At 42.6% G+C, this 504,934-nt stretch overlaps 2 protein-coding genes across 6 annotated transcripts; both read right to left on the bottom strand.

Annotated features, from left to right (window-relative positions):
* Positions 1-18,812: 18,812 nt before the first annotated feature.
* On the bottom strand, positions 18,813-333,558 carry LOC135509743 (membrane-associated guanylate kinase, WW and PDZ domain-containing protein 2-like). Of its 5 annotated transcripts, none has more exons than XM_064930645.1 (23): positions 333,281-333,558; positions 323,971-324,087; positions 195,900-196,019; positions 174,681-174,908; positions 171,510-171,744; positions 165,112-165,191; positions 141,739-141,796; positions 140,367-140,488; positions 138,789-138,971; positions 116,245-116,762; positions 115,875-116,043; positions 90,025-90,056; positions 71,283-71,475; positions 60,504-60,595; positions 56,083-56,275; positions 55,612-55,863; positions 48,865-49,050; positions 38,346-38,616; positions 31,373-31,601; positions 29,852-29,995; positions 29,451-29,589; positions 24,455-24,543; positions 23,049-23,201 (listed from the first exon to the last, which is right to left on the bottom strand). In XM_064930645.1, the coding sequence occupies exons 3-23, from the start codon at positions 195,946-195,948 to the stop codon at positions 23,145-23,147; spliced, it is 3,519 nt and encodes a 1,172-aa protein (XP_064786717.1). In that variant the 5' UTR covers positions 195,949-196,019; positions 323,971-324,087; positions 333,281-333,558; the 3' UTR covers positions 23,049-23,144. The 5 variants fall into 5 exon arrangements, with proteins under 5 accessions (XP_064786716.1, XP_064786717.1, XP_064786719.1 ...); XM_064930647.1 differs by having other exon boundaries at positions 23,120-23,204; positions 24,455-24,565; XM_064930646.1 differs by having other exon boundaries at positions 23,120-23,204.
* A 110,659-nt stretch (positions 333,559-444,217) lies between these two features.
* On the bottom strand, positions 444,218-469,846 carry LOC135509744 (membrane-associated guanylate kinase, WW and PDZ domain-containing protein 2-like). The gene is made up of 2 exons (XM_064930650.1): positions 469,250-469,846; positions 444,218-444,559 (listed from the first exon to the last, which is right to left on the bottom strand). The coding sequence occupies exons 1-2, from the start codon at positions 469,548-469,550 to the stop codon at positions 444,552-444,554; spliced, it is 309 nt and encodes a 102-aa protein (XP_064786722.1). The 5' UTR covers positions 469,551-469,846; the 3' UTR covers positions 444,218-444,551.
* Between the last annotated feature and the right edge of the window lie 35,088 nt (positions 469,847-504,934).

Below are 504,934 nucleotides of genomic sequence, written 5' to 3'. Positions count from 1 at the left end.
ATTTTGACCATTACGAAAATGGCGACATTTAGAAATGTCCCAGAGACACAAGACTAGGTGCATTGAAACCGGCTCGGCCCATAGACACGGACCCCAACGTCTCTGTCCGATAGCTCATTCAAGGACCCCGTAGCAAGGCATGGAAAAAAGTGGATTTTCAGCACCAATTAGGCTTTTACTCGGACACCAAATGACCTATCGAGCCGAAACTCGGGATTCGGGGTCGCCTCACATAGGACTACACATAATGTCCGAACTGGCCCCGCAGCTAGAAAGTAACTATGTGTTTTATGGTTTTTTTATGTTTTGTACCGAAGGCCTTGTGAATTTTGGGCCAGCTCTGAAGTATGTTATACTTGGCTCCTAAATGAGTTGGGAAAAGTGGGTTTGGTGTCAGTTTGTATCAGTTTGGTGTCAGAATGATATCAAATTGACTGATGGACGGTGACTTGCAGGTGACTCTTGTCCATTAGCAATATGTTTAAGCGGTGAGGTACCATCACCAAAAGCGACATTCTGAAATCAACCCAAACGAGCGATGGAGAGGTACCAGAATCACTGCCCAGCCATCCCGAGGTCATCGGGCCAGTCAATTTGGCATTCCTGCATGATTTTTATGGCATGACAAATTGGTGATGGTGACTGCCCAGTTAACCATATGGCAAATGCACAGTGACTTTGCAAAAGTGAGAAAACATGACCAAATGGACATTCTGAAATCAACACAAACAATGGCATCACCATAGTGTCCAGACTGTGCCGAGTCCAACGAGGTGCCCCGCTTGACCGTAGCTCGCTCGGTCTGAGCGCAGCGACCATGAGAAAAATAGGCCCAATATGAAGCCTGCACCAGTACGTCATTTGATTTTGGGTGACAGCGGCGGAACCGTTAGGTTTAGAAAGACAATTCAACCACAGGAATGTTCCTAAGGTCCTCCTGATCTGTCCAAGCCTATCCTTGACCGTGTGACATTAACCCTTCACAGTCAAAAGAAGGTGTTTACATAAAAACAGTGTTCATTGACTTCTCTCCCCATAGGAATACATTGGCTGCTCCACTAAATACAACCTGGAGTCTATATGGGTTATGAATGCTGTATGAACCTATCTTCGGTACCAGTCCATCAGGCCACTATAAGGTCTACCTGTGTCGATTCTAGGCTTCCTGGACCAAGCGGAAGTGGTTCAAATTGCCCTAAAAGTGTATATCCATACACTGCCTGCAATTTGATGGACATAGTGCATTGAACCCTGTGTAAATCAGTCAATTCTTAACGTAAAGACTTAAAACTCAGGATTCTGTAATAGAATACCCCAATGAGGATGTGTGTTGAGTTATAGCTTCCTGTGCCAACCGGAAGTGCCATAATTGGTGTCTCATGGGCTGTTTGGAGGGGTTAAAAAAATCAGATCTTTCCAAAACTTCATATATATGATTAGGCAACCCCCATGAACTGTAAATCAGTCATTTTTCCCATAAAAATTCAAAGGAAAACTAAATCACTCAGATTCACAACTTGGATGGAGGGACGTATTGGGGTGTGTAGAGACTGACAGTGCCTCCAATAGTTAGCTTTGTTCGAGCTAAAAAAGAACCGTCAGACCTAGAGTTCCGAAACTTTAGAATCCTGTTCTAGACCTCAGGTAGATAGTGCGTGGTGAGTTACGGCGCTCTAGAATGTTCTCGGACCGAGAAACAGCGTCGAACATTTGCAATGACTTCAATTCATTTTGACCATTACGAAAATGGCGACATTTAGAAAAGTCTCAGAGACACAAGACTAGGTGCATTGAAACCGGCTCGGCCCATAGACACGGACCCCAACGTCTCTGTCCGATAGCTCATTCAAGGACCCCGTAGCAAGGCAATGGAAAAAGTGGATTTTCAGCACCAATTAGGCTTTTACTCGGACACCAAATGACCTATCGAGCCGAAACTCGGGATTCGGGGTCGCCTCACATAGGACTACACATAATGTCCGAACTGGCCCCGCAGCTAGAAAGTAACTATGTGTTTTATGTTTTTTTATGTTTTGTACCGAAGGCCTTGTGAATTTTGGGCCAGCTCTGAAGTATGTTATACTTGGCTCCTAAACGAGTTGGGAAAAGTGGGTTTGGTGTCAGTTTGTATCAGTTTGGTGTCAGAATGATATCAAATTGACTGATGGACGGTGACTTGCAGGTGACTCTTGTCCATTAGCAATATGTTTAAGCGGTGAGGTACCATCACCAAAAGCGACATTCTGAAATCAACCCTAACGAGCAATGGAGAGGTACCAGTATCACTGCCCAGCCATCCCGAGGTCATCGGGCCAGTCAATTTGGCATTCCTGCATGATTTTTATGGCATGACAAATTGGTGATGGTGACTGCCCAGTTAACCATATGGCAAATGCACAGTGACTTTGCAAAAGTGAGAAAACATGACCAAATGGACATTCTGAAATCAACACAAACAATGGCATCACCATAGTGTCCAGACTGTGCCGAGTCCAACGAGGTGCCCCGCTTGACCGTAGCTCGCTCGGTCTGAGCGCAGCGACCATGAGAAAAATAGGCCCAATATGAAGCCTGCACCAGTACGTCATTTGATTTTGGGTGACAGCGGCGGAACCGTTAGGTTTAGAAAGACAATTCAACCACAGGACTGTTCCTAAGGTCCTCCTGATCTGTCCAAGCCTATCCTTGACCGTGTGACATTAACCCTTCACAGTCAAAAGAAGGTGTTTACATAAAAACAGTGTTCATTGACTTCTCTCCCCATAGGAATACATTGGCTGCTCCACTAAATACAACCTGGAGTCTATATGGGTTATGAATGCTGTATGAACCTGTCTTCGGTACCAGTCCATCAGACCACTATAAGGTCTACCTGTGTCGATTCTAGGCTTCCTGGGCCAACCGGAAGTGCTTAAAATCACCCTAAAAGTGTATATCCATACACTGCCTGCAATTTGATGGACATAGTGCATTGAACCCTGTGTAAATCAGTCAATTCTTAACGTAAAGACTTAAAACTCAGGATTCTGTAATAGAATACCCCAATGAGGATGTGTGTTGAGTTATAGCTTCCTGTGCCAACCGGAAGTGCCATAATTGGTGTCTCATGGGCTGTTTGGAGGGGTTAAAAAAATCAGATCTTTCCAAAACTTCATATATATGATTAGGCAACCCCCATGAACTGTAAATCAGTCATTTTTCCCATAAAAATTCAAAGGAAAACTAAATCACTCAGATTCACAACTTGGATGGAGGGACGTATTGGGGTGTGTAGAGACTGACAGTGCCTCCAATAGTTAGCTTTGTTCGAGCTAAAAAAGAACCGTCAGACCTAGAGTTCCGAAACTTTAGAATCCTGTTCTAGACCTCAGGTAGATAGTGCGTGGTGAGTTACGGCGCTCTAGAATGTTCTCGGACCGAGAAACAGCGTCGAACATTTGCAATGACTTCAATTCATTTTGACCATTACGAAAATGGCGACATTTAGAAAAGTCTCAGAGACACAAGACTAGGTGCATTGAAACCGGCTCGGCCCATAGACACGGACCCCAACGTCTGTCCGATAGCTCATTCAAGGACCCCGTAGCAAGGATGGAAAAAAGTGGATTTTCAGCACCAATTAGGCTTTTACTCGGACACCAAATGACCTATCGAGCCGAAACTCGGGATTCGGGGTCGCCTCACATAGGACTACACATAATGTCCGAACTGGCCCCGCAGCTAGAAAGTAACTATGTGTTTTATGTTTTTTTTATGTTTTGTACCGAAGGCCTTGTGAATTTTGGGCCAGCTCTGAAGTATGTTATACTTGGCTCCTAAACGAGTTGGGAAAAGTGGGTTTGGTGTCAGTTTGTATCAGTTTGGTGTCAGAATGATATCAAATTGACTGATGGACGGTGACTTGCAGGTGACTCTTGTCCATTAGCAATATGTTTAAGCGGTGAGGTACCATCACCAAAAGCGACATTCTGAAATCAACCCTAACGAGCGATGGAGAGGTACCAGAATCACTGCCAAGCCATCCCGAGTTCATCGGATTCCTGCATGATTTTTATGGCATGACAAATTCATTGGGCCAGTCAATTTGGCATTCCTGGCATGATTTTTATGACAAATTGGTGATGGTGACTGCCCAATGGCAAATGCAGTGACTTTGCAAAAGTGAGAAAACATTTGCAATATGTTTTAACAGTGAGGTACCATCACCAAAAGTGACATTCTGAAATCAACCCAAACGAGCGATGGAGAGGTACCAGAATCACTGCCCAGCCATCCCGAGTTCATCGGTTCAGTCAATTTGGCATTCCTGCATGATTTTTATAGCATGACAAATTGGTGGATGGTGAATCTGCCCAGTTAACCATATGGCAAATGCACAGTGACTTTGCAAAAGTGAGACAACATTTGCAATATGTTTTAACAGTGAGGTACCATCACCAAAAGCGACATTCTGAAATCAACCCTAACGAGCAATGGAGAGGTACCAGTATCACTGCCCAGCCATCCTGAGGTCATCGGGCCAGTCAATTTGGCATTCCTGCATGATTTTTAAGGCATGACAAATTGGTGATGGTGACTGCCCAGTTAACCATATGGCAAATGCACAGTGACTTTGAAAGGGTGAGAAAACATTACCAAATGGACATTCTGAAATCAACCCTAAAGAGCGATGGAGAGGTACCAGAATCACTGCCGAGCCATCCCGAGTTCATCGGGCCAGTCAATTTGGCATTCCTGCACAAATTTTCAGTGACTTTGCAAAAGTGAGAAAACATTTGCAATATGTTTTAACAGTGAGGTACCATCACCAAAAGCGACATTCTGAAATCAACCCAAACGAGCGATGGAGAGGTACCAAAATCACTGCCCAGCCATCCCGAAGTCATCGGGCCAGTCAATTTGGCATTCCTGCATGATTTTTATGGCATGACAAATTGGTGATGGTGACTGCCCAGTTAACCATATGGCAAATGCACAGTGACTTTGCAAAAGTGAGAAAACATTACCAAATGGACATTCTGAAATCAACACAAACAATGGCATCACCATAGTGTCCAGACTGTGCCGAGTCCAACGAGGCGCCCCGCTTGACCGTAGCTCGCTCGGTCTGAGCGCAGCGACCATGAGAAAAATAGGCCCAATATGAAGCCTGCACCAGTACGTCATTTGATTTTGGGTGACAGCGGCGGAACCGTTAGGTTTAGAAGGACAATTCAACCACAGGAATGTTCCTAAGGTCCTCCTGATCTGTCCAAGCCTATCCTTGACCGTGTGACATTAACCCTTCACAGTCAAAAGAAGGTGTTTACATAAAAACAGTGTTCATTGACTTCTCTCCCCATAGGAATACATTGGCTGCTCCACTAAATACAACCTGGAGTCTATATGGGTTATGAATGCTGTATGAACCTGTCTTTGGTACCAGTCCATCAGGCCACTATAAGGTCTACCTGTGTCGATTCTAAGCTTCCTGGACCAACCGGAAGTGGTTCAAATCGCCCTAAAAGTGTATACCCATAACCTGCCTGCAGTTTGATAGACATAGTGCATTCAACCCTGTGTAAATCAGTCAGTTTTCATGGTAAAGACTTAAAACTCAGGATTCTCTAATGGAATACCCCAATGAGGATGTATGTTGAGTTACAGCTTCCTGTGCCAACCGGAAGTGCCATAATTGGTGTCTCATGGGCTGTTTGGAGGGGTTAAAAAAATCAGATCTTTCCAAAACTTCATATATATGATTAGGCAACCCCCATGAACTGTAAATCAGTCATTTTTCCCATAAAAATTCAAAGGAAAACTAAATCACACAGATACGCAACTTGGATGGAGGGACGTATCATTGGGGTGCGTAGAGACTGACAGTGCCTCCAATAGTTAGCTTTGAATGATATCAAATTGACTGATGGACGGTGACTTGCAGGTGACTCTTGTCCATTTGCAATATGTTTAAGCGGTGAGGTACCATCACCAAAAGCGACATTCTGAAATCAACCCAAACGAGCGATGGAGAGGTACCAGAATCACTGCCCAGCCATCCCGAGTTCATCGGTTCAGTCAATTTGGCATTCCTGCATGATTTTTATAGCATGACAAATTGGTGATGGTGAATGCCCAGTTAACCATATGGCAAATGCACAGTGACTTTGCAAAAGTGAGACAACATTTGCAATATGTTTTAATAGTGAGGTACCATCACCAAAAGCGACATTCTGAAATCAACCCAAACGAGCGATGGAGAGGTACCAGAATCACTGCCCAGCCATCCCGAGTTCATCGGTTCAGTCAATTTGGCATTCCTGCATGATTTTTATAGCATGACAAATTGGTGATGGTGACTGCCCAGTTAACCATATGGCAAATGCACAGTGACTTTGCAAGAGTGAGAAACATCACCAAATGGACATTCTGGAATCAACCCTAACGAGCGATGGAGAGGTACCAGAATCACTGCCAAGCCATCCCGAGTTCATCGGGCCAGTCAATTTGGCATTCCTGCACGAATTTTCAGTGACTTTGCAAAAGTGAGAAAACATTTGCAATATGTTTTAACAGTGAGGTACCATCACCAAAAGCGACATTCTGAAATCAACCCAAACGAGCGATGGAGAGGTACCAGAATCACTGCCCAGCCATCCCGAGGTCATCGGGCCAGTCAATTTGGCATTCCTGCATGATTTTTATGGCATGACAAATTGGTGATGGTGACTGCCCAGTTAACCATATGGCAAATGCACAGTGACTTTGCAAGAGTGAGAAAACATCACCAAATGGACAATCTGGAATCAACCCTAACGAGCAATGGAGAGGTACCAGAATCACTGCCAAGCCATCCCGAGTTCATCGGGCCAGTCAATTTGGCATTCCTGCACGAATTTTCAGTGACTTTGCAAAAGTGAGAAAACATTTGCAATATGTTTTAACAGTGAGGTACCATCACCAAAAGCGACATTCTGAAATCAACCCAAACGAGCGATGGAGAGGTACCAGAATCACTGCCCAGCCATCCCGAGGTCATCGGGCCAGTCAATTTGGCATTCCTGCATGATTTTTATGGCATGACAAATTGGTGATGGTGACTGCCCAGTTAACCATATGGCAAATGCACAGTGACTTTGCAAGAGTGAGAAAACATCACCAAATGGACAATCTGGAATCAACCCTAACGAGCAATGGAGAGGTACCAGAATCACTGCCAAGCCATCCCGAGTTCATCGGGCCAGTCAATTTGGCATTCCTGCACGAATTTTCAGTGACTTTGCAAAAGTGAGAAAACATTTGCAATATGTTTTAACAGTGAGGTACCATCACCAAAAGCGACATTCTGAAATCAACCCAAACGAGTGATGGAGAGGTACCAGAATCACTGCCCAGCCATCCCGAGGTCATCGGGCCAGTCAATTTGGCATTCCTGCATGATTTTTATAGCATGACAAATTGGTGATGGTGACTGCCCAGTTAACCATATGGCAAATGCACAGTGACTTTGCAAGAGTGAGAAACATCACCAAATGGACATTCTGGAATCAACCCTAACGAGCGATGGAGAGGTACCAGAATCACTGCCAAGCCATCCCGAGTTCATCGGGCCAGTCAATTTGGCATTCCTGCACAAATTTTCAGTGACTTTGCAAAAGTGAGAAAACATTTGCAATATGTTTTAACAGTGAGGTACCATCACCAAAAGTGACATTCTGAAATCAACCCAAACGAGCGATGGAGAGGTACCAGAATCACTGCCCAGCCATCCCGAGGTCATCGGGCCAGTCAATTTGGCATTCCTGCATGATTTTTATGGCATGACAAATTGGTGATGGTGACTGCCCAGTTAACCATATGGCAAATGCACAGTCAAGGTGTTTTTTCACATATCTCTTCATTGATATATGCAGTTCGTGGAAGCTTGCTTTCCTCTCTGTATCCCATGGAAAAATACTGGCAGGTGACTTTTGCGCACCAATTTCGGCGCAGGACACCGGGCGGACACCTGGTAAATGTTGTCTCTTATGGTCAATCTTCCAATGATCTGCCTACAAATACGTCACAATGCTGCAGGGGAAACGACAGAAAGGGCAGGCTCATTCCTCTCGCATTCACAGCCATATAAGGAGACAATGGAAAACAGAGCCTCAAAAATCCTGCTCATTTCCTGGATGCCATCTCATCATGGTTTTGCCTGAAGCTCACGTTATAGGGCACGCACAGAGAATATCTTGGTAGTTTTGGACACGTCAGAGTGTTTTCTTTCGAAAGCTATCAATTATATGCATAGTCGAGCATCTTTTTGTGACAAAATATCTTGTTTAAAACGGGAACGTTTTTCATCCAAAAATGAAATAGCGGCCCATAGATGTAAGAGGTTAAAGCCGGATTTGGATACAAAAAGATTTCCCAAGCTTTAAACATCCCAAGGAGCACTGTGCAAGCAATAATATTGAAATGGAAGGAGTATCAGACCACCTCAAATCTACCAAGACCTGGCCGTCCCTCTAAACTTTCAGCTCATACAAGGAGAAGACTGATCAGAGATGCATCCAAGAGGCCCATGATCACTCTGGATGAACTGCAGAGATCTACAGCTGAGGTGGGAGACTCTGTCCATAGGACAACAATCAGTCGTATATTGCACAAATCTGGCCTTTATGGAAGAGTGGCAAAAAGAAAGCCATTTCTTAAAGATATCCATAAAAAGTGTCATTTAAAGTTTGCCACAAGTCACCTGGGAGACACACCAAACATGTAGAAGAAGGTGCTCTGGTCAGATGAAACAAAAATTGAACTTTTTGGCAACAATGCAAAACGTTATGTTTGGCGTAAAAGCAACACAGGTCATAACCCTGAATACACCATCCCCACTGTCAAACATGGTGGTGGCAGCATCATAGTTTGGGCCTGCTTTTCTTCAGCAGGGACAGGGAAGATGGTTAAAATTGATGGGAAGTTGGATGGAGCCAAATACAGGACCATTCTGGAAGAAAACCTGATGGAGTCTGCAAAAGATCTGAGACTGGGAAGGAGATTTCTTCCAACAAGACAATGATCCAAAACATAAAGCAAATCTACAATGGAATGGTTCAAAAATAAACATATCCAGGTGTTAGAATGGCCAAGTCAAAGTCCAGACCTGAATCCAATCGAGAATCTGTGGAAAGAACTGAAAACTGCTGTTCACAAATGCTCTCCATCCAACCTCACTGAGCTCGAGCTGTTTTGCAAGGAGGGATGGGGAAAAATTTCAGTCTCTCGATGTGCAAAACTGATAGAGACATACCCCAAGCGACTTACAGCTGTAATCGCAGCAAAAGGTGGCGCTACAAAGTATTAACTTAAGGGGGCTGAATAATTTTGCACGCCCAATTTTTCAGTTTTTGATTTGTTAAAAAAGTTTGAAATATCCAATAAATGTCGTTCCACTTCATGATTGTGTCCCACTTGTTGTTGATTCTTCACAAAAAAATACAGTTTTATATCTTTATGTTTGAAGCTTGAAATGTGGCAAAAGGTTGCAAAGTTCAAGGGGGCCGAATACTTTCGCAAGGCACTGTACCTTCCCAAAGAGCCATGGACCTCCGGCCAAGATGCAAGAAGGATGACCAACATTTCCTTGATTCCCAAGATAATGATAACGCCACAGCTAGCAAGATTAGTATTAGCCCTCATAACTCAGACGACAGATCCAGCCTGTTGCTCTCAGCAGCCTCTTCTGAGCCTGCGGGCATGCAAGATGTTAACAAAAGTCTTTCTCTGAAAATTGAATGGCTGAACGCCATTCTTCCATTGATGACCTGAAATCCTCAATGAATGACCTCCTTTTCAGAACACCTGAGGCCAAGTTGCGCATTAGCACAGTTGAAGATACCGTCACTCGACATGACCAGGTTCTGATACAGCTGCAGAAGGACAATGCCTATCTCAAAACAAGGTGGACCAGATGGAGAATGTTACGTAAGCCTCTAGGAAAAGGGAACCCAACACCCTGCAACAACTCAACTCCCTGTGGAGTGAAAGATGAATGGGACTGTAGGTGCAGGTAAGGATGACAAAGGCATAGAATTGACCATTTACTGGGAATTTATTTTTTTCTTCAAACAGTAGATTTGGGGAAAAGTGGCTGGATGGAACCAAAGCAAAGAAAGTAAAAAGTTAAAGCCCCGCCTAACTTAGCACCACCTGGTGCGCTAACCAAAATACAGCGGGTAGCCCGCCCAGGTCTTACCTAGTGTGCATAGACAGTAACTACAATGGGTTATGTATGCTCGCAGGCCTCTTGCCTAAGCACTCCCTAGGTGCCTTCCCCTTCCCCCCTGGGAACAAAACCAGAATACAAACAATTTCAATAATCAAACAGTCCTTTGGACATGTTGTAACTTTAATGTGTTACAGAGTTAATGTTTAAGTTTATTCATTGAGCTGTATCCATATTTCTTTACAGTTATTTACATATGTAATTGTATTGGTTTGTATTGAATTACGCTTTTGACTGCAAGTTCCAGAATGCCTTGCGACAGGAATGAGAGAGAACGCGCCAGTTCAGGTGCAAAGTGATTAAGCTGATTTTCCGCTAGCATCTTACCTGCATTGCTCTGTAATATCTAAAGTTGTTAAATGTAACGTGAACAAGTATTGTTACTAAAAGAAACTTTCATATCAAACCCGACTTCCGAGTCATTACTTTGAAGTTAGTTAATCTAAAATTTGGTGCCGAAAACCGGGATATGAGCTGCGATGAAGAAGTGGCTGAAGTGGCTGAGGAGGAACGTGAATCAGAAAGAATGAGACGAAAGCGGGGTACCATTCGAGGCGCCACAACCCAGATTTTTGAATCAGATTGACGTGGAAATATCCCAGTCAAAACCGGATACCGATCACTTGAGTACATTGTTGGAATTGTTATCAGCTAAGGAGGACAGTTTGTTTGAACTCAATCGTGGATTTGAACAGTTAACGTCATTGGACGGATTGGAGGCAGAGACTGCATGCACGGAGGATTATAAAGAGCGCATTATCATGCTGAAGTGTCGTGCACAACGAGTGATAACGAAGAAACAGGACGTCAATCCACTACCAGCACGGGTGAGTGATGCCAACTCATTCTGGGAGCTTGAGTCTCTGGTTATTCTAAGCAAGAAAACACAGAACCCAGAGGAAAACGAGGCTCTACAAAGGTTCGAGGAAACAACCACCTTTAAAGATGGGCGATACCATGTGGAGTTGCCATGAAACGAGAAATGCCAGAACTCCAAGACAACTATAGAATCGCCAAGAAACAGTTTGAAGTTCTGAAGAAAAGACTGAAGAAGGATGTGACGTTGTACAGCAGATACAATGAAGTAGTAGAGGACTACTTACAACAAGATATGGCAGAGGACGTGCCCAAGGGCAACGCATCAAGTGCAGACAACGTAAAATACTACTTACCTCACCATGCAGTACTCAGAGAAAATAAGGTGACAACAAAACTGAGAGTGGTGTTTGATGCCTCGTCCCATGAAGATGGCTGTCCATCCCTCAATGACTGTCTACTCACAGGACCGAACCTGAATCCGGATCTGCTCAGCGTTCTGATAAAGTTCAGACTACATGAGATCGCATTCATGGCAGACATCAAGAAATCTTTCCTGCAGATATCCCTAGCAGAGAGAGACAGCGACGCCGTGAGATTTCTATGGCTCACTGGCCCACCAAGGGGAGAAAATGAAGAGGACCTGTGTGTGCTGAGAATGAAAAGAGTGGTATTTGGAGCTTCCCCAAGTCCTTTTTTGCTAGCAGCTACAATCAGGAAGCACCTGAAACAATACGAAACAGAACAACCAGAAGTTGTAGAGATACTGAGAGAGTCACTCTATGTAGATGACTTTATTGCAAGTTCACGCAATGTTGAAGAGGCTTAACTTGTGACAACAACTGCAAAGCGAATGCTGTCGATTGCAGGCATGGACCTCTGCAAATGGATGACCAATTCTCCTGAATTGACAACAAAATGGGAGGAGAGTACGACAACTGACCGCCCGTTGACGTTACAAACACAAGGATTAGTGCTGAAGGTTTTAGGTTTAGTATGGAGGCCGGAAACGGATGACTTTGTTTGACCTCAGGCCGCTACTGAGCATTCTAAGGCAAAAGGAAAACAAAGAAGTGTTCTGCAGTCGTCTGCACGTATCTTCGACCCTATTGGTTTCTTAACTCCCTTCCCCATCAGGATCAAGTGCATGTTCCAGGAGATGTGGGAGAGGGGACTCAGCTGGGACGAAGAATTACCAACTGATCTGACACGAGAATGGCAACAGTGGTGTTCAGAACTGCCCTACAAGAGGACAAACTGTTCAAAACTTGACACAGAGCGAGCTATGGTGTAATGGACCCAGAATTCTGACATCACCCAATCAGTCCGAAGAGACTGATGATAACAAGGTTCCGGAAGAGGTGAATATAGAACTCACGTCCAGTTGCCAGGTTACTGTACTCGCAACAAACAGCACAGACATTACTGAACCTGTGTTGGAGCTTGAAAGGTACAGCAAACTGAAAAGAGTGTTCAGAGTTGCCGCCTGGATAAAGAGATTAATAGCCAATGCTCGTACCACCATAAAGATGCAAGTACAACCATAAAGATGCAAGGTGAACTGACTGCTGACGAACTGTTCGATGCAGAAAAGTACTGGATTAAGGTAACACAACAACAGAGTTTTGGACAGGAGATCAATCTACTGACGGCAGGAAAAAGCCTAAACAATGAATGTAAAATCAGAGAACTGAAACCTTTCCTGGACGATCACGAACTGCTCAGTGTAGGAGGAAGACTGCAAGAGTCCAACTTCACATTTAGAGAGCAGCACCCATGGGTTCTGCTCAATAAGTCCAGATACTCAGAAATGCTGATGCAGTACCACCATGAGAAGGTGATGCTTTCTGGAGCAAGAGACACTCTAGTACAAATCAGAGAGCGGTACTGGATCTTGAGTGCTAGACAGCTAGTCAAGGTCACAGTGGCAAGATGTATAGTGTGCAAGAGATTCAAGGCAAGGGCCGGACAGCAGGTCACTGCGCCCTTTACTAAAAGACAGAATAACTGAATCCCCACCATTCGAAGTCACAGGTGTGGAATTTGCAGGACCGCTCTACATGAAAGAAAATTATTCTGTGAAGAAGTCATACGTTGAACTGTTCACTTGTGCTGTAACCAGAGCAGTGCTTTTGGAACTGGTCTCAGATCAATCAACAGAGACATTCCTGTTAGCTCTAAAAAGATTCATCTCAAGGAGAGGATTTATGCAAGGTAATCTACTAAGACATTGCAAAAACGTTCAAGAGAGCTGATCAGGACTTGAAAGAGCTGTGGAAGGCAATCGAAGAGCCCCAACTCTTGGCGTTCTTCTCAGAAAGGGGCATCACCTGGAGGTTCATCGCAGAGCGAGCAGCCTGGTGGGGCGGATTCTGGGAAAGACTCGTCAGGTCAGTAAAAACATGCCTGCGAAAGGTTCTTGGGAGAGCTTCACTTAATTTTGAAGAGATGTGCACAGTCCTGACAGAGGTTGAAGCTATCCTAAATTCTAGGCCTCTGACCTTCGTGCACAATGAGGTGGATGAACCACAACCCCTGACCCCAGCACATTTCCTGATGGGTAAAAGACTAACCTCTTTGCCTCCAAAGCCATTTCCAGCTGACACACAGCACCCAACGTTAAACAAGGGGGAAATGACACGCAGATGGAAGTACAGGCAGAGACTTGTGAACAGTTTCTGGAACAGTTGGCGAAGAGACTACTTGCTTGATCTAAAGTCAGCACACCGCTGTGACACACCACAGCCCACCCCACTGAAGGCAGGTGACGTTGTACTCATTGGAGAGGATAACACACCCAGACAAACCTGGAAACTAGGAAAGATTGAGGAACTCTTTCCAGGCCGAGATGGCCTAGTTAGATCATGTTCAGTTCGTACTGCTTCAGGGACTTTATTGAGGAGACCTATTCAGCTGATATACTGCCTAGAGATCTAGATGAACACAATTGTTAATTGGGGGGGAGGATGTTGTAACTTTAATGTGTTACAGAGTTAATGTTTAAGTTTATTCATTGAGCTGTATCTAAAGATATTTCTTTACAGTTATTTACATATGTAATTGTATTGGTTTGTATTGAATTACGCTTTTGACTGCAAGTTCCAGAATGCCTTGCGACAGGAATGAGAGAGAAAACGCACCAGTTATGTGCAGGTGCAAAGTGATTAAGCTGATTTTCCGCTAGCATCTTACCTGCATTGCTCTGTAGGATCTAAAGTTGTTAAATGTAACGTGAACAAGTATTATTACTAAAAGAAGCTTTCATATCAAACCCGACGTCCCGAGTCATTATTTTGAAGTTAGTTAATCTAAAAGGACATAAACATACTGCCGCAGGACCGGTTACAAAAGATACTGCAACTCGCAAGAGCCAAAGGGGACATCACCATCGATGACAAGAGGGTCAGCCTTTCCCAGATATGAGCGCGGACCTCGCCAGACATCGCAAGAAGTACAGATCTGCCACCAAAGTAATGAAGGAGAAGAACATCACCTGCTACCTCATTCACCCTGCGTGGATGAAAGTTCAGTACAATGGCCGAAGCAATCTCTTCGATACACCGGGAGAAGTGTTCACTTTTCTCAAAGAACTGAACCGCGTTTGATTCATAATGGTCTTTCTGTGGGATAAGATGCAGTTTATTGTTTTTTCTTATCTGTGCGATCCTGGTACTGAACTGCTGATGTCTTCTTGGAATTTGGATCCGTTTACCCTGTTATCAGGTCGCTACAGTTGATTTGGACATTTTCAACAGTTTTTTTCCCCATTGTGAGTTCTATTACATTTATAGGATAGTATATTTTGGTTTAGTCAATATCCACTTCAATATCCACAAATTAGTAGGCTTAGGCCCACTGCTTTCCTACCATTTATGTTTCTTCTCTCCTGAAAAGAGACTCAAGCAGCCCTTACTGTGGACAGTAAAATATTCAGCCATAAATGTTTATTTACAACGTTTGTTTTCAACATAGAGAGCTCGTAGGTTTTAGTTTACGCCAAGGTTTAGCTAGTAAAGCAAGATGGAAAGCGAGCAACAATGTTTCTCTACAAGTGTTTTCATGTTTGATTGTTGGGAATGTGGTTTTAGTCTGACAATCAGGGTGGGTGTGTTTTCTGTTTTTATTCTATGTTTATTGTTGTTTCCTTCCCGAAAGAGACACATAGTTCAGAGTTAAAAAATAAAGTTTAAACATTACCTGACTATTTACATATGCGGGATTACCATTCGGTTATATATTTGAAATCCAACCTATGCTTAATCCACTAAAATATGTCACATTCAACATGAAAGGTCTTAACAGCTCAATTAAGAGGAAAATAATGTATACATAACTTAAGAAATTAAAGGCTGACATTGTGTTTTTACAATAAACTAAAGAAGGACTGGGTAGGACAAGTTTTTGTGTCCTCTTTTAACTCCAAAGCAAGAGTAACTGCAATTTTGATAAGTAGTCACATCCCCTTCTGCGTTAACAACACCATCTCTGATCCCTCAGGCAGGTTTGTTTTGGTGCAGGGGCATATGTTTTCAGAGTCTTGGACCCTTTTGAATATTTATGCTCCTAACTTTGATAATCACATGTTTATTCAGAATGTCTTCCTTCAGGTTGCTCAAGCACCACCAGGATGGTTACTGGCTGGAGGAGATTTTACATTTTTGTTTCGATACAGTTCATGATAGGTCCTCTGATAATTCCTCCCTTCTTACCAAAGTCGCCAAGCTCACCATGCCAATCATGAAGGATATCAATTTACTAGACATCTGGAGACAGATGCACCCACAGGATAGGGACTACTCTTTTATTCACACACACATACACACATGCATAGATAACTTTTTAGTATAAACCCAACTGTTTCATAGAGTGTTAGATACCGATTATCTCCCCAGATTGCTTAGTGACCATTCTCCTCTAGTATTATCAATCTCCATTCCTACCAAGGTAAATAGAGCATATACAGTAGATGGAGACTAAATTCTACACTCCTGAGCAGATCTGAGCAGATCAATATTTTTACTTTGACAAACAACCCCTCTGCTCCTGACAGTTTCATTACATTTACATTTACATTTACATAAGTTTCATCCTTTGAGACGCATCGGAAGCCTATCTGAGGGGACAGATCATTTCCTATTCTAAAGGATTGAAGAGAAAACACGGTGCTGAACTGAATGTCCTTGAATCTGAAATATCTGAGCTAGAGAGAACCTACCAAAGAGGCCTGACTAAAGATCTATACAGGCTTTTGGTGAATAAAAAAACTGAAATATAATACTCTGAACACATATGAAGTTGAGAGGGCCATCACTAAATCAAAACAGCGTAACTACGAGCTTGAAGAGAAAGCGCAAAGTATTGGCATGGCAACTGAGCAGAGGAAAGTAATAGGACAATTAATGTTATAGAAACTCTTACTAAAGAGAGATTTTTTTGACCCTACTTAAATTAATGATACTTTTAAGAAATATTAAAGACCTCTACACTTCCCAATCAAGAAATGATCTATCAGAGATCATCTTTTCTCTCCTCTCTCAACCTCCCATGCTTATCAGAGGAAGACAGAGAGCCCCTCAGTGAACAGTTCTTAGTCCATGAATTGTGGAGGCCATTAAATCCTTACCTTCTAATAAATCTCCTTGGGAGGATGGTTTCCCTCCAGAGTTCTATAAAGAATTTAAGGAGCTGTTGGTACCCTACCTTAAGGAGCAACTTAAAAAAGCCGGGGAAGACAACCGCTTTCCAGATCCCTTTCTCAAGCAGTGATTACAGTACTTCACAGGAAAGGGAAAAACACGCTAAAGTGCGCCTCCTACAGATCAATCTCTCCCCTTAACACAGATTGTAAACTGGTCACCAAGATCCTATCTAAGAGACTGGAGTCATGTCTTCCCATGTTGGTCAACCCAGATCAGACTGGCTTCATAATTAATAGATTGTCCTCCAATAATCTCAGAATGTTCTTTGACATAATTCACCTTGCTAACAAAAAACCTTGTCACAGTCTCCTTCAACACCAAAAAGGCCTTTAATAGGTTTGAATGGCCATATCCCTTTTGCGTCTTGGAAAAGTTTGGTTTAGGCACTGTGTTTGTAATTTTGATAAAGTCACTCTACAAATCTCCTAAAGCTAGGATTGCATTGAGGTGGGCCCCCATAACCATAAGTTATCACTTTTTGTGGACAACCTTATATTATTTCTAACGAACCCAGAACATTCCCTCTTTCTACAGATCGTATTACAGTACTATAGTTCTTTCTCTGGAACTTTGATGAAAGTGAAATTTTACCGTTGTCTGACTTTGACCATCAAGCATAAGTTTCCTTTTAGATGATCGCCAATTGGCTTCACATAATTGGGCATAATGGTGGATGGTAACCTGAACAACCTCTATATACTCAATCTGGCCAGTTTGTTGCAAAAGGTGGAGGGTGACCTGTGTATGAACTTGCCTCTCATCCTACTGGGTAGAATAATGTAATTAAAATGAATGTCCTGCCCATAATTCTATATTTGTTTCAATCTCTCCCTATCCCTGTTCCCGCAGCATTATTTTCCTCTCTCGACAAGCTGACCAGACTTTTTATCTGGCACAACAAAACCCCTAGGTTTAGCCTGGATAAACTGACCCTTGATTATGGTCAAGGGGGCTTAAACCTCCCCAATTTCAGAATGTACTACTGGGCTGCGCAGTCTAGATTTCTAGCTCAGAGGTTTGACAATGGTCCTTCTCCCTCATGGTTAAACATTGAAAAGTTTGAGGTAAATGATGACACTGGGGCAGAATTGTTTTACAAATGGACAGGAAATATATAAAAACCATCACAGACAACCCTTTAATTATACATACAGTCCTGTCATGGTGCAAACGGCATGAGCTGTTCAGATGAGAGTGATTTCTTTCCCCTAAAACCCCTCTATGATTCCTATGTTTTTCCAGAATAGTAACTTTAGACCATGGTCTGATAAGGGTATCACTCTTCTGGAACATTGTTATGAGGAAGGAATTATTATGTCTTTTGAACAGCTGAAACAGAAATACCACTTGTCTAACAGGAACTTCTTTAGTTACTTACAACTACGATATTTTATTAGGGTGACTCCCAAGGGACAATGGAACCTACCTTAGATGTCACCTATTGAAGTGTTCTGCCATTCAGACCAACCACTGTTCAAGACCAATTTCCCATGTTTACGATGTTCTTATGACTATCACTGCCTGAGTTTGATAAACCCCGACTTAGATGGAAAAGATCTGGGTATTAATCTTGATGAACTATGCAAGGATGGTGTTACATCCACACTGAACTCCAGATACAGACTGATCCAGTTTAATTTCCTCCATCAGCTCTACATCACCCCATCTAGATTGCAGTTGAACTCTCTCCTCCCTATGTTTTAGATGTGGCTCAGATGAAGGAACATTCCTCCATTTCACTTGCAGTGTTCAAAATTACGGGGTTTCTGGCATGGGGTATGCGACACCATATCCTCAATTCATGGGGTTGCATTCCTTTTAGATCCGGAGGTCTGTCTACTGGGTAACTTTAATAATTCCAATCTTAGACAAAGCTATACTATAAAGTTAACAGAAATATTGCTAGCAATTTCCAAGAAATGTATGACCTTGAAATGGAAATCGGATTCCCCCCTGCCAGTTGCAATGTGGCTATCAGAAGTTAATAGTTGTATTCCACTGGAGAAAACCAGTTACTGCTTGAGGAATAAGTTAGAGACATTTTACAGAATTTGGCAAACTTTTATTGATTATATGGAGAATCTCCCCTCCCCTCACATCACATTGATTTAATCTTTATATAATAATCCTCACGTAATGTTTCACACTTAATGTATAATATGTAGCCTATGGCAGGTGACCATATGATCCAATGTTTCATTGTGACTTTTATTTATTGTATTTTTGTGTGTATATATAGATATATATATTTTTTACACTCATTTGTTGTCTTGTAAGGTTATTGTCACTTTGTTTTATTGTTTTCTAATATCTTTTCATTTTTGTTTTGAATGTTCTTAATTGGAAAATGCAAAAATAAAATATTTAAAAATAATTAAAAAACGACCAACAGCCATTCATTCAGCTTGGACCGCCATCTTGCGGACAGGAGGAGAAACACAATACAGTGTGCGCAATGCTACTAAAAGTACATTTCTACAACGTTATGGTAAAATTTAAACCAAAGTAAATGGTACAATGTATTTAGAACTTAACTTTTTACAGCTCCTAGAGACTGCATCTTTTAAAACTGACCATCTGTGTTTATATGCAATACATTCAAGTCTTCTGCATTAGATGGAGCCTTTGAGACATATCCTTCCATAACACAATGTGGTCAATCCATTTTAAACAGTCTATGGGCCAATTATTACATGGATAATTTAAAGTGAACACAATTGATACATTATAATTTTAAGCACATTCAGACATTAAAAACCCACACAGACATCCAAAAAGGTGTACTTTACACCATGTCGAGTTTATTTTACAGTATTTCAGAATATCTTTAGGTAAACAATTTTTTTTCTTTTTTTCCCCAAAATGTTATATCAGTACTGCCACATTTTCATAAAAATAGTTGTTCACTTCAGTCTTTGAAACTGCAGTATCAATGGTGCAGTAAACCATATTTTGTAAGAATACAGCTATACAGGGTGGATTATACATGGTTAAGACGACACATGTATACTGAGCTTAATGGTAGATGCATGAACATGTCATCCTTCAGATTTATCATTAGTCAACTTTTTTCTGTATACAAAATCACTCACAACAGGCAGGCAGGGGACAGCCTCAAGTGATACACAGAAGGCTCAGTGATATCGTCCGCGTTCCTCGCTGACTACATTGGAGACACATGCCAGATCTCACAATGACTGGAGAGGTGTTTAACATGTCACCTAACCACATATTATGATAAAGCAATCTGATGCCCGACTGCACAGTCTATAATGTGGCACACAATCATTGGTGGATGCAATGCATTGGGTGGCCTGGAACACGACCAGTTTCAGTAAAAAAAAAAAAAAACATAGAAATTACATGTTTATCATCTGGACTGGAACACTGCACTCAGTCTAGTGATTCTGCATTGAGAGAAATACTGTATGAGTCCTAATGTTTGGTGCAAACATGGAGGGCTCTACATGTCTACGGCTAGCCTCTGCTACAAGCTATACATCATCCCCATAGGAAAGCCCAAAGTCCACTTTACTCAAAAAATGTATTTATAGGCACCCATGAGATGATGACAAAGCCAGTAGGCTATAGAAGTCAGACTTTTCATAATTATTTTGTGGCACTGTGAATTTGGGATGTTTCAAAATGTAATCTGGCCCTGTTAGCCAAAAAGCGTCAATTGGCTTACACCTTCGCACTAGCCACTTACTGTATGGCGTGCTGTCTGATATGTGTACTGTACTGTAACTGTAATCTCTCAAACCAGTTTTGCATTCTGTTCACTCATGCAAAAAACCCCGCTAGCGATTGCCAGGTTAACAGCTCTGCTCTACTTTCACTAAGGCACTCCCGCCCCACCTCATATCCCATGTATCCTTCTGCTCCTCAATGACTCATATGCCTCCCCTCCCACAGTGGTGTGGTTCATGTAGCACAGTAAAAGGCATAGACATGGGAAATATAGAATGGGCAGCTAGAGTTCTCTGTTTCAAGTGCTGCTGATACATAGCCCATCTAAACATGCCAATAGAAATATAATCAAGATTGTTTATTTCTATGAACATGACTGATTGCATGATTGATAAACGTTGTATATTATGACTCACAGAGTTCCTAAACAATTGGATTTAAACACCTTGAACGTTCCATTTGACTCGGTAATGGACAATTTTTAGTAAATTACGCAAATACACAACTGTTAGCTACAGGTAACTGCGAAATAATGAAAACACTAGAGTAAATGAGGGATACAAAGTATATAGAAAACAGGTGCTTCCACACAGGTGTGGTTCCTGAGTTAATTAAGCAGTTAACATCCCATTATGCTAATTGTCATGTATAAAAATGTTGGGCAGGCCAGTATTTTGGCCATTTGGCCCATCATCAGGGCACGAGTGGTCACTGAATGGTTTGATGATCATGATAATGATGTAAACCATATGTCATGGCCATCTTAGTCACCAGATGTCAACCCAATTGAACACTTGTGAGAGATTCCAGAGCGATGCCTGACACAGCATTTTCCACCAACATCAACAAAACACCAAATTATGGAATTTCTGGTGGAATCTATGCCAATGTGCATTGAAGCTGTTCTGGCTCGTCGTGGCCCAATGCCCTATTAAGACACGTTATGTTGGTGTTTCCTTTATTTAGGCAGTTACCTATACCCAGTGAGGATGTCAGCTCTATATTCTACTTCTAGAAGAATTTTGAGTCCCTGTTTGATGATGGTGGTTCATGCACAAGAACACTGAGGGCAGATTCCTCTGTCCAGGCATTGCTGACATCAGATTTTACAATGCCTGGATTTTTATTTTACGTATCAGCTAACTGCATCATATGCTACAGCAATCTGTCAGTCAATGACACAGTCGATGACGTGGCACGCAACCATTGGTTTATGCACGTAAAGTTTGAACAGGGGTATGTGACCTGCATCACTCTATTCCCTTGTCAGCTGACTCCACACAGAGTCTTTAATATGTAGTATATAATAAAAGGCCATGGAAATATGAATCTTAAAATATGGTCCCGATATATTTTTTTTAATGTTCTTCTAAAATGTACCTACAACAATGCATAAAAAATACACTAGGCATATTTTTAGGAGATGACCAAATGTACACATTTTTCACATTTGTACATTTACAGTATGTACGATATATCAATAGGCATGTATGATGTCTGTCGACTGAGCTCTGTCCAAAAAGGTTCACCTTTCAGAAGGATTTTAAATTAACATCCCTCCCTCCGTCTCCCTCAGTTCTATAATCTCATCATTCTCTCCATTGCACAGAAAGTTAAACGATAGGCAAACGACCTCAATATTCCAATCTCTCTTTAGATAAGTGTCATCCCATCAGTGGTTGAAACTGACCATCCATTGTAGGTCTGATGACTGGTGAAACTAGGAACATGTCGATAGCTCACCTTGCCCAGACCCAAAGAGCCTAGTGGGATAGCAATGGGATTTGTATCATCAGGTTTCAAAATGGCTACCTGGACTAAAGTGTTGAGTTGAGCGAGTCCTCTTTTTGTTTACACACACCAGCTGTAAAATGTCCTTTGGTTTTGAAGGTGATGGTTATAATCATCTTGAAAGAGGGAACAACAAGAAGAAAAAAAACGTTTTGATTTCAAAGAGTGAGAGAGAGAGAGAATAAAAGATCCCTCTGGCATCTGATGGTGTGAGTGGTACGTAGGACTTGGGTGCCTATGTACAGCTAGCCAGTCCAACCCAGTCAGAATCCAGTAGGATCCAATGTAAACCAGTCTGATCCGGATCCATTTTCCCTGCTGACAGTGTAAGTCCAGGACCTCAGGGTGCCGGAGAGTCTGTCACCCCCATGGGGGTTCCAGGGACCTAGGAAGGCGGCTGCACTCCTGCCTGCAGGGCCATCCATGGTTTGAGGGGAGGCGGCAGAGCCCCTTCCTCATCCCTTGGCTGGAGACCTCTCAGCTCAAACCCCTCCTGTAGGTTCACACGTCCCTCCCCACGGACCCAACTGCCTCCGTTCAGACTCACACTCAGGTAGGAAGAGTCCCAGGGCCATGCGGCGGTGTTTTGATCCTGCATGGGTGGGTGCTGCTGCTCTCTCTCCTCTCCGCAGACCTCCATCTAGCTTTGGAGGGCCGCGGCAGAGGTTGGGGCTCTCGGGGCCCCTCCTCCAACTCCTCAGGCCACTGCAGGGTTCTTTGCCCACGGACGGTGCCCCTGGGCTGGGTGCACTTGCCACCTATAGCCAATTTTGTGGCGCTGGGGTCTGGAGAATGGGCTGCCATACGCGGTGTGGCCTCTAGAAGGAGCTGGTGGGGGGAGTTTGGGGTGAAGGCTGGATGGGATGAGAAAGATGAGGTGGACGGCTGCTGGGGGTCAAGGGTCACTTCCTGCAGGGCAGAGAGGGCTGGAGGAATGGCCTCCCAGAGGGGGGCACTGTCTACTGAAAGAGGAGGAGACACACACTACAGGTTGATACGCAGTGACAAGCACACACACATGCAGGCAAGTGCACACACACACACACACACACACACACGCACACACACCTACAAAGCTGATCGTTTTGCCTATGAATAGATAATGATAGGATATATAACTTCATCCACACCCAGATCTCTGTTCACACACATACAGCTACAATATCATCACCAGGACAGTCAGGACTATAAAGATATAGATCATTATGTCAGCGTCCCAAATTGCACCCTATCCCCTATATAATGCACTACTTTTTTTTACCAGAGCCCTATGGGGGAATACGGGTGCCATTTGGGATGCACATTGTGTGTGACAAGAGTAACTTTCTGTGAGTGAAGAGGTGTGTGTGCATATGTGAGGACGGCCCTGGCCAACACTGAGAGCAGTTTCACGCTACTGAGAGTGCACTTCACTGCACACTCAACCGTGGTGGTGGTCCTCTTCAGACCTGATTGTTTTTTCTACTGAGACCAACAGAACCAAGCACAAGCCTGATTGTCTCAACAGAAAAAAACAGATCTTACCATACACACTGATACAGACACATGCAGTGACAGACACACACATGTAGGATATATGCACACATGACAGCATGCACACACATACAGTGGGGCAAAAAAATATTTAGTCAGCCACCCACTTAAAAAGATGAGAGAGGCCTGTAATTTTCATCATAGGTACACTTCAACTATGACAGACAAAATGAGAGAAAAAAAAATCCAGAAAATCACATTGTAGGATTTTTAATGAATTTATTTGCAAATTATGGTGGAAAATAAGTATTTGGTCACCTACAAACAAGCAAGATTTCTGGCTTTCTGGCTCTCACAGACTTCATTAAGAGGCTCATCTGTCCTTCACTCGTTACCTGTATTAATGGCACCTGTTTGAACTTGTTATCAGTATAAAAGACACCTGTCCACAACCTCAAACAGTCACACCCCAAACTCCACTATGGCCAAGACCAAAGAGCTGTCAAAGGACACCAGAAACAAAATTGTAGACCTGTCATAGTTGAAGTGTACCTATGATGAAAATTACAAGCCTCTCTCATCTTTTTAAGTGGGAGAACTTGCACAATTGGTGGCTGACTATTTGCCCCACTGTAGGATACATGCCCACAAACTCACACACGCACGCACGCACACAAACACACACACAGGTTTAAATTAGAGTCAGAATGGAGAGAAAGACATGCAGATTTTCACGAACCGTGTCTTTAGAGTGGCCCATTAGGAAGAAATAGGGGGAACTTAGCGTGTCACTTTTCATGCACATGGAGAGGTTGGAAGGTACCATTCCTAAGGGAAGGGGAGTAAAAGCCTATACCAATCATTAGAGTTAAAGCAGGGGTTAAAAATAGACCCTTTCACAACTGTTAGCTCACAAAGTATAGTTTGATTATGCAGAAAGCATCGGCAGAAGACTGGGCACTGGTTATACTTGAGAGAAATACAGAGGACAGAAGAATATTGACAAAAGATCAGACGTAAAGTAGATGCTGTTTGAATGTCGGGTTATGGAAGCAGATTGAATTAGCTAAAGCTTTTGTTGTATCAGTTAATGTGTATTTCAGGTTCCACAGAGCAGCAGCAGTAAGAGCAGGTAGTTATAAAAAATGTGAGGTATGTAAATAGCAAACATCATGGTTAGGGCTGTGGCGGTCATACAATTTTGTCAGCCAGTAACTGTCATGCAAATAACTGCCGGTCTCACGGTAATTGACCACTAATTAACATAAACACTTTTAGCATCTCCGGGCTTCCACGCATAACCTACAAGCCACTGATGAAGATCGTTTGGAAAATCTACATTTGAAAAAGTCTCATAAATGCATTTAATATAGCCAACACCATCGCAATAAATTATATATTTTAAGCAGGTCTAAAGAAACATGATATGAAGAAAATGTAGCCTATTTCAGAAGAACAGACTAGCATATTCTGAGTTGTCCTTATCTTAGGCCCTGATCTGGCTATGCCATATAGCTGTGGTTTCAGGGCCTAACATTTAGCAGATAAGATTTGCTTATAATTCCCGTAGCATTACTTATATTATTTTATGGTAAGAAGAATACAACTGAAAATAGCTGAATAAAATAGAAGGGAAATATTTTTTTAATGATTTCTGATGGAGTGCGCACATGCGGCTATTCTGTGTTGAGAAGTTAACAAAGTGATCATTTGAAACAGTTTCTCCTATATGCTTAATTCAGAGTTATTTATGCAACTGTATGTGTCACACTCTGACCATTATTTGTGTTGTTTGTTTCTGTTTTGTTTGGTCAGGGTGTGATATGAGTGGGCATTCTATGTTGCATGTCTAGTTAGTCTGTTTCTATGTGTTTTGGCCTGATATGGTTCTCAATCAGTGGCAGGTGTTTGTCGTTGTCTCTCATTGGGAACCATATTTAGATAGCCTGTTTTGTATTGTGGTTCGTGGGTTATTGTTTATGTGTAGTTGCCTGTGTCTGCACTAGTTGTCATAGCGTCACATTCATTTATTTATTTTTTAAGTGTTCTTTGTGTTTTTTCGTCATTCAATAAAAGAATGGATTCACACGACGCTGTGCTTTGGTCTACTCCAATGATGATTTGAAAAAAGACGCAAGAAAAGCCTAGTTGTTAATGAAAGACTAATGAGGTGTGTGCGCTCTGCTCTGCTTCTTGTGCAGGCTGCACACACTTCATCTGTCTATCATTCACAATTTGACAAGCACTTGATAATATTCTCAGCCATCAGACTTTTCTCAATTTAATCTTTTCTTTACATATACTAAATAATATGTGTGAAATTAGTTTTGATTTAGAATGGGCCATTTTTATGCACCTGTTAAAGACCATCTGTAATGCACTTAAATAGCGAATGGAGGACTCTTTTCCCAAGGTTCATTTTCCTTCCAGCCAGGTAGGCTCCTCCGGTTGTAAAGTGAAGCAATGTGCTTAAAATTAGGAAAAGTTGAGAAATAAACATAGTAGGGCTAGCCTATACAAAGCTTATGAGATCCTCCTCTTTGAAATAGAGGCCACCAAAACAGTTTTCTCATGCATTTGCATAGCATAGCCTATTAAAATGTTGCGTAACATGGGCTTAAAGGAACACTTATTTCATTCTATGCATCAACCAGCTATGAGGAGCTGGCTCTCCCTGTGCAAGAGCTAATCCTCTTCTACTCAAACTCTGAATGCAGGGCTCTCATGAAGTGTTTGATCAGATTTTTGATAGCATTTGCATTGAGGGAAAATAGAGCGCTGAGTTCCAGGCCATTAGCGACTGACTGTTACAGTTTTTCTCAATTGCTAAAACACTAAAACCCATTGGCTGAACAAAGTTCTCAGTTGCCTAGACTCATTTAGCTAATTATGCAGTCAGGAGAGAACAAGTATTACACTGCCGATTTTGCAGGTTTTCCTACTTACAAAGCATGTAGAGGTCTGTAATTTTTTATCATAGGTACACTTCAACTGTGAGAGACAGAATCTGAAACAAAAATCCAGAAAATCACATTGTATGATTTTTAAGTAATCAATTTGCATTTTATTGCATGACCTAAGTATTTGATTCATCAGAAAAGCAGAACTTAATATTTGGTACAGAAACCTTTGTTTGCAATTACAGAGATCATATGTTTCCTGTAGTTCTTGACAAAGTTTGCACACACTGCAGCAGGGATTTTGGCCCACTCCTCCATACAGACCATCTCCAGATCCTTCAGGTTTCGGGGATGTCGCTGGGCAATATGGACTTTCAGCTCCCTCCAAAGACTTTCTATTGGGTTCAGGTCTGGAGACTGGCTAGGCCACTCCAGGACCTTGAGATTCTTCTTACGGAGCTACTCCTTAGTTGCCCTGGCTGTGTATTTTGGGCGTTGTCATGCTGGAAGACCCAGCCACAACCCATCTTCAATGCTCTTACTGAGGGAAGGAGGTTGTTGGCCAAGATCTTGCGATACATGGCCCCATCCATCCTCCCCTCAATACGGTGCAGTCGTCCTGTCCCCTTTGCAGAAAAGCATCCCCAAGAATGATGTTTCCACCTCCATGCTTCATGGTTGGGATGGTGTTCTTAGGGTTGTACTCATCCTTCTTCTTCCTCCAAACACGGCGAGTGGAGTTTAGACCAAAAAGCTCTATTTTCATCTCATCAGACCACATTACCTTCTCCCATTCCTCCTCTGTATCATCCAGATGGTTATTGGCAAACTTCAGATGGGCCTGGACATGCGCTGGCTTGAGCAGGGGGACGTTGCATGCGCTGCAGGATTTTAATCCATGACGGCGTAGTGTGTTACTAATGGTTTTCTTTGCTTGCCTATTGTCCTGTAGCCCATCCCAGCCTTGTGCAGGTCTACAATTTTATCCCTGATGTCCTTACATACTGTAGCTCTCTGGTCTTGGCCATTGTGGAGAGGATGGAGTCTGTTTGATTGAGTGTGTGGACAGGTGTCTTTCATACAGGTAACGAGTTCAAACAGGTGCAGTTAAAACAGGTAATGAGTGGAGAACAGGAGTGCTTCTTAAAGAAAAACGAACAGGTCTGTGAGAGCCGGAATTCTTACTGGTTGGTAGGTGATGAGATACCTGTGATTTTCTGGATTTCCCGTCTTTCACAGATGATGTGTACCTATTATAAAAATTACAGACCTCTACATGCTTTGTAAAATAGGAAAACCTGCAAAATCGGCAGTGTATCAAATACTTGTTCTCCCCACTGTAACACCCAGCACCTTCTAAGATTAATTGCCAATCTAAGATATATTTTATTTGAGCAGCATGTTCAAGAGCAGCAGGGTCAAGAGCTAAATGAGAATCCCATTCCCACCTTTGTGGGACAATGTCAGTTTCCACCGAGCTGCTCAGGTAAGGGAATGGTTTAACATCAATGGGCAGTTTATGAACTTGTACCTCCCTCCATACTCGCCTTTCCTGAATCCGATTGAGGAGTTTTTCTCCTCTTGGAGATGGAAAGTGTATGATAGACAACCCTGCACTAGAGTAAATCTGCTGCAAGCCATGGATTTAGCCTGTGGTGATATAAATGAGGAATCATGTCAGGGCTGGATACGGCACACAAGAGGCTTCTTCCCCCGTTGCCTCAGGAGGGACAATATTGCTTGTGATGTCGATGAAGTGCTCTGGCCTGACCCAGCCCAAAGACAAGAAGAAGCACATTGATCACATGTTTACTCTTTTGATTGTTGTCCCTTTTAGTATTGTATACTGTAGTACAGTGCATTGTAGGCTGTATACTGTACAATGGACAAATTGTATGGCCCTGAACATTGTGCTTTCAATTTATTAACAGTACTGACTGCTCAATAGATTTTGACTGGTTGCAGGTTCATATCAACAAAGCACAAGAATTACAGTATCACAGAGACAAAGGACAAGTTTGTGAGATGCAGGGTACAGTACTGTAAAAATAGGGGTACAAGGAGGAGGAAGAACAAAAAAGTAAATTGCAAAGAGCCAAGCAGAGTAGTAATTTCTGATACAATTAGAGCTACTATGATAGAACATGTTTTTGTTCATCAAAAGACAATGACGGAAAAATATGAATATTTTTTAAGATTAAAAATGTACTTCTCCCTGAGAATTTTATTTTTTGAACAATGTGTTTTCTATTTTTCGGTGTATCGTTTACTGACTGCTTTAGAGTGTATATCATTTTGATCACTTTGTTTATGATTTGAGAACAATGTTTGATTTTGAACACAGGTAAAACTGTTTTGAGGCGAATATTTCATTTTGCGAGAGGAGTCAAAGGTTATGTAAATAGTGCTTGAAGATGAGGTTTTGTGTTGAATGTTTTCAGGAAATGGAGTAAGGTTTCAGAAATTGTGTTTTAGCAATTGAGAAAAACTGTAACACATTTGGTAGGCTATTAATGACCATTAGCTGCATCAGAGCACAGTTTTGGAGAAGTCTAGTCTACCATTCAAGTCAAATTTGACTGCTGTCATGACTCGTGACTGTGCCGTAACAGCCCTAATCATGGTTGTAACATTTGCAGTGATGTGTGAGAGAGAGAGAGAGAGAGAGAAAATAAAATAAAATAACGAGAGCAAAAAACAGACAGTCACCCAGAAACAAAAAGATAGTCTGAGAGAGAAATTTTTTATTAAAGAGAGAGATAAATTGATAGAGCAAGAGAAGGAAAGCGCGAGAAAGAGAAATAAATATGAGAGGTGTGTTTGGTGGATACCCACCATACTCAGGCACCTGTCCTGTGCCTCTCTTCAGCAGCAGTCTCACCCACCTCCCCCCTGCCTTGATCAGCTCGATTGCCCGGGCGTGAGTCATGTCTCGGGTACTATCCCCATTTATCTCAATGATTTGATCCCCCACCTGAGAGAGAGAGCGAGAGATAGAGGGAAGAGGCAGTGACATAGATTGAGAGAGACATAAAGAGAGAGAGGGGGAGAGTGGGGGAGAGATAGAAATAGAGACAGGGAGAGTTAGAGAGGAGAGACAAAGCGATTAAAAAGAGAAAGTAAGGATGGGACAGGATGAGCATAGAGAGGTCATACTGTATGAAGTACTGCATCACTATTGAGATGGAAAATAATGTGGCTGCATTGCAGACAAGACAAGAAGTGATGTCACTTACCCTCATTCTGCCATTGCGGATGGCCGGCCCATCCTCGGCGAGCCGCAGCACAAACAGATCCAACTTGTACTCCCGCCCCCCACGGATACTGAAGCCAAAACCCTTCACACTCTTCTCCAGCTCTACCGTGAAGTAGTCAAAGTCCTGTGAACAACACACAACCAATAACCAACATTCATTAAAGCCAATACATAGCCAACCAATAATCTGTCTGTAGTCTGGGATGTGTAGTTTTACTTGTCTGTAATATGGGATTCTGGGGTGTGTTGTCTTACCTGTGGTGTGTAGTAGGGGATACTCGGATCGGCAGTGGTCTGAAGTCTGGGGTGAATCCCTAAATGCAACTGTCCACTGAGTGTTGTCTGAACCTCTTAAAGGTTAGGGTGCATTATTTCTACTTTTTGATAAAAAGCGTGCAAAATTTCAACGTCCTGCTACTCATGCCAGGAATATAGTATATGCATATGATTAGTATGTGTGGATAGAAAACAGTTTCTAAAACTGGTTAAATCATGTCTGTGACTATAACAGAACTTGTGTAGCAGGCAAAACCCCAAGGAAAAACTGTTCAGAAAAAAAAATCCCTCTGGCAGTTCCCTGTATTGTCTATGGCAAGGGAAATTAGATAGCGCCCAGTTTACAGTTCCTACAACTTCCACAGGATGTCACCAGTCTTTGGAATTGGGTTGAAGTTAATCTTTGGTGAAATGAAGAAGAGGCACTTCCTGGCAGAGGTTACACTGTGGATAGTTATGAAAGAGAGAAAATCGTCCATGTATTGTTGACTTGATGCTATTGAATACAGATCGCCCTGTCAACAATTTGATTGATTATTAACGTTTACAAATACCTAAAGTTGGATTACAAAAGTAGTTTGAAATATTTTGGCAAAGTTCATAGGCAACTTTTGCATTTTTTTGTAATGACGTTGCGTTTTGGAAAGCTGTTTTTTTCTGGATCAGACGAGCTTTATAAATGGATATTTTGGGTATACATGGACGGATTTAATCGAAAAAAAGGACCAATTGTGATGTTTATGGGACATATTGGAGTGCCAACAAAGAAGCTCGTCAAAGGTAATGCATGTTTTATATTTTATTTCAGCGTTTTGTGTAGTGCCGGCTATGCTAATTCTTTTGTTTATATCTCGTTCAGGTGGTTCTCATGCTTTCGCCGAAAAGGATTTTTAAAATCCTGTAGCTTTAATTGAGTACCCTGCATGTGTGATTTAATGAAAGTTTGAGTTTTATCTCGTACTATTTGAATTTGGAGCTCTGCATTTCCCCAGGCTATTGGCCACAAGAGACGCTAGCGTCTCTATATCCCTAAGAGGGGATTCTGGCATTTATAGTCTTAACGTTGATGTGTAGTAGTCTTACCTGTGGTCTGAAGTCTGGGGGAACTGTGCCAGTGGAAGCTGTGCAGTTTTTGAGTGTTGTTTGTGCTATGGCATTCTGTGCTAATTCTGGGCTTTGGTATGGTGTGTACTGTAGTAGGGAAGTCTGGGATATTCAGTCTTACCTGTGGTCGGAAGTCTGGGGGAAATTGTGCTAGAGGGAACTGTGCAGCGAGTGATGTCGAGTGCTGTCTGTAGTCGATGAGGGGAGGAGGGTGCCGGTAGTCCAGTGTGGGCGGCTGCCGGTAATCAGTCACTGGAGGGTGCCGGTAGTCGACGGGGGGCTGCCGGTAGTCGGTGAACGGAGGCTGGCAAATGTCTGGTTTCACATCCTGCCTGGCTTTCACCTCTGACCTGTGGACAACAGACAGAGGGTTGAGTGTTTATGTCCCAAATGGCACCGTACTCCCTTTGTAGTGCACACACAAACACACACAAAAACCCTTCAGACTTTAACCCTCTATCTAACCCTGGGAGTTAGAGCCAGAAACTGTGGGACTCTTTCAATAGGCACCCTTCCCTTGGCCTTAGTTTCCACATTACTAAGGACCTATCATGGTCCAAACACATCAATACAGTCGTGAAGAGGGCACAACAACGTTTCTTCGCCCAGGAGGCTGAGAAGATTTGGCATGGGCACTCAGATCCTCAAAAAGTTCTACAGCTGCACCATTGAGACCATCTTGACTGGCTGCATCACTGCTTGGTATGGCAACTGCTTGGCATCTGACCGTAAAGACCTACAGAGGGTAGTGCGTATGGCCCAGTACTTCACTGGGGCCGAGCTCCCTGTCATCCAGGACCTTAATACCAGACAATGTCAGATGAAGGCCCTAAAAATGGTGAAAGACTTCAGTCCCCCCAAGTCAGAGACTGTTCTCTCTGCTACCGCATGGCAAGCGATACTGGAGCACAATCTAAGATCAAAAGGCTCCTGAACAGCTTCTACCTAAGACTGGCTACCTGGACTATTTGCATTGATCCCCTTTTTTTTGCACTTGCAATGACTCAATGTGTACTCACTGGAATCTACCCACACACTCACACATACTACATTGACACTCCAACACAAACAAACACACAAACATACGCTCACACAAAACACACACGCATATTGACGCCACACACACACACATGCACGCACGCATGCACACACACACACACAAATATATATATATATATATATATATATATATAGACACACTTTAACATACACTGCTCGTACTCTGTTAATTGTCCTGATTGCCTAGTCACTTTTACCCCTAACTACATGTAGATATTACCTCAATGACCTCGTACCCCTGCACATTGACTCGGTAGTGGTACTCCTTTTATATAGCCTTGTTATTGTTATTTTGTGGTATTACTATTTCCTATTTTTATTTAGCACATTTTCATTACTTTTTAACTCTGCATTGTTGGGAAAGGGCTCGTAAGGAAGCATTTCATGATGAAAGTCTGCACCTGTTATATTTGGCGCAAATACAATTTGATTTAGCACGCTACTGCTAACTGCTTTTGTCTATACAGCCATATTGTGTACTATGCTAGCCCCACTAGCCAATGCTAGTAGCTCTACTGTGTAGTAACCCATTGACTTTGGCCTACTAGCCTAGCATGCTAACTGTTAATGCTTGTCGGCCTGGTTCCTATGTTGTGTTCGGTTAGCCTAGCCCCTGTACATAGCCCCTGTTAGCCCTTTGTTAATATCTTATCGCTGTATATATGCCATTACCCTCTATTGCTGCCTATGTTCCTACCATAGCATTACTATTCCTATAGCCTTACTGCTATCCAGGAACTCTACACCAGGCGGTGTCAGAGGAAGGCCCTAAAAATTGTCAAAGACCCCAGCCACCCCAGGCACAGACTGTTCTCTCTACTACCGCATGGCAAGCAGTACCGGAGTGCCAAGTCTAGGACAAAAAGGCTTCTCAACAGTTTGACCCCCAAGCCATAAGATTCCTGAACAGGTAATCAAATGGCTACCTGGACTATTTGCATTGTGTGCCCCCCAACCCCTCTTTTACACTGCTGCTACTCTCTGTTTATCATATATGCATAGTCACTTTAACTACACATTCATGTACATACTACCTAAATTGGCCCGACCAACCAGTGCGCCCACACATTGGCTACCCGGGGTATCTGCATTGTGTCCCGCCACCCACCACCCGCCAACCCCTCTTTTACGCTACTGCTACTCTCTTCATCATATATGCATTGTCACGAGTCCGACTGAGGGTGGTTTCCCTTCCCGGTCGGGTGGCGCTCGGCGGTCGTCGTCACCGGCCTATTAGCTGCCACTGTTTGTCTTTTCTCCCCCTCCTTGTATGTTTATTGGTAGCACCTGTGTGTATGATTAGTTTGTCTTTATTAGACAGCCGGCCCGCCTGGTTGTTGTGCGGGATTATTCTTTGTAACCTTCTGCTCTGTATCAGAGGAACGTGTTAGTTCCTAGTCGTGCCTTTTTTGAATCGTCATTTTGACATTCCCTGTGTTTTGGGGCCGTGATCATTGTTAGCACCCTCAGGTGTGTTTTTAGTGCATTAAAGAGCACAGCATTGTACTCTCTGTCTCCTGCCTTTGACTCCACACCCACGACACCCGGATTGTTACAGAATCCCACACCTAAATTGAATGGAGTCAGCAGGAGCAGCAACCAACCCTCTCCCATCGATGGAGGAATGGATTCTTCACCACACCACCGTCCTCCATTGGATCGGATCTGCGATGGATCAAGTAATGGAGAGAATGGACCGATGGGAGAGGAGTGGTCTCCTCTCTCCACCTTCGGCACCCCCGGCTCCGGACTCCCCATCTCCCGACTCCAGCACCCTCCGTCTGACGCTACCAAGTGCTTATGATGGAGCGGCGGCAGGTTGCCAGGGGTTTTTACTTCAGCTGGAGCTGTACCTGGTCACCGTCAGACCTACTCCCTCGGGAGCGGAGAGGGTGAGTGTCCTCATCTCCTGCCTCACGGGTCGTGCTCTGGAGTGGGCCAATGCAGTCTGGAATGGCCCAGACTCAGCACGGGAGTACTACCCAGAGTTTTCTAGCCGCTTCCGTGCCGTGTTTGATCACCCTCCAGACGGCCGAGCGGTGGGAGAACGACTTTTCCATCTCAGGCAGGAGAGGAGGCGCGCCCAGGATTACGCGCTGGAGTTCCGGACCTTGGCAGCAGGATCTGGGTGGAACGACAGGGCCCTTATTGACCACTACAGGTGTAGTCTCCGGGAGGACGTCTGCAGGGAGTTAGCGTGTCGGGACACCGCTCTGTCACTGGATGAGCTGATAGACATGTCTATTCGACTGGACAATCTGCTGGCTGCCCGCGGGCGTTCGGAGAGGGTCCTGTGCGTTTCACCGCCCAGCCCCTCCGCTCCCATTCCGATGGAGTTGGGAGGGGCTGTGCCGAGGGGTACCGGAGGAGGAGGCCTTCCCTGCACCAACTGTGGTCGGAGAGGACACACGTCTGATCGGTGCTGGGGGGTCCGTCTGGGAGTAGAGGTGGCAGGCGGAACGCTTCTCGATCACCCCAGGTGAGTCAGCATCAAACTCACCCAGAACCCCTTGTTGGCCACCTGTTTGTCTTAACTTTTTTCCTTCACTTTTTTCCCTCTTCCCAGCATAGGGCGCTAGTCGATTCAGGCGCAGCTGGGAACTTTATGGATCGCGGACTCGCCCTTAAGTTAGGGGTTCCGCTTGTGCCGATAGATTCTCCCTTTCCCGTGCACTCCCAGATAGCCTGCTATTAGGGTCAGGGGTGGTCAGGGAGATCACGGTCCCACTGGACATGGTGACGCAGGGGAATCATAGGGAGCGCATCAGTCTTTCTATTATTGATTCGCCTGCGTTTCCAGTGGTGCTGGGGATTCCCTGGCTGGCCCGGCACAATCCTAAAATTTTGTGGAGACGGGGTTCTCCAGGGGTGGTCAGAGGAGTGTTCTGGAAGGTGTTTTGGAGTTTCCATCGGTGCCACGTCGGTGGAGAGTCCAGACCAGGGTTCCACCGTGTGCATTCCCCCCGAGTATGCCGATTTGGCAATCGCTTTCAGTAAAGTGAAAGCGACTAAATTACCACCTTATCGACCGGGAAGGGATTGTACGATAGATCTCCAGGTAAACGCTGCGCTTCCCAAGAGTCACGTGTACCAGTTGTCCCAGGAGGAGACGTTGGCGATGGAGACATATGTCACGGAGTCGCTGGGACAGGGGTACATTCGGCCCTCCATCTCACCCGTCTCCTCGAGTTTCTTTTTTGTGAGGAAAAAGGAGGGAGGTTTGCGTCCGTGTATTGATTATAGAGGTCTAAACGCCATCACAGTGGGGTATAGTTACCCTCTACCTCTCATCGCTACGGCGGTGGAATCATTCCACAAAGCACAGTTCTTCACAAAACTGGATCTCAGGAGCGCATATAGTCTGGTGGGTATTCGGAAGGGAGATGAGTGGAAAACCGCATTTAGTACCACATCAGGCCACTGTGAGTACCTCGTCATGCCGTATGGGTTAAAGAATGCTCCAGCCGTTTTTCAATATTTGTAGACGAGATTCTCAGGGACCTGTGCGGGCAGGGAGTGGTTGTTTATATTGATGACATTCTGATCTACTCGGCCACTTACCCCCGCGCATGTGTCTTTGGTACGCAAGGTGCTTGGGAGACTGCTGGAGCATGACCTATATGTGAAGGCTGAGAAATGCGTGTTCTCTAAACGAGCCGTCTCTTTTGGGTTAATCGCATTTCCACCTCGGGGTGGTGATGGAGGGCGACCGCATTAGGGCCGTGCGTAATTGGCCGACTCCGACCACGGTAAAGGAGGTGCAGCGGTTTTTGGGTTTTGCCAACTACTACCGGAGGTTTATCTGGGGTTTTGGCCAGGTAGCGGCTCCCATTACCCCACTGCTGAAGGGGGTCAGCATTGGTCAGCATTGGTCAGCAGAGGCGGACGGAGCATTCAACAAGTTGAAGGCGTTGTTCACTGATGCACCCGTGTTGGCAAATCCGGACCCCTCTCTAGCATTCATAGTGGAGGTGGACGCGTCCGAGGCTGGGGTGGGGGCCGTGCTATCACAGCGCTCGTGTACGCCACCAAAACTCCGCCCCTGCGCTTTCTTCTCAGCAAAGCTCAGCCCAGCGGAGCGTAACGATGATGTGGGGGACCGGGAGTTGCTAGCGGTGGTTAGAGCTCTGAAGGTGTGGAGACACTGGCTTGAGGGGGCTAAGCACCCCTTTCTCATCTGGACTGACCACCAGAATCTGGAGTATATTCGGGCAGCTAGGAGACATAACCCACGTCATGCAAGGTGGGCCATGTTCTTCACCCGGTTCCGGTTTACTTTGTCTTATAGACCGGGCTCCCAGAACGTGAAGGCTGACGCACTGTCCCGCCTTTACGACACGGAGGATGGGTCCACCGAACCTACTCCCATCCTTCCCGCCTCAAAGCTGGTAGCACCAGTGGTATGGGAGGTGGACTCGGACATTGAGCGGGCGTTTTGGGCGGAACCTGCGCCGCCTCAGTGTCCGGCGGGGCGAAGGTACGTGCCGCTTGGTGTTCGGGACGAGCTGATTCGGTGGGCTCACGTCCTACCCTCCTCGGGTCACCCTGGGGTGACGAGGACAGTGGGGAGCCTTCAGGGGAGGTATTGGTGGCCTACTTTGGCTAAGGACGTTAAGGGTTATGTCTCCTCCTGTTCGGTGTGCGCCCAGAGTAAGGCTCCTAGGCACCTTCCTAGAGGGAAATTACAACCCCTCCCCGTTCCACAGCGGCCATGGTCACATCTATCAGTAGATTTCCTGACCGATCTTCCGCCGTCTCAGGGGAACACCACAGTTCTAGTGATTGTGGATCGGTTCTCTAAGTCCTGCCATCTCCTCCCGTTGCCCGGTATCCCTACAGCCCTACAGACTGCGGAGGCATTATTCACCCATGTCTTTCGGCACTACGGGGTGCCGGAGGACATCGTTTCTGATTGGGGCCCCCAATTCATGTCTCGGATATGGAGGGCTTTCATGGAGCGTTTGGGGGTCTCTGTCAGCCTGACCTCCGGTTATCACCCCGAGAGTAATGGGCAGGTGGAGAGACAACCAGGAGGTGGGTAGGTTTCTGCGGTCGTATTGCCAGGATCGGCCAGGGGAGTGGGCACGATACATTCCCTGGGCTGAAATGGCCCAGAACTCACTACGCCACTCCTCTACTAACGTGTCCCCTTTTCAGTGTGTGTTGGGGTACCAGCCGGTCCTGGCACCATGGCATCCGAGCCAGACCGACTCCACACCCACGACACCCGGATTGTTACATGCATAGTCACATTAACCATATCTACATGCACATACTACCTCAATGAGCCTGACTAACCGGTGTCTGTATAACGCCTCGCCACTGTTATTTTCAACTCTTTTTACTGTTCTTTTATTTCTTTACTTACCTATTGTTCAGCTAATACCTTTTTTGCACTATTGGTTCGAGCTTGTAAGTAAGCATTTCACTGTAAGGTCTACATCTGTTTTATTCGGCACGTGACAAATACACTTTGATTTGATATAACATATTGTAATACACTGTCTATTTCTGTCTCGGTTTAAGAAACCACTTATACTATTCACATTCAATTTCCTTCTTGTACTGCCTTCTCTGTCCGGTGTGGTGTGGCAATAAATGTATGAGCAGTGCATCTGTCTCCTGCTGGTAATTTCCATCCTGTACCTATAATAACCCGGCACCTCTGTCAGAGACAATCACCAGTTGGTGGCACTCTTTTTCACACACACTCATCATTGCCAAGGCCAGCAGCAAGAACCGGATCACTTTCCTTCCTTAAACAGTCCTGTTTTACTCAGTCATCACACACACACACACGCACACACGCACACACACACTGTAAATGTATACAAACATCCACAATGCCCCCCACCCCACACACATGTACACACACAACCAAAATCCACCCTCACCCAATCCGTCATGCACACACACACAAAACGCCATGTCCAAAGTGCATAGGAGAAGCATCCTAATAACTGTAGTTGTAACTTCTGACAATAATGACTCTCACTAACAGATAGGGTCAAGCATTCCTCTCTCTCTCTACATACCTTCCATCGTGGAGGTAGATTGGGGGAGGGTGACTGGGCGGCTGGGCGACCGGGCTCTGCTGGGCCCCTGGCGGGTTGGGCTGGGCGGCTGCTCCTGGGGCCGGCTGGGTGTCTACTGCTAGTACTTGGCCTGGCTGGGCTGTTGGTGGTGCTGGGCCTGCCTGGGAGGCTCCTTGGCTGGGCTGCGTGGCTACAGGGCTGGGCTGTGCCTGGGGGCTGTGTTTCTGGGTCATGGGGCTCTGCTTCTCTGAGCTGGGCCCTGAGTTGGGATCTGAGATGGAGAAATTGAGTTTTCATGGTAACAACAGATATGCTTTGTAGTAGTAATGGAGACGTTTCATAGCAACAATTGACACAAAACAACACTGTGTGCCCTGAGACAGAGGGAACAGGAGAAATCTAATTGAAAACTAATTAAAAAATTAACATGACGTAATAAGAAAAGGAAATGTAAGATATGTCACTTTAGTCCCCAAAGATGTAGGCGCTGTTATCTCTCTCTCGCCATTTTTATATAGTTATATCTCTCACTTTTTCTCTCTTTTTATTTTCCCTTTCCATCGACCTCTAACAGACATTATAAACTGGGTGGTTCGAGCCCTGAATGCTGATTGGCTGACAGCCATGGTATATCAGACCGTATACCACGGGTATGACAAAACATTTATTTTTTACTGCTCTAATTATGTTGGTAACCATTTTATTATGGCAATAAGGCACCTCGTGGGTTTGAGGTATATGGCCAATATACCATACCTTAAGGGAACATTTTGACATTTGCTGTATGGTTAGTGAGAAAGTCCATATTGCAAATGTACGGTCCCTTACTAGACGTCCGAAAACGTTTGTAAAATTCGCGGACGGCGTCGGGCCGAGCGGCAGGGCCGGACCTACCGGGAAGTCATCAAATGAACTTTGTCGGACATTTGGTTTCCGTTTGATAAAATAATCAAATTTTGGTCATTTTTCCGCTATCCCGGAAAATCCCACAAGAGGGCATAAGCAAAATCATATTGCAATTTGACAAAACATCACGAATCACGACGGGGCCTTATCTCGAAAACTGAAAATATTTCGAAGCCGAAACTTGGTGAGCGTAGGTTTGGCATAATGGGCAGTTGGCCCCGAACAAGATGGCATCTAGGCCTCAACGGTTTTTGAGTTATGGCCATTTTTCTGGGATTAAAGGTCCAAAATGAAAATAGAGAAATTATTTTTCCACTTCACGTCAAAGTCAAGGAGCCTCCGTTGTCAATAAAAAACAAACAATCTATCGTCATTTAAGAGAAATCGTACAATGACAGATTGGTGATGTTCAAAGATAGTTTTTTTTTTCAACAGTTACAGATCCAGTTGCAGGGTGTTCATACGAATATTTTTAAAGTGTGCTGCGGAGCTCTGCGAGATTTCTGTGATTTTCTATGATTTTCTGAAATAACACACACTCACTAAACCCTCCGTAAATAACTCAGTTCTTAACGTAAAGACTTAAAACTCAGGATTCTGTAAAGGCATACCCCAGTGAGGATATGAGTTTATTTTTAGCTTCCTGTGCCAACAGGAAGTGCCTTCAATGGTGTCATAGTGGCTGTTTCCAAGGGTTAAAAAGGTCAGATCTTTTCAAAACTTCATATGTGTGATTAGGCAACCCCCTGAACTGTAAAATCAGTCATTTCTCCCAACAGATGTCAAAGAAAAGCTCTCACACACACACACAGCAAGGATGGAGTGACAAAGTGCGGTGCTTAAAGACACAGAGAGCACACAATAGCATTACCATAATCCCTAGGCCGTGCCGAGTTCAACGAGATATCCCGCTTGACCGTAGCTCGCTCGGTCTAAGCGCAGCGACCATTAGAAAAGTGGTCCCAAAATGAAGCCTGCACCACAATGTCATTTGCTTTTGGGTGACAGTGAGAGAACCGTTAGGGTGAGAAACACAATTCGATCTCAGGTACGTTCCTAAGGTCCCCCCGATCCATGCAAGCCTAACCTTGACCGTGTGGCATTAACCCTTCACAGTTAAAAGAAGGTGTTTACATCAAACAGTTTGCATTGACTTCTCTCCCCATAGGAATGCATTGCATTCACCCCTAAATTCAACCTGAAGCCTATATGGGTTATGAATGCCATATGAACCTGTCTTCGGTAACAGTCCATCAGGCCAGTATGAGGCCTACCTGTGTTGATGCTAAGCTTCCTGGACCAACCGGAAGTGGTTAAAATCACCCTAAAAGTGTATATCCATTCCCTGCCTGCAGTTTGATGGACATAGTGCATTCAACCATGTGTAAATCAGTCAATTCCTAACGTAAAGACTTAAAACTCAGGATTCTGTAAAAGCATACCCCAATGAGGATATGTGTTGACTTATAGCTTCCTGTGCCAACCGGAAGTGCCATAATTGCCATAAAGAAAAGCTCTCACACACACACAGCAAGGATGGAGTGAAAAAGTGCGGTGCTCAAAGACAAAGAGAGCAGGCAATGGCATAAACATAATCTCTAGGCCATGCCGAGTTCAACGAGATATGCCGCTTGACCGTAGCTCGCTCGGTCTGAGCGCAGCGACCATGAGAAAAGTAGGACCAAAATGAAGCCTGCACCACAACGTCATTTGCTTTTGGGTGACAGCGGCGGAACCGTTAGGTTTAGAAGGACATTTCAAACACAGGAATGTTCCTAAGGTCCTCCCGATCTGTGGAAGCCTAACTTTGACCGTGTGGCATTAACCCTTAACAGTAAAACAGGGTTTTTTGATCTCACAGATTACAATGACATCTCTCCCCATAGGAATACATTGCCTGCTCCCCTAAATTCAACCTGGAGACTATATGGGTTATGAGTGCCGTATGAACCTGTCTTCGGTACCAGTCCATCAGGCCACTATGAGGTCTACCTGTGTTGATTCTAAGCTTCCTGGACTAACCGGAAGTGGTTACAATCGCCCTAAAAGTGTATATCCATACCCTGCCTGCAGTTTGATAGGCATAGTGTATTCAACCCTGTGTCAGTCAGTTTTTATGGTAAAGACTTAAAACTCAGGATTCTGTAATGGAATACCCCAATGAGGATGTGTGTTGAGTTATAGCTTCCTGTGCCAACCGGAAGTGCCATAATTGGTGTCTCAGTGGCTGTTTTCGAGGGGTTAAAAAAATCTGATCTTTCCAAAACTTCATATATGTGATTAGGCAACCCCCATGAACTGTAAATCAGTCATTTTTTCCCATAAAATTTCAAAGGAAAACTAAATCACACACACACACAGCTTGGAAGGAGGGACCCATTGGGGTGCGTAGAGACATACACTCCCTGCATTAGTTAACCTTGTTGGAACTTTTAAAGAACCGTCAGACCTAGAGTTCCGAAACTTTAGAATCCTTTTCTAGACCTCAGGTCGATAGTGCGTGGTGAGTTACGTCACTCTAGAAGGTTCTCGGACCGAGAAACAGCCTCGTACATTTGCAATGACTTCAATTCATTTTTGCATCACGAAAATGTTGACATTTAAAAATGTCCCAGAGTCACAAGACTAGTTGCATTGTGGCCGTCTCGGCCCATAGAGACAGAACCCAACGTTTCTGTCCGATAGCTCATTCAAGGACCCCGTAGCAAGTCATGGAAAAAAGTGGATTTTCAGCACCAATTAGGGTTTTACTCGGACACCGAAGGACCTATCGAGCCGAAACTTGGGATTCGGGGTCGCCTCAACTAGGCCTACACATAACACAAGAAATGGACCCACAGCTAGAACATAACTACGTGTTTTATGTTTTTTTTTTTGGGCCAGCTCTGAAGTATGTGATAGATGGCTACTAAACGAGTTGGGAAAAGTGGGTTTGGTGTCAGTTTGTATCAGTTTGGTGTCAGAATGATATCTAATTGACTGATGGACGGTGACTTGCTGGTGACTCTTGTCCATTTGCAATATGTTTAAACAGTGAGGTACCATCACCAAAAGTGACATTCTGAAATCAACCCTAACGAGCGATGGAGAGGTACCAGAATCACTGCCCAGCCATCCCGAGTTCATCGGGCCAGTCAATTTTGCATTCCTGCATGATTTTTATAGCATGACAAATTCGTGATGGTGAATGCCCATTGAACCATATTGCAAATGCACAGTGACTTTGCAAAAGTGAGAAAACATAAACAAATGGACATAATGAAATCAACACAACTATCACTGCCAGGCTATCCTGTGTTCATCAGGCCAGTCAATTTTGCATTTCTGCATGATTTTTGAGCATGCCAAATTTGTGATGGTAAATGCCCATTGAAACATATTGCAAATGCACGTGCATTTGCAATATGATTCAATAGTGAAAAAAACATCACCAAATGGACATGATGAAATCAACACCACGAGTGATGGAAAGGTGCAACTATCACTGCCCGGTCATCCTGTGTTCATCAGGCCAGTCAATTTAGCATTTCTGCAGGATATTTAAGCACGACAAATTCGTAATGGTGAATGCCCATTGAACCATATTGCAAATGCACAGTGACTTTGCAAAAGTGAGAAAACATAAACAAATGGACATAATGAAATCAACACAACTATCACTGCCAGGCCATCCTGTGTTCATCAGGTCAGTCAATTTTGCATTTCTGCATGATTTTTGAGCATGCCAAATTTGTGATGGTAAATGCCCATTGAAACATATTGCAAATGCACGTGCATTTGCAATATGATTCAATAGTGAAAAAAACATCACCAAATGGACATGATGAAATCAACACAACGAGTGATGGAAAGGAACAACAATCACTGCCCGGCCATCCCGAGTTCATCAGGCCAGTAAATTTTGCATTTCTGCAGGATTTTTGAGCATGTCAAATTTCTTATGACATTTGGCCCCCACAAAACATATGCCTTATGCACAAGTAAAAAATAAAATAAAAATTATGATAATAAAATACGACTAAAGTATGTTGATACAGTTCTTATACGTGTGTAATTGACACAAAAATCGAAAGAATTTTGAAAAACGGTCCAGAAAGCACTTTTTTAGGGGTGTGTGAAGTTTATGAAATTTTGCAATTTTTGACTTTTGACTTTTAACTTCCTATGAAATCATATTGCAAATGGACAAAACATATGCCTTATGCGCATGTAATTAAAAAATAAATGATGATAATAAAATTGGACAAAAGTACATTCATACAGTTCTTAATGTAATGTACTGACAGTGTAATTGACAAATTCATTTTTTAAAAATTTTGCTTTTGGATGTTGACTTGGGGTACATTTCCAATATGAAAAACCACGGTGGAGCGCACACGCCACCTGTTGCCATATGGCATTTGCAATACATTTTGCATGAATCAACGCCGAATTGGGTGGTATTGGACACCGTGTATATGGTTTGTCCTATGCCAATGTTTTCCCATTCATTTTTGTCCATTTCAGGGGGGTATTCCCTTACACGTCTAAGGGCTGTGTCCAGGCACTCCGTGGTGTGTTGTGCGTAAGAACAACCCTTAGTCGTGGTATATTGGCCATATACCACAACTACTCGTGCCTTATTGCTTAATTATTCATCCAGGTATGTCTCGTCAAGAGATTCTTTTTCACTTTGAAGCTAATATCATAACTTTCACAACTGGGTCATTCTATGAAAACGATTGGTTTTTGAACAGCCAACTTTTACAAATGTTGCTTTTTTTTAAATCAAAACTTATAGTCAGATAATAGTTAACCCCTTAACATTATAAATCAGTATAAATGACAGCATAACATATTTTGTAGATTTTTACTACATTACGTAAAAAAATACTTGTGCTGCTTTTTTGACACTGGTTACTTATATTTTAGATGACAATTCAGGCTTTCTAGAATGTAATTTCTGTATTTAATTTGCATATATAATCAAAGGGAGAAAAGGTTAATTGTCCATACAATTTATTATTACTAGTAATCATTTTTTTTAATGTTTACCCATTTTCTCCCCAATTTCATGGTATCCAATTGTTTAGTCGCTACTATCTTGTCTCATCGCTACAACTCCCGCACAGGCTCGGGAGTTGCATCTTGACCAGTTGGATCATCGCCTGGTATGGCAACTGCTCGGCATCTGACCGTAAGGCACTACAGAGGGTAGTGCGTATGGCCCAGTATATCACTGGGGCCAAGCTTCCTGCCTTCCAGAACCTATATAATATGCAGGTCAGAGGATCAGACTCCAGACCTGACTGCCCTCGACCAGCACAAAAACATCCTGTGGGGACAGCAATAGCATCGAATAGTCCCCGCGATATGCAACTGTTCAGGGAAGTCAGGAACCAATACACGCAGTCAGTCAGGAAAGCTAAGGCCAGCTTCTTCAGGCAGAAGTTTGCATCCTGTTGCTCCAACTCCAAAAAGTTCTGGGACACTGTGAAGTCCATGGAGAACAAGAGCACCTCCTCCCAGCTGCCCACTGCACTGAGGCTAGGTAACACGGTCACCACCGATAAATCCATGATTATCGAAAACTTCATCAAGCATTTCTCAATGGCTGGCCATGCCTTCCGCCTGGCTACTCCAACCTCGGCCAACAGCTCCGCCCCCCCCCCCGCAGCTCCTCGCCCAAGCCTCTCCAGGTTCTCCTTTACCCAAATCCAGATAGCAGATGTTCTGAAAGAGCTGCAAAACCTGGACCCGTACAAATCAGCTGGGCTTGACAATCTGGACCCTCTATTTCTGAAACTATCCGCCGCCATTGTCGCAACCCCTATTACCAGCCTGTTCAACCTCTCTTTCATATAGTCTGAGATCCCCAAGGATTGGAAAGCTGCCGCAGTCATCACCCTCTTCAAAGGGGGAGACACCCTGGACCCAAACTGTTACAGACCTATATCCATCCTGCCCTGCCTATCTAAGGTCTTCGAAAGCCAAGTCAACAAACAGGTCACTGACCATCTCGAATCCCACCGTACCTTCTCCGCTGTGCAATCTGGTTTCTGAGCCGGTCACGGGTGCACCTCAGCCACACTCAAGGTACTAAACGATAACATAACCGCCATCGATAAAAGACAGTACTGTGCAGCAGTCTTCATCGACCTTGCCAAGGCTTTCGACTCTGTCAATCACCATATTCTTATCGGCAGACTCAGTAGCCTCGGTTTTTCGGATGACTGCCTTGCCTGGTTCACCAATTACTTTGCAGACAGAGTTCAGTGTGTCAAATCGGAGGGCATGCTGTCCGGTCCTCTGGCAGTCTCTATGGGGGTGCCACAGGGTTCAATTATCGGTCCGACTCTTTTCTCTGTATATATCAATGATGTTGCTCTTGCTGCGGGCGATTCCCTGATCCACCTCTACGCAGACCACACCATTCTATATACTTCCGGCCCGTCCTTGGACACTGTGCTATCTAACCTCCAAACGAGCTTCAATGCCATACAACACTCCTTCCGTGGCCTCCAACTGCTCTTAAACGCTAGTAAAACCAAATGCATGCTTTTCAACCGATCGCTGCCTGCACCCGCATGCCCGACTAGCATCACCAACCTGGATGGTTCCGACCTTGAATATGTGGACATCTGTAAGTACCTAGGTGTCTGGCTAGACTGTAAACTCTCCTTCCAGACTCATATCAAACATCTCCAATCGAAAATCAAATCAAGAGTCGGCTTTCTATTCCGCAACAAAGCCTCCTTCACTCACGCCGCCAAACTTACCCTACTAAAACTGACTATCCTACCGATCCTCGACTTCGGTGATGTCATTTACAAAATTGCTTCCAACACTCTACTCAGCAAACTGGATGCAGTTTATCACAGTGCCATCCGTTTTGTCATTAAAGCACCTTATACAACCCACCACTGCGACTTGTATGCTCTAGTCGGCTGGCCCTCGCTACATATTCGTCGCCAGACCCACTGGCTCCATGTCATCTACAAGTCCATGCTAGGTAAAGCTCCGCCTTATCTCAGTTCACTGGTCACGATGGCAACACCCATCCGTAGCATGCGCTCCAGCAGGCGTATCTCACTGATCATCCCTAAAGCCAACACGTCATTTGGCAGCCTTTCGTTCCAGTACTCTGCTGCCTGTGACTGGAACGAATTGCAAAAATCCCTGAGGTTGGAGACTTTTATCTCCCTTACCAACTTCAAACATCTGCTATCTGAGCAGCTAACCGATCGCTGCAGCTGTACATAGTCTATTGGTAAATAGCCCACCCATTTTCACCTACCTCATCCCCATACTGTTTTTATTGATTTACTTTTCTGCTCTTTTGCACACCAATATCTCTACCTGTACAAGACCATCTGATCATTTATCACTCCAGTGTTAATCTGCAAAATTGTAATTATTCGCCTACCTCCTCATGCCTTTTGCACACAATGTATATAGACTCCCCTTTTTTCTGCTGTGTTATTGACTTGTTAATTGTTTACTCCATGTGTAACTCTGTGTTGTCTGTTCACACTGCTATGCTTTATCTTGGCCAGGTCGCAGTTGCAAATGAGAACTTGTTCTCAACTAGCCTACCTGGTTAAATAAATGTGAAATAAATAAAATTAAAAGGAAGCCCCATAAATTGTCAGAGATTGCAAATCACCCTAGTCATTGACTGTTTTCTCTGCTACCGCATGGCAAGCGGTACCAGAGCACCAAGTCTAGGACCAAAGACTCCTTAACAGCTTCTACCCCCAATCCATAAGAACAATTCATCAAATGGCCATCGGACTATTTACATTGACCCCCCCCCCTCCCAATTGTGTTGTACACTGCTGCTACTCACTGTTTATTATCTATGTATAGTCACTTCACCCCTACCTACATGTATAAGTTACAGTGCCTTGCGAAAGTATTCGCCCCCTTGAACTTTGCGACCTTTTGCCACATTTCAGGCTTCAATCATAAAGATATAAAACTGTATTTTTTTGTGAAGAATCAACAACAAGTGGGACACAGTCATGAAGTGGAACGACATTTATTGGATATTTCAAACTTTTTTAACAAATCAAAAACTGAAAAATTGGGCGTGCAAAATTTTGTGTGCCATCAGGCTCCCACGCCTCAGCCGGTTCGTTAGGCTCCCACGCCTCATTAGGATCATCGGGATTTCACGCCCCAGCCGGATCGTCAGACTCCCACGCCTGAGCCGGCTCACCAGGCTCCAACGCCTCTGCCGGTTCGTCAGGCTTCTACGCCCCCAGACGGCTTGCCCAGCGCCCATGCCTCGGTGGGATGCTGGGTGGCACCCTTAGGGGGGTACTGTCACGCTTGCTCCCGCTCTCCCTCTCTGGCGCCAGACTGCCTATCATTAGGCACACCTGTCACCATCGTTACATGCACCTGCGCTTCATTGGACAAAACTGGACTCCATCACTATGTTGATTGCCCCTCCTATATTCTGTCCTGATGCTGCCTTGTCCTGTTCCATGACCGTGGTTAATTAAATGTTCACTCCCCAGCTGTTTTTTAGTGAAATTCATGTTTCTTTACAAAATATGTAATTGTTGTACTGTATGTGTGTCCATAGTTTTGTTCAATGATGTGTTAGTGTATGTAATTTGTTTTGTCTAAAACTTTGTTCCCCCTGATGCTTTTGGACCAGGTCTCTCTTGAAAAAGAGTGAGTATAAGAGAGTAAAAACCTGTATAAATACAAAAAATACATCTGTCTCTAAGCAATTTGAATGTCTGGTCCTAATTGTGGGTTTGGTAATAATGCCCCATTTACACTAGTGGGAATTTATCACCCTCTCTCTGCCTCAACACGTGCTCTTAGCCAATGGTCTGACTTGCTATCTAACTATGCTAAATCTGAATTAGGAATTTTGGGTGATCTTAATCTGGATTGGTTGACTACTGGAGTGCTTTTAGTTTGTATGCCCCCAGCTCATGAATCAGCCTTCAGGCCACCTTGAAATTAGACTCGCTGGTCTCCATTGGAAAGTTTAGATGGAGCTTAAGGGAGGTCATATGTGAGAGTTGTGTTTGTTTTGATTCATCTTGTAAAATGTATTTATTGTATTGATATGATTTATTGTAAGTTCATGTTTACAGGGCTCCCTTGCAAATGAAACCCAGGTCTCAATGGTGACCAAACCTTTATAAAAAAATAAATAAAGACTGTAAAAACGGGACACAATACATCTTTGCTTTGCACTCAGCATTAAGGAGTTGTAATTGGAAAAAACAGCAACAGTCCACCTAGAGACCCCACAATTCTCTCTCTCTCTTTCACACTGTCTCTCTCTCTCTCTCACACTTTCTCTCTCTCTCTATCTCTCTCTCACTCTCTCACACTCTCTCTCACTCTCTCTCACTCTCTCTCTCTCACACTCTCACACTCGCTCTCTCTCTCACACACACTCTCTCTCTCACACACTCTCTCTCTCTCTCTCATACTCTCTCACACTCTCTCACTCTCTCTCACACACACACTCTCTCTCTCACACACACTCTCTCTCTCACACACACTCTCTCTCTTTCTCACACACACTCTCTCACACACACTCTCTCACACTCTCTCTCTCGCTCTCTCTCTCATACTCTCTCTCTAACTCACTATCACTCACCTTCCTCTGGTATGATGTGAAGGGTGACAGTGAGACCGGCATCTTTGATGAGCTTGACAATGTCAGCGTGGGGCATGCTGATGATGGACTGCCCATTGACAGCCAGGATCCGGTCACCAATCTTCAGGCTCCCGCAGCGGTCTGCCGGGCTGCTCTCGACGATACGACCGATCTTATGGGGCACAGCTAGTAGCGTGGTAGAAGCAATGGTTGAAATGTTAGAAAAAGGAAGAATATGAGGGTTGTCAAGTGCTGGACAGAAGAAGAAAAAAAGTAGTAATGTTTTCAACTTTGTAATCTGCTCTCAAGTGTTTTTTGAGAAGTGCACACAAGAAAATGTTTGATCCTTCTGGGAAACTGACGAAACTCTGTCTTGTGTGTGACTCAGCAAACCATTGTGGGAGCATACTACAGAGGAATCAAATCTAATGTTATTAGTCACTTGCTCTGAATACAACAGGCGTAGACCTTGAAATGCTTACTTACCCTAACCAACAGTGCAGTTAAAAAAAAAAAAGAAAAATAAATAAAAGTAATAAGTAATTAAAGAGCAGCAGTAAAATAACAATAGCGAGACTATATACAGGGGGTGTACCGGTACAGAGTCAATGTGCGGGGGCACCGGTTAGTTGCGGTAATATGGTAGGTAGAGTTATTAAAGGGACTATGCATAGATGATAACAACAGAGAGTAGCAGCGGTGTAAAAGGGGAGGGGGGCAATGCAAATACCCTGGGTAGCCATTTGATTAGATCTTCAGGAGTCTTATGGCTTGGGGGTAAGAAGCTGTTCAGAAGCCTCTTGGACCTAGACTTGGTACTCCGGTAATGCTTGACGTACGGTAGCAGAGAAAACAGTCTATGACTAGCGTGGCTGGAGTCTAACAATTTTAAGGGCCTTCCTCTGACACTGCCTGGTATAGAGGTCCTGGATGGCAGGAAGCTTGAGTGATGTGCTGGGCCATACGCACTACCCTCTGTAGTGCCTTGTGGTCGGAGGCTGAGCAGTTGCCATACCAGACAGTGATGCAACCAGTGATGCAATGCTCTTGATGTTGCAGCTGTAGAACATTTTTGAGGACCCATGCCAAACTTATCAGCTGAGGGGGAATAGGTTTTGTCGTGCCGTCTTCACAACTGTCTTGTTGTGCTTGGACCAAGTTAGTTTGTTGGTGATGTGGACACCAAATAACTTAACTCTCAACATGCTCCAATACAGCCCTGTTGATGAGAATGGGGGAGTGCTTGGTCCTCTTTTTCCTGTAGTCCACAATCATCTCCTTTGTCTTGATCACGTTGAGGGAGAGGTTGTTGTCCTGGCACCATATGGCCAGGTCTCTGACCTCCTCCCCAATAGGTCTCGTCGTTGTTGGTGATCAGGCCTACCACTGTTGTGTCATCTGCAAACTGAATGATGTTGTTGGAGTCGTTCCTGGCCGTGCAGTCATGACTGAACAGGGAGTACAGGAGGGGACTTAGCACGCACCACTGAGGGGCCCCTATATTGAGGATTAGCGTGGCGGATGTGTTGTTCCCTACCCTTACCACCTGGTGGAGGCCCGTCCGGAAGTCCAGGATCCAGTTGCAGAGGGAGGTGTTTAGTCACAGGGTCCTTAGAGTAGTGAGGAGCTTTGAGGGAACTATGGTGTTGAACACTGAGCTGTAGTCAATGAATAGCATTCTCATATAGTTGTTACTTTTGTCCAGGTGGGAAAGGGCAGTGTGGAGTGCAATAGAGATTGCATCATCTGTGGATCTGTTGGGGTGGTATGCAAATTGTAGTGGGTCTAGGGTTTCTGGGAAAATAGTATTGATGTGAGCCATGACCAACCTTTCAAAGCACTTTATGGCTACAGACTTGAGTTCTACGGGTCAGTAGTAAATTAGGCAGGTTAACTTAGTGTTCTTGGGCACAGGGACGATGGTGGTCTGCTTAAAACATGTTGGTTTTACAGACTCGGATAGGGAGAGGTTGAAAATATCAGTGAAGACACATGCCAGTTGGTCAGCGCATGCTCACAATACACATCCTGGTAATCTGTCTGGCCCTGCGGCCCTGCGGCCTTGTGAATGTTGACACACATCGGCTGCGAAGAGCGTGATCACACAGTCTTCTGGAACAGCTGATGCTCTCATGTATGTTTCAGTGTTATTTGTCTCGAAGCGAGCATAGAAGTTATTTAGGTCGTCTGGTAGGCTTGTGTCACTGGGCAGCTCTCGGCTGTGCTTCCCTTTGTAGTCTAATGGTTTGCAGTCCCTGCCACATCTGATGAGTGTCAGAACCAGTGTAGTATGACTCGATCTTAGCCCTGTATTGACACATTGCCTGTTTGATGGTTCGTCGGAAGACATAGCGGGATTTCTTATAAGCTTCCGGGTTAGACTCCCGCTCCTTGAAAGCGGCAGCTCTAGCCTTTAGCTCAGTGCGGATGCATGGCTTCTGGTTGGGGTATGTGCGTACAGTCACTGTGGAGATGACGTCATCGATGTTGATGAAGCCAATGACAGATGTGGTGTCCTCCTCAATGCCATTGGAGGAATTCCAGTCTGTGCTAGCAAAACAGTCCTGTAGCTTAGCATCTGCTTCATCTGACCACTTTTTTATTGATCTAGTCACTGGTGATTCCAAGGTATTATGGTCAGATTTGCCAAATGGAGGGTGAGGGAGAGCTTTGTATGCATCTCTGTGTGTGGAGTATAGGTGGTCCAGAGTTCTTTTCCCTCTGGTTGAACATTTAACATGCTGATAGATATTTGGTAAAACTGGTTTAAGTTTCCCTGCAGGTTAAAGTCCCTAGCTACCCTCTGGGTGAGAGTTTTCTTGTTTACCTATGGCAGAATACAGCTCATTCAATGCTATCTTAGTGCCAGGCTCTGACTGTGGTGGTATGTAAAACAGCTACAAAGAATATAGATGAAAACTCTCTCGGTAGGTAGTGTGGTCTGCAGCTTATCATGAGAAACTCTACCTCAGGCGAGCAATAACTAAAGACTTCTTTAGATATCGTACACCAGCGGTTGTTTACAAAAATACATAGATCTCTGCCCCTTGTCTTAACCTCTTACATCTATGGGGGCGCTATTTCATTTTTGGATGAAAAACGTTCCCGTTTTAAACAAGATATTTTGTCACAAAAAGATGCTCGACTATGCATATAATTGATACCATTCGAAAGAAAACACTCTGACGTGTCCAGAAATACCAAGATATTCTCTGTGCGTGCCCTAGAACGTGAGCTTCAGGCAAAACCAAGATGAGATGGCATCCAGGAAATGACAAGGATTTTTGAGGCTCTGTTTTCCATTGTCTCCTTATATGGCTGTGAATGCGAGAGGAGTGAGTCAACCCTTTCTGTCGTTTCCCCAAGGTGTCTGCAGCATTGTGACGTATTTGTGGGCAGATCATTGGAAGATTGACCATAAGAGACCACATTTACCAGGTGTCCGCCCGGTGTCCTGCGCCGAAATTGGTGCGCAAAAGTCACCTGCCAGTATTCTTCCATGCGATACAGAGAGGAAAGCAAGCTTCCACGAACTGCATGTCAATGAAGAGATATGTGAAAAAACACCTTGAGGATTGATTCCAAACAACGTTTGCCATGTTTCGGTTGATATTATGTAGTTAATCCGGAAAAAGTTTTACGTTGTAGGTGACTGAATTTTCGGTTCGTTTCGGTAGCCAGAAGCAATGTAGAAAACGGAACGATTTCTCCTACACACAGACGCTTTCAGGAAAAACTGCGCATTTGGTATGTAACTGAGAGTCTCCTCATTGAAAACATCAGAAGCTCTTCAAAGGTAAATGATTTTATTTATTTGGTTATCTGGTTTTTGTGAAAATGTTGCGTGCTAAATGCTACTCAAAATGCTATGCTACCTTTGCATACTCTTACACAAATTAGTCAATTTCTATGGTTCAAAAGCATATTTTGAAAATCTGAGAAGACAGTGTTGTTAAGAAAAGGCTAAGCTTGAGAGCAGACGCATTATTTTCATTTTATTTGCGATTTTCAGAAATCATTAACGTTGCGTTATGCTAATGAGCCCTGAGGCTTTAGTCACAAACCCGGATCCGGGATGGGGAGTTTCAAGAAGTTAACAGACACTGCTGTTCTCTCCTGCCGGTACATCGTATAACCAGCCAGCTGTATGTTGATATTGTTGTAGTTCAGCCACGACTCCGTGAAGCAGCAACCGCTGGTGTTAGAGTTTTTAGTGTCCCGTTGGTAGTTTAATCTTCCAAGTATCTCGTCCATTTTATTGTCCAAAGATTGCATGTTTGCTTGAGGGAAGTGGGGGTTTATTCGATTGCCTCCGACTTCTCAGAATGCAGACCGCTCTCCTGCCTCTCTTTCTCCACCTCCTCTTCACACAGATCACTGGGGTCAGGGCTTGTTCCAGAGGGAGCCGTATGTCCTCCGCCTCGGGCTCGTCAGAGTCATGAATGAAGAAAAAGGATTCTGCTAGTCTGTGGGTGAGTAATCGCAGTCCGGAAGTCTAGAAGTTATTTTCGGTCATAAGAGATGGTAGCGGCAAAATTATGTACAAAAATAGTCAAAAATAAGTTACAAACAATGCAGATAAACTAACAAAAAAACAATCGGTTGGGGGTACGTAAAATGTCTGCCTTCTGCTCCGGCGCCATCTTATAATAGGGGTTGAATGGGAAAGATAAAATATTTAAGTGCCTTTGAATGGGGTATGGTAGTAGGTGCCAGGCGCACTGGTTCGTGTCAAGAACTGCAATGGTGCTGCAACAGTTTCCCTTGTGAATCAAGAATGGTCTACCGCTCAAAGGACAGTCAACTGGACACAACTGTGGGAAGCATTGGAGTCAACATAATGGATTATTACTTGGAATTGGAGCATCTGCCTTGTTCTATTCTAGAACAACACTCAGAGTGAGACATACAGTGCATTCGGAAAGGATTCAGGCCCATTGACTTTTCCCACATTTTGTTACGTTACAGCCTTATTCTAAAATGTATGAAATTACATTTTCCCTCAGCAATCTACACACAATACCCCATCATGACAGAGTGAAAACGGGTTTTCAGAAATGCATAAAAGGTATAAAAAAACAACAACAGAAACACCTTATTGAACACTTAATGAACACTTGGGGCGGCAGGGTAGCCTAGTGGTTAGAGCGTTGGACTAGTAACCTAGTAACTAGTAATGTTGCGAGCTGACAAGGTTTCTGCCCCTGAACAGGCAGTTAACCCACTGTTCCTAGGCCGTCATTGAAAATAAGAATTTGTTCTTAACTGACTTGCCTGGTTAAAGAAAGGTAAAAAAAAAAATTGACATAAGTATTTAGACCCTGCATCCTGTTTCCAGTATCCATTGACTTAGGACGCAATTTGCCGTTCCTATGCCTTCCACTAGATGTCAACAGTCTTTAGAAATCGTTTCAGGCTTGTATTCTTATAATTAGGGAGCAAGACCAGTCTGAACGAGTTGTTAAATTTCAGGCGCATGTGCATTTCTTGTTTACCTTTTATATTGACAACGTTATTGTCCGGTTGAAATATTATAGATCATTTAGGCTAAAAAAACAACCTGAGGTTTGAATATAAACATCGTTTGACATGTTTCTATGAACTTTACGGACACAAGTTAGATTTTTTTGTCTGATTGTTTTGACTGAGTTTGAGCCTGTGGATTACTGAAGAAAATGCACTAGCAAAACTGAGGTTTTTGGATATGAAGAGACTTCGTCGAACAAAAGGAACATTTATTGAGTAAATGATTGTCTTCTGATTGCCACCGTATGAAGATCATCAAAGGTAAGGGATTAATTTTATCTCTATTTCTGAGTTTTGTAACGCTTCTGCTTGGCTGGTTACTGTTTGTAATAATTTGTCTACTGGGCTATGTTCTGGGCTAGGTATGCTTTCGCCGAAAAGCATTTTATAAATATGACACTGTGGTTGGTTTAACAAGAAGTTAATCTTTAAACCTATATAAAATATGTTTTGTTTTCTGAATTTTTACAATGAGCATTTCTGTAATTGAATTTGGCGCTCTGCAACATTACTGGATGTTGGCCAGATGGGACGCTAGCATCCCACATACCCTAGAGAGGTTAAGAGAGAAAAAATTAACTGAGAAAAGTACAAAGAGATCCTTGATAAAAACCTGTTCCAGAGCACTCAGGACCTCAGACCGGGGTGAAGGTTCAACTTCCAACAGGACAACAACCCTAAGCACACAGCCAAGACAACACAGGAGTGGATTCGGGACAGGTCTCTGAATGTCCTTGAGTGGCCCAGCCAGAGCCCGGACTTGAACTCAATCTAGCATCTCCGGAGAGACCTAAAAATAGCTGTGCACCGAAGGTCCCCATCCAACCTGACAGAGCTTGAGAGGATCTGCAGAGAAGAATGGGAGAAACTCCCTAAATACAGGTCTGTGAAGTTTGTAGCGTTATTCCCACGAAGACTCAAGGCTGTAATCTCTGCCAAAGGTGCTTCAACAATATTGAGTAAAGCGTCTTAATACTTATGTAAATGTGACATTTCAGTTTTTTATTTGTAATAAATTAGCAAAAAAAACAACATTATGGAGCATTGTGTGAAGGAGGAGGAAAAAACGATTTAATCAATTTTAGAATAAGGCTGTAACGTAATAAAGTGTTGAAAAGACAAGCGGTCTGAATACTTTCCAAATGCACGGTATAATCACTTTAGTAGTTTTTCTCGATTAATTCTATTTCTATGGTGTGTGAGAAAGAATGTCTGACTCACTGATGATGGCAGCGTTCTCCGGTCGGTTCAACGAGCTGATGATAACGAAGCCAAAGCCTTCGTTCTCCTTGCGGTGGATGATGACATCATTGGTTTGCAGGGGGACAGCACCCTCCAGGGGGGAGGTGACGGAGGGCGGCGGGACGTTGTCGGGGGTGACGGGACAGGAAGCTGAGGCGTCGTCGCTGTGTGGGGAGCTGTGCTGCGTGGACACGGAGCCAGGGCTACGGCCATTCACCCCTAACACCTCACCTACAGAAGGCAGCATAGGGGGAGAGAAAGAGAGAGAGAGTGTGTTTTCTTTGCCCCTCTCTCTGTGTAGTGTACACTACTCACCAGGGAAATAGATTCTCTTCCGGACCATCAGGCTGAGCTGGCCGTTGTATAGTGTGTAAGGTGTGTATAGTGTATAGTACTGTACAATACATTATAATGGTGATTAGTTTCTACTCTGTAGTGTACACTACTCACTGGGGAAGTGGACTCTCCTCCGGACCGCCAGGCTGACCTGGCCATTGCGAGCGGCGGCGTGCATCAGGTCGATCACATATCTGTGTGGTTTCCCAGCAACCACCATCTTATCCACGGAGATGAGCTCGTCCCCGGGTCGAAGTCGTCCATCGCGTTCTGCAGGAGTGTTCTCTATGATCGCCCCGATCACAATCTGTTCAACGACAATCTATATTAGTAGCATATATATATATATGTATATATATAAAACAAAACATTTATAACGCCTGCTATTTCCATGACATAGACTGACCAGGTGAATCCAGGTGAAAGCTACCATCCTTTATTTATGTCACTTGTTAAATCCACTTCAATCAGTGTGAATGAAGGGAAGGGGACATGTTAAAGAAGGATTTTAACACCTTCAGACAATTGAGACATGGATTGCGCATGTCCCATTCAGAGGGTGAATGGGAAAGACAAACGATTTAAGTGCCTTTGAATGGGGTATGGTAGTAGGTGCCAGGTGCAACAGTTTGTGTCAAGAACTGCAATGCTGCTGGGTTTTTCACACTCATGTGAATCAAAAATGGTCCACCACCCAGCCAACTGGACACAACTGTGGGAATAATTGGAGTCAACTTGGGACTTTTTCAACACCTTGTAGAGTCAATGACACAACAAATTGAGACTGTTCTGAGGGATGGGGGGTGAAACTCAATATTAGGAAAGTGTTCCTAATGTTTGGTATACTCAGTGCATTTACCACAGTGTACTGCTAAATCTTCCAACTCACAGATCTGTAAACATTGAAGGTTTAGGACCGGCCAAGGGGAGGGGTAGCTGTATTTAGTGTAGTCTTTTTTGAGATACTGCAAGTGTTCTAACAACATGGTGAAGGGTTTATCTCCCCTTTTGGAGAGGTGTTGTGTAAGCATCAATTAACAGAAAATTCCAAATGGTCTACTACATAATGGACTATTACTTGGAACTGGAGTATTCGCCGTGTTGTATTAATTCGTTAATTAATTGTAACGTAACAAAATGTGGAAAAAGTCAATGGGTTTAAATGCTTTTCAAATGCACTGTATGTCTCACGCTGAGGGTTGTTCTAGAATACAACAAGGCGAATGCTCCAGTTCCAAGTAATAGTCCATTATGTAGTAGACCATTTGGAATTTTCTGTTTATTAATTAATTACTGAATTAATTAATGAACATGCACCTGTGGAACTTAGGACACTAAAGAGGCCTTTCTACTGACTTTGAAAAACACCAAAAGAAAGATGCCCAGGGTCCCTGCTCATCTGCGTGAATGTGCCTTAGGCATGCTGCTAGGAGGTATAAGGATTGCAGATGTGGCTGAGGCAATAAATTGCTATGTCCATACTGTGAGACGCCTAATACAGTGCTACAGGGAAACAGGACGGACAGCTGATCGTCCTCGCAGTGGCAGACCACGTATAACAACACCTGTACAGTACTGTGACAGGATGGCAACAACAACTGCCCGAGTTACACCAGGAACACACAATCCCTCCATCAGTGCTCAGACTGTTTGCAATAGGCTGAGAGAGGCCGGACTGAGGGCTTGTAGGCCTGTTGTAAGGCTGGTCCTCACCAGACATCACCAGAAACAACGTTGCCTGTGTGCACAAACCCACTGGTCACTGTGGTGCTCTTCACTGACGAGTCACAGTTTTCTCTCAACAGGGGTGATGGTCAGATTCGAGTTTATCATCAAAGGAATGAGCATTACACCGAGGCCTGTACTCTGGAGCAGGAACAATTTGGAGGTGGAGAGTCCGTCATGGTCTGAGGCGGGGTGTCACAGCATCATTGTACTCATCCTGACATGACCCTCCAGCATGACAATGCCACCAGCCATACTGCTCATTCTGTGCATGATTTCCTGCAAGACAGCAATGTCAGTGTTCTGCCATGGCAAGCGAAGAGCCCTGATCTCGATCCCATTGAGCACATCTGGGACCTGTTGGATCAGAGGGTGAGGGCTAGGGCCATTCCTCCCAGAAATGTCCAGGAACTTGCAGGTGCCTTGCTGGAAGAGTGGGGTAACATATCACAGCAAGAACTGGCAAATCTGGTGCAGTTCATGAGGAGGAGATGCACTGCAGTACTTAATGCAGCTGGTGGCCACACCAGATACTGACTATTACTTATAATTTGTTCCGGGACACATTATTCCATTTCTGTTAGTCACATGTCTGTGGAACTTGTTCAGTTTATGTCTCAGTTGTTGAATCTTATGGCCTTACAAATATTTACATGTTCATTTTTCTGAATTTAGAATGGATATACCGCTTATCAGACTTGCGTTCAATGACAATGACAGATCGTTGAAACTCGCATTTCTATCTGAAATCAGTTGGGTAGTACAAAAAGTTACATAATGGACCTTTTAAATCAAATCGAATTGTTTTTGTCACATGCTTCATAAACAACAGGTGTAGACTAACAGCGAAATACTTACTTATGGGACCTTCCCAACAGTGCGGACAGAAAGAAAATATAGAAAAGTAAAACACGTAATAATAAATACACAATGAGTATAACTTGGCTGTTTACACAATGTACCAGTATCGAGTCAATGTGCAGGGGTTTGAGGTAATTGAGGGTGATGTGTACATATATCTAGGAATAAAGTTGTAGATAATAAACAGTAGCAGCAGGGAATGTGAGGAGTCAAAAAAGTTTGTGCAAAAAGGTTCAAGGCAGATTGTCCAGGTAAGCTATTTTGTTATAGTACAGATAGCCATTTAACTAACTATTTAGCAGTCTTATGGCCTGGGGGTAGAAGTTGTTCAGAATCCTTTTGGTTCCAGACTTTGCCTTGTGGTAGCAGAGAACACAGTCTATGACTAGGGTGGCTGGAGTCTTTGACAATTGTTTGGGCCTTCCTCTGACACTGCCTGGTATATAGGTCTTGAATGGTAGGAAGCTTGGCCCCAGTGATGTACTGGGCGGTACAAACTACCCTCTGTAGCACTTTAAGATCAGATGCCGAGCAGTTGCCATACCAGGCGTGATGCAACCAGTGGTGACTGGTTGCATCACGCCTGGTATGGCAACTGCTCGGCATCTGATCTTAAAGTGCTCTCGATGGTAAAAGCTGTAGAACGTTTTGAGGATCTGGGGACCCATGACAAATCTTTTTTTCTTTTTCTCCTGAGGGTGAAAAGGTGTTGTCATGTCCCCTTCTCGACCGTCTTTGTGTGTTTGGACCATGATAGTTTGTTGGTGATGTGGACACCAAGGAACTTGTCTTGCTGACGTTCAGGGAGCGGTTGTTGTTCTGCCAGGTCTTTGACCTCCTCCCTGTAGACAGTCTCATAGTTGTCAGTGAACAGGCTTACCACCGTTGTGTGGCAAACTTAATAATGGTAGCAAACTTAATAATGGTGTTGGGGTCGTGTGCGGCCATGCAGTCATGGGTGACCAGGGAGTACAGGAGGGGATTAAGCAAGCACCCTGAAGGGCCCCCGCGTTGAGGGTCAGCGTAGCGAATGTGATGTTGCCTATCCTCACCACCTGGGGTTGGCCCGTCAAGTAATCCAGAATCCAGTTGCCGAGGCAGGTGATCAGTCCCAGGGTCCATAGTTTATTGATGAGCTTGGAGGGCACTATGGTGTTGAATGCTGAGTTGTAGTCAATAAACAGCATGTCCCTTTTGTATAGGTGGGAAAGGCCAGTGTGGAGTGCAATACAGATTGCGTCATCTGGGATCAGATGGGGCGGTATGCGAATTTGAGTGTCAATGTGGGCCATGGCCAGCCTTTCAAAGCATTTCATTCCTACAGCAGTGCTACGAGGCGATAGTCATTTTTAAAGATTACCATGGCGTTATTGGGCACAGGGACTATGGTAGTCTGCTTGAAACATGTAGATATTACAGACTGGGTCAAGAAGAGGTTGAAAATATTAGTGAAGACGCTTGCCAGCGCATGCTCTGAGTTCACGTCCTGGTAATACGTCTGGCTCTGCGGCCTTGTGAATTAACATTAAAAGGTTATCACCTGTTTAACGGTCTTACTCACGTAAACTAGAGAGAGCGTGATTATACAGTTGTCAGGTTTAATTTGATTATATTGTGTGTAAAATTATGTTGTGTGTTATAGTGTGGTTACTATGGTGTTAGGTGTGTATTTTATGATGTTAGGTTGGCATTATATGTTGTTCCTGTGTGTATGCTATTAAGTGTGTAGGCAACAGCAGGCAGCAGGTGTGTTAAATGAGGATATACGTGCTTGTGTGAGGTGTGTATTACATGTTGTTAAGTTTGGTTGTATTATGGTGTGTTAGGTATGCATTATATGGTGTGTGTGTGTGTGTGTGTGTGTGTGTGTGTGTGTGTGTGTGTGTGTGTGTGTGTGTGTGTTGTCCAGCCCGTCCCATACGAGCCTTGTCACGGGCGTCCGGACTCACAGCCTGCACGGCCTCGTCTCCCCCCAGGATGCGGAAGCCAAACCCAGTCTTCTCCCTCAACAGGTGCACCTCCACATCCTGGTACTCTGGACCTGACGAGGGGAGAGTGAGAGAGAGAAGAAATAGACCAAAAAATTGAATACAGAGAAATAGATTGCACAAACATAGACTACCGTGGCCAAGAGAGGAGAGAATGCAGCACTGATTTGTAATCTGTTTGGAGTCCTTTCTTCATCTAGGCTGAACAACAAAACAATTATCTGTATAAATTATACTGATTTCATTTTACATGCAGTGTTGATAATAAAATCCCCTTAGTGTCAAATGACGTGCCCACACATCAATCAATTAACATAATACAACAATCCCCATCAAAATCTGACTGTTTAAATATCTGTTTGTTTTGCATGGGCTGTTTCGCGTCATAGTCAGTTACAAAGGACAAGTTGTCATCAATCCAGACACCAAGGTACTTATATTGAGAAACAAGCTAAGTTTGGGCAAATATGCAGGTCCTCAGGGTCAACATTTCATAACCTAGAAAACCCGAATGAGCTTGGTTTTACTTGTAAGTAACACTAATTTAATATCTATAAGTGAATCAAAATCATGCACAAGATTACAAAACTGTGTCATCTGCATAGAGATGAATGTTACAAGTATTAACAATGTTTCCTATGTCATTAATTTACAGAGTGAACAATAATGGATCCACAATCGAACCCTGAGGCTTGAGAACCTGTCGAGTCAACCGAGGCATGAAAGTTTGACAAGCCATGGGATGGGAGCCCGCCGAGCCGGCTGAGGCGTGAGATGGGAGCCCCACAAGCCGGCTGAGGCACGGGAAAGGGAGCCCCACGAGCCGGCTGAGGAGCGGGATGGGAACCTGACGAGCCGGCTGAGGTGTGAAATGGGAACCTGACAAGTTGGCTGATGGGAGCCTGGCGAGTTGGCTGAGGGACAGGATCGGAGCCTGACGAGCCGGTTGAGGCATGGGGAGCCTGCTGAGCCCCCGAGGCTTGAGAGACCTGTCGAGCAAGCTGAGGCATGGAAGCCTGATGAGCGGGATGGAAGCCTGACGAGCCAGCTGACGCGCAGGATGGGAGCCTGACGAGCCAGCTGAGGCATGGAATGGGAACTTGACGAGTCGGCTAAGGTGCGGGATGGGAACCTGACGAGCCGGCTGAGGCACGGGATGGGAGCCTGAAGAGCCGGTTGAGGTGTGGGGAGACTACTGAGCCACCTGAGGCTTGAGATACCCGTCAAGCCAGCTGAGGCATGGAAGTGGGATGGGAGCCTGACGAGCTGGCTGAGGCGCGGAATGGGAGCCTGATTAGCCGCTGAGGCACGGGATGGGAGAATTACTTTATTTATTTATTTATTTTATTTTACCCATTTTTCTCCCGAATTTCGTGGTATCCCATTGTTTAGTAGCTACTATCTTGTCTCATCGCTACAACTCCCATACGGGCTCGGGAGAGACGAATGTTGAAAGTGATGTGTCCTCCGATACACAACCCAACCAAGCCGCACTGCTTCTTAAAACAGTGCGCATCCAACCCGGAAGCCAGCCGCACCAATGTGTCGGAGGAAACACCGTGCACCTGGCATCCTTGGTTAGCGCGCACTGCGCCCGGCCCGCCACAGGAGTCGCTTGTGCACAATGAGACAAGGATATCCCTACCGGCCAAGCCCTCCCTAATCCGGACGACACTAGGCCAATTGTGCGTCGCCCAACGGACCTCCCGGTCGCGGCCGGTTACGACAGAGCCTGGGCGCGAACCCAGAGTCTCTGGTGGCACAGCTGGCACTGCTGATTACAGCGCCCTTAACCACTGCGCCACCCGGGGGCCCTGACAAGCCAGCTGAGGCATGGGGAGCCTGACGAGCCATCCGTGGCTTGAGAACCTGTCTAGCTATCTGAGTCATGGAAGCTTGACGAGCCAGCTGAGGCCTCAGGATAGATTCCTTTAACTCTTGTTTTTGAGTTTGAACTCAACTGAAGACATAAACCCAACACTTTAAATTGTATAGGATTGGATGTAGCCTTTAACAGAGACACAGAAAGAAGATTAGTTGTGTAAATAGCAACACCACAACCTCAGAGTCCAGAGTTTTATCAGTTAACCAGGTTTCAGATCAAATAAAGGGTCTGCCTGAGAGGCCCAGATCTGGACATTATCCGTTTTAGGTAATAAACTACGAATATTAAGATTTAAAAATGATTAAACCTTTTCTGAATGTAAAGTTTTAGAGTTTCAATATAAATCAGATTACTTTGAGATTTCAGAACAACAGGAAAGATTGGATTATAGCAATTAGGAAAATTAAACAAAGTAGGAATAGCAATGACATTTCTCCAGTTAGCACCATTAGGCATGTCACCACTTTCAGATACAACATGTTGAACTCTCACAGTGACCCTTTGGAGATGGTAAAAATTGACATGTAATGCTAACATTGTCCTCACATCAATTTAGTTGACCAAGAACCGCAGACCCCAGTGAAGCAGAACCCACCTTAGACCCCGGCGATGCCATCACAATGTTGGCCGATATGGAAGGAACCTCCGGCACTCCATGAAAAGATGGTGCTGGAACATCAGGCTCCAGAGCTGCGAAGCTCTTCGATGTTGGCAGCTCATTCATGAATCCCATCTCCGCAGAGGGCTCAGAAACTGGCGGACGCTGCCCTCAACTTCCACGATGAACAGCGACGTGTCTCCCTGTCTGGCCAGCCAGGTCCAGGAGAGGATCATCTCGCCGACTCCATTTTTTTTGTCTGTGAGCAATCACTTCTGAGCAGCGGCCAGTCAACCAAAGAAAATCTGCCTGAAGGCGATATTCCCATCATTCCATTGTGATGCAAGGCCCTCGGAGTGGAGGAAAATTAGAAAATTGCAGGTCTTGGCTTTCCCAGTAGTCTGTGCAAATCAGCTATTTGTATGCCCAGCGTAGCAACTTCTTCTCTGTAGCCCTCCGCGAGCAGGCAATTGTCACACTGAAAGTCAGGGTGTTCGACTTCATCCCGGAACAGGGCGAAGTATATATTACCCCTGCAGCGTTGATAGCGCAACGAGTCCTTCATTATTGCACCCTCATTATCGCACCCTCCTGACTCTCCCAACATGTCTTATATCTCCTAGATATAGGATGTACACTTCCAAAATGTTGTAACAATGACGCTGGGAGTCATGAAGCTGGTGCAGTCGGCTGCAAGCTCTGCAAGCTCGCCTTACCCAGTCGGCTAACTGCTAGCTCGCCTGCCCGGTCTGCTAACTGCTTGCTTGCTAATCCGTTCTGCTAACTGCTTGCTAACCCGGCCTGCTATCTGCTAGCTTGCCCCGGCCTCCAACTCAATCATCAAGTTTGCGGACGACACAACAGTGGTAGGCTTGGACGAGACGGCGTACAGGGAGTATACACAACAGTGGTAGGCTTGGACGAGATGGCGTACAACAACGACGAGACGGCGTACAGGGAGGAGGTGAGGGCCCTCGGAGTGTGGTGTCAGGAAAATAACCTCTCACTCAACGTCAACAAAACTAAGGAGATGATTGTGGACTTCAGGAAACAGCAGAGAGAACACCCCCCTATCTACATCGATGGAACAGTAGTGGAGAGGGTAGTAAGTTTTAAGTTCCTCGGCATACACATCACAGACAAACTGAATTGGTCCACCCACATACAGCATTGTGAAGAAGGCGCAGCAGCGCCTCTTCAACCTCAGGAGGCTGAAGAAATTCGGCTTGTCACCAAAAGCACTCACAAACTTCTACAGAGGCACAATCGAGAGCATCCTATCACCGCCTGGTACGGCAACTGCTCCGCCCACAACCGTAAGGCTCTCCAGAGGGTAGTGAGGTCTGCACAACGCATCACCGGGGGCAAACTACCTGCCCTCCAGGACACCTACACCACCCGATGTTACAGGAAGCCATACAGATCATCAAGGACAACAACCACCCGATCCACTGCCTGTTCACCCCGCTATCATCCAGAAGGCGAGGTAAGTACAGGTGCATCAAAGCTGGGACCGAGAGACTGAAAAACAGCTTCTATCTCAAGGCCATCAGACTGTTAAACAGCCACCACTAACATTGAGTGTCTGCTGCCAACACACTGACTCAACTCCAGCCACTTTAATAATGGGAATTGATGGGAAATTATGTAAAATATGTCACTAGCCTCTTTAAACAATGCTACCTAATATAATGTTTACATACCCTACATTATTCATCTCATATGTATACGTATATACTGTACTCTATATCATCTACCGCATCTTTATGTAATACATGTATCACTAGCCACTTTAACTATGCCACTTTGTTTACATACTCATCTCATATGTATATACTGTACTCGATACCATCTACTGTATCTTGCCTATGCTGCTCTGTACCATCACTCATTCATATATCTTTATGTACATATTCTTCATCCCCTTACTTGTGTGTATAAGACATTAGTTTTGGAATTGTTAGTTAGATTACTTGTTGGTTATTACTGCATTGTCGGAACTAGAAACACAAGCATTTCGCTACACTCGCATTAACATCTGCTAACCATGTGCATGTGACAAATGCAATTTGATTTGATTTCACTGTAGAGCCTCTTGCCCTGCTCAATATGCCTTAACCAACCATGTTGTTCCACCTCCTACATATGCGATGACATCACCTGGTTTAAACATCTCGAGAGACTTTATCTCTCTCTTCATTACTCAATGCCTAGATTTACCTACAATGTACTCACATCCTACCTTACCTTTGTCTGAACACTATGCCTTGAAACTATGCTATCGTGCCCAGAAACCTGCTCCTTTTACTCTCTTTTCTGAACGTGCTAGACGGCCAGTTCGTATAGTCTTTAGCCGTACCATTATCCTACTTCTCCTCTGTTCCTCTGGTGATGTGGAGGTTAAACCAGGTCTTGCAGTGCCTAGCTCCACTCCCAACCCACAGGTGCTCTCATTTGTTGACTTCTGTAAACATAAAAGCCTTGGTTTCATGCATGTTAACATTAGAAGCCTACTCCCTAAGTTTGTTTTACTCACTGCTTTAGCACACTATGCCAACCCAAATGTCATAGCCGTGTCTGAATCCTGGCTTCGGAAAACCACCAAAAACCTTGAAATTTCCATTCCTAACAATAAGAGACACAGAAAGAAGATTAGTTGTGTTTGAGTTTTATCAGTTAACCTGTTGATGCTCTGGGGGCGCAATTTCATTTTTGGATGAAAAACGTTCCCATTTTAAACAAGATATTTTGTCACAAAAAGATGCTCGACTATGCATATAATTGCTACCGTTCGAAAGAAAACACTCTGACGTGTCCAGAAATACAAAGATCTTCTCTGTGCGTGCCCTATAACGTGAGCTTCAGGTAAAACCAAGATGAGATGGCATCCAGGAAATGACAAGGATTTTTGAGGCTCTGTTTTTCATGATCTCCTTATATGGCTGTGAACGCAAGAGGAATGAGTCAACCCTTTCTGTCGTTTCCCCAAGGTGTCTGCAGCATTGTGACGTATTTGTGGGCAGATCATTGGAAGATTGACCATAACAGACCACATTTACCACGTGTCCGCCCGGTGTCCTGCACCGAAATTGGTGCGCAAAAGTCACCTGCCAGTATTTTTCCATGCGATACAGAGAGGAAAGCAAGCTTCCACGAACTGCATGTCAATGAAGAGATATGTGAAAAAACACCTTGAGGATTGATTCCAAACAACGTTTGCCATGTTTCGGTCGATATTATGTAGTTAATCCGGAAAAGTTTCACGTTGTAGGTGACTGCATTTTCGGTTCGTTTCGGTAGCCAGACGCAATGTAGAAAACGGAACGATTTCTCCTACACACAGACGCTTTCAGGAAACACTGCGCATTTGGTATGTGACTGAGAGCCTCCTCATTGAAAACATCAGAAGCTCTTCAAAGGTAAATGATTTTATTTATTTGGTTATCTGGTTTTTGTGAAAATGTTGCGTGCTACATGCTACACAAAATGCTATGCTAGCTTTGCATACTCTTACACAAATTAGTCAATTTCTATGGTTCAAAAGCATATTTTGAAAATCTGAGATGACAGTGTTGTTAAGAAAAGGCTAAGCTTGAGAGCAAACGCATTATTTTAATTTTATTTGCGATTTTCAGAAATCGTTAACGTTGCGTTATGCTAATGAGCCTGAGGCTTTAGTCACAAACCCGGATCCGGGTTGGGGAGTTTCAAGAAGTTAACCAGGTTTCAATTTTCAACCCACACAAATGATCAATGAACCTACCAGGTACAACCCCAAATCAGTAAACACGTCCACCCTCATAGATGTCATCCTAACTAATTCACCCTCCAAATACACCTCTGCTGTTTTCAATCAAGATCTCAGCGATCACTGCCTCATTGCCTGCATCCGTAATGGGTCTGCGATCAAACGGCCACCCCTCATCACTGTCAAACGCTCCTTAAAACATTTCTGCGAGCAGGCCTTTCTAATCGACCTGGCCGGGGTATCCTGGAATAACATTGACCTCATCCCGTCAGTAGATGATGCCTGGCTATTCTTTAAAAGTGCCTTCCTCACCATCTTAAATAAGCATGCCCACTCAAAAAATGTAGAACTAGGAACAGATATAGTCCTTGCTTCACTCCAGACCTCTCTGCCCTTGACCAGCACAAAAACATCCTGTGGTGTTCTGCATTAGCATCGAATAGCCCCCGTGATATGCAACTTTTCAGGGAAGTTAGGAACAAATATACACAGGCAGTTAGAAAAGCTAAGGCAAGCTTTTTCAAACAGAAATGTGCATCCTGTAGCACAAACTCAAAAAAGTTCTGGGACACTGTCCATGGAGAATAAGAGCACCTCCTCCCAGCTGCCCAATGCTCTGAGGCTAGGAAACACTGTCACTACCAATCCACTATAATTCAGAATTTCAATAAGCATTTCTCTACGGCTGGCCATGCTTTCCACTTGGCTACCCCTACCCCGGTCAACTGCCTGGCATGAGCCACAGCAACCCGCTAAAGCCCCCATAATTTCTCCTTTACCCAAATCAAGACAGCTGAAGTTTTGAAAGAGCTGCAAAATCTGGACCCTACAAATCAGCCGAGCTAGACAATCTGGACCCTCTCTTTCTAAAATTATCTGCCGAAATTGTTGCAACCCCTATTACTAGCCTGTTCAACCTCTCTTTCGTATCGTATGAGATTCCCAAAGATTGGAAAGCTGCCGCGGTCATCCCCCTCTTCAAAGGGGGTGACACTAGACCCAAACTGCTACAAACCAATATCTATCCTACCCTGTCTTTCTAAGGTCTTCGAAAGCCAAGTTAACTAACAGATTGCTGACCATTTCGAATCTGGTTTCAGAGCTGGTCATGGGTGCACCTCAGCCATGCTCAAGGTTCTAAACGACATCATAACCGCCATCGATAAGAGACATTACTGTGCAGCCGTATTCATCGACCTGGCCAAGGCTTTTGACTCTGTCAATCACAACATTCTTATTGGCAGACTCGACAACCTTGGTTTCTCAAATGATTGCCTCGCCTGGTTTACCAGCTACTTCTCTGATAGAGTTCAGTGTGTCAAATCGGAGGGACTGTTATCCGGACCTCTGACAGTCTCTATGGATGTGCCACAGGGTTCAGTTCTCGGGCCGACTCTCTTTTCTGTATACATCAATGATGTTGCTCTTGCTGCTGGTAATTCTCTGATCCACCTCTACACAGACGACACCATTCTGTATACTTCTTGCACCTCCTTGGATACTGTGTTAACTAACTTCCAGATGAGCTTCAATGCCATACAAATCTCCTTCCGTGGCCTTCAACTGCTCTTAAACGCAAGTAAAACTAAATTCATGCTATTCAATCAATCACTGCCCGCACCTGCTCGCCCGTCCAGCATTACTAATGTGGACGGCTCTGACTCAGAATACGTGGACAACTACAAATACCTGGGTGTCTGGTTAGACTGTAAACTCTCCATCCAGACTCACATTAAGCATCTCCAATCCAAAATTAAATCTAGAATCGGCTTCCTATATTGCAACAAAGCATCCTTCACTCATGCTGCCAAACATAGCCTCGTAAAACTGACCATCCTACCGATCCTCGTCTTCGGTGATGTCATCTATAAAATAACCTAAAACACTCTACTCAAAAACTGGATGCAGTCTATCACAGTGCCATCCGTTTTCTCACCAAAGCCCCATACACTACCCACCATTGCGACCTGTACGCTCTCGTTGGTTGGCCCTCGCTTCATACTTGTCGCCAAATCCACTGGCTACAGGTTATCTACAAGTCTCTGCTAGGTAAAACCCCGCCTTATCTCAGCTCACTCGTCACCATAGCAGCGCCCACTCGTAGCACACGCTCCAGCAGGTATATCTCACTGTTCACCCCTAAAGCCAATTCCTCCTTTGTCTTTCCTCTGCTGCCCATGACTGGAACGAATTGCAAAAATCTCTGAAGCTGGAGACTCACATCTCCCTCACTAGCTTTAAGCACCAGCTGTCAGAGCAGCTTACAGATGACTGCACCTGTACATGGCCCATCTGTAAACAGCCCATCTATCTACGTACCTTATCCCCATACTGGTATTTATTTATTTTGCTCCTTTGCACCCCAGCATCTGTACCTGCACGTTCACCTTCTGCCGATCTACCAATCCAGTGATTAATTGCTATATTGTAATTACTTCGCCACCATGGCCCATTTATTTCCTTAATTAACTTACTTCATTTGCACTCACTGTATTTTTTGTTTTCTTTTGTTCTACTGTATTACTGACTGTATGTTTTGTTCATTCCATGTGTAACTCTGTGTTGTTGTATGTGTCGAATTGCTACATTTATCTTGGCCAGGTCGCAGTTGCAAATGAGAAATTGTTCTCAACTAGCCTACCTGGTTAAATAAAGGTGAAATAAATACAAAATAAAAGTTGGTGAGTATAATAATAAAGAACATAGAGAGATTTAAAAAAAATGAAGCATCTGTACATGAACACAGAACCTATATATATATACACACACACACACACACACACACACACACACACACACACACACACACACACACACACACACACACACACACACACACACACACACACACACACACACACACACACACACACACACACACACACAGTGGGAGAACAAGTACTTGATACACTGCCGATTTTGCAGGTTTTCCTACTTACAAAGCATGTAGAAGTCTGTCATTTTTATCATAGGTACATTTCAACTGTGAGAGATCGAATATAAAGCAAAAATCCAGAGAATCACATTGTATGATTTTTAAGTAATTCATTTGCATTTTATTGCATGACATAAGTATTTGATACATCAGAAAAGCAGAACTTAATATTTGGTACAGAAACCTTTGTTTGCAATTACAGAGATCATACATTTCCTGTAGTTCTTGACCAGGTTTGCACACACTGCAGCGATTTTGGCCCACTCCTCCATACAGACCTTCTCTAGATCCTTCAGGTTTTGGGGCTGTCAGAAAAGCATCCCCAAAGAATGATGTTTCCACCTCCATGCTTCACGGTTGGGATGGTGTTCTTGGGGTTGTAGTCATCCTTCTTCTTCCTCCAAACATGGCGAGTGGAGTTTAGACCAAAAAGCTCTATTTTTGTCTCATCAGACCACATGACCTTCTCCCATTCTTCCTCTAGATCATCCAGATGGTCATTGGTAAACTTCAGACGGGCCTGGACACAGTGCACTGGCTTGAGCAGGGGGACCTTGCGTGCGCTGCAGGATTTGATTCCATTGCAGCGTAGTGGGTTACTAATGGTTTTCTTTGAGACTGTGTTCCCACCTCTCTTCAGGTCATTGACCAGGTTCTGCCGTGTTGTTCTGGGCTGACCCCTCACCTTCCTCATGATCATTGATGCCCCACGAGGTGAGATCTTGCATGGACACCCAGACCGAGGGTGATTGACCGTCATCTTGAACTTCTTCCATTTTCGAATACGTCAACAGTTGTTGCCTTCTCACCAAAGCTGCTTGCCTATTGTCCTGTAGCCCATCCCAGCCTTGTGCAGGTCTACAATTGTATCCCTGATGTCCTTACACAGCTCTCTGGTCTTGGCCATTGTGGAGAGGATGGAGTCTGTTTGATTGAGTTTGTGGACAGGTGTCTTTTATACAGGTAACGAGTTCAAACAGCTGCAGTTAATACAGGTAATGAGTGGAGACCAGGAGGGCTTCTTAAAGAAAAACTAACAGGTCTGTGAGAGCCGAAATTCTTACTGGTTGGTAGGTGATCAAATACTTATGTCATGCAATAAAATGCTAATTAATTACGTAAAAATAATACTATGTGATCTTCTGGATAGTTGTTTTAGATTCTGTCTCTCACAGTTGAAGTGTACCTATGACAAAAATTACAGACCTCTACATGCTTTGTAAGTAGGAAAACCTGCAAAATCGGCAATGTATCAAATACTTGTTCTCCCCACTGTATGTATATATATATATATATTTTTTTTTTACACCTACAGGGGGTATTATCATTAATGTAATGAAGCTACTGTATGTTGATTTGGTTGTACGTTTTTGGTTGTGGTAGAGCTAATTTCTGCCACTACTGGATGAAGCAAATATTACTTTGTCATATGTTCCCAGTCAAGGAAAATACTAAAGTGCAGAAACAGGAAGAGTGGCTTTGCTGGCATGCAATAAAAAAGTTAGTTTTCCCCAACAAGATTTACATTTACATGCTAAAATCGCCACTGCCTTATACCATGAAACAATACTCACGCCTACTCTCATAGATGGCCCTAGACTTCTCATAGAGGTCGTATGGGTCGGGCTTGTTGAGGTCGAAGCCCTCTGTAGAGTCGGGGACCGAGGTGCTGTGCTGTGGCTGGGTAGGGAAGGGTGTGCCTGTGGGAAGCACTGGGGCTGACAGACTGGTCTGGGGACTACCATGGGGGTCCCACTGCTCTGGTAGCTGAATGCACAGCAGCAGAAATAGAGAAAGGGATGGGAAGGAAGAGAGAGAGAAGGGTGAGGGAGCAGGGGAAGTAAAGTGAGAAATGTATGAGTTATGAATTACATTAATTTAATACAGTCAGGTTTACTTAATTGTTTATACAATTGCATCTTAAAGCTGAAATGCAGTATACAGACTAATCAAATCAATAGGGGATTCAATTCATAAGTGTTTTTCATTCATGACTACATGGAACTCTATTCCACATCAAGTAACTGACGCAAGCAGTAAAATTAGATTTAAAAAAACTGATTAAAAAACACCTTATGGAACAGCGGGGACTGTGAAGCAACACAAACATTTCAAAAACATTTCCCCAAACCCAAACACCGACATCACATTAAACAGATACTCATGCTCCACTCCATCAAAGAGACCAGTCCAAAGTTCACATTAGAAACTCTCGACAAGTCCAACATGTCCCTGATTAAGAACAAGCTGTCCGTGATGGATCATCCTGGGATACAATACGTCTGGTCCTTGTGTACTACAGAGTCCAGATGGAACAGCCTGTTAGCGACGACCTTGGCAAATATCTTGTAGTTCGCACAAAGCAATGACACAGGCCTCCAGTTCCTAAGTTTACACAAGTCCCCTTTCTTGTGTAGGAGAGTCAGATCCGCACGACGACAGCTCATCGGCAACTCTCCTATCCCAATGCACTCACGAACATACAAAAGACGTTTACAGAAAAGCCGAATTTGGATTTTTCCCACATCCCACCATTGACTCTGAGACTCATACTCCTCTCTTCACTGCCCACACCTTCCAAAAAGTCTGGAATAGGATGCAACAGGATGCATTCCGAGGCCCTGGTGAAATAGACAGCAGAGCCATGTTAATGTGGTGATACAAAAAACCCACCGGGAGAATGGTGGAGCCCAACACCCTATTGCTGATTCCTGGACATGTAAAACTGATTAAGTCGGGCTGCACTCACCCTAGCCCCAAAGACATACATCCATGTATACTGTCTTGTGTTGGGATGTCTAGTTCTCCAAACATCCACTAGTTCAAACTGATGTCCCTTAACACCCCCGCTGAGCCTGAATGAGGCTCCTCCCCATTTCTGTATTTTGTCAAATCCATTATTCAGTTCCAGTCCCCACCAACCACCAGCGTCTCTTCAGGGTGCTACATGTGAGAGTTCCTGTCTAAGACACCCAAACAGAAGCCCAAATTTCTCCCCCTGTGTTTGGTGCATACACATTTATAAGGACAAACCTCCTGTTGTTAATTTATGCTTTAACTACAAGCAGTCTACCGCTACACACCTCCTTTGAGAAGCCAATTTATACAGCCAGAGCGGGTGCAAAAAGGACTGCCACCCCTACACTAACGTTTGTTCCATGGCTAAACACACTTGCCCATTTCCACCAGAGCCTCCAATCAACTTCATTCACCACATCTCTATGTACCTCCTGCAGAAACAACACGTGCACTTTTTTTGTTTTACAAATTCACCCAACAGACTCCTCTTTCCTGCATCTCTGACGCCATTTATATTAACCTCTTTCAACTAGGGGGCAGTATTTTTATGTTTGGAAAAATAACGTTCCTAAAGTAAACGGCCTATTTCTCAGGCCCATATGCTTGAATATGCATATAATTCACAGATTAGGATAGAAAACACTCTAAAGTTTGCAAAACTGTTAATATATTGTCTGTGAGTATAACAGAACTGATACTGCAGGCGAAAACCTGAGGAAAATCAAACCAGGAAGTGGCTTCTATTTTGAAAGCTCCATATTCCATAGCCTGCCTTTGCTCCATTTAAAGGGATATAAACCAGATTCCTTTTCCTATCGCTTCCTCAAGGTGTCAACAGTCTTTAGACATATTTTCAGGCTTTTATTTTGAAAAATGAGCGAGTAAGATAACATCGCGTCAGTGGATAGCTGGGTGTTCGCATGAGTTTTGCTTGGGCAACACAGTGGGGCAACCATTGACTCTCCCTCTCCTACTGAAAAAGAAACAGTGCCGGTTGATATATTATCTATTATATCTTTTAAAAACAACCTGAGGCTTGATTATAAAAAACGTTTTTGAAATGTTTCTGTGGAAATTATGGAAACTATTTGGAATTTTTGTCTGCGTTGTCGTGACCGCTCTTTCCTGTGGATTTCTGAACATAACGCAACAAACAAACTGAAGTATTTTGGATATAAAAATCATCTTTATGGAACAAACAGAATATTTGTAATGTATCTGGGAGTCTCGTGAGTGAAAACATCCAAAGATCATCAAAGGTAAGCAATGAATTTGATTGCTTTTCTGATTTTCGTGACCGAGCCAAAAAGCATAAAGCATAATTTCAAAATCTGTCACGACAGGTGGATTAACAAAAGGCTAAGGTGTGTTTTCCTATATTGCACTTGTGATTTCATGAATATAAATATTTATAGTAATATTTTTTTGTATTTCGCGCAATGCTATTCAGCGGTTGTTGATGACACTTATCCTGATATCCTGATTGCAGCCATAACAAGTTTAAAACAAATTCTTATTTTCAATGACCACCTAGGAACAGTGGGTTAACTGCCTTGTTCAGGGGCAGCACAACAGATTTGTACTTTGTCGGCTAAGGGATTTGTACTTGCAACCTTTTCGTTTCTAGTTCAATGCTCTAACCACTAGGCTACGCTGCCGGCATCATCGTATGTGACAGGGCTTGCAAACCTTGCAAACCATTACAGACTACAAAGGGAAGCACAGCCGAGAGCTACCCAGTGACACGAGTCTACAAGACGAGCGAAACTACTTCTATGCTCGCTTCGAGGCAAATGGCACTGAAACATGCATGAGAGCACCAGATGTTCCGGAAGACTGTGTGATCACGCTCTCCGCAGCTGATGTGAGTAGGACCTTTCAAAAGGTCAACATTCACAAGGCCGCAGGGCCAGACGGATTACCAGGACGTGTACTGCGAGCATGCGCTGACCAACTGGCAAGTGTATTCAATGACATTTTTAACCTGTCCTTGTCCGAGTCTGTAATACCAACATGTTTTAAGCAGGCTACCATAGTGCCTGTGCCCTAGATCACCAAGGTAACCTGCCTAAATGACTACCGACTCGTAGCACTCTCAGTTGTGATCATGAAGTGCTTTGAAAACCTGGTCATGGCTCACATCAACACCATTATCCCACCATAGTGCCCTCAAAGCTCATCACTAAGCTAAGGATCCTGGGACTAAACACCTCCCTCTGCAACTGGATCCTCGACTTCTGGGCGGGCCACCCCCAGGTGGTGAGAGTGGGTAGCAACACATCTGCCACGCTGATGTGCCACACTGATCCTCAACACTGAGCCACCCAGGGGCGCATGCTCAGTCCCCTCCTGCACTCCCTGTTCACCCCATGACTGCATATGGCCTGGCATGACTCCAACACCATCATTAATTTTGCTGATGACACAACAGCGGTAGACCTGATCACCAACAACCACGAGATAGCCTATAGGAAGGAGGTCAGAGACCTGGCTGGGTCGTGCCAGAATAACAACCTATCGCTCAACGTAACCAATACTAAGGAAATGATTGTGGACTACAGGAAAAGGAGGACCGAGCACGCCCACATTGTCATCGACAGGGCTGTAGTGGAGCAGGTTGAGAGCTTCAAGTTCCTCGGTGTCCATATCACCAACAAACTAGAATGGTCCAAACACACCAAGACAGTCGTGAAGAGGGCATGACAAAGCCAATTCCCCCTCAGGAAGCTAAAAAGATTTGGCATGGGTCCTGCGATCCTCAAATGGTTCTACAGCGGCAACATTGAGAGCATCCTGACTGGAACGGCAATTGCTCGGCCTCCGACCGCAAAGCACTACAGAGGGTTGTACGTATGGCCCAGTACATCACTGGGGCTAAGCTGCCTGCCATACAGGACCCCTCCATCAGGCGGTGTCAGAGGCCCTAAAAATTGTGAAAGAACCCAGCCACCCCAATCATAGACTGTTCTTTCTACTACCGCATGGCAAGCGGTACCGGAGTGACAAGTCTAGGACAAAAAGGCTTCTCAACAGTTTTTTACCCCCAAGCCATAAGATTGCCGAACAGGTAATCAAATGGCTACCCGGACTATTTGCATTGCGCCCCGCAACCCACCACCCGCCAACCACTCTTTACACTACTGCTACTCATCATATATGCATAGTCACTTTAACCATATCTACATGTACATACTACCTCAATCAGCCTGACTAACTGGTGTCTGTATTGTAGCCTTGCTCCTTTTATAGCCTCGCTACCGTATATTGCCTCGCTACTGTTTTTCACTGTCTTTTTACTGTTGTTTTTATTTCTTTACTTACAATTTTTTGCACTATTGGTTAGAGCCTGTCAGTAAGCATTTAACTGTAAGGTGCTGTTGTATTCGACACACTTGACAAATAAACTTTGATTTGAAGTAAATAAACATCTGCATTTTGAAAGTGTATTTTTATCATTATTTTAAGGAAAGCATAAAGATGCTGATGAAGAAATACAGTACTGTTCAGCTTTATCCTACATTTTGCATTTAAAGCATTCAAGATAGAAGCCGCCTGCATTTGTTTATTAGGCTACTGTGCAGTCTGACAAGTAAACATAGCCTACAGTACATACTGTAGTATACATGCCAATACCGCCTGACTCTGGACTAATGCATCAGCTGTCACCCATATTTCCAACGAGACTATTCAAGCCATCGTGTCAGTCATGAATGAAGATGATGAGCGGTCAGCAAAGGCCATCTGCAATCTGCTGGCATCACGTCACATCAACATTGCTTTAATCACAGTTAGAAGACAGTTGAAGAAACGCGTGGACTTATGGAAAGGCTTGGTAAACATGTTATATATATTTAAGTTTGACTATTACAAACCAAAAGGTACATAAAATATTGTAGCCTACACCTCACGGACTGCAATAGTGTTTCCACAATAATTCACTGTTGCCTCCTTTTTCAGGTATCATGGCTCGAGATTTCTTTGAGGAAGAAATCATCAAGAGATATGCTGGACCCTATGTCAGAGAGGTATTTCTGGGACCACTTCGTTTCTTTCATTTAGAATATCTTTTTTCTCGTTATTTCATTAACAAAAGCATAAATATGTTGATGAAGAAATACAAAATGCTTCCAGCTGTCCATCACTACTGTAAATAAAAACACAGCATGTTGTTTTGTTTACATTCTTTATTGAAACCACAATGTCACAAATCATTTGTATCTACCTTTCCAATTACATTAAAACTTTGGGATTTACAAATGTGCGATTTCTTAAATCCAGTTTGGATTTAAGTATAACTTTTGACTGACGCCTATTTTCTAATACCTGCCCCCAGAATTCATATTTTTCATGCCATTTTTAGTTACATTGTTTTATTTTGAATGTGCAGACTGTCATTAAGAACAGTTTGAAAGTTTCTCTAGTCAGCACCATTATTTGTGCAAAGCCCCTTACAATGTTGCTCTGTGCTACCGAGTGGGGGTCCACCCCCCCTCCCCTTCATCCTCCTCCCTTCCCCATGCTCTAGGTCCGTCTTCTAGAGAACTGCAAGGCAATCCCATTGTGCACCACTCGGGAGCCATGACCAGTATGACCAATACATATATTGTCCTGCTAATAACAGGGTTAATAATAGACCTGTGAGAATATCCAAGGAGCTTTTATATAATTCTGAATTAATAGTAATAATAATAATAATAATCGCTTTGTTTAAAAAAATATATATATTTTGGAGATGATTTTATTTTCAAATAACGTAAACTGAGCTAGAAAAAGGCCATTTTTGAACATGGGGTGAGACATTGTTACTAATTTGTAAATAAAGTCAGTTTGTTTTTAGAGGGAGAGAAACCAAAAGCCTACAGTCATCTCATAGGTCTCCAAGTCGAGGTATTGAACCAGCATCTGTAGCAACACAATTTGAACTGCGATGCATTGTCTTAGAGCACTGCACCACTTAGGCACTGTACAACGTGACTGGTCGGGAGTCGGCTTCAGTACTACAGTACGAGCAAAATAATCCTAACATTTTCACACCCTAATTGTAGTCTAATTTTCTCTTAGAATTAAATACCTTAGTGTAACAACAGTTTTAGTAAGTAATAATGAAGTTGTGCATAATTATCAGTTTCTATTTGGTTTATATCGCCCATTCATTGTCAGTTAGAGACACAGCAGCACCTTGGGACCCAAAAGCATAATCAGTGCTCTAACTCCTCCTTGCGTTGGTCTGGAGCAATGAAGTAGTGACGCAGGGTACCATACTAAACCACAAATTACTTCTAAGTCCTGCAGCATAATCGCAAAACCTTTAGTTGAGCAACCACTGTACGCATCTCAGATCACTGCTGATCACCTCTTCCAACAAAGAGGATCTCAACATGAAAGTAACACATACGCCAGGCCGTGAGCAGGCCCAACCCCCGCTCTTATACTAGCCCAAGTAAATGGAATGGATCAGATGCTCAGCAGGTTCTGCTCACACTTAGTGGTCTGAGGCCAAACCACATGACTAACAACAGACACTTTATGGAACACAAAGCCTTCACTATCTCATCCTTGAATATCCAAGGCCTGAGGTCTTCTGCCTTTGGACACACTGATTTCGCTCTAGGTTACATTGAGCTGGTAGTCCAATCCACCAAATACCCAGGTGTGGAACAGGGATGGGACTCAGGGGGTATGCTAATTAGGTATAGAGCAGACCTAACTCACTCTATTAAAATAATAAAAATGGGAACATTTTTAAATTTGACTAGAAATTCAAAAGGAAATTCTCTCAACAGAGAACAATGTTCTCCTGTGTTCTACAAGAAACCCCATACTTTAATGAAGACAGCTGCTCCATCCTGGAGGGGGGAATCAATATTTTCCAGGCCCAGGGACCTGTACTAGTCTGTGGCGACCTAAATGCCATAACTGGACAAGAACCTGACTCTCAGCACACAGGGGATCAAACACCTGCCTGGAGGTGACATCATTCCCTCCCCCTTCCTTTTATTTTATGTATGTTTAATTTAACCTTTATTTAACTAGGCAAGTCTGTTAAGAACAAATTCTTATTTACAATGATGGCCTACCCTGGCCAAACCCTAATCAGGATGACGCTGGGCCAATTGTGCGCCGCCCCCCTAGGCACAACTATGACAACATAACCAACAAAAACGGGTCACAACTCCTGCAGCTCTGTCGCACCCTGGGTATGTACATAGTCCATGGTGGGCTTTGAGGGGTCTCATACGGTAGGTGCACCTATAGTTATTGAGTACTGTAGACTACTTTATCACTGACCTCAACCCAGAGTCTCTCAGAGCATTCTTATCAGATCACAGCAAAATCACAGTCTACTTCAACAGAGCAATACTCAATCATAAGGCATCAAAGCCAAAGGAACTGAATAATATTAAGAAATGCTAAAGATAGAATAAAACTAGTGTGTAAACTTACAAAAAAATGCAATCCCTTTTAGACAACTTCATGGACAAAATATTTCACTGTATTAGTGAAGGGGTAAATGTGTCAGTAGAAAACCGAAACAGGATATTTGATCTCTCAGCTTCGCTATCAAATCTAAACATTTCAAGCAGAAAACCTAAGAAAATTAACAACAATGACAAATGGTTTGATGAAGAATTCAAAAACCTAAGAAAGAAATTGAGAATCATATCCAACCAAAAACATAGAGACCCTGGAAATCTGAGCCTTCACTATGGTGAATCACTAAAACAATACAGAAATGTACAACAGAAAAAAAGGAACATCAGTTCAACATAATTGAAGAATCCATAGACTCTAACCATTTCTGGGAAAATTGGAAACACTAAGCAAACAACACTAAGAGTTATCCATCCAAAACTGAGATTTGTGGATAAACAACTTCTCCAATCTTTTTGGCCCTATAACAAAGAAATAAGAGCAATAACGTATACAAGATCAAATACAAATCTTAGAATCAACTATTAAAACTTCTTAGAGATAGGGGGCAGCATTTCCACTTTTTGATAAATAGCGTGCAGAATTTCAACTTCCTGCTACTCATGCCAGGAATATATTATATTCATATGATTATTAGATGTGGATAGAAAACACTCTGAAGTTTCTAAAACTGGTTCAATCATGTCTGTGACTAAAACAGAACTTATGTAGCAGGCAAAACCCCAAGGAAAAACTGTTCAGAATATATATATTTTTTTCCTCTGACAGTTCCCTCAGATGTCTTTGCCAAGGGAAATTAGATAGCACCCATTTTACAGTTCCTACGACTTCCACAGGATGTCACCAGTCTTTGGAATTAGGTTGAAGTTAATCATTGGTGAAACGAAGAAGAGGCACTTCCTGGAACAACGTTACACTGTTGATAGTTACGCAAGAGGGAAAAAGGGGCATGTTTTGTTTACTTTCTCTATCGAATACAGTTTGCCTTGTCTACAATTTGATTATTAACGTTTAAAAATACCTAAAGTTGTATTACAAAAGTAGTTTGAAATATTTTGGCAAAGTTTAAAGGCAACTTTTGAAATGTTTTGTAGTGACGTTGTGTTTTGGAAAGCTGTTTTTTTCCGGATCAAACCTGCTTTATAAATGAACATTTTGGGTATACATGGACGGAATTAATCGAGAAAAAAAGGACTAATTGTGATGTTTATGGGACATATTGGAGTGCCAACAAAGAAGCTTGTCAAAGGTAATGCATGTTTTATATTTTATTTCAGCGTTTTGTGTAGCGCCGGCTACGCTAATTATTTTATTTACAACTCGTTCAGGTGGTTCAGGGTGGGTGCATGCTATCAGATAATCTTACACTCTGTAAATGTGAATTGAATGTAGGAGAATATAACACAATAGATCTGGTTTAGATAAAACAATGGAAAAAACCATACGTTTTTATTCTTATTTTTGTATCATCATCTTTAAAATGAACAAGATAAAACAAACATTCAGATAGGATGATGGGGACAATTTCAGTGAAAAATATAAGAGGGCAACAGTACTTGTTCAAAGTTTCAGAATGAGTGTGCTACATGACATTTATCATGAAGTCACCCAGGTGTCCCACACAAGTATCCCAAATGTACCCAAGTGGCCAAATTGGTGAAGGTATACATTTTGAAACAAATAACTATATACAAAATAGCAAAATGGTATTCTAACACACCCCCCCAAAAAATGAGAAAAATGAATAAAATAAATAAAAAATTGGGGGAAAAAAAATTATTGATAAAAAAATATATGAAAATATATACATTTACAACATAACATGGGTAACTATTTACACACTTTCAATATTTGGAAGACCATCAGTCCTCTATCAAATCAAATCAATTTATATAGCCCCAGCCTAAAACCCCAAACAGCAAGCAATGCAGGTGTAGAAGCATGGTGGCTAGGAAAACCCCCCTCGAAAGGCAAAAACCTAGGAAGAAACCGAGAGAGGAACCAGGCTATGAGGGGTGGCCATTCCTCTTCTGGCTGTGCCGGGTGGAGATCACAGTGGTTGTAGAGGGTGCAACAGGACAGCCCCTCAAGAGTAAAAATGAACAGTTTAGGGTTCCATAGCCGCAGGCAGAACAGTTGAAACTTGAACAGCAGCAAGCCCAGGTGGACTGGGGACTGCATGGCAGGTATAGTCCTGAAGCATGGTCCAAGGGCTCAGGTCCTCCGAGAGAAAGAAGGAGAGAGAAAGAGAGAGCAGACTTAAATTCACACAAGACACCGAATAAGACAGGAAAAGTACTCCAGATATAACATACTGACCATAGCCCCCACCCACTTTGCCATATAACCCCACCAACTTTGCCAAAACTCTGCTGCTGATTCCAGATGCCATAGCAGTCTCTTTCTGATGTAAAGCAGAGGGTCACCACACTGAGCATGTGATGGGAGACTTCATCTTGCAAACAACACAGCAATGCCTCCATGCTGTGCCCTTGGGCACATCTATGCCTGCACAAATATATTTGGGCAGATGAACACTTGTGGCAGGAGCAGAAGGGACAGGGCTTGGTGCAGTAGTGCTGTAGCCAGAAAGCTCCTTGATGCTCCCTCTAATATAGACTGATTGGAGGAAGCATGCTGGCTGTGTCGAGATGTATGGGTTTGCATAGATATAGATATATCTATATATCTATATCTATATATATACCAGAGAGGGAACACAAAAATTACACATCCTAGATCTGAATGAATGAAATATTCTTATTAAATACTTTTTTCTTTACATAGTTGAATGTGCTGACAACAAAATCACACAAAAATTATCAATGGAAATCAAATGTATCAACCCATGGAGGTCTGGATTTTGAGTCACACTCAAAATTAAAGTGGAAAACCACACTACAGGGTGATCCAACTTTGATGTAATGTCCTTAAAACAAGTCAAAATGAGGCTCAGTCGTGTGTGTGGCCTCCACGTGCCTGTATGACCTCCCTTCAAGGCCTGGGCATGCTCCTGATGAGGTGGTGGATGGTCTCCTGAGGGATCTCCTCCCAGACCTGGACTAAAGCATCCGCCAACTCCTGGACAGTCTGTGGTGCAACGTGGCGTTGGTGGATGGAGCGAGACATGATGTCCCAGATGTGCTCAATTGGATTCAGGTCTGGGGAACGGGAGAGCCAGTCCATAGCATCAATGCCTTCCTCTTGCAGGAACTGCTGACACACTCCAGCCACATGAGGTCTAGCATTGTCTTGCATTAGGAGGAACCCAAGGCCAACCGCAACAGCATATGGTCTCACAAGGGGTCTGAGGATCTCATCTCAGTACCTAATGGCAGTCAGGCTACCTCTGGCGAGCACATGGAGGGCTGTGCGGCCCCCCAAAGAAATGCCACCCCACACCATGACTGACCAACCGTCAACCGGTCATGCTGGAGGATGTTGCAGGCAGCAGAACATTCTCCACGGCGTCTCCAGACTGTCACGTCTGTCACATGTGCTCAGTGTGACCCTGCTTTCATCTGTGAAGAGCACAGGGCGCCAGTGGCGAATTTGCCAATCTTGGTTTTCTCTGGCAAATGAAAAATGTCCTGCACGGTGTTGGGCTGTAAGCTCAACTCCCATCTGTGGACGTCGGGCCCTCATACCACCCTCATGGAGTCTGTTTCTGACCGTTTGAGCAGACACATGCACATTTGTGGCCTGCTGGAGGTCATTTTGCAGGGCTCTGGCAGTGCTCCTCCTGCTCCTCCTTGCTCAAAGGCGGAGGTAGCGGTCCTGCTGCTGGGTTGTTGCTCTCCTACGGCCTCCTCCACGTCTCCTGATGTACTGGCCTGTCTCCTGGTAGCGCCTCCATGCTCTGGACACTACGCTGACAGACACAGCAAACCTTCTTGCCACAGCTCGCATTGATGTTCCATCCTGGATGAGCTGCACTACCTGAGCCAGTTGTGTGGGTTGTAGACTTCGTCTCATGCTACCACTAGAGTGAAAGCACCGCCAGCATTCAAAAGTGACCAAAACATCAGCCAGGAAGCATAGGATCTGAGAAGTGGTCTGTGGTCCCCACCTGCAGAACCACTCCTTTATTGGGGGTGTCTTGCTAATTGACTATAATTTCCACCTGTTGTCTATTCCATTTGCACAACAGCATGTGAAATTTATTGTCAATCAGTGTTGCTTCCTAAGTGGACAGTTTGATTTTACAGAAGTGTGATTGACTTGGAGTTACATTGTGTTGTTTAAATGTTCCCTTTATTTTTTTGAGCAGTGTATATATACACACACAGACATAGGCTATGGTCGTTCTCATACAAACAAACAGACCCTCACTCACAATGACTAGCTAACGTGTACTTTACCCATTTCATTACATATGTTTATGTAAAATGTAAAAACAATCACAAATAATATTTTATATTAATTTCAAACAACGGCATTAGCATGAGAGCAACTTACCAGTCCTAAACAATGTCCTCTCCATTCAAAAAATATGCTTCAGTTTCAAAGTCTTCAAAATGGAGTCTTCAAAAAGCAGGTCTGTCTCACTTCCCTCTAAAATTGTTTCAACATTCGTCTATCTAGTCTTAGAATTAGCTTTCCTTGACTTATTCACCATGATGTTGGATAAATAAACAGCTGAAGATGCAAGTCACCGAAATACTGCTGTGTGTAATAAGCGTCGCTCCTTCACGGTTGAATTGGCAATGGCGAAAGAACGGTCCTTACGCCAGCGTTCAATGGAAAGGTTTGTCTTACAACAAAGAACCATGGGATATTGCCGTTTACCTCTGCTCATTGACTATCTACCCAGTTAGATTTCAAGACGATCAGGGGTCATTGGGTTAAAATACAGTCAATCAATGAGACAGTGGTCATATAATTGAGGCACAATGGGCTCGTCACTTGTTGTCTTCCAATCGTTTTTTCCGGGTCAATACGTCCCTCAAAATGACCCATCAAATTTGGTTGTGTTACAAGCAAACAGTTGATTGCAAGGAAACCAAACATGACTGGTTACAGTCAGGGAAAGTCTGTCTATTTTACGTTGGATGTTACGTCAAAAATTGAATGGCACGAAATTCAACGAGATAAGCGGTAACAAAATGTTTCGTGTTAGGCTATAAAGAATGGATTTAACCGAACAAAAGACCATTCATTGTGTAACAATGAGCCTCGGGATTGCAACCAGAGCAAGATCTTCAAAGGTAAACAATTTATTTCAATGCAATCTGTGATTTTGTTACGCAAGTGCTGGCTGAATAAGCAGTTTGATATGGGGGTCTGTGCTCAGATAATCGCAGCGTATTATTGCGCAATAAATCATTTTTTAAATCTGACAACGCGGTTGGATTAGCAAGATTCTAGGCTTTCGAACTATGTGAGACACTTGTATTTTCATTAATGTTTAATATGACTATTTATGTAGCGATCACCGTATGTTGTCAAATTTAATCCCGCTAAACGGTTCGGTGCGCAGAGAGTTTAAAAATACACAAATTCCAAATGGCTATAATTAAACTCTATAATTAAACTCTCTGGCATCTTTCCCGATATTTGGAAAAAAGACTGATCACCTCAATCCACAAACGTGGAGACAATTTGGACCCCAATAACAGGGATATGTGTCAACAGAAGCCTTGGGAAAATCCCCTGCATTATTATTAATAGCAGACTCGCCAATTTCCTCAGTGAAAACAATGCACTGTACTGAGCAAATGTAAAATTGGCTTTTTACAAAATTACCGTACGACAAACCACATTTTCACCCGAATTGACAAAGCAACAAACCAAAACCAAGGCAAAGTGTTTTTATGCTTTGTTGATTTCAAAAAAGCTTTTGACTTTTGACTTGGTCTGCTATACACATTGATGGAAAGTGGTGTTGGGGGAAAACATACAACATAAAATCCATGTACACAAACAACAAGTGTGCAGTTCAAATTTGCAAAAAACACAAATTTCTTTCCACAGTTATGTGGGGTGAGACAGGGATGAAGCTTAAGCCCCACCCTCTTCAACATACATATAAACAAATTGGCGAGGGCACTAGAACAGTCTACAGCACCCAACCTCACAGTACTAGAATCTGAAGTCAAAATGTCTACTGTTTGCTGACAATCTGGTGCTTCTGTACCCAACCTAGGAGTGCCTACAGCAGCACCTAGATTTTCTGCACAGATTGTGTCAGACCTGGGCCCTGACAGTTCGGGTTCGTGCAGTGGGTGAGATCTTCGTGGACTATACGCAGCCTTGTCTCAGTGTAGTAAATTGGTGGTTTGTGGATATCCCTCTCTTGGTATAGTGGCTGTGCTGTGCTTCGGCAAATTGCGTGAGGTCATATGACTGGTTGGCCCTGTCCCAGGGAATCATTGGATTGGGCCACAGTGTCTCCTGACCCCTCCTGTCTCAGCCTCCAGTGTCTATGCTGCAATAGTTTGTAGTTTATCTGGTGTAATTCTCCTGTCTTATCTGGAGTCATTTGTGAATTTAAGTATGCTCCCTTTAATTCTCTATCTCTCTCCCTCCCCTCCCGGAGGACCTTAGCCCTGGGACCATGCCTCAGGACTACCTGGACTGATGACTCCTTGCTGTCCCCAGTCCACCTGGTCAGTTTCAACTGTTCTGCCTGCGGCTATGGAACCCTCTCTCTCTCTCTTTCAGCACCTGCTGTCTCTAACTCTGAATGCTCGGCTATGAAAAGCCAAATGACATTTACTCCTGAGGTGTTGACCTGTTGCAACCTCTGTTGCACTTTCTACTACCAATGTGATTTTTATTATTTGATCCTGCTGGTCATCTATGAACGTTTGAACATAGCCATGTACTGTTACAATCTCCACCTGGCACAGCCAGAAGAGGACTGGCCAAACCTCAGAGCCTGGTTCCTCTGTAGGTTTCTTCCTAGGTTCCTGCCTTTCTAGGGAGTTTTTCCTAGCCATGGTGCTTCTACATCTGCATTGCTTGCTGTTTGGGGTTTTCGGGCTGGGTTTCTGATGTAAAAATGGCTTTATAAATAGAGTTGAAGTCAGAAGTTTACATACACTTAGGTTAGAGTCATTAAAACTTGTTTTTCAACCACGCCACAAATTTCTTGTTAACAAACTATAGTTTTGGCAAGTCGGTTAGGACATCTACTTTGTGCAAGACACAAGTTATTTTTAACCCAAGAATTTACAGACAGATTATTTCACTTATGTATCACAATTCCAGTGGGTCAGAAGTTTACATACAATTAGTTGACTGTGCCTTTAAACAGCTTGGAAAATTCCAGAAAATTATGTCATGGATTTAGAAGCTTCTGATAGGCTAATTGACATCATTTTAGTGAATTGGAGGTGTACCTGTGGATGTATTTCAAGGCCTACCTTCAAACTCAGCGCCTCTTTGCTTGACATCATGGGAAAATCAAAATAAATCAGCGAAGACCAAAGACAAAAAAATGGTAGACCTCCACAAGTCTGGTTCATCCTCTGGAGCAATTTCCAAACGCCTGAAGGTACCATGTTCATCTGTACAAACAATAGTACGAATGTATAAACACCATGGGACCACACAGCCGTTATACCGCTCAGGAAAGAGACGTGTTCGGTCTCCTAGAGATTAATGTATTTTGTTGCGAAAAGTGCAAATCAATCCTAGAACAACAGCAAAGGACCTTGTGAAGATGCTGGAGGAAACAGGTACAAAGTATCTATATCCACAGTGATGCGAGTCCTATATCGACATAACCTGAAAGGCCGCTCAGTAAAGAAGAAGCCACTGCTCCAAAACTGCCATAAAAAAAGCCAGACTACAGTTTGCAACTGCACATGGGGACAAAGATCATACTTTTTGGTGAAATGTCCTTTGGTCTGATGAAACAAAAATAGAACTGTTTGGCCATAACGTCCATTGTTATGTTTGGAGGAAAAAGGAGGAGACTTGCAAGCCGAAGGACATCATCCCAACTGTGAAGCACAGGGGTGGCAGCATCATGTTGTGGGGGTGATTTGCTGCAGGAGGGAATGGTGCACTTCACAAAATAGATGGCATCATGAGGGAAGGAAAAATATGTGGATATATTGAAGCAACATCTTAAGATATCAGTCAGGAAGTTAAAACTTCTTAGCTGCAATCCCATTAACGAGATGATATGACAACAGCCAGTGAAAGTGCAGGGCACCAAATTCAAAACAACAGTAATCTCATAATTCAAATTCCTCAAACATACATTAGGCTTTACGGCAAAGGCACCACAAACGATGATGTTAGGTCACCACCAAGCCACAGAAAAACAGTCTCAAAAAGCACAAATAGAGAGAAAATGAATCACTAACCTTTGATGATCTTCATCAGATGACACTCATAGGACTTCATGTTACACAATACATGTATGTTTTGTTGATAAAGTAAAAAAAATCTGAATTTACATTGGAGCATTACGTTCACTAGTTCCAAAAACATCCAGTGATTTTGCATAGCCACATCAATTCAACAGAAATACTCATCATAGATGTAGATGATAATACACATGGAATTATAGATATACCTCTCCTTAATGCAACCGCTGTGTCAGATTTAAAAAAAACTACAGAAAAAGCAAACCATGCAATAATCTGAGACAGCGCTCAGAAAATGTATCAAATTAGCTGCCATGTTGGAGTCAACAGATACCAGAAATGACATGATAAATATTCCCTTACCTTTGATGATCTTCATCAGAATGCACTCCCAGGAATCGCAGTTCCACAATAAATGCTTGATTTGTTCGATAATGTCCCTTATTTATGTCCAAGTAGTTGCTTTTGTTAGCGTTAGGTACACATCGTTTGGACAAAAACTTTGGACAAAAACTTCAAAACTTCAAAAAGTTATATTACAGGTCGAAGAAACATTTCAAACTAATTATAGAATCAATCATTAGGATATTTTTATTATAAATCTTCAATAAAGTTCCAACCGGAGAATTCCTTTGTGTCTACAGAAGCAAGTCGATATCATGTGCAATGCGTGTGACCAGGAAATGGCTCTCAGCCAGTAAGCTGACAGCTCTTATTCAGTCCCACAACACAGCAGAAGCCTCATTCAAGTTTCTAAAGGCGTTTGACATCTAGTGGAAGCCCTAGGAAGTGCAACTTCATTCATATCCCAATGTGAATTCAATAGGGGTGAATGGAAATATACCAACCTCAGATTTCTCACTTCCTGTTTGGATTTCTTCTCTGGTTTTTGCCTGCCACATGAGTTTTGTTATACTCACATACATCATTCAAACAGTTTTAGAAACTTCATAGTGTTTTTCATCCAATACAAATAATAATATGCATATAGTACCAACTGAGACTGAGGAGCAGGGCACCTCTGGGCACCTTTCATCCAAGCTACTCAATACTGCCCCTGCAGCCATAAGAAGTTAAAGCTTGGTCGCAAATGGGTCTTCCAAATAAACAATGACCTTAAGCATACTTCCAAAGTTGTGGCAACATTGCTTAAGGACAACAAAGTCAAGGTTTTGGAGTGGCCATCACAAAGCCCTGACCTCAACTATATTGAATATTTGTGGGCAGAACTGAAAAGCATGTGCGAGCAAGTAGGCCTACAAACCTGACTCAGAAACACCAGCTCTGTCAGAAGGAATGGGCCAAAATTCACCCAACTTATTGTGGGAAGCTTGTGGAAGGCTACCCAAAACATTTGACCCAAGTTAAACAATACTACCAAATACTAATTGAGTATGTAAACTTCTGGCCGACTGTGAATGTGATGAAAGAAATAAAAGCTGAAATATATCATTCTCTCTCCTATTATTCTGACATTTCGCATTCTTAAAATAAAGTGGTGATCCTACCTGACCCAAGACAGGGAATTTTTACGAGGATTAAATGTCAGGAATTGTGAAAAACGGAGTTTAAATGTATTTGGCTAAGGTGTATGTAAACTTCAGACTTTAACTGTACATTTGATTGATTGATTGATTGACAGTACATCTCAGTAAGACAAAAATAATTGTGTTCCAAAAATGTTCCAGTTGCCAGATCCACAAATTCTAGACACCCTTGCCCAAGAGCACACAAAAAACTATACATACCCGCTAATTATTCAAATCCAGAAAATAGCTGTTGAATTCTACGACCAATTAAAAGGAAGTGATTCCCAAACCTTCCATAACAAAGCCATCACCTACAGAGAGATGCACCGGGAGAAGAGTCCCTTAAGCAAGCTGGTCCTGGGGCTCTGCTCATAAACACAAACAGACCCCACACAGCCCCAGGACAGCAATACAATTATACCCAACCAAAGCATGGGAAAATAAAAAATATTATTCCTTGACACGTTGTAAATAATCAACAAGAAAACTGAGCAAACTAGAATGCTATTTGGCACTACACAGAGAGTACACAGTGGCACAAAACCTGACCAATGTGACTGACCCAAACTTAAGGAAAGCTTTGACTTTGACTATGCACACTGCCCACAAAATGAGTTGGAAACTGAGCTGCACTTCCTAACCTGCCAAATATATGTCCATATTAGAGACACATATTTCCTTCAGATATTTCTCAGATAGGGGATCCACAAACCCAATTTTGATAAACTCCCATATCTATTGGTTGAAACACAACCGTGTGCCATCACAGCAGCAAGATTTGTGACCTGTTGCCACAAGAAAAGGGCAACCAGTGAAGATCAAACACAACTGCAAATACAACTCATATTTATGTTTAAATAGTTTCCCTTTTGTACTTTATTTATTTGCAAATAATAAGACCTTTGGAATGTCTTTATTATTTTTGAACTTTTGTGAGTGTAATGTCTACTGTACATTTGTTTACTGTACATTTTTGTATTGTTTATTTAACGTTTGTTTTTTATCTATTTCACTTGCTTTGGCAATGCAAACACATGCTTCCCATGCCAACAAAGCCCTTAAATTGAATTGAAATGAGAGAGAGGGACAAAGACAGGGGGAGAGAGAGAGAGAGAGAAAGAGAGAGAGAGAGAAAGATACAGATCGAGACGGACAGAGACAGACGGAGACAGACACACACACACACACACACACACACACACACACACACACACACACACATAGGGGTGTTTTACCTGTTTGGAGGTCTTCCATGGAGAGAGGTGACCTGCAGAGAAGCAAACAGCAAATGCTAGTCCTTTGAGCAGACAGAGAAAAATAACTGTATGATAGGTTATCTTATCATTACAGCGGCAGAAGTAAAGAACAGAAGGGAAACTTTGTACAAGAGTAAGTAGGCTGTCGGTACAAAACAATAATTCAATATCACAGTTTCTCTTGGAATCCATACATCGTGGGCTTTTGAGAAACCAAGGCTATTGAGTCTGCCGATAAGAATGTGGTGATTGACAGAATCAAAAGCATTGGCCACGTCGAAGACGGCTGCACAGTACTGTCTTTTGTCGATGGAGGTTATGATATCGTTTAGGACCTTGAGAGTGTAGGACCTTGACCCATGACCAGCTCAGAAACCAGATTGTATAGTGGAGAAGGTACGATTGGATTCGAAATGGTCAGTGATCTGTTTGTTAACTTGGCTTTCTGAGATTTTAGAAAGGCAGGGCAGAATGGATATATGTCTATAACAGTTTGGGTTTAGAGTGTCTCCCAACTTGAGGAGGGGGATGACCGCGGCAGGTTTCCAATCTTTGGGGATCTCAGAAGAAACAAAAGAGAGGTTGAACAGGCTAGTACTAGGGGTTGCAACAATTTCGGCAGATAATTTTAGAAAGAGAGGGTCCAGATTGTCTAGCCCAGCTGATTTGTAGGGATCCAGATTATGCAGCTCTTTCAGAACAGCAGCTGTCTAGATTTGGGTAATGGAGAAATGGAGGGGGGGTGCTGAGCTGTTGTCCGGGATAGGGGTAGCCATGTGGAAAGCATGGAGTGCCGTAGAAAAATACATATTGAAATGATCGATTATCGTACGTTTATCGGTGGTGATATTGTTTCCTAGCCTCAGTGCAGTGGGTAGCTGGCAGGGGTGCTCTTATGGCCTTTACAATGTCCCAATGTCCCAAAACATTTTGGAATTGGTGCTTCCCTAACTGACTGAGAATATTGGTTCCTGACTCCCCTGAAAATGTGCATATCGTGGGGGCTATTTGATGCTAATGCAGAACTCCACAGGAAGTTTTTGTGCTGGTCAAGGGCAGTCAAGTCTGGGGTGAACAAAGGGTTATATCTGTTCATAGTTCTACATTTTTTTGAATGGGACATACTTATTTAAGATGGTGAGGAAAGCACTTTTAAAGAGAAACCAGGTGTCCTCTACTGACGGGATGAGGTCAATATCCTTCCAGGATACCTGATTAGAAAGGCCTGCTTGCTGAAGTGTTTAATTGAGCGTTTGACAGTGATGAGGGGTGGTCGTTTGACCGCGGACCCATCACGCACGCAGGCAATGAGGCAGTGATCGTTGAGATCCTGGTTGAAGACAGCAGAGGTGTATTTAGAGGGCAAGTTGTTCAGGATGATATCTAAGAAGGTGCCCATGGTTACAGATTAAGTGTTGTACCTGGTAAATTCCTTAATAATTTGTGTGAGATTGAAGGCATCTAGTTTAGATTGTAGGACAGCCAGGGTGTTAAGCGTATCCCAGTTTAGGTCACCCAACAGTCCGAACTCTGAAGATAGATGGGGGGCAATCAATTCACATATGGTGTCCAGGGCACAGCTGGGGGCTGGAAGTGGTCTATTGTTATGGTCTATTGTGGTCTATTGTTAAGCGGCAGCGGTGAGAGACTTGTTTCTGGAAAGTTGGATTTTTAAAAGTAGACGCTCGAATTGTTTGGGCACAGACCTGGATAATAAGACAGAACTGCAGGCTCTCTCTGCAGTAGATTGCAACTCTGCCCGATTTGGCAGTTCTATCTTTTTGGAAGCTGTTATAGTTAGGGATGGACTTTTGATGTAGTCCATTCCTGATAAACCAGGGAGATGACAATGGAAATGCAGTTATATTTTTGTGAGACTACATCCCCATCCACCATCTATATAAAGCAAAAAACAGGGCTAAGTAGACTACTGTACCCATTGGAATGAACCACAAAGTCAGGATTGTAGTTTACATGGGTGGTTCTCAAATCTTTGAAGTGTCAAAATGTACACTATACACAGTTGTTTATGAATAATAACATATTGTTCATTAACCATTCTGTTGTGAATTTGTGAATTCGGGGAGAAGGATTGCAGCTGTCATCAGCTCAGGGTCTTGAAACATATGGTTGAAGCGTTTCTTAAGTCCAAATTGTAGCACATCCACCAGAGACTTACATTACTTCAGGGACAACTTGATTCAGTTAAGTTTTGTTATCAGCAAGTTGATAGTTGGAAGAAAAAAAAAGCTTTCAAGAAGTTGTCTTTTGTAGTTGTCTGTTGTCTGTTGTAGTTCTTACCCTGGATTTCGAACTCAGAATAGATGTAATTTAGGGCACCTGCCAGCACATCAAAGGTGTGCAAGCTTCTGCCAGACTGTCAGGGTCGAGCCAATGGGCTGTAAACACCAATTAAGCTCCGTCTTCTTGCAGACCAGCAGTCGGTGGTGGTGGCGAAGTGGTCACCACTTCTCATGGCCTCAGTCACCTTCTTCTTCATTTCCTTTTAGGCTTCATCTATCCTGGAGCGCAGTGTCGGCAATGATATGATCTATGAGTTATGCTCAAGCCTGGACAAACCCTCTGAACGGTTCTTGTTCTACAACAGTGAATGATTGGGACCACATACTTCGCCACAGCTTTATCGATGGATTTTTGAGACACTGTCTCCAGTAATGTTCTCTGCTTGATGGTGGAGGGATTCTGAGGGGCATGTTTTCTCTTCAAAGTGTTTACAGTCAGTTCTCCATATTTCTTAAGATGGTGTACTCTGATATATTAAGAAAAGGAAAATAAGAAATCAGGAAGACTGTTACTTAGCTACCGTCACTAAATACTTAAGGTATAGATTCCAAATTTTAAAGCTATAAACAACATTAGATAAGTGAGTTTGTGAACACCATTTAATTAAGTCTACAGTAATTATCTAGGTAAGAATAACAACTTTATCAACTAACACAAGTAAGATATTGTCTTGCTAACTAGCTAAGCTAGTGGTTGTTAGCTAAAATTAGAAAGGTAACATTAGCTAGACAGCGGTGTTTAGAGGAAAGGTATTTAGCTATACTAACATTAGCTGACTAAAATGTGCCCAGATTCGCAAACTAGCTAGCTAGCTAGTTTATGCTTGCTAAAACTTTAGCTAGTTAACTCATGTTAGTTTAGTTAGATTGCATTAGCTAACAAAGTTTCTGAATCCGGGGAAACATTTTAGCCAGCTACTAGCAATGGAACTATTTATGTATAGGATTAGCTAGCATAAACTAACACTGCTTGTTGCATTAGCAAATGTGGCCTACCTAGCTAGGTTAGCTCATTTTAGCTAGCATGCTAGTATAAGTATCATTAGCTAGCATGCTAACTTTATTCCAGCTAGCTGGCAAGCTAACAGTAGACTTACCTCAATGTGTTTTTTTAGATTCAACGGCGAGTTCTTGAATGCTGGTATTTCTTGAACTTTAGGTAAACATAACCGACATTTCATTTGCTAGGATGAATCCTTCATTCTGAGAAAATAAAACATTTATTTTAGATACGGCCAGGGGTGTTCGTCCTCATCAGGAGGTGGTGGTGGTAGTGTTAGCGATTTTGGACATTCTTGGGAAAAGTGCTGCAGAGTGGATGACTATTTTGTAAGTAACTGGCTCTCGGTGGGTGGGGTTTACACTTTAGGACCCTTAGATTATCCCCAAACTGATGCGGATTGGATCAACTTTGCTTGCATGTCTTCGCCTGCTGCCTAGCAAAACAAGTTCACCCATGAGTGAGCTGACTTGCCGACCTTGCATATTCTTTCCAACATTATTCATATTTTTTTTCAGCTTCAGTCTGCATAATAATACAGTCGACATTCAAAGGCGAATACTAGAGTTTGTTCAATTTGCAGTATAGACTAGACCAATTAGATATCAAAGACATATTACATCTATGTCTAAACAAATATGTATGTGCCGTGTGTATATATTGTATATTGGCACAATCATTATTTTAAATCAGTTTTTTTTGTGGGGGGGCTCATATATAGGACTATGCGGTGTTTTGAATTACAGTTGAAGTCAGAAGTTCACATACCCTTAGATGGGAGTAATTGAAAATTGTTTTTCAACCACTCCACAATTTTTTTGTTAAAACTTCTTATGGCTGGGGGGCCATAAGTATTGAGTAGCTTGGATGAAAAAGGTGCCCAGAGTAAACTGCCTGCTACTCAGGCCCAGAAGCTAAGATATGCATATTATTAGTAGATTTGGATAGAAAACACTCTGAAGTTTCTAAACTGTTTGAATGATGCCTCTGAGTATAACAGAATTCATATGGCAGGCAAAAACCTGAGAAAAAAATCCACCAGGAAGTGGGAAATCTGAGGTTGGAAGTTTTTCAGCTCTTTGCCTATCCAAGATACAGTGTAAATCTGGTCAGATTGCACTTCCTAAGGCTTCCACTAGATGTCAACAGTCTTTAGAACCTTGTTTCAGGCTTCTACTGTGAAGGGGGAGCGAATGAAAGCTGTTTCAATCAGGTGTCTGGCAGAAGGCCATGAGCCTCCATGAACCTGCATTTCTAAAAACAAAGGAATTGTCCAGTTGGAACATCATTAAGATTTATGTTAAAAACTTCCTAAACATTGATTCCATACATCGTTTGACATTTTTCTATGAACTGTAACGGAACCTTTTGACTTTTAATCTGGACCTAGTGCTCATGCCTCATGAATTTGGATTTGTGAACGAAAAGCGCAAACAAAAACGAGGTATTTAGACATAAATTATGGACTTTATCGAACAAATCAAACATTTATTGCGGAACTGGGATTCCTGGGAGTGCATTCTGATGAAGATTATCAAAGGTAAGTGAATATTTATAATGCTATTCCTGACTTCTGTTGACTCCACCACATGACTGGTATCTGTATGGCTTGTTTTTGTGTCTGAGCGCTGTACTCAGATTATTGCAGTGTGCTACTTCCGTAAAGCTTTTTTGAAATCTGGCACACTGGTTGCATAAGGAGAAGTATATCTGTAATACCTAGGAAAACACTTTTACCAATGTTTATTATGAGTATTTCTGTAAATTGATGTGGCTCCCTGCGAAATCACCAGATGTTTTGGAAGTAAAACAATACTGAACATAAGGCGTCAATGTAAACTGAGTTTTTTGGATATAAATATGAACTTTATCGAACAAAACATACATGTATTGTGTAAAATGAAGTCCTATGCGTGTCATCTGATGAAGATCATCAAAGGTTAGTGATTAATTGTATCTCTATTTCTGCTTTTTGTGACTCCTCTCTTTGGCTGGAAAAATGGCTGTGTTTTTCTAAGGCTAGGTGCTGACCTAACATAATCGCATGGTAAGCGTTCGTTGTAAAGCCTTTTTGAAATCGGACACTGTGGTGGGATTAACAACAAGTTTATCTTTAAAATGGTACTTGTATGTTTGAGGAATTTTAATTATGATGTTTCTGTTGTTTGAATTTAGCGCCCTGCACTTTCACTGGCTGTTGTCATATCGAGCCCGTTAACGGGATTTCAGCATTAAGAAGTTTTTAATTAACCAACTATAGTTTTAGCAAGTCGATTAGGACATATACTTTGTGCATGACAAGTAATTTTTCCAACAATTGTTTACAGATAGATTATTTAACTTATAATGCACTGTATCACAATTCCATTGGGTCAGAAGTTTACATACACTAAGTTTTCTGTGCCTTTAAACAGCTTGGAACATTTTTGAAAATTATGTCATGGCTTTAGAAGCTTCTGATAGGCTAATTGACATAATTTGAGTCAATTGGAGGTGTACCTGTGGATGTATTTCAAGGCCTACCTTCACACTCAGTGCTTATTTGCTTGATATCATGGTGAAATCATCAGAAATCAGCCAAGACCTCAGAAAAAAAATTGTAGACCTCCACAAGACTGGTTCATCCTTGGGAGCAATTTCCAAATGCCTGAAGGTACCACGTTCATCTGTACAGATAATAGTATGGAAGTATGAACACCATGGGAACACGCAGCTGTCATATCGCTCAGGAAGGAGACGCATTCTGTCTACTAGAGATGCAAATCAATCCCAGAACAACAGCAAAGGACCTTGTGAAGATGCTGGAGGAAACAGGTACAAAAGTATCTATATCCACAGTAAAAACGAGTCCTATATCGACATAACCTGAAAGGTTGCTCAGCAAGGAAGAAGCCACTGCTCCAATACCGCCATAAAAAAGCCAGACTACAGTTTGCAACTGCACATGAGGAAAACAGTGTACTTTTTGGAGAAATGTCCTCTGGTCTGATAAAACAAAAATAGAACTGTTTGGCCGAAGAACACCATCCCATCCCTGAAGCACGGTGGTGGCAGCATAATGTTTTGAGGTGCTTTGCTGCAGGAGGGACTGGTAAACTTCACAAAATTGATGGCATCATGAGGTATGAAAATTATGTGGATATATTGAATCAACATCTCAAGACATCAGTCAGGAAGTTAAAGCTTGGTCGCAAATAGGTCTTCCAAATGGATAATGACAACAAGCATAATTCCAAAGTTGTTTTCAAATGGTTTAAGGACAACAAAGTCAAGGTATTGGAGTGGCCATCACAAAGCCCTGACCTCAATCCTATAGAAAATTAGTGGGTAGAACTGAAAAAGCGTGTGCGAGCAAGTAGGCCTAAGAACCTGCCTCAGTTCCACCAGCATTGTCAGGAGGAATGGACAAAAATTCACCCAACTTATTGTGGGAAGCTTGTAGAAGGCTACCTGAAATGCTTGGCACAAGTTAACTTCATATGGTTGCAGGGGCAGTATTGAGTAGCTTGGATGAAAAGGTGCCCATTGTAAACGGTCAGTTCCTCAGTCTCAGTTGCTAATATATGCATATTATTAGTAGTATTGGATAGAAAAACGCTCTAAAGTTTCCAAAACTGTCAAAATATTGTCTGTGAATATAACAGAACTGATATTGCAGGCAAAACCCTGAGGAAAATCCAAATTTAAAGGGATATGAACCAGATTCCTTTTTCTATCGCTTCCGCAAGGTGTCAACAGTCTTCAGACATAGTTTCAGGCTTTTATTTAGAAAAATGAGCCAGAACGATAACATCGCGTCAAGTGGTCACATGAGTGTTGCGTGTGCAACAGAATTTGGACAGCCATTGTTTTCCCCTCTCCTACTGTGAAAGACATTTGCGGTTGATATATTATTGATTATATATTTTAAAAACAACCTGAGGATTGATTATAAAAAACGTTTGACATGTTTCTGTGGACATTATGGAAACTATTTGGAATTTTTGTCTGCGTTGTCGTGACCGCTATTTCCTGTGGGTTTCTGAACATAACGCGACAAACAAACTGAGGTATTTTGGATATAAAAATCATTTTTATGGAACAAACGAACATTTGTTGTGTAACTGTGAGTCTTGTGAGTGAAAACATCCGAAGATCATCAAAGGTAAACAATTAATTTGATTGCTTTTCTGATTTTTGTGATCGAGCTATCCGATGCTAAGTGTACTTAATGTTTTATCGTGCAATCGATAAACTTACACAAACGCTTGGATCGCTTTCACTGTAAAGCATAATTTCACACGACAGGTGGATTAACAAAAGACTAAGCTATGTTTTCCTATATTGCACTTGTGATTTCATGAATATACATATTTATAGTACTATTTATTGTATGTAGCGCTATGCTATTCAGCGGTTGTTGAGGACACTTATTCCGATAGGGGGATTGCAGCCATAACAAGTTAAACACCTTAAAGGCAATGTTACCAAATACTAATTGAGTGTATGTAAACTTCTGACCCACTGGGAAAGTGATGAAAGAAATGAAAGCAAAAAAAAAATCCCACAACAATTTTTTTATTTAACCTTTATTTAACCAGGTTGGCTAGTTGAAACCAAGTTCTCATTTACAACTGCGATCTGGCCAAGATAAAGCAAAACAGTGGGGGGGGGGTGCATGGCTGTTGACCGTGGTAGGGGTAGCCAGGTGGAAAGCATAGCCAGCAGTAGACAAATGCTTCTTGAAATTCTCAATTATATTGGATTCATCGGTGGTGACAGTGTTTCCTAGCCTCAGTGCAGTGGACAGCTGTGAGGAGGTGCTCTTATTCTCCATGGACTTTACAGTGTCCCAGAACTTTTTGAGTTTGTGCGACAGGATGCACATTTCTGTTTGATAAAGGCAGGCTTAGATTTCCTAACTGCCTGTGTATATTGGTTCCTAACTTCCCTGAAAAGTTGCATTTCACGGGGGCTATTCAATGTTAATGCAGTACGCCACAGGATGTTTTTGTGCTGGTCAAGGGCAGTCAGGTCTGGAGTGAGCCAAGGGCTATATCTGTTCCTGGTTCTACATTTTTTGAACGGGGCATGCTTATTTAAGATGGTGAGGATGGCACTTTTAAAGAATAACCAGGCATCCTCTACTGACGGGATGAGTGTGATATCCTTCCAGGATACCCGGGCCAGGTAATTTAGAAAGGCCTGCTCACTGAAGTGATTTAGGGAGCATTTGACAGTGATGAGGGGTGGTCGTTTGACCGCATACCCATTAAGGATGCAGGCAGTGATTGCTGAGATCTTGGTTGAAGACAACAGAGGTGTATTTGGAGGGCAAGTTGGTCAGGAGGATATCTATGAAGATGCCCATGGTTACGGAATTAGGGTTGTACCTGGTAGGTTCATTGATAATTTGCGTAAGATTGAGGGAATTTAGCTTAGATTGTAGAATGGCCCTGGTGTTAAGCATGTCCCAGTTTAGGTCTCCTAGCAGCACGAGCTCTGAAGATAGATGGGGGGCAATCAATTCACAAATGTTGTCTAGGTCACTGCTGGGGGCAGAGGGTGGTCTACAGCAAGTGGCAATGGTGGGAGACTTGTTTCTGAAAAGTTGGATTTTTACAAGTAGAAGCTTGAATTGTTTGGGTACAGACCTGGATAGTAAAGGCAGAACTCTGCAGGCAATATCTGCAGTAGATTGCAACTCCGCCCCCTTTGGCAATTCTATCTTTTTGGAAAATGTTATAGTTAGGGATGGAAATTTCAGGGTTTTGGTGGTATTCGTATGCCAGGATTCAGAGACGGCTTAGACATTCGGGTTGGCAGAGTGTGCTAAAGTAGTGAATAAAACAAACTTAGTGAGAAGGCTTCTAATGTTAACATGCATGAAACCAAGGCTTTTACGGTTATAGACGTCAACAAATGAGAGCCTCTACATCACCAGAGGACGAGAGGAGGAGTAGGATAAGGGTACAGCTAAAGGCTATAAGAACTGGTCGTCTAGTACGTTCGGAACAGAGAGTAAAAGGAGCAGGTTTCTGGGCACGGTAGAATAGATTCAAGGCATAATGTCCAGACAATGGTATGGTAGGATGTGAATACAGTGGAGGTAAACCTAGGCATTGAGTGATGATGAGAGAGATATTGTCTCTAGAAACATAATTTAAACCAGGTGATGTCACCGCATGTGTGGGAGGTGGAACTAAAGTGTTAGCTAAGGCATATTGAGCAGGGCTACAGGCTATACAGTGAATTAAGACAATAATCACTAACCAGAACAGTAATGGACAGGGCATATTGACATTAGGGAGTGGCATGCGTAGCCGAGTTATCATAGGGGTCCAGTGAGTAGTTAGGCTGGCTAGAGACACAGCGATTCAGACAGCTAGCGGGCCGGGGCTAGCAAGCTAGCAAATTAGAGGGACAGAAGTCGGAAGAAGTCTTATAGCCTCCTCGTGCGGTTGCGTTGGCAGACCAGTCGTGATGGATTAGTAGGGTTCCGTGTAGTAAAGTGGTCCAGTCCAATTGGCAAAATAGGTATAGTGGCCCAAGAAATTGGCCGATGGATCTCTTCAGCTAACAGTCCAAAATGCTCTAGATAGCTAGCGAGCTGCGGCTAGCAGGCTAGGAGATGGGCATCCAGGGGACGTCGCAAAGGAGGGGCATGTTGAAAAAAAAAATTACGTCGGTAGTCCAGTCGTAATGGATAAGCAGTGCTCTGTGTAGTAAAAGGGGTCCAGGCAAATTGGTAAAATAGGGATGTAGCCCAGGAGTGGCTGATGGACCGCTTCAGCTAGCCGGGTGATGGGCCTAGCTTGGGCTAGCTCCCGTCTAATTGGTGCTTTCTGCGGGACAGAGACGTTAGCCAGGAGTAGCCATTCAGATTGCAGCTAGCTAGCGGCGATGATCCAGGTGAAAAGGTTCAGAGCTTGCGATAGGAATCCGTGGATATGGAGAGAAAATAAGCCCGGGATGCTCTGGTTTGAATCGCGTTGTGCAAACTGGCGAGTGTTTTCATAGCTAAAGGTTAGCTGATGACCGCTAGCAGTGGTTAGCTGACTACGAGCTAGTAGCTAGTTAGCTGGCTAGCTCCTGTTGGGGTTCCGGTTCAAAGTTAAAAAGAATACTTTAGAAAAAAGCAGATCCACATCACATTGGGTGAGGCGGGTAGCAGGAGAGCATTCTGAAAATATATTAAAAGGTATAAACATGGGACACAACAAGACGAGAACTAAGACGTCTGACTGCTACGCCATCTTGGATTATTCTGACATTTCACAATCTTAAAATAAAGGTGGTGATCCTAACAGACGTTAATTAAAGAGGGAATTTTTACTAGGAATAAATGTCAGGAATTGTGAAAAACTGAGTTTAAATTATGTATGTATGTATGGCTAAGGTGTATGTAAACTTCCGGCTTCAACTGTAATCATCACCTTAGAAAGCACTGTTCATTTCGGTGTGTTTTGCGTTGAAACAACATCCACAACGACCATGTTTTCCACTCAGGGTGTCAAACCCATTCCATGGAACTCAAACTCATTCCATTCCATTTTTGTTTTTTTCCTTTCAATTAATTCCTAGACAACCAGATGTGGGGAGTTCCTTACTAATTTGTGACCTTAATTAATCAATCAAGTACAAGGGAGGAGTGAAAACCCGCACACTCGGCCTTCCTTTGAATGAGTTTGACACCTGTGGGTTAGAGAGACAAAGAGGCTCTGAGTACCAGTCCATTAGCGACCGGAAGGTTGTTAGCAGGTTAGGTACAACCAACACATGTCCAGAGATTACCTTGACTCAAAGGTCACGTGGAATTTGACTGCGGTCATGACTCATGACTGCCGGTGTGGCGTTAATATGCAACAGCCCTATGATTAATAATGAATAAATTATGAATAAACAATTTCATCATGTATTAATACTTTGTAAATACTTTATTACGTGGCTATTATAAAGTGCTACCCTATGCTGTTTAGTGCACTACTTTTGACCAGGACCCACAGGGCTTTGAATGAATGTTTCCATGGTCAATTATTTGTTTCATGTTCATTCTTGGGCGAGCCTACTGGCATGGGAGAGATCGCATTTGTACAATGATCAGTAGAGATCCGTCATTCTGGGCAGAGCCCCACCTGTTTCGCAAAAATAAAAATAAATAAAATACAAATGATTTCATATAATTATTGTTATAATATACACTACCGGTCAAAAGGCTAATTGATCATTAGAAAACCCTTTTGCAATTATGTTAGCACAGCTAAAAACTGTTTTCTCTTCATTGTTGAGTCGCCTCTTCACTGTTGACGTTGAGACTGGTGGTTTGCGGGTACTATTTAATGAAGCTGCCAGTTGAGGACTTGAGAGGTGTCTGTTTCTCAAACTAGACACTAATGTACTAGTCCTCTTGCTCAGTTGTACACCGGGGCCTCCCACTCCTCTTTCTATTCTGGTTAGAGCCAGTTTGAGCTGGTCTGTGAAGGGAGTAGTACACTGCGTTGTACGAGATCTTCAGTTTCTTGGCAATTTCTCGCATGGAATTGCGAAATGCCTTCATTTCTCAGAACAAGAATAGACTGACAAAGACTGAAAGTTGTTTGTTTTTCTGAACATTTTGAGCCTGTAATCGAACACACAAATGCTGATGCTCCAGATACTCAACTAAAGAAGGCCAGTTTTATTGCTTCTTTATTGCTTCTTTAATCAGGACAACAGTTTTCAACTAACATAATTGCAAAAGGGTTTTCTAATGATCAATTAGCATTTTAAAATGATAAACTTGGATTAGCTAACACAACCTGCCATTGGAACACAGGAGTGATTGGTTGCTGATAATGGGCCTCTGTACACCTATGTGGATATTCCACTAAAGATCATCAGTTTCCAGCTACAATAGTCATTTACAACATTAACAATGTCTACACTGTTTTTCAGATTAATTTGATGTTATTTTAATGGACATATTTTTTTGTTTTTCTTTCAAAAACAAGGACATTTCTAAGTGACCCCAAACTGTTGAACAGTACTGTATGTATATATTTAGCCTGTTTTGCGTGTTATTTTGACATTAATACAAGTCACATATCAGTTGGCAAAAAAATGTTAAAAAAAATCATTGAGTTAAATAAAGCCGCCTACAAACATGGTCTCTTTTTTGCAGTCTTAAGTAAGGCAGCTGCAAAATGCAGGTATTTCAGCTTAGCTCAGTACTTCTGTGGTGGCGGGGCAGCCAGCGGAAATGCAGAGTGTAGGGGTTGGCATTTGTATTTTGTATTTATTATGGATCCCCATTAGCCAAGGCAGCAGCTACTCGTCTTGGGGTCCGGCAAAATTAAGGCAGTTATACAATTTTAAAAAACTATTATGGGATTATTTGTTGTCCCACCTGCATATCAACTAATCAGCATCCAGGATCCAAACAACGCATTTTATAATTTAGATTCTTACTATAATTTGATTGTCTTAAGAACATTGGGTGTCAACATGCAAGAATAAAGACGCTAAATCTTGGACCTAGCCAGAATTCTACATCTGAAACCGAGCTCAGTATTGTGATCTACCGGCATCTTATCATGCGCGTTAGAGGTGAGGACACCTACACAATGCTAATGAATAGCTGCAGTCAGTATTGGCTCCTAAACAAGTTCTCCCCCCACACAGCTACTATATCAAGTCTGTGGTCAGTGCGACATGGCAGTGGAACCTCACAGACTAGCCTGCTGAGTCCTGGGCCCTCCTGCCCCTCCCATGGCAGTGTGATATGCATTCTCATTGGTGAAGGAGGCTGTCTGTGGTCTCCAGTTGGCTTGATGCTAAACACACTGTCAGGGGACGTAGATGTGAACATGATCGGTGGACACTGGCGACATGCCAACACTGGGGTAGTCAAACAAAGGAACACACACACACACACACACACACACACACACACACACACACACACACACACACACACACACACACACACACACACACACACACACACACACACACACACACACACACACACACGGACAGTCTGACGCCTATTGTGAGTAATTCCGAGCCCTGTCTGTCTTTTACCCTGCAGCCAGTTACCCCGAGGCATTTGGTATACATCTGTGTGTGTGTTTGTGTAAGTGTGTGCATTTGGTGTGTCAGGATGATATTCTCTTTAGGGACATTGCCCTGAGCTGTGTGATGTAGGGGGGACAATGGGTGGGATAGGGGATGTGTGTGTGTGTGTGTGTGTGTGTGTGTGTGTGTGTGTGTGTGTGTGTGTGTGCGCAGCAGGGTCAGAGTGTACAGGCACCCATCAATCACACCAGTGATATACTATACTATTCAATGTCCATCCATGTCTGAGGATGTTAGGAGATGAATTGGAAACCGGCACTAGGGGGAACAGTAGGACTGTTGCATTCAAGTAGGTTTCAGTTTTGCAAGCTGGATGGGGATGGTGGATGGGCTAAGCATCTGCCTCTGACTCATAGGTTGCAAGTTCAAATCCAGTATTAGAAAGTTTTTTTTTTTTTAAGTCTATCCCAAACCTTAACCCTTACCCTAACTCTGATTTCAGAGTCAATACCTAAACTTAACCCTAACCTTAATTTGGAGTTAATGCCTAAACTTAACCTTAAACACTTCGAAATATGAGTATACTAACATGGATGAACGTATAATTCTGACGTCAGACTGTGAGATCAAGTGCATGGTGAGAAGTGAGTTTGTAGTGAGTTTGTCACATGTACACTAGATAGAATGAGGGTATATGAGGGTATAGACAATTGGAATTGCACGATGAAATATTAAACACTGAAAATAAACATCACATAAAACCCCGTAGATAGAGATGTGCAGATCTTATTGGCTTAGACTTGAATCATTAACAAAAGTACCGATAATGATGAAGATTAATTCGTAATCCTAAATGTTATTTTTAGAATTTGTGTTTATGTGTTTTTTTTAGTGTGTGCGAGTGCGTGTGCGTTTGAGTGAGTGTATATGTGTGCATCTGTGTGTGTCTACGAGCAGTGATTGAGTGTTAGCTAGATCTGGGTGTAGAGACTTACATGTGTATCAGGAACAGCTAGCTGTAATAAAAAACACACATTTGTGAGTATAAATAAACAAACTAACCTGTAAATAAATTAACTCTGTGTCTTGAAACATGTCACTTGGAGTGCTGCCCCTTTTTTGATTTTTCCTTTTTCCTCACGCCGTGGCTAACAGACAGCAGCAGTGACATTATGTCCATCCCACAATCCTCTGTGCCTGTCCATCACAGAGACAAGCATGGGAGCCTGGTTGAGTGTGTGTTTGTGTGTACAGTGGTTCCTCCTTTAAAAGTTGCAAGCTTACACCACGGGACTTAGATGTACCCAGGTTCACGGCTTCATTGCTCCAGACCACCACAAATGGGAGTTCAAGCACTCATTATGCATTTGGATCCCAAGGTTTTTATTATGACCAATCGTATTGAGTGGTTCCAATGACGAATATCACCCGAGCCACCTGTCCCTGGTGACTTTCTTCAGCAAAGATGGCTGACAAAACATTATGGGGGAAGCAAATGTAAATAGTTATAACGGCATAACGAGGCAAGCAAAACATGTACAATTGAGAGGAATATGTTAGTTAATGTAGAGACAAACGATTGTGCATATTTTTTTTGTCATAAAGTTAATTTACGAAAATCGGTATTTAGCAAAAAATAATTCAGTCATATCCAATACCAGGTGTATCAATTTCCATTTTTTGATTTATGCTGTGTCTGCATGTATGTACTACAATTATAAACTTCAACAGTGTTTACCATTCCTGCTCCTGGGACATCAATGATTACACATTGGAACTATGCAATAGACTAGAAACTTGATTTAAATAAAGGCTGATTTGTAATTCATATTTACAGAATATACAGTACATCCTGCCTTTACACCCACTAGTGTGCTGAATGACGCATGGAAGAGAGCGAGGAACGAGATGGGAGTAACAATCCAGGCTATTTGCTCTGAGACCGGCACAACAATGTAATGAAACAAGCAGTGAGCAGGTTTCGAACCCTCTACATTTCAGCCCAATGTTCAGCATGCTATCGACTATGCCCAAATGTGTTAATTGGGGTTGGGCCTATTGTAGCTAAAAACACTTTATCAATTGAAGTTAGAAGCAAAAACTAAAACTATTTCAGCACCGTTTCGCGCTGCTCTGAGACAAGCATGGGGACTCTGAGACAAGCCTACTCCTTTTTCCCCGTCGGGGATTTGAATCCCGGCCTCTCATCCGCACGACACAGGGTTTCTTTGGCTAAATAGCCCAGTACTGTACTGCTGACCGTCACATTGTACAGCGCCATATTTTCCATGCCATCCTAACAGAAACCCAGCTGGTTTTTAATTTTTCATGGAATAAAAACACCATAAAAAACACTATAATGTCTTAATAAAATGAATTAAGCAAGTACCAGTCAAACGTTTGGACACACTGACTCATTCTGCGGACTGCAATAGCATCGAATAGTCCCCGCGATATGCAACTGTTCAGGGAAGTCAGGAACCAATACACGCGGTCAGTCAGGAAAGCTAAGGCCAGCTTCTTCAGGCAGAAATTTGCATCCTGTAGCTCCAACTCCAAAAAGTTCTGGGACACTGTGAAGTCCATGGAGAACAAGAGCACCTCCTCCCAGCTGCCCACTGCACTGAGGCTAGGTAACACGGTCACCACCGATAAATCCATGATTATCGAAAACTTCAACAAGCATTTCTCAACGGCTGGCCATGCCTTCCGCCTGGCTACTCCAACCTCGGCCAACAGCTCCGCCCCCCCCCCGCAGCTCCTCGCCCAAGCCTCTCCAGGTTCTCCTTTACCCAAATCCAGATAGCAGGTTCTGAAAGAGCTGCAAAACCTGGACCCGTACAAATCAGCTGGGCTTGACAATCTGGACCCTCTATTTCTGAAACTATCCGCCGCCATTGTCGCAACCCCTATTACCAGCCTGTTCAACCTCTCTTTCATATTGTCTGAGATCCCCAAGGATTGGAAAGCTGCCGCAGTCATCCCCCTCTTCAAAAGGGGAGAAACCCTGGACCCAAACTGCTACAGACCTATATCCATCCTGCCCTGCCTATCTAAGGTCTTCGATTTGATTTGAAAGCCAAGTCAACTAACAGGTCACTGACCATCTCGAATCCCACCGTACCTTCTCCGCTGTGCAATCTGGTTTCCGAGCCGGTCACGGGTGCACCTCAGCCATGCTCAAGGTACTAAACGATATCATAACCGCCATCGATAAAAGACAGTACTGTGCAGCAGTCTTCATCGACCTTGCCAAGGCTTTCGACTCTGTCAATCACCATATTCAGACTCAGTAGCCTCGGTTTTTCTGATGACTGCCTTGCCTGGTTCACCAACTACTTTGCAGACAGAGTTCAGTGTGTCAAATCGGAGTGCATGCTGTCCGGTCCTCTGGCAGTCTCTATGGGGGTGCTACAGGGTTCAATTCTCGGGATGACTCTTTTCTCTGTATATATCAATGATGTTGCTCTTGCTGCGGGCGATCCCCTGATCCACCTCTACGCAGAAGACACCATTCTATATACTTCCGGCCCGTCCTTGGACACTGTGCTGTCTAACCTCCAAACGAGCTTCAATGCCATACAACACTCCTTCCGTAGCCTCCAACTGCTCTTAAACGCTAGTAAAACCAAATGCATGCTTTTCAACCGTTCGCTGTCTGCACCCGCACGCCTGACTAGCATCACCACCCTGGATGGTTCCGACCTTGAATATGTGGACATCTATAAGTACCTAGGTGTCTGGCTAGACTGTAAACTCTCCTTCCAGACTCATATCAAACATCTCCAATCGAAAATCAAATCTAGAGTTGGCTTTCTATTCCGCAACAAAGCCTCCTTCACTCACGCCGCCAAACTTACCCTAGTAAAACTGATTATTCTACCGATCCTCGACTTCGGCGATGTCATCTACAAAATTGCTTCCAACACTCAACTCAGCAAACTGGATGCAGTTTATCACAGTGCCGTCCGTTTTGTCACTAAAGCACCTTATACCACCCACCACTGCGACCTGTATGCTCTAGTCGGCTGGCCCTCGCTACATATTCGTCGCCAGACCGACTGGCTCCAGGTCATCTACAAGTCCATGCTAGGTAAAGCTCCGCCTTATCTCAGTTCACTGGTCACGATGGCAACACCCACCCGTAGCATGCGCTCCAGCAGGTGTATCTCACTAATCATCCCTATAGCCAACACCTCATTTGGCCGCCTTTCGTTCCAGTTCTCTGCTGCCTGTGACTGGAACGAATTGCAAAAATCGCTGAAGTTGGAGACTTTTATCACCCTCACCAACTTCAAACATCTGCTATCTGAGCAGCTAACTGATCGCTGCAGCTCTACATAGTCTATCGGTAAATAGCCCACCCATTTTTACCTGCCTCATCCCCATACTGTTTTTATTTATCTACTTTTCTGCTCTTTACATGACCATCTGATCATTTATCACTCCAGTGTTAATCTGCAAAACTGTAATTATTCGCCTACCTCCTCATGCTTTTTGCACACAATGTATATAGACTCCGTTTTTTTCTACTGTGTTATTGACTTGTTAATTGTTTACTCCATGTGTAACTCTGTGTTGTCTGTTTACACTGCTATGCTTTATCTTGGCCAGGTCGCAGTTGCAAATGAGAACTTGTTCTCAACTAGCCTACCTGGTTAAATAAAGGAGAAATAAAAAATAAAATAAAAAATTCCAGGATTTTTCTATATTTGTACTATTTTCTGCATTGTAGAATAATAGTGAAGACAAATGTAGAATGTGTAGTCCGTCATGCAAATGTTTTCTATTAGCAGGACAAAATACTTTTTATAACCAGGCTACTGTTGTGACAATCCCTCAACTAACAATGTATTCTATGCTTAAGTACTCTAAAGTGTTACATTTCTAACTCAAAACAGCAATACAGTATTTCTTCATCAACATCTTTATGCTTTCGTTAATTAAATAAAATAACGAGAAAAAAGACATTCAAATGCGGATATTTATATTAACTACATTTTAGTCGCACTTCCACCCAGCTCCACGACCACAGATAAAACCTTGCTGAGATGATCAATGTATTTGTTGTATTGTTGTATTGTCAATTTCTCTATCCAAAACATATTGATGGCCTTGACCAGTTCATCTTTGCCTGTTGGCTTGGCAGAGTTACTGATTAATGTTTTCAGTTGATGCCAAACTTTATCAATTGGAATCTTTAACATGTGGAAAGGAGAAAAGGTATTATTTGTTTTCACAAGCGTAGCAGGATGAGCTATTAGCTGAACAATAGGCTATTCAACCTTTACTAAAGAATTGTCTAATAGCCGAGCAAGGTGTGAACCCCCCTCGCCAAATCTAACTTGCAACAAATCATTTGTATCTTTCCACATCTACCAACACATGGTTAAGTAATCTAAGGATAAGTGTTACATTTCCAACTCAAAACAGCATTTCTTCATCAACATCTTTATACTTTCGTAAATTTTCTTGATCTTCTTCCTTTTTTTCTTTTGCAATTTTGAGCAAATTGCTCAAGGGCGACGGTTGATTGTGATTGTGAAGATGGCGTTATTGAATTTCTTGCCAGCTTATATCCATGCCTGTGCTTGCAGGACGCAAAGTTCTTTGTTTGTCAAACAAATCATTGGAATCATTGACTCACTCACATGTTGAAAGGGCGAGGAAGGAGATGGAGTCAGAATCAATGCCAGACACACCTGTGAGCTCTGGAACTCCACCTCCTACAGGCAGAGTCAACATACGTGGCGGGTTCGTCAGGTCTTCGGTTCACCCTGACATTTCCATTCCTTTTCTGACGACAGAACTTGACCAACTAGTCACCAGGCACAGCAAGGGCCGCCCGGACCGTTCTGCTGTTCTGCTATTCCAAGGATATGTAACCGAAGAGAGAAACCACGAGTGGACACAGAATATATAGCCTTCCCGCTGTGGATATCTATTTCAGCACCGTTTCGCGCTGCTCTGAGACAAGCATGGAGAAATGAAAATGTTCAAATATTCCATGATATTCTTAAGATATGTGTTGACTGAATATAAGCAAGTGATATCTGCTAAATAATCAAGTTATAATAATTCTAAATAACAAACTTGCTTTATTTACAAATTAGTGAGAATGTCTCACCCCATGTTCAAGAATGGCCTTTTTCTCATTCACTCAAGGTTAAATTCCAGTACTCTGCTGCCTGTGACTGGAACGAATTGCAAAAATCGCTGAAGTTGGAGCTATCTGAGCAGCTAACCGATCGCTGCAGCTGTACATAATCTATTGGTAAATAGCCCACCCATTTTCACCTACCTCATCCCCACAGTTTTTATTTATTTACTTTTATGCTCTTTTGCACACCAATATCTCTACCTGTACATGATCATCTGATCATTTATCACTCCAGTGTTAATCTGCAATATTGTAATTATTCGCCTACCTCCTCATGCCTTTTGCACACATTGTATATAGACTCCCCTTTTTTTCTACTGTGTTATTGACTTGTTAATTGTTTACTCCATGTGTAACTCTGTGTTGTCTGTTCACACTGCTATGCTTTATCTTGGCCAGGTCGCAGTTGCAAATGAGAACTTGTTCTCAACTAGCCTACCTGGTTAAATAAATGTGAAATAAAAAATAAATTAAAATAAAATTAAAACAAAATCTCCAAAATATCATTACTTTTAAACAAAGCAATTATTATTAATTAATTTAGAATTATATAAAAGCCCCTTAGGATCTGTGAGAATATCGAATGTAAAATGGCCCTTAGATGTTCATATAGAGTCCTCAATCCTCTAAATGTAATTATTGGTGGACAGTGACATCATTAAAAACATTTTTTGTAGATGTATTGTTAAAATGGTGTAGGTCTTTTTTATTTAAAGAGCATGTAAAGGTTAGAAGCAAACGCCTACACTATTTTAGCACCGTTTCGTGCTGCTCTGAGGCAATGAGATTTTATTTTCACTTTAATCACCATTTGAGTACTGGTTAGACAAGAATTAGAAAATTAGGGTACAGAAATGTTATGCACTTAGTGTAACCTTTATTTAACCAAGCAAGTCAGTTTAAGAACAAATTATTACTGACAAGGACAGCCTACTCCTTCCTCGTGCCCTGCTGGGATTCTTTAGCTAAATAGCCCAGTACTCTACTGCCGACCGTCATGTTGTACAGCACCATATTTTTGTTCCAGCAAGTACCAGTAAAAAGTTGACACACCTACTCATTCCAGAATTTTTCTATATTTTCTACGTATAATAATAGTGAAGACCTCGCAACTATGACATAACACAAATTGAATCAGTTATTAAGAACAAATTCTAATTTACAAGGACAGCCTACTCCTTCCTCCCCAATGGGGATTTGAACCCCGGTCTCCCGAATTCCCCACCTTCTGTAGTTCAGACATGGCCTGCTCTCCCTTATGTAAGGAAGAGGCACTTTCCCATGTTTACTACTGTATGTATTGTAGACTTATAAACACACAACAAATAAACACATTTTGTTAATAAAATAATGATAAAAATACTCTTTCGAAATGCAGATGTTGTTTTAGTTGTGGATCCATAATAAATTACTATGGAAATAAACATCACTGATTTAAAGAAATATTGGAACAAATTTGTCTAATGAAGGCAAACAATTTAGAATCCTCCAATCCTGTAGCCTTCACCCGACCGTCACATTGTACAGCGCCATATTTTCCATTACATCCTAACAGAAAGCCTGAGGGTTTCCTTTTTTGTTTTCCTCTGAATGGAAACAGCATAAAATTAATCAAATTAAATAAGCTAAATTTCTTAAAATCAATCCCATATACTATGTTATTAGAAAAAAGGTTTTAAATTCTCTGGTAATGCCAATACAGAATACTATCAAATCCTTCTCAAAGATGACCTCTGGGGGTCAAATTAGCAATAATTTGCAGTAACAGGAAAAATGGCTGATAATTAAATGACGTGCCACAGAATGCTGCGGCAGCAGGCAAGGTGTGCTGCAGTATGATGCAGCTTTTAAAGGAGGAACCACTGTATGTGTGTGGTTGTGTGTGTGTGTGCCCTCAAGTCTGTATGTGTGTGTGTGTGTGTGTGTGTGTGTGTGTGTGTGCGTGTGTGTGTGTGTGTGTGTGTTGTTCTACAGGTCGGCTGGTACAGGCAGCCTATGTTAAAGCAACGCTAAATTTGACCCCTGCAACCGGAAAAACTTTTAGAGAATGAGTGCAAAGCACATGTCAAACATGTGCAATTAACTTTCCTCGCAAGTGACCAATCGTACAGGAAATTATAAAGAGGGGAAATGGAGAACAAAAAAAAGAGAGAAAGGGAGTGTGGACTAAGAGTTGCTATATGTTGCAGCTGGTCAATACATAGGCCTACACAGGTCTGTAGAAACAATACTGAATACTAAATGAAATCGAACCAAATTGTATTTGTCACATGCGCCAAATACAAAACCGTGGAACGCTTACTTTACAAGCCCTTGACCAATAATGCAGTTCAAGAAATAGTGTTTAGATAATATTTACAAATAAAAAACAAAGTAATTTAAAAAAATAAAAAGTAACACAATAAAATAACAATAATGAGGCTATATACAGGGAGTACTGGTACTGAGTCAAAGTGCAGGGGTACAGGTTAGTCGAGTTAATTATTAGCTGTTGATAGTTGTTCAGGAGTCTCATGGCTTTTGGACCAAGACTTGGCGCTCCGGATCCACTTGCCGTGTGGAAGCGGAGAGAACAGTCTATGACTTGGGTGACTGGAGTCTTTCACCATTTCTTGGGCATTCCTCTGACACCTAGTATATAGGTCCTGGATGGCAGGAAGCTTGGCTCCAGGGATGTACTGGGCTGTAAGCACTACCCTCTGTAGCGCCTTATGGTCAGATGCTGAGCAGTTGCCATACCAGGCGGTGATGCAACCGGTCAGTATGGACCCATGCCAAATCTTTTCAGTCTCCTGAGGGGGGAAAGGCATTGTCGTGCCCTCTTCATGACTTTATTGGTGTGTTTGGACCATGATAGTTTGTTGGTGATGTGAACACCAAGGAACTAAAACTCTTGACCCACTCCACTACAGCCCCGTCAATATGAATGTGGGTGTGTTGAGCCCTCCTTTTCCTGTAATCCACGATCATCTCCTTTGTCTTGCTCACATTGAGGGAGAAGTTGTTGTCCTGGCATCATACTGCCATGTCTCTGACCTCCTCCCTACAGGCTGTCTCATCGCTGTTGGCGATCAGGACTACCACTTAATGATGGTGTTGGAGTTGTGCTTGGTGTTGAACAGGGAGTATGCACCACTGAGGGGCCCCCGTGTTGAGGATCAGCGTGGCAGATGTGCTGTTGCCTACCCTTACCACCTGGGGGTGGCCCGTCAGGAAGTCCATGATCCAGTTGCAGAAGGTGGTGTTTAGTCCCAGGGTCCTTAGCTTAGTGATGAGGTTCGTGGGCACTGTGGTATTGAACGCTGAGCTGTCGTCAATGAACAGCATTCTCACATAGGTGTTCCTTTTGTCCAGCTGGGAAAGGGCAGGTTGGAGTGCGATTGAGATTGCATCATCTGTGAATCTGTTAGGGCGGTATGAGAATTGGAGTGGGTCTGTTCTGTTATAATCTCCACTCGGCACAGCCAGAAGAGGACTGGCCACCCCTCATAGCCTGGTTCCTCTCTAGGTTTCTTCCTAGGTGTTGGCCTTTCTAGGGAGTTTTCCCTAGCCACCGTGCTTCTACCCCTGCATTGCTTGCTGTTTGGGGTTTGTTTTAGTCTGGGTTTCTGAACAGCACTTTGAGATATCAGCTGATGTACGAAGGGCTATATAAATACATTTGATTTGGTCTAGGGTTTCCGGGGTGATGCTGTTGATGTGTGCATGACCATCCTTTCAAAGCCATTCATGGCTACCGACGTGAGTGCGCCAGTGCGGTATCTGGATTGCCTGTATCTGGATTGATGACAAGCTATCTTTCAAAAAGCATGTTTATGAGTTAAGAAATTAAGAATTAAACTGATCAAATTCTGAATTGAATGTCATTTTTGAATTCCGTAAAGTGAGTGTGGAAGAAGTGAAAATATTATTGTTGTCTAACAATAATGACAATCCACCGGCGTCTGACAACTTGGATGGAAAATTAATGAGGATAATAGCGGACGGTATTGCCCCTCCTATTTTCCATATCTTCAATCTAAGCCTGCTAGAAAGTGCCTGGTGGGAAGCAAAAGTAATTCCGCTACCCAAGAATAGTTAAGCCCCTTTTACTGGCTCAAATAGCCGACCAATCAGCCTGTCCCCAACCCTTAGTAAACCTTTTGACTAGATACAATGATATTTTACTGTCAAAAAATTGACAACAGACTTTCAGCACACTTATAGGGAAGGACAGACAACAAGCATGGCACTTACACAAATGACTGAGATAAATTGATGATACAAAGATGGGAGCTGTTTTGTTAGACTTCAGTGCAGTTTTTGACATTATCGATCATGGTTTGCTGATGGAAAAAATATATGTCATGGCTTTACACCCTCTGCTATATTGTGGGTGAAGTGTTAGCTGTCTAACAGAACACAGGGGGTGTTCTTTAATGGAAGCCTCTCCATCATAATCCAGATAATCCAAAAACGACAAGCATTGCAATTGGGAAAATTCATTCATTAAACCACTACATCTTGTAAAGAAATACGTGAAAATTTAGCAAGTTGAGGTGACTAAACTGCTTGGAGTAACCCTGGATTGTAAACTGTCATGGTCAAAACATGTTGACACAACAGTAGCTAAGCTGGGGAGAAGTCTGCCCTAATAATGCGTTGATGTGCCTTTTTAACACTATCAACAAGGCAGGTTCTACAGGCTCTAGTTTTGTCGCATCTGGACTACTGTTCAGTCGTGTGGTCAGGTGCCTCAAAGAGAGACCTCGGAAAATTACAGTTGGTTCAGAACAGGGGAGTACGGCTGGCCCTTAAATGTACACTGAGAGTTTATAAATCCACCATAGTTTGTGGACCTGTGATGGAAAGGACAATGTGAGAAAGAATGTAATTTTTTTAATTTTATTTATTTATTTCACCTTTATTTAACCAGGTAGGCCAGTTGAGAACAAGTTCTCAGTTACAACTGCGACCTGGCCAAGATAAAGCAAAGCAATTTGACACATACAACAACACAGAGTTACACATTTAATTAACAAACATACATTCAATAATAGAGTAGAAAAATTCTATATACAGTGTGTGCAAATGAGTTAAGACAAGGGAGATAAGGCAATAAATAGGCCGTGGTGGCGAAGTAATTACAATATACCAATTAAACACTGTAGTGAAGATGAATGTGCAAGTGGAGATCCTGGGGTGCAAAAGAGCAAGATAAATAAATTAATACAGAATGGGGATGAGGTAGTTGGATGGGCTATTTACAGACGGGCTATGTACAGGTGCAGTGATCTGTGAGCTGCTCTGACAGCTGGTGCTTAAAGCTAGTGAGGGAGATATGAGTCTCCAGTTTCAGTGATTTTTGTCGTTCGTTCCAGTCATTGGCAGCAGAGAACTGGAAGGAAAGGCTTTGGGGGTGACTAGTGAGATATACCTGCTGGAGCGCTTGCTACGGGTTTGTGCTGCTATGGTGAGCAGAGACTTGTAGATGACCTGGAGCCAGTGGGTTTGGCGACAAGTATGAAGCGAGGACCAGCCAACGAGAGAGTACAGGTCGCAATGGTGGGTAGTATATGGGGATTTGGTGACAAAACGGATGGCACTGTGATGGACTGCATCCAATTTGTTGAGGAGAGTGTTGGAGGCTGTTTTGTAAATTACATCACTGAAGTCGAGGATCAGTAGGATGGTCAGTTTTACGAGGGTATGTTTGGCAGCATGAGTGAAGGATGCTTTGTTGTGAAATAGGAAGCCGATTCTAGATTTAATTTTGGATTGGAGACGCTTAATGTGAGTCTGGAATGAGAGTTTACAGTCAAACCAGACACCTAGGTATTTGTAGTTGTCCACATATTCTAAGTCAGAACCGTCCAGAGTAGTGATGCTGGACGGACGGGCAGGTGCGGGCAGCGATCGGTTGAAGAGCATGCATTCAGTTTTACTTGCATTTAAGAGCAGTTGGAGCCAACAGAATGAGAGTTGTATTGCTTTGAAACTAACCTGGAGGTTAGTTAACACAGCGTCTTAAGAAGGGCCAGAAGTATACAGAATGGTATCTATCTTGCTCCTTATCAGTCTTTCGGTATTGCGCTGAATTTGGTGTCTGCTTGTTTCCCGAGGCTCCACAATTGCATCACGCCCTCCATACAGAGCCTCTGATCATATTTTCTGATCAAGCATCAATTGTGTTGCAGTAGTGTGACAATGACGGCAGCTGCAGCAGCTGTTATCAACATGAAGGTCGATGTATACTGTATATATATGTCCCCTCCACTTCTAACACCAAAGTTGCGCCCCTGGTGAAAAGGGACAGTCAGAGAAAGGCTATTCAAGAGACAAAGAGACTTACCTGCCCCTCCTCTCTGTATGAGTAGCGTGGCCTCGGCTCCGACAGAACACTCTTTGAGCAGCTCCACCACACGTCCATGTCCTGCCCCCACAACACCCTGCTGGTTCACCTCCAGGATTAGGTCTCCTTCACTCAGACCCACTCCGCCCTGTACACCCGGCTCCAACACCTGTACAGCACAGAACATAGTCAGGTATGAGGATGGAAAAGTAGGAGTGATGACAGACAGGCAGACTGATGAAAGGACAGATGGGCGGACAGAGAGATCAATAGAATACACAAGGCTACATTTATAACATACTGAGAGTAACGAGAGTAACACCCCACAAAAGTAACACCACACGAGAGTAGCACGAGAGCAACACCCCACCTGTTTGACACACTGCCCAGTGGAGCTGTCGGCGATGGTGAATCCGAACCCCTCTGCCCCCTTCACAATGGTTACGGTCAGTAGCTCTGCCCCCTGGATCACGCCCCCGGCAATCCCTGTTGCCCCCGACGATGCCATGGAGATGTTGTCGTCGTGCGGTGTCATGGCCTGTGCAGATCGGACAGTGGTGGGAGGTAGTGAGGACCCATCGAGGTGGGGTGTCCCGGGCTGTGTTAGAGCCTGGGGAGGGAGCTGGGAGCTCAGGGAGAGGTACTCCAGGTAAGGGTCATAGCTACTACGCCCATTCACCACCAGGGGTCGGTGTTCCAGGCCCATGGGGGTCAGGGAGGCGCTGGTGGACGCCCCAATAGAGTCCTCAGGGTCAAATGGTAGGGGGTATCCCCGGCAGAGGACCAGGGTGACGCTCTGGCTGATGGGCACGGACTGGAAGAGTTTGACCACGTCGGCGTGCGTTGTGCCCAGGCAACAGATGTCATTGATGTAGACTATGACGTCACCTGAAAGGGGAGGAAGCAGAGATCTTGTTCAGTAGTCATCAAACGGAAGAAGAGGGTCTGAATCAGGGAGGACATCTCAAATAAGAATTGAATTTTAATATTTTTTTGCTAAATATTTTAAACATTTTCTATTGCGTTCCTTAAAACAACAAGGCCGGGGAGATTGGACAGAGAGGATGTCATACAAACCCAGGGGTAGAATTTGTTTCTGTGTGTGTGTGTGTGTGTGTGTGTGTGTGTGTGTGTGCAACAGGGTCAGAATGTACAGGCACCCATCAATCACACTACAAAGGTACTGCTATGCCAACCTCGGCATGGTTAACGAACACGAACACACACACACACACTCCTTTCATTTCCAGAATGTAAAAGAGATCCATGTTGAGCGTATGGCTCCTCTCCAGTCAGAATCAAGTCAGAATCAGGGTGACATCACAACCATACACTGAGTGTTCTCAGAACAATCTCAATTCAGGGAATGGACTTTACATGGTGTCAAAAATGTTCTATTGGGATGCTGGCCCATGTTGAGGCCAATTCTTCTCACAGTTGTCAAGTTGGCTGGATGTCCTTTGGGTTGTGGACCATTGTTGATGCCTATGGGAAACTGTGGAGCATGAATTTAACTAGGCAAGTTAGTTAAGAACAAATTATTATTTACAATGTCGGCCTACCCTGGCCAAACCCAGACAACGCTGGGCCAATTGTGTGCCACCTTATGGGACGACCAATCACAGCTAGTTGTGATACAGACTGGAATTGAACCAGGGTCTGTAGTGATGCCTCTATCACTGAGATGCAGTGCCTTAGACTGCTGTGCCACTCGGGAGCCCCCCACCAAAAAATGCTGAAAAACCTATCAGCATTGCAGTACTTTTTTTTTGTACCTTTATTTAACTAGGCAAGTCAGTTTTAAGAACAAATTCTTATTTCCAATGACGGCCTTGACACAAACCGGTGCGTCTGGCAAAAGCACTTTCCTATTCATCCTCTGAATGGCACACATACACAATCCATGTCTCAATCATCTCAAGGCTTAAAAATCCTTCTTTAACCTGTCTTGTCCCCTTCAGCTACACTGATGGAGTGGATTTAACAAGTGACATCAATAAGGGATCATTGCTTTCCCCTGCATTCACCTTATCTGTCTATGTCATGGAAAGAGCCGGTGTTCTTTTCCTTCCAATAGACAATACATGGACTGGGGGATTGATTTTTTCTTCGTCTATTTAGTGACCAGGTTTTCTGGCGATTTTGACCACGGAACTCGTTCTGTTATAGTCACAGACACCAGCAGTTCTAGAAACTTCAGAGTGTTTTCTATGCACACATACTAATCATATGCATATACTATATTCCTGGCATGAGTAGCAGGATGTTGAAATGTTGCGCGATTTTTAACAGAACGTTGAAAAAAGCAGCCCGATCTCTAAGAGGATATATTATACTTCCTCAGGATTGGTGGGTCCCCTGCGGGACGGTTGCGCTAATGAAGGCTAATGCGATTAACATGAGGTTGAAAGCAGCAAGAACATTTCCCAGTACATAGACATACAGTGGGGCAAAAAAGTATTTAGTCAGCCACCAATTGTGCAAGTTCCCCCACTTAAAAAGATGAGAGAGGCCTGTAATTTTCATCATAGGTACACTTCAACTATGACAGACAAAATGAGAAAGAAAATCACATTGTAGGATTTTTAATGAATTTATTTGCAAATTATGGTGGAAAATATGTATTTGGTCAATAACAAAAGTTTATCTCAATACTTTGTTATATACCCTTTGTTGGCAATGATAGAGGTCAAACATTTTCTCTAAGTTTTGGCCCATTCCTCTATGCAGATCTCCTCTAGAGCAGTGATGTTTTGGGGCTGTTGCTGGGCAACATGGACTTTCAACTCCCTCCAAAGATTTTCTATGGGGTTGAGATCTGGAGACTGTCTTAGGCCACTCCAGGATCTTGAAATGCTTCTTTACGAAGCCACTCCTTCGTTGACCGGGCGGTGTGTTTGGGATCATTGTCATGCTGAAAGACCCAGCCACGTTTCATCTTCAATGCCCTTGCTGATGGAAGGAGGTTTTCACTCAAAATCTCACGATACATGGCCTAATTCATTCTTTCCTTTACACAGATCAGTCGTCCTGGTCCCTTTGCAGAAAACAGCCCCATGATGTTTCCACCCTCATGCTTCACCCCCAGGTATGGTGTTCTTTGGATGTAACTCATTATTTGTCCTCCAAACACGACGAGTTGAGTTTTTACCAAAAGGTTATATTTTGGTTTCATCTGATCATATGACATGCTCCCAATCTTCTTCTGGATCATCCAAATGCTCTCTAGCAAACTTCAGACGGGCCTGGACATGTACTGGCTTAAGCAGGGGGACACGTCTGGCACTGCAGGATTTGAGTCCCTGGTGGCGTAGTGTGTTACTGATGGTAGGCTTTGTTACTTTGGTTCCAGCTCTATGCAGGTCATTCACTAGGTCCCCCCATGTGGTTCTAGGATTTTTGCTCACCTTTCTTGTGATCATTTTGACCCCACGGGGTGAGATCTTGCGTGGAGCCCCAGATCGGGGGGGTTATCAGTGGTCTTGTATATCTTCCATTTCCTAATAATTGCTACCACAGTTGATTTCTTCAAACCAAGCTGCTTACCTATTGCAGATTCCGTCTTCCCAACCTGGTGCAGGTCTAAAATTTTGTTTCTGGTGTCCTTTGACAGCTCTTTAGCCTTGGCCATAGTGGAGTTTGGAGTGTGACTGTTTGAGTTTGTGGACAGGTGTTTTTTATACCTGTTCAAACAGGTGCCATTAACACAGGTAACGAGTGGAGGACAGAGGAGCCTCTTAAAGAAGAAGTTACAGGTCTGTGAGAGCCAGAAATCTTGTTTGTTTGTAGGTGACCAAATACTTATTTTCCACCATAATTTGCAAATAAATTCATATAAAAAAATCCTACAATGTGATTTTCTGTATTTTTTTCTCATTTTGTCTGTCATAGTTGAAGTGTACCTATGATGAAAATTACAGGCCTCTCTCATCTTTTTAAGTGGGAGAACTTTCACAATTGGTGGCTGACTAAATACTTTTTTGCCCCACTGTATCTGATATTGGCAGAAAGCTTAAATTATTGCTAACTGTCCAATTTATAGTAGCTATTAGAGTGAAGGAATACCATACCATTGTTTGAGGAGAGGGCACAGTTTTTAAATCGGACACTGTAGTGGGATTAACAAGAAATGTATCTTTAAAATGTTGTGAAATACTTCTATATTTGAGGAATTTTAAGTATGGGATTTCTGTTGTTTTGAATTTGATGCCCTGCACTTTCACTGGCTGTTGTCATATCGATCATGTTAGCGGGATCTCAGCCCTAAGAGTAAACAAATTAGGCACATTTGGGCAGTCTTGATACAAATTTTGAACAGAAATGCAATGGTTCATTGGATCAGTCTAAAACTTTGCACATACATTGCTGCCATCTAGAGGCCCAAATTTAAATGGCACTTGGGCTGGAATAATATATATTTGCCCTTTCTTTTGCATTTAAAAGATGATAATACAAAAAACGCTTTATTTCTTTGTATTATATTTTACCAGATCTAATGTGTTATATTATCCTACATTCCTTTCACATTTCCACATACTTCACAGTGTTTCCATTCAAATGGTACCAATAACTGGTTCCAAGAAGATTGTGCACTCTCCTCAAATAATATCATGCTATTCTTTCATTGTATTAGCTACTGTAAATTGGACAGTGCACTTAGATTAACAAGAATTTAAGCTTTTTGCCAATATCAGATATGTCTATGTCCTGGGACATTTTCTTGTTACTTACAGCCTCATGCATCACATTAGCCTACATTAGTTCAACCGTCAAGTGGAAGGGACATTGATCCTGAAGAAGTTTTCAAAACATTTACAACAGGAGTATAGCCTATCTGGCTTGCATGTATTTGTATTTATTATGGATCCCCTTTCCTGGTGTCCAGCAAAATTACACACAATGTGTGTGAATGTGTATGCATGTGTCTGTGCCTATGTTTCTGTTGCTTCATAGCCCCCGCTGTTCCATAAGGTGTATTTTTTATCTGTTTTTTAAATCCAAATGTACTGCTTGCATCAGTTACTTGATGTGGAATAGAGTTCCATGTAGTCATTGCTCTCTGTAGTAGTACTGTGTGCCTCTCTTAGTCTGTTCTGGACCAGGGGACAGTGAAGAGACCTCTTGTGGCATGTCTTGTGGGGTATGCATGGGAGTCCGAGCTGTGCGCCAGTAGTTCAAACTGACAGCTCTGTGCATTCATCATGTCAATAGCTCACATAAATACAAGTGGTGATAGTCAATCTCTGCTCCACTTTGAGCCAAGAGAGAATGACATGCATATTATTAATTTTAGCTCTCTGTGTACATCCAAGGGCCAGCCATGCTGCCCTGTTCTGAGCTATTTGCAATTTTCCTAAGTCCCTTTTTGTGGTACCTGATCACAAGACTGAACAATTGTCCAGGTGCGACAAAAATAGGGCCCATATAAATAATGTAGGACATGCCTTATTTATAGTGCTGTTGAGAAGGTAGTTTAGTGCTTTATTATGGACAGACTTCTCCCCATTTTAGCAACTGCTGTATCAATAGGTTTTGACCATGAAAGTTTTACAATCCAGGGTTACTCCAAGCAGTTTAGTCATCTCAACTAGTTCAATTTCCACATTATTTATTACAGGATTCCGTTGAGGTTTAGGGTTTAGTGAATGTTTTGTCCCAAATACAATGCATTTAGTTTTAGAAATATTTAGGACTAACTTATTCCTTGCCACCCACTCTGAAACTAACTGCAGCTCTTTGTTAAGTGTTACAGTCATTTCAGTCGCTGGGGTAGCTGACATGTATAGTGTTGAGTCATCCGCATACATTAACACACTGGCTTTACTCAAAGCTAGTGGAATATCGTTAGTAAAGATTGAAAAAAGTAAGGGGCCTAGACAGCTGCCCTGGGGAATTTCTGATACCTCCTGGATTATGTTGGAGAGGCTTACCTGTCTAACAGAACACAGAGGGTGTTCTTTAATGTAACTCTTTATCCACAATACAGCAGGGCGTGTCAAGCCATAACACATGTTTTTCCAGGAGCACACTATGGTTGATAACGTCAAAAGCCGCACTGAAAGTATAAGAAAACAGTCCCCACAATAATTTTATCATCAATTTCTCTCAGCCAATCATCAGTCATTTGTGTAAGTGCTGTGCTTGTTGAATGTCCTTCCCTATAAGAAAGGTGAAAGTTTGTTGTCAATTTGTTTATGTTAAAATCGCATTCTATCTGGTCCAACACGATTTTTTTCAAACGTTTACTGAGGGTTGGAAACAGGTTGATTGGTCAGCTATTATGGTCTCCCAAGTGCCACAGTGCTAGAGACGTCACTACAGACCCGGGTTTTTTCCCGGGCTGTATAATAACCGGCGTTGATCGGGAGTCCCAGAGAGGCGGCGCACAATTGGCCCAGCATCGTCCGGGTTTATGGAGAGTTTGGCTGGGTTAAATAGAGGTTAAAAATATATATACACTGCTCTAAAAATAAAGGGAACACTAAAATAACGCATCCTAGATCTGAATGAATGAAATATTCTTATTAAATACTTTTTTCTTCACATAGTTGAATATGCTGACAACAAAATCACACAAAAATTATCAATGGAAATCAAATTTATCAACCCATGGAGGTCTGGATTTGGAGTCACACTCAAAATTAAAGTGGAAAACCACACTACAGGCTGATCCAACTTTGATGTAATGTCCTTAAAACAAGTCAAAATGAGGCTCGGTAGTGTGTGTGGCCTCCACGTGCCTGTATGACCTCCCTACAACGCCTGGGCATGCTCCTGATGAGGTGGCGGATGGTCTCCTGAGGGATCTCCTCCCAGACCTGGACTAAAGCATCCGCCAGCTCCTGGACAGTCTGTGGTGCAACGTGGCGTTGATGGATGGAGCGAGACATGATGTCCTAGATGTGCTCAATTGGATTCAGGTCTGGGGAACGGGCGGGCCAGTCCATAGCATCAATGCCTTCCTCTTGCAGGAACTGCTGACACACTCCAGCCACATGAGGTCTAGCATTGTCTTGCATTAGGAGGAACCCAAGGCCAACCTCACCAGCATATGGTCTCACAAGGGGTCTAAGGATCTGATCTCGGTACCTAATGGCAGTCAGGCTACCTCTGGCGAGCACATGGAGGGCTTTGCGGCTCCCCAAAGAAATGCCACCCCACACCATGACTGACCCACCGCCAAACCAGTCATGCTGGAGGATGTTGCAGGCAGCAGAACGTTCTCCACGGCATCTCCAGACTCTGTCACGTCTGTCAAGTGCTCAGTGTGAACCTGCTTTCACCTGTGAAGAGCACAGGGTGCCAGTGGCGAATTTTCCAATCTTGGTGTTCTCTGGCAAATGCCAAACGTCCTGCACGGTGTTGCACAACCCCCACCTGTGGACGTCAGGCCCTCATACCACCCTCTTGGAGTCTGTTTCTGACCGTTTGTGCAGACACATGCACATTTGTGGCCTACTGGAGGTCATTTGCAGGGCTCTGGCAGTGCTCCTCCTTGCACAAAGGCGGAGGTAGCGGTCCTGCTGCAGGGTTGTTGCCCTCCTACGGCCTGCTCCACATCTCCTGATGTACTGGCCTGTCTCCTGGTAGCACCTCCATGCCCTGGACACTACGCTGACAGACACAGCAAACCTTCTTGCCACAGCTCGCATTGATGTGTCATCCTGGATTGGCTGCACTACCTGAGCCACTTGTGTGGGTTGTAGTAGACTCCGTCTCATGCTACCACTAGAGTGAAAGAACCGCCAGCATTCAAAAGTGACCAAAACATCAGTCAGGAAGCATAGGAACTGAGAAGTGGTCTGTGGTCCCCACCTGCAGAACCACTCCTTTATTGGGGGTGTCTTGATAATTGCCTATAATTTCCACCTGTTGTCTATTCCATTTGCTCAACAGCATGTGAAATTTATTGTCAATCAGTGTTGCTTCCGAAGTGGACAGTTTGATTTCACAGAAGTGTGATTGACTTGGAGTTACATTGTGTTGTTTAAGTGTTCCCTTTTTGTTTGGAGCAGTGTATATATATTTTAACCAGTAAAGCCAGGAGTGGCAATATCGTCAGCTATTATCCTCAGTAATTTTCCATCCAAGTTGTCAGACCTTGGTGGTTTGTCATTGTTGATAGACAAGTATTTCAAACCCACCACACTCACTTTGCGGAATTAAAAATTACAATGCTTGTCTTTCATAATTTGGTCAGATATAATTTGATGTATAGTGTCAGCCTTTGTTGCTGGCATGTCAAGTTTTCTAATCTTGCCAATGAAAAAAAATCATGAAAGTAGTTATCAGTGGGTTTTGTGATGAATGAGCTATCTGATTCAATGAATGTTGGAGGTGAGTTTGCCTTTTTTTTTTTTTTTTTCAAATTTTGATTTAAGGTGCTGCAAAGCTTTTTATCATTCTTCATCATTTATCTTTGTTTCATACTATAGTTTCTTAATCTTTTTATTAGGATTAGTCACATGATTTCTCAATTTTCTTATTTTTCATTCCTTTTGTTTCATCCCTCTCCACCTTTACAATTTTTAAATTCCTCATCAATCCAGTAAGTTTCTTAATGGGTGCATGCTTATTAGTAACTGGAATAAGCAATTTCATAAATGTGTCAAGTGCAGCATATGTTTGCTCCTTATTATACACTACGGACCAACATATTATTTACATCAACAACATAGGAATCACTACAATACTTATTATTGTATGACCTCTTATACACTATATTAGGCCCAGCCTTTGGAACATTGGTTTACCTAGATATGGCTACTATATTGTGATCACTACATCTGATGGATCTGGGTACTGATTTCAAGCAAATTTCTGCAGCATTAGTAAAGTTGTAATCAATATGTGCTTATGAATTCATTCCTGTGCTGTTTGTAACTATCCTGGTTGGTTGACTGCTAACCTGAACCAGGTTGCAGGCACTGGTTACAGTTCAACGCTTTTCTTGAGTGGTCAGCTTGTTGAAAGCCAGTCAATATTTAAATCACCCAGGAGATATATCTCTCTGTTGATATCTGTTACAGATACAGGTATCCTGTGTGTGGATCCTGAGTGTGTATTTTCTTTCCTTCTGCCCTATTCACAGGTGCCACCAATCAGTCACCAATCAGTCGCTAATCTGAAGACACACCTGCTCCTTTTCCCTTACCCAATCACATCCCCTTTCCCTTGTTTTAATTAGTCCTCTCTGGAGAGCTCTCTTTTGTTTTTGCAACTACATGTCACTTTGTCTGTTAAAACCTCTCTGGGCAACCCGGTCCTTGAATCGGTCCTTGTATACCCAAAATGTCCATTTATGAAGACCGTCAGATCCAGGAAAAACAGTTTTTAAACACAACGTTATTTTTTTAAATTAAAAAAGTTGCCTATAAACTTCAAACTACTTTTGTAATCCAACTTTAGGTATTAGTAAACGTTAATACGCGATCGAATTCATCACGGGGCAATCTGTATTCAATAGCATTAAGTCTTCAGACGATGGTCGATATTCTCTCTACCAAAACTTCCTTTGTGATGCAGTGATGACAGGAAATGCCTCTTCTTCGTTGAACCAAGGAATAACGTCACACCAATTGCCAAGACTGGAGACATCGTGTGGAAGCTGTAGGAAATGTCAACTGGGAGCCATCTATTATCTCTTCCTATAGACAATACAGGCAACTGGCGCATTGATAATTTTTTTTCTTTTGGGTGATCAGTTTTCCTTGGGATTTTCCCCGAGACATACGTTCTGTTAAAGTCACAGCCGTGGTTTAACCAGTTTTAGAAACTTCAGAGTGTTTTCTATCCACACATACTAATCATATGCATATACTATATTCCTGGCATGAGTAGCAGGACGTTGAAATGTTGCGCGATTTTTAACAAAATGTTGAAAAAAGTTGCCCTAACTCTAACAGGTTTTTAACCTGTGAGTATTGCTTTGTTATGGTGTTTGTTTGACGATGGGAAAAGGGGGTACCAAGAAAAGTCGCCCATGAGCATACACTACCCATAGGTAAATATTGTCTAAAGGACATTAGTTAGAACTGGGTGGACCATCCACTGGGTTGTCCATTACTGTGTGTTTAAAAAATAAACCCTGAGTGTTTGGCGGTAAATAAGTTGTACGTTTTCACTGTTACTGTATAATTTGTTACGGGTCTCGTTTCCATCCCCCCCTAGACTGCAGGGCCAAAGAGGTTTGTAACTATCACATACATTATCAAGCATTCACACATGTTATCCAGATACTGACTGTTAGCACTTGGTGGTTTAGAGCAGCTTCCCACCAGAATGGGCTTTAGGTGAGGCAGATGAACCTGTAGCCAAATTACTTAAATATTACTGAACATGAGATCCTCTAATCTTTACAGGAATGTTTTTCTGAAAATAAACAGCAACAGCTCCACCCTTGGCATTACTATTTTTTCTGAAAATGTTATAACCTTGTAATTGCTACCACTTTATCAACAGTATTATCTAAGTGAGTTTCAGAGAGTCAGAATATGAATGTCATCTGTTACAAGCAAATTATTTTTCATCAAACCTTTTTTCCTTAAGCTGCATATGTTAACGTGGGCTATTTTGAGCACTTCTTCTGGGATGCTTGCATAGTTTTCATTGCATTACTGGGACGTTTAGCAGAAGTAGATATGCTCATGTTATTTATGTTAGTGCAGGGTGAGCTGCACACAGTGGACTTCCTCCTAGGGTATACCGCCTCAGTGCTAACAGTATACATCTGGTTCATAGGCACATAAAATAGCTGTAGGATCAGCAGAGGCATTCAGGGCAGCTAGAGGGACAAATTAGGTTACTTTGTGTCTACCAATGCCCCTGGTGTGAATTTGTTGAAGAATTATGACAACTCTGCATCACAATGGTAGGGATTAGCTGGGCTTGGTACAATGATAAGTCATTGTCTCAATGCAGCCTTATGCTGTGAAAGGATCCAGGAAACCCAAATTATTTGGGTGGATCCCATCCTCATAAAACATGTTTTGTTTCCAAAAGGTATTGAAATTGTCAACAAAAGTTACACCCATTGAGCTTGCATTAATCACGTAGCCAGTTGTAAAGAAAACCCTGCTAGTGTTCAATGCCACGATTCAGAGAGGGCACTTGGCCAGATACGATGGTTATTTTGTTTGTGTCTAGCAATCAGCTCTTAAATCCAGTTTCAACTGTTTAGAGCTGCCCTTAAATATCGTTAAAACCCATATGGACTACGTTATAATCGATTTCCATGTCTTGACATAGAACATTTGGGTGCAGCTTAGTAATGTAATTTACTCAAGCTCCGGGATAGGACATTGTTTTTGCACCAGGAACAGTCATATTTCTTACCATGGAGCTGCCCAAAATCAAGCTTCACAGGAATCGGAGAACCCTTTATGGATGGGCGAGAGGCAGGATAACTTGAGCCCGTTGCTCCTGGCACCTGGTGCAGGCCGCTGACAGCTGGAGATGCCCCGCTCGATCGAGAGAAGGGACAGATTTCCAATGTCAACTTCAACATTGTAGAAGTAGGCACTGTAGCTCCAGTGACCAAAGGTGCATCAGGATCAGGCTCCAGGACTGTGAAACTATTCGTTTGTATCCTCTCCGGGTTTCTCGTTAGGGGTGTAGACTGCTTTTGCGGAAGGCCGCTGTCTATGGCTTCCATGGCTCGTGGGATGCGACCAACGTTGATTGCTTTGCTCCTCTTGCTGTGCTCCTTTGACTCTGCTATCAGATGGGAGAGCTCTGTGCAAAATGGGCCAGTGAGATAACTACAGACGACAAGGCAGAGATGCGTCCAACGAGCGTGAACACCGTCCAGCCACAGGCGTAGAAAATGTAAACATTCTACTCTACGTTTTCCCCAGTTTCTTACGTAGGCTGGCGATCAAGGAAGCGACCTCAAGCTTATAACCCTTGCATTGGAACTCTGAGTGATCCGGTTTGTGCTGGAACAAAGCTTAGTAGATACAGCTCCTGCAGCGTTGCAACCGTTCATTTATTTCTCCAGACAAAGAGGGCTCCATTGCAAAACTCATCTGGTAACAACTTCGTTAGCTTGATGGCTGGCAGCTTAGCGTCTCTGTCAAGCAGGCTTCAACCTGAGAATGAACCACGGGAAAAGCTTCCCCGATGACGTATTTTTTCCCATACCCCTGTTTCGAGATGGGATAATTCTAAATCAAAATAAATGTCACACACATACTATTTAGTGTTTGTAAAGACAAGATTAAATCAAGAATATTCTGATGGGTGACAATATTAGCCTGCCACTTTATATTATATAGTATCACTTGTGAATGATGCCCAGCATAAGGCAAGAAACAATTCCTTTTTTTGGCAACTTTTTCGAATCATGCTTTCACCTCGTGTAGCCAAGCCTATAGGCATATACAATGCATTCGTAAAGTATTCAGATCCCTTAACTTTTTCCACATTTTGTTACATTAGCCTTATTCAAAAATGTATTAAATTAAACATGTTTCTCATCAATCTACACACAATACCTCAATGACAAAGCAAAAACAGTTATAGCTTTTTTATTATAGCAAATCTGTAAAAACAGATACCTTATTTATATAAATATTCAGACCCTTTGCTATGAGACTTGAAATTGAGCTCAGGTGCATCCTGTTTCCATTGATCATCCTTGAGATGTTTTTACAGCTTGATTAGAGTCCATCTGTTGTAAATTCAATTGATTGGACATGGCTTGGAAAGGCACAAACCTGTCTATATAAGGTCCCACAGTTCACAGTGCATGTCAGAGCAAAAACTAAGCCATGAGGTCAAAAGAATTGTCCGTAGAGATCCGAGACAGGTTTGTGTCGAGGCACAGATCTGGGGAAGGGTACCAACACATTTATTTAGCATTGAAGGTCCAAGAACACAGTGGCCCCAACATTATTTAAATGGAAGAAGTTTGGAACCACCAAGATTCTTCCTAGAGCTGGCCGCCCGGCCAAATTGAGCAATCAGGGGAGAATGGCCTTGGTCCCACTAAAGTCTGAGATTTCCAGTCCGAGTTTCCAGTCCACAATCAAAAGCTACGGTAGATATAACGTGATTTGATGTCATTTTATCGGTGGCCAATGACCTTGAGCCTTTTTGGGTGGGCACTTCTAATGTAACTCTATGGCAGCACCCAAGAGTCTTGAATTTTCGAGCACTCCCTGTAGATTTTGCGGTGAGGTAGTGTCCTCATGAGTAACAGAACGCTGAGCCAATCACAGCGCAACTAGAGAACATTACCAACCCCTATGCTCCGTATGTTTGCAAACCCCTACGCTCCGTATTGTTTGCAAACTTGTGACATGTATTAATGCCAAAATAACATGCAAAACATGCAAAAAATGTAAATAATTTAATAATAATAACTGATGGCTCACTACAACACAGGATAACCTCATGTGCGCACGCCCTCAAATTGTTTGGGAAAGTATCCTTTCAATTTTTACTTTGTTTTGTTCAATTGTATTCTATATACTATAATGCCACAGAATTCTAACAATCTTGTCTGCCAAATTAACTAGCGTAGCCCACAGCCATATGGCATAGGCAGATCAGTACCATACCTTAAGGGAACATTTTTGTCAGGACCCGGTTACGAACCTGGGTCTCCGGAGTGAGAAACAGTCACTTAACCAACTGAGCCACGAATAGTCAGCAGAACCCAGAAGATGAGGCAGACACAGCAGTACTTAAGACGGTGTATTTAATAAAGTAAAAAGGAGAAGTCCTTAAATACAAAAATGGCAAATCCAAAAGGTGGTAGGAATAGCACAAAAAAGCCTCAAGAGACACTCAAAAACAAAAACAGAATTCCACAAGAGCATCCACCGGAATCGACAAGAAAACACAGAACACTAGGGCTGGGTGCTAACATACAAACACAGAGCACAGAACTGAGGGAAACTAAGGGTTTAAATACAATCAGGGGAAACGAGGTACAGGTGCAAATAATAATGGGGAACAAGGGAAAAAACATAAGGTCAAAAAGCACAATGGGGGCATCTAGTGACCAAAACCCGGAACAACCCTGGCCAAATCCTGACAATTTTGACATTTGCCATATGGTTAGTGAGAAAGTCCACATTGCAAATGGACGGTCCCTTACTAGACGTCCGACATCATTTCTAAAATTTGTGGCGGCAGGCCGTGCAGCAGGGCCAGATCTTCCAGGAAGTCATCAAACTAAGTCTCTCGGACATTCGGTTTCCGTTTTATATAAAATTCTAATTTTGGTCATTTTTCCGCTGTCCCGGTAAATCCCACAAGAGGGCGAATGGAATCATATTGCAAATGTACAAAATCACGACATGGCCTTATCTCGTAAACGTAAAAGACTTCGAAGACAACTTGGTGAGCATAGGTTTGTCATAATGGGCAGTTGGCCCCGAACAAGATGGCGTCCAGGCCTCAACGGTTTTTGAGTTATGGCCACTTTTCTGGGATAAAAGGTCAAAAATGAAAATAGAGCAATTTTTCCGTTTCACGTCAAAGTTGAACCTACGGTACCAATAAAAAAAAAGCCATTTATCTATCGTAATTTAACTTCTAGACTTTTTAAAATGTGATTTTACTAGGCAAGTCAGTTTAAGAACAAAATCTTTTTTTCAATGACGGCCTAGGAACAGTGGGTTAACTGCCTGTTCAGGGGCAGAATGACAGATTTGTACCTTGTCAGCTCGGGGATTTGAACGTGCAACCTTTCGGTTACTAGTCCAACGCTCTAACCATTAGCCTACCCTGCCTGCAATAGTTAACTTTGTTCGAACTATTAAAGAACCGTCAGGTTTAGAGTTCTGAAACTTTAGAAACCTGTTCAAGAGCTCATGTTGATAGTGCGTGGTGAGTTATGTGGCTCTAGAAGGTTCTCGGAACGAGAAACAGCCTCGTACATTTGCAATGACTTCAATTCATTTTGACCATTACAAAAATAACGACATTTAGAAAAGTCCCAGAGTCGCAAGACTAGGTCCATTGAAACCGGCTCGGCCCATAGACGGACCCCAATGTTTCTGTCCGATAGCTCATTCAAGGACCCTGTAGCAAGGCATGGAAAAAAGTGGATTTTCAGCACCAATTAATGTCTTGCTCGGGCACCGAATTACCCATCGAGCCGAAACTTGGGATTCAGGGTCACCTCAGCTTGGCCTACATATAATGTCAGAACTGGACCCGCAGCTAGAACGTAACTTAGTGTTTTATGTTTCTATTATGGTTTGAACAGAAGGAGCTGTGAATTTTGAGCCAGCTCCAAAATATGTGATAGTTGGCATCTAAACGAGTTGTAAAAAGCGGGTGTGGTGTCAGTTTGTGTCAGGTTGGTGTCAAAATTATATCTAATTGACTGATGAATGGTGACTTGCTGGCTGACTTTTCTCCATTTGCAATATGTTTAAACAGTGAGGAACCATCACCAAAATGACATTCTGAAATCAACACCAACGAGAGATGGAGAGGAATCACTATCACTGCCCGGCCATTCCGAGTTCATCAGGCCAGTCAATTTTGCATTTGTGATGCTAAATGCACATTGAAACATACTGCAAATGCACAGCAGTACACCTGGTAATTTGAACGGGTTACCAGGAGCACATTTTTAATATGGTTTTTAATGCCATTATGGGGTAGCAAGTGGTCCACGGTTGGGTAGGGAGCACCCCCCACCCGTGCCCATCCAAAGGCAGTATAAATGCTTTTTGGACATGGTTCACTGACTTTTGAGTTTGTAAACCGACTTCCATTGATCGTACATGGCAAATGGACATAACATCCTGATTTGGCACTTTCAAATCTTTCATATTGCATTTGGACATGATAGGTTTTTGAAAAAATGTTCACATTTTCGACTTGCAATATGATTTCATAGGAAGTCAAATGGACAAAACATATTCCTTATGCACAAGTAAAAAAAACAATGTTTCAAATGATTATAAAATGACTAAAGTATGTTGATACAGTTCTTATACATGTGTAATTGACACAAATTGAAAAAAAATCGAAAAACGGTCCAGAAAGCACTTTTTAACTTAGTGTATAGGGGACGGTTGCGTTCCCACTTGGGCAAAAAACAGGGAAAATGCAGTGCCGCAAATTTAAAAAAATGATTTAAAAATCAAATGTTCATTAAATCAAACATGTAACACTGGTTGTGAATCCAGCCAACATGTCAGATTTTAAAAAGGCTTTTCAGCGAAAGCATAAGAAGCTATTATCTGATGATAGGCCAACAGTAAACAAAGAGGGTAGCATATTTCAACCCTGCAGGCACTACACAAAACACAGAAATTAAATGTGCATTACCTTTGACAAGCTTCTTTTGTTGGCACTCCAATGTGTACCATAAACATCACAATTGGTCCTTTTGTTTGATTAATTCCGTCCATATATATCCCAAATATCCATTTATTTGACTCGTTTGATCCAGAAAAAAACAGCTTCCAAGAAACAAAACGTCACTACAAAACATTTCAAAAGTTGCCAATATATTTCAAACTACTTTTGTAATACAACTTTACGTATTTTTCAACGTTAATAATCGATCAAATTGTAGACGGGTCTGTGTTCAATACAGGAAGACAACAAACCATGCTACTTTTCACGTCTTGCGCACTCTCAACAGTGTTACCCAGTTCCTAGATGGCCTACTTCTTCATTGCACAAATGAATAACCTCAACCAAATTCCAAAGACTGGTGACATCCAGTGCAAGCGGTAGGAACTGAAAACAGGTGCGTAGGAAATATTGTTTGCCAATGAGACCTCAGTGAACAGACAGAGACCAAAAAAATAAAAAATCTGAATGGTTAGTCCTCTGGGTTTTGCCTGCTTCATAAGGTCTGTTATGCTCACAGACATGATTCAAACAGTTTTAGAATCTTCAGTGTTTTCTATCCAAATCTACTAATAATATGCATATCTTATATTCCTGGCATGAGTAGCAGGAAGTTGAAATTGGGCACGCTATTTATCCAAAAGTGAAAATGATGCCCCCTATACCTTAAGAAGTTAAGGGGGTGATAAGTTTTTCAAATATTTTGCTATTTTTGACTTTTGACTTCCCATGAAATCATATTGCAAATGGACAAAACATGCCTTATATACAAGTAAAAAATAAATAATAATAATGATAATAAAATTTGACAAAAGTATCAGTTCTTACACGTGAAAAACGGTCCAGAAAGCACTTTTTTAAGGAGGTGATACGTAAAAAAAAAAAAAAAATCAAAATTGTACTCTTGCGTCTTGACTTGTCTTACATTTGCAATATGAAAAATCACGGTGGAGCGCACTCGCCATCTGTTGGATTTCTGGAGTGTTACACATGGCATTTGCAATCAACTTTGAATGAAACAATGCCGAATTGAGTGGTATTGGACACCGTGTATATGACTTGTCCGGTGCCAATAACTTCCCATTCATTTTTGTCCATTTCAGGGGGGGGGGGGGGTGTTGCCTTACTAACATAAGGACAACTCTGAGTATTCTTCATATGTTTCTTAGACCTGTCTAAAATAAACAATGGATTTATTTTGAAGGTGTAGGTTATATGACATGGATATATTATACTTTTAACCTTTCTGGGACCGGGGGCAGTATTGAGTAGTTTGGATGAATAAGGTGCCCTATGTAAAGTGCCTGTTACTCAGGCCCAGAAGCTTGGATATGCAAGGTAGTATTGGATAGAAAACACTATCCAATACTACCATGTTTCCAAAACTGTTAAAATAATGTCTGAGTATAACAGAACTGATATGGCAGGCAAAATCCTGAGGAAAATCCATCCAGGAAATGCTATTATTTTGAAATGGCTGTTTTTCCATTGAAAGCCTGTCCACCATACAAATACTTATGACCCAATTCACGATCCCTATGGCTTCCACTACATGTGGCCAGTCTTTAGGCATTGTTTCAGGCTTTTACTCTGGAAAATGAGGGAGAAACAACATTTTCAATGAGAGGACAGTGGACATTTCCAGAGATGACCGGGAGCGCGCCTCTTTTGTTTTTCCTTTTCTATTGACGGAGATATTGTCCGGTTGAAATATGATCGATTAGTTATGACAGAAACAACCGGAGGATTGATTATAAACATCGTTTGACATGTTTCTACTAACTTAAGGTACTTTTTTGATTTTTCGTTTGCCTGTGATCGCGCTTTGTGCCAATGGATTACTGAACAAAACGCACCAACAAAACCGAGGTTTTTGGACATAAAGAGGGACTTTATCGAACAAAACATTAATTGTGTAACATGGAGTCTTGTGAGTGCAACCATATGAAGATCAAAGGTAAGTGATCAATTTTATTGCCATTTCTGACTTTTGTTACTCCTCTACTTGGCTGGTTACTGTTTAATGTTTTGTGTGCTGGGTGCTGCCCTCAGATAATCGCATAGTATGCTTTCACCGTAAAGTATTTTTGAAATCTGACACTGTTTGGATTAACAAGAAGCGGAACACCTATCCCTAATAGGTTTTAACAACTGGATGTTCCAATGGTCTGCATCAGTGGCTTGTATCCTATGTTTGGAAGCCAAGAGATGCTGTGTGTGTCTGTTTGTGCATGTTGGTGTGTTTTATTTTGGCAATGTCAAAAAGAGGAGACAGCAATCACAAGACAGTGAAAATAGTTCAGAACACTTAAACACAGCACACACGCACGCACGCGCACAAACACACACACACACACACACACACACACACACACACACACACACACACACACACACACACACACACACACACACACACACACACACACACACACACACACACACACACACAAGGTGGCCTCAGATTACATGGTTTGCTAATTTTATCTATTTTACAAAGTTGATTAGGAACACATTGTTTAAAAAAATCTACTTATAAAAAGTCCATGTAGCTTAAATATTCAAGTTAGCTGGACTTCAAACTGGGAAATTGTTGACCTAACTTGGAATACTCCACTAACGCAAAGATCTTTGCTCAATGCGAGTTGATTTTGAAAAACAATGGAGTGAACGGGGAAATATTTAAATCAGCTGAGTTGATCACATGAGTGTTTAGTTTGCTGAGCTCTGCAACTTAAAATACTGTGTTGGCTTAAATACATGAATATTTTACCCAGTGTGCCTTTCAGCAAGTTGTATTTTACTTTAATTTATAGCCTTTAATTTTATACTTGACAGGGACCAGTTTAGAACCAAGACATTTATTTCATGAAGGAAATATGATGCATCAGATATATAAAAAAAAATGTGGGCGGATTTGTTCTAAGATTATTTTACCTGTTTATCGGTTCTGGTTAGTCTGAACAGATTTGAAAGAACTGTGGGCGGATTTGTTCTAAGATTATTTTACCTGTTTATCGGTTCTGGTTAGTCTGAACAGATTTGAATGGTCCATTAATTGGATCAGGACTCAAACTGGAAAGGAGCCACATTGGACTAGGGCTTTGGCGGTCATGATATTTTGTCAGTCAGTGATTGTCATTCAAATATCTGCCGTTCTCACGATAATTGACAAACACGTTTAGCATCTCGAGCTTCCATATTTAGTCTACAAGCCACTGATGCGAATCTTTGGAACATCTACATTTTAAAAAGTCTTAATCTATTTAATATAGCCTATGCCATCACAATAAATACATTTAAATTCATTTTAGGTAGGTCTAAAGAAACATTATGATTAAAAAAAATAAAAAATGTATATCCTATTTCAGAAGAACAGAATAGCATATTCTGAGTCGTCCTTATGTTAGGCCCTGATCTGTCTATGCCAAATGGCTGTGAGTCACACTAGTTAATTTAGAGGGCAAGATTTGCTTCTAATTTCCATGGCATTATTTTATAGTAGGAACAATACAATTGAACATATTATTTAAGCGAGTGCGAACATACGGGTATTCTGTGTTGAGCGGTTAACAAAGAAATGGGTACTCCTATATTCTTCCTATATTCAGTTATTTATGCAACTTTAGCTGTCATACAAGTGTTAGTCAAAATGTTCTGATTTCTAATACACTCTAAGGCTGAATGATGCAAAAACACAAAAGAAATGATGCAAAGAGTTGTATGAAAGAAGCGCTCTGCTCTGTTTCTTGAGCAAGCTGCCCACACAATAAATACATTCTGTCTCTCATTCACAAATTGACAAGAACTTAATATGCTTACACAGTATTCTCAGTTTAATCTGGTCTTCACATACTTATATATAAATAAAATGTGTGGACATTTTTTACTTAGAATGGCATACACAAATTAAGAAATCCATAACCTGCATTCTAATAGAGTGGACGGAGGTTATGTGCAGTTACTTTTTTAATATGCCTTTTCAAAGAATTGAGCAATAAATATAGCAGCATGAGAATGCTGGGAACCTGCTTTTATTATGTAGTGGCCAGTCAGAAGATCAACTGATTCTTTAAAAATATAACCTGCTTGTGGATTGTGTGTAGCCCAATAACAAGAGCCTACAGACAGGAACACACAGCAAATCTGTCAGTGAATAGCATGCAGACAAAACAGTCCTTTCGCAATACAATAGGGGAAAACACAGGTTGGAAAGCAAATGGCTCCTGCTGCTGAAAAGAGAAGAGTCTAATCCATCTGCTGTAGTCTACTAAAATATTTGATCAAGTTCCAAATATTGTTTTACAAAGTAAAACAAGACAAAGATATAATTGCATGAAATGTGTTTATAAAAGGACAAATTTTGCTGGGTTCATAGGCTACAACAAAAACAAATTATGTAAGTGACTCAACTCTACTGTTCTATGCCACTATGCAAATGCCATAACATGCATGCAATGCTTTATTTTAAAGTTTTTTTTTCTCATGGGTTCCTGTACCTCAGAGCTCCCCAGGTTGCTCCCAATTTACAAATTAAGCACTAGTCTCAACAAATCCTAAATTTGAGAAATTAGTTATGATTTAGAATGGGCCATTAATCATGCACTTATCAGAACAGGGGCAGGGTAAAAAAAAACGGCATCCATATGCTCTTGAATAGCAAACACTTATTTTATTCCATGCATCAACCAACTATGAGTAGCTGGCTCTCACTGCGCAACAGGTGATCCTATTCCGCTCAAACTCTGAATGCCAGGGCTCTCATGAAGTGTTGATTTTTGATTGTTTGCATTGACGCCAGAGTGACTAGAGGGACAATAGAGTGCTGAATAACGGCCATTAACAACTGGCTGTTAGCAAGTTTGGTATGGCTACTAATGACCATCAGAATGATCAAAGTGGTGTTTTGTAGAAGCCTATTCATTGTGACTCAACTGTCACGTGGAATTTGACTGCAGACATAACTTCTGACTGCCGGTGTGGTGGTAAATGCGGTCACCGTAACAGCCCTATATGGGACTCTAAATATAACATTAACATACTATTCTGAACCAAAATATATAACAGACGAGTTGATGTTATATTTAAGCAATAAGGCATGAGGGGGTGTGGTATATGGCCAATATACCACGGCTAAGGGCTGTTCTTGGGCACGATGCATCGCGGGCCCTTAGCCATGATATATTGGCCATATACCACAAACCCCTGAGGTGCCATATTGCTATTATAAACTGGTTACTAATGTATTTAGAGCAATAAAAAGTGTTTTGTCATACCTGTGGTATATGGTCTGATATACCATGACAATCAGCCAATCAGCATTCAGGGCTTGAACCACCCAGTTTATAATACAGTTCAGCCAACTTCAGATGTCTTGGCGTAATGGTTAAGGTTGTTGACAGTTGCTGGACTGTGATATGGATGGGGCGGCAGGTAGCCAAGTGGTTAGAGTGTTGGACTAGTAACCAAAAGGTTGCAAGTTCAAATCCCCTGACAAGGTACAAATCTGTCATTCTGCCCCTGAACAGGCAGTTCCTAGGCCGTCATTGAAAATACGAAATTGTTCTTAACTTGCCTAGTTAAATAAAGGTTAAAAAAGGTGTTCAATAGTTATGATATCCTTACATTGTTAAAACTTCTTAAGGCTAGTTGACACTATTGTCACGTCCGGATGAAAAGTGTGCCCAAAGTAAACTGCCTGCTACTGAGGCCCAGAAGCTAGGATATGCATATAATTGGTAGATTTGGATAGAAAACAGTCTAAAATGGTCTGAGTATAAAATAACTTATTTGGCAGGCGAAACCCCGAGGACAAACTATCCAGGATTTTTTTTATTTTAGGTCACCACTCCCTTTTCAATGGGTTTTCTATGTGGATCCTATCGCTTCCACTGGCTGTCAAGTCTTTGGAAATTGGTTGATGTTTTTCCTTTGAGAAATGAAGAAGTAGGGCTGTTCAGAACGAGGGTCGAGTCTAGTGTACTGTTGTGGTTGGGGTGCGCGACTTGAAAGCTTGCTCCACCTGGTTTAAATCCGGTATTGAACACAGTTTATCACGTCTTAAATTTGATCTATTATTTACATTTAAAAATACCTAAAGTTGGATTAGGAAAGTTGTTCGAAATGTTTGGATCAAGTTTACAGGTAACTATATAAATACTTTGTAGTCATGTTGAGCGAGCTGGAACCGGTGTTTTTCTGGATCAAACGCGCCAAATAAATGGAGATATAACGACAGAATTTATCGAACAAAAGGACCATTTGTGATGTTTAATGGACCATATTGGAGTGCCAACAGAAGATAAGGACTTCAATACAAAAGTTAAGTCAACATAAAAAAATCAAGGCAACGACATGCAATAATTTTTTTGTTTACTCAACTTTGCCAAATGTTGACTCAGTTGAGTCAACTCAGTATACACATTTTTGACTCAGTTGAGTCAACTCAGAACTTTTCTGCCCCAAAGTTGAGGGATCTAGAAATTGTATTGCAGCTGGATGCCTTGATTTTTTTTTAAGTTCAAATGTATTTTTTTATACTGCATCTTGGGGGCGTGTGTGTGTGTGTGGTTAGTTCCTGTACAGTACCTGTGTCCATCTTCCCATCCTGTGCAGCTGGGCCCTCAGGTATGACACTCTTGACCTGCAGAAACTCATCCGGCTCGTCCCCTCCAATGATGGTGAAGCCAAATCCCATGTTGCTCTTCTGGAGAGCCGTCGACAAAAAGGAGCCCTTCAGCTGTGTGGGGTCCCGTGTGAACGGGGGCTTCTCTGGAGAATGGGAGGGTGAGATTAGAGTAGGCCAGTTAAATACACTAGAATATTCACACTTCTTAAAAATATATTTTTTGTTAAGACAGTAGGATATATAGGGATAAAAAATGGAGGAGACAAATCAGAAATGGTCAGCCTGGACTGGAGTGGGGATTACATCTGGACTAGAGTTGGCAGTGTTACATCCATGCAGGACAACTTTATCACTAAGCATTTAATCACTACAATAGCGTTCACTATAAGTGGATTGTCTGTACGTAATATGATATGTCATTTAGCAGACGATTTTATCCAAAGAGTGTACACATTTTAAAATATGTTTGATCTCTGTGGGAATTGAACCCACATCCTTAGCATTGCTAGCGTGATGCTCTTACCAACAGAGAACCATGTTATGCCTGTGTCGATTATACACAGTGTACTAAAAATACCTTCCTAATATTGAGTTTCACCCGCCCCTTTTTGGCATCAGAACATCTTCAATTCATCGTGGCATGGACTCAACAAGGTTTCGATAGCGTTCCACAGGGATGCTGATCAATATTGACTCCAATGCTTCCCAGTTCTGACAAGTTGGCTGGATGTCCTTTGGGCGGTGGACATTTCTTGGGACATTTCTTGATACATACGGGAAACTGATGTGCGTGAAAAACCCAGCAGCATTGCTGTTCTAGACACAATTCAGTGTGTCTGGAACCTACTACCATACCCCGTTCAAAGGCACTTAAATATTTTGTCTTGCCCATATACAAGCTATATCTCAAGCCATTATCTCAATAAATCATTATTTAATCATTATTTAACCTCTCTCCTCCCCTCTATCTACACCGATTGAAGTGGATTCAACGACTAACATCAGTAAGGGATCATAACTTTCACCTGGAGTCACCTGGTCAGTCTGTCATGGAAAGAGCAAGTGTTCTTATCTCTCCTTACACTGAGTATAAAAAACATTAAGAAGAGGAAGTAGTTTTTTGTATGCAGTGGTCTGGGCTGACACTGTGTATATATTTTCCTCTGAATACCAGGTATGGGCAGAGTTGACAATCCTTGGCTAAATTGGTCAGGTGCCACAAAGAGAGCCTTAGAAACTTTACAATTTGACCGGAACAGCACGGCTGGCTCCTTAAGTGTACACGGAGAGCTAACATTCATAAAATACATGTCAATCTCTCCTGGCTCAAAGTAGAGGAGAGATTGACCTTCATCCCTACTTGTTTCAAAGACTAGCACACAGCTCAGACACCCATGCATACCCCACAAGATATGCCACCAGAGGTATCTTCACAGTCCCAAGTCCAGAACAGAGCACAGTACTACATAGAGCCCATGGCTACATGGAACTCTATTCCAAATCAAGTAACTCATGCAAGTATAGAGGTGTGGCTGTACCTCTGTAAATAGTCGGTAAGGGCAGAGCTGACAGTCCCTGGCTCTGCATCTGCTGCTGCTGCTCCAATCGTCTCTTGGCCTCCACGACGGGGTTCTCAAACTGGGTCCTTCTGTTGATGTGGCTGCAGGGAATAGGACTATGACAGTGAAATCCAGCAGCATCAGTGGGTTTTGGGTTCTCTTCTTCACGGGATACAGATACACATTGACTAACACGTCTAACGTAATATCGGTGAACATAGCTAAAATTGAAACCAATGCATGATTGAGATGAAAGTGTCATGTTAGGATTTTGTACTAAGTCTGTGGATACCCAACAGTAGCTATTGTAGTACACTCTATTGGAAAATTGTAATTTCTACAGTAAATGTGTCTATTATAAACAGAAAAATACTGTGAAAGCATTACACTGCAGCATACTGTAAATGAAGCTGTATTGTGGGAAAATGTAAGCGGTGAAAAAAAAGCTGTATTTTGAATGGTACTGTATGTAAACACATTATCTAGTAACCAACCAGCTTGCAACAATCCCATTTAATTACAGTAAAAAACAGTCTCAATGTATTAATTTAGCATTATAGTAGCATTGTATTTTTTACAGTACAATAGTACAGTCAGTTGATCTGATATTCTAGTAACTTACAAGCAGCTAGTGGTAAATAAGTAACTGTGAATATTACAATAGCTTACTTGCCACTAGTGGCCTCCCGAGTGGCGCAGCGGTCTAAGGCACTGCATCACAGTGCTAGAGACCAGGGTTAGATCTCAGGCTTTGTCAGGATGTCCTTGTCCTATCGTGCTCTAGCTAATCTATGGCGGGCCGGTCGCATGCACACTGACTTCGGTTGTACAGTGTCTCCTCCGACACATTGGTGTGGCTGGCTTCCGGGTTAAGCGAGCAGTGTTAACAAGGCCGTGTTTCGGAGGACGCATGACTCGACCTTCGCCTCTCCCGAGTCCCTACGGGAGTTGCAGCGATGGGACAAGGCTAACTACCACTTGGATATCACGAAATTGGGGATAAAGGAGTAAAAATTCAATAGAAAAAAATACAAAAATAAACTTACTTGCCACTAGTACCCCCTTTACAGTGTAACTAATTAAGACAGAAATACATTTCCATAGAACAGCATTGTTGAACATTCTTAAAATGTTTGTTGAATATTATAATGCTAGACCTGAACCGAATGGGAATGTTAGCTAATCTCTTGGGAATGTCCTTAGAATTTTTTTTTTCTGCTAACAAAATGCTTTCTAAATGTTGGTGGGATGTTACTGTATCATCCTAATGTTAGATCAAAACCTGATTAGAAGTCAATGAGAATGTTAGCTAATGTCCTGGGAATGTTTTCTGTTTGCGGGGAGGACTTACTCTACGTAGTAACTGCCATAGATAGGGTCATCAATCTTCTCCCAGCCATACGGCAGCTCTGGACAGAAGGAAGAAAGAAGTCGTGTATTAGGAGAGAGGGGATTTTTTTTTTTTAAAGAGCGAAGGAACGATTTGGCAGGGACAAGTCCACCTTTCAAGAAGGCCCCTTTTCCAGGTACTGGATTGAGCGAATAGTTAAATGAAAACAAAATGGATAGAATGTCCAAAAGGGAACAGCAGGGAGGTAAGTGAGAAGTGAATGAAACAATAAAAATAACATATTAGACACTACCGTTCAAAAGTTTAGGGTCACTTAGAAATGTCCTTGTTTTTGAAAGAAAAGCAAATTTTTTGTCCATTAAAATGACATCAAATTGATCAGAAATACAGTGTAGACATTGTTAATGTTGTAAATGACTATTGTTGATGGATTAGCTATCACAACGTGCCATTGGAACACAGGAGTGATGGTTGCTGATAATGGGCCTCTGTACGCCTATGTAGATATTCCATTAAAAAATCTGCCGTTTCCAGCTACAATAGTCATTCAAAACATTAACAATGTCTACACTGTATTTCTGATCAAATTGATGTTACTTTGAATGTACAAAAAAATTGCTATTCTTTCAAAAACAAGGACATTTCTAAGTAACCCCAAACTTCTGTGTGTTTGTTTGTTTGTTATTGGGGTGACAGGTAGCCTAGTGAATAGAAAGTTGGGCCAGTAACGAAAGGTTACTAGATCGAATCCCTGAGCTGATGAGGTAAAAGTGCCTACCTCCTCTCTGTAAGCCATCTCGTTGTTGTTGGTGATCAGGCCTACTATTGTTGTGTATTGTCAGAGAACTTGATGGTGGAGTTGGAACTGTGTGAGCCCAAGCAATCGTGGGTATACAGGGAGTACAGGAGGGTACTAAGGATGCACACTTGTGGGGCCCCCGTGTTGAGGATCAGTGTGAAGGATGTAATGTTGCTTGACTTCACCACCTGTAGGTGGCCGATCAGGCATCCCAGGACCCAGTTGCATGGAGAGGAGTTTAGTCCGAAGGTCGTGAGCTTTGTGATGAGCTTAGAGGGCACTATGGTAATGAAAGCCAAGCAGTAGTTGACAAACAGCATCCTCATCTGCATTACTTTTGTATAGGTGGGTGAGGACACTGCAGTGCAATAGCGATTGCGTCGTCCATGGATCTGTCAGTGCAGTAGATTAATAGGAGAGGGTTGTGTGTGTTGGGGAGGGAGGTGGTCTTTGACGAGCCTCAAAGTATTTATAGTCAGTTCAGTTACTTTCCCTTTCTTGGGCACAGGGATGATAGTGGAAAATGCCAGAACTTATCAGCTTTGAGGGTTATGGATACCGTCTGCGAGGGTTAACACGCTTGAATGACTTACATACAGTTGAAGTCGGAAGTTTACATACACCTTATCCAAATACATTTAAACTCAGTTTTTCACAATTCCTGACATTTAATCCACATAAGAATTCCCTGTTTTAGGTCAGTTAGGATAACCACTATTTTAAGAATGTGAAATGATAGAATAATAGTAGAGAGAAGGATTTATTTCAGCTTTTATTTCTTAAATCACATTCCCAGTGAGTCAGAAGTTTACATACTAAACTAGTATTTGATAGTATTGCCTTTAAATTGCTTAACTTGAGTTAACTGTCTCTGGTATCCTTCCACAAGCTTCCCACAATAAGTTGGCCCATTCCTCCTGATATAGCTGGTGTAACTGAGTCAGGTTTGTAGGCCTCCTTGCTCGCACATGCTTTTTCAGTTATGCCCACAAATTTTCTATGGGATTGAGGTCAGGGCTTTGTGATGGCCATTTTAATACCTTGACTTTGTTGTCCTTAAGCCATTTTGCCACAACTTTGGAAGAATGCTTAGGGTCATTGTCCATTTGGAAGACCCATTTGCGACGAAGCTTTAACTTCCTGACTGATATCTTGATGTTGCTTCCATATATCCACATAATTTTCCTTTCCTCATGATATCATCTATTTTGTGAAGTGCACCAATCCCTCCTACAGCAAAACACCCCCACAACATGATGCTCCGTGCTTCACGGTGGGGATGGTGTTCTTCGGCTTGCAAGCATTCCTTTTTTCCCTCCAAACAGAACAATGGTCATTATGGCCAAAGAGTTCTATTTTTGTTTCATCAGACCAGAGGACATTTCTACAAAAAGTACGATCTTTGTCCCCATATGCAGTTGCAAACCGTAGCCTGGCAGTTTTGGAGCAGTGGCTTCTTCCTTGCTGAGCGGCCTTTCAGGTTATGTCATATATCAAATCAAAGTTTATTTGTCACGAATGCCGAATTCAACAGGTGTTGACCTTAAAGTAAAAGGCTTACTTACAGGCTCTAACCAATAGTGCAAAAAAAGGTGTTAGGTGAACAATCGGTAAGTAAGGAAATAACACGACAGTAAAAAGACAGGCTATATACAGTATCTAGGCTATAAAAGTAGCGAGGCTACATGCAGACACCGGTTAGTCAGGCTGATTAAGGTAGTATGTACATATAGATATGGTTAAAGTGACTGCGCATATATATGATGAACAGAGAGTAGCAGTAGCATAAAAGAGGGTTTGGCAGGGGTGGGTGGCGGGACACAATGCAGATAGCATGGTAAGCCAATGTACGGGAGAACTGGTTGGTCGGCCCAGTTGAGGTTGCATGTACATGAATGTATAGTTAAAGTGAATATGCATATATGATAAACAGACAGTAGTAGCAGTGTAAAAAGAGTGTTTGGGGGGGGGGGACGCACAATGCATATAGTCCTGGTAGCCATTTGATTACCTGTTCAGGAGTCTTATGGCTTGGGGGTAAAAACTGTTGAGAAGCCTTTTTGTCCTAAACTTGGCACTCCGGTACCGCTTGCCATGTGGTAGTAAAAAGAATAGTCTATAACTGGGGTGGCTGGGGTCTTTGACCATTTTTAGGGCTTTCCTCTGACACCACATGGTGTAGAGGTCCTGGATGGCAGGCAGCTTAGCCCCAGTGATGTGCCTTGCGGTCAGAGGCCGAGCAATTGCCATACCAGGCAGCTGTAGAACCATTTTAGGATCTCACGACCCATGCCAAATCTTTTTAGTTTCCTGAGGAGGAATAGGCTTTGGCGTGCCCTCTTCACGACTGTCTTGGAGTGTTTGGACCATTCTAGTGTTCGGTCCTCCTTTTTCTGTAGTCCACAATCATCTCCTTAGTCTTGGTTACGTTGAGGGATACGTTGTTATTCTGGCACCACACGGCCAGGTCTCTGACCTTCTCCCTATAGGCTGTCTTGTCGGTGATCATGCCTACCACTGTTGTATTGTCTGCAAACATAATGATGGTGTAGGACTTGTTATGTGGATATAGATACTTTTGTACCCGCTTCCTCCAGCGTCTTCACAAGGTCCTTTTGATGTTGTTCTTGGGATTGATTTGCACTTTTCGCACCAAAGTACGTTCATCTCTAGGAGACAGAATGCGTCTCCTTCCTGAGCGGTATGACGGCTGTGTGGTCTCATGGTGATTATACTTGCATACTATTGTTTGTACAGATGAATGTGGTACCTTCAGGTGTTTGGAAATTGCTCTCAAGGATGAACCAGACTTGTGGAGGTCTACATTTTCTTTTTCTGAGGTCTTGGCTGATTTCTTTTGATTTTCCCATGATATCAAGCAAAGAGGCACTGAGTTTGAATGTAGACCTTGAAATACATCCACAGTTACACCTCCAATTGACTCAAATGATGTCAATTAGCCTATCAGAAGCTTCTAAAGCCATGACATAATTTTCTGGAATTTTCAAAGCAGTTTAAAGGAGGTCGACTGTACACTTCTGACCCACTGGATTTGTGATACAGTGAAATAATCTGTCTAAACAATTCTTGTAAAAATTACTTGTGTCATGCACAAAGTAGATGTCCTAACCGACTTGCCAAAACTATAGTTTGTTGACAATACATTTTTGGAGTGGTTGAAAAATGAGTTTTAATGACTCCAACCTAAGTGTATGTAAACTCCCGACTTCAACTGTAGGTCCTCTGTGAAGACAGTAAACATGTAGCCCTTGTTGTCCTCAGGGGCTCTCCTCAGCAGCTCAGTCGTTATGCTCGTCCGCAACGTGACTGGTTTTCTGTTTATAATCCATGATCGTTAGAAGCCCCTGCCACATACGCCTTGTGTCCGACCTGCTGCATTGCTCCTCCACTTTGTCCTTATACTTGTCTCGCCATCCTGATCGATCTAAGTAGGTGGTATTTGTACTGTTTAACCATACATTAGTCCCCGGTCTCCTTGCCATGTTACCTGTGTATATGCAGCATCTCTCGCTTTTCTTCATGTGAAGACACGCATGCATACACACACGCACACGTGTGTTTCTGGCACTGACACCATAAATGATGTCATGGCAGTAGAAACCACGGTACTGTGGCAGGCTGGTGGCAGGGTCAGGTGGAATGAGATGGGGGGGATAGAATAGAGGGTATGGAAGTCGGGTTAGGAACGATAGGTGGGTGAGATGGTTAATTACAAGCCCTAAACCAAAAAAGCAGTTTTAAGAAACAATACGTGTTAAAGTATTTAATTAATAAACTGAAGTAAATAATAAATAAATGGAAAGATTAAGAAAATAGAAAAATAACAAATAATTAAAGGTCAACAATAAATAACAGTGATGAGGCTATATAGAGGGGGTACTGGTTATCCTGGCACCACACTGCCAGGTCTCTGACCTCCTCCCTATAGGTTTCATCATTATCGGTGATCAGACCGACCACTGTTGTGTCGTCGGAAAACTTAATGATTGTGTTGGAGTCGTGCCTGGCCGTGCAGTCATGAGTGAACAGGGAGTACAGGTGGGGACTTAGCACGCACCCCCGAGGGGTCCCGTGTTGAGGGTCAGCGTGGCAGATGTGTTGTTACCTACCCTTACCACCTGGGGGCGGCCGTCAGGAAGTCCAGGATCCCACTGCAGAGGGAGGTGCTTAGTCCCAGTGTCCTTAGCTTAGTGTGGAGCTTTGAGGACACTACAGTGTTGAATGCTGAGCTTTAGTGAATGAATAGCATTCTCACATAGGAGTTCCTTTTGTCCAAGTGGAAAAGGCAGTGTGGAGTGCAGGCGAGATTGCATCATCTGTGGATCTGTTTATGCGGTATGCAAATTGGAGTGGGTCTAGGGTTTCTTGATAATGGTATTGGTGTGAGCCATGACCAGCCTTTCAAAGCACTTCATGGCTACAGACGTAAGTGCTATGGGTCAGTAGTCATTTGGTCTTCTTGGGCACAGGGACTATGGTGGTCTTCTTGAAAAATGTTGGTATTACAGACTCGGTCAGGGACAGGTTGAAAATGTCAGTGAAGACACATGCCAGTTGGTCAAAGCATGCTCAGAGTACACATCCTGATAATCTGCCTAGCCCTGTAGCCTTATAAATATTGACCTGTTTATTCTCACAGTAGAGTCCCACCTGTTCAACATCCAGTGAAATTCGAGAGCGCCAAATTCAAAAACCAGAAACACTCAATATAAAAATTCATGAAACATACCACTGTTATACATCGGTTTAAAGATGAACTTCTTGTTAATCCAACCATGGTGTCAGATTTCAAAAAGGCTTTATGGCGAAAGCATACCATGCGATTTGCTGAGAACAGCGCCCAGCAGACAAATCATTACAAACAGCAACCAGCCAAGTAGAAGAGTTACACAATTCAGAAATAATGATACAATTAATCACTTACCTTTGATGATCTTCATATCGGTGCACTTACAAGACTCCCATTTACTCAATAAATGTTTGTTTTGTTCAATAAAGTCTATCTTTATATCCAAAAATCCTTTTCTTCAGTAATCCACAGGCTCAAACGGAGTCACAACAGCCAGACGGAAAATCCAAATAGTATCTGTAAAGTTCATAGAAACATGTCAAAGGATGTTTATATTCAATCCTTAGGTTGTTTTTGCCTAAATAATCAATATTTCAACCCGACAATAACGTCGTCAATATAAAAGGTAAACAAGAAAGGCGCACTTTCGGGATTGCGCATGAAAAAGCTCTGTGACAGTCTAGGGTCCAGTCTTTGAGTGCTCTTACTCCCTCATTTTTTTAGAATACAAGCCTGAAACTATTTCTAAAGACTTACATCTAGTGGAAGCGCAATTGAGTCCTAAGTCAATGGATACTGTAATGGCATTGACTAAACTCCCAAAATTAAAAAAATCCTACTTCCTGGATGGATTTTTCTCAGGTTTTCGCCTGCCAAATCAGTTATGTTATACTCACAGACACAATTTTAACAGTTTTGGAAACTTTAGTGTTTTCTATCCAACTCTACCAATTATATGCCTATCCTAGCTTCTGAGCCTGAGTAGCAGGCAGTTTACTTTGGGCATGTTTTTCGTCTGGAGGTGAAAATAGTGCCCCCTACCCTAGAGAAGTTAAGGGTCTTACTCACATCAGCGTAATCATCTGGAACACCTGGTGCTCTCATTTATGCTTCAGTGTTGCTTGCCTCGAAACGCACATAGAAGTAATTTAGCTTGTCTGGTAGGCTTGTGTCACTGGGCAGCTTGCGGCTGTACTTCCCTTTGTAGTCCGTAACAGTGTGTCCCTTATTGCCACTTTGTCCCGTATTGAGGCAATGCCCATTTGATTGTTCTTCAGAGGGCATAGCGGGATTTCTTACGCTTCCGGGTTAGAGCCCTGTTCCTTGAAAGCTGCAGCTCGACCCTGTAGCTCAGTGCTGATGTTGCCTGTAATCCATGGCTTCTGGTTGGGGTATATATGTATGGTCACTGGGGACAACGTCATCAATGCACTTATTGATGAAGCCAGTGACTGATGTGGTGTACTCCTCAATGCCATCGGAAGAATCCCGGAATATAGGGAAGGACGCTTTTGTATGCATCTCTGTGTGTGGAGTAAAGGTAGTCTAGAGTTTTTTTTGTCCTCTGGTTGCACATGTAACATGCTAGTAATGAGGTTAAACAGATTTAAGTTTCCCTGCATTAAAGTCCCCAGCCACTAGGAGTGCCACCTCTAGAAGAGGATTTTCTTGTTTGCTTATGGCCTTATAGAGCTTGTTGAGTGCAGTCCTAGTGCCAGCAACAGTTTGTTTTAGTAAATAGACAGCCACAAAAAAAATATATGAAAACTTTCTTGTTAAATAGTGTGGTCTACAGCTTATCATGAAATACTCTATCTCAGGCGACCAAATATTAGATTCCGTGCACCAGCTGTTATTGACAGACCGCCACCCCTTGTCTTTACCGGAGGCAGCTGTTCTATCTTGCCGATGCATGGAAAACGCAGCCAGCTGTATGTTATCAATGTCGTCATTCAGCCATGACTGGATGAAATACAATATATTCGTTTTTAATGTTAGGGCTAGGGTCCTTTTTTTTCTCAACTTCTGGCTGCCTGACGTCCCCAAAGTAAACTGCCTGTTGCTCAGGCCCTGAAGGCAGGATATGCATATAATTGGTACCATTGGAAACAAGACACTTTGAAGTTTGTAGAAATGTTAAAATAATGTAGGAGACTAACACAATAGATATGGGAGGAGAAAATTCAAAGAAAAACCAACCGGAAATGTATTTTTTTTGAGAGCCCATGCTCTTCCAATGGAACGTATGGGGAAATGATTAAATCTATCTTCCAGTGTGCAATTGCTATGTCTTCCACTGGGTGTCAGTAGTCTTTGTTCAAGGTTTCAGGCTTGTTTCTTCCAAAACGAAGAAATATGAGTTACTACAGGGACGCAGACATGGAAATCCGTGTACGCGTGCGCGATGAAGAGGACACACCTGCTAATATCGTTTTCCTATTGAACATACTACTTTCCGTATGAAATATTATAGTTTAATTACATTTTAGGGTATCTGAGGATTAAATAGAAACATATTTTGACTTGTTGAAACAACGTTTAGGTGTGGATTTTAGGATTCCTATCTTGGCATGTTGAACTAGTGGATTACTCAAATCGATGGCGCCAACTAAAGTGACTTTTTGGGATATAAAGAAGGATTTTATCTAACAAAACTACACTACATGTTATAGCGGGGTCCCTTTTCGATGACAAATCAGAGGAAGATTTTCAAATAGTAAATGAATATTTCATCGCTATTTGTGAATTTATGAAACCTGTGCCGGTGGAAAAATATTTTGATGTGGGGCGACATCCTCAAACAATCGCATGGCATGCTTTCACTGTAATGGTTACTGTAAATTGGACAGTGCAGTTAGATTAACAAGAATGTAAGCTTTAAACCAATATGACACTTGTATGTACCTAAATGTATAATATCCATAATTTGTATGATTATTTATTTGAATTGTGCGCCCTCCAGTTCACCGGAAGTTGTCTCACTAGCCTTAATGTCCCGTTGGTAGGATAGTCTTGATCAGAGCTCATCCAGTTTATTATCCAATGATCGCACGTTGGCAAATAGGACTGGTGGTAGAAGGGGGGTACGCACTGGCCTTCGGATTCTAACAAGACACCGCAACCTACGACCCCTAAATGTCCTCTTCATCTGAATGACTGGGATTTGGGTCTTGTCCGGCGTCTGAAGTAAATCCTTTGCGTCCGATTTGTTGTCTGTCAGCGTACCAGTGTTTTGTTGCTTGTCATTGTATTTTTTATTTATTTTTGTGGACCACAGGAAGAATGCATAAAGCAAATGGGGATCCAAATAAACACAGAATTCTCTGGCTGAATTGATTACATCAACTACATCAAACCACCTTGAATCTCTGCCATTTTCATTAGATATATATATAGAGAGAGAGGTATAGAGAGAGCTATATAGGGAATAGGGTACCATTTACTGCTTCCCCCTCCCCCTCCAAAGAACTACCTTAAATATCCTTATTTTTCTCCCCTTGGCTGTGAGCCACCTTAAATGGCTGCCCTCCCTTCATATGGAAAGAGGAAACCGTTTCCATAGCAACCACCAGAGGAAGTCTCTTTTTTTTAATCTTTGGAGCTGAGGGCTCTGTTGTCTCTAATCCATGCCTCTCAAATAGAGAGCAAAAATGAGAAACTGAGAATGTTGGTAATAGCGAGTGTGTAATTGTGTTTGCAGTATGAAATGTATGGATGTGTATCAGCAATGTTAAGTGTGTGTGTGGTTTAAGCTCTGATTCATATTACACTTGGATACGTGACTGAATGAGCGTAACACATATCTTCTATGACACTAAATCAATTGACGCCACACATGCATCAACTCAGCCTAAAATAGATAGTAACACATAGCACAGACAGTTTACATGAGCGTGTGGGTCATTATGTAGATGGGTAGTTGTGCAAAAATGTGATGTGCTGGGTATAACTTCAGTTTGAGTGGTTTGTGTGTGTCTTGCATCTCGGATATTAAAACAAATTTTGAATCCTCTGCATTAGATGACTCATTCATCGTTTCTCTCTTACACACACACACACACACACACACACACACACACACACACACACACACACACACACACACACACACACACACACACACACACACACACACACACACACACACACACACACACACACACACACACACACACACACACACACTCCCCCTGACCATCAGAACACTGCAGGAACTCATCTGAATCATATCCGAGCTCAGGAAGGAAGCACACTCATACAAGGGGTGGTTCATAGAATTACATATACAGTGGGGCAAAAAAGTATTTAGTCAGCCACCAATTGTGCAAGTTCTCCCACTTAAGAAGATGAGAGAGGCCTGTAATTTTCATAATAGGTACACTTCAACTATGACAGATAAAATTAGAAAGAAAAATATCCAGAAAATCATACTGTAGGATTTTTAATGAATTTATTGGCAAATTATGGTGGACAATAAGTATTTGGTCACCTACAAACAAGTAAGATTTCTGGCTCTCACAGACCTGTAACTTCTTTACGAGGCTCCTCTGTCCTCCACTCGTTACATGTATTAATGGCACCTGTTTGAACTTGTTATCAGTATAAAAGACACCTGTCCACAACCTCAAACAGTCACACTCAAAACTCCACTATGGCCAAGACCAAAGAGCTGTCAAATGACACCAGAAACAAAATTGTAGACCTGCACCAGGCTGGGAAGACTGAATCTGCAATAGGTAAGCAGCTTCGTTTGAAGAAATCAACTGTGGGAGCAATTATTGGGAAATGGAAGACATACAAGACCACTGATAATCTCCCTCGATCTGGGGCTCCATGCAAGATCTCACCCCGTGAGGTCAAAATGATCACAAGAACGGTAAGCAAAAATCCCAGAACCACACGGGTGGACCTAGTGAATGACCTGCAGAGAGCTGGGACCAAAGTAACAAAGCCTACCATCAGGAACACACTACGCCGCCAGGGACTCAAATCCTGCAGTGCCAGATGTGTCCCCCTGCTTAAGCCAGTACATGTCCAGGCCCGTCTGAAGTTTGCTAGAGAGCATTTGGATGATCCAGAAGAAGATTGGGAGAATGTCATATGGTCAGATGAAACCAAAATATAACTTTTTGGTAAAAACTCAACTCGTCATGTTTGGAGGACAAAGAATGCTGAGTTGCATCCAAAAAACACCATACCTACTGTGAAGCATGGGGGTGGAAACATCAAGCTTTGGGGCTGTTTTTCTGCAAAGGGACCAGGACGACTGATCTGTGTAAAGGAAATAATTAATTGGGCCATGTATCGTGAGATTTTGAGTGAAAACCTCCTTCCATCAGCAAGGGCATTGAAGATGAAATGTGGCTGGGTCTTTCAGCATGACAATGATCCCAAACACACCACACACAAGGTCCTGGAGTGGCCTAGCCAGTCTCCAGATCTCAACCCCATAGAAAATCTTTGGAGGGATTGAAAGTCCGTGTTGCCCAGCAACAGCCCCAAAACATCACTGCTCTAGAGGAGATCTGCATGGAGGAATGGGCCAAAATACCAGCAAAAGTGTGAGAGAACCTTGTGAAGACTTACAGAAAACATTTGACCTCTGTTATATACCCTTAGTTGGCAATGACAAAGTATTGAGATAAACTTTTGTTATTGAACAAATACTTTTTTTCCACCATAATTTGCAAATAAATTCTTGAAAAATCCTACAATGTGATTTTCTTTATTTTTTTCTAATTTTGTCTGTCATAGTTGAAGTGTACCTATGATGAAAATTACAGGCCTCTAATCTTTTTAAGTGGGAGAACTTGCACAATTGGTGGTTGACTAAATACTTTTTTGCCCCACTGTATAATCAGAAATTGTAACGGCGTTCTTCGTTTGTCGAAAGGGAGTCGGACCGAAATGCAGCGTGTTGGTTACTCATGTTTTTTAATGAAACAAATGACGATTACATGAAAATACTGAGACAAATACAAAACAACAAAACGGAACGTGAAACCTAATGACAGCCTATCTGGTGAAACAACACAGAGACAGGAACAATCACCCACGAAATACACAGTGAAACCCAGGCTACCTAAATACGGTTCCCCATCAGAGACAACAAGAATCACCTGACTCTGATTGAGAACCGCCTCAGGCAGCCAAACCTAAACTAAACACATGCCTAATCAACCACAATCCCAATGCCTACAAAAACCCCAATACGACAACATAATAACATAAACCAATATCACACCCTGGCCTGACCAACTAATTAACTAAAACACAAAATACTAAGACCACGGCGTGACAGAACCCCCCCCCCCTAAGGTGCGGACTCCCGGACGCACCTCAAAACCATAGGGAGGGTCCGGGTGGGCGTCTGTCCATGGTGGCGGTTCCGGCTCGGGACGTGGACCCCACTCCATAAATGTCATAGTTCCTCCCCTTCGCGTCCTGGGATAATCCACCCTCGCCGCCGACCATGGCCTAATAGTCCTCACCCAGAACCCCACTGAACTGAGGAGTAGCTCGTGACTGAGGGGCAGCTCGGGACTGAGGGGCAGCTCGGGACTGAAGCAGCTCGGGACTGAGGGGAAGCTCGGGACTGAGGGGCAGCTCAGGACTGAGGGGCAGCCCAGCACTGAGAGGAAGCCCAGCCAGGCAGTTGAATCCGGCAGATCCTTGCTGGCTGGCAGTTCTGGCAGATCCTGGTTGACTGGCGGATCTGGAAGAGTCTGGTTGACTAGCAGATCTGGAAGAGTCTGGTTGACTAGCAGATCTGGAAGAGTCTGGTTGACTGGTGGATCTGGAAGAGTCTGGTTGACTGGCAGATCTGGAAGAGTCTGGTTGACTGGCAGATCTGGAAGAGTCTGGTTGACTGGCAGATCTGGAAGAGTCTGGCTGACTGGCAGATCTGGAAGAGTCTGGCTGACTGGCAGATCTGGAAGAGTCTGGCTGACTGGCAGATCTGGAAGGCAGACTGGCGGATCTGACTGGCAGACTGGCGGATCCTGGCAGACTGACGGCTCTGGCTGCTTCATGCTGACTGACGGCTCTGGCTGCTCCATGCTGACTGGCGGCTCTGGCTGCTCCATGCAGATTGACAGCTCTGGTGGCTTCTTGCAGACTGACAGCGCTGACTGTTCCATGCAGACTAACAGCTTTGAGAGCTCCTTGCCGACTGGCAGCTCCTTGCAGACTGGCAACTCCATGCAGACTGGCAGCTTCATGCAGACCGGCAGTTCCTTGCAGACTGGGCGCTCCTTGCAGACTGGCAGTTCCTTGCCGACCGGCAACTCCATGCAGTCTGGCACCTCCATGCAGACTGGCAGCTCCATGCAGACTGGCAGCTCCTTGCAGACTGGCAGCTCCTTGCAGACTGGCAGCTCCTTGCAGACTGGCAACTCCATGCAGACTGGCAGCTCCATGCAGACTGGCAGCTCCTTGCAGACTGGCAGCTCCTTGCAGACTGGCAACTCCATGCAGACTGGCAGCTCCTTGCAGACTGGCAGCTCCTTGCAGACTGGCAGCTCCTTGCAGACTGGCAGCTCCTTGCAGACTGGCAGCTCCAAGCAGACTGGCAGCTCCATGCAGACTGGCAGCTCTGGCTGCTCCAAGCAGACTGACAGCTCGGGCCTCTCAATGCAAACTGGCATCTCTGGCTGCTCCATGCAGACTGACAGCTCTGACTGCTCCATGCAGGCTGACAGCTCTGACTGCTCCATGCAGGCTGACAGCTCCTTGCAGACTGGCAGCTCCTTGCAGACTGGCAGCTCTGGCTGCTTCATGCAGACTGGCAGCTCAGGCTGCTCCGAACAGGCAGGAGGCTCCGGCAGCGCTGTAGAGGAGGAAGGCTCTAGAAGCGCTGAACAGGCGGGAGACTCCGGTAGCACAGGAGAGGAGAAAGGCTCTGATAGCGCTGAACAGACAGGAGACTCCAGCAGCGCTGTAGAGGAGGAAGGCTCTAGAAGCGCTGAACAGGCGGGAGACTCTGACAGCGCAGGAAAGGGAGAAAGCGCTGACTGCGCTGAACAGGCGAGGCGCACTGAAGGCCTGGTGCGTGGTACTGGAACTGGTGGTACTGGATCGAGGACACGCACAGGAAGCCTGGTGCGGGGAGCTGCCACCGTAGGACTGGTGTGTGAAGGTGGCACAGGATGGACTGGACCGTGAAGGTGTACTGGAGAGCCTGAGAGCAGGACTGGCACAGGACGTGCAAGGCTAGGTAGGTACACAGGAGACCTAGTGCGTGAGGCTGGCACATTTTTCACCAGCCGACTAACACGCACCTCAGGACTAGTATGGAGCGCTGACCCAGGTGCCATTAAATCCCCGACACGCTCCGTCGGACAAATCTTGTACCTAAAGCACCAAGCTAGCAACTCCCTCATTACTCTCTCCTCCAATTTCCCCATTAACTCCTTCACAGTCTCTGCTTCGTTCACCTCCAACACCGATTCTGGTCTCCTCCTTGGCTCCTCACGATAAACAGGGAGAGTTGGCTCAGGTCTGTCTCCTGACTCAGCCACTCTCCCTCTGAGCCCCCCCCATACATTTTTTGGGCTGACTCATGGGCTTTCCTCTGCGCCACCGTGATTGCCTCTCCAACTCCATTCTCCTATAGCCCTCTTCGCACTGCTCCAGCGAATCCCAGGCGGGCTCCGGCACTCTCTCTGGGTCGACCGCCCACCTGTCTATTTCATCCCACGTCGTATACTCCATGCTTCTGCTGTCCATAACGACCTCCCTTCGCTGCTCCTGCTGTCGCTGCCTGTTAACACGCTGCACGGGCCGTGTGTGGTGGGTGATTCTGTAACGGCGTTCTTTGTTTGTCGAAAGAGAGTCGGACCAAAATGCAGCGTGTTGGTTACTCATGTTTTTTAATGAAACAAATGACGATTACATGAAAATACTGAGACAAATACAAAACAACAAAACGGAACGTGAAACCTAATTACAGCCTATCTGGTGAAACTACACAGAGACAGGAACAATCACCCACGAAATACACAGTGAAACCCAGGCTACCTAAATACGGTTCCCCATCAGAGACAACAAGAATCACCTGACTCTGATTGAGAACCGCCTCTGGCAGCTAAACCTAAACTAAACACACCCCTAATCAACCACAATCCCAATGCCTACAAAAAACCCAATACGACAACACAATAACATAAACCCATGTCACACCCTGGCCTGACCAACTAATTAACTAAAACACAAAATACTAAGACCAAGGCGCGACAGAAATATAGTTGCAAGCAACCATGGCAGGGCTCAATCTATAGCCCCACAGCGTCACCTTCAGGACAAATTGGACACAGCCCTAGGATGAGCTATGTCTGTACTCCTTTACACACTGGCCAAATATCACAACCCCAAATCAAGCAGATCATGCAACATCTACAGTATATAAATCAATTACACAATGCATGACGAGCAAACACAAAAAGGAAAACACAATCATGAAACAAATACATTATTCGGTAAACAAGCCATCTAACATAAACATGAATTGCCTATAGGTACCAACTTTAAGGAGTTTTGGAGATCATTCCCCATGAGGTGCAAAAAAACTAAAAGCAGATTTACCTAACTCTGTTGACATTGAAGGGATCTCCAGGGTTAGCCATCCCTGAGTCCAGGTCTGGTAACTTATACGTCTGAAGATCAGCAATGAACTAAGTTATGGTGGAAGTTTATGCAAGAGGGCTTTTTAGACAAAAAGAGCGCAATGCATCGATCTACGAGACTTCCTGATACAAAATGTAATGATGATGTGTGCTGAGCCCGTAATAAAGTGCAATGCACGATGATAAACTCCATCCAGTGGCGTTAATACAGTGGCAGCTGCATTCAGATAGACGATATCGCCATAGTCAATTACCGTAATGAATGTTGACTGAATGATTTGTTTTCTGCTATTTAATGAAAGACGGGACCTGTTCATTTAGAAGTCTATTTACATTTTTTATATCTTAACCAACTCAACATGCTTTTATATATTTATAAGTGGGGACACGATCCATTGCACGTGTTAATACAAAAAAAACAATGTTTTAAGTGAAATATTATCTTTTGTTTGAAGCCGAAAAAGACAGGAAATTCAAAAGCTAATTTGACTCATGCACTAACAAGGCTTTTCAGCATAAGCAGATTGATTTGTACTTTATTGACCTACTATACTTCAACAACAGATGTACTCACATTGGATCATTTAATTAGGATTCAAGCCTTCTCTCAAACAGCCTAACACATACTCTTAGAGTAGGTTTAATATCTACTTATTAATGTAAATGTGTTTTTTCACGTAAGACATATTCCACTTCCAGTCAATCAAACATTATGGGGAGGTTTTCCCAGACACAGATTAAGCCTAGTCCTGGACTAAAAAGCAAGATCAATGGAAAATCTCCAGACAAAAAGTATTTCTAGTCCAGGACTAGGTGTAATCTGTGTCTGCTCCTTAACCCTACATTTGACCAAGCATAATACATAAGCCTACTGAGACAAGGTAGTTTACAGGTTTAGAACATATTTTGAAGTTATACATGGTTTATGTTCCTGTTATAAACAATGGGGTAATGTATTTGTACTTGTATTTATTGTGGATTCTCAATAGCTGCTGCCAAAGCAGAAGCTACTCTTCCTGGGTCCAGCAAATTTAAGACCGTTTATACAATTTTAAAAACATTGCAATACCTTCACAGATTTCCAACACCCTGTGTGACCTCAGGCCCCTATTCCACCACTACCACATATCTACAGTACTAAATCCATGTGTATGTACAGTGCTTATGTGTATGCATGTGTCTGTGCCAATATTTGTGTTGCTTCACAGTCCCCGCTGTTCCATAATGTTTTTTTTCTGTTTTGAAATCTAATGTTACTGCTTGCATCAGTTACTTGATGTGGAATAGAGTTCCATGTAGTCATGGCTGTATGTAGTACTGTGTGCCTCCCATAGTCTGCCCTGACTTGGGAACAGTGAAGAGACCTCTTGTGGCATGTCTTGTGGGGTATGTGCATGGGTGTCCGAGCTGTGTGCCAGGAGTTTAGACAGACAGTTTGGTGCATTCAACCTCATAAATAAAAGAAGTGACAGTCAATCTCTCCTCCACTTTCAGCCAGGAGAGATTGACATGCATATTATTAATATTAGCTCTCTGTGTACATCCAAGGGCCAGCCGTACTGCCCTGTTCTGAGCCAATTGCAGTTTTCCTAAGTAATTTTTTGTGGCACCTGACCACGCGACTGAACAGTAGTCAAGGTGCGACAAAACTAGGGTCAGGACCTGCTGTAGGACCTGCCTTGTTGATAGTGTTGTTAAGAAGGCAGAGCACCACTTTATTATAGACAGACGTCTCCCCCTCTTAGCTAATGCATCAATATGTTTTGAACATAACAGTTTACAATCTAGGGTTGCTCCAAGCAGTTTAGTCATCTCAAATTGCTTAATTTCCACATGATTTATTACAAGGTTTAGTGAGTGTTTTGCTCTAAATACAATGCTTTACGTTTCAGAAATATTTAGGGCTAACTTATTACTTGACACCCACTCTGAAACTAACTGCAGCTCTTTGTTTAGTGTTGCAGTCATTCCAGTCACTGTAGTAGCTGACATGTATAGTGTTGAGTCATCCGCATACGTAGACACTCTGGCTTTACTCAGGCAGTGGCATGTTGTTAGTAAAAAATGTAAAAAGCAAGGGGCCTAGACATCTACCCTGGGGAATTCCTGATTCTAACTGGATTAGATTTGAGAGGCTTCCATTAAAGCACACCCTCTTTGTTCTGTAAGACAACTATTCATTTGAATGCTAGAAGCTTCATCCAAAAGCTAGATTTGATTGAAATACTGGTCTCACAATCACATGCTGACATATCGATTATATCTGAATCCTGGCTCTGCGTCTCTGTTCCAGACTCAGATGTTCATTTAGCTGGGTAAAATGTCTACAGAGCAGACAGAGTGGGTAAAGGTGAAGGTATTGCCATATTTGTTGAATGCAACCTAGATGTCAGTGTCCATTTCAACTTATGTTCCGAAACAGTATGAATGCTTAGTTGTAAATGTGGTCCTTGGTCATAATGCACTATTAACGCTAGCAGGAGTTTATCGCCCACCATCAACTCCGGTGTCTGGTCGATGCAAATTGTTTGAGTTAAAACCTCTTGGGGTTAGGGGGCAGCATTTTAACTTTTGGATAAATAGCATGCCCAATTTCAACTTCCTGCTACTCATGCCAAGAAAATAAGATATGTAAATTATTAGTAGATTTGGATGGAAAACACTGAAGTTTCTAAAACTGTTTGAATCATTCCTGTAACAGAACTTATGTAGCAGGCTAAACCTGAGGACTAACCTTTTTTTTGAGGTCTCTGTCTGTTCAGTAAGTTCTCGTTGGCAAACGATATTTCTTAGGAACTGGTTTTCCTAAGCAGAAATTAACAACATAAATGTGTGTGTGCCTAACACAGGGAGAGAGAGAGGAGGGCTCTATTTGGATGTCTTAGACAGGAACTCACAGGTAGCGCCTGAGGAGACGCTGGTGATCGGCGGGGACTGGAACTGTACAATGGATTTTCCGAAAGATAGAAATGGGGAAGGGCCTCATTCATTGTCAGTGGGAGTGTTAAGGGATATCATTAATCAGTTCGACCTAGTGGATGTTTGGAGAACTAAACATCCAAACACAAGACAGTATACATGGGTGAAGGTTTTCGGGGCTAGGGTGAGTGCAGCCCGACTTGAACGTTTTTACATGTTCAGGAATCAGAGTAATAGGCTGTTGGGCACTACCATTCTCCCGGTGAGGTTTACGGATCACCACATAACCATGGCTTGGCTGTCTATTTCACCAGGGCCTCGGCAGGCATCCTATCGTATGAGTAGAGTATAATAGAGTAGAGTACAATAGTGTATGAGTCTCTGAGTCTGGTGGGATGTGGGGAAAGTCCAAATTTGGCTTTTCTGTCAACAGTATACAGCTCTCTCATCCTCAGTTTCAAGGAGAGATTTAGGGGAACTCGAGCGTAGTATTAGTGGACCATGAGTATCTGTTTAATGTGATGTCTGTGTTTGGGAAAAGTTTTTTGACTTGTGTGAATCTATTGTATGCTGGGGCATCATGTATAGGTGGTGTAGGTGTATAGGTCAAGGTGGGAGGAGGGCTCAGTAGGCCAGTCTGGGTGAGACTGAGCATTAGACAAGGATGCCCTATATCGAGGCAGTTATATACACTAGCCATTGAGTCTGCTCTCAGACCTGCAACGCAAGCTGGTGGACTTTTTCTGGTCGGGCCATCACTGGTTGAAGGCGCAGTGATGTACTTGACCATCCATGAAGGAGGACAGGGCCTGGTGGAACTGGAGAGCAGGGTGGCTGCTTCCTGACTAAAGGTGGTGCAGAGACTGCTGTACCATACTGATGTTGGCTGGAGGGAGCCAGCATGCGCTGCTGAGGAGAGCTGGCGGATTAGGGTTGGACCGGCAACTGTTCCTCATGAGGCTGGAGGGGCTGAGTACAGCAGGTCTCTGATTTTTACTCTGTGGTGCTGAGGGCCTGGCAGCTGCTAAGGCCCACACGAGAAGGGGATGTGGAGCCTGGGGTGTAGGAGGAGCCTATCTTCCACAACCCAGCCATTCCTTTGAGATCGGTTCAGTCACCCACCCTGCAGAGGCAACTGATGGCAGCGGGTTTACAAAGGCTGGGCGACCTGCGACTGCTGGGAGAGGAGGGGTGGAAAACCCCGGAAGTCCTGGCACAACAAACAGGAATAATGTATCTTAGGCTGCTGGGGAGATTCCTGGAGGAGGTCCAGGATGCACTGTCTGAGCCGGTAAGAGGGGTGTTTGAGTGGCCAAAGGGGGATGGGCCACCAATGTTTCTGCCACTGCAGGTAACGTCAGAGACTGGGGACTGGCAAGGGGGTCTGGAGGACTGGAGAATTTAACATTCCGAGCCTGGGGAGTTTGAGGGGGTGGGGAGGTAAAGCCCTCTACAACCTCTGCATAAAGGTGAGTAACATTAGGAGCGAAGGGAGTGAAGTTACATCAGTGGCAGGGGGTATGTGGGGAGGAGAGTATGGTGGGTTTTAGATGCAGGGGGTTCTACAAACCCCCAGCACCAAAGAGGTCAGGGGACTTCCAGTGGAGGGTTCTACATGGAACCCTAGCCACTAACAGCTGGTTGGCATGGGTTGAACACGGGTGTTGGCATGGGAGTCGGGAAACTGTGATTCATGTGTTTTCTGTGTGTGCCAGGTTAATGCCATTAATGTCTATGTTGGAATATCTGTGTGAGAGGTTGGGGGTGTTTTTATTGTTGGGATTTTTATAATGGGGTATAGGTATTCAAATAAGGAAAAGGCTAAATGTGTTTTGTTGAATTTTCTGTTTGCTCAGGCAAATGTTGGCTATTTGGAGGAACAGGGTGGGGGGGGGGATAACAAGGAGGAACAGGGGGGGGGGTAACATACCCTTTACTATTATCTAAAGGGATGGTCTCGCGCACCTTAGTGTAGAATTTGAGTACTATAAAATAAGTGTGGAGATGTTTCAGAAGATATGGTGTGTTGTGGGGGGCTGTCTGTTGTAGATATGGTGAGGTTTTTTGGTTATTGCGGTGGTGTTTTGTATCGTGTGGTAGAGGGAAAGGTGAGTATGGTACATGTATGCAGTACAGGATATATTTGGGTGTTTTATTGTAATGGGGGGGGGCGAGGTTTTAATGAAATGAGAATGTTTCATTTAAAGCAAGACAAAAAGTCTCTCAACACAGCAGGAGAGCAAGAGGCTGACATAGGGAGAGTGAAGGACATAGAGGATTCAAAGGAAAGAGAGAGGAAAAGGATGTGGGGGGGCGAGAGAAAATGGGAAGGTTGATGAAAGTAAACATGTATTTGTTTCTGCCTCCCTGTTTGTAACTGTGAGGCTCCAGGAAATCCCAGAATTCTTCAGTCAGACTGGCAGCAAACAATGACAAACAACATTGGGGCTATGTAATGTACCAATACTAAAAACAGGCTTCCCTTCCTATATTGTTGAACCCTCGTCCTTTCTTATGTCCTATTTCCTTCCTTCATTTCCTTTCCCATGTCCTAATTCCCTTCCCTTCATTTGTCCTAAAACCCACCCTTTCCTAAACTCTCCCATTCCTTTCCAATGTCCTATTCCCCTCCTTTCCTGTCTCCTATTTCCTTCCTTAATTTCCTTTCCTATGTCCTCCCTTCCTTTCCTATATTCTATCCCCTTCCAATGTTTTATTCTCCTCCTTTCTTAGGTCCTACTTCCTTAATTAATTTCCCTTACTACTTCCTCCCTCCCTTCCTTTCCTATGTCCCATTCCCTTCCTATATCCTGAAACCCACCCTTTTCTAAATCCTCCCATTCTTTTCCTATGTCCTAGAACCCCCCTCACTCCATTTCTACATCGTATCCCCTTCTGTCTTATTTCCTTCCCTATCCTATGTCCTTAAACCCTCACCTTCCTTTCCAATGTCCTAGTCTCTTCCCTTCCTATATCATATTTCATTCCCTTTCCAGCCCTATGTCCTCTCCCCTTCCTTCATAAAACCTCTTCCCTTCCATTGACTTCCTGTTTGCATACCCTTCCCATTTAATATCCCTTCCTTTCCTACGTCCCATTCCGTTCCCACGTCCTATTCTCATTTCCTTTCCTATTTATTTCCCTTCCTTTCCGATGTCATAAAACCCTACACTTACTATATCCTGTCCTATTCTCCTTTTCTTAATTTCCTGTTTCCTTGCCCTTGCTGATTTAGAAGGATATATACTGACTGAATATGTGGAGGCAATATGGCAGCAACTCCCTGTTTTAACAGCATATGATAATTAACTATCCAGTTTAATATTTTAGGTATTCTTGAGAATATCCCAGTTGGGAGAGAGAGAGAGAATAAAAATAGATTCAAAAGAGGGATAAAGGAGCTATTATAATTCCCGTCACACACAGGTCCTTTACTGGACAGAGAGGAGAGGGGGGGAGTAATCACGGTTAACCCAGAACTAAAATCTTGCGTAATTTGGTAAGATTTGCAGTCTCCACTCTTGTAACTCTCAGCCAACATCTCCGAACACTGAAAGCAATAAATATTTATATTTACATAACATTAGGAACACCTGCTCTTTCCATGACATAGACTGACCAGGTGAATCCAGGTGAAAGCTATGAGCCTTGAGACATTTGAAACATGGATTGTGTGTGCGTGCCAATCAAAGGGTAAATCGACAAGACAAAATATTTAAGTGCCCTTGAACGGGGTATGGTAGTAGGTGCCAGGAGCACCGGTTTGAGTGTGTTAAGAACTGCAACCCTGCTGGGTTTTTCATACACAACAGTTTCCCATGTAACAAGAATGGTCCACCACCCAAAGGATTTCCATCAAACTTGACACAACAGTGAGAAGCATTGGAGTCAACATGGACCAGCATCTCTGTGGAATGCTTTCAACATCTTGTAAAGTCCATGCCCCAACAAATTTTATTAGGATCCCCATTAGCTTTTGCGAAAGCAGCAGGTGGTCTTCCTGTGGTCCACACAAAACATGACATACTACAGAACATTAATAAACAATAACAGCTAAAAGACAGAAATACATAAGCTGGTGTTCCTAATGTTTTGTACACTCAGTGTATGGCAATATATAGATACACTATATAAATAAAAGTATGTGGACACCCCTTCAAATTAGCGGATTCGGCTATTTCAGCCACACCCGTTGCTGACAGGTGTATAAAATCTAGCACACAGCCATGCAATCTCCATAGGGGAATATTGGCAGTAGAATGGTCTTATTGAAGAGCTCAGTGAGTTTCAATGTGGCACCGTCATAGGATGCCATCTTTCCAACAAGTCAGTTATTTAAATGTCTGCCCTGCAAGAGTTGCCCCAGTCAAATGTAAGTGATGTTATTGTAAAGTGTAAATGTCTTGGAGCAACAACGGTTTAGCTGCGAACTGGTAGGTCACACAAGCTCACAGAACGGGACCGCTGAGTGCTGAAGAGCGTAGTGTATAAAAATCATCTGTCCTCAGTTACAACACTCAATACCAAGTTACAAACTGCCTCTGGAAGCAACGTCAGCACAAGAACTGTTCATCGGGAGTTTCATGAAATGGGTTTCCATGGCCGAGCAGCCTAAAAGACTAAAATCACCATGCGGAATGCCGAGCGTCGGCTGGAGTGGTGTAAAGCTTGCCGCCAATGGACTCTGGAGCAGTGGAAACGCATTCTCTGGAGTGATTAACTACGCTTCATCATCTGGCAGTCCGACGGACAAATCTGGGTTTGGCGGATGCCAGGAGAATGCTACCTGCCCAAATGCATTGTGTCAACTATAAAGTTTGGTGAAGTAGAATTAATGGTCTCGGTCTATTCAACAAGCATACACACTCACACAAAAAGTAAAATCGATAATGTGTAACATAGTTCGGACTGGGCCCCTTAGAGTTCCAGTGAAGGGAAATCTTAAAGCTACAGCATACATTCTAGACAATTCTGTGCTTCCAACATCGTGGCAACAGTTTGGGGTAGACCCTTTCCTGTTTCAGCATTACAATGCCCCTGTGCACAAAGTGAGGTCCATGCAGAAATGGATTGTCGAGATCGGTGTGTAAGAACTTGACTGGCCTGCACAGAGCCCTGACCTCACCCCATCGAAAACTATGGCTACGGTGACTGCAAGCCGGGCCTAATCGCCCCACATCAGTAACCGACCTCACTAATACTCTTGTGGCTGAATGGAAGCAAGTCCCCGCAGCAATGTTCCAACATCTAGTGGAAAGTCTTCCCAGAAGAGTGGGGGCTGTTATAGCAGCAAAGGGGGGACCAACTCCATATTAAATGCCCATGACTTTGGAACGTTATGTTCGATGAACAGGTGTCCACATACTTTTTGAAGAGAAGAAGAGAGACACCTCATGCATAAACATAGATTTGTGCATTTACATAAAAACAAAAACACTCACCGTCCTCTTTGCACTCCTCGGGTGGTTTGGCCTTCTTTGCCAGCCGAGGATCCAGCCATGATGTGGTTTTGGTGTTGTGACTGGAGGAGGACAGAGAGGGGGGATACAGTACATAAATGGAGAGGAGAGACCGAGGCAAGGAAGACAGAGAGGACAAGAAGAGAGGGAGAGAGAGATCAGCACCTGTGTGGTTGAGTGGCAATACCCTTAAAAAATCACATTAGAACCCAAAGTTTGTAGGTTCAATCCCTGCGACCACCTTTTATACTTTCATTACCTATCCTGTATACCACTGTTTCTGTACTGTCTGAATGTCCTACAAAAAAATGAAAGGAGGGTGGAATTTCCCTCTCATTTAAAAAAAAAAAAATTAACCCCCATCCCCTGTGAATGTGTGTTTTTTTTAACGTTTTATGTGGAGTTGAGATGGGCAGGACAGAGGTTGTGTGTAAGTGAGAGGGTGAGATATTTAAGGTGAACAAAACTGCCATATATTCTCTATTTGTCCCTCTGCTCCTCATTAGAAAGACAGAGAGAGAGAGAAACAGTTTGTGTGTGTGTAAAATGACCTGTCAAACACCCTGGTGATGGCTGAAATGGATTAATGTTGCATCTACTGTATAAGAACGCTAAAGCTTCATCAGAGATTTAACACATCTCGACACTTACAGTACCTTCAGAAAATATTCACATTTCAAATCAAATCAAATTTTATTTGTCACATACACATGGTTAGCAGATGTTAATGCGAGTGTAGAGAAATGCTTGTGCTTCTAGTTCCAACAATGCAGTAATAACCAACAAGTAATCTAGCTAACAATTCCAAAACTACTACCTTATAGACACAAGTTTAAGGGGATAAAGAATATGTACATAAAGATGTATGAATGAGTGATGGTACAGAGCAGCATAGGCAAGATACAGTAGATGGTATCGAGTACAGTATATACATATGAGATGAGTATGTAAACAAAGTGGCATAGTTGAAGTGGCTAGTGATACATGTATTACATAAGGATGCAGTCGATGATATAGAGTACAGTATATACGTATACATATGAGATGAATAATGTAGGGTATGTAAACATTATATTAGGTAGCATTGTTAAAGTGGCTAGTGATATATTTTACATTTCCCATCAATTCCCATTATTAAAGTGGCTGGAGTTGAGTCAGTGTGTTGGCAGCAGCCACTCAATGTTAGTGGTGGCTGTTTAACAGTCTGATGGCCTTGAGATAGAAGCTGATTTTCAGTCTCTCGGTCCCAGCTTTGATGCACCTGTACTGACCTCCCCTTCTGGATGATAACGGGGTGAACATGTCATGTCTTATTATGTCTGTTCCTGTCCTTTCTCTTCACTCTGTCTCTCTCTGCTGGTCTTATTAGGTTACCTTCTCTTTCTCTCCTTCTCCAGCTGTTCCTCATCTCCCCTAACTAGCTCGTTCACCCTTTCCCCACCTGTTCCCTTTTTTCCCTCTGATTAGGTCTCTATTTCTCTCTCTGTTCCTGCTACTTTCGGTGTCAGATTCTCGTTTGTGTTTCTCATGCCAGAAGCAAGCTATCGTCTCGTTTGCTTCCTCCTAGTCCTATCCTGTCGGAGTCTGCCTGGCAGGTGCATCCTGTACACTTCTAACTGTCTTTCGTTTGCACTGTGTCCAGTTCATCATATGCTACGTGTGATCAGGTACCACCGTTCCTCTGTGACCCGCACCGACCCAGAGCGACCTGCAGCCTGTCGCCGCTACCCAGCTATTCATCAGAGGGACTTTATGTTTCATTTGTCGCCCTCTCTGCGGGTAGTCTATTGTGCCATTGACAACGTTGGAGGAGGATCTATGCCATTCCTGTTTTCTCATTAAAGGAACTCTGTTTCTGTTAAACCGCTTTTGGGTCTTCACTCAAGTGCATAACAGAACAGGCAGTGGCTCGGGTGGTTGTTGTCCTTGATGATCTTTATGGCCTTCCTGTGACATCGGGTGGTGTAGGTGTCCTGGAGGGCAGGTAGTTTGCCCCCGGTGATGCGTTGTGCAGACCTCACTACCCTCTGGAGAGCCTTATGGTTGTGGGCGGAGCAGTTGCCGTACCAGGCGGTGATACAGCCTGACAGGATGCTCTTGATTGTGCATCTGTAGAAGTTTGTGAGTGCTTTAGGTGACAAGCCGAATTTCTTCAGCCCCCTGAGGTTGAAGAGGTGCTGCTGCGCCTTCTTCACGATGCTGTCTGTGTGGGTGGACCAATTCAGTTTGTCTGTGATGTGTATGCCGAGGAACTTAAAACTTACTACCCTCTCCACTTACTGTTCCATCGATGTGGATAGGGGGGTGTTCCCTCTGCTGTTTCCTGAAGTCCACAATCATCTCCTTAGTTTTGTTGACGTTGAGTGTGAGGTTATTTTCCTGACACCACACTCCGAGTGGTGTTACAGCCTGAATTTATTAAATTTAGATTTTGTCACTAAACTACACACACTACCCCATAATGTCAAAGTGGAATTCTGTTTTTAGAAATGTTTACAAATTAATTACAAACAAAAAGCTTCATGTCTTGGGTCAATAAGAATTCAACCCTTTTGTTATTGCAAGCCTAAATAGTGCCTTCGCAAAGTATTCAGACCCCTTGACTTTTTCCACATTTTGTTACATTTTGTTACAGCCTTATTCTAAAATTGATCGTTTTTCCCCTGATCAATTCACACACAACATCCCATAATGACAAAGCAATTTTTTTTGCTAATCAAATCGTATTAGTCACATGTGCCAAATACAACAGGTAAAATGCTTACTTGCAAGCCCATAACCAACAATTAAGTTTAAAAAAATACAAATAAGAAATAAAAGTAACAAGTAATTAAAGAGCAACAGTAAAATAACAATAGCGAGACTATATACAGTGGTCAATGTGCGGGAGCACCAGTTAGTTGAGGTAATAGGTACACGTAGGTAGATTTATTAAGAGACTATGCATAGATGATAACAGAGAGTAGCATCGGTGTAAAATAGGAGGGTGGGGGCAATGCAAATACTCTGGTTTGCCATTTGGTTAGATGTTCAAGAGTTTTATGGCTTGGGTGTAGAAACTGTTAGCATTTTGGACCAAAATATCATATTTACACAAGTAATTCAGACCCTTTACTCAGTAATTTGTTGAAGCACTTTTGGCAGGGATTATAGCATCAAGTCGTCTTGCATACAACGCTACCTGCTTGACACACCTGTATTTGGGGAGATTCTTCTCTGCAAATATTCTCAAGCTCTGTCAGGTTGGATGGAGAGCATTGCTGCACAGATATTTTCAATTCTCTCCAGAGATGTTCGATCAGGTTCAAGTCTGGGCTCTGGCTGGGCCACTCAAGGACGTTCAGAGACTTGTACCGAAGCCACTCCTGCGTTGTCATGGCTGTGTGCTTAGGGTCATTGCCCTGTTGGAAGGTGAACCCTAGCCCCAATCTGAGGTCATGAATGCTCTGGAGCTGTTTTTCATCAACGATCTCTGTACTTTGCTCTGTTCATCTTTGCCTCGATCCTGACAAGCCTTCCAGTCCCTGCCGTTGAAAAACATCTACACAGCATGATGCTGCCACCATGCTTCCCTGTAGAGATAGTGACAGGTTTCCTCCTGATCTTGAGATTCAGGCCAAAGAGTTCAATCTTCGTTTCATCAGAACACAGAATCTTGTTTCTCATGGTCTGAGAGTATTTAGGTGCTTTTTGGCAAACTCCAGCATGCTGTCATGTGTCTTTAACTGAGGTGTGGCTTCAGTCTAGCAACTCTATCATAAAGGCCTGATAGGTGGAATGTCTCAGAGATGGTTGTCCTTCTGGAATGTTCTCCCATCTCCACAGAGGAAATCCAGAGCTCTTTCAGAGTGACTATCTGGTTCTTGGTCACCTCCCTGACCAAGGTTCTTCTCGCCCGATTGCTCAGTTTGGCTGGGCGGCCAGCTCTGGGAAGAGTCTTAGTGGTTCCAAAATGTCTTACAATTTTAAGAATGATGGAGGTCACTGTGTTCTTGGGGACCTTCAATGCTGCAGACATTTTTTAGTACCCTTCCCCAGATCTGTGCCTTGACACAATCCTGCCTCGGAGCACAATCCTTCGACCTCATGGCTTGGTTTTTTTCTCTGACATGCACTGTCAACCATTTGACCTCATACAGTGAGAGAGAACGTATTTGATCCCCTGCTGATTTTGTACATTTGCCCACAGACAAAGAAATGATCCATCTATAATTTTAATGGTAGGTTTATTTGAACAGTGAGAGACAGAATAACAACAAAATCCAGAAAAATGCACGTCAAAAATGTTATAAATTGATTTGCATTTTAATGAGGGAAATAAGTATTTGACCACTCTGCAAAACATGCCTTAGTACTTGGTGACAAAACCCTTGTTGGTAATCAGAGGTCAGATGTTTCATGTAATTGGCCACCAGGTTTGCACACATCTCATGAGGGATTTTGTCCCACTCCTCTTTGCAGATTTTCTCCAAGTCATTAAGGTTTCGAGGCTGACGTTTGGCAACTCGAACCTTCAGCTCCCTCCACAGATTTTCTATGGGATCAAAGTCTGGAGACTGGCTAGGCCACTCCAGGAGCTTAATTTAATGTGCTTCTTCTTGAGCCACTCCTTTGTTGCCTTGGCCGTGTGTTTTGGGTAATTGTCATGCTGGAATACCCATCCACGACCCATTTTCAATGCCCTGGCTGAGGGAAGGAGGTTCTCACCTAAGATTTGACGGTACATGGCCCCGTCTATCGTCCCTTTGATGCCGTGAAGTTGTCCTGTCCCCTTAGCAGAAAAACACCCCCGAAAGCATAATGTTTCCACCTCCAAGTTTGACAGAGGGGATGGTATTCTTGGGGTCATAGGCAGCATTCCTCCTCCTCCAAACACGGTGAGTTGAGTTGATGCCAAAGAGCTCAATTTTGGTCTCATCTGACCACAACACTTTCAGCCAGTTGTCCTCTGAATCATTCAGATGTTCATTGGCAAACTTCAGATGGACATGTATATGTGCTTTCTTGAGCAGGGGGACCTTGCGGGCGCTGCAGGATTTCAGTCCTTCACGGTGTAGTGTGTAACCAATTGTTTCTCGGTGACTGTGGTTCCAGCTGCCTTGAGATCATTGACAAGATCCTCCCATGTAGTTTTGGGCTGATTCCTCACCGTTCTCATGATCATTGCAACTCCACGAGGTGAGATCTTGCATGGAGCCCCAGACTGAGGGAGATTGACAGTTATTTTGTGTCTCTTCCATTTGCGAATAATCACACCAACTGTTGTCACCTTCTCACCAAGCTGCTTGTCTTGTAGCCCATTCCAGCCTTGTGTAGGTCTACAATCTTGTCCCAGACATCCTTGGAAAGCTCTTTGGTCTTGGCCATGGTGGAGAGTTTGGAATCTGATTGATTGCTTCTGTGGACAGGGGACTTTTATACAGGCAACAAGCTGAGATTAGGAGCACTCCCTTTAAGAGTGCTTAAAGGGAGTGCTGAATGTCGAGGGATCTGAATACATTCCAAATACACTAAGTTCAGGAGTAAAAATGTGCTGTCACATAATAAGTGGTATGGACTCACTCTGTGTGCAATAATATTTTTTGAATTAATACCTTATCTCCAATACAATTATCTTTAAGGCCCCTCAGCTGAGCTGTGAATTTCAAGCACAGATTCAACCACAAAGACCAGGGTGGTTTTCCAATGGTTCACAAAGAAGGGCACCTATTAGTAGTTAAAATAATTCAGTAGATGTAATATCCCTTTGAGCATTGTGCAGTTATTAATTACACTTTGGACGGTGTATCAATACAAACAGTATAGACAAAGATACAGGCACCCTTCCTCACTACTTTGGCAGAAAATAAGGAAACCGCTCAGGGATTTCACCATGAGGCCAATGGTGATTTTAAAACAGAGTTTTTATGGCTGTGATAAGAGAGAACTGAGGATGGATCATCAACATTGTAGTTACTCCACAATACTAACATAAATTACTGTGTAAAGAAGGAAGCCTGTACCGAATGACAATATTCCAAAACATGCATTCTGTTTGCAATAAAGGCACTAAATTAATACTGCAAAAAATGTGGGAAAGACATGAACTTATTGTGCTGAATGAAATGCCATGCATGATGCAGCCACCACCACTAAGAAAAAAACTCAAATTTCAATACCTGAATTCCCACCAAATTCCCTGAACTCCATTCATTATTTACCCAGTAAAATGTTTTATATGCTATAATTCAGTGAACACCTGATGTATTTGTAACATTCAAAAATCCATTGTTCAACTGTTTTATTAGAATTGCTGTTAAAAAAGTTTAACTATTTTGATGACCATTGCTAGTGTGTGTGCATGCGTGCGTCACCGTCCCCCCACATAAACACACACTTACTCTATGAAGTAGACCTCTCCTTTCTCTGTGTAGGCCATCTCCCAGTTGTCAGGCAGGGGTCCCAGTTCCTCCTCATCCCCCTCGGGGAGTTTGGGGGGTGATTTGGGGGAGTCCCCCTCAGGGGGCTCCTCTCCCTCTGTGGGGGGCTCAGTGGCGGGAGGGGGCAGTGTCGGGGCCTCCACCACAGAAACCTCCCCCGACCCATCTGTGCTCTTGTCCTCATGCTCGCTTGTCTCTGTAGAAAACATAGCGAGAAACAAATCCAGACGGTTCATACAGTATGGTCTTTTCTCATACACCTCAGTCCCTATAGTCCCTTTGGGCTGATTTTGACTTGATCTGCTGACTTCAGAGATCTGCATTGACATTGGTGGCGTTCCTGGCTGACTGCATTGCGAACATTGCATTGCATCAACCAATGGTTGTGCGCTACGTCATCAACTGTGCAGTAGGGCATCAGATTGCTATATCATACAATGTGGTTAGTTGATGCTAAACATCTCTCCGTGTGTTGTGAGATTTGGCAGGTATCTAATATAGTCAGGCAGGTATGCATTGATGAACGATCTCAACTCTGAAAATGGCCCCTTCGTGGTGGATAGAGAGCCCTCTAGAGAAAACCACTTCCCTATGGATTAATGCTGAGCAAAGAAGAACACAGCTCTAGTGGTCCAAAGACACTTTCACACTCTTAAGTGTCCCACAGAGCAGATTAGGGATACACGAACACACAGACTACATTACCTGTCTTTAAACACACGCTATGATGTTCCTGTTAGTGTTCTCCACTAGAGCTCTATAAAGACCTTCTAACATCCATGTATTCACATTGGGTTAGAGAAAACTGTAGCCCACTTTATGAATATGCTGTTCGGTGTATATAAGAATATTTTGAAGATAAATACACAACGCAGAGGACAAGAGGACTTAAGACTAGAGTACTATTGGTCAATAGGGAATTGTAAATAGGAGTTCGGTTTCAGTTAAACAGCTGTTAAGAATCTGTGCAATGTCACTCCTGAATTCAGAGCTACGTGTGCTACGTTCTGTACATTGAGTCTGGAGCAGGGTACTTGTTTTTTAGCCATTGGCCCAGTGGTACTGCAAGGACTTCTGATTGGTCAACCCCAGGCTATGATGGGGGGTTATAAATGGCATCCTGTTCCTTTGTCCGGGGGTGAAAAGCTGAGGACAGGGGGAATGAACATTACCTCCCAGCATAACATCTATGATTTGTCCTCTCTGAATAAACACGTTTTTTTCCCCTGATTTTGTTTTGGTGTTTGTGTTATTGAAGAATAACATCAACTGCTAACAGGTAGGAGTGAAAACTTTGCTTCAAGACCGGGTGTATGGGGCATAGGGTGAATTTCCCATATACGCTGATCTAGGTTCCGTTTGGCATTTAACCCACTAATGGGGGAGGGGAAGCTGATCCTAAATCTGTAAAGGAAACTACAGGATGGGCTGTCAGTGTCTCGATAGTTTGTCCTTGCCTTCAACTGAAAATACGTCTGTGTATGCGTATCCCTGTATGTGTTGTTCCTCAAGTGTTGTTTCTCTTGCTACACTGGGTTCACACTCATAGCCAATCAATAGTAGATCCCACTAGATTTCTGTCCCATAGGTGTCTTTTCTTACCTCCCTCTCCTGTTTCTGTGTTTGTGTCACAGGGTGTGTATTTGGACATTTGTGTTCCAACAGCAATGTACACGCGCACACACACACACCCAAGAGGGTAATATGGCTTCCCCATAGGAGATCCCTTTTGGGTTCCATGTGGAACCCTCTGTAGAGAGGGTTTTAAATGAAACCCAAAATGGTTCTTCAAAGGGTTCTCTTATTAGGACAGCCAAATAATCCCTTTCTATGAGTGCAGGGGACTGTCACAACCACATTTGCTTTGATTTATCTCTGTCCTTAGTCTCATTCTGGCACTGGACCTATTTCTCTGTCCCTCTCTTCTCTCCATTATTTTGCTCTCTATTCTCCCTCTTTGAATTCCATTTTCAAAATGTTTATTTAACCTTTATTTAACTAGGCAAGTCTGTTAAGAACAAATTCTTATTTACAATGGCGGCCTACACCGGCAAAACCCAGATGGCGTTGGGCCAATTGTGAGCCACCCTATGGGACTCCCAATCACAGCCGGTTGTGATACAGCCTGGATGTGTGGACCCTCTACTGCTCTCTGTCCTGGTTTCCATTAATACCATTAATACTTACACAGCTCTCTTCCTCCATCTATCCCTCTCCCTTTTTTTCCCTGTCTCTGTCTCTTTATCCATCTCTCCATCTGCCTCGCTCTCGATCTCCAAATCTCTCCTTCCCTATCTCCCTCCTCGGTTGCGCCCCTTCTTTCAGCCCCTCCTCCACCTCTCTCTCTGACTCATTCATTCTTTGACCCCTGAAGTCTTCATCTGTCTCTCTATATCTCTCATTTTCCGACACTCCTTTTTATTCTTCTCGTCTCCTGGCCGCGGGAAGATGATTTGGGGTAGGGTTGCTGACGAGTATTTATTTAGTGTATGTGTGTGTGTGTATATATAGATATATATATATATATATATATATACAGTAATTATTTTTATTGCAATTTATCAGGGGTGCTGCTGCTATGCCCTCTTCCTATTTCTCTCTCTCTTTCCATCTCTCTCCTGAGGGACATAGGCCCTGTGTTGGCTTGGCTGTGACTCTGCGTTTGTGTGCCCCTGTGCATGTGTGTGTATGTACATGCGCTCGTACACACACAGGCATGTGTGTGTTTGCACACATTGCACAGCATGTGGTGGAACAGTCTGGCAGATATGGTAGATATTGTGTGTAGGACAATGCTGTTTGCTAATGGCATGGTAGGAGAACCTTTTGCGCGCAATAATATCTGCTAATTTCATCCAGTGATGCGTTGGCTTGAGGTAAGACTGCACCGTTCTAGGACACGTTTCTGCCAACTCTGCCAACTCTAGTCCTCCTGGTTTTGACCTTTGCCATGCTGTTCATATAAATCATTGGTTATAATATAGCGGTTTCTCGCAGTTATTTATCCCGGTAAAATTTGAAAGGGCTAGAGACATACAGACAGTGATCCCAGAGAGTGATCCTGCGCAGGGCCACACAACTTCTCCCCGCTCTCCTCCCCCAAACACACACCAACACTGCACGCCCGCTCACCTGGTGTGATAGCCACCCCATTCCCATTGACCACGGGGGGGCTGCTTTCCTCCTCTTCCTCGGGCGGCTCCAGGCTGGCTTGCTGATGCATGTTTCTGACCGACTGGTTCCTCTTCCTCTTGCCCTGGATGCTGGGCCGGGCTCCGGGAAGCAGCACCTCACTCACATTCAATGGAGGGGCCGCCGGACTGGGCTCGGCTGGGGGCTTGGGAGTACCGTATAAGTTCTCTGGAGAAGGGAAAATGAATGCACAACTGAGTGAAGTGCAGGCCAGCGGCACAAAGGTTGCCACAAACTGCATTGCTCCACTGATCCAATACATTATTTATCAACAATAATTTCTACAGCAAGTTACCTTCCTCAAGGCACAGTAGAGAGAAAGATTTCCCATGCCAATAAAGCCCCATTTAAATTATTTGAAAGAGAGACCCACACAAACACAAACATTCTCACACACAAACAAAGAGAAAGAGAGAGAAACAAATACACATTCTTAGACAAGCACGTATTCACTCACACATTCCTGCAACAGTGGAACATAATCAGATACAGCTACCACACAAAGAATGTGTTTGCATGTACACTACACACGCAAACAAACACGCTCACTCACACTCATCAAATGCTGTGGTTATAAGATAAATCTTCACACATCCCATCATATATACAGTTGAAATCTAAAGTTTACATACAACTTAGCCAAATACATTTAAATTCCTGACATTTAATCCTAGTAGAAATGCCCTGTCTTAGGTCAGCTAGGATCACCACTTTATTTTAAGAATGTGAAATGTCAGAAGGATTTATTTCAGCTTTTATTTATTTCATCACATTCCCAGTGGGTCAGAAGTTTAAATACACTCAATTAGTATTTGGTAGCATCGCCTTTAAATTGTTTAACTTGGTTCAAACGTTTTGGGTATCCTTCCACAAGCTTCCCACAATAAGTTGGGTGAATTTTGGCCCATTCCTCCTGACAGAGCTGGTGTAACTGAGTCACGTTTGTAGGCCTCCTTGCTCACACACACATTTTCAGATCTGCCCACAATTTTTTTTACACGATTGAGATCTTTGTGATGACCACTCCAATACTTTGACTTTGTTGTCCTTGAGCCATTTTGCCACAACTTTGGAAGTATGCTTGGTGTCAATGTGCATTTGGAAGACCCATTTGCGACCAAGCTTTAACTTCCTGACTGATGTCTTGATATGATGCTTCAATATATCCACATAATTTTCCTTTCCTGATGATGCCATCAATTTTGTGAAGTGCACCAGTCCTTCCTGCAGCGAAGCACCCCCACAATATAATGCTGCCACCCCTGTGCTTCACGGTTGGGATGGTGTTCTTTGGCATGCAAGACTCCCCCTTTTTCCTCCAAACATAATAATGGTCATTCTGGCCAAAGAGTTCTATTTTTGTTTCATCAGACCAAAGGACATTTCACCAAAAAGTACGATCTTGTCCCCATATGCAGTTGCAAACTGTAGTCTGGCTTTTTTAATGGCGGTTTTGGAGCAGTGGCGAGTGGCCTTTCAGGTTATATCCATATATGACTCGTTTTACTGTGGATATAGATGCATTTGTACCTGTTTCATCTAGCATCTTCACAAGGTCCTTTGCTGTTGTTCTGGGATTGATTTGCACTTTTTGCACCAAGTACGTTCATCTCTAGGAGACCGAACGCGTCTCCATCCTGAGTGGTATGACGGCTGCGTGGTCCTATGGTGTTTATACTTGTGTACTATTGTTTGTACAGATTAACATGGTACCTTCAAGTGTTTGGAAATTGCTCCCAATGATGAACCAGACTTGTAGAAGTCTACACCTTTATTTGTCTGAGGTCTTGGCTGATTTCTCTTGATTTTCCATGATGTCAAGCAAAGAAGCACTGAGTTTGAAGGTAGGCCTTGAAATACATCCACAGGTACACTTCCAAATTATTCAAATGTTTATATCAGAAGCTTCTAAAGCATCATTTTCTGGAATTTTCCAAGCTGTTTAAAGGCACAGTCAACTTTGTGTATGCAACTTCTGATCCACTGGCATTGTGATACAGTGAATTATAAGTGAAATAATCTGTCTGTAAACAATTGTTGGAAAAAATACTTGTGTCATTGTCACGTCCTGGTCTTAGTATTTTGTGTTTTCTTTATTATTTTGGTTAGGCCAGGGTGTGACATGGGTTATTTATGTGGTGTGTTTTGTCTTGGGGTTTTTGTAGGTATTGGGATTGTGGTATAGTGGGGTTATCTAGAAAAGTCTATGGTTGCCTGAAGTGGTTCTCAATCAGAGGCAGGTGTTTATCGTTGTCTCTGATTGGGAACCATATTTAGGCAGCCATATTCTTTAGGTGTTTCGTGGGTGATTGTTCCTGTCTCTCTGTTTGTTTGCACCAGATAGGCTGTATAGGTTTTCACGTTACAGGTTTTGTATTGTTCGTGTTTATTAAACATGTATCAAAATTACCACGCTGCATTTTGGTCCTCCTCTCCTTCACCGCAAGAAAACCGTAACAGTCATGCACAAAGTAGATGTCTTAACTGACTTGCTAAAACTATAGTTTGTTAACTAGAAATTTGTGGAGTGGTAGAAAAACTAGTTTTAATGACTCCAACCTAAGTGTATGTAAACTTCTGACTTCAACTGTACATATCCCTAATGTTTACAGATATGAGGGATCTGGATAGTTTTAAGCAGTGTAGTGGTGGAGTGTCCAACATATTCCTTATTGCCACTTATTCCCTAACCAGCTCTTACCCTAAGTTTAGAACTACACATTTGAAGGCTGCTTTAAGATATTAACTGAGACCGACCGAGCCCCGCTCAGGTAATACCGCCCATCCTCTCTAAGCGTTATCGGCGTAGTGTTGTCTATACTATCAGGGGTGTTGTTAGTTGTAATTTTCTACCCATTCGTTTGAACTCCAGTTGTAATGTCTGCTTCCAACTCACACTCTCAAACACGTTGATCCCCTGAACACAGGTCACTTTCCAACCCACTTTCCAGCTCACACTCTCAAACACATAGATCCCCTGAATGCAGCTCACTCTCCAGATCCCAATCACCTGAATTCTGATCACCTGTTCACACGCCTGTATGTCATTATCACACACTATTTAGTTCAGTTCTTTGCACCCCATCACTGTGAGGTATTGTTTGCTTTGTGACACAGTTCTATTTCGGAGCGCTGTGTTTGCCGTAATTTAATTCTCCCGTGTATGATACTTTTTTCCTTGCCTCGCTAACAATGCCTTTTCCCTATTCCCTGCCTGTACCTTAGCCTATCAGATTTACTGTTCTCAACCTATTGCCTGATCTCCCGGACAATGTTACTAGCCTTTTCCCTACCTGTACTGTTGCCTTTTTGGACCCCCTGTGTATGACCTTCTGCCTGCCCCTGGACCCAGCTCCTCCTGTGGTACTTTGCAAATAAACACCTGCTGCGCCCTGCGCTTGAAACCAGCTCTCTGCCTCCCATCGTGTTCATTACACCACTCTTAGATGTACTATTGTTAGCTCAAAAGAGGAGCCCACTGTGGCATGCTCAGCCAGTGCTTTTAGTTCATATGTTAATTCCAAAAACATTAATATCCCCACGGTTTTCAAATCATGAAGTGAGCTTGCAGGAAAGCAACCAAAGCTTGTGTAAGTCAGTTTATAACATTCCATCATTGGTTACTTTGAGAATACGTTGGATGCGGCCTCAGGCCCTATGGTGCAAACCTTGAAAAAGTAATTCCAATTTCTTCTCCTTCCTCATTACTAATAGGGATATACCAAATGTGCAATCTTATAAACATACCACTATATCCATATCAACCATCAGACATGGCCTGCAACCAGCTATTGAATGTAGCCTGTTTTGAGTTTCCATATGACTTTTTTTTTAAATGTAAAGGACTTGGGTAGATGCATCTGAACATTAGGAGCGTACTTCCTAAACTGGATTACATCAAGATCTGGGCTATGCAGACAAATCCAGAAATCCTGGTATTGACTGAAACGTAGATCTCTGGGGACATTCTGGACTCTGATATTAATATTGAGGCCTATCGGGTAGAGGTGGTGGAGTGGACATTTTTATAAAAATAATGATCTGTCTCTTTACTGGAATCCACTTCCCTTGCCGAAGAATGTGAGCTGCTATCTGTAAGCCTTTGTCTGGGGAAGAATGTATGCATAACTGTTATAGGGGTCTACCGTCCTCCCTCAGCTAATCCTTGTGTACTCAAGGAGTTAACTGGTTTGTCTTTATTGACAAAATAAGAAGTTATCCTGGGTGACCTGAATGCAGGCTTCAGACAATCTAAAAAACATGTCTACTGATCTAAACTTAACCCAGGTGACTAAGCCTACATGGCCCAGCCCGAGAGATCCTTCAAAGTCAGCTCTGATTAATCATATTTTATTGAATACACAAAATAAATATGTTTCTCCATGTGTTTTCGCCCAAGTCATTAGTGACCCAGTCACTAGTTGTTTGTGTTAGATATTTGAGAATACACAAACTGAAGCCTTTAAAAACTTCAGTGAAAAGAAAGGTTACATCTGAAAGGTTAAATCTGAATATTATGTAACCACACTTTCAGATTGTAATGGGAACCTGGCAAAATTCTAGAAAACTATCAAATCCCTGAAGGGTTCTACTTCCTCCAATCTGCCACAATAAATTAATTCAGACACTGGCCTTATTACGGGGAAAAAAATGTCATCATTAAAGCCAGAGTGTCTATTGTATGTATGCGGATGACTCAACACTTTACACGTCAGCTACTACAGCTTCACAAAGAGTTGCAGTTAGTTTCATAGTGGGTGGCAAGGAATAAGTTAGCCCTAAATGTTTCTAAAACTAAAAGCATTGCATTTGGGACAAATCATTCATTAAACCCTAAATATCAACTAGGTCTTGTAATAAATGGGGAGAAGTATGTCTAAAATAAAGCAATGCTCTTCCTTAGCACCACCAACAACAACGCAAATCCTACAGGCCCTAGTTTTGTCGCACCTTGACTACTGTTCAGTCATGTGGTCAGGGTGCCACAAAAAAGGACTTAGGAAAATAGCAATTGGCTCAGAACACGGCAGCACGGCTGGCCCTTGGATGTACACAGAGAGCTAATATTAATAATATGCATGTCAATCTCTCCTAGCTCAAAGTGGAGGAGAGATTGACTTGTAGAGGTATTGACGTGTTGAATGCACCAAGCTGTCTGTTTGAACTACACGGACACCCATGCATACCCCACAAGACATGCCACAAGAAGTCTCTTCACAGTCCCCAAGTTCAAAACAGACTGATGGAGGAGCATAGTCCTACATAGAGCCATTACTACATGGAACTCTATTCCACATCAAGTAATTGATGCAAGCAGTAACATTTGATTTTAAAAAACAGATTAAAAAACACCTTATGGAAAAGCGGGGACTGTGAAGCAACACAAACATAGGCACAGACACATGCATACACACGTACACATGGATTTTGTACTGTACGTATCGATCCCCATTAGCTGCCTTTGCAACAGCTAATGGGGATCGATAGCAAATACAACATACAAATCACCATTTTATTTCAGTTGGATATCTCTTTGAAATAACTTCTAAGCCTATTCACAATGCTTTTGGGCTGGATGATGAAAGGGGAATCTTGCGAGACATTATTGTAAGATCTTTTCTCTTAGGCTATTTACAAAAAGAGAAGTGCTGGATGCTTGACTTCCAATAGACAAGAAGGGCCTGAACAATTGGATCATGGTCTGCTTAACGTGCAGAGTCCATCATTGTTGGCTTAATAACCCACATGTTTTATTTAACATTGTTAGCAGGACCTATTTAAATCAACTCTTGTGATGCCACTCTAAGAGTGGGGATAGTAGTGATCTTAATAATTATGGCCCACTTCAAGGCTTCCTTGTCTAGCTAAGATTCTTGAATCCTTGGTAAATGTACAACTGCTCTTTGATTATCTTAGTGACAGAACTCAGGCCATCGTGATTGATAGGGTAAACTCAGAATTTCTTGAAGCACATAAAGGTGTACTACAGGGGTCAATGTTGGGACCTGTTCCCTTAAACCTGTTAACCTCTTTGAAACTCTGGGGGCGCTATTTAATTTTTGGATGAAAAACGTTCCCGTTTTAAACAAGATATTTTGTCACAAAAAGATGCTCGACTATGCATATAATTGATAGCTTTCGAAAGAAAACACTCTGACGTTTCCAGAACTGCAAAGATATTCTCTGTGCGTGCCCTAGAACGTGAGCTACAGGCAAAACCAAGATGAAACGGCATCCAGGAAATCAGCAGGATTTTTGAGGCTCCGTTTTCCATTGTCTCCTTATATGGCTGTGAATGCGAGAGGAATGAGCCTGCCCTTTCTGTCGTTTCCCCAAGGTGTCTGCAGCATTGTGACGTATTTGTAGGCATAAGATTGACCATAAGAGACCAAATTTACCAGGTGTCCGCCCGGTGTCCTGCGCCGAAATTGGTGCGCAAACCTCAGCTGCAAGTATTTTTCCATGGAATTCAGAGAAGAAAGCAGGCTTCCACGAACGATATATCAATGAAGAGATATGTGAAAAAACACCTTGAGGATTGATTCCAAACAACGTTTGCCATGTTTCGGTCGATATTATGGAGTTAATTCGGAAAAAGTTTGACGTTGTTGGTGACTGAATTTTCGGTTAGTTTCGGTAGCCAAATGTGATGTACAAAACGGAGCGATTTCTCCTACACAAAGATTCTTTCAGGAAAAACTGAACATTTGCTATGTAACTGAGAGTCTCCTCATTGAAAACATCCGAAGCTCTTCAAAGGTAAATGATTTTATTTATTTGGTTATCTGGTTTTTGTGAAAATGTTGCGTGCTAAATGCTACTCAAAATGCTAAGCTAGCTTTGCATACTCTTACACAAATTAGTGAATTGCTATGGTTCAAAAGCATATTTTGAAAATCTGAGATGACAGTGTTGTTAAGAAAAGGCTAAGCTTGAGAGTAGGCGCATTATTTTCATTTTATTTGCGATTTTCAGAAATCGTTAACGTTGCGTTATGCTAATGAGCCTGAGGCTTTATTCACGATCCCGGATCCGGGATGGGGAGTATCAAGAGGTTTAAGGCTCCCTTTGGATGAATTGCGTGCCCATAGTAAACTAAAAAAAAATCTGTCCAAAATTGCTCATATATGCATATAATAATTATTATTGGATAGAAAACACTCTAAAGCTTCTAAAACCGTTTGAATTATGTCTGTAAGTATAGCAGAACTCACAGGGCAGCCAATCTCCCAAACTAGTTTTGGAAACATGAAAGTTGGGCCAACTTTGACGTCATCGCCCCCACCCTTCCCAACCAGCTATGGATCTGGAAACACTTTCTATGTCTTCCACTAGATGTCCTCATTCAGTAGAGAGTTTAATTGTGCAAATCCCGCGAGCTTTGACCCTTTGGGAGGCAAAAGAGTGGGTGTCACGAGAAAATACATGCGCGAATTGTACACATTCATTCCTCTGTTCCAGATTGTCTGAGAGGAATTGCTTTTGTCCGGTTGAATCGGCAATTGTTTTGTACGTTTATAACATCCTAAAGCTTGATTCTGCACTTAGTTTGACCAGTTTAGTCGACATATAATATGTAATTTTGAAGTTTTGATGCGCAACTCTTCGGGACCAGTAGTCATTTTGGATGCATTTCAGCTGAAAGTGGTATGCTAATACAAAGACACATGACTTCAAACAAAACAATGTATTGGGTAAGTATGACTCCTTCCACTACATTCTGATCGAAGACCATCAAAGGTAAGGGAATATTTATGTTGTAATTTTGTATTTCTGTTGACTCCAACATAGCGCAGAAATATTGCTTACGTCTGAGCGCCGCCTCAGATTATTGCATAGTGAACGATTTCTTTAACGTTAAAAATAAATGTGACAAAGCGGTTACATTAAGAAGAAGCAGTGTATCTTTCTAACTATATGTAGAACATGTATATTTAGTCAAAGTTTATGATGTGTATTTCTGTTATCTGGCGGAGCTAGATCTCCGGACATTTTTGAGGATTTTCTGAACATGGCGTCAATTGTAAATGGAGATTTATGGATATAAATTGCATATTATTGAAAAAAACATAAATGTACTGTGTAACATGTCCTATTACTGTCATCTGATGAAGATTTTCAAAAGGTTAGTGAATTATTTTTCTTTTAATCCTACGTTTGTGATTGCATATTTTGTTTGACAAAATGGCTGTATATCGTCTGTGTCTGTGGTGGTTTGACATAAATATGTGCTATGTTTTCGCCGTAAAACATTTTAGAAATCTGCTCGCTGGGTAGATGAACAAGGTGTTTATCTTTCATTTGAGCTATTGGACTTGTTAATGTGTGGAGGTTAAATATTTCTAAGAATATTTTTGCATTCTGTGCGGGAGGGTGTGGTGCCCTTGGGGAACCTGTACCGTGAACACGTTAACTATTTATATAAATACCATTGGTCTGTTAAAAAATTGCTAACTTTATATATATGCGGATGATCCAATTATGTATGCTATTGCCCCGACTGTTGATCTGGCTGCGTCAAAACTACAGTCATATTTTATAGATATGCAGGAATCCCTTGCTGATTTTAAAACTTGTTCCAGGTAGAATTTGTAAATGAGAACTTGTTCTCAACTGGTCTATCTGGTTAAATAAAGGTGAAATAAAATAAAAAAATATGGGGAAAACGAAATACATGTTTTTAAACTGTCGTAAGAATGTTTCAGATTAACTACATGTTCAGATGGTTCTCCAATCGAGCATATTAATGCATATAAATACGTAGTAATTTGGATTTATATAAATTTGATGTCTATGGTTGCTTAGATTAGTTCTCAATTTGAGGCAGCTGTTTATTGTTGTCTCTGATTGGGAACCATATTTAGGCAGCCATCTTCTTTCGGGAATTTCGTGGGTAATTGTCTATGTCTAGTTGCCTGTGTATGCACATTTATATTATAGCTTCACGTTCATTTTGTTATTTTGTATAGTTTGTTTAGTGTAAGTCTTTATTAAAAGTAAAATGTATTCATATAACGCTGCGCCTTGGTCTCCTCCATTAAATGAACGTGATAGAATAACCCACCGTAAAAGGACCAAGCAGCGTGATAAGGGTAGCGTGATAAGGAGGAACATCGCTTTGGGGAAGAATGGACCCGGGAGAAGGATGAGTGGGTAACAACCTGGGAGGAGATAAAGAGGTGGTCGATCGATCCAGAGAGAGTGCCAGTGCCCGCCTGGGATTCGATGGAACAGTGCGAGGAGGGATACAGGAGAATGGGGGAACGGCGACGATATAAGGGTACACGGCTAGCATGGAAGCCCAAGAGGCAGCCCCAATACATTTTTTTTTTGGGGGGGGGGTCACGAGGAGATTGGCTAAGTCAGGTAGGAGACCTGAGCCAACTCCTCGTGCTTACCATGGGGAGCGTGTAACTGGTCAGCCACCGTGTTATGCAGAGATGCGCACGGTGTCTCCAGTGCACATTTCTAGCCCGGTGTGCTATATTCCAGCTCCTCGCATTGGCCGGGCTAGAATGAGCATCCAGCCAGGAAGGAGGGTGCCGGCTCAGTGCTCCTGGTCTCCAGTATACCTCCATGGACCAGGATATCCTGCGCCGGCTCTGCGTACTGTGAGTCTGCACAGCCCTGCGCGTCCTGTGCCAGCGCCCTGCATTTGCAGGGCAAGTATAACCATCCAGCCAGGAAGGGTTGTGTCAGCTCTACACTCCAGACCTCCAGTACGCCTCCACAGCCCAGTACGTCCTTAGGTGCATGTCTCCAGCTCGGTACCACCAGTGCTGGCACCACGCACCAGGCCACCAGTGCGCCTCCAGGGTCCAGTACTCCCTGTTCCTGCTCCTCGCACTCGCCCTGAGGTGCGTGTATCCAGCCCGGTACCACCAGTGCCGGCACCACGCACCAGGCCTATAGTGCGCCTCGGCAGTCCAATACGCCCTGTTCCTCCTCCCCGCACTCGCCCTGAAGTGCGTGTCCTCGGCCCAGTGCCACCAGTGCCGGCACCATGCACCAGGCCTATAGTGCGCCTCGCCAGTCCAGAGCGTCTGGCGACAGTACCCAGTCCAGAGCGTCCGGCGACAGTACCCAGTCCAGAGCGTCCGGCGACAGTACCCAGTCCAGAGTGTCCGGCGACAGTCTACAGACCGGAACCTCCTACGACGGGCCGCAGACCGGAACCTCCTACGACGGGCCGCAGACCAGAACCTCCTATGACGGGCCGCAGACCGGAACCTCCTACGACGGGAGAAGTGGAGCGGGGTCCACATCCCGAGCCAGAACCACCACCACGGAGTCATTCCCAACAAGAACCTCCCATATAGGTTTAGGAGCGCGGCCGGGAGTCCGCATCTTTGGGGGGGGGGGGGGTGGCACTGTCACGCCCTGACCTTAGTATTCTTTGTATACTTTATTATTTTGGTTAGGTCAGGGTGTGACGTATGTGTTTTTGTACTCTCTAGGGTTTTGTATGTTCATGGGGTTGTTTACCATCTAGGTGTTTATGTATGTCTATGGTTGCCTAGATTGGTTCTCAATTAGAGGCAGCTGTTTATCGTTGTCTCTGAATGGGAACCATATTTAGGCAGCCATCGTCTTTGGGTATTTTGTGGGTTATTGTCTATGTCTGGTTGTGTCACGAATCCCGTCTCCTGAGTCTGGTTTTTTCCTGTGTTCTGTCCTGGAGTGTTTTTTCCGGCGTCCTGGAACGCACCCTGTCTGGTTGCCGGGCAATGTAGCCAGTTGGGAGTTCTGATTACCCGCACCTGTATCCCATCAGCTATCTGCACACCTGGTCCTGATCATCATCTCTCCTCTTCATAAGCCCGGACCTGACATCCATTCCCTGCCGGATCGTTAGCCATGAACATTACTCACCCGGATCATTTACCCCATTCCCGCCTGGTCGTCGGAGGATTCCGCTACCCCATTGGATCCACCTATTTACTCCCATCAACTCACCACCGCTGCCCGCTACGCCACCTGGATATATCTACCCATTCACATTCACTTGTAAATAAATACTCACCTTCTTCCTACTCTCCTTGTCCTGGTCTGCTTCTGGGTTCGATTTTGAAAAAACGTGACAGGTTGCCTGTGTATGCACATTTATATTATAGCTTCATGTTCGTTTTGTTATTTTGTATAGTTTGTTTAGTGTGCGTCTTTATTAAAAGTAACATGTATTCATATCACGCTGCGCCTTGGTCTCCTCCATTCAACGAACGTGACATTACCACAGTGCCCTTAGTTTTGTAACATGCGACAGCTTTGGTACTCTTCACTACATCCTGTATCAAAAGGTTGGTTGGAATTTGCTAAAGACCCGTAGATCTCTACATTACTCCCTTTTTGTTTACAAAGCCCTACTTTATAAACTTCCGTCGTATCAAACTTTTCTTTTGAAGCAGAGACACCGGAGTTGCTTAACCCGTTCACAGGATTATTTAAATCTTGAAGTTCCTAGGGTCTCCCCCGAGCTAGACAATTCTGCATTTAGTTTTAATGTACCGTATTGCTGGAACAAAATTCAAAACACATTACATCTTCGACTCCCGAGTGGCACAGCTGTCTAAGGCACTGCATCTCAGTGCTAGAGGCATCACTACAGACACGCTGGTTTGATTGCAGTCTTTATCACAACCAGCCGTGACTGGGAGACACTCGTTGACTTGATGACAGCATTGCAAACTCTTGGCATTCTCGAAACAACTTCATGAGGTATTCACCTGGAATGCATTTCAATTAACTGGTGTGCCTTGTTAAAAGTTAATTTGTGGAATTTCTTTAATTCTTAATGCATTTGAGTTATGGCAAGAACAGCTCAAATAAGCAAAGAGAAACAACAGTCCATCATTACTTTAATACATGAAGGTCAGTCAATCTGGAACATTTCAAGAACTTTTAAAGTTTCTTCAAGTGCAGTCGCAAAAACCATCAAGCGCTATGATGAAACTGGCTCTCATGAGGACCGCCACAGGAAAGAAGACCCAAAATTACCTCTGCTGCAGAGGATATGTTAATTCGAGTTAACCATCCTCAGAAATTGCAGCCCAAATAAATGCTTCACAGAGTTCAAGTAACAGACACATCTCAATATCAACTGTTCAGAGGAGACTGCATGAATCGGGCCTTCATGGTCAAATCGCTGCAAAGAAACCACTACTATAAATGATACCAATAAGAAGAAGAGACTTGTTTGGGCCAAGAAACATGAGCAATGGACATTAGACCAGTGTAAATATGTCCTTTGGTCTGATGAGTCCAAATTTTAGATATTTGGTTCCTAAGGCCATGTCTTTGTGAGACGCAGAGTATGTGCACGGATGATCTCTACATATTTGGTTCCCACCATGAAGCATGGAGGAGGAGGTGTGGTGGCGTGGGGGTGCTTTGCTGGTGACACTGTCAATGATTTATTTGGAACTCAAGGCAAACTTAACCAGCATGGCTACCACAGCATTCTGCAGCGATACGCCATGGTTTGCGCATAGTGAGACTATCATTTGTTTTTCAACAGAACAATGACCCAACACACCTCCAGGCTGTGTAAGGGATATTTAACCAAGAAAGAGAGTGATGGAGTGCTGCATTAGATAACCTAGCCTCCACAATCAACCAACCTCAACCTAATTGAGATGGTTTGGGTTAGTTGGACCGTAGAGTGAAGGAGAAACAGCCAACACATGCTCAGAATATGTGGGAACTCCTTCAAGACTGTTGCAAAAGCATTCCAGGTGAAACTGGTTGAGAGAATACCAAGAGTGTGCAAAGCTGTCATAAAATCAAAGAGTGGCTACTTTGAAGAATCTCAAATATGTATATATATATATATATATATATATATATATATCTTTTGATTTGTTTAACACTTTTTGGTTACTACATGATTCTATGTGTTATTTCATAGTTTGTCTTCAATCTTATTCTACAATGTAGAAAATAGTAAAAATAAATAAAATCCCTGGAATGAGTAGGTGTATACAAACCTTTGACTGGTATCATATGTGCTATGGCTTTACACCCCTGCTACATTCTGGATAAAGAGTCTAACAGAACAGAGAGCGTGTTATTAAATGGAAGCCTCTCCAACATAATCCAGGTAGGATCAAGAATTCCCTTGGCCAGCTGTCTATACCCCTTGCTTTTTTCTGCTTGGAGTAACCCTGGATTGTAAAGTGTCATGAACATGATACAACAGTAGCAAAGATGGGGAGAAGTATGTACTTTTCTCAATCTTTACTAATGACATGCCACTGGCTTTGAGTAAAGCCAGTTTGTCTATGTATGTGGATGACTCAACACCATACACGTCAGCTATTACAGCGAGTAAAAGCACTGCAAATCTTAAAGAGCTGCAGTTAGTTTCAGAATGGGTGGCAAGGAATAGGTTAGTCCTAAATATTTCAAGAACTAAAAGCATTGTGTTTTGGACAACTCATTCACTAAACCCTAAGCCCCAATAAAATATTGTAATAATACGTGGAAATTGAGCAAGTTGAGGTGACTAAACTGCTTGGTGCAACCCTGATTTGTGGACTGTCATGGTCAAAACATGTTGATACAACAGTAGCTAAGTTGTGGATAAGTCTGTCCATAATAAAGCCCTGCTCTGCTTTTTTAATAACACTATCAACAAGGCAGGTCCGACAGGCCCTAGTTTTGTGTCACCTGGACTACTGTGGTCAGGTGTCACAAAGAAGGGCTTCGGAAAATTACAATTGGCTCTAAACAGGACAGCATTGCTGGCTCTTAAAACCTGTTATGGCAAGGCGATCCCAAGGGGAACTCCACCCCCCCATTCAGCTGAAAAGGTGGCACAGGGAATTCAAAAATATTCTTCAGAAAGATTTAACTTTCACACATTAAGTCCAATAGAGCATATGAAAGATAAACATCTTGTTCATCTACCCATCATGTCCGATTTTTAAAATGTTTTACAGCAAAAACACAACATATATTTATGTTAGACCACCACCAAATCAAAGGAAAAAACACAGCCATTTTTTCCAGCCAAAGATAGTCACAAAAGCAGGATTAGAGATAAAATGAATCACTAACCTTTTGAAAATCTTCATCAGATGACACTCATATGACATGTTACACAATACACTTATGTTTTGTTCGATAATATGCATATTTATATCCACAAATCTCGGTTTACATTGACGCCATGTTCAGAAATGCCTCCAAAATATCAGGAGGAATTAAAGAAAGCTACGCCAGATAACAGAAATACTCATCATTAACTTTGACTAAAGATACATGTTCTACATATAATTAAAGATACACTAGTTCTCAATGCAACCGCTGTGTCAGATTTTTTTTAACGTTACGAAAAAAGCCTACCATGCAATAATCTGAGACAGCGCTCAGACGTAAAAGTATTTCTCCGCCATGTTGGAGTCAACAGAAATACGAAATTACATCATAAATATTCCCTTACCTTTGATGATCTTTCATCAGAATGCAGTGCAAGGAGTCCTAGTTCCACAATAAATCGTTGTTTTGTTCCATAATGTCCAATACTAGTATCCAATTAGCTGCATTTGCTAGCACTTTCAGCTCACATGCCCAAAAGCTGACGCTGGTCCAGGACAACTCGCACGAAAACTTCAAAAATATATATTCCAGGTCGAATAAACTGGTCAAACTAAGTAGAGAATCAATCTTCAGGATGTTATTTTCATATATATCCAATAACGTTCCAACCGGATCATACGTTTTCAGCTGCAGCCAAATGTAACGACGGTGGCACCCACAGAGAAATGCGCCACAGGGAAATTGCATTCTGCCAAGACCGTGACTATTTCCCCTCCCATTCGGTCAAAGTTCACACCAAAAGCTCCATGCCACGTTCTACTGAATGAGGACATCTAGTGGAAGGTGTAGGAAGTGATACCATATCCATATCTTGTTGGGAAAGGAAGGGGCGATGACGTCAAAGTTGACCCACATTCAGAATTTCACTTCTTGTTTGAAAGATTGCCTGCCCTATAAGTTCTGTTATACTCACTGACATAATTCAAACAGTTTTAGAAACTTCAGAGTGTTTTCTATCCAATAATAATATGCATATATTAGCAATCTAGGACAGAATAGGATGCAGTTCACTATGGGCACGCAATTCATCCAATGTGAAAATACTGCCCCCTATCCTCAACAAGTTAAATGTACGCAGGGAGCTAACATTAATAATCTGCGTATAAATATCTCATGGCTCAAAGTTGAGGAGAAATTGATTTAACTTTTTAGAAAGAGACCCCTTTTTTCCATTTTCACCTAAAATGACATACCCAAATCTAACTGCCTGTAGCTCAGGCCCTGGAGCAAGGATATGCACATTCTTGGTACCATTTGAAAAGAAACAAAAAGAAACTTTGAAGTTTATGGAAATGTGAATTGAATGTAGGAGAATACAACGGAAAAAAACAAACATTATTTTTTCTTCTCTACCACCTTCTTTGAAATGCAAGAGAAAGGTCCCATATCAAGCCATCACGATGGTGTCCACGAGATGGCAGCAGTGTATGCAAAGTTTCAGACGGATAACTTGAAGTATGAGCAAACTACATGACATTTAGTGTAAAGTCACCCAGGTACATTTGGGCAAATCATGAAGGAGACATTAACACTCACATTACATTTTTCTGCAGGAATATCGTCAAATCTGTATACTTGGACTTTGATTTAGCTTTTCCAGTATTAGTAGCCATATTACAAGTTCAACATTTGCGAAACAACCAGTTTTCGTAACTCTCCATATTCTTATAATTTTTGTCCAAAAGGAAAAGGCTTATTGTCACACAAGGTTAGCAGCTACATTTTACGACAGCCCAGCTCATTGGCCATTTAGCTGGCTTTGTTTGACCCCGATTGGTGCATATTTGACAAAGTTACAGTTGATCAAGTGTCATCAGCGTGCCACGAAGGCGTCGCTCTCTGACCAAATTTGGTGTCCTATAGGATATACTACACCCCTAATGATAGAGTGAAGTCTGATACATTCTAGGATCTCTGAGGAATAAATACGAATGTGATTTTACTGGTTGAAACAATGTTTAGGTTTAGATTTTCAGATTCCTTTCTTTGCAAATTGAAAGAGTGGAAATACAAAATCGATCGTGCATGCTATATGAAAAAGGATTTAATCTAAAACGACACTTCATGTTATCTCTGGGACCCTTTGGATGATAAATCAGAACAAGATTTCAGAATGTCACTTTCAGAGGTGAATTTATCATACCTATCACGGTGGAAAAAGTGTTTTTTTGTTAGGAGCTCTCCTCAAACAATAGCATGGCATTTTTTTGCAGTAATAGCTACTGTAAATTGGACAGTGCAGTAATATTAACAAGAATTTAAGCTTTCAGCCAATATAAGACAATTATATGTACCTGCATTTGTTGTTTCGCTAAAGTCTGCGATCATGACACAAGGCGCTGCATGATTTACAACTGTCCCGTTGACGGAAAGCCTATCCCCACCACTTGTTTTGTAAGAAGTGTTGACATGCTGAATGCACCGAGGTGTCTTTTTAAACTACTAGGACACAGCTCCAAATTAATGCTGCTGGACTCCAGAAAGAGTAGTTGCTGCCATGACAGCAGCGAATGGGGATCCTTAATAAATACAAATACAAATGCGTATAAGTGGCAAGTGTTTGAGCTCTTTTGCCCAGATAAAGCGATTGTTCCTTTTCAGTGCGGGGCGGGCATTCTCCATGTTAAGTGTACATGTGTACATTAAAAGTGTACATGGTCGCTGTTTCAGCGTTTCATGTGGGAATTGACAGAGCCTCACCAGGGGACCCAACCCCTGATTGTGCGGTTCCTGAAAGGTGTCGTCTCATATCGTGCACATATGGGTCTTGGTGGGACTTGGTGGTGGTTTGAAGTCACTGTATGCAGCCCCCCTTTTTTAGAAATAGATCTGGCCTCTCCCTAAATAGCAGGAAGCAGATTGCACAGTCAACGTTCCTGCCAGTTCTTGACTATGGTGACACCATTTATACAATTTCAGCAGTCACTAATCTAAAACCTTTGGATTCTGTCTACAATAGGGCCCTTCGCTTTATCACAGGTAACAATTTTAATACTCCCCACTGTATCCTGTATCAAACAGTTGGCTGGTCCTCATTAAAGTCCTGTAGATTGCTTATTTATTCCCTTTTTGTTTAAAAATCTCTACTACACCAGCTTCCAACTTACATAACTTCATTGGTAAAATATAAAAACAAGAAATACCAAACCTATTCACAAGGTTGGTTCTTTTGAGGTTCCGCAGGTCTCCCCCGAACTAAGTAAATCCGCTTATTGTTTAAAAGCACCTCATTACTGGAACCAGCCCGCTCTGGAAATGTAAAATATTGTGAAAGAGACCCATGTCTAAATGGTGACTCCTACCTCCTACTGGGCAATAGAACCAGCAGATCATCCATCTGTAGGTCTCTGCCAGGGTCTGAAGCCAGATGAAAAGCCTTGAGTAGCATCAAACCGAACATGTACAGTGAGGGAAAAAAGTATTTGATCCCCAGCTGATTTTGTACATTTGCCCACTGACAAATAAATTATCAGTCTATAATTTTAATGGTATGTTTACTTGAACAGTGAGAGACAGAAAAACAACAACAAAATCCAGAAAAACACATGTAAAAAATGTTATAAATTGATTTGCATTTTAATGAGGGAAATAAGTATTTGACCCCTCTGCAAAACATGACTTAGTAATTGGTGGCAAAACCCTTGTTGGAAATCACAGAGGTCAGACGTTGTAGTTGGCCACCAGGTTTGCACACATCTCTGGATGGATTTTGTCCCACTCCTCTTTGCAGATCTTCTCCAAGTCATTAAGGTTTCGAGGCTGACGTTTGGCAACTCGAACCTTCAGCTCCCTCCACAGATTTTCTATGGGATTAAGGTCTGGAGACTGGCTAGGCCACTCCAGGAGCTTAATGTGCATCTTCTTGAGCCACTCCTTTGTTGCCTTGGCCGTGTGTTTTGGGTAATTGTCATGCTGGAATACCCATCCATGACCAATTTTCAATGCCCTGGCTGAGGGAATGAGGTTCTCACCCAAGATTTGACGGTACATGGCCCCGTCCATCGCCTCTTTGATGCGGTGAAGTTGTCCTGTCCCCTTAGCAGAAAAACACCCCCAAAGCATAATGTTTCCACCTCCATGTTTGACGGTGGGGATGGTGTTCTTGGGGTCATAGGCAGCATTCCTCCTCCTCCAAACACGGCGAGTTGAGTTGATGCCAAAGAGCTCCATTTTGGTCTCACTTGACCACAACACTTTCAACCAGTTGTCCTCTGAATCATTCAGATGTTCATTGGCAAACTTCAGACGGGCCAAATACGAAAGTATTTGGCCCCCTTGAACTTTGCAAACTTTTGCCACATTTCAGGCTTCAAACATAAAGATATAAAACTGTATTTTTTTGTGAAGAATCAACAACAAGCAGGACACAATCATGAAGTGGAACGACATTTATTGGATATTTCAAACTTTTTTAACAAATCAAAAACTGAAAAATTGGGCGTGCAAAATTATTCAGCCCCTTTACTTTCAGTGCAGCAAACTCTCTCCAGAAGTTCAGTGAGGATCTCTGAATGATCCAATGTTGACCTAAATGACTAATGATGATAAATACAATCCACCTGTGTGTAATCAAGTCTCCGTATAAATGCACCTGCACTGTGATAGTCTCAGAGGTCCGTTAAAAGCGCAGAGAGCATCATGAAGAACAAGGAACACACCAGGCAGGTCCGAGATACTGTTGTGAAGAAGTTTAAAGCCGGATTTGGATACAAAAAGATTTCCCAAGCTTTAAACATCCCAAGGAGCACTGTGCAAGCGATAATATTGAAATGGAAGGAGTATCCGACCACTGCAAATCTACCAAGACCTGGCCGTCCCTCTAAACTTTCAGCTCATACAAGGAGAAGACTGATCAGAGATGCAGCCAAGAGGCCCATGATCACTCTGGATGAACTGCAGAGATCTACAGCTGAGGTTGGAGACTCTGTCCATAGGACAACAATCAGTCGTATATATTGCACAAATCTGGCCTTTATGGAAGAGTGGCAAGAACAAAGCCATTTCTTAAAGATATCCATAAAAAGTGTCTTTTAAAGTTTGCCACAAGCCACCTGGGAGACACACCAAACATGTGGAAGAAGGTGCTCTGGTACCAAAATTGAACTTTTTGGCAACAATGCAAAACGTTATGTTTGGCGTAAAAGCAACACAGCTCATCACCCTGAACACACCATACCCACTGTCAAACATGGTGGTGGCAGCATCATGGTTTGGGCCTGATTTTCTACAGCAGGGACAGGGAAGATGGTTAAAATTGATGGGGAAGATGGATGGAGCCAAATACAGGACCATTCTGGAAGAAAACCTGATGGAGTCTGCAAAAGACCTGAGACTGGGACGGAGATTTGTCTTCCAACAAGACAATGATCCAAAACATAAAGCAAAATCTACAATGGAATGGTTCAAAAATAAACATATCCAGGTGTTAGAATGGCCAAGTCAAAGTCCAGACCTGAATCCAATCGAGAATCTGTGGAAAGAACTGAAAACTGCTGTTCACAAATGCTCTCCATCCAACCTCACTGAGCTTGAGCTGTTTTGCAAGGAGGAATGGGAAAAAATGTCAGTCTCTCGATGTGCAAAACTGATAGAGACATACCCCAAGCGACTTACAGCTGTAATCGCAGCAAAAGGTGGCGCTACAAAGTATTAACTTAAGGGGGCTGAATAATTTTGCACGCCCAATTTTTCAGTTTTTGATTTGTTAAAAAAGTTTGAAATATCCAATAAATGTCGTTCCACTTCATGATTGTGTCCCACTTGTCGTTGATTCTTCACAAAAAAATACAGTTTTATATCTTTATGTTTGAAGCCTGAAATGTGGCAAAAGGTCGCAAAGTTCAAGGGGGCCGAATACTTTCGCAAGGCACTGTATATGTGCTTTCTTGAGCAGGGGGACCTTGCGGGCGCTGCAGGATTTCAGTCCTTCACGGCGTAGTGTGTTACCAATTGTTTTCTTGGTGACTATGGTCCCAGCTGCCTTGAGATCATTGACAAGATCCTCCCGTATTGTTCTGGGCTGTTTCCTCACCGTTCTCATGATCATTGCAACTCCACGAGGTGAAATCTTGCATGGGGCCCCAGGCCGAGGGAGATTGACAGTTCTTTTGTGTCTCTTCCATTTGCGAATAATTGCACCAACTGTTGTCACCTTCTCACCAAGCTGCTTGGCGATGGTCTTCTAGCCCATTCCAGCCTTGTGTAGGTCTACAATCTTGTCCCTGACATCCTTGGAGAGCTCTTTGGTCTTGGCCATGGTGGAGAGTTTGGAATCTGATTGATTGATTGCTTCTGTGGACAGGTGTCTTTTATACAGGTAACAAACTGAGATTAGGAGCACTCCCTTTAAGAGTGTGCTCCTAATCTCAGCGCATTACCTGTATAAAAGACACCTGGGAGCCAGAAATATTTCTGATTGAGAGGGGGTCAAATACTTATTTCTCTTATTAAAATGCAAATAAATTTATAACATTTTTGACACGCGTTTTTCTGGATTTTGTTGTTGTTTTCTCACTGTTCAAATAAACCTACCATTAAAATTATAGACTGATCATTTCTTTGTCAGTGGGCAAATGTACAAAATCAGCAGGGAATCAAATACTTTTTTCCCTTACTGTAGCTCACACACAGTCTGAGTGAAATTACTTAAGTTTAAATGCAATTCCAGCACCACAATGAGAAGAGATACACACAAAAGCACAGATACACATGATAAGACACGCACGTTACGTACACGTGCACATGGATTTTGCATTGTAGATATGTGACAGCAGCCTGAGGGAACACAATGTGTTATGAAATGTAATGTCATGCAATATTTTAGATTGTATGTAACTGCCTTAATGTTGCTGGATCCCAGGAAGAATAGCTCCTGCCTTGGCCTTAATAAATAGAAAGAAAAAAAGAGATCCAATGTGGTGGTGTGTGTGTTGATATTTGTGTGAAGACAAAATGTGTAATTTTCAGGATGGCAGTTATGGAGCATGGAGCAATGCTAGTGGATTGTGGTCAGTGTCTTGGTCACTGTTGTGTTATGGTCAGTATCATGGTCAGTGAACTCACCTTCATAGGTTCCACTCTCTAGCAGGGCTCCACTTTGCTCCAGTTCCATAAAGCGCTCTGTGCTCACAAAGTTATAGTCCACCCCCGGCACCTCTCCCTCCTTCGGCTGCCGGGTGGTACCTACAGAGGGAGAAGAAGATTATTTTAAATTGGTACAGACACTTACATTTGTCTAAACATTTTCCTTTATCCAAACCAGCCATACAAATACACACACAGAGAGGTTGAAGACACGGCGCCTGGAGCAGTTTTAGCGGGAAAAGGGCATAACAGCAGGAGTTGGCATATAGGATTTGATACCAACAACCCTCCGGTTGCCGGCTCACAGCCCAAACAGATTTTTCCTACCAGACGCTGGATGTGAACTGGGAGCCCTCCGGTTTAGCAGGGCAAAGAGAAGGGGTAGACGGGAAGATGGGAGACAGTGAACATTGAGAAGAGGGAAAAGGAGAGGAAAAGAGTTGGGTCTAAAGTAATTTCTAAAAGATCATAAAAAAAGTTTTCTCAGGACTCTTTTGTTGCATGAGGAAGTGAATCCAGTTGCAGCACTGGAAGTATTTGTAAAATTATTTATGCCAATTGTTGACAAGTATGCAGCTGTTAGGAAATTAACTGTGAGAACTGTTAGATCCCTCTGGTTTGAAGATTAATTGAAAAATGATTTGTTTAAAATAAATTATGCAAAATAAGTGGCAAACAAGTCAGGGTGCTTAGTTGATTGGTTGACATACTGTAAATTGAGAAATGATGTGACTAAAGGTAACAAAAAGAAGAAGAAATGACATTTCTCTAAGTTTGTTAATGTCATTTCTTCTTCTTTTTGTTAACTTTAGTCACATCATTTCTCAATTTACAGTATGTCAACCAATCAACTAAGCACCTTGACTTGTTTGCCACTTATTTTGCACAATGTATTTTAAACAATGGAAAGTGACTTAAATTATATCATTGACAGGTAATCTCCATAATTCATTGAAGTTCATGAGACATAACAAAACCTTTTGATACTGCCAAGAATATTGTCAATGTTTGCGTAGGACAGGTGAAAAAACTATACCACCAGGTATGGACCACCTTAATGGGAAACTATTGAGAATGGTAGCAAACTGTATTGCCACCCCTATTTGCTATATATTTAACCAAAGAGATGTGTGTCCACAGGCGTGGAAGGAAGCTAAAGTAATTCCACTGCCTAAAGATAGTAATGCACCCTTTGCTGGCTTTAACAACCGCCCAATCAGTTTGCTGCCCTTTCTTAGTAAACTGATGGAGAGAATTGTGTTTTACCAAATACAATGCTATTTTTCAGAGAAAAACTATTGACTTTCATGTAGGGAAGGGTAGTGCTTAATTTGTAAATTGGGAGGTGCCTGAGCAAAAAGTGAGCCCGAGAGAAGGGTTAACCTTGGGGGCTCTTAGGTACCGGAATGCATGAAAAAACAAATAACCGTTATAATAAAGCATTGCATGTTAAACAGTATAACTCCTCCTTTTCCACAGCAATCAGTGATCAACAGTGGTCAACAGCATCAATGTAACATTATAACTTTAGACCGTCCCCTCGCCCATACCCAGGCGCGAACCAGGGACCTTCTGCACACATCAACAACAGTCACCCGCGAAGCATCGTTACCCATCGCTCCACAAAAGCCACGGCCCTTGCAGAGGTCTCAAAGCAAGTGACGTCACTGATTGAAACGCTATTTAGCGCGAACACCGCTAACTAGCTAGCCATTTCACATCCGTTACACATGCATTATGATAGCTTTTGCATACTGGCAGAGAGCAGTAGAGTAGAGGCGCTTGCAGAAATTGTACACATGGGAGAAAGATATTGTAGCCTAGGGTCTGAGAAAAATGTGGCATTTTATAAACGCATTAAATGCAATTCTACATCATTTTGAATCAGCCTTTCTTAAAGTATGGGTCCCGACCCAATGTGGGTCACTGACCTGTTAATGGTGGGTCACGACGTGTCAGAGTAAATGTATAATTATTTCATTACTGGAATTGATTTGGCCATGTGCATCTGCACTCTCTGTTCAGTGCGCTCTCTGCTTAGCAGCAGTCTCTAGTTTGGTAGCTGCATGAGTGGGAGAGGGCCTGCGTGCTTCACGGATTACTGGATCTTTTTTCTACAGTTATCTTGAAGATCACTCAGCGACACACAAAATGCAGTGCTGTCGTTCAGCAGCAGATAATGCCCTGTCTGCCACTGATTTGACATTCCCACTCGCCATCACTCACCGCTGTCATCAAATGGACTCATGCTAGCTGCAAGTTCTGACTGAGCTCAATTGTCATGAAACGCATATACAGCGATGAGTTTTTCGCTCTTTCATACAAACTTATAATGAGGAGCGCCCACAAAGTGTTTTGTGCGGGGAAGGGCTTAGTAATGAGTCTCAAAATGAACAAATTAATAAAACCACACGTCCTGCCAAACATCCACAGCATGGTGGTAAACCCAGAGAGTTATTTCAGAACAAGGCAGAATGCTTCAGGAAACAGTGCTTTGACAGTGGAAAAGTAAGTCAGCTAGCAAGGCATTGTTGTCATTTTATAACAGGAATAAGGGAGTACTAACTATTATAGTAGCAGTTGTGAGTTTCTCTTTCAAAAAATCCCCTGGCCTTGTACACAGCTAATAGCTAACATTCGCCAAAGCAAGCTAGCTACTGAAAGTAAGCAAGCTAGCTAGTCTAGGTTGGAACTGTTGCTGTTAAAATACATGTATTCATTTTTATTCTTAACTGGAATTAACTGGTTGAAGCAAGACGCTGTTTGAGGCAAACACTCACACAGTTCTAGGTTGCTCATCTACAGCAGGAAGTGGTATCCTGCTTGACTGAGAAAGCAGTTTGGCACCACATACCTATGCGAGTTAGGGTCCTCAAATCTCAAATTTTTTACAAGTACAGAACAGTTTCAAGCATGACCTCAGTGATGCACTCAAAAACATGCAAATAGAAAAACTTCAACCAGCCACACACCTCTCATTACGACTGTGTGTGTGTGTTTTGGTCTACATCTGTGTGATGAATCAGTTTATTCCAGTTCAGAATAAAAAAGTATTTATTGTATTTTAACAGCACCAGTTCCAACCTAGACAGATATGTAAGATTGTTTTTAATGGGGGAAAATAAACATGGATAGATATTTATATAGCTATTCAATTTCATTGTTATTTGTTTTTGTCTATATTGCATTTGTTTTAGGCTCAAGGGCAATTAAGTGTACTGATACTTATGTATAGATGCATATTTTCCTAAGCCTTGGTCCCAGGAAAACACAGAATTTAGAATTTGGGTCCTAGGCTGAAAAAGTTTAAGAACCCCTGTTTTAGATGACTGGATACATCAGCAGAATATGCATGCATAATACCCCACAAAGGTATGACAGTGTACTTTGACACTGACAAACGGAGAATAAATCAATAAAAACAACCTTGAATTTACCAATAGCCTAGACCTGAGTGTGTGGAGAAACATATTGTACAATATGAGGAGGAAATTATGGTCCTAAAATAGATTTCCAGTCTTACGCTTATGCCAAAAGCTTATCTCTCTCTTACTTTGTAAAACAATGGTGTTCGCTCATAGGCCAATTTGGAAGTTGATATATTAGTCAGACAGACAAATTAGTCTTCTCTTTTAAGCAGGATCCATTTGCTTTCTCACCTTGCTTTTCCAGAGAATAACTTCTTCTCTTCTTGTTTTGATGAAAAGTATTACTGTAATAAAATTCCAGATTGTCTGCATAATCAAATAACATTCAGCTCAGACACCCATACATAGAGTACCCCACAAGACATGCCACCACGGGTCTCTTCACAGTCCCCATGTCCAAAACTAATTCACGGCAAATCACAGTATTATACAGAGCCATGATCGCATAGAACTCCCTTCCATCTCCAATTACTCAAGCAAACAGCAAAATTACCTTAAAAAAAGATTCAACAACATTTTATGGAACAGCAGGGACTGTGATCGGACACACACACAAACACATGCTTTTGTTGTTGTGTTTGTACAATTAATCTAAAACAAATTGTTGTATTGTTTATATATCCTTGTATTTTAGATTTGTGTTGACTGTCTTTGTATATCAGTTTATCTGTGCTTTTTTTACTTGTCATGTTGTGTTTTTTGTGGACTCCAGGAAGAAAAGCTGCTGCTTTGGCAAAAGCTAATGGGGATCTGAATAAACCCCAAAAATGGGAATTAGAGGCACAGTAGGTAAAGAGAAGAGAGGATGAGTGACTATTGAGGGACCATAAGGTAGAGTGCAGACAAGAAGAGTAAAAGAGAGAGAAGAATCCGCGCTTCTCATAATGATCCAAACCCATTTCATAAATGTATGCTGTTGTCGGACGGATTGGAAAGCCATAAGAGAGCATTAGAGCCCCACCCAAGCAGAAGGTTTGAATGGATATGTACAAAGATGTCTTGTGGTGAGCCAAAATCTATGTGAACCCTTCAAAACACTAGGCTTGGGTGTGTGTTGATAAGGTAAGATAAGATAGGTTTCGTTTTTTCAGCTTCCACAGAAATATACAGAACATTTTGTGTAACGACATTGCTGATTCTCTATGAGTAAATCAATCTGAGGATGATTGTGAAGTTAATAACGAGCTGAATCGATACACAGGCCACTTTAACAAACCATGACTTACTCACTGCCTACATACCCACTCAAGCATGCACCCACACCGGAAGGCAGGCAAGCATGAATGCACTCACACACCTCTTATTGTGGAAACTGCAACCTTGCACAAACAGCACATTATTACCATGCTTCAATTAGCCCTGCTCTAAGCTGTAGCGACTCTGCAGTGTGTGTGTTTAGATGGTGCTGCAGTAGAGAGCGAGATGATTTGTGCTAATGAGAGGCAGTGTTGTTAATGAGTGGCATCTCTACTGAAGCACACTGTAGACTCAAGATTGGTGTTGTTGTTTTTTCTAATCCATTTATCAGCTAAGACAACTATTTGGCTTTCAAGAGAGGGAGGGAGAGTCCACTCACAGTGTTTTCGCAGAACCAAAGCAGACACTGAAAATAACCAAGATTGATTCCACTGTGGGTTGTCTACGCTGTCTTTTTCTATCCAATTGATCTAATTGCTTATTAGTGTTCAACAGGGCCATCACCAGAGTTTCATTCCATTCAGGGCTTAGTCTTGAAGACCAGGGTCTGAGGGGTTTGCGGTCAGAGAAAACAAATGCCTTTACTAAAATAATTTCCTGAAATTCTCCCTTCTCTCAATGGAGACATTACAATAATATTTTTTATACCACACAAAATGACAAGCTATTCTGACATTGACATACTGAGATCAATAAAAAGAACAACCCATGTTTTTAAATGCAGCCAATTGCATAGGCCAATGAAAAGAGTGGATACATAGATCTTAGGCCTACAATATGAGGAGGAAATTATAGTCATCAACTTTCCAGTGGCACTCACTTATCCAAACTGTTTTTTTTTCCTCAATTGTATTTTGAAATATTGCAAAAGATGTTTTAGCTGCTGGCTGCTGTTCATTAACAGCCACAACTTAACAATCAGCTGTTCGATATTTGCAGTGTGGGTTGCCCAATTACGTGACTCTCGACTAGGTCTATGCAACTGTAATGTGACAAAACATCAATCTGCAGCCATTTATTAAGGAAGACATTTTACACTCTCTGGTGTAGTATTTTCAATGATTTCATTCATTTCTGTAGAGACAGGAGTAATTATTAAATGTGGCAAATGTATTCCAATTCATCTGCAGCACTTTCAACACTCCTTCCCGTGGTGGATGTTTTCATCCATAGGCTGTGCTCTCCCGAAGGCCAAATAATCAACACTTTGTGGTCAGTATCCCCATATGAGGTTATTATTGTGTAGGTAGGCATACTGTTACAATAATATTGTATTAATCTATCCGCAAGTAGGCTAGCAATACAATGACAAGATAATAAATTCAGTAAGTCAATAGGCTAGTGTTTCCAGCTATATTGTTTTTGAAACTATGTCAGCCTTTTTAACCAACCTTTTTAACCAATAAGAAAATATGTCAAATTACTTGAATAGCCTAAGGGAAAAGTATAAAAATGTGTTTTCACATCAGTAAACTGAGTAACTGAAATGCATCAGAAAAGTGTTGGAAAGTTGAGGAAAACATCAGGGAAGGTCATCAGACAGGCTATAGGTCTAATGTATGTGTGTGTGTGTGTGTGTGTGTGTGTGTGTGTGTGTGTGTGTGTGTGTGTGTGTGTGTGTGTGTGTGTGTGTGTGTGTGTGTGTGTGTGTGTGTGTGTGTGTGTGTGTGTGTGTGTGTGTGTGTAGAGAAGACCTGCATTGCTTCAAATTGCTATACTAATGATCATGAGCACTCACCTTAACTTAGCTATCATTTCCCAGCCTTATTGTAACCAAAAATATGACATTGATTGAATTATCAGGACGGGTTCCCATGCCTGTCTCAAATCAGCACAATGACGCTGTCCCAATTAAAATTATGCTGGAATTAGGCCTGTCAGTTGACCACACATGGCAATTGCTTTACATGTATTATAACCAGCGGTGTACTGCTGTTATTTTATCTAGCCTACCAGAGCATAATTTTTTATTATTATTAAGTCATCATTTCTGAATGAAAGTTGGTACCAACACGTAACCTAGTATAAAACCATTTTAGGATAGTGTAACATGGGGAAACTAGCCACCCCTAAGAACAATGTCCAATTTCTGACACAAAAAGGCTAAGTTTGGTAAAAAAATAAGTTATGTGGATGAAGGCTTAGGCAAACAAACTATGAAGGGAAAAAAATGGCTACATTTTACACTAGTTATTTAATTAAATATTTTTAGAAAAGGGGCGTTTCCCAAGTACTGGGGTAACTGTCCTCAACACACTTACCTTAAATGTTACTGCTTTGTTAAAAACGGATGGTATATACAGTAACAGTCCAAAATTTAAAACACACCTACTCATTCCAGGTTTTTTCTTTATTTTTACTATTTTCTACATTGTAGAATGATAGTGAAGACATCAACACTATGAAATAACACATATGGAATCATGTAGTTACTAAAAAAGTAGCCACCCACTTGCCTTGATGACAGCTTTGCACACTCTTGGCTTTCCCTCAACCAGCTTCATGAGTTAGTCAACAGGAATGCATTTCAATTTGTATTTATTATGGACCCCCATCTGCTATTGCCTAGGCAACAGCAGTCAAGCACCCAATCTAACATTGGCAAGCCAGCTAGCTACTTCCAGACACAAATGCAACCACTCTGGCCATTTTACTCGCCCTAGCAGAGCTGGTTAGGCAGTTTTTGTGTTAACCAGAGTGTTGGTGACTGTAACTGTGCTGCTGGAAACAATTTAATTGCATTTTTCTGCTGACATTTATTGACACCGGCCATATTCAATGGATGTTGAGCGCTCGTCAATTCATTATTCTGAGCTCTGGTACACAGACAAGAATGCTCTGAAATTGGAGAAGATAGCCAGAGTGAATTTACGAAAGAATCCAAATGTCCATTGAGAACGCACAATGACTATACCATTTAGCTAAGCTAAAAATGACGGGAATAATCAAGTCAATAAACGTTGGTTAGTAAGATAGCCTATAGTTAACATACTGTTAAGTTTGATGTGTAACTACTAACGCTAGGTAGCTAGCTAACATATCGGTACATACTGCTGTAATGATATGCTATGTGGTTCGTAAGGACAGCATAGCTAACAAATTGTCAGCCAACATAATGTGTAACTTATTTGAAAAGTCATTACTTTATTATATTGAGTAGCAAGCAACCGTGAGGACACACTCTATCGACTCTGCGGCTTGAGCATGCTTTTGGTGCATAGTCGAAAACGCGCTGTGCTTCGGACTAGAAGGTTGAGGGTTCAAAACCTGCTCCCTGCTTGTTTCATTTGAAGTTGTGCACAATTATCAGTTTATTATTTGGTTTATTTTGCCCATTCATTGTCAGTTAGAGACACAGTAGTGCTATGGGACCCAAAAGAATAATCAGTGCTCTAACTCCCCCCTGGTCGTTAAGGGCAAATCTGGTCTGTAATAGGACGGGGGGGTTCACACCTAGCTCGGCTATGAGACTATTCTTTAGTAAAGGTTGAATATCTATTGTTCAGCTATTAGCCCCCCTCCCCAACTAGCAACAAGTGGATGTATTTTGTCGAGAGCAAAACTTTTTATTTTCAATCAAAAATCTCTTTTCTGAAAGCAACTTTTTATGTAAATCAAAAATAATAGTTCTAATAGCAAAAACGAGGCTTCAAAGTAAAAAAAAAAATTGCAATCAAATAAATAGAGCGCAAAACCTTAAGCATTTCATTCCCAATTTTTTTTCAGATAACAAAACATTTATTTGAAAACAAATCTCCAATTTAATTTTGCTATCAACCACCCTCCATTTTCCCCCAAAAAAAATTGTGTCAGTTTGGCTACAACCAATAACTGTTCGGTCTTTCTTTCCGACACAAGGAATTCATAAATACTGTTGAAGTAATATGGGTACAGGTTCATCTGCCTCACCTAAAGCCCATTCTTATGGGAAGCTACTATAGACCACCAAGTGCTAACAGTCTATATCTGGATAATATGTGTGAAATGCTTGATATACACAGAGAAGTATATTTTCTGGGTGATTTAAATATTGACTGGCTATCATTAAGCTGCCCACTCAGGAAAAAACCTTGACCTGTAGCCAGTGCCTGCAACCTGGATCAGGTTTTCAGTCAACCTACCAGGGTAGTTGCAAACAGCACAGGAATTAAATCATCAACATGCATTGATCAAATTTTTACTAACACTGCAGATATTTGCTTTAAAGCAGTATCCAAATCCAAAGGATGTACTGATCACAATATAATAGCCATATCTAAATCCAAGATGGCATAGCAGTCAGGCGTCTTTGTATTTGTCTTGTCATGTCCTGTGTATAGATCTTTTTATATCTTTTTTCTTCGCATATATTTTTTTAAATTGTTTTCTTAACCTTAATTTCAACATAGTCTCCTGCAACCCGCCTCACCCAATGTGGTATGGATCTGCTATTTTCTTTACACTAGAATAGTCACCCACAACAGAAGCTAGCCAGTTAACTAGCTACTAGCTAGTAGTCAGATAATCACTGCTAGTGGTCATCAGCTAACCTCTAGCCCGGACAATTCCAGCCAGTCTGTACAGTGCAATTCAACCCAGAGCATATCAGATGTCTCCTTCTCCCTATCTCTGGATTCCTACTGCAAGCTCTGAACATTTTCACCTGGATCATCGCAGCTGGCTAGCTGCTATCCAAGTGGCTACTCCTGGCTAATGTCTCTGTCTCTCTCTACTCCTGGCTAGCCCATGCTAGGCCCATCTCCCGGCTAGCTGAAGAGGTCCATCAGCAACTCCTTGGGCTACAATACCTATTTTGCCAATTGGCCTGGACCACTTTTACTGCCGATACGGAGCCCTGCCAGTTCATCACGACTGTACTATCAATGTAATCCACCCAAGGTTTTTTTTAACAGGCTCCTCCGTAGCAATGTCCCCTGAATGCCCATCTGCTAGCCTACTAGCCGTAGCCTGCTAGCTGTCTAGGGCATATCGGACTGTTAGCTGAAGAGGTCCATCAGCCAATTTCTGGTGCTACTAAACCTATTTTGCCAATTGGCTTGGACCCTTTTACGACACGGAGCCCTGCTGATCCATCACGACTGGTCTGTCGACATAACCTCCACTGTATTCACATCCTACCATACCTTTGTCTGCACATTATGCCTTGAATGTATTCTACCGCACCCAGAAACCTGTTCCTTTTACTCTCTGTTCCAAACGTACTAGACAACCAGTTCTTACAGCCTTTAGCCGTACCCTTATCCTCCTACTCCTCTGTTCCTCTGGTGATGTAGAGGTTAATCCAGGCCCTGCAGTGCCTAGCTCCACTCCCATTTCCCAGGCACTCTCCTTTGTTGACTTCTGTAATCAATTCAAATCAAAGTTTATTTGTCACGTGCGCCTAATACCACAGGTGTAGACCTTACTGTGAAATGCTTACTTACATTCTCTAACCAATGGTGCGGAAAAAAAGGTATGTGTGTGTATGTGTGTGTGTGTGTGTGTGTGTGTGTGGGTAAGTAAAGAAGTAAAACAACAGTGAAAAGATATTTGAAAAAAAGAGTAGCAATGCTAGTCAGGCTTATTGAGGTAGTATGTACATGTAGGTATCATTAAAGTGACTATGCATATATGATGAACAGAGAGTAGCAGAAGCGTAAAAATAGGGGTAGGCGGGTGGTGGGACAAAATGCAGATGTGCCAATGTGCGGGAACACTGGTTGGTCGGGCCAATTTAGGTAGTATGTACATGAATGTATAGTTAAAGTGACTATGCATATAAGATAAACAGAGTAGCAGCAGCATAAAAGAGGGGTTGGGGGGCACACATTGCAAATAGTCTGGGTAACCATTTGGTTAACTGTTCAGGAGTCTTATGGCTTGGGGGTAAAGACTGTTGAGAAGCCTTTTTGTCCTAGAGTTGGCACTCCGGTAACACTTGCCATGTGGTAGTAGAGAGAACAGTCTATGACTGGGGTGGCTGGGGTCTTTGACAATTTTTAGGGTTTTCCTCTGACACCACCTGGTGTAGAGGTCCTGGATGGCAGGCAGCTTAGCCCCAGTGATGTACTGGGCCATACGCACTACCCTCTGTGTGTTGTGGTCAGAGGGCGAGCAATTGCCATACCAGGCAGGGATGCTCTCAATGTAGCAGCTGTAGAACCATTTGAAGATCTCAGGACCCATGCCAAATCTTTTTAGTTTCCTGAGGGGGAATAGGCTTTGTCGTGCCCTCTTCACGACTGTCTTGGTTTCTTTGGACCAATCTAGTTTGATGTTGATGTGCACACCAAGGAATTTGAAGCTCTCAACCTCCTCCACTACATGTGCTCGATGCTCCTTTTCCTGTAGTCCACAATCATCTCATTGGTTACGTTGAAGGGAAAGGGCAGTGTGGAGTAGAATATCCACATCATCTGTGGATCTGTTTGGGAGGTAAAACCGTAAAAGCCTTGGTTTCATGCATGTTAACATTAGACGCCTGCTGTCAAGTTTGTCTTATTCACTGCTTCACACACTCTAACAACCCAGATGTCCTAGCCGTGTCTGAATCCTGACTTAGTAAGGGAATACCCCCCTGAAATGGACAAAAATGAATGGGAAAACATTGGCATAGGACAAACCATGTACACGATGGACAATACCACCCAAATCGGCGTTGATTCATGCAAAATGTTTTGCAAATGCCATATGGCAATTGCGAGTTGTAACACTTCAAAAATGCTCAAAAATCCTGCAGAAATGCAAAATTGACTGGCCTGATGAACTCGGGATGGCCGGGCAGTGATTGTTGCTCCTTTCCATCACTCGTGGTGTTGATTTCATCATGTCCATTTGTTTATGTTTTCTCACTTTTGCAAAGTCACTGTGCATTTGCAATATGGTTCAATGGGCATTCACCATCACGAATTTGTCACGCTATAAAAATCGTGCAGGAATGCAAAATTGACTGGCCCGATGAACTCGGGATGGCTGGGCAGTGATTCTGGTACCTCTCCATCGCTCGTTAGGGTTGATTTCAGAATGTCCATTTGTTTATGTTTTCTCACTTTTGCAAAGTCACTGTGCATTTGCAATATGGTTCAATGGGCATTCACCATCACGAATTTGTCATGCTACAAAAATCGTCCAGGAATGCGAAATTGACTGGCCCGATGGACTCGGGATGGCTGGGCAGTGATTCTGGTACCTCTCCATCGCTCGTTAGGGTTGATTTCAGAATGTCACTTTTGGTGATGGTACCTCACTGTTTAAACATATTGCAAATTGACAAGAGTCACCAGCAAGTCACCGTCCATCAGTCAATTTGATATCATTCTGACACCAAACTGATACAAACTGACACCAAACCCACTTTTCCCAACTCGTTTAGTAGCCAAGTATCACATACTTCAGAGCTGGCCAAAAATTCACAACGCCTTCGGTTCAAACCAAAACAAAAAACATAAAACACGTAATTACGTTCTAGCTGAGGGTCCATTTCTTGTGTTATGTGTAGGCCTAGCTGAGGCGACCCCGAATGCCAAGTTTCGGCTCGATAGGTCATTTGGTGTCCGAGTAAAACCCTAATTGGTGCTGAAAATCCACTTTTTTCAATTACTTGCTACGGGGTCCTTGAATGAGCTATCGGACAGAAACGTTGGGTTCTGTCTCTATGGGCCGAGACGGTCACAGTGCACCTAGTCTTGTGACTCTGGGACATTTCTAAATGTCGACATTTTCGTAATGGTCAAAATGAATTGAAGTCATTGCAAATGTACGAGGCTGTTTCTCGGTCCGAGAACCTTCTAGAGTGACGTAACTCACCACGCACTATCGACCTGAGGTCTAGAATAGGATTCTAAAGTTTCGGAACTCTAGGTCTGACGGTTCTTTAAAAGTTCCAACAAGGTTAACTAATGCAGGGAGTGTATGTCTCTACGCACCCCAATGGGTCCCTACTTCCAAGCTGTGTGTGTGTGTGATTTAGTTTTCCTTTGAAATTTTATGGGAAAAATTACTGATTTACAGTTCATGGGGGTTGCCTAATCACATATATGAAGTTTTGGAATGATCAGATTTTTTTAACCCCTCGAAACAGCCCATGAGAAACCAATTATGGCACTTCCGGTTGGCACAGGAAGCTATAACTCAACACACATCCTCATTGGGGTATTCTATTACAGAATCCTGAGTTTTAAGTCTTTACCATAAAAACTGACTGATTTACACAGGGTTGAATGCACTATGTCTATCAAACTGCAGGCAGGTTATGGATATACACTTTTAGGGCGATTTTAACCACTTCCGGTTGGTCCAGGAAGCTTAGAATCGACACAGGTAGACCTTATAGTGGCCTGATGGACTGGTACCGAAGACAGGTTCATAAGGCATTCATAACCTATATAAGCTCCAGGTTGAATTTAGGGGAGCAAGCAATGTATTCCTATAGGGGAGAGATATCATTGTATTCTATGAGATCAAAAAATCCTGTTTTACTGTTAAGGGTTAATGCCACACGGTCAAACTTAGGCTTGCACGGATCGGAAGGACCTTAGGAACATTCCTGTGGTTGAATTGTCTTTCTAAACCTAACGGTTCCGCCGCTGTCACCCAAAATCAAATGACGTTGTGGTGCAGGCTTCATTTTGGGCCTACTTTTCTAATGCCCGCTGCTCTCAGACCGAGCGAGCTACGGTCAAGCGGGATATCTCGTTGAACTCGGCACGGCCTAGGGATTATGTTTATGCCACTGCCCGCTCTCTGTGTCTTTAGGCACTGCACTTTTTTACTCCATCCTTGCTGTGTGTGTGTGAGAGCTTTTCTTTGACATCTGCTGGGAAAAATGACTGATTCACAGTTCAGGAGGGTTACCTAGTTACACATATGAAGTTTTAAAAATATGTAACTTTTTTAACCCTTCAAAACAGACAGTGTGACCCAATTAAAGGCACTTCCGGTTGGCACAGGAAGCTATAAGTAAACACATGTCTTGATTGACATAGACACTTATAGAATCCTGAGTTTTAAGTCTTTAAGTTAATTGACTGATCTACACAGGGTTGAATGCAGAGTCATTTTCACCTTTGCTGGTGATGTACATCCAAATACCTTTTGGGTGAATTTAACCACTTCCGGTTGCTCCAGGAAGCTTAGAATCGTCACAGGTAGACCTCATAGTGTGTGAAGACAGGTTCATAAGGCATTCATAACCCACATAGGCTTCAGGTTGAATTTAGAGGTGAAGGCAATGTATTCCTATGGGGAGAGAAGTCAATGCAAACTGTTTGATGTAAACACCTTATTTTAACCCTGAAGGGTTAATTCCACACGGTCAAGGTTAGGCTTGCACAGATCGGGAGGACCTTAGGAACATTCCTGTGTTTGAATTGTCCTTCTAAACCTAACGGTTCTGCCGCTGTCACCCAAAATCAAATGACGTTGTGGTGCAGGCTTCATTTTGGGCCTACTTTTCTCATGGTCGCTGCGCTCAGACCGAGCGAGCTACGGTCAAGCGGGGCGTCTCGTTGAACTCGGCACAGTCTGGACACTATGGTGATGCCATTTTTTGTGTTGATTTCAGAATGCCATATTGGTGATGGTCCCTCTCCGCATAAACATATTGCAAATTAACAAAAGTCAACTAGCAAGTCAGTGTCCATCAGTCAATTAGATGTCATTCTGACACCAAACTGATACCAATTGACACCAAACCCACTTTTTCCAACTCATTTAGAAGCCAAATATCACATATATCAGAGCAGGCCCATAATTCACAGCGCCTTTAGTTTAAAACATAATAAAAACGTAAAACACATAGTTACTTTCTAGCTACGGGTCCAGTTCAGACATTATGTGTAGGCCTATGTGAGGCGACCCCGAATCCCGACTTTCGGCTCAATAGGTCATTCGGTGCCCGAGTAAAACCCTAATTGGTGCTGAAAATCCACTTTTTTTCCATGCCTTGCTATGGGGTCCTTGAATGAGCTATCGGACAGAAACGTTGGGGTCCGTCTCTATGGGCCGAGCCGGTTGCAATGCACCTAGTCTTGTGTCTCTGAGACTTGACTAAATGTCGCCATTTTTGTAATGGTCAAAATGAATTGAAGTCATTGCAAATGTACGAGGCTGTTTCTCGGTCCGAGAACCTTCTAGAGCCACCTAACTCACCATGCACTATCAACCTGAGGTCTAGAACAAGTTTCTAAAGTTTCGGAACTCTAGGTCTGACGATTCTTTTTTAGCTCGAACAAAGCTAACTATTGGAGGCAGTGTCAGTCTCTACGCACCCCAATACGTCCCTCCTTCCAAGTTGTGTATCTGTGTGATTTTGTTTTCCTTTGAATTTTTACGTGAAAAATGACTGATTTACAGTTCATGGGGGTTGCCTAATCACACATATGAAGTTTTGGACAGATCTGTTTTTTTTTAACCCTTCGAAACAGCCCCTGAAACACCAGTTATGGCACTTCCGGTTGGCACAGGAAGCTAAGTCAACACATATCCTCATTGGGGTATGCTTTTACAGAATCCTGAGTTTTAAGTCTTTACGTTAAGAATTGACTGATTTACACAGGGTTCAATGCACTATGTCTATCAAATTGAAGGCGATTTTAAGCACTTCCGGTTGGTCCAGGAAGCTTAGAATCGACACAGGTAGACCTCATAGTGTCCTGATGGACTGTCATCAAAGACAGGTTAATAAGGCATTCATAACCCACATAGGCCTCAGGTTGAATTTAGAGGAGCAGGCAATATATTCCTATGGGGAGAGAAGTCACTGCAAACTGTTTGATGTAAACACCTTAGTTTAACTGTGAAGGGTTAATGCCACACGGTCAAGGTTAGGCTTGCACGGATCGGGGGGACCTTAGGAACGTACCTGAGGTCGAATTGTGTTTCTCACCCTAACGGTTCTCTCACTGTCACCCAAAAGCAAATGACATTGTGGTGCAGGCTTCATTTTGGGCCTACTTTTCTAATGGTCGCTGCGCTTAGACCGAGCGAGCTACGGTCAAGCGGGATATCTCCTTGAACTCGGCACGGCCTTGGGATTATGTTTATGCCATTGCCTGCTCTCTGTGTCTTAAGCACCGTGCTTTGTCACTCCATCCTTGCTGTGTGTGTGTGAGAGCTTTTCTTTGACATCTGTTGGGAGAAATGACTGATTTTACAGTACAGGAGGGTTGCCTAATCACACATATGAAGTTTTGAAAAGATCTGACCTTTTTAACCCTTGGATACAGCCACTATGACACCATTTAAGGCACAGGAAGCTATAAATAAACTCATATCCTCATTGGGGTATGCCTTTACAGAATCCTGAGTTTTAAGTCTTTACGTTAAGAACTGAGTTATTTATGGAGGGTTTAGTGAGTGTGTCTTATTTCAGAAAATCATAGAAAATCACAGAAATCTCGCAGAGCTCCGCAGCACACTTTAAAAAGATTCGTATGAACACCCTGCAACTGGATCTGTAACTGTTGAAAAAAAACACCTATCTTTGAACATCACCAATCTGTCATTGTGCGATTTCTCTTAAATGACGATAGATAAATGGCAGATTTTTTTTTTATTGACACCGGAGGCTCCTTGACTTTGACGTGAAGTGAAAAAATATTTTCTCTATTTTCATTTTGGACCTTTAATCCCAGAAAAATGGCCATAACTCAAAAACCGTTGAGGCCTAGACGCCATCTTTTTCGGGGCCAACTGCCCATTATGCCAAACCTATGCTCACCAAGATTCGGCTTCAAATTATTTTCAGTTTTTGAGATGAGGCCCCGTCGTGATTCGTGATGTTTTGTCAAATTGCAGTATGATTGCTTATGCCCTCTTGTGGGATTTTCCGGGATAGGGAAAAATGACCAAAATTTGATTATTTTATAAAACGAAAACCGAATGTCTGACAAAGTTCATTTGATGACTTCCCGGTAGGTCTGGCCCTGCCGCTCGGCCCGACGCCGTCAACAAATTTTACAAATGTTTTCGGACGTCTAGTAAGGGACGGTACATTTGCAATATGGACTTTCTCACTAACCATACAGAAAATGTCGAAATGTTCCCTTAAGGTATGGAAGGCCACCAAAAACCCTGAAATGTCCATCCCTAACAATAACATTTTACGACAACATAGAACTGCCAAAGGGGGCAGAGTTGCAATCTGCTGCAGCGATACCCTGCAGAGTTCTGCCTTAGTATCTAGGTCTGTGCCCAAATAATTTCAGCTTCTACTTTTAAAAATCAACCTTTCCAGAAAAAAGTTTCTCACCGTTGCCGCTTGCTATAGACCATATTCTGCCCCCAGCTGTGCCTTGGACACCATATGTGAATTGATTGCCCCCCCTCTATCTTCAAAGCTTGTGCTGTTAGGTCACCTAAACTGGGACATGCTTAACAACCCGGCCATCCTACAATTTAAGCTTGATGCCCTCAATCTCACACAAATTATCAATGAACCTACCAGGTACAACCACAAATCTATAAACACAGGCACCCTCATAGATATCATCCTAACCAACCTGCCCTCTGGATACACCTCTGCTGTCTTCAACCAGGACCTCAGCCTCATTGCCTGCTTCTCAAACGACTACCCCTCATCACTGTCAAACGCTCCCTAAAACACATCAGCTAGCAGGCCTTTCTAATCAACCTGGCCCGGGTATCCTGGAAGGATTTTGACCTAATTTCGTCAGTAGAGGATGCCTGGTTATTCTTTAAAAGTGCTTTCCTCACCATCTTAAATAAGCATGCTCCATTCAAACATCTTAGAACCAGGAACAGATATAGCCCTTGGTTCACTTCAGACCTGACAGCCCTTGACCAGCACAAAATCATCCTGTGGCATACGGCATTAGCATCGAATAGCCCCCACAAAATGCACATTTTCAGGGAAGTTAGGAACCAATATACACAGGCAGTTAGGAAGCAAAGGCTAGCTTTTTCAAGCAGAAATTTGCATCCTGTAGCACAAACTCCAAAATGTTCTGGGACACTGTAAAGTCCATGGAGAATAAGAGCACCTCCTCCCACAGCACTTAGGCAAGGAAACACTGTCACCACTGATAAATTCACGATAATTGAGAATTTAAATAGCATTTTTCTAAGGCTGGCCATGCTTTCCACTTGGCTACTCCTACCATGGTCAACAGTTCTGCACCCTCCGCAGCAACTTGCCCAAACTTCCCCTATTTCTCCTTCACCCAAATCCAGACAGCTGACATTCTGAAAGAGTTGCAAATTGTGGACCCTACAAATCAGCTGGGCAAGACAATCTGGACCCTCTCTTTCTAAAATTAATTGTTGCAACCCCTATTACTAGCCTGTTCAACCTCTCATATCAATCTGAGATCCCCAAAGATTGGAAAGCTGCCGCGGTCACCACCCTCTTCAAATTGGGAGACACTCTAGACCCAAACTTTTACAGACCTATAGCTATCCTACCTTGCCTTTCTAAGGTCTTCGAAAGCCAAGTTAACAAACAGATCACCGACCATTTCGAATCCCACCGTACCTTCTCCGCTATGCAATCTGGTTTCTGAGCTGGTGCACCTCATCCACGCTCAAGGTCCTAAATTATATCATAACCGCCATGGATAAAAGACAATACTGTGCAGCAGTATTCCTCGACCTGTCCAAGGTTTTCAACTCTGTCAATCACCACATTCTTATCGGCAGACTCACCAGCCTTGGTTTCTCAAATGACTGCCTCGCCTGGCTCACCAACTACTTCTCAGACTGACTTTAGTTTGTCAAATTGGAGGGCCTGTTGTCCGGACCTCTGGCTGTCTCTATGGGGGTGCCACAGGATTCAGTTCTCGGGCCGTCACTTCTCTGTATACATCAATGATGTCGCTCTCGATGCTGGTGATTCTCTGATCATACTCTATGCAGACAACACCATTCTGTAGACTTCTGGCCCTTCTTTAAACACTGTGTTAACTTCTTTGATATAGGGTCGCTCTTTTAATTTTTGGATAAAAAAACGTTCCCGTTTAAAACAAGATATTTTGTCACGAAAAGATGCTCGAGTATGCATATAATTGACAGCTTTGGAAAGAAAACACTCTGACATTTCCAAAACTGCAAAGATATTATCTGTGAGTGCCACAGAACTGATGCTACAGGCGAAACCAAGATGAATTTTCCAACAGGAAATGGGCCAGATTCTGAAGGCGCTGTGTTCCAATGTCTCCTTATATGGCTGTGAATGCGCCAGGAATTAGCCTACACTTTCTGTCGTTTCCCCAAGGTGTCTGCAGCATTGTGACGTATTTGTAGGCTTATCATTGGAAGATTGACCATAAGAGACTACATTTACCAGGTGCCCGCTTGGTGTCCTCTGTCGAAATTATTGCGTAATCTCCAGCTGCGTTCAATTTTCCATTTTCTTCAGAGGTGAAACACAACTGCCACGAATGATTTATCATCGAATAGATATGTGAAAAACACCTTGAGGATTGATTCTAAACAACGTTTGCCATGTTTCTGTCGATATTATGGAGTTAATTTGGAAAAAAGTTTGGCGTTATAATCACTGAATTTTCGTTTTTTTTTCTTAGCCAAACGTGATGAACAAAACGGAGCGATTTCTCCTACACAAATAATCTTTTTGGAAAAACTGAACATTTTCTATCTAACTGAGTCTCCTCGTTGAAAACATCCGAAGTTCTTCAAAGGTAAATGATTTTATTTGAATGCTTTTCTTGTTTTTGTGAAAATGTTGCCTGCTGAATGCTAGGCTAATGCTATGCTAGCTATCAATACCTCTTACACAAATGCTTGTGTAGCGATGGTTGAAAAGCATATTTTGAAAATCTGAGGTGACAGTGTTGTTAACAAAAGGCTAAGCTTGTGAGTGAATATATTTCTTTCATTTCATTTGTGATTTTCATGAATAGTTAAAGCTGTGTTATGCTAATGAGCTTGAGGCTATGATTACACTCCCGGATACGGGATTGCTCAACGCTAGAGGTTAACGAACCTCCAGACAAGCTTCAAGGCCATACAACTCTCCTTACGTGGCCTCCAACTGCTCTTTAAATGCAAGTAAAGCTAAATGCATGCTCTTCAACCGATCGTTGTACACACCTGCCCGCCCATCCAACATTACTACCAACTACCTCATCCCCATATTGTTTTTGTTTTTTTCCTAATTTGCACCCCAGTATTTCTACTTGCACATTCATCCTCTACACATCTATCACTCCAGTGTTTAATTGCTCAATTGTAATTACTTCGCCACTATGGCCTTTTATTGCCTTACCTCCCTAATCTTACCTCATTTGCACACACTGCATAATTGTTTTTTTTTCTATTGTGTTATTGACTTAGTTTATTCCATTTGTAAATCTGTTGTTGTTTGTGTCACACTGCTTTGCTTTATCTTGGCCAGGTCGCAGTTGTAAATGAGAACTTGTTCTCAACTGGCCTACTTGGTTAAATAAAAGTGGAATAAAAAATAAATACATTAAAGTATAATGTCTCCATTAAATCTAAGAAGTTATTTAAACTTTTTTATTCTTGCTTATTCGTAGACAAATTTTCAATGATGTATGAAATTCGAATATAATTAAGATGGATGGATGGATTTTCAAGGAAAGTAAGTATATTATTTTGTATGCATATTACAAATTTCTCATCACCTAATGAACAACCACAATACCAGTCTGGTGTTCAGCTTTCTGTGCTGTATTGACATATCCTGAAAATGACATCTGCTGCTTCAGATTGAACAGTCATATCTCAGTTATTGTTTTCATGTCTACATAAAATAAGCTATTTTCTTTACTTTCAAACTGTGAGCTGATCAAAGGGTTGAAATTGTAGATATTGCCAGATGCATGTTCACTGGCCGAGGAACAGGCAGTGGAAGCTTTATTGCTGGTAAAAGTGTCCATAACCAGAAGTAATTAAACTGTTCTGTGTTATTTTTCTCTCTTCCTCTCAACCAGTCTTGTTGTACATTAAACCTGTCTCACATGCATTAATTTAAAAAACCTTGAAACGGCAGATGCTAATTTTAAGACTTCACATAAACACTCAGCCATTCTCACTGCCCCTGTTACTGCCAAATGTATCATCACTAAAATATTTGTTTCTTTTGAGTATTCCAGATTCAGCAGGTGGAGGACCTGCTTAATCAGGAGGATAATCTGAAATCTGGAACCACTGACAATGGGTTCCTGACATCCCATGCCCCATGTGTACTGAGAATCATGCTGTGCTACAATGTCAAGTGAACCTGTTGAAGTCGGAAGTTTACATGCACCTGAGCCAATGACATTTAAACTCAGTAATTCACAATTCCTGAAATATAATCATAGTAAAAATTCCCTGTCTTAGGTCAGTTAGGATCACCACTTTATTTTAAGAATGTGAATGTCAGAATAATAGTACAGAGAAGGATTTCAGCTTTTATTTCTTTCATCACATACCCAGTGGGTCAGATGATTACATACACTCAATTAGTATTTGGTAGCATTGCCTTTAAATTGTTTAACTTGGGTCAAATGTTTAGGGTAGCCTTCCACAAGCATCCCACAATAATTTGGGTGAATTTTGGCCCGTTCCTCCTGACAGAGTTGGTGTAACTGAGTTAGGTTTGTATGCCGCCTTGCTCACACACATTTTTTCAGTTCTGCCCACAAATCTTCTATATGATTGAGGTCAGGGCTTGTTATGGCCACTCCAACACATTGACTTTGTTGTCCTTGAGCCATTTTGCCACAACTTTGGAAGTATGCTTGGGGTCATTGTCCTTTTGGAAGAACCATTTGCGACCAAGCTTAAACTTCCTGACTGATGTCTTGAGATGTTGCTTCAATATCCACATTTTTACACCCTCATGATGGCATCTATTTTGTGAAGTGCACCAGTCCCTCCTGCAGCAAAGCACCCCAACAACATGATGCTGCCATCCCGGTGATTCACGGTTGGGATGGTGTTCTTCGGCGTGCAAGCCTCCCCCTTTTTCCTCCAAACATAACCATGTCATTATGGCCAAACACTTGTATTTTTATTTCATCAGACCAGAGGACATTTCTCCAAAAAGTACGATCTTTGTCCCCATGTGCAGTTGCAAACCGTAGTCTGGCTTTTTTATGGTGGTTTTGTAACAGTGGCTTCTTCCTTACTAAACCTTTCAGGTTATGTCGATATAGGACTCGTTTTACTGTGGATATAGATACTTTTGTACCTGTTTCCTCCAGCATCTTCACAAGGTCCTTTGCTGTTGTTCTGGGATTGTTTGCATTTTTCGCACCAAAGTACGTTCATCTCTAGGAGACAGAATGCATCCCCTTCCTGAGCTCTATGACGGCTGTGTGGTCCCATGGTGTTTATACTTGCGTACAAAGTTTTGTACAGATGAATGTGGTACCTTCAGGCATTTGGAAATTGCTCCCAAGGATGAATCAGACTTGTAGAGGTTTTAGCCCCAGTGCCATTTTTGATAATGGCATACATTTGTATTTTTGGAGGAGGGTGAAAGGATAGCAGGCCCAGCTGTCAAAGTGAGATAGTAGGCTATTCTGGATAGGGCAGGTACTTTTGTGTAGTCTATTTCTTGTGAGGTTTTCTGTCCTCAGATACAGATTGCTGTGAAAGCCTGTCTGCAGATTAAGAGGTCCCAATGAAGAGCAACGATTCTCAGTCCTGGTCTTGGGGACTTAAAGGGATGCACCTTTTTGTTTTTGCCTTGGCACAGCTGATTCAAATGATCAAGTCATCATCAAGCTTTAAGTTGTATTTATGTATTCATTTGTGACACTATCCTTGATATGATCCTGCTATTGTCACATGCATATGTATCTATCTATCCAATGTTATCATGGTTTGTTATAAAGGGTATTATACTTATATTATACACAAAGTATTATTAAAGAGATGCATTTCACCTCCTGATGATTATGACCGTGTTAGAATAAAAAAACAAAGCTTAATCATGCTCTCTCTCTATCCATCTGTCTCTCGTCTGGAGGTTTGTTTGATGTCCCGTCATCGCCACCTCACCCGCTCTTAAGATAACCTTTGGGCCAACTGGGAGCTTAAGGTTGGTTAGAAGACACCACAAGAGACACTATGTAATTGTGATGAACTGAGAGAATATTAGGGTAGCAATGTAATTTATTAATCATATGCTGTCTTTCCTGCTCCTCTGTTGTACCTCTTTCCTTTGTCTTATACACCTCTCTCCCTACCTTCTCTTTTTTTAAATAATGCACATGTGTGCATTTAAGTACATATTGAACTTGCATTTATAATATAACAATTATAATATTTATAATGCATGTATTATGTATTTATAACACCTGTAAAATGCACTTTCAATAAAGCATTTCACGTTCTCCACTGGTTGAAATGAAGTATCTCATTGGAATACTACACGTATTCAGATGAAGGGTGTTAGATATGGATAGGTGTATTTCTGTATATAAGAATTACAAATCAGCCTTTACTTAAAACCTCTTGATACTCCCCACCCTGGATCCGGGATCGTGAATAAAGCCTCAGGCTCATTAGCATAACGCAACGTTAACGATTTCTGAAAATCGCAAATAAAATGAAAATAATGCACCTGCTCTCAAGCTTAGCCTTTTCTTAACAACACTGTCATCTCAGATTTTCAAAATATGCTTTTGAACCATAGCAAATCACTAATTTGTGTAAGAGTATGCTAAGCTAGCTTAGCATTTTGAGTAGCATTTAGCACGCAACATTTTCACAAAAACCAGATAACCAAATAAATAAAATCATTTACCTTTGAAGAGCTTCGGATGTTTTCAATGAGGAGACTCTCAGTTGCATAGCAAATGTTCAGTTTTTCCTGAAAGAATCTTTGTGTAGGAGAAATCGCTCCGTTTTGTACATCACATTTGGCTACCGAAACGAACCGAAAATTCAGTCACCAAAACGTCAAACCTTTTCCGAATTAACTCCATAATATCGACCGAAACATGGCAAACATTGTTTAGAATCAATCCTCAAGGTGTTTTTTCACATATCTCTTCATTGATATGCAGTTCGTGGAAGCCTGCTTTCCCCTCAGAATCGCATGGAAAAATACCAGCAGCTGAAAAAGACGCACCAATTTCGATGGACACCGGACACCTGGAAAATGTAGTCTCTTATGGTCAATCTTCCAATGATATGCCTACAAAGGGTGCTACGTCACAATGCTGCAAATGACACCTTGGGGAAACGACAGAAAATAATGGGGATCAAGGGAGGCTCATTCCTCTCGCATGGAAAACAATGGAAAACGGAGCCTCAAAAATCCTGCTGGTTTCCTGGTTGCCGTTTCATCTTGGTTTTGCCTGTAGCTCCCGTTCTAGGGCACCCACAGACAATATCTTTGCAGTTCTGGAAACGTCAGAGTGTTTTCTTTCCAACGCTATCAATTATATGCATAGTCGAGCATCTTTTTGTGACAAAATATCTTGTTTAAAACGGGAACGTTTTTCATCCAAAAATGAAATTGCGCCCCTAGAGTTTCAAGAGGTTTTAAATCATGTTTCTAGTCTATTGCATAGTTACAATGTGTAGTCATTGATGTACCAGGAGCAGGAGTGGTAAACACTGTTGAAGTGTGTAATTGTAATACATACATGCAGACACAGCATCATTCAAAGAACGGAGTTTGATACACCTGGTATTGAATATGACTGAAAATAATGTCTCACAGAGATTCATACCTGAACCGTACCTTTATTTGCCAAGGAAGAGTACATGATCAGTGAATATATTCAATGTACAGGCTACAATGTGGGGATCTCATGCGTGGTAATAACTACAGTACATACATATAGGACTTGCATCCTTGGCACAATAAAGTTATTCTATTCTACTCTGTCCATAGGCTTCATTAATGCCATTCAGACCTGAAGTTGATACAACTATGATAGCTGAGGTTCATAGATTGGTATGAACATTAGTTCAGAACCTAAAGTTTTAGGGTCCATACACAGATCGGCTACATACTGTAGCTAGCTACACATGCATAGGAACACAGTAATGTTTTATCCTTCAATACACAATAAGCAAATAAATAGTTAGCTAGCTATGTTACTTCAGCTGTATTGCATGGCAAATATATACGCAAGGAAAGCTAACACAATTGTACATTCAATTTGCAGTAGCGAGCTAGATTCTTTACATCCACTGTTTGCTGGTTTTCTCAGGATTCCCCAAATCATAAACTACTTCGGGATCAGTGTCCCTTCCACAGGACGGTTGAGCTAATGTAGGCTAATGCAATTAGCATGAGGTTGTAAGTAACAAGAAAATTTCCCAGGACATAGACAAATCTGATATTGGCAGAATGCTTGCATTCTTGTTAATCTAACTGCACTGTCCAATTTACAGTAGCTACAGTAAAATAATATCATGCAATTGTTTGAGGAGAGTGCACAATTTTCAACATGACAAGTTATTAATAAATAAAATAAGGCACATTTGGGAAGTCTTGAAAACATTTTGAACAGAAATACAATGGTTCACTGGATCAGTCTAAAACTTTGCACATACTCTGCTGTAGTGGTGAAAATATAAACTGCAAATTACACATTATGGCCTTTCTCTTGCATTTCAAAGATGCTGGTAAAAATAAAAAATGCAAAATTAGTAGTTTTTTTATTTGTATTATCTTTTACCAGATCCATTGTGTTATATTCTACTACATTCCTTTCACATTTCCAGAAACTTCAAAGTGTTTCCTTTCAAATGGTACCAAGAATACGCATATCCTTGCTTAACCTCTAGCGTCGAGCAATCCCGTATCCGGGAGCGTAATCATAGCCTCAAGCTCATTAGCATAACACAACTTTAAATATTCATGAAAATCGCAAATGAAATTAAATAAATATATTGGCTCACAAGCTTAGCCTTTTGTTAACAACATCTCAGATTTTCAAAATATGCTTTTCAACCATAGCTACACAAGCATTTGTGTAAGAGTATTGATAGCTAGCATAGCATTAGCCTAGCATTCAGCAGGCAACATTTTCACAAAAACAAGAAAAGCATTCAAATAAAATCATTTACCTTTGAAGAACTTCGGATGTTTTCAATGAGGAGACTCTCAGTTAGATAGCAAATGTTTTTCCAAAAAGATTATTTGTGTAGGAGAAATCGCTCCGTTTTGTTCATCACGTTTGGCTAAGAAAAAACCCTGAAAATTCAGTCATTACAACGCCAAACTTTTTTTCAAATAAACTCCATAATATCGACAAAAACATGGCAAACGTTGTTTAGAATCAATCCTCAAGGTGTTTTTCACATATCTATTCCATGATAAATCATTCGTGGCAGTTGCCTTTCTCCTCTAAACCAAATGAAAAGTGGACGCAGCTGGAGATTGCGCAATAATTTCAACGGAGGACACCAAGCCGACACCTGGTAAATGTAGTCTCTTATGGTCAATCTTCCAATGATATGCCGACAAATACGTCACAATGCTGCAGACACCTTGGGGTAACGACAGAAAGTGTAGGCTCATTCCTGGTGCATTCACAACCATATAAGGAGACATTGGAACACAGCGTATTCAAAATCTGGGGCATTTCCTGTATGAAATTTCATCTTGGTTTCGCCTGTAGCATTAGTTCTGTGGCACGCACAGATAATATCTTTGCAGTTTTGGAAACGTCAGAGTGTTTTCTTTCCAAAGCTGTCAATTATATGCATAGTCGAGCATCTTTTCGTGACAAAATATCTTGTTTAAAACGGTAACGTTTTTTTATCCAAAAATTAAAAGAGCGCCCCCTATATCGAAGAAGTAAAGGGCCTGAGCAACAGGCAGTTTGATTTGGGACACCTGTCAACAACATTCGGTGAAATTGGAGGACGCGCATTTGAAATAAATAATTGTAACATCAAACATTCATGAACATACAGCTGAAGTCAGAAGTTACATACATTTAGGTTGGAGTCATTAAAACTTGTTTTTCAACCAATCCACAAATGTTTTCTTAACAAACTATAGTATTGGCAAGTCAGTTAGGACATCTACAAGTCATTTTTCCAACAATTGTTTACAGACAGATTTCACATAAAATACACTGTATCACAATTCCAGTAGGTCAGAAGTTTACATAAAGTAGACTGTGCCTTTAAACAGCTTGGGAAATTTCATACAATTATGTCTTGGCTTTAGAAGATTCTGATAGGCTAATTGACATAATTTGAGTCAATTGGAGGTGTACCTGTGAATGTACTTCAAGGCCTACCTTCAAAATCAATTCCTCTTTGCATGACATCATGGGAAAATCAAAATAAATCAGCCAATACCTCAGAAAGAAAATTGTAGGTCTCTACAAGTCTGGTTCATCCTTGGGAAAAATTTCCAAACTGAAGGTACCACATTCATCTGTACAAACAATAGTATGCTAGCATGCGCACCATGGGACCACGCAGCTGTCATACCACTCAGGAAGGAGACGCGTTATGTCTACTAGAGATTAACGTACTTTGGTGCAAAAAGTGTAAATCAATCCCAGAACAACAGCAAAGGACCTTGTGAAGATGCTCGAGAAACAAGTACAAAATTGCGTCCTATATTGACATAACCTGAAAGGCCGCTCAGCAAGGAAGAAGCCACTCCTCTAAACCGCCATAAAAAAGACAGACTACGGTTTGCAACTGCACATCATTATTTTTGGAGAAATGTCCTCTGGTCTGATGAAACAAAAATATAACTGTTTGGCCATATTGACCATCATTATGTTTGGAGGAATAAGTGCCAGTCTTGCAAGCTGATGAATACCATCCCAACAGTGAAGCACGGTGTGGCAGCATCATGTTGTGGGGTGCTTTGCTGCAGGAGGGACTGGTGCAATTCACAAAATAGATGGCGTCATGAGGGTGTAAAATGATGTGGATATATTGAAGCTACATCTCAAGACGTCAGTTAGGAAGTTAAAGCTTGGTCGTAAATTGTTCTTCCAAATGGACAATGACCCCAAGCATACTTCCAAAGTTGTGGAAAAATGGCTCAAGGACAACAAAGTCAATGTATTGGAGTGGCCATCACAAAGCCCTGACCTCAATTCAATCGAACATTTGTGGGCAGGGCTGAAAAAGCGAATGCGACCAAAGAGGCATACAAACCTGAATCAGTTACACCAGCACTGTCAGGAGAAACAGGCCAACATTCACCCAACTTATTGTGGGAAGCTTGTGGAACGCTTCCCGAAACGTTTTACCCAAGTTAAACAATTTAAAGACAAAGTTTCCAAATACTAATTGAGTGTGTGTAAACTACTGACCCACTGGGATGTAAGAAATAAAAGCTGAAATAAATCATTCTGTCTTCTCTTATTCTGACATTTCACATTCTTAAAATAAATTGGTGATCCTAACTGACCTAAGACGCGGAATTGTTACTAGGATTAAATGTCAGGAATTGTGCAAAAATGGGTTTAAATGTATTTTGCTAAGGTGTTTGTAAACTTCCGACTTCAACGGTACAAGTATCTTATATAATTTAAAAGCTTAAATTCTTGTTAATCTAACTGCATTGTCAGATTTACAATAGGCTTTACAGCGAAAGCATACCATGCGATTGTTTGAGGACGGTGCCCCACATTAACATATTTTTCAACCAGCACAGGCTTCGTAAAATCACAAATCACGATCAATTATTTCACTCACTTTTGAAAATCTTCCTGTGTTTGCAATCCCAAGGGACCCAGCTACAACATGAATGATCGTTTTGTTAGATAAAATCCTTCTTTATATGCCAAAAAGTCAGTTTAGTTGGCACCATCAATTTCAGTAATCCACTTGTTCAGTGTGCAGACAACGTAGTCCAAAAAGCTACCGCTAAACTTTGTTCAATCAAGTCAAACTATGTTACTATTAAATTCTCAGGTATCCTAAAATGTAAATAAACTATAATATTTCATATGGAAAGAAGTATGTTCAATAGAAAAGTAAGTGCGCATCCTCTTCACCGCGCGCCAACAGACTGATTTTGAACTGGGAGTCTTTGAACAAAAACTCAAAATTCTTGCTCGTTTTTGAAAAAACAAGCCTGAAACAATGAACAAAGACTGTTGACATCTTGTGGAAGCCATAGGAATTGCAATCTGGGAGCTGGAATCACATAGAACCCATAGCATTCCATTATAAGAGATAGAGAGCTCCAAAAACAATTCAGGTTGGTTTTTCTTTGGAATTTTGTCAGCCAAATCAATTGTGTTATAGTCTCATTTCTAGAAACTTCAAAGTGTTTTCTATCCAATGCCTCTAATTATATGAATATCGTGGCCTCTCTGCCTGAGTAACAGGCAGTTTACTTTGGGCACATCAGTCAGGCGGAAATTCAGGAAAATAGACCCTGGCTCTAAGACGTTTTAACATAGTGTCAAAAGATGGGCAATAAGTATACAAAATGGTGTCGTCTGCATAGAGTTGGATCAGAGAATCACCAGCAGCAAGAGCAACATCATTGATTTCGTTACAAACCCCTTTGGCCCTGCAGTCTAGGGGGGGACGGAAACGAGACCCGTAACATATCTCATGCAAATGATAACAGTGAAAATGAACAGTGAGATCTAAAAACAACAGACAACCTAAACCTACCGTCAAACACTTTAGGTTTATTGTTCAAACACACGGTAATGGGGAGAGGGGGGAAGCTGGATGCAAGGAAAGAACAAATAAATATATATTTTTAAACCTAAGCTAGTCTTGCCTGCTTCAAGAACAGCTAGCTAACTAACCAATAAAATACAGTGGGTGGTCCGCCCAGTTCTAACTAGGGTATTAAGACAAAGTTTTCCTACGGGTAATGTATGCCCAAGGTCGACTTGGCTTGGTATCCCCTTTTCCCACCAACAAACAAACAGCCATACACCACAGCAATACATACTGACATGATAATGGACAATGTGAGAGGTAGGCGCAAAAACAAAAGAGAGATAGCTCCAGAGACAACTGATTTGGTTTCTTTTAAACCAGGGGATGTGATTGGGAAAGGGAAAAGGAGCAGGTGTGTCTTCAGATTGGCGACTGATTGGTGACTGATGACTGCTACCTGTGGCTAGGGAAGAATGAGAGAAAACAAATACCTGTATCTGTAACACTCCCACCCTTAAAAGAGCAACCCTGTAAGGATTGCGACCAAAGTACAGTATGAACAACAACTTAAAACCACATCACATCTGCCCAGACCCGTATGCTCATACCCCCATCCCTAGTGCCTGCATTATTGTTTCCCACATGGCCGTATATTGTGCCAATTCGTTTTTCTCAGTCACCCATGCGGTTTCAATATTTTAATAATAAAAAAGGTTTTTCCATTTTGTTAATGATGGTGGATTAATTAATTAAATTTTTTAATTTATTTTTTCGTTTTTAGTATATGTTTTGTCAAGATGAGAGATGAGAAGAGAATCATCCAGCAGATTGGTTGGACAGACAGATTAAAAGTAAATTTGCATTGTAATATTTCTGATAGCGAACTTTCTAGCTCCGCCCATAACTTTCCCAGAAAGCATGGATTATTGAGTCATTGTTTGTTTTACACTTAAGACATAGCTCTGCCACTGTGCTCTAGAATTTGTACATTTTGTCTCCTTTGTAATACATTATTTTATGCTGGATTAAGTGTACATTTTCATAAACAAAAGTTATTATTAAGTATTGGCTCCAATGTCAGTTGCATATGCTCTCTGCAAGGTTTTGTATACACTACATGACCAAAAGTATGTGGACACGTCATCGAGCATCTCATTCTATGGGCATTAATATGGAGTTGGTTCCCCCTTTGCTGCTTTAACAGCCTCCACTCTTCTGGTAAGGCATTCCACTAGATGTTGAAACATTGCAGCAGGGACTTGCTTCTATTCCGCAAAAATAGGTTTCACGAGTGGCACAGCAGTGTAAGGCACTGCATCTCAGTGCTAGAGGTGTCACTGCAGACCCTGGTTCGATTCCAGGCTGTATCATAACCGGCCGTGATTAGTCCCATAGAGCTGTGCACAATTAGCCCAGTGTCATCTGGGATTGGCCGGGGTAGGCAGTCATTGTAAATAATAATTTGTTCTTAACTGACTTGCCTAGTTAAATAAAGGTTCAATACATTTTTTAAAACAAAAAAACAGCATTAGTGATGTCGGGCAATGATGTTTGGCGACTAGACCTGGCTCACAGTCGGGGTTCCAATTCATCTCAAAGGTGTTCGATGGGGTTGAGGTCAGGGCTCTTTGCAGGTCAGTCAAATTCTTTCACACTGATCTCAATAAGCCATTTCTATATGCTGGAACAGGAAAGGGCCTTCCCCAAACTGTTGCCACAAAGGCGTGAGCACAGAATCGTCTAGAATGTCATTGTTTGCTGTTGCATTAAAATTTCCCTTCACTGGAAAGCCCGAACCATGAAAAACAGCCCCAGACCATTATTTATCATCCACCAAACTTTACAGTTGGAACTATGCATTGGGGCAGGTAGCGTTCTCCTGGCATCCGGCAAAACCAGATTTGTCCTTTGGACTGCCAAATGGTGAAACTTGATTCATTACTCCAGAGAACACAATTCCAATGCTCCAAAGTCCAATGGTGGCAAGCTTTACACCACTCCAGCCAACACTTGGCATTGCACATGGTAATCTTAGGCTTGTGTGCGTCTGCTCAACCATGGAAGCCAATTTCACAAACAGTTATTGTGCTGGTGTTGCTTTCTGAGTTAGTTTGGAACTCGGTAGTGAGGGTTGCAACTGATGACAGACGATTTTTACCCGTTACGACCTTCAGCACCCTACTGCCCTGTTCTGTGAGCTTGTGTGGCCTACCACCGCAGCTGAGCTGCTGTTGCTTCAAGACGTTTCCACTTCAAAACAACAGTACTTATGATTGACCGGGGCAGCTATAGCAGGGCGGAAATTTGACCAACTGACTTGTTGGAATGCTGGCATCCTATGACGGTGCCAAGTTGAAAGTCACTGGGCCATTCCACTAACAATGTGCCTGTGTGGAGATTGCATGGCTTTGTGCTCGATTTAATACACCTGTCAGGAACCAAATAACCAAATCCACAAATTTGAAGGGATGTCCACATACTTTTGTATTTACAGTGCATTCGGAAAGTATTCAAGACCCCTTGACCTTTTCGACATTTTGTTACGTTAAATTATTTGTTAAGTTCTTTATTCTAAATGGATAAAATGAAATAACATCCTCATCAATCTACACACAATACCCCATCATGACAAAGCAAAAACAAGTTGAGAAAGTTTTGCAAAAATATTAAAAATAAAAACAAAAATAACTTATTTACATAAGTACTCTTTGCTATGAGACTCGAAATTGAGCTCAGGTGCATCCTGTTTCCATTGATCATCCTTGGGATGTTTCTAAATCTTGATTGGAGTCCACCTGTGGCAAATTTAATTGATTGGAAATTATTTGGAAAGGCACACACCTGTTTATATATGGTTCCACAGTTGACAATGCATGTCAGAGCAAAAATCAAGCCATGAGGTTGAAGGAATTGTCTGTAGAGCTCCGAGACAGGATTAGGTTGAATCACAAATCTGGGGAAGGGTACCTACACTTTTCTGCAAAATTGAAGGTCCCCAAGAACACAGTGGACTGGGAGACTTGTCAGTATTGAATGCACCATATAGTGTACAGTCCATTCGGAAAGTATTCAGATGTTTTCATTCCACATTTTGTTACAGCCTTATTCTAAAATGGATTAAATAGTTTTGTTTCCCTCAACACTCTACACACAACACCCCATAATGACAAAGTAAAAACAGGTTTTTAGTCATGTTGCAAATGTATAAAAATAATAATAATATATCACATTCACATAAGTATTCAGGCCCTTTACTCCGTACTTTGTTAAAGCATTGAACCTCTAAAGGTTCAGTCATACAAATATTTGTCCCGCTTTAAATTACATGCATCTTACAAAGGCTTTATAAACACTACATACATGTGTTACAAATCATCTATAACTGCATGATATGTTTTGTAAAGGCATACTGTGTGACATAACCACAAACTTATTTTTATTTTTTGTTCCCTCATTTTGTTGTGATCTTGTCTGAGAACTGCAACTCCCCAATGGCCTCGGGAGAAGTGAAGGTCGAGTAACACGGAAGCCAGCCGCACCAATGTGGAAGCGCAATCATCGACTGACGCTAATTAGCATAGCGCAACAGACATAAATATTCAGAGAAAATATTCCTATTCATGAAAATCACAAGTGAAATATATTGAGACACAGCTTAGCCTTTTGTTATTAATCACCCTGTCATCTCAGATTTTCAAAATATGCTTTACAGCCAGAGCTAGACAAGCATTTGTGTAAGTTTATCGATAGCCTAGCATAGCATTTTGTCCAGCCAGCAGCAAGTAACTTGGTCACGGAAATCAGAAAAGTAATCAAATGAAATCGTTTACCTTTGATGAGCTTCGGATATTTTCACTCACGAGACTCCCAGTTTGATAGCCAATGTTCCTTTTTTCCCAAAATATTATTTTTGTAGGCAAAATAGCTCCGTTTGTTCTTCACGTTTGGCTGAGAAATCGCCCGGAAATTGCAGTCATGAAAACTGCGAAAAATATTCCAAATTAGCTCCATAATGACGACAGAAACATGACAAATGTTGTTTATAATCAATCCTCAAGGTGTTTTTCAAATATCTATTCGATAATATATCCACCGGGACAATTGGTTTTTCAGTAGGACCGATTAGAATAATGGCTACCTCTGTATTTTACGCGAGAATCACTCTGAGAGCCATCAGGTGACCACTTGCGCAATGGAGTCGCTTACGGGTATTCTTCAACATAAATGCGTCACAATGCTGTAGACACCTTGGGGAATCCGGAGAAAAAGTAATCTGGTTGATAGCCCATTCACTGCTCAATAGGGACGCATTGGAACGCAGCGCTTCCGGATTGGATTTTTCTCAGGCTTTCGCCTGCAATACCAGTTTTTTTATACTCACAGACAATATCTTTACAGTTTTGGAAACTTTAGAGTGTTTTCTAGCCTAAGCTGTCAATTATATGCATATTCTAGCATCTTGTCCTGACAAAATATCCCGTTCACTACGGGAACGTTATTTTTAATCAGATATGTCTACGTCCTGGGAAATGTTACTTACAAACTCAGGCTAATCGCATTAGCCTACGTTAGCTCAACTGTCCCATGGATGGAGCAGCGATCCCAAAGAAATAAACCTTGCTGTCTAACTGTCCAACCTCTGGGTGAAAAAAATAACTTTTATAATGTGATTTTACCCCTATGCAGAGAATGCTGTACACAAACGAGACATTGACTTTCATGGTCCAGATGAAATCATGCAACAATATTATTATCATGGATATATCCAATTAAAGGGCAATAAAAAAGCTGTGGAAACAGAAACTGAACATCTGCTGCCCTTGCAGCTGTAGAATTTGTAGCTTTAGTTAGGTATGTGATCCAAGATGGCATAGCAGTTCAGACGTCTTTTGTCCTCATCTTGTCATGTCCCGTATATATATATATATTTACCTTTTTCACATACCTTTTTATATATATTTTTTAATTTTCCATAAACTCATCTTCAAAACACTCTCCTGCAACCCGCCTCACAAATTTATATTTATTTAAAAAATATATGCTATTTACCTCAAATCTGTAATCCTCCAAGAAGCTAGCCAGAAACTAGCCAGAAGCTAGCCAGGAGCTAGCCAGAAGCTAGCCAAAAGCTAATCAGAAGCTAATCAGAAGCTAGTTAGCTTCTTTACTGGCTAATCGTTAGTATTCAGCTAACCACGGTTTGTGGTCATCAGCTATCCTTTAGCGCGAAAATCTATCGCCAGTTTTGTACGGCGCAGCGCAGCTCGGAACAGAACATACCGGACCAATTTTTCTCTCCATGTTTCCCTGGATTTCAACCGCTACCTCTGGACATTCATTGCTGGATCTCACAGCTAGCTAGCTGCTATCCGTGTGACTATCGGCTTTCGTCGATTCCGGAGCAAACATCAATTATTCCGGAGCTAGCCAGCCGAAGAGTTCCATCAATCACTCCTGGGCTACAATCACCTATCCGGACCAGTTTTACTGCCTACATGGAGCCCCACCGGGCCTTCACAACTGGACTGCCGACGTTATCTACCCGAAGGAGTTATCTGGCTGGCTCCTCCGTCGCGACGTTACCTGATCGCCCATCTGCGGCCCGCTAACCGCAGCTGCTATCGGCTGCTATCTGAATAGACAATCGGACAATTTATTTATTTATTTTTATTATTATTATTATTATTATTATTTTTCTTGTTGGGCCTCTATAACTATATCTATTGTTTTTTTTGTGTGATTTGGATTAATCCCCTCTACCACACGGAACCCCACTAATCTACTGACGGAACGCAAGAGGTGGCTAATTACAGACCTCCATCCTATGCTAGCTTGCTACCGATGGCTTGGCTAGCTGTCTAAATCGCCCTGACCCCCAACCAACCTCTCTACTCACTCGACTAAGCATGCCTCTCCTTAATGTCAATATGCCTTGTCCATTGCTGTTCTGGTTAGTGTTTATTGGCTTATTTCACTGTAGAGCCTCTAGTCCTGCTCACTATACCTTATCCAACCTATTAGTTCCACCACGAACACATGCAATGACATCTCCTGGTTTCAATGATGTTTCTAGAGACAATATCTCTCTCTTCATCACTCAATACCTAGGTTTACCTCCACTGTATTCACATCCTACCATACCTTTGTCTGTACATTATACCTTGATGCTATTTTATCGTCCCCAGAAACCTCCTTTTACTCTCTATTCCAGACGTTCTAGACAACCAATTCTTATTGCTTTTAGCCGTACCCTTATTCTACTCCTCCTATGTTCCTCTGGCGATGTATAGGTGAATCCAGACCCTGCAGTGCCGAGCTCCACTCCTATTCCCCAGGCGCTCTCTTTTGACAACTTCTGTAACCGTAATAGCCTTGGTTTCATGCATGTTAACATTAGAAGCCTCCTCAAGTTTGTTCTATTCACTGATTTAGCACACTCTGCCAACCCGGATGTTCTAGCTGTGTCTGAATCCTGGCTTAGGAAGACTACCAAAAATTCTGAAATTTTAATCCCAAACTACAACATTTTCAGACGAGATAGAACTGCCAAAGGGGGCGGTGTTGAAATCTACTGCAAAGATAGCCTGCAGAGTTCTGTCCTACTATCCAAATCAAATCAAATCAAATAAAATTTTATTTGTCACATACACATGGTTAGCAGATGTTAATGTGAGTGTAGCAAAATGCTTGTGCTTCTAGTTCCGACAATGCAGTAATAACCAACAAGTAATCTAACTAACAATTCCTAAACTACTGTCTTATACACAATGTAAGGGGATACAGATTATGTACATAAGGATATATGAATGAGTGATGGTACAGAGCAGCATAGGCAAGATACAGTAGATGGTATCGAGTACAGTATATACATATGAGATGAGTATGTAAACAAAGTGGCATAGTTAAAGTGGCTAGTGATACATGTATTACATAAGGATGCAGTCGATGATATAGAGTACAGTATATACGTATGCATATGAGATGAATAATGTAGGGTAAGTAACATTATATAAGGTAGCATTGTTTAAAGTGGCTAGTGATATATTTACATCATTTCCCATCAATTCCCATTATTAAAGTGGCTGGAGTTGAGTCAGTGTCAGTGTGTTGGCAGCAGCCACTCAATGTTAGTGGTGGCTGTTTAACAGTCTGATGGCCTTGAGATAGAAGCTGTTTTTCAGTCTCTCGGTCCCAGCTTTGATGCACCTGTACTGACCTCGCCTTCTGGATGATAAGCGGGGTGAACAGGCAGTGGCTCGGGTGGTTGATGTCCTTGATGATCTTTATGGCCTTCCTGTAACATCGGGTGGTGTAGGTGTCCTGGAGGGCAGGTAGTTTGCCCCCGGTGATGCGTTGTGCAGACCTCACTACCCTCTGTAGAGCCTTACGGTTGAGGGCGGAGCAGTTGCCGTACCAGGCGGTGATACAGCCCGCCAGGATGCTCTCGATTGTGCATCTGTAGAAGTTTGTGAGCGCTTTTTGTGACAAGTCGAATTTCTTCAGCCTCCTGAGGTTGAAGAGGCGCTGCTGCCTGTGTGAGTGTACCAATTCAGTTTGTCTGTGATGTGTATGCCGAGGAACTTAAAACTTGCTACTCTCTCCACTACTGTTCCATCGATGTGGATAGGGGGGTGTTCCCTCTGCTGTTTCCTGAAGTCCACAATCATCTCCTTAGTTTTGTTGACGTTGAGTGTGAGGTTATTTTCCTGACACCACACTCCGAGGGCCCTCACCTCCTCCCTGTAGGCCGTCTCGTCATTGTTGGTAATCAAGCCTACCACTGTTGTGTCGTCCGCAAACTTGATGATTGAGTTGGAGGCGTGCGTGGCCACGCAGTCGTGGGTGAACAGGGAGTACAGGAGAGGGCTCAGAATGCACCCTTGTGGGGCCCCAGTGTTGAGGATCAGCGGGGAGGAGATGTTGTTACCTACCCTCACCACCTGGGGGCGGCCCGTCAGGAAGTCCTGTACCCAGTTGCACAGGGCGGGGTCGAGACCCAGGGTCTCGAGCTTGATGACGAGCTTGGAGGGTACTATGGTGTTGAATGCCGAGCTGTAGTCGATGAACAGCATTTTCACATAGGTATTCCTCTTGTCCAGATGGGTTAGGGCAGTGTGCAGTGTGGTTGAGATTGCATCGTCTGTGGACCTATTTGAGCGGTAAGCAAATTGGAGTGGGTCTAGGGTGTCAGGTAGGGTGGAGGTGATATTTACATTTACATTTAAGTCATTTAGCAGATATGGTCCTTGACTAGTCTCTCAAAGCACTTCATGATGACGGAAGTGAGTGCTACGGGGCGGTAGTCGTTTAGCTCAGTTACCTTAGCTTTCTTGGGAACAGGAACAATGGTGGCCCTCTTGAAGCATGTGGGAACAGCAGACTGGTATAGGGATTGATTGAATATGTCCGTAAACACACCAGCCAGCTGGTCTGCGCATGCTCTGAGGGCGCGGCTGGGGATGCCGTCTGGGCCTGCAGCCTTGCGAGGGTTAACACGTTTAAATGTTTTACTCACCTCGGCTGCAATGAAGGAGAGACCGCATTTTTCTGTTGCAGGCAGTGTCAGTGGCACTGTATTGTCCTCAAAGCGGGCAAAAAAGTTATTTAGTCTGCCTGGGAGCAAGACATCCTGGTCCGTGACTGGGCTGGATTTCTTCCTGTAGTCCGTGATTGACTGTAGACCCTGCCACATGCCTCTTGTGTCTGAGCCGTTGAATTGGGATTCTACTTTGTCTCTGTACTGACGCTTAGCTTGTTTGATAGCCTTACGGAGGGAATAGCTGCATTGTTTGTATTCAGTCATGTTACCAGACACCTTGCCCTGATTGAAAGCAGTGGTTCGCGCTTTCAGTTTCACGCGAATGCTGCCATCAATCCAAGGTTTCTGGTTAGGGAATGTTTTAATCGTTGCTATGGGAACGACATCTTCAACGCACGTTCTAATGAACTCGCACACCGAATCAGCGTATTCGTCAATGTTGTTATTTGACGCAATACGAAACATGTCCCAGTCCACGTGGTGGAAGCAGTCTTGGAGTGTGGAGTCAGCTTGGTCGGACCAGCGTTGGACAGACCTCAGCGTGGGAGCTTCTTTTTTAAACTTTTGTCTGTAGGCAGGTATCAGCAAAATGGAGTCGTGGTCAGCTTTTCCGAAAGGGGTACGGGACAGGGCCTTATATGCGTCGCGGAAGTTAGAGTAACAGTGATCCAAGGTTTTTCCGCCCCTGGTTGCGCAATCGATATGCTGATAAAATTTAGGGAGTCTTGTTTTCAGATTAGCCTTGTTAAAATCCCCAACAACAATGAGTGCAGCCTCCGGATAAATGGTTTCCAGTTTGCAAAGAGTGAAATAAAGTTCGTTCAGAGCCATCGATGTGTCTGCTTGGGGGGGGATATATACGGCTGTGATTATAATCGAAGAGAATTCTCTTGGTAGATAATGCGGTCTATATTTGATTGTGAGGAATTCTAAATCAGGTGAACAGAAGGATTTGAGTTCCTGTATGTTACTTTCATCGCACCATGCCTCGTTAGCCATAAGGCATACACCCCTACCCCTCTTCTTACCAGAAAGGTGTTTGTTTCTGTCGGCGCGATGCGTGGAGAAACCCGTTGGCTGCACCGCTTCGGATAGCGTCTCTCCAGTGAGCCATGTTTCCGTGAAGCACAGAACGTTACAGTCTCTGATGTCCCTCTGGAATGCTACCCTTGCTCGGATTTCATCAACCTTGTTGTCAAGAGACTGGACATTGGCAAGAAGAATGCTAGGAAGTGGGGCACGATGTGCCTGTCTCCGTAGTCTGACCAGAATACCGCCACGTTTCCCTCTTTTTCGGAGTCGTTTTTTTGGGTCGCTGCATGTGATCCATTCCGTTGTCCTGTTTGTAAGGCAGAACACAGGATCCGCGTCGCGAAAAACATATTCTTGGTCGTACTGATGGTGAGTTGACGCTGATCTTATATACAGTAGTTCTTCTCGACTGTATGTAATGAAACCTAAGATGACCTGGGGTACTAATGTAAGAAATAACACGTAAAAAAACAGAAAACTGCATAGTTTCCTAGGAACGCGAAGCGAGGCGGCCATCTCTGTCGGCGCCGGAAGTACGAGGTCTGTTCCCAAACAATTTGAACTTCTACTTTTAAAAATCCACCTCTCTAAAAACAAGTCTCTCACCGTTGCCGCCTGCTATAGACCACCCTCTGCCCCCAGCTGTGCTCTGGACACCATATGTGAACTGATTGCCCCCCATCTATCTTCAGAGCTCGTGCTGCTAGGCGACCTAAACTGGAATATGCTTAAAACCCCAGCCATCCTACAATCTAAGCTTGATTCCCTCAATCTCACACAAATTATCAATGAACCTACCAGGTACCTCCCCAAAGCCTTAAACACGGGCACCCTCATAGATATCATCCTAACCAACTTGCCCTCTAAATACACCTCTGCTGTCTTCAACCAAGATCTCAGCGATCACTGCCTCATTGCCTGCATCCGTAATGGGTCAGCGGTCAAACGACCTCCACTCATCACTGTCAAACGCTCCCTGAAACACTTCAGCGAGCAGGGCTTTCTAATCGACCTGGCCGGGGTATCCTGGAAGGATATTGATCTCATCCCGTCAGTAGAGGATGCCTGGATATTTTTTTTAAATTATTATTATTTTTTAAATGCCTTCCTAACCATCTTAAATAAACATGCCCCATTCAAGAAATTTAGAACCAGGAACAGATATAGCCCTTGGTTCTCCCCAGACCTGACTGCCCTTAACCAACACAAAAACATCCTATGGCATTTTGCATTAGCATCGAACAGCCCCCGTGATATGCAGCTGTTCAGGGAAGCTAGAAACCATTATACACAGGCAGTTAGAAAAGCCAAGGCTAGCCTTTTCAAGCAAAAAATTGCTTCCTGGAACACTAAAGTTCTGGGACACTGTAAAGTCCATGGAGAATAAGAACACCTCCTCCCAGCTGCCCACTGCACTGAAGATAGGAAATACTGTCACCACTGATAAATCCACCATAATTGAGAATTTCAATAAGCATTTTTCTACGGCTGGCCATGCTTTCCACCTGGCTACTCCTACCCCGGTCAACAGCACTGCACGCCCCACAGCAACTCGCTCAAGCCTTCCCCATTTCTCCTTCTCCCAAATCCATTCAGCTGATGTTCTGAAAGAGCTGCAAAATCTGGACCCCTACAAATCAGCCGGGCTAGACAATCTGGACCCTTTCTTTCTAAAATTATCTGCCGAAATTGTTGCCACCCCTATTACTAGCATGTTCAACCTCTCTTTTGTGTCGTCTGAGATTCCCAAAGATTGGAATGCAGCTGCGGTCATCCCCCTCTTCAAAGGGGGGGGGGACACTCTTGACCCAAACTGCTACAGACCTATATCTATCCTACCATGCCTTTCTAAGGTCTTCGAAAGCCAAGTCAACAAACAGATTACCGACCATTTCGAATCTCACCATACCTTCTCTGCTATGCGATGTGGTTTCAGACCTGGTCATGGGTGCACCTCAGCCACGCTCAAGGTCCTAATCGATATCTTAACTGCCATCGATAAGAAACATTACTGTGCAGCCATATTCATTGATCTGGCCAAGGCTTTTGACTCTGTCAATCACCACATCCTCATCGGCAGACTCGACAGCCTTGGTTTCTCAAATGATTCCCTCGCCTGGTTCACCAACTACTTCTCTGATAGAGTTCAGTGTGTCAAATCGGAGGGTCTGCTGTCCGCACCTCTGGCAGTCTCTATGGGGGTGCCACAGGGTTCAATTCTTGGACTGACTCTCTTCTCTGTATACATCAATGAGGTCGCTCTTGCTGCTGGTGAGTCTCTGATCCACCTCTACGCAGACGACACCATCCTGTATACTTCTGGCCCTTCTTTGGACACTGTGTTAACAACCCTCCAGGCAAGCTTCAATGCCATACAACTCTCCTTCCGTGGCCTCCAACTGCTCTTAAATACAAGTAAAACTAAATGCATGCTATTCAACCGATCGCTACCTGCACCTGCCCGCCTGTCCAACATCGCTACTCTGGACGGCTCTGACTTAGAATACGTGGACAACTACAAATACTTAGGTGTCTGGTTAGACTGTAAACTCTCCTTCCAGACCCATATCAAACATCTCCAATCCAAAGTTTAATCTAGAATTGGCTTCCTATTTCGAAAACAAAGCATCCTTCACTCATGCTGCCAAACATACCCTTGTAAAACTGACCATCCTACCAATCCTCGACTTTGGCGATGTCATTTACAAAATAGCCTCCAATACCATACTCAACAAATTGGATGCAGTCTATCACAGTGCAAACCGTTTTGTCACCAAAGCCCCATATACTACCCACCATTGCGACCTGTATGCTCTCGTTCGCTGGCCCTCGCTTCATACTCGTCGCCAAACCCACTGGCTCCATGTCATCTACAAGACCCTGCTAGTTAAAGTCCCCCTTATCTCAGCTCGCTGGTCACCGTAGCATCTCCCACCTGTAGCACACGCTCCAGCAGGGATATCTCTCTAGTCACCCCCAAAACCAATTCTTTCTTTGGCCGCCTCTCCTTCCAGTTCTCTGCTGCCAATGACTGGAACGAACTACAAAAATCTCTGAAACTGGAAACACTTATCTCCCTCACTAGCTTTAAGCACCAACTGTCAGAGCAGCTCACAGATTACTGCACCTGTACATAGCCCACCTATAATTTAGCCCAAACAACTACCTCTTTCCCTACTGTATTTTATTTATTTATTTATTTTGTTCCTTTGCACCCCATTATTTTTATTTCTACTTTGCACATTCTTCCATTGCAAATCTACCATTCCAGTGTTTTACTTGCTATATTGTATTTACTTTGCCGCCATGGCCTTTTTTTGCCTTTACCTCCCTTATCTCACCTCATTTGCTCACATCGTATATAGACTTGTTTATACTGTATTATTGACTGTATGTTTGTTTTACTCCATGTGTAACTCTATGTCGTTGTATGTGTCGAACTGCTTTGCTTAATCTTGGCCAGGTCGCAATTGTAAATGAGAACTTGTTCTCAACTTGCTTACCTGGTTAAATAAAGGTGAAATAAAAAAATTTAAAAAATTAAAAAGGTTGGTTAAGTGAGAAGACGTTGGCCAGCCTGCATAGCATACATTTTTATTAGGCATAGCAACCAATGTTTTTGCACGGATTCAAGTATTTTGCTTTACTTATCAAAATAACATGCAGAATGCATTACAGGCGTCATGAGCATATGTACATTAATTCACAGTTCAGCTTTTGTGATTGAAGGTGAAAATTATAGGGCTTTTGTTGAAATGGGGTTGTGATTTCCCATTTCCTGAAAAGGGAAAGATTTTGAGATACCAGTTTTTCTTCTGAATGCAACTAAATGAACATGATTTCTGGCTATAGGAATGTGGTCAACGATCTGTATGCATCAAGAGTCTTAGAGTAGGGAGTGCTGATTTGAGAAGTTTTGCTTTTTAGAACACAATTAAATAAGATGAATAAGGACAGCACTTCTAGTCTGAGACCGTTCATACCTACAGTCCCATATCTCTGGCAGCGGGTCTGTATGCAGCTATACTGCAGTGTTTAACAGTCCAACCCCAGTCTCAGACAGGGACACTGACACCTCACCTCTATTGTACATATTGACCATCACACATCCTGAGAAAAATATTCCACGGTCTACGCAGCCTGTTGGCATGGTGCGGACCTTCGATAACCCTTTCTCCCAGAATTCCATCCCCCAGTCTCACTGCAGGGGAGATGAAAGAGGTGATCGGCTCATTGGGTTTGAGATATCGATCGACTCACTGGCTTTGCTGGAGAGGGTCAGGCTCTCTCACCTGGATCATTGTCTCCACTGTCTGAGCCCCCCCCACCCTGCTCACTCCCCTTTCTCTGTCCTCTCTCTGTCTGTCTCTGTCTCCCCTCTCGGTGACGCCCACCAAATGTATTTTAAATGAAATACAGAAATCTCATTTACAGCACGGAGTCAATACTGTGTAGAATCACCTTTGGAAGTGATTACAGCTGAGAGTCTTTCTCGTTATGTCTCTTTCCAAACCTTCAATCTCTGTCAAATTGGTTGTTGATCATTGCTAGCAACCATTTTCAGGTCTTGCCAAATACTTTCAAGTAGATTTAAGTCAAAACTATTACTAGGCCACTCAGGAACATTCGGGGTGGACATCTAGTTCCACTCAGGAGGCTTGCACACCGTCCACCGCTTCTGAGTATATTACTTTCTAATGTTCAGTTTCTGGACAATAAAAATGCACTCGCACTGCTAAAACACTTGATAACTGCTATTCACTGCTTCCGGGATGGCTACAAGGCCCTCCCCCGCCCTCCCTTCGGCAAATCAGATCACTACTCCATTTTGCACCTCCCTCCTATAAGCAGAAGCTCAAACAGGAAGTAACCGTGCTAAGGACTATTCAACGCTGGTCTGTCCAATCAGATTCCTTGCTTCACGATTGTTTTGATCATGCGGACTGAGATATGTTCCGGGTAGCCTCCGAGAATAACATTGAGATTATATATATTATATATATATTATATATATATATATATACTTTGACTGAGTTCGTCAGGAAGTGTATGGGTGATGTTGTTCCCACTGTGACAAATAAAACCTACCGAAACCAGAAAACGTGGATAGATGGCAGCATTCACATAAAACTGAAAGTGTGAACCACGCATTTAACCATGGCAAGGTGACTATGGTTGAATGCAAACAGTGTAGTTATTCCCTCCGTAAAACAATCAAACAGGCAAAACGTCAGTACAGAGACAGTACAGAGACAAAGTGGAGTCGCAATTCAATGGCACAGACATGAGTCGTGTGTGTCAGGGTCTACAGACAATCAAGGATTACAAAGGGAAAACCAGCCACTTCGCGGACTCTGACGTCTTGTTCCCGGACATGCTAAACAACTTCTTAGCCTGCCTTGAGGATAACAGAGTGCCACCGACGTGGCCCGCTCCCAAGGACTGTGGGCTCTCGTTCTCTGTGGCCGACTAGAGTAAGAGGTTTAATAGTGTTAACCCTTGCAAGGCTGCCGGCCCAAGCCGCGACCTCAGAGCATGCTCAGACCAGCTGGCTGGAGTGTTAATCTGTTATGGCTGCATCCCTTTCTCCTCATTTTCCACCTGAAGACATACCCTAATCTAACTGCCTGTAGCTCAGCCCCAGAGGCAAGGATATGCATATTCTTGGTATCATTTGAATGGAAACATTCTGAAGTTTGTGGAAATGTTAATTGAATGTAGGAGAATATAATACAGTAGATCTGGTGGAAGAAAAGAGAAAGAAAGAGCATATGTTTTCTGTTTTTTATTGTTGTAGTATCATCTTTCACATGTACTAGAATAGCCACACAGTCAGATGCTGGAGATAATTTTGATGGATAACACAAGAGGGCAACTGTAGGTGTGCAAAGTTTCAGACTGATAACTTCAGGAATGGGTGAGCCACATGACATTTAGCATGAGTCACCCAGGTGTCCCACACAAGTTGCCCAAATGTACCCAAGTGGCCAAATTGGTGAAATGACCTATAACTATATAAAGCAGTGCAAATAACTATATACAACATATCAAAAAGCAATTCTAACACACACACACACACATTTTTTTTTAATATTAGAAGAAAAGAAAAAAAAACAGTACACCCTTTGGAAGTCCTCATCACAATATTGTGCTGCCTGTGCCATGTCCCATAGCAGTCTCTTTCCGATGTAAAGCAGAGGCAAACTGAACAAGTGGTGCATGTCATGCGACACAGAACACAACGACGCCTCCATGCTGTGCCCTTGTGGCCCTGAGGCACAGTCATGCCTGCAGTAATGAACTGTGGCATATGAACACCACTGGGGGCAGAGGTAGAGCGGGCAGCTTGGCACCGGGGGCTCCCAGTCGGAGTCGCTATCACTGTGAAAGAAAACATTTAAAAACATGTGTATTGTATGAGCCTTTTATCATCACATAAAATAAACAGATATGTATTGTATAGAACAGACGGAACAGTCACTAAGGTGAAGTGCTGTTCCATTCAACTTCGACAATTATTGCGGGCCTGCCCTCTCCTGAACAGGACCCAATGGCTATTTCATATGGAAATGGAGAGGAGTAGCAGGCGCAGTGGCCATGTGTGTGTTTGCTGTTCTACTACATTCCATTTGAATAAAAAAATTGAAAATATAATCTGACATGTGAATATTTATATGGATGGAATGGAGTAGAACAGCAAACACACACATGGCCACTGCGCCTGCTACTCCTCTCCATTTATATACACACATACACCCAAACAAAACAACACACACACACACACACACACACACACACACACACACACACACACACACACACACACACACACACACACACACACACACACACACACACACACACACACAAACAAACCACACATTTCATTGCAATTTTTTATTTTTATTTTTTAATTATTTATATATATATATATTTTGTTTTTCTTCCATGAAACGGCATTAGCACTTACCCGTCCAGAAGTACGTCCTGTCCTTGCAGAAAGAGCTCCTCAGTTAGTTTGAATCATAACACTTCAAGATTCCTCAAACTAAAAATCTGTCTCACTTTCACTTTTTCACTTTCACTTTAGACTTTGACTTCGCCTTTCCATACCTTAAGGGAACATTTTGACATTTGCTGTATGGTTAGTGAGAAAGTCCATATTGCAAATGTACGGTCCCTTACTAGACGTCCGAAAACGTTTGTTAAATTCGCGGACGGCGTTGGGCCGAGCGGCAGGGCCGGACCTACCGGGAAGTCATCAAATGAAATTTGTCGGACATTCGGTTTCCGTTTTATAAAATAATACATTTTGGTCATTTTTCCGCTGTACCGGAAAATCCCACCAGAGGGCATAAGCAATCATATTGCAATTGGACAAAACATCACGAATCACGACGGGGCATTATCTCGAAAACTGAAAATATTTCGAAGCCGAAACTTGGTGAGCGTAGGTTTGGCATAACGGGCATTTGGCCCCGAACAAGATGGCGTCTAGGCCTCAACGGTTTTTGAGTTATGGCAATTTCTCTGGGATTAAAGGTCCAAAATGAAAATAGAGAAATTATTTTTCCACTTCACGTCAAAGTCAAGGAGCCTCCGGTGTCAATAAAAAAAATCAGCCATTTATCTATCGTTATTTAAGAGAAATCGTACAATGACAGATTGGTGATGTTCAAAGATAGGTGTTTTTTTTCAACAGTTACAGATCCAGTTGCAGGGTGTTCATACTAATATTTTAGTATGTGTGCTGCAGAGCTCTGCGAGATTTCTGTGATTTTCTATGATTTTCTGAAATAACACACACTCACGAAACACTCCGTAAATAACTCAGTTCTTAGCGTAAAGACTTAAAACTCAGGATTCTGTAAAGGCATACCCCAATCAGGATATGAGTTTATTTATAGCTTCCTGTGCCAACCGGAAGTGCCTTAAATTGTGTCATAGTGGTCAGATCTTTTCAAAACTTCATATGTGTGATTAGGCAACCCCCATGAAGTATAAGTCAGTCATTTCTACCAACAAAATGTCAAAGAAAAGCTCTCTCTCACACACACACACAGACACACACACACAGCAAGGATGGAGTGACAAAATGCTGTGCTTAAAGACACACAGAGCCTGCAATGGCATTTCCATATTCTCTAGGCCGTGCCGAGTTCAACGAGATGCCCCGCTTGACCGTAGCCTGCTCGCGCGGCGACCATTAGAAAAGTAGGCCCAAATTGAAGCCTGCCCCACAACGTCATTTGCTTTTGGGTGACAGTGAGAGAACCGTTAGGGTGAGAAACACAATTCAACCTCAGGTACGTTCCTAAGGTCCTCCCGATCTGTGCAAGCCTAACCTTGACCGTGTAGCATTAACCCTTAACAGTAAAACAGGGTTTTTTGATCTCACAGAATACAATGACATCTCTCCCCATAGGAATACATTGCCTGCTCCTCTAATTTCAACCTGAGGCCTATGTGGGTTATGAATGCCTTATGAACCTGTCTTTGATGACAGTCCATCAGGACACTACCTGTGTCGATTCTAAGCTTCCTGGACCAACCAGAAGTGGTTAAAATCACCCTAAAAGTGTATATCCATACCCTGCCTGCAGTTTGATAGACATAGTGCATTCAAACCTGTGTAAATCAGTCAGTTCTTAACGTAAAGACTTAAAACTCTGTAAAGGCATACCCCAATGCATACCCCAATGTTGGCTTATAGCTGCCTGTGCCAACCGGAAGTGCCATAATTGGTGTCTCAGGGGCTGTTTCGAAGGGTTAAAAAAGTCAGATCTGTCCAAAACTTCATATGTGTGATTAGGCAACCCCCATGAACTGTAAATCAGTCATTTTCCCCAAACAAATTCAAAGGAAAACTAAATCACACAGACACACAACTTGGAAGTAGGGACGTATTGGGGTGCGTAGAGACTGACACTGCCTCCAATAGTTAGCTTTGTTTCAGCTAAAAAAGAACCGTCAGACCTAGAGTTCCGAAACTTTAGAAACCTGTTCTAGACCCCAGGTCGATAGTGCGTGGTGAGTTAGGTGGCTCTAGAAGGTTCTCGGACCGAGAAACAGCCTCGTACATTTGCAATGACTTCAATTCATTTTGACCATTACAAAAATGACGACATTTAGAAAAGTCTCAGAGACACAAGACTAGGTGCATTGAAACCGGCTCGGTCCATTGAGACGGACCCCAACGTTTCTGTCCGATAGCTCATTCAAGGACCCCTTAGCAAGGCATGGAAAAAAGTGGATTTTCAGCACCAATTAGGGTTTTACTTGGGCACCGAAGGACCTATCGAGCCGAAACTCGTGATTCGGGGTCGCCTCACATAGGACTACACATACTGTCCGAACTGGACCCGCAGCTAGAACGTCACTATTTGTTTTATGTTTTTATTATGTTTTAAACTAAAGGCGCTTTGAATTATGGGCCTGCTCTGACATATGTGATAGTTGGCATCTAAATGAGTTGGAAAAAGTGGGTTTGGTGTCAATTGGTATCAGTTTGGTGTCAGAATGACATCTAATTGACTGATGGACACTGACTTGCTAGTTGACTTTTGTGCATTTGCAATATGTTTAAACGGAGAGGGACCATAACCAAAATGGAAAATGTGAAATCAACACAAAAAATGGCATCACCATAGTCTCCAGACTGTGCCGAGTACAACGAGACGCCCCGCTAGACCGTAGCTCGCTCTGAGTGCACTGACCTTGAAAAAAAGAAGGCCCAAAATGAAGCCTGCCCCACAACGTCATTTGCTTTTGGGTGACAGTGAGAGAACCGTTAGTGTGAGAAGCACATTTCGACCTCAGGTACGTTCCTAAGGTCCTCCCGAACCTTGGCCGTGTGGAATTAACCCTTAACAGTTAAAAGAAGGTGTTTACTTCAAACAGTTTGCATTGACTTCTCTCCCCATAGGAATACATTGCATGCTCCACTAAATTCAACCTGGAGCCAATATGGGTTATGAGTGCCGTATGAACCTGTCTTCGGTACCAGTCCATCAGGCCACTATGAGGTCTACCTGTGTCAATTCTAAGCTTCCTGAGGCAACCGGAAGTGGATAAAATCACCCTAAAAGTGTTTTGAAACACAACCTGTCATTATGAAAATCACTGTATTCAAACCTGTGTAGATCAGTCAATTCTTAACTTAAAGACTTAAAACTCAGGATTCTGTAAGTGGCTATGTCAATCAAGACATGTGTTTACCTATAGCTTCCTGTGCCAACCGGAAGTGCCTTTAATTGGGTAACACTGTCTGTTTTGAAGGGTTAAAAAAGTCACATCTTTCCAAAACTTCATATGTGTGACTAGGTAATCCTCATGAACTCTAAATCAGTCATTTCTCCCAACAGATGTCAAAGAAAAGCTCTCACACACACACACAGCAAGGATGGAGTGAAAAAGTGCGGTGCTCAAAGACACAGAGAGCAGGCAGTGGCATAAACATAATCTCTAGGCCGTGCCGAGTTCAACGAGATATCCCGCTTGACCGTAGCTTGCTCGGTCTGAGCGCAGCGACCATGAGAAAAGTAGGCCCAAAATGAAGCCTGCACCACAACGTCATTTGCTTTTGGGTGACAGCGGCGGAACTATTAGGTTTAGAAGGACAATTCAACCACAGGAATGTTCCTAAGGTCCTTCCGATCCGTGCAAGCCTAACTTTGACCGTGTGGCATTAACCCTTAACAGTAAAACAGGGTTTTTTGATCTCACAGAATACAATGATATCTCTCCCCATAGGAATACATTGCCTGCTCCCCTAAATTCAACCTGGAGCCTATATGGGTTATGAGTGCCGTATGAACCTGTCTTCGGTACCAGTCCATCAGGCCACTATGAGGTCTGCCTGTGTTGATTCTAAGCTTCCTGGACCAGTGGTTAAAATCGCCCTAAAAGTGTATATCCATACCCTGCCTGCAGTTTGATTGACATACAGTGCCTTGCGAAAGTATTCGCCCCCTTGAACTTTGCGACCTTTTGCCACATTTCAGGCTTCAAACATAAAGATATAAAACTGTATTTTTTGTGAAGAATCAACAACAAGTGGGACACAATCATTAAGTGGAACGACATTCATTGGATATTTCAAACTTTTCTAACAAATCAAAAACTGAAAAATTGGCCGTGCAAAATTATTCAGCCACCTTGTAGAGCCACCTTTTGCTGCGATTCCAACTGTAAGTCGCTTGGGGTATGTCTCTATCAGTTTTGCACATCGAGAGACTGAAATTTTTTCCCATTCCTCCTTGCAAAACAGCTCAAGCTCAGTGAGGTTGGATGGAGAGCATTTGTGAACAGCAGTTTTCAGTTCTTTCCACAGATTTTCGATTGGATTCAGGTCTGGACTTTGACTTGGCCATTCTAACACCTGGATATGTTTATTTTTGAACCATTCCGTTGTAGATTTTGCTTTATGTTTTGGATCGTCTTGTTGGAAGACAAATCTCCGTCTCAGTCTCAGGTCTTTTGCAGACTCCATCAGGTTCTTTCTTCCAGAATGGTCCTGTATTTGGCTCCATCCATCTTCCCATCAATTTTAACCATCTTCCCTGTCCCTGCTGAAGAAAAGCAGGCCCAAACCATGATGCTGCCACCACCATGTTTGACAGTGGGGATGGGGTGGTCAGGGTGATGAGCTGTATTGCTTTTACGCCAAACATTACGTTTTGCATTGTTGCCAAAAAGTTCAATTTTGGTTTCATCTGACCAGAGCACCTTCTTCCACATGTTTGGTGTGTCTCCCAGGTGGCTTGTGGCAAAATTTAAACAACACTTTTTATGGATATCTTTAAGAAATGGCTTTCTTCTTGCCACTCTTCCATAAAGGCCAGATTTGTGCAATATACGACTGATTGTTGTCCTATGGACAGAGTCTCCCACCTCAGCTGTAGATCTCTGCAGTTCATCCAGAGTGATCATGGGCCTCTTGGCTGCATCTCTGATCAGTCTTCTTGTATGAGCTGAAAGTTTAGAGGGACGGCCAGGTCTTGGTAGATTTGCAGTGGTCTGATACTCCTTCCATTTCAATATTATCGCTTGCACAGTGCTCCTTGGGATGTTTAAAGCTTGGGAAATCTTTTTGTATCCAAATCCGGCTTTAAACTTCTTCACAACAGTATCTCGGACCTGCCTGATGTGTTCCTTGTTCTTCATGATGCTCTCTGCGCTTTTAACGGACCTCTGAGACTATCACAGTGCAGGTGCATTTATACGGAGACTTGATTACACACAGGTGGATTGTATTTATCATCATTACTCATTTAGGTCAACATCGGATCATTCAGAGATCCTCACTGAACTTCTGGAGAGAGTTTGCTGCACTGAAAGTAAAGGGGCTGAATAATTTTGCAAGCCCAATTTTTCAGTTTTTGATTTGTTAAAAAAGTTTGAAATATCCAATAAATGTCGTTCCAGTTCATGATTGTGTCCCACTTGTTGTTGATTCTTCACAAAAAAATACAGTTTTATATATTTATGTTTGAAGCCTGAAATGTGGCAAAAGGTCGCAAAGTTCAAGGGGGACGAATACATTCGCAAGGCGCTGTAGTGCATTCAACCCTGTGTAAATCAGTCAGTTTTTATGGTAAAGACTTATGGTAAATACCCCAATGAGGATGTGTGTTGACTTATAGCTTCCTGTGCCAACCGGAAGTGCCATAATTGGTGTCTCAGGGGCTGTTTCGAGGGGTTAAAAAAAATCAGATCTTTCTAAAACTTCATATATGTGATTAGGCAACCCCCATGAACTGTAAATCAGTCATTTTTCCCATAAAATTTCAAAGGAAAACTAAATCACACACACACACAGCTTGGAAGGAGTGACCCATTGGGGTGCGTAGAGACATACACTGCCTGCATTAGTTAACCTTGTTGGAACTTTTAAAGAACCGTCAGACCTAGAGTTCCGAAGCTTTAGAATCCTGTTCTAGACCTCAGGTCGATAGTGCGTGGTGAGTTACGTCGCTCTAGAAGGTTCTCGGACCGTGAAACAGCCTTGTGCATTTGCAATGACTTCAATTCATTTTTGCATCACGAAAATGTCGACATTTAGAAATGTCCCAGAGTCACAAGACTAGGTGCATTGTGACCGTCTCGGCCGATAGAGACAGAACCCAACGTTTCTGTCCGATAGCTCATTCAAGGACCCAGTAGCAAGTCATGGAAAAAAGTGAATTTTTAGCACCAATTAGGGTTTTGCTCGGGCACCAAATGACCTATCAAGCCGAAACTTGTGATTCGGGGTCGCCTCAGCTAAGCCTACACATGACATCTGAACTGGACCCGCAGCTGGAATGTAATTACGTGTTTTACGTTGTTATTATGGTTTGAATAGAATGCATTGTGAATTTTGGGCCATCTCTGTTGTATGTGATAGTTGGCTACTAAACAAGTTGGAAAAAGTGGGTTTGGTGTCAGTTTGTATCAGTTTGGTGTCAGAATGATATCTAATTGACTTTTGGACGGTGACTTGATGGTGACTCTTGTCCATTTGCAATATTTTTAAACCATCAGGTACCATCACCAAAGTGACATTCTGAAATCAACCCTAACGAGCGATGGAGAGGTACCAGAATCACTGCCCAGCCATCCCGAGTTCATCGGGCCAGTCAATTTCGCATTCCTGCACGATTTTTATAGCATGACAAATTCGTGATGGCAAATGCCCATTGAACCATATTGCAAATGCACAATGACTTTGCAAAAGTGAGAAAACATAAACAAATGGACATAATGAAATCAACACAACGAGCGATGGAAAGGAGCAACTATCACTGCCAGGCCATCCTGTGTTCATCAGGCCAGTCAATTTTGCATTTCAGCATGATTTTGAGCATGCCAAATTCATGATGGTAAATGCCCATTAAAACATATTGCAAAATATGATTCAATAGTGAAAAAAACATCACCAAATGGACATGAAGAAATCAACTCAACGAGTGATGGAAGGGAACATCCATCACTGCCCGGCCATCCCGAGTTCATCGGGCCAGTCAATTTTACATTTCTGAAGGTTTTTGAGCATGTCAAATTTCTTATGACATTTGGCCCCAAAAAGAGTGATTCAGTGGGTCATATGATTGAGTGTAGTCTGGCCCAGGAGTGGGAAGGTGAACGGAAAGGCTCTGGAGCAACTAACTGCCCTTGCTGTCTCTGCCTGGCCAGTTCCCCTCTTTCCACTGGGATTCTCTGCTTCTAAACCTATTACAGGGGCTGAGTCACCTGCTTACTGGGGCTCTCTCATGCCGTCCCTGGAAGGGGTGCGTCACCTGAGTCGGTTGATTCACTAATGTGGTCATCCTGTCTGGGTTGGACCCCCCTTGGGTTGTGCCATGGCGGAGATCTTTGTGGGCTATACTCAGCCTTGTCTCAGGATGGTAAATTGGTGGTTGAAGATATCCCTCTAGTGGTGTGGGGGCTGTGCTTTGGCAAAGTGGGTGGGGTTATAGCCTTCCTGTTTGGCCCTGTCCGGGGTGTCCTCGGATGGGGCCACAGTGACTCCTGACCCCTCCTGTCTCAGCCTCCAGTATTTATGCTGCAGTAGTTTATGTATCGGGGGCTAGGGTCAGTTTGTTTTATCTGGAGTACTTCTCCTGTCCAATTCGGTGTCCTGTGTTAATCTAAGTGTGCGTTCTCTAATTCTCTCTTTCTCTCTCTCGGAGGACCTGAGCCCTAGGACCATGCCCCAGGACTACCTGACATGATGACTCCTTGCTGTCCACAGTCCACCTGGCCGTGCTGCTGCTCCAGTTTCAACTGTTCTGCCTTATTATTATTCGACCATGCTGGTCATTTATGAACATTTGAACATCTTGGCCATGTTCTGTTATAATCTCCACCCGGCAGAGCCAGAAGAGGACTGGCCACCCCACATAACCTGGTTCCTCTCCAGGTTTCTTCCTAGGTTTTGGCCTTTCTGTGGAGTTTTTCCTAGCCACCGTGCTTCTACACCTGCATTGCTTGCTGTTTGGGGTTTTAGGCTGGGTTTCTGTACAGCACTTTGAGATATCAGCTGATGTACGAAGGGCTATATAAATACATTTGATTTGATTTGACTTTTGACTTTGACTTTTGACTTCCTATGAAATCATATTGCAAATGGACAAAACATATGCCTTATGCACAAGTGGAAAAAAAATTATGATAATAAAAGTTGACAAAAGTATAGTTTGAGCAAAGTATAGTTTGACTTTTGAGCATGCCAAATTCGTGATGGTAAATGCCCATTGAACCATATTGCAAATGCACGTGCACTTGCAACATGATTCAACAGTGAAAAAACATCACCAAATGGACATGATGAAGTCAACACAACGAGCGATGGAAAGGAGCAACTATCACTGCCAGGCCATCCTGTGTTCATCAGGCCAGTCAATTTTGCATTTCTGCATGATTTTTGAGCATGCCAAATTCGTGATGGTACATGCCCATTGAAACATATTGCAAATGCACGTGCATTTGCAATATGATTCTATAGTGAAAAAACATCACCAAATGGACATGATGAAATCAACAAAACGAGTGATGGAAAGGAACAACTATCACTGCCAACAACTATCACTATCACTTAATGTTTGTCCAATTCAGGTGGGTATTCCCTTACTGATTTATTCGCCATGATATCTTCAATGAAATCGTTGAAACTACAACTTTCCGAAATACAGCTACGCGTAAAAAGCCTTTTACAGCAACTCCTCTGATTGTCAAGGCAAGAATGGAGTGCCTTGCGCGTGCGATTACAAACAAGTAATTGTGGTCCAACCCAAAACCATTACATACTGGTGTTTACCTCAGCTCATTGGCTATCTACCCAGTTAGATTTCAAGAAGATCAGTGGTCATTGGGCAGAAATATAGTCAATCAATGAAGCTTCGCTAAAATTATTGGTGCGTAAGGGAGTCATTGCTCGTTGCCTTCAAATCAGTTCACTTCGGTCAATACTCCCGCAAAAAAAACACTGACGTTTGGCTGTGTTGCAAACATCCAGAGGAATGCACTGAAACCAACCATGACTAGATAAACGATTGTTTACGGTGTGTAATCACGTCGACTGCTCCGTAAAAAAATTGATAGAGATGGAATTCACGGCACAAACGGTTTACACAATATTTCGAGTTAGGCTATAAAAATGGATTTTATCAAAGAAAACGGCACTTCATTTGATCACTGGGACCCTCAGGAAGAGAAATAAGAGCAAGATATCAGAATGTAAGTCATAATTTTACCTTCAGATGTGAATGTGTAAAAACTGTCATGGAGGAAAATGTTTCTGTTGTTGATTGCTCTTCTCAAACAAAAGCATGGCATTTGTTCTCTGTAATAGATATTTTAAATTGGAAAACGTAGTTTGATTACCAAGATTCCAATCTTTTGAAAGATGTAAGACACTTGCATTTCCAAGAATGTTTAATGTTACAAAGTTGTATTTTTATTTGCCACTCTGAATGTCCCCTGATGTTGATCCCTGTACAGGGATCGCAGCCATAACAGGTTTTAATGGACATATTCAATCTCTACCTATCCCAGTCGGCTATCCCCACTTGCTTCAAGATGTCTACAATTGTTCCTGTACCCAAGAAAGCAAAGGTAACTGAACTCAATGACTTTCACCCTGTAGCACTCACTTCTGTCATCATGAAGTGCTTTGAGAGGCTAGTTAAGGATCATATCACCTCTACTTTACCTGACACCCTAGACCCACTTCAATTTGCATACCGCCCCAACAGATCTACAGATGAAGCAAGCGTTTACACACTGCACTCTGCCCTATCCTATCTGAACAAGAGGATTACCTATGTAAGTATGCTGTTCATTGACTACAGCTCAGCCTTAAAAACCATAGTAGCCTCCAAGCTCATCATTAACCTCGGGGCCCTGGGTCTGAACCCCGCCCTGTGAAACTGGGTCCTGGACTTCCTGATGGGCCACCCCCAGGTTGTGAAGGTAAGAAACATCACCTCCACTTCACTGATCCTCAACACAGGGGCCCCACAAGGATGCATGCTCAGCCCCCTTCTGTACTCTCTGTTCACCCAATCATCAAGTTTGCAGATGACACAACAGTAGTAAGCCTGATTACCAACAATGATGAGACAACCTACAGGGAGGAGGTGAGGGCACTGGTGGAGTGGTGCCAGGAAAATAACCTCTCCCTCAACGTCAACAAAATGAAGGAGCTGATCGTGGACTTCAGGAAACCCTAGAGGGAGCACGCCCATATCAACATGAACGGGACTGCAGTAGAGAAGGTGGAAAGCTTCAAGTTCCTCTGCGTACACACTGACAATCTGAAATTGTCCTCCCATACAGACAATGTGGTGAAGAAGGCACACCAGCACCTCCTCAACCTCAGGAGGCTCAAGAAATTCAGCACCAAAACCCTCAAACTTTTACAGATGCACAATTGAAAGCATCCTGTCAGGCTGTATCAATGCCTGGTATGGGGAATGCACCACCCACAACTGCAGGGCTCTCCAGAGGGTGATGCGGTCTTCCCAATGCATCATCAGGAGCATGCTGCCTTCCATCCAGGACACTTACAGTACCCGATGTCACAGGAATGCCAAAAAGATAATCAAGGACATCAACCACCCGAGCCATGGCCTGTTCACCCCACTACCACCCAGAAGGCGAGATCAGTACAGGTGCATCAAAACTGGGACAGAAACAGAAAAACAGCTTACATCTCAAGGCCATCAGACTGTTAAATAGTCTTCACAAGCTGGCTACCACCCGGTTAATCAACCCTGCACCTTAGAGGCTGCTGCCATATGTACCTATACATGGAATCACTGTTCAATTTAATAATGGAACACTAGTCACTTACATACTGCTTTACTCATGCATTACTCATTTCATATGTGCTGTATTCTATTCTACCGTATTTTAGTCATTGCCACTCTGACATTGCTCTTCCTAATATTTACAGTATATTACTTAATTCCATTATTTATTTGGAGTATTACTTTAGTGTATTGTTGCAAACAGGATGCATGTTTTGGAATATTTTTTATTCTGTACAGCCTTCTTTTCACTCTGTCAATTAGGTTAGTATTGTGCAGTATCTACAATGTTGTTAATCCATCCTCAGTTCTCCCATCACAGCCATTAAACTCTAACTGTTTTAAAGTTACAAACCATTGGCTTCATGGTGAAATCCGTGAGCGGTTTCCTTCCTCTCCAGCAACTGAGTTAGGAAGGACAACTGCATCTTTGTAGTGCCTGGGTGTATTGATACACCATCCAAAGTGGAATTAATAACTTGACCATGTTCAAAGGGATATTCAATGTAGTCATAATTTTTAAGTATCTACCAATAGGTGCCCTTCTTTGCGAGGCATTGGAAAACCTCCCTGTTTTTTTAAATTCACAGCTCAACTGAGCGACATTACAGATAATTGTATGTCTGGGTTACAGAGATGAGGTAGTCACTTTTACTCCAAACAGCATTGCTTGCCATGTTGGGGTTTTAGGTATGGTTTCTGTTAACCTCTTGGAACTCTTGGGGCGGTATTTCATTTTTGGATAAAAAAACGGGATATTTTGTCAAGACAAGATGCTCGACTATGCATATAATTGACAGCTTTGGATAGAAAACACTAACGTTTCCAAAACTGCAAAGATATTGTCTGTGAGTGCAACAGAACTGATGTTACACGCGAAACCCAGATGAAAATCCAATCAGGAAGTGCCCCATATTTTGAAAGCACTGCATGCCAATGACTCAGACTTATATGGCTGTGAATGGGCTACGAATGAGCTTACGCTTTCTACTTATTCCCCAAGGTGTCTACAGCATTGTGACGTCTTTTTGCGCATTTATGTTGAAGAATAGCCGTAAGGGACCACATTGAGCAAATGGTCACATGATGGCTCCCGCAGAAAATCTTGCGTAAAGTACAGCGGTAGCCATTATTCCAATCGCTTCTAATGAGAAAGCAATTGTCCCGGTGGATATATTATCGAATAGATATGTGAAAAACAGCTTGAGGATTGATTCTAAACAACGTTTGCCATGTTTCTGTCGATATTATGGAGCTAATTTGGAAAAATGTTTGGCGTTGTAGTGACCGCAGTTTCCGGTTGATTTCTCAGCCAGACGTGAATAACAAACGGAGCTATTTCGTCTACAAAAATAATATTTTTGGAAAAAAGGAACATTTGCTAACTAACTGGGAGTCTCCTGAGTCAAAAAATCTGAAGTTCTTCAAAGGTAAATTATTTAAATTGATTGCTTTTCTTATTTTCGTGAAAATGTTGCCTGCTGCTAGCAGGGCATAATGCTATGCTAGGCTATGATAAACTTGCACAAACGCTTGTCTAGCGTTGGCTGAAAAGCATATTTTGAAAATCTGAGATGACAATGTGATTAACAAAAGGCTACGCTGTGTCACAATATATTTCATTTGTGATTTTCATAAATAGGAATATTTTCTAGGAAGATTTATGTCCATTGCGTTATGCCAATAGTGTCAGATGATGATAACGGGCCCGTTCACGGGCAGGGAGTCACTACAGGTTAACAAGGCACAAAGCGAGACCTAGATGCAGACACAAGAAGCAGATGGTTGGAGTCTTACAATGTTTATTAATCCAATAGGTAGGCAAGAGAATGGTCATGGACAGGTAGAAAGGTCAAAACCAAATCAGATTCCAGGAGGTACAGAGTGGCAGACAGGTTCGTGGTCAAGGCAGGCAGGTACAAAGTCCAGAAACAGGCAAGGGTCAAAACGGGAAGGACTAGAAAAAGGAGAATGTAAAACGCAGTAGAACAGGAAAAACGTTGGTTGACTTGGAGACATACAATACGAACTGACAGAGAAAGATAGGGAACACAGGGATAAATACACAGGGGACAGGTGAAACTGATCAGGGTGTGACAGAACTCCCCCCCCCCCCGGGCTGACTGGACCGTCGGCGGTGGATATCGGCAATGACGGCTGGGGCCAAGATGTCTTCAGCAGGAACCCAGCACCTCTCCTCCGAGCCATAACCCTCCCAGTCAACCAAGTACTGGAAACCCCTGCCCCGTGGTCGAACCTTCAGGGGGCGTCTCACCGTATACGCTGTCTGGCCATCGATTACCCAGGGGGAGGGATGGGCCTGGAAGCAGAAGACAAAGGACAGTGAGACATGGGCTAAATTCTGGACAAATGGAAAGTAGGGTGTATATGGAGGGTACAGGGTAACACAAGACGGACAGCAGTGTAGCTCAGGACTCTGGAGATGGGAAAAGGACCAATGAACCAGGGAGACAGTTTGCGGGCCTCTACCTGCAGGGGCAGGTCCCGAGTGGAAAGCCATATCCTCTGCTCAATGTGGTAGCGGGTAGCTGGGGTCCGGCGATGGTCCTCTTGTCGACGAAACCTTGAGTTGGTCTTGAGAATAGCCGCCCTGGCTCTTCTCCAGGTAATTTGACAGCAGCAGACAAACATCTGGGCCGAGGGTACGCTGACCTTCTGCTCTTGTTCCAGGAAGAAGGGAGGATGATACCCCATGGAGCACTTGAAAGGGGAGAACATGGAAGGGTGTTCCGGGCATACTCCACCGAGACCAGTTGTTGGCTCCAGGTTGGTTGAGACTAGGCATCTGTGTGGTTTCCAGGTCTTGGTTGGCTCGTCCCGACTGACAGTTGGTTTGGGGATGGAATCCAGATGACAGGCTGGCCTGATGACCCAATAACGGTGCAGAATGCCTTCCAGAACTGAGACGAGAACCCTGATCAGAGACCATGTCTACCGGGAGTCCATGGATCCGGAAAACATGCTTAAAACCTCTTGAAACTCCCCATCCCGGATCCAGATTCGTGACTAAAGCCTCAGGCTCATTAGCATAACACAACGTTAACGATTTCTGAAAATCGCAAATAAAATGAAAATAATGCGCCTACTCTCAAGCTTAGCCTTTTCTTAACAACACTGTCATCTCAGATTTTCAAAATATGCTTTTGAACCATAGCAATTCACTAATTTGTGTAAGAGTATGCTAAGCTAGCTTAGCATTTTGAGTAGCATTTAGCACGCAACATTTTCACAAAAACCAGATAACCAAATAAATAAAATCATTTACCTTTGAAGAGCTTCGGATGTTTTCAATGAGGAGACTCTCAGTTACATAGCAAATGTGCAGTTTTTCCTGAAAGTGTTGTTGTGTAGGAAAAATCGCTCCGTTTTGTACATCACATTTGGCTACCGAAACGAACCGAAAATTCAGTCACCTACAACGTCAAACTTTTTCCGAATTAACTCCATAATATCGACCGAAACATGGCTAACATTGTTTGGAATCAATCCTCAAGGTGTTTTTTCACATATCTCTTCATTGATATATCGTTCGTGGAAGCCTGCTTTCTTCTCTGAATTCCATGGAAAAATACTTGCAGCTGAGTTTTGAGCACCAATTTTGGCGCAGGACACCGGGCGGACACCTGGTAAATGTGGTCTCTTATGGTCAATCTTCCAATGATATGCCTACAAATACGTCACAATGCTGCAGACACCTTGGGGAAACGACAGAAAGGGCAGACTCACTCCTCTCGCATTCACAGCCATATAAGGAGACAATGGAAAATGGAGCCTCAAAAATCCTGCTCATTTCCTGGATGCCGTCTCATCTTGGTTTTCCCTGTAGCTCACGTTCTAGGGCACGCACAGATAATATCTTTGCAGTTCTGGACACGTCAGAGTGTTTTCTTTCCAAAGCTACCAATTATATGCATAGTCGAGCATCTTTTTGTGACAAAATATTGCGCTTAAAACGGGCATGTCTTTTTATCCAAAAATGATATAGCGCCCCCAGAGTTTCAACAGGTTAACCATAAGCTGGGCTGTCTCCTTGGCAGAAGGTAGTTTGGGGAGAGGGATGAAATGGGGGCCTTGGAAAACCGGTCGACTACCGCCAGAATGACAGTGTTGCCATCAGATGGAGGAAGCCCAGTGACAAAGTCCAAAGATATGAGACCAGGGACAATGAGGGACCGGTAGTGGCTAAAGGAGGCCAGAAGGAGCTTGCCGTGGAGTCTTGTTTTGAGCACACACTGGGCATGCAGCGATGAAGGCAGAGACATCAGGAACCATTGTGGTCCAGCAGAAGCGTTGTCGAAGGAAGGCTAGAGTATGACGGGACCCTGGACTCCTTCAGGTCCAGGCTGGTAGCGTTGTGCCTTGCGGACCAGGTTCTCAATACCCTAATCCACAGTGGCAGCAAGGCATGAAGTAGGGAGAATGGTTTCAGAGGTTGAGGGTGTGGCAGAAGAACTGAATAGGTGGGAGAGAGCGTCAGGCTTCACATTCATTGACTCTTGGTGGTAGGAAATGGTGAAGTTAAATCTGGTGAACAGGAGGGCCCACCGGGCCTGCCTGGAGATGAGGCGCTTGGCTATGCATTACGTCTTCCGGGATCCATGGACTCCCGGTGGATATGGTTTCCAACCGGGGTCCTCAGTTCTCGCCTCAGTTCTGGAAAACGTTCTGCACCCTTATTGGGGTGTCGGCCAGCCTATCCTCCTGATTCCATTCCCAATCTAATGGCCAGTCAGAGCGAGCTAACCAGGACCTGGAGACCACCATAAGATGCCTGATCTCAACCAACCCCATTACCTGGAGCCGTCACCTGGTCTGGGTGGAGTATACCCGGAACACGCTTCCCTGTTCAGCCACAGGACTGTCAACAAGCGGACCGCCACCAGAATCTTGCTCCCCGCTACCGCATTGGGCAGAGGGTATGGTGGTCCACACGGGACATGCCCCTTTGGGTAGAGTCCTGCAAACTGTCCCCCTTTTTCATTGGTCCTTTCCCCATCTCTAGGTTTCCTTAGTCCACTGCTGTCTGTCATTAGCCCGTACCCGCCGTATTCACCCTACTTTCCATGTGTCTAGGATTAAGCCTGTGTCTCACAGTCCTTTGTCTTCTGTGCCCAGGCCCAACCCTCCCTCCCCGTGTCATTGATGGCCATCAGGCATACACGGTAAAATGCCTCCTGGGTTTTTGACCACAGGGCAGGGGTTTCCAGTACCTCGTTGACTGGGAGGGTTACAGACTGGAGGAGAGGTGCTGGGTTCCCACTAGAGACATCCTGGATCCAGCCCTCACCGCTGACTTCCACCGCCGACACCTCGGTCAAGCAGGTATGCGCCCAGGTAGGACGCCAGGTGGCGTCCCTAGAGGGGCGGGGGGTACTGTCACACCCTGATCTGATTCACATGTCCTTGTGATTTGTCTCTACCCCCTCCAGGTGTCGCTTATTATCCCCGGTGTATATATCCCTGTGTTTCCTGTCTGTCTATGCCAGTTCTTCTTGTTTGCCAAGTCAACCAGCATTTTTCCTTGCTCCTATTTTTCCCAGTCTCTGTTTGTTTCTAGTCCTCCTGGTTTCGACCCTTGCCTGTCCTGACTACAAACCCGCCTGCCTGACCAATCTGCCTGTTATGAGTACCAGCTTGCCTAACCCCTTGTACTGTTTTTTTGACTCGGCTCTGGTTTCTGGCCCCTGCTTGGCCTGACTGCCTAACGTCTGGTATTGTTTGGACTCTGGCCTTGTTTATGAACTCTCGCCTGTCCCCAACCTGCTTTTGCCTATTCCCTTTGTTATAATAAATATCGGAGCTTTACATTCTGCATCCTGTGTCTGCATTTGGGTCTCGCCCTGTGCCCTTACAGGATCAGAAATTGGGATGTCAGGGTAAACCACGCTTATTATTGAGCAGCTGGACCCGCCTATGATCTAAGAGGTAGCAGGCATGGGTGGAAACCGGATCTTGGACATAGTACTGAGAGAGGTAGGCTTGGAAATCTATCAATAAATGTTTGAAATTATGAAGAAAAACAATACAAATAAAAGCCGCTGTTGAGGGTACGCTCAGAGAGTGGTCTTCCTTAAGAGGGCCACAGTTGAGGTGACTAGCAGGAGTTGAGTTGATAAGAGTGTTCTTAAGTGAGGCATCCTTGGGCATAATTGTTAATTAGCCAGTTGCGGTCAACCAAAAGTCCAGATCTGTGGTACTGGGATGATCATAGTAGGACTAGTGAGTTTAACGAAGTTAAGATGGCACAGGAGAAGAAGGCTGACGCTTTATGTGTCCCTGACCGATGTGTTTTTTTGTTCGTTTCTTTGCGTTGTTTGTAATTTATTTTGCACAAAATGTTGCTGCTACCAACTCTTATGACCGAAAAGATCTTCTGGACATCGGAACTGATTACTCACCATGAACTGGCAGAATCCTTTTTTTCCTTTAACGAGTCCGACAAGCCTGATGTGAATGACATACTGCTTTCCCGGGAAAAGTCCCAGATCTCTGTTATTTGTGTAAAGAGAAGGCGGAGATAAAAGGCCCGGAGGGTGGGCTTTCTAAGAATTCGTAGGCTATCGAATAAACCCCCGCTGCCTTCTGATTTGCTAGCAAACACGCAATCTTTGGAAAATAAATCGATGACCTACGCGGAAGATTAAACTACCAACGGGACATTAAAAACTGTAATATCTTATGATTCATGGAGTCGTGGCTGAACGACGACATTATCAACATTTTTTGGATGGTTATACCCAGTATCGGCAGGATAGAACAACGTCCTTTGGTAAGAAAAAGGGCGGCGGTCTATGCATTTTTTTATATAACAGCTGGTGCACAATATCGAAGGAAGTCTCAAGGTATTTCATGATAAACTGTAGACCACACTGTCACGTCCTGACCTTAGTTCCTTTTTTATGTCTCTATTTTTAGTTTGGTCAGGGCGTGAGTTGGGGTGGGCATTCTATTTTGTTCTGTGTGTTAGATTTCTATGTGTTTGGCCTGGTATGGTTCCCAATCAGAGGCAGCTGTCGATCATTGTCTGTGATTGAGAACCGTACTTAGGCAGCCTGTTTTCACACTATGGGTTGTGGGTAGCTGTTTTCTGTTTTGCGTATTGCACCTTGCAGAACTGTTCGTTTGTCGTTTTGTTGTTTTATTTTGGTCAAGTATTCATATTGATTAAAGGGTATTATGAATACTTACCACGCTGCAACTTGGTCTTCTCCTTCTCCCGACAACAATCGTTACACACACCATCTACCTAGAGAGTTTATCTGTAGTTTTTTGTAGCCGTCTACATACCACCACCAACTGAAGCTGTCACTAAGGCCGCACACAATGAGCTGTATTCCACCATAAGCAAACAGGGAAACGCTCACACAGAGAAGGCACTCCTAGTGGCCGGAACGTTAATGCAGGGAAACTTCTGTCTTACCAAATTTCTATCAGCATGTTAAATGTGCAACCAGAGGGACAAAAACTGGGCCACCTTTACTCCACACACAGAGACGCATACAAAATTCTCGCTCAGGCAAATCTGACCATAATTCTATCCTATGAGGAGCACACCACATCAGTCATTGGCTTCATCGTTAAGTGCATCGATTACATTTTCCCCACAGTGACCGTACGCACATACACAAACCAGAAGCTATGGATTTACAGGCAACATCCGCACATCCCGCTATGCCCTCCGATGAACCATCAAACAGGCAAAGCGTCAATACAGGACTAAGATCGAATCATAATCCCCCTAGGCTTTGACGCTCGTTGGATGTGGCAGGGCTTATTATAGATTACAAAAGGGAAGCACAGCTGAGAGCTGCTCAGTGACACAAGCCTACCAGAAGAGATAAACTACGTCTATGCTCGCTTTGAGGTAAATAATATTGAAACATGCATGAGAGCACCAGCTGTTCCGGATGTCTGTGTGATCGTGCTCTCCGCAGCCGATTTGAGAAAGACTTGCAACAGGTCAACATTAACAAGGATGCAGGGCCAGATGGATTACCAGGATGTGTACTGCGACCATGCGCTGACCAACTGTCAAGTATCTTCACTGACATTTTCGATCTCTCCCTGTCTGAGTCTGTAATACCAACATGTTTTAAGCAGACCACCATAGTCGTTGTGCCCAGGAACACTAAGGTAACCTGCCAAAATGACTACCGACCCGTAGCACTCAAGTAGCCATGAAGTGCTTTGAAAGGCTGGTCATGGCACACATCAACACCATTATCCTAGAAACCCGAGACCCACTTCAATTTGCATACCTCCCTAACAGATCCACAGATGGTGCAATCCATATTGCACTCCGGACTGCCCTTTCTCATCTGGACAAAATGAACACCTATGTGAGAATGCTATTCATTGACTACAGCTCAGTGTTCAACACCATAGTGCCCTCAAAGCTCATCAATAAGCTAAGGACCCTGGGACTAAACACCTCCCTCTGCAACTGGATCCTGGACTTCCTGACAGGTTGCCCCCAGGTGGTAAAGGTAGGTAACAACACATTCGCCACGCTAATCCTCAACACGGGGCCCTGCAGGTGTGCGTACTCATTCCCCTCCTGTACACCCTGTTCACTCATGACTGCATGGCCAGGCATGACTGTAACAACATCATTAGTTTTCCGATGACACAACAGGCCTGACCACCGACAACAGGACAACAACCTCTCCCTCAATGTCATCAAGACAAAGGAGATAATTGTGGACTACAGGAAAAAGAGGACTGAGCATGCCCCCATTCTCATCGATGGGGTTGTAGTAGAGCAGGTTGAGAACTTTATGTCCTTGCTGTTCACATCACCAACAAACTAACATGGTCCAAGCACACCAAGACAGTCGTGAAGAGGGCACAAAGAAACCTATTCCCCCTCAGGAGACCGAAAAGATTTGTCATGGGTCCTCAGATCCTCAAAAGTTTCTGCAGCTGCACCATCGAGAGTATCCTTTCTGGTTGCATCACTGCCTGGTATGGCAACTGCTCAGGTTCCAACCGCAAGGCACTACAAATGGTAGTGCCCCACCCCCGACTTTTACACTGCTGCTACTATCTATGCACAGTCACTTTAACTCTACCTACATGTACACTACCGTTCAAAAGTTTGGGGTCACTTAGAAATGTCCTTGTTTTTGAAAGAAAATCACTTTTTTCTGTCCATTTTCAATATCTTCAAATTGATCAGAATAACAGTGTATACATTGTTTATGTTGCAAATGACTATTGTAGCCAGAAAAGTTTATAATTTTAAAAGGGTTAATTGATCATTAGAAAACCCTTTTGCAAATACGTTAGCACAGCTGAAAACTGATTTGATTACAGGCTCAAAATGGCCAGAAATAAAGACCTTTCTTCTGAAATCCGTCAGTCTATTCTTGTTCTGAGAAATTAAGGCTATTCAACACCATTATCCTAGAAACCCGAGAAATTTCCAAGAAACTGAAGATCTTGTACAACACTGCACTGCTCCCTTCACAGAACAGAGAAAACTGACTCTAACCAGAATAAAAAGAGTGGGAGGCCCCAGTGCACATCTGAGCAAGAGGACAAGTACATTAGAGTTTCTAGTTTGAGAAACAGACACCTCACAAGTCCTCAACTGGCAGCTTCATTAAATAATACCCGCAATACACCAGTCTCAATGTCAACAGCGAAGAGGCGACTCCGGGATGCTGGCCTTCTAGGCAGAGTTGCAAAGAAAAAGCCATATCTCAGACTGGCCAATAAAACTAAAAGATTAAGATGGGCAAAATAACACAGACACTGGACAGAGGAAGATTGGAAAAAAGTGTCATGGACAGACAAATCTCAGTTTGAGGTGTTTGCATCACAAAGAAGAACATTTGTGAGACGCAGAAAAAATGAAAAAATGCTGTAGGAGTACTTGACACCATCTGTCAAGCATGGTGGAGGCAATGTGGTGGTCTGGGGGTGCTTTGGTGTTGGTAAAGTGGGAGATTTGTACAGAGTAAAAGGGATCTTGATGAAGGAAGGCTATCACTCCAATTTCCTCCTACAACAGGACAATGAACCAAGGCACAGCTCCAAACTATGCAAGAACTATTTAGGAAAGAAGCGGTCAGAATATCAACTGTCTATAATGGAGTGGCCAGCACAGTCATCGGATCTCGTAATTATGACATAACATTGAAGGTTGTGCAACGTAACAGCAATATTTAGACTTAGGGATGCCATCCGTTAGATAAAGTACAGAACGGTTCCGTATTTTACTGAAAGAATAAAAGTTTTGTTTTCGAAATGATAGTTTCCGGATTCGACCATATTAGTGACCTGAGGCTCGTATTTCTGTGTGTTATTATGTTATAATTAAAGTCTATGATTTGATATTTGATAGAGCAGTCTGACTGAGCAATAGGCACCAGCAGGCTCGTAAGCATTCATTCAAACAGCACGTTCGTGCGTTTTTCCAGCAGCTCTTTGCAATGCTAAAAGCATTGCGCTATTTATGACTTCAAGCCTATCAACTCCCGAGATTAGGCTGGTGTAACCGATGTGAAATGGCTAGCTAGTTAGCGACGTGCGTGCTAATAGCGTTTTAAACGTCACTCGCTCTGAGACTTGGAGTAGTTGTTCCCCTTGCTCTGCATGGGTAACGCTGCTTCGAGGGTGGCTGTTGTCGATGTGTTCCTGGTTCGAGCCCAGGTAGCGGCGAGGAGAGGGATGGAAGCTATACTGTTACACTGGCAATACTAAAGTGCCTATAAGGACATCCAATAGTCAAAGGTATATGAAATACAAATCGTAGAGAGAGAAATAGTCCTATAATTCCTATAATAACTCCAACCTAAAACTTCTTACCTGGGAATATTGAAGACTAATGTTAAAAGGAACTACCAACTTTCATATCTTATCATGTTCTAAGCAAGGAACTTACACGTTAGCTTTCTTACATGGCACATATTGCACTTTTACTTTCTTCTCCAACACTTTGTTTTTGCATTATTTAAACCAAATTGAACATGTTTCATTATATATCGGAGGCTAAATTGTTTTTATTTATGTATTATATTAACTTATTAAAATGTGTTCATTCAGTATTGTTGTAATTGTCATTATTACAACAACAACAAAAAAATTGGCCGATTAATCGGTATCGGCTTTTTTTGGTCCTCCCAGTAATCGATATCGACATCGACGTTAAAAAAATCATAATCGGTCAACCTCTAGTCTTGACCATATTTCCTACTCATTTTGCAACTAATTTCATGTTTGTTTTCATGGAAAACAAGGACGTACAGTTGAAGTCGGAAGTTTACATACAGTTAGGTTGGATCGTTTAAAGCTTGTTTTTCAACCACTCCACAAATTTCTTGTTAAAAAACTATAGTTTTGGCAAGTCGGTTAGGACATCTACTTTACACAAGTAATTTTCCAACAATTGTTTATTTCACTTATATTTCACTGTATCACAATTCCAGTGGGTCAGAGGTTTACATACACTAAGTTGACTGTGCCTTAAAAAGCTTGGAAAATTCCAGAAAATTATGTCATGGATTTAGAAGCGTCTGTTGGGCTAATTGACATAATTTGAGTCAATTGGAGGTGTACCTATGGATATATTTCAAGGACCACCTTCAAACTCACAGCCTCTTTGCTTGACATCATGGGAAAATCAAGACCTTAGAAAAAACATTGTAGACCTCCACAAGTCTGGTTCATCCTTGGGAGCAATTTCCAAATTCCTGAGGGTACCACGTTCATGTGTACAAACAATAGTATTCAAGTATAAACACCATGGGACAACGCAAATCAAATCTTATTTGTCACATACACATGGTTAGCAGATGTTAATGCGAGTGTAGCGAAATGCTTGTGCCTCTAGTTCCGACCATGCGGCAATATCTAACAAGTAATATAACAATTTCACAACAACTACCTTATGCACACATATGTAAAGGAATGAAGAAGAATATGTACATAAAAAAGATTAAAAAGATATATATATATATTACATTTATTACGTCCATAGTTTTATAATTAAAGAATCTAGAGATTTGAGTCAATATGTTGGCAGCAGCCACTCAATGTTAGTGATGGCTGATTAACAGTCTGATGGCCGTGAGATAGAAGCTGTTTTTCAGTCTCTCGGTCCCAGCTTTGATGCATCGCTACTGACCTCGCCTTCTGGGTGATAGCGGGGTGAACAGGCAGTGCGTCGGGTGGTTGTTGTCCTTGATAAACTTTTTGGCCTTCCTGTGACATCGGGGGGTGTAGGTGTCCTGAAGGGCAGGTAGTTTGCCCCGGTGATGTGTTGTGCAGACCTCACTACCCTCTGGAAGCCTTACTGTTGAGGGCGGAGCAGTTTCCGTACCAGGCAGTGATACAGCCCGATAGGTTGCTCTCGATTGTTCACCTGTAAAAGTTTGAGTGTTTTTGGTGACAATCCAAATTTCTTCAGCCTCCTGAGGTGGAAGAGGCGCTGCTGCGATGTGATGTGTTTGCCGAGGAACATCAAACGTTCCACCTTCTCCACTATTGTCCTGTCGATGTGGATAGGAGGGTGCTCCCTCAGCTGTTTCCTGAGGTCCACGATCATCTCCTTTGTTTTGTTGACATTGAGTGTTTACAATTGGCTCATTCATCCCCCGCCTCTCCCCTGTAACTATTCCCCAGGTCGTTGCTGCAAATGAGAACGTGTTCTCAGTCAACTTACCTGGTAAAATAACAAATAAAAAAATAAAGTAAAACATTTCTGACACCACACTCTGAGGGCCCTCACCTCCTCCCTATAGGCCGTCTCGTCGTTGATGGTAATCAAGCCTACCACTGTTGTGTCATCTGCAAACTTGATGATTGAGTTGAAGGCATGTACGGCCACGCAGTTATGGGTGAACAGGGAGTACAAGAGAGGGCTGAGAACACACCCTTGTTGGGCCCCAACTGTCATACTGCTCAGGAAGGAGACACATTCTGTCTCCTAGAGATGAACGTACTTTGGTGAGAAAAGTGCAAATCAATCCCAGAACAACAGCAAAGGAACTTGTGACGATGCTGGAATAAACAGGTACAAAAGGATCTATAGCCACAGTAAAATGAGTCCTTTATCGACATAACCAGAAAGGCTGCTCAGCAAGGAAGAAAGAATCCATTGCTCCAAAACCAACTAAAAAAAGCCAGACTACAGTTTGCTACTGCACATGGGGACAAAGTTCATACTTTTTGGAGAAATGTCCTCTAGTCTGATGAAACAAAAATAGAACTGTTTGGCCATAATGCCAATCGTTATGTTTGGAGGAAAAAGGGGGAGGCTTGAAAGCTGAAGAACACCATCCCAACTGTGAACCACGGCAGTGGAAGAATCATATTATGGGGGTGACTTGCTGCAGGAGGGACTGGTGCACTTCACAAAAAAGATGGCGTCATGAGGAAGGAAAATTGTGTGTATATATTGAAGCAACATCTCAAGACATCAGTCAGAAAGTTAAAGCTTGGTCGCAAATGTGTTTTCCAAATGGAGAATGACCCCGAGCATACTTCCAAAGTTGTGGCAAAATGTCTTAACCTCCTTCATAGTAGAATCATACAACCAGAATCTAAAGACAGTGACATCTTGTGGAAGCCCTAGGAAGTGCATGCTCATCCATATCTAACATGGATATCCAATGGCACTGTTTTCTACATTGAGTTCTCGCTTCCTGTTTGGATTTATTCTCAGGTTGTTGTCTGCCATATGAGTTCTGTTTTACTCACAGACATAATTCAAACAGTTTTAGAAACTTCAGAGTGTTTTCTAACCAGCAGTAATACTACTATGCATATATTCCCATCTGGGAAAGAGTAGGAGGCCGTTTACTCTGGAAACGCCTTTCATCAAAAGTGAAAATACTGCCCCCTCACCTCAACAGGTTTTAAGGACAACAAAGTCAAGGTATTGGAGTGGCCACCACAAATCTCTGACCTCAATCCCATAGAACATTTCTGGGCGGAACTGAAAAAACATGTACGAGCAAGTAGGCCTACAAACCTGACTGAGTTACACCAGCTCTGTCAGGGGGAATGGGTCAAAATTCACCCAACTTATTATGGGTAGCTTGTGGAACGCTACCCAAAACATTTGTCCCAGTTAAACAATTTAAAGGCAATGCTACCAAATACTAATTGAGTGTATGTAAACTTCTCACCCACTGGGAATGTGATGAAAGAAATAAAAGCTGAAATAAATAATAGCTCTACTATTATTCTGACATTCTAAAAATGAAGTGGTGATCCTAACTGATCTAAGACAGGGAATTTTTACTAGGATTACATTTCAGGAATTTTGAAAAAATTAGTGTAAATGTATTTGGCTAAGGTCTATGTAAACTTCCGACTTCAACTCTCAGTGACCCCAAACTTTTAAACAGTAGTGTACATATTACCTCGACTAACCGTTGCCCCCGCATATTGACTCTGTACCAGTACCCCCCTGTATATGGTCTTGCTATTGTTTATTTTACTGATGCTCTTTAATTACTTGATTCATTTTATTTCTTATTCGTATTTTTTTTTAACTGCATTGTTGGTTAGGGGCTCGTAAGTAAGCATTTCACAGTAAATTCTACACCTGTTGTTTCCGGCGCATGTGACTAATACAATTTGAGTTGTTGAATTAGGGACTATAGTGCAGGTGATGCCTTGCGAGGGCATCTTACTTGGTGATGTTCAAATTATAACATGTAATATTTTGATAAAATGTTTGATAGATTAGGTAAACAGGTTTGCCCTGGGTTACTATTGTTAGGTGATATTGTAAGTGTTTTGTTCTTCCTGATACTTATAAATACGAGGGAAGGTTGGAGTTTTTGGGACCGTGTTAAATAATTAGATAGGAGACATGGGTACTCTGTAGGTAGTTTTGCACATTTGGATAGACATAAGGACAGTGGGTATTAGGTAACACATTAAAACTTCTTTGAGACTGGGGGGGCAGTATTGAGTAGCTTGGAGGAATAAGGTGCCAGAGTAAACTGTCTGCTACTCAGGCCCAGTTGCTAATATATGCATATTATTATTATTATACCAAACAAACACGTACCAAAACACAGAGTTGAAACCCAAACAAAAGAGCGAGGAGTACTGCGAATAAATAACACACGCGAACAATGATTAACACACAAGGGACAAGACCCGTAATCACCTACACAATCCACAATGGCACAAAAGCCAAAACACACAGCACATAGTAACAATAATCGACAGCCCAATGGAATCCAAAGGGCACGTTTATACAAGTACTAATCAGTGGGAATAGGGGACAGGTTCCACTGACATTGCCAACTACTTGAATGATTCTTTCATTGGCAAGATTAGAAAATTTATGCATTTAACTTCTTTGAGACTAAGGGGGCAGTATTGAGTAGCTTGGATAAAAAGGTGCCCAGAGTAAACTGCCTGCTACTCAGGCCTAAAAGCTAGAATATGCATATAATTAGTAGATTTGGATAGAAAACACTCTGAATGATGTCTGTGAGTATAACAGAACTCATATGGCAGGAAAAAACCTGAGACAAAATCCAACCAGGAAGTGGGAAATCTCAGGTTTGTAGTTTTTCAACTCATGCCCTATTGAAGATACAGTAGGATATTGATCATTCCACTAGATGTCAACAGTTTTTAGAACCTTGTTTGAAGCTTCTACTCTGAAGTGGAGGCTCATAAGGGCTCTCTCATAAGGGTCTGGCAGAGTGCCATGAACATGTGACGCTCGTTCACGTGAGAGTTAGCTTGCGTTCCATTGCATTTCTGAAGACAAAGGAATTCTCTGCTTGGAACATTAATGAAGATTTATGATAAAAACATCCTAAAGATTGATTTTATACTTCATTTGACATGTTTCTACGAATTGTAATATAACTTTTCGTCTGAAATTTCGCATGGACTCGCCGGTGCATTGTGATTTTGGATTGTATACTAAACGCGCTAACAACAAAGTAGTATTTGGACATAAATGAAGGACTTTATCAAACAAAACAAACATTTATTGTGGAACTGGGATTCCTGGGAGTGCATTCTGATGAAGATTATCAAAGGTAAGTTAATATTTATAATGCTATTTCTGACTTCTGTTGACTGCACAATATGACAGATATCTTTTGGCTTGTTTGGGCTCTGAGCGACGTAAGCTTTTAAAAAAAAAATCTGACACAGCGGTTGGATTAACTTGTTATAGCTGCAATCCCCCTATCGGGATAAGTGTCATCGACAACCGCTAAATAGCATAGTGCTACATACAATAAATATTACTATAAATATTTATACTCATGAAATCACAAGTGCAATATAGGAAAACACAGTTTAGCCTTTTGTTAAGCCACCTGTCGTGTCAGATTTTGAAATTATGCTTTTCAGCGAAAGCATTCCAAGCATTTGTGTAAATTTATCGATAGCATAGCATAACATTATGTACACTTAGCATCAGGAAGCTTGGTCACGAAAATCAGAAAAGCAATCAAAATAATCGATGATCTTCGGATGTTTTCACTCACAAGACTCCCAGTTACACAACAAATGTTCCTTTTGTTCCATAAAGATTATTTTTATATCCAAAATACCTCTGTTTGTCGCAGTATGTTCAGAAATCCACAGGAAATAGCGGTCACGACAACGCAGACAGAAATTCCAAATAGTTTCCATAATGTCCACAGAAACATGTCAAACATTTTTTATAATCAATCCTCAGGTTGTTTTTAAAATATACAATTGATAATATATCAACCGCAAACGTCTTTCACAGCAGGAGAGGGAAAACTAATTACCTATCCAAATTATGTTGCGCGAGCAAAACTCATGTGACAACTTGACAGGATGTTATCGTTCTGGCTCAAAAAGCCTGATACTAACTTCTGAAGACTGTTGACACCTTGAGGAAGCGATATGAAAAGGAATCTGGTTCATATCCCTTTAAATCCAGCAAAGGGAGGCTATGGAACATGGAGTTTTCAAAATAGAAGCCACTTCCTGTTTTCATTTTCCTCAGGGTTTCGCCTGAAATATCAGTTCTGTTATACTCACAGATAATATTTTTGACAGATTTGGAAACTTAAGAGTGTTTTCTATCCAATACTAATAATACAATGCATATATTAGCAACTGAGATGGAGGAGCTGGCAGTTTGCAATGGGCACCTTTTCATCCAAGCTACTCAATACTTTCCCTGCAGCCATAAGAAGTTAAGGAGAAATGTATCTATAATTCCGTGCATAACACTTGCATTTTCATCAACATTTATTATGAGTATTTCTGTAAATTGATGTGGCTCTCTGAAAAATCACCGGATGTTTTGAAACTACTGAACATAATGCGCCAATGTAAACTCAGATTTTTGGATATAAATATGAACTTTATCAAACAAAACATACATGTATTGTTTAACATGAAGTCCCATGAGTGTCATCTGATGAAGATCATCAGTGGAATTCTAATTTTAACTTCTTCTGGTTGCAGGGGCAGTATTGAGTAGCTTGGAAGAGAGGTGCCCATAGTAAACGGCCTGCTCCTCAGTCATAGTTGCTAATATTTGCATATGATTATTAGTATTGGATAGAAAACACTGACATTTTTAAAACTGTTTGAATTATGTCTGTGAGTATAACAGAACTCATATTGCAGGCAAAAACCTGAGAAATTCCACTTCCTGATTGTATTTTTTCTGGGGGTGGCAGATTTTCATCCAAGCTCTCATTGAAATTACAGCAAGATATGGATGAGTTTTCACTTAGTAACGCCTTCCAATAGATGTCAACAGTCAATAGAACTTTGTCTGATGACTAATGTGAAGGGGGTCATATGAGACAGGAAATAGTCACCACTGCCACGAGTTGACCATGCTTTCACCATGCACGTTCACATGGGAAGGACCTGTGTTCCACCGCTCATCTGAAGTCATTCTAATTCTCGGGTTGGAACGTTAGTTAAGATGTATGTAAACAGCATTCTAAAGATTGATTCAGTACATCGTTTGACATGTTTCTACTGACTGTTACGGTACTTGTGGACATTTCGCCACGTTATAGTGGACGCGCTTTGTGACTTTGAAATTGTTCACCAAACGCACTAACCAAAGTAGCTATTTGGACATAAATAACAGACATTTTCGAACAAATCAAGCATTTATTGTGGACCTGGGATTCCTAGGACTGCATTCTAAAATATATATATTTTTATAAATAATAATATGAAAATCAGCAGATTCTTCTATCCAAAGTGACCTACAGTCATGCATGCATACATTTTTTGAGTTGGTGGTCCTCGAAATTGAACCCACTATCTTCGCATTGCAAGTGCAAGCTCTGCCAACTGAGCTACAGAGGACCATTTTCTTCAGGATATGTATTGCTCTGACTTTTTCTCTAATAGTTCTCATCTATTTTTATCTCTCTGGTAGACAAAAATACTCCCTTTAGAGTAAAAAAAAATCTAAGAAATCCTTGGTGATGAGAAATGAAGCCTGGGCCAAGGTTAGAAAAACTGATTGACAGCTTTTCAGGCAATACAGAAATAGATACACTTCCTAAATCAAGAAAGCTAAATCTAGCTACTTTCTAAATTCTATGTCAGACTCGGCTGGTGATCCGTCAACATTTTTTAACACGGTTAATGCACTGAAGAGTGGAAATTCCTCTCCTTCCCTGCCTAAGCAAGTTGTGACTGAGAGAAATTAGATAAAATACTGACTTAAAGCATTAGTTATCTCTGCAGGCTTTTTATTTGAAAGAACTGTGATTTAATTGACTCTGGTCAGCCAGTCGACTGCCTGCCCCTCTCCCAGCCTTTAATTGGGTTGATGGATGTTCCGTCAACTTGTAGTGAATCTTTGTATTCATTTCATAAACAATCTACTTGTGATATACTAGAGGCCTTGCACAAGATTGATGTAAACAAATCAACTTGGGCTTATTTGCTTGATCCTTTCTTTCTGCAAATTTCTGCTCCCCTGAATGTAGAAACTTTAAGTAGGGAGGAGTGAACCTCACCAGTAGAGATCAATCCGCACCAGTAGAGTGTAAACCAGTATAAACACACACACACACACACACACACACACACACACACACACACACACACACACACACACACACACACACACACACACACACACACACACACACACACACACACACACACACACACACACACACACACACACACACACACACTCTTCAGAGAGTGGTATGTAACACACTCATCATTCATTAAAACCTCTTGGTGTATGGGGGCAGTATTTTCATTTTTGGAAAAAAAACGTTCCCGTTTTAAAACGGGATATTTTGTCAGGAAAAGATGCTAGAATATGCATATAATTGACAGTTTGGATAGAAAACACTCTAACGTTTCCAAAACTGTAATGATATTGTCTGTGAGTATAACAGAACTGATGTTGCAGGCGAAAGCCTGAGAAAAATCCAATCCGGAAGTGCCCCAGGTTATGAAAGCGCTGCGTTCCAATGACTCCCTATTCAGCTATGAATGTACCATCAACGAGCTTACGCTTTATACGTATTCCCCAAGGTGTCTACAGCATTGTGACGAGATTTACGCATTCCTGTTGAAGAATAGCCGTAGGCAACCACATTGCGTAAGTGGTCACATGGTGGCTCCGAGATAGATTCTCGCGTAAAATACAGAGGTAGCCATTACTCAAACCGGTCAGAGTGAAAAACGAATTGTCCCGACTGATATATTATCGAATAGATATTAGAAAAACACCTTGAGGATGGAGTCTAAACAACGTTTGCCATGTTTCTGTCGATATTATGGAGCTAATTTGGAATATTTTTCGGCATTGTGGTGACCGCAATTTTCGGGCGATTTCTCAGCCAAACGTGAAGAACAAACGGAGCTATTTCGCCTACAAAAATAATATTTTGGGAAAAAATGAACTTTGGCTGTCTACCGGGGAGTCTCGTGAGTGAAAACATGCGAAGTTCATCAATGGTAAACAATTTAATTTGATTGCTTTTCTGATTTCCGTGACAAGTTTGCCTGCTGCTAGCAATGCATAATGCTATGCTAGGCTATGATAAACTTACACAAATGCTTGTCTAGCGTTGGCTGTAAAGCATATTTTGAAAATCTGAGATGACAGGGTGATTAATAAAAGGCTATGATGTGTTCCAATATATTTCACTTGTGATTTTCATGAATAGGAATATTTTCAAGGAATTTAAGTCCGTTGCGTTATGCTAATTAGTGTCAGATGATGATTACGGTCCCGTTCACGGGCTGGGCGTCACTGCAGGTTAATCAGCGCAGGCAGCACATTAAACTAGCACACTCACAAACATAATAATCATAATGACAGGGCAAAGACACACACGTGCACACAAACACAAGAAGTTGAAGTTAAGATTAGCGAACATGAGGTTATAATGAAGGAGATTCTAGGCCCAAATTTCACAGCCATATATGACACGATCAACCAATCCATTGGGAAATACAGAGACTTTCTACAAGCAGCAAAGATCAAGAAATATCAGCGAGACACAGAGGACTACCAGCTCAACCAGGTGTACGCATGGCTGAGCTGGGACAGGAGCATGGAGAGGCCATGGAAACTTGGACACAGAGGCATCCACTGAGGGTGAATTCCCTACAGACAGTGATTCCAGCTACCATGGCACACAGTTGTTTTTTTAGCCCGGAAGCAACACAAGGCTCCACGAATGAAAATAAACTGCGTAGGAGAGGCAAGCAGTCGAAGAGGAGACCAGAAACACAGGCAGTGGACACGGAGCTACAGCAGGACGTAATTAACCTCTTCAAAAAAGAGCTTACTGACGCTCAAGTCTCAGTCTTAGCTAAAGGGCCTCTGTTTTGTACCTACATGTACAGATAAACCATTTGATACAAAAGTAGATCTGTTTAAAATCTTTCGCAAGATTAAACTTAAGCATGCGTTTTCACAAAACACTGTTTTGGGCCTAGAAACACATCAAAGAACTGGTACTCATTTTAAGCCCAAAAGCAAATTCTGTCCTATGATTCACTCCTCGATTAATACCTATTGTAGGTTAGTCAAACAAGAAGCCATGTCAGTATATACGAGACAAACAAACCACATTCAGAAGAATCTCACTAGAACTGAAGAACAGGCACTTATTAATGAATTAATGAAAGATTCATCCTTGGTTATTAAACCTGCAGATAAGGGGGGTAAGAAATTCAGAGACAACTCAGCAATGAACGTTTCTATAGAAAACTGAGTGTTGATCCCACACATGTGTTCCAATGGGAAATATGCTGTAATCTGGAGCAAGCTCCATTAAAGACATTGAACCCAATCTCAAATTCACTATTGAATGTCACTCTCAACATGTTCATTACTTCAATATGTGGATTGAGAAAAAAAATGGAACCCTGTTACATCTCTGAATAGAAAAGAAAGGGACAGACATACTCTATTGCAGGGGGACAGCTTCCATCCCGAGCCATTAAAAAGAGGACTTCCAAGAAGACAGTTTTTCAGACTGCGCCGTATATGCCAGTCCACAGAGGATTACAGAGGCCATCGATAAAAGGTAGTACTGTGCAGACGTCTTCATCGACCTTGCCGAGGCTTTCGACTCTGTCAATCACCATATTTTTATCGGCAGACTCAGTAGCCTCGGTTTTTCTGATGACTGCCTTGCCTGGTTCACCAACTACTTTGCAGACAAAGTTCAGTGTGTCAAATCGGAGGGCATGCTGTCCGGTCCTCTGGCAGTCTCTATGGGGGTGCCACAGGGTTCAATTCTCGGGCCGACTCTTTTCTCTGTATATATCAATGATGTTGCTCTTGCTGCGGGCGATTCCCTGATCCACCTCTACGCAGACGACACCATTCTATATACTTCCGGCCCGTCCTTGGACACTGTGCTATCTAACCTCCAAACAAGCTTCAATCCCATACAACATTCCTTCCGTGAACTCCAACTGCTCTTAAACGCTTGTAAAACCAAATGCATGCTTTTCAACCGTTCGCTGCCTGCACCCGCACGCCTGACTAGTATCACCACCCTGGATGGTTCCGACCTTGAATATGTGGACATCTATACCTAGGTGTCTAGCTAGACTGTAAACTCTCCTTCCAGACTCATATCAAACATCTCCAATCGAAAATCAAATCTAGAGTCGGCTTTCTATTCCGCAACAAAGTCTCCTTCACTCATGCCGACAAAATTACCATAGTAAAACTGACTATCCTACCGATCCTCGACTTCGGCGACGTCATCTACAAAATAGCTTCCAACACTCTACTCAGCAAACTGGATGCAGTTTATCACAGTGCCATCCGTTTTGTCACTAAAGCACCTTATACCACCCACCACTGCGACCTGTATGCTCTAGTCGGCTGGCCCTCGCTACATATTCGTCGCCAGACCCACTGGTTCCAGGTCATCTACAAGTCCATGCTAGGTAAAGCTCCGCCTTATCTTAGTTCACTGGTCACAATGGCAACACCCACCCGTAGCACGCGCTCCAGCAGGTGTATCTCACTGATCATCCCTAAAGCCAACATCTCATTTGGCCGCCTTTCGTACCAGTTCTCTGTTGCCTGTGACTGGAACGAATTGCAAAAATCGCTGAAGTTGGAGACTTTTATCTCCCTCACCAACTTCAAACATCTGCTATCTGAGCAGCTAACCGATCGCTGCAGCTGTACATAGTCTATTGGTAAATAGCCCACCCAATTTTACCTACCTCATCCCCATACTGTTTTTATTTATTTCTTTTCTGCTCTTTTGCACACCAATATCTCTACCTGTACATGACCATCCGATCATTTATCACTCCAGTGTTAATCTGCAAAAATTGTAATTATTTGCCTACCTCCTCATGCCTTTTGCACACAATGTATAGACTCTTTTTTTTCTTTTTTTCTACTGTGTTATTGACTTGTTTATTGTTTACTCCATGTGTAACTCTGTGTTGTCTGTTCACACTGCTATGCTTTATCTTGGCCAGGTCGCAGTTGCAAATGAGAATTTGTTCTCAACTAGCCTACCTGGTTAAATAAAGGTGAAATAAAAAAAATAAAAATAAATAATCTAGAAAAAACAGCTGAGATGCGCATTAGGTTTCTAAGAAGAGGCTATTCGCCACAATGTGTGGATGAAGCTTTTCATTTGGCATTGGGAAAAACACGAGATAAAACTGCTGCAAAAAGACCCGCTAAAGCTAAAGAACACACCTTAAATGTTCACAACCACATATACTTGGAACTTGCGAAAAGTGAGAGATGCGTTCAAGAAACATTGGCATATTTTATCATCGGACCCAGCTTTTGTCGGCTGAATATAAAAATCCACCACTTATTGTGTATAGGAGAGGTCTCAATTTACGCAATAAATTGGTTCATGCCAACTGCCAGCCACAAAAGACAAATCAGCCAGGCTCTTTTGCGCGCTCCTCCAAAAGGTAGCTATAAATGCAGAGGACTGCACAGTGAAACAATATGATGAAGTGTGAATATTTCTGCCACCCACATACAGGAAAACGGTTCCAAATAAATTACATTATTACGTGCTCCACCACCCATGTTAATTACATTATTAAATGTCCATGTGGGCTGTGCTATGTCGGTAAAACCTCTCATACTGTCACGCTTGGTCTTAGTATTTTGTGTTTTAGTTAATTGGTCAGGCCAGGGTGTGACATGGGTTTATTGTTTGTTGTAATTCTTAGTGGGTTTTTTTAGTTATTGGGATTGTGGCTGATTAGGGGTGTGTTCTCAATCAGTCAGGTGATTCTCGTTGTCTCTGATTGGGAACCGTATTTAGGTAGCCTGGGTTTCACTTTGTATTTCGTGGGTGATTGTTCCTGTCTCTGTGTTAGTGTTCACCAGACAGGCTGTATAGGTTTTTCACGTTCCGTTTGTTGTTTTTGTTATTTCATGTATCGTCATTTGTCTATTAAAAACATGAGTAACCAACACGCTGCATTTCGGTCCGACTCTCTTTCAACAAACGAAGAACGCCGTTACACATACTCTCAAACAGAGAATTTCTGAACATAAAAGCTCAATCAGGCGAAACAACTGGGATTATCCAGTCGCAGTACATTTTAATGACATGAAAGGCATGACATTTCTACCTTTAGATTTTGTGGTATAGAGAAAGTTAAGATACCAGACAGGAGAGGTGTTATTAATAATACTCTGAGTAAAAGAGTGTTTTGGTATTTTCACCCTCCAGACATGATTTCCTAAAGGACTTAATGATAAAATGCCTATGTATGTTATATTGTGAATTTGAACATGAATTATGTCCCTATTTATAAGATTACTCTGATGTTTTTCATACGGGTAATGATTAATGAAAACTTGCTATGTCCTCATTGTGGTTTTATAGACATGTTTAATACGTCTTATTTACACACTTTATTTGAATATTTATGAAATGCATATTGTTATATTTGGTCCTTTTTCCTTCGACTCCAACCCCTTTCGATGCGTGGAGTGGATGTGGGTGGGGCTAGGTCTACATAAGGGTGCAAAAAAAAATTTACTCACAAAAGCTCTTACGAAGGCCGTGAGGCCGATACGTTAGCTTATTAAAGATCAGTGATACTATCAAGAGCAGTGTGCCATACTGTATGCCAGCCATACTGTATGCATAGAAATAGAATCATCCTACATCCACTATGGCTGCCCTTCCAACCAGCACAGAACAGTGACTTGTTCTAGTCATTCTATTAATATGTATATGGTTGGAAATGCACAGCGTTGTATGGGAATACCTGTCTACATTGTTGTATGGGAATATTAGCTCTATAGTAATTGTTTTTCTATAGCTGTATGCACAGCGTTGTATGGGAATATCTGTTCTGCAGTGCTGTATGGGAATATATTTTCTAGTAATTACAGTATATTTATACGGCTCTGTGTACAGTGTTATAGCTATGAGAATTCCCTCTCTCTCTGAGGCTGTTGGCCTCCAGGAAGTGACAGCAGCTGCATCTTTTTATATCTGGCAAGAGAAACATGTGCTCACTTCTGAGGCTATAAATAGACTAGTGTTACTGCTCAGAGTGGGGGAGAGGAGAGAAGGAGGTAGGATGACGTCCCCATTTCATCTCTCAATCTCCTCACTCCCTTCATTTCTTCATCCTCTCATCTTGTAATTTTCCCACTCCTTTATTATCTCAATACTCTCCATTCTCTAATCTCTCCCTCTCCTCACTACTTCATTCCATACAACCCCTCATCTCCTCATACCCTATCTCCTCTCCTTATCCTGCTCTTCTACCCACACCTACTCCCTTCCTATCCCCATTCCTCTTCCTATCATCTACCTCATCCCATCTTCATCCCCCTTTTCGCTTATTTCGTGCTCCCACCATATTCCCCTGACTTCCATTCCTCCAACTGCCCATTCCCCTGTATTCCACACTTCAGAGGCTCCTATTCCCCCTCACATCCTCAACCAAAGGCAGGGAGGGAGCACCAGAGCCTGGATCCTTTCACAGCATTATAAGGCTGCATTGAGACAATTGCTTATCAATGACCCAAGCCCAGCTCAAGTAATCCCTACCATTATTTCACTGAGTTGTCATAATGCTTCGGGAAAGGTAGATTATATGAAGGGCATTGGAAGACAAAATGTAAGTAACCTAATTTATGTCCCTCTAACTGCCCTGAATGCGTCTGCTGATTCTACAGCTATTATATGCAGTAATCATGTGCCTATGAACCAGAGTTATGCAGTTAGCACTGAGGCATGTGCCCAAGTAGGAAGTCCAATGTGTGCAAATCACCCTACACTAACATAAATAACATGAGCATGTCTACTGCCATTAAGTTTTCCAGTACAACAATGAAAACAATCTAGCATCCCAGAAAAGTGCTTAAAAATAGCCCACATTAACATATGTAGCCTAAGAAACAAGGTTTATGAAGTCAATATCTTGCTAGTAACAGATGACATTCATATTCTGACTATCTCTAAAACTCACCTAGATAATACATTTGATGATACAGCGGCAGCTATACATGATTATAACATCTAAAGAAAAGACAGAAATGCCAATGAGGCAGTCTTGCGGTGCATATTCAGAACCACATTCCTGTAAAGCTTAGAGAGGATCTCATGTTAAATACTGTTGAAAATACTTTAAAGTAGTATCCAAATCCATCGGATGTAGTGATCAAAATATGGTAGCAATATCTAGGAAAACTAAAGTTCCAAAGGCTGGGCCAATTATAGTGGATAAGAGGACATACAATAAGTTTTGTAGTGATTCTTATGGTTGAGTTTGAGTTTATTTTATTTTTACAGGGACAGTGCACATTAACCTCTCTAGGATAGGGGACGCTTGCGTCCCACTTGGCCAAAAGCCAGGGAAATGCATTAAATCACACGTAAGATACTAAATTAAAGCTACACTCGTTGTGAATCCAGCCAACATGTCAGATTTTAAAAAGGCTTTTTGGCGAAAGCATAAGAAGCTATTATCTGATGATAGCACAACAGTAAACAAAGAGAGTAGCATATTTCAACCCTGCAGACGCTAAACAAAATGCAGAAGTAAAACATAAAACATGCCTTACTTTTGACAAGCTTCTTTTGTTGGCACTCCAATATGTCCCATAAACATCACAATTAGTCCTTTTGTTCGATTGATTCCGTCCATATATATCCAAAATGTCCATTTATTTGGCGCGTTTGATCCAGAAAAAAACAGCTTCCAATTTGCGCAACGTCACTACAAAATATCTCAAAAGTAAACTTTGCCAAAACATTTCAAACTACTTTTGTAATACAACTTTAGGTATTCTTAAACGTTAATAATTTATCAAATTGAAGATGGTTCTGTCTGTGTTCAATACAGGAAGACAATAAACCAAAGCTACTTTTCAAGTCTTGCGCAACTCTCAACACTGTTACCCAGTTCCTAGATGGCCGCAATATCTTCATTGCACAAAGGAATAACCTCAACCAAATTCCAAAGACTGGTGATATCCAGTGGAAGCGGTAGGAACTGGAAACAAGTGCCTAAAAATATTGTTTCCCAATGAGAACTCAGTGAACAGACAGAGACCTAAAAAAAAAATCTGAACGGTTAGTCCTCGGGGTATTGCCTGCTGCATAAGTTCTGTTATACTCACAGACATGATTCAAACAGTTTTAGAAACTTCAGAGTGTTCTATCCAAATCTACTAATAATATGCATATCTTATATTCTTGGCATGAGTAGCAGGAAGCTGAAATTGAGCACGCTATTTATCCAAAGGTGAAAACAATCAGAAGTTTCTAAAACTGTTCGAATGATGTCTGTGAGTATAACAGAACTTATGCAGCAGGCAAAACCCTGAGAAAAAATCCAACCAGAAAGTCCGAAATCTGACGTTTGTAGTTTTTCAAGTCAATGCCTATCGAATATACAGTGTCTATGGGGTCATATTGAACTTCCCAAGGCTTCCACAAGATGTCAACAGTCTTTAGAACCTTGTTTGAGGCTTCTACTGTGACAAGGGGGGCAGAGGGGCATGAGCGGATCACGCGCGCTCATGTGAAAGCGACCTGCATTCCATTGCAATTCTAAAGACAAAGGAATTCTCCGGTTGGAACATTATTGAAGATTTATGGTAAAAAAATCCTGAAGATTGATTCTATACTTCGTTTGACATGTTTCTACGAACTGTAATATGACTTTTCGTCTGAACTTTCGCCTGGACTTGCCCGCGCCTCGTGAATTTGGATTGTGTACTGAACAAGGAGGTATTTGGACATAAATTATGGACTTTATCTAACAAAACAAAATTTATTGTGGAACTGGGATTCCTGGGGGTGCATTCTGATGAAGATCATCAAAGGTAAGTGAATATTTATAATGCTGTTTCTGACTTCTGTTGACTACATAACATGGCTGGTATCTGCATGGCTTGTTTTTGTGTCTAAGCGCCGTACTCAGATTATTGCATGGTTTGCTTTATTCGTAAAGTTTTAAAAACATCTGACACAGCGGTTACATTAAGGAGAATTCCATGCATAACACTTGTATCTTTTAGCAATGTTTATTATGAGTATTTCTCTAAAATGATGTGGCTCTCTGCAAAATCACCGGATGTTTTGAAACTACTGAACATAGCGCATCAATGTAAACTGAGTTTTTTGGATATAAATATGAACTTTATCGAACAAAACATGCATGTATTGTGTAACATGAAGTCCTATGAGTGTCATCTGATGAAGATCATCAAAGGTTAGTGATTAATTTTCTCTATTTGTGCTTTTTGTGACTCCTCTCTTTGGCTGTAAAAATTGGCTGTTTTTCTGTGACTAGATACTGACCTAACATAATCGTTTGGTGTGCTTTCGTCGTAAAGCCTTTTTGAAATCACACACTGTGGCTGCATTTACAAGTTTATCTTTAAAATGGTGTAAAATACTTGTATGTTTGAGGATTTTTAATTGTGGGATTTCTGTTGTTTTGAACACAGACACTACACATCCAAGTATATCTGACTAAATTATGAAAGACAAGCATTTGTCATTTTGAATTCCGTAAAGTGAGAGTGGAAGAGGTTAACAAATGAATGTTGTCTGTCAACAATGACAAGCCACCGGAGTCTGACAAATTGGACGGTGTATGAGGATAATAGCAGACGATACTGGCACTCCTAATTACCATATCTTCTATTTAAGCCTACTAGAAATTGTGTGCCTCTGGCCTGGAAGGATGCAAAAGTCATTCTGCTACCCAAGAATATTAACTCTGAATTCTTAAGTTTGGCATTAACTCAATGGGTAATGTAAGGGTTAATATTTGGGATAGGTTTAAAACAAAAATATAAAAACGAACCTTCTATCGCTGGATTTGAAAATGCAACCTTTGGAATCAGAGGCAGATGCTTACCTTTGGAACCCGAAACAGATGATTAGGGCCATCCAAATCAGCTCAGCAACACCAAAGCCTACCTGAAGGTAACATTGTTCACTGGTGCCTCTAGTGGCCGTTTTTTTACTGCATCTCCTGACATCCTCAGACATGGATGGAATACAGAATACCAACTTGTATCATGGGTGACCTGCCTGGTCTATGTGAGTCTGAAACAAAGCATTGACTCAGTCTTTTCACTGTGTCTATACTGCAGTGCTCTTCACAGCCCCAGCCTGTCACTCTGTGTCTATCAGCCTAACCAATACACGCCACTCTGCATCAAGACCCGATGCCAGTCTGAAGGATAGGGGAGTGTGTGTGGGGGGGTGTGAGTGTGGGTTAGTGTGTGTGTGTGTGGATATGTACTTTGTGTGTGTGTGTCCGTGTGCATGTGCGTATGCGTATGCTTATATGTGTGCGTGCATGTGTGCGTGCGTGTACAGTACACATCACTATGTTCAGCAGCCCAAGGTGTCGTGGCACAGAATCAGAATTAGTTGGGTAACATAGATAAGATGTTTTATTTTCATAATATGCTTGTGAGATACTTGTCATTTAGAATGTATTTTGTTGTACTATAGTGTTGGCCATTTGCAGTTATCCCTTTCCTGCTAGTGCTAAGTTACATTGGGCCCCAGAGTGGGGAAAGGTTAGTCTTATCTGTGAATGTGTAAACTATTCCTAAACCATGTGAAGGGATGGTGTGATAAATGGGGAACCAGATAGGTGGCTCCACAATGTCTGTGTGCCAGTCACTGTCTCTCTGTGATCTTGTCCAGGAGGGGGTGTATTTGATATATGCTAGTGGATGAGGTTTTGTTTTTGGTCCTGAGTGGTACCAAGAGCGAAATAAGAACATAGTTTAGGAGACAAAGCTGAACGATAATTTATAGCCAATGCTGTCTGGCTATGTGTGTCTTTACTATAAAGGATCTCAGTTGCAATGTGTAAGCACTCTCAGAGAATTAATTTACAGACACTGAATTGATCTGAGAGTCACAGGGTTGTGATGAGGCTCATATAATGAAAGATGGACTTTAAGATTTTTTTCTTTATTTAACCAGGCAAGTCAGTTAAGAACAAATTCTTATTTTCAATAGCGGCCTAGGAACAGTGGGTTAACTGCCTGTTCAGGGGCCAATGACAGATTAGTACCTTGTCAGCTCGGGGGTTTGAACTTGCAACCTTGCGGTTCCTAGTCCAACTCTCTAACCACTAGGCTACCCCTGCCACCGCAGATAACTCTGACTTGTGTGTGGTTTGCTCTCATGATTTTGTAATACAGGACATTTCCACTACAAAGGACATGTCTTTGCTGGCTTTGCTATGTAACTAGTGTGTTGATGAGATAAATACTGATATACTTTTAATTGCTGCATATAATGTGTGTGTGTGTGTGTGTGCGTGCGTGCGTGCGTGCGCGCGCGTGACTCACCTATCAGTCATTCCGGTGGGTTAGTTCAGGTGAACACACACACACACACACACACACACACACACACACACACACACACACACACACACACACACACACACACACACACACACACACACACACACACAGAGACACTCATCACAGTCTAACTCAGAGACAGAAAGCGAATGAGAGAGAGCATAGAATGAGTCAATCAATACCTGCCGACCAGAATGAGAGGTAGAAAGAAAATAACAAGAGAAAACGAGACAGCACGCGAGAGGGACTGAGTGAAGACTGAACAAAGAAGTGATGGAGCTGGAAGGAGCCTTTCTAGTTCATAAAGGCTTTGATATTCTGATACGTATGAATGCCTAACTTAGTCTCTGCTGGCGAGCTGGCATCTGGCCATTCAACTGACCATGGTTATGTCCCCAATGGCACCCTATTCTCTACATAGTGCACTACTTTTGGACCTGGTGAAAAGTACTGCACCATATAGGGAATAGGGTGACATTTGGGAAAGGGCCCGTGTGCGCTGGGCAGTAGGCTGACTACATTAAGGAGAGAGGAGAGTTATCTGCTTGGATTCAGCATTAGAAAATGCCTAGGCCTTGAGGGATTTTCGAGAGGAGCTCTGTACAGTTTCACTATGGATGTGTGCATTCCAAATGGTGCCCTATTCCCTACACCCTAGAAAAAGGGTGCCATTAATTTGAATTTGTATTTAATAGGGCAGCAGCTACTCTCCCTGGGGTCCAAACACATTAAGGCACTTACATTAAACATAAAACAACATAAAAACATACATCATATAAAATTATTACACCACTACATATCTACAATACAAAATGTATAATACCACCATACAATGTTATTTCAATGAACTTGAATGTAGAGTGCTATCGTTTGTGTGCGTGTATCTCTTCACAGTCCCCGCTGTTCCATAAGGTCTATTTTGTATTTTTATCTTTTGTATACTGCTTGCATCAGTTACCTGATGTGGAATAGAGCTCCATGTAGTCATGGGTCTATGCAGTACTGTGGGCCTCCAATGGTCTATTCTGGACTTGGGGTTTGTGAAGAGACCTCTGGTGGCATGTATTAAAGAACACCCTCTGGTTTTCTGTTAGACAGAAAACTCTTTATCCATAATATAGCAGGGGATGTAAAGCCATAACACATACGATCTTCCTGCAGCAGACATTGATCGTTAATTTCAAAAGCCGCAAGTCTAACAAAACATCCCCCATAATCTTTTTATCATCAATTTCTCTCAGCCAATCCTCAGTCATTTGTGTAAGTGCTGTGCATGTTCAATGTATTTCCCTTTAAGCGTGCTGAAAGTCTACTGTCAATTTGTTTACTGTAAAATAGCAATGCATCTGGATAAACACAGTTTTTTTTCAAAAGTTGACTAAGGGCTGGTAAGAGGCTGATTGGTCGGAAATTTGAGCCAATAAAAGAGGTTAACGCTTGAAACTACCCCTCCCGGATCCGGGAGAATTGTCATCAACTACACTAATTAGCATAACGCTACGGACAAAAAAATCTTACTAGAAAATATTCATATTCATGAAATCACAAGTGAAATGTAGTGAAACACAGCTTAGCCTTTTGTTAATCACCCTGTCATCTCAGATTTTTAAATTATGTTTTACAGCCAAAGCAAGACAAGCATTTGTGTAAGTTCATCGATAGCCTAGCATAGCATTATGTCCAGCCAGCAGCAGGAAGCTTGGTCACAAAAATCAGAAAAGCAATCAAATTAAATCGGTTACCTTTGATGAGCTTCGGATGTTTCACTCACGAGACTCCCAGTTAGACAGCAATTGTTCCTTTTGTTCCATAAAGATAATTTTTATAGCCGAAATACCTTCGTTTCTTGTCCACGTTTTGTTGAGAAATCCACCGGAAATTGTGGTCACGACAACGCCGAAAAAACCCTCCAAATTAGATCCATAATATCGACAGAAACATGGCAAAAGATTTTTATAATCAATCCTCAAGGTGTTTTTCAAATATCTATTCAATAATATATCAACCGGGACAATTGGCTTTTCAGTAGGAGCGAGAGGAACAATGGTGGACGGTGGATAAAAAACACTCTGAAGTTTCTAAAACTGTTTGAATTATGTCTGTGAGTATAACAGAACTCATATGGCAGACAAAAACCTGAGATAAAAAATCCAAACAGGAAGTGAGACCTCGATTTTGAAAACAGTGCCATTTGAAGTCCAGCTTAGATATGGATGTTTATGCACTTCCTAGGGCTTCCACAAGATGTCACCGTCTTTAGATTCTGGTTGTATGATTCTACTATAAAGGAGGGGCTCATTATAGCTCTTTGAGTGGGTGGTCTGACAGAATGCCTCAGTCTCATTGCGAGCGGTCACAAGAGAGTGTTCTTCCGTTCCAATTCTCCGGTTGGAACCTTATTGCTGATTAATGTTTAAAACATCCTAAATATGGATTGCATACATCATTTGACTTGTTTCTACGACCTGTAACGGAACTTTTTGAGTTTTTGTCTGGAGGAATTGCTCATGCTTTTTGAGGATTGAATGCTGGGCTGAAAAAGCTAACAACAAGTGGCTAAATGGTGGGCTTTATGGTACTTTATGGAACAAATCAGTCATTTATTGTCGAACTGGGATTCCTGGAACTGCCTTCTGATGAAGATATTCAAGGTAAGGGAATATTTATAGTGTTTTTTTTAAGCTTCTGTTGACGCCAAAATGGCGGCTATTTCTTTGGGTTCTGAGTGCCGTTCTAAGATTATTCTTTTTCCGCAAAGAACGCTAGCCATAACAAGTTTTAAGAAATGTGAAATGTCAGAATAATAGTAGAGTGATTTATTTCAGCTTTTATTTCTTTCATCACATTCCCAGTGGGTCAGAAGTTTACATACACTCAATTAGTCATCGGTAGCGTTGTTTTAAATTGTTTAGCTTGGGTCAAACATTTTGGGTAGTCTTCCACAAGCTTCCCACAATAAGTTCCTCCTGACAGAGCTGGTGTAACTGAGTCAGATTTGCAGGCCTCCTTGCTCGCACATGCTTTTTTAGTTCTGCCCACAAATGTTCTATATGATTGAGGTAAGGGCTTTGCCACTCCAATACCTTGACCTTGTTGTCCTTTTAAGACATTTTGCCACAACTTTGGAAGTTTGCTTGGGGTCATTGTCCATTTGGAAGACCCATTTGAGACTGTCTTGAGATGTTGCTTCAATATATCCACATAATTTTCCATCTTCATGACGCCATCTATTTTGTGAAGTGCGCCAGTCCCTCCTGCAGTGAAGCACCCCCACGACATGATGCTGCCACCCCTGTGCTTCACAGTTGGGATGGTGTTCTCTCGGCTTGCAAGCCTCCCCTTTTTCCTCCAAACATAACAATGGTCATTATGACCAAACGGTTCTATTTTTGTTTCATCAGACCAGAGGACATTTCTCCAAAAAGTATGATCTTTGTCCCCATGTGCAGTTGCAAACTGTAGTCTGGCTGGCTTTTTTATGGTGGTTTTGGAGCAGGGGCTTCTTCCTTGCTGAGCAGCCTTTCAGGACATGTTGATATAGGACTGGTTTTACTGTGGATATAGATGCTTTTGTACCGGTTTCCTCCAGCATCTTCACAAGGTCCTTTGCAGTTATTCTGGGATTGATTTGCACTTTTTACACCACTGTACATTAATCTCTAGGAGACGGAACACGTCTCTTTCCTGAGCGGTATGACGGCTGCGTGGTCGCATGGTGCTTATACTTGCATACTATTGTTTGTACAGATGAATGTGGTACTTTCAGGCATTTGGAAACTGCTCTCAAGGATGAACCAGACTTGTGGAGGTCTACAATTTATTTTCTGAGGTCTTGGCTGATTTCTTTTGATTTTCCCATGATGTCAAGCAAAGAGGCATTGAGTTTGAAGGTAGGACTTGAAATACATCCACAGGTACACCTCCAAATGACTCAAATGATGTCAATTAGCCAATCAGAAGCTACTAAAGCCATGATATCATTTTCTGGAATTTTGCAAGCTGTTTAAAGGCACAGTCAACTTAGTGAAAACATGTGTCTGTAAACAATTGTTGGAAAATGACTTACTCTATTTGGTGCATGATATAGTTTGTTAATTAACAAGAAATTTGTGGAGTGGATGAAAAATGAGTTTTAATGACTCCAACCTAAGTGTATGTAAACTTCCAACTTCGACTGTAAAAGAGAGGTTTTAAGTGTGAAGTAGGCATTGGTCTGAAGCCAAAAAAGAAAGGAAATTCATGCGCATCACAATATCTACTCCACCCATGTTCAACAAAGGTTTTCCAGCACACAGCTTTGACCTACTACAATAACTATGTTGGTCATTTGTACTTTTTTATTATTATATGAAAGCAAGCTTTGGTTTTATACTTACAAGACCATCATGCTAGATTGAGCGAGCTATTTTGTCTTGTAGTAATGGTGTGCCTGACTGTAATTCTTTAAACCTTTATTTTAGTAATACATGCCATTGAAAAAAAAAAAGTATTAGCCCAACATAACAAGAAGTGGTGATGTGTTGGGTATATTCACTTATTGTCATGCCCTGGCCATAGAGAAGCTTTTTATTATCTATTTTGGTTAGGCCAGGGTGTGACTAGTGTGGGTGTTCTGTTTTTTTTTATGTTTTTGTTCTATGTTTTGTATTTCTGGTTTTGGCCTGGTATGGTTCCCAATCAGAGGCAGCTGTCAATCATTGTCTCTGATTGAGAACCATACTTAGGCAGCCTGTTTTCCCACTATGGGTTGTGGGTATTTATTTTCTGTTTAGTGTGTTTTGCAACTGACGGAGCTGTTTCCGTTGTTTCTTTTGTTCCTTGTTGTATTTAGTGTTCAGTTTATTAAAATAATGATAAAACTTACCATGCTGCATCTTGGTCCTCACCTTCTTCCACCAACGGTTGTTACACTTTTATATATAGAGGTCGAAAGAGCCTGTCTGCATTCCAGATTTCTTAACTGTTTGCTTACTTGTGTAATATGGACATATGCTCAGAAACACTTGTTTTGAAAACATGGTCCTGTTTAACCTCTAGCGTCGAGCAATCCCGTATCCGGGAGTGTAATCATAGCTCATTACCATAAAGCAACGTTTCCTATTCATGAAAATCACAAATTAAATGAAATAAATATATTCAAACGCAAGCTTAGCCTTTTGTTAACAACACTGTCATCTCAGATTTTCAAAATATGCTTTTCAACCAAAGCTACACAAGCATTTGTGTAAGAGTATTGATAGCCTAGCATAGCATTAAGCCTAGCATTCAGCAGGTGACATTTTCACAAAAACAAGAAAAGCATTCTAATAAAATCATTTACCTTTGAAGAACTTTGGATGTTTTCAATGACGAGACTCTTAGTTAGATAGCAAGTGTTCACTTTTTCCAAAAATATTATTTGTGTAGACGAAATAGCTCCGTTTTGTTCATCACGTTTGGCAAAGAAAAAGATCAGAAAATGCAGTCACTTACAACGCCAAACTTTTTTCCAAATTAGCTCCATAATATCGACAGAAACATGGCAAACGTTGTATAGAATCAATCCTCAAGGTGTTTTTCACATATCTATTCGATAATCTATCAGTGGTGGCAGTTGGCTTCTCATCAGAAGCAAACAGAAAAATACTGCAGCTGGAGATTACACAATAATTGCAACGGAGGACACCAAGCGACCACCTGGTAGATGTAGTCTCTTATGGTCAATCTTCCAATGATATGCCTACAAATACGTCACAATGCTGCAGACACGTTTGGGAAAACGTGGAAAATGTAAGCTGACTCCAAGCTCCTTCACAGCCATATAAGGAGTCATTGGCATGAGGCAGTTTCAAAAAATGCGGCACTTCCTGATTTAATTTTTATCTGTTTTTTTCTGTAACATTAGTTCTGTGGCACTCACAGACAATATCTTTGCAGTATTGGAAACGTCAGAGTGTTTTCTTTCCAAAGCTGTCAATTATATGCATAGTCGAGCATCTTTTCGTGACAAAATGAACGTTTTTCATCCAAAAATTAAAATAGCGCCCCCTATATCCAAGAAGTTAATCATTTGCTGTGCTGATCAATGGACACATCATTCCCTCTGTGAAATGAATATATAGCTTAAAGTTTTGTGTGTGTTTCTCTTTGCAAAATTACAATTTACAATCGGCCGATATCAAAAAAATACTCCCAGCCTAATGATGCACACTGATAATGTACAAAACATTAGGAACACCTTCCTAATATTGAGTTGCACCCCCCAGGCCTAAACCTTGAATGGTTTACATTCAAAATACATTTCTCAGATTAAAAAAGAGCAAAGTTATAAGAATTCAAGGGTTCAAGAATCTTAGTAAGACAAGTATTGAAATGGAACGATACTTATTAAGATAACTACTATCCCCACCCTGATGGAGTGGAAGCACAAGAGCTGATTTCCATATTTTTGGAATATTTCCTCATAACAATGTTAAATAACAAATGTAGGTTATTAAGCCATAATGATGGGTTATGCACACTTAAGCAAACAAGATTTCTGGTTGTCTATTGCTAGAAAAGCATCCAGGACTTATTTTTCTGTAAATAGCCCAAAAGAAAAGCTTTGACTATCATTTCTCTGATCATTCAGCATGTTTCCCCTATCAACGCAATATCATTGTGAATACACTTGACGTTCTTTCAAAGAGATAACACGCTGAAATAAAATGATGATGGCATCAATGATGGCATTTTTCCCCAGAATGAGGCCAGAGTCTGAATTAATTTGTTGTGGCAGAGAGGAGGAAGTAGAACCCTTCAGGGAAATGACAGTTTTCCAGAATGTAACCGGGTTCCCATTACAATCCAAAAGAGCGGTTACATAATAATCAGATTTAGCCTTTCTGATTTGTCTCACACTATTTCCTCAGTTGCCAGTCCAGGCCCAAGCCTGTGTTCCTGGCCTTTAAACCTTACATTTTTTGAAGGGAGCATGATTATCCACAATACTATTGAAGACATCTGCAAAAAAGCTCAAAACTAAATCAGGTTAAGGGATAGCTGAAATACAATCAAGGTCACTGAAATTAAGATTGTGACTATAATGTAATAGTCCAATAGGAATGTGTTCTCTATACATCATGCCCTATTCCCATTCTGTCTGATTCTCCACTCTGGAGAGGTGAACTATAGCCAGTAACATCACCTTTCCTGCCACCCTAGGGTTTGTCCCAAATGGCACCCTATTCCCTATATGGTGCACTATGGGCCCTGGTAAAAAAAAAATGTGCACAAAATAGTGAATAGGGTGCCATTTGGATGCAACCACTGTCAGTCTGTCTCTACCGGCAGTACAGCATTACAGCCCTGGAGAAGAGGTTTAGGGGGTATAGAGTGAAAGATAAAAGGAAGAGAGAAATATAAAGGGAGAGAGAGTAGGTCTTCTTCCCAGCCATGACTGAGACTAGAAAGAGAGGGACAGCTTGAAGGAAATTACAGGGGAGGAGCAGAATGATGGAGAGAGCAAAAAGAAAGAGAAGGATTGATTAGAGAGAGGGAACAGATAAAGAGACTAAGAAAGAGGCTCCCGAGTGGCACAAAGGTCTCAGTGCAAGAGGCGTCACTACAGTCCCTGGTTTGAATCCAGGCTGCATCACATTCGGCTGTGATAGTGAGTCCCATAGGGAGGCGCACAATTGGCCCAGCATCGTCTGGGTTTGGCCAGGGTAGGCCATCATTGTAAATAATAATTTGTTCTTGTCTGGATACGTAAATAAAAAGAGCTACAGGAACAAACAGAGATATTGCACGTAGCAGCAATGCATCACAAACGTCGCTGCAACGTAATATAAACTTTGCATCAACGTATCACAAATGTAGCATCAAGCATCACAAACGTAGCAGCAATAAATAAAACATAGCAGCAACGCATCACAAACGTAGCAGCAAAGCATCAAACTAAGGATTAACGCATCATAAACATAAAAATGTCTGCATGCCAGGTAAGGGTTCGAGTCCTCAACAGTTTGGTCCTTCAATAAACAAAGAAAAATGTAAGCAGATGATATTGTTCTGAAAAACTGGTTTCTCAGTCATTTGATCGCCAAATAGTTGTTTAAAATACAAATCTTGTAACCCAACTTCAGGGTTGTGAGTTCATTCCCGCAGGAATCACAGTCCCATACACCTTGTCAATAGTAATAATAATAATAACTGGGACTTACAGTTGAAGTCGGAAGTTTACATACACTTAGGTTGGAGTCAATAAAACTTGTTTTCAACAACTCCACAATTTTCTTGCTAACGAACTATAGTTTTGGCAAGTCGGTTAGGACATCTACTTTGTGCATGACACAAATAATTTTTCCAATAATTATTTACAAAGAGAAAATTTCACTGAAAATTCATTGTATGACAATTCCAGTAGGTCAGAGGTTTACATACACTAAGTTGACTGTGCCTTTAAACAGCTTGGAAAATTCCAGAAAATTATGTCATGGCTTTATAAGCTTCTGATAGGCTAATTGACATAATTTGAGTCAATTGGAGATGTACCTGTGGATGTATTTCAGGGCCTACCTTCAAACTCAGTGCCTCTTTGCTTGACATCGTGGGAAAATCAAAAGAAATCAACCAAGACCTCAGAAAAACTATTGTAGACCTCCACAAGTCTGGTTCATCCCTGGGAACAATTTCCAAATGCCTGAAGGTACCATGTTCATCTGTACAAACTATAGTATGCAAGTATAAACACCATAGGACCACGCAGCAGTCATACCGCTCAGGAAGGAGACGATGAACGTACTACAGATTAACGTACTTTGGTGCGAAAAGTGCAAATCAATCCCAGAACAACAGCAAAGGACCCTGTGAAGATGCTGGAGGAAACAGGTACAGAATTACCTATATCCACAGTAAAACCAGTCCTATATCGACATAACCTGAAAGGCCACTCAGCAAGGAAGAAGCCCCTGCTCCAAACCCACCATAAAAAAGCCAGCCTACAGTTTGCAACTGCACACGGGGACAAAGATCGTACTTTTTGGAGAAATGTTCTCTAGTCTGATGAAACAAAAATGGCCATAATGACCATTGTTACATTTGGAGGAAAAAGCGGGACACTTGCAAGCTGAAGAACACCAACCAAACCGTGAACCACAGCATCATGTTGTGGGGGTGCTTCGCTGCAGGAGGGACTGGTGCACTTCACAAAATAGATGGCATCATGAAGATGGAAAATTATGTGGATATATTGAAGCAACATCTCAAGACATCATTCAGGATGTTATAGCTTCGTTGCAAATGGGTTTTCCAAATGGACAATGACCCCAAGCAAACTTCCAAAGTTGTGGCAAAATGGCTTAAAAGGACAACAAAGTCAAGGTATTGGAGTGGTAAAGCCGTGACCTCAATCATATAGAACATTTGTGGGCACAACTGAAAAAGCGTGTGCGAGCAAGGAGGCCTACAAACCTGACTCAGTTACACCAGCTCTGTCAGGAGGAATGGGTCAAAATTCACTCAACTTATTGTGGGAAGCTTGTGGAAGCCTACCCGAAACGTTTGACTCAAGTTAAACAATTTAAAGGCAATGCTAACAAATAATAATTGAGTGTATGTAAACTTTTGACCCACTGGCAATGTGATGAAAGAAATAAAAGCTGAAATAAATCACTCTACTATTATTCTGATATTTCACATTCTTAAAATAAAGTGGTCATCCAAACTAACCATTGAAACAGGGAATTTTACTAGGATTAAATGTCAGGAATTGTGAAAAACTTAGTTTAAATGTACGGTGTATGGAAACTTCCGACTTCAACTGTATTTAGGGCTTTTTAAGGACCCAAAGTCACTTAATTTAAACCTAAAACTAAAATCAATGTTTTTCACCGCTAAAAACCCTTTAGTCTTTAGTCACAAACCTCTAGGAATTAGCCTCAATCCACTGGACTAATTGTACTGTAAATTACTCTGTATAAGTAGCATATATTCCTATATTATTGGGTCAAACCTTTGCTTACCATAACGCCTCAAAACGACCAATGATATTTCAATTGATTTGCTAGCATTTAATAACCAAACCTAGTGCACAAAACAGGTTCTAATGATGTTAGGCTGAAGTCTCCTGACTTGGTCAAGTAGATACATTGACTGTAATAGGAAGCTTTTTCACCTTTCCATGATACCAATTCATCTTGGCTCCTAGACTCTGTCCACAAATTTTAGGCTGAGTTAAAACATTGACTTATCAATGACCCGAGACCAGCTCAGATAATCCCTACCATTGTGACAATGAGTCGTCATAATGCTGCATTAAATGTACATTATCCCAGGGGTGTTGGCAGACAGAATATAAGTAACTTAATTTATGTTCCCCTAATTTCCCTGAATACCTTTGTTAATCCTACAGCCATTGGATGCAGTAATCATTAATATATGAAACAGAATTACACTGAGTGCCCTCGTAGGAAGACCACTTTGTGCAGCTCACCCTGCACTTTCAAGTCTACTTCCCAGTAACACATTAAAAACAATCAAGCTCTCATCAAGCTGCCCACTCAAGAAAAAAATTCATACTCTAACCAGTGCCTACAACCTGGTTCAGGTTGTCAGTCAACCTACCAGGGTATTTACAAACAGCACAGGAATGAAACCACCAACATCTTTACTAATGCTACAGAAATTTGATTTAAAGTAGTATCCAAATCCATAGAGTGTAGTGATGACAATAGAATAGCCAAATCTAGGAAGACAAAGTTCCAAAGGCTGGGAAGTTATAGTGTGTGAGAGTTCGTACAATAAGTTTTGTAGTGATTCATATGTTGATGATGTAAATCATATTTGCTGGTCTGTGATGTGTGATGAGGAGCAACCAGACACTGCAATTGACACATTTCTGAAATTGCTTATTCCAGTTACTAATAATCCCGAACCCACTAAGAAAATGACAGTAAGAACTTTTAAATCCCATTGGATTGATGAGGAATTCGAAAATGGTATGCTTGAGAGGGATGCGCCAAAAGGTATGGCAAATAAGTCTGGCAGCCCAACTGATTGCCAAAAGTACTGCAAATTAAGAAGTTATGTGACTAAATGAAATAAACTATATTATGAATCAAATATAAATTGTATAAAGAATGATAGTAAAAAGCTTTGGGGCACCTTAATTGATTTTTTGGGGGGAAAATCCAAGTCTGCTCCATCATTCATTGAATGAGATGGCTCATTTATCACAAAACCCACTGATATTGCCAACTACTTCAATTACTTTTTCATTGGCAAGATAAACAAACTTAGGGATGACATGCAAGCAACAAACACTGACACTACACATCCAAGTATATCTGACCAAATTATGAAAGGCAAGAATTGTACTATTGAATTCCGTAAAGTCAGTGTGGAAGAGGTAAACAAATTATTGTTGTCTATCAACAATGACACGCCACCGTGGTCTGAAAATCTGGATGGAAAATTACTGAGGATAATTGCGGATGATATTGCCACTCCTATTTGCCACATCAACAATTTAAGCCTTCTACAAAGTGTATGCCCACAGGCCTGGAGGGAAGCTAAATTCATTCCCCTACCCAAGAATTGTAAAGCTCCCCTTACTGGCTCAAATAGCCGAACAATGATCCTGTTACCAACCCTTAGTAAACTTCTGTAAAAAATTGTGTTTGACCAGATACAATGCTATTTCACAGTAAACAAATTGACAACCAACATTCAACAAGCATGGCACTTACACAAATGACTGATGATTGGCTGAGAGAAATTAATGATAAAATGATTGTGGGGGGCTTGTTAGACTTCAGTGCAGCTTTGGACATTATCGATCATAGTCTGCTGCTGGAAAAGCATGTGTTATGGCTTTACACCCCCTGCTATAATGTGGATAAAGAGTTACTTGTCTAACAGAACACATAGGGAGTTCTTCAATGGAAGCTCATCAAATATAATCCAGATAGAAGCTGGAATTCCCAAGGGTAACTGTTCAGTCCCCTTGATTTTTTCCAATCATTACTAACAACATGCCACTGGCTTTAAGTAAGGCCAGTGTGTATGAGGATGACTCAACACTATACATGTCAGCTACAACAGTGACTGAAATGACTGCAATACTTAACATAGAGCTAGTTTCGGGAATGGTTTGCAGGGAATAAGTTAGTCGTAAATATTTCCAAAACTAAAAGCATTGTATTTGGGACAAATCATTCACTAAACCCTAAACCCTAACTACATTTCATAATTAATATTGTGGAAATTGAGTAAGTTGAGGTGACTAAACTGCTTACAATAACCCTGGATTCTGGGCGGCAGGGTAGCCTAGTGGTTAGAGTGTTGGATTAGTAACCGAAAGGTTGCAAGTTCAAATCCCCGAGCTAACAAGGTACAAATCTGTCGTTCTGCCCCTGAAAAGGCAGAACGTTCTGCCCCAGAAAGGCAGCCACTTTTCCTAGGCCGTCATTGAAAATAAGAATTTGTTCTTAACTGACTTGCCTAGTAAAATAAAGGTCAAATAAAAAAAAAAAAAAATCTAAACTGTCATGGTCAAAACATACTGATACAACAGTAGCTAAGTTGGGGGGGAAGTCTGTCAATAATAAAGTGCTACTCTGCCTTCTTAACAACACTATCAACAAGGCAGGTCCTACAGGCCCTAGTTGTGTCGCACCTGGACTACTGTTTAGTCGTGTGCTCAGGTGCCACAAAGAGGGACTTGGGAAATTGCAGTTGGCTCAGAACAGGGAAGCACAGCTGGCCCTTAAAAGTACATAGAGAGCTAACATTAATGACATTTATGTTAATCTCCCATGGCTCAAAGTGGAAGAGAGATTGACTTCCTCATTACTTGTTTTTGTAAGAGGTGTTGACAAGCTGAAGGTACCGAGCTGTCTGTTTGAAATACTAGGACACAGCTCGGACATCCATGCATACCGCACAAGACATGCCACCAGAGGTCTCTTCATAGTCCCCAAGTCCAGAACAGACTATGGGAGACACACAGTACTACAAAGAGACATAACTACATGGAACTCTATTCCACGTCAGCTAACTGATGCAAGCAGTAGAATCCATTTTAAAAAGCAGGTAAAAATACACCTTATGGAACAACGGGGACTGTGAAGTAACACAAACATAGTAACACGTACACACGAATTTTGCATTGTAGATATGTGGTAGTGGAGTATGGGCCTGAGGGCACACAGTGTGTTGTGAATTCTGTAATGAATGTATTGTAATGTTTTAAAATTGTATAACTCCCTTAATTTTTTCCAGACCCTAGGAAAATTGGGGATCCATAATAAATACAAATACAAATGTATGAAGTTACAGAGGAGAGGACAGAGAGAGACATCAGGAAGAGATACTGTCACGGACGTCAAAAGAAGTGGACCAAAGAGCAGCGTGGTAAGCGTATATTTTATTTTATTTTAAATGTCACCAACACAACAACAAACGAAAGAAACAACCGTGACGCTTACAGGGCTAAGTGCCACAAACAAAGTTAACTACCCACACTGAAGGAGGGAAAAAGGGCTACCTATGTATGAACAGCGGTCCCTGATTGAGAACCATACCCGGCCAAAACATAGAAATTAAGAAACATAGAAAACAAAACATAGAATGCCCACCACACATCACACACTGACCTAACCAAATAGAGAAATAAAATGTCTCTCTCAGGTCAGGGCGTGATAGATACGTTCAAAGAGGATGTGTTGGTTAGTGTGTGTATGTGTCCATGTAAAAAGGATCCACAGCACCAACATGTAAAGTTCATAGGAGCATGTCAAATTGGGAGTCAAATGAAATCAATGAGTCTGTATTTTTCTTGTTGAAATGAAGGCATATGATTTCTGGTCAAACAGATGCAATAATGATAAGCCACCAGGTATAGACAATCTTGATGGGAAACTATTGAGAATGGCAGCATAATGTATTACCACCCCTATTTGCTATATCTTTAACAGGAGCTTAAAGGAGTGTGTCCAGAGGGTTGGAAGGAAGCTAAAGTAATTCTATTGCCTAAAAATGTGTGAAGAATCCTTTGCTGGCTCTAACAGCCTCCCAATCAGTTTACTACCTGTTCTTAGTAAGCTTATGGAAAGAAAAGTTTGACCAAAAACAATGCTATTTTTCTGAGACCAACTTAACTGACTTTCAGCATGCATATCGAGAAGGGCACTCATCTTATACTGCAGTGACTCAGATGAAAAATTATTGGTTAAAATAAATAGATAATAAGACGATAGTTGGAGCTTTAGTGTCAGATTTCAGTGCAGCCTTTGATATTATTGATCATAAATTGTTATTGAAGAAACTCACTTGCTATGGCTTTACATCACCTGGATAGTTATTTATCCAATAAAACCCAGAGAGTGTTCTCCAGCTGAAGCTAGTCTTACATCAGTTATGTACAGTGCAGCAGTTGCCTTACACTATTACTCTTCTTTATTTTTCCAAATGATTTGCGACTGGTCTTACACAAAGCTAGAATGATTTTGTATACTGTTGGGTTCTAGCTTGAAAATAGTTATTCATGTTACCATACTAGAACTTATTGATTACTTTACATGTATAAGGAAATGGACTAAGAACTAGGTGTTTGGAAAGTTACTGAGACAAGGGGGAGTGCAGAAAGTTTACATTCTGTCAAAATGAGGGGGCAGTGAGTATGTTGATAGGATGGAATACACGGTGCGCACTAATCTGGCACTAGCAGATAATTTTAATGAAGGGGGAATTTGTACCTCCACTTCAATGGCAGGGTTGAAACCCACCGTCAAAACGGCTATCGCAGGGGTGGTGGACCAACACGACAATCTAATTCCACTCACTTCGCATTGCGTGTAGTTGCTGATAAACATACCCCAGGCACTGTTAATGGACTCAACAGTAAGAAAATCAAGCTAAGAGGTAAATCTGACAACCAATACATTCGGCAGCGAAAAGCCACCGAACCTTGTCACCAATGTGACACATATGGCCATTGGGTGAAAGACTGTGCGGTGGTGCCTTAGCCTTCTGCGCCGGCTCATTCCGGGGGGATTGCGGCTATGCAAACATTTTCTTCACTGACTAGTGAGCAACAGCAAGCACTCCTGAAGGAGGCCGTAGTTGGGAGTAACGCATAGGTGTGTTTGGCCTCTGTGAGGAGGTCAAATTGGCAAAATTCATGACAAAAAATTATGTTCTGTGGAGGGACATAATCTAAACTATGCAATTATTACCCATGCAAATGTTTGACATGTTTCTGTGGACATTACGGATATTATTTGGAATTTGTCTGCGTTGTCATGACCGTTCTTTCCTGTGGATTTCTGAACATAATGCACCAAACAAACTGAGGTATTTTGGATATAAAAATAATGTTTATGGAACAAAAGGAACATTTGTTGTGTAACTGGTGGCACGACTTTTGTTGTGGGAAGGAGGAGTGGACCAAAATGCAGCGTAGTTGTGATTCATTTTATTTAATGAGGAAACTATACACGATTAAACTAACAAAATAACAAACGTACGAAAACAGCCCTATCTGGTGCAAAACACAGAGACAGGAACAATCACCCACAAACACACAGTGAAACCCAGGCTACCTAAATATGGTTCCCAATCAGAGACAATGACTAACACCTGCCCCTGATTGAGAACCATATCAGGCCAAACACAGAAATAGACAAACAAGACATCCAACATAGAATGCCCACTCAGATCACACCCTGACCAATCAAAACATAGAAACATACAAAGTAAACTATGGCCAGGGCATGACAGTACCCCCCCCCCCCCCAAGGTGCGGACTCCGGCCGCAAAACCTGAACCTATCGGGGAGGGTCTGGGTGGGCATCTGTCCGCAGTGGCGGCTCTGGTGCTGGATGTGGCCCCCACTTCACTGCAGTCTTCCCCCAACTTGTCCGCTTCCGTGACCTCCCAGCCACGGCAACTCTACTTAACGACACGGGACAGAGGGGCAGCTCGGGACAGAGGGGCAGCTCGGGGACAGAGGGGCTCTTCAGGCTCCGGCAGCAGCGCCGGACAGGCGGGAGACTCCGGCAGCAGCGCCGGACAGGCGGGAGACCCCGGCAGCAGCGCCGGACAGGCGGGAGACCCCGGCAGCAGCGCCGGACAGGCAGGGGACCCCGGCAGCACAGGAGAGGAGGAAGGCTCTGGCAGATCCTGGCTGACTGGCGGATCTGGAAGAATCTGGCGGATCTGGAAGAGTCTGGCAGACTGGCGGTTCCGGCAGATCCTGGCTGACTGGCGGATCTGGAAGAGTCTGGCTGACCTGGAAGAGTCTGGCTGACTGGCGGATCTGGAAGAGTCTGGCGGATCTGGAAGAGTCTGGCTGAGTGGCGGATCTGGAAGAGTCTGGCTGAGTGGCGGATCTGGAAGAGTCTGGCTGAGTGGCGGATCTGGAAGAGTCCAGCCATCGGAGGGCTGGTGTGTGGAGGTGGCACAGGATGCGCTAGACCGTGACGGCGTACTGGAGATCTTGAGAGCAGTGCTGGCACAGGACATGCAAGGCTAGGGAGGTGCACAGGAGGCCTGGTGCGTGAGGCTGGCACCAACTTCACCAGCCGACTAGCACGCACCTCAGGACGAGTATGGAGCGCTGACCCAGGTGCCATCAAATCCCCGACACGCTCCGTCGGGCGAATTCCATATTTAAAGCACCAACACAGTGCTTCAGTCCCTCATTACTCTCTCCTCCAATTTCCCCATTAACTCCTTCACAGACTCTGTTTCGCTCACCTCCAACACCGGCTCTGGTTCTGGTCTCCTCCTTGGCTCCTCACGATAAACAGGGAGTGTTGTCTCAGGTCTGACTCCTGACTCTGCCACACTCTCCCTGAGCCACCCCCAATACATTTTTGGGGCTGACTCTCGGGCTTCCATCCGCTTCGCCGTGCTGCCTCCTTATACCAGCGCCTCTCCGCATTCCCCGCCTCCAGTTCTTCCTTGGGGCGGCGATATTCTCCAGGCTGAGCCCAGGGTCCTCCGTCTAATTCGTCCTCCCATGTCCATTCCTTCTTTTGTTGCTCCTGCTGTTGCTTTTGCCTGTTACCACGCCGCTTGGTCCTGTTGTGGTGGGTGATTCTGTCACGACTTTCGTTGTGGGAAGGAGGAGCGGACCAAAATGCAGCGTAGTTGTGATTCATTTTATTTAATAAGGAAACTATACCCAATTAAACTAACAAAATAACAAACGTACGAAACCCGAAAACAGCCCTATCTGGTGCAAAACACAGAGACAGGAACAATCACCCACAAACACACAGTGAAACCCAGGCTACCTAAATATGGTTCCCAATCAGAGACAATGACTAACACCTGCCCCTGATTGAGAACCATATCAGGCCAAACACAGAAATAGACAAACAAGACATCCAACATAGAATGCCCACTCAGATCACACCCTGACCAATCAAAACATAGAAACATACAAAGTAAACTATGGCCAGGGCGTGACAACTGGAAGTCTTGTGAGTGAAAACATCTGACGATCATCAAAGGTAAATTATTAATTTGATTGCTTATCTGATTTGTGACCAAGCTACTTGATGCTAAGTGTACTTAATGTTTTGTCATGCGATCGATAAACTTACACAAACGCTTGGAATCCTTTCGCTGTAAAGCATACTTTCAAAATCTGAGACGACAGATGGATTAACAAAAGGCTAAACTGTGTTTTGCAATATTGCACTTGTGATTTCATGAATATTAATATTTTTAGTAATATTATTTGACTGAGGCGCTATGCTATTCAGCAGTTGCTGATGACAATTATCCTGCTTAAGGGATGGGTAGCGTCAAGAACTAACAGCTTACAGACGGTAGGCAATTAAGGTCACAGTTCTGAAAACCTAGGACACTAAGAGAGGCCTTTCTACTGACTCTGAAAAACACCAAAAGAAAGATGCCCAGGGTCCCTGCTCATCTGCGTGAATGTGTCTTAGGAATGCTGCAAGGGGGCATGAGGACTGCAGATGTGGCCAGGGCAATAAATTGCTAGGCCTGTGCAGTGAGACGCCTAAGACAGCACTACAGAGAGACAGGATGGACAGAAGATCGTCCTCGCAGTGGCAGATCACGTGTAACAACACCTGCACAGGATCGGTACATCCGAACATCACACTTGCGGGACAGGTGCAGGATGGCAGCAACAACTGATGGAGTTACATCAGGAATGCACCATCCCTCCAACAGTGCTCAGACTTTCCGCAATAGGCTGAGAGAGACTGGACTGAGGGCATGTAGTCCTGTTGTAAGGCAGGTCCTCACCAGACATCACTGGCAACAATGTCGCCTACGGGCACAAACCCACCGTCGCTGGACCAGGCAGGTAAAAATTGCTCTTACCTGACGAGTCACAGTTTTGTCTCACCAGGGTGATTGTCGGATTCGTGCTTATCTTCGAAGGAATGAGCGTTACACCGAAGCCTGTACTCTGGAGCGGGATCGATTTGGACATGGAGAGTCCGTCATGGTCTGTGGCTGGGTGTCACAGCATCATCGGACTGAGCTTGTTGTCATTGCAGGCAATCTCAAAACTGTGCGTTACAGGGAAGACATCCCCTCCCTCATGTGGTACCCTTCCTGCAGTCTCATCCTGACATGACCCTCCAGCATGACAATGCCACCAAGACAGGAATGTCAGTGTTCTGCCATTGAGCACATCTGGGACCTGTTAGATCGGAGGGTGAGGGCTAGGGCCATTCCCCCCAGAAATGTTTGGGAACTTGCAGGTGCCTTGATGGGAGAGTCGAGTAACATCTCACAGCAAGAACTGGCAAATCTAGTGCAGTCCATGAGGAGGAGATGAACTGCAGCACTTGATGCAGCTGGTGGCCACACCAGATACTGACTGTTACTTTGGATTTTTACCCTCCCTTTGTTCAAGGACACATTATTCCATTTCTGTTAGTCACATCTCTGTGGAACTTGTTCAGTTTATGTCTCAGTTGTTGAATCTTATTATGTTCATAGAAATATTTACACAAGTTAAGTTTGCTGTCAAAACTGTTCGCTGCTCTATTTACACAAGTTAAGTTTGCTGCTCAGCCCAGTCAAAACTGTTCGCTGCTCTGGCCCCCCAATGGTGGAACAAACTCCCTCACGACGCCAGGACAGCGGAGTCAATCACCACCTTCCGGAGACACCTGAAACCCCACCTCTTCAAGGAATACCTAGGATAGGATAAGTAATCCTTCTCACCCCCCCCCCCTTAATAATTTAGATGCATTATTGTAAAGTGGCTGTTCCACTGGATGTCAGAAGGTGAATTCACCAATTTGTAAGTCGCTCTGGATAAGAGCGTCTGCTAAATGACTTAAATGTAAATGTAAATGTAAAATAAATGCAGTTGACAGTGAGAGGATGTTTCTTTTTTTGGTGAATTTATGATTAAAAATTAAACTATAGGTGAGAACATGAAATGTGATCTTTACCTTCTAAATGAGAAAATGGTTTTCATATAAAGTTTACCCAGTCAGTAACCACACCCATGTGAGCACAGACAATATGCCAAAATGCAATGCAACCATCCTTTTTCCAGAGAGTATAAAAGGACCCAGACCAGAGAACGTGAGTACCCCCCACATGTTGTTGAACTCTCTACAGACCAGAGAGCGTGAAGAGGTGGCTACACGGCTGAGAAATGGTTTAAAACTAAAGACCAGTATGAGGACGGTAAGCCGGACGTCACGAATGGTTAGACAATAGAGACTAGTATACGGACTGTAAGCTGGATGTGTAAAATGGTTAGACTCTACATTAGACCAGCGTGAGTGACAGTCTGAGCTGAAAGGTTACGCCATGGTTAGAAACTCTGAATCTCTCTCTCTTGAAGAAGACTACACAGGAATATTCAGTCTGCAGCTGTTTAAGCACTTTAGTCTAGTAAATTCAACCGAGAACCACTGGGTGGTAATTTTGAAAGATCTATTCTAACGAACACTTCCTCTAGAAGATCTGTCCTAACAGACAGTCTGAGACAGAGAAGCTTCAGCTACAAAATACATTTTTACTACTGGGGGACACAACCAGAGACTTCTGATGAACTACTCTCCACAGACTGATCGAGTGATTTCAACAGAGCGAAACGACAAAGACATACAATTGTAAATATGTACATTGCATTTCTAAATCCGAATGAGCGGTCGTTGGGGTGCTAAATATCCATATTTACGATGAACGTGTTATTCAACTGTATGTACGATAGGTGAAGTCCATTTGCCTCTTCTTCTCCCACCCTTTCTTACACGCCCCACTCTTGTTATTGTATAACAAGATGTCATATCGGGTTAGTCCACGAGAGACTTTTCATTGCATTATGTAGTAATCAATGTGTAAGCTATCCTGTTTGTGTGTTTATGTAATTCTGTGTGATTATTTAGTTAGTTAGTAAATAAAGAATTGAGACAATTTGTATATCGCTAATTCCTAATTTATGCTAGGGTTCGTGCAGATATCCAAGAATTTCGCAACTATCAGAATGGGACTGATAAGGTAAATAAGAATTAATGAATTGGCTGTGACTGATGTAAGGGATATTTATATCTTTAGAGTTTAGTCAGGAGATAGTAACTCGTTAAGTAACTTTTCCTGTGATTACCCATATTACTACTTAATTAATTGTTAAATTATTCATTTAATTGCTTAAAAATTGAACGTGGTAAGTAATTATTTTATTAAATAACAGTCAAACACATTAAAGATAGTCATGACACAATACACTTTATTACGTATTATTCTAAAATAGCTTTATAGAGTTGACGAAAGGGAGGAGGGATCCTCATGTGAAATTAGAGTAGAGTTAATAATGCAAGTAATTGTTTGAAGAGTTAAAGAAACAATTGTAATTGTAGAGTTTAAAAAAGCAATCTGTCAAGCGCCACCATCGGGATTACCAAACTAAAATGACCTTTTTTGTTCATGAGTCGTGCACTGGAGTAAATCTTTAGCGAGAGGAATGCCGCCATGTCAGTGGGCTGTACAGGCTACAAAATTGGTTTTGCATAACACTGCTTCAATTACAATGGGGACCCCAAAAAAGTAGATCTGTCTCGATTCAGTGTATAGTATTCTAAAAAAGAGTAGACATTTTAATGAGTGTGAAGCAAATAGGGAATATCCAATGGAGATTGGCAATAGTATATATAATAAACGTTGGAATGGATTAAAACACAAACACACACCAGCACTTGCACACACAACCCACCTGTTATGAATATTTGTTAGTAGTGTTAATAACATGTCTGATTTATTGTGTGGGGTCTTTTTATTTGGTTTTAGTAGGTTAATAATGGGTTAGAAAGGATGCACAGTAAACTACACAAAAATGCAATTTTCAGAAATATTCAATTGTCAGAATGTTGGTTGCACACGTACATTCTCTGGATCATAAAATGTACTGAGAAACCCAATGTAAAATGGGTACACAGAATGTTTGAAATGTCTATATATAAGTAGTCTGAAGTACAGGGAAAGAAAAGGGAAATAACATACTCACACTTATTGGTGTTGAAAGACCTGTTCTCATTTTCTGGTGAGGCCTGATCACCCTTGCTAGAAAGTCTAGATACATTGGGCGAGATTGAAGTAAAATATGAAGATTATTACTGTTGTTGTTTTGGTTGTTTTGTTTTTGTCTTTGCTTCAATGCAAATCTCACCAGATTGGGTCTGCTGTGTGGACGGGATTTCTCCCTAAGGATCAGCCTTCTAACTCCCTGACCCGGTAACACTGCGGTGAGGTCACCAGTATGACAGGGGAGTATAAGCCAATTTGAAAAATGGTTTCAACAGTTCATTGTTATTCTCTTTGACATTTGTCTTCTAAATTTGTATTATGAATTAAGTAATAAGTAGTCATATGCTGAATAGTTTGTCTGGATTTTCTGAATAAGAAATGCCCTAAGCTGTTGTTCTGGTCTGTCCTCTCTCAAGGTTATGGCGAAAATGATCCCAGATGGTATTTAGATGCATTGAGGGGATAATTCCACCAAGAACGTTGCGAGCGTCACCCCTTCTAACCGGCTAAAATAATAGTGACAATGGCTTTCACTATGCCCCTGTCCATCATCACTTTTACCTGAGACCTGAGTCCTGTCGACAGCATTCAATCGGAACTATCAACTGCCTTTTCTCTTAGGAGTGTTACATGAGTCCTGAGACCATCCTTGTGGAGTGTGCATGGAGAGAGATCACGTCCACACTCCTCTCATTGTTACGGCTTTCTATGTGTGATGAAGAGTCGGACCAAAATGCGGCGTGTAGATTACGATCCATGTTTAATAAACTGAAGAAACACGAATCAAAATACAAACACTACAAAAACAAAGAACGTAACGAAAACCGAAACAGCCTAATACTGGTGCAAACTAATACACTACAGACAAAAGGACACTAAAGACAATCACCCACAAAACACTCAAAGAATATGACTGCCTAAATATGGTTCCAAATCAGAGACAACGATAAACACCTGCCTCTGATTGAGAACCACTTCAGACAGCCATAGACTTATCTAGAACACCCCACTAAGCTACAATCCCAATACAAAACACACCACCTACAAAAACCCATGCCACACTCTGGCCTGACCAAATAAATGAAGAAAAACACAAAATACTTAGACCAGGGCGTGACACTGATGCTGACTATTCCCCAGATATTGACAAGCTTCAGTTACATGTGTACCATTTGAAGGATGAACTGTACAGCTATCTGAAGTAGAAAATTAAAAGACACCAGAAGAATGAGAGCCAGGAAGGAGGGGTGTTGTCAACCGTGCCAGTAAGTGATTCAGGGTTTCCCTAGGTGCCGAGATAGGATTGTGTCGAGACACAGATCTGGGGAAGGCAGCATTGAAGGTCCCCAAGAACACTGAGGCCTCCATTCTTAAATGGAAGAATTTTGGAACAACCAAGACTCTTCCCAGAGCTGGCCGCCCGGCCAAACTGAGCAATTGGGGGAGAAGGGACTTGGTCAGGGAGGTGACCAAGAACCCGATGGTCACTCTGGCACAGCTCCAGAGTTCCTCTGTGGAGATGGGAGAACATTTCAGAAGGGCAACCATCTCTGCAGCACTCCACCAATCAGGCCTTTATGGTAGAGTGGCCAGATGGAAGCCACACCTCAGTAAAAGGCACATGACAGCTCGCTTGGAGTTAGCCAAAAGGCACCTATAAGACTCAGGTCATGAAAAACAAGATTCTCATTTCTCATGATACCAAGATTGAACTCTGAATGTCAAGCGTCACGTCCGGAGGAAACCTGGCACCATCCCTATGATGAAGCATGGTGGTGGCAGCATCATGCTGTGGGGATATTTTTCAGCGGCAGGGACTGGGAGACCAGTCAGGATCGAGGGAAAGATGAATGGAGCAAAGTACAGAGAGATCCTCAATGGAAACTTGCTCCAGAGTGCTCAGGACCTCAGAATGGTGTGAAGGATTAACTTCCAACAGGATATCAACTCTAAGCACGCCAAGAGAATGCAGGAGTGGCTTCGGGACAAGTCTCTGAATGTCCTTGAGTGGTCCAGCCAGTGCTTTAACCTGATCAAACATCTCTGGAAAGACCTAAAAATAGCTTTGCAGTGATGTTCCCCATCTGAATTGACAGAGCTTGAGAGGATGTGCAGAGGAGAATGGGAGAAACTCCCCAAATACACGTATGCCAAGCTTGTAGCATCATACCCAAGAAAACTCGAGGCTGTAATCTCTGCCAAGGGTGCATCAACAAAGTACTGAGTAAAGGGTCTGAATACTTATGTAAATGTTATGTAATTTTTTTATTTTTCATACATTTGCAAAAATGTCTAAAAACTTGTGTTTGCTTTGTCATTATGGGGTGTTGTGTGTAGATTGTTGAGGGAAAAAGCAATTTAATCAAAGAATAAGGCTGTAACGTAACAAAATGTGGAAAAAGTCATAATGTCGGAATACTTTCCGAGAACACTGCATGATTATGCATAGCTCATTACTAATACTTGTCATATTGTGTTTTCTTTTGCTTTTCACTCTCTTAGGAACCCGAAGGTTCGGTTGTACAATTGGAGGGGAATTAGAGTGTTCATAGTGTGATTATAAGTCAGAGGCCATAAGTCTTAAATGTGTAAACATATACATCAACTGAGAATATTAATTATGTTCTCTTTTCTGTTCATTTATAAGTAATTTCAATGTTTATATAATATTGAACAGTATGGAGTTACTATTCAAAATGAGGGACTGTTGGGTTCTAGCTTGCCTGTTGGGACTGTTGGGTTCATACAATAGTATGAGGCTTGCCTGTCCTAGAAACTAGGTAGCTCACCATACGCTTCTAGCCCCTTCTTATTAATGGTATCAGTTGCTTTTACACGTCTTACTACTCAGAAGTCGTCTTAATTCTCGTTCAAAAAACTCCTGTGGCTTGTTTTTCAAATTGGCAGGTCTTGCTTCTAAATGTCTGCACAGGAGTGAAGGTTTCATCAAGTTGTGAGATAGTACTTTTGCACATATAACAGCTGAGGAAAGGCACTACTCCCAATATAGGTGAATAGTGAATCAATGTAGTTCTCCTCATATTTGTGCCTCTTCGATGGTCCAACGTCCCTGTCTGTTGATCTGTGCTTTCCTGGGTAAGGGGGCAGTAGCACTTTGGCTGCATCAGATTCACAACTGTCAGTGTCCATGCCTGCTGGGCTAACAACAAATGTAGAATTACTGATGCTACCATTGGATGTGCTCGTGGAAGCAGAATAACTTGTGTCGTTGACAGGTGCAATACTACCAGCAGCAGTAGTACCAGTAGAGCTGGCATGTGTGTCTATGGACACAGGCCTTACTTTTTAAAAACCATTTATCAATTTTTGAGCAAACAGAATGAGCAGCAGCTACGTTTGGCTACATACGGACCGTTAGTGAAATTCCCGCAAGAGAATAATGGATAATGTGATTGGATGTTAATTATTTTGCTAGGCTACCTGTATTTGACATTGTGTTGTTATTTCGCTGAATACTACATGGTTTAATTTAATTTTTGGCAGTGAAACGAGGCTACTCAGGCAAGACAAAAACATTTACATTTAAGTCAAAAACCTCACCCAAACGTATAGACCTATTGGAAAATATAATTTGACTGTTTGAAAATGCGAACTCTTTTTTCAAAAACATTTTAAAATTATTTTTTATTTTATGTGAATCACATTTTTATTTGGCGTACCGATGGCATTGCCTGGCATAGCATATTTACTTCACACAAAGTCCCCAAAAATTCAAAGCACACGCATAATTGACGCTGCCGGACTGCACATGTGAGCTGAAGCCCCAGCCCAGGGCTGGCACGATGTCACAGAAATGAAATGAGCCCAAACCTCGAAAAAAAGCCCAATTTCTAGAAAACACTATGTTGTATTGATTTAATCTGGTGTTGAGAACAAACAATGCAGTGGAGACCAGCGGCAGCGAGTGAGGAGACGAGGAAACAGCCATTAGGCCTAGAAAAATCACAGAGATAGGAAAACTCACCTTAGTTATGATCAACTCATTGATGAAATCATTGATGAAAATATTGGAATAAAGTAGGCTAATGCAATTGAAGGCATGAACCAAATTCTTGCCTATCCTGAAACCCCCAAAGTCATGTCCAACCGTTATAAAAAATGTAAGCAATAGTCGTGTGTGGTCACCTACAGTGCATGATCATCACCGTTTTGATTTGGACAGTGTCCTCACTCTGCTTTAAGACAAGCATGGGGGAATTTTGTAGGTAAATCAATCAATGTCAGATGTTTTATTTTACTGAATCTCCGTTTGTATATTTGGTAACAATTCGGCTGGTGAAATGCTTACTAAATTGAGGTGAGTGCTAACAACCATCTTTATTCTAGTTTGCTCATATATATATATATATATGTCACGCCCTGACCTTAGAGATCCGTTTTATTTCTCTATTTGGTTAGGTCAGGGTGTGATGTGGGGTGGGTATTCTACAGTGCCTTGCGAAAGTATTCGGCCCCCTTGAACTTTGCGACCTTTTGCCACATTTCAGGCTTCAAACATAAAGATATAAAACTGTATTTTGGGAAAAAAATTCAGTCTCTCAATGTGCAAAACTGATAGAGACATACCCCAAGCGACTTACAGCTGTAATCGCAGCAAAAGGTGGCGCTACAAAGTATTAACTTAAGGGGGCTGAATAATTTTGCACGCCCAATTTTTCAGTTTTTGATTTGTTAAAAAAGTTGGAAATATCCAATAAATGTCGTTCCACTTCATGATTGTGTCCCACTTGTTGTTGATTCTTCACAAAAAAATACAGTTTTATATCTTTATGTTTGAAGCCTGAAATGTGGCAAAAGGTCGCAAAATTCAAGGGGGCCGAATACTTTCGCAAGGCACTGTATGTTTTGTTTTCTATATTTTTTGTGCTTCTATGTTTTGGCCGGGTATGGTTCTCAATCTGTGACAGCTGTCTATTGCTGTCTCTGATTGGGAATCATACTTAGGCAGCCTTCTTTCCCTGTTGTATTTGTGGGTAGTTAACTTTGTTAGAGGCATCATATCCTGTTAAGCTTCACTGTCGTTTTGTATTGTTTATTGTTTTGTTGCCGATATCCAAATAAAAAGTAATGTACGCTCACCACACTGCGCTTTGGTCTTCCCTCAACGACGGCCGTGACATATACAGTGGGACAAAAAAGTATTTAGTCAGCCACCAATTGTGCAAGTTCTCCCAATTAATAAGATGAGAGGCCTGTAATTTTCATCATAGGTACACTTGAACTATGACAGATAAAATGAGAAAAAAAGTCCAGAAAGTCACATTGTAAGATTTTTAATGAATTTATTTGCAAATGATGGTGGAAAATAAGTATTTGGTCACCTACAAACAAGCAAGATTTCTGGCTCTCACAGACCTGTAAGAGGCTCCTCTGTCCTCCGCTCGTTACCTGTATTAATGGAACCTGTTTGAACTTGTTATCAGTATAAAAGACACCTGTCCACAACCTCAAACAGTCACGCTCAAAACTCCACTATGGCCAAGACCAAATAGCTGTCAAAGGACACCAGAAACAAATTGTAGACCTGCACCAGGCAGGGAAGACTGAATATGCAATAGGTAAGCAGCTTGGTTTGAAGAAATCAACTGTGGGTGCAATTATTAGGACATGGAAGACATACAAGACAACTGCTAATCTCCCTCGATCTAGGGCTCCACGTAAGATCTCACACCGTGGGGTAAAAATGATCACAAGAATGGTGAGCAAAAATCCCAGAACCACACGGGGGGGACCTAGTAAATGACCTGCAGAGAGCTGGGACCAAAGTAACAAAGCCTACCATCAGTAACACACTACGCCGCCAGGGACTCAAATCCTGCAGTGCCAGACGTGTCCCCCTGCTTAAGCCAGTACCAGGCCCGTCTGAACTTTTTGGTAAAAACTCAACTCGTTGTGTTTGGAGGACAAAGAATGCTGAGTTGCATCCAAAGAACACCATACCTACTGTGAAGCATGGGGGTGGAAACATCATGCTTTGGGACCAGGACGACTGATCCGTGTAAAGGAAAGAATGAATGGGGCCATGTATCGTGAGATTTTGAGTGAAAACCTCCTTCCATCAGCAAGGGCATTGAAGATGAAACGTGGCTGGGTCTTTCAGCATGACAATGATCCCAAACACACCGCCCAGGCAACAAAGGAGTGGCTTTGTAAGAAGCATTTCAAGGTCCTAGAGTGGCCTAGCCAGTCTCCAGATCTCAACCCCATAGAAAATCTTTGCAGGGAGTTGAAAGTCCACGTTGCCCAGCAACAGCCCCAAAACATCACTGCTCTAGAGGAGATCTGCATGGACGAATGGGCCAAAATACGAGCAACAGTGTTTGAAAACCTTGTGAAGACTTACAGAAAACGTTTGACCTCTGTCATTGCCAACAAAGGGTATATAACAAAGTATTGAGAAACTCTTGTTATTGACCAAATACTTATTTTCCACCCTAATTTGCAAATAAATTCATAAAAAATCCTACAATGTGATTTTCTGGATTTTTTTTCTCATTTTGTCTGTCATAGTTGAAGTGTACCTATGATGAAAATTACAGGCCTCTCTCATCTTTTTAAGTGGGAGAACTTGCACAATTGGTGGCTGACTAAATATGTGTTTTTCCCCACTGTGTGTATATATATATATATATATATATATATATATATATACACTTTTTTTATTTAAAAAAGCCTGTCCTACTCCCAACCAAAAGCGTGTCTGATAATCAAGAAATGTGATTTTGTTTAATTGAATCTCTGTCTGTATATTTGGATTCTTGATCACTGGCTGAACAAGTGGAAGTGGTAGCTTGTTTGTTCATCTGTCACTGATTAGAAACATTTAGCATATAATAATGTAGCCTAAATCAAGTGTATTATTTATCTATTGACTCACGTAGTAGCCTTATAAAGCCTTTTATAGAGCCTAGGCTATTTTCTTTACCGCCCCAATCCCACTGAAACCCAAACTCCTGACTCCTGTCTCACATGAAAATTCCCTCCTTTATTCTGTAATTCACACATTGAATTACCAAATCATGCCTCAACTATGAATGTCAAAGTTCCGCTGTAACATTTCCCCACTTCTCTGCCCATACGAGAGCTTCGGTAGAGAATGTGTGATCAACAATCGGTATGATAGTGGATATGGCTATTTTGTTTTTACAGAGTTGGTCCCCGTTAAGATACCTTGATATCTCGGCGTGCACTCTGTGCGTCCTGAGCATGTTCTGTGTCGACATAGCCTAAAGTTGAAATGTGCTGAATAATTGAGGAACATGATAACGCTTAGAATATATGAAAATGGCTGTCTAGCAATGATCAATAATTATCTTGACAGAGCTTGAATTATTTTTTATGAATAATGGAAAAATGTTACAACACAAGTTTTCAAAGCTCTTAGAGATTTAACCAAAAATACACTGTAATCGCACCAAAGGTGCTTTCACAAAGTATCGACTCAGGGGTATGAATGCTTTAGATATTTCAGTATTTAATTTTGAATAAATTAGTAAAATTTCTCAAAACATGCTTTCACTTTGTCATAATGGGTTATTGTGTGTAGATGTGTGAGGAAAATATACACTGCTCAAAAAAATAAAGGGAACACTTAAACAACACAATGTAACTCCAAGTCAATCACACTTCTATGAAATCAAACTGTCCACTTAGGAAGCAACACTGATTGACAATAAATGTCACATGCTGTTGTGCAAATGGAATAGACAACAGGTGGAAATTATAGGCAATTAGCAAGACACCCCCAATAAAGGAGTGGTTCTGCAGGTGGTGACCACAGACCACTTCTCAGTTCCTATGCTTCCTGGCTAATGTTTTGGTCACTTTTGAATGCTGGCTAAGCTTTCACTCTAGTGGTAGCATGAGACGGAGTCTACAACCCACACAAGTGGCTCAGGTAGTGCAGCTCATCCAGGATGGCACATCAATGCGAGCTGTGGCAAGAAGGTTTGCTGTGTCTGTCAGCGTAGTGTCCAGAGCATGGAGGCACTACCAGGAGACAGGCCAGTACATCAGGAGACGTGGAGGAGGCCAACAACCCAGCAGCAGGACCTCTACCTCCGCCTGTGTGCAAGGAGGAGCAGGAGGAGTACTGCCAGAGTCCTGCAAAATGACCTCCAGCAGGCCACAAATGTGAATGTGTCTGTTCAAACGGTCAGAAACAGACTCCATGATTGTGGTATGAGGGCCCGACGTCCACAGGTGGGGGTTGTGCTTACAGCCCAACACCGTGCAGGACGTTTGGCATTTGCCAGAGAACACCAAGATTGGCAAATTCGCCACTGGCGCCCTGTGCTCTTCACAGATGAAAGCAGGTTCACACTGAGCACATGTGACAGACGTGACAGAGTCTGGAGACGCCGTGGAGAACGTTCTGCTGCCTGCAACATCCTCCAGCATGACCGGTTTGGCGGTGGGTCAGTCATGGTGTGGGGTGGCATTTCTTTGGGGGGCCACACAGCCCTCCATGTGCCCGGCCAGAGGTAGCCTGACTGCCATTAGGTACCGAGATGAGATCCTCAGACTCCTTGTGAGACCATATGCTGGTGCGGTTGGCCCTGGGTTCCTCCTAATGCAAGACAATGCTAGACCTCATGTGGCTGGAGTGTGTCAGCAGTTCCTGCAATAGGAAGGCATTGATGCTATGGACTGGCCCGCCCGATCCCCAGACCTGAATCCAATTGAGCACATCTGGGACATCATGTCTCACTCCATCCACCAATGCCATGTTGCACCACAGACTGTCCAGGAGTTGGAGGATGCTTTAGTTCATGTCTGGGAGGAGATCCCTCAGGAGACCAACCGCCACCTCATCAGGAGCATGCCCAGGCGTTGTAGGGAGGTCATACAGGCACACATGGAGGCCACACACACTACTGAGTCTCATTTTGACTTGTTTTAAGGACATTACATCAAAGTTGGATTGGTCTGTTGGATCGGCCTGTAGTGTGATTTTCCACTTTAATTTTGAGTGTGACTCCAAATCCAGACCCCGGAATTTGATTTCCGTTGATAATGTTTGTGTGATTTTGTTGTTAGCACATTCAACTATGTAAAGAAAAAAGTATATTTCATTCATTCAGATCTAGGATGTGTTATTTTAGTGTTCCCTTTATTTCTTTGAGCAGTTTTCTTCCATTTCTTCCATTTTTAATTCAGGCTGTAACACACCACAATGTGGAATAAGTCAAGGGGTATGAACACTTTCTGAAGGCACTATCTTTTATTAAAGATAAAAAAAAGTTCATAGAAGTAAAATGTCAAGGTAGACCTACCAATTAATTAGTGTTCTAATTAATTCTAAAATCAGTAACAGAATTTCAGAAAAATCTGAAACAGAATTGAATTGGCAACAATGGGAATTCATAGTAGTCACAAACCACAGTTGGGTCACCTGAGGAGTTTGTCCATCTCATAACGGTTTTTCTTTATTTTATCTGTCATCTGGCAGTCAAAGCAAGTGTCTGCCTTTTTCTCTTTCTTCTCTCTCTCTCTACAGTTAATGTCACCTCTCCCGGATCATATTGACAACTACACATGAGCTCCCTCTCTTTCCATTTACTGTAACCGGCATCCTACACACTGCGCACTGACCAACACTGGACATCCATGGACATTGAAAAGTAGTTGACATTTGGTCAGTTCTCCCTGAGCTTGATTTCAATGTCTGCAGATGTTGTTTATTGTTACCGCCCGGACTTGATTTGAACATCCACTGATGTAGATTTTTGGTCGAGTTTGGACTGGCCTTGATTTGTTCCAAATATAGTCCGAACCAAATATGAAGCAATCATAGACATCAATGTTTCACAAGTTTGGACATTACAGCACAGTACAATACACTACAGTAAAACTAGTTAACTAGAGTATAGTTCCATACTGTACAGTGCAGTACAGCCCTATTCTGTACTTTATTCTGTACTGTACAGTAGAGTTGAATAGAGTAGAGTTCAGTACTGTACAGCAGAGCACACTAAAATTGAGAACAGTATAATGTACTGTAAGGTACTGTACTCTACTTTACTGAACTCTGGTGTACTGTACTCTACTGAGCACTACCGTGCCGTACTTTGTGAAACATAAACGTCTATGATTGATTCAGCAAAAGTGGTCTTGTTTGGGGGCAGAGCTCATTAAAATAATAGCCGCTATGTAGAATTGTCACGACTTCTGCCGAAGTCGTTGCCTCTCCTTGTTCAGGCGGTGCTCGGCGTTCAACATCACCGGTCTTTTAGCCATCATTGATCCATTTTTCATTTTCCATTGGTTTTGTCTTGTCTTCCCACACACCTGTTTTCAATCCCATTCATTACCGGTTGTGTATTTAACCCTCTGTTTCCCCTCATGTCTTTGTCAGAGATTGTTTATTGTCAGTGTAGTGTTTTTGTTGTATAGGTGCGCGACGGGTCTTCGTACCCATATTTGTTTATTTTCCTTTTTCTGTTTAGTGTTATGGAGCATGTTACTAGGACATTATTAAAAGACTCCATTTTTACACTCCGTTTGAATCTCCTGCGCCTGACTTTCCTGCCACCTATACACATATGCCTGACAGAATCTCTGACCAATACCATGAAGTCAGCAGGAGAGGACACTATGCTCATGGAGCTGGAGGAACGCGTTCGGGAACAAGAGGAGGAGATTGACTGTATAGGCTCCGTCATGGATCGCATTGTCCAGAATATGGATCGCTGGGAGAGACAGGGAGTTTCTCCACCACCACAACCGGAATCTCCCTTGAACGTTTTTTCCTCTCTGGAACCGAAGTTCCAATTATCCCTACCCACGGGATACAACGGAAATACTGCCGGCTGCCAGAGATTCCTCCTTAAACTGAACCTGTATCTAGCTACGGCCTCCCCAGTACCTTCTGACCGTGAGAAGAGTTACGCCCTCGTCTCATGCCTCACCGGGAAAGCCCTGGAATGGGCCAGCGCTGTGTGTAGAAGGGAGGATGCGGCGTTGGCCCATTTTGAGGAGTTCACCCGCCAATTCCGGATAGTATTCGATCATCCACCTGAAGGCAAAGCAGCGGGTGAGCTCCTCTATCATCTGAGGCAGGAGACGAGGAGTGCACAGGAGTTTGCTTTGGAGTTTAGGAACTTGGCTGCCAGCGCTGGATGGAGCGACAGGGCCCTGATCGACCATTACCGTTGTAGTCTACCCGAGGACGTCCGTCAGGAGCTAGCCTGTAGAGACACCACCCTCACCTTCGACCAGCTGGTGGACATGTTCATCAAGCTGGACAACATGCTGGCTACTCGTGGACGTCTAGATCGGGGTCTGGTTGTTCCATCCTCCCGCACCCTCTCTCCCGAACCTATGGAATTGGGAGGGATGGTGCGCAGGGAGACCGGAGGGGGTTCCCGCTCGAGCACCATTCATGGTCACAGAGGGCACACTGCTGGTCAGTGCCGGGTTGGTTCCTCTGGGAATAGAGAAGGCAGGCAGGGCATTCTGGCATCACCCCAGGTGAGTAGGCACCATTCTCATCCAGAGCCCTCTGTTGCACTAATGTTTGTCTCGGTCTCTTTTCCTGATTTTCCCCTGCATTCCCAGTATAAGGCGCTAGTAGATTCAGGTGCGGCTGGGAATTTCATTAATAAAAGTTTAGCTCATAGTTTAGGAAACCCTATTGTTCCGGTGGATATGCCTTTCCCTATTCATGCCTTAGATAGTCGACCATTAGGGTCAGGGTTTATCAGGGAGGTAACCGCACCTTTGTGTATGATAACGCGGGAGGGTCACAAGGAGAAGATTAGTCTTTTCCTTATTGATTCACCTGCATATTCTGTGGTGCTAGGCCTACCCTGGTTAGCTTGCCATAACCCCACTGTTTCTTGGCCACAGAGGGCTCACGGGGTGGTAGCGAGAATGCTCAGGTAGGTGTTTAGGGGTTTCCGTTGGTGCTACTACGGTGGAAAGTCCAGACCAGGTCTCCACCGTGCGCATTCCCCCCGAATATGCCGATTTGGCTCTCGCCTTCTGTAAAAAGAAGGTGACCCAATTACCACCCCATCGACAGGGGGATTGTGCGATAGATCTCCTGGTAGACGCTGCATATCCCAAGAGTCACGTGTATCCCCTGTCGCAAGCGGAGACGGAGGCTATGGAGACATGTCTCTGAATCCCTGCATCAGGGGTTCATTCAGCCATCCATTTCACCCGTCTCTTCGAGTTTATTTTTGTGAAAAAAAAGGATGGCGGTTTATGCCCGTGTGTTGATTATCAAGGTCTTAATATAATCACAGTGAAATATAGTTACCCGCTACCTCTGATCAATACGGTTATTGAGTTAATGCACGGGGCACGTTTTTTCACAAAATTGGATCTCAGGAGTGCGTACAATCTGGTGCGTATTCGGAAGGGTGATGAGTGGAAGACGGCATTTAGCACCACCTCAGGTCATTATGAGTACCTTGTCATGCCATATGGGTTGATGAATGCTCCATCAGTTGTCCAATCATTTGTAGATGAGATCTTCAGAGACCTGCACGGGCAGGGTGTAGTGGTGTATATCGATGATATTCTGATATACTCTGCTACACGCGCTGAGCATGTGTCCCTGGTGCGCAGGGTGCTTGGTCGCCTGTTGGAGCATGATCTATATGTCAAGGCTGAGAAATGCTTGTTCTTCCAACAATCCATCTCCTTCCTAGGGCATCGGATTTCCACTTCAGGAGTGGAGATGGAGAGCGACCACATTACAGCCGTGCGTAATTGGCCGACTCCAACCACGGTAAAGGAGTTGCAGCGTTTTTTGGGGTTTGCCAATTACTACCAGAGGTTTATCCGGGGTTTTGGTCAGGTGGCTGCTCCCATTACCTCACTGCTAAAGTGGGGCCCGGTGCGCTTGCAGTGGTCTGCTGAGGCGAACAGGGCTTTTGAGCACCTGAAGACTCTGTTTACCTCGGTGCCTGTGCTGGCTCATCCGGATCCCTCTTTGCCATTCATAGTGGAGGTGGACGCATCCGAAGCTGGGATAGGAGCAGTGCTCTCTCAGCGTTCGGGTACGCCACTGAAGCTTCGCCCCTGTGCTTTCTTTTCGAAGAAGCTCAGCCCGGCGGAGTGAAACTATGATGTGGGGAACCGAGAGCTGTTAGCTGTCGTGGAGGCATTGGCTTGAGGGAGATAAACACCCTTCTCCCATCTGGACTGACCACCGCAATCTGGAGTACATCCGGCAGGCGAAGAGATTGAATCCTCGCCAGGCAAGGTGGGCCATGTTTTTCACTCGTTTTGTGTTTACTCTTTCTTACAGACCAGGCTCCCAGAACGTTAAGGCAGACGCATTGTCTTGACTGTATGACACAGAGGAGCGATCCATGGATCCCACTCCCATACTCCCAGCTTCGTGTCTGGTGGTGCCTGTAGTGTGGGAGCTGGACGCGGACATTGAGCGGGCGTCAAGTGCAGAGCCCTCTCCCCCTGCATGTCCAGCTGGTCGTCTATACGTTCCGTCTGCTGTCCGCGACCGATTGATCTATTGGGCTCACACGTCATCCTCCTCTGGTCATCCTGGGATAGGTCGGACGATGCGTTGTCTTGAAGGGAGGTACTGGTGGCCCACTTTAGCTAAGGACGTGAGGATTTATGTTTTTTCCTGCTCGGTGTGCGCCCAGTGCAAGGCTCCTAGACACCTGCCCAGAGGACAGCTACAAACTCTACACGTTCCTCAATGGCCGTGGTCGCACCTGTCGGTGGATTTTTTTGACTGATCTTCCACCTTCACAGGGTTACACCACGATCCTGGTCATTGTGGATCGGTTTTCAAAGTCCTGTTGTCTCCTCCCTTTGCCCGGTCTCCCTACGGCTTTACAAACTGCAGAGGCCCTATTTACACACGTTTTCCGGCACTATGGGGTGCCTGAGGATAGAGTGTCTGATCGGGGTCCCCAGTTCACATCAAGGGTCTGGAAGGCGTTCATGGAGCGTCTGGGGATCTCGGTTAGTCTTACCTCAGGTTTTCACCCCGAGAGTAATGGGCAGGTGGAGAGAGTTAACCAGGATGTGGGTAGGTTTCTGCGGTCTTATTGCCAGGATCGGCCGGGGGAGTGGGCGAAGTTCGTGCCCTGGGCAGAGATGGCTCAGAACTCGCTGCGTCACTCCTCCACTAACCTTACTCCTTTTCAATGTGTATTAGGGTATCAGCCGGTTCTGGCTCCTTGGCATCAGAGCCAGACCGAGGCCCCTGCTGTGGACAATTGGTTTCGGCATGCTGAGGAAACCTGGGAGGCAGCCCACGTCCACCTTCAGCGTGCCATAAGGCGCCAGACAATTGGCGCAGTCCGTCGCCGCAGTGAGGCCCCAGTGTTCGCACCAGGGGACAGGGTCTGGCTCTCGACCCGAAACCTGCCCCTCCGCCTGCTCTGCCGGAAGCTGGGTCCGCGGTTTGTGGGGCCGTTTAAAGTCCTGAGGAGAGTGAACGAGGTATGCTATAGGTTACAACTGCCCACGAATTACCGTATTAACCCCTCGTTCCATGTGTCTCTCCTCAGGCCGGTGGTGGCTGGCCTGCTCCAGGAGGCTGAAGTGCGTGATGTTCCTCCACCTCCTCTAGACATCGAGGGGGTTCCGGCGTACTTCGATCCATTTTGGATTCGAGACGTCGGGCGAGGGGCCTACAGTACCTCGTGGACTGGGAGGGTTTACGGGCCGGAGGAGAGATGCTGGGTTCCGGTGGAGGACGTGTTAGATCCTTCCATGTTATCAGAATTCCACCGTCTCCATCCGGATCGCCCCGCACCTCGCCCTCGGCTGGAGCTGCGCATCGGGGGGGGGGGGGGTACTGTCACGACTTCTGCCGAAGTCGTTGCCTCTCCTTGTTCGGGCGGTGCTCGGCGTCTGACGTCACCGGTCTTCTAGCCATCATTGATCCATTTTTCATTTTCCATTGGTTTTGTCTTGTCTTCCCACACACCTGTTTTCAATCCCATTCATTACCTGTTGTGTATTTAACCCTCTTTTTCCCCTCATGTCTTTGTCAGAGATTGTTTATTGTCAGTGTAGTGTTTTTGCTGTATAGGTGCGCGACGGGTCTTCGTACCCATATTTGTTTATGTTCCTTTTTCTGTTTAGTGTTATGGAGCATGTTACTAGGACATTATTAAAAGACTCCATTTTACACTCCATTTGACTCTCCTGCGCTTGACTTCCCTGCCACCTATACACATATGCCTGACAAGAATAATATCAACATATGCAAAGGAAGATATTACATATTTGTCCCATTGTGCAACTATTCAGGCTATATCGCCATGAATACAATATTATTAATGTCTGTAATTATGCATTTCTGTATAGTACAGATCAGGGACCCATGTGTATATCCAATTTAGTTATTGTAATTCCATAATCAAAATTAAAAAAATGTAAGTCAATGTATAATGTGCTAGCTGACACGTCATTATTTCCGCAGACATCTTTGAATCTTGGAGCAGATATTTAACAGTTTTTTGAAAACGTGGTCACAAAAAAAAAATATTTTACTGAAATTGTGTTACTAAACAGTTTATGCAGTACTCAGCTAAATTATTAAAATGTAAAATTTCACTGTGTGTGTGTGTGTGTGTGCGCGTATTGACAGACCAAAGTACTGGTCGGGTCGAAATCAATGAAATGTCAATCAGAGCCATGACATGGCATCCCGACATGTGTTTGTGTGAGCAATGCTCATGTGTGACTTTCGTGTGTGACCGCTGTGTGTGTGTCTTAGCAATGTGCATGTTCTGTGTGCAATTGGGGGCAGGGCGTCATGGCAACGCAGGCCTGGAAATGAAAGGCTAGTTGCCATGGAAACCACATGCTGAGAGCTGATCTACAGGATGAGTGAAGGAGCGAGAGAGGGAGAGGCAGACAGAGACAGTAAGATACAGTAGATGGCATTAAGGATTTATATAGCATTTATATAGCATTTCTTGAGCATTCAACACACTCTTTTTTGCCCTGAAACTCTTGCTAGAGGCTCTGTCCTCTTGTCAGTAGATATTTTCTATTGCTTTGTACGTATAACCAGAGTAGTCTTCACACATGGATGACTCCCTTATAAGCAACAAAGCATTACATAGTAGTCCTGTAGGGGTGTGCTGAGTACTTGGACAAAACAAGTATTGTAATAGATATGGAGAATTTTCCGAATACCGTTATGACACAAGTGTTTTTTGTAATTATCTGTAATCTGAAAAAAAGTGTCTTTCAGCTGCCAGCTCACATCTTTATTTCACTCAAACAGTATGAAGCGCTATGTGTTCTAAACAACTATTGGCTAGTTCTTCTGTCTGTAAAGAAATGGGCGGGGTATCGCTTGAGCCTGCTGCAAAGATTGGTTTAGAACAAGCCGCTCTCTCTCTGCTCTCATAGACTGACGCACGCACTGTTTCACTCACAGTCAATCATCTCAGGCCCTTCTCCAAACATTGTGTATGAATCAGAATCTGTATCTAGTAATTTGCTGTGAATCTAGTTAATTCCTGTTGACTTTGCTGAGACCATTTTATTGTTTTTGTCTACTTGCCGTTGTTTAGTTCGGTATAATTATTCCATTGCTGACGTCTGTCGTTATGTCATGATCCGAGCCCATGCTTGCTATTATTATTATTTCTTCTCACTCAGGAATGTTTACAAAGCGACAGATCATTTGAAAATAAAATGTAGATAGTTTATTTTGGTTGTACAAATGTTGTTGCGTAAGTATCGGGAGAGAAACTTTTTGCTCCTCTCAAAAGTGAAACAATCTATGGGTCAATCAAATGAACCTACTTTCATCTAAATCTGTGTCTGGAGTGAATGCAAGCAGTAGTAGCCAGCATATTTTTTACTCTTTACAAACCGGAGAACATGCAGAGTTGGTATTATTAGGTTCACAATTAGCTGTTGCAAAAGCAGCAGCTTCTCTTCCTTTGGGTCCACACAAAACATGACATAACACAGAACATTAATAGACAAGAACAGCTCAAGGACAGAACTACATATTTTTGTTTTTTAAAGGCACACGTAGCCTACATATCAATACATATACACAGTTAAGCACTGTACAAATAACGCTGCAGCAAAAGGGAGAGCATTTGGAAGGGGAGAGTGTGTGTTGGTAGAAGATGGATAAATAGATGGATTATGGTACGAAAACAATTGTTCATTATCATTAATTTACACTACTGCTATTGCATAAAATACATCTACTACTTGAAAATAAAAGTTGACTTCCAGAAAAACCTGGAGTCATAAAAACTATTAGCAAAATACATTGATGTTTTTTGCTGGGTAATGGGCTCTCAGAACAATTCTATGCTGGTTAGTTCGGGTTGCGGAAAAAAATCTGTCCTGATGTCGAGTGTCGGGGGTCTTGGAATTGATATGGCCCGGAGCAGGGCAGGACTCTAACATAGAGCGCATCTGAAATCGCTCCACATTCCCTATAAAATAACCACATGTAGTGCACTATACTGGTAACATGGTGACATTTCAGACACAGCCTGTTCGATATCAAACTAAGAGACCTGTCAAGTAGTACATCAAGCTTAACCAACTTAGAAACAGCACTGAAAATACACCAAATATGTTGTCTTGGATCGGAGTCAATCAGCCAATAAGAGCCCACAGATGCTGGGTGCATCTCAATAGTCTCATCTCTAACATAGGTAAATTTCAATAATCTCACCTCAAACACAGGTTGGGTGCATCTCAATAGTCTCACCACACCTCACCTCAAACACAGGTCAGGTGCATTTAGATTATCTAACCGTACCCAACTTCATCTCAAACACAGGGCGGGTGTAGCTCAATAGACACATCTTTTATTTATTTATTTTACTTCACCTTTATTTAACCAGGTAGGCTAGTTGAGAACAAGTTCTCATTTGCAACTGCGACCTGGCCAAGAAAGCATAGCAGTTCGACACATACAACAGAGTTACACATGGAATAAACAAAACATACAGTCAATAATACAGTAGAAAAAAATAAAACAAAAATTCTACATGCAGTGAGTGCAAATGAGGTAACATAAGTGAGTTAATGCAATAAATAGGCCATGGTGGTGAAGTATTTGCAAAATAGCAATTAAACACTGTGCAGAAGATGCATGTGCAAGTAGAAATATTGGGGTGCAAAGAGCAAGATAAATAAATAAATAAATACAGTATGGGGATGAGGTAGCTGGATGGGCTGTTTACAGATGGGCTATGTACAGATGCAGTGATCTGTGAGCCGCTCTGACAACTGGTGCTTAAAGCTAGTGAGGGAGATATGAGTGCTACGACAGGGTGCTGCTATGGTGACCAGTGAGCTGAGATAACGCGGGGCTTTACCTAGCAGAGACGTGTAGATGACCTGGAGCCAGTGGGTTTGGTGATGAGTATGAAGCGAGGGCCAGCCAACGAGAGCGTAGAGGTCGCAGTGGTGGGTAGTATATGGGGCTTTGGTGACAAAATGGATGGCACTGTGATAGACTGCATCCAATTTGTTGAGTAGAGTGTTGGAGGCTATTTTATAAATGACATCGCCCAGGTCGAGGATCGGTAGGATGGTCAGTTCTATGAGGGTATGTTTGGCAGCATGAGTGAAGGATGCTTTTGTTGCGAAATAGGAAGCAAATTCTAGATTTAACTTTGGATTGGAGATGTTTGATGTGAGTCTGGAAGGAGAGTTTACAGTCTAACCAGACACCTAGGTATTTGTAGTTATCCATATATTCTAAGTCAGAGACGTCCAACCTTCCCAAGTTCTCTCACGTCACCCCGCTCCTCCGCTCTCTCCACTGGCTTCCAGTTGAAGCTCGCATCCGCTACAAGACCATGGTGCTTGCCTACGGAGCTGTGAGGGGAACGGCACCGCAGTACCTCCAGCCTCTGATCAGGCCCTACACCCAAACAAGGGCACTGCGTTCATCCACCTCTGGCCTGCTCGCCTCCCTACCACTGAGGAAGTACAGTTCCCGCTCAGCCCAGTCAAAACTGTTCGCTGCTCTGGCCCCCAATGGTGGAACAAACTCCCTCACGACGCCAGGACAGCGGAGTCAATCACCACCTTCCGGAGACACCTGAAACCCCACCTCTTCAAGGAATACCTAGGATAGGATAAGTAATCCTTCTCACCCCCCCCCCTTAAATGATTTAGATGCACTATTGTAAAGTGGCTGTTCCACTGGATGTCAGAAGGTGAATTCACCAATTTGTAAGTCGCTCTGGATAAGAGCGTCTGCTAAATGACTTAAATGTAATGTAATGTTAAATGTCCAGAGTAGTGATGCTGGACGGGCGGGCAGGTGCGGGATGTGATCGGTTGAAGAGCAGTTGGAGGCCACGGAAGGAGTGTTGTATGGCATTGAAGCTCGTCTAGAGGTTAGTTAACACAGTGTCCAAAGAAGGGCCAGAAGTATACAGAATGGGGTCGTCTGCGTAGAGGTGGATCAGATAATCACCAGCAGCAAGCGCGACATCATTGATGTAAACAGGTTGTTTGAAAGGGATAGGTTGGATGCCTAAAGGGATCTGGCCTCTACCTGTCGAGTTGTATAAAGGAGAGATTGCGGGAAAGCCCAAGGAGAGGAGGAATAATGAAATGCATTCCTAATGTTCAGCTATCAGGTTATAACAACCAAGCAACTTCTCTCTAAGGTGGGTTGAGGGGTGAGGGAGTGAATGACTGAGTGACTGTGTGTCTGCATGCGTGCGTGTTGACTCACAGGGCACGGTGCGGAGGTAGAGGTTGTCTCTAATAATCTGCTGGTGGTCGTGGTCCACGGAGCCCTTAGAGAAGCACAGGTTGAGGTAGTGCCGAAGGTCCTTATCCACAACGCCTCCTACACACACAAACACCATAAACAAACAGACACAGTTAAAATGCAGTCTAAAACACACACGCGGATGCAGGCCCTCAAGCAAGCAGACGCACACAGACACACAAACAGACACACAAAACATGATACACATCACAGTAATTGTGTGAACTAGTACACTCTCAGAAAAAAAGATTCCAAAGGGGTTATTTGGCTGTCCCCATAGGAGAACCCTTTTTGGTTCCAGGTAGAACCAATTATGGTTTAAGGTAGAACACTTTTTGGTTCCATGAAGAACCCTCTAAGGAACCAAAAGGGTTATACTTGGAACCGTTTTTCAAAGGTGTATCCTATAGGGACAGCCGAAAAAAAACATTTTAGGTTCTAGATAGCATCTTCTTTTCTAATAGTGTAATCACCTTGGGCTCAACATGCTCAGCAGGCTGTGATGTGTGTGTGCGTGTGTACAAAGACAAGCGGGACAAGGACAGAGGCCTATCACGCCACATCTCACTAATGATATAGAGCACAGAGTCCGACAGAGTGTATTGAGTCTCTTTATTTGTCAGTGTATAGCTTAATCCCTACATCTCCACATGACAAACCCTAGTAAGACTTCATAGTGTACACCAGTGAATGGGCAGTGAATGGGCTATCAACCAGATTACTTTTTCTCCGTATTCCACGCGCATTTATGTTGAACAATACCTGTAAGCGGCTACATTGCGCAAGTGATCACCCGATGCCCCCAGAGTGATTCTCGCGTAAAATACAGAGGTAGCCATTATTCCAATCAGTCCTACTGAAAAACTAATTGTCCCGGTGGATATATTATCGAATAGATATTTGAAAAACACCTTGATTATAAATAACGTTTGCCATGTTTCTGTCGATATTATGGAGCTAATTTGGAATATATTTCGGCGTTTTCATGACTGCAATTTTCGGGCGATTTCTCAGCCAAAAGGAGCTATTTCGCCTACAAAAATGATATTTTTGAAAAAAAGGAACATTGGCTATCTAACTGGGAGTCTCGTGAGTGAAAACATCCGAAGCTCATCAAAGGTAAACGATTTCCGTGACCAAGTTACCTGCTGCTAGCTGGACAAAATGCTATGCTAGGCTTTCGATAAACTTACACAAATGCTTGTCTAGCTTTGGCTGTAAAGCATATTTTGAAAATCTGAGATGACAGGGTGATTAACAAAAGGCTAAGCTGTGTCTCAATATATTTCACTTGTGATTTTCATGAATAGGAATATTTTCTAGGAATATTTATGTCCGTTGCGTTATGTTAATTAGTGTCAGTCGATGATTACGCTCCCTCATGCGGGATGGGGAGTCACTAGATTAAGTGATCAATCAAGTCCAATGGAGGAGCGAAAACACTTGTTATGTGGAGACATTTTAGTGGGAAAGGGTTGGTGTATGGTGTAAACCAGGGGTGTCAAACTCAATTTCTGGAGGGCCATGTGTCTGCGATTTTCACTCCTCCCTTCTAGAACAACGAACACTCTTTGGCAAATAAGAATATGGCCATTTCATAGATCCAACACACCATAGCACATCTTTTGGACTGAAATGTATAGCTACATCAGCTTTAACAATCTTCCACGTTCATGTCACCACAACCCCTCGCCTTTTGAGCTCCCGGGAGGCGCAGCGGTCTAAGACACTGCATCTGTTCCGATAGTTGTACTTCTGTACAAAGTATTATATTGTCCTTTGTTGTCAACTAGTGGGGAAGTTGGGTACTGTAGCTTTTAATTGGTTAACATCTGTGCAGAGCTAATTCCTATCAGAAGAATCCGAGCAACAACAGACAGACTTGTTATGTGTTTCCATCTTGCTAGGCCTTGGTTAAAGATAAGTCTGTAAGTATTTTAAGTTTTTAGGACATACTTTTGCTAATTCAAATTGCGTTTCTAGAATATTTATGTTTTTTTTAAACATTTCTTTCCGATGATGCTAAACTAATTGCGCTAACTATCGCCCATTCACTTAACATTATGTGTTAGCATGCTAGCTAACATTTCGTGATGGAATTTAACTTCTTTGGGTTTTGGAAGTATATAAGTATTTTAAGTGTTCAGATACCTTGTGACAGAGGTATATAGAAGTATAGTTATTAAGCTATATGGACACTTAGATTGTGTGTATATGTTTAGTGGCACCTTTCCTGTGATGTAAATTGTCATCATTTCTGCATGGCCATGTTGGCAAGCTCAGGATATTTTATTGTTGCTAGCTTGTGATAAAATGCTGAGTGTAAGCTGTCTGCCAAACTTTGTAGCTTACACATTGTGAGGGCAGAACAGCATCTCAGTGCTAGAGGCGTCACTACAGACTCTCTGGTTCGAATCCAGGCTGTAACACAACCGGCCATGATTGGGAGTCCCATAGGGCGGCACACAATTGGCCCAGCTTTGGCCAGTGTAGGCCGTCATAGTAATTAATATTTTTTTCTTAATTAACTGACTTGCCTTGTTAAATAAAGGTTAAATAAAAAAATTACACAAAAAAATCCTGAACCCTATCTGAAAAGAATGGCACTGGAATGCAATAGCATCTGTTTTACGGGCTCCTGACCAATTCTGCTATTTTTGTAATATAATGTTTCCACCATCTTTCCTATGACCAAAAATAGGTTCTGACCATAAAAAGGCAATTACTAACCTTAATTTGGATGAAGATGTCGCGTATACTCCTTCTCCGGCTCTCAAGGTCACCAGGCTGCTCATTATTACACACACCTGTCACCATCGTTAGGTGCACCAGCACCTCATCAGACTCACCTGGACTCCATCACCTGCCTGATGACCTTCCCTATATATGTCACTACCTTTGGTTTTTTCCCTAGGCGTTATTGTTTCTGTTCCAGTGTTCATGTATGCACACTACCCATGTTTCTTGTTTTGTTCATTTAGTTATTAAATACACTCCCTGAACTTGCGTCCCGACTCCAAGCATACACGTTACAGAAGATTTGTAGTTCAATGAGTCGGCAGCGCAGGGCATACTGCCTCACCCTGGACCAGGCCCGAGACAGCAATATAGAGGCCGAAGTGCAGGCAGCCTGATGAAACTACTGTTGTGAGTAAATAAACCACTTCTACCCTCTGTTCTATAGGCAAATGCACAGTCAGAGAACAATCTGGACAAGCTCCTTTCGCAACTATCCTATCAACGGGACCTGAAGAACTAATATTTTTCTTGGAAACGGGAAACGTGGCTGAACAAGGACATGGATAAAATTCTAGCTGTTTTTCCTATACATCAGCCGGAGAGAATGTCAGCGTCGGGTAAGCTCAAGGGGGGCGTTGTGTGTCCCTTTGTTAACAGCTGTTGCGCAATCTATAATATTAAAGAAGTCTTGAGGTTCTGCTCGCCTGAGTTAGAATACCTCATAATGTGTAGAGCCTTCTATATTTTTTCACACCACTAACCGGCACTATGGCCACACTCAGTGAGCTGTCTACTGTAGGGCCATAAGAAAGCAAGAAAATGCTCATCCAAAGCCATGCTCCTAGAGCTGGTGATTTAACGCAGGAAAAATGTCATGTTTACCTAATTTCTACCAGCATGCCACCTGTGCAACTTTAGGTGAAGAAACTCTATATCACCTTAACTCCACACACAGAGACACATACCAATGTCACGGATTTCTTCCGTCGAATGAGAGGAGGACCAAAACACAGCGTGGTTAGAGTTCATGGTTTTTAATATGAGAAACTCAACATGAACACAAAAACAACAAACATGGCAATACCCGAAACAGACCGATCTGGTGCAGAGAACACAAAGACAGGAAACAATCACCCACAAAGTACCCACAGAATATGGCTGCCTAAATATGGTTCCCAATCAGAGACAACGATAGACAGCTGCCTCTAATTGAGAACCAATCTAGGCAACCATAGACATACAAAATACCTAGAAAGGAGAAAGCCCCAATAAACATACAAAACCCCTAGGCAAGACAAAAACGCATACATCACCCATGTCACACCCTGACCTAACCAAAATAACGAGGAAAACAAAGAATACTAAGGTCAGGGTGTGACAACCAAGCTCTTCCTCCTCCTCCATTTGATAAATCTGACCATAATTCTGATTCCTGCCGACGAGCAAATCGTAATCCTACAGGAAGTACCAATGACGCGCTCAATACGGAAGTGGTCCGATGAAGCGGATGCTAAGCTACAGGACTGTTTCGCTTGCACAGACTGGGATATGTAACCGGACTCATCCGATGTCATTGAGGAGTATACCACATTAGTCACCGGCTTCATTAATAAGTGCATTTGCTACATTGTCCACACAGTTCATCCACATGGAGCTAAAGGCTAGAGCGGCCGATTTCAAGGAGCGGGACAATAACCCAGAAGCTCATAAAAAAAATCCCACTATGCCCTCCAACAAACCATCAAACAAGCAAAGCATCAACACAGGACTATGATTTAAATCCTATGACTCTGCTGCTCATTAGGCTTGCAAACCGATAACCACCGATAACAAATGGAAACCCAGCCACGAGCTTCCCAGTGATGCAAGCATACCAGACAAGCTAAATGCCTTCTATACTCACTTCGAGGCAAACAACACTGACCCATGCGTAAGAGCACTAGCTGTTCCGAATCACTGTGTAATCATGCTCTCCTTAGCCGATGTGAGTAAGACCTTTAACCTCTAGTGACGAGCAATCCCGTATCCGGGAGCGTAATCATAGCCTCAAGCGCATTGCCATAACGCAACGTTTCCTATTCATGAAAATCGCAAATGAAATAAACATATTCAAACACAAGCTTAGTCTTTTGTTAACAACACTGTCATCTCAGATTTTCAAAATATGTTTTTCAACCAAAGCTACACAAGCATTTGTGTAAGAGTATTGATAGCCTAGCATAGCATTAAGCCTAGCATTCAGCAGGCAACATTTTCACAAAAACAAGAAAAGCATTCAGATAAAATCATTTACCGTTGAAGAACTTTGGATGATTTCAATGACGAGACTCTCAGTTAAATAGCAAATGTTCATTTTTTCCAAAAAGATTATTTGTGTTGGCGAAATAGCTCCGTTTTGTTCATCACGTTTGGCTAAGAAAAAGACCGGAAAATGCAGTCACTACAACACCAATCTTTTTTCCAAATTAGCTCCATAATATCGACAGAAACATGGCAAATGTTGTTTAGAATCAATCCAAGGTGTTTTTCACATATCTATTCGATATATCAGTCGTCACAGTTGGTTTCTCATCAGAAGCGAACGGAAAAATACTGCAGCTGGAGATTACGCAATAATTGCAACGGAGGACACCAAGCGACCGCCTGGTAGATGTAGTCTCTTATGGTCAATCTTCCAATGATATGCCTACAAATACGTCACAACGCTGTTGACACCTTGGGGAAGCGACAGAAAGCCTAAGCTCATTCGTGGCCCATTCACAGCCATATAAGGAGTCATTGGCATGAGGCGGTTTTTAAAAAATGTGGCACTTCCTGATTGGATTTTTATCTGGGTTTCGCCTGTAACATCAGTTCTGTGGCACTCACAGACAATATCTTTGCAGTTTTGAAAACGTCAGAGTGTTTCTTTCCAAAGCTGTTAATTATATGCGTAGTCGAGCATCTTTTCGTGACAAAATATCTTGTTTAAAACGGGAACGTTTTTCATCCAAAAATTAAAATAACGCCCCCTATATCCAAGAAGTTAAAACAGGTTAACATTCACAAGGCCGCAGGGCCAGATGGATTACCTGGACACATACAAGCTGGCAAGAGTGTCTTCACTGACAATTTTCAACCTCTCCTTGACCCAGTCTGTATTACCCAATGGTGGAATAAGTACCCAATTGTCATACTTGAATAAAAGTAAAGATACCTAAATAGAAAATGACTCAATTAAAAGTGAGTCACCCACTAAAATACTACTCCAGAAAAAGTCCAAAAGTATTTGGATTTAAATATACTTAAGTATCAAAAATATAAATAATTTCACATTCATTATATTAAGCAAACCAAACAACACTATTTTTTTTTTACATTTACGGATAGCCAGGGGCATACTCTAACACGGGGCGGCAGGGTAGCCTAGTGGTTAGAGCGTTGGACTAGTAACCTGAAGGTTGTGAGTTCAAACCCTTGAGCTGACAAGGTACAAATCTGTCATTCTGCCCCTGAACAGGCAGTTAACCCACTGTTCCCAGGCCATCATTGAAAATAAGAATTTGTTCTTAACTGACTTGCCTGGTTAAATAAAGGTAAATTTAAAAAACACTCAGACACAATTTGCAAAAAAGCATTTGTGTTTGGTGTGTCTGCCAGATAAGATGCAGTAGGGATGTTCTCTTGACTTGTGTGAATTGGACCATTGTCCTATCCTGCTAAGCATTTGTAACAAGTACTTTTGGGTGTCAGGGAAATGAAATAAAAAGTATATTATTTTCTTCTGGAAAGTATTGAAGTAAAAGTGGTCAAAAATATAAATAGTAAAGTACAGATACCATAAAAAACTACTTTAAAGTATTTTTACTACTACAGGACTTTACACCAATGGTAATACCTACAGTGGGGAGAACAAGTATTTGATACACTGCCGATTTTGCAGGTTTTCTTACTTACAAAGCATGTAGAGGTATGTAATTTTTTATCACTTCAACTGTGAGAGACGGAATCTAAAACAAAAATCCAGAAAATCACATTGCATGATTTTTAACCTCTTGAAAATCCCCATCCCGGATCCGGGATCGTGAATAAAGCCTCAGGCTCATTAGCATAACGCAACGTTAACGATTTCTGAAAATCGCAAATAAAATGAAAATAATGCACCTGCTCTAAAGCTTAGCCTTTTCTTAACAACACTGTCATCTCAGATTTTCAAAATATGCTTTTGACCCATAGCTATTCGCTAATTTGTGTAAGAGTATGCTAAGCTAGCTTAGCATTTTGAGTAGCATTTAGCACGCAACATTTTCACAAAAACCAGATAACCAAATAAATAAAATCATTTACCTTTGAAGAGCTTCGGATGTTTTCAATGAGGAGACTCTCAGTTACATAGCAAATGTTCAGTTTTTCCTGAAAGCATCTTTGTGTAGGAGAAATCGCTCCGTTTTGTACATCACATTTGGCTACCGAAACAAACCGAAAGTTCAGTCACCAACAACGTCAAACTTTTTCCGAATTAACTCCATAATATCGACCGAAACATGGCAAACGTTGTTTGGAATCAATCCTCAAGGTGTTTTTTCACATATCTCTTCATTGATATATCGTTCGTGGAAGCCTGCTTTCTTCTCTGAATTCCATGGAAAAATACTTGCAGCTGAGGTTTGCGCACCAATTTCGGCGCAGGACACCGGGCGGACACCTGGTAAATGTGGTCTCTTATGGTCAATCTTCCAATGATATGCCTACAAATACGTCACAATGCCGCAGACACCTTGGGGAAACGACAGAAAGGGCAGACTCATTCCTCTCGCATTCACAGCCATATAAGGAGACAATGGAAAACGGAGCCTCAAAAATCCTGCTGATTTCCTGGATGCCGTTTCATCTTGGTTTTGCCTGTAGCTCACGTACTAGGGCACACACAGAGAATATCTTTGCAGTTCTGGAAACGTCAGAGTGTTTTCTTTCCAAAGCTACCAATTAAAACGGGCACGTCTTTTTATCCAAAAATTATATAGCGCCACCAGAGTTTCAAGAGGTTAAGTAGATATCTACCTCAATTGCCTCGTACAGTCTGAGGTCCTGAGCGCTCTGGAGCAGGTTTTCATGAAGGATCTCTCTGTACTTTGCTCTGTTCATCTTTCCCTTGATCCTGACTAGCAACATCCCCACAGCATGATGCTGCCACCACCATGCTTCACTGTAGGGATGGTCCATTAGGTGCCTTTTGGCAAACTCCAAGTGGGCTGTCCTGTGCCGTTTACTGAGGAGTGACTTCCATCTGGCCACTAACATAAAGGCCTAATTCATGGACGCTGCAGAAATGGTTGTCCTTCTGGAAGGTTCTCTCATCTCCACAGAGGAACTCTGCAGCTCTGCCAGAGTGAACATCAGGTTCTTGCTCACCTCCCTGACCAAGGCCCTTCTCCCCCCAATTTCTCAGCTCTAGGAAGAGTCTTGGTTATTCCAAATTTCTTCCATTTAAGAATGATGTAGGCAACTGTGTTCTTGGGGACCTTCAATAATGCCACATTTGTTGGTACCCTTCCCCAGATCTGTGCCTTTTTTAATTAATTTTAGAATTAGGCTCTAACCTAACAAAGGGGGTCTGAATACTTTCCAAATGCACTGTATATAGCCAAGTTGTTGTTAGTCATTGTGTATCTATTATTACTTTAATTATTATTACTTATCTATAATTTTCTTTCTCTCTGCACTTTTGCACATTTCACTGTTAGTCCACACCTGTTGTTTACAAAGCATGTGACGAATAGCATTTTATTTGATTCGGATCTACAAATCAAATACCTATCACTTAACACACAGGATGGCCATACAGTGAGCTCTATGCTTACTGGGAATGATGACTACCTCACTTCCTCACAATGACTTCCTCACAAACAGAGACGACACTGAATCCGTATACAGTAGGACTTTCATATCATCTTGTATGTTCAAGCTATTACGCTACACACACTGTATCCAATCCACTGGCACAGGCAATCATGCATACACAATGACAATTATGTTTACTGTCCATCAAGAGGAAATGCTTTTACAGTAGCACACACTACAGTAACACAAACACACACAAAACTGCCTCTAGACAGTGTCAACTGCACTGATCTAAAACAAAGAAACGCACACACAGTCCATAACCCTGTCGGTGACAACTGCACTGATTTGATCTGAAAACACAGAGCTCGTCAATAACACCTTATGTAAAAATGAATGACACCATTTTAACAAAGGTCTGAGGCACTGTGGTGAATCCCACCACAATAGCAGACAGCTCTGCTGGTTAGAGCACAGCAGGAGAAGAAAGGGTGGAAAGGAGGAGAGAGGAGGAGAGACAAACAAGTTAAAAATGCTAGCTGATGGGGAAAAGACGATCCGACTGTCGCAGTGTGAAAATCACATCTGACACAATCAGTGCCGGAATCAATGCTAAACCCCCCCCCCCCACACACACACATGCATGGACACACGCAGATACACACACACACAAACGCTCACACACACACACAGACACATACTGTGCAGGCACCTTATCTGCAGCTGGCCCAGTTGGTAAAAGAGGTGCGCCGTCCTCCACAGGTATACATCCAGAGAGGCCTTTCTTCCCAGCCGTCCTCTAGCCCCGTGCCCAGGCACAGTGCCTCCCTCCCTGGCTTGGCCAGCCTCTAAATCACTCTATCCCTGGTTCTCTACCAATGCTCCAACATACAGCCCCCGCTGCAGCTAATTTACATCCCAGGAACGGTGATGGAAACGGGGAAGGGAGAGAGAGGTGGAGAGATGGAGAGACGACGACCGTCGGGAGACGACAGCGGAAAAAAGGAATCTGCCAGTGGGTAGCCGGGCTCATCCAGATCTGGTTGCTGATTGGTTAGAGGGGTTCTACAGTCCTGTAGCACCCCCTGTTCACTGATGGCAGTTCTGCACACATTCTCTTTAGCTGGTTGACCAACCAATGTTACTGACGGGAGATAAACACATCCTATTGCTGCAGGAAAATATGCCAGTGAGCACATATACACACACACACATGGTTGCATGTGCACATACACACACACACACACACATATGCTTACACATAAACACATAGCCCAAAGCACAGTCCAGGGCAAATATTTATAAGAAATCAGGAATATACAAACACATAGCCACACATACACACACAGTTACCTCCGTGTATCTAAACTCTAGTTCATGTATAACAATACCTGTGTTACTAAATATACTGTAAGTTACACTCATACACCCACAAACAAGCACACAAATTATTGTCCTGACAGTTTAGGTAATTATTTTCCAATTATAAGGTCAACAAAAATAACCCATACTCAACACTGTACTTGTGCATGTGACATTAAAACTTGACATTAAAACTTTAACACTGCACCAAATGCCCTAGTTTCAGACGCCAAATTATCCTTACACCTCTGAAGACTACCCACTGGGCACAGACATCAATTCAACTCCTACTCCACGTTGGTTCAATGTAATTTCATTGTCATGACATGGAAACAATGTTGATTCAACCCAGTGGGTAGGCACCTCCATGCCAGTTGGAAGGACTTAAGTGTTTTAATTCTGAACACTCAAAAGTCAGTGTCCTCTCTCTTTCTAAGGAAGTCATCAACACTCCAGGAAACTAAAGATCCTGACAGCCAACGTGTTCAGCCTGAGCGTGTGTGCCAAATTTCATCACTCTGAGTCAAACAGATCAAGATATGTAAACGTGTGCCTGTTATATCGCCACCATGTGGTAGATCAAAATGCACTTAGATATGTTGAGTTTTGACAGTGTTTGGAACATGTGTACCAATTTTTGTCACAATACGAATGTCATTTGATTTGTATGAATTTCTGCGATTTGTATGAATTGTATATTATTTTTGGGACTAGTCTAGAAAATATTGCGTTGAGGGAACTTGGTCCATACATGTCAAGTGTTTGTGCAGATCGGTCAATCGGTGCGAGAGGAGTAGTTCTTTAAGTGATTTGTACACAATTCTAAATGCAGAAAATCCATAATGGAGTACTTTATTGTTTCTTGAGGGAAATGTGTTCCTTGTGAGGAGAGGGACCTATGGACTAAATTTCATGACTAGGTCACACGGGTGCGTGATCTTAAAAAGTTTGCATTTTCAATTGCTTATTATGAACGCCACCATGTGGCCAATTGGGATGGTATTGCATTAGAGGATGTGGCCCTTGACCCTTTACCATGTTGCTAAGATGCACAGTCCTGGGCCTTTGCTTTTCCCCCCCAAAATGGCAGAAAAAAGAACTTCATAATAACAATAATGAACTGGAACAATTACAATAGGGCTTCGATACTTGAACCCTTAATAAAGAATAATAAAAGAGGGTAATGTTTGAAAATACTGTATATACACACATAATAAGAACATACAGTATAGACTATAAAATGTGGTAGACATGGTAGAGCACCTTATATAAGAAATTATAAATAGTAGCAGTAATTGTGTGTGTGTGTGTGTGTGTGTGTGTGTGTGTGTGTGTGTGTGTGTGTGTGTGTGTGTGTGTGTGTGTGTGTGTGTGTGTGTGTGTGTGTGTGTGTGTGTGTGTGTGTGTGTGTGTGTGTGCGCGCACCTGCATGTGTGGAAGTTGGTGCAAAAAGTATCTTGAGAAGCAGGTCTGAAGAGTCAGTGAAAATAGTCTCTAAGGTGCAGGTGATTGTCTGTGGTTTATTGCAGACGTTCTAGTTAGGACTGCAGTGGACGTTTGCTCCAGTTTTCGTTCTGAAGGAGCGTTTTCTCCCCATTAGTGTGCTTTGCCCCTTTTTTCTCTGGTGTGCTGATGCAATCAGGTCCTCAAACTCAGGGGAATACCAGGGTGGGGAGGTTTTTAAAAATGCATTGAGGTATTCTAGGTCCGTCTCCACATCAGACATCATATGTTCAGTTGCCACATCAAATTGCTGCCTCTTCAGCAGAGAGCTCTTTTAAGCGACTGACCAAAGCCTGTGAAAATACAGGCGACAATGACCTATTCTGCCCAACAAACAAGTCTTGAACACTGGAATTCAAAGTTTAAAAAACACACTAAAATCTGTGGAACAAGTCTCAACTATTTAAAACCTAGTACGTTATTTCAAATGTTTGGAATAGTTCACATTTATAACAAACCTGTCTTCTGGCAATGCCGCCTTCGCTTTTTCATGTCCGTCTTTGATGCTCTGTCTGGGGTGTCCGATTTCAGTACAATACCGCTGCGCTTGAGAAGATAGTCAGTCAGTGTGGTGTATTAGCGATTGTCATATGCATCAAAATCCTTGAGAAAATTATAATAACTAGACTCTAGAACTATGTTAGTCAGTCTGTCTTTATGGGACTAACTCACCTTAAAAAATGTGCCTCAATTTGCGCTCAACCTGACTGACCAGCAGTGGTGTAGTGCAGCCTATTATTGCTGAGACAAAACAAAGAAAATACATGAACTTTGGGTTATGCATAAAATTCGCAGCACTATTTCATGTAACATATTTGAGAAGGCTGGCCCTTCATAGCACTGCCTTCAATAGCATGACAATACTTTTCAATGGTAATCTCCTTCACATGACTGACAAAGCCTGTGAAATGGAGACAAAGGGTTATCCTGCCTAATAAGCAGAAGGTATTCAACACTGAAATCTCAAGTTTATAAATCACAAAAATTAATTATACAGGGCTTGTCATTTCAGAACCGAGTACTGCCTTTACACATATATGGATTGGTTCACATTTAGGAACTAACCTGTCTCTGGCATGCCATTTTAGTTTTTTTTGTTCCCTCTGTTGCTCATTTTGAGGTATTTGATGCTTCTGTCTTTATATATCCAATATATATATTCTGTCCAATATATTTTTGCTGCCACATTTGAAAAGACAAAGTCACTGGTGTATTAGCAATGAAAGTTAACTAGTTGGTTTTATTATTAGAACCATTCACATTTCTAACTATTGCCAGTCTATTGCTTGTTATGTGTTCGCTCGTGAGTACCAATCACTTCAGAAATTAATAAAAATGCATCATTGTGATAGCAATATGTGAACAATTCTTGACAGAAGTAACAAGCATCAAAATCTTTGTGAATATTTCAGAATGTGGTACAAGGCTCTGGTACAAGTCTTAATGGGAATAACTCACCTTTTGTCTCTCTTACTCCAATCTCGATAACTTGATATTCAGCTCATCAACTGCCCGATATGAAAACAGAATAATATGACTTGAATATTAGTAATGCTAGCTAGCTAATACAAAAAAAGAACAGTAATTGGAGCTACTGCTAGCTTTGCAATCTAAGGTTAATGTTAGCCCTAGAATCTAGCTACTGTGACAAAGTGAAAATGTAGAGTTTCAATCAACCTTGCTCGCACTGTGTGTAATGTAGTGGTGAAACCATTCACTTCAGAAAAAGGTGTGATATTAATAAAATTTCCTTATCATTATGAGTTGTCGAATGCATAAAAATATTTGCTGCCATTGCAGTTTGGCAATAGGTTGGCAATACAAGAGGTCTTCAGACTTACCATTTTTATATTATTTTCCTTCTGTAATTGACTTAGTATCCCATGTCTAACTCTGTGTTGTTGTTTTTGTCGCACTGCTTTGCTTTATTTTGGCCAGGTCGCAGATGTAAATAAGAACTTGTTCTCAACTGGCCTACATTGTAAAATAGAGGTGAAATAAAAAATAAAATGAATGAACAACTAGTGTTTTTTGAGTTCTTCACCACTATTTGGAAAGTTATGCCTGCTCTTCAGTCTGAGATACATTCTGAGAGCAGGTTCATGTCTCCTTCCTCTGTACATAAAAACTGTTTGAAACTGTACAACACAATATTGTCTTTGGAAAATTGGTTCATAAATCCAAAGTCAATAGCGAATGTAACTACATATATATTTTTTTATGTTCCCTTTAATGTATTTAAAGCCTTTTTCAGCAAGTGTTTGCTGGCTTAGCTAGCCATGTTAATTACAAACTAACTAGCACCTTCAGTCAGTGCACTGTAATGTCACGCTAGCTATTGCTAGCAGGTCAACCCGGAAACTTGTAAGGAATCCCGCTATGCCCTCCAACGAACCATCAAACAGGCAGAGCATCAATCCAGGACTGAATGGTACTACACTGGCTCTGACGCTCATCGGATGTGGCAGGGCTTGCAAACTATTACAGACTACAAAGGGAAGCACAGCCGAGAGCTGCCCAGTGACACGAGCCTACCAGACGAGATAAATAACTTCTATGCTCGCTTCGAGGCAAGTAACACTGAAGTATGCATGAGAGCATCAGCTGTTCCGGATGACAGTATGATCACGCTCTCTGCAGACGATGTGAGTTAGACCTTCAAACAGGTCAACATTCACAAGGCCGCAGGGCCGGATTAACAGGACGTGTACTCCGAGCATGCGCTGACCAACTACCAAGTGTCTCACATACATTTTCAACCTCTCTCTGTCTGAGTCTGTAATATCAACATGTTTCAAGTAGACCACCATATTCCCAAAGCCAAAGAACACTAAGGTAACCTTCCAAAATGACTACCAACCCATAGTTCTGACATATGTAGCCATAAAATGCTTTGAAAGGCTGGTCATGGCTCACATCAACACCATCATCCCAGAAACCTGAGACCCTCTCAATGTGCATACCACACAGACCCACAGATGATGCAATCTCAATTGCATTTCACACTGGCCATTCAAACATGGACAAAAGGAACACCTATGTGAGAACTCTATTCATAGACTACTGCCCAATGTTCAACACCATAGTGTTGAAACTCATCAACAAGCTAAGGACCCTGGGACGGATTTCCAGACAGGCCGCCCCCAGGTGGTAAGGGTAGGTAACAACATATCCGCCACACTGATCCTCCACACGGGGGCCCCTCAGGGGGCTGAGCACGCACCCCTCCTGTACTCCCTGTTCACTTATGACTGCACGGCCAGGCATGACTCCAACACCATCATTAAGTTTGCTAATGACACAACAGTGGCAAGCCTGATCACCAACAACGATGAAACAGCCTATAGGGAGGAGATCAGAGACCTGACCATGTGGTGCAAGGACAACAACCTCTCCCTCAACGTGATCAAGACAAATGAGATGATTGTGGACTACAGATAAAGGAGGACCAAGCATGCCCCCATTCTCATCGACTGGGCTGTAGTGGAGCAGGTTGAGAGCTTCAAGTTCCTTGGCCTCCACATCACCAACAAAACTAACATGGTCAAAGCACACCAAGACAGTCGTGAAGAAAGCACGACAAAAGGTTTTACAGCTGCACCATTGAGAGCATCTTGACAGAAGTGCAACGAGGCAATAGTCATTCAAGACTTCTTTATAGAATGTTTTTCTTACTACTTTGAAAGTTGTATATATAAAGGGTTGTACCTGTGCTCTGTATTTATGGATTGATGTCACTTCACATTGAGGACATGTATCAGTACTGTTACTCCTATCTAAAATATATCCTGTGTCTTAACTCACCAGTGAACGTGTGGCTGTGACCGTCCTGTCTTTTACTGCAGATGAAAACCAAGTCAACCTGAAGTGTGGGTGTTCATGTGCCTTTCTTCTGGGTGGGTATATGAAGTTGGTTACACTAGCTAAACTGCATTTATTTACAAAAATCCCACTTCATTACAGGTAAATGACATTAGCAACTAACTTTGAATGTAAAAATGTACTGCTTTCCTTTGGTTGTTACAAATTAATATAGCTACATCACTCTAACCAGAAACAAAATATTGTGACCAAAACTAACATCGACGTAATTAATATAAACATAAAACACCAAGGCCATATATCAAGAAAACTCTCTATCCATATTTGACCAAACCTGACAGTAATTAGTCACATTCTTACTATATTTAAGTCAGCAAAATCAGTTATTTAAATATCAATGAAAATTTGAAATTCAGTTGCTTACTGGTTGTTTAACACAACCAGAGCAAAATAGAGTTGAAATCCATGAATGAAGAGATTGAGATAAAACTGTCCAGTTTGAGTGTTTGTTTCAGCTGGCAGCTGCAGCGAACTGAAAAGAGGAGTGATCCAGGGATTTAAGTGCTTTGGGGATCTTTAACCTTTCTGGGATATGTGGGAGCGTCCCACCTGGCCAAAAGCCAGGGAAAATGCAGAGCGCCAAATTCAAATAAATTACTATAAAATCAAACTTTCATTAAATCACACATGACATGCAAGATGGCAAATTAAAGCTACACTTGCGGTGAATCCAGCCAACTTGTCAGATTTCAAAAAGGTTTTTTAGCGAAAGCAAACGATGCTATTATCTGAGGATAGCACCTCCGTAAACAAAGAGAGAAAAGCATATTTCAACCTTGTAGGCGCGACACAAAACGCAGAAATAAAAATATAACTCATGACTTACCTTTGACGTGTTTCTTTTGTTTGCACTCCAATATGTCCCATAAACATCACAAATGGTCCTTTTGTTCGATTAATTACGTCGATATATATCCAAAATGTCCATTTATTTGGCGAGTTTGATCCAGAAAAACACTGGTTCCAACTCGTGCAACGTGACTACAAAATATCTCAAAAGTTACCTGTAAAACTTTGCCAAAACATTTCAAACTACTTTTGTAATAAAACTTTAGGTATTTTTTTAAGGTAAATAATCAATCAAATTGAAGACGGGATGATCTGTTATCAATACAGGAGGAAAACAAACTGTAGCTAGCTTTCTGGTCACACGCCTCTATCTAACAGTACACTTACAAATGACCCTCATTCTGAACAGGGCTACTTCTTCATTACACAAAGGTAAAACCTCAACCAATTTCTAAAGACCGGTGATATCCAGTGGAAGCAGTAGGAAGTGCAAGAAGGTCCTTTAGAAATCTGGATTCCCAATGAAAATTAATTGAAAAGAGAGTGACCTCAAAAAAAAAATCTGAATGGTTTGTCTTCTTGGTTTTGCCTGCTAAATAAGTTATGTTATACTCACAGACATGATTCAAACAGTTTTAAAAACTTGAGTGTTTTCTATCCAAATATACTAATAATATGTATATCTTATCTTCTGGGGATGAGTAGATGGCAGTTGAATTTGGGCATGCATTTCATCCGGACGTGAAAATACTGCCACCTGTCATCAACAAGTTAAATCTAGACTTGGTTTCCTCTATTGTATTCACTCCTCTTTTCCACAGCTGCCAAACTAACCCTGATTCAGATGACCATCCTACCCATATTAGATTACGGAGACATAATTTATAGATCGACAGGTAAGGGTGCTCTTGAGCGGCAAGATGTTATTTACCATTCTGCCACCAATGCTCCTTATCTTCTTCGATATAGGGGGCACTCTTTTAATTTTTGGATTAAAAAAAACGTTCCCATTTTAAACAAGATATTTTGTCACGAAAAGATGCTCGACTATGCATATAATTGACAGCTTTGGAAAGAAAACACTCTGACGTTTCCAAAACTGCAAAGATATTATCTGTGAGTGCCACAGAACTGATGCTACAGGCGAAACCAAGATGAAATTTCAAACAGGAAATGGCCCAGATTTTGAAGGCGCTGTGTTCCAATGTCTCCTTATATGGCTGTGAATGCACCAGGAATGAGCCTACACTTTCTGTCGTTTCCCCAAGGTGTCTGCTGCATTGTGACGTATTTGTAGGCATATCATTGGAAGATTGACCATAAGAGACTACATTTACCAGGTGCCCGCTTGGTGTCCTCGGTCGAAATTATTTCGTGAACTCCAACTGCGTGCATTTTTCCATTTGCTTCAGAGGAGAAACCCAACTGCCACGAATGATTTATCATCGAATAGATATGTGAAAAACACCTTAAGGATTGATTCTAAACAACGTTTGCCATGTTTCAGTCAATATTATGGAGCTAATTTGGAAAAAAGTTTGGCGTTGTAATGACTGAATTTTCTGGGGTTTTTCTTAGCCAAACGTGATGAACAAAATGGAGCAATTTCTCCTACACAAATAATCTTTTGGGAAAAACTGAACATTTGCTATCTAACTGAGAGTCTCCTCATTGAAAACATCCGAAGTTCTTCAAAGGTAAATTAATTTTATTTGAATGCTTTTCTTGTTTATGTGAACATGTTGCCTGCTGAATGCTAGGCTTAATGCTATGCTAGCTATCTATCAATACTCTTACACAAATGCTTGTGTAGCTATGGTTGAAAAGCATATTTTGAAAATCTGAGATGACAGTGTTGTTAACCTCTTGAAACTCTAGGGGCGCTATATCATTTTTGGATGAAAAACGTTCCCGTTTTAAACAAAAAGATGCTCGACTATGCATATAATTGATAGCTTTCGAAAGAAAACACTCTGACGTGTCCAGAACTGCAAAGATATTTTCTGTGCGTGCCCTAGAACGTGAGCTTCAGGCAAAACCAAGATGAGATGGCATCCAGGAAATGAGCAGGATTTTTGAGGCTCTGTTTTCCATTGTCTCCTTATATGGCTGTGAATGCGAGAGGAGTAAGTCTGCCCTTTCTGTCGTTTCCCCAAGGTGTCTGCAGCATTGTGACGTATTTGTAGGCATATCACTGGAAGATTGACCATAAGAGACCACATTTACCAGGTGTCCGCCTGGTGTCCTGCGCCGAAATTGGTGCGCAAAAGTCAGCTGCAAGTATTTTTCCACAAGATTCAGAGGAGAATGCAGGCTTCCACGAACGATATATCAATGAAGAGATATGTGAAAAAACACCTTGAGGATTGATTCCAAACAACGTTTGCCATATTTCGGTCGATATTATGGAGTTAATTCGGAAAACGTTTGACGTTGTAGGTGACTGAATTTTCGGTTCGTTTCGGTAGCCAAATGCGATGTACAAAACGGAACGATTTCTCCTACACACAGACGCTTTCAGGAAAAACTGCGCATTTGGTATGTAACTGAGAGTCTCCTCATTGAAAACATCCGAAGCTCTTCAAAGGTAAATGATTTTATTTATTTGGTTATCTGGTTTTTGTGAAAATGTTGCGTGCTAAATGCTACTCAAAATGCTAAGCTAGCTTAGCATACTCTTACACAAATTAGTCAATTTCTATGGTTCAAAAGCATATTTTGAAAATCTGAGATGACAGTGTTGTTAAGAAAAGGCTAAGCTTGAGAGCAGGCGCGTTATTTTCATTTTATTTGTTAACGTTGCGTTATGCTAATGAGCCTGAGGCTTTAGTCACGATCCCGGATCCGGGATGGGGAGTTTCAACAGGTTAACAAAAGGCTAAGCTTGTGAGTGAATATATTTCTTTCATTTCATTTGCGATTTTCATGAATAGTTAACGTTGCGTTATGGTAATGAGCTTGAGGGTATGATTACGCTCCCGGATACGGGATTGCTCGACGCAAGAACTTATTGGACACATCACAGCACTACATACTCCTCTATAAACTGGTCATCTCTGTATACCCGTCACAAGACCCACTGGTTAATGCTTATTTATAAAACCCTTTTGGGCCTCACCCCCCTATCTGAGATATCTACTGCCACCCTCATCCTCCACATACAACATCCATTCTGCCAGTCACATTCTGTTAAGGGTAGCGAAAGCTTGTTGGACAGTAAAAAATCTTTATTGTAGAGCATTTAACACAAAATTCTGGGAGGGACCAGCTGAGTATAATTCTGTATCATCTGCATATAAATGGGTGAGAGAGCTTCCTACTGCCTGAGCTATGTTGTTGATGTAAATTGAGAAGAGCGTGGGGTCTAGGATCGAACCTTGGGGTTCTCCCTTGGTGACAGGCAATGGCTGAGACAGCAGATGTTCTGACTTTATACACTGCATTCTTTGAGAGAGGTAGTTAGCAAACCAGTCCAAATCAATCAATCAATCAATCAATCAATCAATCAAATGTATTTACAAGTCCTTTTTACATTAGCTGATGTCACATCAACCCAGCCTCTAAAACCCCAAACAGCAAGCAATGCAGGTGTAGAAGCACGGTGGTTAGGAAAAATTCCCTAGAAAGGCCGGAACCTAGGAAGAAACCTAGAGAGGAACCAGGCTATGAGTGGTGGCCAGTCCTCTTCTGGCTGTGCCAAAGACCCCTCGGAGACACCAATACTCCTTAGCCGGCCCACAAGAATGGAATGGTTTACCATATCAAAAGCTTTGGCCAAGTCAATAAAAATAGCAGCACAACATTGCTTAGAATCAAGGGCAATGGTGACATCATTGAGAACCTTTAAGGTTGCAGTAACACATCCGTAACCTGAGCGGAAACGAGATTGCATACTAGAGAGACTACTACAGACATTAAGAAACCCAACACTTTTGATAAACAGAGCAAAATAGAAATTGGCCTATGACAGTTAGGATCAGTTTGATCTCCACCCTTTAATAAAGGGTGCCATGTGACTGCCTTCCAAGCAATGGGAACCTCCCCAGAGAGAAGACACAGGTTAAAAAGGTCAAAGATTAGCTTGGTGATGATAGGGGCAGCAGAGAGTGTCTAAACCATCTGACCCATATGTTTTTTGGGGGCCAAGTATAAGGAGCTCCTTTAGCACCTCGGACTCAGTGAACGCCCGCAGGGACAAACTTTATAGCGAGGCAGGGGAAAAAGAGGAAAAGCTTCGAGGCTAGTCGCATTAGAAGGGGCGGGAGATGAGGAAATGGTGGCTGGGCAAGGAGGCATGGCTGAGTCAGATAGGTATCCTGACTTAATGAAGTGGTGATTAACCTCTTACATCTATGGGGGCGCTATTTCATTTTTGGATGAAAAACGTTCCCGTTTTAAACAAGATATTTTGTCACAAAAAGATGCTCGACTATGCATATAATTGATAGCATTCGAAAGAAAACACTCTGACATGTCCAGAAATACCAAGATATTCTCTGTGCGTGCCCTAGAACGTGAGCTTCAGGCAAAACCAAGATGAGACGGCATCCAGGAAATGAGCAGGATTTTTGAGGCTCTGTTTTCCATTGTCTCCTTATATGGCTGTGAATGCGAGAGGAATGAGCCTGCCTTTTCTGTCGTTTCCCCAAGGTGTCTGCAGCATTGTGACGTATTTGTAGGCAGATCATTGGAAGATTGACCATAAGAGACCACATTTACCAGGTGTCCACCCGGTGTCCTGCGCCGAAATTGGTGCGCAAAAGTCACCTGCCAGTATTTTTCCATGCGATACAGAGAGGAAAGCAAGCTTCCACGAACTGCATATCAATGAAGAGATATGTGAAAAAGCACCTTGAGGATTGATTCCAAACAACGTTTGCCATGTTTCGGTCGATATTATGTAGTTAATCCGGGAAAAGTTTTACGTTGTAGGTGACTGAATTTTCGGTTCGTTTCGGTAGCCAGACGCAATGTAGAAAACGGAACGATTTCTCCTACACACAGACGCTTTCAGGAAAAACTGCACATTTGGTATGTAACTGAGAGTCTCCTCATTGAAAACATCAGAAGCTCTTCAAAGGTAAATGATTTTATTTATTTGGTTATCTGGTTTTTGTGAAAATGTTGCGTGCTAAATGCTACTCAAAATGCTACGCTAGCTTTGCATACTCTTACACAAATTAGTCAATTTCTATGGTTCAAAAGCATATTTTGAAAATCTGAGATGACAGTGTTGTTAAGAAAAGGCTAAGCTTGAGAGCAGACGCATTATTTTCATTTTATTTGCGATTTTCAGAAATCGTTAACGTTGCGTTATGCTAATGAGCCTGAGGCTTTAGTCACACACCCGGATCCGGGATGGGGAGTTTCAAGAAGTTAAGTAACTAACTTTGGCCTTCCGGATAGCCTCAGTGCACTTATTTATCATTTGCCTGAACGAGAGCCAGTCAGCCTGAGTATGCGTGTGCCGAGCTTTTTGCAAAATGGAATTCTTGAGGTGGAGTAACTCTGCAAGATCACGGTCGAACCAGCGGCTGAACCTGTTTTTAATTTCAAAATTTCTTTATGGGGGTGTGTTTGTTAAAGTAGTGGGCAATATCAGTGGGCTTTGTGATGAATGAGACATCTGATTCAATAAATGAAGGAGCAGAGTTGACATTTAAGGTGCCCCAAAGTTTTTACAATTTTTCCTCTATATAATTTATCTTTGTTTCATATTGTAGTTTCTATTTCTTTTTTACTTAGTTTAGTCACATGATTTCTTAATTTGCAGTAGGTTTGCCAATCAGTTGGGCTGCCAAACTTAATTGCCCTACCTTTTGCCTCATCCCTCTCAACCATAGAATTTTTCAATTCCTCATCAATCCAAGGGGATGTAACAGTTTACAGTATTTGTCTTAATGAGTGCATGCTTATTAGTAACTGGAATAAGTAGTTTCATAAATGTGTCAAGTGCAGCCTCTGGTTGGAGGTGGACTCCAATCAAGTCGTTGATCAATGGTAACAGGATGCACCTGAGATCAATTTTGAGTCTCATAGCAAAGGGTCTGAAAATGTATGGAATTAGGTATCTGTTTTTTATTTTTAATACATTTGCAAAAATGATTAATAACCTGTTTTGTTTTTGTCATAATAGGTTATTGTGTGTAGATTGAGGATTTTTAAATTTTAATCCATATAAGAATAAGGCTGTAACATAACAAAATGTGGAAAAAGTCAAGGAGTCTGAATACTTTCCGAAGGCACTCTATATAAACATGCTTACATTTCCAAAAAATAATCCACAAACCGTAACTCTTGAACCATTCAAGCTACAGACACCAAACCAACTTTCACAAGTTCAGGCTATATTAACTTCATTCTCTTAAACAACATTTATCGACTATAACTGTATAAATTACCATGAATTAACATAATACAACTTACAATAACTCTCAAACCGTTCAAGCTAGATACACTATGTCAACTTTAATGTTTTCAGGCTTTCCTAACTTTTTCAACTATAAACAGTCGCCACCATTACTAATTTAACGTATTTCAAAACCAAACATACTTTATAACAAGCTAGCAAATACACCACAGATGAATAGAGTTTGATTTTAGTTGAATGATTAGAAAATTGTAGGTTGTTATTTGTGGAGAGAAATATGATGGTGCATTTAGTGATGACAGCTCTAAAAAATTATTTTGTGGAAGTTGAAGAACTATGAATGCAACGATGTGCGCTGAGATTAGGGAATAAGTACAGGGAGTGAGTGTTTTAATAAAATTAACTGAACATAATACAAAACAAGAAACACTAACAGCACACAGACATGAAACTGAAACAAGAACGCCTGGGGAAGGAACCAAAGGGCATGACATATACAGGTATAGGGAAGGTAATCAGGGAAGTGATGGAGTCCAGGTGAGTCTAATGACGCGCAGGTGCGCGTAACAATTTGGTGACAGGTGTGCACCATAACGAGCAGCCTGGTGACCTAGAGGCCGGAGAGGGAGCTCATGTGACAATGAAGAATAGATTTGTATGTAGACCTACTAATAGCTAGCTCTAGTTCCAGCTAAGAAATAAAGTCTTTCCGGTTCCGGGTTGGAGCGAGCGGTCGCATCTACACTTCGGTCCGCAGGTAGTATAACTTTTCATTACATTTCATTATAGTACAACGGTTTGATTTGTCTAATCTTAGCAATTTCTTCTTAGCTAGCTACATAGCCGTCTTTGTATCAAAGATAATTGCGTAATTATCGTATTTCGTCGTCCTAACGTAGTCTACACTGCTTTCTGCCCAGCAGCTAGCTAACGTCCACTAGCACAGCAGCTAGCTAACGTCCACTAGCACTGTAGAAACTATTACACTCAACGACTCGATTAGTGTAGTGTTAGCTAGCTACATAGTTGTCTTTGCTGATCGTATTTTGTCGTCCTAACGTAGTCTACACTGCTTTCTGCCCAGCAGCTAGCTAACGTCCACTAGCACAGCAGCTAGCTAACGTCCACTAGCACTGTAGAAACTATTACACTCAATGACTCGATTAGTGTAGTGTTAGCTAGCTACATAGTTGTCTTTGCTGTCTTCGTATCCAAGGTAATTGTGTAGCTTAGAGTGTGTAGACTTAGAGTGATAATCTTAATTTACCGAGGTTAGCTAGCCAGCTATTTGTCGTCCTTAACGTAGGAGTCACTGCTAGCTAGCTAGCTAGCCAACAGCTAGCCAACGTCTTCCGAATTGAACTTCAACAACCCGGTCAACATTCCGCCTCGCTCCACAGGTAGTATCACATTTTCATTTCACTTCATTACAGTACAACGGTTTGATTTGTTTGATCGTAGCTAGCTAGCTACTTAGCCGTCTTTGTATCTAAGACAATTGTGTAGTCTGGAGCGATTTTCTAGGTTAGCTAGCCAGCTATTGTCGTTCTTTTAACGTAACGTTACGTAATCAACACTGCTAGCTAGCCAGCTAGCCCCCGAATAGCAGCACTGTAGAAACTATTACACTCGACGGAACGACTTGATTAGTGTAGTGTCAACAACGTAGCCACTGCCAGCTAGCCTACTCCAGCAGTACTGTATCATTTCAATCATTTTAGTCAATAAGATTCTTGCTACGTAAGCTTAACGTTCTGAACATTCGATAAGTGTAGTCCACTTGTCATTCCAATCTCCTTTGCATTAGCGTAGCCTCTTCTGTAGCCTGTCAACTATGTGTCTATCTATCCCTGTTCTCTCCTCTCTGCACAGACCATACAAACGCTCCACACCGCGTGGCCGCGGCCACCCTAATCTGGTGGTCCCAGCGCGCACGACCCACGTGGAGTTCCAGGTCTCCGGTAGCCTCTGGAACTGCCGATCTGCGGCCAACAAGGCAGAGTTCATCTCAGCCTATGCCTCCCTCCAGTCCCTCGACTTCTTGGCACTGACGGAAACATGGATCACCACAGACAACACTGCTACTCCTACTGCTCTCTCTTCGTCCGCCCACGTGTTCTCGCACACCCCGAGAGCTTCTGGTCAGCGGGGTGGTGGCACCGGGATCCTCATCTCTCCCAAGTGGTCATTCTCTCTTTCTCCCCTTACCCATCTGTCTATCGCCTCCTTTGAATTCCATGCTGTCACAGTTACCAGCCCTTTCAAGCTTAACATCCTTATCATTTATCGCCCTCCAGGTTCCTCGGAGAGTTCATCAATGAGCTTGATGCCTTGATAAGCTCATTTCCTGAGGACGGCTCACCTCTCACAGTCCTGGGCGACTTTAACCTCCCCACGTCTACCTTTGACTCATTCCTCTCTGCCTCCTTCTTTCCACTCCTCTCCTCTTTTGACCTCACCCTCTCACCTTCCCCCTACTCACAAGGCAGGCAATACGCTCGACCTCATCTTTACTAGATGCTGTTCTTCCACTAACCTCATTGCAACTCCCCTCCAAGTCTCCGACCACTACCTTGTATCCTTTTCCCTCTCGCTTTCATCCAACACTTCCCACACTGCCCCTACTCGGATGGTATCGCGCCGTCCCAACCTTCGCTCTCTCTCCCCCGCTACTCTCTCCTCTTCCATCCTATCATCTCTTCCCTCTGCTCATACCTTCTCCAACCTATCTCCTGATTCTGCCTCCTCAACCCTCCTCTCTTCCCTTTCTGCATCCTTTGACTCTCTATGTCCCCTATCCTCCAGGCCGGCTCGGTCCTCCCCTCCCGCTCCGTGGCTCGACGACTCACTGCGAGCTCACAGAACAGTGCTCCGGGCAGCCGAGCGGAAATGAAGGAAAACTCGCCTCCCTGCGGACCTGGCATCCTTTCACTCCCTCCTCTCTACATTTTCCTCCTCTGTCTCTGCTGCTAAAGCCACTTTCTTCCACTCTAAATTCCAAGCATCTGCCTCTAACCCTAGGAAGCTCTTTGCCACCTTCTCCTCCCTCCTGAATCCTCCTCCCCCCCCCCCCCTCCTCCCTCTCTGCAGATGACTTCGTCAACCATTTTGAAAAGAAGGTCGACGACATCCGATCCTCGTTTGCTAAGTCAAACGACACCGCTGGTTCTGCTCACACTGCCCTACCCTGTGCTCTGACCTCTTTCTCCCCTCTCTCTCCAGATGAAATCTCGCTTCTTGTGACGGCCGGCCGCCCAACAACCTGCCCGCTTGACCCTATCCCCTCCTCTCTTCTCCAGACCATTTCCGGAGACCTTCTCCCTTACCTCACCTCGCTCATCAACTCATCCCTGACCGCTGGCTACGTCCCTTCCGTCTTCAAGAGAGCGAGAGTTGCACCCCTTCTGAAAAAACCTACACTCGATCCCTCCGATGTCAACAACTACAGACCAGTATCCCTTCTTTCTTTTCTCTCCAAAACTCTTGAACGTGCCGTCCTCGGCCAGCTCTCCCGCTATCTCTCTCAGAATGACCTTCTTGATCCAAATCAGTCAGGTTTCAAGACTAGTCATTCAACTGAGACTGCTCTTCTCTGTATCACGGAGGCGCTCCGCACTGCTAAAGCTAACTCTCTCTCCTCTGCTCTCATCCTTCTAGACCTATCGGCTGCCTTCGACACTGTGAACCATCAGATCCTCCTCTCCACCCTCTCCGAGTTGGGCATCTCCGGCGCGGCCCACGCTTGGATTGCGTCCTACCTGACAGGTCGCTCCTACCAGGTGGCGTGGCGAGAATCTGTCTCCTCGCCACGCGCTCTCACCACTGGTGTCCCCCAGGGCTCTGTTCTAGGCCCTCTCCTATTCTCGCTATACACCAAGTCACTTGGCTCTGTCATAACCTCACATGGTCTCTCCTATCATTGCTATGCAGACGACACACAATTAATCTTCTCCTTTCCCCCTTCTGATGACCAGGTGGCGAATCGCATCTCTGCATGTCTGGCAGACATATCAGTGTGGATGACGGATCACCACCTCAAGCTGAACCTCGGCAAGACGGAGCTGCTCTTCCTCCCGGGGAAGGACTGCCCGTTCCATGATCTCGCCATCACGGTTGACAACTCCATTGTTTCCTCCTCCCAGAGCGCTAAGAACCTTGGCGTGATCCTGGACAACACCCTGTCGTTCTCAACTAACATCAAGGCGGTGGCCCGTTCCTGTAGGTTCATGCTCTACAACATCCGCAGAGTACGCCCCTGCCTCACACAGGAAGCGGCGCAGGTCCTAATCCAGGCACTTGTCATCTCCCGTCTGGATTACTGCAACTCGCTGTTGGCTGGGCTCCCTGCCTGTGCCATCAAACCCCTACAACTCATCCAGAACGCCGCAGCCCGTCTGGTGTTCAACCTTCCCAAGTTCTCTCACGTCACCCCGCTCCTCCACTCTCTCCACTGGCTTCCAGTTGAAGCTCGCATCCGCTACAAGACCATGGTGCTTGCCTACGGAGCTGTGAGGGGAACGGCACCGCAGTACCTCCAGGCTCTGATCAGGCCCTACACCCAAACAAGGGCACTGCGTTCATCCACCTCTGGCCTGCTCGCCTCCCTACCACTGAGGAAGTACAGTTCCCGCTCAGCCCAGTCAAAACTGTTCGCTGCTCTGGCCCCCCAATGGTGGAACAAACTCCCTCACGACGCCAGGACAGCGGAGTCAATCACCACCTTCCGGAGACACCTGAAACCCCACCTCTTCAAGGAATACCTAGGATAGGATAAGTAATCCTTCTCACCCCCCTCCCCCTTAATGATTTAGATGCACTATTGTAAAGTGGCTGTTCCACTGGATGTCAGAAGGTGAATTCACCAATTTGTAAGTCGCTCTGGATAAGAGCGTCTGCTAAATGACTTAAATGTAATGTAATGTTTAGGCAAACAATGATGACTGAAAAGTACTTTTTCTGAAGAAAATGTTTTGTGTTAGCTTGTTTTAAAGTTGTATGGTTTTAAAATACATGATCACTGTTAGTCTAAAGGCATCAGTACGCTTCAGTTCGACTGTCGGCTTGTAAAAGTTCCTGTGAGCACACCTGTCACCGGAACAAGTGTGCTCACATGCTCCCTAAAAAGACGTTAGCTTGAAAAAAAAAGAAAGGGGAAAGTGTCAATATTCCTCCTGGCTAGTAGCCATCTAGGGTCAAACAAGGAAGTGACGAAACACCCAAACAAGGAAAACACGTGTGGGGAAAATAAAATAGTGCACACAAAGAGACATTTGACAGGCAAGAAAATTTAATTTGTGCAAATTGCCCGCGACCTACTAGATTTGATGTAACGAGCAACAGTGGTGGAAAAAGGAACCAAGTATCATTACTTAGTATAGATACCTTTATAGAAATTTACTGAAGTAAAAACCTCTTGAAACTAGGGGGCACTATTTTTATTTTTGGAAAAATAACGTTCCCAAAGTAAACCGTCTATTTCCCAGGACCAGATGCTAGAATATGCATATAATTGACAGCTTAGGATAGAAAACACTCTAAAGTTTCCAAAACAGTTAAAATATTGTCTGTGAGTATAATAGAAACTGATATTGCAGGCGAAACCCTGAGGAAAATCCAAGCATGAAATGCCTCTTATTTTGAAACCGTTGTGTTCCTATGCACCCCTCTTGGCCATTGAAAGGGATATCAACCAGATTCCTTTTTCTACGTATTCCCTATGGTGTCTACAGCATTTTGACATAGTTTCACGCCTTCATGTTGAGGAATGAGCGTAAACAACTACATTGCGTAAGTGGCCAGCTGAGGGCTCTCAGAGTGATTCTTGCGTAAAAGACAGAGGTAGTCATTTTTCCTCTTGCTCCTACTGAAAAGCCAATTGTCCCGGTTGATATATTATCGAATAGATATTTGAAAAACACCTTGAGGATTGATTATAAAAAAAACGTTTGCCATGTTTCTGTTGATATTATGGATATAATTTTGAAAGATTTTCGGCGTTATTATGACCGTGACAAACAAACAGGTATTTTGGGTATAAAAATAATCTTTAATGAACAAAAGGAACATTTTCTGTCTAACTGGGAGTCTCGTCAGTGAAAACATTCGAAGATCAAAGGTAAACGGTTAATTTGATTGCTTTTTTGATTTTTGTGACCAAGCTTCCTGCTTCTAGCTGGACAAAATGCTATGCTATCGATAAACTTACACAAACACTTTTGCTGCTTTGGCTGTAAAGCATAATTTCAAAATCTGAGATGGCAAGGTGATTAACAAAAGGCTAAACTGTGTTTCACTATATTTCACTTGTGATTTCATGAATATGAATATTTTCTAGTTATATTTTTTGACCGTTGCGCTATGCTAATTAGTGTTGTTGATGACAATTCTCCCGGTTCCGGGATGGGTAGTTCCTTAAGTATCAAAGTTAATTTAATTGCTAAAATATATTTAAGTGTCAAATGTAAAAGTATAAATAATTTCAAAGTGGATGGCACTCTGTTGTTGTTTTTAAAATATTTGGATAGCCAGGGGCACACTCCAACACTCAGACATTGTTTACAAAATATGCATTTCTGTTTAATGAGTCTGCCAGAACAGAGGCAGCAGGGATGACCACGTCTTCTCTTGATAAGTACGTGAATTTCACAATTTTCCTGTTCTGCTAAGCATTCAAAATGTAAGGAGTACTTTGGGTTGTCAGGGAAAATGTATGGAGTAAAAAGTACAATATTTTCTTCAGGATTGTAAGTGAAGTAAAAGTAGTCAAAAATATGAATACTAAAGTAAAATGCAGATACCCCCCAAAAAACAACTTCAGTAATACCTGAAAGTGATTTTACATCATTGGTTAACAAATGATTAGATAACCCTTAATAACATAATTCACACTCCACACTGCCCTTTCCAACCTGCACAAAAGGAACACCTACAGTACGTGAGAATTCTGTTCATTGACTACAGCTCAACATTTAACACCATAATGCCCACAAAGCTTTTCACTAAACTAAGGACACTGGGATTAAAGACTGTCAGGACCCGGTTTCGAACCTGGGTCTCCGGAGTGAGAAACAGTCACTTAACCAACTGAGCCACGAATAGACAGCAGAACCCAGAAGATGAGGCAGACACAGCAGTACTTAAGACGGTGTATTTAATAAAGAAAAAATCCTAAAATACAAAAAATGGCAAATCCAAAAGGTGGTAGGAAAAACACAAAAAGACCTCAAAAGAAACTCACCAAAAATAAACAAACAAAAAACAGAATACCACAAGAACGTCACCCGGAATCGACAAGAGCACACAGAACACTAGGGCAGGGTGCTAACATACAAACACAGAGCACAGAACTGAGGGAAACAAAGGGTTTAAATACAATCAGGGGAAACGAGACACAGGTGCAAATAATAATGGGGATCAAGGGAAAAACATAGGGACAAAAAGCACAATGGGGGCATCTACTGACCAAAACCCGGAACAACCCTGGCCAAATCCTGACAGAATCCCCCTAGGAACGGCTCCTGACGTTCCTACCAGCTCTCTCAGGGTGGAGGACCCTGAACTGACGAATGAGGTCAGGGTCCAGGATGTCTTTGGCAGGAACCCAGGAGCGCTCCTCAGGACCGTAGCCTTCCCAGTCCACCAGATACTGCCAGGACCGCTGCACCCGGCGGGAATCCAGTATCCGGTGGACGGTATAAGCCGGCTGGCCTCCAATGACACGAGGCGGAGGGGGAGGTCTGTCTGCCGGGACAAGGGGAGAAAAAACAACAGGTTTTAACAATGACACATGAAATGTGGGATTAATCTTAAGGGATCTGGGTAAGTGTAGGCGATAAGAAACTGGGTTAACTCTCCTGGCAACCTTGAAGGGACCGATGTATTTTTGGGACAGCTTGCGAGACTCCACCCGTAGAGGTAATTCTCTTGTGGAGAGCCAGACTCTCTGGCCGGGGCGCAGGGTAGGCCCGGGACGGCGACGTCTGTTGGCTTGTTGTTGATACCTCTGTGAGGAACGCATCAGATTAAGACGGGTCTTCCTCCACATAAGCCGACAGCGTCTGACGAACCTCAAGGCTGAAGGCACTCTGACTTCTGCCTCCTGGTCCGGGAACAATGGAGGAGCATAGCCAAACTGACACTCGTGCGGGGACATACCAGTGGAGGAGGAGCGCAAGGTGTTGTGCGCGTATTCGGCCCAAACAATAAAGGATGACCATGTGGACGGGTTGTCACGAGTCATACATCGGAGGGTGGTTTCCAGCTCTTGATTCATCCTCTCTGTTTGGCCGTTGGACTCCGGATGGTACCCTGAAGATAGACTGGCAGAAGCCCCCATGAGTTGGCAGAAGGCCTTCCAAAACCTTGAGGCGAACTGGGGACCTCTGTCAGAAACCACATCTTGAGGAATGCCGAAGACTCGGAACACATGATTAATTACCAACTCAGCCGTTTCCTTGGCAGAAGGTAACTTAGTCAGAGGGACGAACCTGGCCGCCTTTGAAAACCTGTCGATTATGACTAGGATAGTAGTATTGCCATGGGATGGAGGAAGTCCAGTAATAAAGTCCAATGAGATATGGGACCAGGGTCTGTGGGGAACAGGTAAAGGGTGAAGGAGTCCTTGAGGGTGGAGGTGAGAAGATTTGCCCTGGCAGCACACGGGGCAGGCATTGACGAAAGTGGCAACGTCTTCTCTTATGTTAGGCCACCAGAACTTACGCTGGATGAACTCCAAGGTGCGACCTACGCCCGGATGACAGGTGAGGCGAGAGGAGTGCCCCCACAGAAGGACCTGAGTCCTCACTGCCTTGGGGACAAACAACCGATTGGCAGGGCCTCCTTTAGGGTCCGGTTCGCTAGCTTGAGCACGTCTCACGGTATCCTCAACTTGCCAAGAGATCGGAGCCACAATCTTAGCAGCAGGAAGGACAGGCATGTCCGTGTCATCTCGAATGGCAGGAGCGTAGACTCGGGACAGGGCATCCGGTTTGAGATTCTTCGACCCGGGCCGATAGGTGAGGATAAACTGGAATCGATTGAAGAAAAGAGACCATCTAGCTTGTCTAGAGTTCAATCGCTTCGCCTGCTGGATATACTCCAGATTTTTGTGGTCCGTAAGCACTTGAAACGGGTGAGAAGCCCCCTCGAGCCAGTGTCTCCATTCCTTCAATGCCATCTTAACCGCTAGGAGTTCACGATCCCCCACATCGTAGTTCCTCTCAGTCGGGGTAAGCCGGTGTGAGAAGAAAGCGCACGGATGAAGCTTCTTGTCTTCACCCCTCTGAGACAGGACAGCTCCAACACCAACCTCTGATGCGTCTACCTCCACCACAAATGGTTCATCCGTAGTCGGTAGTATCAGGATGGGAGCAGAGAGGATGCGCTGCTTGAGTCCTTGGAAGGCCGTCTCAGCTTCTCTTCCCCAAAAAACCTTGCATTGCCACCTTTGGTTAAAGCTGAGAGAGGAGCTGCCACCAAACTGAAGTTCTTGATGAACTTGCGGTAAAAGTTTGTGAAGCCCAGGAAACGCTGAACATCCTTAACGGATTTGGGGGTGGGCCAATCCGCTACCGCCCCTACCTTCCTAGGGTCCATTTGGATTCGACCGGGTTCCACTACAAATCCCAGGAATTGTACTCGGGATGAATGGAATTCACATTTTTCCGGCTTAACGTACAGATGGCTGTCCAGGAGGCATTTGAGTACTTGTCTGACATGCTTAGTGTGTTCTTGAAGGGAGCTCGAAAAGATGAGGATGTCATCCAAGTAAACGAACACAAATATGTTAAGCATATCCCTAAGCACATCGTTTATGAGCGCTTGGAACACCGCTGGGGCGTTGGTCAGGCCGAAGGGCATCACCAAGTATTCATAGTGACCAGTAGGCGTGTTGAAAGCGGTCTTCCACTCGTCACCAGGTCTGATCCGCACAAGATGGTATGCGTTCCGCAGGTCAAGCTTAGTGAAAACAACTGCTTCCTGGAGCAGCTCGAAGGCTGTGGCCATAAGGGGTAGCGGGTAACGGTTACGGACGGTTATGTCATTGAGTCCCCGGTAGTCGATGCAAGGACGTAACCCACCGTCTTTCTTGGCCACAAAGAAAAACCCTGCTCCCGCCGGGAGGTGGATGGACGCATGAGGCCTGCTTCCAGAGCGTCCTTGATGTAGGTATCCATAGCAGCTCGTTCGGGTGGAGATAGGGAAAAGATCCGACCCCTGGGGGGGCAAGTGCCCGGAAACAGGTCGATGGGGCAATCGTAAGGTCTATGGGGTGGTAGCATGGTGGCCCTCTGTTTGCTAAATACCAGTTTGAGGTCATGGTAACACTCGGGAACTCGGGTCAGGTCGATGGATTCTAAAGACTCGGGAGTAGAACTCGGGGAATTCTGGAAAATACAAGTAGCTTGGCACGTAGGACCCCACTGCTTGATAGTGCCCACAGACCAGTCGATGTGAGGGTTATGGCTGTGAAGCCAGGGGTATCCAAGGACGAGAGGGAACTCGGAACAGGAGATCAAATGAAAGTTCATCAATTCCTGGTGTTGTGAAACTGAAAGTCTCAAGGAGGTAGTGACATGAGTGACAAGTCCAGATCCCAAAGGGCTTCCATCCAATGTAGTAACCCTCATGGGTTCACTTAGAGGTTCAGAGGGAACGCCATTCTCCTTCGCCCAGACACCATCCATGAAGTTACCTGCGGCTCCAGAGTCTACCAAGGCTTGAAGGTGAAGCTTGTGGTTGTCCCAGGAGAGGGTGACTGGAATGAGCAGACGGGAGTTGGACGGATGGGAGGAGGTTATGTTTCCCGTTACAGTTCCCCCCGGTCTGTACGGGACAGAGCGTTTCCCTGGAGCCCAGGACACGTGGAACGGAAATGGCCCGGTTTGCCGCAATATAGACAGCGTCGCTCCTCATCCGGCGGTCTCTCTCAGCCTGGGAGATGCGTCCAATCTGCATGGGTTCCGGTGGAGCCAGCGATGATAAAGGTGGGGACTCGGAGCTGGGACTGATAGGGGCTAGAGGTCTACGGTTGAGTTCTCTCTCTCTCAGACGCTGGTCAATGCGTGAGGCCAACTTGATCAGGGACTCGAGATTGTCCGGTGGTTCCCGAGTGGCCAGTTCATCTTGGATAGTGTCGGAAAGGCCTTTCAGAAAGCACACCGTGAGCGCCTCGTTGTTCCAGCCACTCGCTGCTGCCACCGTGCGGAACTGGATGGCATAGTCCGTCACGCTGCGCCAACCTTGATGGAGAGTCAGGAGCTGTTTGGCTGAGTCAGAACCACTGCTTGGGCCTTGAAACACTCGTTTGAATTCCTCAGCAAAGGCAGAGTAGCTGGCACAGCAGGAACTATGGGCATCCCACACAGCAGTAGCCCAGGCCAGGGCTTTTTCCGACAGCAGGGTGATGATATATGCGATCTTAGACCGGTCGGTGGGAAACGACGAGGGTTGCAGCTCAAAGGAAAGAGAACATTGAGTGAGAAAGCCTTTACAAGCACTTGGATCACCTGAGAACCGTTGGGGAGGTGGAAGATGAGGTTCAGCCAGGGGGTTAACTGCCATGGGTACGTGAACTTGAGGTACTGGGACGGGAACTGTTGCCGGGTAAATATTTTCTTCAGATATTTGCTTAATGGAAGTCAAATCTCCGACAGAAGATGAGAAAATGTCTAGCCATTAAGGCCTCTAATACTGAACCAGGGCGGCTTCATTGGTTAACAAATGATTAGATACAGTCTCCTGGTGGTGAGACAGCGTGGCAAAAAGGTCCTGGGAACTGGCTGCCTCTGGGTTCATTTTTGTCTCTGTGTTTCTGTCAGGACCCAGTTTCGAACCTGGGTCTCCGGAGTGAGAAACAGTCACTTAACCAACTGAGCCACGAATAGACAGCAGAACCCAGAAGATGAGGCAGACACAGCAGTACTTAAGACGGTGTATTTAATAAAGAAAAAATCCTAAAATACAAAAAATGGCAAATCCAAAAGGTGGTAGGAAAAACACAAAAAGACCTCAAAAGAAACTCACCAAAAATAAACAAAAAACAGAATACCACAAGAACGTCACCCGGAATCGACAAGAGCACACAGAACACTAGGGCAGGGTGCTAACATACAAACACAGAGCACAGAACTGAGGGAAACAAAGGGTTTAAATACAATCAGGGGAAACGAGACACAGGTGCAAATAATAATGGGAATCAAGGGAAAAACATAGGGACAAAAAGCACAATGGGGGCATCTACTGACCAAAACCCGGAACAACCCTGGCCAAATCCTGACAAAAGACACTATTATCCCAGAAACCCTAGATCCACTCCAATTTGCATACCGCCACAACAGATCCACAGATGATGCAATCTCACGACACTGCCCTTTCACACTTGGACAAAAGGAACACCTATGTGAGAATACTATTCATTGACTACAGCTCAGTGTTCAACACCATAGTGCCCTCAAAGCTCATCACTACTCTAAGGACCCTGGGACTAAACAACTCCCTCTGCAACTGGATCCTGGACTTCCTGACGGGCTGCCCCCAGGTGGTAAGGGTAGACAACAACAAACAACATATCTGATTCTCAACACTGAGGCCCCTCAGCCGTGCATGCTTAGTCTCCTCCTGTACTCCCTGTTCACCCACAACTGCGTGGCCAAATATGACTCCAACACCATCATTAAGTTTGCTGCAAAAATTAGAACCAAAGCGTTTTGGATTTTGGCCTTCAGGGTTTTTATAGAAATAAGAAGGAATGAGGCTTTTAAACCTTTTAAAATGGCCCCAGGGACCAATCAATGAATATGCAAATAATTGGGTTCTTGACCCCTAGTATCAAATGAACACACATAAGACATAGTAATGTCGAGAATTTAAGGAAATGAGCTTTAAAACTGAAACATTTTCTCTCAGCCCCATCACAAAATCTGTAGAATTGCAGGTAATAAGCTTTAAAACTGCAACAAAAGGGGTTTGAACAGTGTGGAGTTGCATGGGTTGTGAGGTGGGGGTTTGTTACTATGCTGATAAATGACAATACCCATCCATGGACCTTTGCCACCTAGGACATTTGTGTGATCGGACCTTCTCAAATAGTACTTTAGTACCCCTGTCCTATACTACACTGAACAAAAATACAAACGTGGAACAATTTCAAAGATGAGTTATAGTTCATGTAAGGAAATCAGTCAAATGAATTAGGCCCAAATCGATGGATTTCACATGACTGGGAATACAGATATGCATCTGTTGGTCACAGATGTCTAGAAAAAAGGTAAGGGTGTGGATCAGAAAATCAGTCAGTATCTGGTGTGACTACACTTATGCAGTGTGACACATCTCCTTCACATAGAGTTGATCAGGCTGTTTATTGTGGCCTGTAGAATGTTGTCCCACTCATGTCTGGTGAGTATGCAGGCCATTTTCTGCTTCCAGGAATTGTGCAGAGATCCTTACGACATGGGGCCGTCCGTTATCATGCTGAAACACGAGGTGATGGTGGCAGATGAATACCACGACAATTATCCTGAGGATCTGGTCACGGTATCTCTGTGCATTAAAATTGCCATCGATAAAATGCAATGGAGTTCGTTGTCCATAGCTTATGCCTTCCCATATCATAACCCCACCGCCACCATGGGGCACTCTGTTCACAGCATTGACATCAGCAAACTCCTCGCCCACACAACGCCATACACGCTGTCTGCCATCTGCCCGGTACTGTTGAAATTGGAATTCATCTGTGAAGAGCACACTTCTATCAGTGTACCAATGTCCATCGAAGGTGAACATTTGCTCATTGAAGTCGTTTATGACGCTGAACTGCAATCAGGTCAAGATCATGGTTAGGATGACGAGCACACAGATGAGCTTCCCTGAGATGGTTTCTGACAGTTTGTTCAGAAATCCTTTGATTGTGAAAACCTAGTTTCATCAGCTGTCCGGCGGCTGGTCTCAGAGGATCCCGCAGGTGAAGAAACCAGATGTGGAGGTCCTGGACTGGCATGGTTACATGTGGTCTGTGGTTGTGAGGCCAGTTGGACGTACTGCCAAATTCTATAAAACGACGTTGGAGGCAGCTTACTTCATTAAACATTAGACCAACACCTTACATGCTGTTTTTATATTTTTGTTCAGTGCATATACCACAGACCCCTCCAACACAGAGTGGATTCCATCAATATTAGTGAGGATTTTGACCAAGCCTAAAAATTTGATCAGGCCGGAAATGTGTCAGTCTGAAATGTACAGTCTGTTTGTTCCCAGCAGCTTTCTGTCTGCCTGCGGTGCCCATGGAGTGTTCATAGATGCTCAGTCCAAGATGCTAATATATATATATATATTAGTATTAGTATTGGATAGAAAACACTCTGAAGTTTCTAATATTGTTTGAATGATGTCTGTGAGTATAACAGAACTCATATGGCAGGCAAAAACCAGAGAAAACATCCAAACAGGAAGTGGGAAATCTAAGGTTTGTAGTTTTTGAACTCAGCTCCTATCGAATTCAAAGTGGGATATGGGTTATTTTGCACTTCCCAAGGCTTCCACTAGATGTCAACCGTCTTTAGAACGTTGTTTCGGGCTTCTCCTGTGAAGGGGGGCTGGATGGGAGCTGTTTGACTAAGGGGTCTGCCAGCAGCCTCGTTCTCAGTCAGGCGCATTTCACATGAGAGGTATTTCTCATTCCATTGCTTTTCTACAGACAATGGATTTCTCCGGTTGAAACACTATTGAACATTTATGATAAAAACATCCTAAAGATTGATTCTATACTTAGTTTGACAAGTTTCTTCGACCTGTAATATAACTTTTTTTCCGTCCTACTGGACCTGAACGCGCTTTTGGATTTGTTTACCAAACGCCCAAACAAAAGAAGCTATTTGGACATAAATGGACATTATCAAACAAAACTAACATTTATTGTGGAACTGCGATTCCTGGGAGTGCATTCTGATGAAGATCATCAAAGGTAAGTGAATATTTATAATATTTATAATATTTATAAATCTGACACAGCAGTTGCATTAAGGAGAAGTGTATCTAAAGTTCCATGCATGACACTTGAATTTATCAACATTTATAATGAGTATTTCTGTTAATTCATGTGGCTCTCTGCAATATCACTGCATGTTTTGGAACTACTGAACATAACACGCCAATGTAAAATAAGATTTATGGATAAAAATATGAACTTTACCGAACAACACATACATGTATGTGTATGAGTGTCATCTGATGAAGATCATCAAAGGTTAGTGATTCATTTTATCTCTATTTGTGCTTTTTGTGTTACTCTCTGGAAAAATGTCTGGGTTTTCTGTGAGTTGGTGGTGACCTAACATAACATAAGAGAACATTTTGACATTTGCTGTATGGTTAGTGAGAAAGTCCATATTGCAAATGTACGGTCCCTTACTAGATGTCCGAAAACGTTTGTAAAATTCGTGGACGGCGTCGGGCCGAGCGGCAGGGCAGGACCTACTGGGAAGTCATCAAATGAACTTTGTCGGACATTCGGTTTCCGTTTTATAAAATAATCAAATTTTGGTCATTTTTCCGCTATCCCGGAAAATCCCACAAGAGGGCATAAGCAATCATATTGCAATTTGACAAAACATCACGAATCACGATGGGGCCTTATCTCGAAAACGGAAAATATTTCGAAGCCGAAACTTGGTGAGCGTAGGTTTGGCATAATGGGCAGTTGGCCCCGAACAAGATGGCGTCTAGGCCTCAACGGTTTTTGAGTTATGGCCATTTCTCTGGGATTAAAGGTCCAAAATGAAAATAGAGAAATTATTTTTCCACTTCACGTCAAAGTCAAGGAGCCTCCGGTGTCAATAAAAAAAAACAGCCATTTATCTATCGTCATTTAAGAGAAATCGTACAATGACAGATTTGTGATGTTCAAAGATAGGTGTTTTTTTTTCAACAGTTACAGATCCAGTTGCAGGGTGTTCATACGAATCTTTTTAAAGTGTGCTGCGGAGCTCTGCGAGATTTCTGTGATTTTCTATGATTTTCTGAAATAACACACACTCACTAAACCCTCCGTAAATAACTCAGTTCGTAACGTAAAGACTTAAAACTCAGGATTCTGTAAAGGCATACCCCAATAAGGATATGAGTTTATTTATAGCTTCCTGTGTCAACCGGAAGTGCCTTAAATGGTGTCATAGTGGCTGTTTCCAAGGGTTAAAAAGGTCAGATCTTTTCAAGACTTCATATGTGTGATTAGGCAAACCTCCTGAACTGTAAATCAGTCATTTCTCCCAACAGATGTCAAAGAAAAGCTCTCTCACACGCACACACACACACACAGCAAGGATGGAGTGACAAAGTGCGGTGCTTAAAGACACAGAGAGCAGGCAATGGCATTACCATAATCCCTAGGCCGTGCCGAGTTCAACGAGATATCCCGCTTGACCGTCACTCGCTCGGTCTAAGAGCAGCGACCATTAGAAAAGTAGGCCCAAAATGAAGCCTGCCCCACAATGTCATTTGCTTTTGGGTTACAGTGAGAGAACCGTTAGGGTGAGAAACACAATTCAACCTCAGGTACGTTCCTAAGGTCCTCCCGATCCGTGCAAGCCTAACCTTGACCATGTGGCATTAACCCTTAACAGTTAAAAGAAGGTGTTTACTTCAAACAGTTTGCATTGTCTTCTCTCCCCATTCTCTCCCCACATTGCCTGCACCCCTAAATTCAACCTGAAGCCTATGTGGGTTATAAATGCCTTATGAACCTGTCTTCTATGACAGTCCATCAGACCACTATGAGGACTACCTGTGTCAATTCTAACCTTCCTGAAGCAACCGGAAGTGGTGAAAATCACCCTAAAAGTGTTTTGAAACACATAACCTGTCATGATGAAAATCACTGTATTCAAACCTGTGTTGATCAGTCAATTCTTAACTTAAAGACTTAAAACTCAGGATTCTGTAAGTGGCTATGTCAATCAAGAGATGTGTTTACTTATAGCTTCCTGTGCCAACCGGAAGTGCCCTTAATTGGGTCACACTGTCTGTTTTGAAGGGTTAAAAAAGTCACATCTTTCCAAAACTTCATATGTGTGACTAGGTAACCCTCCTGAAATGTAAATCAGTCATTTCTCCCCGCAGATGTCAAAGAAAAGCTCTCACACACACACAGCAAGGATGGAGTGAAAAAGGGTGGTGCCTAAAGACACAGAGAGCAGGCAATGGCATAAACATAATCTCTAGGCCATGCCGAGTGCAACGAGATAACCCGCTTGACCGTAGCTCGCTCGGTCTGAGCGCAGCGACCATGAGAAAGGTTGGCCCAAAATGAAGCCTGCACCACAACGTCATTTGCTTTTGGGTGACAGCAGCGGAACCGTTAGGTTTAGAAGGACAATTCAAACACAGGAATGTCCCTAAGGTCCTCCCGATCTGTGCAAGCCTAACCTTGACCGTGTGGCATTAACCCTTTGATCTCACAGATTACAATGACATCTCTCGCCATAGGAATACATTGCCTGCTCCCCTAAATTCAACCTGGAGCCTATATGGGTTATGAATGCCGTATGAACCTGTCTTCGGTACCAGTCCATCAGGCCACTATAAGGTCTACCTGTGTTGATTCTAAGCTTCCTGGACCAACCGGAAGTGGTTAAAATCGCCCTAAAAGTGTATATCCATACACTGACTGCAGTTTGATATACATAGTGCATTCAACCCTGTGTAAATCAGTCAGTTTTTATGGTAAAGACTTAAAACTCAGAATTCTGTAATAGAATACCCCACTGAGGATGTGTGTTGACTTATAGCTTCCTGTGCCAACCGGAAGTGCCATAATTGGTGTCTCATGGACTGTTTCGAGGGGTTAAAAAAATTCAGATCTTTCCAAAACTTCATATATGTGATTAGGCAACCCCCATGAACTGTAAATCAGTCATTTTCCCCATAAAATTTCAAAGGAAAACTAAATCACACACACACACAGCTTGGAAGGAGGGACCCATTGGGGTGCGTAGAGACATACACTCCTGCATTAGTTAACCTTGTTGGAACTTTTAAAGAACCGTCAGACCTAGAGTTCCGAAACTTTAGAATCCTGTTATAGACCTCAGGTTGATAGTGCGTGGTCTGTTACGACGCTCTAGACGGTTCTCGGACCGAGAAACAGCCTCGTACATTTGCAATGACTTCAATCCATTTTTGCATCACGAAAATGTCGACATTTAGAAATGTCCCAGAGTCACAAGACTAGGTGCATTGTGACCGTCTCGGCCCATAGAGACAGAACCCAACGTTTCTGTCCGATAGCTCATTCAAGGACCCTGTAGCAAGTCATGGAAAAAAGTGGATTTTCAGCACCAATTAGGGTTTTGCTCGGACACCAAATGACCTATCGAGCCGAAACTTGGGATTCGGGGTCGCCTCAGCTAGGCCTCAGCTAGGCCTAGAACGTAACTACGTTTTTTTTTATGGTTTGAACCGAAGGCGTTGTGAATTTTGGGCCAGCTCTGAAGTATGTGATAGTTGGCTACTAAACTAGTTGGAAAAAGTGGGTTTGGTGTCAGTTTGTATCAGTTTGGTGTCAGAATGATATCTAATTGACTGATGGACGGTGACTTGATGGTGACTCTTGTCCATTTGCAATATGTTTAAACAGTGAGGTACCATCACCAAAAGTGACATTCTGAAATCAACCCTAACGAGCGATGGAGAGGTACCAGAATCACTGCCCAGCCATCCCGAGTTCATCGGGCCAGTCAATTTCGCATTCCTGCAGGATTTTTATAGCATGACAAATTCATGATGGTAAATGCCCATTGAACCATATTGCAAATGCACAGTGACTTTGAAAAAGTGAGAAAACATAAACAAATGGACATGAATGAAATCAACACAACTATCACTGCCAGGCCATCCTGTGTTCATCAGGCCAGTCAATTTTGCATATCTGCATGATTTTTGAGCATGACAAATTCGTGATGGTAAATGCCCATTGAAACATATTGCAAATGCACGTGCATTTGCAATATGATTCAATAGTGAAAAAAACATCACCAAATGGACATGATGAAATCAACACAATGAGTGATGGAAAGGAACAACTATCACTGCCCGGCCATAGCGGGCATTAATATCAGAATGACCGGTAAATGCATTTACAACCATATTTTTATTTTTGGGTTACCAGGTGCCTATTTCAATCACCAGTTGCACAACAATGCGTATCTGTCACGGTTCATGAATCCACTGCCTCCGTCTCTCTTTCTCGCTCTCTCTCTCTCTCTCTCTCTCTCTCTCTCTCTTCCTCTCTCCCAGTGTTTGTGTGGGCGTGGTTTCCCAATCTCGGCTTGTTGTCAATCGTCTCTGTCGTGGAAGTCCGTGCTTTCTCTTGTGGATTATCTGCTGTGCTCCTTCCTACTCATCTGGACCTCATCAGTACAGTCTGTCCAACTACATTCATTAAAACCATCGTCTTGCATCCGCCTCTGTGTTGTAACAGAACGATCTGACCAGACCATGATTTTGCATCTCCATATCTTTCGACGCAGGTATCCCAGCTGATGATTTTCAACCCGCCCCCGCCAGAGCCGGATTCCCAGCTAGAGCCACGGCTACCGACACCAGAGGGTTATTCAGGTGATCCTGACTATTGCAGAGCCTTTCTTACGAGATGTTCCATGCATCAGCCACGGACAACCGTGAACAGTCTAAGGTAGCACAAATACTCGCTGACCTTCGCCAAGGAGACCATTCAGTATCGGAATACTCCATCCACATTCCGCACTCTGGCCGCTGAGTGTCAGAACGAGGAGGCGCTGTTCCTGCATGGTTAGAGGACCGGATCCAGAAGGAGATTTATGTTCTGGTAAACTAGCTCCTTGAGTGCCCAAACGAACGGAGGGCTTGAAACATCTGTCGAACCCTCTCACCCAACACAACCCCAGAGTTGTGGTCATAACTCTATATCCATGAGCAAGTGGCCATTGCCCGCATTGAATAATAACCATCGATGTCCTCCGCCTTTGAAGCAAGGTCAGGCCCGTTCCTATGACTGTGCAATGACCTGAGTCACCAGGATCATTAATCCTGGCGGTCCGTGTTTTGTCAAGCTTCCAAGTTTCCAAGAGTTTTGTAGGTTACTGGGAGGGCACTGAATATTTGTGTCAGCCTGTCTAAACGGAATTCATCCTACCTTTCATGTGGTCTAAAATAAAACCTGTGTTTCAGACTTCGCATTAAAAACCATTACACTTCAAGCCCCACAAATGGAACATTTTCTGGCAGTCAATCGATTTTGGACTCACCCCTAGATCAACATTCAATGAGTGTCTGTTGGAGGCAAGAACAACCTGCTATCACTCCCTTATCTGAACGATTTCAATCTCCGACAGGTAATTCATTCGGGCATTAAGGCGTTCCTATCACGGTTCATGAATCCACTGCCTCCGTCAGTTCTGGATGACATACTGATTTTTTTCACGCTCAACACGTCAGGAGAGTGCTTCAGAGGCTGCTGGAGAATGGACTCTTTCATGCACAATCCGTTCCATTCCTAGGTTACATCGTCTCTCCTCTGGGCGTGGTTTCCCAATCTCGGCCTGATTGTCTGCGCAGTGATCAAGCTGGAACCATTATCTTCCCTTTATATGTTCTGTTACCAGTGTTTCTTGTTGTCAGATCGTTGTTTCTTCTCTGAGGTTTTCGTGTGTCCGTTCTTCTCTTGTGTGGATTATCTGCACTCATCTGGACACACTCCCTCGGTTTTTGTTGCTCAGCACGTTTGATCAATCAGTTCCTGGGTCGGATTCCTTCTGAGTACAGTCTGTCTGTCATGTTGCTGCTGTGAACTACATTCATTAAAACCATCGTTGCTTGCATCTTGCATCCGCCTCTGTGTTGTAACAGTATCCATCAGAATATTTTAAACAGTCCATAACTTCTTGCGTCGAGCAATCCTGGATCCGGGATTCTATTTATAGCCTCAAGCTCATTAGCATAACTCAACGTTAACTATTCATGAAAATCGCAAATGAAATGAAATAAATATATTTGCTCTCAAGCTTAGACTTTTGTTAACAACACTGTCATCTCAGATTTTCAAAATATGCTTTTGAACCATAGCAAAACAAGCATTTGTGATAGCTAGCGTAGCATTTAGCGTAGCATTTAGCGGGCAACATTTGCACAAAAAACAGAAAAGGATTCAAATCAAATCATTTACCTTTGAAGAACTTCGGATGTTTTCAATGAGGAGGCTCTCAGTTAACATAGCAAATGTTCCGTTTTTCCTGAAAGATTCTTTGTGTAGGAGAAATCGCTCCGTTTTGTACATCACGTTTGGGTACCAAAAAAAAACTAAAATTCAGTCATCAAAACGGCGAACTGTTTTCCAAATTAACTCCATAATATCAACTGAAAGACGGCAAACGCTGTTTAGAATCAATCCTCAATGTGTTTTTCACATATCTCTTCATTGATATATCGTTCGTGGTAGTCTCCTTTCTCCGGTGAATCGCTTGGAAAAAGACGTGCAGTTGAAGATGACGCACCAATTTTGACGGAGGACACCAGGCGGACACCTGGCAAATGTAGTCTCTTCAATCTTCCAATGATATGCCTACAAATACGTCACAATGCTGCAGACACCTTGGGGAAACGAAAGATAGGGCAGGCTCATTCCTGTCGCATTCACAGCCATATAAGGAGACAATGAAAAACAGAGCCTCAAAAATCCTGCTCATTTCCTGGTTGCAGTTTCATCTTGGTTTTGCCTGTAGCTTCTGTTCTGGGGCAGAAATAGCAAAAATATCTTTGCAGTTCTGGAAACGTCAGAGTGTTCAGTATTGGCTACATCCATATTCCCATATATTTTAACCATCTTCCCTGTCCCTGCTGAAGAAAAGCAGGCCCAAACCATGATGCTGCCACCACCATGTTTGACAGTGGGTATGGTGAGTTCAGGGTGATGAGCTGTGTTGCTTTTACGCCAAACATAACGTTTTGCATTGTTGCCAAAAAGTTCAATTTTGGTTTCATCTGACCAGAGCACCTTCTTCCACATGTTTGGTGTGTCTCCCAGGTGGCTTGTGGCAAACTTTAAACAACACTTTTTATGGATGTCTTTAAGAAATGGCTTTCTTCTTGCCACTCTTCCATAAAGGCCAGATTTGTGCAATATACGACTGATTGTTGTCCTATGGACAGAGTCTCCCACCTCAGCTGTAGATCTCTGCAGTTCATCCAGAGTGATCATGGGCCTCTTGGCTGCATCTCTGATCAGTCTTCTCCTTGTATGAGCTGAAAGTTTAGAGGGACGGCCAGGTCTTGGTAGATTTGCAGTGGTCTGATACTCCTTCCATTTCAATTTTATCGCTTGCACAGTGCTCCTTGGGATGTTTAAAGCTTGGGAAATCTTTTTGTATCCAAATCCGGCTTTAAACTTCTTCACAACAGTATCTCGGACCTGCCTGGTGTGTTCCTTGTTCTTCATGATGCTCTCTGCGCTTTTAACGGACCTCTGAGATTATCACAGTGCAGGTGCATTTACACGGAGACTTGATTACACACAGGTGGATTGCATTTATCATCATTAGTCATTTAGTTCAACATTGGATCATTCAGAGATCCTCACTGAACTTCTGGAGAGAGTTTGCTGCACTGAAAGTAAAGGGGCTGAATAATTTTGCACGCCCAATTTTTCAGTTTTTGATTTGTTAAAAAAGTTTGAAATATCCAATAAATGTCGTTCCACTTCATGATTGTGTCCCACTTGTTGTTGATTCTTCACAAAAAACAGTTTTATATCTTTATGTTTGAAGCCTGAAATGTGGCAAAAGGTCGCAAAGTTCAAGGGGGCCGAATACTTTCGCAAGGCACTGTATGTATCATTAATTTTGTACAAAAATGTATGTACCAAAATTGTATGAACTTGCACTCTCCTTCCATATTTTGTGCTGTTTTTCAATAACAGAGACAGTAGGAAATTAAGGGGAGATAAATGGATGGGATACACAGAGTAGAGCCAGTCAGTGACAGGCAAAAACAAATTATCATTGTTTTCTATTTCGGTTTCCATCTTTTTTTCCCTTACTTTTAAATGCCATATGACATTGTAATTATTTTAGCGGTTTTTAATGGAAATTGCAAAGCCAAAAATGGCAAACATTCAATTACCAAAACATTGAAAGCATTCCATTGTCTCGGTCAGGTCAACAATAGAAATATTTGAAATAATAAAATATTTCAGTTGTATATATTACAAATCAAAACCAAATAAAATGTTATTTGTCACATAAGTAATGTGTCCCTTACTGTGAAATGCTTACTTACAAGCCCTTAACCTCTAGCGTCGAGCAATCCCGTATCCGGGAGCGTAATCATAGCCTCAAGCTCATTACCATAACGCAACGTTAACAATTCATGAAAATCGCAAATTAAATATAATAAATATATTGGCTCACAAGCTTAGCCTTTTGTTAACAACACTGTCATCTCAGATTTTCAAAATATGCTTTTCAACCATAGCTACACAAGCATTTGTCTAAGAGTATTGATAGCTGGCGTAGCATTCAGCAGGCAACATTTTCACAAAAACAAGAAAAGCATTCAAATAAAATAATTTACCATTGAAGAACTTCGGATGTTTTCAATGAGGAGACTCTCCGTTAGATAGCAAATGTTCAGTTTTTCCAAAAATATTATTTGTGTAGGAGAAATCGCTCTGTTTTGTTCATCACGTTTGGCTAAGAAAAAACAACAAAAATTCAGTCATTACAACGCCAAACTTTTTTCCAAATTAACTCCATAATATCGACAGAAACATGGCAAACGTTGTTTAGAATCAATCCTCAAGGTGTTTTTCACATATCTATTCGATGATAAATCATTTGTGGCAGTTGCCTTTCACCTCTAAACCAAATGGAAAAGTGCACGCAGCTGGAGATTTCGACGGAGGACACCAAGCGGACACATGGTAAATGTAGTCTCTTATGGTCAATCTTCCAATGATATGCCTACAAATACGTCAAAATGCTGCAGACACCTTGGGGAAACGACAGAAAGTGTAGGCTCATTCCTGGCGCATTCACAGCCATATAAGGAGACATTGGAACACAGCACATTCAAAATCTGGGGCATTTCCTGTATGAAATTTCATCTTGGTTTCGCCTGTAGCATTAGTTCTGGGGCACTCACGGACAATGTCTTTGCAGTTTTGGAAACGTCAGAGTGTTTTCTTTCCAAAGCTGTCAATTATATGCATATTCGAGCATCTTTTTGTGACAAAATATCTTGTTCAAAACGGGAACGTTTTTTTATCCAAAAATTAAAAGAGCGCCCCCTATCTCGAAGAAGTTAACCAACAGTGCAGTTAAGAAAAATAATTAAACAAAAGTAGAAAATAAAAGCGCAACAATAAAATAACAAAGCTATATACAGGGGGCACTGGTACCAAGTCAATGTGCAGGGCTAGAGGTTAGTTGAGGTGATATGTACATGTAGGTAGGGGCTGTGGGGTACCGCTTGCCGGGCGGTAGCAGAGAGAACAGTCTATAACTAGGGTGGCTGGAGTCTTTGGCAATTTTTAGGGCCTTCCTCTGACACGGATTAGTTTTGATTTGACATCATTTCCTCTTTGCTTAGGCAGTAGCAGCCAGACAACCATCTAATAATGTTATCTCTATGCTCCCCATACAGTCATCCTATTTAGCTAGGCTAGTAGCTTGCTGGGTAGCTAGTAGCTACTTAATTATGCTGTACAGCTGTCTGACAAAATTATTTGACTAGATCTTTAAACTACATAAGGCGTACTTTCAATTGGATAGAGTTACCTCTAGAACTGTCTCTATCCCTCTCATCATTGTGGATTGTATATTCCTCTCTTATGCCGTCTGTGTGTAGGCTATCCGTCTCTGTCCGAGCCGGGAAGTACAGGCACAATGGATTGTCATTCTAGTTCCAGACAGTCCAAATGACACCAGGGTCTCATTCCCAATGGTGCCCTGAGTACAAAAATTCTCACAAACATTAACATTACAAGTAAAATAAGAGGAATAAAAATAACCACAAGGCACATCCTGAACATCACAATGTCAACAAATAAACCACTACAATCAATCGAAACAACTGCAATCCTCAATGAATTCAACACCAGTCCTCAACTGCCCTAGCGGTAATGCAAGGAATTGTGTAGGTTATTCAAACAATGGTGGGAACTAAAACTAAATTAGAATTTACCTAAATTGGTCAAGACCCGATGAACTTGACACCATCAGAAATCACGCACTGAGTCCTGACTAATAATTCTCAATCCACTTGCAAGAAGCCTGATCCAGGCCTATTTCAGTCAAACTTTGAATAAGTGTGATAGTCAACAGTATCAAAGGCCTTGAAAAGGTCTATAAATGAGGCAGCACAATGATTTGAATTAACTAAGCAATTTAACACATCTAAAACTGGGAAACCCTAAATCGTTCCTGATGCTCCTCCTGGGTGCACGTTTTGGTTGTTGTCCTAGCACTCCACAGCTCATTCATATAACCAACTCAGCATCAAGCTTTGATTATTTGAATCAGCTGTGTAATGCTAGAGAAAAAAAATGTGCACCCAGTGAGGGCCCCAAGTGTAGCAGCTGAAACGGTGCCATGTCCAGGTCTAAAAGTGGATTGGTGGACATTAAGAATAGTATAAGAAGTAAAAAAAATATTAGCTGGCCATGGATTCTAAAACTTTGGAAAGGAAGATCATTTGTAGATTGGAGAGTGGTTATCTAAGTCAGAAGGATCTCTTAATTCCTGTAGGGGGAGGACATGCCACTTTCCAGATATTAAGGATAACACCAGAAAATAATTGTCAAGTAAAAAAAAATAGGTAAATGGTTCTGTAATAAGTGGTGTAGACAGCTAAAGTAAGAAGGGATCAGCTCCCATGGATGTTACATTTTTTTAAATCAAAGCACATCAGACATCTGTGCGAGTCTGTTAGTGCATGATTCTCTACAATCTGTTCTGAGATGAATAGAGGATCTCTAATATAATGATGTGCACTTTCAAATAGGTGGCCAGGTAAAGCAAAATGGTTATTAAAAGCATCGCATTTTTCCATTTTGTCTGCCATGGTACCAGCGGCTGTTAAAACCTGCTAGGGCAACAAGGGGGTGGAGCTTTGTTTATAAGATTTGACCACTTTCCAGAATTTTGCTGGTACCACCCCTCTCCGACACAATTCAAGAAATAGAAATTCAAGAAATAGACATTTTACAGTTCATTCGGAAATGTTGTTACGTTACAGCCTTATTCTAAAATGTATTATATTTTTTACAATACCCCATAACGACAAAGCAAAAAAAAGGTATTTAGACAATTTTTACTAATGTATTAAAAATAAACTGAAATAGAACATTTACATAAGTATTCAGATCCTTTAGTACTTTGTTGAAGCATCTTTGGCAGCAATTACAGCCTCAAGTCTTCTTTGGTATGACGCTACAAGCTTGGCACACCTGTAATTGGGGGAGATTCTCCTATTCTTCTCTGCAGATCCTCTCAAGCTCTCAGGTTGGATGGGGTTCAAGTACAGGCTCTGGCTGAGCCACTCAAGGACATTCAGAGACTTTTCCCAAAAGCCACTCCAGAGTTGTCTTGGATGTGTGCTTAGGGTCATTGTCCTTTTGTTAAGTGAACCTTCGTCCCAGTCTGAGGTCCTTTGCACTCTGGAGCAGGTTTTCATCAAGGAACTTTCTGTACTTTGCTCCGTTCATCTGTCCTTCGGATCTGACTAGTCTTCCAGTCCCTGCCGCTGAAAAACATCCCCACAGATAGAGTCTTGGTGGTTCCAAACTCCTTCCATTTAAGAATGATGGAGGCCACTGTTCTTGGGGACCTTCAATGCTGCAGAAATTTGCCGGTACGCTTCCAAGATCTGTGCCTCGACACAATTCTGTCTCAGAGCTCTACAGACAATTCCTTCTACTTCAAAGTTGGTTTTTGTTATGACACGCACTGTCAACTGTGGGACCTTATATAGACAGGTGTGTGCCTTTCCAAATCATGACCAATCAATTGAATTTACCACAGGTGGACTCCAATCAAGTTGTAGAAACATCTGGATGATCTGAGCTCAATTTAGAGTCTCATAGCTTTTGTCTCATAGCTCATGTAATTAAGGTATTCTGTTTTGTATTTTTTTATACATTTGCCTAAAAATGTCTAAAAATCTGTTTTCGCTTTGTCATTGTCGGATATTGTGTGTAGATTGATGAGGGAACATTTTTGTTTAATCCAATTTAGAACAAGACTAACGTAACAAAAAAGTGGAAAAAATGAAGGGGTCTGAATACTTTCCGAATGCACTGTGTTTCTCAATTGTCTGAAGGACTGCCAATCAGACATATCAGTCTAGCCTTAGCCCAAACAAAATGGTATTTCTATTTAATGGACAGTTCGTGTGTTCACCCTTAGAAATTTGTGCGGCGCATGTTCATCTGTAAAAGTGTTAAACAGAGAAATAAAACAATGAAGGTGTCACGCCGTCCATTTTCACCTTCAGAATGCCAGCTCAGACTGTCACCGCAGTGAGGCCCTGGTGTTTGCACCGGGGGACCGGGTCTGTCTCTCGACCCGAAACCTGCCCCTCCGCCTGCCCTGCCGGAAGCTGGGTCCGCAGTTTGTGGGGCCATTAAAGTCCTGAGGAGACTGAACAAGGTGAGTTACAGGTTACAGCTTCCCCCTGATTACCGTATTAACCCTGTGTCTAACTACATAATATCTACATAACTACAATATCTACATTAACTACATAATATCGACCGAAACATGGCAAACGTTGTTTGGAATCAATCCTCAAGGTGTTTTTTCACATATCTCTTCATTGATATATCGTTCGTGGAAGCTTGCTTTCCTCTCTGAATCCCATGGAAAAATACTGGCAGCTGACTTTTGCGCACCAATTTCGGCGCAGGACACCGGGCGGACACCTGGTAAATGTGGTCTCTTATGGTCAATCTTCCAATGATCTGCCTACAAATACGTCACAATGCTGCAGACACCTTGGGGAAACGTCAGAAAGGGCAGACTTACTCCTCTCGCATTCACAGCCATATAAGGAGACAATGGAAAACAGAGCCTCAAAAATCCTGCTCATTTCCTGGATGCCGTCTCATCTTGGTTTTGCCTGAAGCTCACGTTCTAGGGCACGCACAGAAAATATCTTGGTAGTTCTGGACACGTCAGAGTGTTTTCTTTCGAAAGCTACCAATTATATGCATAGTCGAGCATCTTTTTGTGACAAAATATCTTGTTTAAAACGGGAACGTTTTTCATCCAAAAATGAAATAGCGCCCCCAGAGCATCAAGAGGTTAAACTCCGATTATTACCCCGTTCTGTTCTCCTGAGTCTGACTTCTCTGCCACCAGTTACGCACCCCTTACAGAAGGGCCTGATCTGAGTCACACAACCGACCAGTCACTTGACCTCAGCTCAGACCAAATAAATATGCTTATAAAATGACTAAAATGTCTCTTTGTTGTAATGCATGAGCGAGATTTAGGTAGCATAAAATCTCTTGTGGAGGCAATGGACAATGGTCACTGAACTTATTGGCTGTAAACTTATGAGGGGTATTTGTTAGAAGTCTATCTAAGAGAGTAGATTTTTCAAGGTTTTAAACTTGGGGCGAGATGGTTTAGTTATCAGCAAAGTTAGATAAAAAATATATATATATAAGCAGGAAGTTGAAATTGGGCACGCTATTTATCCAAAAGTGAAAATGCTGCCCCCTATACCTTAAGAAGTTAAATAAAAGGTGAAATAATATATGAGCTGAGGTCTATTTATCCAAAAGTGAAAATGCTGCCCCCTATCTTAAGGTATAGGGGGCAGCATTTTTACTTTTGGATAAATAGCGTGCCCAATTTCAACTTCCTGCTTCTCATGTCAAGAATATAAGATATGCATATTATTAGTAGAATTGGATAGAAAACACTCTGAAGTTTCTAAAACGGTTTGAATCATGTCTGTGAGTATAACAGAACTTATGTAGCAGGCAAAACCCCGAGGACAAACCGTTCAGAATTTTTTTTGAGGTCTCTCTCTGTTCAGTGAATTCTCATTGGGAAACGATATTTCTTAGGCAGTTCCTACCGCTTCCACTGGATGTCACAAGTCTTTGCAATTTGGATGGCATGAAGCTTGGCTGCAGTGATGTACTGGGTCGTATGCACTACCCTCCGTAGTGCCATGCGGTCGGAGGCCGAGCAGTTGCCGTACCAGGCAGTGATGCAACCTCTCGATGGTGCAGCTGTATAACTTTTTGAGGATCTGAGGACCTATGCCAAATCTTTTCAGTCTCCTAAGGGGGAATACTGTAGGTTTTGTCGTGCCCTCTTCACGACTGTCTTAGGGGTGATTACCGCCATCTGTTGTGTTTCATGAACATGTGTACTTGTCTAGACAATAGTGACCCATCGACGAGATGTGGCTGGGGGGTGGTTATAGCATTTCCTTCACATGACCCTTCAATTTAGACAAGTCTGTCGGATTGGCATCATCTAATAATTCTAAAATATATTTATTTTTATTTTTATCTGGACACTCTGTTTTTTATTATTGATACAATACAAGTAACCATTTCACTGTACCGTTTACACCTTCTGTACCTGTGCATGTGACAAATAAACATTGATTTGATTTGAAATAGTGTGTGCCAACCAGAGACAGTAACATAGAGATTGTAGAGGAGAATGTCGAGGAACACAAATATCTGGGTGTCCTCATCGACAATACGCTTCAGAGGAGTAAATGTAACAGACCTGACCTACAAAAAGTGTCAACAGAGACCATACTTTGTCAAAAGGCTGGGCTCTTTTAATGTTGATTGTACTACACCGACTCTGTTTTACTAATCTTTCATTGAGAGTATTTGAACTTTCTGTATTGTTTGTTGGTTTGGCACTGCCACTGTTAGCGAGAGAAATATGCTGAGAAGGATTATCACCACAGAGAGCAAGGTACTTGGAGTCAAACATACAGGCCTGGGTGAGATCTTTAAGGTCAGGACCCTCCGCAAGGCTCACAAAATAATTTTAGTCCCAGGCCACCCCCTGTACCCGAACTTTGAACTACTCCCCTCTGGACTTTGAACTACTCCCCTTGACAGGAAAAACAGAACAAGACAATAATTTGTGCCAGGTGTGATATATAGCTCGGGCTAATATTTCTATCGACCCAGTAAGTCAAGCAGGCTAGTCTCTTTATTGGTATGTAACTGTTATGAAAGTTGTATTGTCAATTTGTTTTGTATCTAAATGACACTTTAAACTTATACATGACACTGCAATAAAATATCCCCATGTAAAGATGTCTAGCCGTAATAAAGAGATGTTCTGCTTTTTTGATACCACACTCCAAAAAGCCTTAAATACTATGCATGCCAGTCTCTCTTGGCTAAGAGTTGAGGAGAGAATGACTGCATCACTTATTTTTATAAGAAACAATATGTTGAAAATCCCAAATTGTTTGCATATTCAGCTTACACACAGCTCTGACACACACACTTATCCTACCAGACATGCCATCAGGGTTGTATTCACAGTTCAGAAATCCAGAACAAATTCAAGAAAGCGTACAGTATTATATAGAGCCCTTATTGCATGGAACTTCCTTCCATCTCATGTTTCAAAAAACAGATAAAGCAACACCTTGCAGCACAACGCCTCTCCCCTATTTGACCTAGATAGTTTGAGTGTATGCATTGATATCTAGGCTACATGTGCCTATTAAAAACCAAAAATTCCTCTCCTATTTCTAACTCGATTCCACTTTGCTTTCAATGGAGTAGAAAAAAACTCAGTAGATATCTTTTTCTCTATGGTGGGATGTGTTAATAATACGGGAAAGTGGTCCAAGGTTGTATTCTCAGTAGCTACTGTAGATGAGCTAGTCACATAGAGCACCCTGAATTCCCCTCGGTCATTTAGAATTGCTAAAGCCGTCAGTCTTTAAGTCTCCTTAGCCAAAGGAAGACGTTCTCTTCAGTCCATATTCTCCTCTAGTAGCTCCTTTCAGGCACAGAGCTGTTCGCATTTATCACAACTTTACAGTGGCTTGCGAAAGTATTCACCCCCTTGACATTTTTCCTATTTTGTTGCCTTACAACCTGGAATAAAAATATATATATTTTTAGGCTTGTATCGTTTGATTTACACAACATGCCTACCACTTGAAGATGTGTTTTATTGTGAAACAAACAAGAAATAAGATTTTTAAAAAGCATAAAACTGAGTGTGCATAACTATTCACCCCCCCAAAGTCAATACTTTCTTAGAGCCACCTTTTGCAGGAATTACAGCTGCAAGTCTCTTGGGGTATGTCTCTATAATCTTGGCACATCTAGTCCCTGGGATTTTTGCGCATTCTTCAAGGCAAAACTGCTCCAGCTCCTTCAAGTTGGATGGGTTCCGCTAGTGTACAGCAATATTTAAGTCACAGCACAGATTCTCAATTGGATTGCAGTCTGGGCTTTTGCCATTCCAAGCCATTGAAATGCTTCCCCTTGAACCACTCGAATGTTGCTTTAGCAGTATGCTTAGGGTCATTGTCCTGCTGGAAAGTGAACCTCCATCCCAGTCTCAAATCTCTGGAAGACTGAAACAGGTTTCCCTCAAGAATTTCCCTGTATTTAGCGCCATCCATCATTCCGTCAACCCTGACCAGTTTCCCAGCCCTTGCCGATGAAAAACATCCCCACAGCATGATGCTGCCACCACCATGCTTCACTGTGGGGATGTGTTCTCGGGGTGATGAGAGGTTTAGGTTTGCTCCAGACATAACATTTTCCTTGATGGCCAAACAGCTCAATTTTAGTCTCATCTGACCAGAGTACCTTATTCCATAAGTTTGTGGAGTCTCCCACATGCATTTTGGCAAACACCAAACATGTTTGATAATTTCTTTCTTTAAGCAATGACTTTTTTCTGTCCACTCTTCCGTAAAGCCCAGCTCTGTGGGGTGTACGGCTCCTATGGACAGATACTAAAATCTCCGCTGTAGAGCTTTGCAGCTCCTTCAGGGTTATCTTTGGTCTCTTTGTTGCCTCTGATTGATGCCCTCCTTGCCTGGTCTGTGAATTTTGGTGGGCGGCCCTCTCTTGGCGGGTTTGTTGTGGTGCCATATTCTTTCAATTTTTTAATAATGGATTTAATGGTGCTCCATGGGATGTTCAATCCCGATCTGTACATCTCCACAACTTTGTCCCTGACCTGTTTGGAGAGGTCCTTTTTCTTCATGGTGCTGCTTGCTTGGTGGTGCACCTTACTTAGTGGTGTTGCAGACCCTGGGGCCTTTCAGAACAGGTGTGTATATATACTGAGATCATGTGAAAGATCATGTGACACTTCTCCACCCTCTCCGAGTTGGGCATCTCCGGTGCGGCCCACGCTTGGATTGCGTCCTACCTGACAGGTCGCTCCTACCAGGTGGCGTGGCGAGAATCTGTCTCCTCGCCACGCGCTCTCACCACTGGTGTCCCCCAGGGCTCTGTTCTAGGCCCTCTCCTATTCTCGCTATACACCAAGTCACTTGCCTCTGTCATAACCTCACATGGTCTCTCCTATCATTGCTATGCAGACGACACACAATTAATCTTCTCCTTTCCCCCTTCTGATGACCAGGTGGCGAATCGCATCTCTGCATGTCTGGCAGACATATCAGTGTGGATGACGGATCACCACCTCAAGCTGAACCTCGGCAAGACGGAGCTGCTCTTCCTCCCGGGGAAGGACTGCCCGTTCCATGATCTCGCCATCACGGTTGACAACTCCATTGTTTCCTCCTCCCAGAGCGCTAAGAACCTTGGCGTGATCCTGGACAACACCCTGTCGTTCTCAACTAACATCAAGGCGGTGGCCCGTTCCTGTAGGTTCATGCTCGACAACATCCGCAGAGTACGCCCCTGCCTCACACAGGAAGCGGCGCAGGTCCTAATCCAGGCACTTGTCATCTCCCGTCTGGATTACTGCAACTCGCTGTTGGCTGGGCTCCCTGCCTGTGCCATTAAACCCCTACAACTCATCCAGAACGCCGCAGCCCGTCTGGTGTTCAACCTTCCCAAGTTCTCTCACGTCACCCCGCTCCTCCGCTCTCTCCACTGGCTTCCAGTTGAAGCTCGCATCCGCTACAAGACCATGGTGCTTGCCTACGGAGCTGTGAGGGGAACGGCACCGCAGTACCTCCAGGCTCTGATCAGGCCCTACACCCAAACAAGGGCACTGCGTTCATCCACCTCTGGCCTGCTCGCCTCCCTACCACTGAGGAAGTACAGTTCCCGCTCAGCCCAGTCAAAACTGTTCGCTGCTCTGGCCCCCCAATGGTGGAACAAACTCCCTCACGACGCCAGGACAGCGGAGTCAATCACCACCTTCCGGAGACACCTGAAACCCCACCTCTTCAAGGAATACCTAGGATAGGATAAAGCAATCCTTCTCACCCCCCCTTAAATGATTTAGATGCACTATTGTAAAGTGGCTGTTCCACTGATGTCAGAAGGTGAATTCACCAATTTGTATGTCGCTCTGGATAAGAGCGTCTGCTAAATGACTTAAATGTAATGTAATTGGTTGCACCAGATCTTATTTAGGGGCTTCAAAGCAAAGGGGGTGAATACATATGCCCCCACCACTTTAGGTATTTTTTAATTATTCTTTTCACCAATTTTGATTATTTTGTGTATGTCCATTAAAATAAATCCAAATAAAAATGTATTTAAATTACAGGTTTCATGCATGTCAACATCAGAAGCCTCCTCCCTAAGTTTGTTTTACTCACTGCTTTAGCACACTCTGCTAATCCTGATGTCCTTGCCATGTCTGAATCCTGGCTCAGGAAGGCCACCAAAAATTCTGAGATTTCCATACCCAACTATAACATTTTCCGTCAAGATAGAACTGCCAAAGGGGGAGGAGTTGCAGTCTACTGCAGAGATAGCCTGCAAAGTAATGTCATACTTTCCAGGTCCATACCCAAACAGTTCAAACTTCTAATTTTAAAAATGAATCTCTCCAGAAATAAGTCTCTCAATGTTGCCGCCTGCTACCGACCCCCCTCAGCTCCCAGCTGTGCCCTGGACACCATTTGTGAATTGATCGCCCCCATCTAGCTTCAGAGTTTGTTCTGTTAGGTGACCTAAACTGGGATATGCTTAACACCCCGGCAGTCCTACAATCTAAGCTAGATGCCCTCAATCTCACACAAATCATCAAGGAACCCACCAGGTACAACCCTAAATCTGTAAACAAGGGCACCCTCATAGACGTTATCCTGACCAAATGGCCCTCCAAATACACCTCCGCTGTCTTTAACCAGGATCTCAGCGATCACTGCCTCATTGCCTGTATCCGCTACGGATCCGCAGTCAAACGACCACCCCTCATCACTGTCAAACACTCCCTAAAACACTTCTGTGAGCAGGCCTTTCTAATGGACCTGGCCCGGGTATCCTGGAAGGATATTGACCTCATCCCGTCAGTTGAGGATGCCTGGTCATTCTTTAAAAGTAACTTCCTCACCATTTTAGATAAGCATGCTCCGTTCAAAAAATGCAGAACTAAGAACAGATATAGCCCTTGGTTCACTCCAGACCTGACTGCCCTCGACCAGCACAAAAACATCCTGTGGCGGACTGCAATAGCATCGAATAGTCCCCGCGATATGCAACTGTTCAGGGAAGTCAGGAACCAATACACGCAGTCAGTCAGGAAAGCAAAGGCCAGCTTCTTCAGGCAGAAATTTGCATCCTGTAGCTCTAACTCCAAAAAGTTCTGGGACACTGTAAAGTCCATGGAGAACAAGAGCACCTCCTCCCAGCTGCCCACTGCACTGAGGCTAGGTAACACGGTCACCACCGATAAATCCATGATTATCGAAAACTTCAACAAGCATTTCTCAACGGCTGGCCATGCCTTACTCCTGGCTACTCCAACCTCGGCCAACAGCTCCGCCCCCCCTCCCCCGCAGCTACTCGCCCAAGCCTCTCCATGTTCTCCTTTACCCATATCCAGATAGGAGATGTTCTGAAAGAGCTGCAAAACCTGGACCCGTACAAATCAGCTGGGCTTGACAATCTGGACCCTCTATTTCTGAAACTATCCGCTGCCATTGTCGCAACCCCTATTACCAGCCTGTTCAACCTCTCTTTCATATCGTCTGAGATCCCCAAGGATTGGAAAGCTGCCGCAGTCATCCCCCTCTTCAAAGTGGGAGACACCCTGGACCCAAACTGTTACAGACCTATATCCATCCTGCCCTGCCTATCTAAGGTCTTCGAAAGCCAAGTCAACAAACAGGTCACTGACCATCTCGAATCCCACCGTACCTTCTCTGCTGCATCACCACCCTGGATGGTTCCGACCTAGAATATGTGGACATCTATAAGTACCTAGGTGTCTGGCTAGACTGAAACTCTCCTTCCAGACTCTTATCAAACATCTCCAATCTGAAATCAAATCTAGAGTCGCGGCTTTCTATTCCGCAACAAAGCCTCCTTCACTCACTCCGCCAAACTTACCCTAGTAAAACTGACTATCCTACCGATCCTTGACTTCGGTGATGTCAACTACAAAATAGCTTCCAATACTTTACTCAGCAAACTGGATGCAGTTTATCACAGTGCCATCCGTTTTGTTACTAAAGCACCTTATACCACACACCACTGCGACCTGTATGCTCTAGTTGGCTGGCCCTCGCTACTTATACGTCGCCAGACCCACTGGCTCCAGGTCATCTACAAGTCCATGCTAGGTAAAGCTCCACCTTATCTCAGTTCAGCAACTTCAAACATCTGCTATCTGTGCAGCTAACCGATCGCTGCAGCTGTACATAGTCTATCGGTAAATACAGTGCCTTGCGAAAGTATTCGGCCCCCTTGAACTTTGCGACCTTTTGCCACATTTCAGGCTTCAAACATAAAGATATAAAACTGGATTTTTTTGTGAAGAATCAACAACAAGTGGGACACAATCATGAAGTGGAACAACATTTATTGGATATTTCAAACTTTTTTAACAAGTCAAAAACTGAAAAATTGGGCGTGCAAAATTATTCAGCCCCCTTAAGTTAATACTTTGTAGCGCCACCTTTTGCTGCGATTACAGCTGTAAGTCGCTTGGGGTATGTCTCTATCAGTTTTGCACATCGAGAGACTTACATTTTTTCCCATTCCTCCTTGCAAAACAGCTCGAGCTCAGTGAGGTTGGATGGAGAGCATTTGTGAACAGCAGTTTTCAGTTCTTTCCACAGATTCTCGATTGGATTCAGGTCTGGACTTTGACTTGGCCATTCTAACACCTGGATATGTTTATTTTTGAACCATTCCATTGTAGATTTTGCCTTATGTTTTGGATCATTGTCTTGTTGGAAGACACATCTCCGTCCCAGTCTCAGGTCTTTTGCAGACTCCATCAGGTTTTCTTCCAGAATGGTCCTGTATTTGGCTCCATCCATCTTCCCATCAATTTTAACCATCTTCCCTGTCCCTGCTGAAGAAAACCCATGATTCTGCCACCACCATGTTTGACAGTGGGGATGGTGTGGTCAGGGTGATGAGCTGTGTTGCTTTTACGCCAAACATAACGTTTTGCATTGTTGCCAAAAGGTTCAATTTTGGTTTCATCTGACCAGAGCACCTTCTTCCACATGTTTGGTGTGTCTCTCAGGTGGCTTGTGGCAAACTTTAAACAACACTTTTTATGGATATCTTTAAGAAATGGCTTTCTTCTTACCACTCTTCCATAAAGGCCAGATTTGTGCAATATACGACTGATTGTTGTCCTATGGACAGAGTCTCCCACCTCAGCTGTAGATCTCTGCAGTTCATCCAGAGTGATCATGGGCCTCTTGGCTGCATCTTTGATCAGTCTTCTCCTTGTATGAGCTGAACGTTTAGAGGGACGGCCAGGTCTTGGTAGATTTGCAGTGGTCTGATACGCCTTCCATTTCAATATTATCGCTTGCACAGTGCTCCTTGGGATGATTAAAGCTTGGGAAATCTTTTTGTATCCAAATCCACCTTTAAACTTCTTCACAACAGTATCTCGGACCTGCCTGGTGTGTTCCTTGTTCTTCAATTGCTCTCTGCGCTTTTAACGGACCTCTGAGACTATCACAGTGCAGGTGCATTTATACGGAGACTTGATTACACACAGGTGGATTGTATTTATCATCATTAGTCATTTAGGTCAACATTGGATCATTCAGAGATCCTCACGGAACTTCTGGAGAGAGTTTGCTGCATTGAAAGTAAAGGGGCTGAATAATTTTGCACGCCCAATTTTTCAATTTTTGATTTGTTAAAAAAGTTTGAAATATCCAACAAATGTCGTTCCACTTCATGATTGTGTCCCACTTGTTGTTGATTCTTCACAAAAATACAGTTTTATATCTTTATGTTTGAAGCCTGAAATGTGGCAAAAGGTCGCAAAGTTCAAGGGGGCCGAATACTTTCGCAAGGCACTGTATACAGAAGAAGCCCTATTTTGTAAAAGACAATGAACATATTATGGCAAGAACAGCTCAAACAAGCAAAGAGAAATGACAGTCCATCATTACTTTAAGAAAAGAAGGTCAGTCAAAAAAGGACATTTCTAGAACTTTTAAAATTTCTTCAAGTGCAGTCTCAAAAACCATAAAGTGCTATAATGAAACTGGCTCTCATGAGGACCGCCACAGGAAAGGAAGACCCAGAGTTACCCCAGAGGATAAGTTCATTAGAGTTACCAGACTCAGAAATTGCAGCCCAAATAAATGCTTTACAGAGTTCAACTAACAGACACATCTCAACGTAAACTGTTCAGAGGAGACTGTGTGAATCAGGCATTCATGGTTGAATTGCTGCATAGAAACCACTACTAAAGGACAACAATAATAAGAAGGGACAGGCTTGAGCCAAGAAACACGAGCAATGGCCATTAGACCGGTGGATATCTGTCCTTTGGTCTGTCCTAATTTGAGATTTTTGATTCAAACCGTCTTGTCTTTGTGAGAAGCAGAGTATTTGAACGGAGGATGTCCGCATGTGTGGTTCATACTGTGAATCATGGAGGAGGAGGAGGTGTGATGGTGGTTTGCTGATGACACTGTGATTTATTTAGAACTCAAGCCACACTAAACCAGCATGGCTACCGTAGCATTTTGTGGTCCCAGTGTTGACAGTGCATCTCAGAGCAAAAACCAAGCCATGAGGTCATAGAAATTGTCCGTAGATCTTCCAAGAAAGGATTGTGTTGAGGCACAGATTTGGAGAATGGTTCCAAAAAATGTCTATAGCATTGAAGGTCCCCAAGAATACAGTGACCTCCATCATTCTTAAATGGAAGAAGTTTGGAACCAGAACAAGACTCTTCCTAGAGCTGACCGAAACTGAGCAATCTGAGGAGATGGGCCTTGGTCAGGGAGGTGACCAAGAACATGATGGTCACTCTGACAGAGATCCAGACTTCCTTTGTGGAGATGGGAGAACATTCCAGAAGGACAACCATCTCTGCAACACTCCAGCAATCAGGCCTGTACGGGAGAGGGGCCAGACGGAAGCCAGTCCTCACTAAATGGTACATGACAGCCTGCTTGGAATTTGCCAAAAGGCACCTAAAGGACTCTCGGACTATGAAAACAAGATTTCTGGTCTGATGAAACCAAGATTGAAATCTTTGGCCTGAATGCCAAGCATCACATCTGGAGGAACCTGGCACCATTCCTATGGTGAAGCATGGTGGTAGCAGCATCATGTAGTGGCCGGGAGAGGGAAAGATGAACGGACAAAAGTTCAGCGAGATCCTTGATGAACACCTCCTTCAGAGCGCTCAGGACATCAGACTGGGGTGAAGGGTTCACATTCCAACAGGATAATGACCTTAAGCACACCGCCAATATAACGTAGGACTGGCCTTGGGATAAGTCTCTGCATGTCCTTGAGTGGCCGAGGCAAAGAGTGGACTTGATTTCGATCAAACATCTCCGGAGACCCTGAAAATAGCTGTGCAGCGACTCTCCCCATACAACCCGACAGAGCTTGAGAAGATCTGCATTGAAGAATGGGAGAAACTCCCTATATACACGTGCCAAGCTTGTAGTGCCATACCCAAGAAGACTGATTGATATAATCACTGCCAAATTTGCTTCTACAAAGTTTTGGTTTTAATTATTTAATTTCACCTTTATTTAACCAGGTAGGCCACTTGAGAACAAATGCTCATTTACAACTGCGACTGGACAAGATAAAGCAAAGCAGTATGTCAAAAACAACAACAGAGTTACACGTAAACAAACGTACAGTCAATAACACAATAGAAAATTCAATGTAAAATGTGTGCAAATGTAGAAGAGTAGGGAGGTAAGGCAATAAATAGGCCATAGAGGTGAAATAATTACAATTTAGCATTAACACTGGAGTGATAGATGTGCAGATGATGATTTTGCAAGTAGATATACTGTGGTGCAAAAGAGCAAGAGGGTAAGTAATAATATGGGGATGAGGTATTTACAGATTGGCTGTGTACAGGTACAGTCAATAAGCTGCTCTGGCAGCTGATGCTTAAAGTCAGAGAGGGAGATATAAGACTCCAGCTTCAGTAATTTTTGCATTTCATTCCAGTCATTGGCAGCAGAGAACTGGAAGGAAAGGCGGCCAAAAGGAGTGTTGGCTTTGGGGACGATCAGTGAAATATACCTGCTGGAAGACGTGCTATGGGTGAGTGTTGCTATGGTGACCAGTGAGCTAAGATAAGAAGGGGCTTTACCTAGCAATGACTTATAGATGACCTGATGCCATTGGTTTTGTCGATGAATAGTGAGGGCCAGCCAAAGAGAACATACAGGTCGCAGTGGTGGGTAGTATATGGGGCTTTGGTGACAACGGATGGCACTGATAAACTACATCAAGTTTGCTGAGTAGAGTGTTGGAGGCTATTTTGGAAATGACATTGCCAAAGACAAGGATTGGTAGGATCGTCAGTTTTACGAGGGTATGTTTGGCTGCATGAGTGGAGGTTTTGTTGCAAAAAACGAAACCGATTCTAGATTTAATTTTGGATTGGAGATGCTTAATGTGAGTCTGGAAGGAGAGTTTACAGTCTAACCAGACACCCAGGTATTTGTAGATGTCCACTTATTCTAAGTCAGAATCGTCCAGAGCTGTGATGCTAGTTGGGCGGGAGGGTGCAGGCAGAAATCAGTTGAAGAGCATGCACTTAGTTTTACTAGCATTTAAAAACATTTGGAGGACACAGAAGGAATGTTGTTGAAGCTCGTTTGGAGGTTTGTTAGCACAGTGTCCAAAGAAAGGCCAGACGTTTTTTGGGCAGAAATGCCTTCTCGAACATGTGAACATTCATGTTCCTTAATTTCAGACTTGTATGCCATCTGTAAATATGAACAAAATGTTTACTTTACGAGCCTAATTGGTTTGGCCAGATAAAAAGTGACCAACTGTCCCGATAGCCATGATTGACTTAGACAATGAGTGGGCTGGACATGCAGAGAGATGAGTATGCTCTCCACTTTCTGGAGGACCAAGTTTTGAAATCAGTGTAATTTGAGTATGATAGCTAAGGAGAAAACACCAGCCTGGATTACATCTTCAAACGAAGAGCAACCATGCATGGCATCAGACAGCAGATGCGTCCATCATGATTTAGTCTAGCAAGTTACATTTTCAGATATTACACATTTCCAAATTTGACAGAAAGTGGTTTAATTTCAAACGTACTGTTAGCTAGCTAACGTTATGTGTATGATTTTATTCTTCGGAAATCAGACACATTTGCTTGACTAGTTATAGCCATAGAACTGATTGGTTAGCTACCTGCAGATTCATGCAGGGTAGTAACGTAATGAGTTGTGATATGGTCCATTGTTTAGCTAGGTAGCAAGCTACATGTCTTAACAAAATACTCCACTATCCATTTCAATAGAATGTCACTGCAACTGTTGTTGACAGACAAACTAGCTGTAAAATCCATTTCAATAGAATGTTACTGCAACTGTTGTTGATAGACATACTAGCTGTAAAATTCGCTCTGGCTATCTACTCCAATTTCAGACCATGGGTAAGTCTAGCTAGCTACATTTTCAGATATTATGCGATCCTAATTTTGAAAAAGTATTTTGTTTCACGTTAAAAGTGTACTGTTAGCTAGCTAGCTAATGTTAGCTGGCTGGCTCGCTAACTAACTTTATGTTATGTGTTGGAATTTATTGTTTACCTAGATAGCTATCTATTTCTTAGCCTCTTGAAACTACCCCTCATGGATCCGGGAGAATTCACCTACACGAATCACCTACACGAATTAGCATAACGCAACGGACAAAAAATCTAACTTGAAAATATTCATATTCATGTAATCTCAAGTGAAATATAGTGAAACAAAGCTAAGCCTTTTGTTAATCACTCGCTGTCGTCACAGATTTTGAAATTGTGCTTTACAGCCAAAGCAAGACAAGCATTTGTGTAAGTTTATCGATAGCCTAGCATAGCATTATGTCCAGCTAGCAGCACGAAGCTTGGTCACAAAAATCAGAAAAGCAATCAAATGATATCGTTTATCTTTGATGATCTTCGGATGTTTTCACTCACGAGACTCCCAGTTTGACAGCAAATGTTCCTTTTGTTCCATAAAGATTATTCTTATAGCCGAAATACCTCCGTTTCTTGTTCACGTTTTGTTGAGAAATCCACCGGAAATTGCGGCCAGGACAACGCCGAAAAAAACTGATAATTAGATCCATAATATCGACAGAAACATGGCAAATGTTTTTTGTAATCAATCCTGAAGGTGTTTTTCAAATATCTATTCGATAATTCACTGATCAAAAAAATATACATTTTACATGCTGTTGTGCAAATGGAATAGACAACAGGTGGAAATTATAGGCAATTAGCAAGACACCCCCAATAAAGGAGTTGTTCTGCAGGGGGTGACCACAGACCACTTCTCAGTTCCTATGCTTCCTGGCTGATGTTTTGGTCACTTTTGAATGCTGGCGGTGCTTTCACTCTAGTGGTAGCATGAGACGGAGTCTACAACCCACACAAGTGACTCAGGTAGTGCAGCTCATCCAGGATGATACATCAATGCGAGCTGTGGAAAGAAGGTTTGCTGTGTCTGTCAGCGTAGTGTCCAGAGCATGGAGGCGCTACCAGGAGACAGGCCAGTACATCAGGAGACGTGGAGGAGGCCGTAGGAGGGCAACAACCCAGCAGCAGGACCGCTACATCCGCCTTTGTGGAAGGAGGAGCAGGAGGAGCACTGCCAGAGCCCTGCAAACTGACCTCCAGCAGACCACAAATGTGCATGTGTCTGCTCAGGAACAGACTCCATGAGGGTGGTATAAGGGCCCGACGTCCACAGGTGGGGGTTGTGCTTACGGGGCAGCAGGGTAGCCTAGTGGTTAGAGCATTGGACTCGTAACCGAAAGGTTGCAAGTTCAAATCCCCGAGCTGACAAGGTACAAATCTGTCGTTCTGCCCCTGAACAGGCAGTTAACCCACTGTTCCTAGGCTGTCATTGAAAATAAGAATTTGTTCTTAACTGACTTGCCTAGTAAAATAAAGGTAAAAAACAAAAACAAACAAAAAAAACAGCCCAACACGGTGCAGGACGTTTGGCATTTGCCAGAGAACAAAAAGATTGGCAATTTCACCACTGGCGCACTGTGCTCTTCACAGATGAAAGCAGGTTCACACTGAGCACGTGACAGAGTCTGGAGATGCTGTGGAGAACGTTCTGCTGCCTGCAACATCCTCCAGCATGACCGATTTGGCGGTGGGTCAGTCATGGTGTGGGGTGGCATTTCTTTGGGGGGGCCGCACAGCCCTCCATGTGCTCGCCAGAGGTAGCCTGAATGCCATTAGGTACCGAGATGAGATCCTCAGACCCCTTGTGAGACCATATGCTGGTGAGGTTGGCCCTGGGTTCTTCCTAATGCAAGACAATGCTCAACCTCATGTGGCTGGAGTGTGTCAGCAGTTCCTGCAAGAAGAAGGCATTGATGCTATGGACCGCCCGTTCCCCAGACCTGAATCCAATTGAGCACATCTGGGACATCATGTCTCGCTCCATCCTCCAACGCCACGTTGTACCACAGACTGTCCAGGAGTTGGTGGATGCTTTAGTCCAGGTCTGGGAGGAGATCCCTCAGGAGACCATCCGCCACCTCATCAGGAGCATGCCCAGGCTTTGTAGGGAGGTCATACAGTCACTTGGAGGCCACACACACTACTGAGCCTCATTTTGACTTGTTTTAACTTGTTGGAGATAGGGGGCAGTATTTTCACTTTGGATGTATTGCATGACCATAGTGAACTGCATCCTACTCTGTCCTAGATTGCTAATATATGCATATTATTATTACTATTGGATATAAAACACTCTGAAGTTTCTAAAACTGTTTGAATTATGTCTGTGAGTATAACAGAACTCATGGGGCAGGCAATTTTCCAAACAGGAAGTGAAATTCTGAATGCGTGTCTAATTTTAAGTCATCGCCTCTTCCCTTCCAAATAAGATATGGATCTGTTAGCACTTCCTACGCCTTCCACTAGATGTCCTCATTCAGGAGAACGTGGAATGGAGCCTCTGGTGTGAACTTCGAAGGAATGGGAAGGGAATGAATCACTGTCCTAGCAGAATGCAATTTCCCTGTGGCGCACTTGTCTGTGGATGTCACCATCGTTCCATTTGGCTGCAGATGAAAATGTATGCTCCGGTTGGAACGTTTTTGGATATATATGAAAATAACATCCTGAAGATTGATTCTCTACTTAGTTTGAACAGTTTATTCGACCTGGAATATATCTTTTTGAAGTTTTCGTCCGAGTTTTCCTGGACCAGCGTCAGCTTTTGGGCACATGAGCTGAAAGTGCTTGCAAATGCAGCTAATTGGACACTAGTATTGGACATTATGGAACAAAAAAACGATTTATTGTGGAACTCGGACTCCTTGCACTGCATTCTGATGAAAGATCATCAAAGGTAAGGGAATATTTATGATGTAATTTCGTATTTCTGTTGACTCCAACATGGCGGAGAAATATGTTTACGTCAGACCGCCGTCTCAGATTATTGCATGGTAGGCTTTTTTCGTAACGTATAAAAAAATCTGACACAGCGGTTGAATTAAGAACCAGGGTATCTTTAGTTATATGTAGACCATGTATCTTTAGTCAAAGTTTATGATGAGTATTTCTGTTATCTGGCGTAGCTTTCTATAATTCCTCCGGATATTTTGGAGGCATTTCTGAACATGGCGTCAATGTAAACTGAGATTTGTGGATATAAATATGCATATTATCGAACAAAACATAAATGTATTGTGTAACATGTCATATGAGTGTCATCTGATGAAGATTATCAAAAGGTTAGTGATTCATTTTATCTCTAATTCTGCTTTTGTGACTATCTTTGGCTGGGAAAAATGTGGGGGTCGCCATAACAGGTTTTAAGGACATCACATCAAAGTTGGATCAGCCTGTAGTGTGGTTTTCCACTTTAATTTTGAGTGTGACTCCAAATCAAGACCTCCATGGGTTGATACATTTCCATTGATAATTTTTGTGTGATTTTATTGTCAGCACATTCAACTATGTAAATAAAAAAGTAATTAATAAGAATATTTCATTCATTCAGATCTAGGATGTGTTATTTTAGTGTTCCCTTTATTTTTTGGAGCAGTGTACATCAACCGGGACAATTGGCTTTTCAGTAGGAGCGAGAGGAACAATGGACGCCTTTGTGTATTACGCACAAATCACTCTGAGCCACCACCTGACCACTGACGCAGTGTTGTCGTTCACGCTCATTTTTCAAAATGAAAGCCTGAAACTATGTCTAGTGGCTGTAGACACATTAGGGAAGCCATAGAAAAAGGAATCTGGTTGATATTCTTTTCAATGGGCAATAGGGATGCATAGGAACACAGGGGTTTCAAAATAAGAGTCAATTCCTGATTGGATTTTTCTCAGGCTTTCGTCTGCAATATCAGTTCTGTTATACTCACATACAATCTTTTTTACAGTTTGAAACTTTCGAGTGTTTTAAATCCTAAGCTGTCAATTATATGCATATTCTAGCATCTGGTCCTGAGAAATAACCCGTTTTACTTTGGGAACGTTATTTTTCCAAAAATGAAAATAGTGCCCCCTAGCCTTAAGAGGTTTTAACCTCAAGACTATCATCTTAGTGTGCCATAGCACACAATAACTGATTAATGTTTGAATGCTCAACACTGGTTGAATATATCCGGTGTCAGTGAAAGTCGGCAACAAAGCATAATTACAGTTTTGCCAGCAGCACTTGTTAGTCACTAATGCTCTGGATAACATGAAAACTTCCTGACCAGCTATGATAGGAGAAGTAAAATGGTCAGAGTGGGGTGTTCTCTCATTATGTGTCTGGAATATATAACCAATGTTAGCCAGCTAGGTTGGGTGCTTGACTGTCGTTGTGAGGCCAGAGATTTCAGAACAACCCTACATATTGGCCAGAGTGTCCAGTGTGCGCTCTGAACGCGAAACACTCTGAATTTACAAACGGACAATCTGACAGCACAGTTGCAGTCACCAACACTCTGGATAACATAACAGCCTAACCAGCTCTGCTATAGGTCGAGTAATGTTCAGTGAGCCGTTCTCTCTCTCTTAGAGTTCTGGAAGTATCTGGCAAGTTAGTACAGAACACACAAAGCAACCTTTAAAGAGATGGGTGGGGCTAAGGCTTAAGAGGGTGTGAACAATGCTGCATGGGTGTAGACAAGGAAGGGCTCTTCAATAATAGTACCAAAAAATTGAAAGACGGTTTTATCAAAAGTGAGTTTATCAGTTGATCAACTTTCAAAGCATAATTACTTTACAATTGTTTCCTCGAATGCAGTGTATGATATACCATTTTTTAGCTCTGACTCTCTACTTTTATCCAATGTAAAAAACAGAAATTCTAATGTTGCTACATAAGACCAAATCAAGGTGGTGAGTCACATATAACAAAGAGGTGATATTTTGAAACATGGTCGAAGCCAATACCCATGTCCTCTTCTTTTTGAGAGCTTGTTGGTGCCTTTATGTGCTTTAGAAACCGTAGAATCTGCCATTTCTGATCATGTAAAGATATTCATCTGAATTAATATGACCTGGATGAACCTCTGAGGGATGATTTGAAAAAGTCCCTTTTTAAAATTATTTTTATTTTACCTATTTTTCTCCCCAATTTCGTGGTATCCAATTGTTTAGTAGCTACTATCTTGTCTCATCGCTACAACTCCCGTACGGGCTCGGGAGAGACGAAGGTTGAAAGTCATGCGTCCTCCGATACACAACCCAACCAAGCCGCGCTGCTTCTTATTAACACAGCGCACATCCAACCCGGAAGCCAACCGCACCAATGTGTCAGAGGAAACACCATGCACCTGGCAACCTTGGTTAGTGTGCACTGCGCCAGGCCCGCCACAGGAGTCGCTGGTGCGCGATGAGTCAAGGATATCCCTGCTGGCCAAGCCCTCCCTAACCCGGACGACTCTGTGCCAATTGTGCGTCGCCCCACGGACCTCCCGGTCGCAGCCGGTTGCGACAGAGCCTTGGCGCGAACCCAAAGTCTCTGGTGGCACAGCTAGCGCTGCAGTATATCGCCCTTAACCACTGGGAGGCCGCGAAAAAAGAATATATATATATTTTTTAAATCCCTTTTTTGATTGTTTCATCTTTTTTTTCCTAACCTCACTCCACTTTGTCAGGGAGCAGGCGTAGAGTGTTAAATTGCGTACATGCATTAGTGCATTCATAGTGGTGGGCTCATCGAAGTGATGGGCGAAGTGACATGCCTCATTTGCAAGGCATGTCACATAGCCCAACAGTATTCATGCACTGTTTTCTTAACCATGGATGGATCCATAAAGAATTACTATGTTCCTGAATATTGGGCGGAAATAAAAGTACAAACTTTGTTACCGGCAATACCTTTCAGATGTAAAGAAAAGGCGAGATAGTTGTTTTGGGAACAACAGCTTTGGGTTCTGAGTCATTCAGCAGACACTGACAACTCAATTTTTGGGGGACTAAACATGAACAATTTGAGTCTTCATGACAATGACCCCAACATACACACACAATCTGCATCTCAGACAGAACACATACACACAGGGTCATACAATCACACACACACACACACACACACACACACACACACACACACACACACACACACACACACACACACACACACACACACACACACACACGACTATTCATTAGAAGATGGTGTTTTATCTCAGCCAGATGCTGACGGTTAATAGCATCAACCACATCATGTAAAGTATGGCATTTCTACCTGTACCTGATCAACCTTCACACACATGCACAAACAAATACACACATTCTCTCACACACGCACAAACACCTGCTCACAGAGCTTGTTTCTCTACTCACAGCTGTCCCTCAGGTTAGTCTTAAAAAACCAATACAGGCCAAATTGAAGTGTTGAGTTGTGTGTTTGTTCTACAGTCTTGAAAAGATAGGGGGTGACTGGGACAGGCAATGTAGCATCCATAAAGGTTTTTAGGAAAAGTTTAAACTTTCTCGCTCTTTGATCAAGGTTTTATATGGTATATAATTGGTTTCTCTCATTTCATTGTCAGTATCCTTTTCAGCATTATATCTGTAACATCCATAACGGTTATGGATGTGATGGATATTGATTAATCATATCTTAGCTTCAGAAGCTTTCCCATATCTTGTGTGCTTATTATGTCATGTATTTAAGAATTTACAATTGTTGATATCATGGAATTGATGTGTTCTAGCAAAGATGCAGTCTTCTAGCTCAGCTGGCCAGTACCCAAAATCTAGGGCCCTATAAAATCTGAAAATGTTTTGCATGATTCCGTTTAGTTCTCTTTCCCAAATTCTGTTCTCTCTTTTTGACAGATTACCTATTTTTACATTTTTCTTTGGGATTTTTTTCAAAATCACACGTTTTTTTAATAGAAAAACTAAAAATTTGATATACTAAGTCCACTACAATGCTTTTAACAGTGGCAGGTAGCCTAGCGGTTAGAGCGTTAGGCCAGTAACCAAATGGGTGCTAGTTTGAATACCAGAGCTGACAAGGTGAAAATAATCTGTCGATGTGCCCTTAAACTAGGCACTTAAGCCTATTTTAATCCAGGTGCGCCATACTACTATGGCTGACCCTGTAAGACAACACATTTCACTGCACCTCTCTGGTGTATGTGACAATCGTTTTATTTTTTGTAAAACACATCAGGAGACAATTTTTTACATCTGGGAAAATCTAGGAAATTTATATTTTTGGGTGTAGTGACCCTTAATTCAACTATGCACCAGACAGAGGCCATTGTTTTGATTCTGTTTCTGTAGCACTCATGTGATTGCAGATTTCCCACTGGATTGATGCAAATAACCTTGATATCGTTCTGCAAGGTAGGCATAGGCTTCTTTGTAGTTAGCATTTAATTGAAAAGGTTTTTAGGAATGCCTTTCCATCTACCAAAAGATGGATGTCATCACATTAGCCTCATTATTAATGGTTGCACAAAGTGGCATTCCTCTGCCGTTGTCTCTTCAGAAAGTTACAAATCACCGATGGATTTTGTACATGTCTTATGATGATCTATATTGTTCAATTCCATTTGAATGTCTGGATTCCGTGATTCTATCTGAGTTGTCCGCAACACAGATTTTATAGGGCCCTAAAAATCCTTAGGTTCCCTCCCTCGTTATGACCCATAACGAGCGGAGAGTGTAACATCCATGACAGTTGTTTTTCCTCTCTAAAGTAAAAAAGGAAATTACAAAATTTTCTAAATTACAGTTGTGTTCAGTCAAGTCTTTCCTACAAAATTAAAATGTATATTTTGGCACAAGACTTACAAACCCAGACTTTTTGCTAATGTTCAGTCTCCCAAAAAAGCTTGTCCATTTCATGTAACATCCATAATGCTTCTCATTTGCATTATGTCTCCAACATGTCAATATTTACATGTTCTCTTTTTGAGGTATACACTCCCTCGAAGGGGTACTATAGAGACACATCAATGTTAGTCCATTCTGTGAGACATTAAATTTGTGCTTTTCTGTGCAATTGTAATGTTCATGACGCTGGAATCACCCATACAGTCAATGTGATCTGAAAGGTCAAGATAGTTGTCATGGGAACAACAGCTTTGGGGTCATACGACAGACACTTATAGAGTGACAGTGATGACTCCATTAATTGAGAATAAAGATTAACATTTAGTCTTCATAAAAAGGACCCCAACATACATACACAATCTGCATCTCAGACACTGAAAACAATCACATAGGGTAATACAATCACACATACACATTTGCACACATGCAAGCACACTCAGGCACACCAAATTGTAAAGCCCCTTGTAAAGTGGATTAATGTGCTTAATTATAAGAAGTTATTTGGCCACTTTAGTTGTGATACAAATCTTATTCAAACATATAGGCCTATGGGCTAGGCTATGTGAGGTGTGTGACTGTGATTGGAACAAGTCGTAAAAAATGGGTTGTTTAATATGCTGGGCATCCCTTCACAAGTAATAGGCTAATATTGTCACCCATCAGACAATTTTTAACGTAATATTGTCTTTACAATTGTTTTGATTTAGAATGGACCATTACCATGCACCTGTATCGAAACAGGGGTAGCAGGAAAAAACACTTGTCATCTATGCAATTAAATAGCGAATGGAGGACGCTTTTCCCCTTGGTTTATTTTCATGCCAGCCAGGTAGGCTATACTCCTGTTCTAAATGTAAGCAATGTGCTTAATATTAGGAGGGTTGAGAAATAAATAAAGTAGGCCTAGCCAATAGAAAGCTGATCCTCCTCTTTTTATAAGCTGCCATCACTCTGTTTTCTCTTGCAATTGCATAGCCTATGGAAATTTTGTGCAACATGAGCTCATTGGCTCTCATTAAGTGTTCAAACACATTTACATTGATGTCAGAGTGGTTAGAGGGACAATAGAGTGCTGACTACCAGGCAGTTAGCAAGTTTGGTAGGCATTGGGAGGCGTTTGGTAGGTGCAGCGTACTCAGTACAGTACGACCGTGGATTGTCACCGGAGGAACTGGGCTGTGGATTGTCGCCAAAGGAACCGGACCGTGGATCCTCGCTGGGGACTCCGGACCGTAGGTTGTCGCCGGAGGAACAGGACCATGGATCATCGTCGGGGGCTCCGGAACCGGGAATTGTCGCCGGAGGCTCCGGACCGGGAACCGTTGCAGGAGGCTCCGGACCGTGGCTGGAGACTCCGGACTGCCGACCGTCGCTGGAGGCTCTGGACTGCAGACCGTCGCAGGAGGCCTGAAGTGTGGAGCCGGCACAGAACGTACCGGGCTGGGGAGACGCACAGGAGGCCTGAAGTGTGGAGCTGGCACAGGACGTTCCGGGCTGGGGAGACGCACAGGAGGCCTGGTGCATGGAGCTGGCACAGGACATACCGGCTGAGGAGACGCAGAGGAGGCCTGGAGCGTGGAGCCGGCACAGGACGTACCGGGCTGTGGAGGTGCACTGGAGGTCTGGAGTGTAGAACCGGCACACATTGTATCGGAATAATAACACGCTCCTCAAAGCGAGTGCAAAGAGCTGGCACAGGACGTGCAGTGCAGGGGAGGCGTACTGGAGACCTGATGCGTGGGGCCGGCAAAGTCTTCACCAGACGGCTAGCACACTCCTCAGGATGAGTACGGAGAGCTGACTCCGGTGCATTAAACCGAGGACACGCTCGTTAGGGCGAAATTCGTGCCTCATGCACCAACACAATAGCTCTCATAACTCTCTCCTCTAATTTCCCCATCAACTCCTTAACTGTCTCTGATTCACTCCCTTCACTCCCCTCCAAGTTCACCTTCCTCTCCCAGACTGGCTCTGGTTCAACCCTCTGCTCTGCCGACCACCCCGTGTGGACTGGCTCTGGTTCACACCTCGGCTCCGCCGACCAACCCGTGTGCCCCACCCCATTTTTGAGGATGCCTCTCGGACTTCCGTCATGGCCGCGAAACCCGGTGTCGTCGTTGTTGCTCCTTCGCTGCCTCCGCCTGCTTCCATGGCAGGCTTCTGTCTCCTGCCATGATTTTGTCCCACGTCCAGGATGTCCTCCACTCCTGGCTTTCCTCCCATCCCCAGGATCCCTGCTCCTCCTGGGCATGCTGCTTGGTCCATGGGTGGTGGGATCTTCTGTCACAATCGTCTGAATGAATGGACCAAGGCGCAGCGTACTTAGAGTTCCACATGTTTAATAAATATGCAACTCACCAAAAACATTACAGGAGAAAACAAAACGTGACATTCTGGGCTGCTCACAGGCAGCTATACTGTTACAGGTATCATCCGGATATTTAAATGAGAACCGGTAAGTAACTGTAAGTGCTGTAGTCTTACAGGTACAGTAATATGCACTGTACTTTCACAATGATAAGGATCTATCACCAAAACAGTCAAATGTTTTTAGAGAACTGCAAGAAAACCAGTATCTGCTGGAAGAGGTCGACTGTTCACCCCAGAGCAGGAGACCCACATTGTAAATATGGTCATTGCAAATAACTGCATCAGACTCAGATAACTGATCACATAATGGCAGATAACACCATATTCCAAAACGTCAACAAAGTGAGTCTCTCTGCACTGTCTCGTCTACTGAAACGCAGTAGATTAGGATGATGCAACGGTACAGAGTACCTTTCGAAATAAACGCAGACTGTGTAAAACAACTGAGATATGAATATGTGCAGAGACAGTGAGGGAATAAAGTATTTGATCCCCTGCTGATTTTGTACATTTGCCCACTGACAAAGATATGATCAGTCTATAATTTTAATGGTAGGTTTATTTGAACAGTGAGAGACAGAATAACAACAACAAAATCTGAAAATAACAAAAATGTTATAAATTGATTTGCATTTTAATGAGGGAAAGAAGTATTTGACCCCCTCTCAATCTGAAAGATTTCTGTCTCCCAGGTGTCTTTTATACAGGTAACGAGCTGAGATTAGGAGCACAATCTAGAGGTAGTGCTCCTAATCTCAGTTTGTTACCTGTATAAAAGACACCTGTCCACAGGAGCAATCCATCAATCAGATTCCAAACTCTCCACCATGGCCAAGACCAAAGAGCTCTCCAAGGATGTCAGGGACAAGATTGTAGACCTACACAAGGCTGGAAGGGGCTACAAGACAATCGCGAAGCAGCTTGGTGAGAAGGGGACAACAGTTGGTACGATTATTCGCAAATGGAAGAAACACAAAAGAACTGTCAATCTCCCTCGGCCTGGGGCTCCATGCATGATCTCACCTCGTGGAGTTGCAATGATCATGAGAACGGTGAGGAATCAGCCCAGAACTACACGGGAGGATCTTGTCAATGATCTCAAGGCAGCTGGGACCATAGTCACCAAGAAAATGATTGGTAACACACTACGCCATGAAGGACATGAAGGACATGAAGGAAATCCTGCAGCACCCGCAAGGTCCCCCTGCTCAAGAAAGGACATATACATGCCCGTCTGAAGTTTGCCAATGAACATCTGAATGATTCAGAGGACAACTGGGTGAAAGTGTTGTGATCAGATGAGACTAAAATGGAGCTCTTTGGCATCAACTCAACTCGCCATGTTTGGAGGAGGAGGAATGCTGCTTATGACCCCAAGAACACCATCCCCACCGTCAAACATGGAGGTGGAAACATTATGCTTTGGGGGTGTTTTTCTGCTAAGGGGACAAGACAACTTCACCGCATCAAAGGGATGATGGACGGGGCCATGTATCATCAAATCTTGGGTGAGAACCTCCTTCCCTCAGCCAGGGTATTGAAAATGGGTCAGGGATGGGTATTCCAGCATGACAATGACTCAAAACACACAGCCAAGGCAACAAAGGAGTGGCACAAGAAGAAGCACATTAAGGTCCGGGAGTGGCCTAGCCAGTCTCCAGACCTTAATCCCATTGAACATAGGTGGAGAGAGCTAAAGGTTTTGAGTTGTCAAACGTCAGCCTCGAAACCTTAATGACTTGCAGAAGATCTGCAAAGAGGAGTGGAACAAAATCCCTCCTGGGATGTGGGCAAACCTGGTGGCCAACTACAAGAAACATCTGACCTCTGATTGCCAACAAGGGTTTTGCCACCAAGTACTAAGTCATGTTTTGCAGAGGGGTCAAATACTTAAACATTTTTGACATGCGTTTAATTTTTATTCTGTCTCTCACTGTTCAAATAAACCTACCATTAAAATTATAGACTGATCATTTCTTTGTCAGTGGGCAAACGTACAAAATCAGCAGGGGATCAAATACTTTCCCCCCTCACTGTAGGATAGTATAGCTTATCATTGTTACTGGATCTGGAAGTGTATGGTGCTACATCAAACTGACTGATCCCTGTTTTTTCATACTATACCTCATTGTTTTGCCTTGTCTCTTTCAGAGAGCCATCGAACTAGAAGCAGATGCATTGCATCCAGTGGCGCCCCCAGATATTTTTCATAGGGTTGGCCAGATGAGGCCACGGAAAATCTTGGGTTGGCACATCAAAACCAAAAGCCATAAGTGAATTTCAGGAATTCTATTATGCTGTTGCAGTATATAGGCTAGTTGAAAACTATGTCAATATGAGAGTTAAGGAATCCCATACTGATATACTTTGGTATTTTACAGTTAATGTTTCTAATGATCTAATATGCATTGACTAATACCGGTACAGTTAACATTTTGAGTTCCACAACAATCCTGTTTTAATGTGTTATGCATCTGTATATATATGTGTTGGGTGATTCATTGTTCTTCAAATAGGCTAGTTGTCATTTTCCTTAAAAAGACAAATATACAGCTTTAATTTGAATCAGTACATTGATTGTAAGGAACAAAACATTTACTGGGAACAAGCCTACTCAAGTTTAAAAACACCACCCAGACGTTTCCAATTATTTTCAATACAGCTTTTTTCTGCTGTTGCTGTGTGTTTTTAGAAACTAAAATATTATATATGTCCAAAAATGAAGAAAAAAAACAATCATGGAGAAAAATATACATTTTACTCACAACCTATTTATGTCCCTGTTTTATTAGGCTACATTCTTTTCAATACAGCTTTATTTGCCTGTTGCTGTGTCTTTTGGCAAACACATCCACAAAATCATCAAGATGTATGGCCCTAGCGCTTCTTGACTCTGCACTTGACATCCCCAAATTGCTCAATCACTCATCACTTATTGTATTTCTCAAGACAGTCTTGATTAACTTTAGCACAGAAAAACTGCTCTCATGTGCTGCAGTGCTCACAGGTAATGCAAGTACAAATTTGCAAACTTTAATAAGCATCTCGTTGAGCACCTCCCTATATTGCTCCAGGAAGACTGTGAGCTCTGTTGAGACTAGGGGCAGTATTTTCATTTTTGGAAAAAAAACATTCCCGGGGTATTTTGTCAGGACAAGATGCTAGAATATGCATATAATCGACAGCTTTGGATAGAAAACACTCAAACGTTTCCAAAACTGTAAAGATATCATCTTTGAGTATAACAGAACTGATGTTGCAGGCGAAAGCCTGAGAAAAATCCAATCCGGATGTGCCCCATATTTTGAAAGCGCTGCGTGCTAATGAGTCCCCATTGAGCTGTGAATGTGCTATGAACCAGCTTACGCTTTCTACGTATTCCCCAAGGTGTCTACAGCATTGTGATGTAGTTTTACGCATATATGTTGAAGAATACCCGTAGGGGGCTACATTGCGCAAGTGGTCACATGATGCTCCCGGAGAAAATCTTGTGTAAAGTACAGAGGTAGCCATTATTCCAATCGCTTCTACTGAGAAACCAATTGTCCCGGTGGATATATTATCGAATAGATATTTGAAAAACACCTTGAGGATTGATTCTAAACAACGTTTGCCATGTTTCTGTCGATATTATGGACCTAATTTGGAATATTTTTCGGGCTTTGTCGTGACTGCAATTTCCGGTGGATTTCTCAGCCAAACGTGAAGAACAAACGGAGCTATTTCATCTACAAAAATAATATTTTGGGAAAAAATGAACTTTGGCTATCTATCTGGGAGTCTCGTGAGTGAAAACATCCCAAGTTTATCAAAGGTAAACGATTTAATTTGATTGCTTTTCATATTTTCGTGACAAGGTTGCCTGCTGCTAGCAGGGCATAATGCTATGCTAGGCTATCGATAAACTTACACAAATGCTTGTCTAGCTTTGGCTGTAAAGCATATTTTTAAAATCTGACAGGGTGATTAACAAAAGGCTAAGCTCTGTTCCAAGATATTTCACTTGTGATTTTCATAAATAGGAATATTTTCTAGGAAGATTTATGTCCGTTGTGTTATGCTAATTAGTGTCAGATCACGGGATGGGGTGTCACTGGAGGATTTAAACTGGTTGGTGTTTCCAAGGCACTAGTTTGCTTCCTATCAATAATTTGCTTAAGCTGAGGGATCTCATATTCTAGATCCTAAGTGCTGCTGTTGTATTGTGGGGCAAATGGAAACACTACATTTTCCTCACAAAATGTGGGACTGCAGGGATTTCAAGGCTTGTAATCCCTTGCATTATGACACACTTTTATTTAGAAAATCTCTCTTCACATCAGAGAAAAGCACATAAAAAATTTGAATGAATGAATCTGCCTGAAATGACTCCTTATCTGTGTTGATCTGGCTTTGAACTATTAGGGAAATGTAATACACTTCAAGCCTAGAGCTTGGTGTAGCCTGAAGCCCTGGACAGCCTGGAGGTGCAACACCGATATTGCATTGCTCGGCAAGGGTCACAGTATTGTCCCAAATCTCTCTATACATGTTCAATGTGTCAACAAGAGAAGCAACAAGTGGAACAGCCATGCCCAAATTAAGTTGTAGGGACTGTAAAATATCTGACAGATGTTTTATCTCACCAAAAACATTGGTGAATGTTACAAGGAGGCTGACAAACTTCAGATCTATTTGAGCGAATAGACCTCTTGCCTCCACAGCTCTGTGACCATTTCTCTCTTTAGATATTTCTTTCAGTAGACATATAATGGCTGGCAGTCTGTCCCTCATTGTCTTGCAAGCATTGTACCTACATGCTCATCATGTCTCAGCCTTTGTAACTCTCTCGGGGCCCCCTGAAAAATCAATGGGATGCATTTCACAAGGTCAACTAATGCTAAATGTAAGCAATGTGCATTGCAGTGAAGATAAAAAGCTAATGGGGCCTCTGTTTTAATGTGTGCTTCCACACCTGTGTTATTTCCACTCATGAAAGAGGCACCATCATATGCTTGCCCTACTAGGTGGTTTCTGTAGGCAAGGCCATACTTCTGCAGGATTTGTACAGTTTTCTGTGAAAGTGCTGCAGCATCCAGGCTCTCTGCTGCTTCAAAGGTGAGGAAACTTTCACATATTGACCCATTGTAATAGTATCTGTTCCTTCTTGCTAATGTCTTTGGTCTCGTTGACCATAGTGCTGAAAGCCTCACTTTGTGCAACTTCACTAATTATTGAGGTGCGGACCATTTCAGCCAGGCAATCAAATACACTGCTCAAAAAAATAAAGGTAACACTAAAATAACACATCCTAGATCTGAATGAATTAAATATTCTTATTAAATACGTTTTTCTTTACATAGTTGAATGTGCTGACAACAAAATCACACACAAATTATCAATGGAAATCAAATTTATCAACCCATGGAGGTTTGGATTTGGAATCACACTCATAATTAAATTGGAAAACCACACTACAGACTGATCCAACCTTTTGATGTAATGTCCTTAAAACAAGTCAAAATGAGGCTCAGTAGTGTGTGTGGCCTCCACGTGCCTGTATGATCTCCCTACAACGCCTGGGCATGCTCCTGATGAGGTGGCGGATGGTCTCCTGAAGGATCTCCTCCCAGACCTGGACTAAAGCATCCGCCAACTCCTGGACAGTCTGTGGTGCAAAGTGGCGTTGGTGGATGGAGCAAGACATGATGTCCCAGATGTGCTCAATTGGATTCAGGTCTGGGGAATGGGCGGGCCAGTCCATAGCATCAATGCCTTCCTCTTGCAGGAACTGCTAACACACTCCAGCCACATGAGGTCTAGCATTGTCTGGCATTAGGAGGAACCCAGGGTCAAATGCACCAGCATATAGTCTCACAAGGGGTCTCAGGATCTCATCTCGGTACCTAATGGCAGTCAGGCTACCTCTGGCGAGCACATGGAGGGCTGTGCGGCCCCCCCAAAGAAATGCCACCCCACACCATGACTGACCCACCACCAAACCGGTCATGCTGGAGGATGTTCCAGACTCTGTCACATGTGCTCAGTGTGTGACGGCCCTGAATTTTTCTGAACCGTCTCAGTGCTTCTCCTTCCAATAGGACGCTTTCCCTTTAATTCCCAATTAAATAGCCAGCATCAGCTGAGCAAAAGAGGGGTTGTGATGGAGACGTGAATGAGGATGTGTTCAACCCTCAGTTCCGACACTTCTCTATTCCGTTTGTTTTGTTGCCGTTAAACGTGTGTTTTGTAGCCTAATAGAGTTTACCCAGGATCGGATCCACTCTTTGCGTCTGTGGACTACACCTCTCTGTTCTTCGTGGCCGCCTTTCTCCGCTAGAGATCTGTTGGCGGATTGGATTGTCTGACTGACCGACTGACTACAACCTTTTTGTATACGGTATTTCATTTGTTTTGATGTCATGTATATGGTGATGATTTATGTAGTTAGTTGTAGTTGAGGACTTAGTAAGAGTTGATACGCTTTAAAGTTCTGTGGTAAAATAATTGTTATATTGATTGTATGATTAATACTGGGTTTACGCTACACGGAAGGAACGGACAAACATTGCGTGACTAAGGTCACGGGAGTTCCCTGAACTCCTTTACCGAGCTGGACTCTTTTTAGGCCTGAGGTACAGGACATTTCTAGAAGAACCAGAACTCATTGTGATATTATATGTGTGTGTAAACATTGATGTTGCTAATACAACCCACGCAAAAGAATATAGTTATTTTTGAAGTTCTTTCCAATGTTTTAAGGGTTTATGAACAGTTTATTTCCATCCTGACGTTTACATAAGTCCTTTGGTGTAGATTTGACGGACCAGATGGGACTCATTCCCTCCCAAACCAAAAGGGGAAACCAATTTTTTCTCCGGTAGGCACAACCTAAATCAAATCAAATTTTATTTATCACATACACATGGTTAGCAGATGTTAATGCGAGTGTAGCAAAATGCTTGTGCTTCTAGTTCCGACAATGCAGTAATAACCAACAAGTAATCTAACTAACAATTCCAAAACTACTGTCTTATACACAGTGTAAGGGGATAAAGAATATGTACATAAAGATATATGAGTGAGTGATGGTACAGAGCAGCATAGGCAAGATACAGTAGATGGTATCGAGTACAGTATATACATATGAGATGAGTATGTAAACAAAGTGGCATAGTAAAAGTGACTAGTGATACATGTATTACATAAGGATGCAGTAGATGATAGAGTACAGTATATACGTATACATATGAGATGAATAATGTAGGGTATGTAAACATTATATTAGGTAGCATTGTTTAAAGTGGCTAGTGATATATTTTACATCATTTCCCATCAATTCCCATTATTAAAGTGGCTGGAGTTGAGTCAGTGTGTTGGCAGCAGCCACTCAATGTTAGTGGTTGCTGTTTAACAGTCTGATGGCCTTGAGATAGAAGCTGTTTTTCAGTCTCTCTGTCCCAGCTTTGATGCACCTGTACTGACCTCGCCTTCTGAATGATAAGCGGGGTGAACAGGCAGTGGCTTGGGTGGTTTTTGTCCTTGATGATCTTTATGGCCTTCCTGTAACATCGGGTGGTGTAGGTGTCCTGGAGGGCAGGTAGTTTGCCCCCGGTGATACGTTGTGCAGACCTCACTACCCTCTGGAGAGCCTTACGGTTGTGGGCGGAACAGTTGCCATACCAGGCGGTGATACAGCCCGCCAGGATGCTCTCGATTGTGCATCTGTAGAAGTTTGTGAGTGCTTTTGGTGACAAGCCGAATTTCTTCAGCCTCCTGAGGATGAAGAGGCGCTGCTGCGCCTTCTTCACGATGCTGTCTGTGTGAGTGGACCAATTCAGTTTGTCTGTGATGTGTATGCCAAGGAACTTAAAACTTACTACCGCTATAAATAATAACCTCAAGTCAAAACGTTACATAAAAAATGGCACCCCAGATGGGACAGCTCAATATTGAGAACTAACCAAAGAAAATATTTTGTGTGGAATTAAAACAATGGATTCACCCCAAGATAATGTGCTCATCCATGTCATACCTGTCAATGGGAATACACAGGGCCATTCTGACCATCAAGCTGACAAAACAAATTATAATGTGAATGGAGATAATGGAGTTGATTTGGGCCAGAGCCCTGGGAATCTGAATGCTCGGTCTGGACTACAGGCCACAGGAGGTCTAACCAGTTACTCACTTATTGACATGGATCTGTGTGGAAGTACTGAGCTAGCCCTCCCTCTGACACCCAACCTTCCTCCATTGTCTGGTTTATCTCCAGAGGTTGTAGTCTTACAACTTCATGGTGACATCCTTGATATTCGTCGGACTCAACAACATCTCCAAACTTATCCACCATAAATTAAAATATCTGAGGGAAGAGCAACAACAGAGTGCCATGGAATTCAGAAACTCACTGAGTACTCTAAACCCACACGCTGACAGAGCTCAGTGAGAGTGGAAGACGGGAAATTACTGGTGCCATGGACAGGCAGTTTGACTAACTCACTGCCACTCTCCAATGGCGCCAGCAACATCACCACACTGAGGTCCTCAAGGACGTTAATTCTGTTTTTTCTCCCATGGTTAACACTGTAGACCACTTGCAGACAGAACTCTCTAATTGTGTTAAAATGTTGGACATGGCCTGTGGACATGGCCTCCATTAGGCACAACTCCTTACACAGAGTTTCTCTGGTGTCCACTTCTGTTCAGACCACTGACGGCCAAGCTGGCACCTCTGAACAGCCAAGAAAAGGACATGCTGCAGCCACCCCTTGCAGGATGCAATCCACCATGCATCCTGGTGATCATTTTCATGGTCCGATAACTCCCTCCCCCTCTACTTCCTCAATCCCTCCTAGCTCGTTTGTTCATGGTGATTTGAGTAGACGTCATGTGGGGGCGATGCCCATTAAATTGCAATTTCCCACCTTTGGGTAAAAAGATGACAGTCCTGATCCACTAATATATATATCTGGAAAGATGTTGTGACTTTCTTGCCCTCAATCCCTTGGCTGACGACGAACTCATTGCCACATTGAGGAATGTGTTGCATGGGACAGCTTGAGACTGGTGGGATGTGGCCAAGTTTTCCTCTGCATTTCTGTCTGAGGACTACACAAATGAGTTCACAGAAAGAGTCAGAAATCGAGTACAAAGAGAGAAAGAGAGTATCCGTGACTTTACATACAGTTACCACTCCCTGTGCAGAAGGTGGAAACCTGACATTGAGGAGGAAGAGGTCATTAAATTGATCTTGAAGAACATCAACCCACTACTAGCCAGTCAAGTCCGAGAAAGAGTCACCACTGTCGATGGACTGGTTCGCTTGGGACAGCAGTTTGAGAAGGACAGAGAATCCCAACAGCAATATGACCAAAGAAGGAAACAGACCCCCAAACAGTTACCCAAGACAGACCATCAACAACAGCCAGAGTCTCCAGTCATGAAACCACAAATCACAACAGGCCAACACACCTAACTCTTCGCAAGAATGACCATCCTACTCTGGGTGCTTTAACCAGAGCTGAAACCCCAAGAGTCACTGCCTACGCCACCCCATCGACATCCCCATCCTTTCAGTTAATACCGCACCAACTGGTGTTACCCCTGTCCATAGGCCCATGGACAGGAAGAGCCATCTCCGGGTCATCCTACACACTGCTCAATGAGAAACTGTGGAAGGAGGTTAAAGGTCCACAATGCAACTTGAAGCCGTGGACAGAAGGACCACTCTATCTGGCTGATGGTGAGGCTAGACGACCACTTGGATGGAGTGAGGTAGAGTTCCAACCTGTGTAACCGCTCCTATATGATTCCTTCTGTTATCCTACAAACCAAGAACCTTGCTTTTCCTGTTGTGTTGGGAATTGTACTTCAGTGGTGTCCAGATTGATATCGCACACAATTGCTACTGGTTTCCATACAATCCGAGCAAGAAGCATTTCTTCCAATCAGAAGCTACAAAGTTACATGATTGGGGATCAAATGGGGCAGTCTTCTCTGCCGTTGCTCCGGTACCACTAACCCTTGATAATCCTTCTGACGATCTCCTTTTACAGGCTGTGAGAAGAGCTCAGCTGGAACAGCAGGGGAGTTAGGGCTTTTGGAACAGCTGCAGAATAATGCTGATGTATGTACTTCAAGGCTAGGACGCACCGGGCTCCTGAAACACAAAATATTCCTTACACAGGAAATGCCGATCAAGCAAAAGCCATATCGTTTGTCCCCAGCGAAGCTAATCATCCAAAAGGGACTCATTAATGATATGTTAACACAAGAAATAATAGAATGTTCCTCCTCTCCCTGGTCTGCTCCTGTTGTCCTCATCCCAAAAGACTGGTGGTCTTAGAATTTGTGTGGACTATAGGAAGACCAACAATGTTTCCCAGACTGATGCCTATCCTCTTCCTACCATCCACGAGATCCTGGAGTCATTGTCTGGCGCTGTTGCGTTCACTACCCTTGACCTCAATAGTGGCTATTGGCAGGTTGAGATGGACCAGGAAAGCAAGGACAAGACTGCTTTTGTCTGTGCTGAGGGCTTGTTTTCCTTTAAGGTGATGCCTTTTGGATTAAAGAATGCCCCTGCCACTTTCTAAAGACTCATGGAGATTGCGTTATGTGAGCTCAAAGGGAAGATCTGTTTCGTCTACCTGGACGATATAATTATCTACTCCCAGAACAGAGAACAACACTTTCAAGATCTTCAAGCAGTGTTGGACAAGCTAAGAGAAGCTGGTCTGACCTTGAATACGAAGAAGAGCAACTTCTGCCAAATCTCCCTTGGCCATATGGTGTCTTTCGACGGCATTCAGGTGGATCCTGAAAAGACCAAGGTGGTACAAGATTTCCCTGTGCCAACCACACTCAAGGCCCTTCAACGGTTCCTTGGGATAGCTGGATGGTACCATCGGTTTGTGCCAAACTTCTCCCAGGTGGCAGAACCCCTCAATGCTTTGAAGCGAAAAGGAGCAAAATTCCAATGGAAGGCAGAGTGCCAGGCTTCCTTTGACACCCTGAAACGGTGCTACTTTGTCACAGAATGTTAAATAAAATGATATGGGAAAACCATCCATACCTGTGGCTTTCTCTGGCGAATGTTTAAGTGTATAATATTAATTTTTGTATGCTTATAATTGCTTCAGAATTGTTGCGTCTAAGAAGGCTGTAGAATAAGACCCACAGTTGATTTAATTCTGATTTATATACGCTGAACAATATAAACAAAACATGCAACAATTTCTAAGATTTTACTGAGTTACAGTTCATAAGGAAATCAGTCAATTTAAATACACTGTATATACAAAACTATGTGGACACCCCTTCAAATTAGTGGATTTGGCTATTTCAGCCACACCCGTTGCTGACAGGTGTATAAAATGGAGCACACAGCCATGCAATCTCCATAGAAATATTGGCAGTAGAATGGCCTTACTGAAGAGCTCAATGAGTTTCAACATGGCACTGATGACACCTTTCCAAAAAGTCTGTTCGTCAAATTACTGTCCTGCTAGAGTTGCTCCGGTCAACTGTAAGTGCTGTTATTGATAAGTGGAAGCGTCTAGGAGCAACAACGGCTCAGCCGCGAAGTGATAGGCCACACAAGCTCACATAATGGGACCGCTGAGCCCCTGATATGCGTAAAAATCATCTGTCCTTGGATGCAACACTAACTACTGAGTTCCAAGCTGCCTTTGGAAGCAATGTCAACACAAGAACTGTTCGTCGGGAGCTTCATGAAATGGGTTTCCATGGCCAAGCAGCCGCATGCAAACCTAAGACTACCATGTGCAATGCCAAGCGGCAGCTGGAGTTGTGTAAAGTTTGCCGCCATTGTACCCTAGAGCAGTGGAAATGCGTTCTGTGGTGTGAGGACTCACTCATAAGCATCTGGCAGTGCGACGGACGAATCTGGGTTTGGCGGATGTCAGGATAACGCTACCTAACCCAATGCAGAGTGCCAACTGTAATGTTTGGTGGAGGAAGACTAATGTTCTGGGGCTCTTCTTCATGGTTCCGGCTAGGCCCCTGATTTCCAGTGAAGGGAACGCTTAATGCTACAATGACATTCTAGACGATTCTGTGCTTCCAACTTTGTGGCAACAGTTTGGGGAAGGCCCTTTCCTGTTTCAGCATGACAATGTCCCCGTGCATGAAGTGAGGTCCATACAGAAATGTTTTCTCGAAATTGGTGTGGAAGAACTGCTTTGCTTTATCTTGGCCAGGTCACAATTGTAAATGAGAACTTGTTCTCAACTTGCCTAACTGGTTAAATAAAGGTGAAATAAAAAAATAAACAAACTTGACTGGCCTGCACAGGCTCTGACTGGGATAAATTGGAACGCCGACTGTGAGCCAGTTCTAATTGCCCAACATCAGTGCCCAACCTCACTAGTGCTGATAATCCTCAATAAAGCTCACTAATTGCCCTGCAACAATGTTCCAACATCTAGTGGAAAGCCTTCCCAGAACTCAATATTAATGCCCATGATTTTGGAAGGAAATGTTCGACAAGCAGGTGCCCACATACTTTTGGTCATGTAGTGTAAATTCATTATACCCTAATCTATAGATTTCACATGACTGGTCAGCGGCGCAGCTATGGGTGGCCTTTTATTGTTCTCAGCACAAGGTTCATGCTGTTTAATCAATTGCTTGATATGCCACACCTGTCAGGTGGCTTGATTACTTGGCAAATGAGAAATGCTCACTAACAGGGATGTAAAACAAATTTGTGCACAACATTAGAGATACATTTGCTTTTTGTGCATATGGACCATTCAGGGATCTTTTATTTTACCTCATGAAACAAGGGGACCAACACTTTACATGTTGCCTTTATAATTTTTGTTCAGTATAGATTTAAAATGGTCATTAATAGCATTGTTTCTCATTAAAGCATTTGTATCCTTATCTTTTACAAATATAATTTTATCTGCTCTCTATGCAGTGCTTAATTTGAGTCACATCCTGCCAGAACAGGCCCGGGTTTATAGTTTGGGCAGGCCCGGGTTTATAGTTTTGCAAAACATTGTAGCCTATATAGACCAAGGCATGGCCATTGCTGTGGAGAGAGAGAAGAGCCCCTGTATCTCGCACAGAACTAGAATGAGATTCACTTTCTATGATATCTCTCCCTCTCTCTAATCTGTTAGACATGAGCCTGCAACTAATCTATCCAGTGCTGCACTTCAATTTATTTCCTTATAGAATCATAGAAGGGTTCTGGAGGTGCTGTAGAAGCCTGATAAATTGAAATACATGGAAAAGTTATAGTATTTCTTCTGTCAGTTCAGAATAGAATTGAAGTTCTGAATACTACACCAAGAGGAGGCCTTTAATTTAGCCACAAATGATCAATATTTTTTTATTTTTTTATTGTCAAGCTGTGAATTGTGACGAGACATGCCTACAGTTGGGAACATGCAGCAAATCTGTCAGTGAACAGCATGCAGCCAAAACAGGCATTCACAATCTTTCAAATGCGAATACTACACCAAGAGCAGACCTATAATTTAGCCACAGATGATCAGTACTTAATTTTTTTTAAATTGCCTAGCTGTGGATTGTGACGAGACATGCCTACATTCGGGAACATGCAGCAAATCTGTCAGTGAACAGCATGCAGCCAAAACAGGCATTCTCAATATGTCAAATATAAAAGTTGGAAAGCAAATATGACCGACAATCTCAAATCGGTCTTATGTAGCAACAATTCAAATTGGTTTTTACATTGGATAAAAGTAGAGACTCAGAGCTAGAAAATGGTTATCATACACTAAAGTTGAGGAACAATGGGGAAGTAAATCTGCTTTGGAAGTTGATAAACTTGTAAACACGTTTGAGAAAATGGCCTTGAATAGTTTGGTACTACTACCGGAGAGCCCTTTTTGTCTACACCCATTCAGCGTCATTCACACCCTCTTAAGCTTTAGCCCCACCCATCTCTTTAAGGGTTGATCCGAGCAACACTAACAGCAGTCAAACACCCAAGTTTACCTTGCTAGCTACTTCCAGACACAAATGAGAGAACAGATTACTGAACATTATTGTCCTAGCAGAGCTGGTTAGGCTGTTTTCATGTTATCCAGAGCATTGGTGACTGTAACTGTGCTGCTGGCAACAATTTAATCACGCTTTTTTGCCGACATTTACTGATGCAGGCCATATTCAACGGGTGTTGAGCATTCAAAAATTCTTTGGGTATTCTGCACTCTGACACACTAAGACGAGAGTGCTCTGAAATCAGAGTAGATGGACCTGACTGAATTTACGAATGCACCCGAAATGGTTACTTGCATACTGGAGTCTTTTGTTAAGACATGTAGCTAGCTAGCTAGGCCAACAATGAACCATAATCCCAACTCATGACTTTACTACCTTGCATGAATCTGCAGGTAGCTAACCAACCATGTTCAATGTTTTAGTGAGCTAATATGGGGCTAGAACTAGCCAAGCAAATGGCTCTGAGATACGAATAATAAGATCATACACGTAACGTTAGCCAGTGAGCCAGCCAGCCAGCTAACAGTATACTTTAACTTGAAATGAAACCACTTCATCAAAATTAGAAACGTGTAATATCTGAAAATGTTGCGAGATAGACTATCTTTTTGTATTTATTTATTTTATATTTAAATGTATTTAAAAAAAAACACAAGGAAGGGGTAACATTAAAGTGAGAACATGAAGGACAAACAATACAGCATCAAGACACTATCAAACATGTATCAGTCTTTCCGCAACAGAGCCATCCTTAAGTGTGATGGTGGGTGTAGATGATAGTGATATAATATACATGTCATAGTTTCCTTTTTCATGATCACAATCATGTGAAACTCGAACCCTCCAAAATCCCCCCACAATGACCCAATAGCTGTCCCTCAACCATTGGAGACCCCTCCCACAGCCCCCCAGAAGATAAAAAATATATATATTTCCATTCCCCACCCCCAAGAACCCCCCAATGCACCAACAACCAAGAGAATGAACTACAGAGAAAAAAGGAGAAGACAGAAGAACAGCAAACAACAATGCAATATATATATATAAAAAATAATACATTTAAAACAAAGGACATCAACTGAAACCATAACAGCAATGCCAACGGTATATGTTTGTGTGCATGTCTGGCACTATTACATGTATGTGTGAGTTCTTGTATGTGTTTATTTGAATGAGAGTGTGTGTATATGCATGTGTACAAACACCTGCACGGCATCAGCCTCAGGCAAACCGGCATTAGTTGTAAATACACTGCCAATTAGTGTCATTCAAATGTACTTTTATTCTGTTTTATTTGGACTTTTTTCCCCCTTTATCTTTTGACCATCATTCTTTCTCTCACACAGGATATATACCAACCTTCCCTCAGCCCACCCCATCTATCTCACTTCGTGTTTCGACGCAGCACATATCTTTCAACTATGCTATGATGTTTAACGTACAATTTCAATCTATCTAATCGAATAGAATTTACAGATTGCATGTTGAAGATAAATACTTTTACTAAGAGTTAGTAATTGTTAGTTATCATATACAATATTGTAATAGTCGTAAAACCCTAAACCGTACTTTCAGATTTTCCTAACTAAATTGTAAAAAAATATATACAAAAATAAAATCACTTGTACTGTTCACACTTAAGTCCACAATGTAGGGGGGAAAGAGGTTCTAAGTGTTGAGTTAGTAATATTATTAATTGACTAACACGGTCTCTCCGGATCTCCTAACAGTGCTATATCTAGGGTCAATTTTAGATCAAAGCTATGCATTTTCAGCCATTCCTGAACCTGAGACCAGAAACAGGCTACCTGAGGGCAATACTAAAATAAATGGTCTATTGATTCTGTATCCTCACAACAAAATCTGCAGAGCTGCGATGATTTTATGCCCCAAATATTCAACATTTTGTTGGTGGCAAGAATTCTATATAATAATTTTAGCTGATTTCGTGGTATCCAATTGTTAGTAGCTACCATCTTGTCTCATCGCTACAACTCCCGTACGGGCTCGGGAGAGAAGAAGGTCGAAAGTCATGCGTCCTCCAAAACACAACCCAACCAAGCCGCACTGCTTCTTAACACAGCGAGCATCCAACCCGGAAGACAGCCGCACCAATGTGTCGGAGGAAAGACAGTGCACCTGGCGACCTGGGTTAGCGTGCACTGCGCCCGGCCCGCTACAGGAGTCGTTGGTGCGAGTTGAGACAAGGATATCCCTACCGGCCAATCCCTCCCTAACCCGGACAAGGCCATTTGTGCGTCACCCAACAGACCTCCCGGTCGCGGCCGGTTGCGACAGAGCCTGGGCACGAACCCAGAGTCTCTGGTTGAGCTGCAGTGCAGTGCCCTTGACCACTGCGCCACCCAGCACTATTTTGCAATTTGTATGGCACAGTTGTCAACATCCTGGTCCTCAAATGAAACTAGTATACTTTCCTATTTATGCTATTTTTATTCCTCCGCTAGTTTTGATCCTTTATATTGGACAGACAGACCAGTTCCCTACCTTCTCCCCCTGCCACACGCCTCCTCCACTTTTGGGGCAATGCTGTAATCAATTGGTTGTTCTCTTGGATTGAGCAGAACTCTACCATTACAATTTACAATATGATTTAACACTTTTGGGATAGGGGGCAGTATTTTCACTTTTGGATGAATAGCGTGCCCAATAGCCTCCTACTCTGTCCCAGATGCTAATATATACTATCAGTATTGGATAGAAAACACTCTGAAGTTTCTAAAACTGTCTGAATGATGTCTGTGAGTATAACATAACTCATGTGGCAGGTGAAAACCTGAGAAAAATCCAACCAGGAAGTGGGACATCTGAGTTTTGTAGTTTTTAAAAGCTTGGCCTACCGACTACACATTGAGATATGGATGAGGTTGCACTTCCTAGGGCTTCCACTAGATGTCAACCGTCTTTCAAATGTTTGTTTGAGGATTCTACTATAAAGGAGCGGCTCATGAGACCTCTTTGAGTCAGTGGTCTGGCAGAGAGCCTTGGTCTCATGACGCGCGCTCCCGACAGAGTTACCTCTTGTTCCAGTGCTTTTCTGAAGACAAAGGAATTCTCAAGTTGGAACTTTATTGATGTTTTATGATAAAAACATCCTAAATATTGATTCCATACATCGTTTGACATTTTTCTAAAGGACTGTAACACACATTTCAATTTTTTTTTCTGGATGAAGTGCCTGCACCTCATGAAGATGGATTACTGGGCTGAACAAGTTAACAACAAGTGGCTATTTGGACATAAATGATGGAACTTTATAGAACAAATCAGTCATTTATTGTAGAACTGTGATTCCTGGGAGTGCCATCTGATGAAGATCATCAAAGGTGAGTGAATATTTATGGTGTTGTTTCTAACTATTTTTTATTTCAAAATGGCGGATATTGCTCTGGCCGTTTTGGGTTCTGAGCGCCGATCTCAGATTATGATTTTTCCGCAAAGTTTTTAAAAAATTTGACACAGACTACTCCTTAATGCAACCGCTATCTTTAATTCTGTGAATAACACTTGTATCTTTTGTCAATGTTTATTATGAGTATTTCTGCAAAATCAACGGATGTTTTGGAATCAAAAAAGGCGCCAATGTAAACTGAGATTTTTGGATATAAATATGCACATTATCGAACAAAACATATTTCTATTGTGTAACATGATGTCTATGAGTGTCATTTGATGAAGATCATCAAAGGTTAGTGTCGTGGAAATTTCCTCTATTTACCAAATCATGGGAGCAAACCACACACACAAGTCAGAGTTAGTTATCAAAGTCCATCTTTAATTATATAAGCTATATCACAATCCTGTGACTCTCAGGTAATTCAGTGTCTCTCAATAAATTCTCTGAGAGCCCCCTCCACATTGCAATAGCATTTTGACTTTCAACAGTTCAATATCTCTATTGAAAAGTTGAGAGTCCCAAAATAATGGCAAATGGGATCCTTTATAGCAAAGATACACAGGATAAGAGAGCAACGGCATAATTAATCGTTCAGCTTTGTCTCCTTTCTCAAACTCAGAACCATAAACCAATCCTCCCATATCAACAGGCATATATCAAATTGTCATTTAGATACAACCAATTCTAAATACAACCAATCCTGGACAAGCTCACGGAGACACACTGACTGGCACACAGACATTGTGGAGCCAAGAGATACACGCTTGTTGATCCCTTGACCTCTCCCCTCTCTGCGGCCCATGCAACTTAGTCTTGACATAGAACAGATACTGCAACCCTGCCACAGTATTATACAAAAATACCATTCTGATGAGAAGTAACTTACAAACATATGATGAATATAAAACATCTTACCTATGTTACCAACAAATTCTGATTATTTCCACAACATTAGGGATTCATTTGATCTATATTTCTGCTTGTTGTGAAACCTATCTTTGACTGGAAAAATGGCTGAGTGTTTTTTTCGACTTGGCTATGACCTAACATAATAATATGTTGTGCTTTAGCTGTAAAACATTTTTTTAAATCGGACATGATGGGTAGATTAACCTGTTAAGGTATAGGGGGCAGCATTTTCACTTTTGCATAAATAGCGTGCCCAATTTCAACTTCCTGATACTCACGCCAGGAATATAAGATATGCATATTATTAGTAGATGTGGATAGAAAACACTCTGAAGATTCTAAAACTGTTTTTAATTATGTCTGAGTATAACATAACTTATATAGCAGGCAAAACCCAGAGGAAAACTGTTCAGAATTGTTTATTTTTTTGCTCTGACTGTCCCCTGAGTTGTCATTGTGTAATGCTCTGGGTGTCGTGGGTGTGGGGTCAAACGCAGGAGACAGAAAGTGCAATGCTGTGCTCTTTAATGCAGTAACGCACCACAGGGTGCTCACAATAATAACGGCCCCAAACACGGGGAATGGAAAAATGTACAACTGAAAATGCACGACCAGGAACAAACACATTCCTCTACTACAGAGCCGAAGGTTACAATAATTAATCCCGCACAACAAACAGGCTGTCTAAAGAAGCCCAACTAATCATCACAAACAGGTGCTACCAATAAACATACAAGGAGGGGGAGGAAAGACAATCAGTGGCAGCCAATCAGTGACGACGACCGCCGAGCACCACCCGACCGGGAAGGGAAGCCACCCTCGGTCGGACTCGTGACACATTGCCATGGAATATTTCTTAGGAACCTGTTTTCAGTTCCTACCACTTCCACTGGATGTCACCAGTCTTTGGAATTTGGTTGAGGTTATTCATTTGTGCAATGAAGAAAAAGCACATCCAGGAACAACGTTACACTATTGAGCGTTGCGCAAGATGTAAAAAGGAGCATGGTTTGTTTACTTCCTGTATTGAAAACAGATTGCGCCATCTACAATTTGATCGATTATTAACGTTTAAAAATACCTAAAGGTATATTACAAAAGTCGTTTGAAATATTTTGGCAACGTTTATAGGCAACTTTTGAAATATTTTGAGTGACGTTGCGTTTTTTGGAAGCTATTTTTTTCTGGATCAAACGCGTCAAATAAATGGACATTTGGATATATATGGACGGAATTAATCGAACAAAAGGACCAATTGTGATGTTTATGGGACATATTGGAGTGCCAACAAAAGAAGCTCGTCAAAGGTAATGCATGTTTTATATTTTATTTCAGCATTTTGTGTACGGCCTGCAGTGTTTAAATAGGCTACTCTCTTTGTTGACATTGTGCTGTCATCAGATAATAGCTTCTTATTCTTTCGCCAAAAAGCCTTTTTTTTAAATCTGTCATGTTGGCTGGATTCACAACGAGTGTAGCTTTAATTGAGTAACTTACATGTGTGATTTAATGAAAGTTTGATTTTTATATCATTTTTTTGAATTTGCCGCGCTGCCTTTTCCCTGTTTTTTTTTCAAGTGGGACGCAACCGTCCCTTATACCATAAGAAATTAACCAGCACATTATAAGAGAAATACTGAAATTGAAAAAATCCAGGCATTTACAAATAAAATCCAGTCTTACTTTATCAAATGCCTTTTCAAAATCCACTATAAATACCATTCCTGTCTTCTCGTATGTTTCATGATGTTCTATTATTTCTAGTAGTTGTCGTATACTTTCTACAATGTATTGTCCATGTAAAACACCTGTCTGATCAGGATGAACAATACCTGGTAAAACCCTATAAATTCTGAGTGCTAGTTATGTTGCTACTATTTTAGCATCACAACCTTGAAGTGTATTTTTTTTTAGATAGACTGGGTCATCTGGGTCTTGTTTTAATAATAGAGAAATCAGACCTTCCTGCTGAGTACCTGACAGACTACAATTTCTATAGAAGTAGTTAAAACAATCTAACAATGGAGGTTTTAGTATATCAAAAAAATAATTGATATACCTCTACCGGTATGCCATCAAGCCCTGGGTTTTTTCCAGACTGAAAGGATTTAATAGCCTCAAAAAGTTCTTCCTCTGTAATTTGGCCTTCGCACTGGTCTTTCTGTACATTTGTTAATTTTCATTTTTTTAAATATTATTTGGAAAGAATTCCTTACCGTAATCTTCATTCAGTGAAATGGAAGAGAACATCTGCCTAAAATAATTAACTTCCTCTTTTAAAATGTAATTCACAGAATCATAGATGACTCCGTTTTCAGTAACAAGTTTCTGCAAATTATTTTTTGTTAGCGTTCCTGTATTGGAATTTTGTGCATTTTCTCCATATTCCACCCAATTTGCTTTATTTTTGTAATAGATTACATTAGGCCATTCTTGAATAAGATCCTCAAGTTCTTTTTGTTTTTCCTCTAACTTATTTTGTATCTCTGTAGTATCATTTTTATTGCTCTCTACCTGTACTATTAGTTCATGGATTTCCCTTTTAGTCTTGTCTCTTTAGCCAGAAACTGATTTTTTTATTATTGATGAATATTGAATTGAATGACCCCTGAAGGTACATTTAAAAGGTATCCCAAACAATAAGGGGATTTGCAGAACCTATATTATACTGGTAAATTCAGGAAAAATTCTGTTATAAATTATTTTGTCTCAAATAAGTTGTCCTCCAGTAAACTTTGATTAAATTTCCAATATCCCCGTCCACGTTGAAAAATTATAAGAGTTATGTGACTGCCAATTAGACGATGATCCGATCGCATTCTGTCTCCTATTAAAACTTTTTTAACCTTTGATGGAAGAGAGAAAGAGACAAGAAAGTAGTCAAGACGACAAGCTTGATCAAGTCTCTTCCATGTATATCTCACTATATGTCAGGGTTTTTTAGTCTCCAAATATCCACTATTTCTAATGTGTCCATAATATTTGTGATTTCCTTAAGGGCACATGATTATAGTTTGTAGAGTGAATACCTTTACGGTCCATTGAGGTACTTAACACTGTGTTATAGTCTCCTACCATAATGATTAGATGATTTGTTACCTGTAAGTTCAACAAATTGGTATAAATGTTTTTGAAGGAAGGGTGGATCATCCTGATTTGGACCATGTAGATTAATGAGCCAAATGTATTTTTCGTCCACTTTCATATTCAAAAGGATCCACCCTTGTGAATCATTCCTGATTATTTGCACATTCAGATCAAAACTTTTGTTAATTAATATCATCACATCCTTTGTTCCTTTGTTCATGACAGAAATTATTTCACCACCCCATTCCCTTTTCCACGAAACAGTATATGTTTCCAGGAAACAGTATATGTTATATTCCTTTTCTGTTAGCCATGTAAAGAATGATCTTGATTTTTTTAATAATCTGCCAAACCATTACAATTACAACTAGCTATACATATTTCACCCCTTACAATAAGTAGATACTATTCTCAGGCTAAATTGACCATAATTAGTGCTTGTAAAGTTACTAGACTAGTAGCTAAACTATCTTACCCATATTCATCATTCATGGATGGACGCATCTCCTGTCTGATGCCATGGTTGTCCTTAGTTTGAAGATGTAATCCGGAGAGAAGTGTTTACTCCATCTCCTTAGCTATCATACTCGAATTAGACTGATTTCAAAACTCGGTCATCCAGAAAGTGGATTGCAACACTTTACTTCACAATACATTTTTTTTAAAGCGCCGTTACACAGATTTACCTAGACATACTGATCAGCTCAAATAGACAGAAGTGTCCCCTGTCAGATGCCATAGTTGCACTTAGTTTGAAGATGTAGTACTCACACTGCTAAAACACTCGACCACTGTTACTAAAACTTCTGGGATGCCTACAAGGCCCTCACCCACCCTCCTTTCGGCAAATCTGACCACGACTCCATTTTGCTCCTCTCTTCCTATAGGCAGAAACTCAAACAGGAAGTAGCCGTGCTAAGGAGTGTTCAATGCCGTCTGACCAATCAGAATGCACGTTTCAAGATGGTTCATATCACGCGGACTGGGATGTGTTCCGGGTAAGCATCCGAGAATAATATTGAAGAATACACTGATACGGTGACTGAGTTTGTGTATATACCCGCTGTACCCACTATTAAATCCTACCCTAACCAGAAACCATGGATAGATGGCAGCATTCATGCAAAACTAGCCGCATCCTCAGAGCATGCGCAGACCAGCTGGCTGGTGTGTTCATGGACATATTCAATATCTCCCTATCCCAGTCTGCTGTCCTGACATGCTGCAAGATGGCCACCAATGTTCCTGCACCCAAGAAAGCAAAGATAACTGAACTAAATGACTATCACAGGAAGGCCAAAAAGATCAACATGGACAACAAACAACCAAGGCACTTCCTGTTCATCCAGAAAGCGAGGTCAGTACAGGTGCATCAAATCTGGGACCAAGAGACTGAAAAACAGCTTCTAACTCAGGGCCATCACCAGCACATAGAGGCTTCTGCCTATATACATTGACTTGAAATCACAGGTCACTTTAAGAAATGGAAATCTAGTCACTTTAATTATGTTTATATATCTTGCATTACTCATCTCATATGTACAGTGGGGCAAAAAAGTATTTAGTCAGCCACCAATTGTGCAAGTTCTCCCACTTAAAAAGATGATGAAAATTACAGGCCTCTCTCATAGGTACACTTCAACTATGACAGACAAAATGAGAAAAAAATACAGAAAATCACATTGTAGGTATTTTTATGAATTTATTTGCAAATTATGTTGGAAAATAAGTATTTGGTCACCTACAAACAAACAAGATTTCTGGCTCTCACAGACCTGTAAGAGGCTCCTCTGTCCTCCACTCGTTACCTGTATTAATGGCACCTGTTTGAACTTGTTATCAGTATAAAAGACACCTGTCCACAACCTCAAACAGTCACACTCCAAACTCCACTATGGCCAAGACCAAAGAGCTGTCAAAGGACACCAGAAACAAAATTGTAGACCTGCACCAGGCTGGGAAGATTGAATCTGCAATAGGTAAGCAGCTTGGTTTGAAGAAATCAACTGTGGGAGTAATTATTAGGAAATGGAAGACATACAAGACCACTGATAATCTCCCTTGATCTGGGCTCCACGCAAGAGTGAGCAAAATAGAGCTGGGACCAAAGTAACAAAGCCTACCATCAGTAACACACTACACCGCCAGGGACTCAAATCCTGCAGTGCCAGATGTGTCCCCCTGCTTAAGCCAGAACATGTCCAGGCCAGTCTGAAGTTTGCTAGAGAGCATTTGGATGATCCAGAAGAAGATTGTGAGAATGTCATTTGGTCAGATGAAACCAAAATATAACTTTTTGGTAAAAACTCAACTCATCGTGTTTGGAGGACAAAGAATGCTGAGTTGCATCCAAAGGAACACCATACCTACTGTGAAGCATGGGGGTGGAAACATCATGCTTTGGGGCTGTTTTTCTGCAAAGGGACCAGGAAGACTGATCCATGTAAAGGAATGAATGGGGCCATGTATTGTGAGATTTTGAGTGAAAACCTCCTTCCATCAGCAAGAGCATTGAAGATGAAACGTGGCTGGGTATTTCAGCATGACAATGATCCCAAACACACCACCCGGGTAACGAAGGAGTGGCTTTGTAAGAAGCATTTCAAGGTCCTGGAGTGGCCTAGCCAGTCTCCAGATCTCAACCCATAGAAAATCTTTGGAGGGAGTTGAAAGTCCGTGTTGCCCAGCAACAGCCCCAAAACATCACTGCTCTAGAGGAGATCTGCATGGAGGAATGGGCCAAAATACCAGCAACAGTGTGTGAAAACCTTGTGAAGACTTACAGAAAACGTTTGACCTCTGTTATATACCCTTTGTTGGCAATGACAAAGTATTGAGAAACTTTTGTTATTGACTAAATACTTTTTTTCCACCATAATTTGCAAATAAATTCATAAAAAAATCCTACAATGTGATTTTCTGGAGAAAAAAAACATCTCCTTTTGTCTGTCATAGTTGAAGTGTACCTATGATGAAAATTACAGGCCTCTCATCTTTTCAAGTGGGAGAACTTGCACAATTTGTGGATGACTAAATACTTTTTTTGCCCCACTGTATATACTGTATTCTATACTATTCTATAGTATCTTAGTCTATGCTGCTGTGACATCCATATATATCTGCATTCTTAATTACACTCCTTACTTAGATTTGTGTGTATTGGGTATATGTTGGGAAATTGTTAGATATTACTGCACTGTCGGAGCAAGAAACACAAGCATTTCGCTACACCTGCAATAACATCTACTAAACACGTGTATGGGATCAATACAATTTGATTTGATATGGCAGACCAAACTGCCACTATCGGCATGTTCAGCCCACTCATTATCTCAGCCAATCATGGCTAGCAGGATTTTATTTACCTTTATTTAACTAGGCAAGTCAGTTAAGAACAAATTCTTATTTTCAATGACGGCCTAGGAACAGTGGGTTAACTGCCTGTTCAAGGGCAGAACGACAGATTTGTACCTTGTCAGCTCAGGGATTTGAACTTGCAACCTTCCGGTTACTAGTCCAACACTCTAACCACTAGGTTGCTCACTTTTTCCGTGGTTAACCAACTAGACTCATAATTTAACAATTCTATTCGCATTGACCGATGGAATACAAGTGCCCCCTAGTTTCAAGAGGAGACTTCTAAAATGATGTCGAATTTTATGAAATGTGTTTATAAAGGCCCCATATTTCCTGAACCCTAGGCAACAAATATTTTTCCCCATGTGTACAACTTCTGCAAGCGCCTCTACTCTACTGCTTTATGACAGTATGCAAAAGAAATGATAATGCATACAATAAATTATTATAAAGGAGATTTTTAATCATGCGTTCTGGTACCTCAGAGCGCCATGGGTCACCCCCCTCTCGGGCTCACTTTTTTTCCAGCACTCTCTATGCCTACATTTGTAAAGTTTTTTTTTTCATGTAAGTGTTTAATATATTTTTGGGTCTTGAAGATGCACTCTGTTTGTTTGCCATATTCCGTCCTAAGTGTATTTTCTGTTGGTGTAATTAAACATCCAATATTACCATGTCATGGATTTTTTTAACCTAATATACTGTTGAGTGCATTTTTGGAGATAAAAAATGTAGTCAATTCTTGAATAGCTTTACTTACTTTGATGAAAAAAAGGAGTAGTCTTTTGTTGTTGGGAATAGTAATCTCCAAGGGTCCTGTATTTTCTTGGATTTGCTTTTCTTATTGCCAAATGCGTGACTTAGGTAACTCACTAAAATAATAAGAATAATCTGACTTTGATCTAATACAGCTTGAATTTGATCTAAAAACACCAGACATTCAATACAATCAATGTGTATTTTTCACCATGCAAGGTACAATTCAAAACTATAAAATTGCCTGTTTGGTCATTGTGCTGGGATATACGGAAGAAATGTGTATTCTTGTTTATCAAGATGCCTACAGCTCTGCTGTTACTACAGTAGGTGGCACCATAGGCCTCTCCAACACATTTATTTGTAACTCTTGCACATCTGAAAGACTTCCACCTTATCTTTTTTTGCCATCATGGAGCCTGTGCACATTCCATGTAATGAGTGGGATCTTGTGAGTCGAGCTGTCCATCTAGAAGTTGCTAGTTATCTGGATACTGATTCCTGCATCAATGCCCTGCGCAGGTTCATCTGTCGAAGGGTCCCAGTAACAAGTATCAGAACAGACAATGGCATCAACTTTGTTGGAACACACAGAGAGCTAGGAGAAGCTCTGAAAGAGCTGGATCACAGCAAGATTCAAAATTAATTACTGAAGGAAGGAGTGACATGGTCATTCAATCCTCCCTCTGGAGCCCACCATGGGGGGGGGGGGTATGGGAGAGGTTGATCCGACTGGTAAAAAATATCCTCTATTCAGTCTTTAAAGAGCAAGTACTGGATGATGAGGCTTTGCAGACAGCCTTGTGTGAAGTTGAGGCGATTATGAACGACAGACCAATCACTACTGTAACAAATGACCCTAATGATCTAGAACCCCTGACTCCGAACCATCTGCTTCATCTGAAAGCTAAGCCAGTCCTGCCACCAGGACTATTCCAGAGAAGCGACCTATACTACCGAAGGAGATGGAAGCAAGTACAATATATCACTGACCTCTTCTGGAAGAGATGGATAAGGGAGTATCTTCCACTTATGCAGGAGCAGAACAAGTGGAACAAAACTAAGACAAACTTCAGTCCTGGTGACCTTGTGGTCATCGTCGATGACACCGCCCCAATGAACTCTTGGCTAATGGGGCGTGTGGTGGAGGCTTTGCCAGGGGCCAAAGGTCTTGTCCGGAGAGTCATGGTTAAGACTAAGACCAATATCTCACAGAGGTCTAATAATAAACTCTGTCTGCTCCTTGAGGCGACGGAATGACACACACACACACACACCCACACACACACACACACACACACACACACACACACACACACAGTGCTCCATCTTTGAATCACGTGCACCTCTGATTCGTTGATGTCGTACTCTTACGTTCTTTGATGTCATAGTCATACATTTTTGGATGTCAAACTCTTGACATTTTTGGAAGTTGAACACCTTTACACTTCAACTCAGACTGAGATCTATGGACTATTTTCCTATATGGCATCTTGTATATTTGTGTATAGCTATGAACTGTAATAGTGCTCTGGTATAAAATGTTTTGTGTATTGGCTCTACCTTTGAATATTAAGTAATTGTTGTGCATTCAGTGCAGTCAACAATTAGGGGCCGGTATGTTAGATCCGATTTAGACATATTTGTATAAAAGACTGAACATACGGAGCTCCATATATATTTGTGTAAATATATTAAATATGAATGTATATGATGAAATATTAGGTATGTACCTTTTATGATTTATATTTACCTGATTGAGATATATTCATTTGTTAGTGTAACTCAGTTTTTGGCACCCCCCTCTTGCCCATTCATTGTATTGTGGTAAGTGTGTTCGGATAAAGGCAGGAAGGCTAATCTGAAAACAAGACTCCCTAAATTTTATCAGCATATCGATTGCGCAACCAGGGGCGGAAAAACCTTGGATCACTGTTACTCTAACTTCCGAGACGCATATAAGGCCCTGCCCCGCCCCCCTTTCGGAAAAGCTGACCACGACTCCATTTTGCTGATACCTGCCTACAGACAAAAGTTAAAAAAAGAAGCTCCCACGCTGAGGTCTGTCCAACGCTGGTCCGACCAAGCTGACTCCACACTCCAAGACTGCTTCCACCACGTGGACTGGGACATGTTTCGTATTGCGTCAAATAACAACATTGACGAATACGCTGATTCGGTGTGCGAGTTCATTAGAACGTGCGTTGAAGATGTCGTTCCCATAGCAACGATTAAAATATTCCCTAAACAGAAACCTTGGATTGATGGCAGCATTCGCGTGAAACTGAAAGCGCGAACCACTGCTTTCAATCAGGGCAAGGTGTCTGGTAACATGACTGAATACAAACAATGCAGCTATTTCCGTATGGCTATCAAACAAGCTAAGCATCAGTACAGAGACAAAGTAGAATCCCAATTCAACGGCTCAGACACAAGAGGCATGTGGCAGGGTCTATAGTCAATCACGGACTACAGGAAGAAATCCAGCCCAGTCACGGACCAGGATGTCTTGCTCCCAGGCAGACTAAATAACTTTTTTGCCAGCTTTGAGGACAATACAGTGCCACTGACACTGCCTGCAACGGAAAAATGCGGTCTCTCCTTCACTGCAGCCGAGGTGAGTAAAACATTTAAACGTGTTAACCCTCGCAAGGCTGCAGGCCCAGACGGCATCCCCAGCCACGCCCTCAGAGCATGCGCAGACCAGCTGGCTGGTGTGTTTACGGACATATTCAATCAATCCCTATACCAGTCTGCTGTTCCCACATGCTTCAAGAGGGCCACCATTGTTCCTGTTCCCAAGAAAGCTAAGGTAACTGAACTAAATGACTACCGCCCCGTAGCACTCACTTCCGTCATCATGAAGTGCTTTGAGAGACTAGTCAAGGACCATATCACCTCCACCCTACCTGACACCCTAGACCCATTCCAATTTGCTTACCGCTCAAATAGGTCCACAGACGATGCAATCTCAACCACACTGCACACTGCCCTAACCCATCTGGACAAGAGGAATACCTATGTGAGAATGCTGTTCATCGACTACAGCTCGGCATTTAACACCATGGTACCCTCCAAGCTCGTCATCAAGCTCGAGACCCTGGGTCTCGACCCCGCCCTGTGCAACTGGGTACTGGACTTCCTGACGGGCCACCCCCAGGTGGTGAGGGTAGGTAACAACATCTCCTCCCCGCTGATCCTCAACACTGGGGCCCCACATGGGTGCGTTCTGAGCCCTCTCCTGTACTCCCTGTTCACCCACGACTGTGTGGCCACGCACACCTCCAACTCAATCATCAAGTTTGCGGACGACACAACAGTGGTAGGCTTGATTACCAACAATGACGAGACGGCCTAGAGGGAGGAGGTGAGGGCCCTCGGAGTGTGGTGTCAGGAAAATAACCTCACACTCAACGTCAACAAAACTAAGGAGATGATTGTGGACTTCAGGAAACAGCAGAGGGAACACCCCCCTATCCACATCGATGGAACAGTAGTGGAGAGAGTAGCAAGTTTTAAGTTCCTCGGCATACACATCACAGACAAACTGAATTGGTCCACTCACACAGACAGCATCGTGAAGAAGGCGCAGCAGCGCCTCTTCAACCTCAGGAGGCTGAAGAAATTCGGCTTGTCACCAAAAGCACTCACAAACTTCTACAGATGCACAATCGAGAGCATCCTGGCGGGCTGTATCACCGCCTGGTACGGCAACTGCTCCGCCCTCAACCGTAAGGCTCTCCAGAGGGTAGTGAGGTCTGCACAACGCATCACCGGGGGCAAACTACCTGCCCTCCAGGACACCTACACCACCCGATGTTACAGGAAGGCCATAAAGATCATCAAGGACATCAACCACCCGAGCCACTGCCTGTTCACCCCGCTATCATCCAGAAGGCGAGGTCAGTACAGGTGCATCAAAGCTGGGACCGAGAGACTGAAAAACAGCTTCTATCTCAAGGCCATCAGACTGTTAAACAGCCACCACTAACATTGAGTGGCTGCTGCCAACACACTGACACTGACTCAACTCCAGCCACTTTAATAATGGGAATTGATGGGAAATGATGTAAATATATCACTAGCCACTTTAAACAATGCTACCTTATATAATGTTACTCACCCTACATTATTCATCTCATATGCATACGTATATACTGTACTCTATATCATCGACTGCATCCTTATGTAATACATGTATCACTAGCCACTTTAACTATGCCACTTTGTTTACATACTCATCTCATATATATATACTGTACTCGATACCATCTACTGTATCTTGGCTATGCTGCTCTGTACCATCACTCATTCATATATCCTTGTGTACATATTCCTTATCCCCTTACACTGTGTATAAGACAGTAGTTTAGGAATTGTTAGTTAGATTACTTGTTGGTTATTACTGCATTGTCGGAACTAGAAAGAAGCACAAGCATTTCGCTACACTCGCATTAACATCTGCTAACCATGTGTATGTGACAAATAAAATTTGATTTGATTTGAAGTCGGGCCTTCGGGGGAGGGAGTCCTTGCTAGATGCGGGAGCGGTATAGTTTTTTGACCATACAGACATACATACAGGTCATAATATGTATTTTCCATATCAAGTATTCTATGCTTTAAGTTGACTGGAGAATCATTTATTTGTTAGATATAAGAAGAATAAACATTTTTGATGCACCATATCCCTGGATGTCACTGAATGTTTGGCCGTTTGGAAACCTTGAGTGTGGACTGTATGCGTACCACACAACCCCGCTTCAGGCTTGGGCAGTGGCTATGGTAAAGAGGAAAGGAAGCCACTACACCTTTATTTAACTTGGCAAGTCAGTTAGGAACAAATTCTTATTTACAATAACGGCCTACACCAGCCAAACCCGGACGACGCTGGGCCAATTGTGCACTGCCCTATGGGACTCGAACCAGGGTGTCTGTGGTGACACCTCAAGCTGATGACTGGGATGAATGCAGTAACAGATTTCAGGATTAGGACAAGACACTCCCTTTTGACTGATGACTGATATAAAGGCATGTACGTGATAGCCCTATCTCACTTATATGATTATGATGGTCATAATTCTTCTTGACAGTGTCAAATTGTATTTTATTAGTGCAAGTAAAGTGATACAGTATGATCTTAATGCTTCATGACAATGTCATAAACTGTGTTTTCTAAAAGTTATTTAAATCCTCTTGATGCTATGGGGGCGCTATTTCATTTTTGGATAAAAAGACTTGCCCATTTTAAGCGCAATATTTTGTCACTAAAGATGCTCGACTGTGCATATAATTGATAGCTTTGGAAAGAAAACACTCTGACGTTTCCAGAACTGCAAAGATATTGTCTGTGAGTGCCCCAGAACAGATGCTACCGGCAAAACCAAGATGAAACTTCAACCAGGAAATGAGCAGGATTTTTGAGGCTCTGTTTTTCATTGTCTCCTTATATGGCTGTGAATGTGCAAGGAATGAGCCTGCCCTATCTATCGTTTCCCCAAGGTGTCTGCAGCATTGTGACGTATTTGTAGGCATATCATTGGAAGATTGACCATAAGAGACTACATTTGCCAGGTGTCCGCCCGGTGTCCTGCGTGGAAATTGGTGCGCAAAACTCAGCTGCTGGTATTTTTCCATGGGATTCTGTGACGAAAGCAGGCTTCCACGAACGGCATATCAATGAAGAGATATGTGAAAAAACACCTTGAGGATTGATTCTAAACAACGTTTGCCTTGTTTTGGTCGATATTATGAAGTTAATTCGGAAAAAAGTTCGATGTTTTGGTGACTGAATTTTCGGTTCGTTTCGGTAGCCAAATGTGATGTACAAAACGGAGCGATTTCTCCTACACAAAGAATCTTTCAGGGAAAACTGAACATTTGCTATGTAACTGAGAGTCTCCTCATTGAAAACATCCGAAGTTCTTCAAAGGTAAATGATTTTATTTTATTGGTTTTCTGGTTTTTGTGAAAATGTTGCGTGCTAAATGCTACGCTAAATGCTACGCTAGCTATCAATACTCTTACACACATGCTGATTTGCTATGGTTCAAAAGCATATTTTGAAAATCTGAGATGACAGTGTTGTTAAGAAAAGGCTAAGCTTGAGAGCAAGCATATTTATTTCATTTCATTTGCAATTTTCAGAAATTGTTAACGTTGCGTTATGGTAATGAGCCTGAGGCTGTATTCACGATCCCGGATCCGGGATGGGTACTATCAAGAGGTTAAAATATGATGGGGAAAAAACATGACTATAAAGAATTCATTTACAACAAGAACAAAGGATTTAGGAAACAAACTTTCAAACAAAGAAAACAAATTTGAATAAGTATGAGTTTTGACGCTCTTATGTAGGTATATGGGCCAGTGTTATGACCAAATTATGACAGTTTAAGACACATTATCTCAGCTGTTATGACCGTGTCATGACACTGGGTGGTCTAGTAAAGTGTTACCAGAATATTCTCCTAAATGCACCAATGTTAGCATATTTGTCTGTAATGGGGCCAGATTCTAAGTTAATTTGTTGGGGGCATAGAGGGGGAGGTGCTACCCTTCAAAGATGTGACAGTTTTCCAGAATTAGACGGATTCCCCTTACAGTCAGACAGTGTTTACATAGTACTCAGACTTGGCCTTTCTAATCAGTTTTACACATAGATTCCAGACCTAAGTCTGTTTTTCTGGCCTTGACCCAAGCAGCATCTCTCTTGTGTATAACTTCTGATAAATCAGGAGTGAACAAAGCGTTATATCTATTTTTAACCCTCCTTTATTTGCGATGGTATTGAAGACATTTATAAAATAGCTTAAAGCTAATTCGGTTTCTGGAATAGCTGAGATATATTCAAGGTCACTAAAATGTTTACAGTTCTTCTTAGTGATGACACAAGTTTTAGATTTAACCATTTTCACAACTCTAACACAGGTAACTTGGCAATGGTCACTAATTTCTAGAGAGAAAACACCACTGGCAGCATATTTTTCTGGTGTATTTGTCAGAATAAGATAAATCAGGGTTGATTTCAATGGATCTTTCGGATTTGGCCATGTGGGCTTGGTTATCAGCTGGGTCAAATTTAGCTCAGTACAAATATATTTAAATCTTAATCCAGATTAAGATCGGCCATTATAAATAGTTTAGATCTAGCATACTTAAATAACAAGTCAGACAGATTTTCAAGAGCACATTGGGAAGCTGATAAATTGCCCGAGTATTATTACCCAAACCCAGATTAAGAATTAGACATGCAAACTGCTTAAGGACAGAGTTGGGAAAAGGTACAGAAACATTTCAATTATTCTTGGAAAATTTGGCAACACCAACTCTATAAACATTTTACTTATTTAACAGACGCTCTTATCCAGAGCAACTTACAGTAGAGTGCATACATTTTCCCCATACTGGTCCACCATGGGAATCAATCCCACAACCCTGGCGTTGCAAGCACCATATATATGCTCTACCAAATGAGCCACAACGGGACACATCAATATCTTTCAGTCTTATTTACGAGAATAATCCTTAAGCCTTCCACCAAACATACAGAGAACATGGTTGCCCTGTTCTCAGAATATTCTAAATGAATGTTCTAAACACGTTTCATGGGACGTTGCAAAAACATTAATGTATCCCGGACCCCACTGTGGAAAGGAGAGATTATCATGGACACGGTGGTGTTCTCCGTTTTGCTCTACGACCCCCATAAGTGTTGAAGGTAACTGGTACCGGTAAAAAAAGGCTTAAATATGTGTTAAAAATATATATACACATGTATATTTTTTTTATGTTTTGTATTTTTTTTTTAAATATCTCCTAGATTTAGGACAGTCACTTCAAACCCTTGCTTTTTGCCGTTTAGGAATGTGTTATTCGATGCGTTTCTATGGGTTTTAATAGTAAAGGCCAAAATCTCTGTGACCGACTGGCTCAAATCAGTCTTATGTAGCAAAATTTGAAATTGTGTTTTTTACGTTGGATAAAAGTAGAGACTCCGAGCTACAAAATGGTATGTTTTGGTACTACTGTTGGAGAGCCCTTCTTTGTCTACACCCATTCAGCATTGTTCACACCCTCTTAAGCTTTAGCCCCACCCATCTCTTCATGGGTTTATCCGAGCGTTCTGTACTAACAACAGCAGTCAAGCACACAAGCTAACTTGCTAGCGACTTCCAGACACAAATGAGAGAACAGCTCACTGAACATTATTCGCCCAAGCAGAGCTGTTATATTATCCAGAGTGTTGGTGACTGCAACTGTGCTGTCAGATTGTCCATTTGTAAATTTAGAGCGATTCGCTCTCGGACCGTTCAGAGCGCACACTGGACGCTCTGGCCGATGAGTAGGGTTGATCCGAACATTCTGACCTCACAACAGCGGTCATGCAACTAAGCTAACTGGCTAACATTGGCTAGCTTGCTAGGTACTTCTAGACACGTAATGAGAGAACACAACTCTGACCATTTTACTCGCCTTAGCAGAGCTGGTTAGGCTGTTTTTATGTTATCCAGGCCATTGATGACGTTAACTGTGCTGCTGGCAATAATTTAGTTATGCTTTTTTGGTGATGGTTACTGACACGGCCAGCTAGCTAGCTCGGTAAACAATGGACCATAATCCCAACTAATGATGTTACTACCCTGCATGAATCTGCAGGTATCTAACAAACCTGGTTCAGTGTTAGTTAGCTAACATTAGGCTATAACTAGTGGCTCTGAGATACAAATTATAAGATCATAGCGAGCCAGCCAGCTAACGTTAGCTAGTTAATTAACAGTACACTTTAACTTGAAATGAAAAGACTTCATGTCAAAATTAGAAAAGTGTAATATCTGAAAATGTAGCTAGCTAGACTATCTTACCGTTGTCTGAAATCCGAATAGATAGCCAGAGCGAATATACCAGCTAGTACGTCTATCAACAGCTGTGGCAGTGACATGCTATTGAAATGGGCAACTGCATAGTGGAGTCTTTTCTAAAGACATGTAGCTAGCTAAACAATTTACCATAATCCCAACTCCTGATGTTAATACCATGCATGAATCTGCAGGTTGCTAACCAACCAGATTCAATGTCAGCTAGCTAACATTAGGCTATAACTAGTCAAGTAAATGGCTCTGAATAATAAGATCATACACGTAACAGTAGCTAGCGAGCCAGCTAGCTAACGTTAGCTAGCTAACTGTACACTTTAACGTGTCATTAGGTTTATGCAGTTAAATAAATACATTTTGATAAAATGTATTTATTTACAAAGCGCTCCTGCAGAAACTTCCGATGTATCTGACAACACTTGTCAAGTGTCAAAATAACAGAATACAGTACAAGAGCACAAGGATTGGATAGTGCTAAAGGTTCCAACGGTGGCATTTTATTTAGGGAGACCTGCTTGTTGTACTCCACAGATGTGGAATGTGATGCAGGGGAGGCTTTAATGCCCTTAGCCCTTCATGGAATGTATAATAAGAGTGGGCAAGGATAGGTGCTTTGTACAAGCTTGGATTGGTGGGGAAGGGTGCGCAAGGATGGGAGGTTGGGATAAGCTTGGCTTAGGGGGGGGGGGGGAGGAAAACAGTGAGGGGGAGGTAGGAATGGATAAGCTTGGCTTGAGAGAGAAGAAAGAAAGGATTTATCTATACTACAGTGAAATTGTATTTATTTTTGTAACTTGCAAACCTGCTGTAAAATGAATAAATGTTGGTCAAATTAGGAGAGGTTATTGATTCATTATTATTCCTTGTTTGCCATTACAGCTAAGATCCAATGGTGGTTATTGGTGAGAGTGGAGATGGGCTCTATCCGAGGGATTGGCACAGGGTTGTGTGGTGCATCCACTCATCTCACTTCAGTCTTTTAGTGGACCCAATCTCACCAAGTGAGCCCCACCTGCCACTATACTTTAATTTAATTCACAAGTAATTACAAACTGTCCACAATACTTAAACAGTAGTCTTTCTCCAATTTATTTACGAATACATAATCCACAGACTTTAGGTACATTAAGAGAGGAGTTGGAGATGAAATGCCCGAAGAAGGCATAGCACCTCAAAGTACAAAGAAGTACTTTGGTTTGTGTTTTTTGGTGTGTTTTCTGTTAAATATTTGCTCAGCCTACATGTTCACACGTTCTATACAGTACCAGTCAAACGTTTACACACAAAGGTTTTTCTTTACTATTTTCTACATTGTAGAATAATAGTGAAGACATCAAAACTATGAAATAACACACATGGAATCATGTGTTAAACAAAAAAGTGTTAAACAAATATAAATCTAAATATATTTTATATTCTTCAAAGTAGCCACCCTTTGCCATGATGACAGCTTTGCACACTGTTTTCATTCTCTCAAACAGCTTCACCTGGAATGCTTTTCTACTGGTCTTGATGGAGTTCCCACATATGCTGAGCAATTGGGTTGAGGTCGGATGATTGTGGAAGCCAGGTCCTCTGATGCAGCACTCCATTACTCTCCTTATTGCTCAAATTGCCCGTACACAGATTGGAGGTGTGTTGGGTGTACTGTTGTAAAACAAATGATAGTTCCACTGTGCACAAACCAGATGGGATGGCGTATCGCTGCAGAATGCTGTGGTAGCCATGCTGGTTAAGTGTGCCTTGAAATCTAAATAAATCACAGTATCACCAGCAAGACACCCCCACACCATCACACATCCTCCTCCATGCGTCACATTGGGAACGACACAAATCAAATGAAATTGTATTTGTCACATGCGCCGAATACAACTTTACAGTGAAATGCTTACTTACAAGCCCTTAACTGACCTGCCTAGTTAAATAAAGTTAAAAGAAAAAATAAAGAAAAATAAAGAATCAAAGTTAAAACCTCTTGGAACCACCCATCCGGATCCGGGAGAATTGTCATCAACTACACTAATTGGCATAGCGCAGCTGCCAAATAATCTTACTAGAAAATAAAATATTAATATTCATGAAATCACAGGTGAAATATAGTGAAACACAGCTTAGCCTTTTGTTAATCACCCTGTCATCTCAGATTTTGAAATTATGCTTTACAGCCAAAGCAAGACAAGCGTTTGTGTAAGTTTATCGATAGCCTAGCAAAGCATTATGTCCAGCTAGCTGCAGGAAGCTTGGTCATGAAAATCAGAAAAGCAATCAAATTGACAGTTTACCTTTGATCTTCAGATGTGTTCACTGAAGAGACTCCCAGTTAGGCAGCAAATGTTCCTTTTGTTCCATAAAGATTATTTTTATACCCAAAATACCTCCGTTTGTTTGTCACGTTATGTTGAGAAATCCATCGGAAATAGCGGTCACGACAATTCAAAATTATATCCATAATATCGACAGAAACATGGCAAACATTTTTTATAATCAAACCTTAAGGTGTTTTTCAAATATCTATTCGATAATATATCAACCGGGACACTTGCCTTTTCAGTAGGAGCGAGAGGAAAAATGACTACCTCTGTCCTTTACGCAAGAATAACTCAGAGCTGTCAGCTGGCCACTTACGCAATGTAGTCGTTTCCGCTCATTCTTCAACATAAATGCCAAAATGCTGTAGACACCTTAAGGAATACGTAGAAAAGGAATCTGGTTGATATCCCATTAAATGGCCAATAGGGGTGCATAGGAACACAACGGTTTCAAAATAAGAGGCACTTCCTGATTGGATTTTCCTCAGGGTTTCGCCTACAATATCAGTTGTTATACTCACAGACAATATGTTGGCGATTCTGGAGACTTTAGAGTGTTTTCTATCCTAAGCTGTCAATTATATGCATATTCTTGCATCTGGTCCTGAGAAATAGGCGGTTTACTATGGGAAAATTATTTTTCCAAAAATAAAAATAGTGCCCCCTAGTTTCAAGAAGTTTCCTTGTCTGTTCCATTTCTGATTGAAGAACCAGATAAAACATATTAGCAGACATATCATTTGAGGGCGGTGGACATCCCATGGATATGGGAGAGTCATGGTATGAGAACATAGTTATTCTATACATTACATATACAGTACCAGTCAAAAGTTTGGACACACCTACTCCTTCCAGGGAAGGACCTTCTTTAACGTGGGAAAGTTACATATTTGTTAGCAACTGCCTTAGAATTCTAGATTCCCATTGAAAACTCATTGAAAAGAGAGTGACCTCAAAAAAAAAATCCTGAATGGCTTTTCGGCAGAGCTTTGCCTGGCAAATAAGTTCTGTTATACTCAGACATCATTCAAACAGCCGTAGAAACTTCAGAGTGTTTTCTATCCAAATATACTAATACTATGCATATCCTAGCTTCTGTAGCAGGCAGTTTACTTTTGGCAAACTTTTCATCCGGACGTGAAAATAGTGCCCCCTAGCCTTAAGAAGATTTAATTTTAGTATTTTCTACATTGTAGCATAATAGTGAAGACATCAAAACTATGAAATAACACATATGGAATCATATTTGAGATTCTTCAAAGTAGCCACCCTTTGACTTGAATAACAGCTATGCACACTCTTGACATTCTCTCCACCAGCTTCATGCAATAGTCCCCTGGAATGCATTTCAACTAACAAGTGTGCCTTGTTAAAAGTTAATTTGTGGAATTGCTAACCTTCATAATGCGTTTAAAAGCAAAGAGAAATGACAGTCCATAATACAATGCAGACATGAAGGACAGTCATTCAAGGAAAATGTCAAGAGCTTTTTAAAGTTTCTTCAAGTGCAGCCACAAAAACCATCAAGCGCTATGATGAAACTGGCTCTCAGGAGGACCGCCACATGAAAGGAAGTCCCAGAGCTACCTCTGCTGCAAAGGATGAGTTCATTAGAGTTACCATCCTCAGAAATTGCAGCCCAAATAAATGCTTCACAGAGTTCAAGTAACAGACACAACTCAACATCAGTTGTTGAGAGGAGACTGTGTGAATCAGGCCTTCATGGTCAAATTGCTGCAAAGAAAACAATACTAAAGAACACCAATAATAAGAAGAGAACTGCTTGAGACAGGAAACACGAGCAATGGACATTTGACCAGTGGAAATGTGTCCTTTGGTCTGATGAGTCCAAATTTGAGATTTTAGTTTCCTTTCCTTACACCATGTATTTGAGAGATCCAGAGTAGGTGAACGGATAATCTCTATATGAATGGCGTTATAGGAGATGGCTGCCGTTTTACGGGCTCTTAACCAATTGTGATATTGTGTGTGTTATTTGTAAATTATTTTGTACATAATGGTTCTGCCACCATCTTTTATGACCAAAAAGAGCTTCTGGATATTATGACAGCTCGTACTGGACAAACTTGTACTGGATAAACATATTTCCTTCACGAGTCGGATGCGAAGGAATTACTTCAGATAACCGACAAGGCCAACATCCCCATCATTCGCAGGAGAAAGAAATGGAGATATCGGGGACGTACTGTAGGTCGGGGTGCCTTGTAAGTTATCTGCCTCTACCATTAGTCCTATTAGCCAAAGTATAATCTTTGGAAAACAAAATAGATCAGCTACGATCACAAATACCCTACCAATACAACATTCAAACTGTAATATCTTATGTTTCACCGAGTCGTGGCTGAACAACGACATGGATAAAATACATCTGGCGGGTTTTACGCTGCATCGGCAAGATAGAACAGCTGCCTTCAATAAGACAAGGGGTGGTGGTCTGTGTATATTTGTGAACAGCTGCTGCAAAAAATCTAAAATTAAGGAAGTCTCAAGGTTTTGCTCGGCTGAAGTGGAGTATCTCATGATAAGCTGTGACCACACTATTTAACAAGAGAGTTTATCTATTTTTTTCTGAGATGAGATGTCTATTTACTACCACAAACTGATTCTGGCAAGAAGACCACACTCAAAGAGCTGTATAAGGCCATAAGCTAAGAAGAAATCCCGCTATGCCCTCAAACGAACCATCAAACAGGCAAAGCGTCAATACAGGACAAGGATTGAATCGTACTACACCTTCTCCCATGCTCGTCGGGATGTGGCAAGGCTTGCAAACTATTACAGGCTACAAAGGGAAGCACAGCTGTGAGCTGCCCATTGACACGAGCCTATCAGGTAAGCTAAATTACTTCTATGCTCGGTTCGAGGCAAGCAACACTGAAACATGCATGGGAGCATCAGCTGTTCTGGACGACTGTGTGATTACGCTCTCTGTAGCCAATGTGAGTAAGACCTTTAAACATTCACAAGGCTGCGGGGCCAGGCGGATTACCAGGACGTTTACTCCATGCATGCCTTGACCATAAATGTATGTGGTTCTGTCCTTGAGCTGTTCTTGTCTATTGTTGTTATGCATTGTCATTCTGTAATATGTGTCATGTTTTGTGTAGACTCCAGGAAGAGTAGCTGCTGCTTTTGCAACAGCTAATGAGGATCCAAATAAAATACCAAAACTGGCAAATGGCTTCACTGACATTTTCAACCTGTCCCTGAAAGAGACTGTAGTACAAACATGTTTCAAGCAGACCACCATAGTCCCTGTGTCCAGGAAAACTAAGGTAACCTGACAAAATGAATACAGACAGGTAGCACTCACGTCTGTAGCCATGAAGTGCATTGAAAGGCTGGTCATGGCTCACATCAACACCATCATGCCTGAAACCCTAGACTCACTCCAATTTGCATACCGCCCCAACAGATCCACAGATGATGCAATCTCTATTGCACTTCACACTACCCTTTCCCACCTGGACAAAAGGAACACAAACATGAGGATGCTATTCATTGAATACAGCTCAGCATTCAACACCATAGTGTCCTCAAAGCTTATCACTAAGCAAAGGACCCAGGGTCTAAACACCTCCCTCTGCAACTGGATCCTGGACATCCTGACGGGCCGCCCCCAGGTGGTAAGGAAAGGTAACAGCATCTGCCACGCTGATCCTCAACACAGGGTTCCCTCAGGGATGCGTTCTCAATCACATCCTGTATTCCCTGTTCACCCATGACTGCATGGCAAGGCACGACTCCAACACCATCATTTAGTTTGCCGACAACACAACAGTGGGGTAGGCCTAATCTTCAAGAACAATGGTGCCAGGATAACAACCTCTCCCTCAACGTGATCAAGACAAAGGAGAAGATTGTGGACTACAGGAAAAGGAGGACCGAGCACACCAACATTCTCATTGATGGGGCTGTGGTGGAGCAGGTTGAGAGCTTCAAGTTCCTTGGTGTCCATCACCAACAAACAATCATGGTCCAAACACACCAAGACAGTTGTGAAGAGGGCACGACAAAGCCTATTCCCCCTCAGGAGGCTGAAAAGATTTGGCATGGGTCCTCAGATCCTAGAAAAAGTTCTACAGCTGCACCATTGAGAGCATCCTGACTGGTTGCATCACTGCCTGGTATGCAACTGCTCGGCCTCTGACCTCAAGGCACTACAGATGGCAGTGCGTATGGCCCAGTACATGCCTGCGGCCAAGCTTCCTGCCATCCAGGACCTCTATACCAGGCGGTGTCAGAGTAAGGCCCTAAAAATTGTCAAAGACTCCAGCCACCCAAGTCATAGACTGTTCTCTCTGATACTGCAGAGCAAGTGGTACCGGAACTCCAAGTATAGGTCCAAAAGGATTCTTAACAGCGTCTACCCCCTAGCCATAAGACTGAACAGCTATTCAAATGGCTACCCAGACTGCTGCTAATATTCTCTGGTTAATATCTATGCAGTTACCTTACACTATCTACATGTACATATCACCTCAAGTACCTCGACTAACCTGTGCCCCTGCACATTGACTCTGTACGGGTACCTCCTGTATATAGCCTCGCTACTATTATTTTACTGTTGCTCTTTAACTTTGTTATTTTATTGATATTTTTTACTTATCTGTTTTTTACTGAGCACTTATTTTTCTTTAAACTGAATTGTTGGTTAACATCCTGTCCACTCGCACTGCCAATGTTGCTGCAGCAAGTTCCAGTCTGGGGATTGTCATCTGCTGGAGTGGAGTCACCCTTGATTTCCCCAGTATGAATGCAATGTGAACCTTTTCCATACCGTTTGTGAACCTAAGATAGCTTGCCATGCCATAACCTTGTTCACTTGCATCACCAAAGTGTTGCAGCTGTGCGGTCTTGACTTGACCAAAGTTCTCAGGCATATCATACACCTGTCTATCTGGAATCTGGAGCTGGTCCAGCTCTGAGCGCCATCTCTTCTATGAAATGGAGTGTTCTTCATGGAAGACTTTGTCCCATCCACACTTTAGCTTGCAGAGCATTTGAATAATTTGCTTTGCCTTTAATACAAATGGGGCGAGGAAAACGAATGGATCATAAATAGAGCTGACAGTTGAGAGAATACCTCTTCTTGTAAGGGATCTGTTCTTGACTGTGACTCGGAAGGTAAACGCATCACTTTCAATGTTCCATCGGATTCTAAGTGCTCTTTCAAAAGGCAACTTCTCTCTGTGTTCATCAGGGATAGAGACCAGCACCAGTTACTGATCCACTTGGTCAATTTGAACCCACCCTAAGAGCACACATCCCTGAGGTTTTTTGTGAGAGCTATGGCTAGTTCTTCTGTGGCCACTGACTTGAGGCAGTCATCAACATAGAAGTTGGACTTGACTGTTTGAATCACCTCTTCATCGTACCTCTCACAGTTGTCTTCTGCAGTCTTTCGCAGTGTGTCCGAACTGGAGATTTCCTTCCAATAGTAATCCTTCACTGAGTTTTTTTACTTGATTGTAGTGGCTTCCTTTCCTCTTTACCATAGGCACTGCCCAAGCCTGAAGCGGGGTTGTTTGGTACGCATACAGTCCACACTCAATGTTTCCAAACGGCCAAACATTCAGTGACATCCAGGGATATGGTGCATCAAAAATGTTTATTCTTCTTATATCTAACAAATAAATGATTCTCCAGTCAGCTTAAAGCATAGAATACTTGATATGGAAAATACATATTATGACCTGTTTGTATGTCTGTATGGTCAAAAAACTATGCCGCTCCCGCATCTAGCAAGAACTCCCTCCCCCGAAGGTTTTGCCTTGTGTGGTAGGTTTTGACACTCTTATGTTATCATAACCAGCCATAAAATAATGCAATATATGTCAATATATGTCACAATAGTTCTAAATATATGTGTCATGACAGTGTTATGACCTTATTATAGCACGTTTCATGTCAGGACGTCACCTGATGGTCCCAAAGACTCATTCTCCAAAATGTTTTTGTTTCAACAGACATCACACCTGGTTACTGTTGCCAAGCACATCAAGCCCTGATTGGTGAACCACTGATCCATTCACAGCTCTTTGTGACTGTTGCTAAGGTTATGGAAATTCACACACGCAGTGATTTTAACATAGTGTTTTCAACTTACATATTTGACACACATGATTACATTGTACATGTTCATTTATACAATAATTATTATTCAACATGTCCTCATCTGGGAATTTAACTCAACGTTTTAGTTCACGTCATTCAGATCTTCATGTTATGAGTTAATTGTACTATTCTCTCATCATTGATTTGTTTTACTTATTTTTTTAAATGTAAGGGCTATCTGTATAGTTGTCTATTGTTGGTGTGGCATATTAATTTGAATGATGCTCTTGAATCACTATGATCAATTAACGTTTTTATTTAGTGTAATTTTAACTGAGCTGAGATTTACTTCAAAGTGTGTTCACCCTGTTGCTTACACCTATCAAGTTGTTTCAGATTAACACAAGTGCCTAGGGAGGAGGGGTTTGGGTTTCTTCTGGACAGGGACTAACTATACTCGCCCAATAAGCACATACTCTAGAGATATCCCTTATTGGGACAGTGGTTAATGTGTTTGTAATTCATGCTGGTGGTCTGGGTTCGAGATGCGCTAGGGGAGCCACCATAGTCTCACATTTTTAGCCATGGAAATGTGTGGGAAAGATCCAAATCTCCTCATTGCTCCCCCAAAGCTAAATTTGCATACACTTAGGCTATTGTTTATATGTGTATTTCACACTATGTTGAGGGAAAAAAACTGAGTATAATGCTCGTATGGATGCCAACAACAATGCATGTTCATGTCATCGTCACCAATCAACTGCTTTGCGGTTAAAAACTACTTTGACTACTGTACCACCACCAATTTCTCTATGCTAGCTATGCTACCAGCTACCAGCTTTTACAAATGGGAGTTAGCATTTAGCAGTCACTTCTAAACCGAAAGAGTGACTACTTCAAAATGTTGTGCAGCAAAAACTATCAAGGCACAAGGCGAGACCGAGATGTAGACACAGGAGGCAGATGGTTGGAGTCTTACTATGTTTCAAATCCAAAGGGGTAGGCAGGAAAATGGTCGTGGACAGGCAAAAAGGTCAAAACCAGATCAGACTCCAGGAGGTACTGTAACGTTCGTTGTTGGAAGGATTGGACCATGGTGCAGTGTGGAAGGCTTTCATCATGTTTGTTAACCTCTAGCGTCGAGCAATCCCGTATCCGGGAGCGTAATCATAGCCTCAAGCTCATTAGCATAACGCAATGTTAACTATTCATGAAAATCGCAAATGAAATGAAATAAATATATTGGCTCAAAAGCTTAGCCTTTTGTTAACAACACTGTCATCTCAGATTTTCAAAATATGCTTTTCAACCATAGCTACACAAGCATTTGTGTAAGAGTATTGATAGCTAGCATAGCATTAAGCCTAGCATTCAGCAGGCAACATTTTCACAAAAACAAGAAAAGCATTCAAATAAAATCATTTAACTTTGAAGAACTTCGGATGTTTTCAATGTGGAGACTCTCAGTTAGATAGCAAATGTTCAGTTTTTCCAAAAATATTATTTGTGTAGGAGAAATCGTTCCGTTTTGTTCATCACGTTTGGCTAAGAAAAAACAACGCCGAACCTTTTTCCAAATTAACTCCATAATATCGACAGAAACATGGCAAACGTTGTTTAGAATCAAGCCTCAAGGTGTTTTTCACATATCTATTCGATGATAAATCACCGGCCCAACAGATCCACAGATGATGCAATCTCTATTGCACTCCACACTGCCCTTTCACACCTGGACAAAAGGAACATCTATGTGAGAATGTGATTCATTGACTACAGCTCAGCGTTCAACACCATAGTTGACCACTGACCATCTCGAATCCCACCGTACCTTCTCCGCTGTGCAATCTGGTTTCCGAGCCGGTCACGGGTGCACCTCAGCCACACTCAAGGTACTCAACGATATCATAACCGCCATCGATAAAAGACAGTACTGTGCAGCCGTCTTCATCGACCTTGCCAAGGCTTTCGACTCTGTCAATCACCATATTCTTATCGGCAGACTCAGTAGCCTCGGTTTTTCGGATGACTGCCTTGCCTGGTTCACCAATTACTTTGCAGACAGAGTTCAGTGTGTCAAATCGGAGGGCATGCTGTCCGGTCATGCGGAGGGCATGCTGTCCGGAGGGCATGCAGTCTCTATTTGGGTGCCACAGGGTTCAATTCTCGGGCCGACTCTTTTCTCTGTATATATCAATGATGTTGCTCTTGCTGCGGGCGATTCCCTGATCCACCTCTACGCAGACGACACCATTCTATATACTTCCGGCCCGTCCTTGGACACTGTGCTATCTAACCTCCAAACGAACTTCAATGCCATACAACACTCCTTCCGTGGCCTCCAACTGCTCTTAAACGCTAGTAAAACCAAATGCATGCTTTTCAACCGATCGCTTCCTGCACCCGCATGCCCGACGAGCATCACCACCCTGGACGGTTCCGACCTTGAATATGTGGACACCTATAAGTACCTAGGTGTCTGGCTAGACTGTAAACTCTCCTTCCAGACTCATATCAAACATCTCCAATCGAAAATCAAATCAAGAGTCGGCTTTCTATTCCGCAACAAAGCCTCCTTCACTCACGCCGCCAAACTTACCCTAGTAAAACTGACTATCCTACCGATCTCGGCTGGCTTCGGCTATCACTCCGCCAAACCTACTCACGCCAGCCAAACTTACCCTAGATGTCATCTACAAAATTGCCTCCAACACTCTACTCAGCAAACTGGATGCAGTTTATCACAGTGCCATCCGTTTTGTCACTAAAGCACCTTATACCACCCACCACTGCGACTTGTATGCTCTAGTCGGCTGGCCCTCGCTACATATTCGTCGCCAGACCCACTGGCTCCAGGTCATCTACAAGTCCATGCTAGGTAAAGCTCCGCCTTATCTCAGTTCACTGGTCACGATGGCAACACCCATCCGTAGCACGCGCTCCAGCAGGTGTATCTCACTGATCATCCCTAAAGCCAACACCTCATTTGGCCGCCTTTCGTTCCAGTACTCTGCTGCCTGTGACTGGAACGAATTGCAAAAATCCCTGAAGTTGGAGACTTTTATCTCCCTCACCAACTTCAAACATGTGCTATCTGAGCAGCTAACCGATCGCTGCTGCTGTACATAGTCTATTGGTAAATAGCCCACCCATTTTCCCCCTACCTCATCCCCACACTGTTTTTATTTATTTACTTTTCTGCTCTTTTGCACACCAGTATCTCTACCTGTACATGACCATCTGATCATTTATCACTCCAGTGCTAATCTGCAAAATTGTAATTATGTTATTTGTGTTATTGACTTGTTAATTGTTTACTCCATGTGTAACTCTGTGTTGTCTGTTCACACTGCTAAGCTTTATCTTGGCCAGGTCGCAGTTGCAAATGAGAACTTGTTCTCAACTAGCCTACCTGGTTAAATAAAGGTGAAATAAAAAAATAAAATAAAAATAGTTGTGCCTTTTTGCACATCAGATGTACAGCCAGATGTACTTTTCCTGACCCGCCAAGTAGAAGCCAAAAATCTCACCCAAGACACACCATCTCTTAAATAATTAACATAGGAAAAATTGTGAATGCGGCCATGTGCTAAAGCAGTTAGGTATTGCTTAAAAAACAAATACAAGGTTTCAACAATAAAATTATTTATTAGTAGTAGCCTACAATTATGAAAAACTTAAAAACACACAAACACACAAAGGCTTAGGTAAAAACAACATCTAGGCTTATATCACAATATCCTTTGAGTAACTTTGGTTCAGGTTATGTTATGGACAAAGGAATCTAGTCTGAGGGCATATTACATGTCCTGCTCCAAAGGGTAGGACAGAAATGTCCAATGGCCTTTCATTGCAAACGTATATGTTTGCATGGTTGTGTCCAGTCCGGGGGATGCCTTCATATCTCTGGGAGGAAGGGCGTCAACATTGCACAGCAGAGGAAACCTGGTTCCATCTGAGTGAAAGCTCCTTGGCCACAACAACACCAGGCTCCAGACAATTATAAAGCTGTAAAGGAGGAAAGCAGACAAAATTAGACAAGACATTTAAATCTTGCATACCAGCAATAACATTGTTTTCTTTTTGGGGGGGAGATATTTTATTAGGATCCCCGTAAGCTGTTGCAAAAGCAGCAGCTACTCTTTCTGGGGTCCAAACAAAACATAACACAGAATGACATAATACAGAACATCAATAGACAAGAACAGCTCAAGGACAGAACTACCTACATTTTTTTAAAGGCACATATAGCCTACATATCAATGCATACACAAACTTTCTAGGTCAAATAGGGGAGAGTCGTTGTGCCATGAGGTGTTGCTTTAGCAGTTTTTTAAACCAGGTTTGCTGTTTATTTGAGCAATATGAGATGGAAGGAAGTTCCATGCAATAAGGGCTCTTTATAACACTGTACGCTTTCTTGAATTTGTTCTGGATTTCGGGACTGTGAAAAGATCCCTGGGTGGCATGTCTGGTGGGATACTTGTGTGTGTCAGAGCTGTGTGTAAGTTGACTATGCAAACAATTTTGGATTTCCAACACAATGTTTCTTATAAAATGAAGTAATGCAGTATGTCTCTCCTCAACTCTTAGCCAAGAGAGACTGGCATGCATAGTATTTATATCAGCTACAATAAAGAGCAGAAGGTGCCGCTCTGTTCTGGGTCAGCTGAAGCCTAACTAGCTCTTTCCTTGCTTTTTGGAGTGTGGTGTCTATATGTATCGACCATGTTTACAATGTTTACAAGTAATTTATTCTCCTCAACTTGTTCAACAACCACACCATTCCTTACCAGATTCAGTTGAGGTCTAGAACTTATTAAGGAATTATTTGTACCAAATACAATGCTCTCAGTTTTAGAGATGTTCAGGATGAGTTTATTCCACCCATTCCAAAATAGACTGCAAATAGAAAAGAGTAGGGCCTAGAGAGCTGCTGGGTTGCGTTTACACAACAATTAATTGAGGGCATTGAAACCAGGTGTGAGGAAAAACAAGACAAAACACATGGAAAATGAAAAGTGGATCGATGATGGCTGGAAGACCGGCGACGCCGAGCGCCACCCGAACAAGGAGAGGACCCGACTTCGGTAGAAGTCATGACAGCTGCCCTGCGGTACACCACAATTTACATGTTGACATTAGAGAAGAATCCATTAAAGAAAATATGTTGATTTATTTTAGATAGATAGCTCTGATCCACGATATGGCAGAGGTTGAAAAGCCATAACACAAGTTTTTTCAACAACAAGTTAGGTCAATAATTGTTTATTTTTTAAATTTTTTAATTTCACCTTTATTTAACCAGGTAGGCAAGTTGAGAACAAGTTCTCATTTACAATTGCGACCTGGCCAAGAAAGCAAAGCAGTTCGATACATACAACGACACAGAGTTACACATGGAGTAAAACAAACATACAGTCGATAATACAGTATAAACAAGTCTATATACGATGTGAGCAAATGAGGTCTATATAAGTCTAATGTGAGCAAGTGAGGTGAGATAAGGGAGGTAAAGGGGAAAAAAGGCCATGGTGGCGAAGTAAATACATTATAGCAAGTATAACACTGGAATGGTAGATTTGCAGTGGAAGAATGTGCATAGTAGAGATAGAAATAATGGGGTGCAAAGGACCAAAATAAATAAATAAATAAATACAGTAGGGGGAGAGGTAGTTGTTTGGGCTAAATTGTAGATGGGCTATGTTCAGGTGCAGTAATCTGTGAGCTGCTCTGACAGCTGGTGCTTAAAGCTAGTGAGGGAGATAAGTGTTTCCAGTTTCAGAGATTTTTGTAGTTCGTTCCAGTCATTGGCAGCAGAGAACTGGAAGGAGAGGCGGCCAAAGGAAGAATTGGTTTTGGGGGTGACCAGAGAGATATACCTGCTGGAGTGCTTGCTAAAGGTGGGGGCTGCTATGGTGACCAGCGAGCTGAGATAAGGGGGGACTTTACCTAGCAGAGTCTTGTAGATGACCTGGAGCCAGTGGGTGTGGCGACGAGTATGAAGCGAGGGCCAGCCAACGTGAGCGTACAGTTCGCAGCGGTGGGCAGTATATGGGGCTTTGGTGACAAAATGGATGGCACTGTGATAGACTGCATCCAATTGATTGAGTAGAGTATTGGAGGCTATTTTGTAAATGTCATCGCGGAAGTCGTGGATCGGTAGGATGGTCAGTTTTACAAGGGTATGTTTGGCAGCATGAGTGAAGGATACTTTGTTGCAAAATAGGAAGCAAATTCTAGATTTAAATTTGGATTGGAGATGTTTTGATGAGAGTCTGGAAGGAGAGTTTACAGTCTAACCAGACACCTAGGTACAGTGCCTTGCGAAAGTATTCGGCCCCCTTGAACTTTGCGACCTTTTGCCACATTTCAGGCTTCAAACATATAGATATAAAACTGTTTTTTTTTGTGAAGAATCAACAACAAGTGGGACACAATCATGAAGTGGAACGACATTTATTGGATATTTCAAACTTTTTTAACAAATCAAAAACTGAAAAATTGCGCGTGCAAAATTATTCAGCCCCCTTAAGTTAATACTGTGTAGCGCCACCTTTTGCTGCGATTACAGCTGTAAGTCGCTTGGGGTATGTCTCTATCAGTTTTGCACATCGAGAGACTTACATTTTTTCCCATTCCTCCTTGCAAAACAGCTCGAGCTCAGTGAGGTTGGATGGAGAGCATTTGTGAACAGCAGTTTTCAGTTCTGTCCACAGATTCTCAATTGGATTCAGGTCTGGACTTTGACTTGGCCATTCTAACACCTGGATATGTTTATGTTTGAACCATTCCATCGTAGATTTTGCTTTATGTTTTGGATCATTGTCTTGTTGGAAGACAAATCTCCGTCCCAGTCTCAGGTCTTTTGGAGACTCCATCAGGTTTTCTTCCAGAATGGTCCTGTATTTGGCTCCATCCATCTTTCCATCAAGTTTAACCATCTTCCCTGTCCCTGCTGAAGAAAAGCAGGCCCAAACCATGATGCTGCCACCACCATGTTTGACAGTGGGGATGGTGTGTTCACGGTGATGAGCTGTGTTGCTTTTACGCCAAACATAACGTTTTGCATTGTTGCCAAAAAGTTCAATTTTGGTTTCATCTGACCAGAGCACCTTCTTCCACATGTTTGGTGTGTCTCCCAGGTGGCTTGTGGCAAACTTTAAACAACACTTTTTATGGATGTCTTTAAGAAATGGCTTTCTTCTTGCCACTCTTCCATAAAGGCCAGATTTGTGCAATATACGACTGATCGTTGTCCTATGGACAGAGTCCCCTCCTCAGCTGTAGATCTCTGCAGTTCATCCAGAGTGATCATGGCCCTCTTGGCTGCATCTCTGATCAGTGTTCTCCAAGTATGAGCTGAAAGTTTAGAGGGACGGCCAGGTCTTGGTAGATTTGCAGTGGTCTGATACTCCTTCCATTTCAATATTATCGCTTGCACAGGGCTCCTTGGGATGTTTAAAGCTTGGGAAATCTTTTTGTATCCAAATCCGGCTTTAAACTTCTTCGCAACAGTATCTCGGACCTGCCTGGTGTATTCCTTGTTCTTCATGATGCTCTCTGCGCTTTTAACGGACCTCTGAGACTATCACAGTGCAGGTGCATTTATACGGAGACTTGATTACACACAGGTGGATTGTATTTATCATCATTAGTCATTTAGGTCAACATTGGATCATTCGGAGATCCTCACTGAACTTCTGGAGAGAGTTTGCTGCACTGAAAGTAAAGGGGCTGAATAATTTTGCACACCCAATTTTTCAGTTTTTGATTTGTTTAAAAGTTTGAAATATCCAATAAATGTCGTTCCACTTCATGATTGTGTCCCACTTGTTGTTGATTCTTCACGAAAAATACAGTTTTATATCTTTATGTTTGAAGCCTGAAATGTGGCAAAAGATCGCAAAGTTCAAGGGGGCCGAATACTTTCGCAAGGCACTGTATTTGTAGTTGTCCACATATTCTAAGTCAGAACCATCCAGAGTAGTGATGTTGGACGGGCGGGCAGGTGCAGGGGGCGATCGGTTGAAGAGCATGCATTTAGTTTTACTTGTATTTAAGAGCAATTGGAGGCCACGGAAGGAGAGTTCTTTGGCATTGAAGCTTGTCTGGAGGGTTGTTAACACAGTGTCCAAAGAAGGGCCAGAAGTAAACAGAATGGTGTGGTCTGCGTAGAGGTGGATCATAGACACACCATCAGCAAGAGCGACATCTTTGATGTATACAGAGAAGAGAGTCGGTCCAAGAATTGAACCCTGTGACACCCCCATAGAGATTGCCAGAGGCCCGAACAAAAGGCCCTCTGATTTGACACAATGAACTCTATCAGATAAGTCATTGGTGAACCAGGCGAGGCAATCATTTGAGAAACCAAGGCCAATAAACCAACCATAGATACAGCAACACCTCCCTCATAAGCTTTTCTGTCTCTTCGATAGATGTTATATCCTTGTATTGCTACTGCTGTATCATCAAATGACTTATCTAAGAGAGTCTCAGAAATTGCTAATATATGAATGTTATCTGATGTTAGCAGGTTGTTGATTTCATTAACCTTTTTTCTAAGGCTACATATATCAATATGGGCTATTTTCAGCCCTTTCCTGGGTAGCTTATCAGAGATAGACATAATACTGAAAAGAGCAAACAAAGCAAGAGAAAAGAATATACATTCAGCAGTCCATTTATCAATTGGTGTGTGTGTGTGAGTGTGTGTGTGTGCGTGCTGCGGGGTTGAAGCTACAAAACCATAGGCTTGGCTCTCTCATCCCTTCAGGCTTCTGGGACAGAGGGTGGACAATGAGCCTGTCATAGCAGATATAAGCAATGTACCCACAGGCTCAGGCAGCTTTTATGGCTGGGATCAGTTCTTTCCTTTTCTGGCGCACAGCTTGAGGACGATATACCTTCCGCTCAAGTTTTTGGCTCTTTCCAGAACAGCTACCTTGTCCTCGAACCTCAGGAATTGACAACTATCGGCCTAGGCTTATCACCTGGGACGGTGGTGGGTTTTACAGTCCTGTGGGCGTGCTCCACCTCAATCTTCCTGTGGTCCATCTTCAATTTCTCAGAGATCATTTCCCTCACTTTGTCCTCAGACTCCGTCCAGGTCACATGTGGAGACTGCAAGTCCGTCCACAAACATGTTGCGCCGCCTTGATTGTCCCCCTGATTTATCTGTCATTGTTGTCATGGATTCACACACAGAACTGTGTCTCTCAATGACTTACAGATTGCTGTCATCTTGCCATTCTGTTTCAACTCATCGAGCTGACCTTGGGAGAACTGCAAACTGTTCTTCAGGTCCTGGACCTCTCTGATCAGGTCGTCCATTTTATTAATTAGTTGAATCCAAGTATTTGGACTAAACATTTGAAGTGATTTTCTTGTTGTCACAACAACTGCTTGCAAGTCTCTTTTTGTTTGTTTAAAAGATCCTTCACGTATGATACAGAGACACCACTGTCCTCAATGGTACTCCCGCCGACGTTGGTCTTTGTCATGGTAGCTAGCAACATAGGTTACACTATTACTCCTCGTAGTTCCAGACAGGGCAGGTCACAGGAACGATTGAAAACAACAAACAGCAGGGATCTAGGCAGCACCAGAGCCAGGATAATCCGCGGTCCCAGCCACAATGGCTAACCGTATCGCGGGCTGAATTCAAGAAAACCCGCTAGCTTGATTTGCAGCTAGCTAGCAGCTAGGGTAGCTGCGGTGCCAAATAGCTCCTCAGACCCATCCTTGTCCAGCAGGATCACTGGAAAGACACAAGCAGTCCCAGCAACTGATGCCAAATGCGTCGCGGGATCCAAACTAAGGAGCTAGCTAGCTACCAAGAACATTCCAATACACTTTCAAGTAACAAACATAAAAAAAATAAACTGAGCTCTTCCTCAATCCGCGTTCATCAGGAGGTGATATCCAAAGGGCATTGTAAGGAGATGTAAGGAGTCAGTGCACATTATTGCTTCTCCCCCAAGTCCAAGCAAAAAGCTCATAGTACAAAGACAAAATACCTGAAGTGTTGCTTGTTCACCCTAGATCACCGGTGGCAGAGATCAAGTTTATGCGAAAAGACAAATTCCAGAAAAATAGGTTAAAACTTAATTTGTCCTATAGCTTGTTATTGCCTGTTGACCCCAGCCTAACAATAGCAATGCAGACACAGGATAGCTAAATAGATAACATTTTGCTTCATGATTACCAGCTGGCTAGATAAAAATGGTATTCAATCTAGTTAGGCTGCTAGTTGAACATGCAAAACAAAAATCAACCTCGAAATCTATAATCCAATAGCTAGCTAGCTACACTGAACAAAAATGTCAACGTAACATGTAAGGTGTTGGTCCCATGTTTCATAAGATGAAATAAAAGATCCTAAAAATGTTCCATACGCACAAAAAGCTTATTTCTCTCAAATATTGTGCACAAATTTGTTTACATCTCTGTTAGTGAACATTTCTCTTTTGCCAAGACAATGCATCCACCTGAGTGGTGTGGCATATCAAGAAGCTGATTAAACAGCATTTTCATTACGCAGGTACACCTTGTGCTGGGGACAATAGGGCCACTTTAAAATTAGCAGTTTTGTCACACCACACAATGCCAGAGATGTCTGAAGTTTTGAGGGAGCATGTAATTAGCATGCTGACTTCAGGAATGACCACCAGAGCTGTTACCAGATAATTAATTGTTCCTTTCTCTACCATAACAACATCCAACATCGTTTCAGACAATTTGGCAGTATGTCCAACCAGCCTCACAACCGCAGACCACATGTATGGCGTTGTGTGGGTGAGAGGTTTGCTTATGTCAATGTTGTGACCAGAGTGCCCCATTGTGCCGGTGTGGTTATTGTATGGGCAGGCACAAGCTACAGACAACAGATACAATTGCATTTTATCGATGGCAATTTGAATGCAAAGAGATACCGTGACGAGATCCTGAGGCCCATTGTCGTGCCATTTATCCAGGCTGTATCACATCCGGCCATGATTGGGAGTCCCATAGGGCGGCGCACAATTGGCCCAGCATGGTCCGGATTTGGCCGGGGTAGGCCGCCATTGTAAATAAGAATTTGTTCTTAACTGACTTGCCTAGAGGTTACATTTAAAAAAACAATAATAAAAATGTATCCGCTGCCGTCAACTCATGTTTCAGCATGATAATGCACAGCCCTATGTCGCAAGGATCTGTACACAATTCCTGGAAGTTAAAAATGTCCCAGTTCTTCCAAGGCCTGCATACTCACCAGACATGTCACCCATTGAGAATGATTGGGATGCTCTGGATCTAAGTGTACAACAGCATGTTCCAGTTCCTGCATACTTCCTGCAAGTTTGCACAGGCATTGAAGAGAAGTGGGACAACATTCCAAAGGCCACTATCGGTCTGATCAACTCTATGCGAAGGAGATGTGTCACGCTGCATGAAGCAAATGGCGGTCACACCTGACTGGTTTTCTGATCCATGCCCTTACCATTTTTTTAAGGCATCTGTGACCAACAAATGCATATATGTATTCCCAGTCATGTGAAATCCATAGATTAGGGCTGAATGAATTGATTTAAATTGACTGATTTCCTTATATGAACTGTAACTCAGTATAATCTTTGAAATTGTTTTTTAGCATGGCTAGCGAACTAGCCAACTTAGCATGTGTCCCTATGAAACATGGGGTTTGATTAGCTTGCTAATCGATTAGCATTCGCACCAAAGGGGGTATTTTTGGTAGCTAGCTAGAACCTCTTGATACTCCCCATCCCGGATCCGGGATCGTGAATAAAGCCTCAGGCTCATTAGCATAACGCAACGTTAACAATTTCTGAAAATCGCAAATAAAATGAAAATAATGCGCCTGCTCTCAAGCTTAGCCTTTTCTTAACAACACTGTCATCTCAGATTTTCAAAATATGCTTTTGAACCATAGCAAATCACTAATTTGTGTAAGAGTATGCTAAGCTAGCTTAGCATTTTGAGTAGCATTTAGCACGCAACATTTTCACAAAAACCAGATAACCAAATAAATAAAATCATTTACCTTTGAAGAGCTTCGGATGTTTACAATGAGACTCTCAGTTACATAGCAAATGTTCAGTTTTTCCTGAAAGAATCTTTGTGTAGGAGAAATCGCTCCGTTTTGTACATCACATTTGACTACCGAAACGAAACGAAAATTCAGTCACCAAAACATCAAACTTTTTCCGAATTAACTCCATAATATCAACCGAAACATGGCAAACGTTGTTTGGAATCAATCCTCAAGGTGTTTTTTCACATATCTCTTCATTGATATGCAGTTCGTGGAAGCCTGCTTTCCCCTCAGAATCGCATGGAAAAATACCAGCAGCTGAAAAGACGCACCAATTTCGACGGAGGACACCGGGCGGACACCTGGAAAATGTAGTCTCTTATGGTCAATCTTCCAATGATATGCCTACAAATACGTCACAATGCTGCAGACACCTTGGGGAAACGACAGAAAGGGCAGGCTCATTCCTCTCGCATTCACAGCCATATAAGGAGACAATGGAAAACGGAGCCTCAAAAATCCTGCTGGTTTCCTGGATGCCGTTTCATCTTGGTGTTGCCTGTAGCTCCCGTTCTAGGGCACCCACAGAGAATATCTTTGGAGTTCTGGAAACGTCAGAGTGTTTTCTTTCGAAAGCTATCAATTATATGCATAGTCGAGCATCTTTTTGTGACAAAATATTGCGCTTAAAACGGGCACGTCTTTTTATCCAAAAATGAAATAGCGCCCCCATAGCATCAAGAGGTTTTAAACATGACAAACTGGCAAACATGAAAAGCTCAGCTTGCTGTCTTGCCGTTGCATTGCCCTGCAATGAGCCATCGCTGAACAATGGCTTGTTGTGGGACCAAGCAATCTAAAATGGCACCTGTATGCAACTGTCTAGCTAGCTAACTAAATAGCAAACAGTAGTTAGCAATTTTTTAAAAACAACGTTTTAATACAGTTGAGACAATAATGTATGTACATGATGGCATTTTAACTGTAGACTCTTACCGGTGTATGGATTATGATGATTCACAGCATACTGAAACACTTTCAAAATGATCTTTCCCACTTGGCTTCAACCAGTACATATCCACAGAAGACAAAGCTGTGTCGATACCAGCAGCTGCATTCAGGACAACGCTGGTATTGAACGCTGAAGCTGCACTTATGAAAGGATAAGTAAATCCAGTGGATCTTTCCAATATCCGCGGCAGCAGGGAGCGGGATGTGTCATTTGACAGAGGAGCCTTGAGAGACAAATAATGGTGGGGAGTCGACTCCAAATCAATAAATTCCTCGACTGCTTGCCCATCAAATCCCGGTGTCATCTCTCATTTCTGGGTGTCAAGCTTAGATTCCTCTAGGAATTGACTCCTTGATTTTAAGATTCTGTATTTTTGCAACAGAGGAAACTAGTTGCTGAAGGCTACTTCTGAGAACACAAACTCTCACATCTTTCACAGCAAAGAAAGTGTGACCTATCGAGAAAGGAGAGAGAGGGGAGGGGCACAGCGAGGCATTGTCAGGCATGTCAGCCACCAGGCAGAACATTGCATCGTTAATCAAAAGATGTTTCGGCTGACGCAATGCTGTATCACGCAATTTCTTGGCTTACAATGTCTTGTGCAAGTTCACTAAAGTAGGGGCTATCAATGAGTAGGGTGAGCTTTTCTACATGCAACAGACTGAAGACCAAACACACAGTGTTTTTCATAGCGAAGAGAAAGAACAGGCGACCCAGCAAGGTTGAAAGTGGATCGGGGCAGGCAGACAGACAATCGGAACCATGTGCAACGGCTATACAGTGCCTTGCGAAAGTATTTGGCCCCACCTTTTGCCACATTTCAGGCTTCAAACATAAAGATATAAAACTGTATTTTTTTGTGAAGAATCAACAACAAGTGGGACACAATCATGAACTGGAACGACATTTATTGGATATTTCAAACTTTTTTAACAAATCAAAAACTGAAAAATTGGGCTTGCAAAATTATTCAGCCCCTTTACTTTCAGTGCAGCAAACTCTATCCAGAGGTTCAGTGAGGATCTCTGAATGATCCAATGTTGACCTAAATGACTAATGATGATAAATACAATCCACCTGTGTGTAATCAAGTCTCCGTATAAATGCACCTGCACTGTGATAGTCTCAGAGGTCCGTTAAAAGCGCAGAGAGCATCATGAAGAACAAGGAACACACCAGGCAGGTCCAAGATACTGTTGTGAAGAGGTTTAAAGCCGGCTTTGGATACAAAAAGATTTCCCAAGCTTTAAACATCCCAAGGAGCACTGTGAAACGATAATATTGAAATGGAAGGAGTATCAGACCACTGCAAATCTACCAAGACCTGGCCGTCACTCTAAACTTTCAGCTCATACAAGGAGAAGAATGATCAGAGATGCAGCCAAGAGGCCCATGATCACTCTGGATGAACTGCAGAGATCTACAGCTGAGGTGGGAGACTCTGTCCATAGGACAACAATCAGTCGTATATTGCACAAATCTGGCCTTTATGGAAAAGTGGCAAGAAGAAAGCCATTTCTTAAAGATATCCATAAAAAGTGTTGTTTAAAGTTTGCCACAAGCCACCTGGGAGGCACACCAAACATGTGGAAGAAGGTGCTCTGGTCAGATGAAACCAAAATTGAACTTTTTGGCAACAATGCAAAACGTTATGTTTGGCGTAAAAGCAACACAGCTCATCACCCTGACCACACCATCCCCACTGTCAAACATGGTGGTGGCAGCATCATGGTTTGGGCCTGCTTTTCTTCAGCAGGGACAGGGAAGATGGTTAAAATTGATGGGAAGATGGATGGAGCCAAATACAGGACCATTCTGGAAGAAAACCTGATGGAGTCTGCAAAAGACCTGAGACTGGGACGGAGATTTGTCTTCCAACAAGACAATGATCCAAAACATAAAGCAAAATCTACAATGGAATGGTTCAAAAATAAACATATCCAGGTGTTAGAATTGGCAAGTCAAAGTCCAGACCTGAATCCAATCGAGAATCTGTGGAAAGAACTGAAAACTGCTGTTCACAAATGCTCTCCATCCAACCTCACTGAGCTCGAACTGTTTTGCAAAGAGGAATGGGAAAAATGTAAGTCTCTCGATGTGCAAAACTGATAGAGACATACCCCAAGCGACTTACAGCTGTAATCGCAGCAAAAGGTGGCGCTACAAAGTATTAACTTAAGGGGGCTGAATAATTTTGCACGCCCAATTTTTCAGTTTTTGATTTGTTAAAAAAGTTTGAAATATCCAAAAATGTCGTTCCACTTCATGATTGTGTCCCACTTGTTGTTGATTCTTCAAAAAAATACAGTTTTATATCTTTATGTTTGAAGCCTGAAATGTGGCAAAAGGTCGCAAAGTTCAAGGGGGCCGAATACTTTCGCAAGGCACTGTATCTTCGTAATCTGCCTTGTAAATTCACCAAAAGTATATTGAAGTATATATGCATCAGCTTAATTAGGCCTAAATGTGCAATAAACCATATTGTGCCTAGCTTATTTAATGAAACCCTGGCTGGAGAGCTACCTTCCTGTAGGTTTTTCGCTCCAACCCCAGTTGTAACTAACCTGATTCAGTTTATCAACCAGTTAATTATTGAATCGGATGCTCTAGATTAGAGTTGGAATTAACAGTTACAGGATGGTAGATCTCCACAAACAAGTTTAGAAAGCCCTGTCCTAGGCAAATACGGTTCAGCAGCTCAAATCAGCAGGATGGGGGGCATTGTTATTAGGAAGCACGTGTACCAAGAATAGCTAAATTTTGATCACACTTCAATTTAAATATTATGGGGACACCTATGCATTTGGCAGCCAAGCACAAGTTATTAGTGTAGCCTATTATCGTCTTAACATGACATAGAAATATCTTCACGCTTAGGATGTGTATGGGTGTGTGTGCTTATGAATGTGTGTGTGAGGGAGGGTGAATATGAATATGTGTAGGAGGGTGGGAGAGAATGATTGTGTGGATGCATAGGGTAGATGTTGTGTGTGAATGAATTAGAATGGACGAGTAAATTGATGTATGGATGGTTGTAAGTCTGTCAGAGGAAGGGGGGATGGGAAAAGAAGGGAGGTTGGGACAAGCTTGGCTTTGACTGGAAGGAGAGCGAGCTCAAGAATTTGTTTGAGAGTGAATTGTTTGTTGCAGAAAGTTAAGTTTAACAGGCTAGAGTCTACTTCGTTTAATTTAATTTTTTGTTGTGCTAGTATTTACCAACAACCTGTATAGGTCCGGAGAAATGCATAAGTTATTGTCACTTCTTTTTTTTACTCTGCCTTTAAATTGTTATCTCTGTGACACATATTGAGTAGATTCTCATAGAGGTTTCCACATTCAGAGGAAAATTGTTGCGTTTTGTGATTTGCATTTACTATGCTTTCTTCCGGGACAATGTGGACCAACCAGACTTCCGATTAAATAATAGTTTACTCACGGAGGACTATAGAGAAGAAGTGGCTACTCTTAGCAAACAGATAAAAAATTTACACAATCTACTGGGGAAAGCACCACCTACCTACTCATTCTCAACACCACAGGCTGGACGCCGTTCCGATGTGTTGAGAGTATCGCTGCCATCTCAACACTCATTGACGGAATGGGACATGCCTTCCAGGGACCCCTCCCCGAAGAAGTCTGGAGCAAGACCTTCGCTTCTGGTGGATTCTTTCTTCTGCCCAACCATGGAGGCATGTCACCCGCAGTAGATCAGCTGGCGAGAAGTGGCCTATGGCGAGTGGGGTTTCTTTGGCGTGACCCAAATACAGTTGTTGAACAGCTTCGCCCTCCTGGCTTCGGAGGTCCCAGCACCTATCCGGACTCCTTCCCAGGGATTTTGATTCTCCTTTGGACTCGGATCACCGGACCTCGAGGGTGTCTGAAGCACTAGCTCCATCAGTGCAAAAACTGTCGAACCTCCTCTGCAATTTCAACAGCCGATAAAATCTGTGGTTCTCCTAAGCTTTATGGATGTCACGACTTCCGCCGAAGTTGGTCCCTCTCATGTTCGGGCGGCGTTCAAAGTCACCGACCTTCTAGCCATCGCTGATCCTCTTTTCATTTTCCTTTGTTTTTTTCTTGTCTTCCATCACACCCGGTTCCAATCCCATCAATTACACGTTGTGAATTTAACCCTCTGTTCCCCCTCAAGTCCTTGTCGGTGATTGTTTATTGTAAGTGGTTGTGCACGTCTGTCCTGGTGTGCGTCGGGTTATGTACCCATTATTTGATTGTTCTGTTTTCCAGTGTTTTTTTGTTTGTTATTGACTTCTCTGCCGCCAGTACGCACCCCGTACAGAATCACCGACCTGTCTATGGAGTCAGCAGGAGCAGGTACCCCGGGTAGGTGGAGGAAAGCATCCGGGAGCACGCAGTAATGCTCCACCATCCTGGCACCGCCATGGACCTCATTGTTCAGACTATGGACCGCTGGGAGAGACGGAGTTCTTCCAGCGCCTCCACCAGCACAACTGGGGTCTCCTCTGACGCCCCTCTTCCTCCTGGTCCCAGTGGGATTCGTCCTTCCCTGCCCCAGGAATACAACGGAAAGGCTGCAAACTGCCAGGGGTTCCTTCTTCAACTGGACTTATACCTGGCCACTGTCCACCCGACTCCATTGGGCTGTGAGAGGGTGTCCGCCCTCGTCTCGTGCCTCACCGGGAAAGCCCTGGGATGGGCCAACGCTGTGTGGAGAGAGGGAGATGCGGCGTAGGACCAGTTTGAGGAGTTCACCCGCCATTTCACCCGCCCGAGGGTAGAGTGGCGGGTGAGCACCTCTTCCATCTGAGGCAGGAGACGAGGAGCGCCCAGGAGTTCGCCCTGGACCGCTGCAGTCTGTGTGAGGACATCCATCGGGACTTGGCCTGCAGAGACACTACCCTCACGTTCGACCAGCTGGTGGGCTTGTCCATCCGGCTGGACAACCTGCTGGCTACCCGAGGACGTTCTGATCGGGGTCTGGTGGTTCCAACCTCCCGCACCCCCTCTCCGATACCCATGGAGCTGGGACGGGCGGTGCACAGGGAGAGTGGAGGGGGTTCCAGCTTGTGCGCCATCTGTGGCCGCAGAAGTCACACTGCCGGTCGGTGCCAGGTTGGTTCCTCTGGGGGACGAGGCAGCAGGCAGGGCTAAGGTGAGCCGGCACTATTCTCACCCAGAGCCCTCTGTTGCACATATGTTTGTATATATCACTTTCCCCGAATTTTCCCGGCATTCCCAGCATAAGGCGCTCGTCGATTCAGGAGCGGCAGGGAATTGTATTAATAGAGCGTTAGCCTATAGTTTAGGGAATCCCCATTGTTACCGTGGCTGTGCCTTTCCCCATTCACGCATTTCCCCGTTCGACCATTAGGGTCAGGGTTGATTAGTGAAGTCACAGCTCCTTTGGGCATGGTGACGCAGGGGGGTCACAGGGAGAGAATTAGTCTCTTCCTTATGAACTCTCCTGCATTTCCCATGGTGCTTGGAGTCACGTGTATCCCATCTCACAGGCGGAGACAGCGGCTACGGAAACATATGTCTCCAAATCCCTGCGTCAGGGGTACATCCGGTCCTCCACTTCACCCGCCTCCTCGAGTTTCTTTTTGTGAAGAAGGAGGGAGGTCTGCCCCCGTGTATTGACTATCGGGGTCTGAATCAGAACACTATGAGGTATAGTTACCCGCTACCGCTCATAGCCACAGTGATTGAGTCAATGCACGGGGCGCACTTCTTCACCAAACTAGATCTCAGGAGCGCTTACAACCAGGTGTGTATCCGGGAGGAAGACGAGTGGAAGATGGCTTTCAGTACCACCTCAGGGCACTATGAGTACCTCGTCATGCCCTACGGGTTGATGAATGCGCCATCAGTCTTCCAAGCCTTTGTAGACAATATTTTCAGGGACCTGCATGGGCTGGGTAGGGTGGTCTATATTGATGACATTTTGATATACTCCGCTACACGCGCCGAGCATGTGTCCCTGGTGCGCAGATTGCTTGGTCGCCTGTTGGAGTCTGACCTGTATGTCAAGGCTGAGAAGTGCCTGTTTTTCCAACAGTCCGTCTCCTTCCTAGGGTATTGCATTTCCACCTCAGGGGTGGAGATGGAGAGTGACCGCATTTCAGGAGTGCGTAATTGGCCGACTCCATACACGGTAAAGGATGTGCAGTGGATCTTAGGGTTTGCCAACTACTACCGGAGGTTTATCCCGGGCTTTGGTCAGGTAGCGGCTCCCATTACCTCACTGGCGAAAGGGGGCCCGGTAACGCTTGCAGTGGTCACCTGAGGTGGACAGAGCCTTAAAACCTCTTGGAACTACCCATCCCAGATCCGGGAGAATTGTCATCAACTACACTAATTAGCATAGTGCAACGGGTCAAAAAAATATTACTAGATATTCATGAAATCACAAGTGAAATATAATGATACACAGCTTAGCCTTTTGTCAATAACCCTGTCATCTCAGATTTTGAAATTATGCTTTACAGCCAAAGCAAGGCAAGTGTTTGTGTACGTTTATCGATAGCCTAGCATAGCATTATGTCCAGCTAGCAGCAGGAAGCTCGGTCACGAAAATCAGAAAAGCAATCAAATTAACCGGTTACCTTTGATGATCTTCGGATGTTTTCACTGACGAGACTCCCAGTTAGACAGAAAATGTTCCTTTTGTTCCATAAAGATAATTTTTATACCCAAAATTCCTCCGTTTGCTTGTCACGTTATGTTCGGAAATCCACCGTGAAATAGCGGTCACGAAAACGCCCCCCCAAAAATTCTAATTATATCCATAATATTGACAGAAACATGCCAACTTAAAAAAAGAATCTATCCTCAAGGTGTTTTTCAGATATCTATTCGATAATATATCAACCGGGACAATTGGCTTTTCAGTAGGAGCGAGAGGAAAAATGACTACCTCTGTCATTTATGCAAGAATCACTCTGAGAGCCCTCAGCTGGCAACTGACGCAATGTAGTCGTTTACGCTCATTCTTCAAAATAAAGGCCTGAAACTATGTCTAAAAGCTGTAGACACCTTAGGGAAGACACAGAAAAAGGAATATGGTTGTTATCCCTTTCAATGGGCAATAGGGATGCATAGAAAGACAGCGGTTTCAAAATAAGAGTCACTTCCTGATTGGATTTTTCTCAGGATTTCGCCTACAATATCAGTTCTGGTACACTCACAGACAATATTTTTACAGTTTTGGAAACTTTAGAGTGTTTTCTATCCTAAGCCGTCAATTATATGCATATTCTAGCATCTGGTCCTGAGAAATAGGCGGTTTACTTTGGGAACGTTATTTTTCCAAAATTAAAAATAGTGCCCCCTAGTTTCAAGAGGTTAAATCACCTGAGGGCTCTGTTTACCTCGGCTCCCGTGCTGGCCCATCCGGATCCCTCTTTGGCGTTTATAGTGGAGGTGGACGCAACCGAGGCTGGCGTAGGGGCTGTGCTCTCTCAGCACTCCGGTACTCCACCGAAGCTCCGCCCCTGTGCCTTCTTCTCGAAGAAGCTCAGCCCGGTGGAGCAAAACTCTGATGTGGGGGACCGGGAGCTGTTGGCTGTCGCCAAGGCCTTGAAGGTGTTTCGACATTGGCTTGAGGGGGATAGACACCATTTTCTCATCTGGACTGACCACCACAATCTGGAGTACATCCGGGCGAGGAGACTGAACCCTCGCCAGGCAAGGTGGGCCATGTTTTTCACCCGTTTTGTGTTTACCCTTTCCTATAGACCAGGCTCCCAGAATGTTAAGGCAGATGCATTGTCCCGGCAGTATGACACAGAGGTGCGGCCCATGGATCCCATTCCGCTGGACACGGACATTGAGCAGGCGTTACGCGCAGAGCCCGCTTCCGTCCAGTGTCCCGCTGGGCGTCTGTACGTCCCGTCTGCTGCTCGTGACCGGTTGATCTATTGGGCCCACATGTCACCCTCCTCTGGTCATCTTGGAATCGGTCGGACACTGCTCTGTTTAAGCGGGATGTACCGGTGGCCTACCTTGGCTAAGGACGTGAGGGTTTATGTTTCCTCAAGTCCTTGTCGGTGATTGTTTATTGTAAGTGCTTGTGCACGTCTGTTCTGGTGTGCATCGGGTCATGTACCCATTATTTGATTGTTGTGTTTAAAAAAATAAAATAAACTGCGTCATTTGGAAACACAGTTTTTGCTCTCCTGTGTCTGACTTCTCTGCCGCCAGTACACACCCCTCACAATGGAATTGTTTTAAGTTCAAATTAAAGTTCATACCAAGAGTCATTTTGCTATTTGATTTTGAATTTTAAAACCCCGTCAGTATAAAAAGATACACAGTACCAGTCAAAAGTTTGGACAGACCTACTCAATCAAGGGTTTTTCTTTATTTTTACTACTTTCTACATTGTTGAATAATAGTGAATACATCAAAACAATGAAATAACACATATGGCATCATGTAGAATCAAAAAAGTGTTAAAGAAATCAAAATATATTTTATATTTGAGATTCATCAAATAGCCACCCCTTGCCTTGATGAAATCTTTGCACATTCTTGGCATTCTCTCAACCAACTTTATGTGGTAGTCACCTGGAAGGTATTTCAATTAACAGGTGTGCCTTGTAAAAAGTTAATTTGTGGCATTTCTTTCCTTCTTAACCTCTCTGGCCCACCTGAGACGCAATCGCCCCACCTTGCCAACAATAAATGCAAATGCGCTACGCCAAATGCTAATGGCACTCATTAAAACTCAAACGTTCATTAAAACTCACATGCAGGGTACTCAATTCAAGCTACACTCGTTGTGAATCTAGCCAACGAGTCAGATTTGTAAAATGCTTTTCGGCAAAAGCAGGAGAAGCTATTATCTGATAGCATGCAACACCCCTAAATACCAGAAGGGGACGTAAACAAAGGAATTAGCGTAGCCGGCACTACACAAAAAGCAGAAATAAAATATAAAACATTCATTACCTTTGACGAGCTTCTTTGTTGGCACTCCTATATGTCCCATAAATATCACAATTGGGTCTTTTTTTCGATTAAATCGGTCCTTGTATACCCAAAATGTCCATTTATGAAGACCGTCAGATCCAGGAAAAACACTGTTTTTAAACGCAACGTTATTTTTTAAAATTTTAAAAGTTGCCTATAAACTTTGACAAAACACTTCAAACTACTTCTGTAATCCAAATTTAGGTATTAGTAAACGTTAATAAACGATCAAATTGATCACGGAGCGATCTGTATTCAATAGCTAGAAGTTTTCAAAACGAAGTCCATTTCCTCACAGACATTTTTTTCAGTTGCGCACCTGAAGACAGGATGTGCCATTGACTAATCTGACCAAGGATAAAGGGCCCTGGTAATCACAACACTGGTGACATTGTGTGGAAGCTGTAGGAATTGCAAGCTCAGTCCTATCATTTATGGCAAGCCATAGACAATACCGAGACTGGCGGATGGATTTTTTCTTTGTCGATTTTGTGATCAGGTTTACTTGCGATTTTGACCACGGAACTCGTTCTGTTATAGTCACAGATAACAATTGAACCAGTTCTAGAAACTTCAGAGTGTTTTCTATGCACACATACTAATCATATGCATATACTATATTCCTGGCATGAGTAGCAGGACGTTGAAATGTTGCGCGATTTTTAACAGAATTTTGAAAAAAGTAGCCCGATCTCTATTTAATGTGTTTGAGCCATTCAGTTGTGTTGTGACAAGGCCGGAGTGGTATACAGAAGATAGCTCTATTTGGTAAAAAACCAAGTCCATATTATGTCAATAACAGCTCAAATAAGCAAATAGAAATGACAGTTCATCATTACTTTTCATCAAGTGGTACGATGAAACTGGCTCTCATGAGGACAGCGACAGGACAGGAAGACCCAGAGTTACCTCTACTGCAGAGGATAAGTTCATTAGAGTTACCAGCCTCAGAAATCGGCAATTACTGCACCACAAATTGCAGCACAAAAAATGTTTTCAGAGTTCAAGTAACAGACATATCTCAACATCAACTGTTCAGAGGAGACTACTTGAATCAGGCCTTCATGGTAAAGTGTCTACAAAGAAACCACTACTAAAGTACCCCAATTAGAGGAAGATACTTGCTTGGGCCAAGAAACATGAGCAATGGACATTAGACCGGTGGAAATCTGTCCTTTGGTCTGCTAAGTCCACATTTTTTATATTTAGTTCCAACTGCCGTGTCTTTGTAAGACACAGAGTAGGTGAACGGATGATCTCCGCATGTGTGGTTCCCACCATGAAGCATGGAGAAGGTGGTGTTGGGGTGCTTTGCTGGTGACACTGTCTGTGATTTATTTTGAATTCAAGGCACACTTAACCAGCATGGCTACCACAGCATTCTGCTGCAATATGCCATCACATCTGGTTTGCGCTCAGTGGGACTATCATTTATTTTCAACAGGACAATGACCCAAAACACTCCTCCAGGCTGTGTAAGGGCTACCTGACCAAGAAAGAAAGTGATGGAGTGCTGCTTCAGATGATCTGGCCTCCACAACCACCCGACCTCAACCCAATTGAGATGGTTTGGGATGAGTTGGACCACAGAGTGAAGGAAAAGCAGCCAACAAGTTTTCAGAATATGTGGGAACTTCTTCAAGACTGTTGGAAAAGCATTCCAGGTGACAACCTGACAACTGAGTGGCTCAAACACATTAAGAAGGAAAGAAATGCCACAAATTAACTTTTAACAAGGTACACCTGTTAATTGAAATACATTCCAGGTGACTACCACATAAAGCTGGTTGAGAGAATGCCGAAAGTGTGCAAAGCTTTCATCAAGGCAAAGGATATCTACTTTGAAGAATCTAAAATGTAAAATATATTTTTGTTTAACACTTCTATGGTTAGTTACTACATGATTCTACATGTGTTACTTCCTAGTTTTGATGTCTTCACGTTTATTTGACAACGTGGAAAATTGTACAAATAAAGAAAAACCCTTGAATGAGTTGGTGCCCAAACTTTTCAAATGGTACTGTATAAAAAAAATATTTTTATAGAAAAAAATCCTCAAATACTATTTGCCAACTCCTTGTGTCAGAGAGCACATAAATTAGAGCAGAGCCTACACACACACACACACATTCACTACTTTCCCCCATTCAAGTCTTCTCTCTTTCTTCCCCTCATCTCCTTCCTGTTTATGTCTTTATGCCCCTCTTTCTCTCTCTGCCCAACCCCCCCCCCACACACACACACTCTCTGACCCATCTATTTCTGCCCCTCTCCCTCTGCAGAAATATAATTCCTGTTTGTGAGTCCTCATCTGAGTGGAGAAATGCAGCTGAAGCACAAAATGTGTTTGATGCTGAGCAGAAATGTCGCACTAAGGTATTTTCGGTGAAGGACAATTATAGTTACACGCCCCTGATCATTATTTATTTTTCTCCAATAGAGCGTTGACTTTCAACATAAAATACAACCCCTGTCAATACCCCTCACCTGCTCCCGCTTTCGCCCGTTGTGCTATTTACAAACAAACACGTGACTGGCTCAAATGTTTGTCTGAGCCTCTCCTCTGTCATTATGTGGAGGTCAGGCCAAGGACAGAGGTTGACGTCAAAGCAATGCTCAACAGCAACGCTGGATGTACTAGCGGCACACAACATGAGCGCTACACTCCCTCTGGGAGCAAGCCTTTGTGTGTGTGTGTGTGTGTGTGTGTGTGTGTGTGTGTGTGTGTGTGTGTGTGTGTGTGTGTGTGTGTGTGTGTGTGTGTGTGTGTGTGTGTGTGTGTGTGTGTGTGTGTGTGTGTGTGCGTTGTGTGTGTTGGTCCTGCCAATGGAGTACTAGAAGCCACATTTATTTATGTCTCACAACCACAGAACCATCCACACAACTACACACACACACACACAGTTCTGGCATCACCCTCCATTAAGCCTTCAGTCTCATTGAAGTGAGTTATAGAAAGAGCACTCTGCTACTATCTGTGCGTGCATGCGTGTAGCCTCGTACTAGCTGAGCGAGTGGATTCTTTCTAGATGATTTCTCAGTGAGTCTTGAGTGTGTGTCAGACCACCTTCATAACAGGGCTTCACTCTATCTCTATGGCAGGAGGATTACAATGATACTGCACAGTGGGAGACCAGAGAGGAGGAACAGGGGCTAGGGCTGTGGTGACTGTATTACCGCCACACCAGCAGTCATGAGTCATGACCGCAGTAAAATTCCATGTGACCGTTGAGTCACGTTAATCTCCTTTAATGCACTCTGGACATGCGTTAGTGGTATATTAAAGCTTATGGATAGCACAGGCCTATATATGAGCCCCCACCCACCCAAAAAAACAGAAATAAAACATTAATTGTGCCGTTATGCAGGGGTGGGCACTCCAGTCCTTGAGAGCCTGATTGGTGTCACTTTTTCTCCATCCCTAGCAAACACAGCTGATTAATAAAATTGCATTCCAATCTGAAGATCATGATTAAGTGATTATTGGAGTCAGGTGTGTTAGCTGGTACTGGGGAAAAACTATGACACCAAATCAGGCCCTCCAGTCAAGGACTGGAATTGCCCACCCCTACACGGTTATACAATACATAGCCTATTACGCATGGTAGAAAAGCATTTAAAAAAACCTGATTTAAGATCTTTGGTACATAATTGGTCTAGCCTATATAGCAAAATTAAACAAATTCTAGTAATCACCTCTGAGTGTTGACTATTATTATGCATACCGGATGGACTGGTTACCTTATTCTATGCTCCAAACTTCATATCCACGAGTCTGGGAGAGAAGTATAGGCCTAGGCGATGCTTCATTGATGGTTCATTGACTGTGCAGGGTGGGCGTCTAACAGAGTAAGCCTACAATTATAGCGAATTTGGTTTTGAATTGCCTATATTTTCATAATTAATAGGCTGATACATTACCTTTAGCTTCAGAGTATGTCACCCCTGTGCATTTCAATCTCCTCCCCTATTTCCTTAATTCCTTCCTCGAGCACGCACAGAGAGGGGCTGTCAACATTTTAATGAAATATGTTTTGTTGTGGAAACATGTTACCATCAATGTTTCCAAACAGAGTTCACTTGGTTTCCCAAATGAAGTGCTGGGTAGCTGCAGAAACAGGGTTGGAAAGGCCATGGCATACAGAGTTCGGGCAGAATATCACCTGGAGCAAGATGTGATGTGTGGAGTGAAATATCTGGAGTAGCGTACCGGGGATGAGTGAAAATGTAACTGTCAGGAAAGTTGCCGCCATTTGGAAAAGCCTTATGGCATGGCGCATAGCCTAGCCAGATAGCAACGTCATGACAATGTTATCGTTAATGTGATGACATGCTATTTATCGAATAATAACTATGTTCATTATTACGCGACTAAATTAATCGTGTAACAACTAACTCAGTAACACTTATTTTCCACCATAATTTGCAAATAAATTCATAAAAAATCCTACAATGTGATTTTCTGGATTTCTTTTTCTCATTTTGTCTGTCATAGTTGAAGTGTACCTATGATGAAAATTACAGGCCTCTCTCATCTTTTTAAGTGGGAGAACTTGCACAATTGGTGGCTGACTAAATACTTTTTTGCCCCACTGTACATGTAGGTAGGGGTAAAATCAGTATGCGTATATAATAAAGAGCTAATTGCAGCAGCGTAAAAAAGGGAGTCAATTTAAATAGCCCTGGTAGCCATTTCATTACCTGTTCAGCAGTCTCATGGCTTGTTAAGGAGCCATTTGGACCTAGACTTTGCTCTCCGGCATTGCTTGCCGTGCGGCAGCAGAAAGAACAGTCTATAACTAGGGAGGCTGGAGTCTGACCATTTTTAGGGCCTTCCGCTGACACTGCCTGGTATAAAGCTCCCGGATGGCAAGAAGCTTGGCCACAGTGATGTATTGGGCCATACGCACTTCCCTCTGTAGCGCCTTGCAGTCGAATGCCGAGCAGCTGCCATACCATATGCAATCTGTCAAGAGGCTCTCGATGGTGCAGCTGTATAACCTTTTTCAGTCTCCAGAGGGGGTATAGGCATTGTCATGCCCTCATTGCGACTGTCTTGGTGTGTTAGGACCATGATAGTTTGGTGAAGTGTACACAAAGGAACTTGAAACTCTTGACCTGCTCCCCTACAGCCCCGTCGATATGAATGGGGGCATGCTCGGCCCTCATTCCAAAGGAGCTGTCCACGATCAAGTGACAGACAAGAAAGTGATGTCAGCGCAGACAGGTGTAGCATCAGTGTGAATCTACAGCTGAGTGAGATTAATTATCTAAAAAAAACACACGAAACTGTGGTCCCTGTCAAGGTGTATATTTTACTGATGTTGAAGATGGAAAAAAATAATGTCTGCCTCCATCAAATTCAACCAGCCAAGTTTAGTGCAGTCTCTGTCAGCCATCTTCAGAGTCCAGCTACTGTCTGCCTCCTAGAGATATCCAGTCTCTGTCAGCCACCCCCAGAGCCCAGCCACTGCCTGTCTTCTTCCAAGTTTAGTCCAGTCCAGGCTCTGTCAGCCATCTTCAGAGTCCAGCTGTCTGTCTTCTAGAAAACTCCAGTCCAGTCTCTGTCAGCTGCATTCAGAGCCCAGAAAATGTCTGCCGCCATCAAAGTCCAGACCAGTAAACCACATTCAGAGCCCAGCCACTGTCTGCCTCCTAGAAAGGTAAAGTCCAGGCTCTGTCAGACACCTTCAGACTACATCAACCCTCAACCTTCAGTAATAGTAAGTTAAATATTACTCCTGGACTTATTTACAGCTTCAATGGAGACTCTCCTCTGGCACACACACACTAATGTTCTAATTTCATATTAAGGCAATGTACAGTGGTTTACGATGTGCAAATTGTTAAAGTACAGCAAGCATGTATTTGCAATGGTCTCGCTCTCTCCTTAGTTAAACTCAGACAACCCTGAACCCTAAGTGAAATATCTTGAAGCCACTTTAACTATTGTCTTAAATGACATCTGTTTGTTAGACTGAATATCAAAACTCTAAATAAACTGGAAGGTATATTTTAGCTCAGCCCCTCAAGTGTATGCTTTCCACCTGCAATCTATGTAAACTACAAAACGTGATACTCAAATGTATGATCATTTTAGTAAATGATATCCTATATAAATATTCAGGTCCATCATTATACTCATTCTTCATCTTTTCTGTCTTCTTAATATTTGCCTTGAAATACTTTCATTGACGGTGACTTATCCTTCCACTTATAGTGTTTTTATACCATAAAGTCATGTCAAACTGTAGAATTGCAGGAACTATTTTATATGTAAATATTTTTGTGCATCATTATAATAAAATGGAGTCTTCATCTGTGTCTTCTTAATATGAATAGATATGCATCTGTATCATTATAATACAACTCAGTCTTCATATTTTGTCTTCTTAATATTTGCCTAGAAATGCCTTCATTAATGATGGTGACAACATATCCTTCCACTTATAATGTGTTTTCAAATATCCCTCCATATGCCACTCAAAATACCCCTCCCCAATATCTACACCACAATTTTTACAATAGCCCCACCCATTGATGACATAGAGATAGGTTATTTCTGATGAGCAGACAGACATAAAATAGGCTACAACCAGACAGGCAGGTCCTTATATTTTGAAGGTGGCGGCGGCGCACTCACACTCGTTCAATGTTTAGCTTTTGCGCCTTTAGCCCACTGTCTGGCATACCTCACCTTGTTTGACACACTTGAAGCGGACCGGGTCTTTGCAGTGTTTGATGACGGCCAGAACATCTCGGGTGGTGAGCCCAGCCACCGCTATGTTGTTGACCTCCAGCAGCAACTCACTCTGAGCCAGCTTTCCGCTCTGGACAGCCGCTTTGCCTTGTTTCACCTCTCCGAAGTAGGGGAACTGCCCAATCTCCGCGCCCCCCTTCAGCTCGAAGCCAAATTCCCCTTCTTTGCTCCTGATGACAACCGCTTCGTGGACTTTGTTGGTCCAGTGATTTTTCTTCTTCAGGCTATTAGACATCATTGAGCTAGTATTATCAATCCGGGGTGCCTATCCGATAGTCTATGTCTCATCCCTGCCTGTGTGTGTCATGCAGGTCTCGGCTCTCACCAGCTCAGAGCGCCGACGGTAGTTCCATCACCGACACATGCCAGGCATAGTATCAGTCGAGCATGCAGCAAATTAGGGTAGAGGTCTGCAGTACAGTTGGGTGGAGAACTACGCTGTCACACACACACAGGCAAGACACAGGAGATAGGCTACTAGTGGGTGACCCGGATGTGAAGTCTGGAGGAGGGGAGATTAATGCTTCCAATTCAGGTTCGTAGAGGAGGGATGGAAAGTAAAAATGAAATGATGCGCAAAGGTATGTTCTTTAGTCTGCACCACCAGATCGCTCAGAGCGCATAGACCAGCTGAGACTGATCACACACAAATTTAAAGCGAAAGCATCACTTATAAATGGCATCAAATTGTTTATTTTGTTTGCCCCCCGCTGGAAGCTTTTTCCATGTATTATTATGCTATTGCAGTAGTCTAAGAGCAAAACAAGCATTGAATGTCAGTTGTCTGACTTGCCTCCAATAGGCAGAATTTATTTTACCTTTATTTAACTAGGCAAGTCAGTTATGAACAAATTCATATTTTCAATAACAGCCTAGGAACACTGGGTTAACTGCCTTGTTCAAGGGAGATTTGTACCTTGTCAGCTCGGGGATTCGATCTTGCAACCTTTCGGTAACTAGTCCAACGCTCTAACCACTAGGCTACGCTGCCACCCCCGAATACATACACACTCAGACACACAGGCACAGAGACTTAATGGTCTGTGTTTAGTCAAGTAGAAGGGAGTATATCTCTGATGTTCACATACACTACTACTACTACTGCCTTTATACTACTACTAGTAGTGCTGCTACAACAACAACAGCAACAACAGCTGCTGCTGCTATACTACTGCTACTTATACTAGCCTACTACAACTACTACAACCATAGTAATAAACCCACTGGGCACAGACGTCAATTCAACATCTATTGGTTCAGCGTCATAGAGGTTAGGGTGCATTTTTTCAACTTTTTGATAAAAAGTGTGGAAATTTCAACGTCCTGCTACTCATGCCAGGAATATAGTATATGCATATGATTAGTAAGTGTGGATAGAAAACACTCTGAAGTTTATGAAACTGGTTAAATCATGTCTGTGACTATAACAGAACTTGTGTAGCAGGCAAAACCCCAAGGAAAAACTGTTCAGAAAAGAAAATCCCTCTGGCAGTTCCCTGTATTGTCTATGGCAAGGGAAATTAGATAGCGCCCAGTTTACAGTTCCTACAACTTCCACACGATGTCACCAGTCTTGGGAATTGGGTTGAAGTTAATCTTGGGTGAAATTAAGAATAGGCACTTCCTGTCAGAGGTTACATTGTGGAAAGTTATGAAAGAGAGAAAATCGTCCATAATTTGTTGACTTGCTGCTATTGAATACAGATCGCCCCGTCATCAATTTGATCGATTATTAACGTTTACAAATACCTAAAGTTGGATTACAAAAGTAATTTGAAGTATTTTGGCAAAGTTTATAGGCAACTTTTTACATTTTTTGTAATGACGCTGCGTTTTGGAAAGCTGTTTTTTTCTGGATCAGACGGGCTTTATAAATGGACATTTTGGGTATACATGGATGGAATTAATCGAAAAAAAGAACCAATTGTGATGTTTATGGGACATATTGGAGTGCCAACAAAGAAGCTCATCAAAGGTAATGCATGTTTTATATTTTATTTCAGCGTTTTGTGTAGCGCCGGCTAAGCTAATTCTTTTGTTTACGCCGCGTTCATGTGTTTCGGGGGGTGCATGCGATCAGATAATAGCTTCTCATGCTTTCGCCGAAAAGCATTTTTAAGATCTGACATGTTTGGCTGGATTCACAACGAGTGTAGCTTTAATTGAGTACCCTGCATGTGTGATTTAATGAAAGTTTGAGTTTTATCTCGTACTATTTGAATTCGGCGCTCTGCATTTCCCCAGGCTATTGGCCAGGAGAGACGCTAGCGTCTCTATAGCCTTATGACATGGAAACCGTGTGTGCCCAGTGGGAATGCTCTCTTATAATACTTATAGTAAATGTACTTGTAATAGGATATTTTAAGATTTCTGTAATAGCACTGTTACTGTAATAGTATTTTTAAGGAAGTGTTAATGTCTGGTATGGACGTAGACAAACACACACAATACTCAATGAATTCAATATGAATAAAGTCAATGCAGCTACACATTATGGCATCTTTACAGTTCAGTTTTCTCAATGGTCACAATGTAAATTAAATTGTTCATGATGTGGCCCACTGTCGCTTATAAATCAATCATCAAAACACTGTCATTATGTCAAAATCAGATCTCAGTAGTTCAGCCTTTCTTAAAGTTTGGGTTGAGACCCAAAGTGTGTGGCAGACATGTTTACGGTGGGTCGGGATATATCAGAGGTTCTCAACCCTCAATCAGGAACTCAGTCAGGGTCTCAACTTACTGTTCAGAGTTAGAATAGAAGAATACATGGGGTGCAAATTTGAAATTTGGTTGTGTATCAGCAGTTTTCCTCTTGATATGTGAGTGACTGACAGGCACTCAACTAACCATATCAGCGAACAAGTTAGTCTAGCCAGCTATATAAACTTGTTATAATCATGCCCAAATACCGACCGGGCACGCTGGGCACGTGCCCAGGGGCCCTGTTTCCAGGGTGCCCCCATTGATTTGTTAGTCACTCTCACTCTTATAGAAGTATCATATTAACATGGCATAAATCATGGTAAAATGTGTAGAATTGTAGTAAATTTGCTTTAAAACTGCACGTTTTTCTCTCCACCCCATGGATTGATGTGTAATGCAGCTCTTTTTATCTCAATTTCAAATCATTTCCAGGTAACGGTTAAGTACCTTACTGTGATTGTTCTCAAAACAACTGCTAGGACTGTCTGTGTCACGCCCTGACCATAGAGAGCCCTTGGTTCTCTATGGTGTTTAGGTCAGAGCGTGACTAGGGGCGTGTTCTAGTCATTTTGTTTCTATGTTTTGGGATTGAGTATGGTTCTCAATTAGAGGCAGCTGATTATCGTTGTCTCTAATTGGGGATCATACTTAAGGGTTCCTTGTTCTCACCTGTTTTGTGGGATATTATTTTGTGGTTTTGCACCACGTAGTCACGGTTCGTTGTTCGTTTTGCTTAAGTTTCACTTTATATTAAAGATGTGGAACTCTACGTACGTTGTGCCTTGGTCCAGTTCTTATGACAACCGTGACAGTCTGTGAGTGGTCTGAGTTGGGAAGGGAAAACTAGCTGCTAATGACAGAGGTTTGGAACTAACTTTCTTATTGGTCTATTAACAGATGTAATTCCTGGTGATGTCATCAGGCAGGCCAAATTCCATCCCACCAAAATAGGTTGGAATTTCATGTGATGTTTTCAAACAGCTCTTACACTAAAAGGGCATTATCCTCATTCACAAGTTCACAGTATAATTCCAGCATTATACCTCATAGTGTGGAAATATTTGACGGACCGGCTCCTATGCAGCATTTTGTTTTACATTGGATAAGAGATTCAGAGCTAGAAAATGGTATACCAGACATTGCGTTTGAGGAACAATGGGAAAGTAATTCTGCTTTGAAAGTTGATAAACTTGTAACCCCACTTTTTTGGAACACCTTTGAATGTTTTGGTACAGAAAGCTCTTTGTCTACACCCATTCAGCCTCATTCACACCCTTAGCCCTACCTATCTCTTTAAGGATTAACGTGAGGCCATATGCTAAATAGGGTGAGTAAGGTAGTGTAGTAAACAACAAAAGATTTCAAGACTAAATGTGGGAAAGTAGTAGCAAAAATGCACTTTATCAAGTCCTTGATCGACACTACCGTTCAAAAGTTTGGGGTCACTTAGAAATGTCCTTGTTTTTGAAAGAAAAGCTAATTTTGTCCATTAAAATAACATCAAATTGATCAGAAATACAGTGTAGACATTGTTAATGTTGTAAATTACTATTGTAGCTGGAAACAACAGATTTTTTTAAATGGAATATCTACATAGGCATACAGAGGCCCATTATCAGCAACCATTACTCTTGTGTTCCAATGGCACATTGTGTTAGCTAATCCAAGTTTATAATTTTAAAAGGCTAATTGATCATTAAGAAAACCCTTTTGCAATTGTTAGCACAGCTGAAAACTGGTGTTCTGATTAAAGAAGCTATAAAACTGGCCTTCTTTAGACGAGTTGAGTATCTGGAGCATCAGAATTTGTGGGTTCAATTACAGGCTCAAAATGGCCAGAAACAAAGACTTTTCTTCTGAAACTCGTTAGTCTATTCTTGTTCTGAGAAATGAAGGCTATTCCATGTGAGAAATTGCCAAGAAACTGAAACGCTCGGACAACGCTGTGTACTACTCCCTTCACAGAACAGAGCAAACTGTCTCTAACCAGAATAGAAAGAGGAGTGGAAGGCCCCAGTGTACAACTGAGCAAGAGGACAAGTACACTAGTGTCTAGTTTGAGAAACAGACGCCTCACAGGCCCACTCTAATGTACTTGCCTCCCACTCCTCTTTCTAGAGTCTGCAATACCACTAAGCAAGGGGAACCACCAAAGCAAGCACTATGAAGACCAATGATCTCTCCAAACAGGTCAGGGACAAAGTTGTGGAGAAGTACAGATCAGGGTTGTGTTATAAAAAAATATCTGAAACTTTGAACATCCCATGGAGCACCATTAAATCCATTATTAAAAATGGAAAGAATATGGCACCACAACAAACCTGCCAAGAGAGGGCCGCCCACCAAAACTCACGGACCAGGCAAGGAGGGCATTACTCAGAGAGGTAACAAAGAGACCAAAGAAAACCCTGAAGAAACTGCAAAGCTCCACAGCGGAGATTGGATTATCTGTCCATAGGACGACTTTAAGTTGTACACTCCAGAAAGCTGGGCTTTACGAAATAGTGTCCAGAAAAAAATCCATTGCTTAAAGAAAAAAATAAGCAAACACGTTTGGTGTTCGGGCAAAAGGCATGTGGGAGACTCCCCAAACATATGGAAGAGGGTACTCTGTTCAGTTGAGACAAACATTTTGGGCCATCAAGGACAACATTATCTGGCGCAAACCCATCCCTACAGTGAAGCATGGTGGTGGCAGCATCATGCTGTGGGGATGGTTGCTCCTCTCCGCTCCGCGCCTCTCCTCTCTGCTCCTCTCCGCTCCTCTCCTCTCTGCTCCTCTCCTCTCTGCTCCTCTCTGCTCCTCTCCTCTCCGCTCCTCTCCTCTCTGCTCTGCTCCTCTCCGCTCCTCTCCTCTCTGCTCCTCTCCGCTCCTCTCCTTCATCGCAGGGACAGGGAAACTGGTCAGAATTGATGGAATGATGGATGGAGCTAAATACAGGGAAATTGTTGAGGGAAACCTGTTTCAGTCTTCCAGAGATTTGAGGCTGGGACGGAGGTTCACCTTCTAGCAGAACAAGGACCCTAAAGCATACTGGTAAAGCAACACTTGAGTAGTTGAAGGGGAAACATTTAAATGTATTGGAATGGCCTAGTCAAAGCCCAGTCCTCAATCTAATTGAGAATCTGTGTGTCACGGATGACTAGGACTGGAAGGTAGGAATCAGGTGCAGAGAGCAGAGGGTTCACGGAAAAAAGCACTTTATTCCAGCACAAAATGGTCATGCCCAAAACACAGGGCAGAAAACACTGACCAATCCAAAACACAGGGTAACACGGTCCAGAGCACAATAACACCTCCGATTCAAAACGTGAACACACAAATAATCTCACACAAACAAGGACGGGCTTCACAAGCTTAAATAGGTAAGCAAATCAAGAAAACACAAATAGGAACAGGTGCAACTCAAAAGACTAAACTAACAGAAAAGGGAAAAGGGATCGGTGGCGGCTAGTGGCCGGTGACGATGACCGCCGAGCACCGCTCTAACAGGCAGGGGAGCCAACTTCGGCGGGAGTCGTGACAGTACTCCCCCCTGACGCGCGGCTCCCGCAGCGCGCCTCCACCGGCCTTGAGGGCGACCCGGGAGGTGAGGTGCCGTTTGATCTGGGTGGAGGCGGTGGAAGTCCCTCATGAGTGAAGGGTCCAAAATGTCCCCCACCGGTACCCAGCACCTCTCCTCCGGACCGTACCCCTCCCAGTCCACGAGGTACTGTAGGCCCCTCGCCCGGCGTCTTGAGTCCAGAATGGCACGTACTGTGTACACCAGGGACCCCTCGATGTCCAGAGGGGGCGAAGGGACCTCAGGCACCTCACCTTCTTGTAGGGGACCAGCCACCACTGGCCTGAGGAGAGACACATGAAACGAGGGGTTAATACGATAATAAGTAGGAAGTTGTAACCTATAACACACCTCGTTTATCCTTCTCAGGACTTTAAATGGCCCCACACACTGCGGCCCCAGCTGCAGGGCAGGCGGAGGGGCAGGTTTCGGGTCGAGAGTCAGACCCGGTCCCCCAGTGCGAACACAAATTGGTCTTCTGATATTGTTTGTTGCGTCCGATAGTTTGTAGGTTAAGCCAACAAACTATTATGACTCTTCTATGGAACGATGAGACTCTCACAAATAAAATGGTGTTCACCGTTTTGCTGTCCTACCCCCACAAGCGTCTTGGGACTTGTCTATAGTCGGTACTGCTGAACTTCTGTCTGTAGCGTCTGAACAGTTTGGGCTACACACTAATATGTCCCCTTTGTGGAAAGGTGAGACTCTCACAAACACATACATGTCTACACCCAAACAAGGGCACTGCGTTCATCCACCTCTGGCCTGCTCGCCTCCCTACCACTGAGGAAGTACAGTTCCCGCTCAGCCCAGTCAAAACTGTTCGCTGCTCTGGCCCCCCAATGGTGGAACAAACTCCCTCACGACGCCAGGACAGCGGAGTCAATCACCACCTTCCGGAGACACCTGAAACCCCACCTCTTCAAGGAATACCTAGGATAGGATAAAGCAATCCTTCTCACCCCCCCCCCCTTAAATGATTTAGATGCACTATTGTAAAGTGGCTGTTCCACTGATGTCAGAAGGTGAATTCACCAATTTGTAAGTCGCTCTGGATAAGAGCGTCTGCTAAATGACTTAAATGTAAATGTAAATGTCGGTTGATTTTCTCTAGGAATCTTCTGAAGGTCTCCCGGTACCACTTGACTTTTTTTCTATTACTACTGTACACATTTGGTAGTTGATATTTTATTAGGATCCCCATTCGCTGTTGCAAAAGCAGCAGCTACTCTACCTGGGGTCCAAACAAAACATGAAACATAATACAGAATTGCATAATACAGAACATCAACAAACAAGAAAACCTCAAGGACAGAACTGCATACATTCTTTAAAAAGGTACATGTAGCCTACATATCAATGCATACACACAAACTATCTATGTCAAATGGGGGAGAGGCATTGTGCCAAGAGGTGTTGCTTTATCTCTTATCTGCAAGTGGAAGGGGGAAAAAGTAAGGAACCTGTCTGTCAGCCCTGCATTAAAGACCAACATCGGTTAAAGAAAATTGTGGTAAATAAAAAGTATACCAGTTTAATTTAAGGACCAAAACATTGACAGTTGTGCCATATAGATTGCAAAATAGATGGGAAAAGATTTTTGATTAACAAATTCCATGGCACATGGTTTATGAACTAGTGATTAAGAGCGTTGGGCCAGTGGGTCGCTGGGTCGAATCTCCGAGCCGACTAGGTGAATATTCTGTTGATGTGCCCTCGATCAAGGCACTTAACCCTAATTGCTCCTTTAAGGCGCTCTGGATGAGAACGTATACTAAATGACTAGAAAACATAGCATAAGCCATTGCAAAATGAATTGTAGGAAATTAGCTTTAAAACTTAAAACAAATTTTTCTCTCAATCTCATGGCAAAATGTGTAAATTTCCAGGAATTCAAATATTAGAATTTTCCAATTTAAAATATTTTTGCAACCAATAGAATGTTACACACACATATATATATATATATATATATATATATATATATATATATATATATATATATATATATATATATATATATATATATATAGTTGAAGTCAGAAGTTTACATACAGTTAGGTTGGAGTCATTAAAACTCGTTTTTCAATAACTCCACAAATGTCTGCTAACAAACTATAGTTTTGGCAAGTCGGTTAGGACATCTACTTTGTGCATGACACAAATAATTTTTACAACAATTGTTTACAGACAGATTATTTCACTATCACACTTCCAGTAGGTCAGAAGTTTACATTCACTAAGTTGACTGTGCCTTTAAAGAGCTTGGAATATTCCAGAAAATTAGGTCATGGCTTTAGAAGCTTCTGATAGGCTAATTGACATCATTTGAGTCAATTGGAGTTGTACTTGTCGATCTATTTCAAGGCCTACCTTCAAACTCTGTGCCTCTTTGCTCATCATGGGAAAATCAAAAGAAATCAGCCAAGACCTCAGGAAAACAAATTGTAGACTTCCACAAGACTGGCCCATCCTTGGGAGTAATTTCTAAACGCCTGAAGGTAGCACATTCATCTGTACAAACAATATTACACAAGTACTGTATAAACACCATAGGACCACACAGCCGTCATACCACTCAGGATGGAGACGCGTTCTGTCTGCTAGAGATGAATGTACTTTGGTGTGAAGAGTGCAAATATATCTCAGAACAACAGCAAAGGACCTTGAAGATGCTGGAGGAAACAGGTACAAAAGTATCTATATCCACAGCAAAACAAGTCCAATATCGTCATAACCTGAAAGGCCACTAGGCAAAGGAAGAAACCTTTGCTCCAAACACGCCCCAAAAAATCCAGACTACAGTTTGCAACTGCACATGGGGACAAAGAGTGTACATTTTGGAGAAATGTCCTCTGGTCTGATGAAACAAAAATAGAACTGTTTGGCCATAATGACCATCGTTATGTTTGGAGGAAAAAGGGGGAGGGTTGCACGCTGAGGAACACTATCCCAGCATCATATTGTGGGGGTGCTTTGCTGCAGGAGAGACTGGTGCACTTCGCAAAATATATGGTATGATAATGAGGGAAAATTATGTGGACATATTGAAGCAACATATCAAGACATCAGTCAGGAAGTTAATACTTGGTTTCAAATGGGTCTTCTAAATGGACAATGACCCCAAGCATACTTCCAAAGTTGTGCCAAAATGGCTTAAGAACAACAAAGTTAAGGTATTGGAGTGGCCATCACAACGCCCTGACCTCAATACTGTAGAAAATTTGTGGGCAGAACTGAAAAAGTGTGTGCGCGCAAGGAGGCCTACAAACCTGACTCAGTTACACCAGCTCTGTCAGGAGGAATGGGCCAAAATTCACCCATCCTATTGAGTGAAGCTTGTGGAAGGCTACGCAAAACGTTTGTGAAAAAGTACACTTCAACTGTGAGAGACGGAATCTAAAAATATTTAAAAATCCAGAAAATCACATTGTATGATTTTTAAGTAATTAATTTGCATTTTATTGCATGACATAATTATTTGATACATCAGAAAAGCAGAACTTTATTTGGTACATAAACCTTTGTTTGCAATTACAGAGATCATAAATTTCCTGTAGTTCTTGACCAGGTTTGCACACACTGCAGCAGGGATTTTGGCCCACTCCTCCATACAGACCTACTCCAGATCCTTCAGGTTTTGGGGCTGTCGCTGGGCAATACTGACTTTCAGCTCCCTCCAAAGATTTCCTATTGGGTTCAGGTCTGGAGACTGGCTAGGCCACTCCAGGACCTTGAGATGCTTCTTACGGAGCCACTCCTTAGTTGCCCTGGCTGTGTGTTTCGGGTTGTTGTCATGCTGGAAGACCCAGCCAGTCATCCTGTCCCCTTTGCAGAAAAGCATCCCCAAAGAATGATGTTCCCACCTCCATGCTTCACGGTTGGGATGGTGTTCTTGGAGTTGTACTCATCCTTCTTCCTCCTCCAAACACGGTGAGTGAAGTTTAGGCCAGAAAGCTACATTTTTGTCTCATCAGACCACATGACCTTCTCCCATTCCTCCTCTGGATCATCCAGATGGTCATTGGCAAACGTCAAACGGGCCTGGACATGCGCTGGCTTGAACAGGGGGACCTTTCGTGAGCTGCAGGATTTTAATCCATGACGGCGTTGTGTGTTACTAATGGTTTTCTTTGAGACTGTGGTCCCAGCTCTCTTAAGGTCATTGACCAGGTCCTGCCATGTAGTTCTGGGCTGATCCCTCACCTTCCTCATGATCATTGATGCCCCACGAGGTGAGATCTTGCATGGAGCCCCAGGGTGATTGACCATCATCTTGAATTTCTTTCATTTCCAATAATTGCGCCAACAGTTGTTGCCTTCTCACCAAGCTGCTTGCCTATTGTCCTGTAGCCCATCCCAGCCTTGTGCAGGTCTACAATTTTATCCCTGATGTCCTTAACCTCTCTGGGCAACTCGACGCGCTAGCGTCCCACCTTGCCAACAATAAATGCAAATGCTCTACGCCAAATGCTAATAGCACTCGTTAAAACTCAAACGTTCATTAAAACACACATGCAGGGTACTCAATTCAAGCTACACTCGTTGTGAATCTAGCCAAAAAATCAGATTTGTAAAATTATTTTCGGCGAAAGCATGAGAAGCTATTATCTGATAGCATGCAACACCCCGAAATACCTGAAGGGGACGTAAACAAAAGAATTAGCGTAGCCGGCGCTACACAAAACGCAGAAATAAAATATGAAACATTCATTACCTTTGACGAGCTTCTTTGTTGGCACTCCTATATGTCCCATAAACATCACAATTGGGTATTTTTTTCCGATTAAATCGGTCCTTGTATACCCAAAATGTCCATTTATGAAGACTGTTTGATCCAGGAAAAACACAGTTTATAAATGCAACGTTATTTTTAAAATTAAAAAAGTTGCATTTAAACTTTGACAAAACACTTCAAACTTCTGTAATCCAACTTTAGGTATTAGTAAACGTTAATAAACGATCAAATTGATCACGGAACGATCTGTATTCAATAGCAACAAGTTTGGAAAACGTAGTCCACTTTCCCCCTTCCATTTCTTCCTGCTGTGTACCCGACGAAAGGCTGTGCCTATTATTCATATGACCAATGTTTTTAGCTGCATAGAATTCACAACACTGGCGACATCGTGTGGAAGCTGTAGGAACTGTAAGCCCATCGCTATCTATTATACCTTGCAATAGACAATACAGAGACTGGTGGATTGATTTTTTCTTCGTCGATTTTGTGATCAGTTTTCCTTGGGATTTTGACCATGACACACATTCCGTTATAGTCACAGACATCATTTAACCAGTTTTAGAAACTTCAGAGTGTTTTCTATGCACACACACTAATCATATGCATATAATATATTCCTGGCATGAGTAGCAGGACGTTGAAATGTTGCGCGATTTTTAACAGAATGTTGAAAAAAGTAGCCCGATCTCTAACTAGTTTAATTAAACAGCTCTCTGGTCTTGGTCATTGTGGCGAGGTTGGAGTCTGTTTGATGGAGTGTGTGGACAGGTGTCTTTTATACAGGTAACGAGTTCAAACAGGTGCAGTTAATACAGGTAATGTGTGGAGAACAGGAGGGCTTCTTTAAAGAAAAACTAACAGGTCAGTGAGAGCCGGAATTCTTACTGGTTGGTAGCTGATCAAATACTTATGTCATGCAATGAAATGGAAATTAATTACTTAAAAATCATACAATGTGATTTTCTGGATTTTTGTTTTAGATTCCGTCTCTCACAGTTGAAGTGTACCTATGATACAAATTACAGACCTCTACATGCTTTGTAAGTGGGAAAACCTGCAAAATCGGCAGTGTATCAAATACTTGCTCTCCCCACAGTATGGGATACATCCATCCCAGCTCTGTAGATTTTTGGTATTGGTTTTGGTACTGTCTCTAAGTAGCTTGTTTTTGGTTGCAGGTTCAGGAATGGCTATGGAATTGCAACCTTTCCCTGGAGCTCACTCTGCAAACAGCACTACTGGGTGATTTAAAAAGTTTAGGTCAATCGATCAAAAATATAATAATACTTTTAGCAAAAAAAATGTCTTTAATTTGCAATCTGTATAAACTAGGAAAATAGAAATGTTCAGAACATTTGTGAAACATCACAGCAGAGTCGAAAAATATAGTCCAAACAGAAATCAAAACTGGATGGTATTCAGAGATTGATGGGAGAGGTTGAGTGGAACTGAAGGGTGTGACTAAAAACAACATAACTAATGTGAAATATACTGTGTCCTTAACATGTATATTTTAAGACCTTTTGTGAATGAGCACAGTTAAAAATATATGGAAAATAGATCAAAACTGGATAGTCCTCAGATATAGATGGGAAGGGTTGAGGGTAGCTGAGTGGGTTGAGGTACTGACATGATCTTCCTGCCCAGGTTGTTGCCCCCCTTGGGTTTGTGCCGTGGGCGATACTCAGCCTTGTCTCATGGTAGGTTCGTGGTTGAAGATATCCCTCAAATAGTGTGAGGGCTGTGATTTGGCAACGTGGGTGGGGTTATATCCTGCCTGTTTGGCCCTCTCCGTGGGTATCGTCAGACGGGGCCAAAGTGTCCCCTGACCCCTCCTGTCTCAGCCTCCAGTATTTATGCTGCAGTAGTTTGTGTCTGGGGGCTAGGGGCAGTCTGTTATATCTGGACTATGTTTTCTGTCTTATCCAGTGTCCTGTGTGAATTTAAGTATGCTCCCTCTAATTCTCTGTCTCTCTCTCGGAGGACCTGAACCCTAGGACCATGCCTCAAGACTACCTGGCCAGATGACTCCTTGCTGTCCCCAGTCCACATGGTCATGCTGCTGCTCCAGTTGTTCTGCCTGCGACTATAGAACCCTGACCTGTTCACTGGATGTGCTACCTCGCCCCTGACCTGCTGTTTTGGACTCTCTCTCTACCGCACCTGCCTTCTCTGTCTCTGAATGATCGGCTATGAAAAGCCAAATTACATTTATTTAGTTAAGAACAAATTCTTATTTTCAATGACGGCCTAGGAACAGTGGGTTAACTGCCTGTTCAGGGGCAGAACGACAGATTGTCAGCTCGGGGATTTAACATTCAGGTTACTAGTCCAACGCTCTAACCACTAGGCTACCCTGCCGCCCCAACTCCTGAAGTGTTGACCTGTTTCACCCTCTACAACCAATGTGATTATTATTATCTGGCCCTACTGGTCATCTATGAACGTTTGAATATCTTGGCCATGTTCGGTTATAATCTCCACCTGGCACAGCCAGAAGAGGCCACCACTCAGAGACTGGGTCCTCTCTAGGTTTCTTACTAGGTTCTGGCCCTTCTATGGAGTTTTTCCAAGCCACTGTGCTTCTACATCTGCATTGCTTGCTGTTTGGGGTTTTCGGCTGAGTTTCTATACAGCACTTTATGAAATTGGCTGATGTGAAAAGGGCTTTATATATACATTTGATTGATTTATTGAAAACAAACACAAGATATATACTGAAATTACACTGTGTTTATATACACTGCTCAAAAAAATAAAGGGAACACTTAAACAACACAATGTAACTCCAAGTCAATCACACTTCTGTGAAATCAAACTGTCCACTTAGGAAGCAACACTGAATGCTGGCGGTGCTTTCACTCTAGTGGTAGCATGAGAACACCAAGATTGGTGCATATGTGACAGACGTGACAGTCTGGAGACGCCGTGGAGAACGTTCTGCTGCCTGCAACATCATCCAGCATGACCGGTTTGGCGGTGGGTCAGTCATGGTGTGGGGTGGCATTTCTTTGGGGGGGTCGCACAGCCCTCCATGTGCTCGCCAGAGGTAGCCTGACTGCCATTAGGTACTGAGATGAGATCCTCAGACCCCTTGTGAGACCATATGCTGATGGGGTTGGCCCTGGGTTCCTCCTAATGCAAGACAATGCTAGACGTCATGTGGCTGGAGTGTGTCAGCAGTTCCTGCAAGAGAAAGGCATTGATGCTATGGACTGACCCGCCCGTTCCCCAGACCTGAATCCAATTGAGCACATCTGGGACATCATTTCTCGCTCCATCCACCAACACCACGTTGCACCACAGACTATCCAGGAGTTGGCGGATGCTTTAGTCCAGTTCTGGGAGGAGATCCCTCAGGAGACCATCTGCCACCTCATCAGGAGCATGCCCAGGCGTTGTCGGGAGGTCATACAGGCACGTGGAGGCCACACACACTACTGAGCCTCATTTTGACTTGTTTTAAGGACATTACATCAAGTTGGATCAGCATGTAGTGCCACTTTAATTTTGAGTGTGACTCCAAATCCAGACCTCCATGGGTTGATAAATTTGATTTCCATTGATAATTTGTGTGTGATTTTGTTGTCAGTACATTCAACTATGTAATGAAAAAAGTATTTAATAAGAATATTTCATTCATTCAGATCTAGGATGTGTTATTTTAGTGTAGTATGTACAGTATAAGCTGGAAGTAGAAGCCAAAGTGTTATTGTCCAATACACATGAATTTAGTCCAATTTATATATATATATATATATCTAGTACCGGTCAAAACATTGGACAACTGCTCATTCAAGGATTTTTCTTTATTTTACTATTTTCTTGTAGAATAATAGTGAAGACATTGAACAATGAAATAACACATATGTAATCACGTAGTAACCACAAAAGTGTTAAACTAATCAAAATATATTTTATATTTGAGAATTTTCAAAGTAGCCACCCTTTGCTTTGATTACATATTTGCACACTCTTGGCATTCTGTAGCGCAAAAAAGTTCTGGGACACTGGAAAGTCCATGAGAGCACCTCCTCCCAGCTGCCCACTGCACTGAGGCTAGGAAATGCGGTCACCACCGATAAATCCACTAAAATTGAGAATTTTTAACAAGCATTTTTCTACGGCTAGCCACGCTTTCCATCTGGATACCCCTACCCCGGTCAACAGCCCTGCACCCCCCATAGCAACTTGCCCAAGCTCCCCCATTTTTCCTTCACCCAAATCCAGATAGCTGATGTTCTGAAAGAGCCGCAAAATCTGGACCTCTAAAAATCAGCCAGGCTAGACAATCTGGACTCTCCTTCCAGACTCACGTTAAGCATCTCCAATCCAAATTTAAATCTAGAATTGGCTTCCTATTTCGCAACAAAGCATCCTTCACTTATGCTGCCAAACATACCCTCATAGAACTGACCATCCTACCGATCCTCGACCTGGGCGATGTCATTTATAAAATAGCCTCCAACACTCTACTCAACAAATTGGATGCAGTCTATCACAGTGCCATCCGTTTTGTCACCAAAGCCCCATATACTACCCACCACTGCAACCTGTACACTCTCGTTGGCTGGCCCTCGCTTCACTCTCGTCGCCAAACCCACTGGCTCCAGGTCATCTAAAGTCTCTGCTAGATAGAAGCCCCACCTTATCTCAGCTCACTGGTCACCATAGCAGGTGACCACAGCTCACTGGTGACCCCCAAAGCCAAATCATCCTTTGGCAGCCTTTCCTTCCAGTTCTCTGCTGCCAATGACTGGAACAAACCATAAAAGCCTGATTGGTAGTGCAGCACTGATGGATGTCCTTCTGGAAGGTTCTCCCATCTTCACAGAGGAACTCTGGAGCTTTGTCAGAGTGACCATTGGTTTCTTGGTCACCTCCCTGACAAAGGCCCTTCTCCCCCTATTACTCAGTTTGGTCAGGTCGACCAGCTCTAGAAAGAGTCTTGGTGGTTTCAAAGTTCTTCCATTTAAGAATGATGGAGGCCACAGTGTTCTTGGGGACTTTCAATGTTGCAGAAATGTTTTGCTGCCCTTCCTCAAATCTGTGCCTCGACACAATCCTGTCTAGGAGCTCTACGGACAATTCCTTTGACCTCATGGCTTGGTTTTTGCTCTGACATGCATTGTCAACAGTGGGACTATATATAGACAGGTGTGTCTTTCCAAATCATATCCAATCAATTGAATTTATCACAGATGGACTCCTATCAAGTTGTAGAAACATCTTAAGCATGATCAATAGATACAGGATGCACTTGAGCTCAATTTTGAGTCTCATAGCAAAGGTAAATGCTTATGTAACAAGGTATTTCTGTTGTTTGTTTTAATACACTTGCTATATATATATATATATATATATATATAAGACCCCAGAAATGATCCATATGCACAAAAACCTTATTTTTCTCAAATGTGGTGCACAAATGTATTTACATCCCAGTTAGTGAGCATTTTTTCCTTTGCCAAGATAATCCATCCACCTGACATTGTGGCATATCAAGAATCAGCATGATCATTATATAGGTGCCCCTTGGCTGGGGACTTTCTGCACAATCTGTCAGAAACAATGTCAGGGAAGCTCATCTGCGTGCTCGTCGTCCTCACCAGGGTCTTGACCTGCAGTTTGGCGTCATAACTTTAGTGGGCCAAAATTACTCACCTTCGTTGGCTCATATTCGATGGCCTCTGGCATGCTGGAGAAGTGTGCTTTTCAAGGAAGCATCCTGTTTTCAACTGTCCCGGGCAGATGGTAAACAGCGTGTAAAGTGTTATGTGGGTGAGCGGTTTACTGATGTCAACGTTGTGAACAGAGTGCCTCATGGTGGCAGTGGGGTTATGGTATGGGCACGCATAAGCTACGGACAACGAACACAATGCATTTTATCGATGGCAATTTTAATGCACAGAGATACAGTAATTGAGGCCCCATGTTGCAAGGATCTGTACACAATTCCTGGAAGCAGAAAATGTACCAGTTCTTCCACGGCCTGCATACTTACCAGACATGTCACCCATTGAGCATGTTTGGGATGGTCTGGATCGACGTGTACGATAGCGTGTTGCAATTCCCAGCAACTTCGCAGTCATTGAAGAGAAGTGGAACAACATTCGACAGGCCACAATCAACAGCCTGATCATCTCTATGAGAAGGAGATTTCGCACTGCATGAGCAAATGGGGGCCACACCAGATATTGACTGGTTTTCTGATCCATGCGGCTATCTTTTTGTAAGGTATCTGTGACCAACAGATGCATATCTTAATTCCCAGTTATGTGAAATCCATAGATCACGGTCTAATAAATTATTTTAAATTGATCAATTACCTTATATGAACTGTAACTCAGTAAAATCTTTAAAATTGTTACATGTTGCATTTATATTTTTGTTCAGTGTAGATCTGTTACTTAAACGAAATAGCTTTCTGAAATATAGTGTTTTCACAGAGATTCAGCTGACCAAGATGACCAAAAAGAGTGACAAACAATATTGCACTTCTGATGGTAGAAAAGAAAGAACAGTTAAGCATGCATTTACATGAATTAACAATAGATATATTTGAAATACAAATTACTTTAATTAACAACAGTCACCTTATTGGAGGGTGCTGCCAATAAACCGCTTGGACCTCAAACCAGTAAAGCCTCTCCAAACAAATCAACTGAAAACAAAAGGACATTATTGCAGTGGCTTTACATAACGAACATATTGAACATTTTCACACATGACTCAAACTCAATACATACAGTACCATTCAGAACAACCAATCACACCCCAAACCTTTCTTCAGCAAAGGCTAAATACTAGGCCTACATGGCAACAAAACCACATTCTACTGCAATGCAACAAATCCTTCCAATTCCATTTATGAACGTCCACTTCTTTTTTTAAGATCTGCCTGCCCAATGACTTCCTGTGTAGAGCCTGACGCAATCTTCTGTACTGACTGCTGTCAAAACACAGTAAACATGATATGTCTTTCTACACCCGTTGCATTCAAGATCTCCCCCTATTATGTATATCGTGAGAGAATCAGCTGTTGCTTCAAAAGGCAAAAAAATAAAAGGGATTTAATATGTACATATGTAACCTGTTTCAGGAAACTTGGCGTATGTTGCTGGTAAATAATTCACAGGAGAGCCGTTTGAACATAAACTTAAAAAAAATCTAAATAATAAACAAAATGGCAGGAATGCCTTCTCGAACATGTGAACTTTCATGTGCCTTAATAACAGATGTATGCCATCTGTAAATACGAATAAAATTGATAAATTACGAGCCTAGGCGCTTTAGCCACAGAAAAAGTCAGCAACCTTCTCGCTAGTCATGATTGGCTGAGATAATGACTGGGCTGGACATTCAGAGAGAAAAATGTTAGCTGGCTGGCTCGCAAGCTAACGTTATGTCAATGCACTCCACTTTCTAGGGGACCGAGTTTTGAAATCAGTGGAATTTGAGTATGATATCTAAGGAGATGGAGAAAACACCTGTCTCCGGATTACATCTTCAAACTAAGGGAAACCATGGCATCCGACAGGAGACGTGTCCATCCATGATGTAACAGATAAGATAGTCTAGCCAGCTACATTTTCAGATATTACAAGTTTCTGATTTTGACAGAAAGTGGTTTCATCTCAAGTTAAAGTGTACTGTTAGCTAGCTAATGTTAGCTGGCCGGGTTGCTAGCTAACGTTACGTGTTTGATATTATTTGTATATCAGTGCCATTTGCTTGACTAGTTATAGCCTAATGTTAGCTAGCTAACATTGAACCTGTTTGGTTTGCTAGCTGCAGATTCATGCAGGGTAGTAACGTCAAGAGTTATGGTTATGGTTCATTGTTTAGCGAGCTAGCTACATGTCTTAACAAAAGACTCCACTATGCAAGTATCCATTTCAATAGAATGTTACTGCAACAACTGTTGATAGACATAATAGCTGGTAAATTTGCTCCGGCTAGCTACTCCAATTTCATACCATGGGTAGCATAGTCTTGCTAGCTACATTTTCAGATATTACATGTTTCTAAATTTGACATGAAGTCTTTTCATTTCAAGTTAAAGTGTAATGTTAGCTAGCTAAAGTTAGCTGGCTGGCTTGCTAGCTAATATTACCTGTATAATCTTATTATTCATATCTCAGAGCCATTTGCTTGGCTAGATATAGCCTAATGTTAGCGAGCTAACATTGAACCTGGTTGGTTAGTGACCTGCAGCACAGTTACAGTCACCAATGCTGTGGATAACATGAAAACAACCTAACCAGCTCTGCTAGGGCGAGTAAAATGGTCAGAGTGGGATGTTCTCTTATGTCTCTCGAATGGGAAGAAACGGCGATCAACAGTATTGTTGTCACGGAAGAAGTTGACCGAGTTTTGAAATCAGTGGAATGCCCATTGGAAGTAGAGTATGATAGCTAAGCAGATGGAGTCTAGTCTGGCATTTGATTGCAAATATGCAGATGGAGAAGAAAAGAGATGATTCTTACGCAGACACACTTGTTCAAATTGATCGGTCATGTGAAATAAAACATCTGTCTCCTGATTTTTCTTCAAACTAAGGGCAACCATGGAATCCCTGACAGGGAGGGAGAGAGAAGCGTTCATCTATGGGTAAGAGTCTAGGTAGCTACATTTTCAAATATTATACATGGGCACCACCAGGGATTTTGGACCCAATGAAAATATATTACATTGGGCCCCACTACCACAGGCCACACCAAACCTGCGCAATTGCTGTAACCACACACCTCCAGAACACAATCAACACATTCAAACGGCCCATTCAAAGCTTTAAATAACTCTACCATTGTAGGCTTGCAACTCTCTTGTCGTCCAATATTTACTGTACAATATGTACTGACAGTGAGCTGTGAAAATATAACACTGTGCAGACATGCATGCAACATTCTGCATACAGTGTAATTCACTCTTTGATGCAAGACTGATGCCATCTATAAGAAATGTGCTAAAGGCCATCTTTTACAGTCTAAATGTGATTTTAATGGTACAACTCTTGAATGGAAATTTCTCTTAACATTAATGAATAACTTAAAATAAATATAACTTAAATATACATTAACCTCTAATTAAAATAAATTATCATTATCATCTATAGAATGATATAACATTCAACAAAAATGTTGAACTAAGTATACATACCATACATACCAACTAGAAAATAAGTAGCTGTAAAAGTGGAAAAAGGAAAACAAAATGGGAATGGAAATGAAAAGGCCTGATGATGGCGCCAGAGGAAAGGTCAAGTGGTCACCAAATCAATAGGTTTCTTCCTCTTTGGGTCTTGGTTGTGCACAACAAATTATATGGCAATCCAGCCATTACTTTGTGATATATCTTGTTCTCAGTCTTGTTCTCAGCCTGTGGGCATCATGTGTGTAGTGATCCAATATCCATAGCCATGCCATTTAACAGTTATCACTGGCCCTTGCTCAGCCTTACTCACCAAGAGCCCAGCACAGAGCCTTCTTGCTAGCAAAGTCACTGATCAGCTTGTTTTTCAACATCCTCACTCTGTCTGTCTCTTTCTGTGCACCTTCTCTCATTTTCTCCATCCTCATCATCTGCATTGCTACTGCCGGCACTGTCTTTCACCTATTCCTTCACTTCCACACTCCTCCCTGACAAAACTGTATCACTTGAAGAGGGTCCTGGCTCTGTAGAGTGTACATGACACATACGATAATATATCCTATAATATATTATTATTTGCAATAACATCATAACCGCTATTTCAGTTACTACGATTTTGTTGTAATTAACTGCATGCACCACAGAAAAAAATAATATTCCTGCAGAATATTGACCCAAATTGCCTGCAGTTGCATATCACCACCACTAGATGTAGGTAAACGATCATATTTCAGTCTGCATAAAAACCATGGAGACATTTTATTTATGTATTTATTTTATTTCACCTTTATTTAACCAGGTAGGCAAGTTGAGAACAAGTTCTCATTTACAATTGCGACCTGGACATACCTTGGCCATATGACTTGAAGGTATTATTTTAACATTGGCTGCCACTTATATAGACTGAGTCACTCAATGCTTCAAACTGTCCAGAATTCAAATAAGACTATAGGCTGTTTTGTTTTATATAACGATCATTATGTGGAAAAACAATTACAGTGTTTGAATTCTTATAATTGAAAAGGATTTCATTTTTTTTTCTTCATAATAATAAAAAATAAATTCCAACGCACCTACCCCTGCAGTTTTGCCAACTGACATGTCATTCAACACAATGCTGCTCACTCCTTCTTCAGTTGGGAGTAGGGCAGGTTCAAGGGTATGGGGATGGGGAGACAGGGCTGCTGAGCCTGAAGCTGCATCTGTTGGGCCTGGCACCATAGCCCTAAGAAGTTAATAATTTAATATTGAAAAAACGTTACCTAATATTCTAATATCTTTTTAGGCACCCCTGATTGTAAGGTTCTAATTTTGTCAGAAAGTTGTTTTCACACAGTACACAGTTAATGCATACTGTTAGCTAGCTAGGCAACATTAGCTGGCTGGCTCGCTAGCTAACGTTACATGTATGATCTGTGTAGTAATATTATTTGTAGCTCAATAATCCATTTGCATTACTAGTTGTAGCCTAATGTTAGAGAGCTAGCTAACATTGAACCTAGTTGGAACCTACAGATTCATGCATGGTGGTTAGCTATGACAATCAATTTTTATTGCCAGTAGTATGGGTTGGGATTATTGCCACATTCAAAACAACTAGGAACTCGGAACTGGGAAGTCGGAAATCTCCGATTTCCGACTTCAGAGTGTGATCAAGACAACTGGGAACTCTGAAAAAAAACAAGCTCCGACTGGGGTTTTTTTTTCACAGTCAGCTGACTCAGAATTCCAACTCGTGAAATTGGGCCTCTTTCTCTCTCTTTCTGACCTGAAGATCACTGACGTCCTGATTTGACCTCGTATTTTTCCAAGTTCCCAGTTGTCTTGAAATCATTTAGATTCATTGTTTAGCTAAATATCAAAACAGAAGACTCCACTTCGCCAGATGAATACATGACCCATCAAGTTAGCTAGGTGTGTCTGGGGCTGATTACGGCCATCTGTTGTATTTCATGAACATGTATATATGTATATGTCGAAACAATAGTGACCCATCCACTTAGCTATATGTGGCTGAGGGGTGGTTATAGCATTTCTTTCACATGACCGATCAATTTGACAAAAGTGTGTCTGCGTAAGAATCATCTAATAATTGTAAAATATTAAAAACAATATAAATCTGGACACTTTCTATTTTTGATATTGCTACTATGCAAGTATGAAGTAATCATTTCACTGTGCCGTTTACATCTTCTGTATCCTGTGCATATGATAAATAAATCTAGATTTTATTTGATATAGTGTGTGTTTACCAGAGACGGTAATGTGAAGAACAACATGACCTGCACCAAAATCAGATTAGGATATAGGCCAAGGACTAGATAAAGTGTATTTTTGCTAGTACTTTTATTCTTTACATCTTTGGTTGTTTACTAGACTACCTTACTCACTCTATTTAGCATGGCCTCACATGTGAATTCAAGGACCATTTTCTCAAAAGTGCAGAGTATGATATACCATTTTCTAGCTCTCTTTTATCCAATGTAAAAAACTAAATTTACATTTTGCTACATAGGACCGAATCGAACCTGTTGGTCACATGTTATATGTATTTCTCAGTTTCCAACAAAGATCAGGTGACAGGAGAGATTTTTTTATTTTATTTTTATTTCACCTTTATTTAACCAGGTAGGCTAGTTGAGAACAAGTTCTCATTTGCAACTGCGACCTGGCCAAGATAAAGCATAGCAGTGTGAACAGACAACACAGAGTTACACATTGAGTAAACAATAAACAAGTCAAAAACACAGTAGAAAAAAAGGGTCTATATACATTGAGTGCAAAAGGCATGAGGAGGTAGGCAAATAATTACAATTTTGCAGATTAACACTGGGGTGATAAATGATCAGATGGTCATGTACAGGTAGAGATATTGATGTGCAAAAGAGCAGAAAGGTAAATAAATAAAAACAGTATGGAGATGAGGTAGGTATAATTGGGTGGGCTATTTAACGATAAGACTATGTACAGCTGCAGCGATCGGTTAGCTGCTCAGATAGCAGATGTTTGAAGTTGGTGAGGGAGATAAAAGTCTCCAACTTCAGCGATTTCTGCAATTCGTTCCAGTCACAGGCAGCAGAAAACTGTAACGAAAGGCGGCCAAATGAGGTGTTGGCTTTAGGGATGATCAGTGAGATACACCTGCTGGAGCGCGTGCTACGGGTGGGTGTTGCCATCGTGACCAGGGAACTGAGATAAGGTGGAGCTTTACCTAGCATGGACTTGTAGATGACCTGGAACCAGTGGGTCTGGCGATGAATATGGAGCGAGGGCCAGCCGACTAGAGCATACAAGTCGCAGTGGTGGGTGGTATAAGGTGCTTTAGTGACAAAACGGATGGCACTGTGATAAACTGCATCCAGTTTGCTGAGTAGAGTGTTGGAAGCTATTTTGTAGATGACGTCGCCGAAGTCGAGGATCGGTAGGATAGTCAGTTTTACTAGGGTAAGTTTGGCGGCATGAGTGAAGGAGGCTTTGTTGCGGAATAGAAAGCTGATTCTGGATTTGATTTTTGATTGGAGATGTTTGATATGGGTCTGGAAGGAGAGTTTACAGTCAAGCCAGACACCTAGGTACTTATAGATGTCCACATATTCAAGGTCGGAACCATCCAGGGTGGTGATACTAGTCAGGCATGCAGGTGCAGGCAGCGAACGGTTGAAAAGCATACATTTGGTTTTCCTAGCGTTTAAGAGCAATTGGAGGCCACGGAAGGAGTGTTGTATGGCATTGAAGCTTGTTTGGAGGTTAGAAAGCACAGTGTCCAAGGACGGGCCGGAAGTATATAGAATGGTGTCGTCTGCGTAGAGGTGGATCAGGGAATCGCCTGCAGCAAGAGCAACATCATTGATATATACAGAGAAAAGATCAGCTAGAGGGTGACTTGTTACAGATCAATGAGGAAATCCAAGAAGCTACACAGTTTGAGAGTAGGATGAATATAGCAAGCACTTAGTTTTACAAGTTCCTCGGGATTCATGTATCTAAAAATAATGGCATGGTGAGGATACTAGGAAATTGATTAGCTAGAGAGTGTAGTCAACACAGTACAGTTTAACAGTGATATTGTAAATTATTAATTTAAGGTGTGAATTTAGGATTGGCTCCCCAGAAACTAGTTTGAGGATTTTTTTTCTTTGAGTTGCCAGTCAGATACCATTGTTCTTGGTTTGTTGACTTACCTACATTTGAACAGCACTGTTATTGCGGAGAATTGTTGTTTTATCCTTTAATTATTTTCACAGATTGTGTTAAAGGACTCATTCCCCGTCATCCTGGCCAACTGCCACTGCTCGTGTGTTGCTGTGGCTACTTTGTGCAACCCCACAGTTGCACTGCTCTACCAGACAGCGCACTACTCTCAATTTGGGATTTGTGCGGTTCCCCCCATAAATAGTTGCACTGAGAGTAAGCAGAGGTGCAACAAGCCAAGAACAATTGTAAGGCTGTGTGGATGGTTATTGAAGGCTAATCTGAATCATATAAATGAGTGACGTGAATGTGATAATCTAAGTGCCCCTTGTTATTCCAAGTGTGTGAGGCCAGGCCCTGTTAACAGGATGGTGGTCCTGTCAGCAAAACCCAAAGAGAAAAGACTGGCTGAGGGAGTGAGGTAAAATGTTGAGCATCTATTATAATCTCTACTAATCTTTGGCAACTGCTTCAAAATAAATACATTTGATTGTGTAGCCAATGTGCCTCAATTACAAGAGCTACATGATTTTATGCCAATCCAGAAACAATCCATAGTGATACCTGAACTCTAGACACTTATGTTGATCCAAAAGGGATACAATTGAAGTCGAAATTTTACATACACTTAGAGTCATTAAAATACACAAATGTCTTGGTCACAAACTATAGTTTTGGCAAGTCTACTTTGTGCATGCCACAAATCATTTTACCAACAATAGTTGGCAGATTACTTCACTTATAATTCACTGTATCACAATAACAGTGGGTCAGAAGTTTACATATTATTATTATTATTACATTCACAAAGTCGACTGTGCCTTTAAACAGCTTGGAAAATTCCAGAAAATTATGTCATGGATTTAGAAGCTTCTGATAGGCTTATTGACATAATTTGAGTAAATTGGAGGTGAACCTGTGGATGTATTTCAAGGACTACCTTCCAACTCAGTGCCTCTTTGCTTAACATCATGGGAAAATCAAAAGAAATCAGCCAAGACCTCAGAAGAAAATTGTAGACGTCCACAAGTCTGGTTCATCCTTGGGAGAAATTTCCAAGCACCTGATTCATCTGTACTAACAATAGTATGCAAGTATAAACCCCATGGGACAACGCAGCCGTCATACCGCTTGTCACAAGGAAACATCTCGAGCCAGACAGGGCGTGAAAGCCCAACGGACTGGCTTAGGCACCCAGGTTCCATCGGCGGTGGAATCCACCCCGGCGTCACCAGCAAAACAAAAAACAAACAAAAAAACCGACTGGGCGACTGGGCGAACAAGAACTGACGATCCGGCTGAGGCCCGACGTGGGATGGGCACCATCTGAGCCAACCGGGGCAAGGAAACCTCTCGAGCCAGCTAGGGCGTGGAAGCCCGACAAGCTGGCTATGCACCCCCGGTTCCATCGGTGGTGACCCAGAGCCAATTTCACCATACCAACCAGAACGCCAGTACTCCCCGATGCTTCGTGAGATGGCTGCTGTATTCTGTCACAAGGAATGACGCTGGAGAGAAGAAGCAGATACGGGGAGTAAAACATTTGATATAGGATGGATATAGAACGGACATGGAACGAGACAGGAACAGCATCTGCAAACAAGTAATAAAAGTCAAGACAAAAGTCAATTAACGCAGCAGTGGGGAACAGAGCAAGGGAGCTGACAAATATAGGGGAGGAAACCAACAGATAATGAGTGAGTCCAGGTGAGTCCAATATCGCACTTGCGTGACGAGGGAAGGCAGGTGTGCGTAATGGATGGAAGGAGTGTGTGATGCAGGGCAACCTGGTGCCCTCAAGCGCCAGGGGGGGAAGAGCGAGAGCAGATGTGACAGTACCCCCCCCCCACCTCTCTTGGGGCACCACCCGGCATCCCAATGGGGCGAACCGGCCAAGAATGGGCGCTGGGCAAGCCGGTTGGGGCGTGGGAGCCCAACGAACCGGCAGGAGCGTGAGAGTCTGGCGAGCCAGCTGAGGCATGGAAGCCAGGCAATCCGACTGAGGCAAGATGCCTGTCGATCCTGCTGCAGCGACGGAACCCGGTGATCCGGTGGAGATTGACGTGGGATGGGAAGCCGCCGTGCCAACCAAGGCAAGGAAGCCTCTTGAGCCAGCCAGGGCACGAAATCCCGGCGGGCTGGCTTAGGCACCCCCGGCTCCATAGGTGGTGGAATCCACCCCGACATCACAAAAACAAAAAAACTCCTGGACCGGCTGGGCGAACAAGAACTGAAGATCCGGCTGAGGCCCGACGTGGGATGGGTGCCATCAGAGCCAACCGGGGCAAGGAAACTTCTCGAGCCAGCTAGGGCGTGGCAGCCCGACTAGACCCAGAGCCGATGCCACCATACCAACTGGAACGGCAGTACTCCCCGATGCTTCGATTGATGGCTACTGCTTTCTGTCACAAGGAATGATGCTGGAGAGACGAATCAGGTAGGGGGAGTAAAACATTTGATGTAGAACGGACATGGAATGAGAGAGGAACAGCGTCAGCAAATTAGTAATACAGACAAAAAACAATTAATGCAGCAAGGGAACTGACAAATATGGGGAGGACATAAACAGATGATGAGTGAGTCCAGGTGAGTCCAATATCACTGAAGCGCGTGATGAGGGAAGGCAGGTGTGCGTAATGGATGGAAGGAGTGCGTGATGCAGGGCAACCTGGCTCCCTTGTACTTACAAGGGGGGAGAGTGGGAGCAGACATGACACCGCTCAGGAAGGGGACGCGTTCTGTCTCCTAGAGATCAAGGTACTTTGGTGCAAAAAGTGTAAATCAATCCCAGAACAGCAGCAAAGGACCTTGTGAAGATGCTGGAGGAACAACAGGTACAAAAAGTATCTATAGCCACAGTAAAATCAGTCCTATATCGACATAACCTGAAAGGCCGCTCAGCAAGGAAGAAGCCACTGCTCCAACACCTACGTAAAAAAGCCAGACTACAGTTTGCAACTGCACATGGGAACGAAGATCGTACTTTTTGAAGAAATGTCCTCTGGTCTAATGAAACAAAAATATAACCATAATGACCATCATTATGTTTGTAGGAAAAAGGGGGAAGCTCGCAAGCTGAAGAACACCATCCCAACCGTGAAACACGGGGGTGGCAGCATCATGTTGTGGGAGTGCTTTGCTGCAGGAGGGACTGGTGCACTTCACAAAATGTATGACATCATGAGGCAGGAAAATGATGTGGATATACTGAAGCAACATCTCAAGACATCAGTTAGGAAGTTAAAGCTTGGTCGCAAATGGGTCTTCCAAATGGACAATGAACCCAAGCATATACTTCCAAAGTAGAAAATGCGTGGGCAGAACTGAAAAAGCTTGTGCTAGCAAGGAGGCCTACACACCTGAATCAGTTACACCAGCTCTGTCAGGAGGAATGGGCCAAAATTCATTGAACGTATTGTGGGAAGGTTGTGGAAGGCTACCTGAAACGTTTGACCCAAGATAAATAATTTACAGTTAATGCTACCAAATACAATTGAGTGTATGTAAACTTCTGACCCATTGGGAATGTGATGAAATAAATTATTATCTCTACTATTATTCTGACAATAAAGTGGGGATCCTAACTGACCTAAAATATGGAATTTTTACTTGGATTAAATGTTAGGAATTGTGAAAAACTGAGTTTATATGTATTTGGCTAATGTGTGTGTAAACTTCCGAGTTCAACTGTAGGTAAAAGCAAGATGGTGTCAATTCCACACTGCCGTTCAATGGGCAAGATGGATATACTTGCTTATACCTACAGTGCATTTGTAAAGTATTCAGACACCTTCCCTTTTTCCACATTTTGTTATGACACAACTCTTTTCTGAAATGGATTAGCCCGTGTTTGGTGTTCGGGTCTGTGGGGCCCATTTTCAATGTTTACTAAAAGAAAAATTATGCAATGAAAAAATTATTCAACCTGAGTCTCATTGACCTTGGCTCATTTAAAATAACACATTTTCATTGAGCGCACACTGTACATCCCCCTATACATTGGACCCAAGGGTAATAAAAGTGTGGAAAAGTGTATGTGTAAACAAGTAAAATTGAAACAAAAAGGTTTGCTGTGTGCCTTCACTCTGTCTTCCTCCTTCCTGGGCCTGCTGTTTCAACATAGTACCAAGAACCTGCCTGTCTCCTGCTTTTCTCGCACTCTTTACCCGTTGTAGTGTGTGGAACCTGCACAATGTTGTTACAATACATTATTTCGATACATTATTTCGATATTCAGTATTTTCCCACACTCTACCCCAGCCAGCTGCAAATTGGGGGAGGGACACAACAAATAAATAGCTTTGCATGTGTTGCTCCTTATCATAATCAATCAGTATGGCAAAAAGAATCTCTGTTCAGAGGGCATTAGAAAAATGTTTTGCAGAGAGAGTAGTACGTGTGGAAGGAGCGTCTTCCACGTTGGAAGATGAAGAACTTTACGAATATGAGGATCATGTCTCTGTCAATTCGGAGTTTGACAGTGAGTTGGAAGAAGAAGATGGGATTGACCCTCAGCCAGCCCCAGGACCAGCCTGTCAGCGACCATCTTCTTTCCCAAAGAATGAGCCACACCGCATGGCTGCCAATGAGATAAGGATGCAACCGGGGCTGACACAGACACCATCCAGAAAACCATTCTAGACTGCACTAATTTGGAGGGAGGGCGTGTTTTTGGAGAGAGATGGAAGGAGATGGACCAAATTCATTTCCATGCATACTTTGGGGTTCTTATCCTTGCTGGTGTTTTCAGATCCAATGGGGAATCCACAGAATCCCTGTGGGATGCAGAAACTGGCAGATAACATTTCCGTGCAACAATGTCTCTGGAAAACTTCAACATTATTTCAGGATTATCCTCTACAATAACTGAGACACCAGACCAACCCGGCAGCAAAGAGACAAGCTAGCTGCAATCAGGTCAGTGTGGGACAAGTGGGTGGACCGCCTTCCCCTGTTTTACAACCCTGGGCCCAACGTTACTGTTGATGAGCAGCTAGGTGCACCATTTAGGTGCTGCTGCCCCTTCAGGCAGTATATACCATCTAAACGTGCAAAATATGGAATCAAGATCTGGGCTGCCTGCGATGCTGCTTCATCATATGTGTGGAACTTGCAAGTGTATATGGGAAAGCCAGATGGAGGAGCCCCTGAGAAGAAGTAAGGGATGTGGGTTGTCCTGGATTAAAAAGAAAGAAAAATGTTTTACCTTTATTTTACTAGCCAAGTCAGTTAAGAACAAATTCTTATTTTCAATGACAGCGTAGGAACAGTGGGTTAACTGCCTGATCAGGGGAAGAATGAGAGATTTGTACCTTGTCGGGTTGGGGATTTGAACTTGCAACCTTCCAGTTATGAGCCCAGTGCTCTAACCACTAGGCTACCCTGCCGCCCCAGCTACCCTGCCACAGGGACTCTGTGGCCACAACATCACGTGATAACTTTTTTACTTCACACAAGCTGGGACAGGAGCTCCTCAAAAGGAACCTGGCGATGGTAGGAAGTGTACAAAAAAAACAAGCCAGAGCTCCCACCTCAGCTGTTGAATACACAGAACAGGCTTATCAATTCCTCTAAGTTTGTGTTCACGGCCTCCACGTCCCTACTGTCTACTTGCTAAAGAAAGGCAAAAATGTGGTATTCATGAGTACAGCTGCAAAATAAAATTTTGAAGATAAATACAGAACACAGAGGATGAGAGGACTAAAAACTAGAGTACTAATGGTCAATAGAGAATTGTAAATAGGAGTTGGATTTCAGTTCAACATTTGTTAGGATCTGTGGAATGTCACTCCTGAACTCAGAGCTACGTGTGTTACATTTTCATTGGTCTGTACATTGAATCTGGGGCAGGATACTGGTTATTTGGCCATTGGCCCAGTCGTAATGCAAGGACTCCTGATTGGTCAATCTCAGGCTTGGGTGGGCGTTATAAATGGCATACTGTTCCTTTGTCCGGTGGGGAAAAGCTGAGGACAGGGGAGACATCTGAACATCTACCTCCCAGAATTACATCTTGATTTGTCCTTCTCAAATAAACCTAGTTTTCTCCCCCTGATTTTCTTTGGAGTTTGTGTAGTTGAAGAATAACATAAATTGCTAACAAAGATGAGCATGATTTATTGCACTATGTCTTGATTATAGTTGATTTGTATTAACAAAAATCCCTTTTTTAAATTGCACTTTTATTGGTAAATCCATGTGTTTCCTGTCTCCCTGTGCCAGTTTGTCTTGTATGTCATGTTTTCTCTTTCTCCTGCTTTTATTTCTCCTTTTTCTAGTCCTCCCGATTTTGACCATTGTCTGTTTTTGGACTCTGTACCTGCCTGCATGACCATTCTGCCTGCCTTGACCCTCGAGCCTGCCTGCCACTCTGTACCTCCTGGACTCTGATCTGGTTTTGACCTTTTGCCTGTCCACAACCATTCTCTTGCCTACTCCTTTTTGAATTATTAAACATCTAAGACTCCAAACATCTGCCTCCTGTGTCTAACTAGCTAGGTTCAATGTTAGCTAGCTATCCAACATTAGACTACAACTAGCAATGCAAATGCCTCTGAGATACAAATAATATTACTACACAGATCATACACATTATGTTAGCTAGAGAGCCATCCAGCTAACATTAGCTAGCTAGCTAACAATACACTTGATCTTGTAATAAAAAAAATCCAACAATTGTTTACAGACAGATTATTTCACTTATAATTCACTGTATCACAATTCCAGTGGGTCAGAAGTTCCAGAAAATGTCATCATGGCTTTACATGCTTCTGACATCATTTGAGTCAATTGGAGGTGTACCTGTGGTTGTCTTTCAAGGCCTACCTTCAAACTCAGTGCCTCTTTGCTTGACATCATGGGAAAATCTAAACAAATCAGCCAATACTTTAGAAAAACAAATTTGACCTCCACAAGTCTGGTTCATCATTGGGAGCAATTTCCAAATGCTTGAATGTACCACGTTCATCTGTACAAACAACAGTACACAAGTATAAACACTATTGGACCACGCAGCCATAATACTGCTCAGGAAGGAGACACGTTCTGTCTCCTAGAGATGAATGTACTTTGGTGCAAAAAATGCAAATCAATCTCAGAACAACAGCAAAGGACCTTGTGAAGATGTTGGAGGAAACAGGTACAAAAGTATATACAGTATATCCACAGTAAATCCAGTCCTATATCAACCTGAAAGGACGCTCAGCAAGAAAGAAGTCACTGCTCCAAAACTGCCATAAAAAGCCTGACGACAGTTTGGAACTGCACATGGGGACGAAGATTGTACTTTTTGGAGAAATGTCTCTGGTTTGATGAAACAAAAATAGAACTGTTTGGCCATAACGACCATTATTATGTTTGGATGAAAAGGGAGGGGCTTGCAAGCCGAAGAACACCATCCCAACCGTGAAGCACGGGGGTGGCAGCATCATGTTGTGGTGGTGCTTTGCTGCAGGAGGGAATAGTGCACTTCACAAAATGTATGACATCATGAGGCAGGAAAATGATGTGGATATACTGAAGCAACATCTCAAGACATCAGCATGAAAATTAAAGCTTGGTCGCAAATGGGTCTTCCAAATGGACAATGACCCCAAGCATACTTCCAAAGGCAAAATGGCTTAAGGACAACAAAGGCAACTGAAAAAGCTTGAGCGAGCAAGGAGGCATACAAACCTGACTCGGTTACACCAACTCTGTCAGGAGGAATGGACCAAAATTCACCCAACTTATTGTGGGAAGCTTGTGGAAGGCTACCCTAAACATTTGACCCAAGTTAAACAATTTAAATGCAATGCTACCAAATACTAATTGAGTGTATGTAAACTTCTGACCCACTGGGGATATGATGAAAGAAATATAAGCTGAAATAAATAATTCTCTGTACTATTACTCTGACATTCATATTCTTAAAATAAAGTGGTGATCCTAACTGACCTAAAACAATTTTTACTAGGATTAAACGTCAGGGATTGTGAACAACCTAGTTTAAATGTATTTGGCTAAGGTGTATGTAAACTTCCGACTTTAACTCTCTCTCTATATATATATATATACATATATACATATATATATACACACACACTGTATGTAAATAATTAAACATATAATAATACTAATGTTCAGGGGACTCCTAGCGACTGCTTATGTCGCTTATGCCTGCACCCCACCATGTTTGTTATGCATCATAGCGCAATTCCATCCTCCCTGGAAGTAATCATTGCTTAGACATTATTGGGCAAGTCATGTATTTAGAAAAGGATCATTGATTACAGGGATGGATATGGTTATGTTATTTAAAATAATGTAATTGACTTTCAATCCATGTCCTTTACATTCAATGTCCAATTCTGCATACTGATTACTTTAATTCAAAATGAAATCACATATGTAGAATGTAATAGGTCTCAATTTAATTCTATATGGACCCCAATCCGGCTTGGTAAACTATTTGAAGCACTAGGGGCCATTTTCCATGACATGTGTCAGTTCCAATGAACTGGAAAGGTCGAACACCCTCAGCTATCGTCGTCAACTCTGCAACGTGCGGAGTAAGAGAAGTATGGCCAATGCATAACCCCTCTCCATCTCACAGATTTCCCCATCACTACCCCAGGTCCCCCAATCACTACCCCAGCAATTATACTCGACACACCCGCTGCCTTTGAAATCAGCTGAAATGATTGAAACGGTTGATCCCACTAAGGTATCCCACCTTCCACCACTCCACCCCAAGCCTGGAGGCATTTCATGCTTGTGGGTATTTCCTCGTAATGCTTCCCCTGGCATTCCTCATTCCCACCACCCGGCACATGGAAAACCACAAACAGTTATTTCACCCCATCCTTTCACTCCTTCCCAAACTATCAACAGCAATCTTCTGCACAGACCTTGAGGTGACTATTGAGGGAGCAATCCAGTCTGAGCTGCCGCAAGCCAGGATTGTTAGTTGTTGGAACCACATCTCGAACAATGTGAAGCACAAAATGTGGTCGGAGGGTTCCCATGTTGTGGCCGATCACCATCAAGCCATCCAAGAGCTCTTGGCCTCGAAATCAAGGAGTGACTACGAAAGCACACTGAAGCCCTGATTTCGAGGCTTATTACCATCTGACGCCATGGACAAGAGCGCACATTATGTACTATACATTCATTTTGCTACACTTGCATTAATATCTGCTAACCATGTGTATGTGACCAATACAATTTTATTTGATACAGCTTGGGCATCCATTCAGACGGAATTACAAACTGCTCAGATAGCTTCAATGCTGTCCTCAAGGCATTGATTGGATGGAAGAAGGTCAAAGTAGACATATTTTATCTACTCTACCAACTCCAAACCAAGGCCTTGAGGGAGGTGCTGTGGAGCTACTGTAGCGAGTTTCCACATGACCCCTGAGTGCCATAAGCAATTTCCCACCGCCATTTTCTCCTACCACATGTCGGAGGAAGACATGGTGTCCTTTGCTGAAGGCATCCAGTTCTGTTTGGCATTTGGCACAGGAAGACGTTGACATGGCAGAAACTGGAACGTATGCCTTGGCCTGTTTCCAATTGAGATGTGCTCCTGCACCGACTGGCAGCTGTACTGGCCATTGGCGGAAGTGTTGACATTCCTAAGCCAACAAACGAGGGCAGGGCATCTTAGCGCAAAACGCTCTGGCCATAAATGTAGCACCAAGGAGCATGCCCAGGAAGAACAATTGACCATTGATCAACAGGTTGGTCTTACTTGTTACTGGATTTCATCTTATTTGGGTATGTCACAAAATGTTGACCATTTTACTAAGCCATGTGGTCATCATGGGTTTTCGGTATATCCATGAACACAACATGCAGGTCTGTCCAAAACTGAACTGCCAACATTTTTCAATAGGGTGACCAATTCAAACAGTCTCTGTCTGAGAAACACTCAAGCAAGGATGACGAATTGGAGAATAGAGTAAGTGCAATGTGACTGTTTTGGTTACATGATGAATGTCTTCCTACTGCATGTTAATCACGTCTGTACAGTCAGGCAAGTTGAACACAATTTTTATGACCATGATCTGTTTGTGTAGGTAAAGAAGCTGTGGGCCATGTCGTTGGATGGAGTGGACAGGGCAAATTCAAGGATTTTGTTGGAGGGATACGTTGCCATCCTGCACCTCCATGACTTCCTTACGTTGAAGCCCAATGAGTGGCTTTGTGGGGAGGTATGTTCAGGTCGCTCACATGTTATGGTTGAATGGTATGAAATAGCCATACGTGCAGTTGGTATAAAGTACAATTAGAGTTGCTGCCTGGGCTGACTGTCTTGCGTACCCATCAATTCAACTTTGACCAACCATATGCCATTCTGGTTTAGGTTAATGACCTCTATCTCCAACCTGAGCAGATTGACCTTCAAGTGGAGAGGGATGTTTTTTCTTGTGGATCACCTTCTTGTCAAAGGTACCTTTGGCACCATGTCAAAGGTAAATGCAATTCCGTAGAGTTTTTTTGTCATGCTTCTAAATGAGAGGCTAGAGATGACACCTTCCTGACAAAAGGTGGCCTGCCACACCATATACATGCATCTTCATTCCTCTTCCTATAGACCAGTCTGGAGCAGCACAGTTACTTGATTGGAGCTTGCAACGTGGCAAACTACCACTGGATAGTCTTGCTAAGCTGCACAAGATGGACCATTTAGTGCGAGATTGGACAGTACTATACTTGAATATATTATGTTTATGAGGCCATTTTGATACACTGACTTGGTATTACCGTTTGCATTTAGTATGTCAATCGCAGGACCTACTCTGCCATTGTCCTGGACCTTACTGGTTCCCCTAATGCGGAGCGCCATATGAGTGAGAATCTAGTCAAGCACATCAGGTATGGTAAATCTATTCTATGGTCTGGCAAAAAAATGGACATTTCTCCAAAGACTCACATACTATTGATAATGTCAAGTTAAGTTGACCTGTCAATGATGTTGAGACTATTGTTACATTTATAGTCTAGTTACATATTGATGTCTCAATTAGGCTATGTATTCATGTTTAGAATGTTCTAGGCTATGAAGAGATAATTATAAAGCATTATTGATTTTCATTCAAGCATGCTGTCTCAATCATGAGCAGCCATTGTTCATGTGTTATGCAATGCTATGCAGGTGTATGAATGTTGCTGGAACTATGGGAGTGAAGACGGAATATCATGATCTATGACCAGATACTGGTTTGAAAAATGAACCTACAGAACCGGCACAGAATCTGTGTTCCGCAATGTTTCCTGGCA

Source organism: Oncorhynchus masou, chromosome 22, assembly GCF_036934945.1.
Source record: "Oncorhynchus masou masou isolate Uvic2021 chromosome 22, UVic_Omas_1.1, whole genome shotgun sequence".
Lineage (NCBI taxonomy): Eukaryota > Metazoa > Chordata > Actinopteri > Salmoniformes > Salmonidae > Oncorhynchus > Oncorhynchus masou.
The sequence above is the reverse complement of the archived record's forward strand: the minus strand, read 5'-3'. Positions and strand labels throughout refer to the sequence as shown.

Bases quoted from the DNA above. Each gene is read 5' to 3' on its own strand.
- LOC135509743 (XM_064930644.1), bottom strand. From the start codon at position 195,948: ATGGAACTGGAGCAAAGTGGAGCCCTGCTAGAGAGTGGAACCTATGAA. The intron at 138,972-140,366 runs GTACAGCCACAC...CCCATTCTCCAG, and splicing joins CTTACCGACTATTTACAGAG to AGAAGCCCCCGTTCACACGG. The intron at 55,864-56,082 runs GTGAGTAGTGTA...TGCCTTCTGTAG, and splicing joins GAGGAGAGTCCACTTCCCCA to GTGAGGTGTTAGGGGTGAAT.
- LOC135509744 (XM_064930650.1), bottom strand. From the start codon at position 469,550: ATGATGTCTAATAGCCTGAAGAAGAAAAATCACTGGACCAACAAAGTC.